At 40.4% G+C, this 576,716-nt stretch overlaps 11 protein-coding genes, 1 long non-coding RNA gene and 5 other non-coding genes across 50 annotated transcripts; 10 read left to right on the top strand and 7 right to left on the bottom strand.

Annotated features, from left to right (window-relative positions):
- Window positions 1-43,477: 43,477 nt before the first annotated feature.
- Window positions 43,478-59,566, bottom strand: LOC147657654 (uncharacterized). The gene is made up of 3 exons (XR_015292009.1): window positions 58,655-59,566; window positions 58,382-58,563; window positions 43,478-43,595 (listed from the first exon to the last, which is right to left on the bottom strand). It is a non-coding gene; the product is annotated as an uncharacterized LOC147657654 (long non-coding RNA).
- An 81,826-nt stretch (window positions 59,567-141,392) lies between these two features.
- LOC100869975 (uncharacterized) lies at window positions 141,393-238,829 on the top strand. Of its 3 annotated transcripts, XM_086907964.1 has the most exons (7): window positions 141,393-141,787; window positions 147,033-147,621; window positions 190,464-190,496; window positions 231,157-231,492; window positions 232,150-235,242; window positions 235,869-236,212; window positions 236,769-238,829. In XM_086907964.1, exons 2-7 carry the CDS (start codon window positions 147,576-147,578, stop codon window positions 237,309-237,311), a joined length of 4,395 nt encoding a protein of 1,464 aa, XP_086764090.1. In that variant the 5' UTR covers window positions 141,393-141,787; window positions 147,033-147,575; the 3' UTR covers window positions 237,312-238,829. The 3 variants fall into 3 exon arrangements, with proteins under 3 accessions (XP_086764090.1, XP_086764092.1, XP_086764091.1); XM_086907966.1 differs by lacking the exon at window positions 235,869-236,212; XM_086907965.1 differs by lacking the exon at window positions 190,464-190,496 and having other exon boundaries at window positions 141,395-141,787.
- A 70,568-nt stretch (window positions 238,830-309,397) lies between these two features.
- Window positions 309,398-313,499, bottom strand: Rab27 (RAS oncogene family member Rab27). Its single transcript, XM_003691459.4, has 5 exons — window positions 312,868-313,499; window positions 312,589-312,659; window positions 312,260-312,374; window positions 311,067-311,179; window positions 309,398-310,664 (listed from the first exon to the last, which is right to left on the bottom strand). Exons 1-5 carry the CDS (start codon window positions 313,009-313,011, stop codon window positions 310,481-310,483), a joined length of 627 nt encoding a protein of 208 aa, XP_003691507.1. The 5' UTR covers window positions 313,012-313,499; the 3' UTR covers window positions 309,398-310,480.
- A 100-nt stretch (window positions 313,500-313,599) lies between these two features.
- On the bottom strand, window positions 313,600-317,131 carry mal (molybdenum cofactor sulfurase). 4 transcript variants are annotated; one of them, XM_012483424.3, is made up of 7 exons: window positions 316,905-317,131; window positions 316,599-316,752; window positions 315,856-316,524; window positions 314,817-315,796; window positions 314,558-314,752; window positions 314,264-314,478; window positions 313,600-314,178 (listed from the first exon to the last, which is right to left on the bottom strand). In XM_012483424.3, the coding sequence occupies exons 1-7, from the start codon at window positions 316,996-316,998 to the stop codon at window positions 313,993-313,995; spliced, it is 2,493 nt and encodes an 830-aa protein (XP_012338878.2). In that variant the 5' UTR covers window positions 316,999-317,131; the 3' UTR covers window positions 313,600-313,992. The 4 variants fall into 4 exon arrangements, with proteins under 4 accessions (XP_012338878.2, XP_086764088.1, XP_086764087.1 ...); XM_086907962.1 differs by having other exon boundaries at window positions 315,856-316,545; window positions 316,905-317,112; XM_086907961.1 differs by having other exon boundaries at window positions 315,856-316,545; window positions 316,599-316,755; window positions 316,905-317,111.
- A 631-nt stretch (window positions 317,132-317,762) lies between these two features.
- On the top strand, window positions 317,763-317,844 carry TRNAS-GCU (transfer RNA serine (anticodon GCU)). Its single transcript has one exon. It is a non-coding gene; the product is annotated as a tRNA-Ser (tRNA).
- Window positions 317,845-317,942: 98 nt separating this feature from the next.
- Window positions 317,943-320,069, top strand: LOC147657653 (uncharacterized). Its single transcript, XM_086907960.1, has 3 exons — window positions 317,943-318,566; window positions 318,637-319,193; window positions 319,276-320,069. The coding sequence occupies exons 1-3, from the start codon at window positions 318,440-318,442 to the stop codon at window positions 319,291-319,293; spliced, it is 702 nt and encodes a 233-aa protein (XP_086764086.1). The 5' UTR covers window positions 317,943-318,439; the 3' UTR covers window positions 319,294-320,069.
- A 383-nt stretch (window positions 320,070-320,452) lies between these two features.
- On the top strand, window positions 320,453-322,030 carry LOC100865017 (uncharacterized). The gene is made up of 2 exons (XM_003691457.4): window positions 320,453-320,479; window positions 320,771-322,030. Exons 1-2 carry the CDS (start codon window positions 320,468-320,470, stop codon window positions 321,578-321,580), a joined length of 822 nt encoding a protein of 273 aa, XP_003691505.1. The 5' UTR covers window positions 320,453-320,467; the 3' UTR covers window positions 321,581-322,030.
- A 1,117-nt stretch (window positions 322,031-323,147) lies between these two features.
- On the top strand, window positions 323,148-324,217 carry LOC100865376 (nucleolar protein 16). The gene is made up of 3 exons (XM_003691460.4): window positions 323,148-323,357; window positions 323,435-323,762; window positions 323,852-324,217. The coding sequence occupies exons 1-3, from the start codon at window positions 323,257-323,259 to the stop codon at window positions 323,972-323,974; spliced, it is 552 nt and encodes a 183-aa protein (XP_003691508.1). The 5' UTR covers window positions 323,148-323,256; the 3' UTR covers window positions 323,975-324,217.
- Window positions 323,769-327,222, bottom strand: LOC100865137 (uncharacterized). Its single transcript, XM_003691458.3, has 4 exons — window positions 325,489-327,222; window positions 325,176-325,362; window positions 324,920-325,101; window positions 323,769-324,848 (listed from the first exon to the last, which is right to left on the bottom strand). The coding sequence occupies exons 1-4, from the start codon at window positions 325,624-325,626 to the stop codon at window positions 324,624-324,626; spliced, it is 732 nt and encodes a 243-aa protein (XP_003691506.1). The 5' UTR covers window positions 325,627-327,222; the 3' UTR covers window positions 323,769-324,623.
- Window positions 326,408-335,585, top strand: Lztr1 (Leucine zipper like transcription regulator 1). Of its 4 annotated transcripts, XR_015292030.1 has the most exons (10): window positions 326,841-326,980; window positions 327,416-327,724; window positions 327,820-327,934; window positions 327,996-328,162; window positions 328,223-328,784; window positions 328,852-329,305; window positions 329,385-329,563; window positions 329,638-329,922; window positions 330,010-330,192; window positions 335,330-335,585. XR_015292030.1 is itself a non-coding variant. In XM_003691456.4 (9 exons), exons 1-9 carry the CDS (start codon window positions 326,874-326,876, stop codon window positions 330,127-330,129), a joined length of 2,298 nt encoding a protein of 765 aa, XP_003691504.2. In that variant the 5' UTR covers window positions 326,841-326,873; the 3' UTR covers window positions 330,130-330,446. The 4 variants fall into 4 exon arrangements, 2 of the variants coding, with proteins under 2 accessions (XP_086764085.1, XP_003691504.2); XR_015292031.1 differs by lacking the exon at window positions 327,416-327,724 and having other exon boundaries at window positions 326,408-326,980; XM_003691456.4 differs by lacking the exon at window positions 335,330-335,585 and having other exon boundaries at window positions 330,010-330,446.
- LOC100870220 (pleckstrin homology domain-containing family G member 5) lies at window positions 329,973-416,913 on the bottom strand. 19 transcript variants are annotated; one of them, XR_015292012.1, is made up of 27 exons: window positions 416,830-416,912; window positions 416,433-416,532; window positions 416,069-416,233; window positions 415,918-415,983; window positions 415,710-415,826; window positions 410,324-410,668; window positions 409,746-410,167; window positions 407,622-407,712; window positions 407,378-407,459; window positions 404,926-405,028; window positions 350,491-350,733; window positions 343,069-343,172; window positions 341,925-342,061; window positions 337,699-337,778; window positions 335,793-336,063; window positions 335,123-335,265; window positions 334,697-335,008; window positions 334,468-334,617; window positions 334,125-334,385; window positions 333,797-334,045; window positions 333,502-333,713; window positions 333,229-333,426; window positions 332,896-333,125; window positions 332,259-332,485; window positions 331,562-331,834; window positions 331,137-331,450; window positions 329,973-330,937 (listed from the first exon to the last, which is right to left on the bottom strand). XR_015292012.1 is itself a non-coding variant. In XM_086907952.1 (23 exons), the coding sequence occupies exons 6-23, from the start codon at window positions 410,457-410,459 to the stop codon at window positions 332,846-332,848; spliced, it is 3,447 nt and encodes a 1,148-aa protein (XP_086764078.1). In that variant the 5' UTR covers window positions 410,460-410,668; window positions 415,710-415,826; window positions 415,918-415,983; window positions 416,069-416,233; window positions 416,433-416,532; window positions 416,830-416,913; the 3' UTR covers window positions 332,537-332,845. The 19 variants fall into 19 exon arrangements, 2 of the variants coding, with proteins under 2 accessions (XP_086764078.1, XP_012338873.2); XR_015292010.1 differs by having other exon boundaries at window positions 329,973-331,450; XR_015292013.1 differs by having other exon boundaries at window positions 329,973-331,450; window positions 332,899-333,125.
- A 28-nt stretch (window positions 416,914-416,941) lies between these two features.
- LOC100864780 (uncharacterized) lies at window positions 416,942-425,226 on the top strand. Of its 5 annotated transcripts, none has more exons than XM_086907957.1 (12): window positions 416,947-416,963; window positions 417,412-417,508; window positions 417,605-417,793; window positions 418,112-418,368; window positions 418,740-418,911; window positions 419,244-419,425; window positions 419,536-419,769; window positions 419,845-419,947; window positions 421,035-421,106; window positions 421,453-421,547; window positions 421,695-421,851; window positions 421,926-425,226. In XM_086907957.1, the coding sequence occupies exons 2-12, from the start codon at window positions 417,421-417,423 to the stop codon at window positions 422,705-422,707; spliced, it is 2,331 nt and encodes a 776-aa protein (XP_086764083.1). In that variant the 5' UTR covers window positions 416,947-416,963; window positions 417,412-417,420; the 3' UTR covers window positions 422,708-425,226. The 5 variants fall into 5 exon arrangements, with proteins under 5 accessions (XP_086764084.1, XP_003691503.1, XP_086764083.1 ...); XM_086907955.1 differs by having other exon boundaries at window positions 416,963-417,014; XM_086907956.1 differs by lacking the exon at window positions 416,947-416,963 and adding an exon at window positions 416,998-417,058.
- ss (aryl hydrocarbon receptor spineless) lies at window positions 424,692-561,174 on the bottom strand. 4 transcript variants are annotated; one of them, XR_015292028.1, is made up of 11 exons: window positions 560,888-561,174; window positions 512,262-512,452; window positions 459,763-459,881; window positions 444,057-444,146; window positions 432,853-433,062; window positions 431,205-431,499; window positions 430,966-431,107; window positions 430,426-430,893; window positions 429,360-430,316; window positions 428,487-428,767; window positions 424,692-428,243 (listed from the first exon to the last, which is right to left on the bottom strand). XR_015292028.1 is itself a non-coding variant. In XM_086907953.1 (11 exons), the coding sequence occupies exons 1-10, from the start codon at window positions 561,007-561,009 to the stop codon at window positions 428,528-428,530; spliced, it is 2,745 nt and encodes a 914-aa protein (XP_086764079.1). In that variant the 5' UTR covers window positions 561,010-561,174; the 3' UTR covers window positions 424,692-428,243; window positions 428,487-428,527. The 4 variants fall into 4 exon arrangements, 1 of the variants encoding a protein (XP_086764079.1); XR_015292029.1 differs by lacking the exon at window positions 560,888-561,174 and adding an exon at window positions 533,192-533,518; XR_015292027.1 differs by lacking the exon at window positions 560,888-561,174 and adding an exon at window positions 512,624-512,904.
- Window positions 433,280-433,351, top strand: TRNAM-CAU (transfer RNA methionine (anticodon CAU)). Its single transcript has one exon. It is a non-coding gene; the product is annotated as a tRNA-Met (tRNA).
- On the bottom strand, window positions 433,566-433,637 carry TRNAM-CAU (transfer RNA methionine (anticodon CAU)). The gene has a single exon. It is a non-coding gene; the product is annotated as a tRNA-Met (tRNA).
- Window positions 434,071-434,142, top strand: TRNAM-CAU (transfer RNA methionine (anticodon CAU)). Its single transcript has one exon. It is a non-coding gene; the product is annotated as a tRNA-Met (tRNA).
- On the top strand, window positions 540,211-540,282 carry TRNAD-GUC (transfer RNA aspartic acid (anticodon GUC)). Its single transcript has one exon. It is a non-coding gene; the product is annotated as a tRNA-Asp (tRNA).
- Window positions 561,175-576,716: the final 15,542 nt, after the last annotated feature.

Genomic DNA, 576,716 nt, shown 5'->3' with positions numbered 1-576,716 from the left:
GAAACCGATCTTGAAATTTAAAATCCAAACGAGATTTTCGAAACTTAATCACGAGCTCTTCTCCCCGTCTTCCGAAACTGCGCCACTCGTGCAGCGATGGTGTTGCGAAATCTCCATTCTCCATTCCTTTCGAGTTGCGACCTCGAGCCACCGATTCGAAGTTTTTTCTCTCCCCTTTTATTGATCTCGAAATATTCGAAATTTGCAAGAATGCTTGCGAACAAGATCCTCGTAACTCTTTCGCGAGAAATGAAACGAAGCGCGAGGAGAAGCACGTGAAACCCGACATTTTATACTGGAATCGCGGCACGGAACACTCGACGACGGCGTACGAAAGAGCACCCGAGGGAGTATTTGCTCGACGCTTCGATTAATCGGGTACCTGTAGCTACGCGTGCACGTTTCTTCCATCGATGAAAGGTTCGGTGTGACGCTTGGATTGGAAGATCGGCGGGAAAAAGACCTCGTTCCTGACCCGTTTCACCCTGATTTTCACTCCGTGTCTCCGTGTCCAAACGAGTTCTTTCCTATTCTTTTTTTCCCCCCCTCCCGCTTTATCCACGAGCGAGACGTTTCTACGAAGAGGAAATTTCTCAAGATGAAAGATCCTTTTCTTTTTCTCTCTCTCTCTTTCTCTTTTCTCGAGATTTTCTCGAGACGGGATTCCTCTCTGGAAAAAATTCTTCGTAATGTTAATGTATAATACTCGGAGCTCGGGTATAACGAGATCGTAAAATCGAGTCGAGAGTTGAAATAAAGGATGATCGGATGATCGATGCAATGGTAGATTTTTCAATCCGTTCGATACTCGATACCGGTAATTATTTGGGTTTAAGAGGAGGGATGGAATTCGTAGTGATTTCTTTCGTACTCGAAATATATTAATAATTTAAACGTGTTAATCGATATCACAGTAGTAAAAATAAAAGAAATTTACAGAAGGAATTATTACACGCTTCACTAATCAGATATTTCAATAATTTCGAAAATATTTTCATTTTCTGATAATCCAAGATCCGCACGAAAGAAGCCAACGACGTTTCTTCCAGCTTCTGCACAATTTACAAAATCGTAAAATACATTTATTTCAATTTCCAAAAAAAAAAAAGTCGATCTCACTACCTTTCCCTCGAATTCACCACCGACCGAAAATCAAACGACTCTCGACCCGAGAACGTGCGAAACCCCGATCGAATTATTTACCCCCTCCCCCTCCCCCCTCGATTCTTTCCACCGAAATAAACCGAGCGTCCCAAGTTGAGACTCGATCGTGGCCGGCATATATCAATCGGGGCATAATTTCTCCGTCGAGCGTGAAATCGAACAATAACACGCGTAACCGGCCCAATTGATAACTGCGAGCGGATAAATCCATCCATCCCGGCCGCGGTGAAAAACGATCGGCGAGATTGCTGTAAACCGGCCGCCGCCGCCGCCGCCCCATGTTTGCCAACACGTGAGCTGAATAATTAAATACTCGGAAGTGATTCACGCGATTCATTGTGCCCGATTCTGCCCCTCTCGTCGTCGCGGCCGCGGGACGAAAGCCGGAAACGCAAATACCAGATACCCCCCTCCCGCCGTCGGTGGCAGGTCGGCCATCGAAATGTCAATAGCTCTCAGCGCGAGATTAAATGTCACGCTGACGCACCGAGTAATCGAGGGAATGGCTTTCTTTCCCCAACCGTCTTCTTTCCCTCCCCCATTGTTCGCCCCTTGTTCTTAAGAACAAGAGCAAAGAGAGGAGGAAGAGGTGCGGCTTATCGTTTTTCCTGCGAGTGAAAACCTGTAGTATGAAAAGAAAGAAAAGAAAGAAAGAGGCTAGTGTGTCTTAATTGTGGATATATTAGGTCGTGGACGAGTGATTCTTTGGGAAGCGTCGGGAATCTCTCGACGATTAGGGAGCTGTAAAGATTATGATTGATAGAAAAGTCGAGGAAAGGTTAGAATAAAAATGTGAATAAAAATGAAATCTCGACTAATTTTTTTAGGCTTGTTTGAGAAGCGAAAAGAATAGAGAAGTGTTATTCAATCGTCATGCAAAGTTTCTACAACATCCTTGAAAATTCTTACTTCCTCTTCTTGGATTTTTTTTCAACGATATTATTTCATTCATTCTTCCTGAATGAGAAAGTTTCTCAGAGGCGAGGAAGAAAATTGTAAAGTAAGGGTCAAGAAAGATTTCCTCCTCGCTATATCCACGGCACGGACTTAATTCGAAAGATGTCTGCGAGGGTTACAAGTTTCGGCAAGATGGCCGCGCATCAAAGTTGATGGAAGTGCCGGTTACTAACAAAATTTTAAGCTTCACGTCAAACCCACCGCATCCTTGGCCTAAGCTACTTACGGAATAAGTAATGGACATATCACGGTGACCCAGTTTTAAGCTCGTGCCGCGGGAATAACGTCAATCTCGAGATGGAGACAAAATGTTCTGTTCCAGGATGACGTCGTTCCCCGGCATCCTGTTCCGGCTTCATTACACGTCAACAACGAAATTGCGGAATATCCGAATGTCCAAACCAACCAAAGTGTGTGTAACGGAATATTGTGTGTAACAAGATGTTTCTCAACTCGACTTATAATTCTGAAAAAAAAAAAAAAATCGTGAAACAAAATGAACTACGTTTCGAGTCGATTTGGAAATGGAAACGTTTTCAAGATTTCCATCTCCTTGAATAATGTTTATTCGTAGTTCGAAGTGTGTGCTTGTTTTAAACAAAAATTATTACTCGACAGATCCACTTGAAACGTCTTGTAAATTACAATTCTGGTAATCACTGTGCACAATATATTTTGAAATATATCTTTTTGTTTGTACGAATTTGACGAAAATTCTTCTTCAGTTTGTTCCTCCATCTATGCGTTTCGCATCTCGAGAATACGTGACAATGATTGGCATTAATTTCCCTTTCCTTCGCGGAGGATCTTTCCTCGTTCCGCATCGCTCACAATGGCGGAGGTTCGTGCCACGAGGCTGTGATTCAACCACCTTCGTGTCCAGCAATTTGATACTGGTCACGTTCCAAATGCATTTCGAAAGAATGTAAGGCACCGGCGGGCATAGATGCTCGTGGTATCCGGCCAGACACGTTATATTATCCGTGTGTGCGCGCGTGTGCATTTGGCCCTAGCTAGCTCTGGATTTTTAATGCTTCTTTAATTTTAACCAAGCCACCAGCAGCTCGGCAATTAATGGAAGAAGTTCGGGATCTTTAGCTTTGCCCGCTTTTTCCCCTTCGTTTCTACGAATATGTGACCGTTCGTTTCAAGAGTAATCGTTTGAAGTCTCTCGTAAAAGGGCTTGCGAATTCTTAATTAATAAATAATCTATTTTTTTTTCCTTTCTTCTTCAATGCGTATTTCTCTTTTTCTATTTCGTGTTACGTGTCTATTATCAGTTAGTCAAGGTGCTTTCTCATTTCGTGTTCTTTTTCTGTGACATTTCCATTATTTAAAATGACACCAATTACAGGAGCTTACATGCGCTATACATTTGAAGCTTAAATATTAGAAATGTAATAAATGGAAAAAAGAGAGAGATTTTGTTTTATTCAATTCGTTTGTGTGTAACTTTAATTTGCAGAAATAATGAAGTAACACAAAAAACGACTCGTTGATATTTATTTAAAGACGCATAAAAGTATCTTTATCAATTGAATTCTCGAGCAAAAAAATTTCTTCGTGCGATCAAAAATTACAAGTTTCGAATCATTTCGTAAAAGAATTATGATCGTGATGTTTCAATAATAAAGAAAGAACGAAATAAATCAGTCAAAATGCGATATTGGTTGGTTTATTTGGAATAGGATTTGCAGTAAGATTTTTCTTTTCAGTTAAGAAACGTTCGTGCCATTGAAATTTTCAAATGCATTTGTTCCAACGAGTTGTCGAAGAGAATCACACTCGAATATCGAATTATTTGGTTCGTAACTTCCATCGTCACATATCTGAAAAACATTCAACTGTTTACTGGGGGGGGGGGGGTTTGTTGTTGATATACTCGTTTGTATCGCGTTTTCTATAGGTACTTTTGCTTTGTTCCCTTTAACAGTCATGCATTAGTGATTTCTAAACCTATTATACACGACATAAAGTGGAACTTTGTTCAATGCATGCCTTTTCAAATACCTCTATTTCTTTTTTCTTTTTTCTTTTTTTTTTTTTTTTACACTTTACTTTATTTTCTCGGAGGCAAGTTTCATTTTTATTACCACTTTTTAAAAAATTTTTTTTTTCGAACTTTGAAGCTTTGAAACTGCTACTCTCACTTTTTCATTTTCATTTTCATTTGTTCACAAGTCCTTTTATTATTTTTTTTTATCGTTATTGATTGCAAAATCTTCTTTTTACCTTTTATTTCTGAGTATATTTCGAATGTGCACTTTTTAGTTTTTTTTTTTTTTACATTTTTATTGATAGATTTTCTTTTTTCACGTTGCTTTTCAAATTCTCTCTCTCTCTCTCTCTCTCTCTCTCTCTCTCTCTCTCTCTCTTTGATTTTATTTCGTAATCACGCGAGAAATTGTTGAAACATTTCCATAAATATCGATAATAAATTTTTATGGAATTAGAAAAAAAATGGAAAAGAATTTAAGAAAGAAATATACATTATTCTTTTGGAATATTGATAGAGAGAAATTTCAAAGAATTCTTTTCAAATCTGAAAATTAACAGATAATATCAATTATTCAAGAAGAAACGAGAACCGATCTCTTTAAATAATTTCAAGATTAATATTAGATGAAAAGAATCGAATAAAGTTTTTGCTGAGATTATTAATATCTATTAGATTAAATGTTCTATCTATTATCCTAAGAATAAGGATGGACGTTTTTACTTCTTTTCAATTAAATAAAATATTTAATTTTATTAATAACATAAATTTTAACCCCGTTACAAAATTCAAATTATCAATATAATATTTAACGTAATCGCTTCAATTTGTAATTACCTTGATTAATGTTTGTTGAATTTATTTTATTTATTCTATTTCGTATGCCAAATGTTGTCATTCTAGATTAATGAGTTATTTCATTAACGGCATTAATTAAATTTTCATTGTTAAATTTAAACTGTTTGATATTTTGACCAACAATTTACAAAATTGTTTCAATAAATAATCACGCACATCTTTATCGTCACATCTTTTCTAAATTACAAGAAATTTCGTCGAAATACGATATATTTTGTTCCACAACAACGTAAATTTCAATTTCCTACTATTATTTCCGATTATAATATCATCAAATCGACAATTATATCAATCTTATTACGAATATAATTAATATATTAACCTTCAAACACAATCATATTAAATTCATCCCCCTGGCCCAGCCAATATCGTTATTAACAAACAACACGAATTTAATATATTATTAAACTTCGTGCGTCAATGCGTTTAATCCACCCCCCTTCTCTCCGCTCTTCCCTCCCAACAACACTTTGCTGACGCTTTCGCCAATTTTCAGTTCGAATGTCATCCCTCGTTGGATGGAGCCTACGTGGCTCTCTCGAAAAACTTTGGCCATCAACCGATTCTTCCACGCTTCCTCCTCGATATACCTTCGTAATCTCGAGGAGGAGCAATCTGTCAATAATCGAGCACACTGCCCGGCCAATTTTCTTACACAGCGATGGCTCAGTTTATCCATTGGCGAAAAGTAACCGGCGAGGGATCGAATCGCTGACTTCGCTCCCACCTAACCTAACCTAACCTAACCTAACCTTTTATACTCGAAGACGAAACATTCTCCCCCTTTTTTCACGGTGGACAAAGTCTCGTTGGCAAGTGGATCTCGGTTGGAGCAGTTTTTAAGTTAAGTCTCTTTCAGTAATATAATTGGACTACGTGACAGTAGAACTTCGTGAAATTTGCGGTCTATATTGGCTGCACGTCGTGTTAAATGAGAGATAATTAAATTTTAGTGATTAAATGATTAAATGAAGGTTCATCGGAGAAGAATTTAAAGAGCGTTTTCTTTTCTTTTTTTTTTTTCTTCTTCTCAGATATAAAATAAGTATAGGAAAAGATATAAATGGATTTTTCGAGAGAGAGAGAGAGAGAGAGAGAGATCGAATTAAAATTGTAAATTTAATTGAAATTCAAAACTTGATGTAATATCAAGATGTTTTTTTTAATCCCTGAATTGTTTTCTTGGAACTTGAATTATTATTCTTCCATTTTCCTTTCAAGCGTTTCAGTAATGTAACGTGCACAACACAGATTTGAAAAGACATCTCGATGTTCAAAGGAAGAGTATTCCGTTCTTCCCGCGTTCAAGATGCAGGAAAATTAATTTATGAGAAGAGCATAGATTAATCTACGGAATACAGACGATTCCAGTAATTTTACAAATTGTATTTTTAAACTCTATCCTTTTATAATCGTCACTTGCTTCTGCAATTTGTTGAACTGTCGCATAGCTCACAGTTTTAAATTTCCAAGCAACCTCTTTGCACAATCCTGCTGACCCTACGTTTTCCCTCCTGTCACAGCAAAGTTACGAAGTTATTATCTTTTTCAGATTACGCGAACTCATTTCACGAAAATGTGAGACGAAAATTTCTTTTTTTTCCGTTCTTTTCTTTGAAAAATTGAACACCGTGGAATTGAAAAAAAAAAAAAAAAAAAAAGAAAAAGAAATTTAATCTATTACCAGATGTTTCACGCATAAATTGCATTAATTATACGATGACGTTAGCTAGGAATGCGCGCCCCTTTAAAGTTAGCCACTTTTAACTTTAATTCAATCAGCTAATGCCATCCATAATGAAATTTTTTTTACACGTGGTCTCCATTAATTCGGATGATCAACGCCCCCTCCCTCCCTGTAACCCTGTTTCTCATATATAAAAAAAAAAAAAAAAAAGAAGAAGAAGAAAGAAAAAAGAAGCCATCCATAATTCCAATTGGAAAATTTCCAGAGCAGGTCCCTCCATCAAAGAGGTTAAAACAATTATCACGGATATGAAACATCAGGCCCCTTTTGTGAGCTTCGCGTCGCAAAAATCGAATTACCGGCCGAAATTCCATCGTGTGTCGGGGAGGGGAGAGTGAGGTGATGCGAACGTATTGCATAATACACCAGGCGGAACGTAATTATCGATGGGGGGGCGCCCAGGCAAGGGATAGATGGTTATTTTAATGCGACAGGGGGTGGAGGAGGGTTCGTCGTTTTTCATCCGAGCTACTTCTGCGGCAATTGAATTAGGAATCGAGCCGATAAGGGGTACGAGGGGGTGGTTGTAATTTAATTCATTTGCAAGGTGGAGCCCACCACGATCATAAAATTCTGCCAGTAAGTTCGTTCAATCCCTGTTCCCTCATTCGATTAACCATTTTTCCATCGCCGAGTTTTTTCATCGAAAAAGACTAATTGTCCGGATGTCGATAGTTAATTCAACATTGGCCGGGGCTACTTTCGAATAATCGATAACCACTTTTGAGATTAGTTTCGAGCGTTCCATTCCTCGATCCCTTTGAAACTCTGTATTTCTAAATAATTGTGCCCTTTGTGCACAGATGATCGCAGTGGATAAAGAAAATCACGTTGTCTCGGGACAAATATTTAATCGATTGATTGCCAAGCGGGTGGAATAAATTTCCCCGCGCGAAATTTGAACGCGCGTCGCCGCGACCGATCGCCACCCCTCGACGAATGTACCTTCACCGCCATCTAGGGGGATGGTTGCGCAAGCTCGAAAGCTGCCCTGCGTTATCAACGATATCAATACGGGGGAATGTACAGGTCGCTTTTGCAAATTCACCCTCCATAACACGCGTTCGACGCGCGTTCCACTGCTTGTTACAGGCTGCCGATACAAAAGGGCGTTGCGATCTGCTTCCTTGCCAAACAACGTTTCCATCCATCCTCGTCTAATTAATCGTAGAGCGAGCTTGAAATAGAAGAAGAAACAACGCAAGAATGGAATTAAAAAAATATCTTTAAGATCGTTAAAATTAAAAAGCTATTTTTGGAAGCTATTTATGAAGATATTTTTCATATATCTTCGATCTTTTTGTACAATTATTCCCCATGCCTTGATCCAATCCAATGCAAAAACCCGAGAAATGGCGCAACTCTACTCATCGTAAGAAGGATCTTTCCTAAAGACCAACAACTCCACAACTAAACAAATAATTCTGCAATATCTTTATTCACAGGAATCATCAGGAATCGTTGCTCTTCATAACCAGATTAGAAGAAGCATAGCAACCATATAATGCAAGACATGCCACTTATTTATAATGCAACAAACTGTTGGTTGGTTATGCAGTGGTGGACAATAAATAAGAAATATACTGATTTAGCTGAATGGATATATTTTGGTTATACGTGAGTGCACGTGTCGGGCTACAGAACAGTAACTGAAAGGATGCCAACTACAGAATAGTGACACTGCTAGCAACGTTTAATAATAAAATTATAGATAAAATTTCAGTGAACTTTTATATCCTATAACACAAACCAAATCTTGCCAAATCTCCAATTACTTCCATCTCTCATTTTCCATCTCACTCGACCCCTAACACTTAGCTTTCGAACATTGTCCGCTCCATTGTCCCCATTGTCCCCATATTTTTCGGGGGAAACCGAATCACGGGCTTGATGCCGCCCACTTTTCGCCCGTTTCCCCCGAAATATTCGCGCGTCCAGGCCGCAGATCCGCGCGAGGGTGGATCATAGCCAGCGGCCTCGGTGTATATATATATTCGAGACCTGTAACCTGGGAAATTAAATTTCCCATGGCGCGAGCACGGCACGATCTAGCGGAGGCCGATGGACGATGGGGGGAAATGGAGGGGCTGCATTGCAGTCGGCGGTTTGGCAATCCAACTGCGGTCGGTTCGATGCGCATTTCACCGTGCGCTTCTCACTCGTCCTTTGCGCTATTCTTCCCAACGAATAGTGCAAGCCACCTTCGCGCTAATCGCACGCACCTCTTGATCGCTTCCCGAGATCCATCGGGAATTATCTTCCAATTCGGGATTAATCCCGGGATCTTGTCGCCGTGTTGAGCCACGATGATTGGATTATATGAATGGATGTGAAATATATGGGCGATACGATTGCGTTTAACATGGAAAATAGGGTAGATAGAATTACTTTTTTCTCGTTGGGACGAATGATTGAGTTCGCTCGATTTTTGATTCGAAGAGTGTTCGATTTTCAATGTGAATGTTCTTTTAGGAATGAGAAAAAAGAAATGTGAAATTTGGTATTATATGAAATTAATATAGTAAAGAGAATCGGTAGAATTTTATATGACTTTGCTCAACTTGTATGAATTGTTATTTCTATTATTCTGTTTACAAAAATTTACAAAATGATCAATTCTTGAATTGGTGAATTGAAAAACACTGTTATAATAATCCTTGATTCGTTAAGATTTGTATTTATGTTGATATATTTTATTTTAGTTCTTTTTTTCTTCTCACATTCGATACGCACAATTATACCAATTCTAGGATTTTGCTTAATATTTCTTTCATTATCGTTTCTTCTTTTAAGATTAATGCGAAAGTGAATGTTGTTAAAGTTGTTGAAATATTTTTCGTCACTTTCATTCTCAAAATATTTAGATGATGTAATTTCAAAGAATTCTATTTTTCGATACTCAAAAGAACACTTTAAAAGTAGAATTATATTAATGCGATATTTCGTTATAACATAATTGATATTTAAAATATCTTTTAATAGTATTTGCTTGTATATATTTTAGGAAATAATAATTAATTATCCTCGATTTAGTTAAGAATCGCAATTCTAATAACATTTTAATATATCGTGCAATAAAAGATGTTATCACAAAAGTAAAATTTTTCAATTTTTCAAGCTGGAGAATAAATAAAAATCAAATAGAAAGCATTAAGTATGATTATCTAACAATATTTTTTCCATCCTCGTATTTTTCCATTCCATTTTATAATCCTCACATGCTTCAGAAGTTCTGATTACTGTTTCTCCCAGCTTTTTTCAGAAGTTGAAAAAAATTACACGTTCTGCAATTCGTTTATTCTTCCGATATTCTCAATCAACGCTCAAAAAAATTCGTTCCTACCGTCATTTCACGATACGCTTACAACACCAGATCGACCGATAGTCGGCTATGACTCGACGAATTCGATTCGTTCACCGAAACGGATTCGATTTTCCACGTAATCGAAATTCCATTTTTTCGATCGAGAAAAATTCCAGACGTTAATAAACAGAATATCTTCATCTCCTTTTTCCAAAAGTTATAACGTCGCTCCATCGATTTTCTTTCTTTCTTTTTTTTTTTGAAAAATCGTCATCATCTTTTCCCATAAATTTTCTTCTCTCGAATCAGCATTAATTAATCCTCGAGATTTCGAACTCTTGAAATTGAAACTCCTCTTGAATCTGTCTAAAATATACCTATTCTATGTGAAAATAATTTCCAACTAGTGCAGTCTAAATTCTCTTGACGAGAATTCGAATTGAAATTTTAAAAGAATAAAACAAAATTCAATTTAATAAGAAAAGACAGCCTTTCGAGATTGATTACACATTTAAGTACGTAATTTCGAAAATATTAAAATCAAACGAACGTGGCTTCGTATTACATTAGATATAACTTTGGTTTTAAAATTTTTAATATCTAAAAAAAAAGTATTAACAATTAATTTTTCTATCGTGCCATTCTCCTTTGAGAAAATTCACTAATTTATGCTCGAAAATAGCCACGAAGATTTTCACGCAGTTTACTTGTACAAACACGAGATTGATGACTGCTTCGAGATTCAATTTGCGCGTCGTTTAATTACTGGAAAGTTGAGGAGGAGAGTTGGCGGTCGCTGGAATTCCCGCGCCACGTTTTAAACTACCCTTCGTGTCATTTAATTAACGCACGTTTCCGCGTAACCCTTAAAATCAGTTGGCAGTTTACAGCCGTAGTTTTTTTTATAACAGTTTGCCGCATTCCCTCTTCCAATCCCGTGGATTTTCGAAACGGGTCATCATTGGAATCGTTAATGGCCAATTTTTTTTCCACCATCCACTCTAACCCGATTTCGAAAATCGAAGAAGAAAATCTGTCCACATGATCCACATGCGCTTGTTAATTGAAGAAATACAAATAGACGATTGGTTTAATCGTATTGGTCCGTCTTTAAATACAAATCTGGTAAAATTGGACAAAGCGTGGGAAAAACATCAACGAGATAGAATATCTCGCGAGCATCGAAAGGAGACGAGCCATTTGAACATTCACACTTGAAATGATCGTTTCACCGTTGTCACTTGCCACTCAAACGCACGCGTCATGTATATACGCGGGCAAAAATCGCTTGTTTCGCGTTTTCATAGGGCACGTTTTTCGATTAAAAATCAACAGATTTTTCCACGTTTTTTCCTTTGCGAATCGTGGCGGTGGTTTTTTGATGCTGCCCAATTCGCGAAATCCCGACCGCTAGCTCTTCTACAGTTGGATTATATTGCTCGATCCAGTCGGATCTAGCTATTGCGTCAATCGATTCGCACTTTCTATTAAACTTTCTATATAATAGGAACGTCATTATGGTAAAATTTAAAATAATTTGAAATTGAAATATTCGCAAGCGAGTATTATTTGAACGTGCTGCTTCGTTTTTGATGCATTAATGATATAAATATCGTTTGATTTATTAAAATAAATTGGTAATGCGTATTAATAAAATTCGTAAAATATCGCGTTATCGATGAAAGTGTATCTGTTAATATGTGTAGAATAGCATTATTCGAAACAACATTGTTTAAAATAGAAATTGGATGAAATACTTTTTTCTAACGAATTAACATTAAAAAATATATGTTTGAAATATTAGTACTTCTTTTATCGCAATTAATATTTCGAAAAATTTGTCGAATCTTGTATCGTTCGAAACAATAAAAAAATATATATACATATATTTCTATTTATCTATTTCAAAAATCTATTTTTTCCCCCAACCTTGCGTTAAATGAGAGTTTCTCTATCCTACGGTGCATTGTGGGATATTTGCACCGAAAAATCGGACAAAAGTCGCTTTCGGACAAAAGGATATTGCGATACCCGTTCAAAAACTTTTGTGTTCGTTCAAAAATACGTTGAGATACAATGCCTTAACATTTTTTTTTTTCCTCCTCCATCCATTTTTTTCTCCTTTCTCATCGAGGAAATAGCAAGGCCTTCGTCGAAAGTTAACAGAGTTTGCCACGCGTTCCTTCAACAGCGGTCACGTACAGACCGCCAATTACCATCGACTCAACTGTCACCGACCGACCGCCAAACTTGAGAGAACCGTCACGCAATACGGCTATAAATTACCATCGATTGTCATCGACCATCGGATCTCTGCTCTGATCATCGAACACCGACCGACACTCGAATCCATACGCGCCCTTCCAAAACATCTTGTTTGAATTTAGATTCCATTTACCAAGACAGATCGTATATATATATATTTTTTTTAACAACTTAAAACTTTTTAAAATTCTGCGCATTTAACGAAGGATCTTATTCCCTTATATTCTTACATATGTATTTTGGTAAAATTGAAATCGAAAGATCGAGCTTCAAAATTTACGAGTTTGAATATTAAATTAATTTTGAAATATCTCTTCACATCATCGTAGACCTTCTTTCAAATGTAAAAAGTAGAAAGTCAATATTCACCCTTTCCGTTAAATTTCACGCACGTGCCACTTCTCTCGCGAATATACTCTTGGAACGATCGTGCGTTTCCGTAAAAAGAAAAAAAAAAAAAAATAAAATATACTTTTTTTCTCGGCCAGATATCGAGTGAGCGAAGCAGAGGGTGCCGCAGAACGGAGTGGTCGGGGAAAGAGGAAGCGAAAGAGGGGCAGGAGACAGTTGGGGATATTCCGGCGTTGGCAGAGGCTTCGCAGCCACCCCCTTTCGGCCGCGCTATTTCCCGCCATTGTTCTTGATTTACGAGCCCTCAGGCGATTCTTCTTTCGGTCGCTAATTAACGAGGGGCCCGACTGAATTCGCGACTGTAACTCAGGAAAATTTAGCGGCCGCGAGATAACGCCGCTCCCCGCCCCTGTGTACGAACAAAGGGACCCAGGGGTCGCCCCGTTCTTGCATTCAAATGCGGTGATAAAGAAATCTTAATTACGCGGCGTCCTAGACCTTCCTCCCCCTCCTACCATTGACGAGTTATGCATTTTTCCGTTTCGAGATCGGAAGAGTGGTTTTCGTAATTTCGTTTTGGGAAGGTCAGTTCACACTCGTGAACTGTGGCTGAGAGAAGCGTCTTTCGGTGATCATCTATTTGACGTTTTGAGGAAGTTGAACAAAGTTGGAAGAAATTAGGGAGAAGGGTTGAGGAAAGATTATGAATTCGGTGAATTCTTTTCTTTTTTGGAGAATAGATGAATTGAATAAAAAATATTTCGATTCGAAAATACAGTAAGAGGGTTCAGAAGTGGAGAATTCAAGTCGAGAGAAATATTTTAGCCTGTTTGACGTTCCTCTTTGCGTCTTCCCCTATAGCGGGAAGAGGAATCCTTAGACCAAACAAAAACTTGTTTCGGGTCAATAATACGAAATTACTGGATACAACGAAACTTGTTGTTCCTCGAAGAATTCTTCCTCCTCCATCGTAATCATATGTTGCAATAAATATTTTCCTTATTTATCAAAACACGATCTCCATCGACTCACTCGAACTCGATCAATATCCACGCAATTTAAAATTTTAACCTTTCTCAAAGCGATAGTTTAATCACATCGACGTTCACCAAACGCAAAGCGTTCCAACCATTTTTACATCTCTCCCCAAAACTCCATACAAAATTCCCGAGGCCGAGAGAGAGAGAGAGAGAGAGAGAGAGAGAGAGAGATGGAGAGTTTGCACGATAATTTCCAGTGTCCAGAGGTTTCGAAAGCAGCCGGCGAAAATGCACGTTCTGCTTTCTGATTACTTTCGGCTAAGCGCATTACCGAGCGCCGATGAAAAGTGCGGCGGTGTTCCGCGTTTTCCCGCCCCTTGATTAAACATTCCATCGGAAAATACAATACAATTAAAAGTTGGTCGCTTAATCCGGAATAATTTCGGCCCAAATTTTCGGCCCTCCTCCCTCGAATTTTTTCCATCGACATCCATCGACAGGAGGAGGAGAAAGGGGTTGAAGGCATTTATGATGCAACGTCGTTTCACGTACGAACCGAGAGTATGTCGGCAGGGGTGCGTTTAATTAATACACGCGCGCGTGTAAGTTCGTTGTCCTCGTCGCAGCCGGTGTTAATTACCTAAGTGCCAAATTGGATCCACGCGTTGGAAAAGAGCGGGCCTTAATTTTCGCGAAAGCCGATTGGATTAGCGGTCACGGCCATTTTCCACGCGCCGCGCTCTTTCCTCTTTCGCGCCACAGGATCGAATCGAAGGAAAGAGAAGCGGTGGAGAAGAGGCTCCTCCGTCCGAGGCATGAAATTAACGGGTTGAAAGTTCTTGCTTCTTCGAGTCGAGAAATTGGCCAGCTCTTTTTTTCCTTCTCTTTTCATTCCAATTCTACGTCTCTCTTTCTTTTTCTATATATCACGCTTTAACCCTTTCTGTTACACTCCCCCATTGGGGAGTCTCTTGCTTTCATCCTTGATAAGGGTAAGGCTGCGTCTCTTCACAGCACACATTTTGTCTCTCCTTACTCCTTTTTTCGAGTTTGTTATCCTCTCTCTCTCTCTCTTTTTGTCGCAGATATTTCACTTTTCTCTGACTTTATATCACGTGCTGTAACCTATCCCGTCACCCTTTCATTCTTCTTCTCATTCACGCTCACCAACAGCTTTTCCCCACGCCATCTAACGCTCTTAATTCACTTTCCGTACTGGTTGTAATTTCCAGTCACTTTATTCCCCATTTCCCTCCCTTTCCATCATCATTTCGCCCCTCTTTAACCCTTCTTTTTGCTCCTGCGTCCCTCCATCCTTTGAGAAGGGATAAGGATAGAAATCGATTGGAATTATAGGCTTACCTGTCAACGAAAAATCTGTAACACGCATGTTTAAGAAGTTTGACAAGTTATTGTTCCAATAATTAATAATTAATTCTTTCTTAATTGTTGTTTCTTAATAGTTAGTTAAAAGGAGCTTTTCAAATGTACGAAAGATGAGCAAAATGAAGCGAGTGCGACACGTAAATTGGCAATTTGCGAATATTTATTTGCAACACGAAGACATCGGTTCGTAATTGAAACAAATTTTTCAACTCCACGATTATCCACTTTCTGCTGTTTCTATTTTTACCGGTATCGGTTTTTCGATCGATATTTAAGACCGTACGTTCGAAGGTTTAATGTCAATATAGCGGCAAAAAGGGCAGGGCCACACAAGTGTCGATATCCCTGTTTCGACCAGTTTGCTAAAAAGTGTTGAAATCGTGGGCGAAATGACCGATAAGTGCCAATGCTTTCCATTAAATTTCCAGAAAAATAGTTGGCTGTTTCACAGCCGGGATAATATTGATCCTTGTTACAAACATTTCTGTTTGCCATTCCCGCAATCTGTCGAACGAAAGTTATTTCAATTTTGGAATGCAATTCGTGGCATGGAAACGCTTTCGCGCGTTAAGATAATTTTCTCAAAAAAACGTGGACTTTTCGAAGATTTCGAATTCTGAAAATTTGCTTTCTCTTCCTTCCTTCCTTCCTTTCGTCTATTTCGCTTCGCCCAACTTGTGAAAATATTTTTCAAATGGTCCAAAATTGACACGAATCGACTCGTGCAATTTTGTCTAACGAAATTATGAATCAACGAGCGAGCCATTCGAACGCCATTGAAGGAAATAACAATTGAAAAAAGAGTCAAATTTAACGATCGATTTATAAATTGAAAATTGCAGAATTCCTTTGCAATTTCGTCTTTGAGTCAAGGAACGATCCCTGTTGCTCGTGAAAAAGTTTCCAGACAGGAGAGGATATATATATTGCCGAGGACTCGGTCGCGAAACAAATCACGGTTAAAGAACGAGGACGTCAAAGTTACTTAGAACTTAGTTGGGCCACTTTGTCGCGTAATAACGATCTATTATTTTCTTAAGAAGTCGAGGATATATAGAGTGGAATAATTAAATGCATCGAGGCGAGTAATCACTCTATTTTTGTTCTCCTTACGGGAGAAGTGATGAACGGGATGAGAGATTAAATGAGAAAGTAGTCGAGATCAATCACGTAGACTCGATATGGAAGATGGTTAGCAGCGAACATTCGAGAGTGAAAGATTGATGAAAATAGTTTATAAACGGTTATACCTCATTAGTCCATAAAAAATAGAAAACACGAGGAACACAATGCAAACGTGTTATAATATTTCAAAAGAGAAGTATTCTCTCTTCTTAACATCATAATCATTTTATTATTCCGATTTATAACTTCGAATATAACCATGAAATCTTTGCAAATCCTCGCTGTTTGATTCACGTTGACAATGAAGGCAAAAAAAAAAAAAAAAAAACAAAAGTTAATCGCAAAGAGATAATCGTGAAAAAATAAAATAAAACGATCCTACCTAAAAGAATAAAAAAACATATTGCACAAATCAGATAAAGCAAAGTGATTGCAATTAAATTAAACGTTTGACAATATTTTTCCTCGAAGAGAGACGAGACTCCGTCTCGTGTTCGACGATCAAACGCACGTACGTTTTCTAAAATTGAAATTTAAATCCAGTTTCCTCGATTCCATCCTTCCCCTCACAAGTGAAACGACGTTCCACCGCGCTTAAGTTAAACAGGAGAAAGGAGACATCGGCGTGTCTCTGGTTGTTCGTGACACGGTTGGACATGGCCAACGTGTCGGCCGGCGAAGGGGTTGCTTTGACGTCGTTGAAGGGTAACTCTGCAAACAGTGTATGCGGGGACCTTCACGCCGGTGCACTTAGGGCTTCGCAGAGTTATGCGGCGCGGGGGTTGGTCGGCGAGGGTCTTGGCCAGCCACCCATCCAGCCGGGGGTAAGAGCGTTGCCGGCGGAGTTGAACAAGGTAATGGATGGCTCATAACCGAGTTACTTACGTGCCGCAGCCCTTGCGTCTTGCGCCGCCACGTTCGCAATCCCCCTCCGCGAGGCGCCCTCTGCAAAAATTCGTGTCAATGTTTACGTTCGTGCTCCGAGATAATGCGGCCGTCTCGTCATCGCGACTCGAGCACTGCAACTTTCCTTCTCGCCGGTCGTTAAATCACGTTTTTAACAATGGCGGGTAAGTAGAAAGCGTGGTTTTCATTTTAGGGAAGAGGAAAGGGAGGGAAGCTTTTTCCCTTGATGTTTATCGTCAGAAATTAGCACCATTCGGGATATATATATATTTTTTTTCTTTACATTGATTTTCGATTTGAGTTCGATCGAAAGGAAAATTTTTCGGGAATCGAAATTTCAATCCGACTCACCCCCCGTCGAATATCTTTCTCGCTGCTTCTGCATAATTGATCCCATTGATTTCTCGACATTCTGATTAATTTTGAGTTCAGGCCACGTCGCGTGCGATTTATCTTTGATACCCTCGCGAGTTAATTAACGCAACTGTGACCGATCGCAGAGAATATATCCGACCCTCGATATCGGGAAATTAAACCGAAAATGTCGAGTTTCCCCGGGATATTTTCGCGCTGGACAAACGTATCGATCGTAATTAAATACGTTTAATTGCGCCTCATTGAGCAGGCATTAAAAAAAAAAAAAAGAAAAAAAAAGAAGAAAAAACAGAAAGAGAGAGAAGGAAAATTTCCTGATAATTTCACGGTGGTTCGTTCACACAGTCGAGTGTTTTCAACGGCTCTTCTTAAACAGCACTTTTTACTCGTTAAACAGGATGTCGTCGCGTTGCTTTGTTTCCAACCCGTCCGCATAAATACGAGGAGGAAAAATTCGTGTGTCGGGGACAAGCTGCGGATAATGCGGCCGCAAACTCGCGCGCGACTCGGAATGAATTACATGTACTTAATTATTCAAACGACATGCGCGACGCTGCGCAGTTATATACAGCGGGCCGTATATGGCGAATCTCGGGAATTCCTCTCACGTTGCTACCTTCGAATTGACGAATAATTATTGCAAATAATTGAGAATAACGCGGAACTTGAAGGTAGAACGAATCGCATAATGATAAAATTATTCAAAAGACTGTTGCCAAATCTCGATGGTTAAAATTATTTTTCATAGATACAAATTTTATTGCTGTTTACATAACGTTTGTAATCGTTAACTAATTCATACTTCACATGCTTTATCGTGTCCTATATTTCTTTAATAATCGTCGTTAAATATTTCTTCAAATCAGCTAATGTAACTTGCCTAGGAAGATAATAAAAAAAAATAGTAAAAATATTACGATGTACATACATAAATAAGTAAATTAAATTTAAATTAATCGAACACGAAAAAAATAATAAAAATTGCGAGCAATCCTAACTTCTTTCCCTTAAAAACAACCAATACAAACTCGATTAAATAAAACTACCGAATTGCTTCCATTTTCCCTCCAAAATGCTCGGATTCGAGTAGTCGGGTCAACGATAAATCCAGCCAAGACCGAAACAGCTCTCAGCCAGAAATTTATTATATTTTTTCCCCGTCAATGTCAAAAACCGGTGTTGTTTCGTAGGGGAGGGGAAGGAGAGGAGAAAGGCTCGTGACAGGAATGGGAAAGGTGCTGCTCGCCGGCCAATCTAATCTTCGTCAGAGAGGCCAATCCACGTGGCGAAGGTAACAACAATCTGAAATTCTCCTGGAAGCTCGTCTTCTAACCACGCGTTCGACCAAAGAGATCAGAATGAAGTCCATCGACTTCAAGGATCGTGAGTCGAAAACTTGCGACGCTCTCCCTCTCCCTCTCTCTCTCTCTCTCTCTCTCTCTCTCTCTCTCTCTCTCTCTCTCTCTCTTTCTCGTTCTCGTGAAATTTCCAAAGGCGAAGATCGATTCGTAACGAGAAATAAGTCAAAGGGAAAAAACATCAAAGCTCGGCCTCTCGCGTGTACGATGGATCCGACACCATCCGTTGCCCTCGTGTAATTTCACGTGGTGCGTGGGAGGTCATAAAGCTTCTCTCGCGAGTCTCACGAGGATTGGGAGGGATTCGAAGATGTGTTGAAATTCTCGAATCTGGAACAACAAGGATCTTGTTTGCGATGGGATGGAAGCGGCTCTGCCTGTTTGTGTTTGTTCCACGTATGGAAATTAAGATTTCTTGAACGGAGGAGCGAGTATAAAGAGATATTCTTGATCGCTGTTTGTATGCATGCACGCGAATTTGTATAAATATTCGAGTAATATCGGATCAAATTATTTTTTCTTTATTTAGAAAATTGCAGGTTATGAATTTTTCATTTCTCGAACGGATATTTTAAAGTAATTGCTTCGACGATATTTCGTTTCTTCGATGATTTTATACGATACACAAATTTTAGAAAAAAATTCTCGTTCGAACATATTTTAATGCATTTTACATCTGAATTGTTTATTTTTCTATTTTTCACTCGGTTCGAATTTTCTATTTGATCACAATTTCGTTTAATAAAGTTTAGACCTGAAACTTATTTATTATACAAATTAATAGAGACATCCTCTTCGTATTCGATATTCGAAGCTTGCTTTCCAAAAGAAGCAACTCGATTATTTGCACGATCAAGCTTAAAGGTTGAACAAAACTCGATAAACCAGGATGGTTACACCGTTTCCCGGAGTGGTTCGTTCTCATTTCAGATCCACCTATTATAGTAATCGCCCTGTCTTCCCAACAATTCTCCCTTTTCTCCTTACCTGGAACCACTGGTATAAAAAGAAACGGAAAAGGGTAGAGTTTCTCGGGGCGGCGTGCACCGGTGAAATTGCCTCATTTGTATCGCGAGGATTCCACGTCCCAGAACTAAACAAATTGTATTATATTCACCCGGGTGAACAAGTCCACCGTCCAGAGATATCCCCGGGTCAGGGATCAGACAATCTTCTACAGGGAATTCTTACATGGGTACCCTTATAATTCTGAATCCCAAATCTACCCCATTTCCCTTTTCCGCCTAGATGCCGCCCGCTCTTCTCTCATCCTTACCTTCCTTCCTTCCTTCTTTCGTTTCGTAAAAAAAGTTGCAGAGAAATGTCATAAAATGCTCCCTTTTTAAAACCTTTCGATTTTGACAAATCACTTCACAAGATTCTATTTGAGAATTCCCATTTGTCGCGAATTCAAAATTGTTTCTTTCGAGAATTACGCGAAATGACGTCAGAGAATAGAAGAGAAGTAAAAATCCACGCGATTTCAGTTCACTTCAGACGGTCGAAACTTCTTTTCGACCTGTTTCGAAAAGCATCGAGAAAAAATTTTTCGATCTTTTTCAGATCGAAAAAACTCACGAGACTTCCTGTTTTATTCTAAATAACATCCAGGTCCGTATTCACACGGTTCCATCAAAGGTTCTCGCTATTGTTCGATATAAATCACAGCCGCGATTGGCCGAGAGCCCCCCCTTTGTGCCCGGGATCCCGTCGCAGAAGTGACACATCCGGCGCTTTCTGACACGTGGCTGTGTTACGCAAATGCAATTCCATTCTAACACAGTAATCCGTATGTATGTACCGTCACGGTCAGTCGTATTATACGTATACTGCTGGGATCGGGGATTGACCCAGTCTTCGTGAACGCATATTCATATGTTAACCACGCCATTAGTGTGGCTAGTATTAACATTAATTCCCTACACCTACCCACCTGCCTGTGCCTGCCTACCCCTAGGGTCTGGGCCCCCTCCCCCCTCTCCCCTCCCTGGCTTGGTATCGCGGCGTTAAACACCTATTAGCATCCATTCTGAAAACCGTCGATACCGGTCGAAATATCGTAATTTGACTCGCCATTACGGTTTCAAGAGGATTCCTTCCTCCCCCTCCCCCTCCCCCTCCCCCCATCCCTTCCCCAGCTTTCCAAGTAATGGAGGTTACACCGGCAACCTTTTCATGGGGCAGCGTTGCACATGCATAAAACGTCGAGAGCCGGCTAAAAGGCCTTTGAAAAATTCAGGCCGTATGCCGCGCACCACCGCGGAATGAATCTAAACGGGCGCCACCAAGAGTTTACCGCTTTTATTGAAACTTTCACGATAAATTCCCCTCCCCCGGTAAAAGGATCAGTCTATTTCTGCTCTTTTATAACTTGATAATTCCTCCCTCCGATCCCTGACCGGTTGCCAACCAACTTGCGGAAATTCTGATTTCGCCCCCTCCTTCAGTTAGCTCGAAACTTGCGAGAATTGATCCGCATTATCGTGGAGCATAGGGGAGGAGAGGGAGACGAAATTTCGTGCGTATTTCGTCTCTCGTTCAGGAGGCGAGGGCCTGAAGGAGAGGATGATGATCGGTGGATGAATTTTCAATGTCGGAAGGGGACGAACGAGTGTTCGATGGAAACGACAGCGACGGGGGAGAGAGGGCTGCTGGCTTAACGGCTATAGACATCGCGAAAGGCGTGAACCTTGGTGCCCCGGCTACCAAGGTTTGCACGCGGCTTATACTAAACGTTAATTTGCATCGCATCTGTATGCGCCATCGTGCATATCCTCGGCTTACGCGGAGTACTCCGGGTCTTAATACTTCGTTAATCGCCGTCTATACCTGCGCCACGGCGTATATACACGCCGCTATGGGTGTTTCCGGCAGGACACGTGTGAAGCCTCGTAATACGCCGATTGATTCTCGAATTCGAATTTCGTGACGCGCCTTCCTTTATTCATTGTCATCCTCGATTCCTTGCATATCATCCTGATGGATGAAATAATAAAATAGAGAATCGAATTCCTTCGTTCTTTCTATCTTCTGTGGTCGTATTCCAAATCGTCACGTTCGATTTCAACGGTGTGACAAATGTGTATGTACACGAATACGGGTGTATACGAGTGTTTTTATGAATTCTGAACAAATTTCTTTCTTTTTTCTATTTTCTTGTGTGATCGTATTCCAAATCGTCACGTTTGATTTTAATGGTCAAAAGTGATCAATATTTTGGAAGGCTTCATTTTACAGAATTTAATCGAGTCTTCTTGCCTTTTCCAAAGTATTGTATGAGTGATCGTTCACCTTAAATGGTACTTTGCTCCCTCGAATTGAACTTTGTCGTCACAACAAATCGTCACGTTTGACTTTTAACAAATGTGTATATATTTGGGATGAAATAATATAAAGACACAAATTTCTTTTTTTTCTTGTGTGATCGTATTCCAAATCGTCACGTTTGATTTTGACGGTGTCGTGAAAAGTGATCGATATTTTGGAAGGCTTGCAGAACTTATCGCGACGTATATTTTAATCACTTTTAATCCGAAGCATTGTACGCGTGATCGTTCACCAGAAGCCCGTTCTCGAGCCCCTCTTCTCGTTAAATGTTATTCGTTACTTTGCTCCCTCGAATTGAACTTTGTCGACACGACGGGGGATCGGAAAGAATTAAACTGGTTCGCACGGTGGATCGGTATTTACCCGGCGCGAGTTGCGCACACGGAAGATTGGAAGTTTGAAATTTACTGGATGCGGCCCGCTTTGAACCGAGTTCTTCGAGCGTGACGGCTCGAGCCATTAAAATCTCCAGCTTTCGAAAGAAATATGCAAATCCGCGTGGACCCGCGTTAAAACTATTTAAAAAGTTCCCCTCGCGACAATTCGACGATTCGTTTTTTCATCCCCTCTCTACTTTACACGAGTTCCTTTTATCATCTCCTTTCCTTATATCATTTCCTCCTTTTTTTCATCTTTGCGGAAGTTGTCGATCTTTCGTAGATAAATTCGCTAGATAGAACACCTTTCGTGTCCTCTTCGATATTTCTTTATCGTTTGTAGTAAATTTTTTAAATGAAGTGGCTGGCTTTGATCGAACTTTGATCGAAATTATCTTACGAAGAATCGATTAAAAATAGGTTTTCTTGAAAATACACGGTGCGTTCCATCGTTTCAAATTACAACGTTGTCCTTCTCTGTCGATATCGAAGATTTTCTTTCGAAGAATAAATATGTAATATTGTTATTAGAGCAAGTTTAGAAGTAAAACGGTACTAATTCGATTAAGTACAATACCGATCAATAATTCCCTCGTCAAGATCCTTTGAAATTTAATTTAAGAAGAAGGAGTGACAAGCATTATCGAAAATATCCTTTGAGCTGAAAACTTGATGTCGAACAACAATGGCTAACCGCTGTAAGCTCGCGCCACTTAAAAATTTCCAAATCGATCGTCCCAAAATACACCATATTTTTCCTCACCCCAACCTTAACCGTTTCCTCCGCTTTTCGTTTAAACTGGATAATTCAGCCTGAACGAATATCGATCGAACGAAGCTCGAAACGGCTCATCATCGAGCAACGGCGGAAATGTTGAAAGACGATTTTCCGCTCGCTTCGCGGTTCGCACTTGGATGCGACACGATCGGCAATCGGTGTTGGCAAACCGACGACGACTCCGTTGCACTTTCAGCCGCGCATCCAAAGAGTTCCTCCTTTCCCTCTAGTCGATCGTTTATTTCCTGTTTCCCTCCTTCTGTCCGAAAAGTGCACTCAGACGGAAGCGGACAACGCGCGATATCGATGCCGGTAGATCAAAGCCCGCATCCCACCGCGAAACTCGAGAAGAGGTGGAGTGTGTGTGTGTGTGTGTGTGTGTGTGTAACCAACGAATATACGCCTATCTTTGGAACCCACCAAACCGACCTCCCATCTGGAGAAAATGCGGCCGTGCGGTTACGACACCTTCCTTTTGCCACGTTTTTCCTCGAAAAATCTTCGATATTCCAATGAAGCTGTGACTATTGATTATATAGTATAGTATCAAGTGACTTTTGTGTTTGAAATATTTTTCTTTTTCGTGTCAAATTGCTGAACCAAGTTTTTTGAAATTTTTGCTTTCGTCAGATTGCTGAAGCGTTGCTTAATTCGGTTTCGATTTCTATCTATTCGATAGAATCGTTGCAAGTTTTTTGAAAATTTTGTTTTTGTCGGATCGAAATTAAGCGTTGCTTAATTTGGTTTCAATTTGGAAGGTATTCGATAGGATTAATGTACATTGATGTATGTTTTGATGATATTTAACATTGATACGTTTAAATTATTTTAGTAGTGAAAAGCACGAAGTAAAATTGTTCGACGTTGCGGATGCGTTCGATTAAAATTGCTCGAATATTGTTCGATATTAACCTTAATATAGTTTGATGGATTTTTAAACTAACTTAAAAAAAATTGAAGAAAGAAAAAAAAATTCATCGTGCACTCTTTCGACTCTGTATAGATTTTTGCACATAGATTTTGAAATTCTAAAAATTGAACGGTGAAATTTTCTCGTGGAACAGGGGCGACATAAAACTCACAATTTCCGCAAAAATTTTCAAATCATTTTTAATATTACAAAATTTCACAATACCAATCCTTATTATTATTTACAACGATTTAAGAGATTAACAACGATTATCATTTACTCATCATTTAAATTGTTATTTGCTGCCACGCGTACTCGTTACATCGACACAATTTTACGTTATATAAAATAATTCCATTCTCTTTATTCTCATTATTCTCACCCAGCATACGTGAAAATGTCGACGCGTTATCATTAAACCATTTCATAGGAAAGGACATAGGGACGGATAATACAGCTGCAACTATTTTATAGGCAAAATATTCGTGTCGTTATCAAGACTAGGATCATTAAGTGAATACGTCGATGATCGTTTCGAATTATTTTATTACTCGTCCAATAAAATCAATTTCCTTAATTTCCCTTAATTTCAACTACAGTATAAGTAATAAATACAATTATGGTTTACATTTCAAAGGAAGATATAAAAGATTCTCGTATACGAAACAGCAACAGATGCGAATGTGCTCGGATGCGAAAGTGGATCAGCGTCGCGCAAACGCATTTGCATTCATAATTCAACGAGGGTAATGGATTGATAGTCTTGTCGTTAATGAATGATATCCGCGGAAGTTCCTCTGTGACGCTAGGAACACGGCCCGCGCAGTATCCCGGCTAATAATTGGCGAATTATCAGCGACGAGCATCCCTGCAAATGCAATTGAGCGAGGGACATCTCGACAAACCTCTCTCGTGAAAACTCTGCCCACACTGTGCCACAGTTCGGACGAGAGCTTCGTGCTTTGCTTCGAAAATTTGTACTACCTAAAAAACCTAAAAACGATATTCACGTCGACGAAAAATTCGACGATCTTGAAAATACCATTACGAATTAAGACAAGGATGAATGAAATCGAAAAAAGGTCACGATGATACGAACGTGTTCGAATAAGAACGGAATATTAAATTTGCGACATTCGAACCAGTTGAATTACGATCATCACGAATTTACCTATTAGAATCGTATTAAGAAAAAAGAAGAAGAAGAAAGTAGACTCTGAGAGGGAACGATTGGAAGTACATCAACTTGTGCCGAGGCTAAAATGGGAAGGGTAAATAAATTGGTCTTAAGCCGAAGTCAAAGTTTCCCCTGCAAACCAATTAAGAAAGTTAGGGAACCGGCCGGCCGGTCCACTTCGCGGCTTGCTTCGGTTTTTGGATCGGAGGAGCTTCCGTGGTTCCCGTGTACCTTAACTTCGTAAGCTCATAAAAAATTCATGGTTGACTTTCCGCAAGTTGCGAAGGGGGAGGGGGGATTGATTATCCTCTTTAAAGTTGGGCCAATTTCGCGTCGCAAGAACGGTCTAATGGCCCCCTACACATTATTATAAACCTATTAATTTGAAATCAGGCGTTGCAAAAGGACGGAGAGGAGGCGATTCTAAACCGGCTAATTTGACGTCGAAACAGTGGAAAATCCGCCCGTGCGGATACGGATGTAACTCGTTCGCCTAGCAGCAGAATCGACAATCGGCGACCGGTTTAATTCCGTTACGACGAATTTCCGAATAGTTTGATCGGTGGTAATTTCACGGGGATCTATAATGTCCCCTCTTGGTAGGGGTCTCCATGAGCGATGCCTGGCCAACGCGATTCCAATCGATTCGGAGAGGGGGGATGCAAATCAACGACAGCGGGAAGCATCATGCCCTGACTGAATTCTATCTAGATAAATCCGTGGATACCGATGGGCGCAGTTACGCGTACCGGCAGAGCGACCAGAATACGGCAACCAATTAACCAAAATCACTCGAAATGTTTTATGGATGGCAACGGTGGATAGCTGGAAGCCCGCTCTATTTGACTATTTATGCTTTATAACATCCGTTTGTCAAGCGGACTCCATAGCTTCCAATAGGGGGGGAGGGAACTTCGTTTGAATTTCATTTGTGAACAGGAAATTTTGGAAATTCGCGATGCAACGTAATCGAATATCTTTTGATAAGAGAATTAATTCATTAAGTATTAATAGCTCTCCCTGTAATACGATCACTCGGATTAAACGTATTAAAATATATAAAGATAAACGTATTTGTTATGCGTTCTACGAATATCGTTTATACTCGCAATTTTTGCATTCTTTCGAAACTTTTATAGGAGAATTAACCAAACTTAGTTTCCGAGTCGCGATTATCTTGAATTTTCAATCGGATTTACGCTTTCGAAAACGAAGTGGGAGTATATCGAGGGAGCGCCGATTTCTGTTTAAAAACCGAGTTCCTTTCGGTTCCCTTTAATCGGGTCGATCCACGTTGACAGAAGCTTTTAAATGTTAGGGAATGTTTTCAACGTGGATGTTCGCCAGACGAACGCGAAGATGGAAAGAGGGGGGGGGGGGGGAAGATGGGCTCGCGCGTGCATCATTATTTGGCCGGTATGAATATTCATATCGACGGCTTTGACACGTTCAGCTTGCAAAAAGTTGCAAGCTTTTTTAAGCACCCTGACACCGCTATCGCGCTTTACTTATACCGCCTTTATTAACCGTGTTCTACGACGTGAATCTGCGAGCATCATCTGTCATCCTGTTCGACTTTTCCAACCTTCTACCACCACGGCCCCGTCGTTTATTCGCGAAATAAATAACGTGACACGAAATATCGTCGAGTAAAAAAAAAAAAGAAAACTATCACATTTGCATTTGAATAAAATCTTGGTCCCGTTTCGTTACGAATCTCTATTACAAAATTGAATCGCAAGATCGTTCGATCCACTCTTTGAACGAGAGCTAGACTTTTGTGGAGCGATCATCGATGATGAGCATCCATCATTTTAGCAAAAGTCGTTCACGCATTTTTATCTCGACGCTTTTGAGAACGATACTATATTTGGGAGGAGGAGGGGTCGTTAAAAAGGTTGCTCCGTTCTCTTGGCAATATCGGATAAATGCGTTCCCGGCCGTTCAACTGAGAAGTTTCAGTTAACCGTTCTCTAATCCGCCGCGGCCATTGTTCTTCGCCAATAATGCGCGCATGGCGGACAATCATGTCACAATGCGACATAATGGGCGAAAAGGACCTAAAGTGCAACCCGCGCGGGTATGCATCCGGGAGGAGCACGGCCGACCGTAAAAGCTGGTGAATTCGAGGATCGTAAAGACGATAAGCGTCTTTCGTTAAACTGCCTCGTCCTGATGCGCCGCCTGAATCGTCCTTTAATGCTCGCTGCGATTTCAATGGATGGCGAAGCAACACGGCAAAAATATTACGACGGTGATCGTTAAAAGCTGCTTATGCATTATTCAGGGAAGAAATCTCGGATCAGCTTGTCAAAAAGGTATGCAAGGTCCGTCAATGATCTTGAAATTTATATTCCCCGAGGATTTCCACCACTTTTTCTCCACGTATGTTCGACGATGCACAAAAGTTTGGCTTCGCGCAAACTTGGTGTAAAATTACGTGGAAATTGGAAAAGTGTTTATTCATAACACTATGGATTGATCGATGAAGATGGTTTGCATCGATATAATTTTTAATTACTCGCGAATATTCATTGAATTATATTTTAAAACGTTTTGTTTCTTCTTTAAGATCGTTAAGATCCCATTCTCTGATACAGCTTGAAAGCCACGTCGACTCAATCCTCTCGAAAACTCCGTCGAGTATACTCTACAAGCATTGAAGAGTCAGACTGGCCTACTGTCGTTAATATCCCAAACTTTACCCAAACTCACCTAAAAGATGTCAAAATCGGGAGTTGTAAAAGTTCGAAACATTTTTGGAAGAAGAGAGAGGTTTGAATAAAATTCATCGCTATCCCCTCCTCTCCCTCGAGGAGTTTCTCGAATCTTTCGTGCAGGACTCGCGAGAATCGTGGGCGATGTTCGATGACAACCGTTATTGGCGCGTACTCCACCCTCCCCCAGAGATGTATAAGCCAGGAGGAGAGGTTTTGGAGAGAACAAGCGATAGGACCCTTTAGACCAGAGACCATGCTAATGAACTTGGCCTGCCATTATCTAAACTGCAGCCAGTACGCCACTTCGGCCGACCCTCCATCGAACTAGGAATAACTACCACTCGCCCTGTGCCATCTCCGCCTCTTATCCTCCCCGGAATCCATTGTCCCTTCGATATAATGCTGATTGCTCCGAACCGTCGAATTTTCGCCTGCAATCAACAAACTTCTGCCCTCTTAACGAACGGCCACTTTCGTTTCACCCGTCCAGTTTTGAACGTAATAATTATTCGATTGCCGCGAGGCCAACTTGGTTCCATTTAATCGCTCGCGTGTGCTGCAATCCATCGAACGATATAACGAATTTTCGACCTGAATTCTTCATGATCAAAATATTATTGCGTATTAGGTGCGAGAATAACTTCTTTTCTTTCCATTTCATCAAGAATATCGCTTTACCGTTCGTGGCGCCATCTGGAAGAGAATTCTTTCGTTTTTAAGAAGAGACGGGATGAGCGCTCCAAGAGTTTCCAATCCTGCGTATCGATGAGTGATATTAATCTATAGTTTTTTCAAATTTTTGGTAATTATATATAGGGAATAGTATAGATTACAACGGTTTAGTGATATTTTAAATTATTAGGCGTTCGAATAAGGTCCTTTCCTTTTCTTTTTTACGATCGTAATTTTCAATCGAATTCGAATCACTTTATCGTTCGTGGCGCCATCTGGAAGAGCGTTCTTTCATTTTGTGCAATGATTTCAAGCTTAGGAAATCGAAGCTTTTGAAATAGTTTGCGCAGCATTGGAGGAGAACGTTGTATCTCATGGAAAAGCTGGAAATTTTAAGACGACGATCGTTCAGATGCGTCAACATTATTAATTTGTGTAATAAAATCTTGGATTTGGAAAAGAAAGGGAGGGAAAGAACTTATTCGCGCACTTAATACATTATGATTTAGGAAATGGAAACGTTGTTGCGCAGTAGTCACAGATCGATTACGGCCAGACGAGTTAAATAAGACAAGCGTAGTCGAGCAAGTGGAATAGTTATATTCAAAAGATATATATATATATATTTCCCACGTTACGAATCTTATTACTTTCTCGTCGCAAACAAAATCTTCATCTCCGTTTCATGTTTTAAACTAATTTAACTTTCTGCACGGAGTTCTTACTTATCCGATGAAATTCTATAACTCGGATATTCCTTAGCCTTCCATTATCGTATTTGACCGAAAGATCTTTGGAATAAGCGCGACGATCGAGCGGAATACCAACCATATTTTCCTTATTTTCTTACATAATTCCAAATTTCAAACCTAAATAAACACCAACGTAGAACGGAAACGGAAGACGAGCACACACGAACGGTCCATCGACAGTTCGATAAATTCTTCTACTCCCGCGATGAACCCCTGTCTTTCGTCCGCGTTTCATTCCTATCCGTTGTTCCTCTTTGATCGAAACGAACGGCCCGCCACCCTCAAAAGCCGTTATTCATTCAACGTCGTCTGGAATAATCCAACTGTACGTCGTTCCATCCGAGCCCTGTTGACAGAACGAGAAGAAAAACTACTTTTCTTTTTTTCTTCTCAAAAGAACACGATGGGGGGTGGAAGCACGATGAGTTCGAAAATCGGTACAAAATCGGCGAGGATCGTGTCCTTCCCTTTCGAATCGCACTCGTTGTCACAGAAGGATCGCTGCAGCGGGGGATTCGCGGATCAGACGCGCGCATCGCCGCGCCACGTGAAATTTCCGCTCATGGCTTCCGGTCTAATTGAAGCTAATTGAAAATCGATCTCGACTCACGGCCCACCACGCGGTCTCGTCCCCTATAACTCGGCCACTATGACCAACGGATTATCCAAGCATGCAAATGCGACGGTTCACGAGCCGAGAATTAATAAACGCGTAGTGCGCGCGCGAGTTTTTATCCGGATCTCGATCGTCGCCTTCGTCGATTCGAATCGCGTGTGGAGGGGAGAGGGGGGGAGGGGAATGGCGCGCGTGCGCGCATCAATGGAAAATGGGAAGGAACGAAAATTCTGGAAATGGAGTTACGGTGATGAATTTATGAAAACTCCATTGTCGCCGTGTTTCCATTCCTCCCCGGTTGGTGTAATTCCCCCCCCCCCCTCGGTTTATTCCATTTCCGCGTAAAAGCTGGAAAATGAGATTTTTCAGATAGATTAAAATGCAGCGACGGAGGAGACGCGGGATTATTACGTTACGAAATTGTGCCGATTACGAAAATGTCGAAAATCCGGCCGGTGAAACGGCGGAAGGAGGGGAAGAGGGGGCAAACGTTGTTGTTGGCCGGGAAATATTATCGCGAGGGGGAGAAGGAGGGAGGGGGGGAGGTCGTGTTTATTGTTTTTCAATGGGACGTGATGATAAATTGTATTGCCATTAATAGCCCCATTAAATCCTAAATACGGAAATCATAAAGTGGGGAGACGAGGGCGCGCAAAATAGTCGAGATGCGCATAGATATTAATATTCATGCATTATTACTCGCTTGATTCGCGCGATTTATCGACGTCATAAGCCGTTAAACCGGCCGCTTTGTTATTCTTGTTAATACTGATAAAAACTAATGGAACGTGCGACGACATATTTCGTTCGGTTCGCGCCCTCCTCAACAACACGGGCGCTTTGATTCATCCGGGGGAGGGACGGACTCGCGTTGCAACGCAACGCCTCCAATCGTATCGCAAGCTTAAGCCTATGATATCCGATTAACAACCCGAATAACAATTTACTCACGCGTTTACTCCTCGATCTCTGCCCCCCTCCGCCCCATAAAATTCGCGGCACGGTTCGGAAAGGAAGGGGGGACTTTGGAATCAATGTCAAGGAGGAAGGGCGTAACAAAAAAAAAAAAGTTGCCACGTGACGAGCAATATTCATATCCGAGCGAGTTTTAAAAAAATTAGAGGGAGGGAGGAAGGAATGGAACACGTGTCTATTAGCATCGAGTAATGAATCCCCGGGAAGTAATTAAAGTTTTCACGGGGAAAATTCCTGTTCCAGAACTCAAGGAACGGATCCCTGGACGCGGCGCATTTTTCATCGCTCTCGCGTGTCTCCCCCTCCTTCTCCTCCCTCCTTTCGAAATTCCACGTTCCTTGCAAATCCCTTCTTCCACCACGACACGCGGCCCGGCCGTGTATAATATTAATTAGACGTGGAAGAATCGTTTCGAATGCGCATCTTGCGGAGCCACGGTCTCGAAAAATCGGTTGCAGGGAAAAGTTTTGCAAACGGATTTCCTTGTATGAAAGCGTTCGTGAAAACGAGGGGGGGGGGAGGAGGAGGGGGAGAGGTGCGTAGCAGGTTACGTTGATCGCAGGTTTCTGAAAAGGTTTTTGAGAATTAAAAGGAAATCAAATTAATAAAAGTGTCCGCGATGATTCGTTTCACGTTCGAATTTTTTAGCGTGGAAATATAATTCCCTCGAAGGGAGGATATTCGAGGCGTGTAAAACAGGTCACTTGAATAATTTGCCTGCTTTTAGCGATAGAAGAAAAGCATTAGACCAGATTGATTCGTTTCAATGGGCGTGTAATCCGATGTCAATAATCTTTTGTAAAAGGAGGAAAAAAGTGTATACACACAAAGGAAATTGACATCTTCCCTAAACTAAAAAAAAAAAGTGTTTACAAAATAATTTGTAATTAATAATTCAAATGCATTGCATGCGATTGATTTACGATACGATAAAATATATATATATATATATCTATATCCAAATAAAAAATTCCATTTTATTCATTAGATCGAAACAATAATTCTTATTTCTGTTTTACTCCTCGCTTTTTACTTATCGCAAACGTTATAACGTTTCAAGCATCGAGCATAGACGAATCAACCGCTTCGGTTAATTACATCCAAAAACGCTTCCCCGAGGCGCGTAGATAATGTATTGTGTACACGGTCCCTTGTGTTGCTCTTTCTTCAACTTACAGCGGATTAAACTGGTCTGGCGGTTAAACGAGGGTGGATTAAATCGCGCGTCACGGTTCCCCCACCATGCCCCCTCCCTTAAAGAAGTCCTCGCGCTTCATTTCCTCCGCACACCTTCTGTTCCATAAAACGCTCGCTGCACCTGTGATAATCTTGACGTGCACTCACGTTTATCGTATCATTGATACGAACAAATTGATACAAAACAATCGTATGGAAAATATCCAGCCACATCGATTAATCGTAAAAATATAGCTCCGTCATATCGATAAAGTGTCGCACATATCTTGTTAAAAATTATATCAGTGAAGAGAATCGTATCAATTATATTATCCAATCTTTATAAACTCTTCATAAACAGGATACGTCATATTATCGATTGTGAATCGCTTTTCATAATCATTTCGTCATCTCACCACACCATCTCGCGATTGCTCTCAACGAGGAGATAAAGTTCAAATCAAGTGTCACCAATATCTCAGGAAGATGATACGAACCTTACGACCTTAAAGGAAACGTTCCCCTTTAACACGATCGTTCGGTGTTCGTCACGCGTGCAACGTAATTCGCGCTGTTTTCCGCGCCGCGTGTCCCGCAAACAGGCCCTTTAAAGTTATAAAACGTGCAAAGAAACCTCGTCGACGATGATTCCCAGCGAACGGCTCTCGTCGCACGAGGACTAATCAACGGATTCCCAGCAATTTCCCGGGATGGTTGAACCTCTATTTCCGCATACCACACACACACACACACACACATCGTCTGGAGGAAGCCTCGTCTCGAGTGGGAAAGGGTAGTATGAAATTTTTCCCTCTGGCGAGCCTCGGCCATGGACACGATGAGGGAGGAATCCACGGATAATTGAACGTTTAAAAAGTCGAGCAGGCGGTCCAAGGAGGCGCGTCGTCAAAGAGTGTCGCGTCTTGCGAGCAAGGGTGGATGAGAGGAGCGAGGGTGGCAAGTAGGATCCTGTAGGAGGATGGCCAAAGGACGAGGTTTAATCTAGGAGCGCAAGAGGAGATATGTTTTGCTTTCGTATTATATCACGGGTTATCTAGGGAGCCATCGATCCGGAAAATCAACGTGCGCGCTCACTGGTTCCAAGATCTTGAATCCTTGATCAGTCGTGAGGTTAACCAAAGTTGACGAGAGTCGATCCGTCTTCGTAATCAGACAGACGTCACGACGTTTCTCCGCTTCTCTCCAGAGCGAACGATATTCGAGGGGAATAGCAGCGGCAGTCTGTTTCGAGGAAAAATTCTTTCGGGTGATAAGGGTCAGCGATGAGGATCGAAAACACACCCGAAGAATGATATTACGTTACCGAAATGGGAAAGAAAAATAGACGTCGGGGGTGTAAGTGTTCCGTTCGACGAAACAAGGGAGGAGGAACGAAGCAGATGAGAGTAGATGAGTCGATTTAATGGGTTGGACACTCGGTCGTATCGTATCGAGAAATTCGAAAATAGAATCGTTTCGAAACCAGCGTTTTATAAAATTCTCGATATCAAATCAATTTTAAATGGAAGCGATCAAAATTAAATACAAAAGTCTTGCAAAACGCTCTTCTTTCGAACTTATCTAATGGGGGGATATTTTTTTCCCAATCCCAATGGCAAGAAAATTCAACTCCACGGATATATTTCCCGACATCGACCGATTTCAGGGTATCGAATATCCGTGAACGAGAGAAGAATATCCGAGCGAAACAGGAGACGGCCGCGATCGTTCTTCCAGTTACACGGACGATCACAAAGCGATGCCTCCACTTGTTCGCCGGACAAGCAGTCGACGCGACGGAAGTGGCGCCAACTTTAATCCTGATTTACGGCTAAGGATTACACGAGGTCTCGTGCCCTGTCAAAGGAAGAAAGGGGACGGCGACGAGGTAGAGCATCGCGAAACAGGTAAAGAGAGTTGAATGGGAGGGGGGGGGGGAGGAACGGGGATGAAAGGATATTTCGAGGGACACGAGAAATTCCAATTATCATGAATTAAAGAATTAAAGAAAATTCTTGAACATATGGAACGAATCTACAAAATGGAATTCGTATCAAATTGTTTTACAGACACTTTTTATTCGCGTTGCAATCAAGTAAATTAAGTTGTTTTTGTTGAGCACGATTTTCAAATTGTTTATGATTGGATTTGATCTAAGAGAGAGAGAGAGAGAGAGAGAGAGAGAGAGAGAGAGAGAGAGACAGCAAACAAGAGTGTCACGAGAATTGGTAAAGAAGAAATTACTTTAAGGAAACGACCGGAAGGAAAAAATTATTTAATCCTTTCAAGATTAATAAAAAAACGATAATACGTTTTTTTCAGGATAATTTTTATAAAGATTGCAAACTTGTGAAAGAATTCTATTAATATAATAGTGGAATTTAATATGAAATATAAAAGTGTGATAAAGTGAAATAAATTTTTCTGTAAGAATAGCATGGAGAGGAAGAGAAAATTAAAAATTTTGTTAACAGGATAAGTTTCCCTAAGTAGTCGTTTTAAAAAAGAAGTTTGAATATATTTTTATCAACTTTTAATTGTTCATTACTGAAACGCAATTATGTTTATTCTTTTATTTTCAACTTACTTGTTCCGTTTGAACAATTTTTCCTCTCCTTGAACAATACGCAACAATGAGTCAATCGAGTATTCATACTTCATCCACTTCGAATATTAATTAATTTAATTATCTTCCAATATATCTAGGCATCGAATGGAAAATCAGTCGAGGATCTTAACAAAAGCGCGTAATTTTTTACTCAATGGCGGACACTCAGGGGTTCATTATTCCAATGATACTCCAACAGATTCTTCTTGTCCCTTCCTTAGACCTCTCTTAAGAATTTGATGAAGATTAAGAAACTTCTTTCAGAGGATTGGTCCTGACACACTGTGTGGATTGGTTCTTTAGACCTGGAAGGTCTATCCTTCTTGACCAACGAGAAAAACGATTCTGTTCGATCGATCCGATAAACTTTCCAATTTGTTAAAAATTTAATAATTGCCATTTTACGCGATTACACGACAATTAAACTCGATCAACGATGGAAATTGCGCGCGATAAAGTATATATATTCGGTGAAGAAACGTAGAATTTCGAAATCTGTTTTTCAATGATGAATCGAATTAACAAAGTTTCGTTTAATCATCGTTTAAAACCCTTATATTTTAATCTTTCTCTAATTTAATCAAAGCAACGCAATAACGTAATTTGTTTGCAAAAAAGATAAACCATCTTCCAATTTTATTGATTTTTCAATATATCAAGATCAAGTTATAAAGGTTTCACTTTACGAAACAGTTTAGTTTAATTAGAACAATTGACGGCCAGATCAGAAGATCGAACGAGGCATTATTCGATACTCTCGATGGCAGTATAATCATCGAGAGAATGACATCTCTTTATAATTTTTCGTAACATATTTGTAAAGAACGTTAAAAAGATCCGAACAAAATAAGAGAAATTATTTGAAACTTGTGATGAAAGTAACGTACGCGTGCACGATGGAACGCTTTTCGAAACCATTCCGAAAATTATACGCGAATCGAAGGAAAACTATGCACACATACACACACACCGCGATATCTCTCGAGATATTAATGGCGCAGACGAGTGACTCACTTTTGGGACTCGGATGAGAACGGTTTTGGGATTGTTATGCACTTAAGGGAACAGAGAATTCGGGAATGCGCACGAAACGTTGCCCCCTCCCCGAACTTTACCATAGTTACGATGGGTTTGTCCCCGCCAATGCCTCCTCTAAAATTTCTAATATATCTATTTAATATTGTACACTGCGAGTATCATAAAGCGAAATGATAATGAGTTCAAGCTTCGAAACTTTGTGTTGAACTTGAATTGGTTACTCGGAATACTTGGTTCCGGAACGAGCTAATATAGCTCCTAGGTCTAAGGATCTTTACGGATAGAGAAAGTCGAGGCGGAAACCTGACGATGATATCTCGTAACTTTGGTGGAACAGAGATTCGATATTTTTTTTTTTTTTTCAAAACGGTCATTCTATCGTCGCGTTTCTCTGGAACACGGAAATTTATCAATTTGGAGAAAATGTGCTTTCTGCAGTCGAGTCGATAAAAATGGTTAGAACGATACTGCAGAATCGTAGATTAGATTTTCGTTTTCATTTCGGCACTCTCCATTTTACACATGTTTCTCCTAATGGAATCGTAATCCATTGATTCAACAGGGGCAGCAGATTTTTTTATCGTCGGATGATTTTTCACGAGGAGAAAGATCCGTTCCTATTTTCCTTCCTCTTCTTCTTCCTCTTCTTTTTTTTTTTATAAATAACTTCCGAAGCGATTACTCGAGATTGAAGTTTTTATGACAGTTAAATCGAGCTTTCATGTTCATCCTATTCGTCGTTAATAAATTACAATTCTAGCCGGTAGAATTCGCGCAAACTGAGTTAAAGAGGCGAACTTTCTAGACACGTGGTGGCTTTTTCACGTGGGTTTCGGGCAAAGGAAGAGATTTCAAGTGAAATTTACGGGTTCGTGCGTCTCGAAGTGCAGAGTTAAGAACGAGAATGCCAGACGAAAGCTCAATGACCTTCCAAGGCACCCCGAATACGTGAAACTCGCCAACAGAAAAGTTATCCTCTCCCCTTTCCTTTTTTCCACGGTGAAATTTTCAAACATCTTCCAGGATGAAAGGACACGTTCCATAAAAAAATATAAAATCATCGCCATAATTTTACAAAAATTCAAAAAAATTTCTAATCAAATGCAATTTTTAATAAATGCAAAATATCAAAATAGAAATAAAATATTTAATACTTTATGATTTAATTGCTTTCGCATATACGTTGATATTAAAGTTACCAACAACTGTATGTTCGATTAAAATTGAATAAAAAAGATTTAATATCATCGTGTTTAATAAATTTCACTTGAGATTTACGAATGAGGTTTTCCACGAATAATAGTAATATTTCGTAATTTCAATTTCCAATTTTGAAGCAATCATAGCTTCAAACGAGCAATAGAGAAGAAGAGGATTCCCACGATCCGTTCATTCATCGATTCCCAAAGCGTAAAACATTATTCGGTAAGCGCTCGGAGCGCACAGTCGGGCAAAACGTAGCAAACGCTTACAAATTGTCTACGGCAAGTATAACGTCCCTTTGTAACGGATTCGAAAGCTTTCTATTTTTGTATTTGATCGCGTGCACGATGTCTCTCGCAGCGAGGCTCTTTGAAATATTTCATCACTTCAGATATTTAAAGAGCAAGTATCTCGAAATCGCGGATCATCCCGTTTTGTCATCAGCCCTCTTTTGATGTCGAACGCGAAAATTACAATGAAAATTTACTTTTGTTATACACGCGCAATCCCTCAAATACAGCTATCAGTTTTTACTTAGAAAATTCGCTTTTGATAATAATTGAAGAGCTTGGCACGTTTCTTCGAATGCGAACGAGAGAATCCAATCTCCATTTACGAAAATTTCTATTCACTTTCCACTTAAGATACAAAATAATATGTTTCAGACGAGATACATAGAACGAAATCGCACTTGTCCGCGACAAAGAATCGATGACAACAATTTATCCCATCGTTGGCACAATACAGACGTCGGATGGCTTTAAGCTTCTATTTCATTAAGAGAATGAAAAGCTCGAACACTCGCTCCTCTGTATTGCACCAGCCTCTCTCAATTATATAAAGAAATATTTCACGGGGGGAAAAGCCGTGTCTAATAAAAATCACACTTGAGGAAGCGATATCGTTGGACACTCGAGGAAAATGCATAGACCTTTCTTTTTCAACATTTTCAATGGGAGGAGTTTGAGAGTTGGAAAAGCGAGAGAGAGAGAGAGAGATAGAAGCCACTTTAACGGAGTGGTGGTGAGGCTTCGTTGAAAAATACAGGGGAAGCCGGTTGAAAACTCGAGTGGACCGATTCAATGCATTTCGATGATAAACCGTTACAGCAGAATTCGCGCGGCGAATATATTGCATTTGTCGAGCGTGCCGGCCGATGTCCAAACGGATTAAGGTATTTTTCAGCCTGATCCAATAAATTCGATCGCACAGAGAGAGAGAGAGAGAGAGAGAGAGAGGTATGAATCCTCTCTGCCTTCGAAATTATAGTGCAGTATCCGTGAGCGAGTGGAGCTGATCAGTCGGCAGATTGATCGATTGTAACGCGACGATGTGACGTAGACCTCACAAAGGGTCGCAACTTGAGGCCGCGTTTTAGACTCTGATGAAAATTGAGCAACTCCTTGTGAAGGATTGCAAATTGATCGACGCGGTTAATCACTCGTGAGACCACTTGTGAGACTGATCCCGTCACATTACTATGCGATGATCGTTGTGAAATAGCGAATTTGTTTGAACAAAGAGCAATTTTTCGCAGATTTTATCACCGTTTTTGATTTTATCCAGACACGATCGTTATTGTGCATTAATCGCAGCTCGTAGATTTTCGGTGAGGTATAAAAAAATTTAGAATTGGAAAATTTGAAAATGTTTGAAACAGTTTGACAAAAATCCGAGAAATTCGTCAAATTCGATCACGCAGTCGGATAACATTTATATATATATATTCGGTCGTGACGTGAAGAAAAATCTGGAAATAATGAAACCCTCTCTTCCAAGTTCCTTTTTTTAAAAAATTTCGTGTTCCAACTTTTTTTTCACTTCAATCATCTCATGTATCTAAAAAAAAAAAAAAAAAAAGAATAAACTCCCAATTTCGCTCGTCACAACTTGAGATGACTTTTCCAACCGATGTCTCCAAATAAAATAAATAATTCTCGAGAGAAAATTTTTTTCCAAACTAATTGCTCATCCTAGCGTAAGTTTTCCCTTAGAAGAGGGCGGTAATTAACCCGCGTCGCTTATTAGATCATCATAGGGGTTGATTCGTAAACGTTCGAGGGAAGGAGAACTGAAAAATTGGATCGATCGGGTGGGAAAAGTGGTGAAATAATATTTCATCGAGCGATTCGCTTCGAAATTTTGATTGGCGGGGGCTCTGAAAGAAGAGGGTGTGGAATCGCACGTATCGGTCCCTCGGCTGGAAATTATCCAGAGAGGGGAAAAAAATCCGCTGTAATCCTTGGAACAATCGGCAAGCAAATTACCGTAATATTTTCGCGCGAGTTAATCCGAGTTGGTCCCTTTCACGTGGTTCCGCCGCCACCCTGTCGTTTCCACCCTCTCCCCTCCCCCGATCCACCGTTCAATAAGTCCACTAGGACTTCCTCGACGACCTCCTGTATTTAATTTGGCGCGGGCGCTTTTAATCAGACGATTCTTCAGACGGCCACTCGATCCCCAGAAACCGAGTGACGCCAACTTAAAAGCGACCTTTTTAAAGATTCAACGCCCTTCCCGCGCTCTCCCTCCCTTCGACAGCGCGCTGTTCCAGTACCAATTCGAAAGGTAACACACAGCGTGCGTTGTAATTAATATCGTTATATATATATTTTTAATTTAAACTTTAAAGAAATCACGTATCGTTTTTATTTAAAAGAATATATTTTATCGCGACAATTACAAAAAAAGAAGAATAAATCCGATTTGTTCCCGTCGTAATCGTTATTAACAATTATTTTTCCTCGTCTAAGGAAAATTAAATTTCGAGTTCTGCGTGGATATTGCTCTTTCGAATTCCTGTATAAATAAGTGCGTGTTAAATCAAAGATATCGAGTCTGAATATTTACAACGAAGATTGAAAAGGCGAGTTATGTAACGAAATGCAGGGCGTAATGAATTTCTGTTTAAAGTTATCCGAAAGGTGTCCGCTCTAATAATCAAGGTAGTGGCATCGCGTATTCTTCCTTCGCCTCCGCGGTTCTCGCGCGCGTCACGTTGCGCGACAGAGGGGGGAGTGGGGGAGAAGGTTTCAGAAAAACGTGTCGTAAGTGGGAAACGTGGGCGAGTTACGCATCCGAGCTTGTTCGCGGCGGAGAAACGAAGCGGCGGGTTAACGAGTTCAGAACGATGAACGTTGGCGACGAGAATTTCTACCGGATAAAAGCCATCCCCCTTTCTTTTTATCCCTTTCTGCCGTTCTCCCCGCGAGAGAGGGGGCCAGGGATGCTGATTAAATTCCGTGAGATTGTTGAAAAAATTTATGAAAAAGAAAAAAAAAAGGAAAGAAAACGGAGGAGAATCGACTTTAGCTTTAAACAAGCGCGGCGTTTATTTTTCAAGTTATGACCAATTTAATTTCGGACGATGTTGCAGCGTTGCAGTGATCTCCCTCGACGATAATAGTCGTTCAAAAAGGAAAAGAAAAAATTTTGGATCGTTCCAAAAGTAACTTGAAAAAGTATGAAAAGTAAAAATAAAGTTTCAATTGTGCGGATGATCTTCGTGCGGATGTATCTTCTGTTTTTGTCGAAATATCTGGTTGTTCACGCTGTTTCATTTCATATTGTACAGAATTAAAGTTTTTTGATAATTTAAAAAATAAGCTTACATCCACGTTTTTGCAACTTTCGTATTCGTTTCGAGTACTTCTTCAAATGTATTTCACATTTTTTATAAATATATATTCATGAAATAACATCTTAGAAAAATCGATTCTATATCTCAAACGTTTACTAAGTCATTGATAATTTAAGCTGGTGTTAGACGAATCGAGATGGGGATGGAATTAGACGATGATACATCAATCTTTACGTTTCTTTTAGAATGAATTTTCTAAATCCTCCTAAATATACTATACATTCACTTGCCTTTGATCGTTTTTACGCAATCTAATTCCATGAAAAATATATATACATAAAAAAAAAAGGAAAAGAACGAATGAATAATACAACGATATTTATGAATAACGCAACGATTAATAAAATGAGATGCCGGGCAGATCTTCCCGATCTGTCCTCATCGAAATCCGAATAAAATCGTTTCTGGACTTGAATCAGAACTTGAATCGAAGGTAAATTCTGCGGCTTAACGAGCATAATCCGATCGCATTTTACATCGCTTTCGAGATTGTTCGAGGACGAAGAGAGTGGAGGGGGATGGAAGAGCGGCGCATTAACAAGCGCAACACGAACTTTCAACCGGTCGAATTAAAGCGGTGATTAAATTGAAAGAGAAAAAGCTGAGCAAAACAAGGAGGCGGCCCTCCCTCTTTTTCCGGCCGCACTACAGTAGTTCATTTAAATTAGCGTCTCTTTAACCCGCCGTAATTCCGCAATGTTTTCCACGCGCCGTGGAGAAAAGTTTGCCGAGATATTACGAGGCGCATAGATCACACTTAACATTAATTAGCGCAGTTTCTGTCCACGGCAAACGTGGGACAAAATTTCACGCCAAGGGGGCTCGATTTATCGAATCGAAAGATTTTCCTCCCCATTTTGCTATCCTTATCCAGAGATCATCGAATATCGTCGTCGAATTGTCGCGAATAATTCTCAGATTAATTCTTTTTTTTTTTTTCGAATCTGCACACTTAAAGATTATTATTGCGCGTGAATCTTCCATCTTCTTCCATCGATTACAATTGCCAGAAAAATATTAAATCTCACGAGTTCGAAGAAGAAAAATACTTGTGGATGATCCTGTCGATCGTAATAAATCAAAATCAAAAACGATAATTTGTTGACAGCTCGATTTTTAAGTCACAGCTCTTGCTTCGACTTCGATTATGATCCACGAACGAAAGGTTTTTATCGGGGGCAGATCCTGGATCTCCAAGCACAGCGAAAACAGAGGGGAATTGGATTCTTTCGGGATTAATTTCGATTGGCGCGCACTTTAAATCAAGGGGCAGGCAGGATCGGCGCGTAATACGGCACACGCGGCAGATGTTTCAGTTAAATCAACTGCCTTCGAATAGCAAGCCGCAGAAACTATCTGTTCCGGTGTCAAAACAGCTGTGCTTAATTAAACGCACACAATGAGCGTGTTGCGGCGCGGTTGGTCGCGGCCTGCCGTCTCAAACAACCGGCTTAATTGCGAATCATTACCGCCTTCCACTTACTAAACGCCCCTTATATAACGAAATTCTAAAGATTCATCGAGTCGCGCGTCCGAATACGCGAACTTGGGATTCTTTATTATTGCATAAGCAACTCGAAACTCTACATATATACGTGAATATTTCATTCAAACGTGTTCGACGAACAAATTTAGAGAATTTTTTGTTCGTATTCGAAAGATGAGGTGATTAATACCATTTGGACCAGTGATCTGGGTATATAAATTATCGCCACTTTGAATCGAATTCGACATTGTCCCGTGACAAATATTCCCCCCAAATTTCATAAAATCGAAAACGTACGCATTTCTTGTTCGAACAATTTCAATCATAGTTTCGATGGATCGATTATAGAGGCCAATTGTTCCGCCCAACTCAATTTCACGGTACCAACTCGATACCGAATCACGTATCTCATTATCTCCTCGACATCTCTGTCCCGAATATTAGTTTGTTCGAAGACTGGACCAAACGATCGATCATTGCATCCATCCCCTGTGCCAACCTCTTCTTCTCCCCTCCCCTTCGATCGCAAAGATTCATCGGCAAACCACCTCCTCCTCAGGCAACAGCTTGGAAGAGGAGGGAACGATCCACGTGCACGGGCAAGAAGCAAGGCGAAGGAGACACCAAGTCTCAAGAGCGCTGTAAATCACGGTGTAGCCACTCGATCTACCGGCGGAATGGCAATTACCGTCCTGGGACTCGAGAAAAAAATCGAGGCACGCGCGTTCAACTTTAAATCTTCATCAACCCTGGTCCTCGCTGATCATCCCCTGTTGTTCGACGAGTCGACAAGTTGGAAAAGAAACTAACTTCGCCCCCTTTGTCGTTCGCGTCTCCACGTGTCTTCCGACGACATCCTTCCATCCACTTTGCATTCGAGATTTTTACGGATCGACCCACGGAATTGAATATCGGTTCCTTCGGAAAAAGATACTTCGAATCTTTTCTTCTTTTTTTCTCTCTCCTTTTTCACTGATGATAAATTTTTGCTGATTTATCTTCCGCGTTCATTATCGAAGATAATATATTTCAATAGAAATTTTTTACTGCTTCTTCTTTTACGTTATTACATTAACCTCTCGCCTTTCTTCATTCCTTCATTTTTTCAACACGTTGTATAAGAATGATGGAACTATTTATATATGATATAATTATACACCAGTATTTCTTTGTTACTAGATCATAATATAATATATATATATAATTTATACTTAACTAATTTATAGAAAAAGATAAAATAAAATGATTACTTGTGATTGTGTCATTTCCTCATTTCAATTCCTCAAGTTCGTCCGATTAGAAGATTTCGTAAGACGTTTTCGTAGATACTATACTAATTCTTCCATATGCCCTCATGATCCACGTATCCTTTTTTCAAAAAAAAAAAAAATAAATAAATAAATAAAAAGATGGATTTGATACAGCAATTAAACCATACCCCCCATATAACATTCTATAACACGGGGGATTAACGTTTCATCCGTTGTAATACGGTTTAACGATCGGAACAGTGCCGGCGGCGGGCTACTTAAATCAGCCCGCTAATGGATACCTATTTACCGAGGCATTTATAATTGGAATTAATTAAATCACGGCCGATTTGGTCGGGCATAATTGGCACGGCTCGTCGTCGTCGTCGTGGCGATCCGATAAATTCGATACACCTAAAATTGTTCCGCCACCAACTTCCAATCCCCGCCGTCCGCGAACAATCACGCTAATTAGCGACCTGGATCGATCGATAGCGAGCCGCAACTTATCATCCACCGTGATCCCTCGTGTCTCGCCCCGTCCCAGACTTTTAACGAATCCGCGAAACAAAACTTTCCTCTTCGCCCCTCGAGAAGAAGTGGCGCCACCCCCAACTTTCCAAAAGCAAAACCACTTCCCCTTCTTCCCATTCGCAAGAAAGCGTGGGCCCCCCCTTCGTGGAATAAAATTTAAGCTTTAAATTCGACTCGTCTTACTCGAGGATTTATTAGCCGCTGTGCACGAGCGTCGTCACCGGTCAGCCATCTTGAATGGAGCGGTCGAAAGCTCGACGTGACGCAGGGGGAGGAAAAAAGGTGACGCGGTAATCGTGGCGGGATTAGGTGGAATAATATTAGCAGGCGTGTAGTAGCGCGGGTCATCGCGAAAATAGGGTGTTAACCGTCAGTGGCCTACGTAATCGGCGAGTAATTAATTAATGCGTCGGCCGTCAGACCCTCTTCCAATATCCAACAACCCGGCAGCGCTGCAAACCACTGATAACTGAAGCGAGTCCGCCGTCCGATCTTGTGTTTCACGGTTACCGTTGCTTGATTTCCATTAACTCTTTTCCACGAGAAATTCGTCCGCGCGCGTCATACTTTTGCGATTAGGTATTTTTATTGCGGATACGATTGCGGGTGTAATGTAGAATTGATTTGAAGATAGAGGGAATAGAGTAGATTGGGTATTGTTGATAAAATATTCTTATTAATCTTGAGCAGATAGACAAGAATGTGAAAGTTAGAGATTTATTCTTTTCATTTAAAAGAAAAAGTTGGATTGAAGAGAGAACAAATTGTAATCGTTTTTTTTTTAACGCTAATAGGAGAAATCGAACAAAATGGAAAACAATTAATTACATATTTGGCCAGACTGTAAAGTTCAACTTTGCAGGAGTAACTGGGAGTTGTAGCGCTGTAAACTCATAGAACTTCATCGAACGACATTATTCAATCGGTGCAAACTATTTATTTCAACTTCAAACTCGCAAATGTATATACGGTTCATAACGAGAAACATGGCTACCACAATTTTAACTTTTTCAAAGCAGAATAAATGTCGTTATTATATAAGTGAAGCTTATTTCCACTTAAGAGAGAATGAAAGTGCTTTAATTATGAAAAAAAAAAAAAAAAAAAAAAAATGTATGAAATAAATTTCAATTCCACTTTATTTCCATGCACTTCTCTAATTAATTTCGTAAATAAAATTTTAACATTCAACAAATGTTATAATATTACGACACATTTTAGAACTCGTGCTACACGCCAGTCCATCATTTACATAATTTATTTATATACTCCACTTCGAGTTCTAACGGCAAAAATGAAAAGGATTTACAAAATTGTTAAAAATATATTCATTCCTAGCTTCCTGATACACGTGATATTCGTGCTTTTTAATCTTCAAAAATTAATAAAAACTAAAATTCACCGAAATACCTTTATCCATCTCCCTTTACACGAAACGTATCCTGGAAATCCTCCAAACCTCTTCTCAAAACAAATTACACATTATCGTCACTCTTCAATTTATTTTTAACACGAAATTAACACTTTCAGCATAATACTATAAATATAAAATTCTCACGGTTTGAAAAATTTAAAGATCAAACGAAAATCCCTCGATTCCATCCCTTCACCGATCGAAGTATTCGAAGATAAGATCGAAAATATCACGATACAACCATCTTATTCGACTGCAACTTGTATAACTTCGTTCCTCACCCACGAAATCTCAAAATTTTTCATTCCATCGTCCACCCTGCCTGCGATAATTTCCCTTTCCTTGCACAAGAGTACACACGCTGAGCACTCCAAGCTGAGAGCCGTTTAATCCGAAGGCTGCCTCGAAAGCTGTCCTTTAACAGGATGCTCGAGTGTTTTGGAAAGTTGTTGAGGGGGAGGCGAACCCGAGACCGGCCGGATACACAATGTAATTCGCGCCTGCACTTTGTCTTCGCGCAAGTTTCGCGTGATCGTGAGCGAGGATAATGCGAGTGCACTTATTATTCGGTTCACGTGGCCGTTCTCTGGCCGCCTCGAATCCTCGAGGAGAGAAAAAGAGAGAGAGGAAGACGGAAGTGGAACATTCAATCACGACAAGAATAATCGCGGCCCAGACTCGCGTCCCACAATTTATTCCCCGTGAAACGCGGGACGGAATTTGTCGACCATTAGCGTACAATTTATTACGAGTTTCCCCCGAATAAATATCGCGAAAAGCTGGCATTTAAAGCGAAGAACGCGAGAATTCTTCCCTCTCCAAGACGAGGTCTTCGTTCGTGAACGTTTTTTTGAAACGTTTGTTCGTAAACCGTTGTTGCGATTAACTTCACTTCGTTTCACTGACTCGTTAGAAATACAGATGAATTCTGGTGATTAATTGCTCACTTCGATTTCTGATATATTATGATATGTTTACGTGGAAATACGACGTAACGAAAAATGGATAACGGACGAGACGAGTGTAGAATTTTTTAAGAATTAAGTAGATTCAATGTTAGAATCTCTGGAACTGAGATGGTAAAAATTCGAAATGTAACTTTTATTGAGAAATCGCGACGAAGGGAGCACGAATCGTGCGGTGAGAAACTTTTGGTGACGAGTATTGGATTTTTAGATAAATATCGACGCATTTTCCCTCGTTTCGAAAAAAGTGTGCCATGAATATTTGATTCGACTAATGTATAAGAGCGGACGAATATACAAGTTCTGAGAGAAATATAATTTTTATTCGTCACAATTTTGAACGAGCGTGAAGCAGCGAAGGTCCTTTCAACTTACATTTTTTAAACGAAATAAATTACGATTACTTTCTATCATCGAATCCAACGACTCATCTATTTTTATATCTTGAACTTAGCAACAACAATGCTAGGATTCCTGCATCGTTGAAGAAAAAAAAAATTGAAATTCCTTCTCTTTTCGACGCGAATCAAACGCGTCCCAAGAAAGAACGCGTAAATGGAAACGATCGCAAATTAAATTTCGAACTCCAGAAAGAAAAGAAAAAAAAAAAAAAAAAAAAGAATCGTCGTCGTCGTCGTCGTCGTCGGTTAACTCGTCCGAATATACGCGTAAATTTTCAACGTGTATCAAATGTCTTGCGAAATCTATCCGATCGCGGATTTATGTTCCATTCGGGAGTGCGGGAACTTTTAACGAAGGCTGGAGAGAGATCGATTGATGGTTTTTCCAGAGCGAGGAGAAGAGGAATTATTCCCGGGGTATCTCGCGAAATTCTCTCCTCGAAACATCCTGCCTCTCGTCCAAATGTAATCTGCTGATAGGGAAGTGATTTCTGTCAACGACAGCTTATAAATTACGTTTTGCTCGAGGAGGGTCCGTTTTCCACGGCTCGAATTTCGAATGAGAGAATCACACCCTGTACGTATCGCTCTTTCGCCTCGTACGACAGCTCATGAATTACTGTTCCCCGCTATTTCGTTAAGTTTTCAACACTGGTTGACACGAGCCCAATGCCGTGGAAAATTGTAACGATTACGCCGACGTTTCGTACCGTTAACCAACGCTCAACTCGATGATTTCCCATAATTTAAACGCAACGTTCTACAAATGTGTTCTCATTCGGGGGCAATAATTGGATTACCTTCGTTATGCCGTCCTGAAAAATCGAAAGTTTTAGCAAAAGAGATGGATGACTCGTTGGCCGATCGATTAAAATTACAAGACGATCGAATTTGCAGTAATTCGATTTCAGTATGAAAATATAAATAATAAAAGTGCAAAATTATTACATCCTAATTTCCAAATAATAACTTTTGCACCATCGATCTCATACTAATCATTTTAAAAACTACAATATATCGATATCACTAAACGTTTGAATTGAATTCGTACAAAATTCCATTTCTTTGCTCGTGAAAATATTTCACGTCACTGTCATCTCCCCCTGAAGACACAATTACGTTTAAACTTCAAATCACGCGCTTCTTCTTCCTCGATCATCGCGTTTCCAAGGGATAATTGGCGCGATTTCCAATCGAAAATTTGCACGTTAGAATGTGTGGGGACCACATGCCTTTTTCCTCCTTGATAGAAAGGAGAGACGTGGCGGTTGGTAGATCGCGCCTACCAATTTCCCGCACAACTTGCACAGTTCGTCCCAACTTGCGGGACACTTATAATTGGTTTCCAGCCGCGGGAGCAGGGGAGGGGGAGGATAAAGTCACGGGGAAAGACTACATGGTGAAGGTGGACCAAGGTTTCCGGCTACTCGTGCATTACACGAGAGAGCGTAAAATCGTGGGATGTTGGAAAGTTTCGAAAGCTATTTTCCACCGCCCTCGAACGATCAGGTTCTAATTCTTCTTTCTTTCCAGGTTGAGCTCGAGATTAATTAAGTTTACTTTGTGTGTATGTATATTGCGTGTTGACGATTGTGATGGCAGGTTGACAATTTATGGACAGAATCTATTTTTGGATAGAATTGGATAGATTAATTAATTCATCCCTGTGCGGGTTCGTTGACGAATGAATCGTTAGAGGAATGGAATGGAACGAGCGATAATCAATTACGTTAATCAAGTAGTCATTACAGAGAGTGATCTTATTAATTTTGTACATTTGTAATTTGCGATCGTTAATCATAATTTGTAATCGCGCGATGAATAATTATTATGAATATATCCGTATTACGGTAATACAATTGAAATATGCCGTGAAAGAAAATTTAATGGAGTTTCTAAAAAAAAAAAAAAAAAAAAAGTAAAAATAGATAGTTTTGATTTTGTGGATTCAACATCGTTGAAAAGTTTGTCTATTTGTAAATTGTTAATAATAATCGTGACTCAAAGTTTTCTTTTCTTTCTCTCTCTCTCTTTTTTCTCGACATTTCACAATTTACCACTAGTTACACGTACATTTATAAATGTCAAAATACTGGAAATATTATACAAGAGTAAAATGACGACGAAGGGAATGGATTCCTTCTACGATATATTTCTAGTTACGCCGTGTACTTTGTAAATACACGAAATGTAATTACACATAAATGCTAATTGAATCCTATAAAATAAATCCGTCGTATTAAATTTAAACTCGAATTCATCGTTACTCGTATTTCAAACTCCGTGTTACCGATTATCAGGTGAACAAAAATGGTTGAAAATTTATAGAAGAGGAGGGAGGGAGAAAAAATTAGCATCGTTAGCGTAGTTAAACGCCGATATAATGAAGATTTCGAGTTATAAAATAATTACTTGTTTGCCTGTTGTTATCGAGCAAATTCCAAGGACGAAAGCAAGTTTTTAATTATTTAAACTTTTCCCCACCGCGGCTTTATCACTACTCCCCGTTTCGAAACGCCTCCCTTTGCCTCTGCTAGAAATATTCCACGAATCGAACGATCACAACGATCACCATTTAAACGTTAAATTTAAAGAAACGCACGTATCGATCGTGTTTTCCGCCGAATCGAAGGAGAAAAATCGAAACCTTCCAGCCTTCCGTTCGTTAAAAGTTGAAAAGCTAGAAATTTTTCCGCCAGAAAATGAACGATATCTCGCTCGAGATGGTACTCCATTATGTCGAAACTGCGCGGGATATATAATTGAAAAAGGCTCGGTCCTATTCCCCCGTCCGTAAAACGATACGTTATACACATTAAAAACTTACTCTACCCGTGAAATTTAATATAAAGCGGGTATTAATCACGCGTGCCTCGTATTTCCTCCCCGCCTCCCCTCATAAAATGCTTTCGTTTTATGTTATCGACCGTTCATCACGCTCCTCCCTTCCTCCCTGTTTCCAGTAATTCATTAAGTGATGCGCGTTTCACGGTTGATCGGCAGGCAACATCAAGAGACAATTAAAAACGATTTTGCCGCACGATCGAAATGCTCGGTTTTCGAAAATTTCCACGGATGGATTTCACACGGATCTGCTCGAGCGAGAGTTTAACTCGGGGAAAAATGCGACGAGAGTAAAGACGAGCCGTCATCTTTTATTCATCGTCATCATCGTCATCGGTGGACGAGGGAAAAATTTTCTGAATCACCGTCGAAAAGAAGTCGTAGGACGAGCGATCGACGATAACGAGAGCAAAGCAATCGGTTGTTACCGATATACGTCGCACGTCGTCGAGAGACGGTGCACGCCCACCTCGTGTAAACCGGGCTTAACGACCTCCGTAAATCGAACAAGAAGCGGGTATCTATCGAAACGAGACAACGTGAATTATCGAGGTGACTGAGAGACATCGAAACGATCTGCGCAACATCGGTGCGATCGAATTAAAGGAATAAGAAATCTACTTTCAAACTTCGCTCGATCGCCTCGTTCCAACGATTTTCTTTCCTTCGACAAATTAATTGCGAATTCGTCCGCCTCGATCTCGTTCGTCGATTAACCAGGACGAGGTCTGGCTTTGCTCGAGGCTTCCTCCGCCACTTGTTTATTTCACGGGAAAGATCAAGAGCCAGTCGAGAAAGCAACGTGTAATATTCGTTAATTTCTTTTTTTTTTTTTTTTTGTACATTCGTGATTCGTTCAGAATGGCGCTTTATCTTCACGTCGAGTGCTCGAGTTTAAGGGATGGTATTCTAGGCCGAAATCGCGGCACCCTTGTAGTAAAAATACAGGGAAGATATAAACGTATTTATTTTTGAACGCGTCCCATCCTCCCTCCCTTCCTTCTTGGCCTGGTTTCTCTTTTAACCGTTCGACAAACTTGGAATACCAAGATATCGTATCGGCTCGTTCGATAAGTTATTTTAGAGGCTGAGTTTACGATGTCGTATCGATACAAAATACAAGAGTGGGATACATAATATAACAACAGCACGACAAACACAAATTTTCTTTAACGGTATTGCAATTAATACGATTATTAAATACAAAAATGCAAATAATTCGTCGAGTTTTGCTCTGCGAACAAAAAAAAAAAAAAGAAAAGAAAACGACTCCTGCCAATTATTTAAAATCCCGAATTATATTCGAGAAGAAACGTGGGATTTTCTTAGCTTTATCATTGCAACTCTCCGTATAAAGCGGGAGCTTTATACAGGGAGAAATAACTTCGCTTTTAGGGGTGGGTCCCGTTGAAATAACAGGACGCATTAGGTGGTGTGGTGGTCCGTTTTAAATACCAATGAAATTTACGAGCGCGAAAGCAGGCGTTTCGCGAATTTACGAAACATTAATTCCCCGGTCCAGTTTCGACCTCCCCCTCCCTTGTTGTCGAGCAGCTTAACGCGTTCACGGGACGTGCTCGTTTTTCTCTTTTTTTTCTTTCTTTTTTTTCTCTCTCTCTCTCTCTCTCCCTCTCTTTTTCGACGTTCCTCGCCCGCCAAATTTCCCGGGGAATCGAATCGAAGCAACGATTTCGAAGCGTGCCTCTGAAATTGGCTATGATTTTCAATCGCGCCTCCTCCCCTCTCCAACAACCGGGACGCCGTGTTGTTTCGAGTACAGTTGTTACGGAACAAGTACAAGTCGTAATGCAGTTAAGAATCATTTAGCGCTGTTGCAAATGACTTCCGAACAGTGGAGGTAACAAGCCCGTACTTGGTTACTAACTGCTACACCTGCTTGCGGTTCAACTATGCATCATCGCGTAATTAAGGTAAAAAGAGATTTCCATTTTGAAATTATCGGAGATGATCCTGATAAAGGATAATTGCGAAATTCGTAATAATTTGACGGGATATGAAAAAGAAGTTCAGGGAGAAATGATCGTTGTCTCGAATAAACGATTTTTCTTGTTGCAATTGTGTACAAGGGTATCGAGAATCAAATTGTAAAAGCAAAATTTTTTATGATTAAAGAAAAAAATTGTTACGTGGTATAAAAGTTCACTGAAATTTTATCTATAATTTTATTATTATAAACGTTGCTAGCAGTGTCACTATTCTGTAGTTGGCATCCTTTCAGTTGCTGTTCTGTAACCCGACACTCACGTATAACCAAAAATATATCCATTCAGCTAAATCAGTATATTTCTTATTTATTGTTCACCACTGCATAACCAACCAACAAAAATAATAAGTAGAACGTTTTGGGAAAACATTTATGAGAAACGTAAAAATTGAAAGTGTAAAAATTATACAATTTGTATACAATAATCCATTGTATTATCAAGCAAGTGGAAACGAACGTTTGCTTAGCCCCTATTTGTTTACGCTTGATATAAAGATATAATTTTACATAATTTTGATTTCGTTTCCATGTATTGGTTCCCGGAAAAATTTCTGTGGTTATTAAAAATAATCAAAAACAAAGATCACCGTTTCTCAATGCCATCAACCCCATCTTAACCCCCGTGATCGTTAATCATTCGAATCTTGCAGCATTAAGCGGGGGCACGGCAAACAGATCTAGCTGGAGCGCGTGCCGATGGACTTTGCTGACGCACTTAATTAGACGCTAATTAACGGATGTCCGCGGTGGCCTGAGGACGAATGGGGTGGACGCGTGCGGATGCGGTTGGTCGGCTGGAGAGATCGCAGAGATTGCTCGATTGGATTAGTGCGTTCGCTAAACCGTATACCTGCGTTATCGATCCTACGCCGATTAATTTCCGTTTAGACGGCAGTCTCAGGTGCACCACGATCCGGTTATGTACCGCAGACAATCGGTGTCTACCGGCGTCTTGCGCGTGGCATATAAACGATTTATACGCCCGCTCCATGAATTGGCCGTGAACGGAACAGAATTGCACATTTTTTCCCCCTTTTTTTTTATTCATCGTTGCACGCGTGTTGCGATCGAGCGTAGAGAAGAGTAAGTTTAATTTAGGTGAAAGGAGAAAGTTCGAAATTCGTCGAGATATTTGGAGTCCAGGTGGGGGAGCATCGGATGGAAAAATTGGTCGGGGCGAGAATAATCTATGGGCAAATTATTCTGGCGAATAGATAGACGAGGGTGAAATAACAAGTGCCAATGGGGAGAATCATGAAGATGGCAAAGGAAAGTCCTTCGTTGAGAGATTTTTTTCTGACTAAGCCTCGTCTTACAAGTACGAAGATCGCTCGAGAGAATGAGCTGAATCAATACGTTACGCGCAACTCTGATCAGATCAACCGCGTTTAAGAAATTTAAGGGTGGAAATATAACAGTATCGATGATTAGTCACGAAAGAAGAGGAGTTTCTTTCCTTCAAAGTAGCTCTTCCTCTGAATCCTTTAAAGAGACTAATAATTAACAATAATTAATAATTAACAATAATAATTAACAACCGTCTATATAAATAAATAATCCGTGTAAAAGAGATATTATAGTAGGATCGAGTGGTTTCGTCCGATTTAAAGGCCGACCCACTTTATTTTCGCATAACTTTTCGCACGTTCAACTTGTAACAGCGCCGTTATTAAATTTAACAATCAAACGTCTTTTAGGTCACGCGTCGTATTCTCGACGATGCGATCCTTTCCTGCCCTGTCTATTCATAAGCTCGTTCCAAACTGTCCGAAACAGAAGATCGTTGACTGCACAACGCTGGGGGAATGTACGATAATTATTCTTGGCCGCCGCCACCGCGGTAATCAATGGATTGGTCCCTCAACAACTTGGCCACCTAGTTTGTTTATTGCAATTACAACGGCTTACTTAAATGGTTGTCGACATTATGGTAAATTATCAAATCGAGGCTGCCTCGGTTGCATCTGCGGTATATTTGCATTCGAGATTTCCCCTCCTTGTCCACAACTTCTCTCATCCGTGATCTGCGCTTGACCCTAATCGAGCCTGGGAATTAATACGATTCCGGTCTTGTGCGAATACTCCAATTTCTTGGTTCTTGCACGTTCGATGGCCGAACGTCTTCGAAATCACAATTTTCTTCCTCTAATTATTCCCCGTCTCTCTTATTGTTACTTTAAATTAGAATTATAATCGCGAATGAAAATTTATAAATTACGATGCAACACCGTTCAAATTTTTATTTCTAATTACGTTACTTGTTCGCACAAATTAACCGCTTTAAATACGTAACGAGAGCAAGGCTGTTCGAAATCAAATTTAATAGTGAGAGAATTCATGAGATGACACATCAGTTCCACTCAAGATGTTAAGAATAATTTATACATATACCGCTCAATTTCAAATTCGTCGGATAACGCATTCGGAATCCCGAAATTGATTTCACAAACAATTTGCATCTCGCGTTACAAAGTCATTTACACAGTCTAAATATACATACGTAGCACACATACACATACACAGTATATAAACACACGCACGTGTATATACCTCCACCGTTACCATTAAGAGATCGATCGATCTCCCTAAATAACCGAAGTCAATTCATCCGAAGGAAGAAAAAATTAGGGGCACGACTTCTCCAAAACATTTTCCGCGACGAACGACTTTTCAACGTGAATGAAAAATACGTGAAACTCGAACAACAAAACGAAACGGAAAATCAGCGAGGAACGAAAATTTTTTCAAAATTAGCGCGCCATTGGACCGACAAACATGAATATTCGATGATGTACGCTATTTTGTCCGATTCTCTGTCCGTTAACTTCGGCAAACTGGCCCAACATTGCGAAATTAACTCGAACAGACGAGCCGCGTTGTACAACCATTACACGTAGCGCGCCCTCCTTACTTCCCTCGCGGAATACCCGAGAGAAATTGAACTTCGAGCAGGGTAGCTCGAAGGGGGGGAGGGTTTTAGCATCGAGCATCTTGCGCGTCCCGTTAACAGTTCCGCGTGAATGCGCCGTTCAAGGCGGTTAATAGTTGCTCGTGGCAATGGAAGATTAACTTAGACGACCGATCCACTGTGTCGCACGTACGCTGTGGCCAATAACCGGACCGGTTGGCTCTTCATTACCGACCGATCGATCTGTAGAGAGGGGCCACGGAGATTGGCATCTCGAGAGTATTGGTGATTCGTTCGTTTGAATGCCGATTACTGTTACAACGCTCTATTTGCCGGAGTGGCCGCTAATAGCGGGCTACGAAGATGAGGCAAGATTGCTGCAAATTACTCGTGGGATGGCTCCGAGGGAGACAAGGATGGGGCTTCGATATTCCGATAGCTACGTTAATCGGATATTTTTTTCAGTTTCATTTCGAATCTCTCTTCTCTGGCGATTGAATGGGTTTTTTTTTTTTTTAATTTTAAAGGATTTATAAATGTTATTTCGGAAAAAATTCGAAAACTCGTCGTTCCTGTTATCGGGGAATTGAAATTTGATTCGAATCGCCGATAATGTTTGTAATAATTCGATTTTTTTTTTTTTAATGGAAAAGAATTTCTTTTCAAAACTTTATACCGTGCCAACCAACCAACGTGTCACGGATGTCACTGTTGCGAAAAGGAACGATTTCAAAGGAACGTGTTGAAAATTTTCGTTTAACAACGGGAAAGAACGGTGAAACGACGGTGAAAAAGAAAAAATGAAAAAGAAAAATTTATTATTTCATTATTATTTTATCAAAGCTGCCGATTAATGATTCCAACGTTTTCACGAAACGTGTAAAAACTTGATAAGATATTTAATTTCCATAAATGACGTTCGATAAATATTAAACGTCACTCAACCTCGGCCAATACATTGTTTTCTTTTTTTCTCCCGTCTCTTTGCGTTACTATTTTAAAAAAAAAAAAAAAAAGAAAAAAAACGAGAAATTTATCGTCGCTTTTATTGAAATTTGACGGTAAAGATCGAATCGTAAAGCTTAACGCGGGGAGAGAAAATATTTCCTCGATACGAGGGGAGATAAAAAAAAAATGGAGGACAGATTCGAATCTCTGATTTAACGCGTAAGAAAACAAAAAAAAAAAAAAAAGAATAAATAAATATTTAAATCGATCGATATTCGAAACGAGACAACGAGTAAAAAACTTGATCAATTCGTTTCTATTTCGTGGAACTTTTTTCTTTTTTAAATAAATCTTTCTTTCGCTCTAAAAAAAAAAAAAAAAAAGAAAGAGAGATCATCAGATCGACTTAATTCATCAGACATCAAGATCAAAAGACGTTCACGATAATTAACGCGAGGGGGGGGACAATGAAATCCGTGTCCCTCTCCCAATGACATCGAATTATTATTCGATCAACGTTACGGCTCAATTACCCTTGCCAATATCCAATTAACTCGGGACAATAAGGGATTAAACAGGAAGTCGCGTTTCGCTCGATGGAGCCAGCACAGCACGGAGCGTGGAGGGTTTATCTCGCCGCGCGAAATAAGCAAATTCACGGAATGAAAAGGAGGGAAGAAAAGGCTCGTCAGTAACAAGTTCCAACCGTCACCCTTCCGGGATTTATGATCCCCTTCCTGCGATGCTTTACGTGACCAGGATTTCCTATGTGTATAATAGGAAAAATCTCCCTTGGTCCGGCTCCGCAAAACCCTCTTTCTCCTCTTTCTTGACTTTCTATTTCACCGTCGGCAGAAGAGCCGTTCCGTGTCGCCTCTCCCCCTCCCCCGCCCCTGCCCTATACGCCGTAGACACACACCGTGGTTTATTCCACGGTATTATGGTAAATACCGTGAGTAATAAAACTGGTGGAGGATCGAGAGTTTAAAAAGAATGGGGGATCTTCGTTCGAGACACGTGAAAAAAGGGTTTATGGTTATGGTGAATTTAAGGGGGTGACAAGAATTGGAATTTTGCAAGATCGAAGATTAATTTAGCAACAGAGTGCAGAGTGAAATAGCGAAATATAGAATATTTTTAGAAAAGGAAGCGACTTTGACGTGTTTGTTATTACACGTATTTATTGATGCTGTGTTAAAGAATCAAACTTAATTGATCAAACTTTAGATCCAAGCCAAACTGAATCGAAGCTTTTCGAAATTGAAATTGTATTTTAACGATGTTCTGATCACTGTCATAATTCGCATCTAGACACCTTCGTGTCGGAATAGTTTGAAGAGGAAGTAAAAAAAAAAAAAAAGAAACGCGATAATAGATTCTCGGATTTCACCGCTACACGGAAGGATATTTTCGTACAAATTTCCCCTACTTTCTGAATTCCTCCGCGACGACCACCGACCGGGTGAAACATTGCTAAGGTTAAGGGGTCGTGGGAAAAGTAAATGGAAAGAAGTTGACGCTCCGTTCGTGCAACTTTTCCAAGGTATCGGGGAACAGGGAACAGAGCGAGCAGCTCTAAACCACTTTTCAAGACTTATCGCTATTTCTTCGTCACGATTTTACGCTACATTCGCCCCCATCGATTTGCTCTTTTCCTTCGTTTCGCCAACTAAGCGTGAAAGAAAAAAGAAGAGAGAGAGAGAGAGAGAGAGAAAGAGAAGGAAAAAGAGAGAGAAAAAATAGGACAAGCCGATTAGATTCGTTCGACGACATGGATCGAACATCGGATTAACTCGCCACGAGATGTCGTGGCTCCGCTCCCCGAATCGAAATTGCCGTCCCGTTTAATGATGTCTACGGCTTTCCGGTTTCCATCCTGTAATTCCGGAATATTTACGAATGAAACGAAATTTATCCCGCCAAATCGCGAACGATCGTTGCGCGGTTTTTAAAAATACAAGGCGAATTTACTTTCAAATTGGATGCTCGTATAGCGGATTCGCGAAGAAAGATGAAAGCCTACGTTCGTTCAAATGGTCTAAACTCGATTCGAGTCAGTTCTGGAAAAAATGGTACACGTTTCTGCATGTACTTAATTAAAACGAACTCGTTACTTGAAAGACACGTTTTCGACAATTTCGATATATCTTTACACAAAACTGCTCCAAGTTGTTCGTTTATTATTGGACAAAGTTTGAACCTCGTCGGACGAATCATTCGCAGCAAGATTACTTCCACCACTTCGCTCACTTTTAACTCCTCGCGAAATTCATTGTGCGACAAATTTTCACAATGAATACGAAAGACGAAAGTTGGAGGAGTTTATTTGTTCAATGATTGAATTCAATTCCCACCGGTTCTTGGAATGTCAGAGGCGAGGCGAGTTTTAAACTTTTCACTTCAAATGTACACACAATTTCACCGCCACTATAATTACTATAGCGCGTTGGCATACACGAACAGCTGTCCCCTCGTTTGTTTACTCGACGAATTTAAATCTGTCGCCCCAACGTTTAAGACGACGACGAATCGTCCAATTTAACAACCAAAAACGAAAAAACGTTTCCAAATTCGCCCATAACCCTTCCTTCCTTCCTTCCTTCCTTCCGGTAAATCTATCTCGAGTCCAGTCTCGGCTGGCCAAGGCGATAGGAGGATAGAATTGTTAAATGCAGGCAGCGGACAAGCGGCAACATCCGGCCGATGTGTCGACTGATAATACCTGGCTAACTAATAATTCAAGTAATGCCGAGTCCGATAAGTGAACCGGACGGAAATACGAGAGGCGCGCGGCGGTTCTGCGTTGGACCAGCACCGCGTTGCGCGTGGTGCGGGCCAGATAGCCGGAAACTATTTCATGGCTAATGGCAGAGTTATGCACTTACGAATCATAAATTCCGCAATGGAGCGCATCTGTGCCGATCCCCTGCCTCCGATCTGATCGATCCCCACCTTCCGCCTGATTGGTCACCCCATCGTTGTAACCCTCTTACGAATCTATCCTCGTCCGAAATTTCCATTATTCCAGATTTTCTCGCGCCACCTCGTCCTCGATGTCGACGAGCGTCTGAAACAAAATAAGATGTGAGAATATGATTTTAATACATCTTCTAATTATTACAAGTTGTTGCGTTCAATAAATATTCGAAGCGAGAGACCGTGAAAAACATCCGCTCCAACATCCTGATACATTAATCTCTCCACCAGCGTGTCATCCCTCTTCTCCCTCCTCGTTTCCATATTTTTATTTTCTTAATTTAAGCGGAGCGAGAGCACGGTAGCGAGCTTCTTCTTATTAGATATATGGTAATGCGGCGTTGCTCGGGACGTAAAGATTTATGCTCAACTTCTCTGACCATCTTCCCTTCCGAATCACGGCGGCAAGACGACAATCTCGAAGAAAGAAACGTTTCGAGGCGGGATGTAAAATAATTCGGCGCGTTGAATCCGTTTGTATGAAAACTCGAGGAATCAACGCGCAACGCTCGATACAAAAGCCGAAGTAATATCGTTCGATTCTCGGCTTCGATAATGGGGACAGAGTGAAGAGGGTGAAGAGGGTGGCCTGGATGGAATTCGAGCGGACTTGGTGCGGGTACCATTAGATACGCTCGACAAATTGGTGCGATTACGAAGACAAGAACAAACTGGTGACAAATAGTGGCGAGTATCTTCTAATTGCGCGCGGGGAATTTGATCGTAGCGGAGGGGGAAAAATGAGAAGGGGGCAATCGACAATTGCGCGTGTGGATATGAACGATGTCGAGTCGAGGGTTTAACCACTATACTTTTTCGACACTTTTGTTTCTCTCGTTTCATTTTTATTTCGAAATTTTTCAAAATTCAGTCTGCCAAGATTTTTATTTCGCGAATGGTAATTCTGCATCGAAGGTAACACACGATGGATCGTTGACAATATTCCCAATATTTTAAATTTATTCAAACTTTACGAGATAATTTATTAATAAAATTAAAAAGAGAATGATTTTTCCTTCTAATTTAAATTTAAATTTTTGAATCGAATTCGAATCGAAATTTAATTATCGTACGCTGATTTCTATAAAGATACCGCATCTGGAGATGCAACAACGTCTCTCGACGTTTGTAAACTTTGATAAAACGGATCCATTGTGATCTCAGATTTATGAACGGGCATAAAAGGAGATTTCAGCGAGAAGATTCGAAATCGGCCGGTGCACGCGAGTATTCGAATTCGAAGAAAAGAGATATTTCAAGGAAATACCGAGGAGAAAAAAACGCGTGCAGACCACCCGTGATCCGATAGCAGCGTAAGTAAAAATTCTTCTCGCGGGATGCGATTTTATCGATGATCACGAGCCGACCGAACACCTTTCGTCCTTTCATTTCTCATACTCGAGCAATTGTAATTTAACGAGATTTCTCCACGCACCCACGATTCCTCCTACAAGTGAACTGAACCGCGCGAAAAGAAGGGAGTAAGTCTCTTTTTCATCGGCGACGAATCGAGTCTCAAACCTTAAAAGTGAAACTGCCCTGAAAGTTTCACCTTTCCACCACCACCATCTCTTGAAAATTATCAAGGACGGAGAGAGAGAGAGAGAGAGAGAGAAAAGAGAGGGGGAAGAAACATTTTAGAGAGAAATTTATGGAACGAGAAAACGAAAGGAAGGCGAAGAGAAAAGGGAGAATGTAAGGAATCGGGAAGAAGAATTTTCGACGAATATCAACCCTTTCGTTTCGTTTTCGTTTCGACTAACGAGGAAACTCACTTTCATCCCCTCCCCCGAGAATCGTTATCCTTCGTCGTGATAATTCCGCGTAAGGTGGAAATTACACGACGAGGAAAAGACGGGGAGAGGGGGCTATTCATCGCGCAGAAGGGTTGAAAAATTAGAGCGCACAGCTCGATGGCTCGTCCGGTGGTTTACGACCGTCCTAATTTCTTTTTCAAAAGGAACGCGGCCCGCGCGAAAAAGGAAAACACCGCGGGGGAAAAAAGAATGAACGAAAATGTTGAAATGAAACTTCAGTTGTAATTCATTCTCGGCCGCGATGCGATTTAATTAAAATTGCGGCCCGGCAAAGATAAAAGGAACGAGAAGATAGAAAAAAGAAAGAGAGAGAGAGAGAGAGAGAGAGAGAGAGAGAGAGAGAGAGAAAAGAAGTGCATGGCGGTCGTGCATGGAAGCACGAAAAACTCCCCCGGTTCTCAATGAACTTGCTCATTCTGTTTCGTTTCATTCTCCTTCTCTCTTTCTCTCTCTCTCTCGCTATGCATTCTCTTCTCATCCACGAAATTTGTAAAAACAAAACTGGCGCGGCCTCCCCCTAATGTTTTCCAACCTAATTCGAATCTAATTCAAAGTCTCGAAACCTGAACTATGAGTTAGTTCTAATTCTAAAAAGAAAAAAATTGGATCCAGCGTTGAATTTAATCTCGGGCTAATTTCGCCTCTCTCGGGTTAAATTTTATTTCGCGAGGAAAGAAAAAATGGGGGAGGAATGGATTATGCGGCGCTCGAGGAGGATGGAAATGGAAAGGAACGAGGGGAGGAAGGAGAATTAAAACGATTGAGAGTAAAATGTCTGGCTCGGGGAATGTTTCAAAGATTGGTCGAGTCTGTCTTTGCGACGGTGGACAATAATTTCGAGGGGGGAGGGTCTCTGCTTCTTTTGATTGAACCAGTTCGACCGTGTTAATTGCTTTCATGCTGTTCTTTCGTTTCGTTCCAGCCTCTCTTTCGAATCGTACGCCGCTTTGTCCATATTTCTTTTCTTCTATTTCTCGTCGATGTCGAATTGGACGCATGTAAAATCGATCAAAGAAATTTTCTAGGTTTATGTTTCCCCTCCCTCCTTCTTTTTCTCTTTTTCTTTTTTTTTTTTTTTTTTTTGATCTTCTCCATCCGTATCAAAATGCTGAAAGAGAAAAGAGAATACGATAGAAACTCGAATTTCTTTGAACAATTGTTGGATGAAAATATGTTCTTAACATATCTTATTATTTTTAACGCGTTCGTTAGATATTAATTTATCAAACATACCGTTTTAAATAATAAAGATAAAGTATATTTATATACTTTAAAAATTAGCAAAACACGAGTTAACAATTTGAAATAGGAAAAAAGGAGATGTAGAGAAGTAGTATGTGAGCTACGGTAAATATTCACGTGTAGTTGCAAGCGAAGAAAAAAAAAAATGTCTGTTAACAATAGAATCTTTGATACGACTGCGCGTATGCGTGTGGATTTTTCCAGAAATGAGATGAAATGGTGCTTATGACGTACTACTTGAAAAAGTTTTGCAATTTGACGAGAAATTAAAAGGAAATTTTAGCTTTGAAGTATCGCCAAAGTAATATTATTATATACGGAAATTTTTACAAGCTACAAGAGTGAAAAGCTTTTGCAACAGTAATAATTTTCACGCAACAAAAGGAGATTAAGTTTTGTGCAAAAGTTTTATGAATTCTAAGTCATTTCATTATTATTATTATTATTATTATCATCTCGTTTTTTTTAAACTCCATATCTCTGCTGCATTAATATGACTAATTGGCAAGATGGCGCTAGTTTGTTGGCGACGCAACGCTTAAGTCCCTGTCAATTATAATTTCAAATTTTTTCTAAAAAATTATATTAGCACGAATTATCTCTCGTATTTATTATAAATATACATTCCTACCATTTCTTTCTTTTTATATATAATTCACAAATATAAATTCTCTCAAAATATGTATACTTTATGATTTTTAATTAGGTAGACTACGTACAAGTCCAATCGTGTCTACGTGAAACGTGGCGATTCTAAAGATAAATATATTGCACGAGAGTGCGCATTTCGTTATATACGAAATAAATCATACACCAGTGTTTCCAATCGAATTTGCATAATTCCATTGTCGGGAAACTCCATTTCCAAAAACGGAGTAAGGAGAACTGGGCGTAGATGCGGTCCGCGCAATTTGTCGTAGATAAAAGCCAAAGTCGGAACGAAACACGCTCACGTACGGCCCGACCGCATGATTTATAGTACAGCCGGTATTCGAGGAATAGCTCTAACTGTTGGTCGCTTCTTGAATGGACAGGATTGCAATGTTTTCAACGTTCCCGCGTTAAGGGTTTTCTAATTCACCTCGCTGGACACCATTTCTCTCTGCCTCGTTTCGATCACGTCCCGTTCTATTTAAACTTGAAGCTTACGTCATCGCGTAAACAGCAGCGGCAGTTCTAATTTCGGATTTGCCAATTATAGAAAGCTGCGAGAGCCTGATCAAAAAAAAAAAAGGAATCGAGTTTTGATGAATACGAATCGAGTGTTTCGCTTTCATGTTTCTCCCGATGTTATTAAACTTGCGTGTGGTAACCGGAGGAGGGGGAAGTGTGTACTATCGAATAATAACGAACGAAGAGGAATGAAAGGAGAAATAAGAGTGAACTGAATTTTATTATCGATTCAAAATTAAGTAAGTAACTATGCATCGTATCGATGAATTATTTTTTACAAAAACGAAAGAGTAGTAAATTTGAAGGAATTTTTCTTTCAGATTATAATCGCGTTTAAATGTCGGCAAAAGAATATCCAATTACACATTTTTTTCACAGCTAATTTTGAACATCGACTCGTTCCAAATCGCTTGCCAATAATTAAATACATTTAAATATCGCTTATTCGTTTCCTTGTTTTAACAATTCATAAAGGAAACTAATTAAGCTCTGTAACAAACTTAACTTTTGATCGTGCAACAATTTATTAATCAACAAGATTATTTCTCACACGCACGCTTTCGATTCGATCTTTTAAACATTTTAATTTTCTCGCCCTCGTTCGTTTAAAATACAAAAGTCGAATTTATGCCATTTATGGCACGCGCTATCCAAGTTTTTCCAATTTCGCAACGCAACGCAGAAAAAAAAGAAAAGGAAAAAGAGAGAGAGAATGCACTTACCGAATGGAGTTTATTGTTTGAACTCGTTCGAGGACTCGGCCGTTTTATTCACGGAATCGGATTACATCGATTCTTTTATTTCGAACGGTAAGTAAGTAAGTAGAAGGCAGAAATAATGGACGACTGTATCCTGTTTCGCGATGGAACGCATCGTGTCAAAACGTCCGTGTCAAAATATGGGTCACAGTAGAGCAATCAGCAACGAACCAGCCTTTTCGTTCTGGCGATGGACCGAGAATGGTTTGGGCTAAGGGAGGAGGGGGATGTGCTTCCAAGGGGGAAGGACGGGGAGACTGGATTGGCGATGGAAATGGCGACATCGGTGGACAAGTCCTCGTTTTTCCGACGGCTGCAACGAAACGTCACCGTTCAATGGGAAAACACCGTCGCACACCGTGCTCTCCGATTTTTCATTTTCACCGGTCGATCGTTCCTCTGTTTCATCATAGTTCTCAATCTCTTCGAATTACAATCCTTCTACATCCACCGTTTCGACACTCGTGTGTGCGCGCGCGCGCGTGAAAAAATTGTCCATCTCTTTTTTTCTTCAGTATTTTCTTCGAACTCGACTCGACTTCGATCTGTCCCAAGGGAATTTTCAGATCGATGGGATAAAGAATAAAAAAAATTTGGCAATAACACTTTTAATTATCCTTGAGTTAAATAGTTTTTGAACGAATAGAATTTATTGCAAAAGGGATAAATCACCGATAATAAAAACGAACAAAAAATATTCGAGGAGATGTAATTAGAAAATTATTATATCGGATTAGCTCCGTTAAAACTCGACTAGAATAATATTGGAAATAACTCTATTCGCAGTTGGAGCAATATTTAAACTATATTTTATCGACGGCACGTGTCAATATTGGATTATTGGTCGGTTAAATAAATGCATCCTTAAATAAATAATAAATTAAATTAATTTCCGGGCGATACGATCTGTCACCGACACTCCACAAAATAGCACGAATATTTCGCCCCTGTTGTTACATTGCATCATAACATTCGAATTATGCATCGTTGCATCAAACTTTCATCTTTGTCCTTCATCACGCCACCACGTGTTTTCACTTTCATCGTATTACGTCTACGCAAACTAAAACAAGAAACTTTTGTTATACCTGAGACCTGTACAATCCCTCTCGAAGGATTAACAACTTCTGTTCTTTTCTCGAAACGAGGGGAATCTCGAGAAACCAGGATATCTCTGGCCTCTTCTCGCGCCACGAAACGAATTCGTATCGAAACCGGGTGGATCGAAAATCGCGATTTCATAGTCCATCAAAACTCGATCTTGCTGGCCGTAAATTTCGAAATTCTCGAAACTTGCTGGCACCGATCAAACGAAACGCCGGTTTTCCAAGTGGTTATTGGTTTCAAATCCAACGCTTTATATATATATATCCGCTCTCCTCCACGCCCGATCCTCGGCTCGCTCTTTTTGCCCGGCTGATTCCGCTTTTTCCCCCCGCTTCCTCCCTTCTCGCCTCCTTTTTATCGTCGGATTCGCGGTCGAGTTTTCCCCGGCTCAGTTTCTTTAAAAACGCACGAGGCCTCAACGATGATACACGTATACGTTTCGATAGCCTGCATTGTTCCCTCACGAGCCAACGACCCATGTAGTTTCTTCCCCTTTTGAAAATCGGTGAACAGGCTGACGATAAGAGAAAGAGGAAAATCTCGCTTCGGTTAATTACGAGATATTAGAAATCGATGAAAAAAAGAAGACGTGGTCCTGATTTCATCCCTCGTTCTATTTATAGTATCTTGCAGAGCAATTAATTGTGTAGAATTAATACGGTAAATGTCTAATCAGTATCCAGTTGTCGTTAAATTTACAATAATTTATATTTTTTTATTTTATTTCTATAAATAATCTTGGTGATGCAAGCTCGTATCATCTTTTAATCGATACTCGATGATTAATTTTTATGATGAAAATCGAAATGTGGGAAGATGATCGCATATTTGGGCCTTCTGTCACGTTATATTCTCATTCTCTGAGAAAAGCATGAAGCGTTCGAAGGTTTGTCGAGAATTGTGTAAAATTAATGTAATGTAATAATAAATTAATTACTCAATATTGATATTCTAAAATGTCATTTATCGTTAAATTTACAATTACGTTAAAAAATAATTTATATTTTTTATTCTATTTTTCTATAAATCTTTACGTGATCGATACTTGATGATTAATTTTTACGATAATTCTATCTCACTCTCTGAGAAAAGCATAAAGCTTTTTCTAATTTTTTAATTTCGCGTCGAACGTCCCTCGTCGTGAATTTAGTTTACGTTTGCTAACTTGCTTCTTTCAATTTCCCTTGTCCATCCTTTCCAAGCGTTGTATTTAGAAGGGTGTATAATAAATTTCGTCGATGCTTGGGAGGGGAGGAGAGAGATCGAATCCTTGGTCCTCTTCCGTGAAATATAAGGATTGTTGCACAGCAATGGAAAAGCTATGTTCGGAAAATTAGATTGCTGACATAAAATCAAAATAGACGAGAAATGATCTCGTTTCAATCTCTTTTCGAAAATGACGCGGATAGTATATTTTTCCTTGTTCATTTTGTCAGAGAATCGAGCAATGATTCGTAGCTAGTAACTCATAAATGGGTATTTAATTATGAAAGTCGAATTTTATTTTACGTTGAATAATTTGAAAAATGATACATGAATTTTAGTATACGAACCATTTCGTATCAATGTTAATGAATTACTTATTTTCTTTTATCTCGACAGATTTAAATCCTTTACCTCGATATCATCGATCGTGAATTTAATTTAATTAACCCGACACGGTGATTTTTCTATTATTTCGTTTAATTGTTATTATTATTATATACACGTTTTACTCGTCGTTTTATTTATAATTTTTATTTTCTTCTGAAATAATAATACGCGAGAACATCGATCCGCGTTGAATGAAATTCGCGTTAAATCAAAATCGCAATGCATAGATAATTTTTCCAGGCATAGTTTTGGATTTAAATGGAAATTCCAAAAGTTCTCGGTTACCCAAGTTTGGTAATCCCACATTTACGCGAGTAGTTCCAAGTGCAAGGTCTACTTTAATTCGAAAGTTTGCGCGAGTTGGTCGGTGAATAATTAAAACAATCCACCGAAGAACGATGATTCAGTACCAAGTTTTATCCCCCGTCCCACCGTGTGCACTCATGGAAATCAGGTTTTGCCGGCTTTTAGAAATTCAAAAGAGATTTCCCCGTGTTGTATTGTCATCCAAATTATTCAACGATCGCGTCACTCTCGAAAGCGAAAATTTTCGAAAAAAATTTCGCGTCGCGAAAAAAAAAAAGCAGAGCGAAACAAAACAAAACAAAACATCGAACACGGTGTTTCGACATTTTCGTTGAACATTCGCTCGTTACGAAATTCTGCATTACCATTTATATTGAGTTTCACAATGCCCAACAATTTCAACAATATTTCACCGAGTGTCCGCTTATCCTGCAATTTTGACGTAGATGAACACGCTCGTAACACGCTTGTACACGCCATAAGTACTCTCATATAGAGGGAACTAGACGACTATACCTCTAATCGCTCAATTTTTGCCACCGTGATGACTTTTTTTTGGAAAAGTTGACCAATTTTCAGGGTGTAGTAGCCAGTAGTAGCTTTCGATTGTTCACTTGAAATTTGAAAATATAATTGTCGAGACGTAGATTTTTACAAATGACGAAATTTCTTCATGCGATCTTGGAAGTATCGAAATGGGTACAGGCTACATTAAAGATGGAAAATATTTTTTCTGTTCTTCAAGACAAGCAAGAAATCATATATTTTTGCTGGAGAAAATAATACTCCCTACTTTCTCTTTTGTTTCCTGATTCAAAATAATGTATATCTTGTGGAGATCAATAAATTTTTAGATATTCACATGATTGTTCACGTTCAAAGTCTGAATAAGTGCCATTCCCATCTTGTCATCGAATATGGCAAATCTAAAAGAATAAATATAAGAATACATTCCACGAAAATCGAGTGGAACTATTTTAGCCTTAGCTTTTCGAGGCAGGAAGCATCATTATTCCATCGATTCTCATTCTTTCTTTAAATTTTACAAAATAGGATTATTATAGAAATTCATGATTCTTCGATCAGAGAGGAGAGTTTTCGAAAAGTATCTTGGATCCTCCTGAAACACTTTCAGGAGGAATAGGTGAAAGATTCTCGAAATCACGAGACTAATACACGCGTGATTTAATGCCACGAGACTAATCTTAGAGTCGAGCGAGATTCCAGAAATGGGAACTCGCGCTGGACCACGATAAAGCAGGCTACTTAATCCGCCGAGGTACACGAGATTTATGGGTCAAGGATCGGTGAAATCGCTCGGTTGCGCTTCGAATATCCTTAAGCTTAATCGGACGTGGAAACCTACGGTCTTTGGACCAGCACGGATGCAAAGATCGAAATGTAACTTCGATTGTCCTCTTATTCGTGCGCTGCAACCATCCCTTCCTGATCACGAATATCGGTTAAAAGGGAATCGTTCCTCGCCCTCCTTTGTGAAATTTTTCCAATAACTAATTTGAACGATTCTTTCGAACCAACGAAAAAGAGAGAAATGTCGAAGAGGAATCAAGGAGGGATCCTTTCGATTCCCTTCAATCATTTTGTTTTTGGATTTTTATATCCTTCAAAAATTACAACGTGCGATGATCACGTCGTTGAAGACGTGACAAAGAAAAAGACGAAGTTGAAAAAATTTTCTTCCGAATTCAAAAAAAAAAGAGAGAGAGAGAGAGAAAGAAATATCTGGAATATCTTTCACAGATTCGATCTACAGATTCTTAAACACTATTTACCAAAGGAAGCAAGGAGAGGATATATAAGAGAGAGGAATCTGGAAGAATTTTCATTTAGATCGAGTGCAAAACCCTTCCTCGCCGGTGGATCAAACGAAAGGCAATTCCTCGGGGAGGAAATCCCGGGCAGGGGCGGCACACTTTCATCCCGTGGAAGATGTATTACTTAAAATCTTCGTGGTCGAACGATTCCATGGATCGATAAAGTACGGCTCTCTCTCTCTCTCTCTCTCTCACTCTCTCTTCCTTCGAAGAAAATCCTCGAGGCGACACACGTCTGACCGTCCAACGTCGAAGTGGAAGCCCACGGCCACATCCACTTTTCTTCTGCATTTTTGCCACCTGACAACCGTCCCCTCCCTCCCTCTCTCACTCTCTCCCAGGGGAGAGCCATCGTGGCCCCGGCACTCGGCCTTAAAACGTGTAACCCATAGGTACCCGTCGAGGTGACGGTGGTGGTAGCGGAGATGTCGACCGGTGATGGATGGACGCGCCAAAAGCACCGCGTCCCCTGCGAAAAACTTCAAGAATTGTTGAGATAGAAGAGAAGAGGACACGCTTCTTAGAACGGCCGAGGATGTAAACGGCCTCCTCCACGATCGAGGGATGCTCTTCATCTTTTTTGGGGATCTTTTTCACCCGATTCAACCTGTTTCGAAATTTATTTTCAAAATCCTTACCATTTATATTTTGTAAATATTCGTCGATTAACTTTTGTACTACTCGATTCGAAAACTTCGATCACGTCCTTACTTAATTCAATACGCAATTAATCAATCGATAAACCAACTCCTCTAATTTCTTGCCACGAGAATAACATCGACGTACGACGAACGAATTGAGTATCAACGATTACCAATCACTCTCAGCGACGCTCTCCTTCCTGAAAAAGAAAAAGAGACAAAGTCAGAGAGTGAGGGAAGGAAGGGGGGCACGGAAACCGTGAGACTAGTTGGGCGGAGCAGGGTATAGAGAGATAGAGAGAGGGGAAAAAATACGAGTGCCGCGGCGGTTCGAGGTGGGTACACGCGTTGCCAGCGCGGAACGGTGTGTCCGTTATTTACGGGGGTCACAGCCGGCTGGAATTGTCATTGTCTGAAAATATGTTTACACCCGGGGCTTGAAATATACGGTCGGGATTCGGCCCAACGACGACGGTCGCCTTCATTTTTCCACCTTTTGTCTCCCCGAGAACGTCACTGTTCCCTGCTTTTCTCCATGGAGCCGAGAGAGGCGCGGAGAGAGAGAGAGAGAGAGAGAGAGAGAACGTTCGTCTCGTTCCTGTTTTAATTTCGTTCCATATGTCGGTGACGCAACGTATGCGTCCTATCCTGTGGCGGTTGACGCGTCCCCTGACGCGAGAAATGAAAAGAAATTTTTCGAAAGAGTGTTCGTCTAAAATCTAATATCGAGCGTACGTTATCGAGAATTGAAAGAAGGAATCAAGGCAACGATGCGGAGGCAACGAGATTCGAATAAAAATTCTCTGCTTTTTTTGTCAGAATTTCGTCGACGGGAAGAAGCGAGGGTGTTTAATTTCATGGAAATGTCCACCCCATCCAAGAAAAATGCCAAGAAAAATTCGTCATTTCGAACAGTTTCAACACGAGGGATGTTGTTGGCGAGCGTATCGTATATCGGTGTCGCGGGAAGATCGCGAAAGAATTATGGGGAATTACGGGGATTCGCGGCGTGAAAATAAGTAATATATTTTGGCGCGGGGAATAATCGGCTGTCGGCCGTCTCGAGGAGAAAGGAAAACCGCGGGTGTACAGGAGGAGAGGAGGAGCTTCGTCGTCAGCCCAGATACGGGTGATTAATGAATCGAAAAAATGCGCTTTTAGCATCGCCAACGGCTAAGAAGCGTCTATACGCGCCGTTAAAAAATTTCCAGACGTTATTTCAACCGGATACCGAGAGCCAAGGTTCTTTCTTTCTTTTTTTTTTTTTTTCTCGAAATTTATTCTCTTGGCGATAAATCACGTTAAATCAACGTTGCATCGTTGCGATTTCGAATTACCCGGGATGCATTTCATCGTGCAGCCTCCGTTTTAATCATTGTTCATAAATTATAGGGAGAGATCCGTTATCTCGAATTCTTTCTTAGTTTCTTTCGGGACTTGGTGGTGAATTTTTAGATGAAAGAACGAAAGGATCGAAATATGAAGAGTAATAACGTTTGTTAAGAATCGAGTTCATTATAAGAGGGCACAAGTTTTAGAATTGGTCGAACTTGTGCGATGATAATTTCCTGTTTAACTCGCGTTTGGAAAGCATTGATATACGATGCTCGAGTTTCGTTCAACAAAGGAAAGGCTTTTAAAGGTATTACTTTAATATCATACGTTTGCATTTTATTTTCTATTTCTTCTTAAAAAGAAGAAGTTTAGAAGGCAAGATTTGTTAAATTTTATCTTCTATGTACGATCAATTAGATGCCATTTACTATTTCATTCATTGAATCCCTATCGATTCGCATCGATAACGACCAACTCCTACACCTACCGATGAATAAATAAACCTTCAATTTTATTACCCTTTTAAATGAACAATAATAATCTATTCGATAATTACCTCGAACGAATTATACGATATTAAAGCGGCATCAAGCAACAATTGATTATTACTTATCCACCCATTATTTAACATTTCGAGAGGAAATTTATCAATTTATCCGAAAAAATTAAATCGTCCCAATCTTTCTTTCTTTTTTTTTTTTTTTCTAAAAAAATTAATTCGAATAAAACGTCGAAAGGTATTAATTAAACGCAACGTCGCTGCTCTCCATGAATATTAACAGAAAATTTCCGGAACTGTGTCTCGTGTAAAATAGGACCGTGTTCCTGCAATTAATCCATTGTTGCCCAATTCTCCATGTTCACCGAAGCTTCGCCAAGCTCCTTGGGGAAGTCTCGTTGTGCAGGATCTCTGAAGTGGAACATAATCTCTGCTCGAGCGTCTCCTCGAGGATGAGGCATCGATTTAGGTCCTCCCCCGGTTATGCATCCCCCCCGTCTACCCGGGGGAAATGGCAAAAAGGAAGATGTCGAGGAAACGAGACTAAAGGGGACAGAAATTCTCGCAGGACTCGCGATGAATACTATCATTTTCTTAACAGGTGTTACATTACGCTTTTTCGACTTACAGAATATCCACGACGTCGTGAAGATTTAGAAAATTGCTCGAAGACGATCCACAAATTAACGATCTTAACTACTTTCATTCAATCGGATCGACGATTAAATTTAAATTTCTCTTCGAAGATCGATTATATCGTAACATTATCTACAGAAACTTCGATCAACGCTTATTCCGTTAAAATTCACGTACGATCCGAATAAAAGAATCGATTCTTTCGAGGGATTTCGCGGAACAGATTCGAGAGGGAAGAGTTGCTCCCCACTTTTCCTCTCCCGTTTTTGCTTACACTTACACTTTTTCGAATATGATATATATTCGAGGAGGAGGAATCTCGAGGGGCTGTCGGTTCCAGCCTGGCGTGGTTCAATTAGGTTCGAAAAAAGAGTCGTCGACGAGGTGGGTTAAAGGTGCGCGCGAAGCAAGCAAGCAACTCCTCTCGACGGAATTCTTCTTTCTGCATATTGCTCGCTGCGAATCACAAAAGGCACGGGGGTAGGGGAGGGAACGCAATAAACTTGGCTTCAGACGGAGGGGATACCTTCGCCGGATGGGAAACGAGATACAACTCGAACGAAGTTACGCGTCAAAGCGGGCAAAGTTGAATGAAGTTTCATATATACCTGTGTGTCTATCCACCCCCCGTTTTCACCAATTACACACCAGTTGCCAGCTCGCTTCCTCCATCTTGCCATCCGCTAATTTGCGACCAACCTCTTCTCTCTTTCCTTTTTCTTCTTCCTCTTCCCTTTTTTCGAGGCAAGCGTATGCAACCACCGCGTATCAGGCTTATTAAATCGCTATCCGATTTGCTCGACTTTTTCCATCCAAAGCGAAACTAATCGGAAGGCTGGCGATTCACGAAAATTGGTGTCCGCTTATCGGAGCCGGGCAACAAAAAGTCCCTCGAATTTACACGGAACACTGGTGTAAATTCCGGGATGTTGGGACAGGTTGTTCCTTTCGAAGGAGGGGGCCAATTATGTCGGCTACGTCGTTCCTCCCCGGGAGAGAAGTTGGCAGACGCGCAATTATCGTCCGTTTAAATTGGATCTTTCTTTGCGCCACTGTGTTTCCCGTTCCCCGATTCGAATCGATGAAACAGGAGACTCCTTTAAAAGAAGAATTCGTAGCAAAGTAAATGAATACCGTGATATAACCGTGGATGGTAAATGAAGTAGACGAATCGATACTTTTTACCGACTTTGTCTCTCGAATCTCCAAGGGAACGATATATACACGCTTTATCCGTCCAGATGATCTTCTTCAATTTATATTAGGGCAGGTAACGGAGCCATGGATGGAGAGAAATATTTTTAAATTCTCCATGAATCGATATCAAAGAGATCCAACACCTCCACGAGAAAAGATCAAAGCATCGCTTGCCTGTCTCGCAGTCAACTTTCCACCATCCTCTCTCCTCTAATTCTGACCTGGCAAAAGAAGAAATCGACTCGGTCCGGGAGAAAGAATCGAGCAGAAGGCTCCTCATCGACTTTTCATTCCAACAATCTTTGCGTCCACTCTACTCGATTTATCGATCATCGACAGTCGCCTCGCGGAAACTTGGAAGAGCTAAAATTTGAAAGAATCTGAATCTGATGAAATCCATCCATTTTAATTTTCCAATTTTTTCGAAACTGTCTTCTATAAAGTCGTCTATAAAGAGCGATCGACTTTTCGAAAAACCGGTCATTTCCCGATACAAAGGCCTGCCCAGAAAGGGTTCTCCCGTTTATTTTCAATTTACAGCCTTTTTGTTCCACGGAGAAGACACCTCCCTCTTCGGTCGTTTCTGCCTCGCCAAGCAATTCCCAGAATTTCATATTTCCAGAGAGAGGAGGAGGAGGAGGAGGAAAACTATCATTCGATCGAAACGACGTAACAAGAACGATGCCTCCCCTCTTCCGATTCTTATTTCATTTCCTCCGAGTTTTAAAGATTTTTTTCCAAACTCTCCTTCCTCGGGAAGAGAGACACAGAATCGAGGAGAAATAATATTCCCAACTTCTCTAGAATCGGGATTCTCGTTTAATGGAACATGATTCCAGGTGTCCAGGAGAACGGTAATACTTTGCCAAGATAATAGGGCGAACGTGGTAGAGGAGAAAGTTACTTTTACTCGAGCAGCTCCGATAACAATTATTTTTGGCCGCGATAACGCCCCCCCCTCCCTCCTTTTTTTTAATTATTTGCCGCCAGAATTCGTGGCAACCCCACCTGGGGCGCTAGACCCGATGCTCGAAACTCTCCGCCGACTTGGATCGCGCTGATCCGCGGGCTAATCTCGTTTAGAAACTCGCCTCGACATTTTATACGAACCTTCTAGCCGGCCAAGTATAACGAGATTACGATATCCAATTACTCTCTCGACGGAGGAGGGTTGGCTACGAAATTTCAGGGTGGACCCTCGGTTGGTAGTTAGTCGGCGATACTACAGGTTGGCGAAATTGAAAAATTACACCAACGGTCACCGTCCGTCCGGAGACAACGTCCCGGACAAGGGTGAGAAAAATGTTCCATCGGGGATGTATAAATCGTGCAGAAATCGCTGATTATCTTCCTCGCCTGGAGTCGCCTCTCTCTTTATTCGGGGGGAGAGGGGGAGGGGACGATTGCACGTACGATTTCGAGGGAGAGGAGGGAAAACAAGTCGGTGCTCTATGTTGAACGCGATATGTCAGCCTCGTTTTCTATAATAAAAAGTGCGCGTTCAATCTTGGAGGATTGTTGGCCGGTCGAACGATTAGTCCGTGATATCCATGATTGATTCGAACGTTCGAAGGAGTGGTACAGTCCGTGGCAAAACGAATACGATCTTGCAAAATTTTTTTAATATATCAAATCGTCTCGAGATTTCCAACGAATTTAACTCTTTCGTTACGACCATTCCAAAAGTGTACTCGAGAAAAATGTTTTAACGCTGTTTATTGAAAAAAAAAATTGACGATAAAAACAAAATATCGATACTGCATTTCCAGAGAATATCGTCAACTCGTCATCTTATCCAGAGCGATTGTAGTAGCGGAAGGGTTGATAAAGCTACCATAACTTCGAGAACGGGTAAAATTCGAGAGAATATTTCGAATCGGTTCTAAAATTCGATCTATTTTACAGATACTTGTGCGAGCAATAATTCGACAATAAAGATTTTGTCGAGGGATGTAACTCTCGCAAACGTTTCGATTGGAGAGCTCCGGGTGGGGGACACATCGACGAACCAAGAAACATTTATCTCCCGTATAAGGAAACGGCGAGATGTACCGCTAGCCGGCTTTTTTGCGCCGGTAATACACACGCGGCGGTGGTCACCGATTAATCACGACGAGATCGCGACAAGGGGAGGTTGTCGTCGTCGAGGATCGTGTCCAGCCCGGTTATGGAAGCTTGAATTTACGTAGGAAGGTGCCGACACAAGGAATCCCGTTGGAATGGTTGGCCCAAAGAAGGCGAGGAGAAAGTGAAGAGGGAAGGGAAAAAAGCGGACTTACACGGTGCGCCGCTCTCTATATCCGTGTGTGTATGTATGTGTGTTATTTGTGCCAACGGGTCGCTCGATTCCAGAAACAATGCGATGAATCACGAATGGAATCCCCTGCCATCGATTTCGCTCCTCGTTTTGCTAACTTTTTCGAATCGGGACCCTTGCGAATCCCCTTCGGGAGATGTTCTTCCCGATCGAACAACAATCTTCTTCCAACCAAGTGTTTCGTAATCGTTCGATGCGTAATCGTCGATGGTTGTAATGGAAGACGAAAAAATTCTATCAGAATTTTCGAAACGCTTCGGTCTGATCATCGATAAAAGGATTTAGAAAAAGAAGAGTAATCGCTGAAATTCAAGAATCTTATTATAAACGAATTTTTCGAATTCGCCTACTGATCGGGAAAAAGATTAAAAGACAGAAAGAAGTATTTAGAAAGTTCCTATAGGCAGAAAGAAACGAAACGAACAAGAGAAGTTGCGCTCGAAGTCGCAGAAGAAGAGTCAACGACGTGGACCTCGACGGTGAATTCAAGTTTAAAGTTAATCCAAAACGCGCGGAGGAGGGGGAGGAAAGAAGTGGAAGTCGAGGTGGTGCAAGTTCCATACGAGTTCGGCCACGATGGACCCCACATTTTTCTAACTTAATTAACTCGGAACGGGAAAGAGGGGGCCACAAGTTTGCCCTCCATCGAGTGCAAAGCGTTGAAAAGTTTTCGATTCGAATCCCTTCCTCTTCGTTTGTCCACTTTTCGTCGCCTCCCCATTAACTTCCACCCGTTTCGTCCTTATCGGATTACAACTCGGCGGCGTCTTTCGCCGTTTTTAGAACGGATATTCGTCTGATCTCTGCTACTCTTTTAAGAATCTTTACACAGATACTCGCAACAGAGATTCGTTTACACGAATACGGTTATGGAATACGTCGTTTCGCTTCGTCCAAGAACCTCTCCATTCTTTTCTCTACGACTCCGTAATTGTCCCCCGGTGTAATTGCAGTTTCGAAACTTGGTGACATAGAAGGTGATCGCGCACGTTCAACGATCTTGGTTCGAACTCTTGCGACAATACACGGTCGCGTTACACGAGAGTTATTCCAGCCAATGTTTATACATTACATTAGTTCTGCTTTGTGTGCGGAGAAAAATTCGTTGGAAATGAATTGCCAACATTGAGATCGAAAGATTAATCGTCGTGACTAATAATGCCTGAATCATTAATGCGTTTAATACAATAGATGCAATTTCGTTTACGTATCGTTCGAATATCATATCGGCGAACGTGTTTATTTCCCTCTGTTTACTTCTTGTTGAATTAAACATAGACTGCCAGTGTAACGTGGTTAATACGCGGTTGTACGAATGTAAAATATTGTACGAGAATGAACAGACTAACGCGTTGAATTTGGAATCATTGTTACACATTTTTACAATTTATACTGTACGCACTGTTTATCTGAGAACAAACGAGACCGAACGCATTTTTCAAAACCACAACTTCGAAACTTCGAAACGATCGAATCGATTTGCCTCGACTTGCCTCGCGTCGAGTTTCAGCGTTTCGATCGAACATTCGAAACGTCCATCCCGATCGTTCACGATGTGCGAAATAATCGCGATTCGTTCGATTCGTCGACGCTGAAAAACCGTGGCGAGAAACGGGCTTCGATCGGGTAGAAACAGGGGAGGGAGAAAGAGGGAGGGGGCCGCCCTTTAATCCCCTCGATTACGACCTCAAAGGCGTCACGCGCGTCTGAAGCTTGCAAATTGCCGGCGGGCCCCCCGTAAACGTGTTCAAGCTAATACACGTCTGCGTCGCGATTCGTTTCATGCGAACGCGGCCCGTCAGATCGAGTTTGTCCACAGGTGGGGCACGTCGTCCTCGCCCCACCTCCACGCCGCGGGGCGTGGATGACGAGGATACGTTCCACGGGGAATTCCTCGTCGAGGAATATGTGTACACGTACACAGGAGAGAGAGAGAGAGAGAGAGAGAGAGACGAGGCCCGGGGCATAAATCCGGCGGAGCGATCGCGAGCCGCTGACGTATTGTATAATCGAAATCGAGATTTTATACAAGAGAGAGTAAGTGGTACACCCTTGAATCACCATCGCGAGGGATCACGCGAGGGCGGGCAGAGGATGTTTCAGGAGGGATGTCTGATGCTTGATAAATTTATCCCAACTTCTTGGGAAGGGAAGGGCCTAGAATGGTACTTGGGATTTAAAAATGGCCGAGGAGTTTGAAGTTTCGGGGGGAACGGTGCTTTTGATGCGAATACGATTTATGATCTCCTCAAAAAAGGGTGGTCGTGGTGGTTTCTCGTTTCTTTTTTTTTTTTTTTTTATTTTGTTTATCTTCCCCTTTTTTTTTTCCTCCTTTCTTCCTCCCTTTCGTTCTATTTCGAGAAATCGTTACGAGTATCCTAATGTCGATTCGATTAAATGATTTTTTTTTTTTTTTTTACCTATTTTCAATATGTTTAATTTATTTTTAATTCGTTTGTTTCAATAATAATAAGTTCGTTTTTAAATTAAATTCAATATTGAATTTTTGAGAAATTTCAGAAACGTTGAAAAAATGAAAATGATGAATTTATTTTCGAAACATTCGATCCTTCATTTAATAATTATTATTATTTATCATTAAATTGATTATTTATTTATTTTTCATCAATTATTACATTTTGACAAAAACATTTTGATCAATTCAATTACGAATTTTATTTTAAATTGTTATTATATTATATATGTATATTTGTATCTGTATTTATATTTCACAAACTATCCCCAACTTGGTTTTTCGTTCAATTAACGAAAAAGTACAAACGTGAAAGGATTGAAGAATACAATCGATCTCCCCTAAAGTTCCCCTTCCCCGTTAATACTGTTGATGAATATTGGCGATAAGTTTTAATATTTTCAATCCACTTCGATAATTCCGGGCCAACTTTTCCAATTTTAAAATCTTTTTCATTCACGAGAAATATACCGATCAAATGTACAAAGCAGTCAATCGTTTTCTTCGAATTAATAAGTAAACGATTATAATAAGAATTCATTTTAATCTTGCTCCTCTCCTCCTATCCACCGCCCCACTTCTATTTTCCTCGACGCTTGAACTTAATTGAAAACGTCACAGTAATTTTTTTTTCCTTTCTTTCTTTTTTCTTTTTTTTTTTTTTTTTTATCGAGAACGAGCTCGTTCTCCATTACTGGCCGAGAGTATAAACCAGGGACGGTTTGATCGACGTAAGAACCAACAAGAATGGACGAGGTATTGGATTAACTGTCCGATTCTGTAGAAAGATTACCGGGTCGAACAGTGGGAAGAAGGTTAAGATTAGAAGGGAATCGATTCTCAAAAGAGGGAACAGAAACCGATCCTCTTCAAACTGTTGAAAATTATTGCAAGGGGTGGCGAAGAAACCATCCCTTCCACGAATAATTCAATTCGAAATTTTTAATATTCCATCTCGAAATTGAAATTGCTCTACGATTGATTCCAGTTCGAGGATAATTCGTCGTGTCCTCTTCGATTCGATATTTTCTCTTTTTCTCTTATTACTCGTCGATGCAACAATTTCGATCGAAGATCTTTAAATTATAAATCTCGAAAAACGCATGGAATCGTCGAACGAAAGTGGGAACAAGGGCGGTGAAATGGTTCAATTTCAAGTTCTGCGAGGTGATATTTCCGATTGATCGCGAGGACCAACGAGGAGGAATTCGTGCTTCGATCGAGGACAATAATAATAAGAAGAGGAAGAAAGGAGAGGGTTCGGTCGAAAATTTATTCCCGGCGAATTCCAGCGTCGTAAAATCGAAACGAATCGGGCCGTGCGCCCAACCATAAATAAAAACATGAATAAATGCATCAATCCTCGATCCCGTTCCCTCGATCGACGAAGACGGAGGAGGAGTTTTGGCATTAAAATTCAAATATAATCCCTCTGAAAGCGAAACGCGCACGATTGTGCAACAGGATCGGTTGTTCTTGGGAATAAGATCAACGGGGCCATTTTATCGCGAGGGGAGGGATGCTCTGTCTGAGGGATGTAATTCAAGTAATGGCTTGATTCCTTTCCGGACAGGATTTTCCTTCGAGTAATAATATGTTACGCAATCGTTGCTATTAATATATTATACGTAACAGTATAATATAGGATTATAAGTTGAAGTTGAATTATAGGACGAATAGACGTCTCATAAGTGTCCACTCAATCGATTAATAATTCTACGTACGTTGCAAATTCAATTTATAATCTAATTGTATTTATGTAAAAGACAAGCGTTTCATCATTACACTTTTAAACGAGTAGATATAAATTTGTTGAGTATTATCTCGTATAACAATCTCAGACAAATCTATCTATTATTTTCGAATGAGAAACACGATCGATATATCAATCTGTATAAAATCTGAAACTAATCCTCGTTACTTTTTAAACGTATTGTCCATCATTCTCGAAAAAAATACTTCTATCCTTCTCTTCCTAAACTCAAAACTCGATAAAAACAATATTAAAAATCTTCCCGATTAATCGATTAACGCTCTGCAACTGAAAATCAATGGGCTTTAGAAGAAATGATACTGGGACTCAATTTGCGACGTTTCTCAATTTCCACCTCTGTAAATCTTTTCGCCAGTATCTTCTCGAGTCCGATCTAACCGATCCGACTGTACAAATGCGAAATTTATCGGCGTCCACGGGCGGCGAATGGACGATCTTTAAGAGGATCGGAAAGTAAATCACGTTCCACCCATCGGCGCGATAAGAAGTTTCATACCGGCCCCACCTTTTGTTCCGCGCGAATCGATGAACTTGTCAGCCCCGTGTGCATGCAACTCGCTCGCTTTTCCAAGCCTTTCGAAACCCAATTCCGCTCGATCGTCCCGCGGGAGAGAAGCGAGGTATCTTCGGCTACGTAGGCCGAGGAAGACGGGACGACGAGGATAAAGCGAACTCTCTCTTCGCACGTTTCGATGCGACTTAAATTCCACCCCGTCCACGTGATTCGACGAGCCCAGCTGTCGAATCGATCGAGAAATTAGACCAAGGACAATCGATAAATTGCTTCGATCCTTAAACTTGGAGGAACAGCGAATCCCTTGCATGATCGAACGATCATCCGCGAAGCTGGTTATCGATTATTACTTCGAAACTTCCATCTCGATTCATCTCCAAACTGATTCATTCCGTCATTGGAAGGATTTTTTTACCATCGTCGTTTCCACACCTTCAATTTTAATTTCCAACAAGCCCTTCTTACAAGTCGCGTTTAACCCTTTCGCAATTCGAGTTGCTTCGACGATTTGTTTATTGAACGAACAAATTTATGATAGAAACAAAATATCGATGCTATTTGTTTCCAGAGAAAGACACTCGATAACTCCTATATCGTTATACGCGACATCTTGTGCAGGGCGACTATAGTCGCCCGTAATGGCGAAAGGGTTATATATACAGATATGTTACACACGTGAAGAGATGGTATCTGAAAATCCGGAACACGATCAGTCCGAATAAAACTGGCCAGGAACGTCGAACGTTGAAGGATGAACGTTTCCGGAATATATGTTTGTTCAAGATACGAGTAAATGAAGTGACGTAAAACCGATACGGCTTCGAGATACACCGTTGATTACCGGTCGCCTTAATCCGTCGCAATAAAACGGCGATGCATAGGAGGGGGAAATGAATGCTGAACGCGTGTATCACCTTCGAGAGAAAAATTTATCATAATTTCCGCAATCCGTGTAACGAAACGATATCGGTTTGACCGATTTTCGCCAGAAAGAACCACCCTTTCCCAGGACATTTATCAAAACCCTCCTCCTCCTCCTCCTCCTCCTCCTCTTCGTCCTGCACCTCGAACAAGCGTATCGACGAGAGTTCGATGGGCGGGGCGGGTGGAAAAATTTCGACAACGCTCGAATCTCGCTCGATCTGGGTTAATCCGTATATAATTTAAACTGTCAAAGGGGGAGAGCGGCTCGTGACAAGGGGATCGATCGCCAACAGATCTCCATTCGTCATCCAAGAGTGATACAAAATGTCGGCCGCACTTCCTCCGATTAATTCGGCCATTATTCCTCGATGATCGCGTCTCGACCGATCGAGAGAAAAAGAATCACTTGGCCGAAGGAGGGGAGGAGTGGGGGGGGGAGGGGGGAGGGATAAGAGAAAAATAGGAGGAGAGGGAAGGACGCGTGATCCTGTTGGAATTACGCAACGAAGGTGTGAGGGGAGGGGAGGCGCTGATCCTAGGAGAGACGGTTCCCTTCGGACTATCAGATATTGGAAAGTCTTTAGGATTAGAGGCAATCACGAAGGCTGTTACCAAGTTGTCGGAGTGACTTAACTTTCGGACAGGGAAAAGGTCTCTCTTGATGCGTTTTCGATCGTCCATCGGCGGCCACGTGACGGCAATTCCATAATAATACGTCAGCTCGGGCTCCACTTCTCCATTTTACGGGCCTCGTCCCCGCCACGGGAACGATTAATTTCCCTGAGCACCAGAGGAGGTAGGAAGAAGAAGCTCTTCCACCGCGGAAGGAGGACGGCCACGCGTCCGTGCTTTTTGACGCGGTTACGTGGAAAGATGTTCAACCGGAGATACCGAAGGTGGATTTTCGAGGATATAAATGGATGGAGCAGCGAAATCGAATTCGAGTCGTTACGTATTGTAGGAATGGCGAGGCGATGATAAGACGACCCCCTTTTCTCCGCCCTGCGATACTCGAAGCGCACGAAAATTGTGAAAATCAATCGAAAACCAAACCGACGACGCCGTGGTTGGTAATCCAACGAACCCCCGGTGTTCTCCTCGCGAGCTTCTCTGAAACGACGACGAGGAGGGATCTGGGTCGAACACGAGCGCGTAACACGAGGCCTGATTCCAGAGTGTAGAGACCAACTTTTTTAACAAGCGGCGCATCCGGAACGGCGATAAACAATGGGGACGCGCGACCCAATGCCGGGGGCGGGAGAGAAATTTTAACGCGAGTTGCCACCTACGGGAACTCCGTGGCTTTATCACTCGTGTCCCCGCCGCGCGGCCAATGGCGCGCAACCGCTTCCTACCGCGTCGCCTCACAGCTGCGCGACAATTCTGAAGACATAAAAGCCACTGGAACGTGAAAAAATTATGCACTCCCTTCCCGTATTCTGTCACAAAATTCATTCGAACCGTCCCCATTTCCTTTTTTTTTTTTTTTCCCCTCCCCTATCTCCTTCTCGCCTCTTTTCTCTCCTTCTTTCTTTCGTCTCCCCCTCTCCTTCCGTGTCTTATTTCCTTCTGGTAGCTCCATTCCTCTAGGATATCTGCATCAATGCGTTACCCACTTTTCTTTCTTTAGAGCTTCATTTGTTTCCTTCTTTCTACTCTAATTTCCAGTATATATATATATATTCTAAAGTGTAATTTTTGTTAAAATAATATGTGCAAAGTGATTTTAAAAGAATATTGAATTTCCTTAAATCTAATTTTATTCGAAATACGTTATATAATTTTTCAAAGCTGTAAATTTGTTGAGCATTTCTCGATCCCTGTTCTCGTGCGTGCGTGCAAATAAATAAATAAGCAAACATTTAAAGATAAAGAAACTCGGCTAGTGTCGCAAATATTCGCCACGCAAAGATGTGAAACCACCTCGATCGATCGAAACACCAAACAACAATCGTTACGAATATTCCGCGTTATCGTTGAAAAATATTACCACTAAAAGTTAGCGACATATTTCAAGACATTACATCACCGCGCATATATCACCGATTTCAAGCGTGTCCACAGCCACGAAGGCAATAGGTTTTCGTATTTATCGCTGCGCTGCTGGATCCACTGCTTACGAGGAGGAAATGGCGCGATCGTGGCGCACTCTTTCGTGGAATTTTTCGCATTCCGGCCCTCTGCGGCCCATTACAAAATGGCTCGCGGAGAACGTGCGGAACATAATAGCGGAGTGGAGGGGGTCGTCGTGGTCGTCGTTTTCGTCGCGGAGGCACGTCCGTGGAACGAAATTTCTCGCTCGGCCAAGAATCAGTGTTGGTTCGGCGGAAAATTCAGGGGAACGCGACGTCCAAACTTGGCAAACGAGCGGAGCCTGCCAAAACGCGATTAGACGGCTGGTTATTTTTCTCCTCCATTTAATGCGGCCGACATATAACCCGCGATACGTTTCACGCCAATAATCGATGACGAGAGAGGATCCACGACGTCGTCGTAAAAGGATAAGATTTTTTTTCTTTGCTGAAAAACAGCAACGTCGATAAAGTTCGTTGAAAATGGCTGTATTCATCGTATACATTTTCTTATGAATTATGAAAGTTTTCCTAATAAATAGATTGTTTCCAAAACCAGATACTAGTTAAAACTTTAGAAACATATCTCGCGTGTAATCGTGTACGATAATTTAAATAATCGTGGAAAAATAATCGTGTCCCTGACATTTTAACAAATTTGAAATTCGATTATACGAAGCGAATTTTCCACGCAAGTAAATAAGCGTCTATCTTTTTTTGCAATATTGCATAAACGTATAGTGGAAAGTGACAGAAATAATGTGAAATTCTTTCCACTATCCAATATGTTACTGTTCTACTATATGAAACGACAATGGCCAACAACAATAACGAAACGTATCGAAACGTTCAACACTATTTCCCTTTGGAAAATATTTCTCCTTTCTCCTCTCCCCCGCCCCTCCTCGTAATGAAATTACAGCTTCGATTTTCAATCGGTTCCTCTTCATAATCCATTTTGATCGGGAAACTCTCTCGCGATCCACTTTTCACGATGACTTTGCCCAACGCGGAACGAAAGCGGTGCAACGAGCAAACGTGTATATACACGATATACACTCGGGCCACGATACACGGTATTCAGTAGAAACGGACGATTCAATAAGGAAATAATGGAAAATCCAGTGGCGTAATAACAACGTTCCGAAGCGGGGAAGCGCGAGCTACCTATAAATTGCAAAAATTACACTGACACTGGCGGGAATGGAATTTATAGCCCGGCTGATTGAAACTTATCTAACGCGGCATCGAGGCGGACGTAACAAATTTCTTCTGGAATGACGGCCCACGCCCCTGTAAAACAAACCCGATCACGATAAACACGCCGCGTGTACGGTTAAAGAAGAAAAAAATACCTCCACGATATTTTTAATATACAGAGATGAAAATCTTGGCCCGATTTCGACGTATTAAATCAAAATCTTTCCTCCTTTCTCCAATTTTCGAATTGACAAAAACAGGAATTTTCGCCTCTCAAAGTAAATACCGTGCCAACAATTTTTCGTATCTAATTATCACGCGTTATCACGTGATGCAAACCATAAAGCAAACCAGATCAAAAAAAAATACGATACTTTCAATACAGAGAAAAAAATCTTAATTTCGACTTTTCTTCCTTCGAATCGACTGATAACAAAAATAAATAAGAATTTTCGTCCCTCAAAATAAATACCGCGCCAACAATTTTTCGTATCTAATTATCATATGCGTCATATGCAATTTTCTACGAAATAACGTCCGTGTAAAACAAACCAGATCGCGAACAAAACACGCCACGCCGCGTTAAAAAAAAAAGAAATACGATACTTTTATAAGATACAGAGAAAAAAATCTTAGCTCAATTTCGACTTTTCTTCTTAACTTAAAAATAAATAGGAATTTTCGTCCGTCAAAATAAATACCAACAATTTTTCGAAATAATTTTACACTCGTTTACAGAGTTCGAATGAAACACCCCCGTGAATTGTTAGAAAACGAGAGAATCATCGATAAGTTTGATATCACCGCCAACGATCGTCGCAACAATAACGGGAGGAGCACTATAAGGATCCGATCGCGGCCTGCTGGCAATTCAAACGAAAGAGGGCGCCGCAATCTGATTCCGTGGCGGCCGAAATTAGTTGGAGAGAATTGTGCCGGGGGAAAAGAGAAATATTAAAAGGGAGGCATTGTTCCGGTCGTGAAACGCGAATGTAGAACGGGGACGTGGGCCAATAGATTTTTATCCGGCCAGGGTGTATGTAGGCCGCGCGTCGTTCTCGCTGATAGAATTATTCCCCGTCAAAAGGTGGGATCTTCTCCTGGTGGAGTCGCTCGAGGCGGGGTCCCCAGCCACCACCTTTCAGCCACGGTTTCTCGCGAGAAACTCTCTCTCACTCTCTCTCTCTCTCTCTCTCTCCCTGTTCGAAAGTTGCTCCTTAATTAGGTTGTCGATAATTTTGTCGAAAAATTGACGAGCACAAAGGGAGAAGCGGTGTACTGTAATTAGATGAAACGCGAAAGTTACCCCACCAGGCCTTGGAAGTCGTGAGAGAGAGAGAAATAAAGTCGAAAGTCTCGAGTGTTTAACCTATGAAGAGTTAAAAATAGTCTTCCTCCTTCGTCCAGACATAATTAGTTGGTTGAGTTAACGCCGCTCTCCCCCCCGAAAGTATTTGCTCCGGGTATATAAAGTATCGAAGAAGCTTGACCGAGTTTCGACCGACGTCGATGAAATGACTTCTCCAACGCCCCTCGAGAAGCGCATCCGTAAGATTTCGATAAAAATGGACGATCGGGATTACTTAATATCGCCCCGATTCGATTACTCGATGATTGTTTTAGAATTTAATCAACGAGTACCCTCAAATTCTTGCTCCCAAAAAAGATTTAAGAGATAAAACTTGTTCAAAATTCTACTTCAAACGGCGTAGTGGTGAAAATAAAGCGTTCGATAATAGTTTTGCCCGATTCTCTTCGAATTGCTACTTAAAATCTATTTCAAACATAGTAGCTTTCGATATAATTTTGCTCGATGCTTGCTCGACGAGTTTCTCGAGATTAATAAATCTCGCCCTCGAAAAATTGCCGGATCACGGAACACGTGGAAAGTGGGGTGGATATAATTGGCCGGAAATTCGGGAAAGTTTCTATTAGAAATTGAGGCCTAGGAAGGATCCTCGGATATTAATCCCGAATCAACGGATTACGCGGGTTCAGTCGCGTTATAAGATGCAGTTAGTTCGAGCCGCGCGAAAACTCACGCACCCGTGGCTTCCGTATATCGAGACCAAGTTTCTGCAAAGTGTCTAGCCACGGTGGCGCAGCCGGAAGTTGAAGCAGCCCGCCGCGAGTGGCGATAATTTGATATTAACGCGGAGGGGAAGAAAGGTCGTATATCAGTTAACTTTGTAATTTAACGGCTGGCCAGGAAGCCGTGAAATCATGTTAACTTTATTCGAAAATTTCCGCCCGATTTTTATAGAAGCGTTGCTGTCTATCCTCCGCTTCCGGTGGATAAATTTCGATCTCTTAAACTGGCCACGTGGACGAAAATTAGAAATCGGAAGAAGGGGGGAAAAGAACGGACGAATTTCGAGTAGTCGAAACGAAATTGAGAATGGACACGATCGGTAAAATTGACAAATCGATACGTCGTTGTTATTATCGTATAACACGACAATGATGTATTTATATAACGTGCGTGTATTCAATTTTTAATACATCCAGACGGATTTACGATCTGCGTGTAATGTTAAACTGGTGAAGGATTTACGGGGATGCGAACAATTTGGCTACAATAATTTACAGGGCCCTTTTCCGGTTGGTCGAGGAAACAGGAAACGCGGAAGAATGCATTATCGTAACGCGGTTTTCCGAAATCTTGAATTTTCAGGCCGTGAAATTAAGCGAGGGAGGGGGGGAACAGAGATCTCGAACGTGCATACTTGACTTGGAAAATGTTACGTTTACCGGGTGAAACCGGGCCATCGTTTCAGGTTTAGCCCCGCCACCCGTAAGAATCACGTGCGGAAAATACGTGCGCGGAAATTATACGCTGTAAAATCGGGGGAAGGGGAGGAGGGAGAAAGGGGGGTTGAACTCTTTCCTCCTCTGCAACCCCGTCACGATGAGGGGTTGCAGAAACATCGAATTCATCCGATCCGACGATGGAAATTTCTTTTTGTTAAATTTGAATCGTGAGGTGTTAAGGGAAAGGGTTTATTTTTCATCGCGATAACCCTTCTTTCGAGGGGTTAAAAACCTGTTATGGCTCGTTAATGAAATTGCATAACAGTACATGAATCTTCCATGTGCATTACGTTAATTACTTCCTGTTATTACGTTATTGCATTAAATTGTACACGTTGTTATTTATTCTTCTAATATAGGTGAATAAACAAAGGTTGTTTGTTGATCGTCGATTATTAATAAAAATAAATAAATATTGCACGCGATGCGTATTTTTATATTTTTTAATCATAACGGTATATAACATTTCTTCGTATTATCGATAAATAATAATTTCGATTAATTTCTGTAGTTATAAACTGGATAAGCTGCACTTATATTTCGAACAATTCGAGCCACCTCGTTTCGGTTAATTAACGCTTTGCCGCTTCTCATCTCTAAAATCGTTATTCGAAAAACAATCGCGTATATCAAGAGCAAATAGGATTCTTTATTGCGGGAATAATATCCCTCGTTTCCATTGTACAACGACTTTGAATATTCGACGAAACGTTTCACCTTCCCAACAATCTTCATAAATATCTAACAATCGGAAAGATTGGACATCGCGAGCTTCGAAGAGAGGTCCCCCTAATGAGTCGAATAAGTAAATTGCACGCGCTTCGATTTGCATAATTGCTACCGTTTGATTATCACGTGGTGGCCACGAGTTAAATCGTTATACACCTCTCTCTTTCTCTCCCACCCGTACAGCATAGATCATTATCTCGCGCACTCGATTTAAATTGGTGGGTCGCAATAACATCGACCCGATTTTTATCGGCTGCCAAGTTATTGCCTTTCGTAGGTAACGCATTGAAATCGTTTCGCGTTATGGAAAATAGCGATTTTCGACCGAGTGTATACCAAGCTTCGTTTCGATTAATGCCCTCGAGTGTCTCATTTCTTCTTTTTTTTTTTTCGTTCTACCTGTTCTTCTCACTTCCTTCCCCTCCATTTCTGGTTGTCGCACAAGCACGCCATCGAATCGCAATTTCCGTTTACGAAATGGGGTAGTTATCAATTCGTACAATAATACAAAACTTTCATGCTTTTGATCGTTCGATGCTCAAGCAACGGAAACGATGCGTTTATTAATGGATATCGATCATGTTTTTGCCAAAAGTGCCAACAGAATTTATATTAATTGATCGAATGGATATTTTTAGTTTTTGAATCTGAATGATGATATTGTTCGAAGAATCAAGACAAGAAGGAATTGGAGGATGATCGAAGGAAAATTGATTCGTTTCACGCTTGTGGAATTCTTTCCAGAGATCTCTTTTTGTATCGAACGGGAAGAATTTTGCGAAAACGGTAAAAAATTGTTAATAAGCTTATCTCGAGTAAAAAATGGATATTGCATAAAAAAAAAATTGCTCGTAATAGGGAAATTGGATTCTCAAAACGCTATAACGATAAAATAAGGGATAAAAATTGGATATCGTATAAACATCGAGGAATATCTTCGATAGCCGAACGCTTAGGACGCTTGCCTACGAATCCGAAAGTCTCGGGTTCGAATCCCCTCGATCTTTTATTATCGTCCCTCTTCGACTTTTCCGATTTTTCATTATTCCACAATAGCAATATCTTCTTTCTTCATCTTTTCATCGTGAAAGAAAATTTCTTCAAAAATAAAATAAATAAATACAATGAAAATATATATACTTCTTGTTGTTTTATCCGTTGTTTTTAACTCTGATTATTTCCAATTTGAAAAGATAAAGGATTTTTAAATCCAAACGTTGAACGAATTCAAAATACGATCAATTTAAATAACCCGAGGGATTACATTCGAAAAAAATAAATAAAAAGAAAAAAGGAATCAAAAGCAATCCGAAAAGAGCACGAAATAAAACACAATATATACACTAAAAAAAAAGAATTTACGTGATCGGTCAAATTTCCGAATTCTATATCGAATTGCAAAAGTAATTTTAACGTGTGTGTAGTGAAAAAAGGAGGAGGAGAGAAGATAGTTTTCGAAATTGAGGGGAAAAAAATACAATGGAGAATCCCCTTAAGCTTTTGACTAGCAGATTTTCTGGGAGAGGAAAAACAATCATGTCAAGAAGAAAACTGATAACAAACAGTGCACAATTGAAATCGATAAAATGCGAGCCAATCCTCTCCGTGTATTAATTGTACTTTCGAAAGAAAGAAAAAAGAAAAGAAGGAGAAGGAGGAAACGAAAAGGAAGAAGAAACGAATGGTTGATTGTCGCATGCATATACATACTCGTCACACGAGTTTAGTTTAATCACATTGGATACTTGGTAACAAACGATGTTGATCCGATAAATTCTCAAAGGTTAGGGGGCCAGGCGAATTTCTACACACAGACGAATCGAATATCACGTCTGAAAAATATAGCGGTTCTGGACACAATTTTTTTTTTTTTTTTTTTTCCCTCCTCTCACGCGCGCGTGCATGTAACTCGACAAATTGTTGATGAATCCGGAAACAAGAGCGAAACAGGAGCCTGTTGTCGGCCTGTTAAACCGGCCTTGTTTACGAAACGATGACGGTTTCCATGTTCCGGTGATCGTTTTACGCTTTGTAATTTCTGCGCTCACTTTCGGGCTCACTTTAAATAACACTGTGAACACGGAATTCACAATTGGGGCGTTGCTGAAAACGCGATGCAAATTGCGAAAGGAGGACAAGTCGTTCTTTTTTTCTTTCTTTCTTTCTTTCTTTCTTTTTTTTTTTTTTTTTTTAATATATACGCTAAACTGCTTAACAACGACGAGAAGTTGGTATAAAAATAATATTGATGATGGTAATATTGACGAACGAGTAGTCAAGGGATACGCTTGAAGAGGTATGCAACGATTCGGTGTCAAGTCGGTACGTTGATAGAGCAAACTATGGTGTTTGCGGGGACAAGAATTTGTCGGGGTAGGACTGGTGACCGGAAATCGGCGTTTAACGTACATAATAAATAGCGTTCATACACCTTCGCGCATACATAGATACATACATACATACAAACGATGTTAATATTGATCGAACATTTCGACACATTGATGGAATCTATAACAACATCAATCAGGCTTCGAGCTGTCTCTTGGTAATTCGTGTCTCGAGCAAATCGTATTTATTGCGAGCAAACATATCAACTTAACCTCAAAGGAGATACTCCCCCATGTGAAAGATAGATTTAGATTCCCGTTTCGTATCGGTATATGGATGAGAAGTGTTTCCATCCTGATATATTCTCGTCTATCGAAATATGATTTCAAAGATGCGTGTGCAATAGTCTATTTTCTCGTAAAAAAATATATATATATATATTTCATTCAAGTGACGAGAAACTTATTAATTCATTCTGTTTATAAAAATATACCATCAGAGAATTAGAGAACGCAGTAATAAAATTACCAATCATTGATGACAATATCCTCGACTAGAACTGATTAAAATTGTCAAAGAAATTGTTTCTACCAATAGTTACCGGTTCTCTATTTTCTATCTAACTATGCTACGAATCATTTTTTCCCCTCTTCTTTCCACAAAAGAAATTTTTCTGGCAACGAATGCAAACGCGCCTTAACGTCGCCTCCCGAGACCAGCAGCGCCCTCTCTTCCTCCATTTTCCTGTCTCCCCGTATTCTTTCCAAGCAACCAGACCAGCTTTTGAATTTATTATTCGCCAGCTCGAATTATTTTTGAGCCATGTAATCCCCTAAGCTGCGACATTGTCCGGGACAATCCTTCCTCCCCGGTTTGGAAAGACTTTTCGCGTTTAACTCGTCGTGGATACGTCGTGGATACACAACCCTGCGCGTGGAATTTATGTCCCTTCCCACCACGTCCCTTCAATTTCATCAGAAATACACCTGCCGCGCGTGCCGTTGCGATTCCGAGCATGCAAATTGGATGAAACGGGCTTGCTTCTTTTCTCGGCTTTAATCCTACGTGTATCCTTTATGCCGAGGGACGAACCCGGAAAATGTTACATCTGATCGTGTTTGAATTGTGATGGCAAGTGTCGCGACAACGAAAGCGCGGTATAATTGAAAATTCTTCGAGATTCTTGATGAACGTATTTTCAAAGATATACGAGGTTTTATCGGATTGGAGAGCGAGTTAAGAGTTCGAAGACACGGTTCAATAATTGATCGATACTTCATTGAGTGATTCTCAATGATCTTTTTGTAAGTTAATACATTGACGAAAATTCTAAAATTTCAATACGATCGAAGGTACTTTGTATTCTTTTCTTGATTTTATAAGTTTGGAATGGTAATTTTTAAAAATGACTGCATCGAATGAAATAATATACGTTGTTTGATTAACGCAACAGTGACACGGATATGTTATGGCCATTGAAACAAGAAATTCAGAATTATTAATTCAATTTTTCGAATAATTCCTAACTTCAGACGCGATACAGATAATAGAAATGGTGCTTCGTTCACGAGACACGAGATTGTTCGTTCATTTTTAATAACGATTCGTTAAAGCCGTTAATTCGGATGTAAAGAAGAAAGAATTTTTCTTTTTTTATATTTAACGAGAATGAAGTGAATCGTTTGAAATAAAATTTAATTTTTAAGTTCTCGCGGGTGAATGACCAACCACAATTCTCTAATTATGTCCATCTAAATGTCCATCTTTTGAAGAAACGAAACAGAAGCGAATTATTTAATCCACGCCCAGAAAGTTATTTCCATGGATTTCAATTCCCGTGTTCAGTGAAAAATTAAAGATGAAACGTATTACCGAATCTCGTACATTTCTCGAAATGATGAATAAAATTTCACGCCCATTACGAGCATCATCACGCTATTATTATTCGATTCTTTTCACAACATCTCTTCCCGATATGAAATTTAATCAGAAATAAAAGGATGATGAATGTTTATATAATCAATTCGCCGTACAAATATAAAGTTTCGTTTCACCTTTATACATATTCTCACGAACAAACGACGAATCTTAAAATCCTATTTTATACGTCGTTTAATCCTTTTTGGCCAATTTCCACAGCGCATTCCCAAATTTATCAAAATTGCTCCACCCCATCATTGTTCGTGTATTATTCTTCTCGAATATAATTCCACTGTTATGCAAAATCCATCCGATCTTATCGCGTTATCGAGATGCTTGTACGTGCGGATACAATCCTCTAGAGCGAATGATCCGTTCCAGAATGGATCAAGATTCCAAGAAGAGGGGAAAGTTTTCTTCTTCTACGAGTTTTCCTATCGATATATATATTTACAATCAAGATCGAAAGAGAGTTGAATCGAACTCGATCGAAGATCCATTCCAGTCGATTATTACATTAATCGTAATAAAGTTCAGGAACGTTATCAAAAAACGTATATATATATCCTCCTGCAATTTCTCGTGCAATGGCGAGAGAATTATCCCGAATTATCCGCCCCCCTCTCTTCAATGAGTTTCGTTTCAAAGTTGAAAGTGTTCCAACGTGTCTCTGTCCACCGATCGTGAAAGCGCCGATGATCGTTTGCACCCATCAGACTTAAAACTCTCAACGCCACGAGACATTAGATTAGGGGAGGGGGGAAACTCGAAACTCGTTAGACTTGCTTCCTATTTCTCGAGCGAGCGTTTCGAATTCCGCCGAGAGAATTAGAAGTTTATCGAACCTCTCTCGAGATCGAGCGCACGACACAACAGGGATCCCGTGAAACCGAAACGAGAGAAACTTCCGTTCGAGGACGAGACGGAGAATATATTCGATCTACAATTGTAACCTCTCTCTTTCTCTCTCTCTCTCTGTCTCATTCCTGTAAATCGGCGGTTAAAATCGAGAGGAGAGAATCGTTGCGTCGTTTTCTGGGTCAGCTTCGAGACACGGTTTCCTGTCCTTTCGCGGCGAGTTTCTTTTGTCGTCATGCAAATCTGACGCGCATAAGGGGAAGGGAGGGGTGTTTTAATATTAACGGAGGGGAAAACAGCCTTCGCCCTTCCTTCTCAGAGACGCGGTGGCGGCTGGCTTGGGTCCGTGGGACAGACGACGACTCCTGCGGGAGGAACTCGTTGGTATGCCACCCCCACCCTCCCCACCCGACTTCCTGGCACCGTGTTGAACATGACGAGACTTCGGAGTGGCAACCTCCTCCCGAAGGTGCCTCCATTCATACTGATCGCTTTTCGCCTCCCTCTCAACCACGCGACTCCGCGTTTTCAGAGAGCCTTTTGTCGTCGTTCGAGAGATACTCGTAATATTCGTGGCTGTATTCGCGAGTGTACACGCCTTTTATCATTCCAGTTTCGCGAGTATCATATATTTCGGAGGGAGAAGGAGAGAGTTTTCGAGAGTTTTATCGGTTGTTGTTCGACGAGGGTTGTTGTGTTGCATTTAATGGATAAATTAGAGTTGAAGCGTGTCGGAAGAGGATACATTCTTTCTCGCGTCTTTCTCAACTTTATCGAAGGTCAAGCGTGTCTTTATCTTTTTCTTGCCGTGTATTTTTTAATACCGCGATTGTTCGTCTCGCATAAACAAATTACTAAAATTTCAGAGGAGCGAGAGAAGAAGGGGAAAAGCGTATCCATATCTCTCCGTTTACACGAGGAGAGATTGGTTCGAGAAAAATAAACCATGGAAATGAAAACCTGATATGAAATGGAATATGGTGCAAAGGGAGGAATAGCTTTCATCATGCGAGAACTTGATACGAACGATAAATTATTTTTTCGAAACGGAACCAGGATTGGTGGAAAAATTCTTTTTATTAGGAAGAGAAACACGGGATGAGCGAAAACTATCATCGCATGACTCGTACAGCAATCGACTGGAGACGAGGAAACAAACAATGAACGATCTCGCTTGTTTGCCGTGAAATTAAATAATTGCTCGTGAAAGAAATATGAAATAAACCATCACTTTGTTTGCTTCGTATCGCGCTTCATTCTTAAATATTCCTGCCTATTTCGTTTAAACGCACTATATGTATATAAAACAGCAGCATTAAAATGATATCTCGCGTTCAACCACTATGAAAATATATACGCTATGCCATATTCGAAGAAACAAAGCGAGTCGTTTCACATTTTTACGCAGTTTATATACCTCTTCTCTCCACGGTCGGGCAATTTATAACCAGTCGCATCCCCTTTCATCCTCTCCTTTCACCCGAGAAAGTTGATATTTAATATTCGTACAGATAACAACAGTGTTCAACGGCGTCAGTGTTCAGCGCGACTCTATCCATCAACGTCTTGTCCCTATCCTACGTTATCGTATCGTTCAAAAGCCACAAGTTTTCGAGCACGATACACGATTCAATAACCAACCCTTACGAAGAGAAATTCCCCCCCCAAACGCAAGTTTCCTCGTCGTTTCTTTCAGATTCAAAATGTATTTAACTTCTTAATCCGTTTCCTTGGAACGTGAACCGAGAGAAGGTGGAGGCGCCAAGGACACGGCAAAAGGGGTGCCGCGTCTCTCGGTCAACCGGATCGATCCGCGTGAAAGAGGAGCCCGTAAATTTCCCCGTTCAATCCCGAGGGTGTACACACACCGTTGATGCGTTTGTCGGCTCGGCTTGCTAGAACTATGCGCGACGTCACTGTCGTCCCCTCCTCCCCTTTTTTGCCGTCACTCTAACTTCGTTATCGAATGCCGGTCGAGGAGGAACGGAACAGAACGCGCGTTTTTAGCTGTAATACGCAGCTAGCAAGCACGAATCACCGCTCCATTTCCATGCTAATACCTGATGGAATTGGCATCCAGCCATCCCGCTCTTTTTTCCATCTTATTGGGCGAGCCTCCCAATGCTGTTCAAGCAAGATTCTTGATACTCGTGACGGGGACCAAGGAGCGTAATCATCGAGGATCAATTGGTTCGTGGAAAATCGAGGAGACGCGTGTATCGTCGTGGAGATTATTGTCCTTCCTTCCATCCTCGATGGAATTAACAGCTCGCCGAAACTTGGCAGCTGTCCGCTCGCGTGCAAATATTCGAGTCGATCGATCGACCCCTGTCTTGCGAAAGAAGAAAGCGTAAAACGATTTCTCGCTCGACAGTTCGAAATTAAGAGACGAGTTTTCGAGTTCGAATTCGACTCTGTCCGATTTTGTCCGTTTCGAAAGGGGATGATATCGACGAGAACGATAAATCTTCCCTCGAATCGATGGAAAAAAAATTTATCTCCGTGCAGAGGGAGGGAGAACGAAAGACGCTGACTCGATGAGTAATTTATCGAGAAGAAACAAGTCGATTCGAAGAAGAAGAAAAAAAGACAAACATAGGGAGGACCAAGGAGAAGCTTCTATCCTCAACCGAGCCAAATTGAAATTAGAAGCCTCGTTCGTTCACGGATGGCGGTTCGATCACAGGCAGAAGCAGGAGAAGAAGAAGAAGAAGAAGAAGTTTGAACGACCCGATTTTCGGCTTGGTCCACGCGAGACAGGGAGGGGAGAGATAGAGGGGGGATGGAATCGAAACGAACGGTCCTATTTCGCCCCGCCATCTCTTGGATCGGTATTTTCGAAGGGATAAGCATATTTCCCCGGAGTTTCGAGATATCGTGGAAACTTCTTCGCCTCACGGATTCCGGAGGATTCAGCCGTAATGCAAACGGCCCACCCTTCCTCGCAACCGTTCGCCCCTCTGTGCGTGCACCCCCCCTGTTTATTTCAACCCGGAACGAGACTTCTTCGGGCGACCGCCTTATCTTGTTTTCTTAACCAAATATTACCGGTTTGCTGCAACGTTTATTCGGTTTAATCGTCCCGCTTGACACGTGCCCGTTAACCTGTTTCCGTTTTCGTTCGGGAAATTGTACGATCCTCGTGAGATCGTTACGAGACGAGTTTTTTGTTCTCGATTCGATTAAGATTAAGAAACTTTTTTATTCTACTTCAACGCGTTAATAAATTAAACGAAGAAGATTTTATTAGATTAGGATATTTTTCGATCAACTCGAATTATTATTATGCGCGACGTAACTTTTGAAGGTGTAATTATTTAAAGATTCGACGCAATCGTGTCGACGCAAAGGAAACGCATCGTAATTGGAAACAAACGTTGTAATAAGAAATATTGATTGAATTATCCGTGACCGATCAATCAACTCGGAAAAATTAAATTTTTCTGATAATTAATTGCGGTTACGTTTCATACGGCAAAATAATTATAGGGAAATGTTACGAACAATTAATTGCACATCGATACGTACGCGTATAAATACAAATAATATCGGTTTCTGAACCGAGGGGAACACGGTCAACATCCACGATTGACACGTGGATATCTCATTTTCCGTCTCAAGAAAAAAATAACAACAATACACGCGTAAGACGCGTCTACTTCAATTCGATTCTCTCCCTTAAACTTTTTTCAAAAAACCCTCTCGAGATTTAGCATCGAGCCGAACGAATATCGATCGAAACCACTCTTCTCTTTGCGGCTAAATCCGCAAGATTACGCTTTACACTCGGCTGAATTATGCACACAAAGCGACAGAGATGTTTTAATTTCATTCAACCCGGCGGTCGAGCGGCTCCGTCGATTTAGCCCGCGTATAAAGCGCATAAGAACCATTGTGCACCAGGTTATAACATGTTCTCCCCGGCGGTGAGACAATACGCCGTCGTGGACGGGAAGGGAGCGGGGGGAAGGGAATGCAAACTTTTATTTATCGTTGCCCGACAGGGTATTTCCACTACGCTTTTCCATTCCCCCTCTCTGTGTGTAGAAACAATATTTACATGCGTGAATAATAGCCGCCCGTATCTCGTTTCCCCCGGCGAATTTATGCACCGGAATATCACCGCTGCCTTCAAGGAAAACCCGACGAAACTCGGTTTCGAACAAGGTTTCGCGCACTGTCGCCGATTGTAAACACCTTTAAAGGATCGAAGAGGGTGGGTGTCGGTACGAAGAGGGGATATCGATACGAAGTTTCGAGCATATAAGTTCGAGAAGCGACTCGTAGCGAGGGATCGAAAGAGGGATGTATTTGCAATGGACTCGTAAGCAAACGATTCTCTAATGAGAGCACAAGTTGGTATATATGGATGTAAACGACGAGTCTAAAAGACGACCAGATGATTTGTCTCGATTCTGTTTGGCTTTTCCTCTTTGTCCGTACGAAAAGTGTTTTCAAGAGATCGTTCGTTTCAAGATGTTTCAAGCGGTTGGCATAAATTGCACACTTCCCTCCTCCTCCTCCTCCTCTCTTTTCCTTCGGCGCAATTTGGAGGAAGATGTTTGTTGCTCCCTTTTCCTACCAAAGAGAGTAGTAGTTAGCCGGGTCGTTCAACACCTTTTCGATCGTGTTTTTCATCTTTTAACCGACGAGATGAAACGCATATTTTGTCGCCTATAAAGACCGTTCTTCTTCTTCTTCTTCTTCCTCTTCTTCTTCTCCTTTCAAATTCAGATCACATCCAAAGTATCTCATTTGGTTAGAAGTACATCCGTCCATCCCATCCTCCATCATCTTCATGTTCATCGTGGTTGTCGCAACAACATCCCTCGCCCCCCAAAAAAATCGATAAACATTTACACAAGCCTAAAAGCCTTGCTCCTCCTGTAATCCCAAATAGAGAACGATTCTACTACTCCCTTCGTGTAATCCTCCATAATTCCGTCTTCCCGGATCCATTCTTCCACTCTCTCGATGGGCGAAACGAGTGGCGCGGAACGAAACTCGGCGAAATCCTGGGCTGGAAAATGCCTCGACGACTGTCGCACTCGACGACTCTCTCGACGACTCGTCAGCAGTTTTGAAAACGACGAAACAGAGAGAGGAGGGGGGGAGTGGATTACACGCGCGTCAAGCCGCTTCCCCCCGTCCCGTCCCGTCCCGTCCCGTTTATGGCGGCCGCCTGGATACCAGGCGATGAACCACCATTCGAAGGCAACGTAACGACTGGCCGGGATTAATTTATGGCAGCGTTACGCCGTTGCCATCGTGGCGGCCCATTAGCGCCGGGGACAGGGTGAAATGACTCCTGCCGGGATTAATTTAACGCACGACTCGTGGCTGACTCGCGTCGCGGTGACTTTTGACACGGTCGAATTAATGAGCAATGTTGGGCGTCTGTGACAAAAAAACGATGATGACAATTGGGAGGAGGGAGGGGGAGGAGAAAATGGGGAAACGGCAGCGGAGACTTGGTAGAGGTGGAGAAATGATACGTGAAATGATATATTTTTCCGTATCTTCTTCTTCGTTCTTCTTGCAAAATATAAGGGAATATGAGGGAAGATATTTTGAAGTTGGATGGAGCATATGTTTGAATCATTTTTTCCTTCGAAGGAAGAAATCCGTACTTTGGACGAAAGTGGCAATCGATAATTAAAGTAAAATAATATGGTAATAAAATTAATTAACCGTATTAATCGTTGCTAACACAGTTTCTCTTGCGGCTCTTCAATGGAAATGTAGAGTGGTAAATGTGGAGAGGATCGTATATATTGTGCCAAGCTCATATCTATGCAAAGCACTGGTGTATCCAGTTTTCTATAGCACCGCTGGATTTCTGATAACAATTAAGAAAATATATATATCATAATTCATAAATGTAAATGCACAAGCTATATAATCTGATAACCGAGGCATGTTCGTATATATTTACACGGGACGCATAAATTTGTTGCAAACAAAAGATTTAGATTTAAAAAAGTTTAAGAAAAAAAACTTCTCTTAATTTTCAAAGCAAATTAATCGATCTTTCTAAAAATAATGATTAAATAAGAAGGAAATTGAATTTCTTCATCGTGCACTGCAAATTGTTTAAAAATTAAAAAAATTAACAATCGTTCCGTATTCTTAAAATTAAATTTCATATAATTGAAACGATACAAGCACGCGTTTTTTCCCTCTTAGACTTTCTCTTTAGATCGGGGATAAAATTGTGCTGTTTAAAAAAGAACAAAAAAAAAAAAAAAAGGATAAGGCAGAGAACGAATCGACACATATTTTAGTCGATTAATGCCATAGCTTGAATAGCTTGAAAAAATACTCGATAATGAGGCGAATAGATTAAGGGTAAGGACGGAGTGCGAGGTAAGGAGGGCGTGATTGAAATTGATCGTAACGTCGAAAGGCAGTTTAATTAGTCTGCCTCGATTTAACATGTCTCCTTTCGTAGACGGATGTTGCTGTGGTAGCTTCCTCTACAGGAAATCGATGCCCGCATCCACGTACAGGTCGCTGTCTCCTTTTCAAAACATTTCCGATTCTCGAAAAGAAATCAATCTAGGATAGCGAATCTGGAATATTTCTGGCCTCGTATTTGTTTTTTTTGAACGATTAAAGATTTATGGTATTTAATTTTTTTTACCGTTATTCCGTAGAAACGTGAGAGTGAACGTTCTACCTGCGAAACTTACTCTCAGCATCGAGTCCATATATTTTCGATCGAAGCATAAAATGAGCTAATTTCGAAGAGCGGAGAACCTAAAACGTAAATGGAACCAGTTAGATTGATGGAATTTTTCGAAACGGGAATTTCTATTTTATGCAAATTTTATCGAACGAATATGATATATTCAGAGAACAATCACACGGATGTTACATTTCTAACGTAAAATTATCTATCGGGACGGGTTCGCGAAAAGAATTTATTCGCCGTTTAAAAGAGAGAAGTAAAAATATAGAATTGAAATATATTTAGAGTAATTTATCTGATGATAATTTTTCAAAAGAGAATAAGGAGAATTACCACGCATATATACTCGAAGGTCTAGGCAAATGCACTTTCTTCTTTATCTAAACGGGCCAATATATTTTCTTCCGTATTTCCTTGATAATGGCGTACAATTCGTCACGAAATAGCGCATACGTGTCCAGCAAACCTTCTTTATTGTCGTTCGTTGCTCGTAAACCCTCGAACAGTGTCCGTACAGCGGCGGCGTATAGTTTCAACGTATATGACAAGTTCCAATTAAAACTTTCGAGTTGGCCGGCTGGCATTTCGGTGAAATTATTACTACGATTACAATTGTTATTGCTGCGTCAAACTGCACCTGACCAAGCCAATGGATATTCAATTCTCGTACGGGGGAACGTGATACCCGGACGCTCCTTTATTACCATCCCGATTGTCGTCATAACGTTAGTTCTCTACGAAACAAAGAAAAGTATGAGAATCAATGTGGGATTCCGTGGCTGGCGACCCCGGTTGACCCGGGGTTCACACGCCTCTCGCCAAGGAGAACTTTTCATCCGTTCACGTATGGATCCCATTTTCTTTAATATTTTGCTTTCATTACATGCTCACTTCGCTGCTTTCTCCTTCATTTTTTTCTCATCCCCGTTCTTCCGGATAATATATGCTCTTAGATGATACATCCCTTTTCCTGCTATCGAGTTTACAAGCTCGGTGAAAAGAAACTCGTAGACGTATTCGTGGAATTCGAAACTCTTTTCGAAAATGGTATTCTTCTGGACGTATATAAATATCAAACAAACAAAAGACAAGGAAAGAATATTTTCCCTCTCTACACGGAAAAATCGTAATCGTGAAATAACTAAATATCCACCAAATCACCGATTTCAACCTCGTTATTTCGACGTCGTTCGAATAAAATCGCTATGTAATATCCGATTGCGAATCCCTCGTTTCAGTCGAGTCGGCGTGCAATAAAAGCGATTCCACGATGACGACGAGGCAGCGATCGTTACCTCGTAGCCAGCGTAGCAACAAGTATTCTCAAGAATATGCCGGTCGTGTCGTCTCAAGACAAAGTGGGACACGTCGACGAGGCGTGATACGTCTTTTTCACGGCGCGGCGAGGTATAATCAAGTTTTCCACGCCATCGATTCGTTAACCCTCCCCCCCCCTCCTCTCTCTCTCTCATCCCAGATGGGATCAGGGACTTTTCTTCCGACTTTTTTTCGTCCCTATCCCTTCATTATCTCTATTTCTCGATCGAATACGATTCCGCTCGAAACGATTCAACGACGATCGGCGCGGAATCGGACGAGTAAATTATTCTCGATCGTAATTCAGAGCGCGAAATAGCGCAGGGGAGGACAGATCTGCGCGTTCGATCCGCGATAACGCGAGCACACGTATTGAACTCTCGATGAGCCGCGAGGAGGAGATCGAATAAGCGCGCTCGCTCTCGATAACTCGGCAACTTCATAGATCATCCGGCGGAAATACGGTGTCGAACGCGCGCCGTTTAAATTTTCGAGGGGGATCCACAGTGCAAGGTGGTGTGCAAGTAACGTGTTAGTAACGGCGCGCGCCACTCTCCTCCACTCTCGGCCGCATCAATAATTTTCACGCGCGGCCGCGGCCGTAAACTGGAATTATGGCGATATTAACTTGTCATCGCGGATCCGCGTCTTTGTGTCGTCGGGAAATTCTGCTGTTTATTCCCGCGGGCGCGATGCGGGGAGGAGGGAGGGGATATATACACCGCCGACCGAGGCGTGTACGCGCCGAAATCGCCTTCAAGTTCGTTATCCCTCCGCGCTTGTAATGCAATTTATAGGACGGTTCATTTAAGCGCGTGTCCATACACTTTGGCTGGCAAATGTTTGGGAGTGTATATTCTCAAGAGAGGATGGAAATTTAAATTACTCTTCCGAAGAATATTGTCGTTTGCAGAACAAAGAATCTTTTGTAAATATTACGGGGATAATTCATCGTGATGAATACACTTATTTTGATATCCCGTTATCTCGAAAGAAAATGTAGAACGGGATGAAATTTGAGTTTTTATGTATTACTATATTAAGTATGCTATTTAGTAGTATTTCAAAATAGCATTTCAAATTCTTGTATTTATTTGTTTTGAACGGTGACGTTACAATTTTTCATTCGAATTAAACGTGGTTGCATCTTCTGTTTTATTTTTATTCGAGCGCGAATAACTCCATCGACGAGTAAATATTACATTCTTAGCCACGTTTATCTACATCACGCTTATTAATTATTTATCACGCGCCCGATCGCCACAAGCCATCAAAGCGCAAGAATTCACGTTCCAGCATCACGTTAGACGCGAGTTACATTCACCGTCTGATATCCTTTGAATCAATCAGGATCTCGATAGATCTGGCGGAATTCGGTGGATCGATACGCCGGGGATAAACCTCGCGCCTCGGGATTTTTAATTAATCGCGCGAGACGATTACCTAATCGTGCATCGATTGTTTTGTAATTGACGGCCCAGATGAATTGGCCCAACTGGATGAACGCCGGGTGATAAATTAGTAGACACGGGAGTCGGATAGTACAACAGGGGTAACGCGTTAAAGCTGCTGCTGCTCTTGTTTAAGCTATATTCATACCTCATTCCCTGACGCGTTGCACTTTTACGGGAACGAGCCCGCCTCTCGTTCTTTTTTCTTCTTCTTCCTTTCTTTTTTTAACACAATCGCGCGCACTCTCCCTTGAAAAATTATCTGTGCATCACCTTGCTCGCTGACAAAACGACCGTGGAAATAATATCCCGGCCGAAAATTTCGGCCGGATTTCATTCAAATAAATCTCCGACCGGCTGCTTACTTTCGTTCATCGAACGTAATATTCACGTAATATTTTTCATTCGATCGCGATTTCGCTCGATTCGAGAGACACATTATTATTTTCAATTATATCCGATACGAGGCCTCTTTCCTCAGACAGGAATTGAAAAAAAACTGAATTTTTCAAACGAGTGAATAGAATTTTTCCCCCTCCCCCCCCCCCTCCCTTTTTTCCTAGCGAAAATTTCGAGCAGCGGCGATAGAGAAATAGAACTTGGCTCGTTGAAAAAGTTCGTTCCTACTACTGTTTTCGTGGTGGGGGAGAAAAAGAGAAAAGGGGGAGGAGTTTTCGAACGAAGCCGCTCGCGCTGTCCCCTTTAACCGGGGAAAGAATGCAGCAGCGAGGGGAGGGGAGGGGGGGGGGACAGGGCGGGGGAGACGCGGAATTCAGACGCGTCTGAAGACTTTCGACCGCTAAAAATCCATTAATTACTAGCGTCGGGCTGGTTTCTGGCTTAGCTCTCCCATTTAATTATCTCCCCCACTTTCGTTTCGCGCCTCCCCATTTAACGGAGGCCCGACAATTATCGACTGAGGGGGGGTCGAAAAATCGTATCGCGGCGTCCACCGAGACTCGCGCGCGCCGAGCATTTTATCGCGGATTAAAGCGAGAGAGAGAGGGAGAGAGGAGAGGGGGGAAGGAGGGAGAGGAGAAATTATCCAAATGCCAGGTCGACGCGCGACGTGAACAAATGAGCCGGTTTGAGAAGAGGGAAAAGAGATACCTCGCCCCTCGTGGCGAGAGTTTTCGAGGGTGGCTCCAACGGGGTGAAAAACGTGTGAACGAAGAGGAGAGGCGGCAAAGACGAATGGAAGGAGGGTCGGAAGAAATCGTGGAAAGAATCGTGCCTGCCTTTTGAAATAAATTCCACTCTTCGTTCGGTATTTAGGCAAGAACTTAAAGTATAAATCTTCTTTCCCGTGGAACGAAGATTCTTTTCTTTTTTTTTTTTTCTTTTTTTCCCCCTTCCTTCTTCTTCTTTTTCTTCTTCTTCTTCTTCTTGGAATATTACCGTTCCTTATTACTGTTCGTCGACTGTACTCACTCACGCCTCGATCGCAATTATCATCCGCGGTTTCTCGATCGAAATTCTGATCGTTGGAATTAGATTGGATTGGTTGAGGAGAATACTGTTTCTTCGTTACTGGACAACTCGTAAGCTCGTATTAACAGTTGAAGATCAATATTAACAGAAAATGTTACGATGGAATATTAATATCAAGGAGTAATTTAAATTCGTCTTCGAAGAAACATACGCGAATCGAACGCGTATACACGCTTTATGCTTTTTAATTAAAATTGTTCTAGCATTACTTTGTTTTTCCAAGATATGTTGAAGCGTTTCATTACACGTCGTTTGAAGCAAAAATTGTTATAAAGCATACCTTTCAGACATTTAAAAACAATTTAATTAACATCCCTTAACAAGAAACGAGGCACAAAGGAAACGATAAAATCTCTGATTTTTCGTGACATGTTAAGACATTTTTAATTAAAGGGAACAATATTACCAATCTTTATTAATTTTTAAAATAAAAGTGAACGTATATAAAACTACGTGCCAATAATAAACCTTTTCTCAAATTGAATACTTCAACGAGCATTGTACATTGTCACGTGCATATTAACAATGCATCTTTAACCAGATTCGAATTCTTCGCGAAAATTTCCACCCGCATAATCACGCGCCAAATGTAATTCGTTTAACATCGAAACCGATCGCGTTGAAACGATACCTGCTTTCGAGAAAAAAAAAAAAAAGTAATACGAAACACTTGATCCTCTCTCCCGATCTCCAAGGGACGCGTCCCCCCTCCCCCTCCCCCCCGCCTCCTTTCCCTCCTCCGTTTTCTCGATCGAATAGAGGGAAATCCATCGTATATCCCGGAACAAGGACCCTCAGGACGAAACTGTCGAGGCCCTCGACGACTAGGGGGCGTAGTTACGTCGAGACTGCCTCGTCCCTTCGAGGGATCCGGCTATTATGCGCCTCGCGATTATTAATTTCCACCTACAATGCCGGCAGGACCTGTCGTGTGCCGATGATTTCCTGCGCGGATCCGGTTCGAGACCTCTTAATTATTGTCGTATTCCACCCATCCCCGCCCATCTTCAGGATAGAGCGGTTAGCATCTCTTGCGTATTATTGGCGTGCAGCAACCCGCCTTCCCTCCGTAATCGACCATTGCGCTCGGGGATCGAGTGGTGCGCACTCGATTTAGAATTCGAAACTCGAAAGGTATTTTTGTATTTCTGTCATACATTCGAGTTTTGCGACACAGGAACGAGTAAACGCAATATTTATAAATCAACGTTTTATTTCTTTCTATGTTTTTTTTTTTTTTTTTTTTTTAATCTTGACATCACCCTCTATTGGACACTTCTTCCACAAACGAGAATTCGAACGTGTGAGTTTTTTTGCACTTTGTCGTTTGTTATTGTGCTTCGCGAATTCATTTCGATATTATTGTACGACGAATCAGTGGTTATGGTACGTTATGGATTAAACAGATTCGCTGGGAATATATAATACATCAGCTTAATTCGAATTCGTTTTCTTTTTTTTAATCCATTCTCATTGGATTGCTGATGTAAACAAAAATTTTTTATTCAAATATCTAAAACGAGGGAACCGACAAACAACGATGATTCCTCGATTTCTTTCGCGGAAAAAGTACGAGATCGATAATTTCTAATAGAAATTATACCCTCCCCCCTGTGACCGTGCTTTTCGCGATCAAACAATACGTACAATTCATTAATATTAATACGTATTACGATTAAATTAATTGAAAAAGAGTCTCGGCTCGTTTGATCTCCCAGGAATTTTGTTTATCGTATACAATTTCTCTATATATCGGTTGTGTATATATAGAGGATATAGTTGAATTATACGATCGAATTAATTTCGAACACATCACGTAATTGAAATTCTACGTCTCCTGTATTAATATAAATTCCACTTTGCGTTATACTTTCGTTATAGAAAAATATTTTCATCCCGTAAACGCCATTCTCCTCTCCTTCCGTCTCTCCTCCACCAATTATATACTATATATATATGTATGTATGTATGTATAAAGCGACGAACAAATATTAAGTGAATCTCCATATTTTCCCTACGATCTTTGAAATTTCAACGGTAAAATATCACCAGAATTTTCTCTCTCGAGATAATAATTAATCCCCTCCCCGCTTGAAAACTTTCGCGCACTCTCGAAAATTCTTTCCTCCCCACCCCTCCTTCCCCCTTACCCGAGGCGCACGTTAATTTTGAAAATAACACCGCCTCGTGAAAACACCAGCTCGATATTGTAAACTTAATTTAGAAATTTCTTGCCCGTCATACTTCCAAGCGGCCCTTATGAAAATGAAACACAACTCCGGAAAAAGAAGAAGAGGGAGAAGAAGAAGAAGAACGAGATCGTTCTTTCGATCGATTGAATTCTCGCGCGGCGGAATTGGATCGAAACGATTCGCGCCGATAGTAGTTGCGAACTACTCGAATACCAGATCAAAACGCGATCATCCACTCGAGTCGAGCTTGCATTTCTAATTTCGACTCGAATCGATTTGATTCTTCGTTCGAACGAAGAATTCGTCTTGCATCATCGCCTTCCACAGGATTTATCTCGTCAGAGAATTTTTAAAATTTTTCTTCCTCGCTGTACACTGTGTTAAGGTTACTCTTGAAATTGAATTATTTTTCGTTATAACGACGATAACTCAAATATTACAGGTTAGTAACGTTAGAAAAGACTTATATCATATATTTACGTTCTTATGGGTTTACAAGTATTCTTTAAATATTTGTTTCACTTTCACCTCGAGGCAAAGATACGTTACTTCTCTCGTTATTTCAGTCTTATAATAATGTGCATCTACTTTTCTGTTAGATCAGCCAAAAAATATATGTACATATATGTATATATTTTCGTATGCCATAGAATTTTAATCAATTTATGTGTACCATGAGATAAACAATGTTGGAAATCGCCGCTCTCAAGCTCCGAAATTTACGTAAAAATTTTAAGCATAAGATACGCAAGATCTCTCTAATTTCCAATTATAATTTAATTATCCTAGGATGCACTTTCAAAATATCGCAAGTTGTACTAATCGATCGATCAAGTTTAAAAAAGGAATTTTGAAAAAATACATTTTTACAAAGAACAATTGCCGTTGAATATCATCAAGAAGCTAATTAATTAACATCGAGTTATTCACAAAGGATTTAAAATCCTTCTTCGAAAACTTTCTTCCGTTCGAGCGGGAAATTTATTCCTGCCCTAACGAATTTACGAATAATCCAAAGGAATTCGAACGAGAAGCATAGAAAGACTCGATTGATTCGACGTAAGTCGATGAAACATCTACGCTTTTCTGTCAATCCCGAGAACGAACGAACTCCAGTTATTGATAGAGAGCATAAAGTTCGGTGTGGATTATTATCTAGGCATCCATTACATCATCTCGAGATTATAGATTCGTGGGGGTTCGTGTTCAATTTTCTCCAACCGTGCCATAAATCTCGCCACGAAAATTGAAGGCACGCCATTCCCGATGTTCGTTCGATCGAAAGGTGGCCGCAGAAATCATCGCGACTCCCTTTCCCTTCGCGCCAACCAATCTTTTTTCAAATCCGTTTGAAAAAAATTTTCCGCGCCAACACTTCGAAACGTTTGCCTCGTCAACTTTCTTTTTTCTTTTTTGATACTTTTTTTTTTCTTTTTCTTTTTTTTGGCTTACGTCCTGGGCGCACGTGGGAAAATGTAAATTAACCAGGATCTCGAGACTAGCGAGACGGAAGGAAGCTCGTGTCCCTTCCCGCGGTAATGAGACGTTTTCTTGAATTCTTAATTTTCTACCGACCTTCTTCTTCCCTGTAATTTGTCTTCCGGGTAAATTCGAGCCAACCCTTGGAAAAATTTCTAAAAACGAAGTTATATCGCGAGGAAAATAAGGGTGTTGCGGTTGGAACGTGACAGTTAACTCTTTCCAGGGATAATTAGGACGATATGTCTCGCGGTAACAAGTTCTTTTTTACAAGAATTGACGAGTGACCTTTCCTACTGGAATATCATTTTAAAATTATCATTTTAATTACAATTATATTACACTTGTATTACATGCGATCGATTTAACGATTTGCAAATTTTTTGTTATCCGACAATGGACAAAAATCCATCAAGAAGAGTAAGCCAAAGATAGACTCAGAAACACTCGATTAATCTTCAACGCGTCCTTTCCTTTAATTACAATGGCACGTATTACTCTAATACCATATCTTTCTTCTTTCTCAAGTTCCACTTTGAATTTGATTGAACAAATCGAATTAACCGAATTGCGATTGATCGTTGAAAATATGAAATTTGATCCTTCCCATGGATGTTTTTCAATACATATACATTTGACAGCGAAGTAATTAATCTTTTCTGAAATCTCTCGATATTTCTTCAGATCCAAACGTTTCTTTCGTGAAATTTGACTCGTTTTACGATCGATCGAATGACACGTTTCATCGAGGAATTCAAACTCCATTTTTTTTTTTTTTTCTCCCCTTCGGCTCGAGGAAAACCGTTTCGTTTTCGAAACTGTCGATTCAGGCGAGCTTATCGTGGCAATTAAACTTCTTGCACGCGCGCGTGGCTGCCCAGAAGGGAAGAGACGGTTCGCAAATCGTGATTTCTTACCTCGTGGATTGACGACCGGATAAATAATGGACGAGGCGTGGATCGAGTCGATCGGCCGTATTAATTGCGAGCCGGCGTGAATCAATTATGAGATCACGATTCCTGGTCGTCGGTTTGTTATTCCAAGTCGGCCCATGGAAAATTCATGCCATCCTGGATTTTAGAACTGGGGAAACTGGGTCGATTCGATTTTTCCCATTCGAGTGCCTGCCTCGAATTACCAGAAATCGAATTTATTAAACAATCGATCAGATCGAATTTCGAAACGGGGTGTATGGATCCTCCAATATCGAAAGAGAATCTTCTTACCTTCTTTAATTAAAGAAATGAAATGTATTGCCTCGAAACGCTTCGAATCTTCGAATCCATTTTCTACAAATTATTCTTACCAGAATTCGTAACGAAAACTTGTTTCAATCGGCCCTTTTAATCTTTCTTATAAATTGTTTATTCCGATCAAGCTAGAGTCTACACTCGTGCAAAAGTTCGTGAATCGTCGTAACTTTTGAATTCGTCGAAAATTCTCAAATCCCTGGAAAATACACAATAGCGTACACAATAATCGTATTCCTCTCTTTCTTCTCCACTCCTCGCTCCTCCCTCCTCTCTCCCCCCCCCCATTCTTTTTTAAGACATCTCGTGTATCCCAGAGCTCGTGCATCCGTGACCGAAACGAGCATCTTTGAATGCTCGAGGAGGAAGCTGCTCGCAGGGAGGTCCGTGGCGGGAGAGGTCCGGTATCCAGTAGCGTATGATAAACGTGGCCGCGATCTTTATTGTTTCCTCTCCTCGTGCAAAACGAAGGGAACGTCGCGTGTATAAAACGAAGAGAACGAGGAGCAGAAGAATAGGTAGAGGCTAAGGTGGGGAGCAAGAGGAGGAGAGAGGGAGGTGGGTGAATGGAGGCAAAGAGGGAGAAGGAATCGCATATTCAATCGCGGGCGAAAAGAATGTCTTTTGTCGGTGTGCAACTCCGCCAGTGTATTCACGTGCCGTTTGAATAACACCAACCTTCCTCCAACCCACCCCCCCAGTCTATGTATCCTGTCACAATGTTTTCTCCTGTATCTGTCACGTGCAACCGTTCTTCTTCCTTTTCATCCCCTTTCTCCACCATAGCTCTGCCTTATTGCCGCTCCTTCTCGTTCTGTCTAAACTCCGGTCCTTCGAATCGTCCTTTCGCCCCCTCTTTCTCCAATATTATTTTCCAAGAGAAGGGATCCACCAAGCCTCGCCTCGTCGATTTTCTCGCAGCTGGGACGAAGTGGCGATCATAACGCTCGACCGTCCTTTTAACGTAGAAATTGCCCGCGTGTCGGGACGCTCGAAGGATGTCGACCACGAAATTCATCGTTTTCTGGAAATTCCAGGGTGCCTCCACGTAGATTATCGTACCCTTTGGTAGTTGTACTAGTACAGTTGTTTGAGTATTATCTCATTATTGGTGCCGGCTCATTAATTTCAGGCCGTGCAAACTTGTTAACCGTCGAGCGTTACGATCCTCTTCGGCAGGACACACTCTTTCTGCGATGGTTAGATAGTTTATATCATGTGTCTATTTATGTATCCTGGACAGATAAGATAATTTATCTTCGTTGTTATTAACCGTTCGATTAGATTCCTTTCGCTCCACTGCTTGGTCATAAAGTAAAATGAAAAGTGGATCATCGTTCGATTATCTTTTGCATTTCGAAGATTCCCAATCGTGGCGTCACGTGGCGAGGTGAATAACTTTGTAAGCCCTTCTAACCGAACTTCCACGTAATCTCTAGAAGAGGTAGAATATCGGTTATATATCGGTTCTTGATCTACCTATTAGCTAGTGGAAATCCAATTCGGCCTAGTCTAACTAATCAACCCTTCCTCTTGCTCCAAACTCATCGATCCAATCGTGGCCGCGTTTAAAGCTGCTTTAAACACGGGAAAATTTAATGGCAAGAATTCAACACGGTTTATAACGCGAATGAATATTTTCTGAAAAAATATAAATCTAATTGGCGCTGAAATATATGCTCTATCAATTTCGAGATATTCTTTCCGTCCCTACAATTGGATCATTGTGATACAACGTGGCCATCTGACACCGCGATTAGATTACCATGCTTTCATTTACAGACTAAATCCAAATTCAATCTCGTACGACAACGTCGATCGATACTCCATTGAGTTATTATCACGCGTCAGAAAAGCTCGAACGGGTCGCGACACAATATTTAAACAGAGGAGGATATCTTGAGAACGAAACGAAATTTTTTCCTTCGCCACGATTAAATTATCATATTTACATTTACAGACAAATCCAAATTGAATCTCGTAGGGCAACATCGATACTCCATCGAGTTATCACGCGTTAGAAAAGCTCGAGCGACACGATATTTAAACCGAGAGTCCTTCGAAGAGAGGATATCTTGAGAACGAAACGAAATTTTTTCCTCCACTGGTTTTCTGACCGGCGCCTGAACCGGGCCGCGAGAGATATACAAACGAGTGAAATTCAATTTGGGGGCGAGGAGGTGGGGAGGAGAGGAGGGAGGGGACAAAGGGCGTGACAGAACGGGATAGAATTTATCACTGTGGCCCGGGCCAGGCGCGAATTAACATTATAATAAGCCAACGTAAATTCGTTTCGACAAACTCGCGGGAATAATCGCGCGCATGTTTCACATTGGCGTTTCGCATTGATTATTGTAGGCGCTCGCACGCGTTTGGCATTTACCTCGCAAACCTAACTAACGTTTCGCGCGATGACGTTACCCACTGCACCCATTCATAAACTTCCACCCACCAGTCGAGTCGTAAATTACTCCACGTTATCCACCGAATGATCGCTCGTGATAATTCGTCCCTCGAATCACATCTATCGAAAATCAAATTTAAAAAAGAAAACGATGCATTCGATTCGAGTCAAGAATCACGTCGCGCAATCTTCATTTCATTCAAGTTAAAGGGTACTTGTTCTAGAAGAGAAACGACGGCTGGAACGACGACCGTCGGTAGATTCGGTTATATTTTACACAGTCGAGTTGTTGCGATTCGGTTGCCAATTTGCCAATGCGCGATTCGAAAGTAGATTTAGGTTATGCAGTCGAATCGTCGAATTGCGGTTCCAGTAAAGTTAAAGGGCGTATCCTGTCGCTTATTATTCCATTAACTAACAGAAATTTATTCGAGCGAGTGTCGATAGATTCGATCACGCTCGAATTGTTGCGGTTCTTCCTTGCCAATTTGTCAATACAGGAGAGAGAGAGAGACAGAGAGAGCTCACTGTACGAATAAATTTGTCGCGTTATGCCAAAAGTAGAGGGATATTGTTTCATTAACGAAAGCCACTCGAGTAGTCGGTGGATATAGATTTAATTACATTTTACCCTTAGTCGATTCGCTTGTCAATTTGCCAATACACGATCCATACACGACAAAGTGGGAGCAGAGATTTAGGTCACGTTTCGTTCGCTCGAGTACGAGGTTATCTCCAACCAAAGTCACTCCGGTGAATTTCGTTCGACGGAAGAATGGTTCATCATCGAGGTCGGTAAATAAGCCTCGGGGCGTTCGACCGAATTCGAGCATCTCTCGCCCTAACCGGCGTAAAATCGGCCCACCCGGAAGAACAACAACCACCAGCCCCGCCTTATTCTCACGAGAAGGGACGACTTGCATCGCCTCGCGTCCCGTTGAATCACAAAAGGCCCCCTCCTCCCTCTCTTCCTCCTTCTTCGTCCAACCCTACCCAACCTAGCGAAAATCGAGGCGCGTTCGAGCATTTAGGAAGCCCTCCTCCTCCTCCTCCTCCCCTTTTATCGCGCCGAGATAGAAAACCTTCTCCCCCCCCCCTTAATTCGCCCGTTAAATATCCGGAACATCCTCGATAATCCGCCCAACCATCAGCCCGAATTTCCGCCTAACTAATCAAGAACGAGAGCAAGGAAAACAATTGGGGGAGGGTTGCGAGAGCAGACACGCGCACACACATCCCTCCATCCCATCAAAGTGTCCAAAAGCAAAATCGACCACCACTTTCCCGCTCCGAAACTTTCCACCAAGGAGGAGGAGGAGGAGGAGGAGTTCACGGATCCTCCTCGTCCCTTTCCTCCCCGCTCATCCTCCCCCCGCAATTGTCTATTCTCCGCTCTCCATGCTCTTCGGCCATGACCGTGCGTCACCGAGACTGATAGCAACGGCCAAGTTGAAGGCGAAGACCTCCTCCTTCGCCTCGAGGAAAAGAGAGAGAGAGAGAGAGGGAGGGTCTCGTTTACCCTTTATGGCCGTGACTTATATCGCGTTCCGACGTCCTCTGTAAATTTTCCTCCCCCAACGACTTTATCTCCTTCTCGTTCACGAGCTACTTCATGATGGCTCGCGCGGTCCATTCTTTCCACGGAAGAAGTCTCCCGCAACTGGCCGGACGGGGAGCCGGTCTTAATTGCGTAATCACGGCGTTTGTGGCGGCCGAAACCGAGATTTCGGGGATTTGCATATAGATTGCGATTTAACACCCCGGTAGAAAATTTCTCCGCTCCTACGATGATGGTTTGCTACAGGGGGCTGGCTCCAGAATTTAAGGGGGAGGATATTTTTTTTATTTCGAGTTTTGAGAAATTATTAAGGAACGAGAGGGTTTCAAGAAGAAGACGATCGAAGAAATCGGAATTTTTCTTGCGACGGAGTTAATCGAACATGTAAGTAATAATCGTATTTGTAAAACGAAAATTGAGATAATTTGTTTTACTCGACTCGATATCTCGTTTGATTAATTTAATTTCGTTTCCATTCGTAGGGGGGGGGTGATCTGTGTTACTAAAGGAAAAAAGAAAGCGTCCTACTGCTAAGCTTGTGCACAAGATGCGCACAAGCGTCGTGGAAATAATTAAATAATTATCTCGCTGTCGTTCCTCGCGCGACCACCTTTCTCACCCATCACTCCATTTTGCTTTCGATTGATCTCGTTTTTCAAATTGACAACCTGTCGTCAGTTCGTCATCAATAATAAAATCGGCGAGATTGAAATTGCCCGCGGATCCAACGCGAGATACGAACATTTTATTGAACAATACCGCTTTGTAATGTATCGATCCTAAAATAAAATCAATTTGCGTTATTAAACAGTTGATAGTATATTCTCTTCACGGGGAGGATGGTTGGAAACGACAACGAGTTGGTTGATTGATAACAGGCAAAGAATATCCGAGCCGGACAATTTGTATTCGTTGTGTCAAATAACCATCCGTTCGATTTTAATCCTTTTCATCTATTAGTATTGTTGGTAATTTTTTTTTTTTTTTTTTTTTTGTCAAAATGAAAATATGGATTCGATTCACCTTGGATCGAGAGATGTATGTATATATATATATATATACGAGTGGAAAGAAATTTTGAAGCGGGCGAAATTAATTACTCGGGGAAAAAATCTTTCACGGATTTGATTTTTCCTTTCATATATACGCCACTTGAAATCGCGGGTCAAAAACGTTTCAATTTGCGCCGTGGATTCGAAATTGAAATATTTTCAATTCTCTCTCTCTCTCTCTTTCTACGAGATTTAAACAAATTTACCTTCAAATCCGTGGATCACTTCAGATGCTTGTTTGCAAATCTCGCAAATATATAGAGACTTGTACTTACATTTTTGACGCGGAAAACTACAAAGGACGGTGAATTACAAAAGATTATATATATATATTTTTCCATGAATTGTTCATGCGAGCGCCACGCGAAACGAAAGAATCGTAAATTACTTGGAGGTAGCTGAAAGAAAAATTACATTTATCCGTAGAATAAAATCACTCGTTTCAATTTATCTTTATATAAGATATTAAAGAAGAAGAAATCGCTTTGCGAGATTACGCATTAAGATAAATAAACGCTTTTAAACGATCCCAAGAAGCTAATTTTGATTGTGTTTCAACGTTGATCTATCGAAAAGAAGAAGAAGAAGAAGAAGAAGAAAGCTTTCCAAGATTTCTTCAAAAATTCGAAAAATGGGCTGCTGAGAGGAAGAGGATAAAAAGAATTTTCCATTTTATCGATCGAGTCTTAGGGATAAACCATCGTCGAAACGATCGCATGTAGATTTTCATGGGAGATCGTTTATGGGGAAAGCGGAAAAGTTTCATCGGTGAGAAATAGATTTCTCGGTGAGAAAGATAAAAAAAAAAAAAAAATATAAGAAAATAAGGCGAAGATAAAGGGGGAGACAGACACTTGGAGATCTTCTGGTGGCGTGCTCAAACTTTCGCCATTTTGTATTCCTCTTCTTTCGTTAAAGGAAGGATCAGAGCGTGAATAGTGTTGGAAAAGTAAGGACGTGCACGTAGAGTGTACGAGAACGAGGAAAGATTTTTTTCTAACAACGTTGTGTTAATAATATCGTTTCTTCCGCGTTGTTTATTTCTTTATTATTGCATAAAGCGCACAGAATTAAGCGAGTGTATATGTGCGATGAATATGAACGATGAAAGTAAAAAAAAAAATTTATCGAGCTATTTGTGAAAGAAGAGGAAGAGTTGATGCAACTGACTGAGGATCAAAAATAGCCTGATGTAATATTAACATTGAAACTCTTACGTAATAAACGTGTAACTAAGAAAATATATATATCGTAGGGGAAAGGAATTATAAAGAGAAATATAATTCTCTATTGTTTCAATCAAGATTCTCGATAAGATTCAAATGTGAAACGATTATTGTCGAATTATTTACATCGAGGCACGAATTTTGGTTAAAATAATTAAGAAAATTACATTAGAATCGTTAACCCTATATTTCCAAACTTCCATTATTTACGTATCTCCATCGTTTTAAACATCGATCTATTAAGTTCGTATAATTTTTATTATTTGCATCTCAATTTTTTAGATCGAATTAAAGGAACCATTTTGTTGGAAACATTTTCTCCGATAAGCAAATAAAATTTTACTCGCAGACGGTTAAATATAAAATATATGTCCCGATATTCTCGATAATTCAATTTCACAACTTGAAAATTATTTCCGCGGGGAAACGAGCTTTTTCGATTCGAAGTTGGGAGAAAATTTTAAAAGTTTCGGATTAACAAAATGCTCCTTTCGATATTTCAACGTCCGGACACGATCACCAAGGAAGAGGTACGGAATGGGGGTTGTTATCTTGAATTGGAGGAATTCTTGAACCGCTTTCGGTCGTTTGGCCAGGAATTTCAAGTCCAATCACCAGCGGTGACCAACTGGCGACCCAAAAGTGACCACTTAGTTAAGGCTATTCAAACATTATTATTCTGTCAAACACAGGATGCATCAAAATCCACAACAAAGCAGTAACGCTGCATCAAAGCAATGCCGCATCAAACCTTTTAATACCAATAATTGAATAATCCGCAATATATTTTTCGTTATACGTTCTTACGATACCGCGTTACGTATCGTATCATATTGTATTTTATAATTCATATTCGCTCTTTAACATGTATCATTTTTTTCGTTTCATTTTGTTTCGCATAAAAACAAGGCAATATTTAAATCGTATTCATATTACGCTTGAAACAACATTCGAGCTTTTTATTGATATTGATTTACCAATAAACGCTCTTTATTGCTTCAACCTTTTCGTTGAATTCGAGAAAAATATCGATTGAAATATCGATCTAAAACCTTGGACTAGAGAAAAAATATAATCGATATACATTCGTACTCTCTTGAAAAATGAACAAAATCTTTAAAGAAAAGGAGGAGAAAGATTAAATCATCCCCGTAATAACGATAAATCCAACAATCTGTCCACTGTTTGAAAAAACGAACGAATCTGGATTCTCCTCGAGGATCGACGACAAGTTCACACAGCCAAAGATCGGCGAAACGTTCCATGCATGGAATGGAAGATAAGATCGACCAAGATCGAACACAAGAGAGAGAGAGAGAGAGAGAGAGGGAGACTAGTGACCCACGAATCCCGGCCCCAATGTCAATGCTTTTCTCGCGCTTTCTGGCGCACGTTTTCCAATGAAAGATCCCAGCTGCGCGATAAAGTTCATTTCGCCGGCCGACCGGCTGTCAACGACAGTATCTTCCCCCTCTTTCGAGCTCGAGGTATATCGAGGAGATAGAGCAGGCATCCCGACGGCACCCCCACAAGGGGGGCCCCGATTATCGCGGTGAAAATTGAAATTTGCTTTTCGCCGGGGGTCTCTTCTTTTCTCCAGAGGGGGGTGCTGAAACGAAGCAGCACGCCTCGAAATAAGTTTCGTTTTTCGATAATAAGAGGGAAGGGAGAAGGGGGAGTGTGCCGAGTAATGAGTTTCGAGATCAATGCGCATCCGGCGCACGGTTATTGAAAGTGGCGCGGTTATGGAAAACGAGACCGAGAGAAATGAGAAATACCGTGGTGAATTCTTGTAAATCTTGTGGAAAGATATATATATTTCTTCCACGTTTGTTTTCGTGACCATCGAAAATCGATCCAATGGTTTCGGATAAAAGGAAATTAAGGGAAAAAAGAATAAGATTGCACTTATTACTCGTTCGATGATTACCCTCGAATGAATGAATGAATAAATAAATACGGGTATTTGAGTGGTTATAATTCTTCTTCGTGGATATATATTTCTTCCACGATTGTTTTCCTGACGATCGAATGGTTTCGGATAAGAGAAAATTAAGGGAAAAAGAACAAGATTGTACTTATTACCCTCGAATGAATGAATGAATGAATGAATAAATCGAGTATTTGGGTGGTTACAACTTTTCTACTCGGGGCGTAAATTACACGGCGGAAATTGCGATTATATGGCTCCTGCGACAACGAAACCGGTTCCTACTCCATCCTTCTTGCGAGCGTTTGCAAGCCCAGGGAATTTCCCTGGCTTCGTACGTCACGTACCAACGTCGTAAAAATCCCCACCACTCCCCAAGTTGGACGTTCTCAGAACACGGGGCCGACGTGTTTCACCACGTGGAAAAAGTGGATAATCGTTCATAGAAATCAGCCGTGCCTCCGTCCAAATTCCAAATTTAAACTCTCCAACGATTCTCTAAAATGTTAATGGAGAAGTAACGGAGGAGGGGGGTATGAACGAAGAAAAATCTCGATACTTTCCAAAAGAAAGATTCCAAAAAAGAAAAAAAAAAATTCGACTTCGTGTTTCTCTTTTTCTTTCTTTTTCGTAAGTTTCGAATATCAAACTTCGCATTCCTCGTGATTCCGAGTCCGACAATTCAAAGACGCGCTCGAGACGAAGAGTAAGATTCATTGTGCGCAAAAGTTTTCATCAAAAGAAGTTCGTTCGACGAAATAAGTAATCAGAAGAGCCGTTTGCACGAGAGAAACGGCTATACACCTTGTTCCCAGTAGGGAGGAGCACGGGAAACTCTTCGAAAGCGGTTTTAAGATCGTAAAGAAAAGCTGTTTCCCTTCCGGCAAACTGGATCTTCTAAATTCATGAAAAATCGTATGGAAATCTCCACATCACGCCTGTGGGGAACTATCCTTCTCCCCTTTTAATTTAATTTAAACTCGAACTGTAACAAACTTCCACTCTCACTCTCTCTAACGAGCGAGAGAAGAAGAAGATCGCGGGAGAAGGGGAGGGCGGGGGGGGGCAAAGTTTGCTACTTCGACCGTTCGAGGAGTATATATCCCCGTCTCTCATTTATGCAGCCAAGATCAAAGAGGGAACGAGTGAACCGCGGCTTAACAAATCGATCCCCGCGCAACGATAATGGCCGGGTTAATTAAACCAAGATCGGCACGGTTCTCGATAATTTTAGTAATTAAGTATCGCTTCTTCCTTCCTTCTTTCCCGCGACAATCGAGAAGATCCATCTTTCTCGGTATTTCGCTTCACAGAGCCTAATTGTCGGAAACGCGATTCCCTGTTTGGAGTTTATCCTCTTCGTCATCGAAACGACGATTCTTGGTTTTTGGTAAATATTAGATCTCAGAAATCCTCCACTATTATTGGAACATTTATTGCTAATGTCTAACTATCTGTCGGTGTCATTGGTCTCGTTCGCTTTTCAACAGCGTTCCCGTAGCTGGTCGATTGGGAGAGACAAAGGAAACCTCACACGTTATTAAGGGTGCATTTGTAGAATTTCCTCGATGAAATTCGCAAAACGTAGTTTTCAAATTGGAAAAGAAAAGAAGAAAAAAAAAAAAAGAAAGGAGCACAATGGAATTCCTCTCTCTCTTTCTGGAAGGAAATATTACACTCGAGTGGCGGGACCCTCTCGTCAAACCGTGTCCGTTCCGATACGTTATCGGAGGACGTAACATCTCTGCCCTAATATAACTCTAATAGCACGACGCTTATACCATAACCGTTACCATCTGGTGGTCAAAGTAGCACGAGATGCCTGGAATACCACCTCTCGAAAATTCGTCCGAAACGAATTTTTCCACCATCTCCCCTCGCCGCAAAAATGGCGCCACCGCCTTCTCTCCCCCCACGTCTTTGGCGATGGAGAAAGGAGAGGCGAGGGGAGGCCAATATTTTCGTGCGGCATTTTCCTCGACTTTGCCGATTTTCCTCGAGGGCCGAGATAAGAGGGGCGGTCATCCGGCCGTGAAAATACCGCAACGAGAATAAATTCGCGGAAATATCTGTGCCGCGGGGCACACCTGGCTTCTTCGTTTCACTTGTTCGACACCTTCTTAAAAAGAGAGAGAGAGACGAAAGTGATCGGGGAAGAAACTGTTCACAGATTTCTTTCGAGTAGGTGACGGGAATTGGAATGCTTGGACGAACTTCGTGGACGGAAAACAACTAAAAGGTTAACCTTTAAAAAAGGATGTGGATAAAAGAATTTTAATGTTTGGAAACTGATTATTATACACGCAGTGTTCTGTGTGGATGTTGGATAAAATATGGAGTTAAACGCGAGAAAGAAATGAAGATTCTGGTTAGATCTGGACGATGTTAAGGTGTGAAAATGAAAAAGAAGAGGAATCGTACGATTTTACGTACGATGTCTATGATTCTTTCATCTTATTTACACGAAAGTTTAGTAACGTAAAGAACGTTACTGCGAATTATACCTCGTAATTTAATATCAAATTTCGTGGAAATTTCTCGGTATTATATAACCGAGAACAATTCTAGCCAACAAGCATAATATTTGATGTGAATAGTTTCTGAATTATGAAACGGTAAATACTCGCAATACTAGAATAACTCTTTTAATTTGAAAGTACATATTCGCTACTTTCGGTGCTTTTCTCGATTTTGAGATCAAACTTTCGCTTTTAACATCGTGTTAAAAATAATCATTAACTGATAGTCGATAAATAATTATCATTAGATTAGACATATGAAGAAAACTTAATTTAAAAATATATACGTTAATCATAGAATAGAGTCATATTCTTCATTATCACACAGTTCATCGAGGAAAAAAATTCATTCGCATATTACTCTTACGAAATGTTCAAAAAATTTCACCGTGTTAATAATCCGATGCCTCGCCAAGTATTCATAAATATCGTGAATAGAGAGAGGGAGGGGGAGGAGGAGGAGAGGGAAGGAAACACGTGTCTTCAATTTATCATCTTTCATCGAAGAACAAGAATGAAATTCGTGCCATCGCATGTAATGTTTTATTTAAACCGACCGAGTGTCCGTTACGGCTGGAAGGATATTGGAAGAGATCAGTTCGAAGGGAAGTGTGTTAGGCAACACTTTGCCTAATACAATCTTTCCCTCTTTCGTTTAATTCAACAATCGAGCCTTCTATCCACGTTTAAAATCAAGTCGAAGGATGGAATGGAACGATATCTCGGCCAGAGCGAAGTCGGTGAACTGGGTCGGCTGGCCACCAAGTGAAATCGAACCGCGAATGAAGGAAGAATAAAGCTATCGGCATACTATTCGAGAGGGAATGCTGGTGGAGCACGAGTCGAAGAGGAGGAAGAAGAGGAAAAAAAAAAAGATGGTGGCCAAGACAGAGTAATTAACGTAACTAAAGTAGAAGCGTTGTGGAAGTAGTTGTAACGAAGGTTTTGCCGGAAGAAAAAAAGAGGAGAAAGGAAAAAGAAAAACACGAAAAAAAAAGAGAGGAAACTAGAGTGTAACTAGTTCTCCACGCAATCGCAAACTCCGTTTAATGTGCGGAGGAAAAGAGTAGAAAAGGAGCATTTGAGCGCGTAGCGACACGCTAATTAGACAAGTTGAGAAGTAACAACGTTGCGGGCCACGCAAAAATGATGTAATTAATGTTTGAAGGAACAAAGGTAAACACTGAATAATAGAGTTACTTACGCGTGATACCGTGGAAGCATCGATTTAAGCAAGGATTTAATCGATCGTCGAAGCAAACTTGAAGAAAAATTTAAAATTGAAATACGATGCAAAATGTATACATCGTTCGTGGATGAAAATCGTAGAACTAATCCAGAGAAAATTCTTTCTATTCCACTTTCGAACAGTGAAGTATGGAAGAATGAATATTGAATGAGAATAGGGTTACTTAGAGCGCGACACTTTGCGTCGAATACGCGCAGGCAAATGTAGATTAAAATAGTCGAAACAAAAATATACGAGAGGGACAAACAACGCAAAAATCAAACGTTTCCACGTTTTAATTGTCGTAATTGTCGACCCTCGCGCTGGAGAAACAAAGACGAATAACAAAACCACCGCTTATACCCTGTCGAAAGCGCAATGTAAGAATAACACATGCGGCGAGACAAAATCGGTTGAACACGAATTGAATGAAACAATCGTACACCAAAAATACGGAGAGTTCTCGAGAGAGAAAAAATAAACGTTTCGTTGATTCATCGTAAGTGAAGCCGCTACCAAGAATCGAAACAAGGGTTGCTGCGAAGGAGGAAGAGGAGGAGGATTAAGGGGTGCCACACGATCTTAGGGGTTCCTTCCTTTCACGAACTTGCAAAAGATTCTTCTCTCCCGGCACGCTCATTATTTTTCCCTCGGTTCACGAACCTCACGGATTAAATCTGTCAGAAAACGCGGGGACAAAGAAAACAGGGTCGCGATAAATCCGCGGCTCGATACAGCCGATGAATCGAGGCCGAAATGTTGCGGTTCTGGGTCGATCGTCCGAATGGCCACGAACGCATGAATCGATTCCTCTCTTGCGAATTTTTAATAATCGCGAGGAGGAACGAAGGGGACAGAGTGGAGAGAGAAGGCAGTGGTCAGAATACGGTCGTAACCCTCCTTCGAATTTATCTTTTTCGAGGGCTGCTCGAATCTCTCGCGTAGTAGTCACGGGATTAATTGAAATCGGCGTCATTCAGAGGGGTTGTTGAAGGGGCTCGAACGAAGGTGGGTCCAAATGATGGCGCGGTCGAGTGTCGTCGATCCGATCCTCTCTTATTGTCGAGCTGACGATTATCGAGTCTGTAAATTATACGAGTCGCTTTGTACGCGCGATACCTCAAGTTTTTTTCTTTTCTTTTTTTTTTTTTCCCCTATTCGCGCGCCTGGTCTCGTAGAGACTCGAACAGACCCGTGAAGAGAAAATACAAATATTTCTTCCAAAGTTTAAATCGTTCGATTTAAAAGGAAATAAAAAGAAAAGATTTTGGAAATATTTATGTTTACAATTATTATTATAACGCGATGAGAATTCAGAGACTCGAAATGACAAAATTCTCGAAGGTCTTCTCACAAGGATAACTGATCCTCTCCAATTTGTCCTCTCCAAGATTTTACCAGCCCATTTCCCTAAGGAAATAAAGTAGATAGTAGGATATCAGTGGAACTAAGAAACAAACTAATCCCCCTCTCCCCTCCTCCTTGTATCTCGCGTAACGAGAACAATTGAAAAAATGGACGAGCCGCCGTTTCTTCTCTCCTGTTCTCACAGAACAGGAAAACTCTTATTGTAAAACTCTCGTATAATTTATTTTCGAACGGTTTAAAAACGGACATCGGGAATCACGGCCGCTTTAACGATTCCCTTCGAATCGAAAGATGCCTTATTATTCGCCATCGAGGCGAAACGTATTCTTTCGAAACCCTCCACACCCCCCCCCCTCCCCCCTTCTTGAATTATTCATCGATCGATAACATTGTTGATCCTCCTCCTCCTCCTCCTCCTCCTCCTCGATTTCGATCAGTGGAAAAACTCAAAGGGATGGGTGAGGAAGGGAGAGGAGGGGGGGTGGCGTCGCACACCTGAATTCTCAAACATTCCGTGCTCGTGGGAGGCGAAATTGTTTTAATTAGTCGGTCTAATTACGCGAAAAGCTACACAGCTACACCGCGAAACGAGGTTACGAGCGAAGATTTTACGAGCGAGCACGCGTCTGTGATAAATCACAATTAAAACGGGAGAGAAGGAGGATTAGCGGAGGTGGGAAGGCAGGAATTCCGTGGCCGGAAGGCGGAGGAATAAAAAAAAAAAAATAAAAGGGGGAAACAAAGGTGAAGGAGGAGGGAATGGGGATAATAGTCGGAGAGGAATGCGCGAGACGGGTGTAAAAATGGCCCGCGAAAGCTCGGCTTGTCGTAATTTCCGTGATAATTGTTATTAAGTGCCGGCCCTTTCATCCCTTCCTCTCGCCTCGATGCGATTGTAATTCATGCGAGGCATTAAAATGCGACGAATTAAAGTGGAATATAAGCGCGTGATATCCCGCTCTCATTGGAAAATATCGAAGGAATTCGATCCCGTTGGAAGTTGGATGACAGATTGAGTGTCTTCTTGTTCCAGCCGATCGAACGATTCTTTTTCTCGTCGAGCTAAATATTTCTTTATCTCCCAATTCCACAAACGTAAAAGTCTTTGCATCAATCTCTGACAAATATATATACGTGATAAACCTAAGAATTTCAAACGATTAAAATTTTTACAGACAGCCGAATATATCTTCGATCTTTCTTAAGATTCGCACGAAATAAACTCTTCGTCCGCTCTCAAAGTATCGGAAGCAAGTTGAAAATCGAAAGGGGAGAAAAAGAGAGGAGTCTGTTTCCAGTGTCGCGCACAATATCGTTAAAACTTTGCATCCCCCGCTTCCTTAATTATTTGCCCGCTCTCTTCGATCTCGATGCCGTATGCCGAAACTTTGCCCCCTCCGCTTCCATTAATTGCTCCAAGCTTATTCCGAACAAAAAAAAAAAAGAAGAAGAAGAAGAAGAAGGATCTTCGATCGCCGACCAAATGGTGGCAGCCTCCTCGTCGAAAGGACTTTCGCTTTCCAATCATGGAAACGAAGATATGGATCTTGTTCATCATCTTTCCCACCTTTCCTTCCTTCCCTCTTTCTTTCTTTTCTTTTTCTCGTCAAACCATCGACCGACCTCGTCGTCGTCGCGATTTAATCTATCTTCGCATCCCCTCCCCCCCCATCGACGTTCCCCCCGTCGTCGCGGGCGACCGAGTTTCCGAGAGGAGGCTTCGGTTTCCTGCTCTCCTGAGGAAGGGGATGTTCGAGGGTGAGTAAATAAATAGCTGATTGCGGCGAGGAAACGGAGGGAACGGTGAAAGGAGGCGTGCATACACTATCGATCAAAAGTTTGGATACACACACGTATCTCCGAGTAATGTAGCGTGAAATGTGCGGTTATTTTTTACTCGGCGGGCACGCGAGCTGACTCGCAACGCGGACGTGCGTGTGTTGCGCAATCGATTTTTATCTCTCTCTCTCTCTCTTTTTCCCTCTCTCTCTTCGACGATATTCGTCCATCCAGGTGTGATCCCTCTTTCTCCTTCTCTGGGGGAGATATTCACCGGCGTGGGGAGAGCGAAAAGGAACAAGTCTGATGATTCTTGCCCTATTGAGTTACCTAGGGGGTGGTAGGGTGGCAAATTGGATCGGGGAACGTGCTTCAAAATCGAAACGAATGTTCCTTTCTCCAGGATTATTGTTATTATTATTATTATTATTATTATTATTATTAAAGAGGAGATGATGCAGGAGGAGGAGCAAAGTTATCTCCAACGTGGAAAATAAGGAAATAAGGGACGTATGTATAGCTTTCGTCGCGTTTCTCCTCGAATTTTTTTTTATCATCCGGACAATTCGTTGTTGATCCCCATCGGTTGGCACCGACTTTCTTTCTCATTAACCGAAACGAAAGTTTCGAGGAGGCGTAGGATGTAAACGGCCGAGCGAACGGGGAAGGCGAAGGGAGCAAGATGATTGAGGGGGCTGAAGGGGAAGGAGGAGAAAGAGAGCGGCAACGACGCTTTATGAGGCGTTCGCAGACGCGTTACGTGGGCAGAGGTAAGCCACTAATTGTACCCGCGAAAGAGATATTACAGGGAGGCAAAGACAGACTCTCCAGATTTTCCAGCATTCCACAGCTTAGAGTAACAGTTAGTTACTTAAATTGTTAATTGGGAATTTATTATTGGGTGGAGGTTCTTCCCTATTTTCGACTTTTTAATAAAATAATCACTCGTCGTTATTCGATGCGTATATCTCTTTTTTATTGAATGATCGATTCATTCATTTTTTAATTAATTTCGATTAATTTCGTTTCGATCTTTCACTTCGACGAGATTCTTTTTCTTTGCAACTTTCAGTCCGATCAGATATCCAAATGGAGCGACGATGTATTGCACCGGTACAACTTTGATAACTCTATGTTTATGGATGTAAATGTGCATAATAGTAGAATATATAGCATTTCAAGATTTATTAGGCATATATATAAATATATGTGTAGATATCGGGAAATAAAAGAATTTTGTTTTGGTGCAAATATTTTTCAGATATTAAGAGAAATGTCGGGAAATGAATATTCATGTCGCAAAAATATTTGGACATTTACGTTGAAAGAACTAAAATAGCAATGTTTTTTTTTTTCTTTTTGTCTTTTTATAATATAATATTGGATTCAATATCTCTTTTGTTCGATATATATTTTTAGGTAGTTGAAATTATTTTTTTTTTGTTGATAATTGCTTCGTTAAATCGTATTTATTATTTTTTCTTTAATATTTATCGTTGTTATATTTATAATTGTTTTTACTCATAAATACGATTAACAAAAAAATAAAATATGGAGCCTGTTTATTAACAAAAAAAAAAATAATAATTTTGAACATATTAAATTTTATTCGTTGTTATTTTATTTTCAATAATTTAAATTTGCAACGTATTTCATTATTCTCTATTCTATTTACTTGTACGCAATGCTTGTACAATGACGTTAATAACTTTTGTCTTCAGAGAAGTGTGTAATTATGGTTTCCTAATAGAAATATCTCTTTTATCAATATATATTTACTCGTAATTATCGTCTTATTTAATTTCAAGACAATTAACATTTTGAACCTCTTTATTTCTTCGTTTAATCTATTTTTCACCGACGAAAAATATAAAATATTTTACAAATAATCTCATCACGCAATTTCAGAGAGAAACTTGCAACAAGAATTAACAATTTTTTTCTTCCTTTTCCTCTTAATAAATCTCTCGTTTTGATAAAAATTTTTCGACCAATTGAAATCGAAATGGAATTCATTCAGGAAAGAGTGAAAAGGGTCGATCCAATCGATCAAATAAAATATCTCACTCTTTGCATAACGCGTCTCGATATGCTTCATCGACGAGCTACGGTATTTTTAATCGCCCACCCATCATAAATCCCTCTCAAAGAAGCTGACGAGGGTTGGGCTGCCGACTCTTAACGACCTTGAAAGATTGAATGTCCCGAGTTTGCTTGAAAGGTAGCTCGAGATCTCGAAAATCCCACCAGACATTCAAAAGTAAATCCTCGAGAACTCAAAGAAAGCCTCGAAAACTCTCCTCTTTCAGCCCCAAACGGAATGTTAAAAGTCGAGCATCGCTCGAATTCTTCAATGATTCATCCCACAACCCTTCCCCCACCCAAATTTTCCATTTCTTCGAATTATTTCGAATCGATAAAAAAAGTCCCTTCCTCCTCTACTCGTCGGCATCGTCAAAATCGAAAAAAAAAAAAAAAGAAAAAGAATAGAAAATAAAATTTTCGCTCGGACGCGTGGAACAAAAGGGGTGAAGCACGGATGCGGCTCTGCAAGGGGGTGGAAAACAAAGAGGACGAGGCGCAACCCCTAGGAAATAAAATAATTTCGACCAAAGGGTGACCAAAGGGTGACCAAACTCCATCGAATTGCATCTCTTCCCCCCTCCCGTTCGTTACGCGGCGGTTGTGTGTCCAAGGGAATTCGATATCGATTACGAACGGAACCGGGCAACGAGACGGCGTTTCCGCACACCGTTCCATTTACTTTCAATTCGCCGATGCGTCTTCGCGACGCCTCCTCGACCATTGTTCCACCGATTAGGGCCCATTTATACGCAAACAGTGCCGTGCTCGTCCCACACGCGGATATCTTCCTATCCCTTCCGTTTGCGCATACGTTTTAAAAAAGTTTGCGAAGTTTCAATGGACTCATCGAATCGACTTATTGGTTAAATTTAATTTCCCCGATTCGAAGTTCTCGTTCGAACGATAACACCAGTTTCGAATTTTAACAACTGTGCTTCGAACAATGGACGTATGCAATTGTAATCATCGCGATGACGATTTTCGTTCCAAACGAGTATTTCTTCCCTTTTCATTCAAAAAAAAAAAAAAAAAGAAAAGTACATATATATAATGTGTAATATATTCTCCTCGAAATATATCTGAGCAAATGGATTCATCATGGAATATATATTTCATTTCTCTACGCGAGAAATATCCCCGTTCCTCGTATAAAAATTATCTTTCGAAAAGATCGGAAATACGTTTCGTCCATCGAGAGCTTTCTAAACGTAGGAGCAAACAGCGGCAAAGGCCTCGTCGTGTATAAACACACAATGTGTATCCCGTGTAATTTTGATTGCATTATGCGCGCGATGGATAAACGATGGCGGAACAGTGTTTAACGTCTAACGAAGAAACGATTCGATGGGGAGAGCGGTAATTTGACGAGGCCGCGCCTCTGATTGCGTATCACCTGCGAATTACAAACAATGGCCCGGCCTCGTAATTTTATTTGCCCCGGATGGGACAAATATCGACGGGGATTCGATCCTCCTCCGCGTTTGCGCGCCGATTCGTAACCACTGTTCTGGCGAGGTTTTCACGAGAATTGATCATCGCTTTTCCCCTTCTTTTTTCCTTTCTTTTTTTCTTTTTTCTTTTTTTCGAACGAATTGAGAAGGGAAAGGAGAGGCGAAAAGGAGTTTCGCGACCAACAATAAACTTTCATTATAAATCTTGGCTAGCCACGGGGAGAATCAACGAATTAACGTGAAAATATTGCGGAACGGGTAGCAGCTTTCGCTAGTTGGCCGAAATCAGAGGGGTGATGTATCGCCGTGCGTGATATATACGCTCGTATATACGTTGTTGGTGAAAAAAGAATTTTTACACGCGTCTCACTCTCTCTCTCTCTCTCTCTCTCACTCTCTCTTTTCCCTTCTTCTTCTTTCGAAACGTGTCACGCGTTACTCGATCGAGGGAGGGGGTTTCGCATCGAGCCAGCCAGGTGCGGACACGAACGTGAAACGAACGCGAAACATGAATGGTGTTGTTCGTGTGAAATGTGTCATATTGTAAGACTTTAATGCGTATTTATCGACGTGTATTTTCGTTCGTTATTTCGCGGTCATTTATTTCATCCTCCTTTTGTTTCTTAAAGCAAGGATTCGAACCTGTGAAAATGACATTTACTCATTACGATATGTAAATATTCTATATTAAAAAAATACGAAACGTGACGACTCGTTTTTTCCACATCCGTTCCTTGCTCCACACCTTTATTGGGTGGAACATTATCAAAAATTGGACGGCCTCTACTTAAATTCCCATCCAAAAAAAAAAAAAAAAAAAAGAAAGAAAGAAAGAAAAGAAAATTAAGATCGAATCGTTTTTAACCTCGTCTCTTGGAAGCGGAAATATCGCTTCTTTGCATCCATCTGGCCTCTCCAAATACGTGTGCGCGCGTCGATTCCGGGTCGCGACACGGAACGGAAACGCGTAACCATAGCAGAAGCCACCGGAACCATGTCAAACCGATGGAGCTCGTATAGAGCGAAATACAGGTTTACAAAGCGGCCGTTTGACCAAGGCCAGCGTACGTCCACGCATGGCCGGGCGAAAAGCGGATGGAGAGAGCAGCGGGAGGATCGTGGCTACGTCGTTTAAGCGTTTCGCCGTTCCACGAGAGGGTGTAAATCGAATCCACGATTCTCCACGCGTTTCTGTCGATTCGACCATCCTCCCTCTCTCTCTCTCTCTCTCTCGACGGAATCGCGACAAAACGGAAGCCAATGTTCCTGCTCGCCGCAGGAAGACAGCCCAGAGCTAGGCTCCTCCCACGGTCGTTTTCCAATCTATAGCGAAAAGAGAGAGAGAGAGAGAGAGAGAGCTGGTATCGTTTCAATTTCGGGAAAAAGAGGCGATCGAGTTTCCAAAACCGAGAAATATTCGCAAGTTAGTTGATCATCGAGCCGAGGCGACATCTCTTTCTCGAAGGGAAAGCGATTAACAGTGGCAACTTGCGAGTCTCCAACTCGATCGAGTCGGAACGAAACGCTCTCCTTACTCGCGAATAGGAGGATTGAATTGCAAGTTTGTATCGAGGGGAGGAGGAACAGAGGAAATATCTTTAAACCGACTATCCCAACCTACCACCGGTTGGTTCGATTATCAATTGAACAGAGCGCGGGGCTTAATCGAAGCGTTGGAAATCCCGCCACGGGATTCGATAACGTTTCATTGAACCGTTTAAGAGTGCATCGTTGAAACGATCGCGAGCGCAAACATCGCTTGACAAGATTATACAATCTTGTTTCCGATTTCTGGGATCGTGCTGTTCCAGGTGTCTCCTCCGGATCGATAATCGAACCCCGTTTAACGATCATATCGCCGTTATCCTCGCCAATGGTCGGGAAATAGAAATGGAGCTTAGGAGAAACGAGGGAGGGGGGCGTTGGGCTCGTTTATCCCTAATTGGTCTTGTTCTCCCTCCTCGCGCAACGGAGAATCATCTTTCACAGCTTTTATCCCGTTGTAATCGGCTGGTAAAAAGTAACGAGTGTTGTAACCGAGTGTTGGAAGAGATTAAAAAAAACCCGTCGAATCAAATCATTAATCGAATGATCGTTCGAGGAGGAGACGTTTGTTCATTTATCGTTGCGTTTAATAATAATAATAATAATAATAACGTGTTTGACGAATTGATCGAAAAATGTTCGACAAAGGATCAATGTCGGGAGAGGTGCAGATGGCAGGCGGCACCACACCACGGTTCGGCATAAATTAACCCATTTTCACGACGGACCCTTTACACCACCGTGGGCCGTTTAACCTTGCGCGTGTAACACCTATCGAGTTCATTGTTTGCGGTCGCGACAGTGCGTTGTGTTCGAAACGAACGGAAAGCTCGTTGCGGAGGAGGGGGGAGGATCGAATTATGCAGCATTGTCCCTCGGTATTGCGATCGGTAACAAGTGTATCCAATGTGGATCCGTCTTTCCGTGTGTGCAAACTGATAAATGGATATTCAATGATGCGTTAAATAGAAATTGGAAATGCGGAGGGAGTCGATTATTGTGAATGGCGATTTCATTTAAATAATCAGATAAGATATCTGCTGGGGCTGGCTACTTGCTCACGAAAGCAAGCCCCCCATAATTATTTATTCCACTATGATTTCGAATAAATTGGGTGCAACGATTATCGTAATAATCTTCGATAATTACTTTTTCCGGGTATCGATCGTTTTTTTCCGATTAGAAAATCCTCGATTTCGAAAAATCGAATCGAAGGAGAATAAAATAAAACGGGGAGAAATTAATCCTTGCGATATTTCGATCTACGTATCTCTACGATAAGAGAGCTGAGAGATAAGAGTGGAGAGATGTATACGTATATACACGAGGTACGCGTGTAGGAAAAAAGTATAACCGGTTGGACCCTGTTTCAGTCCACGTAGAGGTAGAGGAAAGGGTTTTGGAGAGAAATAAAAGAATACGACTCGAAGATACGTTCGGTGAATCGTATCACTCGGTCATCTCTTCGTCGTCCATTCTCTATTCCTACACGTGCTACGCGAATTCGAGAGATAGTTCGAAATTTATTTCACGCGAGAAAAAGGTAATAATAAATAAATATACGTACGAAATTTCGCGATCCAAATTACCGATATATAATATCGGAGATATTACGCCACGGGGCGAAATCTCTGCTCGAGTAAGGATGCAATACGAACGTTGTTTTATTTTTATCGATAAAACGATACTTTATAGTAAGACTGTTTATTAAATATTAGCGTCTCAAAAATGATGTTGATCTTCTCGATTATTTCTTTTTCTCTTCCTCCAATTTTTAACGTTATAAACTTTCATAAGTTGCGTGCTTTCCTAAAGGGAAATTTATTTTCACAAGAACAGAATGACAAAAAAAAAAACAGAAAAAGAAGAATGAGAATACAAAATTTTATAATATTCTCAACGCGAAACTCCACGCGCGACTCGTGCCACGGTCGAAATCGAACTAACGACGGAAACAATCGAGCGAGTAAGGAAAGGTTATCGAAACGAAGAAGGTGAAATTCGTTTTGAATATTTCGATTATTCGTTCCTCTCGCACAATTAACAATTCGTAATATAATATTTCATTTCAATTTTTGTTTATAAATTAAACAATTAAATTGCTCCTTTTTTTTTTTTTTTTTTTTTTTTTTAGGAAAACAGCACATTTTCTCAAAGTATTAAATTATACAAACGATGCTTCCGTATGCAAATTGTTTACCGATTGTAATAATCTCGCGTTGGCTGTCTCGCGTGGAACGACATTTCGAGAATTTGCATTACTTTCGAGCAAAATTCGTAGCCTATTCCACTGATATTCTTCGCCCTCCTCCAGACGAAACTTCCGCATAAAATGATACGTATTACAAACTACGCTCAAACGTTGAAACGACTCGACGAAACTCGAATATAGAGATAAACATATTAATCAAATTACTCTTCACGTTATTTACCCACTTTCATTCTTGCGATATCCGCGCAATTTCCTTCATATATATATATATCTCGTTAATTTCGACGAATCGTGGATTATTCGAAATTCACTTTTCGTCTCGTATCGGTAGAACGAGAGTAATCCGCTTTTTGATTTCCAGAATCGGTCGTAACGGTAACGAGTAGTAATCTGAAACGTCGTAGAACCGTAAACCGTAGACGATGCATACTTTCGCGTACAACGAGCCACCAACGCTTCCGTCTCGAGAATATTTAAACACGTTAATTTTATATCCATTATGAGCTCTTCTCGAGATTCGCGAATGGAAACGACCTGTTTGTACCAAAACGCATTTTAATATTCCACGCGACTCGCATAAATATTAATATCGCTACAAACCTGGAAGCGATTGACGTATTATTACTCGACGACGACGTTAAACTTAACGTCGAATACGATGGTTTCTTCTCCGTTTCTACCGGGCGAGAAATATTCGAAAAAGCGAATAACTACTATACTACAATTTCGCTCGTTAACATCTTTGCGTGTAATAGGTGTAAAGTGGTAAAAATTTACGTTTAAATTTAAATGGACGATCTTTAAGAGAGAGAGAGAGAAGAGAGAGAGAGAGAGAGAGAGAAAGGGGGAAAATGAGAAATTATCAACTCTCGCGAATCAACTTAAACTCGAGAAAATTCTTTGTACGTGCGTTAAAGTTTAATTAATAATACAACCTCGGCTTTGATATCGTTTAACCTCCCCTCCCCCCCCTCCTTCCCTCTCCCTCTATCGGGAGAAATACTTCTATTAATTCCACGCCATGCGCACACTTTTTACCGGTACGTGTCCCGGTATCTGACAAAGTTGCCGCCTTAATTTATGATAATCTCCAAGATCCTACTTGAATTGCATTACGCGAGGTTAAGCACCGCTCGTTATCGGTTTTATTCATGCATCGAATAACAAACTTCCGGTCTATGAGTTGAATAGATCGTGCGCCGGGAAATTAATGCGAGTTCCAAGTTGTACAATTAGTAGAAAATTGGCAATCACTGGTCGGAATATCATTACCTCTCTCTCCGTCAAATCTATCCATCTATATATATATATATATCGATATCGTTACACAATGAAACAATGATAAATTCGCCGTCAGAGAAAAGAAAATTTAAAAATTTCCTTCCTTCCTTCCTTCCTTCCTTCCTTCCTTCCTTCATCTGTTCTCCTGATATCGAGTCCGAGTTTCTTCCATCCTCCATATCCCTCTCTCCGATCCAGGAAAATATCCACCAGTGTCCCAATTCTCCAATTTCCCCTCCTTCCTTCTTCCTTCCTTTCGCACGTAACGCGTCACACGGCCTCTCCCCCCAAAAGAAAACAAGGGCTTGCTTGCGTAGTTCAGAATCGAAATTAAGTCCCAGCCGACTTGTTTGCAAAGGAGCAAGCAAGCGGGCAAGCACGTTCAATCGCAATTCGCCTCGAAACCGAGCTTTGTGCTCTCTCTCTCTCTCTCTCTCTCTCTCTCTGTCTCTATACGTTGAAGGCGAACGTTGAATGCTCGTTCACTCGCGAAGTCGTAGGCGTTCCAGGAAATTTCGAACAGCGGCTTGTACTCGGCCACGATAAACCGCCCTCCGGGGCGAGACGACCCGCTCGTTCCTCTGGAAGCAAAGGAACTTGCCAGACGAGAAGCCGGCGCGCTATCTACCCACCACGTAATATTACAGGAGGACCCCGAGCTTTCTCCGCTCCGCTGCTTATTATTCGGCTCCCCGACATGCACACGGAGCGCTGCTGGCCTAGCTTCGAAACCGGGCAACGAGCCCACCGTCGACCTCCACGCGCAACAAAGCCCGATCGTGGATCTACGAAGCCGATGCAGATCGATCCCTTCCTCCTTCTCCTTTGGCTGCGATTTCGTCAATTAGTTGGAAACATGACGAAGAAGAAATCGTTTCGTCCCTCTTCTCAAGCGTTGGTTAATATTTGGGTCGTGGTGGAAAGTTAGAATTGTTAAATAGCCGATAAAAGCCATCCATTAGTAGAGATCTGCACTTTCTTTTAGCATTTATACTTTTTCTCGAATCCCTCTCGCCTTTTCGAGAAATCTTAATTGACCGAGTAATGAAGTAAAAAAAAGAATTCTTACCGGACTATAATCCTTTGATTCTTAAACCTTTCCCTACGACCGATTTCTCCATGTGCACAGTGCTCGAGAAAGATTGTTGGCGGCCTCGCAATTCGAGTTGCTTTGACCGTGTTTATTGAAAAAATTGACGATAAAAAGAAAATATCGCCCGTAGTATCTCAATGGCATCTTATGCAGAGCGACTATAGTCAACCATAGTATCTCAGTGGCACCTTATGCAAACTATATTTGGCCGTAGTATCTCAGTGGCATCTTGTGCAGAGTGACTATAGTCGCCAATAGTACCTCAGTGGCACCTTATGCAAACTATATTTGGTTGTAGTATTTCAGTGGCATCTCGTGCAGAGTGACTATAGTCGGCCATAGCATCTTAATGGCATCTTGTGCAGACTATAGTCAGTCATAGTACCTCAGTGACAAATTATGCAAATTATATTTGGTTGTAGTATTTCAGTGGCATCTTGTGCAGACAATATTCGACCGTAGTATCTCATCCGTAGAGGAACTACAGTAGCGAAAGAATTAACAGAATCGAGAAAAGACGTATCATTTCGAAAAGCTGCAAGGAGGAACTGTTGCAGGGGAAAGACTGGGGAGAAAAATGAGTGCTCCGCTCATTCCACGATACCCTCGGTTGGATCGGGGAGAGGGGTTGTTTTCCACGAGCTGTCGCGCCCAAGGTATCCCCGAGTAAAATTTCAATGGTTATTCGATCGTGCACCGTCCTACCTACGTGCATGAATTGCAAAACATTGTCACGCGGCGCGACACCGCCGCCACCGCTCCTCTTCTCCCGTGGGCTTTCGCCCGGTGTGAAACAATGTTACGCGGATATTCGATGGACTGGTTTGTTTGCGCCCGCCGCCGCGTCATCGTCATCCCGTGGAATATCCCTGTACCGATTCGTCGAGCTCGTCTTTGAAGCGATCGTTTCGATTGATCCAAGGCGCGCGAAATCGATCCATCCGTTGATTTCATATATATCGTACATTGACACACGTCAAGCAGCATCTATCTACGTCGATCGTGTCGATTTAGATTTTCTTTCCCTCGAATTCCAGCCTCTCTGATTCGAAGCGGAAAGAGACATAGAGAGAGGGATGATATTTTATCAGAAAAGTGCGAATAATAATAGCATTTAATTTTCGTGGATATATTCATGAATATTTCATCTTGTTTTCTATGAGTTATATAACAACAATTTCTTCTTTGATACATGCAACTTTCTTATTTTTACGAGAGAAAAAGGAACCGTTGATTGTTTTCTTTTACTATTTTTCGAAAGTATTTCATTCACTGTCGAGATACACTCTGGACACGTGTTATTTGAAATTCGCTTCAATTTTACCTAATCCACAAAAATACTGCATCGCGCGGTTAATTCGTTTTCTAATTTTCCAAAGGTGAAATATCCTCCACATCGACATCGTTTATCAAATCCATAGAATAATAATACGCAAATTCTTGGGGAAAAAATCTTCGATTATCGAATTTTCGCGTGGCTTGCGCTGCAGCTATTTCGAAGATCCGCAAGTGGTGGGAAGAGGGCGTTCGAGGGGTTGCTTATCTAGCGCTTTTTCTCGGTTACGAGGCGATTCCTTGGGGGAGGCGTAAAAAACACAGCTCCGGGGAAGGAGAACCTGACCGAGCCACCAAGAGCAGAGGGCAATCTGCATGGCTCGCGCCGCGATATCGTCCAGTTTCCGCGTCGTTTCGCCACTTTTAATGCGCAGATACCGACGATTCCACTCTCCCTCGTCTTCGAGATTCGTCGCGCCATTTATAGACAAATATGTGTATATGTGTGTGTATCTCGTAGACACAAAGGTGCACACGATGCGTGCACGTTCATTGTTATTCGTTCGATCGATGTAAATAAGAACAAGGGATTGTAGGGTTGCTGGGTAGAAAAGAAAGATGCGCGGTTGTTGGAATATTCACGAGCATCGTCGGTGCAATTGATCCCTTTTCGAATCGCGCCCCGTTTCATCGTGTGATCGTCGAGGAATTGATGAAACCCGATATTCTTTGGATACAAAGATGGGCAAAATTTTAACGGTTGAAGTTAAAAATAAAAAATTAACTTCGATGAGTTAATCAAAACTTTATTTAAAGTATCACTGTTTTCCAGCAAGCGTTCAAATTTATTTTGCATTTCTTCTTGTTATAGGAAGGAAATGCTTTTCTTTTTAATTTGTAGCATTTATTTTTGAAATTCTTCGTCTCCACGATTAATTTTAAAAAGAAACAAACGTCTAATCCTTGATAACTTGATGGATCAACTATAAAATATATATATATATATATTATTACTTAAAGTATTCACTGTTTTCCATCTTGCCAAGCCAATTAAAAAGGAAATGCTTTTCTTTTAATGCTTTCTTAGCACCTGTTATTTTTTAAATTCTCCTTCTTCACGTCTAATCCCTCGATGAACAACCGTTAAACTGAATGATATTAAATTTCATTTAATAACACATTCGTGTACCCTATCTTTCTGCACAAATTACTCACAATATTCATTTTCAAAAAAACACTTTTCGCGGAATCAAAACCGAACAATTAAATTATAATTCAATTACTCAAGAAAACCCCGGCGGGAGTTTACTCGCGAAAATACTTTTCCAGTCGCAAAGAACAGCAACATTCGAGGGAAAACGGGAAAAATTTTTTAAAAATTCCACCTCGATAAGTGATTAAACTGTCGAATCCCCGAGCACGAATCTCCGCGAGGCAACCCATTTCCAAGTATCACGGTTTAACGTCTCCTCCTCCTCCTCCTCCTCTTCCTCCTCCTCGTTTTCCGCGCACATTCGACAAGCGTGCAATCGTATTTCACCCGATGTCCGCCACTTCCGATCCGAGGCAGAGCTCGCGGAACCGGCAACCGACTTTTTTGTCCATGCGTCATCACGCGCGACGACGCCGACCACGACGCCACGGGTAAAACGGGCGCGATTTTATATATATAAAACGGGGAATCCCGTTGGACGACGTCTGCATAATCATCGGCTGTCCGATGCTCCGTTCACGGACGCGTCATAAACACACGGTTTCGGCGACGTTGGTTGGGGCGACGCCTTTGTGCGCCTCGAGTTTCGTGGCGAGGAACGCTGTGGCGCACGGTTGACACGCGTGTTATAATTAAATTTCGATTAACATCGAGACATTCGACGTTTTATTGCCGGCTGTGTAAAATTCGTACGATCGAGATTCTCGAGAATTTGACGCCATATCATACATCGAATGGACTTGAAACAGAATAAGAATTGTAATGGTTTTTTTGGAATAATTTTAACTGGCATATTATACGAGTTCTCGTATTTATTACACGTTCGTGTTTATATTTTCGTGCGACTATTGGTCATAGTCACGTGACACTGTGTTATATTATTAGAATTAGGTAATCAAACTGCTTCCCCTTCCATCAGATTGAAAGAAGATCCATTTTATTCCCTCAAAGACTTGGTCCAAACGAGAATTAGATATCCATCAGATATCCTCTCCGTTCAAGAATCTCCATCTCTGCGTATCTTCCATTTCTTTGAATCGTTGCGCAAATTTGAAAATTTGGTATCGTAGCTCGTGTAATTGTAATAAAGGAAAGGATAATTAGAAGGCTAGCTGATATCTCCAGGGATTGGATTAATTTCTGTTAACGTCGTTCAAAAAGTTTGCGAATAAACGAACTAGACCTATATTTTCCTATATTTTTTCTTTCCCCTCCAACATTTACAAAACGCAACAAGCAATCTTAACTCTCTCTCTCTCTCTCTTTCTGAAAATTGATATCGACATTGGTATTGGACATTTGACTCGAAATTCGAAAGAGTAACTCAAGTATTGCGACGTTATTCGCGGAGGGATGCTTTCTAAAAGCTTGCAACGACATCAATGGATGAGTGTGTCACATGTCCTTGAACCGAAGGATGGAGGAGGGAGATGGATTCTTATTCAATTAGCACAGCAACGTTTGGCATCATCTTCGATTCTCGAGAATCCCCCTTTTTTTTTCTTTAACTCTTGCCGCGAAAATGTCGAACGAAAATGAATTGCTTAAACGAATTTGATTTATTCGCCATTTTCATTTTCGATTCCACGCACGAAAAGTCGCGCTCCACGAGTATGAATTCATTCAATTCAATTTGCAACGGAGTCTCTTCCGATTTTCTGATCATCGAACCAAGTAATCTTGGAATGGACGTAGGTATTTTGGATATGCCGAAAGATATACGATCTCATCTATCGAATTTTTCCTTTCGCTCTTCCTTCTGAATAATATCTCGAGATGGATCCAACTCCTTCGTTAATCGATTTTAATTTATTTCATTCGATATCATTGTTTCGATGTTTGAATTCAGATAGAGAGAGATCAATTAACAAAAATGGAACAAAATGATCCACCGATTTTCTAAATATACTTGCGTATCTTTTGTATTATTAATTATCAATTTATCTATATAAATGTAAATTCCAGTCTCATTTTTCTCCTTCTCTCGTCAAGTAGCCTTTTCGTAGCCTGTTTCTTCAAGAACCAATAACTCAAACCCCTAAAAAACAAAATTCGATCGTATCTCGACTCGTTCGACGAAATTCTATTATTACTTGTTTCATCCACGAGTCGAATTTACGATAAAATTTCTCGCTCGTTTGCCCGTCCTTTCACGCAAGCAGAAGAAAAAAGACAAATTCGTGGGAAATCACCTCGACGGGATATCAACGCCATTACCCATCCATCAACACCGCCGCCTTTCACCGAAACGATTCTAAATTCTAAATTAAAGCTAGGGGTAGGAGGGTAGGACACGTATATCTCTTCTCACCGTTCCTTCCTTCCTTCCTTCTGCGGCAAATCCCTTGAACGCTGTTTTCAAAGCTGTAATCGCTCGAATCGCGAGATATTCACGGCCGAATTAAACGCGATAACTTTGAAGGAAGGGAACAAGCGACGTACTCTACGTACGTACGAGTTTTCTGTCGAACGACCCTCTAACAGCGAAAGCCCGAGTATAATCGGCTCTTTCGTCAATTAGCGAGAAGTTGGGATGCTTGGGAGACAGACGATTTGCAACGGGGAGGAGGGAAGGGAAGGGTGAGCCGGAAATTGCGAGGACGTTTCGAGAAGTTCTCGGTGTATCGAACCGAGGGGAGAGGTCGAGGGAGGTTTTAATAATCGGCGATCATAAAAATTTCCAACGTCGTCGTCGTGGTTGATGAACGTTTCAGGAGCACGATAAAGACGGCCAAACACGTCGAGTGCCTCGAGAGTACGGGATCCCCTATTGAATCATAGTACTTTATAAAGACCTGTACGCTTCTCCGGATTATCGTGGCCTGGGATATATCGTGCTTTTTCGTTTTCACGAGAGAGCTCGTGTTTTTAAGAGGTATCTTCTCGATCGTATCTTTGTATTTGTGTGAATTAAGGAGAAATTATTTATAACGAACAAAAATCGAACAAAAATTTTTGACATTTTGATACAATTTACTAGATAATTGACGATAAACGAGGATAAAGGAGGATATTGATATATTCGGTAATTTTGAACGAAAATGCGCGCATGCAATTTTTTAAAATTGTCGAAATATTTTAAATAAGATACGTAAAGTTCGATCAAAGTAAGAAACAAGACTTTTGAATATAAACGTACGTTTGATCCAATCGTTCGTTATATTCGAAAGGTGGGGAAAGGTGAAAAGGGTCGGAAGAAAGGAAAACGAATATTAACAAACGCGTCGAAGCTGTGAAAATTATTTCTTCGAACGTAAACGCGTTGCGTTTGAAACAGCAACCTTGTTTAATTTTGTTTTTTTTTTTTCTTTAATAAAAATTTAGAGACACAGATCTCAAATTCTCGAAAATAAATCCTCTCGGGATCAAGATTTTTTTTTTTTTTTTTCATTTATAAAACTTTCCCCTTAACTAACCATTCCACCGATAAATAACAATATTTCTTTCCCTTTAAAGAAAACGTAATGAAATTTAAACCCTTAGCTAACCTACTAACTTAGTAAGTAATTAAAGTTGCTACCATCCTTGAAAGGATTAAAGCGTCAAATCTTCTTCGATTTCAACTAAAGCAAGAGCAAATAATACATATTTCACGAAATCTAATCCTCGCTTAATCTCATCCTCAACTTTAACCTTATCTTATTTCTTTCCTCGACAAACATCCTCGACCTTAGAGATATCCTTTCCCCTTATAACATGTCGAAGAAATATTCCTCCTCCTCCTCCTCCTCGCGCCAACGTGAACGCGAAAACTCGCCCCGCCGAAATCGAGATGATCCCCAAGCGAGCAAGGTGTTCCAACTCTATTACGGCCACGTTCGTTCCCCTTTGATAATCAAAGTATCTCGACTCCCAGTGTAACAACCGCGCATCGCTAACACAGTCTCCCCTGCGCGCGAGACTGCATCGATAAACCGCCGCGCCAGTGGTCAGGGAAACGAAGGGAGGATGGTCAAGAAAGGGCGAGGAAGCGAGGGGAGAATGAAAAATTGAGAGAGAGAGAGAGAGAGAGAGAGAAGCACGCTCCCTCTCTTTCCATTCTTCCAATGTTATTTGTATCCGTCCCTCTCTTCTCCTTCTGTTCCTTGTCGTTTCGTTCTCTTCTCGCTCTTCTTTTTCTCCATCTGCCATCTTGGTTGCCGGCGATGAACTCGAAGGGGTTCGACTTCTGTGAATATCTGCGGATAATAGGCGAATCTTTGGTGATTGAGAGAGTTGTTTGAGAGATCGACACGATTAATGACGAGTAACGCAATTTGGAGACTGGAAATTTAAAATTCATTTTTCTCTCTTCTCTCTCTCGAAGCTGAAGATTTACAATACAATATCACTTTTCGTTTCGTTTCGTTTTCAGAGCAAGAGTAGTAAGAGCTGCGTTCGCTCAAGAAGAGTATCTTGTAACGATAGAAATGAGAAGCAAATTGAATTTTTCGCGTTCCAGTAATTCGATAATAATTAGAAGCGATCTGTAATATCATCTATAATATTATCGTTGCATTAATATGTATATCGATCTATTTATACATGTAAATGCATTATTACACATGATGATTAAAATAGTATAATTACGTGTACGGTTGAATAGAAATCAATATTAATTTTGCCCAAGGCAATCCCGCGATTTTAATAATTGCGGGGGGGAAAAAATCCCTCCAAAGGAGAAAAAAGAAGAAAAAAAAAAAAAACAAAATAATAATCTGTTAATTCGAAGCAAGTCGTGGATGCTATGCTGGAGAGTTTTTTGTAATCGCGAAAGCGGATTGGAGATTTAGTTTATGGCCAAGTACGAGCAAATTCGCGCGGCCGTATATTTCACCATTATTGTATTACCAGAAAAACGCCAATAGTTCTCGACATTATGGGTATATCATAATTCGAAGCGAACGACGATCAAGGGTGAAAACTTTACTCTTGACCTGATTTCCTGGTATAAATCACATTGTTTTTTGCCGCATAGAATTCATGATACTATCCAGACATTACCCTCCCCCTCCCCTCCTCGGTATCGAACATAATGATCCCTCTAAAGGCGAGTCCTCCGACACTTGATCAAAAAACCAACGTCTGGATATCATTCCCTCTTCTTTCGTTCTCGTGTTTCATCTCCGAATTGATAATCTGGAAAATTTTCTCCGCTCGAACAAACTCTCGAAGATTGACGAAAAAAAAAAGATTTATACAACTTTCATTTATACAACGATGAAAATAATTATTCAATTCCTCTTCTTCGAGGAATTGATAAGAGAGGGGATAAAAATTCGATTACATTATACGTAGATCGTATAAAATTTGCATTCTTGCATCAAAATCGAATCTTATCAACAAACGGATCGGATACCTTTCGTGGCTAACGCGAAATTAACCGGAACACCACTTTTCCCCGCAACGGGGAAAGAACGAAAGAGAGAGGGAAAGAGAGAGAGGGAGAGAGAGAGAGAGAGTCGAAACTTCGCTTCGAGCCGTCCAACACCCTCAAATTCGAGGCGACTGTAACCTCTGTACGCGGCTAAATCGGTCGAAAACTCGCGACACAGAGGATCGAATGCCCATCGCTAACTCATCTCCCCCATCGTCTCGGCTCCCCCCCCTTCCGCGGACTCCAACTCTCGTCGTCGACTCTCGTTCCGTTCATCCAACGCCGCCCACGCCGCCCACACGCCGTCCTCGTCCACCGTTCAATCCAGCCTCCTCCACCCACCCTCTCTGTCTCGCCACCCCTCGCCGCGCCTCGCGCCGGCTCCATCGCTGCCGTCGAGTCGGCAGGCTCTCGCAGTCAGCCGGCGACTGTTCAATGAGAACGACGTCTGCGTGGCTTGCCGCGCGTTCTCACCGTGTGTCACGTTTCCGTCGACGGAAATATAAATGCGTGCGTGTCCATTGAAGTGCGTGCGGCGGCCCTCCTTCTTCCTCGCCACCTCCCCGCCACCCCCTCTCCCCGATCTTCGATCGAGGCGCGATTCGTGAGAATCGTCAACTTGTTCCACTCGTTCCTTGGTGCGACGCTTCTTCTTCTTCTTCTTCTTCTTCTTCTTCTTCTTCCTCCAGTTTTTTTCCAACGAGTCGGGCCGAGTGGTGGTTCCCCAACGAGGAGAGAATAACGAAAATTCCGAATAATTTCGGCGGAGGGAGAGAGGTTGATCCATCCAGGAAGCTGAGACGTGAAAACGTACGCAGTTTGTGATTATTTCAGAGAGAAAGAATAATTGAATCGTTCGTGCTCGTGAACGGGATCGCGGCGTTGGTTCGAGGCGTTGGTTCGAGGCGAAGAGGAGAATCCGTGGTGAAAGGGGAGGGGGTTGATTGATGACGAGCCGTGGTGGTTATTCGGTTGTGCACGGTTTTGCGGTATCGAGAGAGGCGGGAGATGAAGTATCTTTCGCGGTGGTTGCTGGTGGTGGACAATCTGCGAGCTCGTTCGAAAATGCGAATACGTTCGATAATTTCTCCCCACGATGCGTTTCTTAATTGCGGATAGACACCTCCGTAGATGTTATTACTTAGCCAGTGGTGTAACTTGGCGAGTACGATCCGCTCTCTTTTTCCCCTCCCTCCATATATCGCACGTATATTTTATCGTTTTTTCGAAGATGATTCGAAATGAAAATTCTAGAGATCAAATCTAGAAAAAGGGAGTTTCAATTTTCCCCGAAACACTCGAACAGGGAAGATAGAAATTTCCGGACATCTCTATTTAACGCGGATCTAACTAAAGAAGCGGAGGGAAGCGGGATTCAAAGATCGCGAAAGGAACAAATGGCTCCGCACGATCCCGTGATGAAATATTCTCGGGCAGCAAGGTTGAACCAAAGGCGGTTCGGATTTAAACCGCCACGTTTCGAGTTTGAACCTCGTTTACCGCCTCGCTTCCGGTGAACAGGGCTAGCGAGCAAGTTTAATAAAGGTGGTGGCGCACCAACTTTCTTCCCAAGGACTTTTAATCTTGTGATCCGTCGGTCCGTGCCAATCTCGAGTGGGGGCAGAGGGCGAAAGGGAGGAAAAGACCGCGTTGTTTCGACGCGACGGCGACGGCTACGGCGTCCGTGTTACGTGAAAACGCGCAACCCTCGCGCTGGCTTTGCGCGTTCAGGCGACGTACGCGCGGCCTAATTAAATCGTCTGAACGTTGTCAGAAGTGTTCGTTCTTCGCACACCCTTCGAGAAAAGGAAGAGTCACGGTTTCGATGAAACGGTTTTTGTGTATGAATATTTTATCATTGTCGATAGTGGATATTGTTTTGTTACACGAGACGTTTCAGAGGAAGAGTCACGGTTGTAACGTTTTCGACGAAGCTTTCTATGAATATTTTACGTTTGTTTGAGATATGGATTCGCGTCAATTAAGGTTTTACCTTATTGTCGATGGTGGATAATTGGAGAAGTGGGTCGATGATAAAATTTATATCGCGCGTTTCACCGTGACGCGTACATTTCGAAATTTCGTTTCTCCAGATGACTCGATGGACTCGCATCGATGATTCGTACGTCGCATTGATATTGGATTTATGAATAGGCGTGGATTTGTGGTTGTGCAAAAAAAGTTGGAAATATTTCGAAAATTTGTGCTCGAAATGATGGTTCGCGTGATGGATTTGGTTTTTAAAACGAGAGCCGGATTCCCTTGCACGATAAATTACTAATGTTATTGAAAAGATAAATGACAAGTTGTAATTTATAAACCTCACTTTTTTTCTTCTTTTTTTTTTTTTTTCTCCTTCACAATTTCATAAATTTACGTCGACGGGACGTGGCTTATGATTCCTATGATTTATTCAAAGTATTTTATTCCGTGTACCGTCGTACACGAGAATTTATCAACGCTCTTTTCTATTTCTCTGGTAAAATATCACCAATTAAACAAATTTTACGAGAAATATTTATCAAACTTTATCAAACCGATCGATCGATTAACGAAAGAATTGTAGAAATGATTTTCTCTAAACGTGTCACGTTTCGAGGGGACAATACATCCGTATTGTGATAATGATTCGTTCCTTGATATATCCATCGTAGAAGATTACTGCTTCGTTTTTGTTCCAATTACGAAGAGAGAGAGAGAAGTTGACGAACGTTCATCCACAGAGTGTGATTCATGGTGACTCGTGTTTTCGTCAAGGAAACACGAACATAAGTGTCGGAAAGATTATCGACTAGCGGAAGCTCCAATTGTAACAATTCTTCTCCTATTATCATTCATTCGTAGCTTTCGTAGCTTATACCAGAAGAAGAATACACTCGGTTTCAATTTGCGGAATACGAAGGGTTAAAATAGTATAATAGATATACATATAACAATACCTCACGGATGTTTGAATTTTGCACCAAAATATCAATGCATCAAGGTCTCGATTGTTGAAATCGAGAGGAAATCGATACGCGTTGTTCCAAGCTCAAACAACTGAGGGAAAAAGCCGAAACCGCTCTCCGCTCTCATTTTCCAACGATGTGGATTTTCATCATCGACGTGGATTAACCGGAAACAATGGAGAGTAGCTTCGCGCACCTCGCGTAAGGATACCGATTATCGTTGTATACCTATGCTCTCTCTCTCTCTCTCTCTCTTCTCCAACTACGACAAACTCCCCCGCGACTTTTCCAACCACGGAGCGAGGAGGATAAACGCTTGTATCGATTCTTCTTGGGCGCATCCCGTTTCCGGGCGAGAGGAGAGGAAGTGACGCAGGATGACAAATGAAACACACAATGCTCGCGATCTTGAGCTTGATTCTATTCCTGGGAACATCCACTTTACACGTATAAAAATACGGGACGCGAAGGGAGGGAAAAAGAAAAGGGATTTCGAATCCCTTTCCATTCGAGGAGAGGGTATATAGGAAACGGGGGAGGGGGATAAAGAGGTCGTAATTGGAGAAAAAAGGATACCTGTCAAAGGAATATCAACACCGGTTGCATAAATATGTATACGGCGTTATTTGCATCGCAAACGCGCGATATCTTTGTTCCGCCGATCTGTGACGTCACGAGAATTCGGCCAGCTGGAAGCACGCCGATATTTCGGCATTTCTTCGAATCCCATTTCCCCCCCCCCCCCCTCCTCCCACGGTGAAGACAGATAGGTGTCGATTCCCCTCTCTCGATCTTCTTTGCCGAAGAAAAAAGAAAAAGAAAGGAAGAAAGAATTCCAATTCGACGAGAAACGACACCACCTTATCATTCCCCTTATCTCTCGATACGCGTCTTCTCGCCTTCGAGTAAAATCCGACACCGTGGCAAAACCCGCCAAGGACCATTAACGCTTCCGGGATCGAGGCTTGGTCGAGTATATCTCCGACTTCTCGATACCGTTGCGCCGATCGGGGATCGTAAAACTTGGAATCGGGGGGGGTTGGCTCGACTTGGCTTCATTAAGGCGCCGTTACGAGGAGGGAGCGTTGAACAAAGTGAACACCGGCCGCGCGATAAACCGTGCCGATTTATGAATATCGCCAGACCCTTAACGACCGTTGCTAATCATCTCTCCTTTAGGGGGAAGGGGACGGTTCCCTCTCTCCATATCGGGCGCGATTACAATTCGAAAGGCCGGGATATAACGATGGAGGATGTAAGGAGAGGGAATAAAATGAACCGCTTGCGGTTTTAGAGATGCATTAGCCTGGTTTAGAGGAAGCAGATGTTTGTTCGAACGAGAGAGGGGAAGGGAGATGTTTGGCGGGAAATTGGGATAAATTGGGGTGGATTGGAGAGTTGGAGGAAATTTTCTAGAGATAGGCTTGATATTTAAACGTATGGTATGGATAAAAAGAAAATTGATGGAATGAATTGTATCGGTATGAATTCGAAAAGGATGGTTGCGACTGGGTTCAAGTGAGAGAGGATGTGTATGTATACGAGTTTGAAAGAAGTGTGTTGAAATAATAAACGATATCGGAGAAAAAAAGAAATGTTCTCTTAATTCGATATTACAGTTATATATATCTTTATAAAAAGATTATATTCGGAAATATCTCGTTTCACTTGGGAACAAGAAATGGAATAATGTTATAAATTGGAACGAATATCCGGTAGAAAAACTGTCGCTGCACACGCGAGTCATATGATCGTGAAATTTGAAATAATAATAGGGAATCGATGATACGGTTCAATGGGAAAAATTGTGTTGCAGTTTTGTCAATATTGGAGTGTGCAGAAAAAAATTATTTCGCGAATTTTTTTGCCCATTCCATTGTCGGGAATTCGAAATTACTTCGCGTCGTTTTATGGAATTTCGCAGAGAAAACAAGAATTGAAGAATTTCAAAGAAGGAGAGAGAGAAATTAAGTTAAAAAAGAAATTAACAACTTTTCAATTTCGAACTCTTTTCAAAATTAAACTTTATCTTAAACACTTCGATCGATATCGCTTTACTTGTATCGTATTTCCTACGAAAATACTCCTTTCTTTTTCCCCCCTCTTCTTCTCACTCTTTCTCTGGCCCCCCCATCGGTAATCGAACAAAATCGGCAATTTTACAATCGCGTCGAATCCTAAAAATAAGCGATTAAGGCGAAAAGTAAGTTCAACTTACTCCGTTCGGCAAGGCAATCGGCGAAACTTAAGCGAAATTTTCCAATTTAGGAAAAAAATCGTTTTTCCCCCGCGGTAAACACGTAGGAATTTCGATGGCAGGTATCTCGTGGCGCGCGCGCGCGCGCGCCAACTTCAATTAGCGGTCGCTGGCAATTAACAATGTACACGGTACTCGTTCGCCGTGGCCGAAAATTCGGAGGAACAGCGGATACGCCGTGAATTAACGATTAAACCGATCGAACCGCCCCTATCACCTCCGTTTCCCCTCCCTCCCTCTCTACCCCGCCCCCTCCGCAGATTTATCTTCCCGCATTTTTCCCATCGCGGGAAAAATTTCGCGCCGCGAGAGAAAAACAGGGGGGAGGGGGGGGGGGGGAAACGGCGAATTTCATTCGATATATATTTGCAACACGCTTTTTCACTCTCCCCTTCCTCCTCCTCCTCCTCCTCCTCCTCCTCCTCTCTCCACGAGCGAAATCCTATTTCCTTGATCATCCTGTCGCTAATTACTCGATAATTTCCCCCCTGCCTTTGTGCGCAACCGATAAATCGAGAAATTTATCGGAGTTCCATAAAGCGACGCGACTCGAATAATTAATGGGTTTTCTTTCTTTCTTTCTTTCTTTTTTTTTTCCCCCCTCCCTCCCAATGAGAACTATCCTCGTTAAAAGAAGACGAACGATCGTTTATACACGATCGTATTGGGTTCAGAAATTTTTCTTCAACGAGACAAGATTGAGCTAATAGATTCATCCATCGATCGAACTCCGTGTATCTCAAAATTTTTTTCATTCCTGACGGAATACTCGACGCGCTCGAAACGAATCCCCCTCCTCCTCCCCTCGTTCAATCGACACCAGGAATCACCGAAATCGTTTATTGCGCAGGGAAGGAGCAACCGCGAGTCATCCCAAGAATCCGGCGAATCTTGCAGCGAGGAGGGGAGAGCAGAAGGAAGGAAGGAAGGAAGGAAGGAATAGCCGAGCGAAACGAACGAATAATCGATGGAATCGACCAGATAGAAATCCACCAGCCGTGAGGGGAGCGAAGAAGGCACCTATAACCGCGCCTCCTCCTCCTTCAGATCGCCGCGATGAGGATCGTGGTGCGCGGAACGTTTAATCCACGCCGCGCGGCCCGGCCTGGAAACTAGACCGATGCTCCTCTCCTCCTCGCCCTCCTCCTCATCCAGTGCTCGCCCAGTGTGTGTCCACGCTCGGCCGTGACTGACGCCGCTCGGCTGGCCCGTTCGATCGAAATCGAAAGCGAAACCTGCACGATCACGGGATGCCGATCGAGCCGGCCAATCGTCGCGAATAGAAGAAGCGGAATAGTCTCTGCGATGGGGACGATTATTCGTCTTCTCGGTGTTCGCGCGTGCTAGTGACTTGGCCAGTGTCAAAGTGGAGTTACGCCGGTGCGGATCGGCGATGCCTGTGCGACGCGCCACCGTCTTCTTCCGCGAGTTCTCGATGGGTAAGTGTTTTGCGTTTCTCCAGATCGAGATGAACGGGCCGCGTTGTGTCCCCTCTCCTCGATCAATCCATGATTGATCATCGCGCCGCGTAGACCTCCTCGCGAGGCTTTTCGTTTCGGTTTTTGCGCGACCGAGAAAGAGGAGAGACGTATTGTACACTGGAAAATTCTTAATTCTTTTTAAGGGATAAATGTGAACATTTTGAAAGATATATCGAAAACTATAGGATGAATTATAGTATGAAATTTATACAATCGTGCAATTTCAGAAATCGAACGACGAATATTTATATATATAAATCGGGCACTGTTTCTGTTATAACAAGCGCTCGAATCATTGCACACCGACGACACCCATTTACAATTTTCGAAAGATGAGAAAGATTCGCGCATTCTCGAGCGCGTCTTCCTCCTTTGTTTCCCGGCCGCGTTTTTACTTTGACGGGGCTTAATCCGTTTATATATCCGCGGGGGTGGTGGGAAGGAAACGGGTGAAAATTTTCAATCGGCCGCGATCGACCGTCCATTTGCCGGATAAATTGTTTTCCCTTTGTTTGCGAATTCCCGCCTGAATTTTTCGCGTCAGCCCGAATAAGGCTAAAATCTCTCTTCGCGCCTGCTTGTTTTTCGCCATCACCTGCGCTTCCTCCCCATCTGCAACCACTGCGGCTAAGTGCGTTTGACGCGGAAGGAAAAAAAATCGAAAACGTTTCGTCCTCTCGATTTTCTATTTTCTGTGTTCTGAGAAGAAAAAAGATTTAAAATCGTCTTTTCGTACATGATACGAAAAGATTGACAAGAAAAATAAAAATAGAAACATTGTCTCGACATCGTCAATTTACGTTGGAACGAAATATTTCGATCTCTGGAAACCTTATGGAAACTTCTACCAAGAAAGAATAATCGTGCATCGTTCGATTATCTCCTCGCCAACTTTTCGAAAATGATTCCCACGTTAACGGACATGGCGAAATTCACGGCGTAAGGGCGTATTAAACGCAGGGGCCTCAAAGGGAGGGAGACGCGCGACAACATCGAGGAGGAGGATATTCAGGAGGAAAGTACGGGCATGCATCAAAGTGTCGGAAATTGTTTTACATTTTACTACGCTCGCGGATCACACGGCCCGATCGAGAGCACGTAATCACACTTCGCACACGTGACAAACGCTATTTGTCTTCAAACTTTCTCGCGAATGCATGCGCCAACTTATCCACCCACCCTCCGCAGCCCCACTTTCCAACGAAACCAAGCCAACCTAGCCCTAGGTTAGGAGGAAACGGTCGCTGCGAAATACCAATTGCTCGTTCGTTTATTTGTATAAAAGAGAGAAAGGGGGGGAGAGAGAGAGAGAGAGAGAGAATTCGAACGTTTTATTTTTTAAAAAATAAAAAATTTCTAAATTTCAAACTTTGCGATTATGCGGGGCACAATGCCGAGGATTGTATGCTATATATATATATTTTTTTTTTTAATCGAAATATCATTTTGAACGGGTTCAATGCTGTTCAGAGTTTCGAAGCATTTCCGTTTTTTTTTTTTTTTTTTTTTTTTTTAATGTACAACACGAAATTTTACATTTCAAAATGTCGTAGAGTTTAATGCTCTATTATTGTGTTGGGGGAGGAGGGGGAGGATTTGATGAAATTTGACAAAACGTTGAAAACTGGGTTGGGTTGGTTGATCCCTCTGAAAAAGATTTCTCCGCAAAAAAAAAAAAAAAAAAAAAAAAAAATAAATGAAAATCACTCTATGAGTAATCTATTGCGAGCCGCGTGCGTACGAATTTTCATTAAAATCGTAATTTTCGAGTTAGATGAATTTCCTTGTAAAATAGCGAGCCATCGTATACATCGTATACTACTGTTGTTAATTTGAACGAATGGCAAACGCGACGTTACAAATTTTTTCGCGAGAAATAATCCGTCCTATATACGAGTATAGTTAATTAATTTTAGCAGTACAGGTTCTATTTCTTTTTTTTTTTTTTTTTTTATTAGGTTTTATAAGGTAAGAGAAATGGACTACCTTTTTCAACATTGAATCACGTTCACAAGTGGAAGTGGAAAAAAATATAAAACTTCTTGATCATGATGTAGTAGTACATCGAGCGAACTTACAACCAACAATGCTCGATTCGATGAAAAATTGAATATTCTCCTTTTTCTTTCTTTTTTTTTTAAACTCATACGATGTTAACTGAATCAAATAAAACGCGACAGATAGATTTCTTATTAGGAAAGCGATGTAATTTAACAACATATTTTTATCGCAATCGATATTATATTATTTTTTCAATTTCCGCTCCAATTAATTCAAAGATTTCTTTTTTATATTTTACGTAGTCACGCTACTTCAGTCATCCGATCATCCGTTCTATCTATTCCTTCCTACACTCGATACACTCGATACACACATTTCTCATCTCAAGATTCGTCACATTGTTTCGAATCATGTCGGCCATCCAATTAACCTCTGTCGATCCAATTATCCCATTTAGGTTAAGAGTTGATTGCCAAAGATGGTATTTAAACAAACGTCAAATTGACGAGGAATTATATCTTTGCGCAGAAAAATTTAACGAAATTACACGCCTTGCTGAAAACGAGAAATTTTTACGTCTCGATTCGAAAATGAAAAGTCTTCTGTTATTGCCATGCAATTCTTTCGTCTCCAACGTCGTAAGGATATGTTATTGATCCTTGCAAAAAAACAATTCTCGAAATCGCGTCGATTCGCAGAAAGGGAGAGGCGAACGCGTCGTCATATTTATCAATCCTCGTCAAATTTACCGATAGCGGGAAATTCTTCGACTAATTAATTGTCACCGATTACACCGTTAAATACGATACGATTCGTGCATAAACGATCGACGCCGAATCACTCGGCTCGAATTCCACGGAAAACAGAGGGAATTCGCTTATTTAACCAAATTCACGTCGATACCAGAATCGAGATAACGCTCGTGTTTCGCGGATGAAACGAGATAGCTAATTAAATTCTTTCCACGAGCCGAGTTTCGCCGGTCCTTCTCCGAATAATTCATAAACGAAGAAGGTTTTTTCCAACAAACCATCGTAAAAATCGAATGCAACGAGCGTTCGTAACTTGCAAAACTCGTTCAAAATATCCCAATTCTCCTCGATAAATTTACACAGAAAATGCGTAACATACGTTGAAGAAAATATTTCTAGAAAAGAAATTTTTACAACGAATCTCCATCTCACCGAATCGTACTTCTCGTTCAATTTTTCTAATAAATATGCAAATAATTTTTCATTATTACACGCACAAATATATATATATATATATATAAAACAGTGTAAAAAATTCTTTCTCCTCGTGTACATGAATCAACGTGTCACACGAGATTTCACACAAAGGATAAATAATCCCTGGTATTTATTTTCCACGTAATAATATTCATCCCGAGATTTCAACACGGAGATTAAACAAACTGGTCGAAAAACAAATTCGTAACGATTCCCATAGCCGACAAGGCGAAAGGCAATTAGAAAATTAGCGGATAATCCACAGTTTCGAAGCGGAAATCTCTCGCCTCGCGACAAATAACTCCTCCTCGTAATCGAATAAATAGTTGGCCGAGCGCGAACAACTCGTAGCTCCCTTTTCTGCAAATAATTGACTTCCGTCAATATTTGCGCCCACGCTCGCGAAATTTATTTCCGCTCCTACGAAAATACTCCTCCGCTTCTCTCGAGGCGAGACAACGACGCGAGGCAACGACGAGTGAAATTCGTCCAAACTTCAACACACGCTGTTTCGTATACAGCGTTCGAAAAAAGGCGCCCCTTTCGATCGCCCTTTTCGAAGGAAAGGGGCGATTAATTAATTAAATTAATTACCCGGATCGCAAGATTTCGGGGGTATTTGCCGGCCACTCGAAAGCGCACCTCACTTTTGGTGCACGGCCAAAGACGATGCAACTTATCCAACGCAAAGACGTTTACACATCGTCGAAATACGTGCGCTTCCCCCCTCGTGTTGTTTCGTGTCGTTGTACGGGCTCGGGATTAATATTGACAGACTCGAGGAGAGAGTGGTGGCGCGAAATTTCAAAGGGATTTTTTTTTTTTTTTTAAATAAAAATCTCTCTGGCGGAGGATGTTCGTAGAGGAAAGAGAGGCGGAGAGGTTGGAGGTCATTCCAAGATGTCCGTTGGGGGCGTTTGGCAGCACCGTTTAATGACATTCTTCGAGGGAATTACCGAGGCGAAACGGGTGTCAGCCGAAGGATCTCCCCGAAGGAACAGGGGGCCAACGCGATAGTAATTGCGAGAGATCCTTGTAAACGGTGCTTCCCTCTCCGTGCATTCCTCCACGACCGCAAGCATTACCGTCCCTCCAGAATCCGAGGTTGGCCGGGCAAATTTACGCGCGTCTCAACGTCTTCCGAACCGTGCTCCACCGAATTTCGATCAGAGTCTGACGGGTTAACGAGCACGTGTTAATCTCCTTTCGCCCTCTGTTCGACAAACATCACGAAACGAAACGAGGAAACGTCGTAAAGTAGAGCGGGAATTTTGTTTGCACGAGAATTCTTCTTCTCTTTTCTTCTTGAAGAAAACTTGAATTTTCCACATTTCCAAATTACTTTTCGTAATCACTATTTTATTCCCGATCAATTCCATTTGATAATTCAACGTGAACCGTTTTATTATTATTATTATTATTATTATTCGATAATTGTTCTCTTTTCTTCTTGAAGAAAACTTGAATTTTCCACATTTCCAAGTTATCGCTTTTTGTAATCGCTACTTCATTCCTGATTAATTTTATTTAATTCAATGTGAATCGACGTGAATCGTTTTCTTATTATTATTATTCGAGAATTGTTCTCTTTTCTTCTTGAAGAAAACTTGAATTTTCCACATTTTCAAATTACTTTTCGTAATCATTATTTTATTCCCGATCAATTCCATTTGATAATTCAACGTGAACCGTTTTATTATTATTATTATTATTATTATTCTCTATTAATCAGAAACGCGCGGCCCTAATGGCTTGCGATCAACGTTACTCGAATAATACGCAACAATTAGCGATCGATGCTTAGCCTCGCGGCAAGGGACAAAACATTCGCTGCGATTTTGACAGGTTCTGGAAGGCGCAGAGTGAACGTGATAAATTGCGAAACAACGTGTCCCGATGCGGATAATTATATGGGAGGGAGGGGAATTACGGGGGACAAATTTTAAGGATGAAACGTTTTCGACCCCTTCTTGCCGTTCAATTCCACCACCATCTACTGGTTTAACTGGAGGAAAGAAGAAGACACGATTTGTCGCGACACGGTTTTTGCCAGATCGGTATGCATCGACGGGAAACGACAGGAATTCAACAACAAACAACTTTCAACGAGCCATTGTTCGCCGTACTATATGAAATTAATTACTCAACTCCTAACGAATATAAGTTACTCTTTAACAAAGCGATCTTGACGAGCTCGTTAGAGTATCGCGGCCGCGTTTGAATTTAACGACCATTCTTGATTGCCTGTAGCTCTTCGCTTCATTGTTCGATTAATAACGGTTCGTGTATCGTTCGCGAAATAGTTTAGGCGATATATATTGCCTTGGGTGGAGATTTCCTTGAAATATTCAACATTTTTCGTTTACCTAAAACCCTTTTCTCTACTTTCGAAGTTAGAAGAAAAGAAGGATATTTTGACACGTATCGATCGTTGAATCTTACCTTGTCACGCAATCGAAATGCGAAATCTTTTCGCACGGAGCAACCAGTTCATCAGTTTTCTCATTCTAAAAATTTACGATGAGAAAACCTTCTTGTTTCAATTTTACATAGAATTAAAAGGGGACGATAATTCCCTCGTTACGATGTTACAATAGATTCTCTCAAATGTATTAGCTGTGCAAATAAGTTCCTTCTCCCTTTTTCTCTACGAGCCCAACTTCTGACCGAATTCGAATCGTTTCGCCGCTCGTGACGCCATCCAATGGAGCGTTTTTTACCTTCCAAACTTCTGTGCAACGATTTCGAGCGATATGACGTTCTCGCTTATTTTTCCAACTTAGGGTGTCGAAGTTGCCGAAATAATTTTCACTGTATCTTCACTGTCTCATCAAAGATGCAAAGATTTAATGTACCAAACATTTAAACCCGGAAATTTTATTTTAAGAAAAAGAAGAAGCCTCGCATCTGACTCCTGCAATAAAATATCGAATTAGAAAAAAAAAAAGAGGGAGAAGGAACTTATTAGAACACGCACCTAATAACTTTCCATTTGATTAAAATTAACTTTCTCGATTCATCGAGAAGCTAGGAACGCGAGGGGCAGTGCGTGTGACACCTGCAAGGCAAATTAATTCGCGACAGCTGTCTCGGTCGTGAGACACCGATCAAGCGGGTTGGGAGCAGGAGTGGGCGGGCCGCGTAACGAATTAGGGATCTGGCCGGCAGCAAATCGTCGGCCCTCTCGCGGAAATAGCGATCGGTCGAGAGCTTCATCGGTGACCGGATAACCTGACCGCTCCCGCCGATAAGCGGTGGCGGCTTCATTATCGCACGACAATGGGGTCAGATCGCCGCGATTCCTCCCTACCCCCTCCCCTCGAAACGATCCATCCACGCGGCCTCGATAAAGCGGCCAGCCGATTTTTATAATCGCTCCGTTATCTGCGCGTTATCGGCGCAACGATACCAGATAATGCGGGCCGATGGATGATGTCGCGCCAGCCCCTCCGCCCCCCAACATCTAGTTATCCGGACCATAATTCTTCCTCCCCCTCTCTGTGTATTCCTTTTTTTTTTCTTTTTTTAACGATCCCATCGAAACGGAATAATATAATTGTTAAATAGGTTTCGACTCGCGATAACGAACGAACAAAGCGCGGACGAGCAAAGTGCGGAGCGATAAATTCGAGTCGCTCGTGAGGAGAGGGAAAGAAAGAAATATGCGTGCATGAAATTGTTTTCCAACCTTTTCTAAAAATCTTCGAGTGATTATGTATAAAATATCGATCGGACGAGCAAAGTTATTGAGATACGTCGAGGCGTTATACCAATTTATTATACTACACTTCGTACGGAAATTGCGCAAATATTGATGTATTCACAGAGAGAGAAGGAAGGGAGAGAGAGAGAGATAGAGAGAGAGAGAGTAAGGGAAGCGAATCATTGCAGCGATAAAAAAAAACAATTTGAAACGCGAGAATATTTATTTTAACAATGGGGGAGGAGGAGAGGGAGAAAGATGGACTTATATTCGTTAATCGGTAATAAACGGAATAAATGGAACACGAGGGAGGAGGGGAGGGTATAGCCGCGATTTTCCTTTTTTTTTTCCTTTTATCTGGAAAATCGCGAGAACGGAATAATAACTGGTCGAATGTCTTTGTCGATTGGAAAGATTTTTATTTTTAGATATTATATTGTTATATACGTGTGTGTATATATATATATATATATATATATAGATGTGTGAAACTCGCGCGTGTTTCACCTCGATAATTTATTTCTCGGAAAATAAATTATCCGAGGATGGATTGACCCATTATGAAAAACCAATAAACGTGAAACAATAATCAGTCCGCTGTTACAATGGGGGCCAATGATCGATTCGGCATTGTTTCGTCAATCAATTGTTTTCATTCCACGGTTTTAAAAATTATCTCACGGTTCGGGAGGGTTCTCCTGTTCTCCTGTTTTTGAACAGTCGCGCTAAAAATTTGCAATTTTTTAAATTTTTCTCTATGTATGAAACGTCATTTAACATTCTCTAACCGACGAGATGAAAAAAGAGAAAGAAAGAAAAAAAAAATAAGCGGAGATCGGATATACTCAATTTGTTCAAATGTTTGGTTTTTAATCATCGTGGCAACCATAATTTCGAACGGTGGATCACAAACAAAACTGCTAAAAAAACGAAGAAGATGACTCGAAACGTCTTTGCCGCTTAAGATAAACGCGACCCAGTGACTTATACTTCTTTGGAAATGCACATTACTTCGATCATCTGTGTGGTTGGAGCAAACAAAAGTAACGAACGTAACTAAAAAACGTAGATAAAAGAAAGAAGCAATTTAAATTTCACGCTTGTAATAAGCATCTCTCATTCCCGTTAATAGAAAATATTAACTTTCCTAGGGATTATAACGATTTAAAGTTTTTGCGTTGATTTTCCACTTATGCGTTTATTTCTAAAAAAAAAAAAAAAAAAAAATACTACTTGTTCGTTCGTTAAAAAAAAAAAAAAGAAATTTGCTCGAATAATTTCCAATTTTTATTAACTCCGCGAATATTTTATTTCATCCGCGTTTAGTAAGCTCCCGTTTACGAAAAAATAGCGATGGGAATAATCTTCTCTCGAGCACGAACAAGAACGAGTTTCCCAAAGTTTGAACAAGTTTTTCCTCAAAATCCTCGAAACTTTCTAACTTTCTTCATCTTGACGGCTGAATTTCACGTCCCCTGGACGCCTATATAACACGCCGCGCGCAACAAAAATAATCTCGGGATCGCGGAAATATATTTATTCCCGCGAGAAGAACGGGGAGGCGGCCGGGCTAATTAATTAGAAGCGTTACGCGGGTTACTTGCTAGGTAATTGCTAGGTCGGCACGGCGATACGCGAGTTACGCCGGGAACAACATCGGCCATTAATTTCGTGGAAAGTGCGGAACCACGGGGCGCATCGTGGAGAAAAAGCAATAAGTTCTTTCTCTTTAATGTCTACGCTCCCGACTCGTGGTTCGAGATGAACAAAACGATATTTCGAAATTAAAGGCAGGACGGGAAGGGACGGGATTCTTTCTCTTTTTCCTTCACCAAACCTAAGTAATTATATTCTCCTCCTCGTGTGGCTTTATACCTCGAACAGCCCACGAGAACCATTCGTCGTCTCGTAGGATGCGAGTCGTCCTTCCTGCAAAATATCCTGATAAAATGCCACTCGTGGAGATAAGCGGGGAACCGGTGTCGTGGAAATTTTCTGGAACGTCGCGTCCCGACGTTCGCGTTTCATCGTCGATTGGTCCCTCTCATCGACAACACCGATGCTCTCTCGTCATGCTCCACGGAAATCTCGATCTTTCCACCCGCGTATGTATATATTCCGTTCCAATCCCTTTTGCTTTTACACTCGCCTTCTTTCTCACCACCGCGCCACCAAAGAAAAGATCGACATTCTCCCCAAGTATTAAAAACGCCGAGATAAAATTCATCGAATTTACAATAGAACGATTTACATTTATTTTCGTCGAATCCTATCCTCGATCCTTGTAATTTAAATATCTCCGATCCAAGGATTCGTTTCATATTCTCATCCCCGTAATTATCGAAAGGATCCATTGAACGGATTCCATTATAACATCCATTCGAGTGTGAACCGATCAAAGTGTTTTATACGAATATCGAATTCCCTGATCGGTTACGCGACGTGAAACGAAACTTCGAAACTTGTCGAAATTATCAAAGTTTAAAATATCATCGCGATCATTCGCAATAATCGATTGGACAACGATTTCAATCGTTCGTATCCTCCCCCTCTCGTATCCTCTATCCGAATCGATAATAGAGTTTCATCCAAGACCTTTAAAGCCCGTTCCATTGGCCCTATTAGAGGGAGGGGGAATGGGGAACTCCATCAATCCGCTTCGCGGTTTGATTGAGTGCCAACGGAGACCTGTCAACGAGGTCCAGCATAATATCTCGCGTGTGATAATCGAGTCTCGAATTGGGGAGAATGGCGGTCGTGGATTACAGATGATCGGGTCTCCGAATTACAGAACCTGGAGCACTCGCCTGTAGCTCCCTCCCTCCCTCTCTCTCTCTCTCCCTCTCTGTGTGCGCACGAATCATTTCCAATCCTGTCCCAGCGCGTATGCCGTCTCTTAACACTTTGATGGACGGCCTGTTGAAGGAAATACAATGTGCCACGTGCGCCGAAATTCCTGGATGAAGCATCCCCTTTACAGTCGCGAGGCATCCAACAACGGTGTCCAGAGGAGGGCGATGATTGAAACGCGAGTCGTTCGAGAACGACACGCTGATGGCACGCTGATACGGATGGATTTATTGAAAAATATCGATCGGATGTTGCGCGCTTTAAACGTGAAAACGTTTACGAAGAATGTAGCGTAACGATGAACGAGCCCGGCGAGAAAATGGAGACGGAGGCGTCGTATAGCACAGCTACCACCACCCAATAGTACTTTTTATTTAAATGCCGTTTCGAATGCCGGTTCGATATCGATTGTCGTGCATGTGGGAATATGTTATCCATTAGATTTCACTCGAAAGGATAGGGGATATAATACGCTCCTTTCTCCGTTTGGAAATACGGTTTGGCACATACACTGTATACATGAAAATGAAAATTTCCACGTATTTTATTCGTTCCCGTAATTAATTAACATTTTGCCTGGACGACGTTCAATTTGTAAATTAAATCAAATTTACAAATTGTTCCAGAAATTAATTCATACGTCCAATTCGATCTCTCCATTTTTACCGCATACCTCGTACTTAATTTTAAACCTAACCTCGTGCAAATCCATCTCTTTTTTCTCTTTCCTTTCTTCAATTTATCCATATTACAATTACGTTAAATTAGGTTCATTAAATTCTAACTCGTGTTAATATAAACTTTTAATTTCCTCTCTCTCTATCTCTCTACACATATATATATACAAGCAACTTATCGCTTCATAAACTGTATCCATCGGACACAGAGAGAGAGAGAGAGAGAGAGAGAGAGAGAGAGAGGGAGGGAGGAAGAGGTAATACACGATGCACCCCGCTTACAATTACGGGGCCATTCACAGAGAGTGGAAATAACGAAACGAGTTAAGCAAAGTGCCTTCTGTACACGCTCTCCTTTGCAAACGGTGGCTTTTCACCGAGTCACCTCCGTAACTGCCTTTTCACCGGGTTACCTCATATGCCGTTTGATTAACACCATGGAGAGTGTGTGCGGACGGCGCGGTTTCGGTACGCTGCACGTGACACTGCGGGCCTACCATCCATTATTCTGTCCTCTCCTCGCGGCCCTCGCATTCTCTTCACCGGGCTTAAACTGATTTTCACCGCCACTCTCCGCCTCTCTCTTTCTTCCCTTTCAACCGGTGGCCGCCCTCGTTTATAATGGCCGCCACTAATCGAGACAGCGAATACTCCTCGCGACCCCCCGCTTTAAACTGTCAGTTCTCTCGCCAAACCATCTCGGTTTCATTTGCTCAAACGTCTCCTCGATTACTTGCCTGTCGTCCTTCCTCGTCCTCCCTCCTTGACCCGCGGGGATGGCGCGATTAACACACGAGACTCGCGAATAAATTAACGAAGGCGGACACTTTCTCTCGTCGTGTGTTTATTAGAAGCTCGTTCGAATTTTCGGAAATGTTACAAATGTGCAATGATCAAGGATGGAATTGGGGTGGAAAAATTAACGTGGAATTCGAACCGTGACCCGAGATTTTCCTAAAAAAGAAGAAAAATAAATATTCGATTCTTCTTTCTTCCTCTCCTTTTTTGAATGGAGAATTATATATAGTTTATGAAAGAAGAATAAATACACGTAACGTGATAAAGTGGTGCAACGAATTAACGATTCAATCAATGTTGTCGATACTGCGTTGGAGGGTGGCTATTTTGAAATAATGGAATACTAATTACAATAACGATAATTAATGTTAAACAAAAATTGATATTAATTCAATGATTACGGAACAGTTGATACACAATTCGCGCACAACTATACAGCTTACAAATAATATCGATTCTAAATACTTTGCTTCGTAATATTTTCGTTTTGATAACAACTTTTTGACGGAACATTAAACATTTTGCATTCCTACATCTTATTTCTCATATTTACGCAATATCGAAGCTTCCCATAAAAATAAAAATACAAGAAAAATAATAATAATCGTATTAAAAGATTCAAAACTACTCTTTCAAAAGTAACAAGTTTCTCCTTCTCTTGTTTCTTAATTTCTTCCTCCTATATATATATATATATATACGAGAGAGTTTCCAACGATGATCTAATGCAAATATTTTCCCTTCCCCCTCGCGTTCTGACCAAGCAGAAATTAATTTCATAACGAGATAACGCTTCTTTCGAACAATCAGTTTAAAAAAGGGGTTTCGAACGAAAGAGCGTTGACGCTCCTTCCTTGTGTCTTTTGACGTGCAAACGCTCCGGCTGCAAAAGAAATTAAATCCAGGTAACGACGTTATCGTAAATCCGCTCGTTCGTCGCTTCCAACTATCCTCCTCCTCCCCCTCCTCGCGCGTATAAAATTTTAATCAAGAGGCGATATCGTAATCGTTTGCCGCGAGACGAGGTTAATCCTTGGTCTTGAACGCGTCCTTTTCTTTCGAATAAAAAAAAGCGAGGAAGAAAAATGGAGAAACGACCCGACCCGAATTATCACCGTTCTCACCGATCTCCTCGAAGATGACGAAAAGTCGTGGAAAATATTATTTATTAATCCCCGCGCGTGTAACTCCCCCCCTCCCCCCTTTCTTCTCGTTTATTTATTCGAAAGGAAAGAAGGCAAATCGAGGCAAAGTCGTCCGTCGTCTGGAAAACAGAACGCGTTCAAACGATCCGTAAAAACTGCGGGGAAATCCGTCTTTTGTCCCTTTTTCATTATCCTCTATGTCTCTTGACTTCCTCCGTGTCCTTTTCTTCTCTCGGTCTCCAGCGAAAAATTTATATATACAAAGCTAATGAAGCAAACTCATCGCGAGACGAGAGGGGGAGAGAGAGAGAGAGAGAGAGAGAGAGAGAAGAAGAAGCGAGTTCGGTGAACTCGAAAAATAACGAAGTACCTGTGGAGTGCTACGAGAAAGTAAACGCGTCTTGGTCGTGCTACATTTTTTTTTCCTTCTCTTCTTTCTTTTACTCTCTCTCTCTCTCTCTCTCTTTTTCTTTCTTTTTTTCCTTTTTGCTTTTTTATCTTGATGGATCGCACTTTGCTCGCGACGATCTTCCTCAACCTCCCTTCCTTCTTTCCTTCCTTCCTTCCTTCCTTCCTTCCTTACTTTCTTCCTTCTCGCAGCAGACGTTTCCTTTCCTTGCGTTTTATTTACCCCCGTCTAATGTTGACACAAAGCAAATGTCTGGGACGACAACGAATGGGCAAAGAATGGGGAGGGAATTCGGTTAGAAGGAATTTCAACGAGGATTTTATTTTTCGGTGAATAATCGACGGTGGAAATCTCTTCGACGGGATCGAAGATTGATCGAAATTAATGTGGTAGAGGAAAAAAAAAAAAAAAAAAAAAAGAAGAAAAAAAGGAGAAAAAAAATCGGTGATTCGATTAACGTCAAACAACGTCGTAGCCGCGTCGAGCGGATTTCAAACAATTTCCATCCGTGACGTTATGCTGATTTCCCTTTTAATTAATTGCGTCGAATAACGATCGCGCGCGATTACACCGCGGGGAGTGTGTGTAGAGTGAAAAATTATTGTACGAGTGACGCGTGTCTCTTCGCGTGAAATTAAAATGAATTCGCGCGTTTTTAATTCTATAACAAATTTTCCCCGCCGAATAAAATTATATTCGAGTTCCCGGGTTATTTATCATACCTAATAAAAGTCTTTCAAATATATATATATATATATTCTCTCTCTTTTTTTTCTCGATCAAACGTCTCGTCTCACCCTTCCCATTCAACGCTTCCTCCACCACGCATCATATATACATTCGAATAAACTCGACAAAACCCGCGGAATTTCCTCCGAGTTGGCACAATTTAAAACGTCAATATCCTCGACAACGTCGAGGCGTCGAGATTCGTGTTTCGATTTCGATGGTGACGTGGCGTGATCTACGTCGCCGCACGACCCACCCTTAATTCATCTGCGCGATTATCCATCCGTGTTGTGCAGAGATCCCTCCTATCGCCGTAATCGCAACAATCCCGCCACAGTTAAGAACCGTGCCTCCTCCCCTATATATTATCCACGAAACGCACGAATGACCGATGCACCCGGAGGGCGGATGCAAATACACCGGGTGACCCGGAGCGCTATCGGCGCACCTTCGACCCCTTCACCCCTCTACGTGCAGCTAACACGTTTCGAGAGGAAGGATGGCCGAACGTGTCGACCGCGGAGGAACACCTGTTTCCGCGCGATACGCTTTCACGCGTGACGCCGCCCTATCTCTCTGCCCCCCGATATTCTTCCGCCCCTATCTTCGTCCCTTTCTGTGCTGCACGGTGTGGAATATTTCGTCTGGAAAACGACGAAAGCTTGTCGCTTCGATTTGGCAGGGATCGGCTTAAAAAAAGGGGGACACGCGCTGTGTGTTTTGACAGAGGGAGGGAGGAGGAATGACGAAAGAAAATCGATGATATTTATTTGTTCTGGAATTTTTCGAAATTTTTTCGTATCGACGGGAAAGAAAAAATAGTAGAATCGAGATATCCGTTTGTTTCCCTATCCGATCCGGGGATAAAATATTTTCTCTTTTTACGTTGCACGTAAAAAGGTAGGTCGATAAGGTGAGAAAGAAAGGTGCCAACCTTTGGCCTTTTGCCCAGGTCAGATCCTTCCCCGTTTGAAAAATGTTTCGAGCAGAGTAATTCTCGAGAGTATATAATAAAACAAAAGTTCGGATAAGACAAGTGGATGCGAGCAACGTGTACGTACACACTTTATTATTATATACCGCGGAAATGACCCTTGGGAACGGGTTGAACCACGTTACAAAGGATAATATTATAACGAAGGTTATGTTCAAGAGGTTTTGGAATCCGCTTTCACGCACACGGAGAGAACTCGTCAGAAAAGATAAGAGTCTTTAAAACTCTACACGATCAAAGAAATGCCGAGCCGGCGCAAATTACTTCGAAATAAATCGATCGATCGCACCATCTCGTGTCTTATGTACGTAACTCGAGGATCGGAAAGTTTGAAAAGCCTCCACCACGAAGAGGATATCGGGGCGGAAACGTTGACAAATTAAATCTAGATTAAATTTCAAGCCTTCCTTCGCGTCGCCCTCCACTTTCCTGCCTTATTTCCACGCGCGGATCGACCATCCACCGCACAGATGATCGGTAAAATCAAACTCCCAATTATTGGGATACCAAAAATACCATTCTCTTTCTCTCTCAAGATTCTCGCCTATTTCAACTTTTTCCTTTCTTCCTGCGATATTTTAGATTTTTTTTCATTCCAGATCCTATCTTTCTATACCAATAATTTAAATATAATTATTCTGTCCATTGTGCTTGTTCGAAAAATTAAAATATATCCAACTAAAGGATCAAATTTCCTTTCAATTACTGCATAACTTAGTCGAAATATCTTATATAAAAAAAGAAGAAAATTATAAATATAGATCTCTCAAAAAATGGCGGGCACTGTGTCCAATCATCTTCGATTTTTCGCGATCGGTCCACCGAGCTACGCACGTTCGTGCGTTTAAATTGGCCGATTATAAATCTGGGGGACACGGTGAAAAGCCGTATCGTGCGCGCGATTAAATCGTGCGGAGTGAAATTTTTACGAGGATACCGCGAGACGACGCGTGTTTTGCAGACCGTCGGCCGACTCGATTCGAGCGAAGAAAGGCTGGAACGCGGCCAAGGGATTGCCGAGGCCGCGAGTCTTGGCTGACCTCGGGCTCGTCCGTCTCCCAAAGATGGATTTCCATGCCCCCGGGACCTTTAACCTCCACCAAGCTGTCGCGGACAGCCGCGTTCTTCCTCGACGTGGAATTTATTCCGAATTCGCTTTTCGAACCACGCTTTGGAACCTGTGCGTCAAATATTATTGTATTAAGGATATAATTTGTGCACGATCGATCGATGGATGCTGAAAATATTTTTGCAAACAACGATTGGAAAAGAGGCATTGATCGGAGGAGCGATTGAAAGAGGCCACGAATATTTCTTCGTAGAAAGAGACAAATGTAAAGTGAGGAATTCGTCGAATTAAAATTATCGAGTAGCTGATAATCTGATTCTTTTTTTCTTTTTTTTGGATAGGAGGATACGAACTAATTTATTCCAATTCTTTGATGTTATTTGTTTGTTATTTTAACCGGTTTAGGGGATTAACGCAGCAATAAGCTTCGTTAATTTATTTGGTTGTTTAGCCTGGATATAGTATTTTCCGTTGATTAACAGGGGGGAAAAACAGGTGTCTCTATTAAATTAACTGACAAGTGGTCGATGTCAGTCGCAGCGGATACCTTTTAAATCGGATTAAAATGAAATTTCGCGCGTTCCCGATTCCGGTGCAATCTGGCCGCTCGCAATCGAGCCTGCACTCGAATAATTTATTGTAAAGTCCCGGTTCCCCGATTGTTGTTTGTTATATAGCTTATACCGAGGGGGGATCCCGTCCACGGGTGAAATAACACCGTAAGAAGATTTCCACGTGTAAATACGCGCGTTACATTAGCCCGTGATAATATCCGATAACGCGAAGAGGAGGGGAAAAAAGAAAAATTAATTCAGACTACCGATGAACGATAAACCTTCTCGCCAAAATATACGCGTCCGTCTGATATTCAACTCCAGCTCGATTCTCCAAAGAAACGATAAAATAAATTAAATCGGATCTTAATTAAGAGTTTGCCAGCCACTCTTTGAAAATTAATTAATTTTTTCAAAATTGTCTTCTTCAACGTTTCGATATTTCAAAGAAAATTTCGAGCTCGAGCTTAAACATTCAAAACTCTTCGAATTTATAATCAAATATCAAACGATGGAATCCGAAGAAAACGAATCCGCCTCCGAGTCTAATTTCGAGTCAAACACGCCAATTTATCATCTAATGACGAAATTTCGAATTTAACTGCGCCGGTCGACGAAAATAGGGGACAAAACGGCGGTAATTATAGTGGTAATTATAGCATAATTGTGAAAGGACAGAAGGGAAGGAGAAAGGGAAGAATGGAAAGAGAAGGAGAGACGGAGAGGGAGAGGCAGAGGAGAAGCGAAATCAACCGCGGAAGCGGGGCAATCATGGTAATTATTCGTTCGTTTCAGTGGCGTCCTCTGTCCGGAGAAAAGGTGCGCCTAGGAGCGGCTAGATTTGTGCGCCGCCGCCTCATTGCATCCTATACTTCATATTCTCGTTTGACAAAACGAACACATTCAAGACAAGACTCTTCATATTGCGTGCCATTTCGTCCACCTCGCCTTTCGATTGAATAACAAAGTACACGCGAATCTCTTATTACTCTTTTGCTCCAATAATATAAAAAAAAAAATATATATATATATATAGAATGTTCGAAAGGACGAGGTTGTATCGATCTCCGAAGGTCTTTCGAACGAGCGAATTCGTGACACAGATACAACCATTCCGGCTGTTCCTTCCTCCATTCCTTTTCCTCCTTCCACCCTTTTTCTCGCCGATCGATGCATAAATTGACCATAAAGAGAGGAGGCTCGTATACGTGTAACGACGACGATCCATATAGCTAGCTAGCTCATCATCGAACCCCGTTCGTTTCCAAGGAGACTAGAGGAAATCCCCCCCAGGTTTCCATCAATAATGCGTGCAAAGTTACTGTCGCCTTTCAAAGATTGATCACGAGAAATCACGTATTCGATTGCATAAAGGATTCAAAACGAGGATGCAACAACACCGCGCGATGGGCCGCGCTTCGTCCCACTCGAAGCGATGCCTCCTCAACAATGCCTCCCGATTTTTCGCATAGGCTAAATGTACGCGGGTCGAAAGAAAGATTCCCTCAGGCGTGCTGAGCACAAAAGAGGAAAAAAATCGTTTCCCATTGATTCGATATTTCGCGGGCTGGAAAGGAGCGCGTGGAATCGAGAAGTGGAATCGAGATCGAAAACCCTCCCCTCCCTCCTCCCTTTTCTTCTTAGTTCCAGGTGGAAGAAACGGCAATTTTCCAGGTTACAATAATCCAGAGACATTATTGGCGGGCGTTCCCTCGGGCGTTCGAGTTATACACCCGTCTCGGTGCTGGTAATTTCTCCACGATTCGAAACAAACCTCTCTTCCTCTTTCTCCGTTTCCGCGAAAGTGGCCCAGGTTATTGGCCCAACATTGGTGGTGGTGTAACACCACGGGCCGGCTGCTGTTCGCCCAGGAACAAGAAGATACGTCATAATAGACGATGTTAGTTTTTAATTACACATTAAACATTTGCTCAGCCGTGGGGATTCGTGTCGCTCCCATCAGAGCTTTCAAACCACGCTTCCTCCTTCCTCCCCCGGAGCTTTTCGATTCCTCGTAATTTCCTCCCTTGTTTACATCCTATCCCCGACGTTTATCGCGTTCCGTGTATTTTCTTTTCCTTTTTTCAACCCTCTCTCTCTCTCTCTCTCTCTCTCCGCAGGGAGAGCGACCCCTGTTTCAGATTAACGCGACGAAAACTTGTCTATCGCTCTCGCTCGGTGGATTGGGACCTCGATCGTTCGTTTTCCTTTCTTTCTTTTTTTCTCTCTCTCTTTCTTTTTCTTTCTCGAAGGGGAAAACGGAGGACACGGTGGGGATCGTTAACGCGCATCTTTCGTCGCTCGTCGTGGAACGGGATCGATAATGACAGGGAAACGGGGAGGTGAAATATTCACAGACATACCAAGATTCGTCATCGTAAGTTTTATTGGAAAAGTTCGTCGAGAATTATGCTCGACGATATCGTCTCGATGATGCCATCTTCCGTTACATTACAGAATTAACCATCCAACAATATTTTCCTATACCAATCTGATTGAAAGTGATTAAATTTTGGTGGATACTATTACCAGACACTCTGGCCCAATTATTAATTCCGTGTTCCAATTCCTTATACATCGATCATATCATATTTTCCGATCTTTGTTCACCGGCTCGACATCTACGACGACATCCTTCAAGACACCCTCGAGAGAACCTCGATTCGATCCGAATCCGCGTCGCAAGGATATCGAAATTCGAGGATGGTTCCGTGACGAGCCGCAAGGTCGCGGCCAGAATATCGTTTTCCATTCGGTGTCGAGCCTTTCTAACGAGCAATCACAGGCGGGGCGAGAGGATTGAATTTTGCACGGGTATCGATCCGATTGTGCAACAAGTTTTCGTCAATCGAGGAGGAGGAATCGATCGGCAGCCTCCCCTCCACCCGTATCGATGAGAGAAAGCCCCGGATTTGCACGGAGAGGGGGGGGGGTATAAATCCGAGCTTAAACGACGCTCTCTCACCGCCATTTATAAAGCGGTCGTTCCGTCGCCTCCAAGTGGCTGGCTGCGCGTCGATTAATGGAATTCCTCGGCGACGTGGTGGAGGAGGCCGTTCGTGCGAATAAATTCACGAGAGGGTCGGTCTCCTCCTCGCCGCCGTTAACAGGGAAATTGATTCCTTCTGAAAAGAGGAGAACCCGAGCCAACCTGCACGTAGTAGCACACTCGATACAGTCCCGTTTGTAAAAACGAGGCAATGAAACGTGTGAGAGGATGTGAGGAGAGTTTTGAATTTTCTCCCCATTGGTTGGGCTACGATCGAAATATTTTTTTTCGACGAGATACGTTTCGTAGATTTCAAGATCGGGAAAGAGAATTGGAAAGAGAAAGATCACGCTCCACTTGATCAAGATAATTAATTAATTAATTCTTCTTCCTTAATCTCGATCCAACAAATTCAATTCAATCGCACCATCCCTTAACGTCAAGTCCGTTCAACAAACTTTCGTAAGACTTCTTTCTTTCTTTTTTTTTTTTTTTTTTTTGTCAGGATTAGTCGATTCGATCCCACCAGCCCCTTTTTACGCTCATACTCGATGAGAACTTCCCCGCGAAGAAATCTCGTCGGCAAATAAGAAGAAGCGTGGTTGTAGTTGGTAAACACCTACTGGATCGAGGAAACTTCTGCTCAGGATTTGCGGTATAGACGGTAGGCTTAGACAGAGAGGGAGGGGGAGGCTATTTGTCGGCATAGGCACAATTGATCGGGATAGATTGTCCGGCAAACAAATCCCTGTTCAATCCACTTCTCGCGCAGGAGTTTCCAATGTTATTTATACGCACGCACGGAGAGGGGAGAGAAAAGAAAAATTTGGTTAAATTCAGGAATTTCGGACTTCGATTTCCTAGGAGGGCGTTGCGAGCGGAACAATTTTCTTCCAGTAGAGTCATCGATTCGCTCGAGACGAGAATTTCCTTTAATTTACGACGGATGGGCTGTTTCTTTAGACGGCAGAGTATCGAGTGTGAATTTCTTGAAATTCAAATTCGTTGGTTCGATCGAGTTTTCGCGAAAAAATTGAAACGCGAAAAGGGAGAGGCGGCGCTGCACGAGTGGAGCGGGGGAAGCGATTTTGCATTCGAGAGGAAGCAAGGGGGCGAGGGCGTGTCGGGTGAAATTGGAGAGAGATCGGCCGATTTGCATGGCTAATTAGCTACACACCTTTTAGCCAAGTTGCTGAAACTCTGATAATCCCTTCTCTACTCGAAGGCGATTTCTTTCCCAGATTATCACGCGGATTACTAATTGTTATCACCTCTCGGCTTAATTATCCATGCTCTGGTTATACTGCAACGGTAAGCCGATGATTATCTATAATATTATCTACAGCGTGCTTATAAAATTTCTTAACATTAACGAAGGCTGAGCAACCCCCAAAAATTGATTCTCGATTCGATTCAATCGGATATTCGTAATTTCCAAAAAAAATTTCTTTCGTAATAAAAATTTGCCAATCTCGTTACAAAAAGAAATACGAACTTAAAAGACGATTATCCACTTTTAAATTTCCACCAAACGACTTGATTAAATCTCTCGCATCGATGTTGACTCGATCCCCGATATTGGAAAATAATAATCCTTGGATAAATTAAATAAATTCACGCGCGTGTAATTATTTACTCGGTCTCTTCGTATCATCATCGTCGATAATAAATCATCATGCGGCCCATCGTGTTCCACGAACAACATCGAAGAACCGTTTGGAAAGGGAAGCAGGCGGTCGCGAACGATGCTCGAGCATCAACGAGAAGATTTCGAGAGAGCATCTGGCAAAAAAAGAAAGAAAGGGGAAGCCTAATTTCTTGCTCTTCGCGCTCGTGGCAAAGGCGTGCCGACACCGACGAAGATGGCAAAGGGAGCGGAATTCCTCCCGCAATTAGCGGCGCCCTGCCGATAAAGTCAATTAACCAATCGAGTTAATGGAATACCCCGGTGACGATTGGCCCTCGTTTCGCATCGCTTTGCTCGTCTCGTGATAAAGAGCTGTACGTGACTCAAATTCTCCATCCTCGTCGCGTGGCCTCGCATCTCCGTTTCCGTGGAATTAAACGTTCAAACCGCCAGCTCCACGCGCTTATCTCTCGCTTTAATAGACGGCTCGTGCAATAACGGAACGCGATGATGACGAAGATGGATAGGCAAGGAGGAACGATTAAAAGTCGAGAAACTGTTCGAGCAATTGCGGGGAGGGATCCCGTAAAATCGAGCATGATGCCGCGGAAAGTTAATTATTTTCGCCCGTAAAGTTCTCGGGGAAGAAAGGAGAAAGGGTTTTCCTTTCTTGGTTTTGTTTCTTTTTTTTTTTTTTTGGCGCGGAGAAGAATCTTAAAATGGACGTGGATAAGGATAATGGATAATGGACGAGTCTCGCTCGTTTTTTTTTTTTAAATTTTGCGTGAAAAAAGTTAAATACGAAATATTGTAAATATTTATTGTAAATTTAAGGGAAATCTTTTCTCCAAGTTGAGGGAAGATTGGATAATTGGAGAAGAGAGGAAAATTTAAAAGTAATAAATCGTAATAAAAAAGGAAAAGAAAACACGGTATAATCAAAATATCCATAAATATCGTGAAACAACGATTATCGTGTAATAATTTACGATCTTTGGTTCTCAAAAATTAAAAAAGAAAAAAAAAAACACAACAAAACAAAATAAAATCTTGCTGCTGCGGTGAAATCCGATATCCATTGAACGAAAAACAAGAGGTATCGTAAAAGGTTTCCTGTAATCTTCGTTTTATCGAGACTTTAATCGTCCTTAATAATCTCGTTATCATGCATAGATAAAAATCTCGTTATCTCATATATTCGACTCGCTTTCCTCGAAGACTTTTCATCTCCTTTTCTTTCAAATATTTCGAATTCATCCAGAATTCACGAGCAAACACCTTCTCTCCCCTCGTCTCTAAAAATTAATTCGATCGATCATCGACCTCGAATCCCCTTCGATACTCCATCACGAAAACTCTATCTCAATGCGATACACACCGTGTCAAAAATGCGTGTCCAACCAATCCGGCAAATTCGATTTAACCGAGATACAGATCCTAATGTAGAAACGAGTCTGCATAAGTCTGCCAGAGAACGGATCCAACTCGTCCCCCTTCCATTTCATTCAAAATTAGATCTCTCCTCCTCGCGAGAAGAGAAACACGAGATCTCTCCTCGCGAGATCACCATCGTTCGTTCGCGCAACAACGATCGATAGTTCGAACAGATGTATTCGAAGCAGGATCGTCCCAAACCGAGAGAGAGAGAGAGAGAGAGAGACCTCGATGGATTAAACGAAGCGGACCGTTCTCCGATTTCGCGCGTCAAAAATAAAACCTCCCCTTCTCCCCTTCCCTCCTTCCCTCTTTTTCCGTCGTCTGTCGTCCTTTATGGGAAACCACGAATAGCTCGTAAGTTCGCTCGAGCCCTCTCTTCTATGAATATCTCTCCGTGCGAGACGACACCATGTGCTCGCGAGAGAGGGAGAGAGAGAGAGAGAGAGCGCCCTGTCGCAGACTCGATGACGCGCCCGAGGGCACTGTACTCCACCACCGCCTTTCGACCAATATTGTGACACTCTCCGGCTTTTCCGTCGCTTTATCGCGACTTCCTCGCCTTCTGGATCTCCCCCTGCCTTCCATCTGCGCGCGTAGAGAGTAGTATCGTCGATGGCGCGCGATTTCCACGATGGCTCGAGTGGATCGAGAGGGTTTCCACTTCCTCGAGGTGAGTCGTGATTGTGTGACTGAACGAAGAAGTTTCTTCTTTTAGAGAAGAAGAGGTTTTCTTCTTTTGGGGAAGGGAAGGAAAAAAAAATGATTCCAGCTTGGAATTGGTATTAATTTTGGTGAAAAGTTGTTGGACTTGGATTAGAAGACGATTCGAGCATACGTATAATCGAGTGTATGTTCAAGTTGTTCGATTCTACGATTTTGATTGATCGTTTTTCCTTTCGTTGGACAGATATACGCGGTCGGATTTTTTATTCTGTAAAATTGCACGACCTAGAGAATGCATTTAGACCCCGAAAATTGGATAGAAACCGATGTAAAATATGAAAAGAAACGTTATTGGTATGTATAAACAAGGTCTTGCTAATATTTGATGAACATGGTTAATATGGGAGGAGGCTATTTGCATATATGAAAACACGGAGGTGGATATTTTGAACAATTTATACACGGTATATTATAACATTTCATTGTGTATAATTTTGAAATTTGTAACGTGGTTTTATATATTGTTTAAAAAAATTTCAACGATAAATATAAATTCAATTCTAATTCAATGATCATTCGATAAGTGAAAAAGCATCGAACAGGTAAACAACGAGTAAATTTTTTCAAATGATACAATTATTCCATAATTTCTTTCTTCTTTTTTTTTTTTTTTTGAAAACAGACAACGTGTTTCAAGACAAAAATAATCAACTTGGAAATTATCACCTTTTTTTTTTTTAATTCCGTTCCAAATCGGGAAAAACATAGATCGGTATAACGTATTACACCTATTAATTTTGATGATGAGTAATGGTAGTGTAGTTCGACGCCAGTTGATAAAAAAAAAAAGGAAAGAAAGAAAAATCAAACATTTTTGACAATTATTACCGTGAAAAAATAATGACAGCAATAAAGAAAGAATGTCGATCCGGGGTTGAAGACAAATGGCCTGTCGTCGATGAAAATTGTAATTCGAATAAAGCGGCCGTGTACAGGAATAATAACACGCAAAATAACGGTGCGCTTGTCAAGTATGTATCTGTCCATTCTGAACGCATTCACGAAACCGTGCAATCGTATTTCTGTTGCACATTTCCGCCCTCGCGACCTAACATCGCCACGCTATATATATATACGCGCAATAGACGTAATCGTTTCAATCGTCAAATTGCAACGTTTATTGTCGTTAATTGCACGACCTCCCCTCCTCCCTTCTCGTTAGTCTAGAATTAACGTATCGCTTTGAAATTTTATATTTTATAGGAACGAACATCAACATCTGAAATTACGAGTATATATCTCGAATAATTGAATCAGGAAACTGTGTAACTGTGAAGTGGACGAAAATAGGAAATTGTAGAATATCCTTTGTGTATAATTCGATTCTACAATTCTATCTTTGTGCAGCGATTCTATCTGTGAAAGGAATATTCTGTAGAAGCAAAGTCTATTATCTCTAAAAAAAGAAAAATAAATAGACTGAAACGAGACGTCGACTGGACGAAATTACTTCTACGAGTTGCAAATTCGATATAATAAAATCGCAATCGTAAGCATTATATCGAACGCGTTTCTCGACACTTGTTATAGAAAATCTTGTTTTTCAAGATTCGAAGAAACTACTCGTTTTTTTTCAATAATAATCGAAACGTCGACAAATAATTCTTTGAATTAAATACTCTCTCGAGGTACACATCGAATTCAGGTACTTGATTCGAAGAACAAATCGATTCATCCACTGGTCTTGCTACAAAATGTGTCACGCTACGAGACACCATAGTGTAAACTTGTTACTTGATCCACTTGATCAACTCTCTGGTGTCGATCGATCAGAAAGTTGTCTAAAACGTAAACACGGGGGTTTTGGATCACTCGACGTGCACATCCACACGTGATATTACGTCGCAGAACAACCGTTTACGCAACCAGACAACTTTGACGAAAAGCTGACTATACTTCACTTTCGTCATTCGACTCCTTCGATTCTTATTAATCAACTCTCTCTTTTCTAAATACTCTTTTTCTTTTTCTCTTTCTCCCCGTTACAGTGTTTCTACCCGTTCGTCGAGAAGGGGACTTGTTCGTTGTGTTCCTCGAGGGCAATTAAGATTTCATTTATGGCCAAGTGGAGCTCTCGCTTTTTATTATTGAAAGATTATTGTTTTAGGGAGGGAAAGAGCCTCTATTCCTCGAATCCCTTTGAACGACGCGAGAAAAATCGAGAAACATCCGTTTGATCTGTTTCAACCGTGTTAGGAAAGTTTTCGAGAAGACCTCGTTAGAAACAGTTAGGCGAACAATTGTGGCACGATTAAATCGTTTAACAATCGTGACGATCATCTTGATTATTCTTTGGTGGATTTTTTTTAAGATTTCTTCTTCAAAATCTTAGCAAGATCTTTCAAGAGATTACGTATATCTAGTAATGAGTCGAGTAGAGGATAATCTGACCCGTTCTCCTATTCCCTCACTCGATCTACGTGTGTATATTTTTGGAAATGAAATGGAAGAAGGGATCGTGCAAGAGATTTTCAATATTCGGAATATTTCTATATCGTAGACACTATTTATACTTCGATATCCATCCAAATTGTAAATTTTAATATTATTAAATGTAAAAAAAAAAAAAAAAAGAAAGAAGAACAAGTACAATTCGAAACGAATTAAATAATTTCCACGCTCTCGTTATAAACTTACAAGTTTAAACGAGCAAATGAGAGCAATTACTATCGCGCCAACTAATAATTACACGAAAATTACGTAATAATTATACGATGTTCATAAATCCCAATCGTGATTTTCGTTATTTTAACCGGTAACCAAAGTAATTAATAATTACCATCTAAATATCAGCTCAATGATCATCGGTTTATCAGTCAACTCGTTAAAGTACCATTATTATTTTGCGTTTCTGAACAATATAATTTGCGCTTATAATTACCCCATCCTCCCCCTCCCCTCAATCAGCTTATATTTCGCCGACTAATTGCCGTGATTCCGATTCGTTTCGACCACCTACAACGATGCCTTTCAACAAAATTTGCTTCGATAGTTCACCCTGTTCACCCGCATTTCCATCGTATCCATCAACATTGTTTCGTATTCATTTATTATTGGGCGTTACAATTCTTTCTCGTTTATTACCTTTGGCCGAAATTTTCTTCCCCGATAATCGAGACAAGGAACGTATATATATATATATATATAGAGGAGAGTGACAAGGAACCTGTCCAACCAAGGAAATATCAGAGGAGGGAGGGGGTCAGGAATTACTCTCACGCGGTATTAAACGGGGAGAAATCCTAAGATTACCAGGAGAATTAAACCGGATGCAAAATTTGAAATAATGTCGCGGCGCGACGTGTGCCAGAAATCCGGAGGGTTGTCCCGGAAATATTAAATTCAAAACGTCTTTCTTGCTGGAGGAGGGGCAGGGAAAGAGAGAGGGGAGGGTGGGCGGCTCGTGTTCGCGACGTGTTGCGAGACACGAAACTGTTGTATACACGTTTGTTTCACGCGCGAATTATCGTAATTCTCGTTGGCAAGGGGAGCAAAGTTGGGGATGAAAAATCTTTACAACTTCTGGAACTTCGGATCGATTCGAATAATCGGCAAAGCATCGTGTCAAGACTTTCCTTCTGTTTTCATCTTTCCACAAAAAACGAACCCTTCTGCAATACTCTTCTTATTATTGTATTAGTACAATTTGACATCCAAAATTCTGTAATTCTGGTAATAAATAGAAGAAGATAAGGGGAAGCTTGAAAATTTGGAACAGTAGCCGTCAAACTTGTCCCCCTAAAGTGGAAGAGACACGCGGTGGAGGTTCACCGGGCGGAATAATCGACCGACACCTGAACTTGGTGAAAATCAAAATTGGGATCGGGTCGAATCCGCAGCGGTGGCGGACACGAAACGCCACTCAGGAGTTGGCCGTAGTCGAGACGTTCTCCTTCTCTTGGAGAAAGAGGAGTCGCAATGGTGTCCGGTGAAAGGGAGCCGGCGATTCGAGGAGAGGAGAGAGGAGGAGGGGACGACGACGGTCCCCTGAAAGGGCCGGAAGCGAGGTCGCATCCGACTTTTTGTAGCCGGCGAGGGGACTCGTTAATACCTGGCCTCGGTGTTTCCAAGCCGTATCAAGAGCGGGATTCGCGCTACGGAGGCCCTTTTGATGTCTCTCGCCCCCTGATGATAAGCAGAGGGAGAATGGACGGCCACGTCGAGCCTCGGCCGCATCGCATTTGGGTCGAAGCGGCGCCTCGGGGTGACAACCCGCCGTGAAAAGGTTCGTTCCTTACCCTTCTCGTTAGCGGCGGTGGATTATTATTAAAGATTCATTTTATTCGTACGCCACCCGTGTATGAATAATCCTTTGAAATAAGTTTCGTTATTTATTCGAAAGAACTTTCCACATCCTTTGAAAATCCACCTTTCCATTCTTCCTAACGCGAGTACTAATTTCTTAAATTTTGAATTATGAATGCATAAGGTAGGAGATTAAGTCTTGATCAAGCAGTTAGTTTCGGTGCAATTCGATGTTGCGAAATATGATTCTTCATTTATCGAGACAACTTTCGCATCCTTTGAAAATCCACCTTTCCATTCTTCGTGACACGAGTACTAATTTGTACTAAGTTTTGAATTAATGCATAAGATTAAGTCTTGATGAAGCAGTTAGTTTCGGTGCAATTCGATGTTGCGTGTACGAAATATGATTCTTCATTTATCGAGACAACTTTCGCATCCTTTGAAAATCCATCATTGCATTCTTCGTAACGAAAATTAAAACTAATTCGTTAAGTTTTGAATTAGTAGTTCGTTCGCTCAATGTTGCGTGTACGAAATGTGATTCCATAAATTCGTATATCAGTTTTTTCGATCGTAGGTTTTATACAACTTTTGAGATAAGTTGTCTTCGTTTATTGAAACAACTTTCACATCCTTTGAAAATCAAGTAATTTGTTAAGTTTTGAATTAAAGTATAAAGTAAATCTCGAATGAAAATTAAATCAAGTCGTTAGTTTCGGCTCAATTAATTCGTGCTCAATGTTGCGTGCGCGAAATATGATTCCATAAATTCGTATGTCGGTTTATTGATCGTAGGTTTCAAAGTATCGAAAAATTTCCTAAAAACTTTCATATCCATTGATTCTTCGTAACGCAAGTTAAAACTAATTTGTTAAGTTTTGAATTAATGTATAAAATAGGAAAAAAAAATCTTGATCGTTGGTTTCGGTGTAATTCGTGCTCAATGTTGCGTATATGAAATACGATTCTACAGATTCGTATTACGTCGTAGGAATAATTCTTTGAAATAAATTTTTCCTAATGGATTTTACTTAGAATTGGGTAATCGATCGTAAGTTTGAATTTTATTGGTTATTATATCAGCATTTATCGTTGAAACGATTAATATTAGTATAAATAACGTAGAAAATTGAATCTTGATTGAACGTGGTCAGTTGCAGTGTAATTCGATTAATCCTTTCCCTGTGCTCAATGTCGCGTATGTGAAATGTAGCATTGTTAATTATTAACACGTTTCGTGCCAAGCCAGTTTTATGCGATTTCGCCTTCAGACCGCGTGAATATGTTGATCCGATACGTTCATTACATTTGCGTGAATGAAACAAAGTAATACAACCTTTTTACAAATTTTTCCAACATTCCAAATATATACCATATCCAATACAAATAATTTCGATTCTTGTTACAAACAAAATCTCGTGTGTATTAAATGAAAATTTTTGAAATTTTAGCCCAACACGTTCCATCCACATCATAAATACGAGTACATTTATTTTATTTCAATTATATCTTCCTCTCTACGCAAACGTAGAGCATTCGTGTGTCAATTTTTCCCTAAAAAAGAGTCGCCTTCTCCTCCTCGGTCATCATCCTCTTCTTGTCAACGGATCCGCAATCATCATTTCCCTCGCAACATAGAACGAAAGCAAAGTTCTCGAGGATCAATCGCGCAAAGTCTCGAGTCAACACGGCCGAGGTTTCGATAAACGCGGCGAAAGCTTCTTCTCCGAGGTTTCTCGAGAGGGCTCTCCTCCACTTGTCACGCGTACACACACACACACATGCGCGCACAAACAGGCATCTCCCTCGCAAGATAATACGGGGAATGATCGATGAAAGGGAGGGTTCGAAGCGAGGCAAGGGTGGACTTGATGCCATGTTACTTCGTTTCATAAGCGTGCTATCCCCCTTGTATCTCTCCTTGTATCTCCACTTAGCTCGGCTAACCGTGTTACTCGTATTTATCCCGAGTGTCCATCCCCTGTTGGTTACGGTTCGTACATACGATCGTCAATGGTGCCCGTTCGTGGCCGCGGGCTATTGTCAAACGTCGCCCTTCAGCAACTTGCCCACCTCCCCTTGTTTGACGAGACCGGCTCGCTCGCCATCCCGAAATTCGCTTCGAGTTGACCATTGACGAATAATTCGCCCGTGAATAAAATTAAGGAGAATAGCGGGACACCGTTTCGAACGAATCTCTCGTTGGGAGTCCAGTCTTCTCGATCTTTTCCTCAACGAGGAATATAATTCATCGTGTGACAGATAATTTGAACTTTACTCGAAATTTCAAGAACAAGAAAAAATGCTCGCTCACCATTTCAAATTATATTCCGTTATATCAACGCGTCTTATCTCTCTCTTATCTATCTCCCCTCCACGTGGGCTTCCATTCCATTGCTGCGGGAGATTCGAACGAGGAAGAAAAAAAGGTATCCATCTTATTTCCCCGGGATTCCTCCACGTGGAATCCTCAAACCACCGAAGTTTTGTTGTCGTTTCTTAATTGAATTCGAGAATTCTCCGATCTAATTTAAGTTGGCTCCCTGGACGAAAATGGCGATGGATTCGGGATCCAGTTTGATGAAACTGTCGTTTCGTAGCGGTATTATTCACCTCGAAACAACGGCTCTCCGCCATTCTTTTTTAATCAACCGGTGTATTGTCCCGACTCTCGACATATCTGGATATGTTCGGTTATCGACGAGCTCTCCTCTAACGAAACGTTAGCAGAGACGACAGAGTGGTGTGGATGAAACGTTAGTCATCGTTATCATCGGATACAAAATCTCCACAACTCCGGAGGAGGAACCGATCCTCCGGAATTTGCCGATTCATCCGATATGTTTGCGTCTGCATGATCAAATATCGTAATGAAGTGGCGCAAAACAGGCGAGTTCGAACTGCATCCTCCCACGGAATCATCGGAATTTCGCTGGAGCCGAACAACTGTACAATGTTCTCTCTTGTTCTCGCTCGAAACGATATTCGTGTTTGTGCGCCGTGTTATCGCGCTCCAGGAGATAATAAAATATATAGACAAGAGATAACGTCGTTGTAAATTGTCGGGTAATAAAATCGGAAGAAGGGTAGGTCATTGTCGAGTTTAACGCGTGTTGAATCCATGATTCAATGATTGAACGTTTAAGTTTCACAAGGTTCGAATATTTTCGTAGGAAGATTAATAGAATAATTCGTTGCGATTATTTCTTCGCAATGATATTCGCAATGATATTCTTTTTTTCTTTTTTTTTTTTTCGTTACACATTTACAACAAAAATTTTCCTTCTCCAGCTTCGGTTCGTACCGCCGATTTAAATTGCACTTGCACGCAACGCGTAGCATTTTAAAACCTCGAAAACTACACTTATCTCGATGAATTTCGTATACACGTTTTGGCGGTTGCCAGCGGTAATACGAAATTCTTGCCCAAAGTAAATTTTTAATTCCAACAGCGCTCCAGAGTTTCTACCACGCAACTTTTACCTCTCTCGAAATACACCCGGGTCTCTATTCTATATCAACGTTGGAGCCAACCATCCCCAACGCGATATATATCCATCAATACTTAAACCACTTCAATTAACTCTCGATGCTTGAAAATTCGCGAGACAAAAAAGAGAGAGAGGGAGAGGAAAAAAGGAAAGGAAGAAAGAAGAGAGAGAGAGAGAGAGAGAGAAAGAAGAAATAAAGAGAACGTTCATCTCTCGCGTTACACGACCACCAACACCACCACCACCGACTACTACCGTTCCTCTGTAAAAGGGTTATTAGTTCGAAGCTGTTCACGAACCGGTCGTCTCGAGGAACTAATTATTTCCGATCTCGACGCCAACGTGATTTCCATGCTAGCCGGTTGCTCGAGTAGTTAACATGGCTGCCCTCTCTCCCCCCATCTGATATCTCCCGCGTTCTATTAACGACGTATCGTTACATATGCGAGCTTATGTACAACCCTCCATTCAACCAAGAATGAACAGAAAGAGAGAGAGAGAGAGAGAGAGAGAGAGAGAGAGGAAGGCGAGGATGGACAGAGAAAGAGAGGGCTCTTTGTACTTCGCTGCGAGCTTCGTGCCGCCGCCAATCTCAAACGATACAAAAACTTAATGCTCGTTCGAGCTTCCTGTTGTCGCGTCTCTTCCACCAACGAGGCGATGATCGGTCATCCTCGTCTTCTCTCTCGTGGAGGAGAGGGATGGAAGGAGGGACGAAGTGATCTCGAATTGACGGGGAGCTCTTTGCGGGATGGCCGCGTACAAACAAAAATAGGTAGCGTTTAATTGAAAGACACGCGATTATTCGAGGGGCCATTGTCATTTGCATTTTCACCTGTTTCGCGGAGGGATGGTGGTGGTTTTTTTTTTTTTTTTTTTTTTCTCCTTCAATTTTTTTCGCCGTCGACAAAACGCGGTCGGCCGCGACGCGACGCCGATGAATTTTCAAAGCGTTTTTCGATGAACTTATAATTGGAGGAAAAAATATTTTCCCTCCCGTCGCGTGTAAATTACTTCAACCTTCCCCCTTTTTTTTTTTTTTTTTTTGTTTCCTTTTGTAAATACGTTCGCTTTGATATCCGTTCACGCAGAGACCGATTCATTCTTCTTTTTCAACTTGTTATCATAACGAAGTATCCTTTCACCACTTTGTGCTGCGGCTCTTTATTAAAATATTCTCTCCAACTTTTAAACTTATTCCTCGAATAATAAATTCCGCCATGTATATCTGGTGTTGTTTAAAATGTTTACGAATAATTTGATCAAACGGGAAAGCGAGTTAACGGATTCCGCCTGAAGATTCTCGACTGAATTTTCCGACGCGTTGTAAACTCTTTCTCTCTCTTATCAAATATTATTGTACAACAATAATCGAGTCAAGAAACTTTTTGGAAGATGTCGAAGGAGGACGTTCTATTCTTCCAACGCGGATCGATGTTATTTCGAATCGAAATAATTGCCATCGTCACGTATTTTAAAGTGATTACGCGAGGGATCGGGATGCGAGTACGTTGGACGAGGGAAGAAAGAAGGGAAAAAGCGTAAAAAGCGTCGGAGAAAACGCGGAGAGGAATAATATCTCGGAAGACATTAATCACGGTGAAAATATTAGTCAAGGAGCCGTTAAGATGAGGCGTTGTTTTATTGCAAAAAAAAGTTTGATAAACGAGCCGCTTTGAAATATCGCCCCCGCGTCATCCGCGAAGATATTTCGTGATATATCGCATTATCGCGCAACGATTAACCGCCATTTTCCATGTGAACCGAGTGTCGATATTCATTTCTCTCCAATTATTATCCGTGTATGCTGCGAACACAAATTAACGACTGCACACTTTTGCTCGAGAGCAGAGCCAAAGTTTTCTATCTATAGCTCGTACACGATGATATCGATCGATCAAACTTTCGTGGGAGGATTGTAAACAAATTAATAATTCTTCGCGTATCGTAATCGTCCATTTTCGAACGCGTTTCTCGATTTGTGGAAAATCAGAAAATAGCAGGCGTATTGGAAATAAACGAAAATTCAAATTTTTGTTCGAACGTGATGAGCGGAGGGTGGATATTTGTGCAAATTTAAATTTTTACGAGCGCAACTAGCAAAAGTGAAATTAAAATAAAGATCACCGTTTAAACCGTTTGTAACATTGCTTCACATATTTTATATCACATTCTGTAAATATTCTTTGAACCGTTTAACAATTTTTCCACGATCTAACGATGAACGTGAAATGAAATCCACATATTTTCACGATTAATTATCCTTTCCTTGATATGATCTCTCTATAAGCATCAAAATTAATCGCGTGCTTCCGGACGAGACCAATTTATCCAACTTACTTTCGTTGAAATTACGTTGAAATCGTCAGAATGACACGGATTTCACAAAATTCGTCTCACTCGATTCAATGTAATGTTGAACACGTTTTCTTTTTTTTTTTTCAACAGAAGAAATTTTTGTTACCAATAATAAGGTAACGATTAATATAAAATTGATTAAAATAAAAATAAAATAATATTTGGATTTATATATAAATATGTTAAATTTAAATTTTTAAAAAACGTGTTCTTATATATAAATTATTAACGGAATATTTTCTAGATAATTTAATTAATAGGGTAATTAAAATTAAAGATAAAATAATAAATTTGCGCTTAACAATGGGATGGAAGAATAGTAATCGTAGGAGACGATTAAAGTGAAATGGAGGCAAAAACTGCCCTTCTCTATCGTTCCTCCATCTCTCGAAGCGACGATTTTTGCGTTTGAAATACGCGTTAAAACGCGTATCGGGCAGTCTCGTATTAAAATAATTTCCCTGGCATGCGCCATGTGCCGACCCCAGCCCATAAAACAGTATCCCGTCCGATGGTGGACGATAATTTATATCCGGGAATAGAAGATGGTCGACGATATCGAGAGAAAGAGAGAGAGAGAGAGAGAGAGAAAATTTACACAGCAGTCGATCGACTCGGTTCAGGGTCTCCCCTACTCGCGCTCGAGGATTTGTGCAATCTGATTTCGGGCTGAGAGAGGGTTATTCCTCTCCATTATTTCATTAAAAGGCTGAGCCGCGCAAGGGTACAATCCAACACTCGATTTCCATCCTCGACTCGAATCTTCGCTCGACGACGAGTTGATTCGATGGAATTCTTTCCTTGCTGAGAGAAAGAAGAATTTTCGTCGCATTTAAGATAATCGATGGATGAGAATCTCTATTCGTGTAACTGGCCTCCAATCGACACGACGAATACGTTTTTGCACGATAGAGGGATCTTTTCAACAGGATTGCAAGAGTTTGAAATGAGAATAAAAGGGGGAAAAAGTTCGTTCATGAATTTTTTTAATGAATAATAAAATAGTAAATATTTAATGGGAATATACGAAAATAAAAACGATCGAATTATAAGTTTTCCAACTTTTTTAAATTTGCCTATAATTTCAATAACAAAATTGAAACATCTTCCCTTCTTATTTCGATTATTTCCTGCAATATTGTCTCGTAATAAAAATACGAAACGTTTCGTACGAATACGATCCAAGATCGCGAAGTAACGAAAATTAAATGTAATTAATTATATCTCTACAACTCGATAAAATGGATATCCACTATCAATTTTACGGAGTTTGTCATCTTTAGAATAAGGTGGAAAAGTTTGATCGTCAAAGAGAGACGAGTCAAAAATTGAATGGTTCGCCTCCCATTCCCGGAAGGGAAATAAATGGAAAGAAACTTTTTCCGTTTACCGTCGTTCGATTTTTACTCGAACGACACCGGTCAAAAAGTATCTTGGAAGAGATGGAACTGCGAGAACGTTGACCTGATTCGATTTTTTTTCCCTCCCTCCTCGATCCCATGTCGCGAGCAATTTCCAAGAAATTTGTTTCTTGATCTCCAAAGACTTTTCTTCGCTGCGCGATGGTACAAAGATGGCTTTGAGAATATTTCCGCCCTGACGAAACGTATTTTCTCCTTTCGTCTCGACGAAAATAATAAAATGTACGAGGGGAAAAATAAGGAATAAAAAGGAGAGGAGAGGAGAAACGGAACTAAGGATATATATATATATATATAAAATTATTCCCATTCATCATCCAAACAGGCCAATTCCACGGTAATTTCGTTGCAAATGAATCGATGATTAAAAGAAACGCGGATCATCTTCCTCTCCTTCCTTCCGGTAAACGCGCCACTTTTTAAGAAGACAATCTTTATACACCCTCGTAAAATCTATCTCTACGAGCACGAAACGCAGACGAGAATTTCTCTAGAGACAATGTTCTTCCGCCGCATAAATTTTTATGCAAAATTGGTTTGCTTGTTCTATATATATATATATATATATATATATATATATATATATATATATATATATATATATATATATATATATCCGCGTAGTAAGACAAAATGTCAATTTTTATCCCCCCCCCCGAATAAAAGGCACCGTCGAAATTTCTCGATAATCTTCCGATCATATACCCGTGACATCGATATTTTATTCGAAACCAGTTCGAGAAATATACGCTAAAGGAATACGATACTAGAAAGAAATACTTATAACCAAATATTTACGAATCGAGCTAAGCTTCTCGATCAAAACGAATCGCTGGCGCATCGATAATTGAAATAATATCGGATCGAACGAAATGTGAAGACGTTATTCGAACAATTTTGTGTAATAATTTTAAATGACTGTTTGATCCGATAGATCGCGTTTCAAGGTAGCGAAAATCGTTACAGAAAATTCACGCGTGGTCATAATGCCACGCGCGCGATTTGACGGTGGATCGACGGTGGCGCCCTCCTCGCCCGCAATCTGGTCGACCGGCTTAAATCGAATGAAGAAAAAAAAAAAAGGAGGGGGACGCGCGCGTTAAAAAAATGTAATATTCAGCGCGACAAAATTATGCAAAAGTTGTTTTAACAGGGTGAAAATGAGAGAAATAGGGAGGGAGGGAGGGAGGGTGTTCTGGTGGCGTGGCGGAACGAAATAAACGGGACATTATTCTCGCGACGCGGCAACGTTCCAATTAATCCAGCATCGGGAAATTTTCTCGTTATAAATTAGCAAATTAATCGATGGAGGAGGAAGGAATTTCATTCACCTTTCTCTTCGCTGCGCGCCAATTTAAAAAACTGCGTTTTTTTTTAATTAAATCAACACCCTTTTTCTTTTTTTCGTTCTCCTTCTTTCCGTGGAAAGGAAAAAAAAAAAAAAAAACGATAAGTCTTTCTCAACCGTCGAGAAAGTCTTTTTCATTCAAAGGCGTAAGTTTCTTTTTTTGCCTCTTTTCTCTCTCTCTCTCTCTCTCCCTCGATCATTATTGAAACGATTTATACCTCGTGAAAGGACATTCTCGTACAATGCTAGGAATAACGAAGAAGGCCGGGATCGTTGAATTGATGAAGAAATATGGAATTTCTTTCCCTATCGAGGATAACCTTTTTCCCTTTAAATTCCAAATCATTTTTATTATACCACTAAAAAAAAAAAATTCCTTTAACTCGAAATAACAATTCGTCGTTCGATGCAATTAAGATTTATAACACAACACGGGCGCGACCATCGGTCGGTCAAGTTCTCGCGAATTGTTCCCGAACGGGAAATTAATTTTACGTACGGGTGACGAGATAATCGTGACGAGACACAATCTCATCTATCGTAACAAAAGGTAAATGTTTATGATTGTGTACAAAGCAGCTGCGCGTGTGTTTTCGAGCTCGTGTTTCGCGCCGCAGCAAAATCGAGGCAAATTCGAATTTCTGAAATCCGGAACGTCGGTCGGAGAACGGTGCAATCATTCACCATTGTCCGTTATTTTCATAGAAACACGCGCGCGGATTACGCTTTCCTCGAAAACGTGGCAATCGAATCGATTAATCGCGAGAGAAAGAAAAAGAAAAAGAAAAAAACGAACCTTTCCCCCATCCACTTTCCTCGACCACGTTAGGGGAGACACGGTGGCAAAAAAGAGAAATGAAGAAAAAAAGAAAAAAAATACAACGAGGGATTGGACGCGTGAATGCAAATCGAGAGACGAGAAATCTTACAAACTGTAAGAGGGAGAGAGACAGAGAGAAAGAGAAAAGCAAGAAGGAGTTGATTGGAAAAAGAAGAAAAGCCTCGAGATACGTATACATACCCGAGCAAGAAGAATGAAATATACTGATGAATCGATTGATTGAAGGGAGAGTTTTCATGCATTTTGCGTGAACGTCGGGCGTAAAAAAAAGAAAGAAAGAAAAAGAAGAAAACGTTCAATTGGAATGGAACGTTATTCCAACGTGGGAATAATGTCGGCCGGTTGATTATTGGCCAAGCAAAACGGGCGCCTTTTTATTCGACACCGGAATTATTTTCCCGCTCGCTTCTCTGACCGAGGAAGAGAGATGGAAACAAAGAAGAGAACGCAAAAAATTCCCCATACCGTTTGTTAATTATAAAATATCGTGGACGATAAGAAAGCCTGTGTATAAGTTCCCCCGCCACTTTAACGGCGAGGGGAGAAAAAAACCAGTGTTTTCCACGCTAATTAATTTTCCCTCTCTCGCTCTTCCCTCTTCGTCATTATTCCCGGGTGAAATTTAAGAGTGCCGATTTCCTGGGAAACGTTTCGTTCCCAGAAACGATCGACCATGCTCGATAAATTTTTCAACCATTCCACCAAGATATCCGCCGAAAGGTCATTTTTAAAAATGGCCATTAAAGACTTTTGCTCGTGAAATCGTTGACTGAGGAATTTCACGATCGTGAAAAACGAACTTTTGAAAAAGATATTTCCATTCCGTTATATTTTTACTTTACCTTCGCACGATTCATCGATCGGTCGATCGATCTTTTGGAAAACGAAGTGAAAATCGTGTGGTATGGAAAAGTCCAAAATATTTCCTTTCTGCAAGGAAAAATTGCAAGATCATTTTCGTAATCGTGGATAACTTTTGATCGATGGCAGTTGCTTCAAAATATTTTTTAACCGTTCCAGAAAAATCCATCAAAAAGTCGTTTCAAAAATAGCCACTAAAGATTTTCGCTCGTGAAATTGTTGGCTGACGAATTTCACGATCGTATTTTGAACTTTTGGAAAATGTATTTCCATTCTGTATGTTTCATCTCACCTTCGCACGATTGTCGTTCGATCTTAGAAAACAAATTTTTTACAAAATTATTTTCGCAATCGCGAAATTGCAATTGTTTCAAAGTAACTTTCTCCCTTTTTGACGAATTGCAATAATCGCATATATATATATATATATTATTTCGTTTCGCTCCATTAACTTTTCCTCAAAAAGAGATACACGCTATAAATGCCAGTAAGTGATCTCTACGTAAATTCGACGTTGATGCGATGTTTAATAATGTAGTACGTTAAAGCATCCTACAATGCATCCTTTAAGACACACAAGAATCCTTTATAAGATTCTTGACGGTAAAAAATTGCGTGCCTTTGCATCTTTTCACGGTCGATCTCACACATATACATATATATATACTACACCAATATTCACGAGTTTCCTTAACAACCAAATACATACATACGTATATATTTTTGTTACAGAATATAAAGTTCAAATGAAATTTTATTTATAATTTCATTGTTAAACGTTGCCAGCAGTATCACTATTTCATAGTTGGTATCTATTTTTTTGTTTATCTTCGACACGCACTCTTCAAATGTTTCGTAAACAGATACGCTAAATATATTTTATTTATTGTTTATCACTGCATAACCATAAGTCATACATTTTCTACAATAATCATTCTGATTCAAGAGAGAACCTTACTTATCGATCGATCCGTATCATTTTTTCGAGCGAAAGGTTAATCCCGCATAGAAATTATTCCGACTCCTCGAACAGCTCGCCTCTTTTTGTGCGCGTTATTCTCTTCGAGAATAACCGCGGAAGAAAGCGCGTCACAATGGCGGGGGGAGGGGGAGGGGGCCCGACTGTTCGATGATCAGTCGCGATGACAGATCCGCTAAGGCATTAACGAGAGAGGCATGCCTCGAGCCGTCTCTCCTCGTCGTCGAGGAGAAGAGGGGAAAGCGTCGAATCGACTGTCACAACCATTCGCGGCTTCTATACGCGTGGATAGATAGATATGTGGCCTCGATGAAAGGGAGGCTTTGAGAGAGGGGCCGAGCGCCCCAACTTATCGGTCCGCGAAGAAAACGGCGGTTGGAAGGCGTACGACGACGTGTACGTTCGAAATCCACGGTAAATATGCGCGACAAACGTTTCTCTTTACGGGGAAAAAGAACCTTTGACGGGCCGTGCGCCGAGCGGAAATTCTCGCCAGGGAAAATTCTCGACGCGGTCTGATTGCGAGGAAACTTCTGGCGGGGACAGCTTTCCAACACGTTTCTCCTTCCTTTTCTTTTTCCCTATCCCGATATTCGACGTGCTAACTTTCAGAAATAGCACATAATCTGTCCAGCCAATTTCCAATATTATTCATTTTTCCTAAGATCAATCATCGTGATTGAAATTTTGCAATTTCAAGACTCGTTCTGTATATATTTTGGTCGAATTTTGGTCGTTTGTCGTTTGATTACATTGAAAAGGACGAGATGTAAATTTCTTTTTTAGCGTATGATTGACAGATTTTGACTGGTTTCTCTACTTTCCGATTCATTGGCAAAGACGAGAGAAGGAGGGAGAATTTTCGTGAAAGGAAGAAAGAGATCGATCGCTCGATCAAGCTTTTGTTGAATAATAATTAAACGCGTAGACGCCTCGACTAATTGGATGATAAAACTATCCTCGATAATTTGATATATTATCGTTTAAAATTTCATCGAATAAAATGAAGTTAAAATGTATTTCTATACGCGGGAGCTTCGTTAATGAGGCAAGTAAAGCAAGTTTAACTAAGACCAAAGGTTTTCGAATCTTTCACCGTTAACGAAGCGGAAGAAAATGATTCGGGAAAGAGTAATCGGCTCATGAAATTAAATTCCAAGCGCACTTTTAGACTCTCTCTCGTCCAATATATATATATATACGTTGAAGCAATCACTGGAATCCACTGGCATTCCCCGCGACTCGCGTTTCACGATGTGATAAAAGGAGGGTTGGAAAAACGAGCAGCGGTTTTTACAGCGATTCGCGCGTATCCACTGGAAGAAAGAACAAGTTTCGCGAGTTTCCAGTCATCATCACTTCCGATACCCGACAAATGTTACTCTTTTCTTGTTTAAAAAAAAAAACGTTATTTGTCAGAATATAATACACTTCCATCGAATCGAACTCACCTTTCCTTAAGAAAAATCTTACGTCTCTTCGCCAGTCATATTTTCCTCACTTTCAACTCATCTTTCTTCAAGAAATTGGGATCTTTAATTTTTGGCGTTTAATTTTTTACCGATGAACGTATCGATCTCTCTCGATAAATCAGAAATTCTTTTGCGATATCTTTGTCCCCTCTTGCTCGGTTTATCGATAGATTGAACAGAATATTCGAAGTTTCAAAATTTCGCAGAAGAATCCGGGTAAAATATTTCTCTCCTTCGAAAAGTTTTTGGAAAAAAAAAATATTTTTCGACAACTCCGTACTCCGATAATTCCCCCTCCCCCCTAATTCCTGCAGAATTTCGAATATTTAACCGATCCGGCCGGGCAAGATTGGCCGGATCCCTCTCTCGCGAGGCATAAAATCGTCGCGCGATAGGATATGGAAATAAAACGCGTCGAGTCGAAAGGAGGAGAGACAGAGATATATATATATATAAAATACAGCGACGGGATGTGATCACACACAAGTCGGTCCCGAATATTTCCCGATCAGAGGAGGCGGAAAATTTGGCGGACAAGCTGAAAGAGAAGCTTGGCGTCCGTGCTATTTATCCAATTTCGAGCGGCGCAGATGGCGCGCGGCTTAGTAGCAGGGCCCCGCCAATGTGACGAACGCGTTAGGGCGCTCGAATTAATCCTCTTCCGCCGCTGTTCCGCCGGATATCAGCGGATATCTCAAAAAATGCCGTGTCCGCCGCGGTAATCTCGGATAATACGCGGGAAATTGGAAATTCGGCTGCCCGCTATCCGCTTCGTTTCCTCGCCTCCAACCTCGTTCATCAACGAGGCGAATGTTTAAAAAAAAGTAGAAGAAAGAAGTAGAAAAGGAGAGAGAGGAAAGGTAAAAATTCGACGACGAGCATTCGATATAGTTTCGATGGATGGCGGTCGAGATGATGATGATTTGTGATGCAGCTATGGTTCGATTTTTATTTATTCGTTCAATTATCTATTCGTTACAGGGGATGATGATATCCGTGCATCTATTCTAAACGAGAGATGAATTTTAATCTCGATCGATTGATTCAGCGCAACGTTTCGAATCGAGACGAGATTTAACTCCGAGAGTTAAATCTTTTATCATTACGATTGGGAAAAAGGGAATAGACTGGGCATGAAGTGGAAATAAGTTAGAACTCGTATTTGAACTCGAAAAAAGATGGAGATAATTGATCCTATCACGCCTATTGCACGAATCCACCTATTCATCCTCCGTCGAATTCGTATATAAATGAAATTATCCACGATCGCGCCACGAATTACACGCAGAATCAATAATTCATATCATATAAATAAAACCCCTAAGAAGATTTCGATTCCTCCTTCAAACGATCTTCAAAAATCGAATTCGTTCCAATTTAATCTTTCCACCGATACGAGAATAATTTCAAAGATGGTTTGACTCGACTGATAAAAGAAATAAGAAAAATCGTCTCGCGATATTTCGGCGATGAATAACGCGGCGCGGCTCTTGAAAACACGATCTCACGAGTGCATCTTCTCGCGCGCAACTTTTCCACCTTTAACAACGGAGGAAGGAAGGAAGGAAAGGGAGAAGGGTGGTAGATTCCGCGCGGGATTGTCCTGACCACGAGGAAACAGCGGCGGGGTGGTCGTCCCCCAGGCGCGATAATTTATTTCCTTTACAATTCCGTCAGTACAATGCGCGTGTTAAAATATTACCCGAGCTTTATAACCGCGCTCGTCCCTCCCCTTTCCACTTCTTTCTTTCTGTCTTCGGCGAGATAGAGGCCACGTACGCGTGCACGTATTTCATCTTCCCCTCCTTATATCGTGTGTACGTGTGTGTGTACGCCGCTCTATTCAAACGTTTGCTATTTGTAATCGCGTTCAGCAACGTTCAAGGGGGCTGGATTCCGCTGTAACGTAACGGGCGAATAAAAGCTTGCGTGCCGTGAATCCGTGAACGAGATAGATATTCTCCCCTCTCCCCCACGTGTGTGTGTGTGTGTGTGTACGTATGCTGAAAAGTTTGGTTTCTCTGGTTGAGAAGAAAAAAGAAAGGGGAGGGGGGGATGGGGGGGGGGGAAGGAGGAGAGATTGTGAAATTAAGATTGGAGAGATTGAAAATGAATGAAATACACGCGAGATGCAGCAATACTGGAGCGGTACTCGTAGATTCTGAGAGAGAAGAAGAAGCGTGAAAATGTATTTGAGGTAAACCTCTTGGGGAGAACGGTCGATCGTTTCGTTCTTGCAGTGTCCATTTGTCCATCTGAAAATTAACTCGAAAGAGAGAGAGAGAGAGAGAGAGAGAAATTTATCCTCGATCTATTCGTATTCGTGTCTTAAGATGTTGAACTAACCAGGAAAATAAATATTTGTATTACGTTTGTGCATACAAATTTAATACGATTATGGGGTGAATATAAAAGAAAGTGGATAATTAATAAAATGCAATGATTATATGCGGTGATACAAAAGAAAATAATATTACGTTAATATTAATTTCATTTAATTGATTAATCGCATTCGTTACTCGGATTTAAATTTGATGCGGCTTTCGTTTATTCCTCTGCCTTGCAAATTGGTAAATTTTTATACCCACGTACTCGATCCGATTTACTTTTGTTCAATTAATTAAGATACTATTTATTTTCTCTTATTATCGGGAGACGCATTGCTTATAAAACGCAATTACGATATTATTCCTCCGTGATTATTTTTCCTTCCTAAAATTATATATCATATTTTATTTTTCTCGCAATCGCGATTAATATCACATCGCTCGCGATACGATTAAACGAGTTTCAATCGTAATTATCACATCGCTGAGATTAAAAACTTTTTTTATTTCGCTTTTTCAGATCGCAGCCAACCATGGAAACGAGAAACCGCAGGTACCGAAAGTTCAAAATTTTGTTCAATACCAATACCGTCGTTACACGTTACGCTGCCTTAGATATTATAGAAACTGTACCTAACTTTCGAAATATCGTATCGATTCATAATTTATACCAGCACCTCTTCGATGTAACGAGTTAAATTCGAACCGACCACGGTTTTTAGCTTCTTCCTTCTCTGTCAAGAAATCAAAAATAATTCTCCTTCGTGTCTGCAACGAAAACCTTTGCGAACTCGAGAAACAAACAGAGATTATAAAATTCTTCCTCGGAGATGAAATTATTCGTACTCGTACTCGTAATCATTCATGCGATCAACGAACTCGAAGAATTGTCGAAAAATATCCTTTTCTCGAGGTGAAATCGACACATTGTGTTCGTAAAAAAAAAAAAAAAAAAAAAAAAATGTACAATTTTTTAAAATATCCCTTCCCCGAAAAAGATGGAACCCTGAAGCAACTGCGAACAAGTTCGTTCGTCAATAAACCGAGACGACTTTAACACTTGTCAAATCGAACGAGGATAAAATAAATTTCACGTGCTCGACTCGTAGACGACGATATTTGAGAGCACAGCCCCGTAGAGTAGCTGCACTTGTTAACTGTCAACTGGAAAACGTTGATGGAAGATGAATGAATGGAAGAAGGATAATCGAGAAGGAAGGAGAAACGTATAAAAGAAACAACCGGTACTCGGAAAAATGCAACAACGTGGGCAAGTTTGGTAAGATTCTGGGGACGGGGTGGGGAGTGGAGTGGCTTTCGTTTCTGAAAGTATGCCTTTGGGTGTCGTTCCGCGCAACTTCGCCCGGCCTTTCAGCCCAAAGTTAAAGACTTGAACGCGGGGAGCAGGCAGGGATAAAAGAGAGCATATTGCGGGCCAAACTTCTGGTTCAAAGTTTCTCCAAGTCACAGTGTCTGGTTTTAATAATGCGAAAGAAGAGGCTCTCGTAGGTGTATAGAAGGGGGAGAAGAAGCCCACTCAAAAGTCCGTAGTACCTTTTATAAATCTACAGTAAGGGACACGCGTCTCGTGGCTTCTCTCTTCGCACGAGAAACTGACCCGACAATTCTCGCGACATCGATAGGAAAACAAACGGAGAAAGATCTTCCATTTAGAAATAAATTTCTCATATACACATTCGAAGCTATTCCGCTCTTTAAGAAGCACAAATTACGCGACGAGAATCCATGAAAGAAGGCGATCGATTCCTTCTCAATTTTTTTTCGGTTCACGACCGGTTGAATGAATAACGAGGCGAACTCGAGGCGGTCAAAGCAAAAAATAAGCTAAATGAAAGAGCGAAGCTTGATCTTCGATCGAGGGATTGTCTTATTCTCGGGATCCTTTATCCCGATAATAACAAAAGACGAGAGGAACGAGAGGGAGACGACTTCCCCCTTCGTCTATCGGAATGATGAATAACGATTACGGGGAAGAAGGGGAGAAAGAGGCAATAACGTTGCATCACGTTGGTTTATGATGTAAGGAATACCGGAAAGATGCTCTTCTTTCGAAGTATCGATCCTCGGCGATGCGGGGACACGATGTTCCACTTACAGCTGGGAACAAATTACGGTCGTTTCGAGTAAAGCGACTGTCATTGATCTTGGTCAGTTGGGAAATTAGCGAAGTCTCTTTCTTTCTCTCTCTCTCTCTCTCTTTCTTTCTCTATGGCTGGCAAGATGTTTGCCAAGGTAGATATCGTTACGTAAGGTAGCAGGTGTTCCACTGAATTTTAATTTGCATTCTTGTCCAACATTCTAGCTAAAGTGCGTCAACAACCTCTTAATTATTTCAGCATTTAGCTCCATCTCGTCGGCGATGAGAACGAAACACCGCGGTAAATGAAAATATCATTTCTTTTTTCTTCTTTTAACCGAGTATTATGGAAAATTTAAGTGGTTAATTTCAGAGATTGAAAAAGATGGAGGAAATTGGTCAAAAGGATCGGTTGGAACTTTTCTTTCTTTTTTTTTAAATTATAAGCAATTTAATTTCGCATTAGATAAAATGAAACGAGATGGTAGAGCGAGACGTTTCGCTTTATCTAGCGGAAAATTAAACTTGCTTGCATAAGTTTCTATATTTTCCGAATACCAAGCTTTCTCAGAGTATCGTCCCACCAATTTTTCTATCCCTTCCTTTCCAAGGAAAAAACAAGTATCGAAGCGAAACGATACGATACGAATTCCTTTCTTTCCCTCGATTCCTTCGAGATCTCAACAATTCCTTCTCGGATCATCGCTCGTTCCTTGATCTCGACGAGCACCTCGGTTTTCTCAAAATGAATCAACAAATGAACGAGAAGACAATGTAATCACGATCCGCGCGTGTACAGACGGAATAACAGAGCGTTATTGTTGCACTGAGAGGAGAATAATCGGAAGAACGTCGTTTCGAGCATTGCATTGCTCCGTGAAATTTCGAATCGGGCGCAAGGGAAAAATTTCGACTCGCCAACGAATGAATTCATCGTGCGCCTCTCGTTTCCGGCCAAGTGGCACGGAACACGGTTTGTTTCCGCTGAATTAGATAGAATAGAAATTCCCCTATATATATATATATACACATATATAGTCTCACTCGCGCTAATTAATTCTCTCCAAGTTGGTGAGAGAGTATTATGTTTCGAAACGGCGTCCAAAGAGCGAAAGGTGAAATTGCCCCGCCTCTACGCTCCGCGTTGAAAATTTCAACCCGGCGCGAACCGTGGTCCAAGTTTGGAAAAGAGGGAAGGAGACGCGGAAATATATCCAGAGAGAAGGAAGGAGCTGGAACGAGTTTTTCGAGTTATCTTCCAAGGTGGGCACAATTTCGTGAATTTTGAACGGTGTGTACCTAGATAACGGCCCAGATAACGATAACGCAAAGTTATCGCGGGAGATGAAAACGGAGATGAAAGTCTGGAAGCGGAGATTGTTTCATCACGTACAGAGAAAGACCCTCGAAAGGAAGTTTCGAAGCCCCATTTTCCAATGATTTCCTCGAATCTCGTTCTCACGTGATTGATAATGTTTTCGTTCCTCGAAAATTTCCAAAGTGATCCCCAATCGTGAATTCTTCCTCGCCAACGATGACTCTGTTACGAGACACACGTCGAAAGAAGATCACATACATACGCACGCACATATATATATATATACACGTTTATTCCACGAATAAACGTGAAAATCGACTCTCGTACGCGTCCTTCCGAACCATTTACACCATGGACAAATTTTTAATCCAAACTTTAATCGGCCGTCAATTTTTAAACCCGATTCGCAGCGGCTACATCATCCCAGCCGTGGATTAGACGGGACAAACCGGGTTTCGCCGATTTGTTTGAAAATTCTCCCGATTACACGGGATTGTAATTTTATCCGGGAATTAATTCGCGGCATTTGCAAAACTTGCCCATGCCAACTTAATATCCTCGCCGCATCCCACCGAGCCGAGTAATTATTTTTCTGGCCGGGCTTTCGGTGACGCCATGCACGATCATTAACGTCGTTAATTTCGCTCGCTCCACAAGGAGGGGAGGGGAGGTTCCGTGTTTCTCGTAAGCCCAGTGCACGAAAATAGGATGATTCGACGAGGCCACTTTAGCCCCCGCCGGTTTATCTCGGATGCTACGATTTTACGCGTGCTCGTTTTTTTGGGACCGAGCGCATTACGCGAGAGGAAAGATAAAGTCCGCGATATTTCGTGGGAGGGGAACCTTTGTCTCGCGGATTAAAGGAAGGAGACGCGGCGGAATGGAGGTTGTTGATCGTGAAAAGCGAAAAAAAAATTATTCAAGAGTTTGTTTCTTCTTCTTCTTCTTCTCTTTACAGGAGGAATACAGGAGTTTCGTTTGTTTTAATTTTCTCTCCTTGTCGGGGACGGACAGACGTTTGAGAGCGAAATTTTGGACAACTGTTCTTCAAGGTTTCTTTTTTAAAGTGATTGTATATTTAACACAATGTAGCACAATGTCTTGAGAATTTCGTTGTCAAATAGATTTGCGATTTCTTCGAGATTGGTAGAATTTGATTGGTTATTAGAATTGATTTCTAATAATGAGATAAGAAAAAGTCACGCGGATTATTCGTATCAGTGTTCGTATCGTAATAATAAAAAGTTTCGATATTTTTGTATAAATTTTTTTTTGTTTACATGGAATATTTTTCCTGCATGGAAATGCACGTGAAATATTTCTATATATAGAATTGATAACAATTGACAAGTAAGACAAAATTTGATCAATTTTAAATTTGGAGAGGGACGAAGCTAAATATTTTTGGCCGGCAACAACGGAACAACAATTGATTGCAACTCGATGACGAATCGAGGCCGGGCTTATCGTTTAATAGATTTTCCAACAACCGTGCAATATTCTGCGTAATTTGTGCCGGCAACATCACGAGCTTTTGCAAAAAAGCTTTGATGTATCGCTTTGATGTTTCAATTCCATAAAATACGCATGCACAAAGCGTTGTTTAGTTCAATTAGTAGAAAAAAAAAAAAAAAAAAAAAATTCAATACCGTAGTAGATGAGAAATATTTTTTCAAAATTGCGTGATTGGAATTTCTCCATTTCTCCAACCGTGTTTTTAAAACGCGTTTTTTTTTTCGAATGTAAAAATACTTGAATAAAGAGATTAAAGAAATTAAAAAAAAAAAAAAAAAAAACTTCAAAAACACCAACACGCGCATGTGAAATCGTTGTATTTTTACGTTTGATTAAAAATTAATTAGATCCAAATTTATTACATTTCACATTAATAAAACCTTTATATATAAACTTCGTTTGCTCGCTTTTTCTTCGATACGCGTAAAAAATATTCATTCATCAAATAATCAATATTAACATCGAACGATTCCTAAATTATTCTCGTCCACAATAAATTCGTTCCTCAAGAAATTAAAAATTTCGTCAACGAAGAACGTACACCGATCGCGTATCGTTTCCACGATAAAATAAATATAACCCGTCCATCTCATTGCCCCCGTCATACAAACTTCCCATCGATATCCACGTATAAAATTATACCTTCCGATCAATATCGTGCTCGGAACGTGCTCTAAAAAAAAAAAAAAAAAAAAAAAAAAAAGGAAAGGAAAAATACAATTATACTATACCGTCACACACCGTTGTTGAAATAAATTATTGTACGCGACGTGATTCGTAGTAGAACGGCCGACGATAAAAACAGAAGATCGACATATACCTTTACCGATTATTCTCCTCCTCCCCAATTCTTACCCGCAGAGGCATCATTTGATGATTTTTGTCCCTGATCCCTCTCGCTCTCGTTTAACGAAATCAAATCCGTAAATCGTCGTTTAAATCTCCATCGCGATCCTCGACCGAGTCGTGGCGGCGAAATCGAATCGAACGAGCAAAAACCGCAAGGATTTCGAGAAATGGATGTTTCCACGGATGCGTCGAAAGAAAAAAAAAAAAAAACAGGGGAATTTCGGTTCGCGATTTTCCTCGTTGCAAATTCGATACGACGATATTAACTTACCGCTCCCCGAAGGAACGACCGGTCATCCGCGCGGAAATCTATGCACTTTAACGTTCGGCCAAAACAACACTGGGGAGGGGGGGGGGGGCGGGAGGCGAGGAGGGGAATGAGGCGGGAATTGCGGATCGTCGTCGCTGGCATTATTGGCCACGCGGCTCGTTCTATTATTCCGAGTATCATTAATTCGACTGATATCGCTCTGCGGGGGAATCAATTTCCTCCTCGATATCTCCTCCGTTTCCACAAAGTTACCGATCGTTCCAGTTTTCAATTATATCGATCAATTGTGAACGATGAATCCTGGCGATACGCGCCATTCTTCGTATTCGTGGGAGAAGCTTCGACGAGGAGGAGGGCAACGATGAAGCTTAAAGCTCCTTTTCTCATATTTCGTTGTTTTAATATCAAGTTGTAATTGAATTACCATCGATTTATTTTCACCAGTGAAAATTAACAAATCGTTTCTTCCTTTTATACTTTTGCCTCTATATAATTACAGAGTGAACGAATAAGAAAGAAATGTCGGTAGCTGGCCACTGCTCCAAAGTGAAATTATAAATCGAACAGTGCCCCCCTCTCCCTCCCTCATCGTCCAAGCTGAAACGACCCAGCGCAAGGGGTTGCATAGTGAACGTATGTAGGACAAATATGCTGAAAATAACTGAAGTCTCGTTCGTAAAATCTTTTTTAAATTCCTAAGTGTGCACTTGGAAAAGGGGGGGGTGGGGTTGGCTATGCAAGTTTTCGAGGAGAGTCGAAAACGTCGTGTAACGTCCACGAACGTTTTCGTAACGCGAAATCAGATTTCTATACGCGGCCGACCGTTATCGTTCGTATAAAGTAGGCCACGTCGATTCGAGAAACTTTGTGTCGATACGCCGCGAAGCGACGAAGCGAAACTTTCCAAAACACTTTCATACGTGTCGCGTGTCCCCTTCCTCTTCAAACCGTGACAATTTTTCCTCGAGACGATGAAAATCTCGGCAATGCTCCTTCGATCGTTCGATTGGACACTTTGAAAAGTTTAGGGGACCAATCCTATCTTGTAACAGGATAGGAATTAAAAGTAAGAGAGAGAGAGAGAGAGATAATAATTCTTTCTCTGGCAAAGTGCACGACGACAGTCGGCGCAAGTCAGGTGCGGCAAACTTCCACCACGATTATTACAGCACGTACAACGTTAAATTTTCGAGCGATCCTCGCTTTACGATTCGAGGCTTATCCTCCGTGAATCGGGCGTCATGCCAGTGGAAACTACACGTGTCCGTGAACAAGGAAAGGGAGAGGGAGGGTTGGTGCCTCGTATGCAAAGCTGCACAGCCTCGTAAGAGATACCTGCCGGTAATGAAATGAATTGTACGGATCGGTCGTAAAGGTCCCCGAGTCCTTATTATCCCGTGCAGGATCCGAATTTCGCTTTGTTTCTCTCAACGAAAACCAGAGAGAGAGAGAGAGAGAGAGAGAGAGAACGGGGCCAGTTTGATTTTCAGCTGCATAAAATAAATTAATATTCGTCGAAGCGTAGGAGATCAGCAATGGCACGTTTGAAATATCGAAAAGCCGGAGACACGCCACCCGTGCACCGCTTCGAAATTCGTCCCTCTCCCCAAATGAATTCGAATCACGATCCAATTATTTCCAATAAAAATCCCCCCTATTGGTAAATTTCCACGCAGGTTGCTTATTTTTTTCTTTTTCTCGAAAATGAACCCGAATTTGGCCGACGTACGTCGTGAAAAAAGAAAAATAAAGTTCCTCCAAAATTCCAACCGAATTACTCTTCCGTGCTCATCCGTGCACCTTTATTAGCTACTAAGCGGCAGAGACGGTTCCTGTTCCTTTTTTTTTTTTTTCTTCATTTCCAAACCAACTTTCACCAACCGGAAATCTCCATCCTCCAGTGGAGGAGCGTTGTGTATTCCACGGCGATGGAAAAACCAAAAAAAAAAAAAAAAGAAAAAGAGAAAACTACTTTCCCCGAGGAGTTTGTCAGCAGGGGCCTTTTCCATTCACCGCCGTCGTCCATTTTCACGTGCGCCGCCGGCGTATGTATAATACATGGCACGGAAGCCGTGCACATCGGATTGCGGGTCATTCCATTCTTACCGCCTTCCTCCTCTTTTTCTCCCAAGTCCAACCTTCCTTTCGCGCCCTAGCCTCGCGCCTCCTTCCACGCCCTCCTCTCGAGAATTGAACGAGAAACTCGCTCCTCTTCTCGCGCTATTATCGGCGACTTTTCTCATAAAGCGGTTTCACCCTCCTCCTCCTGAGAAATATCAAAATTCCGGGTCGCCGGTCACGAGCCAGTTTCGATGGAATAACGAGTTCCCTCTCGAAATCGTCGCGGCCAACTTGCGAAAACGGAGGAGCTCGTTGTATCGCGGTTACAGCGATCGCGCGCACCGTTTCGAAACTTTCCAGATACTTCGCCCCGATACGGGCTCCTCGCCTTCTCCTCCTCCTCGTATCGAAGGCGTTACACGAAGATCTCGCTTAATGGGGTGTTGTTCCTTTGTAACTTGCCAGGGAAACCTGCCCGACGGAGGGGAACCGAATACCTGAAAATGTTCTTTGCCGAGGCAGGGAATTAAAGTAAAATAAAGTGGAGGACTTTGGTTGATCGAGTTGAGACATGGCCGGCATATCGACGAGTCCATTTAAAAAGCAAACTTTCTTGATTTGAAATCCTTGCTCGCTTCGTTGTACCTTGCCTTCAACAATTATTTTTATCGTCGCGAAATCGTCCACGTTGAACTTCGCAAAAAACGTTGATTGCTAATTTCTAATAAACTTATTTTCCATCGTACATAGAATTTCAAAAATTCGTACAAATCGACGATATTCTTCGTATCATTGCTCGATTCGATTTCATCGATACCTTCGTCGAGCATAAATCGGAGCATAAACGACCGAGAGAAGAATCCTGGCCTGTGTTTAAAGAGCCAAGGGGAAAAGGGGACGAGGACAAGAGCGAGCGAGTCCGTTTCCAAAATTCTGTGCAGTTAATACGGATCTCGGCGCGCTGTGTAAAGCCGCGTAACACGGGCCTGCATCTGCATAACGCGCGAAATACAATGCGCAATAGCGGGCTGGCGAGGTTGGGTGACGGTAATGAAATCGCGCGTTACTCGCCCGTAATGACGACCTCGGGGGGGGGGGGCGTCGCGACGGTTACCGTTTTCACGATAACGATGCGGAGGAGCGAAACGAACGTGGCGCTTAAAATGCACGAAAACCGACCCCCGTAACGGGATTTTCGCCGACCACGTATTCGCGACTGCCACTTGCCCGAGATCGTGGTTGTGAGACCTCGATTGCGTCTTGGAATTCCAGAAAGGATCTGCCATCTCCAACTTCTATCCTCGAGTGTCGTCCTCGAGGCACTTCGGGTATCATCCGTGTTCTTAGAATTCATTTAGAAGGAGAGAAGTTTCTTTTTTTTTTTTTTTTGGTCTTTGTAACGTTGCAGCAAACGATACTTGTGCGAAGTGTTTTAACGAGATGAAGCTTCGAGTCGATGATAACGTTTAATAGGTGTGGTGAACGTTTGGAATGGAGCAGGGAATATTTGAAAGTGTATATTTATAAAGTTGATGACTTTTTTTTTTGGAAATTTGAAAGATCATTCGATGAATCGAAAGTGCTCCAATTGCAGGATTTCAATAATCCGTCACGATCTGTCGATGATGATGCATGCAATAATGCATGTAACGAATTTGATTTATATACTCGATGAATTTCTTCTTAGGAATTTGAAAGATCACTGAAGTGCTACTCGATGAATCCAGATCGCAGGATTAACGATTTATCATATACTTTCTCACGGTAAAAAAAAAAGGAAGCGTATATTTTCCATCTCCAATAATTTCCACGATTATGCATCAATTCAAACGTATCGTTTACCCGATGATTACCCGAGGGCTGAATATATACAACAAATGCAGCGTACGCGCGATTAATCAGAACGCAGTTAATTATCCACGATTAATTAACCCAGCAATAATTCCAATCGTATCAAAACGTTCGATTAATCGTCAAAATTTATCTTACATCCGTTCCTTCCATATTTCCTTCTTCAGACTTCAACTCGCGCCATTCCAAGCCTCCTCCTCACGACTCGATTCCGAAGAAGAAGCGCAGCACAGCTATCCCACAGCTGGTACAAAGGATTTCTTGTGATCGTCGTGAAATAGAATAGATCTCTCTCTCTCTCTCTGCAAAACATCCAACCCCATTGAACATTCGACGTTTCCCCCAAAACGTTCACCGCCTTTCACCCCCGCCGTCAAAGCTGGCTGGCAAAATCCCTTGTCCGAGATAAATTCTTTAGCCCCTCCTGCCCAGCCACGTTCTCCAACGTTGGAGAGATCATCGTCCAACCCGGTCACGCTTATTCTTCCTTATTACGATTCCACCGGGGATCGGCAATTGCGCCAGGTCGGAACGGATGTATATCGCGATACTTTATCGTCGTTTCACCGTTTCGAGTCACGGTGAAATTTTTACAATTTTTCTCCTCTTTCAATCTCTATTAGCTCGGCAATTGAGGGGGCTTTTTAACGCGTGGCGGTTTTTTAAAAAACCGGTGGATCGATTTCGGTGTCGCGCAAATTGTCGAATAGGAACATTGAAGAGGGATAAATTTCTTCGTTTATCTATAAATATATTCGATATACTTTACGTATCGTTTTACGAAACACGGGCAATTTCGTAGGAAGGACAGTTTAACTCTTTCTCTCTCTCTCTCTCTCTCTCTCTGATCGATTGATGAAACAGATTTAAACGAGCTCCACTCCTTCGCAACTTAAGAATTTCTCCGTCGAATTTCCTTTCAACTTCCCCGCTGCTCCTAAGTACCTTTAAATCGAGTTTTATCTGCTTAAAAACTCTTTTGATTCGCTTTCAATAATGAATGGTTACTACGTATACGTATATACACACATACTGTAGTATAGAAAGACGGAGAGTATCTCTAAATCCAACTTCGCTCGAGGAAAAGTACCTACGAAGCGAAACGAACGAATCTTCCATCAAATATCTCTATCCGAAAAAAAAAAAGAAGAAAGATAAGCAAAAAAAGGAAAAGGATCGAATTATAAAATATTTCCGACGAAAATGTGACGAGCATTCCGTTAACAAGGGAGGAAACAAAGATTCCTGAGGGGGAGAGGGTAGGCGAATTCCGCCGAAACATCAGGTTGAAAACGGGTAATGGACCGACTCGTTACATAAAGCGGAGCGGTATTCCAAACGCTCGATATCGCTCTTTTAATAACACACCCCTTCCCTCCCCCTCTCCCACCGCCGGAGACGCTGTTTTACGATCCAGAGACTCTGGCAGACTGCATTCTCGAAAATCTTAAGTGTCCTCTGTTGTTCGTCTGTATAACGTGCTATAGCTAGACCCCCCCCTCTCTCTCTCTCTCTCTCTCTCTTTCCACTCCTCTCGTGCCGGAGATTCGCGGGGTTGGAAACGCTGGAAATGGCCATTGTTGGCGGAAAACGTCGAGGCACAATGGAATACCAGCGCGATAGCGCGCGCCGTTATCAGCGCCTTGGGTATCAGAGTTTATCCACGGATCGAGCGAAAATGGGGCGAGGTTCGCGTCTTACGTTTATCTACGTGAATCAGAGAGATTCAGAGACAATTGGAGACTCGTCGGAACGGCAATTGGCGGATAATAGGAGGAGGGATGCGTTCCTCTCGTATAAAAATTTTCGTCCATTCTTGAATGAAAGGAAGGCTGGAAACTTGAATTATTATTATTCTCGTCCGGGTCAAAAGACGCGCACTCAGCTTCGAAGGAATAGCTATATCTGATCGAGCTACGTATCGTGGAATGGAAAACGAACGGGGTCGAATAAGACGAAACACGAGGTGCGTTCGATTCGTCGAAACTCTGGGTCGCGAGTGTCTACTCGGTCTTCAGAGATTTGGCAACAAGGGGCGTATTAAACGAAAACGACAGAAGTAGGATTTTGATCGAGTTGGCCTTGACACCGATTCCGCCCAACGTCACGGACGACGGATCGCCACGGAAGAGATCGATTCGGTCGAAACAATTTGTCGGCGGGCGAACAGACTTCCTGATCGGGTGATCCACGGCAGACAGGCGTGGCGGCGATTCGTCAAGCGGCGACGCGCGTGCATTTCGTTATCGGTGGGCGTAATTGCGTTTGTTCCTTCCTGTAACTGCTTGAGAAGGAATTGGTCCGAGTGGATGGATAGAATTGGAGCGACGTAATCGCTTATATTGTTTCTTATTCCTCGAGGATGACGTGGGTTGTGTCATCGATTCTCTTTTTTTTTTTTTTATTTTTTTTACTACATCGAAGTTCAAACATTTGGTAAACTCGGTACTTTAAACAACAATCTTGCTCTCGCTTCTGAATTCGCATTTATTCGAAGAAAATATGGATGAAAATTTTGCCTCGTTGATTTTATACGTATCAATTATATACCATTCGTGAATATTCTAAAGACCTAAAATTACACCATTTGTTGAACTCATTTATTTTTTAATATGCTTAAAAGCGATACTTACTTATATTTATGAATAACGAATTACAACTTCTACCAATGTTTTCTTCCAAACAACGTTTAACGTAACGATAAATATTCACCACGAATTTAGAAAACCACGGATTTCCTTCGACTTCCTTCCAAGCAACGTTGCTCCGCAACGAACGAAAATGGATTGGAAAATGGATTCTATCGCAAATTTATCCGGGATTGAGACGCACGCAATTGAGAAACTGTGAAAGACGCGCTTAGTCGTGATTTCACATCGAATAGGCCGGGATTATTAAGATATCGAGGGGCTTGTCTTCGAGAAGGACGCGCGACAGGGAAGGAGGAGGAGTGGAGGTTCCGGTCCAATAAATTTTCAATGCTCCAAGCATCGGTTCCTTCCTTGGTTGGAGCTGGTAAACCGAAGAATCGAACGAGCCTTGGCCCTGATTACCATCGTATTAGATTTTCGATGAGAAGAGAGAACCCTCCTCTCCCCAACCGCTGAAAAATTCGACTGCCGCGTAATGAAACTTTCTCCGAGACGAACGAAACCCCTCTCTCTCTCTCTCTCTCTCTCTCTCTCTCTCTCTCGGACATATTTCGTTCGATGGCAAGCCTCTGCACTTTCCATCCTCCCTGATTCCGTTAAAGATAAATTCAGCGGAACAAGCGGTATCGACCGATGACACCGAGGTAATCGGATTCGACTTCGATTCCATTCCTTTCTTTATATATCGAAGATATATATATATATACAAGAGGAGTGGTGCAAGCAAAAGTGTAATTTCACGCGTAAAAGTGATACGGAAAAGAAAGAATAATATTGCTATTTCGTATTCCTTTAAGTATTTAATTTAATTTGTTAAATTTTCAATCGTACTCGATTTCTTTTCAATATAATATACGGTAAAATTATTCAAAATTAATGATCTCAACGTAGTTTCTTTAACACGCACATTTGAAAATTCGAGAAGAAAAAATATCGATGAAGATTTCCGAATTCTTCTGTGCGGATTTTTTTTTTTTTTTTTTTTTTTTTTTTTTGATAGATCCGATCAACTTGAAGATATCACGAGCCAATCAACAAAATGTGTGATAAAATTTTGCGAAAGATTCGCATGTGGATTAACAAACATGTTCGGTAACATCGAACAATGGAGGATCGGTGATGAGAAACAGTGTGAACGTGTCGTCAATTCTTGTCGATCGTATCCATACAACTATTAAAAACATTTATCGCATAGTTTTGTCGCATAGCTGCAACAGGGAAATCCGTGAACGACACGGGGGTGCGAATGTCCGTTTGTTCGATCCGTTACATTCAAATTTTCCTCAAATATCCTCGAAAATTCCTGTGTCCTGTGTGAAAAACAGCGAACGCGTGCCGCATTTCGTCGTCCTCTAGCGTTTTCCTCCTCTCTCTCTCTCTCTTTCGCTCTTTTTCCTTTTTTTTTTCTTTCTTTTTTTTTTCTTTTTTTTTTTTTTTTTTTTCCGTTACATTGTTGTTGCGTCGCGAGTGTCATGGCACAAACTCAATAAAATAGCACGCAGGAGCGCGCAAACAATTCTTAACGTTCAAAAAATGACGGGGGACACGAAAGCTGCGACGCGCGAAAGCATCGTTCCCAGTTGAATTTCGTCAAATTTGACAGCGTTCCCTGTCCATTTCCGTGCACGAGCTGCACAATTCCGACGCGAAGGTAAATACGTGTCGTGCATTACAACGCGTCGTTATAAAATTTCATCGATTTTCCTTCTCGCCTGGATACTCCATCCCTCCTATCCCCCCTTCCCTCCGCTCCTAAAAATATAAATCATCGAAAATACGCGTTCCTCTCTCTCTCTCTCTCTCTCTCTCTCTCTCTCTCTGAATTCTTTAATTCTTTAAAAACAACACGATACGTGGCCAACGATATTTTATTCGTTCATTAGAGGAAATGGTTCTGCCTCTTCTTTTCTATCGTCGTATATTGAAAAAAAAAATTCTGTCTACGCGTTATCCATTTTACCCGTTCTTTTTCTTAATCGAGGCTCGAACAGAAGAATCGATCCTGAATCGAGGTACGAATGTCTCGTTTCCATAATCTTGGCTTCAATTCGCTACAATTACTATCACGAAAATTGCAAAACATCTTCGAATGGCCGAATATTCGTGGAAATTTGCGCCCAAGACTTGCGAAAACGAGCAACAACACCACCGCCCGATCATCGAACGACGAGAAATCCACTCAACAATTTCTCTCCAATTCGAAAACGGTGGAAAAAGTTTCCTCTTGTCACGGGATCCTGCTACATGGCCGTAATTATCGACGTCGCGGCGCGTTATTAATTTTCCTTCGTTATTCCAAACTAGATTGCCGGAGTGCAACAAGAGTAAGTCGAGAATAAGTTCGCGAGAATAAGTTTCCTCGGGGTAATGATAATGAATAAGGAAAAGGGAAAGGAAGGAAGGAAGGAAGGAAGGGAGGGAGGGGGAGTGCCTGCTGTACTACGAATGCGCCACCGAGGAGGGGCGACCCGAAACTTGCGCAATAATTCGTTTCCACATCGTCGGAAACGTAAGAAATTATTAACAAGAACGAGCGCGTGGAAGAACCGTGTCGTGTCGCCCTTCCTCTTCCTTCCTCCACTCCCCTCCCTTCGAAACGAGGAAGAGGAAGGAAAACGAATCGTCCAGGTAATCGTCCCTCTCTGTAATTTCGCAACGCCCTATTGTTCACGACGCGAGCAGTGGATAGAAACAACTTTCCTCCTCGCGCAAAATTTCCACAGAGATTTCCTCCGAAGGAAAGCGAACCGGTTCGATTTCTGACGACGACAGAGCGGCAGGGAGATACGTGACCCGGCATCCCGTCTGCCACTCGCTCGCACGAGAGGCGTCGCGTCGTCCAAGGCCACCCACCTTCTTTCGTCCCCTATTTTCCGCCTGTCTTTTCAACCGACCCACCGGAAAGACGTTTTCAATCGGACAAACGAGAGAGAGAGATAGAGAGAAGAACTCCAACAGAGCGTTAGAGTCTCTCCTCGAGAAGATCGTTTATTGCCACCTCCACCGGAAGTGGATCACGGTTTAATCCGGGAGAAGGAGTTCCTTAAAGAGGGAGATAGAGAAACCCGATCTGGAAATGGAATTCTGTAACGGAAATGAATGTTTTCGTATCGCGGGTAATAATTGAGCTTGGATGGTATCCCTTGGTCCGATCCCTCCTCTCCTTTGGATTCGCAGAGGGTACACCAATCTTGGAACCGCGGAGAATTTAAGCGACGATCGAATCTGGAAATCTTCATTTCCAGATAAGCTTATCTGGACCGCTCTCTGGAATTTGTCGATCGGTGAGGGATTCGTAAATTTCCGATGCCTTTTGTCGTGCTTTGGGGCCACGGCCGGGCGGAATGCGGCTATTCGGGGATCGATTTGAGGGTGCTCGGTCGATTTCTGGCTGGGGGTAGAGGAGAGAGGTTTGAGATAAGATACTCGTATGTCGCCTTATAGTCGCCATTCTACACTTTACACTAGTAAATGTAATATGTATAGTGTAATTACGTATAATGTGATTACATTCTAAGGACTCTTGTTACCTTGGTTACCTTTTTTAAATTTAAATATGAGCAAAGATTGCAAAGATTGATGAAAAAGATTCGAAGAGATCAACGATAATTGCGAAGCAATATAAATAGGGAATTAAACTGGTCTTCCACGAAAGGATCGACAGCTGTATAATTCGCCTTTAATTTTTACGCAATCGTATCCCACCACCAACTTTCCATCCCTCCTTATCTCTCTCCTATCCTCTCGTTCCTTTCGCGGAGGAACGAAATATCCCAACAATCCTCCATCTCGAGACCAGACTCGACAACAGAAGAAGCAATTATCCGGAACAATTTACCACCCACCGAGATCCGCTCGGAATGCGTCGAAAAAGTGATCCAACCTCCAAATGCCGCGGTTCTGGCAAATGCGCCTCGCTCGAAACCGAGTTTGCCGCGCATCATTCGCAGACCCTCTGCGATTTTGTATTTCAGCGGGGTTAATTCCGGAGTGGGCCGGCCGTTTTGGTTCGAAATCGTGTCTTCGACCCGATCTGGCGGCGGCGTTAACGTTGTTTGGCCCTCCTCCGGCAAGAAACTTGGAAATGTAATTTATAGGGGCGCGATCCAGGCCCGTGGATTAAACCCCCCCGCGTTTATACGACACGAGGGGACGTGTTGAGCGATGTTTGAAAAAAAGGATCGTTTTACTTAGTTCTCGTTATTCCGTTCTGGAAACCAACGAATTTGAACGTGGGGATATCTCGAAAAATCGATGTTTATCGTTTGATATGTCTCGTCTGTTTTCGAACCGAGACGTTAGTTTATTCTCGTTTCTCCTCTATTAAATATATCCTTTCTCGCTGTTACTTCAAATCATTTCGCGATCGAATCGTTTCTCCGATATACGATTAAATGTTGATCAAGCGTCATAACGTTAATCGAGCACGTTTAGCTTGAGAATAAATAATTCTGAATACGAATTATCGGCGGGATTCAAAGGGTTTGAAAGGGTTTGAATCCTCGATCGCCTTGGGCGAGGCGGTGAATTGGAGAAGGATCGCGCAAATAATCGCTGGATATCTCGTGACCCACTTGTTGTCCGAGGTTCTTCCCGTAAATCGAGCCTGGCCGCGCATTAATTGATCGCTGGAAGGCTGATTGCTTTGGGAGATTCGGGCTGAAAATCGGCTGCTTCCACCGTGCTCGAGTGTTCGACGACGAAAAGTGATATTAAAAACGAAGTGAAAGGATTCGACGACGAAAAATTGCAAGGTCGAGAATCTGTACACAGATCGGAATGCGATCGTTGAAAATACTGCATCTCGATCGAGCTGTTTTAAACCATAATCGTGAAAAAATGAGCATACGATTTCTTTCTCACCGATTTACAAAAATTGAAAATGATGATTAAGCTTGAGTTCACAACATTTCGACATATAATTCTACAATTATATGGACTTTCAATGTTCAATCAATCCATCAAAACATTTTGATCTTTGATTTATTTGTTTGTTTCGAAAGAACTCCCTTTAGAAATGATGAATTGTTCCGTTCCCTGGTTGATTTCGTTTCGATCCTGAAAGAAATCATTGTTTCACGATGTACACTCGATAGAGAATATTATAATATTTCACCGGTTATTTTATGCTCGAGAAAAATTTAAAATAAACGATAAAAAAATTTATTTACCAAAAGAAGAAGCTTCATAGAAAGGGTTGAATTCTTTCGTTTATTATCCCCAACTTTAACCTTAATTTAAACGTTATAAGTTGCATCGAAGTTACCGATATCGAAACCGCGCGGAAGTTATAGTCGGGGAACTGGTTTACCCAGTTTCCAACTTTTGCTGTGTACCGGCAACCGCAACCCGTGACTCCACAAACTGGATATAATTAATGGAAAAATTAGCAGAGAATGATCTGCAGATCGAAGTTACGCAACAACTTTTGCGTAGATAACAACGTAGGTATCACATTTTAAAATTCGAAAACAATTTATCACCCAAAGTGCAGTTCAGAATTTAACCGGTGAAAAAATTATATTTCGATATACGATCGGCCCTTCCATGAATGAAAAGTACGGTAACAAGTATGCAACGCAATTCGCCAACTCGAATCATCAGAATTCCAAAAGTTGATGATACGCAGCTTTGAATATTGCAAATATTAAATGGAGAGGTTACAAATCGATCGATCATGGATCAAGAAAAATTAAACGATTTCTACGATTTTCAAGGAAGATTGGATTTCTACTGATTGGCTTCGAAATTACAAAACAACAATACTCTTTCCTCCCATCCACACCAAAAATACCCCATTGAATGAATATTTTAAAACGAAACGTGGAACTTTAAATAGCCAAGAAGAAGAAGAAGAAGAGGAGGAGGAAAATTGGTTCGAGATAAATAGAGAGAAAACGTGAAAATGATTAAAATGGAAAAGCGTGTTTGGAGAATTCTTTGTCATCTCGTTCCATCGATCGAACTGTTTATCCAGCGACAATACAGCCTCTATTCTCGAAAGAGAGCGCCGCGAATGTTAAATATTCAGATCTCATATGCAGTATCTCTTTCGTAGTTAGACGTTTCGCGATATCGCCGGATTCGTGAATCGATATCGCCCTCTGTTTACGACCCGCCCAACTCGGTGGGCCCTTTCAAGCCGAATTGCCTTCTGTGAAACGGTCTTCTCTCTGTTTAAAATGTACGCCAACGTCGCGAGAAAATGTTTCGAGCCACGCGAGTCAGCGTCTCTGATCAGCGATTCACGAGTCGAACGAGCAACCCCAAAGTTGTCGAGTTTAATCGACACGGTGGAATTTTCGCGAAATCATCGAACGTCGGAATTATTCCGGCGGTAAATTGAATTTCTATAAAGTTGGAAACGCGAAGGAAAAAGAGAGAAAAAAAAAAATTTCAAAAAAAGACGGATAAAAAGACGGAATTCATTAAGCTGCTGGTTTATTATCGGAGAAAATTTGTATCGGGTTGAAACTGAATGAAACGGTAATGAAATTTTTTACTTCTTCTCAGAGATATACATTTAATCAAAGTCATTTCAACATCATTTTCTATTATTTGATTTTTATTAACCCCCCCCCCTCTCCCTATCCGAGCGTTACGATTAATTAAAAGTTCATTCATTCCCTCCTGGCGGCACGGAATTTTTCACCTTTGTTATTACATTATCCGTACATTTGAATCTTGTATTTTATTATACCAATTTTATATTTTTATTATTACACATTATTACCATTCTGACGTGTATTACACGAATTGAATAAAATAACACGACCGATTTCAGCCGGAACGTTCGATCCATCTTGCGGCAACGCAAGTGACCTTATAACCCCTGGTTATAAAAAATACTCGATCGATTTTATTCGTCCCTCCGATCAATCTCGCAACTTCTCATTCCAATAAACTGATCCTTCTAACTTTCAAAAAAAAGAAAAAAAAGTTCTATTCCACCTCGACAAAGGTTGATTGAACGCATGTATCCCTCTCTAAAAATTGATAGACTCAGTGAGAAGACGAAAATTTAAGATGCATCAAATTTCAAAGCGCATCAATCGAATTCATCAACGCTTAACGCTTCCGTCCGATCCGATCCCCTCTTGTCGAAAAAATTGGCTCAAAATTCGTACGCTCGAATTAAACGCTCGATGACCTCCTCCTCGACCAGGAGGAGGAGGAGGAGGAGGAGGAGGCGGGTCGATTCAGTTTCGAATCGAAGCGTTGCTACTTTTTCTCCCTTCTCTTTCTTTTTACTTTATTTCATTCTATTTTCTCCCCGTAATTCGCAGACTTTGACCATTCAACGGCGATAATGGGGCGGCCGATCTCGGCCCGGGGCGATGATATAGCGCGGCGTAATCGATAGCCGCCGCCGCCGCCCCCTCCATTCTTTCCATTCGTTCATTACCGAGAAATCCACAAAGGATCCTCGCCTCGTCATTAACATCGAAACAAGACGACGAGTCCCGTGAATAAATTCCGCCGCCTCCTCCCCCCTTTCCAGGCCGCGACGCGCGCTTGTTAAACGCTTTTGTCAAGGGACTGTCACTTTTCGCAGCTTTGAATACTCGCGGACCCCCAGGCAACCGAAAAACTCCCTGTAAAATTCCAAACGTCAATTCTTCCGGCGGGCTGCGAGACCGAGTAACGAGATGTAGAAAATAAAACAATTGAAATCGAAACAAGGATTCGACTTGCAAAGGAAACGTCCCATTCTCGTGTCGAAATTTCTTTCGCTGATACACTCTAACGATTTGTCATTACAGGACGGTTATAAATATTATCGTAAATCGGTAAATTCGAGAGATCGTGTGAATAAATTCTGAATAAATTTTTTAAGCTTGGATAATCTTCTGCTCGAAGTTTAAGTGTTCCATTTCTTGCGTATGTGAAACGTGAGATCCTAAAACTTTTCGTAACATTCACAACGAAATGATCTAAAAATAAGAAACGTTCTATCTATGGGGGGGGGGGGGAAAAAGGATAGGAAAGCGCTTACGTGAAAATGGCAACGACAAGCAGAAGTTTAAAGGATAATTCGAAGAAGGGAAGCTCTCAAATTTTCGAGCGAATATCGTCGCGCGAGGAAACGGCGATTTCTCAAGAACAATACGAGGCAACGCTCGCCGTAATTGCATCCGTTATTCGTAGAGGCGAGGCGAGGCGAAGAAGACTTAACGAGAAACGGGGCGAGAGAAGGTTAGAGAAAATCTCGCGGAACGTTTTCTCGAAAAAGGTGTCGCCCTTCCACGCCTTTCCCCACGCCTTTCCCCACGCCGTTATGAATTTTTGAGCCGAGCCCCGACTTTCTCCGTTTTTCCACCGTCGCCGTCGTTGCGTTTTCCGCACGATTCAACGGAGATTAAACCCCTTCCTTTGAAACGTTCCTTGTTCCAAACTCCGATAAAGCCTTCCCCTCGCAACCGAATCGCTCGAGGACGACGTGATCTCCACAATTTTCGCAAAGATATGCTTGCACACTTGCGTATTCTCGCGAGAGATCGAGTGAAACATCGTGAGAATATTTTATACGGTCGTGAGAACGGTCAAGGTAAGATGTCGACGTTGATATTACAGATTGGCACAAGTGCATCGAGCTCGTCCAGCGAATTAAATTACGTTGATTGGATGAAATTAAGGCGGTCGACGAAAGTATTCACGTAACGCATTTGCTACGATCTTTTTCGTTACCGTTTTTTTTTTTTTCTTAAATTATCGATAGACTCCCCGCGAAAGCCTTAAATTATATATCGATTGTGTAAAAATATAAAGCTCGTTGGATAAAACTCGAGTTTTGAAAATAGTACAATTATTATCGAGATTAAATACTCGAATCCTTCGAGTTTTAATACATTTCCATTGTTTCAATCATAACTTCGTTCGTGTTATTAATGTTCAGATATAAAAGAATCAGAAAGATTTAAAAATCAAAATTTCTCTATGCAAGTGTTCGAGTACTGTCGTACCAGATATTACACGTAGGTTGGTTATTTTACGGTGAATTTCTTCCAGAAATAGTAGGAAAAAGGAGGAGAATTTTTATTCGACCAGGTGTTTGCATCACTCGACGCAAAAGTCTGTTTACGACAGGAGGAAATTTTTCAAAAGTAAAAACGCTCTTCTAAAAATTGAGATTGGACACTATGATTGGTGACTCTGTTGTCACGGGTCTGCCGTAGCAGTGTCATATTATAACTGCTCCTCTCGCGGAGGAAACTATTCGCAATTTCTCGTGAAATATAACGTAGAGAAAAAAAAAAAAAAAAAAAAAGAATCCACGTACAAGAAATATTTTCACCCCCCGAAAAAATCGAACGCAGGATCAGGTAAGCCGTGAAAGAAACGCGTTGCGCGCCCCTATTTTTTACGAAGCTGCCGATCTATATTTTTTTTTTTTTTTCCACGAGGAAAACGGATCCGCCCGAGCTTTGAAACGAAGAAATTGTTTCGCCAACGACGAATCGAGGTAGGATCGTAATCGTTCCCGGAAATCGAGTTGGAAAACGCACTCTTGCCGGAGGAACGACCTGACCCCCCGCGTATATTCGTTTCAACCTACGTTCTATCCCAGATTCTCTCTTCCTTGAAATCCATTGTTTCTCCGTTGTTTCTTCTTTGGAAAGAAATGAAAAAGGAAAAAAAAAAAAAAAAAGAAAAAGATATCGAAACGAAAGAGATCAAGGATTATTATTAAATGATATCCGGATAATTTATAGGATTGAAATAACGAATCCGCGAATGAGTTATTAAAAACGATAAAAACGAATTAAGCGCGAAAACGAGGAGGAAAACGCGAGGAGAACGGCGCGTGTTTTTTTCACGACAAATATATTTCGTTCGGATAACAATTTACCGATTCCGCCATTCACGCCATTCATTATGGGATGCGAAATGTGTCCGATTCATTTATCGAATTCTTGGTGAGTGGCGTTCGACGACGCGACACGACGTAAATTTCATCAACCCTTATAAAATTAACAACTCGCGGGCCGACCGCTGCGGAATTTCAATTTCGTGTAAATTTTTTCCTCGCCGCGTTTTCATCGTTCGCAAAAAATCGTGGTGGACGCACGAGCAGGGAGGGCGAGGAACGACGCAATTATCCCCTCCCACGATTTTCGAGACTCTACAAGAACTTCCTCCCGGAAACGTTTCGGAGAACGGGGAGCGTGGACCAACGAGGACGTCTCGGATACTTTTTTCTGGGCTTCGTGACGTTTGGAGAATTCGGGGAATTTCTACTTTTCGGGGAGAAAAGCCCCGAAATAATCCCTTCTACCCACGAATCAATCGGAAATATCTCCGACTCGTCTCTATTCGCTCGAAGACTCCCCTCCCCCCCGTCGTTGCTTCTGGCCCGAGGAATGATAGCAATGCAGTAACCCCTCGACGATGGAATAAAAGAGGGGTAGCCGCACAATTTAGCAGTTCTTCCTTAGGACGTGATTATAATAAAGCGGCGGTTTAGAGCAAATTTTCTTCTTTTAATTCATTCAATTCGTTCGGAGCGTTCGCGAAATAACAAGAAAACAAAAAAGAAGATCTCTTCCAGCTCTTGTTGGCCAGCCAATTGTTGGCCGACGTTTTTGAGAAAAATTTCAAGCATTCGTTCCAAAGGAAAGCTCGACGAGAAATTTCCATTCGCGAGAGGGGTGAATTCTATTCGTAAAAAAAAAAACCCCTTGGATCAATTCGAAACGGTTGAAAATTTTTAATAAACAAGAAAAAGAATAAACAAACAACTGTTCTCAAACATCCTCTTCCACTTGTTCGTAAAATTGAAAAAATAAACTTCCGACATTTTCTCCATCGCTGAAGCTACGACATTATCCCGTGCTTCTGAATTCTCCTTATGTTTGCGCAAACATTCTAAAACGAGTGGGCGGCGCCTTTGCACGCGCCTTAATTTGCCTCGCGAAGCAACGAAAGGGGAGAAGAAAGGAAAGGTTGTCGCGAAGGTTAAAAAGAGCGAGAGAAATTAAAGGCTTGGCCCGACGTGAAACTCGACTCGTGGAAAATATCGATCAAGATTTATATTATATTCGAGGGCGGTGAATAGCGTCTGGGCCCTCTCGTCCTTCTCCTTTCTCCCCCCCAAAAAACCGTTCGAATTATAAAAGCATTCGTAATCACATTATCAGGATTTTCGATAGTGATGCCACGATTAAACGACTCGATATGGCGAGGCGAGGGTTAATTAAAAATAATATTCTCCGCGTGCGTGTTCATCATCCAAACGGCAGCCACCATTGCATCCTCTATCGCGTCTCCAAACCAGACAAAACGGGGCTGAAGATCGCGTGCAAAGGTTCAATCGATCGACCGAGGAATAGAATAGAAAAGAAAAGGGAAGGGAAGGGAAGAAAGGTGTTTTAAAGTTGCACGACAAGTCTGATTAAACGTTGTGTTGAACAAAATTGGACAAACGATAAGAGTAGTATCTTTGTTTTCCAAGGTTTTCCAGTTTAACGAGTCTCGTTTAGCAGTCTCTCTCCCGTGATTTACACCCACTTCTGATTCCGCGTACAACTCGCGAAATCTTCAGACACCGCGCCTAATAGAACTCGGTGGTGCGCGGCACCAAGTTCGCAACGGTTTTAAGGAATTCCAGAGTTTCGGTACAATTAGACGTGCAAGGGAGGAGAATATAGCGCGCAGCCAGATAAATTTGCAAACCTTTTCGGCTGTGTTTCGCACATCGTCTGCATCCTCCCATCGGTAATCCGTTTACCACTCGACGCAACGAAATGGCTCGTTAATTCGTTGCAACAGCGTCGGCTCGCGTTCTTCCGTTAACACGTTTGCGAGAATCCCGCCAACAACGTGTTTTTTCTTTTTTTTTTTTTTTTTTTTCCACACAGGGCTTGTAAAATTGAATCGAACGTGGCTCACTCACGGAACGAAAGGAATTAACTTACACATATATATATATATACACACTCGATACCGATTCGCTAATGAAAAATTGAAATTCGACATTCGGCTCGTTTTTCATCGATATCGAATACTGTCAGTTTGCCACCACAGGAAAGCGCGAAGAGACCTGTAATATTTCTCGACTTTGCTTTGCGTGCGATTCTTTCTTTCTTTTTTTTTTTCTTTTTTGTTTTTTTTTTCCCTTCTTCTTCTTTCCTCCCCCTTATCTTTAATTGGTTTCCAGTTCTGTTTGTATACTCCCCTCCCCACGCAATAGAGCGCGTCGTATCTCGAACGAGGTTTGGATTAACGAGCGGCGCGAAATTAACGATGCGGTTCCCGAACGGCGATCCCCTCGTCGATCTAACTACCGTCTGAGTCATTTTGAATCTCGGGATACGGGTGAATAATTAATTTGCCTGCCCGTGAGTAAAATTCGGTCCACGGAAACGTAATCTGGGTATTTTCCGGATAATGCGTCTGGACCGGATAGTTTATTACACAAAGCATGTTATTCGAGAAGATTAAATTATGTTAGCTTGCGCGAAGACGTTAACGTTACACAAAAATGTTGCATCTCTCGTAAAAAGTTTCTTCTTTTGTTATTACAAACGAGCCTGTGAGAGATACACCTTATATATTTATTTAATTAACGCGTTTATATCACGTAAACATATATGGGAGTAGAGATCGTCTCCTCTTTTTTCGCATCACATTCCTTCATATCGATAGTATTTTCAAATAGTATTATTTTTTCACAGCGAACGACGTTTCTTCGAAGTGACGGATAACGATTCGATACGAATCCCTTTTTAAATTATTCCTCGCGTGCAGCAACGGACGAGGAAACTTCGTTTCGTGAAAATCAGGCGTGATCGTTGGCCGAGAAGAATGAGGGATCGAGGAATAAGAATCAAAATGTACGACTGTTTGATCAGCGAGAAAGAAAGAGAGAGGGATGGCTGCCGTAAAACTTGGTTGTTTGGCGTGCACCACCGGCCGATAAATATCTCTCGATTGTTCCGGAGGAGCGTGGAAAATGCCTGCGCTGCATCTTGTTTACGGGGTGCCCGGCCCAATTTATTATTGGAAAACTTGCCACTTTTAGAAACCCGTCCGTTATGATCGTCCTGCGAACTTTCACGAACCTGTTACTAATTTATGCGACGAGCTATACGTGCTCCTCCTCTCCCCCCGTTTAACGCGCGAGCGTATCGCCTCGAATCCGACGCCACGTACACGCCGTAAGTTTAATCCACTTGCATTTGTACACGATGATGATGCAAATGTAATGGAGGTATGGAGGAGTGATGGAAAAATGTATCCTATACGTGATATCTGTTCGTACTGCTCCAGGGTTAATCTCTCGATCCCCTGAACAACATCGAGTAACTTGTGAGAATTGATTACATATTGATTATTTATTGCACAGACTGTATATATATATATATATATATATATATATATATATTTATTGTACAGAATTAAAACTATAATCCGTAGTTTAATTAATTTTAACAAGTTTGAAAAGAATCACTTAGAACGAACAATTCTGGAGGCAAACTGGAATCAACATATATCCTACGAATTAAAATTCCATAAAATTTCATATACCCTTATCACTTTCGAAGCGAAAAATTCTCCGTCCCAGCTCTATCCTCCTCTAAACTTCAGGAAACGTATGCAGATCGGGGCCGTGTCGATCCATCTGCCCTTCCGCCGCATTACGATTCGACAATCGCCACGGTGAATTTTAATAAAATGTTCCCCCCCCCCCGATTTGATAGAAAAGAAAAGAAGAAAAACCTTCCCTTTCTTCTCTCCACCCGCGAAAATTCTAACCGGTTGAAACGGAAGAGGACGACTATAAATACACCGAACACTGCTCAACTGTAATAAGCGCGGCGTGGAACAACGCGTTAGAAACCGAAATCTAGGATTAAACTCCTAATACCGTGGCTGCACAACCGGCCTGGCCAACTCCAAAGATCCATCAGAGAAGGGATTCCTTCGGTATTGGAGGGTGGACAGGGTTGTCTGGTAATTTGGAAACGGCCGACCAGCCGGAATAAACAACGAGGTGGCACCGATTAAAACCGTGGGGGGAATCGATTAAACTGTCCACGGGAGGATAAACGATCGTCGGAATTGCGATCGGAGGGGGAGGGAGGGAGGGCGCGTTCTATTGAAACTTAAAGCAGGATGCACACGGGGCAGCGAAGGATCGGGCGCGTGAATCGATTCGTTCGTTTCGTTTCACATCGTGGAAACGCGAGAGGATAATAATCATCGAGGGGGCACAATAATGACGAATTCGTCCGACGAACGAACGAGGAGGAAATTTTCGCGAAATCGCGTGTGCGTGTCGAGCTTAAAACGGGGCCCGAATCGATATTCACTCCTTCTTTCATCCCCCCTCCTCCTTCCCTCTCCTTCCCAGAAGCTTCCTCGAGAAGGAGAACAGCCTTCCTTCCCTCCCCGTCTCCCGACCGATATTTCTTTTCAAAGTGCTGAGCGGCTCCCGACCCTTTGTACCGTCCCCATACTTTAACCCGTCCACGGGGATCCTTTGTCCTCCACGGACAGTGCTCCATCCATCGGTTGGAGCCGACCGTTTCCACGTCTCTCTCTCTCTCTCTCTCTCTCCACCCGTTGCGTCGACGAATGAAACGAATTCGACCATCCATCGCACCATCTTCGTCCCCCGAATCAAGTCGAATTCCGTTTCTAATAAACGCGAATGGGTCTCGTGTCGCCCCGAACACGGACAACCTCGTCTCACAGGCCGAGCTAATCGGCCTGCCTCGTTCTCTTTGCCTCGGTCGGATCGATCGAAACGAAAGGGAGGAAGGAAGGAAGGAAGGAAGGATATGGCGAGAGGGATGGCGTATCCCCCTTTTTTTTTTTTGATACGTTCGAGACTGATTACAGGATGGGTTCTTTCCTCGTGCGATATATAAAACCAAAAATTGGTAATTTTCATTCCTTGTTCTTGAAAATAAAATTTCCAATTACGTACGCGGAAAGATGATAGGAAAGAGTGGAGGAAAAATTAAATTTGAGCGGCATAGATATATATATACACGTATGTGATGGATTAATTAATTCTCCAAGATTAATTCTCCGCACAGGAAACTTGTATAAATTCGATGTAATTCCTTGTCCATGTGATATTCCAGAATATTAATCCTTCGCTTCTAACGTTGTGTAATTGCACGAGTGAAACAGAGAGGGGAGGATGGTATCAATGGGAAATCGATGACAAGAATTAATAGAACTGACTTGACGAGCAGTTCGAATTTCCTTTACGCGTTCGGAGAAGAGAAAGGGGATTCGGATATTTCACAAAAGATATCTCTCTCTATCCCCCCATTTTGATCGGCTTCATTACAGGCGAACGCATTAGATCTCGAGCTGTCAGCTTGTTATAGACTTCGAATTTCAAGCAACCCACTAAATTCGCGGATAGTCCACCGTTACTACAATAGAATTCCTACCTATATCGAGATATCGATCTCTTCAGCTCTTATCACAAGGGAATTAACAATAAGCGGAGACCTAGTAGAGTTGCATTACCGTTGCGTCCGTCAAAGAATCTTCTGTCTTCCGTATAAACCAGAAACACAAAGAAAGAAACTCGTTTTCGATCTCGATGCTCAATAAGGAATATCAATACAACTGTTTCGAAGAAGAAACAGCGTCCAATTTAATTTCTTCCTCGGGACACGAATGGAAATATAAAATATAAAAGGCTTTAAACGGGCAAATTCGATAAATAGTGACGAGAAAAATAAGATCTTTGTGCACGATGATCCACGATTCGATCGAGTTTCATCTCCAATCCCCTTTTACGTTTTTTTACTTCGTCGTAAAAATATAACAACAACAGCAGCTCTCTTCATTGTTCACCAACGATGATACATTGTACTCCCCTTAATCGAGTCGGGGAGCACATCATCGCGCGTTGATCGAAATAAAACGTCAGACCAATAATCCATCTCCCCCGTTTCAAGAATAACACAACAGCAATTTTCCACGCGTATTAATAATAACGCGCCGCGTTGTTCTCTCCCCCTCCCTCCCTCCTTTTAATCGAGTCATCATCGCGCGCATTGATCGAGATAAAACCCTCCCTCTCTCTCCCCTCTTACCTTCTCGTCTCTCGAGAAGAAGGTAAAAGAAGAAGAAGAAAAAAAAAAAAGGAAAAAACCAAACGATAAACCCCAAAAACCAGCCCTTCCCCTGTATCCATCCTCGTATCTTCCATCAACCTATTCGGCGTTTTACGAAGTACACCACGACGGTTACAACGGTTCCGTTTTATGCATCCGGGCCAATTTCCCTCGAAAGAGAACGTCTCGACCCCCGGCTTCCAACCTAGATCGAAAGAAGGGTTATACAGAGCGAGATAATCTGGTGGTCGGTCGATCGCAAAAATCGTCGATCGTTGGAAGCGTCCAGCAGCAGCTGGAGGGGGAAATCGAGCCACGTCTGGTCCACCAGATATATAGCCACGAATCCATTACACGGCATCCTTTAAACTTCTCGGGATTTATCGCGGGCGGGCTCGATATGTGGAGTGGAGCCCGATCGTTCTCCATTACGGGCGAGTAATCGGTGCTCGGATATACCTGGCAACCAACCGGCTGGGATCCTCCGGGCCGGGCGTTGATTTTTCGGCCGGGCTTTGCACTCGACTCGACGTGCGGCACAGCTGCGTGCACAAACGCGTATCGGCGTTTGATCGATTGCGATTGTCGCGTCGTTGGCCGCGAATCAATCAAGCCTCGCCTCCAACTGTGGAGAAGGTGGAACGTGGTATTATGCGGATCGCGATTAATAATAAGTTTCTCGAAAATTGTAGCGTAGCGTCTTATCAACAGTTTCGATAATATCGTTTAGCAACAAGCTAAGTAATATGCTCTGTTTAAAAAATTATATCGTAGCCTGCTTCTTCTATTCGTGCTTAACGATATTTTAAAATCGTATGGAAAAGTTAATAAAATTATCCGATTGATCCAAAATAAAGAAAAATTCTAATTATTCCATTCATATTATATATCGATATTTTAATGATACTCCACAATACAAAGAATTAAAATACCTATCCCGATATTTCCAACAATCGCGCACCACAGTCACGTGGTGATTCTCATCTCGTTTCAAGAGGAGGATGGAGGCGATCCTATCAAGCCTCAAAGAGAGAGAGAGAGAGAGAGAGAGAGAAACGGTGGAGGAAAAAGGCGAAAAAGGGTCCGAAATAACTCTCGAATCAGGCGAACTTTAAATCGTTCCTCGGACGAGTGTTCCTCCTCTCTCTCTCTCTCTCTCCATTCCATCCTCCTTCCTCCATCCACTAAGTTACTGCACGTACGACGAGGAGCAGTAAATTCTCGAGCGCTATCGCGGCCGAAACTATTCCACGTAAGGAGACAGCCAGGGTTAGACGAAGGGACATTGGATGGAAAACGTTTCCTTGTTCGAAGATCAGCGATTTCCTGGGAACGGAGGCCGGGTAAGGAGAGAGGTTACATATGTAGGCAATAGCCGCGGAATCTGGAGGGGGATCGGTCCAGGAAGAGAGACTACTTTTTACGTCGATCAACCGCTCGAATATCAGCCATTTGTTTCCCTCCACGTCCCCGGCTTGACGAACGTATTCAATATTCAACCCTGGGGGATCGTTTGAAGAGGGCGCGCTTTTCCGGCCGACAGCCCTGTTTGTCGGAGGAAACGATCGAATTCAGAATCCTGATGAATCGCTTCTTCCAAAAGTTCGCGCCCGAAGGGAACGAGTCCTCGAGTGAAATAGTTAATCGGGAGAAAGTTGTTTCTGACGGTGACGCGAAGAAGTGTAAGAAGTGGAAAAAAAAAAAAAAAGAAAATGAGAAGCGATTATACTTTATATCGTAATTGTCAAGTTTTTCAGATACTCCTAGACAGAATCTCCTAGATTGTTAGCCAGCGCTTCTAAGGACAGATTGATTCACGTGTTTAATGTAGATCAAGGATACAATTTTTTACAGACGCTGGATGATCATAGTTCTTCCTTTACTGCCGTCAGATTCTTCAATCAGAGCAGAGTAATCAGATGTACAGATGGTTTCCTCGACAAAAATATTATTTTTAGACAACTGGAATCGACACCAGGAGGTATGCCTCAATTTTTATCGAAACGTTACAAAATATCGTATAATATCGTTTCGTTAAAAAGTGGAGAAAGAGCCTTTTAAATGTTACACGTTAAAACTTTCGCATTTGGAGTAATCTCGAAGGTTTTTCCATTCTCGAACGTGCGATATTATTAGGTGTCCAAATAGTTCTTTCTCTTCTTTTTCCAAGTCGGATAGATACCGTCTCACCCGAACGATCGTCGTCTTCCAAATTAAAATTTCTTTAAATCTTTGCTACCACTTTTTCCACGTTCCATAAGATATGTAATGTTTTCTCTCAGTATAAATCATTTCACCAGTTTCGACAGTCGATTTCGCTCGAAATCGTTGCACACGACTCTGCAAACTCTTCTTAAAAACGAAAGAACGCTCTTCCAGATGGCGCCACGAACGGTAAAGCGATTCGAATTCGATCAAGAGTTACATAGAAAAGAAAGGGAATGGAACTTATTCGTACATTTAATAATTTCCATAGAACATCACGAAACCGTTGTAATCCATACTATTCTCTATATATATATAATTACCAAAAATTTGAAAAAAGTAGATTGATACCACTCATCGATACACAGGAGTGTTGAAGCGCTCATTCTGACTCTTCTTAAAAACGCTCTTCCAGATGGCGCCACGAACGGTGAAGCGATTCGAATTCGATCAAAAGTTAGAAAAGGAAGGAACTTATTTGCACACCTAACAAATCGGATAACTTTCTACTATATTCGAAACTTTCTTTCAACGAATTCCGTCCCAAAACGGTGTTTTAAAATAGGGAAAAATAAAAATTAGAAAGATTTTTGCTCGAGCGAAAGATTTGAAACGTTGCTTGCCGCGTACGAGTAATGAAAGGATACGCGAAATATTGGCGACACGTTCCGAGCACGTATTCGAATCACGTTCCAACTCACGTCCCCGTTTCGTTGGTCGAAGGGGAGGATAGGTATTTCCGTCGCGTGGCTCGACGGAAGAAACAAGAGAGAGGACCGAGGCTAATTCGAGAAAGGGGATTCCCGGTTCATCTTGTTCGACAGCTGCCTGTCGGAATCAAAAAGACGCTTTAATCCGCGCGCGATCCAAATACCGCGACATTAATAGAAACCCAAGTGAAGAATTTCCGAGAAAATCGATCTGGCCGGATTAGAGCGGGATCGGGTCCATTTTTCCAACAATCGACGAGATGAAAGGACGCGTTTCGTCGACGTGCAATTTTCCTGAAACATATATACAATCCATCTTCGTTGGAATATTAAAAAACAATCCCATCCCGTATTCTTCCCGTATTCGTCGTGAATTATTCATCGAAAAAAGGGAGGAGAAAAATCGGACGGATATTTTAATTCTTCTTCTCGTTCCTTTCTCCTCGCCTCCTTAATGTCCGTGTCACGTTCGTCTCGACTTTCGTAACTAATCTCAACGACGACCGTCGTCCCATTCGTTCGAAAATCCAAGAGGTTCCCCCCCACAAACCGACCGAGTTTCAATTAATCGTAAACACACGAGGAGCAAGTTTGAGAGAAGAATCCATATAAAGTCTATAACGAGACTTCAAAGAGAGAGAAGAGAGAGAGAACAACGACGAACGGCGGATTCCGATCGGACATTCCACGAGCTCGAAGGGAAACTTATGGAAAATAAGCCTTGGAGGCTTGTGGATCTTTCGGTCGTAACTCAAACCAGAGACGCGGAATCAAAGGAGGAATCATATCACGACGTCGCTGAACCGGCAACCGGATACAGCAACCTCGTTAATCCCCGTTTGCCCAAGAATACACAGGATCGTGAGATCTTCCAAGATCGAAATCTCGATGCAATTTGGGTCAAGCCCTTCTCTCTCTCTCTCTCTCTCATCTATTCCAATCGAGCCTACTATTCCACGCGAATCCTCGCCTCGAGCCAGAGAGAAAGAGAGAGGAGGCGAGGTTGAATAGATACGCTGGATACGAAAAGTTCGAGAAGGCTGGGGAAAAAAAGTGGGGGGATGGAAAAGGGATCCGGTTGGAATTCGAAGCGAGTTGGATTCGCGAGAAAGGCGAAATTGGTAGGTGGTAATCTTAGCCGGGGCGCGGTTCGAATTCACTTAAACCCCCTCCCTCCAGTTTCCTCCGAGATTCCTCTTTCGAGTCACTTGCCGAGAAAGATCTCGTCTGGCCGAGTGAAAAACGTTTGAAAGGGGATAGGGAGGGGGGGAGGATAGCGCGAGGAGAAGCGCGGAAATTGGAAGCTTCTATGCCGGCCCGCCTCGACTTAGCCCTCCCCGCCGACCGGTTGAACAAGGTAAACCGGTTAAAAGCGCCGATGCACCGGCGGAGTGCAATATCCGTGAGAAGTCGATCCCCTTTCTTTCGATCGCGAGTGGCTGGACGATGGTGGATTCTCGAGATCGAGGTGGTGAAAAGGGAAGGAGGAAATGAAATAGTGGATCGAGTGTATCGATGCGATCTGCTTCTTCGATAAAGGTTACACGCGTAACCTGTGGGTTTTTGGTTCTGTAATTTCGACTGAATTAAATCAAATCAAAGGTGGGTGTTGGATCGAGCTTCATCATTGTTCGAACGATGAGACAAGTCAGGAATAATCAAGATCGATTCGTAGAATTTTCTTTGAAATTCCAAATTTGGAAAAAGGAATGGTTGATGAAAATAGCTTTAGTCGTTCATTTATATAATAATAATAATTTCTCTCGACGTCAATAATTAAAATTTTGAAGTTTTTACAATTTCTTCTTTTGCAAAGAATTCTTCTTTTCTAAAGAATATGATCCGGTAATTTAATCCAGTGCCAGGAATTCGCGAAAGCGGATATCGTTGCTTAAACGCGGACTCATCGTAGCTCGATCGATTCTTCGACCGGTGAAGTTAATTTATTTTCGAACGAAACGTTTAATAATACGTAGGTTGGTATATATTTAATTATCAGTTGCTCGTTTTCACTCGAAAAAATCTTGGACTACATTTAAATCCATCGATGACGAAACGATATGGCAGAGTATTTTCAAATCCAAAAAGAAAATGAGAAAATAATTTCACCGAGTTCTAGGTTTCTATATCGTATTCGTTTAAGTCCTTTAAATCTTCCTCATAATTTCCCCTCCCTTCCCATCCTTTTATTATCATTTTCAGATTAAAAAAGTATTTTCTTTTCATTGTTATCCAATATACAGGCTCTTTCACTTAACTTTATCACCTGAAATATCTTTGCCGTTATTAAAAATTCATAAAGATATTCTCTGCAAAAGTTGGTGTAGCGCCACGACGGTATTCAACGCACGACGGTGGAAATATTCTATTATGAAAGATTTTACAATAGAATCGTATCGTATCGGATTTATATTAACTTTTTAGACTGTGGACACAATAGAAAATTTTATAATACAGTAATTTTAATCGGTCGTTTAAAAATTCGATTGCTCGTAATCACGTTCATGAAATTTCAATTGTACCCCGGTGTCAATACCAAAAATTTTCAATTTAAAACGTAAACCGATGATCAAATATAACATAACCAAAAATTCGCCCGAATTTAAAAATATCCCCAAGAATAAATATACGAAATTTTGCGTTCGATAAAAATATACAGGGTGTGCGCAAATCATTGTTTCACAAGTGATAAAGTTACGTAAAATTATTCCTCCCTTTTTAACCCAAGACGCATCTCGATCGACACGAAACCCTAACAACGCTCCCCCTTAAAGACTCTTGTTGGAATCGAACCCCATAGAAAATCTCCATAGGGAATCCCGACCGATGCCTGTCGATACACACACGAGCTGTTACGCGTCGATTCGAACGCACGAATGAAAGAGGGAAGAGGAAGCTTCCTGTGAATCCAGTCGGATGATTTTCTGTTTACCATCGCTCCGCTGTGCAACTCTCCGAATATTTCGGCGAGAGATTTCGTTCTCAATTTAAACATTAATCTTCGTACGATTTGGTCGACGAATGACGATCCCCTCCCCCAACTTTCTTGAGCATCCTACAGACGATCGACTTCGATCGACCTGTCCCTTTCGAGTGAACCTATCATACCTATATCATACTAGCTTTCGTCGTGAATTCTTTTCCATTGTCGACTCGACATCGATTCTATTGTTCGATAACGCGTCAGAATAATAAAGGTAAAAGTAATTTCTAAAAAGGAGTTTCATCCGATTCTTTTATTTTTTTTTCACATTTGTCATGTCGAGAATCATAGAGGGAGAATTATTTTGTTTCGCGTGTTAATATATTCGTCATTGATTCATAGAATTGAATTGTAAGCAATGTGTTCATTTCTATAAAGAAGATGTTCGTTGTTCATATTCTCTCTCTTTCGTCTCGTTTCGAAATTACTTATATCTTGTTACACAAATCTCTGTCCAAATTTTAATTTTCTAATTATTTTTTGGAACCATCTTAAATCTACATTTCTTCAAATCTTTCATTTATTTCATACGAATATAATCCAAACAAGTAATCCAATTGAATCAAAAAGAAATCTGAAACAGTATGTAAATTAATTCTATATAAATTCTCTCACTTCTCTCCATCTCTTCTTGAAAGCTAATTCTATTTCCGATCAAAAAGCATAGACTGCGGAATAAAAAAGCTTTAGCTTTTAACTAAAAGACGAGAAAAATTGAATTTCCCGATTAATATCAATAAACGATAAACAAGACCTTCTAAACGTTCATTTTCGAAAAGGCGTTTTCAAAATTATCGCGCGTCGACGCATCCTCACGTCAGGGATCTCCCCCTCCCCTACCTTTCGTACATTTGAAATTTCGAAACAATTCGGTTCGTTCCGCTTTCGTTCGTCGCGTCGGAACAATACCGCGCCATAAAACAATACTTTTATCTCATATTTGTTTTATATCCACCGCAATCAACGTCGCGAATGAGACTCGACGAAAAAAAGAAAAAAGATAGAAAAAAAAAACGAGAAAAAAGAGAAAGAAGAAAGAGAACGCGAAACGAACTGAAAAGAAAAAAGAAAAAGAGGATAAAGAGAGAGAGAGAGAGAGACAGAGAGAAGACAAAAGAAAGACGAGGCGGTGTTGAATCGAACGCAACGAAGATGCCACGATGAAAAACGAGCGGTTTTATTTAGAATGGTGGTCGCCGCCACCAAGTTGCCCCGTTTGCGCGAGCTGCTCGACCAAACGCGTTTCAAACTTCCGCGTTTTTACGGATTCATGACCCTGCCGAATGTTTCCGCCGTTTCATCACGGTTCCGCGTGGCAAAAATCTGAATTCCATTTTCGAATCATTTTTACCCGGCAGATGGCCGCAGCAGCTCGGAGAAGCTGCCGATTCTCCTCTGCTTTAACAACTGCTTTGAAACACCCTCCCCAGATCAGAATGTCTTCGTCTCGATTTCGAAATTGGAGCTTTTAATAAATGTAATTTATAAAAAAAAAAAAGAAAGGATCGCGAGAGGCAGATTTAATAAGCGATATTTTATCTTTTTTTTTTTTGTAGGAGAGCAACGTTAAAGTTGGATTATAGCGGAGTTATTTGATTACAACGATTGTACATTGTCTTGGGAGCAGAATGGGCAAAATTTTAATGGTCGAAGTTAAGAATAAAGTTACTTTAATTAGTAATTTATTATTCAAAGCATGGAATAACCGCAGTTAACTGTGGCGTCGGACAATGGAAGAACAAGTCAGCCACGAGTAAATGTTATTCGAGCATTTTAAATCGAATTCCACCTGTTAAAGTATTTTTTTACCCGAAACTTCAACCAATTAATTTTCCATTCCGTTATCGGTTGGCTCCGATCTCTATTCAGGATTTATCCATCAAGATTTTTTTAAATCCGTCGCACACGATTTCCAATGAATCGCATCAGAAATTGTGAGTCGGTGTTATAATCAGAGAATCTATGGATAGAAAAAAAAAAAAACTAATAATTTAAGAAACCCTCTGCGACAATTCCTTCGATTTGAATCAAAGACAAACTTGGTTCGTAACCAACGAAAACGAGTAAAACAAGTCCAACGAACGAGAATAAGTTTCTCCAAAGTTACATCTCGCGCCATCCCCACCTTCTCGACACGCTCGCAAAAAAAATTCGCACAATCTTTCGATCCATCAACGAATCAGCCACAAAACGGAACATCTAATCAGATCCTTCAATCCTTACAATTCTCCCTATCAAACTCCACCACGTTACGCGACCCCTTTTTCTCATCGAGTTACAATCTCGAGGGGGATCCCCGCCCAGAAAAACGGGTTGTAAAAAAAATTGCACGGCGCCCTTTGTGCCGTTACGTATGCAGCCGATGATCGCCCGACGAGAACGGGGTCGCCACGACGAGGAGAACTCGGTATAAGAAAGCACAGAGGGAGGGGGGCGTGTAAAAACACGAGGCCTTTACACCGTCGAGGGAGCAAACAGCGTCGTCGTCGTCGTCGTCGTCGTCGCGAGGCTTTTATGGGATTACAAGCGCGGCGTTGTGTCGCCCCTCCACCACGGACAAAATAATGTCCCAAGGCAGACAGGAATTCGCCATGTTATTACCGGGTACCGGAAATGGAGGTAACGTGTCCGCGCTAATAGGCATCCGCTGACATGAACGATCACCGAGCGCTGTCTTCCATCAGACCGCTCGCAAGTAGAGGACCGAGTTTTGATCCGCCTCGTTCTGCTGCATCGATCATCGTTTTCCTGCCGCTTGCAGCTCCGCTTTGATAAGAGCGGAAATTCGTCGGGGTGTGGTGTGAACACCGGTCGGATTGAAAAATTCCTGTACGAGTTGTTCAAGTTGGATATTAATAGCGGCGCGAGAGAGAGAGAGAGAGAGAGATTTGATTTCTTTCCACGTGGCGGAAAATTGACCCTTTTACCGCGAGTCTCGATTCAATTCAACCATCTCTTCCCCCACGTTTTTTAATTTAATTTACGCCAATAATAAATTTTATAATTTTGACAAGCGGCAGTGAAGTTTTTATTATTTTTTTCTTTTCTCTTTTCCCCGTGAAATAATAATCGGACGAAGGTAAAAATAGGGAGGAAAGATGTCGAGAAATAAATCGATCGATAATGCACACACAAATATGCCCAAAATTAGCACATGATTGAACCTCTACCACATCCACTTTTGACGCGAATCTAGCACAGTAGTGCGGAATTGGATCTATCACATGCAACATATACTGTCCAATAGCCTGTGTTCCAATACCGTTTCCACAGTGTTGGGCAAAGCAATTATATAGATCGAGCGTAAGGTACAACACGTAGAATCTGTATATCGAAAATGCAATCGCGCAATCGTTGCAATTAGTATCGGTAGAATCGGTCCGATTACAATCAGCATCGCTGATTCACCCGACATCTATTTAATCAAATTAAATTGAAGTGTCTGCATGTAAAAGAAACGGGGGGATATCCCTGCCGTTGCGATTATTGTTTATTCTCCGCGGAGGTCGAGCCGCGGCGAAAGAAATTGCCCGACGTAAACCGCTTGGCAAACCGCGAAATAAGCGGTTTTTACGCGGCTGCAACTGCGAATGGTTTCCCGCGCTTTTTGTGTTTCGACCGCACCAACCCCCCGCCGGTAGGCCATTTAAGCCGAGGCAAGGTTGGGTTTTGTTAGGTTAGGTTAGGTTAGCACCGTGTCGAAAACTTGGTATCGTGAAAAAAAAAAAAAGGAACGGATCTCGCGCCACTATATTTTACCGCCGAAATTTACCCGCTTTTTTGGCGTAATTATATACAAGGATGTATACGCGGTTCGACTCTCTTTACTTCGTGAAAGGAAACTCGATCTTGATTTATTTTATTTTCTTTTTTCCTCTCAACTCGAAGAGACTGATATAAGGCGAGGCTAGAAGAAGAAGAAGAAGAAGAAGAAAAAGAAAAAGAAGAGGAAGGCTTTTTCGCTTTTCAAGAGTTTTCGTTAATACGAAGGTAAGTTTAAACTCAACAGCCAACACAGCCCCGATGGCTTAAACCAAATGGCCGCCACTTTAAGACGTAAACTTGTAGCCACCGCATGAACATTTTAAGTTATCGCCACTTTAAACTTTAAACTTGCCCGGCCGCCTACGGAAAACTTATCAATTAGTAAGTTTGTATGTACTCAGATTGTTCTAAACCTGCAATTAGAACTTGGCTGGAAAGTAGAGAACGTCTAAACGTTATAACTGCAACTTGGAAAATTCCCGTTTTATTATGAAAGTATCGTTTAAGCGCGTACCGTCCATAAACCAAACGCCAATTCACCGTTTTCGCTCTCGTATCTTTCCTTTCTTTTTTAATAGAAATTAGCCAAGATTCAAACACCTTTCAAAAACACTTTTCCATCGAGAAATTTCGAAACAAAAACGAATTCGATCCAATTTTAATCAGGGACGAAAGACGCAGCAGCTCGATAAAATTTATTCGAAATACGAAAATTTGGAGAAATTTGAAAGAAGAGATGAAAGCACGAGCTTGGATTTACGAACGAAATTTCATCAATCCAAATACCTCCGCGTCACGATCCAATAGAAGAATAATCCGAATTAACGAAGAGAGCATCATCAATCTCAACGATCCCTCGACGTTATCGTTAGCTAATCGTCGCCCATTTTCAAAAATTCAATTATCGTGTCACAAGCATCGATCCAAAGGAAATTACCTTGGATACGAGCTCCTTCTCCTCCTTCGTAATCCTTTTGCATACCGCGAAAGGCTTCTCGACATCCGCCAGGTACCACGATGCATCTGTCGTTCGGACCATGATCCATGGTGCACCAGATGCGAGTGAATCCGCGGCCACGCATGCATAATTCCACGATCGTTGCACGAGGAGATTCCGCTGAATGTGTGTCTCTCGTGTTGCGATACGTTAACGAGAGGAGGCCGATCTATAACGCGAAAACGAGAAATTATTTAGCCGGGAGATCCAAGCAAGGGAGAAACTTTGTTGTTCGCTGATCGATGAGGTGGGAATGATGGACGATGAACGATGATCGAGAAATAACGAAGAATCGAGGTTAATCTCGTGGGAGAGAGAGGGGAATTCGGAGATTAGAAAATTAATTAATTAATTAGTTTGTAAAGAGAATGGATTGTTGTCGTTCGTTTGTTCGTGTTTTATGTATGTACGGAACGGCAAGTATCTTAAGCGAAATATGATACGAGATCTACCTCTCTCTTTTCCTTTTTCCTCTTATTTTCCATTCTATGGAAGCAAAAGGTTGAAAGCGTGAGGTCAACAACGGAAGTCATCGTTGAAAATTGAAAATAACGAGGATAGAATATTCTCACATCGTTCGTGTCGTTTCTTGAATTGAAATAATTAATAAATACGATGGTATTAAAATCGTCCAACAATTCATATTTCAATTACAATTAACGCCAGAGAATCCTATTAAAAATGAAACGAAACTTTTCCACTCTTTCCACTTATTTTAATCTGCGCATACGAATATAAAAGAAGAAGAAGAAGAAGAAGAAGAAGAATCCATCGAGCGAGAGGAAAGGACGAAGGAGAGGAACTAGGAAACGTGCGAGCGAATAATGCGTTTCCGGTTTACATCGGAAAGGCCGGACGTCACACAGACGGGTGCTCATTAGGAATCATCGGCAATGCCGCCGCGGGTGACCATTTAAACGATCCACTTGATAGGATGTTTCCTTGCAAAATTATTAACATCGGATCGAGCAAGCGGAAACGCGTGTTAAGACACCGCACGTCGCCTCCCTCTCTTTCTCTTTCTCTTCCGTCCCCACGATCCACTCTGCATTAGCTAATTAGCGTTTAATTAGTAGAGCGTCGAGACGCCAAGAAAGAAAAGCGCCGATTCGCCGGCTCCCTATAATTATCCGGTTTTTGATTCATCCCCTTGTATCATCCCCCGTCTCGCGTATCCAAGTATTCGGGACATCGATCCCTCGAGAAAAAGTTTTCGCTATCGAAATATTGCGATCGTGAAGCGATTAAAAAATGGATCGTTTTTTTCCTTAAAAACGAATTCCCGATGCGAATAACAAGGAGTGGCAAGGGATATCTCTCTCTCTCTCTCTCTCTCTCTCCCTCGCGAGGGTGTGCAATTTCTGAAAACGTCAACGAGCAGATAAGGAGTGACGTTATCATTAAGCTAACAAGAAGATTATTAAATCGCACAGTCTCGTTGCGCGGGCATCCAGCCTCGTTATAATTAAAAGAGGGGGGAAGGAACACGAGGGCATCGTAATGGCAGTCCCTTTCTACCGACTCTCTTCTTAATATTTTCCAGCCCGATGACGACGTCGAAGGCGGATAAGAGGGACGAGGAAGGGAAGAAAATATCGTGAAAGAGGTATATAGGGGCGGGGATACTCTTATTATCGGCTTGGTTCATTATCGTCCGGAACGAGGCATCGATCGCGATAATTCACCATATACAGCTCGTTTCAAACGTCTCTCTTCTTTCCAAAGAAGAATTTCCTTTCCCTTTCTTCCTTTTTTACTACTCGAAACTCGATCTTTGCTTGAGAAGGGTGGAAAATAAACACGGATATAAATAAGTAAAATCTCGAACTGTTTCCGAATTCATTGTCGTTCCAGAGGGCGTTTCGAAGTACGAGGACGGAGAGGATCGGGTTGACGAACGAGGGAGGAGGTCAGCTATGACGAGGAGCAGGAGGTGTTCGAGGGACGAACGAGGGAGAAAATTTTTCAACCGGGGAACGCGACGCGCCCTCGAGCTGATCCTACACCTTCTGCTGATCCAAAATTTCGCCGGTATGGGGGGGGCCGCGGGCCAGATAGCCGAGTGCCCTCCCCCCGAAACCATCCCCGGCTGTCCCTGTTACAATTTCGACGACGGCCTCTTCCTGGAATGCGCTGGCGCCACCGAGGACACCCTGAGGAGCACCCTGTTAAGCGTTCTGAGCGTGTCCGGTGAGTGCAAGAATCTCCAACACCCTCGAGAACAATGATAGGATAGGCGAGAGAGGATAATTCCATTTTCGAAAACTTTTGGAAACACGTTGGAACGAGAGAGATCGTTATCATAATAAAAATGTTCTCTCGTGTTTTCCTGGTTATTCGGATCGATCAGCGTTTAACGGGCCACTAGTCCACGACGATACAATCGCGTTTCTTGACGAGGTCACGTATCCCTCTCTGATTCAATGAAAAACGACGTCGCGTTTCTTTGTTCGTAAGCGTAACGTTCGTTTCGATTAAACGTTTCGTACGGATATGACGAAAACTCGATTTACGTGGATTGGGTGGATACAAAAGGGTGGATTCGTATAACTGGATTGTTCTGTGTGTTTGTTACGTTGCGACAAGATTTCACCAGTAATAATATTCCCAGCCCAGATATTTTCTAACTCGAATTAATTATTATCTCGTTTTCCTCCTGTTACGTTGCAAACTCGTATGTATATATATATAAATGCTCGACAAATGCTTGTTTGGATAACGGAAGCTCGTCCAGAGAGATAGTTTAGATAATGATTTGGATAAGCAGTGGTGATTAATTTAAGATCGGTTTCCATTTTACTTTTTGAATGAAATTAAAAGGCCGAAATTACGATCGATTATTTTCAGGAACAGGTACGATGGTGCAGTCGTTGAGCGTTTACGAGTTGGACAAAAGCGTGGAGGAGCTGAAGGAGGGCAGTTTTCCGGCCGGTTCCCAGATCAGGCATCTACAGATATCCCATTCCTCCCTTCGAGAAATTAGCGAGGGCGCGTTCGTGAATCTCAAGGACAGCCTGGAATCGTTGGCCCTGCTCTCCAGCCGTTTGCTCCACGTGCCTCAGAAATCGTTGGCCGATCTGCGTAAATTGGCCGCCCTCGACCTCGAGGCCAATTTGATACAAGACTTGTCTTCCTATTGCTTTTACGGGTTGAAACTGATGAAGCTCACTCTCAAGGGTAATCAGATATCGAAGATCTCCGAGTACGCGTTCGCGGGATTGGAGGACAGCCTGAGCGATCTCGACTTGACCGAGAACAAGCTGAGGATGTTCCCCATGGCGCCGTTGAGAAGATTAGAGAGCCTCGCCTCGCTGAGGCTCGCGTGGAACGAGATATCCGAGCTGCCGGACGATAGCTACAGCCTTCTCAGCTCCCTCTTGATCTTGGACTTGAGCAGCAACAATTTCGAGAAATTGTCCGAGGACTGTCTACGATCGTGCCCGATCCTGCACACGCTCTCCTTCTACTACAACTCGATAGAGACGATCCACAAGGACGCGTTCGTTTCCCTGAAGGAGCTCGAGTCGATCGATCTCAGCTACAACAAGATCGTGTTCCTCGACGTGGCCACGTTCAAAGGGAACGAGAGACTGCGAAACATCGAGCTGAGCAACAATCACATCCATTACATAGGCGGCGTGTTCGCCAGGCTGCCCGAGCTTCGAGAGCTTTATCTGGCGGAGAACAATATTCTAGAGATCCCGGGCGACGCGTTCATCGGCAGCGTGAGCCTCGCGGTTGTCTATCTACAACAGAACGCGATCAGAAGGATCGACGGGAGAGGTTTGACCGACCTCAACCAATTGGCCCAATTACACCTGAGCAACAATTACATCGAGAGGGTGCCGCGAGAGTTCCTCGAGCACTGCGAGAACCTTTCCTCTTTGTCCCTGGACGGGAACAAGATCCACGAGCTTCAACCGGGCACGTTCTTGAAACTGCATCAACTCAGGGAGCTACGGTTGCAAGACAACAACATCACCGAGGTGAAACGGGACGTTTTCTCGCCCCTGCCCTCGTTGCTCGAGCTCCATTTGCAAAACAACGCCATCACCGACATGGAGACAGGGGCGTTGAGAACGTTGAACAGTCTTCAACACGTCAATCTCCAAGGAAATCAGCTCACCGTTCTGGGGGACGTGTTCCAACTGTCCGCCTCGGAATCCTCGTCCGGTGGAAGCTCGTTGGTCTCCATTCAATTGGACAGCAACGGCCTGGCCGTGTTGCACAACGACTCTCTTCGTGGCCAGGCATCGGTCAGAATCATGTGGCTCGGCCATAACAAATTGACGCATCTCCAGGCGCCGTTGTTCAGGGATTTGCTGCTGGTCGAGAGACTCTACTTGACCAACAACTCGATATCCAGAATCGAGGACGGCGCCTTTCAGCCTATGCAGGCGCTGAAATTTCTCGAGCTGAGTATGAACAAGCTCAGCCACGTGACGGCGAGGACGTTCTCCGAGTTGCACGAATTGGAAGAATTATATTTGCAGGACAACGGTCTCAGACGGTTGGATCCTTACGCTTTGACCGCTTTGAAGAAGTTGAAGGTATTGGATCTCGCGAACAATCATCTCACCGTCCTTCACGACGCTATCTTTCAAGAGGGCTTGCCGATCAAGAGCCTGAATTTAAAGAATTGTTCCATCATAAGCATAGAGAGCGGAGCTTTCAAGGGTCTCGACAATCTATCCGATCTGAATCTGGACGGCAATCACTTGACGGTTTCCGCGTTGTTGAATCTGCGCGTGTCGGGTCTTCGAAGCTTGGCCGCGTCCGGGAACAACTTCAGCCAAATATCGGAGCACAGCTTGAACGGGCTACCGTCTCTGCAGGAATTGTATCTGGACAAAGCGCATATCTCTCAATTACCCGAGGTCATATTCGTGTTGAATCGGAACTTGGCACGGTTGCATTTGAATAAAAACGATCTACGCAATTTGCCACCAGGTATCTTCGACAGGCTGGCCTCCCTCAGAGAGATCCGTCTCGATTACAATCGGTTCCAGGATATACCGTATTCAGCCCTGGCTAATGCCCTCAACCTCGAGATTCTCACGTTGTCCAATAATCAAATCGTGAACGTGGACGTGGCCAGTTTCGCCAGTCTTAAACACCTGAGAGAATTGGACCTTAGCCACAATCGAATCGAGACCATGTCCGGCTTCGCCACGGCCAATCTCTCCTGCCTCATCTCCGTCGATCTCAGCCACAACCATTTGAACGCGCTCCCGGCCAATTTCTTCGCCCATTCTTCCATGCTTCGCAAAGTGGACCTCTCCGAGAACAAATTCAGGCAAATCCCGTCCGTGGCGTTGTCCGGCCAGAATCTTCCCGGCCTGACTTGGTTAAATTTGACCAGAAATCCGTTGAACAGGATCCACGTTCTTCCCTCGGAGGCGAAATACCCCGTTCTTCAAGAAGTGCACATATCGGGCACGAATCTGAGTATAGTAACGTCTCAGGATTTCGAGGCGTTCCCCGCCCTGTTGCATTTGTATCTGAGCCAGAACAGCGTGTCGAGGGTGTCCCCGGGTGCGTTCAGAAGCTTGCCCAACCTCTTAACCCTCCATCTGGGAATGAACAGCTTGGACATCTTGCCGAAAGAGAGGCTACAGGGGTTGGAGCATTTGCGGATCCTGAATCTGACGCACAATCTGCTGAAAGAGCTGGACGAGTTTCCGGAGGACTTGAAGTCGTTGCAGATATTGGACCTCTCGTACAATCAGATCGGAATAGTGGGCAAGGTGACGTTCAAGAACTTGGTCAGCCTGGTCGAGTTGCATCTTTATGGTAATTGGATCAACGCCATCTCCAGCGAGGCGTTCAGACCGCTCAAGAAGCTGCGATTGTTGGATCTGAGTAGAAATTACTTGGAGAACCTACCCTTGAACGCGTTCAGACCTCTCGAGACCCAGATTCGGAGTTTACGCGCCGAAGGTAACTAAACTCGCTTTATCGACCACCTTCGCGTCAAATTATCTTCGATTTTATTTCGTTGAAACGACGAGATCGTTAGAAAAAGAAATATATATATATATATATATCCATTTGGCTATTATAATTTCTCCGCTTCTCCGACCAGAGAGGATATAATTCTACACGTATCCAAGCTATCGATCCAAATAGAGTTACTAGTGTTGGAGATCCAATCATATCGCTGGTCACGTACAATCGTCTCGAATCGATACTCAACATCTGAACAATCAAACACGCTCAACCATTCCCTCTCATCCTCTCTCTTCTCAAGTCTGCAAACTAGTCCTTTAACGGTATAATGTCCATCGACCTCTCCGCCCGAAAGATTTCCAAATTTAATGGATTGCGCGCCAACGTATACCGGATCGATCGATTCTCTCGACGACTAATGCTTCCTCTCCGATCGCGTTCTACGACGCGATATAAATTCCATATTCGCACGATTAACCCTTCTAACGTTTGCTCGAGAATAAAGAGAAATATCAGAAGAGATAGGAAAAGGAGAAAAGAGATAGTCTGAAATAAATTTCCGAACTCTCGCTATTCTTTCGCGTCATCTTTTAATCTCATCTTTCCCATATTCGCAGAAAATCCGTTGATCTGTGGCTGCGAGTCGCAAGAGCTGTGGGAATGGCTGAGGGATCACCAAAAGCTGGTCAGCGGGGTGGGTGGCGGTCGTGGCCGCGGAAGAAACGGTGTCGGGGTCGGTGACGTGGAGGACGGTCTTTTAAAGTGTCAGCAACCGCCGGAATTGCAGGGCCTGGTCTTCCTCGATCTCGATCCCCACGAGTTCTGCTCCGCCCCGTTGATCCTGAAACTCGCGATTCAAGACATCCAACCGTTCTCGGTCCTCGTGTCCTGGCAAAGCAGAAACCACTCGGGTCTCCACGGCTACCAAGTGGCCTATCACGCGCTGGACAACGTGGACGAGGTACGTTTCTCCACCAAGTACCTTCGTACCTTCTCCTCTCCATGAATAGATTCGCCGGTTAACTCCACTACGAGAGCCTCCAGCTCGTATAATATTCCCGATAGATCACGCGTGGACATTCGAATTCCTCCCCTCACATATATTCGTGAGATATACACACAATTTCTGCGATATATTACTACTTTTCCAAGATATACTCCTGCTACATTTCAATTTTCATTCGCTAACCGACGAGATCTACGTCATCACTCATCCGTTTCTCGAAAGTATTATAGAGAGGATATTCGGAGAAAAAGAAACACGAAAAATTGGTCCGTACAAAAATATCGGTTATTAAGTTTGCATCAGCCGTAAACTTATTGTAAATTGCTCACAAACAAATAAACAAAGAAATTCTTAAGTTTTACGTTTATTCTCGAATCGATGTCCCACTAAAAATCAATAGCCCCTTCGAAGAGGCTAAACGACCCATCCTCCTCCTCCTCCTCCTCCTCCTTCTCTTTCCTCCTCTCGCATCAAGAACCTTTTAAATAATTCGACGGGATGAAATTTTCAGGTACGAGGGAAGCTGCTCGATCCAAAGGCACGTTCGGTAAGATTGACGAAGTTGGCCTCGGACACGAGGTACTTGATCTGCGTGCTCGGGCTGGGCAGTTGGGGCACGTCGATCCCCGAGGACATCGGCTCCTGGCAATGGAACGCCTCTCACGACGACGTGATCGAGGGCTCGGCCAGGCCCGCGATGGTCAATTCGCTCACCAGTCAATGCACGGAAGTCAGAACCCTGGACGCGCCCGACTCGATCGTGGGCGACGGGACGATGAGCGACAGGGGCGGCCTGGCCAACATCCTGACCAGAAGGCTGGGCCTGATAGTGGGCAGTTGCATGGGCTTCGTGGTGTTCGTCGTGCTCATCTCGGTGTTGGGCTACATGAAGATGAAGAAGCAAAGGTCGACCGAGAAGAGGGATCAACCGCTTTCGTCCAATCCGCAAGCGTACATGTCCTACAGGCATTTCTCGTTGCAAAGCGGAGACAGAGCCGACAACGCGTGTCCCAGTTTCATCAGTAATATCGGGACCACCCCGTTGAACTCGTAGCACAAGCCGATCGAGTCTCGAAAAGAGGCCGACCGCCGCGCCATCGAGATGAAGAACTCGCCTAGGTGCGCAGCAGGTATCTTCGGCTAGCCACGATCGATCAGGGGAAGGACTGACTACGGAAGGTGGCTGGTGGAAGGATGAACAGTTTCGATATGGATCGTCGCCAGTTTCTCGTCCCGGTGCGCGGGTACAATTTCGCGCGGGGAAATAGATTGCTCAGTTTTAGAAGGGATTTTTGTTTTCGAAGCGAAAGCGTTCCATCCACCATGGGGACGCGAGTGAGGAAGAGAAAAGCAATTAAGAGAAGTGCCAAAAAAAAAAAAACTGATGCGAAAGTAGGTTTTTTTAACGAAATCCAAAATCGGTTTATTAGTCGTTCATATCGTGACGCGCGTCGTCTGTTAATCGGGAATGAACGGATGTGAGACAATGAGAGACGAAACCGTGAAAACACGTGCCAAATATTCGAAGATTGTTCGAAAGGACTTGTTCGAGGATATTGTTCGCGAGACGCGAAAACGACGCGAAAACTTGTTGTCCTGTTTTTCTAAATGAGCAAGGGAGGAAAGAAAGAAAGAAAAGAAAAGAAAAATACCGACTTTTATCGACCATTTACGCAAACCGAACAACGATGTAAACGACCCCTTTTTAAAACATTCGAATCTCTCCTACGAAGACTGATTTTTTAAACGTCGTTTCGTCCCCTCCCCCTCCTCCTCCCCCCTAACAATCCTGAAGAAAATCATCTTACGAAAAAGAGAAAGAAAAAAAAAAAAATTAATCCCATCATTTCGATGCTCGCATACATAATTATATATTATATGTGTACGATACGTGAGGATTTTTTTTTTTTGTAAATAATTAACAATATCGCGACATAAAAGAACGAAAGCACGTAAGACGATGTCGTATCGTACGTATCGCGAGATAAAGTCCCCTCTATAGCGCTGCGCAAGCAATATTACACTTCTAATCTAATCGATAGTCCCGACGATCAACGTTGGGAAGGAGAAAAAAAAAAAAAAAAAAAGAAGGTTAATTGAAAAAAAGCGATCTCATAGAGGACGACGAGTTCGTTCGTTTCTTTTTTTCTTCTTTTTTTTCTTTTTTTTTTTTTTTTTTCTATAAGTGTGACCACCGCCGGTCACGCGTGAAAGGATCCTCCTGGCCTGGCACGGTGTGGTTCCATCACTTTTTCCTCTTCCCTCCTCCCCCTCCCCCCCCCTCGCTCTCTCTCTCTTTTTCTCCCTCTTTCCTGTATATCTCTCATACAGTCCTCCGCGTGTCGTCGATCGTCCGGCACACGGTATTTTCACGAATAAACGCGACCAAGTGCCGCGACACTCCTGCCAAGAAACGAGAGAACGGAGAAAAGCGCGATTTCGAGTTGCCAAATGTGTTATACGGTGACGTTGTGGAAGATGAATTTACTGTATATAGATAGAGGATATGTATACACATAGCATTCTTTATTATAGGCATAGGCTTTCGGTTAATAAAAATACACCAAAGCTCCATCGATCGATCATTTCCCACCCCAATCATATCGTATCATATCGGACATCCCCTTATCCCACCACCACCACTATGTTTCGATTATTGAACTTGCCTTGACAGGCTCGAAGACACGCTACACGAGGGTTAAATTTACACCAGCTGGTTCAATCGCCTTGCAGACATGGCACAATCAAGATTCAATCGGACGATAATCTAGCTACCGTTCGTGAAATTCCATTACATGCTAATAGATTTATCGAACGAGGACGCGCCGATCGACGATTCTGTTCTATGTATACGGGTAAGTATACGAATCTTGGCAATTATTGGAAATTGTTCATCCTTTCTTTCAAAAATTTCCACGGATCGACGATGTACGATTCTCTCTCTGTCGTGGATAATTTTCAGAGGTGAAAGATACAAGCGGGAATCGAGCGCAAATGATATTTCCGGCGCTGCGCTGCGTATCGACGATGACCACCCATTAAGTCACGTCTCATACGGCTAATTAATTAATTATAATGGGACTAGATCGGAGCGGCTTAGGCCGAGCTTGTGGCTCGCTTAGGATCCCTAATTAACTCCAGGTCAACCGTAGTATATCCCAAAGCGTCAATCAGTTCCGATCCGGCACGTCGAAACCAAAACAACTCGCTTCGGGGATACGTCGAATCGTTCGCTTCAATTATGCTTACGAAACGAAACATACATCGCTCGTATCTGTGAGCAATTAATTAAGAACGAAGGAAAAGGAGTAGGTATTTAAACACGAATCGTTTACTTCGTGATAATCTATCTTTATCTTATTTTTCTAAAATAGATTTTTTTTCTGTATATATTTCCGCATCTTTATTTTTAACTTACATATCAGTTAATTCTTTCAAGTTTTTTCTCGTTTTCGATTATCAATGATCGATAGAAAACCTCTAAAGGATTTTGTCGTGAAAATTTTAACACGTAATAAAAAATGGATTTGCACCATTTTCAAAATGAATTGTTATTCAACAATTTTTAATTACGCGTAAAATATAAATATATTTTTTAAAACATGAACTTTAATTTTCCATGTGGTAATTTTTTTCCATAAATTGGTATGTTTGAACAAAAAAAACAAACATGGAAAAATGTAATTTCTATCTTTAATAAAAATCGTTAACGACTCGTCATAAATAAAAAAAAAAAAACAGATTTAACAATCGAAATCGAAAATAAAGGGATTATTAATTATAAACGCGCTGTTCGTTGTTCACATTTGTTCTTTATAAATAAAATATTTCATTTTTTTCTCTCGTTAATACTCCACGCCTCAACTCGATCACCCCTCGAATTTTTTATTTTCGATCGACGAAACATCGAGGAACAGGGAGCACGTAACTTTTCGAATCATCGAATTTTTCGAGAAAACACTTTCGAATTAAATTACTCCGGAAATCGGAGTCCGACGCGAGGAACCGACGCAGCGGTGAGGCGTGTACACGCCCGATGTATAGGATTAGCGTGGAAGCGGGGTAATTCAAAGCTGCGTGAAAGAAAATCCCGACAAAACCTGTACATTAACAGTGCCTCGGGTCCCGAGTTGTAATTACCAAGAGTAATTAACTTCGAGAGTTCGCTTAACCGACGCATGCCAGTCATCTATGCTATCCCTTTGGTGCCGCAACAAGGACACGTACGATATAACGTATAACATCGTTCCGAGTGCAAATAATTTAAAAAAAGGAAAATCGTACATTCGGAGTGAAACGTATTGCTCGTTATTGATGAATAAAATGGATTGGGAGGGAGGGGGCAAAAAAAGGAGAAGTAGAGTAAATAAATATTTCGTAAATTCACAGTTTCGTGTTTCAAACCTGTTTTGATCCTGGTGAGAGATCGCGTATCTCTCGGGGTATACAGGATGTTAATATTATTCATGGAATATCTTTGAGAGGTTGAGCTCAAACGCAAAATTTGATCACGAAATCGAAATTAAATCGATAAAGAAGCCTCGATCGACGCTTTTCGTACAATTTTTGCGTTTGTTTCGACCCCCTAGAATCCTTCAAACGTGTGAATACGTTAAATATTTCGGATTTTTTGTGGAATAATATAAAACCTCGAAAGTACCGAGCTGAATTTCATTGCAACGTGTCGAATGATTCTCAAAATTCGAAGGGAAAGCGCGAGTTACAATTTCCTTCTCGAAAAATACGAACGAAATAAACCAATCAAAAATTATACTTATATACCTCGATGAAATCAATAGTTGTATAAATTAGACGATATTCCGAAGAGAAATTATATCAATTAGATTAATTAGAGCGCGGTAGTAAACTCGTGTTAACGAGCTTTGATTTTTGAACATGGAACAATTGGTATTTGCGTAATGAAAAGGTGCTGATTGGATAAATTATCGAAATTGGCGAGCAATGGGGTGTTAAATATACCTCGTTACACCCGACACGCGTATATTACGTTCGAGCAAGTTGATGGAAACGATGGAACAACAAAAACACCCTTTATTTTTTTCTTTGACTCCATAGGCATCGAAATTCTGTCATCGAACATCTCTCTCTCTCTCTCTCTCTCTCTCTCTCTCTTGTCTCTCTCCCCATGTTACGTAAGTCCTCCAGCAACATTGCCATTGGCGCGGATGGCCTCTCATTACACCATTCCATCCGGTACCTATTGTTAACCCCAGCAAAGTACAAGGTGCTACCAGGGACCTTCGGATTCTAAGCACGGCCATTAATAAGAAGCTTCCCGCTGCGGGGGACGGCATGGACAGTAAGTACGGGCTACGGGGTGGTTTGTACGTCTGTTAAAATAAATTGGACCACTGTCAGGGTAAACCGTATTACGGCACCCCCCTCCGAACGAAAGAGATTGCTCGACGAAAAGGATTAATGAATATCTGAAGGCAATATCCCTCGGGCTCGTTTCCCCTTAATCCTCTCTCTCTCTCTCTCTCTCTCTCTCTCTCTCTCTCTCTCTCTCTCTCTCTTTCGTGCATGCCTTCGAAATCAGAAGTATCGAGGAGGATTTTATTACCGAGACCTCCTATATGCGAGATTTAAATAAAAAAGAAAGAAAGAAAGAAACGACCATCCCCCCTCTTGTTTCCATCTTAATCGCAATTTCCAGCTTACCTTTCTCCTCCTTTGATCGAGCAGTATCCACGAGAGAGAGAGAGAAGGAGAAATCACGGCAATAATCCCGAAATGGAGCGAGCGAATAATAATAATTTCAGCCGGGGTGAAATAGCGACGCGCGTGCACGCAAATTCATCAAACGCCGGGGGCGCCACGAATTCGTGGACGGCGTTAATAAACGACAGAACGATTTACTCGCGAACCCCCGGCCATTCCTCCGTTCAAACGACGCGTTATAAATAAACGGGCAGGTCGCCCCGCAGTCGGGCTTGCCTCTCCTCCTTCTCTCCTGCGCGAGAGAGAATCCATTGTGTTGCCACCTTTCGCTCGGACACGGTTCGCGGCCTGCACTCCTCCAAACGCGCCTATTAATAAGGAGTGCAGCGGCCATGTCGTGTAAAACTGCACGCTCCTGGCAAGATGCAACCGCTCGCGAGGAGAAAAGGCCAGTTCTACCGATCCAAACCTCCTATTCTCCTCGTGCCATAGAACGAACAACTTGGTGCAGAAGCGCGATCGTATTAGAGAGAGAGAGAGAGAGAGAGAGAGAGTGAGTCAGGTGTATCTCGCCAACCCACCCTCGCTCACCGACAATATCATTTTTTTTCTTTTTTTTCCCCTATCCGTTGCCTCCACTGTTCCGCGTTTTTGCCCCCCGACTTTTCGTTCCTCCCATTGTTTCTCCCCCTTCCCCTCCCCCCTTTCCTCTCTTTTTCACCTCTCTTTTTTTTTTTTTTTTTTGTTCGTTAAGAACAAACACACATCGACCGACCAGAATATTTCGCTCGTTCTCTCGACCGAAAAGAATTCAAACGGCGTTTCCTGGCGGCGAACGACGCGCCAGAAGAAATTTCGTTCGACTCGAGGAGAGAAGAATTTTATATATCGGCGAGATATATATACATATCGGATCGTAAAAATAATTCTTCAACGCGAAAGACAACGCGGTTTCGGTTTGACGGATGGAAACCATCTCGTTTCGAACGGTGGGGCGGCGACGACGACGTGTCGTGTAATCCGATTTCGAGCGATTCCATTTTCTTGACCCTCCGCTCGAAGCAGGGGGATGCGGGGAAATAGCCCGGAACCGGGGCTACCGTAACGTATATATGGAAGAAAGGAAGGAAGGAAGACGGTCGTGGGAAACGCTGGTTCGAGCCAAGCAATCCATTCGGAATACGTCTCAATTTCGTCGTTATATAGCTGTAACGGCCTCCCCTCCCCCTCCAATGCTCGTCACGCGAACCTCGGCCGTTTACTAAATTACACCCTATTGTCTCGTTTCTGCGAGTATTCATTATGCGGGAGAAACGCGCGAATGGTAAAATACCAACGACAATAGATCTTCTGGATTTAACGTTAATGGAACTTCAGAATTACTTATACGCTCCCGCTCCGCGTTAAGCGACGATCTATTTTCCGCTCTTGGAATTATCGGGACTCCACGTCTACCTCCTCCGTTCTTCGAGAAGGAGGCCGCCCTATACACCATAAATGATACCCGGGATATCTTCTTCTCTGCGTATCGCGTTGCGTATATACTCGTATATAATCGCGTTGAATTCCGTGTATTACGGAATACAATCGTTACGGAATACATTTTCCACGGCCAAGCTTTTCGACGGTGAATCATCGAGTTGAAAAGGAAATTCTCTTCGATATCGAGTATTTCGATAAGCAACTTAACCACCCAACCCCTATTCTTCTCCACAATTCTCTCCAAGGAAAATCGAAATTTTTTCACTCGCGGTGTACACATGTTTCTCGAAGCGTTGAAAATTTTACAAATCTCGATATCCACGATGCGCGTCGAAAAGAATACATTAACGAGCGAGAAATTGGACGCATAACCCAATACACGGAGGGGGAGGATATACAAGATCCGGGGAAAATTAATACGGCGCGCATTATTTTCAGAAAACCGGGCGAACGCGTTACGCGCCGGCCAATAGCAGGTAATTAATATTTATTCACTATCTGCTGGGGAATAAATCCCATCCCGTTCTCGAAACACGTTAGCATTCACAAAATCAAACATCACAGCATTTCGAGACTCGATTTACATTTCGTCAAACTCGTCGTCCCGTCGCTCTTCGCGCTTCCGATAATGCGCTCTATCGGGTGGAACGAAAGTTTAAAGTTTAAAGTCGGGTAGAAAAAAAAAAAAAAGAAAGAAAGACGAGAAAACCGGGAAATTCTCGTGTTTCCAGGGGTGAAAATTATTCCTCTCTCTTCGTAAAAAATCGAACCGAAAACTCCATTTATTTTTTTTTTTTTTCTTCTTCCCACGCGTGTCCTCGCGATCAAATATCGAATCGGCGGATCGAAATTGAACAAAGGGAATGCAGGAGGAGGGGCGCGAGGAGATGTAATGTTCGTTGACTACGGGGATAATCCCCTTTCCTACAATACGTCAAACATCGATAACGTTAATCGCGCTCTTTGGAACGTAATCGCGCTACAACCGTTAACCGCCCCCTCCCCCTCCCCCGCCAACGGATAGTCTAATTTTACGGTCGACCCGATCTCATTCGGAATAATACGCGCCGGCGGCAACGCGATAAATTCACCTGCGCGTATTATAATGGATTAATATAATTCAATAAAATGGACTTGGGCCACGGCTCTCGTCCCATCGCGATTAATGCGGCCCCCGTTGACATTCCCCTGCGTTATGATCTCGAACCAGCCCCACGGCCATCCCACCAACAACACCGCGACCACTCGTTACGATAACTCCATTATGGCGAGGCCGATACACGCCGCCACGTTGTTCCACCTCATTTACAGCCGGCAGAAGGGGCTCTCGTTTCAGGGATACGCCCAATGCACGCGCACCACCGCCCGATAATCGTGTTAATCCACCGGCCCTTCGCCTCGTCCACAGCAATGCTTTTTCTTTCCGTCCGATCGTTCGATTCGTCACCTTGTCACGTCGATTCAGACCGCTCGCTCGCTGTTTTCTCGGATAACACTCTAACCGTGGAAACGGAATCGTGGAATACTTTTTAAAATAACGCGTAACGGAGAGCGATCGAAACGAACGGGAGGGAGAGAGAGAGGGATACGCGAGAAATTTTAAAAGAGATTTCTCGCGGGACGTGCTTTTATCACACCAAATGCCAAATTAATAGAAAATTTTACACCGCGTACGTTTCTCCTCCTCGCGATACGATAATTACAGGACTTTCGTCAAAAGCTTTGTCGTTATAATCCCACGGATGGATCGTTGTGTTGGTTTGTCGCGTTTAATCCATAATTTTCCATAAACGAGCGGGCGAAAACACGTCCGCCTCGTGCAATAACAATATCGATGATTTTCATTGAGATGGAAATCCACCGCGACAACAGTGGGCGTGATTGCGAAAATCGCCGGCATCGCGGCCCTAGTGCATAATCGCGCGTAATCGGGTGGAAAATTTGCGGCACCGGAGGACAATAATTGCGGGGCGGTTGAAAAAAAAAGCGGGGGAGAGCCACCGCGAAAATTATGCGGGGCCGTTTGTCGTTCGCGGCGCGCCAAGTTAACTGGAAATTACCTGTCGTCTTTCACCCAGCAAGGGCGCAAGAAAATTGCTCCCACCGCGTATCTCCAGGCGGAGAAACGTGTATTTCGAATTCCGTGTATTTCCCTTCCCGCATTGCGGTTTTTCCTCCCCCGTGTTCGACGATACCACGCATTCTCTTCTTCTTTTTTTTTTTTTTTTTTTTAAACAACGTCCGTCGATTCGCGTTCCTCTTTTTCTTTTTTTCTCGCTCTAGGTAAGGAGGATGGAATGAAAAAGAGAAGGAAGAATCGAGGGGGATGAATATTCATAAGTTTAAATTCACTACACGTGTCACAACTCAAAGCGACGTTATTTACATTGCGCTGCATGGCAATCCCCCTCCCCTAGTCTAAACTATTTAATCGCTAATTTAATTCCATAAATAATAACAAACGACGCAGCAGCAACGTCAACGGAGGAAACAAAATTGGGCGCGTTGGCGGCACGAATTGCATTTGCATACGAGCAAGAGTAGCCACTATGATGGAAGGGTGGAGGGAGAGATACACTCGTCCCATTTCCATCCCTTTTTTAAGGCCACCGTGTCATGGAAAAGAAGAACAACAAACCGTGCCGCAAAAATTTTACTTCATCTACGCTCGCGTATACTTCTTCCCCCTCTGTGAAGAGATTATTAAACTAATTACGAAAAAAATTACGAAAAAATTATCTTTTTTGGAATCTTGAATTACAGCACAAAGAATCCACGATCAGCGTTCAGCTACAATTCAGCTCGAACGACAATCAATCTTCGTTGACTTTTAATCGTCAGTAACTTAAAAAATGAGACCGACGAGGCATTTTCTCCTCTATGATAAAAAACGATCGATAATTACGTTATATCTCGTTTTATAATTCTTGCATCTCTGAATTACTTTTTTATCCGATAACACTCGATAAACACGATTGTCCCTTGTATTCCAAACGGATTATAAAGATCAGTAAACGTGTGGACAATCAGAGGTTCGTGGAAGAAACGTGGAGAGAAATTCGAGGGAAAAAATTAGCTGACAACCACGCGTTGATGCAACAACAACAACGACGACGACGACGATAACAATCGAAGAAGAGCGAGTCGAGAGTCCCCTCGAAATATTCTTGGGGAACGATAGCTACCACGACGCTACGGCGATCCATTCATCACGGTGCCTATTCTTAATGTATGCACGGCCAATATCTTGAACAACAGACTTTAACGAGACCAGCCGGATTTTATGCACGAGGACACTCAGACGTCGTGGCCCTGCCATTGTTGTTGTGCTTTCTAAGAGGGGATGGGTTGGGCTGCCTCCTCTGCAACCCTCGCGACAAAACGCCTCGCGCAAGTATTTGGGATTTGGGTCACGCGCCTTGTCTCCAACGGTATGAAAGAGAGAGTATATGCCACGTACAATGGTCCCCCCGTGATCCATTGACGGATCCATCCGAAGATAACCGAGACCCTCCCCCTTCGGTCATGTCCCCCGACGATTCATTCATTCTCTGTTTCATTATCCTCTTTCCTCTCCTCTCCTGTTCGAATCAGTTCGGAAGAGACGAGGGAGCGAGATTCAAATATCGATTCGGTAAAATTTGTTCGAGTGCGATAGGTTTAATTACCCGTGGCAAGTAAATGGGCAATATGGGCGAGGAATTTTCGATATTCTAGGAGACTGCCGCGACCGAGCCACACCACCACTTTTCATCAATTACTGTTCACATCCAAAGGGTTAATAGTCACTCACAGCCCTAAAAGGATTAACATGGCATTCGGATCCCGATATTACACCGCTAACACTCCTATAATTTGATTACCCTACGTATAATGGGATTCTAATTAATTGCTTTGCAATTCCGGCAAATAATACACGGTTACAGATCGTACCTTCCCAATCCGATAAAATAATTAAAACGGGATCTTCGCCCCCTTTAAGACGTGGTTCATTGTTGTTGTTCAACACGAGACTTAAATAACACGTTGAAAGGAACGTTTGAGGAATGTTAAATTTCGCGAAAATGCTGGACTTTGAAAATTTCCAGCATTTGAATCTTGATAAAATTTAATCCGACGAATCTCGGGGGGAATCTGGAAATATGAGATTCTTCAATTGAGTCTGTACGATTTTCTAAACTGTTCCGCCGATGGAGATGGGAATCGATTCGCGGCAAAAGACAATGCGACAACTACTGGATCGCGTGACAAACGAGCCGTAGTTTTATCCTTTCGCTCTTGCCTCGATTTTTCCAAATTCCGGAAATTTTCCGCAACAAATGTCGCGTTTGAAACGATTCCAAATTTTTTTTTTTTTTCGCCTATACACGCGTGCATATTCTCAAACATAATTTCATAACGATTTGCGATTTTTTGCTTTCTCTACAAATATCAATACGAGAGAACGTTTTCAGTTCTTTTTTGTCGCGCGCGTATACATAACAAGATACAACTAAAAAAGAAAAAGAAATTACACGAGTATGATTATTTTCCAGTAATGAAAAAAGCTTGCTAGACACACTTGCTCGAAAGTAATACTTTAATTATTATCTAACTTAATGAAAATGAAATAAAAAAGCACGCACCACTTTCTCGGGACGAAAATTACAAAGCTTCTAAAAATTACAAAGTCAATGAGGATATTCAATTCAATTTTAAATATTTGCATCAAATTAAAAAACTTTTCGAAAATAAAAAATAAGAATATCCATGCGTTTCAATACAACGTTTCATCAAACGCGTAACGTGAAATTTATTCTCATTTGAAACCGCGTTTACATTTTAAAGACGTCCCTCCAACAACGATTCGCCCATGCAAAACGACAGTCCTCCCCCTTGTTCCGTTTCATCTCTCGCTTCTTTACGATTGAATAAAGAATTCCACCGGGATACGCCGTTTACGTATTATTGAACGTAAACACACGGAATAACGAGGGACCACGTGCCTGCCACTCCCTCGGGATAACGTTATCCGCGATATTACAAATTTCTTCGGCGAAAGAGGGGACACGATTCCTTGGAGGTGGAGCAAGATTTTCGAATTCGATGCGATACGAGAGAAATGGATAAAATAAAGCGATTTGTAATTCGATATGCATCGTGCATCGGCGCAACATTGAAACGAAACGAAAAACATTCCGCGTGGTATAAATTAACAACGCGGTATTTGTCGATCGGGTATTGTTTGAAATGGAAACTAGTTTGGTTTTTGTCGTATTGCAATACGTGTTATCGCTGGTAGTTTCAGAGCTGTGTTTATTGTCGAGATTTATCGAAAAAAATGAGTTGCAGATCCGGTGTGGCAAGAGAAAAAAAAAAGAGAGAGAGAAATGGAAAGAGCGTCGTTAATCTGAAAGAGATGGGCGCAGAATTATCTTGACTTTGCGATAAAATATAATCAACATAAATGGTTGAAACTTTATTCGATGAACGTAATTTCCCTAATTGCAAGTAAATTAATTGAACGACAGATCAACAGATTTTCTCGAAAGATAATATAAAAGTTTATCTCTCGTCGAAGATCATTCTTGCGAAACGAAAGAGATATTTTCAGGAGGATTCGTAAGGAATTTCAAAGAGAGAGATGGAGGAAATTTGATAAACGTTGGGAGAATGCTGTTGCAAATTTTGTCTAGGTACTTGACACGAGTGATTCCATTAGGAAAGGGATGGATAAAAGATAAACGTGCTTGCATACGTCGCAGAGATTAGATGAGAGGAAAGATGAAGAGAGGATAAAATCAGGATCCGAGGAGGGAAATAAACGGCAAATAAGAGGCGCACGGCAAACAGCCTCGCCTTTTGAGGCCTCGCAGCAAAGACAATTTAAGCTTCTTCTGGTCTGCGTCAAAGCCAACCCCTGGCTGCACTTTTCGTCGCTTCTACTCGGGTAAATTAGAAGAAACACACTCGTACACCGAAAAGGGATGGTGTACTACGTGTAAACATTCCAAAATTCTAATAAATTCGCCGTTTCAGGACAATGAACTTTCTAGTGTCACGATCAACGTAGTATTGCGTATTCGTGTAAATATTAATTTCAAAAATGCGAAATGCGAATAAAGAGAAAATGAACGATAATAAAGTAGAATTTGACACGACCGTCGAATAAATTGAAAATGATGAAAAATTAATTCTCTATATAAATAGAGTAGGAACAATATAGAAGAACAATAATTGAATAGAGGATCCAATACGTTCATCGTCCTATGTATCTCAGAATTTCTAAAGATACATTGTTATTTTAAAGTTATTTTCCATGTTGCAAATTCAATGTAGAATAAAAGATGAAATAATACGACATGTTTGAATTAATTCGACAAGCTATTTATTTTTTTATGTATTTTTTTTTTTTTATATGTAACTTGTTTCTGAACCGATGTCGAAACAAATTAGTAAATCTAGCTTCGCGAAATAATTCAAATGGGAAATAACAATTCTGATGGAATAAATTTTGTGAGATATACAAGAAATATGATTGACAAGGTACTTTTATTTTTTATGAATCAATTTAAATAAATCTTTAAAAAAGATTTAATATATGACAGAATGTACCATTACACTACTCTATTTAGATTTTAAATTGAAAAATTTGCATCTAACTTTAATAAAATTAACTTTATTTGAAATCCTATATCTAATCATAAATTTAATATTATTGATAATACAGTTATAATAATAGTAATACGTGTCATATTATTATTACTGCAATATTACTTTTACTATATCACTTTTATCCATCATAAAAGTTAAAAAATTTTATAAATCTTGCCTATATAGAAATCTAAATAAGTAATGTATATCTCACATATAATATCCAGTTTCTTTCTTTTATATTTTGATTTTTATTGTATCTTACTTATAATATCAGTATATTATAGTACTTACTTATAATATTACTCTCGTCACTATTTACGGATATTAATAAATTTTAATACTTCAGAAATTTTTAACAATTTATAATAAAAAGAAAAAAACCACGATATCTTATCATTCGCAACACTAATAAAGAAACGCGAAAATTACAATGCAACTCTAATTCAATCCGTTATCTTATAATTCGCAACACTAATAGACTAATATTTTTTTTAAAAAAGAAAAAATTTTTCAAATCAATCGCGATTTTTATGAATTCAATATCAATTAATTTATAATTGATTAAAAAAAAATATAAAAAGATATCTAAAAAATTTCCAAAAATAATCAATTATTTAAACAATACTCGAATTTAAATAATTTAAATAATGTGACGTTAGTGACGAGAGATCCAGAGAAGTAGATCCTTGATAACTGTTGTCGTACATCACCCTTGTAGCTTTTTTAGCTACTTAAGGTGATTCAGGATCGTGAATATTTCCACAATCACGGTGGAAGAAATTTGGGCATTTAATATTCGCAACACTATTTGAACAAACGCGATTATTTGTCAACGCAACACTACTTTTAAACTAATTTAATCATTATTTCTATAACTAAAAAAAAGCTATTGTTAATTATAATGCAAAGAATTTAATGACAAATGATATAAATTTTAATATTACTTGACAAGAAACTATAAAAATTTATAAAAAAAACCACGATATCTTATAATTATTCGCAACACTATGCAATATTTAATTAAATGCAAAGAATTAAATGACAAATGATATAAATTTTAATATTACTTGACAAGAAACTATGAAAATTTACAAAAAAAAAAAAACCACGATATCTTATAATTATTCGCAACACTAATGCAAACGCGATTCTCATTTTAACGCAACACTAATAAAAAATCGCGATGCCCATGATGACTGGATGAACGATGGGCCAGCATGCAAATTGGCCAGATACGATACAACAACATATAATACTACGTATTACTAAAACGAGCACAATGACAAAGTAGTAACAATGACTTCCCATCCTTTGGACCCAAAACAGATCCAAAAGATGAGAAATCATTCGTTGCAGCCCTCTTCGTGACAGTTTGTCGAGCCTCTTCGGTCTTCCTCCTTCGGGCGCGATGCCCGCTGAAACTTAAATCTAGGCTCGAGATTCACTGATCGCAAATCAAAGAAAAAAAGAAAAAAAAAGGACTAAATCGCGGAAGCTAAGTGCACATGGACGACCAACGATCGCAATGATCGTTCTCCGTACATGCACAGAATCTCGAGCGCAACGTTCGTTTCGAAAGCAAATCGCGACCGCGACCGCGAAATTCGAAAAATCGACGAGCAAAGCCAGAGACGAATGGCATCGTCGTCCATTCGTCTCAGCTTCGCCCTCGATTTCTCAAATTTTATTCCCTGAAACAGGTTGTCACGCGAAAACGCGCCTACCCGATCAGAGACTGTGACAACCTGCCCGGCCCTACCTACTTATAATTAACAGACATACCAGAAATATACTACCTATCCTACCTAGCCCTATATTTAAAAAATATGGCAAAACAGGCATACCAACACACTCGTTCCACGATTCTCACGCATAACACCCGGGCGCAAAAGCCTACACTAGGGAAAGCGTCCCGGGACGCCTCCGACACCCGAGCTTGGCATACTTCTTTCACACTCTAACTTTACGTACCATTTTCCTGAAATCGACTGACGATGGCTAGCGATCATTGCGTAATTCGCGATAAAATGTGTTATTATAATATAATATATTTTGTTATTAATTGCGTATGTATCTTAATTATTAATTTTTGTGAATTTTTATCAATGAAATAATAGTATTTTTAAGGGAATCGAATTAATAGAATGATACGGATATTCGATATCATTTTATTATAATTGGAAAATAAAAATTATAATATATAAATTATTGTTGGAAGTTGTAGTAATGAGATTAATTGAATATTTAAAATATTTCGAGTTATGAAATAATAGACGAAACGACGCAATTCCACAACCTAACCACACATATACACACAATGTGGAAAATACATCGTGCACGATACACTAACGCATCGTCAATCGCTGAAAAATTGTTGTAAGCTTATAAACTACAATCGTCATACCCATCACCTCTCTCTCACTCAAGTAGCACCTGAGCACGTGAGCGAGATCCTGGTAATGGACATGGAAAGGGTTAAATCTGAAAATCCTGAGCTAAAAAGATAGATTAATACTTTGTATCTAACGGGCTAATATTATTTAATATTATTTAATTTAAAATTTACTTTATTTTATAGAAATTTTAATTAATTAAAATTTACTTTATTACAAATTTAATGAACTATTATTAATTTTAGAAAAAATAAATATTTAAAAAAATAAATATGAAAATTAATAATTTATGATAATTAATAAGAAATTTTTATATAATAATTAATGATAGAAAATAATTGATTCTAAATGGAATATTAATAAAGATAACCTCAGGCGATCTCTTCATCAAAATACATTTTTGGAAATATAAAATCAATATTCAAAACTTTTTACCTTGATTCAGAAATCTACCTGTCGCGAAGTATTTTCTTGCACATAATATTTCATATATTTTTTACAGAAGAAGAATAATAATAGAATTAAAGAAAAATAAAGGAATAAGAATAAAAATAAAAATTGTTAATTATAACAATAGTATGTATTATCTTTATTGTAACGAAATCAAAGGACTTCTTCACTAAAAAAGAGATTTAATTAAAGTCATTTCAATATTCATTGTTCATTCAAATTCATTTTCTTATTTATAAATTTATTAATTATGATTATTTAATTTTCATTTTAAGAATATTGGTGAAAACATTTTCAATCATAGATAATCAAATCAATTATCTATATTATTCATATTAATAACTAAAACATTATTTAATATATAATTATTATCAAAATCATTCTTTTAAAAACACGACGTGCAAGAAAATCTATCCTAATCTAATAAATAAAACACAAGAAAAAGAAATGTTACTACTCACGGGTATAATAAATACCCGCGGTCACTGTGCTCGTGTAAAAATCTACGTATACAACCAGTCATCCGTGTCGATTTGGATCTTTCATCCTACGACATGATTGAGTGACCAGAGGAACATGAATGCATGCGACTCACCAATAGATGCGAAGAATCTGTCTTGCCAATCTATGTGATATCATTCCAAAGTACGTCAAGTACAAGGAAACTGTAAGAAAATATGAAACAACATAATTTAAAAATGATATTAATTTGAAAAAATTGAAATAAGTGGAAAATATATAAAAATAATTACCTCTTCGCGTGATGGATGACCGCTTTATTCCTTGAGAGCACTGACTCTATTTTATACCGAAAATAAATGTTTAGGAAAAAAAAAATAAAAATAAAAATCTACTAACGTATATGTTTAATTTATAATCGGCGAACAAACACTGACTCGAATTTCGCGAAAGATTATTTTAACAAAATATATCCAGAACCATTTTACCTTAAAAAATATAAAGATACTATTACGAAACAAACACTGACTCTACCGACCGCATTGCACGCGATCACAAATATTTCCTAAAATTAAAATAGGATTAGTGAAATGAGGAAAAAAAAACAACGTTTCTTATATATTTTTTCTCTTTTTAAGCATTAATTTATAAGATACTGATATTTTTTAAAGATATTAATTGAATATTGATCATAAATAAAGCTATTTTATATTAAAAAATTCATTTTTCTTTTATAAATTTATCTATATTCTCTGCTATTTTTCACCTTAATATTCTCAATAATTAATATTGAATATATTATAATTATTATATTTAGTGAATATAATAGAGAATATAAACTATTTATTATTTTATAACGATATGTATCATTATAATCTAATAAAAAAAATAGGAAATTATATACATATAAAATATCAAGCTTTACCACTGTACATGCAGAAGTATAATGGCGTCCATATTGAAATCTTTCCCGCCTTTTTTGCTAACAATCAATCCAAGCATTCAATTATAATCTGCACAAAAAAAAATCGAAATTTTAAAATAAAAGTATAAAATGTATAGAACTGAAATCAATTATATTAGAATAAAACAATAATAAAACCTAAATTTATATCTTAGAAACTCGTAATATGGAGCTATTTGCAACTCTAACCTTTAATATATAAAGAACCTTTATTGTAATAAATCCATAAAAATAATTCAGTTTCCACTCGATTATAATAATAAATGAATAATTATAAAACAAATATTAATTGCACAATAATATATGAACGATAAACTATCACTATAGAAATAAATACTACGCAGCAAATAGATCACACACCTCCAAGGAAAAATGGCACGTCTTCACACTACGATTATCGATAATACAATGACTCCGCATCGCAATTTCGATTATCGAATCGCGAATTAGGGAGGGGATATGCTTGACAGTTTGACAACAAGTCGAGACACATCGAAATATGTCGAAGTAACACAAATCCAAGCGAGCTCAATTTCTTGGAAACACTATATTATGAAAATATTAACCTCGAGCATAATATTGAACGAAGAAAAATATATAAACATTAGAAACAAACGCAATTAGAAAGAAAGTCGTTGAAGTAATATAATTTGACGAAATAAAATTTTATAATAAACGAATATTTGTTGTAATATGAATAAAAAATAATAAAAATCTATTTTATATACATCTATTTCTATGAAAAAAATTGAAATATTACCTGAAATATAATACAGGAAAATTATCAGATATAAATTATCGTGACGTGTACTATTATTCATCCGAAGTCATCAATTGAGGCATTTAAACAATAATCTAAACAAATAAAAAATAAAACCATAAAACAAATGCAAAAAATATTATAATTATATTAAAATAAAACAATAAATAAGCTAAAATTCTGATTGAAAAGCTTGTAATGCAAGACAAGCTATCGATAACCTCAATAGACAAATAGACAATCGAAGACAAAGCACAAAGAAAAGTTAACTAATTTCGTTGTTACAATGTTTAATAGATAATTAAATGAACGAAGCTAATAGCAATATAACAATAAATTCGATAAAAGAATTAAGAATAGTATCACTTACTGCGTAATTGAAGTCACTCGTCACAAGCCGTAACACGTCCTGTCTCGATGATTTTCGATATAAGAATAACGCTTCACGCCATAGGTTCGCCTACGGCGTTTCTAATTGGTTGAAATAATAGTTCCTTATTCGCTTAAATCGCGCGAAAATTTAAATGTTATTATTTTGAAATAAATTGATGGTTAACAACTATCGTATGTATCGCGTATATAAAAATAAGCGTACATTTTAATTTTAATTATACATATTATTGATTAATGGAATATATTGTACTATATATATATATATAGTACAAAATTTAATATCATTATTATAATTTAATAATAAGATTAATAAAATTATCATTAATTTGCAGAATTCAATGATAAATGTAAAATTGTGAATGGTAATGAAATTAATAATTATAATTAGATTAATGCTCAAAATATAGAAAATACATCTACATACACTAATATGTCGTTAATTACTGACGAATAGTTGTAAGATTATAAATTGTAATAGTCATCATGCCCATCAATTTTTTTTCTCTCAGTTAATAACAGTTAAAGCAGGTGAATGAGATCATGACAATATGAAAATGATTAAATTTATAATTTAATAATTTAATTTTTTTTTATGATTTTGCATTTTCTTATTTTTAAAATTATAATTTATTAAGCTTATTGAAATTCTGATATAAAGGAAAATTATTAAATATATCTGGGATATGATGTTTGTGATCGAATATATTCAGAAGAAAAATACTGAGACTTGGTAAGGTTAAATAATACAAATTTAAATGAAAGTTAAATATTAATTGAAATACCTCAGGCATTCCTTCGTCAAAGCATTTATTTTAAAAAATTAAAAAAGCAAGCAATCGGTTGGAAATTTATTGCTTTGATTCCAAAATCTGCCTGTGCGAAAAGCCTTCATAATAATATTTAATACATTCTTGCACGATATTTGATTATATTATTTATTAAATTATGTTCAATTAAAATAATGTTAAAATTTATAATATGAGAATCAAATAATGAAACCGTTTAATATTACCATATAATAAAAATAAAATTAAAAATTATCCATTATTACGACAGTAGTATGTATCACCATTATCATTGTATGTATAATGACTGCAATTTTCATAGCAATGAAATCAGAGGATATCCGACTTCTCCACTACGAGGTACTTAAATGAATTCATTTCAAAATTCATTATTTATTCGAATATTCATATTTTATTTATTCCTACCTTTACTGTTTGAATAATCGTATAAAATAATGTTTAATTTAAAAAAAAAATAATTTTAAAAATAGAATATTTTCAATTGTAAATCCCCAACATAATTAATTATTAACATTATACGTTAACATTAAAAAATTCAATATCAGAATATTCAAGAGAATTAATAAATAAAATTCTAAGCTAACGAACAAATAAAACAATAGAATAAACAATATTTATAATATAAAAATTCATTGTCGATCGATAAAAAAAATTCCGTATCATGGAAGAACATTCTCGTTATCGAATTACAACATTCTTGTAAACGAATTCTGAAATATTACCATTTGTTGTTGTTATTATTATACGAATATACAATTTCTTATCATAAATACAGTGTATTTTGGTACGTTTAAAATGAAATATTATAATGAAAAATTAAACTGTATCAAATTTGAATGGAAATTAGCTTGAAAATTAATTCGAACGGAGGAAACTCGTGCGGTTCAAAATTTAATCGAATCGAAAGGATATTTACGCAAGATCGAACGATGCGAACTGGTATATACCCTGTCACACGGAGCGCCAGACTTTTGCCGGTGCAGGAAATTCAATGAGCCTCGAACAAACATTTCCGGTTCCGTAACGACGCATTCGAGGAAGCAGACGGCGCATGCAAAGTCGTGCATTCCACGGGATGGAGGTGGCGGCTTTGTGCCCGGATACAAAGAGAGTCCCGCCGCTTGCGAGATTACGTAAAACGACACGTGTCTGTCTCTCCTTCTTCTCGATCGTAACTGTCTGCCCTTCCACTCCTTCTCGCCAAATATTTCGCCCTTCATCCCCGCCCTCTTTCCTCGGCGAACAGGAGGGACGAAGAATATTTTTCCACGTTCGTGCGCGACGTCCAATTGCCGGTCGCCAATTTCGATTCACCGATTCCAACAACCAACCGAATATATTGTTCCTCTTCCGAGGAACAGGCCCCCGTGAATTCCTGGAACGCGGTTAAGACACGATTCAAAGAGATTCAAGACGTCGTCGATTCCTAACTGGCTGGCGAATCTCGGAACAATTAAATTCATTCCTTTGAGAAGCGGGCAACTTATCCGTGGAAGGCGCTTCCGATATTCCGTAATCGATGAAATTTCATTTGGCAAAGCGTTCGACCAAAGCGACGGAGGCAACGATTATTCGCGCTCACGGGTTTAAATTGAGAAACGATTCGCTCGGATGGATGGACGCCATAATACCGGGGATATTTTTCCGATAACGATCGAGTTTTTACGAGGAGCGGCCGATGACCAGGAAATGATTTCCCATGGAACCGTACCGAAAATTTTCCATTTCATAAATCGTGCTGGGGGGGGGGGGGGGGAATAACGTGGTTGGGGAAACGTGGCAATTTGCATACGCGTTCATCAAAATTATACGCCGCGGCAATACACTTTCCGTGCCGAGCCGGGAAGATCGGACGGCCGTGAATTTATGCGCGCCGCGTTCGTCCACCGCCATTCAAACCACGCCTCCTGTAATTCCCTTCGTTTCCCCTTGTTTTGCCGCCCCCGGAATCGATCCCGTTAATTCCTCCCCGATCCTTATCCCTCTTTCGAGGGGGGCCACCGAATATTTGCCCCGTTTCCCGCTATTTTACGAATCTCGAAGCTCTTGTAAACATATCGATTAAAAAAACGGTTAATAAAAATCGTCCCCCGTTATTCCTTATAATTAAGTTAACGTTATCGGAGGAACGTGAGCGAAAATTTTAAAAATTTTTCGTAAAAATTCGTTGCGAAGTAATATTCTTTTCCTTGCGACGAATAAATTTTTGAGAAACCATTTTATCTAGAGATTTATTTTATGAATCGTTTCTTGTTTTTCTTTTTGTTTTACACTTTTGCCTTAAAATTAATTATTACCAGACCGTGGATGTTCGTGCAAAATGAAATTTTTTGTGAACGAAGAACGAGAAGACACGTACTTTGAATATCTCTGCATATCATTCTGTAGATTTTTAGATAGATATATGGATAGATTTTTCCAATTGTTATAATGAATTTTTTTTTTTTTAATTCATATCATAAGAATATATATATATATATATATATATATATATATATATATATATATATATATATTTAAATTGTGCTCTTCACAAAAATTGAAGCAATTATTATACCTTAATAAACGAAACATAACAAATCGGCCAGCCAATCACGCTTTCCAAGTTTTCCATGAGATGAGAAGAGGCTCATAAACCCTCCCCCTTCCCCATCCCCCCTCCCCCTTCCTTGATCAAATAAGAGCAACTTTCAATCAAAAGTGCACTTCGCAAATCCGGGGAAGGGGGGAGGGGTTAAGGCTCCGTTAAGAGCGAAACACAATCCGCGTTACCAAGAAGTCGTCGAAAGTTCGACTTTTTTATCGTTTCGCTGCAAGTTGCATCGCGGGGAGATTAAAGCCACGGAGGATGGAGGAATTGAAATTGAAGCGGAACCGTGGCGCGGAAACTTTCTAATTGATATTCACCTGCCCCCTCTCCCTCTCTCTCTCTCTCTCTCTCTCGTTCGTGAAGAAGAGAACGAAAGTGCAAAGGAAGGGAAGGGAAACATTGAGAATATAATACGTGGAGAAGAGGAAAGAGAGAGAGAGAGAGAGAGATAGGAAGAGGATACGCGTTTTACGGAGATTTTTCCATCGGCCAATTTCGCGGCTCGAATCATTGGCCCGCGATGGAAAATTACACTTTAATTCGCGGGCGAGGCGTTACGAGAGCTACTCTCGATCCGAGATACGCTCGGCGAAATTGCCACGAGGGCTTAACGATAACGCCGCCCTGTGAAATTGTGAAACGGCGAGGAGAAGTTACGAACGTAAGATCGAGTTAGGTGGTGGACGGTCTTCATCCCCCTTCGAACAATTCCGCCCCGATGTTTTCGCTCCCGTGTTACCGTGTTAGATTAACTCGGCGCGGATCGCGAACTCTTCCTCGTTGGAAAGTCGTCGAGGACCTGTGGATCCTTGGGACGAGTAAATTGGTCGAACGAGGAAATTCGGTTAGATACGATCCGACCGTAAGCTAACCGCTTCCTTGCCTTGGCTATTTGCGAGAGGTTTCGATCGCGAAAAACTCCGTTGGAAACGAAAAAAAAAAAAAAGGAAGGAGGGAAATAAAATTACAAGTTCGCAAATTACGCGAGCAAAGCTAGGGAGGAAAGCTAGAGAGGAGTAGGTGGCGGTTCATTGTCGCCAAGTTTATCGCCGGAAGGGGAAACGAGGGGACGGGATGAAAGACGGCGTTATTTCGAGGAGAATTCCTCGAATAAATATTTTCGTTGCGCGGCAAGCAATTTCCTCGGGAGCCGTGGAAATATTCGACAGCGCATCCGCCACGGTTCCGGTGGTGGACCCGTGCCGGCCGAAACAGGAAGCGGCCGAAGGAATTCAGGTCGATCCCGACACCCCATTGTGCGCTGGTCACCGGCCGACGATAACCGACTTTTCTACCGAGAATTCTGCGAATCGAAATCGCGGGTCGAGCGATAGTCGCGCGTGGTCGACCGACCGGAAATGCGACGCGGTCCAATCTCTCTCTCTCTCTCTGCGGCAGGGGAATTGGGGACGAGGAGGAGTCCTGGAAGCGGAACGTTCCGCTTCTTAACTCCCTTTTCCCTTCTGACTCGCCCATTGGCCCGTAATGGATACAGAGATAGATGGTTACGTTGCACACGGGGAGGATCGTTGACCGTGCAACTTTTAAGCCGGCCACGGAATCCTGGAGTTCGAGTTTCTTCCTCGAACGGTCTTCTCTTTCGCCTATCGACAAAAGATCCGGCCAGTCTCGCCAAAGAAAAGAGAAGTTCTATGGAAATGGAATATATATATATATATGTATATGTGTATCGTTGATAGGGTAGAAACGATTGCTATTTTTCGCCATCCCCTTCGCCTGCTCTCCCCGTCTCGTATGTATTCGTGTACGTGGTCGCGAAATCCAATAAATTCGAAACAATTTGCGATATTGGGGCCAATTCGACCGCGTGAACAACCCCCGAGTTTCTCGATGTCTATCGACGGTTTACCGGCCAACTAAGTTATCTATCTATGGGCGTTAATTGGTTAAACTTTATCAGGCGGAAAAAGGTGGTCGACTCGACGGTGTTGCTGGTCTCGCCGCATCCGCGCCAACTGTCCCTGTAATCGTTGATTCCTCCCTTTCTCTTTATCCGTTTTTTCTTTTATCCGCCTTTCTTCTCTCTCTCTCTCTCTGTTTTTTCTGTTATTTCTACTTCTTCTGTTTCTTTGTTCGTTTCTCCTCGGCAAAAGCATCGGGAAAAAGGGCAATTTCATTGTAGCGGACTGTTTCCCGGCCAATAGCCGGGGTTTTTTATTTTATTTTATTTTTACGCCGGCTGGCGTGGACACACCTCGTAGAAAGCGGAAAAACGAGGAAACGAAGCGTCGAGTAAATAGCGGCCGCTTTTCGTTACAGAATTGAACGAGCAAGAGGCCGGTTGATCAAGCGGGCTGAATACAAAACAGTTTGCCCGTCGAACCTTCACCGCATTCCTTCAAAGGATGAACGAATACAAGGAGGAACGTTTCGTTTCGCTCGTCGAAAATTGATTCGAAAATTACAGGGATCGAGAATGACTCCTCGAAGAAAAAAGGAACCTGGAAAATTTCAAAAGAATTTTCGAAAGGGAATGAAAGGTCGATGACGGTGAATTTATTCGATATCTTATCTTCGTGTTCAATTCCTTCCACCAATTTATCGAATTTACGGTTCTCGATTGGGGAGGGAGATCGCTTTTGGGGTAATCTTTCGACGGAGGAAGGTCTTTAAAAGAGGCGGCAACACTATCGCGTCGTGGCTCGAAACGAAGCGAATGGTGCGAAGCGAGCCAGTTCTCATCAGCTGCGGCTGATAGGGTTTGTCGACGATAAAAGGAGGATGGGAAAAGAAACGAAAAAGAGGCGAAACAAACCAGAGACCAAACACTGAAACGGACGAGAAAATCAATTTCAGAAATGGACGAGGTATGATCCCGCTTTTCCGCCTTTCTTCCAACACCCCCTGCACCCTTCTTCCCCTTCTCACCGACCTAACAGCGACCCCCTTTTGTCCAACCAATTGCCAAGAGAAGATGAATCGATCCTCCCTAATTGGCCGCCCCCGTAATTTTTCCAAGCTCGAACACACGCTCGAAAACGAAACACATCTTTCTCGTTCAGAAATTTTTCCCTCCGATGGCGTCAAGTGTGCCAGAATAGATAAGCGACGCATCAACGCTCTTCTTTGATGCCACGTTTTCCTCGCTTCCGTTTCTTCTGGCCGGGACCTACATTTGTATCCCCGATGGCTGACGTTTCGAGAGAGAAAGAGAGAGAGAGAGAGAGTTTTCCAGCACGAAAACGCGTGGGAAAAAGAGTTTCCTCTTAGACGAGATTGTTCACACGTCGCGGCGGGATCTTGCGCCACAAAATTCTTAACAATGGCTCGCCTTTGACTGCGTGTGTATATATATATATATATGTATGCGTGCAGAAACTCGAATACAAAAGTGGTGAATGCGGTGGAGAACGATAAGAGCAACTCCTATTTTTACCGCCGCTGTTGCAACTCGATGCCGTTGTATAAAAGACTTACATTTACCGTTGATTGCAGCCTGTTCTCAAAGTAAATACCAAGAAAGCGCCCTCTTCTTTACCTGAAATGAAAGATGTAATGAAAAAGTTTCCCCTTCGCGTCTCTTCGAAATTGGCTTAAAGACTCGTGTTCCACTCGTTGTTTTCTAACAATAGAAAGTTGTTAGAATACTTGGATACACGTTTACGTATCGAGAATTAAAGAAATTTTTATTTAATTTTCCAAAAATCTTCTCAAAAGTCTTCTAATTACATCTCCTCCTCGTCAGCGACGAATCGAAGTAACTTCACTTCGGAATGCACTAGGAGAAGGTACTGAAACAACAATCGTCTAAAAGTTTGAGGAACGAATCTCACACGAATTGTTCCCTGATTAATTAATCGCAGTCATAATCGATTCAACTTTTGACGATCGACATTGCTTCCTCTCTCTCTCTCTCTCTCTCTCTCTCTGAAGATATGAAGTATTCTTTAATGATTGTTCGCGAATTAAAATTACCTCTTCCTTAGGAAAGAGAAGAGATCCACGGAATAAAAGGGACGATGAAAGTTGGATTCCGCAATTAATCTGAAGCATCGCGCGGGTAGGATAGGGAAGGGATTCGTTCAAACGTAATACACCTTCGTTAATTAATGAATTTTTCATTACATTTCTTGGATCGTAACCTTCCTTCCTTCATCGTAATTCATCGTAATTCATAACGTTGCTTTATTAAATTTTAATTCATATTAATGCCTCGTATTATATAATTCCGCGGGAATCAAATCATTCAAATGGAATATAATTCGAGAAACTCGGTTTTCCGGTTGAATTGATAACTCAGTTAGAGTCCATCTTCCCTTGCGCTACGCTTGCGACCTAGTTCAAAGTTCATATTATTGACTTTGCGAATTAACAGGAGGGACACTTCATTGTCCCTTCATTGCTCATATTTTATACGATTAACCGTTTGTTTATCGCCGCGTACGGGAATCAAAAAGAGAAAGATTTTGCTTTAAATCAATTTGAAAGTACAGAATTCCAAGCAATTTTACACGCACGTGTGAAGCAATCTGAGAGGATTTTGAATATCTCGTTTCACTTGACAGAATTAGAAAAATATAAGATAAAAAAATGTACTTTCAATTATATTACCTTCCTCTCTGCCCCAATTACACGCAATGTTTCAGAAAATAACGAACAACTTCTTTTCTATCGGTCACAATTTACTGTTTCTTTTGTACATAAATCACTTTAAAAAAAAAAAACTCCATCACGTTATATAATAAAAATTAAAAATTAAGTCTCGGTTCAAAATGAAAGAGGGTGGAATAAAATATACTCGAAATAAATAAATAATGGTATAAAATAATTTTGACAGCTTCCAAAAGAGTGCTCCACTCTCGTCGCGCGACGAATTTGATATTTGAAGATAAAGAATGATATAAGTGTTTCGCACTACGAAATAACCTGAGGATAAATAATTAATTTACTTTACTCGAACGAGAGAAAAATATGAATACAATTGCAATGGAGCAACTTTTGACAGATCGATCGAGTGTCTGACGAGTACAAATAATGTCGACCGTTTACGTAATGACATTGCGTGGAACGAAGCCGCGAAACTCTAATTAAACTGACAACGAGCACGACACTTTCGTCGACGACATGTTCATTCCAACAAACCGTCCCGGTTTGATAATCTTGACGCGTATCCCTCGAATCTTTCTTCCCTCGATTCCGAGAAATTTTAATACAAATACCTGGCTTCCTCTCGGATCAAGGGCGAGAATTAACGACGCCGAATTAAACGAATCAACTCAACGAGCACGTTATAGTGTTCCTTCCTAAACCAGGGTGGAGGAGGATCGCTCGTTTCGGCCGAGTCATCTTACTTAGCTCCAAGCACGAGGTTGAAACACTCGTGATTTTGCCGGGTTGAAGGTAATATAAATTTAATTAACTGTTCTGGGCCCGCTGATAAAGTCCATCCGGTGTTGTTTCAAATCCCTTCCCCTTCCCCTTGTGGCGCGTGAACAGGCAAAGAGAGACGGGTTTTGGAACGTTTCTGGATACGAGCTTGTCAATTTTTCGGTGGCGTTGAGACGGGAGGGGAAAGAAGGGAAAATAAATTTTTCGTTTTATCGGGTGACAAGTGACGCTGCCCGATTGGAGATAAATCAATTTACGTCGCTTCGAAATCTCGCTTCGTTCGATTAAATAAATGGGATAGAAATTGAATCGCGTGATCTCGGGAATAAAAAATTATGAAGAGTTAGGGGATAAACGTGGATAAATATATATGTGAAACGAACGCAAGAAAAAGTTTGTTTCGCCGATTGCAAATGAAATGGTGAATATCAATCATTTCGATATTTCTGAAATCCTTTTCACTATCGCCCACTCATTTTATCATCCTCTTGAAAATAAATGCCGATCGATCGATGCTACGTGATTTTACCGCCGAAATTTTACCGTGTATATGCATTTTCCAATCTCGCTCGATTGTAATTGGTAAAAACAACGCGATACATTTTCAAATTAAAGAAAAAAAAGGAGAGAGAGAGAGAGAGAGAAAAGAAAGTTCGAAATGAATATTAAAAGCTGTGGAAAAATCGTTGATTCCTCGATGAGACGAAATTATTTTCAATGTCGGCGATTAATCGCACAGAAAACTATTCTCCGTCCGGCGGGTGATCGATTTTCGTTCTAACACATGTAAATCGTGGCCGGTGTCGATACATCGATAATGAGGACAATGGTGTGGTGGCGAGCGCGTCCCCGACTAATCGATAGGGGTTTCTCTCGAAAAACATTTTCCCCCGATGAATACGCGGCTTCCTTTGATCCCGGATTGATGCGCGCGTGCATTTGTTTATTTTGTATTTTCCGCGTAACCGTCAGCAAAAAGGGGGATGCCGTGTGGATCAGCGGCCAGGAAATCCTGCCCCTCCGCTTCCAATGACGCGAAACCTTTTATCGAAACTCTGAATGAGCCGTTGTGTGTGAACAAGGCAAACGTTTTGCGTTTCAACTTTTAACCGTGTTATTCGATCTTCGTGCATTCGTACGGAACACGAAGGTTGAGGGAAACTTTGTAATTTGTAACAAAGATGTATAAAATATAGTGTAGATTTTAATTGAAATTGATGAGATCGTTTCGAATCGCCTCTCTTATTTTTCAAATTGGGAACGAACGAGAATATGTATAAGTATTTATCGTTTTACGAGAAATGCTCATTTATTTATTTTTAAAATTAATATTAAATTGTACGAATCTATCGAACGAATAATTATAAAATATAATTTCACGTAACATTCGCACGAAACGAAAGTTGAATTTAATGTGAAAATATTGTGCTCGATTTCAGAAAATATTAATAACGCGTGTACCATTTATTTCTTTTTTTTTTTTTTTTTATATATAATAACGCGCGATGAGCGCGTTACAAACTCAAATGTTTGCGCAATTATCCACGTTGAAACATCCTATTTACTTTTTAAAATCGAACAAAACACGCGATATTCTCCGAATTGTTCGTTTAAGAATTTAACCAATGATTGGTTAAATCAAATCCAGCGCGTCGATACGCCCGTAGCGCCCGCCTTTGCCAATGTTTATGCATTAATTAGCGACCGGATTGCAGTGATGGAAAATCCTTCGTTATAACCGCTTTTATTTGCGCTTATCGTACGTATACCGTTTCTACGATTCGCTTCCTTCGACTTCAATTTAATTTTTAATCGATTCGGCGAATCATCGTCGATTCATATTCGCCGCGCGTTCAAATTTAAATTCGGCACAGCGTATTTGGATAAAATTTAATTTTTTAGCTTTGCCTACGCAAACGAGCGTTAAATACGCGATATCTTCTATTATCTCGATTATCCAAATTAAAAAATTCCTGATCGAAAACGGAGAGGAAAATATTCATAATCATCATATAACTTTTCAAAACCAACTTATTATATTCCCAAACAGTTCGGTCATTTCTTTCCCGAATATCCGAAAGAAACAAAAGGCCGAACAAAAGATGGAGATTAAAAGATATAGCGCTAATAAAAAAAACGATATAATTTCCATTATCGACTTCGAATTATCGAAGAAGAGGACCGAGTTATCGAAATGCCAAAAGAACAGAAGAGTCGTTCTCTTAAAAAATACATCGACTTCTTTCGACCGAATCCTGCCGCGCATCCGTCGAGAACTCACGCTTCTCTTCATCCCCCATTTTATCCCTCTCCCTCGAAGTAATACAAATTTCACCGATACCGGCCGTATCGAGGAAGGGAAATCTAGTTGCAAGATATTGCATCAAGGCAAGAGAGTGCCGCTGTTCCCCTTCCTACGATGCAACGGCCACCGTAGCTGTTACAGCTGATCTGGGATTTTGCTTTGGGACGAGAAAGCGGGCGAGACGATGAAAAATCTTCCACTGTATTCCACGGTTTATTATATCGGTGGTTCACGCGATAACTGAATTCTTGCGTAACACAACGGAATAGAAGATGACGTGTGCGAGAATATTTATACAACGTTTCGACGTTTGTTAACGGCGGCGCACTGCGGCCTCGAAATAATAATAATGTCGGAGCGCGATGATATTTTCGCGAATCTGGTATTTTTCGATGAATCGATCGGGATTTGAATGTCGAATCTTCGTTGCGATACTATCGATAAATATTTATTTTCGAAAAAATTGAGATCGAAGGAATTTGTTCTTTTCGAAATTCCTAATTCCCTAGGGATCCCTAGTTACTTTTGAAAGAGGGATTGAAAAGGGAGGGAATTTTCGCGGGATGATATATTCGACGATGAAAATTCGTATTCGCGCGATTTCTCACAAAGGATACGGCCTCCGTTTCTTTGAAGCTGGGATATATATATATAACATACACGTTATATACACAGGTATCCGTATAAACGTTTACGAAGAGCGGGCGCAGAGTTTCGTATGAAAGAATGTTCGTCACCAGGTCGTATGCAAAAATCCCTTTAAAAGGAATGAAGAAAAAGGAGGGGAAAAAAGTATTGGTGAGACGGTTGGGAACAGTAAATACGCGCTTTTGGCTCGGCCTTGTGAAACGATTTAAAGGGTCGCAAAGTCCTTTCATCCACGTGGTGCAATATTTTTTACCTCGATCGAGCACGTGCATCAAAGTGGAGAAATATCGATAACGTATTTCCCTGTGGCAACGAGCATCGATTAATCACAAATGTACAACAATATATTACATTGTGTCTCTCCCCATTTATTTTTCAAAGACTTTTTGCAATTTCTCCTCTCCTTCTTCTCCGGGAACCGACACTGTCGAAAACACGCGCCGGATATTTATCCGTCATTGCTCGAAATATCAGGAAGAACCATCGCACCTCTTTCTTTCTTCCTTTCTTTCTTCTCGACGGAAAAAGAAGGGAGAAACATGGTAAACGGGGATTTTACGAGCGGGGGGAGGATCTCGACGAGATAAATCCAGAAAATGATGAGTCGCCGGGTCAAGCCCCCTTTTCATCAATTTCTTTATGGGGAAAGGGTGGTGAATTTTATGGTGGCCGCGCGATGGAACGACGATAGGAAAGCTACAATCTAAGAATTCGTGGATTTCTGTTGGAAAGCTTAGGTCATCGGAAATATGAGGATTTTCCATCGTCAAACTTGTCAAAATTGTCCGTTGAAATTTATCTCAGTTACACTCGGGGGGGGAGGGATTTTGAACTGCGGCCAACCGAAATTTATTTATTTATAACTCGTAATTCTCGAAAAAATTCTTCGAGATCATTGAACGATCATCCGTAATTTCTTTTTTTTGTCGCTGTAATTTTCTTCGTGGTATTCAGAGATTTTTTTTTTTTTTGATCAACTTCAAGGATAGAAAGTTAGTACGCTTCGTGCGCAGGGAAATCAAATTGGAGTCCCGTGCTCCGGTAAATATTTTTTTTTTTTTTTTTTGGAAAAGTTTACCAGGTCCGCTCTAATTGACGAACTCTCTAGAAAAGTGGTACATGTGTTTTCCCTTTCGGGTATATACGTATAAAAATATTTTACGTTTAAATAATGTACGGATTCGCCATTTTATTATACCATCTCTGTCAATGATATTATATTTTTATAACTCTACGGTTTAGAAAAAAAAAAAAAAAGCAAAATTGGGGAGTACGAGAGTATTTCACCCTTGGAATTAACTGGTTTATGCATTTTATATCGTCTGATTATCTTTGAAAAAAAAAATATTACCCTGGTAAAAAGTAGTTTCAGCCAAACGTACCGTATAAAATTCATTAAAAATACTGTGATATTTTGAAAAATTGCTACGATATAAATGTGTAAACGCGTAGGCATATTCGAAATCATGGTAGAAATAAATATAGAAAAAAAACTCTTTGTACTTTTTCATAAAAGAGTACATAGTTAAGAAAAAATAGAGGGAGGGGGAGGGGGCGTTTGACCGAAAAAATTATTGCGAATTTACAAAGGAATAAATATTTCCCGTATTCGACACACGTATATTTATTTTTCACTATTCTCCCCTTAACAAAAGAAGAAGAAAAAAAAATATTTACAAATCACCGTTGAAAAAGTTTCAATCAATTTATCAATTTCCATTTCTCAACAATTTGATACATCTTCTTCAATAATTTCGCGCGTTCAATCATTGTTCATCTTTTTCTTCATAATTATTCACGTGCGAATATTTATTTTCTTCGGTTCGAAACCTTTCGAAAATATCAGAGCCATCACTCTGAGAGACGCGGAAACTCCATTTTTTTTTTTTTTTTTTTTTTACGACGCCTTAAAGCGCGCAAAGTGGGAGAGCGTGACTGCGGCAAAGCATATCTGAAAGTCATTCCGAAAGGGTCACGCTGTAAATTACGTGTGGTGCCTTACGCGGAGGTGGAACACCGGACGCTCCCCTCAACTTCCTCCGCAGGGTGGAAACTTTATCGTTCTCGCGCCACAAAGCTGGCACACTGGTCGCTCACTGGTTCTCTGCAAGTTGGAAGGATCGAAGGAAGGAGGGCCAATCGAGTAAAGAATCGTGGAAACTTTGCTCCATTCGACCCGATCGAACTAAATGGAACTTCAACCGGGAGGAAATATTAACACGTTGAGAAACTTGTACAATAATGGAGAGAGGTCTGATCGACGCACCATCGAAATGATACGGTTCAGCTTTTGGAAATTTATAGAGAGGATGTGTAAATTCTCTCTCTCTCTCTCTCTCTCTTTCTGACTCGTTGAAAGATTTTTGGGAAGAAAATTGAGAAAATGGAAAAAAGAAGACGCGTCGTTATTTTTAAGATAATTTAAAATTTTCTGCCATCGGTTTTATCCCTCCATTTCTGTGATAAGAAAAAAAGATGGACGTAATGAAATCGAAGCAGTGCTGCGTCTCAAAATACACGTATAAGATATTGAAAGGATTAGAGAACTTGGATGACAATCGAGTAAAAAACAATAAAGAAAAGACACACACACACACACACACATTGCATTAAAATTAGAAGCGTAAGAATAAGATTTATGAGGCTGTCCCAACACTTTCGTTTCTCTTCTACAATTATTCCTCTATACATCGTGTGAAATAAATACAGAGTGGCGATAAATCCATAAAGCCGAGATATATTGCAGCAAATCAAGTTTCAAGTGACCATCGTATATTAAAACACGGGATCCTCTAATCCTCCACCGTTGATAAATTTCATTGCTATAAATTCTGGAGACGAGGTATCGGGAAAGGTATCCAATTTTATTCAGTCTATCACGAAGGAAAATCGTAAACGCGAAGCGTATTTAAAATTCGTCGTTTCAAAAACGTAATTCGATTCATAACTCGAGATGGAATGCATCTTTAACTTTACACTTTACATCTTTTAAACATATATATATTCTCTCTTCGAATTCTCCCCAGTGGAAGATGGTCGTCGATTTACTCGTTACGCTTTATTATTTTATTTAACTATTGTTGTTGATTGAATCGTTTCCAAGTCTAACTAAAACTTTTGGCGGAGGATCGGATTAACAAGTGAATCCCGGCTGCACAGAGAGACGTATGGCCGGGGATATCCTTTCTCGTCGGGTTACAGAACGAAATGGAATGCGCCTCTAAAATTCGTCCTCGACTCGGTCCGTTAAATCATACATCCGTGGTAGCGGATCGGTCGCCATGGTTTCGTTTGTCTCCATTATTTCGAATCGATATAGCTCAGAGGCCGCTTTCAAACGTGATCAGTAAGTAAATCCCCAAACACCTCGATTAATTTCTTTTCTTTCTTTCACTTGGAAACGATACGCTTTTCTTTTCTTATCTTTCACGCGTGATAGCAGTTTAGAAAAAGAATGGGATGAAAAATCGAAAAATGGAAATATGGAATTTTCACCAGATCTTATCCTTCCTTCCTTATTTATTCGAGAAATAATAAAATCGCATGGTTCAAGAGGAAATGAAGATATAGGGTGAGAGGAAGGATCCATAAATATTTATTGTTTCGAAAATACGTCATTTTCGATCACGCAACGTGTAAACAAGAATTTCACGCGGTGTCTAATATTTTCTTCGGTTTTCCTTCAGAGGGAACAAGATCAATGGCCAGAGAAAGGGAGAACGAGTCATTTCTTGGAGAGGAGAGAAAGAGTATTTCTCCTCGAGGAAAATAAGAGCCTTCTCGTTAAGAAATAAGAGGGAGGGGAAAAAATGGAAAGGAGAGAGGGAAAAAGATCCAGTTTAAAAAAAGAGAGAATCTTTTACTTTCTCCGTTTTAGGAACGAGGCAGGTTTGCTCGGCCCTCGAGTCTTGGGGGGAAAAATAGTCGTCTCTTTGTTCCCCGTGGAACGAGTAAGATAAATTTCTTTGTTGTCCCTGTGCAGGGAGGGAAAATAGCGTCTCTTGCACTCCTCAAGTCAGATTCCTTCCCCCATCGAAGATGAAGTCAAAAGAGGACCCACTTCTATCCTCCCCCTCAAGGCAAGGAGGGGGAGAAGCGAACCGACAATTTACCTTGCTTCTTCGGTAAGGTAACCTCGAAAACTATTCCGCTTCGTTCCGAATTGTGAGGGAAAATGGGTTATTTTGTTCCCTACAGGGGCAAATGGGTTTATTCTGTTACTTCATACAGCGCCGAACGAAAGTTTGTTATTTCGTCGTACTTTGTGCGACTCTGCGAGAAGTTTATCTTGCTCTTTGTAAAATTGAAGGGAATTATATTGTTCTCTCTCTCTCTCTCTCTCTCTCTTATCTGGTGTGTGGAGGGGGGGATAACGACTGGTTAACGTGTTTCTCGCGGGGCGGAGAGAGATGGAGATAATTTGAAAATAAATCCGATCCTCGAAAACTATCTTTTCGAAACGGAGAGGCGTTTCGATGTGAATGGGATACGTTGCGAAATATTATAATGTTTGATATTTTTATCTTTATTACATTTATAACGTGGTATTTTTAAATAATTTGCGGGTATTTAATTTTAACTCGAACAAATACCGGTCGTTGAGAAAGTAATTTGAAAGATATTTTGGAATTAATCGTCTGTATCGAAAAATGTATGTAAAATATCTCGTGAAATTCAAGTTATGTACCGAATGGAAAATCGAAATTTCCAGTATTTGAACTGTAACATCCATGATAGTAGCACATTAACATACGTTTCAAGTTTTAAAAAAATATACTATCGACTCCTCTGATCTACGAATCTGATCTGTATCCATATACAGAAGAAGAATCTCGATTTTATTTTCGTGATTGAGTAACGTTGAAATTACAACGAGACGAGACGTTCCCTGAGAATCGCGAAATAGAATTCTTCGAATTATCCCTCTCGTCGTAGTGCGCATAAAATATCGAAGTGCGAAACCCAATTTTTATAAAAAAAAAAAAAAAAAAAAGAAGAAAAAAAAATCGAACGAATCGCGATTCATCAGAGTGAAAATTCGAGCGCGAAACTCGGTCGAATGGGTTGCAGATTGAATTAAAACAGCAACGCACTATGACGAAAAAAGTCGGCCGCGTTGCACTGGAGGAGTAGGGAGAAAAAAAAAAAAAAGAAAAAAATAACTTTTAATAGAACGAAACTGAACGCAATATTATGTTACTTCATTAAATCCTCCCAATTGGAATATTATTTGTGTGTCGAAAATACGCATATAACATGATAAACTAAATTGAAGGAGAAGGGGAGAAGGAGAGGACGAGGAGGAGAAAAAGAGTCGAGGATGAACATTCGATTCGTGTCGATTACTCAGACGCGTGTTATAGCACGAAGAGCGAAGCTGGAACAATGCAAAATACACTTCACTACCGGTGAAAAGTAAAGATTTACCATTGCTCGCCATTTCGGTTTGTTATGAATGCTAATAAACCCGGCACTCTGTCGATTCTCTGTCGGCCAATTATCCGTAAAACTCGATACGATCGTGGATGGCAACGCGAAATTCAACGGTTGAAAATGAATGAACGGTTATAGTTATGGTCCGACTTCTTTCGTTCTTCCCGATTGACGATGGCAATAATTGTGGGAGGGAAATAAAAATGAAATCGAAGTCAATTAAACTCGGAAGGGGGAAATTCTACAGGGTGGAAAAAAAGTCGTTAATATAAACGTGGATGGAAGTTGCGATAAACGATACCGATACTTTTTACACATTTTAATTATCTCCGGGACGAAAAATGACAACAACAAAAAGAAGGAAAGAAAGAAAACAATAATTTGCGAAAAGGGTAAAATTTCGATTAGAGAAACAGACGGACGTCGAATAAACTTGGCTCTTTTTAATCGTCCAATGAAAAAATTGAGAGAGAGAGAGAGAGAGAGAGAGAGAGAGAGAGAGAGAGAGAACACGGCACCTGTGGAACAATCAAATAAACCGAATCGAATCGATTGAAACGTTTAAAATGAACTACATATTTTTAATTAACGAAAAACTGGCAAACAGCGCCGTGCAACAAATCACTCCTACCCCTCCCTCCTCCATTTTCACAATTTTTCCCTCCCTCCTCCCTCTTCCCCCCCCCGCCCCCTCCTCCCCGACTATTACGTCAGACACTGCCGCTATTTCGGCTCCCCGATATTTTTTCCAGTCTTCGAAAAAAAACGGTGCCTCTCGATCGTGCTTCGAAATCAAAAAAAAAAAAAAAAAAAAAAGCGGCGAAATCTGGAAAAATCGGGAATAACGCGGGGTCGGGAAATCCCCGAGTACGTCAGGGCAGGGGTCGTAGCCAGTAAATCTCGGCTCGGTCGCGGCAAGGATAGAGTGTTCCGTTTTAGCCGGCTAGATTTATCACCTTGGCCACCACGAATATTCGGCAGAAGTAATGGTGGCAGTTCGATGTTGGCCGCCGCCACCACGGAAATGGATGCCGGCCGTGTAAACAAGAAACACCATTATCCGGCTATCCGAGCAAAAGGCGGCGAAGCAGAGGAGGCGTTAAACGGCACGGCTCGGGTTTTTTCCCTCACCCTCCCCTCCCCTTTGGCCGAGCTGGCACCGGAGCTGGGAGGGAAAACACCTTAATGACACAGGAAGCGTTTTTCTTCTTCGTCCGAACGTAACGATTGCTCCCGCGTAGAGGGATCTTCTCGCAAGGAATTTTTCGTCGAGAAACAATTTCCCGAGGGGAAAATTGCGGGATCCCTTTCGCTTCCAAAAAGGAGTAATTTATTTATACACACAGTTTTTCACAGTTCGTACGCGACGATCGGAAGAAGCGAAAGAAGCGAGTAATTGGATCAGGTGGCTCGTAAAGTTTGATATTGTGAAGAGAGAAATATATATATATATAGTTGAAACAATTCGAAATCGATAATACACGATGATAAATCCGGGGGAAAATGTGGCGGTTCCGGGTCAGTTAAAGAGTGGATTCGTTCCTATACGGTGCTATGTTAATTACGCGCAATTAGCGGTAATTACGTTTAAGTATAATATTCAAATCCGCGCGTTGACCGAAATTTACAACAGCGAGGAAGGAGGGGGGGCGGGAGGGGAGGGAGGGGGGAGAGAGGCAATTTAATGGGATAAAAGGGTACGTATGGGCCGCGTTTATTAAGAACGCGGCAAAAGCGGGTATCGGGTAATCAGACCGCCCCTCCTCTCCGCCCCGTGACAAAAGCCTCGAAAATTGCGTCGAATAATTTACAGCCCGGTTTTGCATATTTCATGAACTCCTTTATCATTGTGGGGGAGAGGGGAGGAGGGGCCAAGTGTAAATACAATCGCACGCAAACGCGATCTATAGTTCGATGTTTAACGCCGATCGATCGATCCGTCTATTATACAACGAACGATATATAACGCCGTTCGAAATTAGATTTTCATTTCGATCCTGCACGTGTTTGAACTCTTCGAAATTCGTTCGAAACGAATTCACCACGCGGCTATAATCGGCCCAGAATCGATCAATTTCGTCTCGATCTCGGATGGAAGAATTACGACTGACTCCTCTTATAGAAAATTAAACAAAACCTCGTTGAAAATCAAGATCGGACAGATTTTGGAAATTTTCGAAGGGAAATCGAATCCGGGATTGCAAATCGCGGCGAGTGGGGAGTAAATCTGCGGCTTGCCGTTCCAACGAAACCGCGGAAGGGTTAGCTTCGAGGGAAGTAACCTGCGTTAATCTTAAAATACAGCGACTCTCCTCGATCCAATTCGCCGTAAAAAAAACTGTTCCGCTCGTAAAGTGAAATTAATATCCCCGGATATCGGGAGAGAGGGTGTTTTATCGACTTTGACAAATTAAAAAATCCCCCGCTCGTTTTTCAAGCAGTTTGAAAATTCATGCAAGATAAACGAAACGCACTTTGTCCATTCTCTAATGCAATAAGAATAGAGGAGGAGTAAATTCAAATCGATTCAATCAAGAATCTTGGAATAAATAATATAAATATATTTTGCGTTAGAACAGAATAAATATTAATTTAGTAATTTTATTTGTATATACTTTTTATTTCTCACTTTCTTCGTATCGTTCGTATAACCACGAACCAATAATTCTTTCAATCGAAATTCAATAGAGTTAGAATGGAAAAATCTTATCGAGGCGCATAAAAGAGGCGTCGCGATCGTTCGGTTTCGTGCGAATTCTGTAAAATTAACGAGCCCCGAAACGAAATACTCGTCGACCATCTCCATTTACGTCGAGCTTGAAATATCTAATTCCCTCTGTTGAGCAAATACGATACCGCCTATTATATTTCCAGGACATCGTGGACAAAGTTGCGCGACGCTCGAGATTAAATTCGCAATTTAAAAATTAAGCTCGACGTTAAACCACGTCGAATCGGGCTGCCCACGTCCTCCCATTTTACTTTCGGCCAGAGCGCCATATTTCTTCGATATCCACGACTCCTCGAGCCCGACTTGTATCCGCCCCTGTCCACTCCGATTCACCAATTCTTCCCCGGTTTAAACGGGGCCCCGATATGCGAGGATATCCTCGATACGGTGATTTATCCGATACGTGTCGAGAAGCGACAATGGAAATCCCGTTGGGAGTGATATACGTTTATTATTTCACGATTTAGAAAGCTGAACGATCGTATCCGTCCGGTCACCTGTCGCTCGCAACCCTCGTCACGAGAGATTTAAGAACTTTTCGATCCCTCCGAGAAAGAAGTTCTACGGAAATTCAGACTGTTTCGCGATATGTCGGATGCATATATATATATTGTTGGTTATGGTTGGTTATGGTGAGCAATAAATAAGAAATATACAGATTAAGCTGAATGGATATATTTTGGTTATACGTGTCGGGAACAGCAACTGACGATCGCGTATCGAAGACAAGCAAAAGGATACGGAATAGTGACACTGCTAGCAACGTTTAATAATAAAATTATAGATAAAATTTCAGTGAACTTTTATATAACATATATATATAAAAGACGTTTGACGTCGCTCGTTTTTCTCCACGTACACTTTACACGAACAAATGTGAAATCGAGAATATAATTGATTCTTGATCCACGATATTCGACAATCGTCGTACAAGGACAGGTGTACGTATGACGATAATCCTTGGAAACGTTCCAAGGCGTCGAGTCGAGGAGTCTTAAGTGGCAATTTGCAAGCTGGATCGATCGTTCGAATTCGTGGAGATAGGCTTAAATTCGAAGAGATGTTCGTTTTTTCCCTCCCTTCGTTGAAGGTGAAGAACGGTCGGGCCTCGTGGCGCCGTTTCATGGCGGTTGAAAAGTTGGACGCCGGTCCAACGCCGGCCTCGATTCACGATCGATTCCATTTACTTGACTGCCACTCGAGGCGACGTTCCTCGAGGAAATCATTCGCAGCCGCGAGTTCGGCTCGCAAAGGGGGAACGGGCAAACAGCATCGCCACTCGAAGACACTCGATCCGAGAAGTTTCGGTTTGTGTTTGGAGTGAGGCTTTTGTCCCTGCCACCCTTTCACTCAAACTTTGTAAAGACGCGTGGCCGACAATTCGGCTTTTTAATTTAACGATCTGGAGCTGGGGAGGGGAGGGAGAAAAGGGGTTTTCTACTCTTCGAGACGACGAGAATTATTTTTTTCGAGAAAGGATGAATAAATGAATACCTGATTTTTCTCGATTCGCCTCGTAAGCGCGGTGGTTCCCTCGGCGGGGAGGGGAGGGGAGGGGAAATGGCTTCTTCGTTGGTAATGTTTTTACGATGTAATCAATTTTCGATAAGAGTTCAATTTTTGCCGGTGACCGGGCGAAAATGTGGTGGAATTTCTTCCACAACGCTTGAATTTTTTAATCTTCATTCGGGAATATGCGATATTAAAATTTCCCTCCCCTCTCCCTCCCCCCCCCCTCCAAGATGGGCGGAAAAAGATATGCGATAAATATAAATTGCGAGTTATACGAATTGATTTGTAAAAATTTGTAAAGATCAATTTAAATTGCCGGGAAATGTGATTATCTGACAGAATCATCGTCGCTATTATTTATGTTTGTCCCACCTTTTTTACACCGCTTAAAATGTTATTCGATTAAAAAATGTATCGCGCGAAAAACTTTTACTTATTAAAATTACAAATTAAATTGCCAATATTATAGAACTATCTGATCGGAATCTATCTTCTTATTCTACTTGTTTAAAAAAATTAATTACGCGATGCTGTGGACATATACCGTATATCAATTTATATTCAATCGAAAGGATTGTGAAAATTATTTTACGGCTTAATACTTGGAACGAGAAAAACGTTAATTCGCGGCCGAGTTCAATCACGAGCGAGTTGAGTTCGAAGACGGATCTCGGTTGGTGCCTCGGTGGCTGCAATTAACCCCGTGTCCTCCTAGACATTTCACAGGGGACGTGGAGCGATGGAGGGGGGAGTGGGTTTAATACAACGATGTTTGATCCAGAACGCGCCATTAATATATCACGTTGAGGGATAATAGTTTTCGTTGTTCTAGAATTCTGTTTGACTGTCTCTCGCATGGGGGAGCCGGTGCTAATTTCCCGAGAACCAAGTACAATTTACGCGATGCACAATTAAAGAATAGAATCACGCTTTGGGTAAGTAAAATTTGCGAGCGTTCGAACAAAGGACACGTGTCCCATAACGGGTGAACTGCATATAAGATGTCCCGTGCGACAATTATGCATAATTAATCTCTTAAAATTCAAGGTTTAACGTAACCTTGTTTCTTATTTGTTCCCCAAACATGCGTAATTACGTTTTTGTATTGTAAAAGAAAATTTCGATAGTTGAGCTAAAATTAACGATAATTAAAGTTACTTCTCGTTGTTGCGACTATAAAATTTTGTTATATCCGTTGATTGCCCCCAATATTTTGCAACGGAAATTTCATCTCCATACGAAATATATATATAGAAAAAAAAAGGAAAAAATTAGAAATTTCACATTCGTAACAAAACAGAAAATCGTACATAGCGAATGATTTTCTAGAATTTTACGGAAAATAGGGAATGGAACGTAATCTCCCGAAATTCCTCGGCCATTATCCGAGGAGGATGCACGTTCCGCCGCGGAACGAAAATAAAAGGAAAAAAATCGCAAAGGCGATTCCTCTCGGATTCTTCTCTCGCCCCGCCTGTTATCCTTTAAAACATCGGAGAAAATTTGGTGACAAACTGTCTGTCGAATAACCGTGGCTACGATAAGGAGTTCTCTCTCTCTCTCTCTCTCTCTCTCTCTCTCTCTCTCCCTTCCCTCGACTCTCGTTTCGCTAATCCGAGTTTCGCGCAAATTTTCCACCGTCAAACTTCCCCAACGGGCAAAGTCAATGACGATTGAAACTCTCGCTTAGGATAGGAAAGCTTCTTATCGGGGGATTTGTCTGATTTCAACGCAAAAAGCCGAAAGCGGTATTCTCTCGCGATATTTCCACCCTCTTTGATTCCTCGACGACAGAAACGGCTTTTTTCCACCAACTTTTCCCATTTTTCATCCGTTCCCCTTGAAATTTTTTCTCCCCCTCCCCCTTCTTTCTTTCTTTCTCTCCTTTTTTCCTTTTCTTTTTTTTTTTTTTTTTTTTTGAAACTTCACTTCGACAGAAGGGAGAAACAAGGCAACCCAAACGTTGCTCAAAGCCGATTGGCTCGAGCAAAAAAAATTTTTCCTTTCTTCCTTTTTAAAAAAACAGATTCCATTTTCTATTCGAAGAGAGAGAGAGAGAGAGAGAGAGAGAGGGAGATATAACAACTCCGTAAGGAAAGTTGCCAGCTTTTGATTCGAGGATCTTCCAAGCTTTTCGAACCCGATGTTCCCTTCCACGCGGGAAAAGTGGGATATGCATGCAAAAATCCGTACTTCCTCTTCCTCCCCTCCACCCCCTGTTATAACTGATTACGAAAAGGACGAAGGAAGAATTTTTCGCGATCGTTCGGGCGGAAAACTAACCACGTGGATCCCGCGCGGCGTGTGTCAACTTTATCCGTATTTTCCCGTGGAAAAATTCTAGGTCACAGCTCCGTAGGAAGCTTGGGCGAGGGGAGAGGGGGGTGCAGGTTGGATCGTCGAGGTTCACACGTTGGCGAAGGCGAGGAGCACGGCCGTCGATCGAAATCATCGTTGTCGACGAAACGAAATGCAAATACGAGGAGCAGGAGGAGGAGGAGGAGGAGGAGGAGGAGGAGAGGATACGAGCGAGCTGCATTTCAAAATGCTACGCGTTTGAAAATCAAACGTTCCGTTCTACCGACTCTTGCTACCGTTTCTCTCTTTCTCTCTCTCTTTTTTTCTGTCTCGCTTCTTCTCCGTCCATCCACCTACCCTTTTTTTCACGATTCTATAATATTAACATCGACGATGAAACCGACTATTTCACCGTGTCGTGAAAAAATATATGAAAAAAATCTTCTCGATATTGATTTTTTTTTTTCCTTTTTAGGTCCGCCCGAAAAATGAGAGGGGAAATATTACCTGATTTGTATATTTTTACGAATATATCGTTCGTTTTTTTATCATTATTCTACAACGAGAGACTTTTTATTATTCGAGAAAAGAGAGCTGTTGTTAGTCTTTCTATTTTTTTTTTCTGCATCTAAATTCACGATAACATCTTTCTTTTGCATAGCAAATATCGCAAATAACAAATTGTATCCTGTGGAGGAAAATATAAGGATTAAATCGTGGACGCATCTCTCGTTACGTAATAAGATGGGGGGAAATGTTACGTAAGCGTGTGAACAATTTGTTAAAAGTTTAAGAGGGGGGAAAAAACTCGACATCGATCTCGAGCCAGATAAGATACTTTATTGTCGTAAAATCGAGGAACGATGTGCGCGGCAGTCTGCTCTCGCTACTTTCGGTCCGTGCGATCGTAAAACTCACTACCATCTTTATAACGGCAAAGCCCATCAACTGGTATTTTCGGCCGACCATCCTCCATCTTTAACGTATAATCGTGAAGTTTCGAGACATCGTCGATAAAACTCGATATCGTAATAGTCGACGAGAAGGCGTTAAACCGCGTTGATCTACCAAGTTTTCCTCCATCTCTCGTACAATAATACTCTTCCGTTTGCCTTCGTCATTTTTCAATGCACGATCAATTTATCCATTCTTTCTCTTTGTATTTACATACGCGCTTAAAACTTAAAGTACGTAAAATTTTCGCTATGCATACACACACACACACACACATATATATATATATATAAACCTCTCCAGAATAAATTGATTAGAATGAAAAAAAAAAAAAAATGAATCTAACCTCACTTTAACATTATTTTTATTACACATCACGATATGTAATACTTCAATCAAGTCTTAACGAAAATAAAACGATTTAAAACGATTCCCTTCCCTTTCCTCGTTTTTCATCGAAGCGAATTTATATAATTCAATTTATTTCGACGAAATAAACGTGGGCGCACCGGAATCGAGCGAGGCGCATAAAAGTGGTCTCCGCCATTCAACCCGTTAAATTGCAGCGGTCAAATTTTTGAAAGAAACATTTCCATTTACCCAGTGACCTGAACGCAACGCCCGTTTAAATAATTCCCCGTGTTTACAGGAATAACAATAAGTGTGAGCCGAGTGATCGTAAATACGAGCATTGGTTAAACAAAGTGTTGAATCGGGACAATCGAGCCGATCGTAAAATTGAATCGATTCCGAAATGTCCCCCTCCTTCTTCCCTCTCCTCTCTCCTGCAACTCGAGCGATCGATAAGCAGCCCGTGACACCGCGATTCGATCGACATTATTGCGAGTGGCGAGTAAATAGCGTGTCAATAATCACCCGCAGTGGTATCGTTTCTTTTTTTCTTCTTCTTCTTTCTTCCTTCTTTTTTTCCTCGACTTGGATCGCGAGTTATCGCGTTGTTTCACGATGCTCGGGAGAGAGGGGGACGAGGAAGGGAAGAAAAGAAAAGGGGGAATGGAGTGTAATGGCCGGCCGGTGCAAAACTACCCCTCGGTTCGTTAGTCGCCGGTCGTTCCGCTGAAAATCTGCTCGTTTATTGCACCCTCTTAGACGCAACGAACCCGAACCGGCCGCTGCAACGTCCCGGCTAAACTTCTTCTCCTTTTTTTTTTTTTTTTTTTTTATTTACTCGTCGAAACTTCTGCGGTCTCCGATCTCCTTTTGATAGGATCGACTCGTTCACACCCCTTCTCTTCTCGATACACGAACGAATAAAGTCTTGGAATAATAATAATATTTGAATGGATGGATTTATTTAAGAAAAATAAATAAGAATTGGAATTAAAAATATCTTATAGGTTGCTCGAGGACGTTAATCTTGAATTTTAAACGTCGCCGAGACTGCTTACGAGATAAAGGAAGAGGAAGGCTTTCCTTTCTCCTTTAATTAAATCGTTCATGAGTGGAAAAATAAAGTTCAATCGACATTTCTTTTTTTTTTTTCCAGACAGAATCACTTCTTAAATTTCCTATCTCTTTCTATATTCACAAAAGTGTAAGTTTTATCAAATCTCTGGGATTTTTTACAGCTCGAAGTTTGCTCGAGTTCTCTTCTTTTTATTATAGAAAGCTCTCTCTCTCTCTCTCTCTCTCGTTCTTTCTCATGGAATTAAAAATTTCCCTCTCCCTTTTCACGTTGACCAGATTCCTGAAACATCCGATCCAATGATATTACGAAGTATTAGCCACGGGATATAATAATTTAAATCCAATTCAAACTTCCACGAAGTTGGGGGGGTAACCTCCCGGAACAAGCGGATGGAATAGTTTGAAAAAGCGGTGATTAAAAACTTATCGACCTCTTTTTCCCTCCTCCCCTTTCCACACTTTCATCGTCGCGTTATCGATTGGTGGAAGCATTGGTCGGATCGGCTATTCTCGCGATTATACGCGCGTTATTTCTTCATTTCTACCTCGATCACCTTCGATTCGTTTCAAACACGGTCTCGTTCATAATTCGATCCCTCTTTATACGACGATCAAAGACTGGTCGCGAGACACACGAACGAAGAAATTGGATGGAAATGAATTTATACGAATACTCTTTCCCTCGCTCCTTTCCCAACTCTTTCTATCATCCTTTCTATTTCTTCCTCTTGGCGAGGGCCGAGTTTCTTCGATATTCCTTGCAAATGACAGCCGGCAATCGAGCGCAAAAACGGTCATCGCCGTTTCTTTCGGACGACAATTAATTCTGGCTGCAGTTGCCTTGGAAATTTCATTTCTTCCTCCGCCGGTGTATTTAACCGGTGGAGAAAGATTAATCGCTCGATCGAAAATAAAACGGCCAACCGGCTAAATTATTTGTTCTTCATAAATGTTTCTGGGAATAAAGCGAGCTGATTGAAAAATTATTCACCGATGGAGAAAAATTTCGATGGGGAAATACGCGATGATCTGAAATTTTTTTACTCTTGATATAACCCCGTTGAAGAAGAGAGAAAAAAGGAAGAAAAGTCTTTTCCTCTTCGTCGAAAAGTTGATTACAGTTGAAAAACACGAGACCTAAGTCGATCCTGTCACCGAATGGGACAATAGGATCACCAGTGGTTCAGATCCACTCTGCAGAGTTGTACAAAGCCTTTTATCTCGACTCGGTTTAAATGACACCACCATTGTCCTTGCGATCAGACTTTTTTTTTTCCTTCTTTCTTTCTTTTTTTTTTTTTCTTTCTTTCTTTCCACGATTGGCCTTGGAAAGGAGGATAGCATCCTAGGACCGTGACAAATCTCGCCCCCACGCATTTATCCCGATCTGCTAAAAATCCATTTGTAATCGCGCACAACGATTTTATTTCCTTTAATCTTGAACCAACTCCCTTCCTCTCCCCCCGACAAATTCATTAACGACTCCCCCAGAAATCTCAATCACTTATTAAAAGTAGCGAGAGCCCTTCAATCTTTCTTGATTCACCCCCCCTTATCGAGCTTAGGTCGACTTGACCTTTTCCTCTCCAACTCTCTCCACTTCAATTTACCATCCCAAGATGGGACGTTTCCAGGTGCGAAAACAGTTCGTTTGTCAACTTTTCTTGCATAGCTTTGCCTCACCGAACTTTCCACTTTTCCGATCCCAATCGTTAGCGAGTTGTGTGGATGGAACGATCGATTCGAAAAGTACGTAAAAAAAAAAAAAAAAAAAGGTATTATTTATGCACAATTTTTTACATTTTATATCTCGTATTTGTTCAAAATTGCTTAAATTATTCGTTTTTACGCCGCATTCGCGTACCTTTTTTTTGCGTAAAATCGTTTCACGTAGAAATAAAATAATAAATGGTTGATTAGTCGGGCCGGTTGGAAAAACAGGCCGATAGGTGTCGCTTTGCGGCGAACCGCGTTATAGCGCGATCTCGGTCCCGACATCGTTGAGCGCCGCAATTAGGCGATACAGCTCATTGAACCCCCTATATATATATATACTACGACGAAACTTCCAAAACTTCGAAACCAGTAACAACAGTACGTTTCCCCCTCCCCCCCGAAGTTGCCCAGTGACCATTAAGCGCCGTATCGAAAAGCTTCTTGTCTCCCTCCCCTCCCCCTCCGTCGTATCGATATTCCACCATGTTTGGCCCGATCGTATCGCCCCCTATTATTCGCCCACTATGATGAAAAAAAAATGTACGTACGTATATAGATATCTTGATATTTTCAATTCTTTTTCAAATCTTCGTGAAAAATTCGAACGTTTTTTTTTTCTACCTTCCAATGGATATTGTTTGTTTGTTTGTTTGTTTGTTCGTTTGTTCTTTTTTTCATCCTTTCTCTTTTTATATATATATATATGTATATATGTTTTTTTTTTTTGGTTCAAAATGCACAAACGCGGACTGGTATGAAAAATATTATTTATTATTTCGCGACATTACTACTGAAATATGGGAACTTGACATTTCCCGTCTGATATTTTTTATTACTTGCACAAATTCGGGTATTAAAGTCGGTACAGGGCGGGCACAGCACGTTTCTCGAATATATATGCGTGTGTTTATGTGTGCATAGTTTGTGCGTATGTGCGTTGAAAAGCGCTGCGAGCGAAATTTGAAATGTATATTCACGGATGTGAGGGTGTAACGTTACGTCGCGATGGATTATGATCCCTGGCCAAGCGCTTTGAAGGGACGAAATTCTTGAATAATTAATAAGTGCCGCTTTTGTATCAAAATCCTAGTGGAACTTTCGGGATCTAGGAAAGTTTCGCCCGGTCTCGAAACTCTTATCTCAAGATCCTCGACGGGAGTAATAACTTTCCTCTTTAAGTACTCCCGGATAAATGATTCCGTGACTGACTTCGTTCCACGAGACTTCGTTCAACGAGTTAACATATCCGGGAGGGCATTTTGAAACGAGATCGTTCTTCGTTTAAACGTGATTTGATTCTGAAGTGAGAAAACCGTGTTTATAAATCTTCTCTGTACAAGGGGAATAAAATATATAGAAGGGATAAATGAAAGGCGGAGGAAAAGGAAGATAAAACGATGGAGAAAGTAAAACAATCTTTCACAATTGTTCGTTCGAAGAGTAGTGAATTTAAATTTTTATGTTGATCGAATGAACACGTGTACTGTTCGCTGTTGAAAAGGAAGAATGCAGGTCTGATTGGTTAATTTGGAAGGAAATGCCTAGGGATATTTTTCTTTCCACCATGGTATTTCTCACGTAGAATCTAGAGAATTCTAAGTTAAAGACAGTCTAAGTTAAGATATAAAAATTTCTTTATCTCCTATAATATGCATGTATCAATGATTAAGTAACAGTAGTTTAATTTATAAATGTAACTTTATATTCGACATAGTTAGACATACTATAATTAATAGTTTCAGCCTTGGATGATTATTATTCTAACGTAACTTCGTAAATAAATTGCGAAATCAGGATTGCCAACACAGCGTCTAAAATGAAGATATTCCAAGACTTTTTCTCTTGAACACAGTACAAATCATTATGATTGATCATTATATTTATAAAATATAAAAAGATACGAGATGATTAAACAAAAAAAAAAAAAAAAAAAGAAATTCGAATAACACGATATACAATCACGTGCCGTGTATCCAACTCTCTTTCTCTCTCTCTCTTTCTTATTCGATATCAAAATTCGTTCGAGCACGGTGAAAAAGAGAAGCTCGCCACACTCGATACCTTCGTTTTAATTACTCGGCAAATAATGATTCAAAAAGAACGATTCCGAAAGAAAAAATCAAAACGCAGAGACGATCCATCCATTCCCTCCCCTTCGAAAAGGGATGCATCGTCGTTGATCATCGGAAAGTTTGGTCCGTGATTGTACACGCGTTTCCAGCGCGTCGATCATCCTCAACATTCGTTAACCATCGCGGCTATTGGGACAAACGTTTCCTATCAGCGGGAATGAATCGCGCACACATCGCGTTTGCCCGTGTAAAACCGTGCCGGCCGACGCGTTTCCTGCGGCATCGCAGGAAACGAGGGCCGCCGACATTTTATTGCGTCGACGAGTTTTTCTCCCCTCCTCTTTTCCTTTTTCCCTCGTCGACACGGCCGCCTTCCCGTGTCAATAATTCATCGGCCACTTTATCAAAATCTCCGCTCCTATCAGAGGGGGGATCGAATCGAAATCGGCCGCGATAACCACGCGCATCTCGTGGCGCGAATGATCGATTCGCCCGCGAACTTTCGATCGTTGCCTGTACACCGCACGTATCGATTTAATTCATTAAACCCGCCGCTCGTGGGAAGCGCGCCACCACCCTCCCTCTGGGAACAAAAATACAAATACCTCGTATCTCGAGGTTTATCGCCAACCAACGGTTTTCTTAAACGCGTGTAACTTCGAAGATTCTCTCCGCATTGCTCCATTGTTCGAGTATTATAAGTTAGGAGCATCAGGCAAGATTTCTCGAGCGATTAAATATATATATATTGAAAAGATTCTTTGTATTCTGACGAATTTTGATTCCATTCTACCATAATCTCAAAACTAGAGAGACTATATATATATATATCGAAGGATCGGTCAAAAATTTATTCCTAGGTCGACGCTTCGGACGAGATAAATTATTCGATCGACATTGTTCGGGCCACGTTAAACTTTTGCCCACCAGGCTGGACCACGTCCAGGCCATTCCCCTTCGACGTAAATTGCGAGAAGAAAGAGGGGAAGAAAGGCGGGACACGAGGAAAACGCGCGATCAGGCAAAACAGGCCAACCTTCAGACACACCCCCGATTATGCCTCCCCCCATGGAAATGAACATTCCCTCGGCTGCGATCTGTGCCGCGAGTAAATCGCAGATGACGCGGCCTGTATATGAGATGTACATACGCGAGAGGGGCGAGCAATAACCGAGCGAGTGTCCGCACAATGGACTCGATATATATATATATATATATGGCCGGCAATGGAGGATATATTTCGAATATATATTTGACCCAGTGGTATCGACGCGCCGGTAACTGATAGCCGCCCGATTTCGACGCCTCTCCCGTCCCTTTGTCCTCCACCGCCGCCGTGAATTAAGCCGCCATTAAAATAATAATCGGCGGCCGCGTTGTCACGAGTTCCACTGCGGTTTCGATAGAAACGGGCGAGATTTATCGTAGACGCCGGTTATCGTAGGCCGATGGAAACGTCTGGGTCGGGATACGGCTCGTGGAATGATGGAACGCTTTTCGTGGCTGCCCTTTGTCGAATCGATGGTGTTTAATGTCGTTTTTGTCGGAGGGCCAACGATCACCAATTCGATTTAGATCGGTTCGCGTAACAAAGAAATTCCTCTTCCAATTTTTTTTTTTTTTTTTCGATTTAACGGACCGGTTAGATTCGACCGTGTTTTTCGAACGAAACGCGGATGCTTGGAGGGGGAGAAGAGAAACCGTGGTGAATTTCGCGTAGTTATTTATACATCTGGGACGATTCTGGATCGAGGTTTCGTCCTATGTTTCATCCATCACCGAGAAATTTTACTTCTTTTCCAGCCAGCACGTGCCTATACAGGCGCGTGAATGGAGACGAGGAATATTCCGGTTTTGAACCGGCAAACGACCTCTTAGGCTTTTAGGTTTACGCTTCCGGCCCGGTTGCAGGCGCACGTTCAAATGTTATTCAACCCCGCGAACCGAAACGCAAACGTTACGCAACCGGACCGTCGTTTCAGTGAATCGAGCTTAAATCAAGTCCGACCCCGGTTAAATATTGCAGCGATGTCCTCTCTGAATAAATTCTCGCGCGATCGCCCTTCTTTCTTTCTCTTTTTTTTTTTCCACGGTGACGCGATCGAGGCAGTGACGCGGGTCGAGCATAAATACAACCGCGTGCAGTGTCTCTCCGCTGGATCGAAATTTATCCGAATCTTAGCCTTTTCCCTCTCGAAGCTTCGAAACTCGAGCTTTGAAACTGTTCATAGCGACCGTCCTCAGCGACTGCGATCGACGAGTCTTCGAACGCTGCGATGTAAACTGAATTGTAAAAAATCGAACGATAATAAAAGAAGGAAAGAATGGAAAATCTCGTCTGCAGTAATAAATTCTTTACGGCGAGGGGCGCGTTAACCGGGGGAAATATTCTGGGAATTGAAGGTATTCCGGGTGAGAAGAATGAAATGTGGAACGAACGAAACGAACGGGCCACTGTGAAAATTTCGCCCCTTTCAATTAAACAATCTCGCCACGCGAGAACGATTCTCGCGAGCATATACTTCCGCCCGCGCATACACACATTTCTATCCCATATTTCCATGCGGCGCGTGGATCTTTCGTGCGAGGCCCTTTCTTCGATCCGTGGAAATTTGCAATATTCATGCGTCGAAGAGAGAGAGAGAAACAAGAGCGGAACAACACTGCCTCCCTCGTATCGATCTCGTCCCATTTCGTGTTATTTCTCTTTCGATTCTCCGCGAGCGTACGAGCAAAAAAAAAAGGAAAAGAAGGAAAAAGTTGCATCGAGGTAAACTCGGAGTAATACGGTTGCTTAATTAAAGTTGAATTTACAAGAAAGATAACGCTCCTCCTATCCTTCTTTTTTTTTTTTTTTGCACGGGACGCTTTTTACCAACCGCCTCTAGTTTCCCCCCTCCCCCCAACGCGATTTATGCCCGCCGCTTTTCACCGGCCACGATCCCCTGCGCCCTCATAAGTGTCGGATAAAAGTTGCGAGCGATGAGCGGGTCGCGTAATCCCGGCTCAACATTTTTAACGCCTATTCGCAGCTAATGAAACTGACCAATTCGATGAAAAAACGCGGCACGCCGCAAATTCTTCTCTCCCTAATAGCGACACGCGCGACGATGGAAATTTTATCCTCTTCCCTTCCTGTTTTTTTTAAACTCGATGGATAAGCGATTGAAAATTTTTCGTGATTGAAAGTGTAAGTAAATACTTGTAAATACTCGTATATATATTCGTCGGGAGTCGTCTCCCCTTCGTTGCAAACATTACTTCGAACGAGCATTATTTTCTCCTAACGAGTGTTTGATTGTTAAACTCGAGGCGAGAAAGAATGGATGAAGAATGGATAATAACGAATTGAAAATTTTTCATACACGCATATATCCCTTCGTTGCAAATCTTCGAGGGAACATTACTTTCCTCTAACGAGCGTTTGATTTTTAAACTCGAGAAGATGGACAAAAAATTGAAGATTTTCCATACACGTGTAAATACGTATATATTCGTCATCACGAGTCGTCTTTCCTTCGTTGCAAATCTTTCGAGGGAGACATTACTTTCCTCTAACGTGCGTTTGATTTTTAAACTCGAGAAGATGGATAAAAAATTGAAGATTTTCCATACACGTGTAAATACGTATATATTCGTCATCGCGAGTCGTCTTCCCTTCGTTGCAAATCTTTCGAGGAAATTACTTTCCTCTAACGAGCGTTTGATTTTTAAACTCGAGAAGAGAAAGCGTATGAAAAATGGATAACAACGAATTGAAAATTTTTTAATACGTATATATTCGTCGTCCCTCCTTCGCTGCGAATCTTCGAGCGAGCATTACTCCCTCCTAATAACAACTTAAGATAGAAATTTTATCCTCCTCCCTGTTTTTTAAACTCGATAAAAATGGATAAGGAATTGAAAACTTTCCACGTACACGTGTGACTAAAAATCTAAGAGAGATTCTTTTTCTTTTTTTTTTTTTTTTTACTCGATGCAACGTTCGTAAATACCTTATAACCTACATTCGTCGAGAGTCCTCTCCCCTTGGCCGCTAACGTTTCAATCAGAGGCAACTGGATAACGAAAAAAAAAAAAAAAAAAGAAACTGGATCATCGATCGAACTTCGATTTACATTACGAGGGAGAGATTTCGATGAGAGGCTTGCGTTACGATGCAGACTTTTGAACAGGGAAATATTTAGCGACAAATCGATCCTTTCTTTAAAAGTCGGGAAGAGGAGAGCGCTCGACCCGTTCGCGATATAATAACCGATTGAAAATCGATACTTTTGATACGACACAAACGAGAATCTGCCTCTCATTTCCGGTAATTAATGCCCGCGTATTATGAATGGCCACGGTTAATGTTTCTGTTCCATCTCGTTCCACCGCACCCCTCCCCTTCAACCCACTTCTCCTCGTTTGTGTCGTGTCGCGGCCAAATTTACATATTGTTTACAAGCAAATATGATTTTGATTGTTAGAATCATTAGCGTGATTGGTATTCGATACTGGTTAAACGGACGTGCTCGGTGATTTGCATCGAGGATACGCCGAGTATTGGAAATTGGAAAAATAAACGTATTCGGGCGTGTGAATGGGTGGAGGATATTTTGGAAAGATCGAGCTCGAATAGCACCCCTTTGAGACCGTGAATGTTTGCCAACGTGGTGAAGAGAAACAATGTTTCTCGGTATCCTTCTCGGTATCGAGTAAAATGTTTTCAAAAATATGAGAAGGGGAAGAAATTGTTCCTTCTTTTTCTTTTTTATTCTTTATTTTATGAAAAATAGAATTTTTACATTCCTAACATGTCCGAACATGCTCGGTCTATCTTCGTACTTTGTATCTACGTTTGTTCGTGTTGTTTCAATTACGAATATCATTTGTCGTTGTTGTTGTTGTTGCGCGAATAAATTCTTTTTTCGCATGCTTCATCACGTGTATATTATTTATCCTGGTAAAATAAGGGAGGTAATTTAACCTTTTCTCTTCCTCGTAACAATTTGAAAATAATATTTAATACAATTCCATTCGAGGAACAGTGAAGAAAAATAACGTTATTTTATATGTCATCTGCGAACAATGATAGTCGAAGAAAATTGATATTTCTTTTTTCAACGAATCGAGAATCTTTCTAGCAAGATTTCGAAACTATACAGGTTCGATTTTACTCTTAGAAATAGATATTTCTCTATTCGAACGTGTCACTTTCAGAGCTTAAAAGTATCGGAAGTAGATGGGCGAAGAATTCGAAATTGAGTTAACTTCAACTGAGATTACCAGCCGCGAATAAATAAAATCATTTTGAATTGGATAAATTTTAAATCAACTTTTAATTACGAAATCGTTAACCGGTTGCTCTTTCAAGCTCGACAACTTTTCTCAAAGATTTCCGATCGATCGATCTATCCTCGATACGGTTGGCTCATCAGGGAAGGAAGGACTAAGGGAGGACTAATTGCGGCCGCCTGGCAGGAAAAGGATATCCCCCCTCTCGGCTCGCCATCAGCACGAGAATTGCACATTTGTCGGGAAAGGATTTTCCTGCACCCCCGATCGGGTGGAGGAAGTACGCTCATGAATCGTGGCAAGGTGAAAACTCCCTTCTGGCCCCTTCTCGATGTTCAGTTGAGACGGCAAGGAAGAATTACGAGCCAGGTCTGTAAGTAGTCGCGAATGATATATTCGAAGTTGAGCACGTGGGCGATATTTCAATGTGGGGGATGGTTATTATCGAGATTATTAACTTTGAATCTCGCCTCTCGACTTTCGACAAGACACACAGCGTCGAGAGCTTGTGTTTTGTTTAATCAATTTGTAATTTCGAAATCCTTGGAGAAGATTTCGGAGCGGCAGATGAATTCGATGCGAGGGAAATCTTGCGATTAATCGTGTCAAAGGAATTTATTAATATCCCCGAGCTATTAAGAATAATTAAATGGATATTTCTCGTGGAACGATTACTTGAAACCACGTGAAATTCGTGATATACATTTTCGAAACTATGATCTTTGTTCGATACGAGCCATTGGCTTTAACGACGAGATTCCAATTGATATACTACATTTTGTGGTTTTAATGCGAATAAATTCTTCGAATGCTGCGATTACAGTTTCTCGAATGAGTGATAATCGATCGATGGAATATTTGACGAGTATGGTTATATTTTTGTAGAGAGGATTGTTTCTCAACTGTTACGGTTATCTCCTTGTTTCCGAAAACAACGATGAATTCACGCAATTAGCATCCAACCATTGTCGTGCATTCTATTCAAAAATAGAATTATCGTTTCGAGATTTACGCGATAAAACTTTTGATTCTTCTTTTCCAATTTTTTTCATTTTACCAATTACATTCAAACGTGTGAAAACTGTCATTGAAGATACGCGATCTAACTCTGCTTCCACTTTCAATTTATCTTTTTGTTTAACATGGATTTCGATCTACCTCATTTTCAAGATTCTCATTTCCCGAGACTTGAATTTTCGAAACCACGACCACCTCTCATCGATAGAATCTCTTCTCCCAACCTAATATTTCGATATGCTTCAGCTGTGGCCCAATTCGCTCGATAACACCGTATCGTTCGCCTCTCGAAAGATAGTTAAACTAATGCAAAAAGGAGAAAAAGACCTTTATTATACGCGAAGCAAGGAAGGAAATATAAGAGGAGAACGTCGAAATATGCTGAGCAAAATATATGTTAAGTGGACGGTTTACGATTTATTCCAAGATTGGCAATCTCGTGCAACCATGATGTATAAGCGTCCAAAGAATATATATAAAAGCTCCAAAAAATCGAGTTGAAACGGTATACAAGAATATCTCCATTCTTTTCCTTCCTTTCGTATTTTTTTCGTTTTTTCACAACAACTCTCCACGAAGCCATTCCCTCCTTTCCTTCGCCAAATGCAAGGATTGGCCGACCCAACTGCCATCAACTATCCCCCCTCCAGTCCTCTCTGACCTCCTCGTTGATGAGGGAAGGATCTCGCCTCGGATAATTCAACAGGGGCCGAGACGAGATAAGCGGTTCCTTAGCGGTTTCGCGGTTGTTCGCCGCGACAATCCTCGATTTTCCCGTGTAAACAGTGACTCGTTCACGCCTTCGCGTTTCCCGAAGGAAATTTCCAAGACTTCCAATATCCGGCCGCAATGTTGGCTCGAGTCGATAGATATTTTTTTTATTCGCGGATATTTCGTTTCTCCTTCTGAATGGAGAAATTATCGGATGGAGATCAACTGGCTGCCGTTGGTACGGCGATATTTTGGCGAAAATTGTGAAACAGAGACCGGTTGGAGATGTTAAATCTTTGATGCGAGCAAGTTTGGAGGAAAAGCGGAGCGGAAAGAAAATTATGCGACTTGGTTCCGGTTAGTTCCTCCTGCTGGGAAGGAGGGGGGAGCCGTGTAATTTTAAACCAGGAGCAGGGGATTCCTTCTGAGGAAGGAGAACTTGCAGGAATTCCTACGTCACGGAATTGCTAAGTTAAAGTTGATGCTCACTCCGCTTGGACCGCGAATTACGTTCATTCTACACGCTCCAGTTACACTGGCCGCCACGAATCTCAACTTGGTTGGATAGGTATGAACTCTGTTGTATGAACTCTTCAACCTGGCGATTAGAGCAGATAGAAATTAAGGATAAAGGGAGAGGGTAAACATAAGCAACGAGGATATAATAAATCTTTCGCAGCGGGGAGGAATACGGAATTAGCGCTCATACATTTTCAGCGTTGGTTGGCAACTTTCTTCCCGGATCCTTGCCGGCTTGCTGCCCCTTATCAAACTCGATTTGGAAGTTTCTCAACAAACACCGACTGTTGGCATCTTAACGACCCGGATCGTGCATCATAGCGCGCGACTGGAAGTGACCGGTTCCCAGATGTGGTGAACGAAACACGAACAATTAACATCGTTCTCTCGTCTATCTGTTCGAGATCGATACATTTCGTTTTAATCATCTTTGACTTTAAATTATCCGTCCACTCTTTATATCTTTATATTTTCGTATCTATTAGGTGTGCGAATAATTCCTTTCCTTTTTCTTTTCTGCGATCGTAACTTTTGATCGAATTCGAATTACCGTTCGTGGCGCCATCTGGAAGAGCGTTCTTTCGTTCTCAAGAAGAGTTTCCAGAGTCCTGTGCAACGATTTCGAGCGATATTCGAGCTTACTTTTTGCATTCCTAGCTTAGGAAATCGACTACTGAAAACGATTTAAGCAAAGATTTAAAGCCGGTAATTTTAATTTGCAAGAAGAGGAATCGGCGGAATCCAAGCGATATCTTGGATCTGATTGAAACAATTGAGCAATCTTGTACCTGATTTTCGTAATGAAACCTTGAATATAAAGAGAAAGAACTTATTTGCACGCTTAATAAATACATACATAGAATGATACGGATATATTATATTCGGTTCGTGGAAATTTTTATATTCTCGTACACCAAAATGATACGAATAATACAACTTTATCTTTAATAAATAATATGGATCAAAAGTGGAGAGAAAAAAGTCTGGAAATCTGAAGAGTTATCCGGTAATAAGGTGCCGAATCCAATGGGAGGAGTAAAAGAGGTTACAAATAAATGGATGAGGAAGGGGGAAGTAGCGAAGCTCTCGGATGTAGCGAATTTCGAGGCATCTCGAAAACGTGGCGTGGTATAAAGGGAAATATCGGTGGAGGAAAAATGAAATGCAAAACGGGCCGTTTCCTTAATATAACTGAATAAACAATCGTCGAGAAATGGCAGAGGTGACGCGTTCGTTCAAGAATGCATGGATTCACGGAGCGAAAGCGACGAGCAGGAATTTTACATGACATCCCACCTCGAGCCAGACTTCTTTCACACGACCGAGACAGTGACAAATCGAAACGAAATTTAACATGGATAGAAGGAAGATACTCGTTCGCCCTTCGATCCGGAAATTCCTTCTCGCGCGGCGTCCACATTGTTATGTAGATAACAATTTCCATTTTCGTTTTCAAATTTCTAAGGAAGAGAGAATCGAAATGAAGAGAGAGAGAATGTTTTTGACGCTGATTAATCGAACGTTCGAACGTTCGATGATCTTGTCTCGAAAAAAAAAAAAATCTCGTGAAATCTCGTTATCAGTTAGACAAACCGACACACGAATCTAGGTTTTTTTTTCTTTCTTTTTTTTTTTTTTTTTCGAACGAATTAAAAATCGAAATAGAAGAGCTTCGCGTTTACGTGAGAGTTTATTTCGAGAGGCAGGACAGAGAGTGACGTGGAAAAAATTGCGTGCAACCGCGCGGATCAACGCTGCATAAAGCGTGAGCCAGGTCCGAATCTGATGTCGAGCCAAAATAGCAAATTTACAGTCGTCAACCGGTGAAAAAGTTTACAAGTTTTCGATCGTGTCGTTCATTTCGGCCGTGCAACATTTTATCGACGTAAAATGAACAAGCGAAACGAAATGTGCGGATCGCTAGGAAATGAAATTCTTTCTTAAGGGGAAATGACAACAAAGAACAGAGAAAAGAACAGAGCACGTTTTGTTGACTATATATATTATTGTATCTACTAGTTAAAATGTTCTTAATTTAGAATTTATTCGCGTTCCATATGTGTTTCGCGTAATATATAAAATAAATTTAATTTTCCGTGGCAATAAATGATTTATAATCGCGTAAAATTGTGAATGATGAAACATCGAATTTTCATTGCAAAAATCGCGAGCATGCTAAAAGCATGAAAACCCGCTCGTCACATAGAGGAAACGATGCCGTTGAATTCCTTTTTTGTTTTATCCCGATATCTCAAACGGTTCTCGAGATATAACGAGTCAAAGCGGCCGTATGCTTAAGACAGTAAGGAGGTTACGAATGGGCCTAGTGACCTATATTTTTTTCCCTAGAAATGCGTACTACGTTTTTCTAGGAATCGCGTCTGCCGCTTGTCTGGTGCTAGGATAGGTCAGCGAGGCAAAGCGTGTGAGCGAGAGATCCGGATAAGCGACAAGGATGGAAATGGTAAATGATCGAAAAATTACCTTTCTCTTTACACGACGATATCTCGGGAACCGGAAGTCGTATCGGGATAAATCGAAAAGCGTTCGAAAGGGCAAGGTCTCGCGCTTCTAACGATCGTTCGTTCGTTGACCGGAAGTCATTATCTTCGGAGTTATAACGATTCAAAGTTTTCCAAATTTTAATAAGATTTGAAGAATTTTAAAGCGGCTTACGCGCGATGGATACGTATTTATCCGTGGAGAATTCCGCTTATAAGGACTTTGGCAAAGATATGTCGGAGGACTCTAAGTCGATTTAAAAGTTATCTAATTTTTCGTTAAATTGGATTTTTCGATTCGGTTCGATACGGTTTGAGTTTAACGTTGTTAAACTCAAAGGATTTTACAACTTTTTCTTTGAACAAGAATAAATCTGAATCAATTTAATCAGTTTCTACAGTCTAAATGGAATCTGGATGAACAAAGGATGTAAGAATTATCATTCGATCGTTAGTCGCGTTTACAAAGGGGCAGAAACTGTACAGTTAAACTTTGGGCGGAGGTAAGCGAATTACCGCCGGTGTCCAGGTATCGAAACGTGTTTCGAACAACACGAATTTGCGTGAATAACAAACAATCAAATGGAAAAATATATCTTCGTGACAAAAAATTCTTTCGATATGAAATTCTGCCAAACTTTTATGCGATTCGTAAAAAAATACCTTTTAGGCAATAAAAATTAATATGTAACAAATAACAAAACGTTATTGTTGTTATTGTTTTTAAAATAAAACGAGCACAATTGAAAAAAAAAAAAAAAAAAGGATCTCTCGACAAACTGTTTCAAAAATATATTCTTCGACAAATGAATTTACATTTCCGCGAATTATATATATTTCTCTGTAAAATAATCTAAAAAAAAAGATCCAAAAAAAGAAAAAAAAAACTGTCGTTAACGTAAACAGAACTACGGCGATCAAAGATAGTTCGCCAATTTTCCCCAATCTCGCGCGATTTTTTTCAAGAATTGCGGTTCCCCGAAAAACCCGACGGAATTACCTTCCTTCCTTCCTTCCTTCCTCTCCTCTCCTCCCCCCTCCAAAAAACCCGAAAAAAACTGTATATAATACCCAGTATAAAAGAAGGAAAAATGAAAAAAAAAAAAGATAAAAAAAAAAAAACGGGAGGAAGCGGTGCAAAAACCGCAATCCGCAATCGTTTCGAGGCAATCAAAACTGGCAAAATTCTCCCTGAGAACAGCTTTTGCATTCCCTCACCAGTTGGACCTCACCAGTTATCCCGCGACACAAAAATGGACCGGATGGGAACGGAATTTGGCATTAATTCGCGGGGCGCGTATTATTCGATGGACGATCTCCACGGCGCTGGCGTGAATCCCGCATATAATTTGCCCGCGCTCGGCCGAAGAGAGGGGAAGAAGGATGATAGTACGCGGAACAAGTATTATCGGTTGAAATATGGTCCCGACGGAAGGCGTTTTTTGGAGGGACGCTTTATGCGCGCCGGAGACTGCCAAAATTCCTCCGTTTCTCCGCATGGGCGAGCATCGAGAGATCGTATCGAACGAGCCGTTCTCCACCGGCACGCAGCAGCAGGAAAAAGGATTATGAACACGTGACGAACGATTTTTTTAAACTTTTTAAAAATCTTATTGACTTCCTTCGCTGTAATCGATTCGACTCGATTCGATTCGTGTTTTTCCATCCGATTGAAATTCTTACACGTTTTCGTTCGCAGAATTCGGAAAACTTCTTTTAACTTTAACCGTAGCTGTGCTCCGATTTATCGCAACAGAATGATAAAAGGTTGATGGTACAATTTAGATTTTTAAGATCCACAATCTTAATAATCGCGTACAAGGGTCGGGGAGATAGAATTAAACTGCGGTTTCTGAGGAGAGGGTGAATCTTGAAAATCCTTGGAAATACACGATCCTCTCAAAGTGCATTCGATTTTTTTCAAGTTCAATCCACCGTTTCTAAACGGTTTAGAGCGAACGAAAATTTAACAATCTCGTAAACGATTTAATAGAACGTTCTACCTTCCTTCCCAAAATCCACCATCCCTTAAGTTTCCAAATACCTCGGCCAAAAGACGTTTCGATCGTTATATATATATATATTAAAAATCGCTCGTTACTCAAACTCCAACTCCTGATCTAAATGTAACGAGACTCTCGTTCCAAGAGTCGCAATCTGCGCGTACGTGCACGCTCGAGTTTGAGAAGGCGATCGGTTTAATCGGTGTTTAAACCGATTTCAGTCAACTCGGTCGACTCTCCTTTCCTAGAATTTTTGTCGTTAGTTAAGATTTCGCGCGCGCAACGACGATTCGTTTCCCTGGAAATGGTCGATGCACGATTGAATATTGAATTAATATCGCATAGGAGGCGTGCCGATGATTTATCACACCGGCTGGATACTTTCTCTCATGTTCTTTAATATTGTTCTCTTGACTCACGTGCCAAGCATCGTGTTCGTGTGCTGCAACATATCTTCGTAGCTACAGAAGATTTATTTATTTATTTATAATTTTTCTTTTTTTTTTTTTTGCAAGACGGACATCTCAGCAAATGTTGTCAAATATTGTCGTCCCTTCTCCGTTTCCAAACAAGAGCCGTGATCTCTGCTCTCGAATTTATCCCATCGAAAAACTTTAATTCGATTGATTCGAGATAAAGCATAAATATACGCGGAGAAAATTAGACGCGATTTTGTTAAACCAAGCCTCTCCCCCCTCGTGCAGGTAAACAATCGATAAGTAATTCAATGTTCACCTCTTGTTCCTTCCCTTCCGGCTGTGTACCCTTTTCTCCGCGATCTCGATACGATTTTAAGAGAGAAAATTACGTATTCGATAACTATTTATCGACGTACGCTCTTTTTCTCTTTATTTTGCTCGAAGAGAGGAGGCGCGAGAAATGGCGTTTCGTCGTTAATCAAATATTTATAACCCTCTCGAAACCTTAAGCTTCGTTCGAATCGGTACGATACGATGGGAGAAAGAAGATTTTTCTTCTTCCTTCCTTTCTTTCTCTCTTTTTTCAAATACGAGCCATTAATTAGAGCCATCAACTCTTGGTAATTTCCTCGCTTTCATATTCGAAACTTGGAACCTCGCTCGACACATCGCTCGCCGTCTTCGAACGGATGGAAAGACGGGACTCGAGATTTGCAATTGAAATGTGCTAATCAAGTTACTGGGACGGAGGTCATTCGTTCGAAAGGTTTCTTGCTTAATTAAGTCGTAATTTTGCATCCTTGGAATCGAAGCGCGAAACGATGGGGATGAGTTAAAAAAAAAAAAAAATAAAGAAAGAAAGAAAGAAAAGGAGGGAGGACAAGGATCGAGGAAAGCTGTCGACTCTGGCGAAACTTCTTTCCGTTTGCCTTTTTCCCCAACGTCGATGACGTTACGAAGGATAAAAAAAAAAAAACGAATCCACTTGATGGGCGGAGTAATTAGACGCTATTCAACGACGAACGAGGAAATTTAAAGAATTTCTCGCGAGAAAGAATTTAAAAAAGAAGGATAAAAACAGTGCGTGCGTATCTTCGGGATCCTGTAATAAAAAAAGAAGAAGGAAAAATATCGAGTCAGAAATGTTAATAACGCGTGCAACGTTTGCAACGTTGGATTGCGGTTGACCCGAGCACGAAACCTTTCCTGCGTGCTTCGCACGTTTTCCCAAAGTTTTCATATATACGTTGGAACAGATAGGAGGAACAGTTGAATTTGCACTTTGTCCCACGGTGGACACGACCAGACGTTTCGTTGTTTTAACAGAGGGAGAAGTGGAACGGAAGTCAGAATTAGAATTAAGGACAACCGCAACACGTTTACCTCGCGATCAATTATGACGTTTCGCGAGCAATTCCGTTTTAATTCATCGTTAAAAAATAAAATCTTTTAACAAGAAACAAAAACTTATCGTAATCCATAAATACGGTGAACAAAAAGGGAAAGCATTCGACGAATGCTTATTTTCAACAGGCTGATGTAATTTAATATCAAAATTCATTCTTCTTTTTTTTAAACATATCTTTCTATCGAGATCGATTCTTCAAAGACAAAGCATTGTATTTCGACGAAAACGCGAAAATTACATCGAAGATGGAAAAATTGTTGGAACGTCGGCTCCAACGTTGAAATTTAACAAAAAACAAAAACTTATCGTAATCCAAAAATACGGTGAACAAAAAGGGAAAGCATTCGACGAATGCTTATTTTCAACAGGCTGATGTAATTTAATATCAAAATTCATTCTTCTTTTTTTTAAACATATCTTTCTATCGAGATCGATTCTTCGAAGACGAAAGATTGTACAAAGCATTGTATTTCGACGAAAACGCGAAAATTACATCGTAGATGGAAAAATTGTTGGAACGTTGAAATGGCCATCACGTGTTGAGAAGTTTACGGGGATCGCAAATTACATGCAAAATCGAATGCTCGGGCCGCGTCATAGCGCGCGACAAACCGTTCCTTTCGGAAAAACAGACAGACGGAAAGGGACTTTGTCGGCACGTCTCAAGTTTGCCCGGAGGAACTTCCGGTAAATCGAACATTCCGCGAAACTTTGACGGCGCTCGCTCGAGGAATTTAAAAGTTTGCGCCAACCCCCGGAGATCTTACACAATCTTGGCCGGTTACCTAATACGCACCTTCGAAACTGTTTTCGCGTGTTAAATTCCAACAAACGATACAACGAGTAGCGCGCTTCAAATGTATTCGAATAACCGCTCTCTGTTTAACTCTCGATTCTCGAACAAATTTTCCCATCTTTCTAATTCACGTGCTCGACACACTCTAAGCAACGAAATCTATACGTAGATGTATATATATTTCCCCCAAAGTAGAAGAGAAGGAGAGAGGCCAAGAGGAGAATAAATATCAGGATCGATCTGATCCGAACGGGGTCACGGGAGGAGACGTGTCTCTCGTTTAGATCGTCGCAGCTTCTTAACCCTTTCGTTACTGCACAAGATGCAGATATGTGTGACTCTACAAGTGATTGAGATTATTATGCATCGAGTATTCTTCTCTGGAATGCATATTATTCTCACGAGATTCCTCGATAATAAAAATCACCAAAAAGAATAAGCTAGATGTTTGAAAGATAATTTACTTTTTCCCAACAACAGACACGAAGGTATACACTCTGTTATTTTCCAAACTTGTTCACCTTTATTCAGATTAATTATTTTTTAATTTGATTTCACCCCATCCCTTGAAACGATGAAAAATAAGACACGAGAACATGTTGTATTTCAAAACGTAATTAGAAGTGAGCGCATTTATAAATACCCTGTTTCGAGGAAACTTTTATTCTCAATAAACACCGTCAAAGCGACTCGAATTGCGAAGCGTAAACGCGATCTTTCGCGACGATTTTTTCGTGCTCACTTTTAAGGGTTAAAGAAAAGTGGGCGAGTGAGGTCTAAACGGGGGGAGTAGGGGGTAACGGAGAACATTTTAATTTCGCTCGGGGATCATATTCACGAGTTGGATCGGGACGAGTTCTGGCAAAGGTATCTCGGTCGGGCGCTGGAATCGCCACGGCAATTTCATTTGTCCCATTTCGAAGCGGAATAGCTTATAATGTCGAAATAAAACGTCCCGCGGAACCGCCTAGTCGCCACGTTTCCCAACCATTCTCGTCGAGAGTCACGATCACGACGGGGCGGGGGGGATATGGCCGGGGGATATGGAAATCTACCAACCACCTCTGGCACCGTAATTCGATTTCGCCTCCTCGTGTATCCTTCGCTATTCTTAACGACACGACCTCGTTAGTCACGCCATCCCATCCCGACTCAGCCTCGAAATCGTTGGACGAGCACGAGATTTCGATTCGCGCTGCGAATCTGGCTCTTTTAATTGTTGCACTTGGATGAGAAAAAAAGGGCCTTTGGAGATTTAAGACTCGAGCTATTCTCTCTTTTTAGAATAATAATGAGACACGACTCCTTCCAAGGGTAAAAACGTCTAAATTTCTTCCGGATCGTTCGCCTTCGTCCCCCGAATTTCCGTCCCTAGAATCCGCGAATCAATGAACAATATCGCCAGCCCTGGATTCAACGTCTTGTCCCGAGACAATCGGGAGAGGAGGATCGATGTATAGGCGCGGAACAGACGTCGCGTTTTCGAGTGAAAGAACCGCTTCTACGTGGCTCTCCCCCACGCTTCTATTCGGTTGATGTTCATTCCTCCGCGTCTCCTCCGGGACAATACGATGCGCCCGATTGTTCCACCGAGGAGGAGGATTGCGAAACACGAGAAACTAGCTGCTGCTAGGCAGAAACTCGGGGGAGAAGATATCCGGTATAATACTTAAAAATTTAATTTTTCCATTCGTTGAATCCTTTGTTTCCTTTTCTTTCTTTTTTTTTTTTTTTTTTACCTTTGCTCCGCGAAATTCACGACATTTCGATATTTCTTCTCGACTCGACTTAAAACACGGCGAAATTGAAAATTAATTTACCGTGAACGCTTTGAATGTCTCGATTCGAGTGTCTCACTCGCCGATTTCACGGGGGGATAATTTATAACGGAATGATTTATTTATAAAACGCGTTGTCGAGTGGGTTTCGATTTGGTGTCGCGCAATTGCGTCTGAACAATTGGTGAGTTCCAATTTGGAGAGAAATCGGGATGAGCAGGATGATAATTTGCCGGACAAATCTTCAAATCAAGATCGAATAGTTGAGACTGGATCACCGCTTCGGATCCCGTTAATCGAACCTTCGCAGTTCAGAAATTGTTACATCGAAAAGGCGGATTGCAGGTTTATCTTAAGGTTTAATTAAAAATCGTTACATTTGATGAACACGCTATTACTGACTCGGTGAAAATCCAATTTTTAGATCAAAAAAAGAAAAGGAAAAGAAACGTTTAAATATGTCCCCCTTACAACTCGATCGATCTGATTTTTTCCTCGTTCGAAACTCGACGAACGAAACTTTTCTTTTTTTATCTCGTCTCTCGCAACGAGACACGTAAAGTTCGGGGGATTTTTTACGAATACGATCGTATGAAAATATTGATCCACGGATTGTAAAAAGTTGGAGAATCCGTGTAATATTCGTGCCCGAACAATTTTCTCGACTCCCTCGTTGAACGGCGAGTTTCCGCCACTCTTCCCTCTCTTCCCCAGATTTATTTTCCTTTTTCCATCACGTTGAAAAAAATATGTTTTCCCATCGATGCTAAACGATTTCCTATCGACGGCGATATGCAAATAGTAGGAATTTTTATACGCGCGCCGGTCATTTTTCATTCGCGCGGACAAAAGCGTCCCCGACTCGTCCCGCCACCGTGAAAACGGCGAAACTTCCCGCCACCTGTCCAACCTGTTCCTGGCCAAGATTTAAATATCGCCGAATCGAGGATCGAATTATTTCTCGATCGGAAAATTTCGAGATGGAAGGCTCGCGAATGGAATTATTTTATTTCGATCGCAACAACTTTCGTTTTCCACTCTTTCCTCTTTTGTATAATTCTTGAACAACACTTAATATCCTTTGATCAACCAACAGTGCTTCGATGTTCTCGCTCTTCAACCGATGCTTCTCATCAATCCTATTTGCGACTCCTTCACGGAAAATCTCGCTTCCGAAACTCGAGATCCGCGACGATTCCGCAATCAGTTTTAATCTCCGTATCACAGAGAGAGAGAGAGAGAGTAAATGGGGAGAGGGATCAAGCTCGATTTCTTTAATGCTTCGATTTATATAAATTGAAAATCAAATCTAACGTTTCGTAATTTTGTTGTGTGAGGAACGCGTTTTTCTTTCGTCGGAGGAAATTCCTTCTCCTCGTTTAGCTTCTGAAAATCTTCCTGAAAAATAATTACGTGTTACACTCTTCGATATTACGTATTCAAAATATTCCAAAAATATTCAATTGATATTACTTTGAATATCACGTGTGCGAATAAGTTTCTTCCCCTTTTTTTTCTACGATCGTAACTTCTAACCGAATTCGAATCGCTTCGCCGTTCGTGGCGCCATCTGGAAGAGCGTTCTTTCGTTTTTAAGAAGAGTTTCCAGAGTCCTGTGCAACGATTTCGAGCGAAATCGGTTGTCGAAATGGTTTACGCTGAGAGAAAACATTGTATCATATGGAACAGTGGAAAAAGTGGTAGCAAAGATAATTTAAAGAAATTTTAATTTGGAAGGCGACGATCGTTCAGGTGCACGATATAAGACGATATTTATCCGTCTGAAACAATTGGGCAATCTTCTACCTGATTTACGTAATAAAATCTTGAATTTGGAGAAAAGAGAAAGGAGAAAGAACTTGTTTGCACACTTAATAAATACAAATGCGTATTACATTCATGGAAATTTCATGGAAACGAGTACAATACGTCTCTATCGAATAAAATAATGGATCAAAAGCGGAGAAAAAAAATTCTCCAAATCTGAAGATCCGTCAATAAGGTGCCGAATCCGGTAGAGTAAAGAAGTTACAAATAATAATATATTCCATATAACTTTCGAAATATACGAAATATATCGTGTTCAACTTCGAAAATCCATTCTACCTTCTTAAACATTTATATAACTCGATATTAATTCCCAATCCAACTTGAACCCATTCCGAATCTGCTTGATCCCATTACAGGATTTATTCCAACCGCGTGGGAAACAATTAAAGATTCCTGGTCATTACCAGGCAAGCTCTGGAGGAAATCGAGAGGGTTCATCCAGGTGACGGAGGGGGGTTGGAGGGATGATCCTCTTCCAATTAACGTCACGTTCTCCTCCGGGATCGTTATCCTTATCGCCGGCCGCATTCGAGGGCAGCGTGGAAACGATCCAGCGTTTTCAGAAGGAAAGAAAAGTTGAACCGCCGTCTACTTCTTATTCCGCTTCCGCTTTGTTTTAGGACAGCCCAGGGAATCGTAAGCGGCGCGGCTGCTTCCGGATGCGGCTCCCCGCGCATCCTTTCTTCCGGTAAATCCGCCTCCCCCCCCGCAATCTGTGGGAAGGGAGGGTTAGGAAAGTTCTTTCGAGGGAGCTGGAACCGGTGGTGGCAAAATGACACCGGCCATCTCCGATCACGGCCATTCAAGAGTGTAAAAAGAACGATAAAAAGGAAGGCTGTGGATGTGCCGGTGGATGTCTCTGGCGCATCCGATGGGAATTTGAACTGCATGCTTTCCAAGAGTTTCTTCTTCTTTTTTTTTTTTTTTTAATATAGGAAAGAGATAAAATGAACGAAACGACGTGTAAAGAGATTTAGAGGGGGGAGGGGGAGGGGGGATAAAAGTAGGTATGGTAGCGGTGTTGGTAGTTTATATAGAAAAGTGTTTCAAACAAACTTTAAGGAAGGTAAAACTGATGTAATATGTTGGACAACATAGAGCTTTATGATTATGATTTTCACAACGAAATGTTGAATTATAGGTGGAATTTTTGAAAAGACGAAGCAATCGAGAATTTAAGTAAAAAATGTTACGGAGAAAGAGAGTAAACGATAATGTTACGGTTAATGCGAATCGGATGTGAGACGCGATGATAAAATATCTCGTGTCTTTGGATGTTTTTAAACGTAAGATTTAGAGACAAATTTCCCAATTGAAATTTGAAAATGTGCAATTTTAGCATCGTCGAGGCAATGTCAATTTTCACCCTTAACGTCCCCAAGTTCGATCGAAAAGAACATCGGATGTAAGTAGCGACGATTGGCTGTCGAGCAACAACTTCCGGCGAGCAATGTCTAATTTTTCAAGCTTCTCGTGCACGCAACAATTTCCGGGCCATCCTCGATACGAGCTATTTGTCAATTGGTCCATTTCGAGCGAGAAATTTAGTTAGTTTTTCCGCGGCAGGAAATAAAAAGGCGATTTCCTCGATTGCATTGCTATTATTTCAAGAACTGGGACGGCTTTTTATATTGTTTTTATCTGTGGGATGTAAAAAAATTTGTGATTCGCCAATTCAATTGTCTTATCGTTTGAAACAATTATCTGTGTCCATCTGTGGAGATCAGTCAACTCGAAATTAATAAGAAATTAATTAAACAAAAAATATTAGCAAGACAATTAAGTTTAATTTATATAACAAATAAGTTGTCGTTGGTTAATATTTACTGCATAATTATATTATTATTGCGTACTCGTTTAAATCAATCCTTTCAATTAAGATAATGTTGTTCAACAACATTTTCTTCGTAGTCGAGTATGAAATATTCTTAAAGAAAAATGACTTTCTGTAACAGGAGTCTAGAATGCTGATAGAGCATAACTAAACGAATAGAGAGACGCGAGGAGAAGATTCAAGACCACCATATCCACACTTATACACTTCCATTACTTTTCTCTCTAAGTTAATAAGAAAATAAAAGGACAATATTGAATAGTGTTTATTTTTTAATATAACACCTTAGTACTTCGTATGATATTAATAGGGATACAGAAGGGAAATAGAAGTATTGGACAAGAGGAGCAACAAAAGAGTGTAATTTAATTATTAATTTATCATAACATATTGATGCTTTCGATCCAATGTTACTAGGATTGTAGAACGATAGAAGAGCAACGAGTTTCCGACATCACCGATATTCTTCCTTCCGGATAATGCATCTTCGAAGTAACAGAACAGCAGAACGTGACAAGAAGTAAAAAAATATACGATATCTCAACAAGTTGAACGGGTGAAACAAAAAGGAAAAAAATTACATCGTCAAAAAGCTTACTTTCGAACAGAAATCGATATCTTAATCTTTTCGAAGACGTCATAGAAAAGGTTCGAAAAAGAGTTAACAAATCATTCGATTAAATTCAATTCGAATGATCCATTTTACTCTTCTTTTCGTGGAAATTCTTTTTCCTTGATACATCACCATTCAAGCAAGTTATACATCAGGCAACCAGTATCAGCATCGATCCAGAAACGACTTTCAACGTCCGGTTGAATGATCTCCGCGCAATTTCATTTTATCTATCAGGCCGATATCTGGCTCTAAAAGTATTCCTCAATCCCTTCTTAGAAACGATTCAGAGAGATCTGCCGCGTGAGCAGGATCCTACTTCCATGTAACCGGAAGATGCCTCTGTTTCGCGAGGCTAAGATGAAATACACGCGAAAGTTGCAGCTTACCAAGATTCGATCGTTAATTCGAGTGATCAGTGTCCGAAATCGATAACCGAACTTCCCCCTCAAGTTCCGAGTAATTTAATTTTCAGACAGTTCCGCGATCGAAAACCTGGTACCACACATCTTCGACCCGCTTACACGCCCCTAAGTTTCCCCGCCGTAATGTCTACGCCCATACATAAACTGGGAGCAGACTGCAACTTCTGCTTTCTTGGCTGGTCTTGCTTTTGATAGCACCCATCGGCTTCCTGGTTTATTTGCAACTGACGGGGGTGAACGAAACTTCGTTCCGTTTATGGAGCAGCCATGCTGAAACTGGGATACTACTGACTGAACATCTATGGATTTATGAAACATTATAACGCTGTAGAAGAAAAAAAATATCGTTGAAATATCGATAAATAATTAATTAAGCAACTGTAATTAAACTCGCTTAAACTTCAACACTTTCGTTTTGTTCAAAAACGAGGTGAACGGAATTAAATTAACAATAGGTCAACGATTATTGTAATTAGCAACGATTTTTTCGCAAAATTTTCGATTAAAAAGTTTCTGGCAACGCAACTCTATATCCTGAAAACTTGGCATCATTTTGAGAGAGAGAGGGGGGGAGGGAGGGAGAAAAGAGTAATGCGAATAAAAGGGAGGGAAAGAGAGATTTCAGAGAGGTTGATGGAAGAAGACATTTATGTCTGCTGATCGGAGAACAAGCATGGTTCGATAAATAGCGTCCTTTTGGTAGTCCTGCGCGCTTTGAACAGGTTCCACTGCTTTGTCTACCCGCCATCAAATGAACTCGAGAGTCCACGTAATAATTAGGTATAGACAAGGCCTAAATGGCAGTCTCAAAGTGGTCGTTATCGACATCAACGGCACGTTGTCGACAGAGACGCCGCTGCTACAGATACCTAATCATTCGATCGATCGATGAAAATTTCAAAGGGAAGCTTGAACAAATGTATTTTCTTCCTGTTCGAGATCACAATTCTTTCTCGTTTAATATACATACATGCGTGTACAATCGAATCGAAGGATTAAAAGGATAAATAACATTGTCGACAGAAATATTGTAATTAATGTAAAAATATATGGAAGAGATAGGGTTGTAAAGATATATTTTTACGAATGTATAGATGATATGCATAGATATACAGTTGAAGTTAAAACTTGAAGACAAAAAATTTATTCAATATATCTATAACGTGTACATACAATTGGAAATTGATTGAAAAAAAAAATATCACGTGTGAATACAAATTAATGTGTTGGTGTATATAATGTATCGTATTTAACACTGATTTCATTTTTGTAACGTATATCACTATGTACATACAGCTTTTGATACAGAATATTTTGATTTTAACGGGTTTAATTGGGATTCCAATTATGCGAAACTGTGAACAAGATCGAAAAATGGATTATAAATAAATTCGAGTAATCTGGTATATCATTGCACAGATTTATCGTGTTTTTTTAAATCGGTTCAGTGGTTAGTTGTTAAAAAAAAAAAAAAAAAAAACCAAAAATTCGAAGCAATAAAATCGAAACGATATACACGTGCGATATAAAATAAAACAAAATAATACAACCATGAAAAATCGTTTATCCAGGGGAAGAAAACTCGATGTATCGTTTACGTTTGTTTTTTACAACTTGTGCATTTTATTGATTCCGATAAGTTTATCCCGAACAAGTGCGTAGAAATGTGTATACCTCATTGAAAGATTCTCTCGATGACGAGTCGAATGTTCGTTCAATCGTGAAATAATTGCGCGGATCCTCGATAAAAGCGCGGTGTGTTCGAACTTACGCTCATAAAAAATGCATTTCGCTCGATTGACGAGCTTAAAAAGCATCCGTAGCCGTAAACAATAACAGCGTTGTGTACAAATAGTCAGCTAATAATCTGGCCAACCCGGTCAGAAACTTTGATCGAACTTCCATAAAGGAAGTTTCCACGCGAAAGTTTTCAAAGCGAACGTCTCAGTTTGCGCGCATTTTCTTCCTATTATCGATTATGAAACGAAGTTTAACAGGTTGATACTCGAAATAATTTTCTAACCGATCTCCCTTCTCGATCTGTTTGCATTTGATATCAAGCCCCGACGGACTGCTATGCGGAGAACACCTGCCGGTGATCCCTTCATGGAGGTAAAATTATATTTTTTTTTTCTTTCTCTCTCTCTCTCTCTCTTTTTTCCTGTTTTCAACTTCGCTGCAAAGAAGTTTCGCACGGTTTCTCATACCTTTCAACTGGTAAGATAAAGTTCGAAGAACGACCTACATTACGGTCTCAGAGCGTCGTCACCTTTGATTGATTGTATCGGAAATCTGCTTGGAACTTCGTGTTCTTCGAGTTTAAACTGTTGTTCGAGTTTTTGGCGAGGCAGTTGCTTTTAGCTTCGGATTATCCATAAGTGCGCTACTTTATGGTCTTACCAGTTGAGGATTTGCAGATAAACGGAGAGAAACTCGTTTAAGCAGAATTACAGATGGCTTATTTACCCTGCGAGAATATTCTTGGAAATTTCCGTTCAGATTCTATTTTCTATTTTCTCGAGAGAGAATTTTTATGAAGTATATAAGATAGATAAATACGTATCACGATATAGCACGCTCTTTGCGTTGCCTGGTTAGATTTGAATTGTTTAACAGACTTGTTTAAAAACGAGAGAATTTTACAGTAAACGATGTCGAAAACACACAATCGCAAACTCCAACATGCAAATTTACATTTTCATCGTAACAACACGGCTTAGTAAATATCTAATCAGAATTTGAACACATCAAGATCCACACGAATTCACTCGAAATCGAATAAATACGTCAAAATTCGAGATTCAAAATTCTCTTCGTACGCGAGAAAAAGTTAGATCAAAAATTTATTAGAATAATTCATCATCGTGCATTTTCATTTTCCGTTGCTATCAAGATTTGTAGCAAATCGAAAATGAATAACAGAATTTTTTTGAAACAGAGAGATGTAATTCGTGCTATCTTCTTTTATTATATCGATGTGATACAACACATAGGATAGAGCAACAACTTACAATATCTCTATCTTAAACAATCTGTTACATTAAGAGAAATATTATAAATATATCTTTTCCTAAAAACGCATTGTTAAAGTTTCAAAAGATCAATTTTCTTATGATAATCCTATAATATTTTAATCTTGTCGTCATTTCTTTTACGATGATTCATATAATTCAAAAAAATCAGAAAATCATCATCCCACTTTATATTTTTATATAGATATTCAATAAATATTTATATATTTAAATACTTCTTGATCAATCGTGATTCATAGACATAAAAATTGAAAGAAACAACATGTAAATTTCTCGATTTGCATAGACAATGATTAACATTTTTTAATATTTCCTCTTAATAACTATATAAGAACAAACATTTAATCTTCATAAAATACATTTTGTTTAAAAACTTGATAAGAACAGAGACATTCATCAGCATTCGACGATAGTACAAACAGTGCATCAGACAACACTTTGATTGTATTCTCAGCATAATTTCTTAAAGACTAGATGTACAACTTTGGTATGGGCACAATAACAGCATCAAAAATACATATACATATATATATATATCGAAAATTGATTGTTTCACCTTACATAAATCGCAACGTTATCATATCACAATTTTTGGCGAATAAACAGAGAAAACAAACAAGATATATTGAACACGTTGTGCGTACGAGAGTAACAGATAGATTACGTTATCGGGAAGAAGATACGTTCAACGATTTGTAATACAGACATAATTTTGTACTAGTAGGAAACTATTAATGGAAGACAACAGTATGCGCGTGAATGCGGGAAACAACATGTATAAAGATATACAATTTTTAAAATCATTATTAGTGTTTCGAAATTTTGCACATCTTCGATATTTTATCATGCATACGCATATGCAAATAATATAAAATGCAAATATTTTGAAATATTTGAAGATAAGAGATTCAAGTACAAGTCAGTCAGTCCACAATGTTAGTTGAATAAAATAAATTTTACGAAGCAAATTATTCAGTTACGCTATGCGTAAGAACAGTGTCAGCAGTAGCAGGAAGTACTTGGAGGCGGTGTGTCACGCTCGTTGCATCGTAACACTTTCTGGTGAGGTAGCAGTGATTTATCCACAGTCGTCTCCATTCTGCGCATTACCCGGTCCAGAAGTAACTCTACGGCACGTGCTACGTTCTGACCCGTGGCTGCACTTGTTTCTAGATAGACCAAGCTGAAGAGTATAAAATTCATTAAAAATTTTATTCTTTTCCGTTTGATCTTTTTGATTTTTTTTTTTTTTTTTTTATACTTGTGGCAGTATTCTCTTCAAAAAAAAAAGAAAAATACTTAAATACAGGATATTCTAATAAACTTATATCTTTGAAAGATTTGAAATGTAAATAGTGCAAATTGGTTTAATTTATTTTGCAATTATATTAACAATAGAAACAAAACGATATAAAACAAAATAACTAATAAATAAAAATGTAATAAATAAGTTTACTTGTTACAAAAATATAGAAATTTATAATTTGAAATAAAAATATGATTGCAGTAATGCTGAATGTAATAATTAATCGCATAATTGATAAGAAAGGTAATAATGATAAATACCATGTATTATATTATTTACCCATGTTTTTCTGCTAATTCCCGTGCCTTATGTTCACTAACAACTCGTTTATCTTCGAGATCGCACTTGTTTCCACAGAGAATTATGTCTGGATCTTCGCAATATGCATGAGTCTACACGTATACAGATATGAATCAACGATTAAACAAAAGAATAACAAGAAACGGAAATAATGCCATAATTAAGTAGACAGTAAACAGAACTAAAACAGATACAATTCTAAATCATTTTTTCTTATAATAAAATATTTGAAAAGAAAATTTGTTTAAATTTTTTTTTTTAAATTATTCTAATTAAGAATATATATTAATATACTGAATATAATGCTTTATTTCTAAAATGTTTTTAATACTTAATAAATATATATTTTTTACATTACTCAGGATTATCATAAGGATAATCAATCAATTGAGAATAATTTTGAGAAATAGCTATGTATATATATATATATATATACACGTGTATATTATACGATATCCTGAAAAATTTTTACGAATTTATTGTAAACAAAAATTTTCTAAATAAATTTTATTTATATATATTCCATATTAATTTATTTATTTGAATTTGTCTATATTTAAATATATTTTACAAAAATATATTTTATTTCCAGAATTTCAACAAATTTATTTAAATTATTTTCATTATGTGAATTAGAATTAAGAAATCAATACTTCGTGATCGAATTGCTTTTTATATAAATAATAAATATTAATTATATATCATAGAGCATTAAATACGAGGTCTATTAACGATTATTTTAATAAAAACGTGATGCAAATCTTTTTTAATTTTCATTTAATAACTGTTGTATATATTTGTATATTAATAAATTTTACGATCTTTCGATCGAACGATAGTTTGAGTTTTTTTATATAAATATACATAAAATAAAAAATACTTAATATCTATTATTAAATTAATACTAGTTTATCTACAATTATTTTTTAGCATGCAAACAAAATAAAGCACATTTTATGCTTCAAATTTTCAGGCACAATTGATTAAATTTTTTTTATTTCAAGAAAATTTCTAAACAATTTCAATTTATATCATGCAATATATATAAAATCAAAATATTAGTATTTTTAATAGATTACAATTTTAAAATTTTAAATACAATACATAAATTAACTCAAATCATCATTCATTGTACAATATTTATGATAATAATGTTAATAAATAATGTATACCCTAAGCTGCTCCAGCCAATTTCTTACTTCAAGAAAGGACAACTCATTGGTCAGATCAAAAATTAGAAGGAAACCCATAGAATCCCGGTAAAAGGCTGTAGTTAGACTTCTGAACCTGAACATTAGTAGCATTGCAGCACTTGCTATGAAATCTAACATTGCTCTATTGTAAAATATTAATTGCTTGCAATAAAATCTTTTCTTTTTTAATTTATATTAATAAATATAATTTTTTTACTAAAATATTGTTAAAAAACACTAAAAGCTTTCTTTGATATGCATTATTATAAAATATATATTCTCTAATATATTATTATAATAAATGTTACCGCTCTTGGCCAGCTGTATCCCACAATTGCAAATGCACACGTTGAGTTCTACCATTTGCCGTCTGATATATCTGTAATAATTAATGAATTTAACTTATAAGTGATAACATATGTGTATGAAAGACAATTACTATATTATATATTTATATTTTACTTATATAATAATATGTTCTTAATATATTTTAGACAAATAAAATTTATATAAAATAAAACAATTTATATTTAATAATAAATAAAATAACATAAGCAATAACATATTTAATGAGAATAATTTCTTACCACGCGTTTTTCTTTAAAGTCAATACCAACGGTGGATATAAAACGAGATTCGAACGTGCCATCAGTATATTGATATAAAAAACTAGTCTTGCCGACTCCAGAGTTTCCAAGAGCCAAAAATTTAATAAGATAATCGTATTCCATTTTGATGTATTAATAACTAATTATGCACACTTCTATCGTAAAACTTTATTAAAATGGCCACTTTGATATAAACTTCTATGAACTGTTTTTAGCATGACTAAAAATCCAAAAAATATAGCTTGTATATGACTACGCTATAATCCTCCAATTTTAAAATGAGAAATGATCGCTACAGTCAAAGAGAAACATGTGCGGCATTAGACACCTGTTGCCTACGTGTACAATTTTCAAAACATTCGCGCGTTTCACGATATAATATTCAACGCGTAACGTCATTTATTCTAATAAATTTGAATATTTTATGATCAAAGATAAACAGAAGAAACACGTAGAAACAACACCTTACTCAAAATTCATGAACTATACTGAACTTTGTTCACAGTAACGTATGATAGTATATGTATAGAATAACGCCACGGAAATTGCTGATAATTACAGTATTACCAAATTGACAAAGGAAATTCAAAAAAATATAATCTAATTTTAGAAGACAAATCAAAAATTAAATAATTGTAATACTTAACATTGCAATTGATTTGCATTTTTACAATTTATTGAATGATATAAATCTAAATATAAAAAAGCATATTAATTTTTTTATTTTTATATTTAAATTTTTTATATCGAAATTTATAAGACTACAGTTTTTTTAAGTATATTATAAGTATCTATAGTATAAAAAGATTTTTTTTTTAATATAAAAAAATGAATTATAAAATGAACATTTTCATAGAAATAGTTGGTAATTGTGGTGCATATATCTGTATCTTAAGAATAATAATAGTTTATATTTTGCATAAAAGTCTAATATAATAATTAATAATTAATATTAAATCTTGTTTAATGAATTATTAATTTTAAATCTATTATACTTATTTTTTTTTAATAAGTATAATTGCAATTACATTATTCATAACCTTAAAAAACAACCTAAAAAATATTTTCATCTATATTTCAGTAACAATGATATTAATTATTCAATTACGAAATATAAACAGTGTCTCCAACAGTAATAATTCCATTTTCTTTATTTTCTTTACTTAAATAAATACCAAATTTCATTTTTCCATGAAACTGTTCTGTAAGTGTACGTAGTGGTTCTGCTGTTTTTACACCAGTGGTTTGATCAATACAAATCATTTGACATCTAGTACATGGTCCTATTATCTAAAAGAAAAATTATTAATAATCAAAAATCATAATCAAAAAGCTAATTATAGATTATTTTTATTTCTATTCTTTCAAAACAAACCATAAAACTATTTTTTCCAATATAAATATGTTTCCATTGTGTTTCCTCAAAAGCTTCACAACCACTTATTATAATATTTCCTCTAAATCTATGTATAATTGTGTCTTTTTGCACTTCTTTATCACGTACTTTATCACTGAGCCATAATACACTTGCTTTGTTTATTAATAAAAATTGAGCTTGACTAGAAAACGATAATTCAGGTTTAATGTTAGCTGCAAAAGAAAAATATATTTAAATGATGAAATAAAATTTTAATTTTACTTTTAATTAATAATATAATATAAAGCATACCTTTTTCTTTGTTATCATTACTACTTTGTTTTATAAGTCTTAAATTTGGAAGTCCTAATGCTAAACTTATCCAATTAGAAACATCTGATCCACAATCAGTACCTTGTACTTTATGTCCACATACTCTACTTTGGCAAATAGTTTCATTTATAATATTTATGGAATTATCTAAAGGAATATCCATAATAGGCATTCCTAAAATATTTTTGAAATATTAAATTTACAATAAATATATATATAAAATAAATGGAATTTTTACCTGGATAATGTAATTGCATAATCCCCTTGTCTCTTAATATAATTGGTTTTAACAAGCAAAGATTAATATGTTGTTTTTGTGTTAAACAAGTACCAGAAGATGTAATAATCATCCATTCTCTATCATATTCTAAACCTTTTGAATTTAAATTCCAAGAATCTGTTATCTTATAGGCAGCACATGATTTTATTGGATATATATATAATTGTTCTAAAGTATATTCTTTTTTAATTGCACTAGTGTTTGTTATTAGTTTAAAAGTTGAATTATCATTAATAATATGTGTTAATGTTTCTTTTTTTCTATCTTGTAACTTATTATTAATTTCAGTTGCATTATTATGTATTATATGTTTCGTTACGTCTTTTGTTTTTCCATCATGTAAATTATATTTCCTATATAAAAATGTTTTATAATCTAACCACCAATCTGGAATTTTATTTATTGGTGATCCATCAACAAAACATTCTTTAATCATAACTAATAATTTTTGAATATCTTTAATTGTTGACATATATCCAAATGATACTCTTATAGCACCTGTTGGTTTATCATTTATTAAATCTGTAGAACCTCCACAAACATAACCAGCTTCATAATTTTGAAGAATTTCTTTATTTGATAGTGCTAAATGTCTTTGACATGCACCAGGATTGCAAAAGCAACCAGTTCTTAAATGTATTTTAAATAATGCTGCCATATTTAAAACCTCCATATATCCTATATATTCACCATTAGATCGTATGAGATTAAAAGCAACAATACCTCCTTGCATATCATGATTATCATAAACAGTATCAGAATATAATTTTACAACTGGTCTTCCATTGCTATGATGAAGCATTAACAAAGATGTATATAAAAATTTTGCAAGAGAAAATACATGTTTTGAAATTTTTTCCATTGTGATGGATGATAATATGTCAAAACCATATTTTAAAGATATTATAGAAAGAAATGATATAGTACCATCTTCAAATCTGTAAGAGAATAAATATTAATAAGGAATTAAGTTTAGAAAATAGTTTTTAATTTCTACCTTTGATGAAGATTTTGTCGTTTTATATGAAATAATTCAGAACTCAAAGATACATTTACGGTACCACCTCCATAATAAATTTTTTGAAGTGCATTTGCACTAACATTTCTTACTAATAATGCACCAATTCCAGTAGGATATCCAAACATTTTATAAAAAGACAAGCAAATAAAATCAGGTTTAACAATAGACAAATTTAAGTCATTTGTTGATACAAAAGCAGCAGCATCAAGTAAGACATACCACTTTGTAGATGTACTAGGAATTACATTAGACAAAATTCCATTATGTACATCTTTAATCCATGTTAAAGGATATTTTAATCCAGAAAAATTACATTGGGCAGAATAAACAAAGAGTGAATTACTTTTGAGTGAATTGTTTTGTTGTGAATGGGAACTAATAGATTTTGAAGAAGAATTGAAAACTTCAAAAGCATTATTATGGTTTAAGCAAGTTATTTTTGCTCCTTTTTTACAAACAATTTCTCTCATACCAAGAACTGAAGTATGATTATCTTGTGTGTAAACAAAATGGCCTGGATTAGACATATTTTTTTCATCTTTATTAAATAAGAATGTATCAGCTATTATCTTTAAGGATGCAGTTGCACCTGATGTGAAAATAATACTATATTCATCGGCAGATGTATGAAAATGATCTAGAATTCTATAAAAAAAAAAAATAATTCTGATTTTATTTAATTAATAATATTATTCATTTTTTGTTTATTTATGTCTTACTGATATCTCATATGCTCTATAATATCTTGGGTCATATTACTTGCAATTCCAATAGAATGTGGATTAGCATAAAGTGAATTATATAAATCAGAAGCAACATTTTTTATTTGTATATCAGAATATAATGTTGCCCCTGCATGATCTAGATAACATTCTTCTGAAACATATGTTAATTAAAAATATTTTTATCTTCGTATACTTTCTTTTTACAATTGTTTAAATTATATCTTTCATATTATTATATTTACTTGTATTTATACGAAACGTTAAATATAATGATTATATAATTTATAATTTATTATTTACCTTTAATTCTTGAAAAATTATTTTCAAAACTTTTCGTAATCTCTTCATCATATACCGGTGTATACAGTAATGACGAATTTATCGCATTTTCCATATCGATTACTTTGATATACGAATTAACAGTAAAAGTAATAAAATTAGTAATAGATCGTGTTCATCACTTTAGAATAATACCGAACAAGGCAATGACAAGACAGTATAGAAATGATTACCTAATAAAGATTATAAATATATGTTTCATGTTTCTTTAAATTTGAAACGTTGTAAAAATGTTATTTAATTATTTAGTCGAGGCTTAAATATTAACATATATTTGATTTTTAACTAAACAAAAGTACATCAAATTTGCAAAAATCATTTGCAAAATTGACATATTTTTTATTTATGCGTTCAAATAAATAATTTTTCAGATAAGATAATGAAAATTAGAAATGCAAATAATTGAACGATATACATTTTACATATTCGTTTCAAATTATATTTATTATATATATTATTATATATATTTTATATATATATATATATATATATATTGCTTCTTATATCATTTATTCTATTAAATATCAAATGATAATGTTTCTACGATAATATTTATCATTTTTTAAGATTATATTATAAAATTCAAAAAATAGGAGAATTTTGAATTGATTGCAACATTCTTACTCTTTTAATTGCATAAAATCTTTATTTATTAAATATATAAGCAAAATATATGAAATAGAAGTAATTTTTTTAGAACGAATTAAAGTATTCAATAAAAAATAAAAATATATTTAATATATTTGAAAATAAAAGAAATTTGTGTTAAAGTAAATAATTGCAAAATATGATAGACGATGTAAGAAAGATTCTTCATATGACGAGGTGGCCGAGTGGTTAAGGCGTTGGACTGCTAATCCAATGTGCTCTGCACGCGTGGGTTCGAATCCCATCCTCGTCGATTTTACTTTTTTGTTTCTTTTTTATTATTTTAATAGAATTTTTTTTTGCAATATATTAATATATTCCTTTGAAAATTAAAAATAATATTTTGATAATTATTATTGAAATATTGATTTTGAAATATATTGTAGAAAAATAAAACAAATTTTGAACAATTTATATATAACTGTTGTTCAACTATTTTTAAGACTATTTTTAAGACAACTATTTAAAATAATGATTATTACTAGCATAACGCGTGTACATTATCTTATCTTCTGTTTATACATATGTGTAAATATATCACAGCAGAAGGGAATTAAAATACGAAGCAGGTCAAAAAGCTATTTCTTTATATTGATAACTTAAAATATAAAGAACACCATATTACAACATATTATTAATTACCAAAATTTTAATAAGAAATATAAACTTTTAATCGCAAATGAAAATGAATTGCTTAAATTGAAATTTGAAATTTCTTACATGAAGTAAGAAAATTGAAATGACAAACGCTATGAAAATAAACATTACGTAACCTAATATTGGATTAATTGTTCTATAATTATTTCTTAAGTTATTTATTAAAAATCAATAAAAAATTTGATAAAACTATGCAAAACAAGTCTGAAATAGAGAGACCACCAAAACCAACTTGGGGAAGTGAAGTTACAATGCCTTCAGAATTAAATGAATTAAATGAAATTGATTTTACTATTGTAGAAAGTCAAGACGTGTCTGGTATATTATCATGTTATAAAAATAAATTACATTTTTCGCCACAATTTCAATCAAATAATATATACCACAGATCCCACAACGAGTCTTCTGTCTCCAACAGAAGAATATCTTCATATGACCAAACGTCTCATTGAAAATGGTTCATTATCACCTCGTATTTCTATGATACTTAAAGAACTTTACACAATATACGAATTGAATGATGGATATGGTTTAGCAACTTTTGATTCGAAACAGGTATACGTTAAACCAGATCGTATTCAAAAAGATACTGTAGAAATTATTAAACCTCCAATAAAAAGAGAAAAACGAAAAGAAATACCATCCAAAGAAGAAGAATATGTATCAAGAGAGTCATCAATATCTCGGAGAAGCACAGTAATATCCATAGAAGAAGAAGAAGAACCTTTGTTCGGTTTACATGTTGTCAAAGACACCACATTTGAACGACCTTGTGATCCAGAGGCGATTAAAATCAACAATATTTTTTCTGATTTTTCTTTGATCGATACAGGTCACGATAAATGCGTAAAAAGGCGCATCACTCAATGGATAAAAGAAAATTTTAATAATCGCAAAGAAGAACAAGGAACCAGCGAACAAACAAAAAAAAGTTTATGGAGAAACGTGAGATTAAATGAGAAAACATTTTATTTTATAAGAATATATAAATAACTTGATGATTCTCATCTTCGTTTTTTATTTTTAGATATTAAAAAGAAAATGATAAAATAATTTGAAATAGCAAATCATCTAGAAAACCACTTTTTTTGCGATTTTTTTAAATAAATTTAATATCGATCATGCCAGCGATCCGGATCAAAACTTGAAATTGCGTTATGAAGGCTCATTATATAGGATTAGTAATATTACACCTATTTCTCTACGCAGATTTTATCCGTCTTCAGGATCATATTGGAATATAATCGATTTTATCTAATATTAAATATAATAAAATCACTGACACATGAGCAAAAATTATCAGTAGGAACATGTATTACTTTATATGTCAGTGCCACAATTTGGAGAAAGTGCGTCCTTGACAGGTTCCACAATATCATGACCCGGCATCGGTATATGTATCACATTACATAAACGAAAGGAAGGCCAGGATATAAGGGAAAAAAAATTTAATCGTCTTATGTGACGTTGCAGCATTTTTTTATGCAATACAAATTAAAGTGAGTAACCTGAAAAGAGATCACTCACATATGATGAACAGTTTTTTTTTTTTTTATTTAGTTCGTCGAATTTTATTATGTGAATGTATAATTAGCAATGTAACTTTTTCTGGATTTCTTAATGAAGTTAAATGAAATAACATATAAGGTATTAAATATCATCTTCATAAATTCTTTTTTGGAATGTAAGAATGATATATGTTAATTGCACTTTTTTTTTAAGTTTTGTAAAATTGTAAAATACTATTAAATTTAATATATTTAATCTACATATTTTATATAGTTGTAAAAACTTTTTCAAATAAATATATATTATAATAAATTTTATAAAAATTTGATTTTATCATATAATAAAAATATTTGCATCTGATAGGAAGATATTTTCTTAAGATTATTAAAATATAAACTAATATATTCTTTAAAATTGCAAATACTTACTAATTCCATGGTTCTAATTATGTCAGAACCACGCCCAATGTTTATGTATTTGTTCGTGTCCCCTCTTAACCTGGCTATCCTATACTTTCTATCCTTCAATCTTAATTCCTTACGAAAAAAGTATCGCGGTACAGTTTCCCCACTCTTTATCGACCATATCCAATCCCATTGGAAACAGTGGCACCCAAAATTCGATTGATCCCCCTGCAACCTTAGCTGCATATAAATAGTGGGCCAAGTTTGAAACTTCGTCAGAGCACGACTTCTTCACATAAAAGTAAAATGGCATTCAAGGTAAGCTTCTTCCGTGTACGCCCTTCAGAATACAATAAAACTTACAGAGAGATATTTTATATATTGTAACGATGCATAATGTTTCATAGAAAAAGATTTTGTTTGAATTTTAGATTTTAATTAGTTTGATCTTCTTCTATGATGATTTAAAATAAAACTTTCAAAAATAATTTCAACTTGTTGATTCTTTGTTGATTCTTAAAAGATTCTTGCTGTTATTCATCAAATAATATAATAACATATCAAATATATAGTATAATTTCAAATAAAAACAAAAAATTTTTTTTTCAGTTTGTAATATTCGCAGCTTTCTTGGCAGCAGCCAACGCAGGTGGCCCAGCTTCTTACGACATCGCAGCATCATCAGGAGATCATAGCAGCATTGGTTTTAGCCAGGAGTCTACGCAAAAAGGATTCGCTGGCCAGAACGTGATCTCCTCTTACACGAAATCTGACGATTCCGCTCATTCCTTTGTTCGTGTCAGCAGTCAGAGTATCAGCAACGATGCTCTTTTGAACTACGACATTGCTCATGCTCCCCTCGTGAAGGCTGCCTATTCTACGCCAGCCTATCTCGCCCCAACCGCTGCTCCTCTTATTGCCAAGACTTATGCTGCACCGTACAGCTACAGTGCTCCTTTGTTGACCAAGACCTACGCCGCCTCTGCTCCTTTGATTACCAAGACTGCTGTAGCTGCACCAGCTCCTCTTTTGCACGCTGCACCAGCTTCTCTTCTGACCAGATATACCGCTCCAATTGGTACTGTAGCTCCAGCTCCTCTCTTGCACGCTACATCAGCTGCACCTTTGTTACACGCCGCTCCAGCTTCCTTCTTGCACGCTGCACCGGCTGCTCCTCTTCTTGCCAAGAGCTACGGATACGCTGCCCAGGCTCCAATCATCGCTAAAAGTGCTCTGATCGCTCCAGCCGCCGGATATACTGCCTCCATTACGCCAGCTGCTCCTCTTCTGGCCAAGACTTACGCCGCTGCTCCTATTGCTCATCAAGCTCAACTGATCACCAAGGCTTACGGATACGAAGCTGCCGCCCCCGTTGTACACACCGTTTTCAATGGTTTCGGTACCAGCTATGCCTGGTAAATTTCTGATTCCAATTGTGATAACCCTTTTGATTTCCTTTGAGAGAAGGATAGATCTTAGTCTTCTCAAGCCCTAGGAATATTGGATCTTTCGAATGAAATTTCGAAAGTTCGATGATTCTAAAAAAAAATATTATCTCTTAGACAAAGTTCTATTGAGATATAATTTAGACGATGAATTTTACTCAAGGAGGCGTTGTTTTTTTTAAAAATAATATGTGATTCATTAGGAACGAAAGGGTTAATATGACAAATAATAAGATTATGATTCAGATTTGTAGATAAATATTTTGATTATTTCACGTTATTGAAACTATCAGATAGATGTAGATATACGTGTATTGTGTATAAATAGGTATAAATGATATTAATTTTATTTATATTACAATTATCTTTTGCTGTTGCATTAGCGAAATAGATTTTCAAATCTAAAGAATTTACCTTCTGTATGCCTGAATGATTGACAAATAAATTTTAATTTTTTTTTATTCAACGATATTTATCTTGTTTTATTTGTTTTTCCTAAAAAAAAATATTTATATAATAATATATTAATAATATAACTTGATATTATCACAATTTATTTACAAATAATATTAAAAGCACTTTTGTTTTTCAATATTTCAATTAAAATAATAAATTTATTGTATCAGTTTAAATTTATATTACAAATAAAAATTTACTTTAAAAACTTCAATTTATTGTAATACTTCGATTTATTTTTATTCAAACAATAAATAATGATTTATTATATTCTTTAAAAAATTTAAAATCACATGAATAAATAATAAAATTTTTCCTTTTTTAATTCTTTTTTTCACGCGAGTAACGATTAAATTATTTGTTAATAAATTGTAATTACTTATTTTGAGATAATATTTTTCTATTGAAATATATTATATAACAAAATACTATTAAAAAAAACATACATAAGACATGCTTGAAATTCATTATGCTTTATGAAAAAATTTTCTATCATAATTGTAGAATAATTTTAAAATCAATACAATAAATAATAGATAATCAAATCTAATTATTATTAATCGAATCCAATTATCGATTTCTTTATTTCAAAATATTCTTTCAATTTTCAATATAATATGTATCTAATATCTATTAATTAAATATTAATATTAAATTATATTATACATAATTTACCATTTATATCAATTCATAAATATAAATTTTATGATTATTTAAATAATTATTAATAATTATATTAATTATATATGATATGATTTTTATAGTATAGTTGAAATATGTTGTATATAAATAATAAAAATGTAGAATTATGAATTGATAAATTGGAAATAAATTATTTAGAAATGAATTAAAATATAATAAATTGAAATATAATATCTATTAATTTAAGAAATAAGATTAATGATTTTATACGTTACCTCTTATTATTTCATATATTCTTTATTCTACAATACAAAATATTTTAATTTCAACAGAAAAATTCTTCTTATTACGTTTCTCTTAAACTTAAATTAAAAATAATTTGAAGTTCGTAAATATGTCAATCATGCCATTATATTCTATTTTTCACACTAGAAACTTAACTAGGGACAATTTTTAAGTGTATAACATGTAAGATATATGTTCACATTATTAAATAGCAAAAGTAAGAATCGTTTCTTTTTGAGAAGCACGTGTTAGTTTGAAATTATAAAAATGACAAAAATTAGAAAGGTAAAACGTAGAAAGAAATATCGTATGAATGTAAATCGTAAGCGATTACGAAATAAATTATACAAATTACCTACAATAACATGGTAAATAACCAAAATCATCATCGTATTATTTTAATTAATATATATATAAACATTAAAATAAAATTTATTATTTATAGTGCTCAAATAAAACAATCGTGGGATGTAACTAAATCCACACGAACTAATTTAAATCAAATGGGTTTAACATATGATCCAAATGAAACTTTAAAAATACCCAATACAAAAAAAGAGCTTATTGACAAAGTGTCAAAATGGAAAGTTGAGGAAAATGATGAAAATAAATTGCAGAGTGAAGAAGATATTGAAATGACATCAGTAAAAATGCATGTAGCACAAGAACTTGAAACAGAGGCAAAAGCGCCAAGAAAAAGAATGTTTAGATTACCAAATAGTCAAGTTTATTTTCTTACCTATTTGATGGATAAGTATGGAGAAAATTATAAGGTAATATTTTCATTATAATAATTTATTTGACAAATATTTTTCTTGTTATGAATTATTGTATAAATTATTTCTAAATGAATCGTATATAGGCTATGGCATTAGATAGAAAGAATTATAATCAATTAACTTGGAAACAAATACGTGCTAAAATTAAGATATTCAAAGGTATCCCTGAGCAATACAATGAGTATCTTCAGAATAAAAATACATAACATAATTCATAATATAATTAATTAATTTCTTAATATATTTAACACAAATATATTTCAATTTTCATACAAATTGGTATATAAAGTATCAAAGTATAAAATTAATAAATTAATTAATATTCTTATTTAGGTAAGTACAAAAACAATAGACAAGAAAAATTAATATTTATTACAACAGATTTATATAAATATGTGTAATACTATTCACTGTAAATGAATAAAATAGATTTATGTTTTTAAATGCAATCTCTAAATCTTTATTTTACGTATCAATTACAAAAACTAATGTAGTTTGATTTATGCATAATTTACATAAAAAAAAATGAAAGACTTTTACTGTGATTTGATAAAGTAAATAAATAATTTATTAAATAAATATATGTGTATGTGCTGAAAAGAGACTTCATAAAAAATTAAATGATTGCAAATATTATTATACTGAAAAAACCTTAAAAATTGTATATTTTTATTTATATTTCTTTTTTTAAAGCTTGAATTATTTGTTTTAAAAAGATTCATTTTGTGCACAAACTGTAATCATTTTAATCCATTGAAAAATTGTACACAATATGCTGAATTAGGCATATTGTCATTTTCTTATTTACTTCTTATTCTTCTATTCTTTTCTTTCCTTTCATTTATAAAGTATTCTTTAACAAAAAAGAGGAGCAGATACACTATCTTTTGCCATATAAAACATTTTTTTTCTAACAGAATCAACAGATGCATGATACCAAGTATATTCATTTGTTTCTGAAATTTTAGGAAAAGGTCTTGTTTGGCATCCAATTATTTCTACTTTATGCTTATGAGGTGAAATACTTAATAAATCTAAAGCTTTCTTTACTTCTTCTGGCTTTAGAGCATAGATTTCATCCTAATTTTATACATAAATATATTAGAGAACTTTTAATGAACCTTTAAATAAGTGTTATTAAAAAGATTTACCTGCTTATTAGCAACTACTAAAATTGGTACATCATCCATTCTTGTATCACTTAATAACTGTTTCAAAATAGAAGCAGCGGAAGATAATTTGCTTTTGTCAGATGAATCTACTACAAACAATAACAAATCTGTGTCTTGCAAAAAAGCAGTCCAATATTTTCTAGTGGCATCTGAACCTCCAACTAATATAAAATAATATTTAATAATACAATTACAAATAACTAATCCTTGGTAAAATAAAATAAAATTTACATACTATCCCAAACATTATAAAATAGAACTCCATTTTTTATTCTATATACAGAAGAACCTTCTGTGGGTTTTGGAGGTGCAATATATGAAGTTTCATCACCGTTTGCCACACATATTTGGTTTATAATTGATGTTTTTCCAGCACTGGATAAACCTAATAGAAGCACTCGTTTTTCATGACTATCATCAATCTATAAAAGTAAAGCAACGAGAATTGTTACTGAGATTTCTTTCAACAAATAAATATAAATAATAAAATCGATATCACTAAATCAATTCTGGAACGATCAAAAATGATTTCAAATCAGAACTCTAACCTTAGACACTTCTTCAAAACCTTCGTCTATTGCCAAAAGTTCTCGTTTTTTCCAATATCGATATGCGATGTATGTGCCAATGCATGTACATCCGATCCAAAAGATCTTTTGACCGTTTTGAAATACATTTCGTATCATTATTCGTGAATATTGTTATTTAATGAAAGACTGAAAAGTAGTGGCGACTTTCTCAGCTTAAATTCTGTGTGTTGGCACGTTATCTTATGAATTGTCACTTCACCGCATAACATCTATCTCTAATCGTTTAAATGAGTTGGGCGATAATTGTAAGACTTATGAAACGCATTTATAAGATTATTTGCATTTATGTGAATTTCTAACGGTACAAAATAAGCTCCTTTTTCAAAAGCGCCAATTCTCTCCGTTTGTTAAGTTGATACTACCATAGATAATATATAAAATAGATTAACATTTTATGAGATTTTGCATCTCATATTTTGAAATACCGATTGCGCAAAAAATCAAAATTTTATTAAACGAAATAATAAGTGAATAATGATATGACGCATATATATATTATTGAAAGTATGGTTAACAAAATTATTCCAAAACAAGTTTCACATCGTTGTCAAATTTCTATTAAAATATGATTATATATGTAATGTATAAAAAATATATAATATATATATAATAATTTTGTTTAAACTTTTGAATGAGTTAGGCAAAAAAAAAAAAAAAGAAAAATAATGTTAATTAAATATTAAAGCTATTTTTTGAGTGCGGAAGAAGTAAGAAGAATAAATAGTAGCAGAAATACAGAGATAAAAATAGAATATCAGTATTATTTTTTGAGTGCTTTTAAAAATTAAATTTTGGCACTTAATGATAAAAAGTTTCTAATGTTCTTGAAATATGGAAGAAAAAAATGTATTAAATATTAAATCTATGTTGTGCTTCGTTTGTGGTACTACTGATAAGAGTTGAGAATCAATTTTCTTGTGATAATTTTTGAATTTAACATTTTATATATATGTAAATACAATAATCACATATATTAAAAAGTATAATTACAAAAAATACTACTATTGATAGTTTATGTTAATTGTTTGTAAAATAAATAATATATAAATTTAACTGTGTTCTATTGTATTCGGCCGTAATCTATTCGATCAATCGAACCACACGTTTTTGACAGTTCTTTTCAGTTAGCGGGTGATTTATTTAATTTTTATTACATAGAATAAAAATAAAAATAAAAATAAAATTATTTGATATTTCGATATAATAATATTATTAAGTCTCGTTTCTGAAAGTGTGTGTAAATTTCAAAATTGAATAAAAAATAAAGAATGGCTAAGTCAATAATATATAGGTTAAACATGAATCTTTTAAAGTGATTCTATTCTTAAAAATAATAAAAAAAAATGGATAACGTTTCGACTGCAGAGTGTTTAACTCTTGATTTTGGTCCCTTTGAAACTGTTCATCGTTGGCAACGTATGCCAGAATGCGACGAATTCGTTGGTGCTAGGTAATAAATTAAATTAATTTAATCTTAACCACACGAATTATAATTTTCAATTTTTGTAAATTATTTTGAACTTTCCTTAATACCTTTTACAATGTTCAAACAATAATTTTGTTACAGCATTTCAATTCCATTAATTGTGCATCAGTGTTTCAGTTAAATCCAGCATTTTTGAATCTATTTATTTACTTTTTAACTTTGTTTTAAAGATTATTTGTAATTGCTAATTGTAAATAAATAATAATAAGTAATTTATAGAGTTTTTAATTATATACCAATATAATTCTTATTTAAGTTAAGTTATAATAGAAATTATAATTATGATTGATTAAATTCATTCTTTTTTATTGCATTTTATTTCCTTTAATTATATGTCATGTTAGAAAGAATAATGTAAATGTATTATTTCAAAAGTTCACTATATTGTATTATACACAGGCGTAGCAAACATACTGTTGTAGCCTATAAAGATGCAATCTATGTGTTTGGTGGTGATAATGGTAAAAAAATGTTAAATGATTTGTTGAGATTTGATGTGAAAGAAAAATCTTGGGGACGTGCATTTGCAACAGGAGCACCTCCTGCCCCAAGATATCATCATTCTGCAGTTGTGCATGATTCTTCTATGTTTGTATTTGGTGGTTATACTGGTGATATACATTCCAATTCAAATCTCACCAATAAAAATGATTTATTTGAGTACCGATTCCAAACTGGTCAATGGACAGAATGGAAATTTATTGGGAAGTATGTCTTATTTATCTTATTTAGTTTATTTTTGTTTTTTATTATCATTTCAAATTATTAATTGTACAGTTATAAAAATATATATCCCTTTATAGAACACCTGTAGCTAGATCTGCACATGGAGCTGCTGTATATGATAATAAATTATGGATATTTGCTGGTTATGATGGCAATGCAAGATTGAATGATATGTGGACCATATCATTATTAGTAAGTTAATATATTATATTTAATATGATGATGAAAATTATTATTTTATCATCGTTTTTAGCCTGGAGAATTAAGAGTGTGGGAAGAAGTTGATCAGTCTGGTGACTGTCCACCAACATGTTGCAATTTTCCTGTTGCTGTAGCACGTGAATCTATGTTTGTATTTAGTGGCCAGAGTGGAGCTAAAATTACAAATAGTCTCTTTCAATTTCACTTTCGAGAAAAACGGTAAGTTTATAATTTCATATCTTAAAATTATATTATATTCAATGAAATATGAATCATCAGATGGACGCGAATTTCAACGGAACATATACTTCGTGGTGCACCACCTCCGCCAGCACGACGATATGGTCATACTATGGTCAGCTTTGATAGATATCTTTATGTATTTGGCGGAGCAGCTGATTCTACTCTACCAAATGATCTTCATTGTTATGATCTTGATACACAAACATGGAATATTATTTTGCCATCTGCTGATAGTCAGGTTCCATCTGGTCGTCTATTTCATGCGGCAGCAGTAATTGGAGAAGCGATGTTTATTTTTGGTGGAACAGTTGACAATAATGTACGATCTGGAGAGACATATCGATTTCAATTTTCGTCGTATCCAAAATGTACTTTGCATGACGATTTCGGAAGATTGTTGAGCGGACGTCTTTTCTGTGATGTAGAATTTATAGTAGGAGATATGGAAACAAAAATACCTGCTCATATAGCTATGGTAGCAGCTCGTTCGCAATTTCTTAGGACTCGTATTAGACACGCTCGAGAAAAACGAGATAAACATATGGAAGAAGTATTTGGAACTGTCGATATTCCGATTAAAGATATGCCATTGTTAGAGGTAAATATATTTATTTGATACCCAATATTGGGTATCAATACTTTGATATATTGTTACTATATCATAGGTAAGACTGAAAGATGCTGTGCCAGAAGCATTTGAAATGGTCCTAAACTATATTTATACTGATCGTATTGATCCAACGAAAAGAAACGAAGACGGATCGTGCAATCGTGTTGCTGAAGATCCATTAAGCAATCGAATTGTGCTTCTTATGATGGATGTCTACCGTTTAGCTTTACAGTTTAATATGAAAAGATTAGAACAGTTGTGTGTCCAGTATCTAAAAGCGACTATAAGTCATGCTAATGTTTTGGAAGCATTGCATAATGCTGCTCATTTAAAACTTTATTTTATAAAAGAGTTTTGTTTAAGTTTCATCGTGAAAGAAATTAATTACAATCAAATTGTAATGAGTAAAGAATTTGAGACTTTGGATCAACCTTTGATGGTGGAAATTATTAGGAAAAGACAAATGCCTCAAAGAGGTGCATTTCCTAGACAATTTGATCTTAATGCAGGTACTATTTTTCAAGATTGTTTGTAAAATAATAATTTTATTTGGAATTTTATTGGAATTTTTTTTTTTTTTTATCTTAGGAACAACTTTGGAACAGGATATGGAAGCATTTCTTAAAAGTGTTGGCAGAGAATTTTGTGATATAACGCTCATGTTAGATGGTGTACCAATTCCAGCTCATAAAGCTGTTCTTGCGGCACGATGTAGCTATTTCGAGGGAATGTTCCGTTCTTTTATGCCAGAGAATAATATTGTGAATGTAAGTTGATTGATTAGTTATGTTTTTATTTGACAATTAAATACGTCGTAACAAAACGTATGCTTCTATTGCAGATACAAATCGGTGAAATGATCCCATCTTCTGAATCATTTGACTCTTTATTAAGGTATATTTATTATGCAGATGTTTCGATGCCACCCGAAGACTCTTTGTATTTATTTACCGCACCAGTTTTTTATGGTTTTACAAATAATCGATTGCAAGCATTTTGCAAACAAAATCTCGAAATGAATGTTACTTTTGAAAATGTTATACAAATCTTGGAAGCTGCGGATAGAATGCAAGCTGTTGATATGAAAAAATATGCATTAAATCTAATCGTGCATCACTTTACAAAGGTTCATACATTTCATCATATATTTCTTTCTTTATTTTATGAAATAAACAATTTTTTTTATCATAAACATTATTTTATTTCATCATAGGTTGCAAGGTTACCAAAGTTAAAGCAATTAAGTCGCGAACTTTTACTGGATATTCTGGAAGCATTGGCTGATGAACGTAGTGAAGCTCGAACATGTCAAGACATGGCGAATGATTGCTGACGGATCTCGGGCTCGCATCGTCGTCCCCGTAGTTGGGACTTGCCTTCGCCCTCGAGCTTTCAAGTAAGTGTGCAATACAGTATTCTAACAACATTCAACATCTTTTATCTTTTGGGTTATGGGTATATAGTAGATGAGTGTCTGAAAAATCTAAAATATCGTGCGCGTATGTAAATAGGTAAATAAAATATGAAAGCTGAATATAAAATTAAAAATTGTGATCTTTAGAATATTTAATTTATTTGTATATAAAATATGATTTATTGAAAATCTCTTGTAAAAAAGAATAAATAAAAAATATTTATTAGATCGCTTAATATTATTCGTATAATATTTGCCTTATTCGAATACAAAAAAAAAAAAAAAAAGAAATGAATAAAAAAAGCTAAAAAAGAAAAATTATATTTTAATTTTCAATTTTTGGCATCATTCATTAAAGAAGATTGTGATACTAGGTTTAGAAATAAGTGGTTCAATTGGGTATTAAACGAGACACGTAATTAATAAATTATGTACTATATTTTGACCTTGATCATGAATGATCGTACATACACGCACAATCGATAGTTTTTTTTTTTTTTTTTTTTTTTTTAATGATAATTTTAACACTTGAAGCTTAATACAAGCGCAAATTTTGGAAGGGGGAGGGGGAGGATTGAAAGAAACCTTACGCAAAGGAGCTCGTATAAAATCATTGCTCTTCTTTTCTCTTTACATATTGTTGTCTCTAGTTAGGTGACGTTCGTCGACATCCCGACAATCGTTAGTTCAGTCTCTTGAACAAAATATCGTGAAATTTAATTTGTACCTAAAGAAAATTTATCTCTCATTCTCTTTTCACGCTTTTCGTAACTTTCCACATTTAGTAATCGTGTGTTTATCAAAGCTTATACGAGGGATTAACGTAATTTTTCATTTTCTTTTGTTTTTTTTTTTCTTCTTTTTTTTTTTCTACATGAAATGTAATACTTTTCTACGTGTGTGTCCTCATTTCTAAATGTCCGTACCTGTTTTTATATCGTTAAATCACGAAACTCGAACTCGTTTATTTTAAAATTGTTGCTCTAAAGGCGTCTTATTCCAACTATTATAATCATCTAAACTTAAATCACGATAAATAGTCGTAATATTAATTACACTAGGTAGGCCTTTTTCTTTTTCTGTTCGTCGATTCTGAATGAATTAGAGTAATATTGAAACGTGATCGTCACAACCCGACGAATTAATTACAAAATGAGATCTAAAAGTTACACCGCTAGAATCAAATTACAATGATACGATCGTAATAACAAACTTCACGTTGATTTCGAATGGCCCCAATCTGAAAACAGATTCTTGTACAGTAATAGAATCATGCATCTGTTTTACATTTATTATTATTATTACTTTTTTTTTTATAATAAATACTAGATAAGATAAAATTTCTACTCACCGATTGTAAAATTGCTCGATTCATATTGTAGGCATAAGGAGTACGTAAACGTTTTTTTCAAATTCAATTTGAATCCCTTCTCAATCGTTTGAATCATTTCTTTCTGATCCTGCATGAAAGTGTGTGCAGCACTTGCATACAGACAACAGAAAGCAACATCTTATCTCTAAACATGACGTATCATTCAACGTACTCCCTCATCATCAAATGTAGATGGTCCATAGCAATCTATCTTCTTAGTAGGTTACTCTTGTATCCCAATTCTAGTCATTTCTAGAAAAAAAAAAAAAAAAAAAAAAATAGAAACATCCAGAAACTCTCTATTTTATATATACACACTCGAAATATCCACGTATAGAAAATACAAGATATTTTATGACATTCTCTTTAAATTAAAAATTTGGACATTCCTTTGCTCCACGTAGTAAGATTAAAAGAAAAGAAAAAAAAAAAAAAAAAAAGAAAAAGCACATTTGGTATCACATTGATTTTTAACAAACTGTATTTCATTATTAACGAGGCGTCTGAATATTCAAGAGATATATAACGCGTCTCAAAAAATATCATCAAGAAACATTTTTATTTAATCTTTTCTTTATGCTTATCTTTCTTTCGCATAAGAGGAAACTTTGTAAAGGAATATCGATAAGATTAATTTCAAATTTATAGAAATTAAATCATAATCAACAAATAAAACCTTTTCCTCCGCGATGCTGCTGGTCGATGGCATCCTGTGCGAAGGTTCCAGCCTTCTTCGCCTCTCTTCAATGGCTTCCGCGTCTAGATTCATCGCAGGCTGAATCGTTTGTGTCACAGACGTGCTTATGTGTCTCGTTTTAACGAGAGGTGGATTTCGTGATTGAGGAATCGCGAACGCTCTTCTAAGCGCCCCTCTCGGGGGTGACGGTGGTGGATAGGAGATACCTAATGGTATTTTTTCGATTAACACCCTAACGTATTAGATTATTTCGATCGTTTCTTTTTTTTTTTTTCTTGGTGCTAATATCAAGCAGAGTGAGCATTTTATTACTTATATTTTGTATTACTAATTTACATGATTCAACGGGAACAGGGAGAAGCATAATAAAAGAAGGAAATAAGGATCGACTATTTCTAAAAGTTGGAACAGTGCAGCGGGAAGATAAATAAATTGTTACACCGATATTTTGTTTGATCCCTTGAATTTTAAACTTTCTATATTCTCCTATTGTCTAAGTTTCTGTTAAGCATGCACAGCGCTACTGGTTCGCCGGTATCTGTTTATCTGAATCGCTTAGTAGACCTCTAAGGGATAAAAAGGGTGGAAAGAGATATAGTCCCGCGTGGGTAATTGCTACCTCGGTGCCCTGGTGAAAGCAAAGTGTCCTTGCTTTTTGTTATTTGGGGTACGATTAGAAGCGAGTTTGGCGGTGTCGGAGACACGGTTGAAGTTTGTGGCGAAGTGGCTAGGGTCAAGTTTGGCAGCGATTGGCCCAAGCTAGAGTACGCCGGCACTTGGACACTCAACGTGTTAGGCGTCGGTGACTTACTCAGCGGGTATCGTCTATTATCAAATTTGTTAGGACTAAAATAACGGTTAAACGTTATTGTCAGATTGCATATTATAAACACTTTTGTTACGTGTTAAATTTGTTAAACATTCGCTGGTTGGTATCCCGCACGTTTACCTTATTTGAAACGGTCGTGCATGGTTGTGGCCAGAACTGTCGCCACCCTCCTCCGACGAAACGCTCGAAGCTCGCGGTGGTTCGCTCGTCTCCACGCTGATATTTCTGCTCGGGTTATAGCTAGGCAGAAAAGTGCTGCTCCCTGGCGAAACCCCTTCCATCTCTATACTTCCGCTGGAACCGGTTTCATGACTATTACTGCTTGCAAACCTTTGATATTCCCACCTACTTCTTCCTTCTCCACCCGTTCTCGATCAGGCTTGGGCCTATTACCTGTGACTGTGGGCCAGGCTGCTTACTCTTGACGCCCGGCTACTTCCTCGAGGCGTTTTTGGGATTCCCTCGCATTCCTCTTGTTCGTACTCGTCACCGAGGAAACTGCTGTGTTGTCTACTGACCGTGGTCAAGTTCATCGTGTTGCCAAGCGGCGGCACTTTCATTAGAGCAAATTGTTGTTGAGCTTTCCTGATCGATTCCATCCAAGACTGAAAAGTTGGGTGTATATATATATATATATAAAAATTATCGGATGAGATATAAAAGAAAAAAGTTTCACGGACGAGTATACCTTGGCCAATTTCGATTCTCCGGCGCTGAGAACCAGAGCAGCTGATGCCGCCCCATACTCGTTCAGATAAACCAAGCCTAAACTGCTTGGCTCCTTCAGCTCGTGTATTCGGATACGATCGATTACGTACGGTTGTCTTATAATCTTCAAACCGCCCCCCACGGTGCCAGTCAGCCCACTGGAAGTTTTCTTGGTCGACGGTTTGCAGATCAATAGCATGTCTGTCAGCAGCAATACGTGTACTTCCATCTGCGGTGTAGAAAGAAAAAGAAATAAGTGCTTCTTTGATTTTTATCGTATTTTTAAAACGTTATTATTCCATCATCACCTTGCTGCTAACTGCGTCTCTTAATTTTAAATCTCCCTCTCGAAGAAGTACTCTAAGGGTGTCTTTGGGACAACCAGGTATTGGAACCGTGGTAATATCAAACGTGCTGTGAATTTTAATCAGTTTCTCCAATTCTTCGTCTCTGGACTCGACCACGTCGTAACATTCTATTCGAGACGCAGCGCTGGCCAACCGCGCCGTCTCCTCCTTCCTCCTCAATGCTGCATTCACAGACGCCACGAAGTCGTCTACAGATTTGATCTGTGACAGTTTAACAGTTCGTATTAACTAGATAAAATAGTAACATAAAATGCAATTACACGATATCGATGATTTCCTTTACCATATGAGTCAATTCCGCCCGCTGCTCCTCGTTCTCCGTGTTCTTGTGAACAGCCTTCAAGAGCAGAGAATACTTCGTCAGCCTCTGCATAGGTTTCACCAGTATGTCGAGCAGTTTCAATCGATTGCAATCCTTCTGAGTCTCACACCACTGTGATGAAAAATGAAGAGTGAAAAAAAAAAGAAAAAAAGAAACGTTTCAATTTTTCTACTTTTAAAATAATCCTCACCACCAGATAGACCGTGAATAATTGATTATCGTTCAAACGGTCTCTGCAGTATTGCTGACATTTGCTCTGCTCCGCGCAATATCTGGTGTAGGGTGCGAAGGTTTGCTCGAACGTCTCGAAACCTTGCAGAAGGTGGCCTGGTTCGAGCGGTTGTCCAGTGCTCCTCGACGTATTTACCATGGCTAGGACGTACTCGGTCCAGAAGTAGCGGTTCGCGGCGTAGATCTCGGGGATGTTACTGAAGAGCCTCGTCCTGTCGACCTCGTTCAGGATATTCGAGGCCTGCAGGCTGCAGAGGCACGCCATAAACAGCTAGAGTGTTAATAAACGTTGTAGAATAATGGAAATTCGATATCGTAAAAAATATATATATATAAAGATATTTTTACAAAAAAAAAAAAAAAAAAAAAAAGGAAGGATACTTACGTCTGTGACAACCTTTAAAGTCTTGATATAAGCCACTTCCGTTTGAGCCAGTTCCCATAAAGCGGTCTGTTGTTGCTGTTGTTTTTCCGATAATTGATCCGAGTTTTGAACGATGTCGCGCCAATCGTGTTCTAAGTACAAGGCTAAACATTGAAAAGAAGAGAGAGTTAATAAAAGCTTAACTTAATTTTCTTTGTGTCTTTTCAGCCTGGAACTTTCCGAGAGTACGAGCAAGTAACATCGTCCGTTCAAAATCACAATTGCACGCTCGCAAACGACACGTGAAGCGTTAGCCACAGAGGAGGAGACTGTAAAATATTCTTGTCATATGTATATTGTATTAAAAAAAAAAAGAAAAACATCCATCGACCCCCAATGTTATAAATATGTATATTTAAACGTCTCGCAGTGTAAGATAATTTATTGGATAAAAATATAAGTTTGTACAGATGTGATTCTATTATATCTATCGCTTTCTCATTTTTTTTTTTTTTTTTTATTAATTAAATTTTAAAGATGAGAGCTGCAGAGCCGAGATCTCGGATCGTTGATTGCTAACTAACCGACCATTAAGAGTAATTGAGATGTAATCTACTTCGAGAAATCGACGAGATTCCCTATCTAATCACTCATCTTCAACACTTTTACGACGATTCGAAAGTTTCCTTACCATCTTCGTTGAAGGCGAGCTCGTACGACAATTGCGTATCCTTGGGTACGCCATGCTTGTCATAATCGTCCAGCAGAGAGGTGAGCAGATCAATCTTTGTTCCCTTCGTGTTCGTGAAGAAGCCGCTCCATCGCTGTTTACTAGGTTTGAGCCCCGCAGCCCCAACGGAGCTCCGACCGGATGTGAGCGTGGTGCTGCTTCCTACTTCGGAGTCAACGCTCGAGTCTTCCGTCGAGACGCTGAAGAAACGACTGCTGCGGCTCCGATAATTCTGCGAACATTTACGTATATTTCTCTGATGATAAATGAAAAAACCTTGACTATAAATACCGATTCAAAGTTACGCTCGAAGACTCGTTAAGTGGAGTGAGTGTGGAGGTTCTCACCGAGTACAGGCGACTGTTTGTCACCCGCATTGGTGGCTTGGATTAATCAAAGTTCCTAACTTCGATGAACGGTTTAATTTCCGACACCGTGGCGGATCCAGAACTACGTTCGTCATGGAAGAACGTTAAACGAAGGAATGATCTTTCTTTAAGCAAGTTGTAAACAATTTAATGATTACGAAGTTGGCCGTAATTGATCACATTTAGCGTTTGGTGTATTTTATGTAAAATTGTATTTTCGGAGGAACAGAAACGGCTATTTGAAATTGTGTGTGAAGGCATAAATATTTAGAGGAATATTTTTAATTTTTTCAAGGGGAAATTAGATTTTAAGGGGAATCTAATAGGAAATGCATATAGCGTGTCAATAATTCGTGCTTCTCCTCCTGCCATGATTAAATATTTGATTGAGAAGTTCCAATACATGATTGAAGTAATTGGAAGATCGACATATGTACCATCTGGGAGTTAATTAATGACCAGCGAGGGTTATAACACGCGGTTCAAAGATACTTATTAATTAAATGTTACGTGTATATATTATCTATCGTGTAAACTCGAACAGCCAAGGACAATTTCTCATCTATGAGGGACCACAAAAGACGAACTCGATCTAGATTATTAATTGAGCATAAAAATAAATTCATCTCGTCCCTGTATAACACAATTATATTACAACATAACAGTAATACACGGAAATATAAGGAGAAGTGACATTTTATAGCGAAGAAAACCATAAAACGGATCTCGAAATGATTATTGTCCAAACTGTACCGCGGTAAAACGATTCTATCATTGAATCGAACGAGAAGATTAGTCGAATTCGGTATCGCTATCGTCAAACTGTTCATTTCGAATATATATCCTTAACCCGGCCGGTATAGACAAACAAACCTCGATATTACCCCCGTCGAAAATTGATGAGGCAATCGGCCGACCTTCTCACCTCATTACAACCCCTCTTCGTAATAGAAGGATTACTCGTCGACTATCGATCGTCCACCACACTTCTTCATAGACGTCGCTCGATCGAGGATCGAGAAGAAGCGGGTCAAGGTTCGAAAAAAAGAAAAAAACTTCCACGATGTCGCCGCATTGTCCGCGATTATTAAAAAACCAGCTACGATCGAAGAAGATCGGAAGAAAGGAGTCGATGCACATATATATATATATGGCCGTACAATCTTCGATATTCGAACATCCTCGGGATATAGAGATTACAGGGACGAGGAAACGACTGGTTTGAATCGTTTTCGGAAAGCGATCCGCGCTAATTAAAAAATCCGTGGAGGAATTGAAACGGAACGAGCAACGACGATCGGTTGGATAAGGGTTGGCGAGGAGGAGGGGGGGTTGGATTCGTCTCCAGGGACGAGCAAGATTGGGGGAGGGGAGAAGAGGTTCTTCGAGTTATCGACTGTGTCCTCGGTGTTGCCTCTGGGACGGGGGAAAGTGTTCAAGGTTCCATTACAGGAATTAAACGGCGCCCAGTTTCACCAAGAGATGGGAAAAATTCTTACCCCGCTTGGCTTTCTCAAGGAGATGCTCTGGTTGCTTCTCTGGCTCGACGATCTCGAGTTGGATTTTTCGTTGTCCTTAACTGGAACAGAAAACGGGCGGTTTTCACTTGTTTCCAATCCACTTTGGAATACGTAAAGTTTTGCTAAAACGATCCGGGGATTGTTGTAGTCCCCTTTTACACGGCCGTTTGTCATGCGTTTTCCGGCATCGAACGATCGATTCGGGGAAGAGGGAAGGTGAGTGGCAAACTACGATCGTTCTTTAAACTTTGTCCGCGGTGGAAAGTTGTTTGAAATGATTTCTTCGCAAGTTCGATCGTAGGAAAGAAAAATAACGATCGAATGGCAAAAATATTAGATTAGATTATATTTCTTTGAATCATTATTGAATCGGATGAATCAACGATAAGAATTTTACCATTTTATTTTAATGCAATTCTCTGATTTTCTTTTGAAACGTTTTTTTTTTTTTTTTTAAAAATAAAGATTGTTACAGATAAGATAGATTATTTTCCCAAGCATTTTTTTCTATTGAAAATCCTGTGGAGTAAATGTGATATTAATTGAGTTCCATGATCCGTAGAAAATTTTTTTCTCCCTCAACCGATATCGATTCAAACTAAAGACGTAAGAAAGACGAGTTTAACAAGTGGCACGAGTCAATCAAATTCAACCAAATTAAAAAAAATATTTCATATTCATCTGCGACCGATATTTCTGATCGATATATATATAAATTTGGAATTTTTCAGGAATTTACAGCTTATGACAAGGAGAAAGCTCATTTCAGGGGAACAGACATCGCGTTATCGATGTTTGTGACAATTCTCGCATGGGGTCGAACAATGATGGACGTTTTCCACTCGCGAACTAAGCTCCACTCTCTATCTGATCGCACGTTTTGCCCTCTCTTTGGACAGTTCTTGTGTTCATGAAACAAGAGCGATGTTTCGGCCCAACGCGCGAAAAAAGAATAACTATCAAGCGTGATAGCCATCTAAACTCTCTGGTAAATAATTGCGTGAGCCTTTGTTCACGCATTGAAATCGTGTTTACGTCACAGTCCCGATAATTTCTTTCGGGGGGCTTTAAGGCTCAAGGTCGAATCCTGTTCCACTATTTCGACACGCACAATTCTAAAAATATCGTTGTATAATTTTTTTTTTAGAAGTAGCCTTGATAAGAAAATTTTTATTTTTTTTTTTTTCTGTAGACGGTCATAAATCGGGCCATACGCTACGGGATACCTTTGTTCTAATCTCAAATACGCATATAAAACAGAGATATCGCATTTTTCAAGATTATACAGTTGTAATGTTGTAATTAAAAATCTCAGGAGCATTGGCTCTACTTTTTTTAAAGAATTTTACGTTTCGAAGGATTATCTTCTGGATTATCTTGTGCGCTGTATTTTTCTTAAATATTAAAAAAAAAAAGATCGTCTTGATGTTACGATGATCTTGCTGAAATTTGTTACATTTAAACTTTTAAATATCACAAAATTATACATGTTTTTACCGTTTGATTTTATTATTACACAATATTTATTCGAATTATTTTTCTGCATTTTTCACATTTAAATAATAATTATATATATTTAAACGAAGATATTTAAATGCGGAAAGAATTTCTGTACGAATAAAATTTATTAGTAAAGCGTAGCTCGTCTAAAACTATATAGTAATCGCGGTGAAATGTGAACTATGGCCGAACGTTGCATAGGAATTCGATTTAAACGAGATATTTCATTGGTGGTTTATAACGTTATAGCTATCCGAATCGCTTATCGAAGTTGCTTCGACGCGAGAAACGACGAGGAAAATTACAATTTTGAGGTTTTTCTTGTTCCGAGACAACAAGATCCCGAGATAAAATTATTTGAACCGTGTTTCCACCAACGTGTTCCACGTGTAGGTTATGAAGTTTACTTTATACGTTTCCTTCTTTTTCCATTTCATTTCATCATCCCTTATTGTTACTTTGTCCATGGAATAAAAATGCACTTTGTACTTTTTTTTTTTCCTCGATCGAATCAAACGCGGTTCGGAAAAAGAAAAAAAAAGAAAATAGAAACCCACTCAGCTCGAATTATTGAAACGAAAAATTTTCATCGAATATTTCCCCTCGATAATTGTATCCATGTTGGAAAAAATCGCATTATCGTGCACTATCTATTATTATATCTTGGTTACGATTAATCGAGTTAAACGCGCCTTATTGTATCATAACGGAGCATCAGTTTACTTTTTTCGATATTCGATATCGCCTCGGAGAAGGGTAGGTAAGTAGGTTTGCTCGGAAAGGTGTACGAGGACAGGGTCTATTAAGTGGCTTCCTTTGTCCTTGCGAATTCCTTTTTAGCGCTCTCAAGGATAGGGGCGGTAAATTAAGGAATTATAGCACCTATATGCGGCCCCCTTCACGATCCTACAAAGCTTCACGATTCCGTGTCGCGTGATACGCGCCCATACGCGCTCACCACGTCCCCTTTTTATTTAATCGTTAGACTGTTCGACGTCTGGATGGAATACCGCGTTTCACGCGATAAAAATCGGGGGCTTTTTCGAAATCGATTTCTGTCCGCGTTAAATCGAATGGACAAGCTCGATATAAATAATTCTTGTCATCGTTTCTATCTTCTCTCCCCTCCTCCATTTTGTAATTGCGCGACTAAAAAACGTCGATTAAAATGGCGGAATGTCGATAAAACACCTTTTTTTTTTATACGCTTCTTCGTTCACTTCCCCTATTTTAATTTAAAAAGAGAAATATTACCGCGTTGAGAATCATATTCATTTTGATAATCTTCTCCAATAACTAACGGTTAATTGGAGATTATACGCTGATGGACGTCGAAACGAATAATTTCACGAATATATATATATATATAATAAAATTCTATAAATTTTATCAGGAAAGTTAAGTAGAGCTCATCCATATGGCCAGACACAAAGTCAAACACGCCTGCTCCACACTGCGCAGCGGTAGTAGTGGTAGTAATAGTAGCAGTAGTTCAAACTCGATTTTATCTCGAGCTTTAAGTAGTATGACCCGATTATGCTCGGACAGAGAGACTTTACGGCTCGATCAAAGTTTCGCCTTCGAATCCATTTATCCTCGCTTGTGTATACATTTATCACTCGTGACCGTCGTCGTACGTGCACCTATGCCATTTTTTCTCTTCCTTTCCCCCACCTTTCCTTCCCTTCTTTCGCATCGATCAAAAGATGTCGCCCCCTACCTGCACACTTTACATCCGTTTCGCGTCGAATTCAATTTTCTTCTTTATCCGTCCCCTCGATCATCGATCGATGCGCGCTAGCAACACAGATAACCGTTCCTATTAAACATCGCAATCACGATCGCGTGTTCACATCGATGCCCGGCTCGATTCTTATGGCCCGTTTAACTTTATCAATCCATGCGCGGGGGAGGGGAAGATTCGTCGCGTGCAATGTCAATTAGTCTCGCCACCGTCACGATCCTATCTGTTATCAGTTCCACGTGAATCACACTCAACCCTTTAACTTTCGAAGGTTGCAACCGAGAATGCAAATGGCTCCGGCCAACGAGTGGCCAACTTTCGCGATAACTTTAGCGGATTCTCGTCGAATGACGTTTCGTCTCTCCAAATCGTTATATCTCTGTCTATAACTAGAAATAAATATATATTGGCCGTATTTTTGGTAATATCAATCCTTTGCGCGTTTCCTTCTTACGTTGAATGATTTTTTGAGAGATAAGATAATCCATCATTATCTCCGTTAAAATTAAAAGAAATTTGCAATGCGATTTACAAATTCCCCTGAAAGTTCTCTTCCATTCTTGACGTTATTTTATACAATATCGACTGCGCAAGAAAGTGTTACATTGAGTGATTTTTGAGCTAATTGACCAAGAGAGATAAAATAATTTCAACCATCATCTCCGTTAAAATTAAAAGAAATTTGCACTGCGATTTACAAATTCCCCTGAAACTCCTTTTCCATTCCTGACGATGGAATTGTGCCAATATACAGATGTTACCTTAGATATATAATATCGACTGTGTAAAAAAGTGTTACATTGAGTGATTTTTGGGCTAATTGACCAAAGAAATAAAATAATCTCAACCATCATCTCCGTTAAAATTAAAAGAAATTTGCAATGCGATTTACAAACACCCCTCCAAATCTTGTCTTAGACAGTAAAAAAAGTGAGTAAGCCGTAAATTTTGTTTTTTTTACCTGTTATTCGCAAATGCTTGCCGCCAAGGCTCGAGGTGTCCGTGGTGAGGATCGGTAATGGCGGCGAGAAGCCGTCGAAGACCTCGATCCGCGAGATGTCGATCCCGCGCCTCTCGCAAGCGGCGTTGATCGCCTCGCTGCAACAAAGCGGCGTTTGTTCACGGCTTGTTTCATAATTTTCCAATTTCGAGCTAACGACGGAATCGTAGCGGCATGGTATATCAAGTAAATGGAACAACGAGAAGGCCTAGGCGTAATGGCCTCTCCACGAATCCGTATACAGCTAGGAGGTATGTACGATAAGTAGCGTTACAATGCGGCCGTGAAGAGGGAACAATTTTCGTGGCGAGATGCACGTTGTGCAAGCTGCTCGTCGCGGGGAATCGACGCGATATTTGCTCGTTATTTAGAGGTGATTATTAAACGATGTCGCGGGGCGAACTTTTCAGAGGGTTCGTCGGGGCTTGTAACTTTGTTCCAAGATCATTATACGCCTCCCTCCTCGAGACGAAATTCGATATATCCTTGGAAGAAATTGCACGCATCGTTTCTTAACGATTATGTCTGTGAAATCGTATGTTAAGAATTGTACTAAGGTTAAAACAGACGAGATTCCGTATCAATCTTTAATGCATATATATATATATTTTAATATGCATACTTGAAATCTTTTTTTTAATTGCAATATTTTACTAATAATATTTGTTTTTCATTTACTTTTACAATTACTAAATATCGATTTATTTCGAAATTTTTGAAGTCGTGACACGAATGTATAACGCTTTTAATTTAAAAAGTTTAATTTAATTTAAAAGAGACGAGATATTTTAATGCGCATACTTGAAATAGTATCTTTTTTTTACACGAATATTTTTATTTGATTGCAATATTCTAGATAATAATAATAATAATAATAATAATAATAATAATATTTGTTTTTTATTTATAATTATTAAATATCGATTTATTTCGAAATTTTTGAAATCGCGACATGTATATAACGCTTTAATTTAAAAAGTTTGGAAATACATTTCTTCCATCGAGTTCGTACGCTCGAAATGAATTTTAATAAAATTTCGATGGCAATATTTTTTTCCATCGATAGTTTATTCATTATTAAACTTTAACTTAGAATTAAACTTACGCCAAGTAAGTGCCCTTAGCAGCAGGCAGAAACTCGTCCCGATCCAGGCCACTCGAATCGTCCGAGAGGTCGAAGCTGACGCTGAAAAACTCGCTGCTGGATACCTGAAAAATTGATTTAAACGATTATTTCGAAGAAATTTATTTACGGCAACAGCATTGGCTCATCGAATCAAGGGTTCGCAACTTGGGATTACGTTACAACGAATTTGAAACGAGAATACTCGAGAACACTAGAGAAAGTTTGATGGAAAATTTGATAGCGTATTTCGGTTCAAAGAATCGAAGAAACTCTTCGACACTATATAATGATTCGGGACGTGCCCTGGAAATTTGAATTTCTAATGAAAAGGAATTTCCTCTTCGTAGAATTTTTCGTAGAAAATTCATAGAAAATTTTTCCACGAATTCTCGAAAATTTACTCGATGAAATTTCATGCATTAAATCGTCCAATAACTTCGTGTGTTTTTTCTAGATTGGAAAAATATTTAAACAGATTAATTCATAGATGAAGATCAATACAGCAAACAAGTAGGAAGTAAAAAAAATTGATTAAAGAAATATAAAATATGTATAAATACAATCACTTTTTATTTTTATCATTATAATTAATTATGTGGATTAAACATCAAAGAAAATTTTTCCTGTATAATAAATTTGATAAAGAACCAAACTTGTTGGCAAAAAATAATAGCATGTTCTGATACGTTATGCAACGTAAGCCTAGCGAAAATGCTGAGTTCTTATCCGAATAGAGGTTCATGCCTTCGTGCTGACAATGACAGGTAATAAAATGAGAAAGAGCTTTCTCATTTATGGAAGCACATGGAAAATGGGTCGTGTTCATTTGCCATGATCTTTTTGCCATCACATTGTTCCACGATCGCGCGATCTTTCTTTTTCTTCTCCTTTTTTTTCCTTTTTCGACAAGTTTCCAATTACGTTACTGAAAGTTTGCCTCGATAAAGTCTTCGACGAGTTTTAGAAAACGTGACACATTTCGCGACATTTACACGATACATTTACAATTTGTACATATATATATATATATATATATACATTTCAAAAAAGAAAACTTTAAATCAAATAACGTGTATAAATCAAACGTGAAAAATTGAGAAAAAAAAGAAAAGATTTGTTTAAAGAAAAAAAAAAAATTAAGCATAACAATCCATGTTAATCGTGACACGTAATTAATATTGTGGGAATGTTGTAGATCAGACAAGGATTTAAACTTTTAAGATTTTAAATGAAATTAAATGGAATTAATAATCGAATACAAGTAAAAAAAGAAAAATTATTCATTTTCGTGTTACATTTCATTAAGATTCTTCTATTTCCTTTCTCTCTAATTCTCAACTTTTATTTCCAGATTCGTAACATGTTCGCACGTTCATGTTTCCACGTAGCAATTGTTAAAACAAACTCAACCACATTAACGTTGGCGATTATGCTTTTATACACGCAACAATCCCACGGTTAAAAGCATTCGGACCATTACGATTTCTTTACATCTCTAATAGAACCAAGAATCCTCCATTTGCACATTTATCGGTCCATTGCGAGCAATCTCAACTTGTTCGAAATTTTATCATTGCCGTCATGATATTCTCTCGAAGTGGGTTATACCACGTTAAGTTCGCCAGTAGTTGCCAATTACCATTATTATTATTATTATTATTATTATTTTCCATGTTCAAATTATGCAAAACGATCTTCATCGTATTCCTATCCCAATTAATTCATCGGCGGGAATAACGCTTGTGGAATCCAGTGGAATGTGATACGAATGATCAGACAAATCGAACGGAGTCGCGAATAGTTGACTAAGTGGAATAGCGCGAAAATCGGTCGGCCAAGTCGAGCAACACCGCAATTTATTTAACGAAACTACCATTTACTACCACCTTGTATGTATCACTTTTACTAACGTTACTCTCGTTCCAACGAGAAAACAGTTTGAAAGCGTATGTGACGAAAAGTAGGATAAAAAGAAGAAAACTCGTTCAAGGTTTTGCCTTGTCCAACGATAAAGACTTTCTTTTTTTTTTCACTTTTAACCGAATTTCTAATTATACTGAGTTTTCGAGGATTCTCGACAATACAAGGAATTCCATTGAAAAGAAAGGTATACACGCATTTCTCCTATTTCGCGTAAACGGAAAAGGATTACTTTTGTTCGATTTCGTCGATTAATATTAAGATTGTTACAAAGGACGAGTTATAATAATTTTTCAAGTCTACTTCTATCGTTAAAAATTTTTTATTATTATATATAAAACTAGTGGTTTTTTAACGACGAATTAATATTAATTTTTTACTGACATTTTTCATCACTTTAATTAGTAGCATCATAGTAATAACAATAAATAAGTAAACTCTTTAATTCTAACGTTAATTACTTTATACGTAATTTCAATATTAATATTTCGGATTAGAATTTTAATTTCGTCGAATTTTCTTGGCAAACGGTTCACCAATACATCGCTGGAAAATTCGACCTCCACCACGTCCTTGGACACGTTTGTAACTTACATTCGGCGAATCGATAATGGCGAACAGGCTTGCGGTCCGTTTGCATGTTATCGATTCGAGCTTGGCCAAGAAACCCATGAGGGTGGATTCTGCAATTTCATCGGTGTCCACGGAAATAAATACCTTACACGTTCGTGACAATTCCGTAACATAATTATTATACCTATTATACCAAGTTCCTTTCAAAAGAATTTACATTATCGTCCAACTTCGTTCTAACTTCGTTCGATGAAACAGATGAAAACAGGACGACAGAATCTCTCTATACAATCGTAGCAAATCGTCCATCGATAAGTCGAACCGGTTGTTTCGTTGCCTGAAATCGATCATCCTCCTCCCTCCCCCTTTTTTTTGCCACTCCCTTTTCATTCCACTTTCAATCGGGCATCTTTCTTCAGCCTCGATATCTATTCACCGTTCAACCGTATCGGTTTACCATTTTTTATCATTTAGCTAACCATTTACTATGGCCGATTTCATCGATACAAACATCGATACACACATTATATATATATATATTTTCCATTACGTTGCACGGTGTTTTTTCCTCCCGGGGCAGTGACTGGGGCAGCGAAAAACAGAGACAAATTAATCGCTCGTCGTTCGTTCCGGTGTTAACGAAACAGAGAGGAGGGGAGGGAAGAAAGAGAGAAAGAAATATATTTTGTAATTCGTCAGGGCGAATCCCGGGTTAAAACGCAATTTCCTTTCTCTACAAACCGTTCAGATTCTGTTTTACATAATTGGAAACAAGAAATGGAGTTGTTCAACATGCGACTGTCTGTAATATCGATTCCTTTTTTCCCCGTTTAGCGAGAACGAAACGACGACGTCGACCCGACGGGACCCAAGCGCTCCAATTCCCCACGAGCTCTCCCCGATACTTCTCTCCCCTAGACTTAGTTATCATAAACGGACAACGGCGGCGCTAGTGTTTGCATAATATCTCGCGACCCTTTTATTCGCTGCTAAGGCCACTTTCTTTGATGAGATCTCGCGATACTTAATAACAAAGGAAGGGAAAGATCATCCGTGATCTCGATAAACAATTTCAATTTCCTGATAAAACGTGAATCGAGGGAGGGAAAAAGGGAAAGATTGGATAAACAGGTTGAAACGATTTTTAAAACAAACTTTTAAAATCTTCTCTGGCTTGCATTATATCGGGCTCGTTTAATGTAATTATTCTTCGCTTCCAAGGATATTAATTAGATTATTGTCACCGTGATATTATGGATGTATCCGTTTAGATAGTTAACGATATAAACGAATAAAAATTGTGACAAGGACAAAGTTGAAGTTTTGTTATCAGATTGTTTCGTAAAAATATGGAAAGGAAAAATTGCAACAGATTTGAGGATTTTTCAGATTTATAAATGCCTCTTTTCCTTTCCAATGAATATTTCGACATTAATCCGATTTCTTGATTAAAGTTCTTCAAAATTAGACAGATATTTCATCCTCGTCGCGCATATTTCACTTTTCAACAATTAATTATTTACAAAATAAAATTTTTCTCCCGAGGCAAAGAATCTCTGCACGGACGAAAACCCAAAATTTTCAATCAATCAAATATCTTTCTCCTTCTCCCTTTCTCCAAACAGCCAAAGAAATTCACCGAAATAATCAAGTATCAAGCTTCGCAGGATGGGTCAACTTTTAAGTCGAACGATGTTCAAACTAAGTCGAGTCGAGAGGGGGGCGGGGGGTCTAGTTTGTCGCCAATGTCTCAACCTTCCTCGGTCGAGAAAGGATTACAGGGAAAGAAGCTTCTGGGGATAGCGGGCGAGTGGCAGGTGTTTGACGAGGATAGGCCGCTTAGCAATTCAAATGACAGGAGAGAGGAGGCGAGAGTCTGCCTTGGCCGGGTCGCGTTCGTTAGCCGAGGCGATGGAAATAAGACGATAAAACGTCTGGGAGGGCGTTTCGTGCGTCGCGTAATGCCGACGATTACGAGCCATTTACGCTCCCGACGATTCTCGTTTCGGTGGTGGGTTAGGAATTAATTTTCAACCGCCACCTCTCCTCGCCACCCTCTTATTCCTTAATTTTTCTCCGTCTCGCATTAGTCGAAGGGCAACCACCGCGTAATTCCATTCACCTCCGCCTGAGAACCGGTTCCATTCCCTCGACTTTCCATTTTCTCCTCTTCGTCCTTTGTGCTCGCAGCGAGGAGATCTCTTTTTTCTTTTTTTTCCTTTTTCCTTTTTTTTTTTTCCCCTCCCCCTTTTTGTCTCGTCCGTCCTTCGATTTTCGGGGCTCGTACGCTCGTTTTCAATTTATCCCAGCCCGATCTAAATTCTTTGGCCGTTAGCCGATATTGGGCGATACGGTGATGTACGGTTAATCGCGTGATTCGATGGTGGTGAGATTGGATTATCGTTAGATTTCTTAGATCGAATTTTTGGAGAATTAGAAATAGGTTATATATAGAATATATTATTATTAGTATCATTAGTAGTTAGATTAGTTTTTTTTTATTATTACGATATTTTATTATTCGTAATATTTTATACGCGTTATAATTATTTTTATCTTTTTGGAAGTTTCATTATTATATTTTTAACCGTCTATAATTTTCTAAATGTTCCAGATGGTTTTTAAAAAATCCGAAGAATCGAATTTTTAATATTATTAATTAAAAAGTGCGAAAGATTCCAGCTACACTTAATGAAGATATTGTAAGCGAGAATTAAAAAGAAAATCCGTGAATTTCTCAAATTTCAAAATTCATTATAATTGCGAAAAAGAACTTTTATAACTTGATAAATAATATTTAATATTTAATATTGAATTAAAATAATAATATTTGATGAAAAAATATTATTTGTAAATAGATTCTCCCATTTGTGGTTCTCACATTTCTGACAGATAAGAACAAATATTTATGGAATTAAATAATTGTTATTAAATCGTAATTAAATATTTATGTTTTATGATCGATGTTATTTCATGGGCCAGTGTAAATATAACGAAATGCAAATTCGTCCGTCATTCATGAATATATATTGAATGTATATCGTATAAAATATTGTATATATTTCAATATAAATGAATACATTTTTCACTCGTAAAATTTATTTCATCAATTCTGAACACGGAAAATTCTTAAAATTCTTAAAACTAATGTAATTTTATAATACATACTAAACATATTAAATTGCCTTTTTTCTTTCTCCTTCAATTTATCAAGTTTATCAATTGTCCGATGAATTAAATATTTATATATATTTAAATTATTTGTTTATATTATAACATATTTAATTCCAAGTTGTAATATCAAACATATCAAATTACATCAAAATTATTTACTCGTTTTGTTTCAACGTTTTATCAGGCATGATCAGTTTATTTGCAATTTGATTAAAATTTTTTTGCTTATAATACAAATTAGAATCTTATTTAAGAAGATATATAATAAGAAGACTGAATTAATCTTACTCATCGTGCACGATACTTCATTTACAAATTCACAAATTCATTGATTCTCTCACAAAGAGAACGCATCCATCGTATTTTATATTATCCCTTTGTTACGTTATTCCATTAGTAAGCTCTCAATTTAAATAAATTAAAATATACTTAGAAATGATCATAGAAATCGATAGTCGATCCCCGAGATAAGATATTTCGCTTTGGATAATAAGATCTTTCGTCGTTCCATCTCTCTGTTTCAAGTCGAAATCCGGAGGAGATCGAGCGAAATCTTTGAGAGATCAAGGCTTTCGTTCCTCTCCTTTCACGCTCAACATTTCACCACCGATAAATCCTCAACAATAAAATGTTCGAACTTTCTATTCAACGATTTGTCTCGCGATTTCCATCGTCTATCGTGGCGAACTACTTTGGCTTGGTAAGTAATAAGTGTATTCTTACAATCAGGCATCAAGATTAATTTCTTGGTTGGCTTGGTCTATGTACAGAATTGTTTGCTGTTATTGATCGGCCCGAAAAACAACATGGTAAAGGTACTTACGTAAGCTTGGTATCCCTAAAATTAGGCCACGTTTTAATTGTTACTTCACTTGCGTCGAAACACTTGCATTTTATCCTATATGTTCGTGCTACAAATTTACGTTCGTTTAAATCTTTGATTAACAAAAATATTGATTATCGACGCAATATGAAACGAATGTTATGCTACTTTAATAACATGAATTGAAAGCAGCATACTTTGCCTTTAATCCAAGATTAATAGCTTTTTGTGTTTACTAAATCCACGTCATTAAATATTTGTAACTTTCTATTGTGCAGATGCGGTATCTCCATATAATGTATTATATATTAGATATATTATGTACAAGAGGTGTGCATGTTTTATGATCGTCAAGGGTAGATTATTCGGTTCCTCGAATTCAAACAAATGGTACCTTAATTAGAAATCGATATATATATATATATATATAATATGGATTTTGCAATGAAAGTGCAATCATTGATGATTATAAAATTTGATTTAAATTAATACATATTAAATAATAAATAACCCGTAACAAAATTGATTTCCCATAGTCTCATTTTCTATTCTCCAAGCTTCTTTTAAGTCGATAAATAAAACTTTAAAATTTAACATTAGTTAGCTTCGCGTGTATTTTATTATTAATTCACTCATCGTCTCGAAATATTTTAAACTTTGCCCGATACAGAGACAATTAAAACGCAAACTACGAAAGTTGGGGAAAATTTGGGGTAGACAGAAAATTTGAATAAAAATGTACAAAATGCAAACGAAATGTAGAAAGACAAGAGTATTTAAAACGAAGTATTCCAAACCTTGTTTCCCTTTTTATTCCATATACGCGGTTGAATTTGCATAAATACCTTCAGCCTCGTCGTATAACGAATACACACACATACACATATATTTAATCTCAAAGATCCACCAACCTGTGACCGAGACAGTTTGTGCCTGCGATTCTGACGCGATCCCTCGACGGAAGGCGCGGTGGGCGCAAGGAAACGAGGATTACTCTCCACATTTTGGGGGTGTTGCAATTGTTGTTGAGGTTGATAATGGTGGTGAAGGTGATGGGATTGCTGTTGCGAGGGACCACCCCCCAGATGGTGCTCCCCCGTGTCCAGCATTTTGCTGCCCAGAGCGTCCAGCTGGGTCAACGACCTCGAACGCACCTGCAACCCATTAATTCTTTCTATAATATGCGTGTCATCGTTCAAATCATAATTCTGCAAAAACAAGCTTTTACTCCATCTTTATTTCCCCTCTCTTTTATCGATCCCCAAGGAACAACATTGATTCGATCACGCGTGATCTTAAAAAGAATACATATGATCTTTATTCTCCAATCTTTCACGACACGATAAATCAACCGGGACAGCTTTCTCCTAGTAAGACTCCTACATCCCCCTCCACATACATTCCTCCTATCTCTCTTATGGAAAAAAAGAAAAGAAAAAGAAGAAATCGCCGCTGTTCACCCAACGAGGCAAAAGTAGAACGCGGGAGCGTTCGAGTCGAAGTCGAGGCGGGAGTGGAAAAGGGTCGTGTGTGACCGGGCGAACAGGAAGAACGATATATTTGGTGTGTGTGTGTATATATATATTTGAGAAAATGAAAATTGGGTCGACGACGTGATGGAATGTCGTCGAGTGTTGTACGACGAGTTAACAAGAGGAGGAGGAGATTGCATACAAATTGTTTAGTAATTAAAGGGTTTCGACGAGAGATCCCCCGTGAGACGATCCCGGGGTCGAAAAATAAATTCGAGGGGGATTTTCTGTAACTGGGTCACAGAGCAATCGACCGGTTTTACGAGGTTATCGATCGTCCCTCTCGAGGGCCTTCGTTATCTCGATCTGGCCGAAAGCATTCTTCCTTTATTCAACCCTTTCTTTCCTTTTTTTTTTTTTTTTATTCGCTTATCCACTCCTCGACTCGTCCGCAGCAGTCTTGACACCGATTTCTCCTCGATCGATCTGTTGTTTCGCGAAAAATTGGCCCACCTGGACGAGTCTTGGGTATCGCCCAAGAGAAACTGAACTATTCAGGAAGGTGTAATCATCGGGATGTTGTATGTCGGGTGTGTAATTTGCTGGAAAACGAATGGAACAGGAATGGAGCCAGTGTCTTATTCGACCTACAAGATACAAGGAATCCTTTCCAATTTTTCGTGATTTTAAACACGAGATTCTCTTCGCGGCGAGCGAAGAAGGAAGCTGTTAATGATTTGGCTGCATAACGATTCGATATTGGCCTCGTCTGGAACTGGTATTATGTGGAGTGTGCAGATATTTCGAGCGATAACGTCCATGCGTATAATCGATATTCGTGGAAACGCGTAACCAGCGATGATCATTTTGAAACGATATCCAAATAGATCCAAGTAATCGTGTTATTATTACGATCTAAAAATACATCCAATTTTTTTTTGGATTCGATTTTTTGAATCGATATATGTATATTTATTGTTAATAGATGAAAATTCGAAAATTTAAATTATATTTAATCTTAAAATTGAATTCGAATCTAATTTGAATAATTTGAAATAAAATCGAGCGACGATGGGGGAGAGCGGAGTCTAGCTGTCCGTCGAGAAAGAACAATTCGAGGATACGTTGGATTATGTTGTGAAGGGGGTTGAAAGGAGAATAAAAAATGTGTATGAAAGGGGAGGAGGAAGAAATTGGAAGAAAAGTAGGGAAGGTATTCTCTATTAGGGGGAAACGAAGTGGTGAAACTGGAGTACATAAAACTTTGTTAAAGAGGTTGCACCGATTTTTCAGAGGAGAGAAAAACGATCGCGTCAGATTCGCCGATAAATTAATCGAAGATCAAGGAGGCGTTTTAGTCGCTGTCCGTGCCTGCGCGCTTTCCTATAAATCAAGTCGCCCGAGCGCGCATTTTTCAACGGTGAAAAATTTCCACTGTTCACATTTTTGCCATTTCCCATTCACACGTGTACTCAGAAAGAGTGGCGCGCTTCGAGATGCATAGCAAAATATGGAATATGAATAATTCCAAGTAGAAAAGTAAAAAAAGGGCGAACGATTCCAATACTCTTCTATCTGAAATCACGTCCATCGTTGTTTCGTTGTTAATTGGATAAAAATTTTCTCATATGATTTCGCGACGTGTGGGATTCCAAAAATTCTGGCACCTATTTTTCAGCTTTCAGGAAAAATTCAGGCCAGAATATATCACACGAATTGGGCCAAGTAATTTGAAAAGATTGGGGAGAAACATCAGCGATTTTCAAAGAAGAAACATCCGTGTTCTCCATATTTATTTCTTGTTCATCTTACGCGTGCAAATTAACCGTCGATATTCTGGGGGAGAGTATTAATGAATTTTCGCACGAACGAGTCCGAGAACTTTGCACGAAAAATTGTGCGCGTCTCTGATAAAGTGTCGCGCGAGTCTCTGAATTTTTCATACTGTATTAAAAAAAAAAAAAAAAAAAGAAGAAGAAGAAGAAGAAGAAAAAAGGATGAAAGGAAAGGAGTGAGAAAGAATACCGTTTTGGCGGGTATAATAATCAGAATACCCTCTGGCAGAGATATTTTTCAGAATAAGAAGAATAGAAAGAAACAAAAGATAGTGGATCAGGAGACAGGATAAATCTTTCATCTTTCACGGGATTTTATCCCGAAATGAAACGTGTAAAAAGTTATCTAAACAGTGATGTGAACGTTTTTGCGAACGTGTCACTTTCTTTCAGATTATATTCCCCTAATATATCGAGGACGAAAAATTTGTATTCCTAGAAATTGTTAATTTTTAATCTCAAAAATATGTATATGTAAATGTCTTTACAATTTATGAAATCTTTTTATACAGAAGAGGATATAAAACAAGATTGCAGTTAAGTTTCTTAATTTCAAAGGATTCGAGAATAATATCCAGAAGGGACTGTTTAATTATATCGCGTGGAATAATAAAAAACTTCGTTATCCAGAATATCACTTTTCTTTCTCCAGTATTAAAAAAAAAGTGGATAAAAAGTTGAACGATCTCGAGGGGGGAATATTTTGATATCGTCTTTTTTCCCATAGTCCTTTTCAATTCACTTCGTACTTTTAAAAATTCTATTCAGAGTTCATAACGAATGATATTGGATGGATAATTCTTTTAGATCGTAAAAATCTTCTTTACGATATTTATAGATACGATATATTTACGAAAAGTGTATAACATAGGATCATATAAAAATATATTTAGTAAAATAATCCAGTGTATGGATTGGCGCGCACATATTCGCAAAGCGTTTTATAAAAACACCAATGGTAATTCAATATCGAACGAATCCCTGAGTGAAAAATAAGATACGCAGTTCTCGATGTCCACCTGTATATGTCGATGGAATACACATTTTGCGCAAGCAGAAATATTGAAACAAGCCAGTTTTTTACGGTTTTGTTTTCAATTCGTTTGCTTACCCCTTTTTTTTTTTTTTACATTTCTTTTAGTTTATTCGTTCATTTTTTACTCGTTTGTTTACAATATGGCTTTATCGATTCGTGTCTCTGTGGTCTCTTTTGATTTCATTTCATGTCTTTCATGCATACGAAATAAATTTGTATAAATAAATGGATTTACTTCAAATTATTGGAAAATGGGCAGTAGATTCAACTAGAAATTTTGCATCAACAAATAATTCTACATATGAATATTTAACGAATATTTAATGACCGGGAACGAATAAATTGGATTTAAATTGGGTGAAATTTTTTTTTCCTCTTTTTCTCTCTCTTTTGCGATTGACATTTCGACGCGAAATATTCTTCTCCAGAGTTCACTCGGGGCTAGAATAATATCCGTATATACGAAACATTTGTCCGCATGTGTTTCGAAGACAATATCAGTTTATACATTTATTAATTCTTGGATCGATGCGTCACATTCTTTCACGAATTTTCCCCTAAACAAAAACCAAACTATTTTATTATATAAATAAAAAAACAATCTTCGAAAACTGGAAAATGTTTTAAATTTTCTGAAGAATGAAATTTTGAAAGGTTAATCCAATCGATAACAGAATAAACGTGACACAAATTTTTCTTCCCTCATTACATATTCTTACGAAAAAGAGAGAGAGAGAGAGAGAGAGAGAGAAATCAAATAGAAAAATTCATTAACGAATAATTGCACGGTGAAAAATTTAAAATAAAATAAGATTCTTACGATAAAAGAGTTCAAATCAATAAAGCAAGTTGCAGCGTGAAGTCCGTCCGTTTACAAGATATATTTTTCACGTGTATCATTTTCCTTTTGGACCGATATTCATCGAAACCGAATAAAAAAAAAAAAAAAAAAAGGAAAACAGGAAACGAAATACGTGGGCGACTATTTTTTTTTTTTTTTTTTTTTTTGTTTTATAATAGATTACGCACTCATGTACAGAATTCCAACCTAGAATTTCAACATATCGAGATTTCATAGGGGAGGAGGAGAAGAAGGGCTCACTTTTCAAAAATATCACGAAACATTTTTTTTTTTTACGAGAATTTTTTTATCGATATCGTATCGTGCGTCAATTCTTTTCTTTTTTTTTTTTTTCTTTTTATCACCGACGTTACTCCTCTTCGTGTCTTTCTCGACACAATTTTGTTTTAGAAATAACTATTATACGATCTATTATACGATGTGTAACGCATTGTCACAGACACATTTGAAACAACATCGCTTGGGAAAATTTAATATCTGGAGAGACGCCTATCGGAAAATAAAACGCATAAATCTTGTTTATATATCGGGAAAAACGGATAGGAAGAGAATAAAGTAACTTCTGCTTTTCGAAGGAACATCCTCCCTTACCGCTGTTTGAAATGCGACCAACGTTGGGTGAATTGAAAAGGGAGACCTATGTGCAACCAACGTAACCCATACAAATTGCAGTCGCATGCGGACCAACCAGTTGTTGAGTCATCGTCTTTTTCCCTCGGAGAGAAATTGTTCGAGAAAAGTTGTCCCTATTTCATAAGGTTAAGCTTATGAATTTACAACTATTGATATTTCGTGTTAGATCAATATCATGTTTTGAAAATACGATTCCAAAGAATAAATTGTAAATTTAAATGTTGCAAAATGATTTATAGTTTGTTTAAAAGAGAAAAATCAATTTATTACCTTTTAGTTTCAAGTTTATAAAAATATATGTCTGTTCAATTTTTTAAATCGTGGAACTGCAATAAATAATATGCAACAAATGATCGATATTAATTGGAAAAAATTTTTTATTCATTATAACAATTCCAGATTATACATAGTAAAAGGATTGCGCAAAAGTGAGGTTAATTGGTATTAATATATCCAACATATCAAGCATTTGTTTGATCAAAAAAAAAAAAAATTGAAAAATGTTTTTGAAAATACAGATTGATTAATATTAATATACTATTTTAATTAAAAAAAAAAAAGGCGAAGCATTTATTAAAAACTTTTCGAAACTCGAAAAGAGAGAAATAGAATAAAACGAATATAATATACAATCGAAGAAGAATCACTTTTTTTTCGAAAAAATACCTATAATAATTTTCTCTATCAAACGACGTAGTAAATAGATATCAACGGGGAGAAATTTGAATAGTAAGATATCCACAAACGGTTAAACTATTAATCAAAATGCGCCATTCTTGCGAGATTCCATCCCTTTCACAGATATGTATACATTCGGTATTGTATCGCTCATCGTGCCATTTCCCATCCGCTCCGTGAACCGTTATACAATTACCACCGCCCTCATCCGCTCAAACAAATGAAACGGCCAGTCATTAGCGAGTAATAAATGACAAGGAGCGAAGAGCGGCGGGGAATTTCATTACACGGATTCTTGCTCCCACTGTTTCCATTTAGACCGTCGCGTGAGAATTCACCCTCTTGGACCAAGTGGTGGGAACGAGGAAATATGGACAGTCGACTTTCTACGTGGACGAGAACTGTGTGAGTGAAAAACTTTACTTATCTAGAAATCTCGCTGGATCTATCTTCGATCAATCTCTTCGATCCTAAATTCTGGAACTGGGACGCTTTATCCCAAGCAAATTATTTCGATCGAACGAGCAACGTCACCATTTCGTCTCGTTAAATCGATATTTTTATCGTTATAGGAGCGAGCAAGGATACGAATAGTATATTGCTCTCACGAGAAACCTCAAAATGGGGCGATTACGCAGGACACTGTTCGCCAATAAGTGACGTAATATTTTATTTCTAACCTTTCGTTTGTTCGAAATGACCAGTCAAACCGTAAACCCCCATTCCTCGCGGAATAATACTCGCGGAATCGAGATCGTGAATTCTGAACGCCCATCATCGAAACGTGTCCTCTTCCATTTTGCTTTACGCACAATTTTTGTTCTCTTATATAATTATTGGCGGTTATAGGAGACACTGTTAGGATCAAGATTTCTAACGAAGAAAAATAACGAAATCCAAGAAAAGTATATGGGAAAAAATTATAGATTATCGTTTCGTTGTCGATTTAAATTTCACTCTTTCGTCGAAGGAAATGGATGGATATTAGGAAAGACGTTTGCGCGGTGAGTTACAGTGATCTTGGTTAGACTTGGTGGAGTAATTTCAGGGACGAGTAAAGTCGGATAGTAAAGCGATCGCGGGAATGAAATTCAATCGCGATCTCCGTGGAGTAACCGTGGTTATCGATTCATTTTTTCCCCTCCTTTTTTTTTTTTTTTTTTCGTTCGGTTATTTATTTATTTCATTCGATGTCGCTCGAGGTGTTTCGACCATTTATCACGAATTCCAATAGCGATTCGGTATTGGCGGCGGGGAATATATTCTTGGATAAAATATGATGTATTAGGGTACGTGTCCTTTTTCGTCGGTTTTTGCGCGGCACGTGGACGATTTCCAACGAAGATTCGTTCGATAGAATGCTCTTTTCTTTTTTTCACTTCCACTCAAATTTATGCCGATTCCCTTCAATATCGTTGCGAGTACAATGCGTATAAATATATACGCGTCGAGAGCAATTATATACGAGGAACGTGGAGGGTGAAATTTTTTGGTTTTGTGAAATTTGTGCTTCGCTCTGCGGATTTCACATTTTGATGAGATTGAAATCGGCCGTACGAGCATCGGGCACGAAATTTATTCAAACGATTCGTTGAAATATAATACGTGGAACGCATTTTTATTATTAATTATCCGATAATATCGAAAAAAAAAGAGGAAAATTTCGAAATTTGAAATAAGATTAAAAACGAGAATTAAAAGCTCAATGTTTCGAAAATCGTTGATTTGGTGTATTTCCATTAATATATTTATCGGTTAAAGAAAATAAAAATCCGTTTCAAAATATTTCTATACCGGTGGATATCTCGAAAATCCATTCAATCTCCCGCGCAATCGAATTTCGACTCCTCGTTTCACCTTAATTATGATCCTTAGTGCACACGCCCTGTCTAATTGGAAAAATAATTATCCACGAATGCGAGGAATCCCGGATCAGGCTGCCGACTTTCTGCGACGTTTCCTCGAGGAGGACGCGGGAAATCGACGAACAATTCGATCTTATTTGCCCACGACAAATAAAATTTCCACGAGCTGAGGGAAGCTCGCCCGGATAAATCTGTAAATCTGACCGCGACAGCGGCAAAGCTCGCCGGTTTCCACGAAAATTCCGGAGAAACTTGCCTTCGATGCTTGCGAACGAACATTCCCAATAAAATAGTTGCCAGTAAACGGTTCAGATATTAAAAGCTAGTCCAGATTTTTGCACAAGTTTCCTTTTAATTTCTTCCGAAAAAAGGGGGAAAAATGTATCTCGAAGGAAAATTGTCGTTGAAGAGTGAAAAAGTTGTGAATCGCGGTGAATTGGCTTTTTCTTTTTTTTTACCGAGATAATAATATTTTTTATAACAACGATAAATGGAATCGAAGAAAAGATAAAGATACAATTGTTAGCCAGTAATAGATTCAACTTACCTTAAAGCAAAAATCTTATCATCTGTCTGTTGAGAAATAAGTAATTTTTGTAAATTAAAAAAAAAAAAAGGGGGGGGGATATATTCGAGCGAGATAGATTCGGTGAGTAAATATTACTTGATCTTTTATATTTTAAAAGATACGACAAACGTCTTTGAAACGATCCGTTTAAAATATCCCTTTTATAGAGGGTGATACGGTCCTCGAACGCTATATAAAAGAGGGTAGTTAAAAGTGTTATTAAACGCAAGAGCTCTGAACGATAGGGAATAAAGTAAGATTACGAGGCTCAAAACTCATCTTCTGATATTCGAGTCGTTGTTCGTGGAACTTCTAATAACGCGATGCTGTTACGTTGCGGATGTTATTTTTATTGTAAAGGAAAACTATAAAACCGAGTTTACCGCCCTTTCCTGTACGCGTCATGTAGGATTTTCATGAAAACAACCAATTTATTATAGTAGTAAATTCGTTAATTACATAGGAGGAATGTGGCACTCCTATTTTGTTTGAAACGAGATTGCCTTTTTTTTTTTTTTTTTTATAGTAGAAAATGATTGTACGAAGTTTCAGCTTCATTTTGTGAAAAGTTTGTTAAACGTTTAATTAAATTTTAAAAGCGGATATAATTAAAATTTTCCCGATTTATTACAATATATAATTAAAAAAAAAAAAAAATACGGAATCTTTATCTTTAAATTTCGAAATTCGAACATCGATTCGTAAAAAAACTATGTTGATCGTGTATTCGATTTAATCGAACTAATCGATGTCAACACGATAAAATACTAATGAGCGATCGTCACGAGTAAATCTCGAAATTCGAATCGATCGTTCAACACCGGCCGGTTCAATGCAAAAGTTCCACTGCATAAATACGAATATGGGTTTAATTGGTCGATTGTCGTGTGAACGATTGCGGGGCAACGAGGTTCGATGTTAAATTAACATTTCCACTGGCGTCGATCAATGAAAATTATTGCTCGCAAGCGTGGAATCGTTCCCCGATAACAACCGTACCATACTCGGCACTTTTATCAGCGTCGCTAATTAAATTGCGAAAACTAAGCGAAACTTCATCGTTCCAATACGTACGTACGTGCACGTACTCTCCAATTTCTCCTCGAAAATTCACGATTACTCGTCAATAATAGCTTTTTCGATCGAAACCGGCCAAATTCCAACTACCATTGTTTGTACAACATACATACAACAACTTTTTTCATGGATAGATTTACGATTAATCTCGAACGACACCCTCCTGAAAGTTTCACGAGTACGTTTACTACTTCGCGGATTGAATACCGCGCCCGATTGCACGATACTTTCACGGTTGGTTTACGTGCCTCGTGCACGTGCACCTAAGTGGCGTGTAAATTTACAATGGTGTTAAGTCGATACCATTTTTCTCTCCCTCTCGAGGCGCCCCCATGCTCGCGACACTCGAATTAAAGTCTTACATCGGGAAACGCGTTACACCGTAAAACACGTGGCACGCGACATAATTCATCGCACGCTCGTCGAGAATTAATTACACGTACGATTACGTACGGAACAAAGGGCTACGTCCCACGTACGGAAGCTATCTGTAATTGCGTATACCAATGTTAACCTCGTTTACACCCTCAAAGATGCTCACCGATACGCTTGCGGTTTAACAAAACTGATACGAATAATAGCTTCGAATAACTTTCCGCATTAACGATGGCGCGCGAACCAGGGGAAATTGATCGATATCGCGATGTACCAAATAGGTATGTAGGCAGAAACTTCCATCTAGCGTGAGTGGCAACACTAAGCTTTCGTTGGTCGATGGTGGAATCACTGTACTAAGTCATCGCGGATCACTGTAGATTACCGTGCTATCACGTATGTACGTAATCACGATTCGCAATGGGATCGATACGAAGAAATCAGAGAGGTTTATTTAGATCGTGTTAATTCTGGAACAATATAGTTTCGTGGATCACGAAACTTTTTTATTTCAATCATTATCGTGTATTTCATTTTTTTTCATTATCGAGAAGATACCGGTTCAGCTGTTACAAAACGAGGTTATTATTAGTTTTGAGGTTAGGATATACAAGGTATAGATACAATAATGAGCAAGCAACTATCGAACACCGGAGTGTATATAACGTAATTACTCGAGAAAAAGCAGGCCACTTGATCGAATTTTCACAATCCAATCTAGGTCATAGAGCATATAGCATAGAGCACGGTCGTTGGGTGACGTGGGCCATCCGAGTGAACTGTCACAGGCTAATATGGATTAGGGGTCTGCTAAACTTCCGCAGAGGGACATGGGTCACGAGATTGGATACGCGCGCAAATAGAATGAGCACGTACGTTGTCACGACGCGGCATAAATGAGGCGTTGATCCCGGTCGGCGAGAAGCGTGAATATTAAAAAAATATTCCTGGGAATTTTGACACCCAGCGGGACAACAAGCGTCGCACCGATGCGTCGGCGAGGCCATCAGCGCTGGAAAATGGTACCGATAAACGGACAATGGGGCGAATTTTACGACGACAAGAATTTGGCGAGGCGACGAGTCGCGAAACGAGTCTCCAGCTAATGACCCGGCAATGAAATAAACTTGCTCGCCTTTCCCCCTTCCCCCCTCCCAGAAACCCATTAACGCTTTTGTCGTTTCGCCTGGGAGAGAAGTTTGCTCTAGAAATCGCTCTATTCGCCGTCTAACGACCGAGAAAACGATAACGAAGTGTGCCTAACGATTCTCCACCGAAAAGGGGGCGCACCTAACCTAACCTTTCTTTCCTATTCGTTCCGTTGTTAACATTTCTCGGTTTAATGTCAATACGAGAGAGGGGAGAGAAGTTAGTTAACTAATAAATCTAACTTTTTTAATCTTTTTCGTTCGTTGCGTAATATTACGATAATATTATTATGCGTTCGGTTTAATCGATATCTATCGACAATTGTACGCGTGTAAATAGCGATTTCTCTTCAAGCGTAAGTAGAACGAGCAAACTTAATCTCTCTTTCCTGTTGCATTATCGGTTTAATGTCAATCCGATGGGAGATTGTTGGCTAAATTGTACATAGACCAGGAAAATGATAAGAAAGAGCTCTATTTTTTCTTTGTTATTTAATCATTGTTTATCGATACTTGACAAAAGATTATCGACTGAGTTCGTATATAAAGTATATGAAAATAATAAATGAAGCGTGTCTAACGATTCTCATCGAAGCTCGTGAAACGAGCAAACTTAACCTCTCTCTTCCCTGCTCGTTACGTATTGTTTGTACCATTGATATCGATTATACGACTATCGATATATCGACAATTTGATAGGATATTATTGACTAAAATGCATATAGACTTAGTGGAAGCAGCGGCGGTATAACACAACCACATCGTTTAATTATGGATAAGTTTGCGGTGTGGCAAAGTACTTGGAAGCTTAAAGTCTTGCAAGCCCTTACCCCTATTGTCGCAACGACTAAACTGCTAATAGTCTCCCTTTAATCGCACGTTGATTTATACCACTTACGGAGCAAATGTGATAACTAGCAAATAGCAACGTTACGCTAGTTACCAACAGAGCTTAATGAGTGCATAAATCTACTACAATCGTTTCCCCTCGTTTTTGTTGAACAGTCAATTAAATTTCATCATTTCAATCTCGAGCATTAGATTATTTTGCACACCGTGAAATTTATTTATATCCGTCTTACGACTTTAATTGCCCTTCCAAACTGTTTATTATTATTCTCGTTGAAAAATTTTCTTCTCGATTCACAAACCTTTTTATATTTTATTCAATTCATTTCATGTCAAAAATTCTAATACGTTTTAAAGTTGGAAGAAAAGCTTTTTGAGAGAAGTCTTTTCTTCCTTTCTTAACATCCAATTCGATACTTCAGCACTGAGAAACATCGTTTAAATGTTTCCTATATATGTATGTATATATATCTCGAAACCATTAAGTTTTTATTTTAAAAACCTTCTTACGTCTACCACGCTTTTTAACATGACTCGAGGAATCGCATTATAGGAAGAAAGAGAAAAAGAAAGAACAATCTTCTCCTCGGGTTGTAAGCTCGAAATAAATTAAAATTTCAACGAAATAGATAGCAGTTTCCATTCGGCCGGGAAACGAAATATAAGATAAAAAAGAAGCAAGAGAGTAGAATTGACAGAGAAAGGTCGGGTGGGCCATTAAGGTTCTACTGTTTTAACGATAACATCTGACATTAAGTAGTCGCCGTGGCATTTCACCGCGCTCTCCTCCTTTCTTCCTCTCTGTCACGAATCTCTACCGCTCGTTGACCCGTAAAAACCTATCTCCCTTTGACGTTGCACGCACAAACAATGGCACGAAAAGGCACAATGCGAATTCTCGTGGCGCGCGGAAAACACCGCCGATGAGCAGAGAGAGAGAGAGAGAGAGAAAGATAGGTCGGAATTTCGTTCTCTGTGTCTATCTTGCGATGTTAGGTCAGAATTTTCATTAAGTTTCACGAGGAACACGACACGGAAACTTTCTTCTCTCGAAATTCTTCCATGTTCCCTCCATCATACGGAGAAAGTACATACATTTAAGTTACTACGTCTTGCTGTCAGTTCTCTGAATGGAAATGTTTCGTGAAATTCTTCTCCTCCTCGAATGGAAATATTCTCGTTCCCTTGGATGAAGAGGACGAGAAAGTGTAACATTTCATTAGGTCGTGAATAATTAAATATCGTTTTAAAGAATTTGACAAAATGCGATGAATTGTACATCGCAGAACATAAGCGAACTTGCTTGGACGATTAATTCGGAATTTCTTGCTCACTGTTTTAAGTCGCGCAGCGAGTTTAATTCTGCTTAATTAAACCAAAACAATTTGCCGGAGAATGAGTTTCCTTAATCCGTTCTCGAGCATCTCTGATAATTCCAAGAGACAGAGATTATAATCTAATTAATAATTTACCCTACATCAGATGGCATCTGAACGAGCAACATTTCTCAAATTTCCAAGATGGAAGCGCAGTGTAATCTCATTTCCAGAAGAAAGGAGGACGTTGTTATACAATATATCTCGATAATTTGAAGAGTTAATCGTCTCACGTTCTGTCTTGATTATCTGTGAAAATTATCAAGTTTAAAAACTGGAATTTCGTTTTTAAGGGCAGGGAAAACAGAACACTTTTGATGATCACTTTTCTATTTCGTAACGAATGTGTCCACCCCTCCTTCCTTTCCTTCATTCACAAACTAATGAAATCCAGGACAAAAAAGCGGAATTACCAAGTGTCCTTAGTCGGGTCAAGGATCAATGTCGCTCAAGACTCGAGGAGGGTCCCGCATCGAGAAAATGGATAATCCTCCTCCAGAAAAAATTCCTCCAGATTCCTGTTCGTGCGCTGCGAAAATTATTACTCGAGAGAAATTGTTCTCGGATTTTTTTAACGAGCATAGGCGGCCGACGAAGCTTCACAAAGCTTCAGCTTTTTTTTTTCGGTAAACTCGAGTTGATCTGTGCTCCAGCAAGTTGAGCAAATTTCTAAAGAAAAAAAACGAGGAAACCAATGAAAGGAAATCACAGAACAAAACTGGAGAAGGGAAAGAGAAGGAGGAGATTCATATTTTCATCCAGTTTTCCATAAGGGTCCCTCGTTTATCGTCCACGCCCTCGAATCGGCGTCCAAGGATACACCGTAATCCCGAAGAAAAGAAAATGACGAGGAGGATGAGGCTTTCACTGGGTCACGATCGAACTTGGCATAGATCGAAACAGATCTTCCAGATGACGGAATCGATCGATCGATCTTGACCGTAATAAAATCGTAAATAGTTGGCTCGCTTGGATAATCGACTCGGGGGAGAAGAAAGTTTATCCTCTTCCGTTTCGAGGATAAGACGTGGCTGTAAAAGGAATCGAGGACGATTGGAGATTATTCGTTTCCGATCATCGTATTGTATCGTTTGTACGATTTTCTTGTTCTTGGGTGAAGAAAATTTGAAAAAAATGAGACGAGTATATCGATGTCAATTTATTGAGACTGAAGAAATTTGATATAAGCGATGGAGAGAAGAAAGAAGAAATATATATATATTTTTGTTTTAACGATTTAAAAGAGTCTCGTTAATCCAGGCTACAGAGGAGAGGATAAAAACGATTCGTTACGGCATTTGCAACTACTTTTAACAAATTTCTTAAGTGCACTATGAAAAATGCATGGAACGCGATAGGCGGGCATAATTTGGGGGCAGTTAAACAATCTCCATCGAGCTGGCTGTGTTTTAAACATTCGATAATCACGAAACGCTGTAAAGGGAGAGGATGGTTTTGTGCACGAAAGGTTTGGAAAAGTTTCGAATTCTAGGAGAGTTTCACAAGGCCGGCCTCCGCGGGTCCTTTCGAATCGATGGGAAAATCTGATTCCAAATATGGCTTAATTATTCCAATGGCCCTTCATTGTATCGAGGGATGGATCCTCTCGATAACGAACACGATGCATAAATTCGAAACTTTGAAGAAGTGCCCGCCGCATTTGCGAAATAAATATTCATACACGAATATCGACAAATTTATTTCTGCGGATAGTTTTGTAAAATAAAAAAAGTTTCGATATTTGAAATTGAAATTTACTGTTAATTTTTTCCTTTTTTTGGTTGAAAAAGTTGAAAAAGTTAAAAAATTAAAAGTCGGGAAAGATCGTTTTAAAATTGTTGTTGCACTTCTATCTGTGAGAAAGCGAGAAAGATTGAAGAAATTCGAGAGTTGAAGAAAAGACTAAAAATCCAAGGATTCAAGGATCTGGAAACCGAAGGATTAACACGAATGCAAAAATGTCGATAAAGGTGGAAAATTCGAATAAAAGTAATCCATTATCGTCAGATTGCCAGGGAAATGATTAATCGACCAGTGTTTTTACATTCTTTCGTTTTTCAATAACACGACAACACGTTTTGGAGATCGATCGTTTCCAATCATTCTCGCCGTTGAAAATTTTCAACGAAAGCTTCAGCGTCAAACCCTTCGAGCCTTCCCCATTCGAGAAAGACTTAGTCGATACTTGGGGCTCTTCCTCTCGAGCGGGCCGATTGTTTCGCAAAAGCGATTCATGTCGATGTTTCCACAGAGAAACACCACCACCCTCCGCGCTGTTGTTCTCCTCCATGGCGTAGGCAATAAAGCCACCCTTGACCGAATTTATTATCTCCCCCTCCCTACTGGTTGCTCGTATATCATAATAAATCGACCAGAAAGTTACATGAAACGAAACATAAAGTTTATCCCGAGCGCCGATTAATTGCCGCGTCCGGCCGATATTTTCTTTCTGTGATTGCGCGTGGCTCGATCGATAATCGAGCTCGATCGGTAACCGGGTCGGCGAATAACGAAGCGCGCGACACCTCTGATTAATGGCTCTTGGAAACCGCGACCACGACTCGTCTTGCAACACCTCGTTTGCAAACGTGTCGTTTAAGAGTCGTTTGATTTTAGCAAGGAATTCGAAACTTTCGAAAAAATATTTCTCTACGGGCAGCGAGATAGATCGGTAATGGAAATGGATAGATCGAGATTCCGATATGGGAGTGATAAATATTCATAGAGTTACTGCATGTCTGTTGTCGCTCTTTCTTTTTTTTTTTTTTTTTTTACAGAGAAAATTGTTCAGCGTTGAGATTATCGACGTGTACTCAACGATTTTAATCGCAATATGTAATATATATATATAAAAATATATATTAAATTGACAGGTTAATCGTGATTGAATCTGGAAAAAATACACGGATGATATTTATAGCGGTCGATTTATAAAGAAGAAAAATATATATCGATCGAATGCTGTAACAATAAAATGTATGATATATTATTATTGATTCGATTATTCGTCATTCGGTCAATTTGTCTTGGTTGATTGCCTATACACAGGCGTTTCGAGCCTGGTATTGACTTGTTTACAACTTGAAAAGTCTCGCAAATAGCGCAACATGCACTTTGAACTTTTTTCTATCGTGATGAAATTTACAATCTCGTCTACAAATATATATATTTTTTTTCTATCACTCTGCGAAGAAAAAGAAATAATAGATGGCGAAATATAATAATAGAAAATTCCAAAATTTAAATTGCATTGAGAAAAAGGAGAAAAGAAAGAAAGGAAGGAGGAGTAGATGTACATTTTTATGGAAAATCAAGGGAGATATTGGAAAAGTTTGTTGAGATCTCGCATTAATTGATTTGCCGCGGGCGAGTAATATCGATCGAAACTTTTTCACGAATGGAATTCGTTCCAGGGGACTTTTCTTTCGAATACAGGCAGTTTCTTTTTATTCTCGAATAAGCTCAATGGCTACTTTCATTCGAACGAAAGCGGGGCCAGCCAGAGTAAGAAAAAATTTTTTTCCAGTTTCAATGGCACGCGGAACAACAGAGTCTCGATTACGATTTTAAATAAACGGTTCGATTGTGAAACTTATCGAACGAGTCTCGTCGAAAATTTCGGATATGAGAATGGCGTTGAAGCGAACGACTGTTGGAATACAGATTCTTCCAGTCGGGAAGAAAAGGGTGGAAAATTGTACCAAACCTTTTTGCTGAGTCTCGTTTAAAGCTAACTTCTCGTAAAAAGTTTTCGGATCAAGGGAATTAAAATCATTAAAAATACTGTAATTTACTCAAGCAGTCTTAAATATAAGACGCGCAAGAATGTTAAATCGATGATAATTAAATACAATAGAAAAATATTAATTTAAATTTCTGTATATCGTGAAAGAAAATCTAATTGAGAGAAAGTATTAGAGAAGTTTCTGGAAAAAAAAAATATTCATACATCATTGTGAATTATTTCACAATGAAGAAATAAACATGGAAGGAATACTTTTGAAATATTTCCTACTCGATGAAATATTCAATGAACTTTCAATTTCCACGTAATAATTACCTTCACTATATTTATTGGCGTTTAACTTTTTATTAACCGTTTTGCTTTTTCCTTTGAAAAAAAAAAAAAGTCTAAACTTCTTTCATCTCGTATCATCCACGCGTTTGATATTTCCACCGTAATATTTTTCAAACCATAGTTGCTCTTAACGAATTTCGTTCGATTCGAAAACTAACCATTTTTTTTTTTTTTTTACCAAGCTTGGTGCCCACAAAGGAACGACGTTAGTCGTTCAAATTGCTTTTTCCATACCACGAATCCACTCTTGAAACGATTGTTCCTCGATATGGCCACGGAATCGGGTTGATCTCGAAAGGAATCGAGAATCGAAATCGATAATTTGAAACGGAATTGCCGATTTCCTTCCAGCGTGGTATTCGTTCCAACGAATTTCTTCAATGGCCGTGAAAATAGGAAGCGAGAGAATAGAAAGAAACGTAAACGCTTAAAATATCCTGGAAAAAAATTCTATATCCGAGTTAATAAATACGAGATCGCGTTACATCCCTATTCCTGATTGGTTGGTGTGTTACAAAGTTGGCCATCTGGCGACAAAAACATCGAGTTAATTAAAGCTCCATTCCATAGAATGCTCGCCATTTAATTAATAAACCGTAATTACGCACAATTGTCCGAGCGGATCTAGCTGCACTTTCTGTCTCGATGGGCGCAGCAGCACGAGGAAAGGAAATGGAAGACACGAAGTGTTGTCGATCGAACTCGATAAAAGGCGATAACTTATTCCGTTTGTCGTTTCGCGATAATCATTGAAGCTAAGTAAATAAAAGTGTAACGTTTTCGAGTTGCACTTTTATTCGAAAGCTCAACCCAGTCGTGGAACGTTTTGCTAAATGTTTGAACAAATCTATTATTCCCAATCAATTGGACTCAGTTGCGATGAATATGAGGCTCGTAATTATTTTTAATAATAAACGATCGTAGAAATTGGTTCGCGAGAAAAGTTTGAATTTATTCTAATTTGATTGGTCGAGCATTTTCTATTTTTTCGAGAGAGAGAGAGAGAGAGAGAGAAGGAGAGAGACAAGCAGGTGGGAAATTTTTGTATTGAAATTCTTTGAATTCGTTTAATTCAATCGATTTATCGTTATTACATGATCATTGTGAATGAAATGAGATTTATATAGGAAGGTACGTCGTTACGAGTCAGGATCGAATGAAAAAAAAAAAAAAAAAATAAAAATTTTCAATTAGTTATGGAGGGGCGAGGGAGGAGCAGTAATTCTTAATTACATTACATTTCCCGTTTCGAGAAAACGAGGAAGATGGGAAAAAGAAGTTTATAATCCGTATTTTATCCCGTACATTTATAATAGCGAACTTTTATTTCCTCGAAAGTGTAATAAAATTTCGGTTGAATATAGAAAACGTTTATCGTTTTGTTTCGTGGGTGTATCATAAGCAAGGATTAAAAATAAAAATTTTCAATTAGCTACGTAAAGATCAGCATAATTTTTGACGATTATCTTGTTTTCCGGGGGGGGAGGGGGAGGGGGGGAAACAATTAAGAGAGAAAAAAAGAAGTTTACGATCTCTTTAATCGTAATTTATTATTTTATCTCGTTTAATGTAATAGAGAAAGAGAGAGAGAGAGAGAGAGAAAAAAAACAGAATAAAGTTTTCACATTTATTCAAAGGAACGTTTATTTCCGTTTTTACAAAAGTTAAAGTTGTAAGTGGTAAGCAGATTTCCCCCTCTCCCCTCCCCCCCTCCCCCTTTTTGTACGCGCTAATGTATCTGAAATTGAAACTGTTTAGATCCATCGCTGAAATTGTATAGTGTAACATTTTATTACTCGTGAAATTAAACTATAATAAACACCGTGAGAGCGTGTGTTGTGACTTATTAAATTTCCCTCTCATCGTGAGCACAATAAAACGAGATCACGAATATTTCTAGCTATTTACGTATTCCCGTTTATTCGAATTCTAAAATAACCAACTATTTTTATTGCCTAAATCAAACGACAACGCCAGATGTAAAAAATTGACTCGAAGCGAAAAAGAGATAGAAATTAATAAGTTCATCGAACGAGACATTCGTTTTACGAAAGTTATTCGATTTCTGACTGTATAAATACTCGAATATGCATAAGATGCGTGACACGTAAAATTCTAATTATTAGTGTCGTCCATAATACGAGCAATAAAGTTAGGGTGTGAATACATTTGAGAATGAAAACTCTCAAGAGTGCTGTTCACGAGTGGACACTGTAACGAACATAGAGACCGTTTTACAGTAAATTTCACTGACTGAGTTACTTCATCCTCACGACAGTCACTTCCAAATTGCAATTCCCACTTATGAAAATTACTTTCGAGTTTTCAACTTTCGAAACTTTTACCCTCAAGTGTATTCGCATAATTTTAATTCAATTACACGTATTTTCTTGTGAGAAACACGCTAGCATTGGTCTCACACAAAGCGCTTTGAAAATCATTATTTAATCGACCACACGTTACAAATTTTTCTTTTATTTTATATAACAGGAAGAATCGAGACGAACGATAAACCGTAGAGAAAGTTTAAGAAACTTTTAAAAAAAAAAAAAAAATCGCCCAAACAACATACATATTCTCAAGTGTTCTCAACACGAACGAAAACTGCATCAATCAATAAACCTACGTCATTTGCATAATCAATAAGCGCACGTCATTTCACTTAAAAGATAAAATAGTTACTCGTATACCATCTGATTACTTCGACCGGATTAGAAGAAGTCGGGTGTCTTTATTTAGATCGGGCCACCAAGGTTTCACAGCAATTAATCGATTAATTCTAGCGTAATCCCTACACGTTCGCTCATTGTCTTTCGCAGAATGGCCGCGCACAATTACACTCAGGGAGGAATTGCTTCCTTGAAGCTGACTCAGAGCGCGGAGTTTCGTGACCGAAATGGCAAATTATTTCACAACGAGTTAATTAAGCAATTTCGTCCACAACCCTATAGACACCCATGAAATTGCCATTAAAACGTTCCACATCGTGGTAACAGTTTCCCTAAATTGAAAAATGAATCATTTGTCATTAAAAAAATAAGTTTTTCGAAGGAACTGGAACTGCGTTTAAAGGAAGAAGTTTTATATATAAGCTGAGATCAAAAATAAATAAAGAGATATCTCAAGTAAGTAGAATGATGAAAAGTCGATCGACGTCCCGTAGTAGTGAAAACCAACTGCATGAATGGCCAATCGATGATTAAATAATCATATGCTTCGGCTCGTTTTATCGCATTTTTTGATCAGTTCTCGCCAGGAGGAGAATACTCGAAATACTGGGAAAGTGAATCACCGAGTAAAACGTGCCAAAAGTTCTTGTATAATGATAAGAAAAGACGCTTCTTAGCGAGGAAAAAAATATGGTCACGCGCGTCGCGTATATTCTGGTTCGCTCCACTTACACTCAGCACAGTAGAATAAGTGTGCAACAAATCTGCCAAACCGTGGTGAAACCGTGGAAATGGAGGAGATTCTTTGAGATTTCGCTTATTTTTAACCTTTCTTTTCGATTGATCATTTGCAACGCGTTTATGAAGGTTTATGTCACTGCTTCTCGATTGGAGGAGAGTGTTTTCAATCGATAATTATCGATTTCTTTAAAGTCCGTTGTTGTTCTTTGTATCCCGATTTTATACGCAATTGTATATTTTTCTACGTGAGCAGAAATAAAATCGCGAACACCTGCGCTTCGAGCAAGTTTCTTGAATTCTTTCAGCTTCCACTATAATAAATGAAATAAATTGAGATAAAGTTGAATTAAAGAAAATATTAAGTCAGCAAAGAGTTAGTTTTAAACAAGCTAAGTCTTGAAAGTGAATGTTGTAAGTTGTAACAAGAAATAGTAGAGAAATATCAAGATAAAGATATTATAAGAAAATAGGATACGTTGTTGCGTTGAATTTTTTACATGTAATACGGTTATTTGTATGTACCTGTGCGACAAGATGTGCAAAAATTTGAATATGATTCCGCCGATACGAAACGACAAGAAATGACAAATGATATATACGTATTTTTTTTTTTTTTACATAGATGAACTCTACGTTTATGGCAATTCTGTTTCATCCTCGATAGGCTAGCTATGTCATTCGTTCTTTTTATCGAACCTCTTCTTTCGCAAGAAGAGCGATCGTCGATATCAAACGTAGATAGCTCGCTTCCTTTTTATTATGCATAGTGTTTCTCATATATGAGATGAGGATTTATGAATATCAAAAAATCAGGGGCGCGCACAATGGTGAATTTTTTCTTAAAAAATTGTTTACACGAAGTAAATATAATATAGTCGTAATTTTTTTAAAAAGCTATTGCAGTTACATATTACAAATTTTTGTAGAAGAGCTCGATGTTTGAATAATATCGATTGTTCGCTGTATATAAATATTGCATGTTCCTTTCGAGAAAATACATTATTTCTTTGTACCGTCGTAAATGTCGTCTTTACTTCGTGAATTTATTAAATTTACTTTTATTCTCCGTTCCAATCAATCTATCATTCTGTTTGCAATGAAAATTCTATATCTGTTCCAGTTCTGAACGAAGAAAATTTTAACAAGACTTTCTCCTATCGGGACAAAGAAAAAAAGAAAATATCTCTGAATATTAAAAAAAACACATTCTACAGTTCGAATAGACGTTTGAAGGAAGAGGGAAATTCGTTAATAATTTTTTTCTAATTTTTCAAATTTATTTATAACTTCATTTCTTTTATTAAAATTATTAAAATATTCAATTTATTACCATTCTTTCCAGTTTAGATTAAAATTTTTCTTTCAAATAAAAACGACAATTGTTGCTCGTTTATTTCTTCAAACTTTTTTCTTTCCCTATATGATTAAAGTAGAAAGATCTAAGCAAAAATGTTGAAGTTTATTATAATTACTTGGATCGTTTTATTCTTAAAGAATCGCTTCGCTTTAATTAATATTATTATTACTTTTCAAATTTCTTTTAATACTTCTGATATATAATTGAGGATATTTTTATTCCTGTTACTCATTTCATTTGTTTTCTCCGTGCAATAGATAACTTCAGAATGGGTAGGCATGTCCCCCTCCCCCCCTCCCCCCTCCCCCCCTTTTTAGTTGGCTGTATGTACATCGGGTAATCAAAAAAGTTTTTTTATGGCGGAAAAGGAAGATATAAGAAACGTAAAAAACTTTTTCCATTCCATTTAAGGAAAACGCTCATCGCTTTATGTACGAATCGCTCAATTCTTCTCCAAATCGTATTCCTCATTCACAACGATATTAGTAGTATAGTATATCGTTATTCCAATTTTACAGATTCCAACTTACATCGAATACTTCAAACATCTTGCTTCAGATTCAACGTTCAATTTCTGACAAGAATAAAAATGTTAAACGATTTTTAACGAAACCTTTCATTACATACACAAAACTTTGAGTCATCGTGCTCAAAGTTTCTCTCTCTTTCTTGTCCAAATATCCAAAATTTAACGTTCCATCGACTCGCCAGTTCCCTTTACAGAATCGCACACGTTACAACGCGGAATGTTCCATTTAACATCTTTAACGACAGAGAGAGAGAGAGAGAGAGAGAAAAGAATCTAACCCCTCTCCCTTCTGTTCTAAGAAAAAGAAACTCCGATTCCACAGATGGAAAAAAATATCTCGAAGAAAATTTTCGAAAATGCACAAAAATTCGGATCGACGATATCCGAATTCTCAGATTGGACGAATCCCACCCCTTCAACCGATGTAACATTCCCACGAGCATCCCTATTAATTTCCCCTTATCGCTCGTATTTCTATTCCGTATCATCTAACGTCTTTCGACAGCGTTCATTTCCCGGTGAGCGTAAAAAGAGGTATGGCACGGCCGATAAGATGGAGAGAGAGAGAGAGAGAGAGCTGCCCACGAGAGACGACAAGCTGGCAGCGCTTTGCTCGAGACTTTGGTTGGAACAGGGCCAAAGATTATCCATCCCTGGCATCGTTCCTCCCTCGGGAGGAACTTCATAACCGAAATGAGAGGAGCGGCCCACCCTCTCCATTCTTCCAATCTTTTTTCAATCCTTCTTCCCTTAGCCAACGATCGATTTTCTCCGATCGATCGATTTTTGCCGGGGATAAATAGCCGAACGCCCACTTCCATCGAGCGGAATGAATGATTCATAAGCGCGTCTCCGTTGGAATTTCAATCTGTCCTCTCTGCGGTCATCGGTTCACAACGCTACCCTCCCCCTTCCTCTGTTGCGGCGGTTTACGAAACCAACAGTCGGCTCGATCAGTTGGGAGAGACCTCTTCTGGGCAGGTATATATACGTTTTTTCATGCAAGATTTCTGAGAACTGGAAGATTTTTGAGAATATTTTAACACGCAAGAATGCGTGTCGAAAAATTGATTCTCAATTTTTGTATCGTTATTTTTCCAACAACGATAATAATAAGTTTTATTAAGATTAATTTGCAAGTTTCTATATACTTTTGTATCAAAATGACATGTAATACAATGTTATTTGATCGATCAAAACGTGTTGTATTTTGATCGATAATAATTACAATTGTTTTCCCTGTTTTCGTTCTATTTTCGTTTTGAATTTCGTTCGTAATGTTAGTTTCACGTTAGTCTGCGTTTCCCTTAAATACAAAATACTCGAGTTATATAACTCGAGTCATAGCTCATTGCGTTGATATTCCGTTTCCAGACGCATCCGACCAAAAATTATTCGTACCCACATATCACGACATCATCCCTGTTTCCTGTCCCATATTGCACAACCGTTTCCCTCGCGAATTTTCGCCAGTTCCCTTACAGATCCTTGTACACGTTATAACGCGGAATGTTCCATTTAACATCGAGCTTATCGTTAACGACACAGAAAGAAAAGAACGTAACCCTTCCAACCTCCTCTGTTCTTTGAAAAAAATATCTCGAAGAAACTAGGAGAATTAATTTTCCAATCCTGTAATAATTCTATTCGAATCAAATAACGCTTTATTTGATCTTTATCATAGAGATATTCCATAAGACTCGAGACTGAAGTTACACTTCTGGACGATACGCTTCTGACAAAGGCGAAAAACGAAGTCGAATTATCGAAACGCGAGCGAAAGATCACCGCTTGCTTCAATTGAAAACGACGTTACGAACGAAGGTTCATCGAATCGAGATAAAAGGAGCCATGTCGACGAGGGAATCGATAGAGGGGAACGACGCGTGTTTGTACACATCGAGCAAACTATGGACGGATTTATGGAGCGAATGGAAATGGAAGCCGCGAGAGCCAAATGATAATGGGAATCAAGCGAATTTAACCGTGGATCCGGTTGTAGCCGCTAAAGTGGTGCACGAGTGGTGGGTGGCAAGGTTACGAGTCGGGGCTTCTTGGGTGGGCTGTATAACCGCGGGGATGACTCGATAAATTTTCTTTATGCCACACAGAGAGAGAGAGAGAGAGGCTCCATCGGTTATGTAATTTGGAATTTCATTGGCGTGTTAAAGGCACGGCCACGGCGCTATTAATTCTTCCCCCGCCGTTTGTGGAGTATTATTCACGTTTCAGAATTTCATGGCTGATGCAACGTATTTTCATTCGTTGGTAAGAGGTTGGTAAAAGAGACTTGGATTCTTACCGCGATATTCAAAAATGACAATTTCAAGCGGAAACGAGTTATATACGAGCGACGATGAATAAGAGGCGATAAGGGAGGGTAATTTAGCTACGTTCAACGTAACTGCTTATTCCTGTGTGCGCTAAACATCGCGCATCGATGCGTTTTCGGAGATATATTCGCGTATTTGTTTGCCTAATGGAGCATATAACGATAACAGTTATTCGTATTCGATATTTGTATTTCGAATCGTTGCAGAAGAGAGAGAGAGAGAGAGAGAGAGAGATTTGTTCCTACGTGAAATTCGTAAAAGATACAAAGGGGATGTAATATTAATATTTCATTTTGTTAAACGGACGAATCAAGATCATCTGGTGGGGATATTTAAGGTGTGATATTAAAAAAAAATAATAAATAAAATGGGAACTGTTGGGAGAGAAAAATATGCTCCGTTGCGGGAAGTAATAAAAATAATTTTTAATAAAAATTTTTATCTATCTATTTTTTTTTTTTTGTAAATTTTTAATAACTTTTTAATATTCGCCGCGATAAGATCAGTTTTATTTATTATACCTCCTATACATACATATATATTATATAGCTGCATAAAATGAATAAACGTGGAAAAATTTTGATAAAAAATAATCCGATTAATCCGAGGCATAGAAATCAATTTGCAGATCATATTGCATCGCATATTGCATTTCAATAAATTTCGTACTAATCTTCCCGTGTAGTAATTTGTTTACTAATAATAATGAATTGAGATATTATACGAATAATAAAATCGATAACACGTTCGTATCGATAACATTGTAATAACAGAGGAGGAGGAGGAGGAGGAGGAGGAAAGCTTGATAATATCCCAGAGCGGATAAAGTCGAACGATGAAATTGAATACACTCGAACATTTTCCCAACTTGTATATACGTGCTCGATAAAAAATTCAGCAGGCGCCTATGGAAAGAAGTCGATAATGTTGACAGTGATTTATCGACCGGTACGTCGTCTTACGTGTATATCGCGCTCGGTTCGCGTCGCGGCGGGAAACTCGATAAATCTTGGTTTAAAAATTTTATTTCACGCCTTTGCTCCGCGATATAAATTCGATAAGCGATTATCGGTGTTTATTCGAACGGACGATCGATCGATCCGAGCATCGTTTCTTTTTCCACGTGCGATCGATTACACCATTGCACGCCGATGACTCGCTATACTCTCTGCAATGTTACGCGTCACGATCGAACGTTTAAATACCTCGTCGAACCACTTATTCTTCTACGTGACGAGGAGAGAACGCTCTCGAATCGAATCGAACGAATAAACGAGAAAGAGGAAACGAGAGAAAAGAGGGTAAATCCTAAGAGGGATAGGACACACGTGAATGAATACTCTCGATCTTCCAAGGCGTTCGAATGATCATTTCTCGAAGCGAATTCAGATGCGGAATGATTAATGGAGCGGATATATTTCCCAAACAGGAGGGGGGGGGGAGGGGGGGCGTGATGTATCCAAAGACAAATATCGTCCATTTGCGCAAGTTTTGTTCCACGTCGTCTCTCGACACGGGCGGGATAGATCTCTCTCGAAATGGTGAAAAATAACAAACGGGCGGGAATAACGACGATAATCTTTTGTTGTTCCGCCAGCTCTGACCGATCGATTCGGTTAATGGATAATCGGTTTTCAGGTCGACGTTCAGAGGATATTCCGCATCCTCTGGTGGAAACCGGCCGTGTTTGCTCGCCTCGTGCACACTCGCCTCGTCCAACGAAACACCCCCGATAACCGTCGTTTTGATCGGTCGGTCGATAATCGGTCGGTCTCAGCCAGAGAACTTTTTGTAAATCGTCTCGATAACGATCGAGCAAGGTTTAACGGCGAAAGGTGAGGTGAAAGGATGAAAGAGGAGCGAGTTTTTAGTTTTTCATTTTTTTTTTTTTTTTTTCTTTAAAAGCAGGAAAAGTTTCGGAGTACGAATTCGAGGAAGAGATAATAAATTACAGAGGAGGCGGATGGCGGAGGCGAAAGTTATTTGGAAAAGTTTCGAACGCGTGATATATTGGTGAAACGTTCAAGATTGATGCAGGGATTGTTGAAATTATGCGACATAGTTGCGAAACGTTTAAAATTAGTTCTTTAAAATTAGACGTTGAATGAACAGGATTCGAAATTATATAAAATGTTACGCTTAATTTCCACGATGTATCGATCTGGATTCTACGTCGATCGGATATTTATCGTTCCGATAAGCTGACAATGCAAACAACAATATTACAATTATCGATTTCTCGATAACTTTTAAAAAAAAATGTGATAAAACGCGTGATATTTATCGAATCGATCATTCCTTTAACACGCGAGCTGTAACAATCAAATTCGTGATTTCCAAAAATGTCGTAATTATTTTAAATAATTTTTTTACGAAACCAAGAAACGAAATAGCAAGAAGCAAGAACGAATTTCACGAATCCTGTACGTCAATTTTCATTCAAGCAAATTCGAGGAGAAATCTCACTGGTTGTTTGCTCACTGTTGTTATGAATAGAGGAAAAAAAAAAAAAGAGAAAAGAAATCAAAGGAGCAACCACTCTCTAGCAAGACAACTATTCTCTGGTACACAGAAAGGAAACAAAAGGGATTTGATTACGAAGAAATTTGATCAACGATTCTGATAATGGGCTGGAACGATCAACGAGGCGATCGATGAGGAGAACGATTCCCATTTCGATCGCGATTACCCAGACCAATTATCCGTCCCGACGATCGGGTGGTCGATTTCCGTGCAAGAAGAACTAGGTCGGCCAGGTTGGATGATTGGACGGAAAGTTTCGAGTGAATCCTCAGCTTTCGTATCCCATATTTCGGTACGCGCGTGCCAGCTGGTAACACTTTATATCTACTAATAACCGGCAGCCCAACGAATTAATTTCCACGGGAATTATTAAATTCCGCGTTTTCACTCTATCTCGACGTGCCTCGGGTTGCACCACCGGGGCAAAATTAGGCGGACCGTGTCTCTCTAACAACGCGTACAAGTGTCTTCTACGGTTCCTCACCGATGAAATATTCTAATCTTCGAATTTAGTAGCACCTTCTGAGGAAGGAACCTTTCCCCCTCTCCAAAACAAACGTACCGGTTCTGATATATTTCGAAACCAACTTTGACAACTCCTCGTCTCTCCTTCGATCGATCTCGAGATGAAATTTTGTAACCGAATAATAATCGTCGCAATTCGAGCGACGAGGCAAGATTTACAATAGAACAACACGAAAGCTGGATTCCATCGAAAATTCTCTCCTCGAGTAGAAATCGAACGGATACGATACCTGAACACGGCCCATCGGTGGCGACACCACCAGGAATATTCTCATGGTGGCCTTGAGAAAGTCATCCTGATTGCGGTTGGTGGTCTCGTGCAGCGCGGAGATGCTCGCGCTGCTCTGCCCGGTCTTCCGCCGCACCTTCCGCCTTATGCTCCCGACTAGCCTTCGCCAATCCTGCCCGGGACCGGTTGCGCCGGTACCGGATGCGCCCCCGGTACCGCCACCACCCCCGCCCCCGTGGGTGGGCGCATCCTGGCCCTCTGACGAGGCCCTGGACGGGCTCTGGTCCCGGCTCGACCGCCGGCTTAGCGCGCCACCACGACCGCCCGCGGCCGACGCGGACACCGTGCCCCCCCTCGCGCCACCACCAGGTCCCGCCACCTGCTGCGAGTCGCAACCGTTCGCGGCCAACCCCTCCACCGGCCCCGCGCCGCTGGGCCCGCTTCCCCCACCCTCGCCGAACGAACCAATCGCGTACCGCCCGATCCCGCTGCTCACGCTCAACCTGCGCACCAGCTCGCGAAGGCTACTGCCCCCGCCGCTCTTCTGCCCCCTCCCGCCGCAGCCCCTCCCTCCCTCCCCTCCCCCTCCCCCTCCCTCCCCCTCCTCCTCCTCCTCCCCCTCCTCCTCTCCCTCCCCCTCCTGCTTCCCCCCCGGCGTGCCCGCGTTCCCCTGGCCCAGCTGGCCAGAGATGAAGTAGAGGGCCTCCTTGATGCTCCAGTTTATCGTGGTGATTGGCGGTGGTCGATTGTTCGTGTGTGGTTACGGTAAGGATCGTTCCTTCGCACGAGGGGCTCGAGAGGGGGAAATTGGCGTTGGAAATTGTATTTTATTATATTTTCGTTCGGATCGGGGTTTAATTATATTATTTAGTCTCGTTTCGTTGCGGGGATTTTAGGTTGAGTTGATATCCACGTGGTGTCGATTTCGAAGGAAATTCGTTCGAAATCGGTCGTTTTAAAGGATCTTTGAGTGATACCGAGCGACGGGAAGAATCGTCGACACGAACGTCGGTAGGTTTGGTCGGTGGGTGATGATGATCGTTCCGGGAGCTCTATTGCCTGTTGGATCACAATGAACTTCCTTTTCAACTTCCTTCGGACGAAACTTTAGACGGGCCGATTCTCTCTTCGAATCGGTTAAATTGTTAAATTTAGGGTTTTCTTCGAAATGATTTCGGTTTTTGTTTCTTTTTTTTCGAGTCTCTGGAAGAATCAAAGATCTAACGAGTTCCCTTCGATCGAGGAATCTCTCTGAACGTCTCTCCTCATTATTCTCTTTCTTTTTTAATTATCGCGAGTGAAATTCCTTTTAACGAATAAACGGAACGTCCCTTTATCTTCATGTTTCATCTGGTTTCAATTATTTTTATCTCGAAAAACAAGTCGATTTCGGTGGGTGCGATAATCCTCCCTTCCTTTTTCTCAATCCCTCCCGACGTTTGTTAACTGTCGCGTTGATCCAGCGACGTAACGTCATCGTTCTCGCAGCTGTTCGTCGCCGAGTCGTGATTAACTCTCGCCTGTTGACGGTTCTCGTTGTCCGGCATCTGCGTAACCAACCAACCTATGGGGTGAAAATTGTCCAGTGTCTCGGGACACCTAGAAATTTGGCCGGAAAAATCGAGTCTCAAAAAAATATCGTGCAAAGTGGGAAGTCGAAACGAAACGTTCGGATCGTTGTGGAAAATGTTGTCGATCTGAAAGTGAGAGCTACCTTGAAAGCGAGCACTCAACGAGAAAATCCCCTTTTTCGTTTTAATTATTCAGAGTCGAGTTAAGCGGCAGACATGTCTTCTCGAGAAACCGCATCGTTTCGTGCATCGAGTTAAAGAAAAAAAAAAAAAAAAAAAATGCGCGCTCTTCATTCTCGTGTGAAAGGGAGCTAGGCGAATTTCGCGTATTCCTTTCAGACACTTTCTTCACGAATGTGGAAAAATTTCGTTCCGTCTTTGAATAAGCCAGTGTTTCTCAACTTTTTCATTAGCATTAGCGATTTATTGAAACGATGATTTTGAAGAGAGTGGAAATTTTTCTTAATTTCCAATTTTTATTCGTTTATTTAAAAAGGAAAATGTATTTCGAAGAAGCGTTTTCAATTTAATTATCATCGATAATTAGAAATGTTATAAATATTAAGTAATTTGAGTAGAAAGTAAAACGCGTTCGAGTGATCTTGACGATAAAATTTTTAAACGTATCATTAAACATTTTGATACAATTTTTCGGGATTCGTTCGAATGAGAGACACTGGGATAAGTTATCTCAGAAATCGCGCTGTCCCAGCGAAATTCAAGCTCTTTCGCTATCGCGACCGATCTAAGCGCGAATCTTCTTTTGCATCGCGACGAGGGGGGCCAAATTTAAATCGCCAAAAGCGAAGAATAAACTCGTTTGAACGAAGAATGATTCGCGCGTTGCACGATGATCGAAGTGAAACTGCGCGGAAGAACGAATCGGGCCAAAGAATTTAAGGGCACGCGTAGCCTTGCATACGTTTTATGCATCATACTTGTCTCTCGTATTTCTCTTATTGACAGTGTATGCTTATCTTTCAGATCGAGCGCGTGCACCTCGATGGAGCAGTTCCGAAAATTTAAATCGCGCATAATAATTTGAATAATCCTATCTCTTTGTTCAAACATTTTCCTTCAATTCTAATTCATACTCCCTTCGATCATTCGTCTACAGTTTCCAACTCTACGCTACGTGCTCTAGAATTCTCTCTCTAAATCGTCTTTAAACACCAATTTCGACCTACGCGATCGAGTTACAGCTACAGAGGGCGGTGCTATTCAAAACGTGAGTATCGATTCAATTGGACTAAGATTGTAAGACTCCAGGAATCGTCCATCGAGCTGTGTTAGTCTCTGCTCCTCGAGAAGAGGAGAAGACGGAGTTACATTCGATACAATTCTTCGAGGACTGCATCGTTAGAATTGGAAAAACTTCCATTTCTCTCTCTCTTTTTTTTTTTTTTTTTTGATTTCTCGAAGGTGGAACATTGAATTTCCATCTATAGCGAAAATCGACTTGTCGAAATAAATCGAAGGAAACGCTTCATCCCGACTCAAGCAAGCAACGTTGACAAGGTTCAATGAGCATTTTTCGACAGAAAATTTCCTTCCTCTTACTCCGCTTTATTCAACTGTATCTCGGGATCCTTTTTTCCAGATTCTGCTTAGATTTAGAATTTCTTTTCCCCGAGAAAATTAATCAACCCTTTCACAGTATATGTCCCGGGAGACACGAATTGTCAAGAGTAATTCTAAAAGCTTTCTGTTGTTACGTGAACACGCGGAGATGCACGTATACTCGTGGAAAATTTAAATAAAAATGCGTAGAATGCGAAAATGGAATATTGAAATATTGGAGTTATTTAAGAAAGAGGAATCTCTCGTGTTTCGGCTCCATTTCCAATGGAATTAAGAGAAAATGGATGGATATGGTGTCACGAGTGTTGTAAGTAACCCGCTCGATCTTCGAGGCTGTTTTCTTTTTTTTTTTTTTTTCAGAGAAGTCTGAAGAACGATGGCGCATCCATTTATCATTGCGCAATCAGTTCCAAATGCCTCCGTGGACGCTTTTAATCCGTCATAATCCAGTGATCTCGTTAATTTAGAACAAGGAAAGGATCGAGTAGAATTAAAATTGATAATACGACACAAGAAGAAAGAGAAATTGGAGAATCTGGAGATTGAATTAAATTCTATATTAACCATTTCTAAAACGTTCACGGACACTTTATGCTATACTACCTTCTTCGAAGGAATCTGTTGGAGATAAAGTCGATGCGAAGTTCATTAAAATTTCATAACCACACAGCTGACGATAAACTCAAACTTTGAGAACTTTTTTAAAACTCTCTCTCTCTCTCTCTTCTTTGGAAACACGAATTATTTCGAGTTGCGACCCACCATTTTTCAATCCATGCAACAAACAAGTGGAGCAAACTGAAATATATCACACGGCCTATCCTCTTTTTCTGAATATTATCTTCATTATATTATTATAACGTTATTGTTATTTTATTCCTCTTAAAATTCGTATATCTATATACATCGAAAGATTGATTAAAAGTTGAACGAAACGAGTCAGGAGGGCTATGAATCAGAATTTTCAAAAAAGTAGATAAAAAATCTCTGGAAATTGGCGATAAAAATCCTCTCCCAACAATTTTACAGAGAACCACGAGTTATTATTATATCCTAGAAATATTTTCTCGAGAAGATAAACCGGGTGGAAGTGGAATTAGATGTACTCTTTCAATGCACATCCTACTTTTTCCACGAGTCTGAATTTCAAAAAAGAACAGTCGTCAATTCACATGTTCGTGGGAAAAAAAGAAATGAAATAAAATCGTCGAGTATCGAAACAGAACCAACCTGCCCCTTGGACCTCTTTTGAAATCGACACGCGATAGAATATCCACCGATCGAAATGGAAGGAATCGATAAACGAAGCAACGTTCGTGCGAGTCTTTTCCAACAAATATCGAACGAATTCTCTCTGGCATCTCGAAAGAAATTCTTCGTAGTAGCGCGCCTCGTCAACCTTCCACGTTCAACAAGTTATACCGATCGTTGTTGCATCACTCGTCCCCGCTTTGTCGTTCGCTCCTTCGTCGGATGAGAGACACTTTTCTTCCTCAAACTTGCGAATCACCTTGTGTACACCCGTAAATTTCTCGAGACGAATTTATTTTATTTAACGTGACTGCAGGCCGTTTCCTATTTTTTCGAGCTACGTTTCCATATTTTCCAGCGACAAACTTCTCGATCGTCGAAGGGTTGTTGGATTTCTTTTGCTTCTTTTTTTCTTTTCATTGTTCATTATCACTTTAAAGATGAGACAGATTCTTCTTTTTCCCTGTTCCAAAGACACCTTTTCAAAGAATCGTGGAAAGTCGAGTAAATTTTTTCACCTCCTTCTTTCCTCCAACAATAGAGAGACAAACGAATCAAACAGTGACGATTCCACGAATTCAGAATTCTCAGAGGCGAGGCGGTGGCATAAATTCGTTTCGAACGAGTTGCCTAAAACCGACGCCGTGTATCCGCTTAATAAAACGGGGAGAGAAATATCGGAGGCGATCCCGGGCGAAGGATCGATACCCGTGGAGAGGATGGAATCCGCCTATTAAAACTGAATATCTGATGGATGGCCGCCAAGTGAAGCGAGGTGGAACCGTGTCCTTTCGGGGTGGTATTTTCGGTCATGAGTGACACAGTCCATTTCCTCTCCCGCTTTCCCTTCTTTTCCCGCCGCGCCATTAGCCCGGTCGATCCTTTTTCGAGCAGAGAGAAACTTCCTCGCGAATTTAAACCGCGTTTTCGTTGCTACGAGCGAATCGAGGAGCAAGGAAACGTCGAGAGATCTGTTTCTGCGACGGGATTATACGATTTCTTTGAAAGGTAGAAGAAAAAGGAAAGGCAATTCTCGTCGTCCAAATCCGATCTTCGAACAATTTTCGAGTATTTGTGACGAATCAGGACGACACTCGATGTTGATCTTTGATCGTAAGTGAAGAAACGATTCTATTAATAGTCGATAAAATAATCTCGATGATAAGGAAAGATTCTATTCTATCTTCGAGTAATTATAACGAATCTGAACGACCTTTGATCTTTGATCGTAAGAAGAAAAACGATCCTGATGATCCCTTTGAATTGAGCACGACTTCGATGATCTCAAAACGATTCTATCAACGTCGATAAAATAATCTCGATTATAAGGAGAGATTCTATTCTATCTTTGAACAATTTTCAACAAGTGATTGTGACGAATCTGGACGATGAATTTTCGATGTTGATCTTTGATCGTAAATAGAAAAACGATTCTGATGACCCCTTTGAATAACATGATTTCGATGATCTCAAATATTTTATTAACATCGATAAAATAATCTCGATGATAAGAAAAGATTTTATTCTATCTAGAGAGGAATTGTTGGAAAGTTAATCGAATGTGAAACCGGATCTGAATCGAGCTATCGAGGAAGGAGAAATTTGTGATTCGACTGGGGTGCGACTGAATTTTAAGGATCATCAATTACTCTTTTAGAAAGAGTCGCCGTTTCCTTTCTTCTTCTTCTCCGTGTTTCGAAGTTTCGAGGAAAAGAGGGAGGAATAATTAATCAGATTCGAGTTTATCCGACTTGTCTCGAGACTGAAGTAAGTCGGATGAAAAGGGACGATGAATGATTCGATGAATTCTTCTAATTGGCATGAAATATAGGTATATCGGTATTCTGGATCATTCGACACGCATATTTTCGACGCAATTATAAAGAAGAGTGGCAGTGCAGATATTTCGATCGAAAAACGCTAAACAAAATTATTGGCTGGAAGCTCAAGTCTCGAGGATTTTCGCATTCTTCCCTTTTAAGGGAAGAGACTTCATCTCCCACCGTTCAAACAGGATTCATCATCTTTGAATTTTTCAGTTGGCATAGAATTTGACCAGACTTGAATATGACTTTTTTCACGACGAATATAATCGAAAAATTCTTTGATCTGCCACGTTAATTTACATACTCTTGACATCAAAAAGATTTCTGCCTTTTTAATCCCCTATTTCATCTCGAAATATCCTTCCTCGATATTCATTTTTATAAAATCTCATCCGGATTATTTCACCGTAAAATAGTAAATATTACACGGATAATTAAATTCATTAAATTTTGATATAATAATGAAAATAATAATGTTTTTTTTTTTAACTTAACTTTGCAATAACTTTGCAGGATAAATTTTTGAATCGATAAAATGTTTAGATTTTAATGTTCCATTATGTCAGTTGAAAAAAATATATATATTTCTTAGAATGTGTTTGAAAATTGTATTTTACGATAGATGGAAGAGCGATGAAAATTTGAAGATTAATTTCACGCGCTAAAAGACATTTTCCCATTCGAAAAAGAAATCGCGCACAACCCATTTCGCACAAACTTCCATGAAAAACAGAATTTTCAAGTTAGGTAGGAACTTTCTTCTAAGCTAATGCCTTAAAAACTCACTTCGCGTATAAATTTTGTATATAGAAATGTTTCGTGAATATTCGAGAATCTGAGCTGAAACGTTTGACAAAATAGCAAAAAACGGAAAATGGAAGATCAAAAAGATGAATATTCGGGTAAAATCTCTCTATTTCTTTTTTTTTTCTATATTCATGACGTTTGTATTCGTAGCTAGGTGTCGCGCTCGATCAATCTCTCATCGTGGATCATCGTGGATCATCATGTCCACGCAGCTGTTAAAAATCGAAACGAGCTTAAACAAGCGTCCATAATCGATTCTTGCAGTTAATTGGCAAGAAGAACGAGATCGGGAAAAATTAGTTGGAATTATTTGTATTTGAAATTATAAATAAATTGGGATTGAAATTACAATAAATTTCAATATTTTTGTAAAATGAACAACAACGAAGAAATCTCATCTGCGTGTATGCGGTGTGCCGGTGCTGTGCTGTGTTAAGCGCGCAAATAGCTGTGTAAAATATCATACGAAATGCCGATCTGGTGCCGAACAGGGCGTTGTGCCGTTAGATTTTATTAGAGAATAATTTCATTGATAAGGACGATAAAGAATTTTATTTTTCCCTCCCCCCTCGAATTGAAATTTCACTCGTCATCCTCTTAAACGCGCTCGCAAAATTTTTCATAAAGCCGCATTTATGCGTCTATCGCTCTAAATCATCCACTCGCGATTCTTCGATAACAATTCTTTATCCCGAAATACGGCGTTACATTTTTACGCAGAGAGAGAGAGAGAGAGAGAAGTTTTGAAAGCCGTTTGGGGCCACTTTTTATCACGGTTGCCACTTTCGTTATTCCCTTTCCTGCCCCTTTCGCGAACCTTAACATTTCTCAAATGCAAATTTTTTTTTCAAGTTGTTCATTTGCGCGGTGAAAACTTTTTAATCGTCCGACACGCGGGTTTTTCCCAGTTATTACGGAAAAGTTAACTTCTCTCGGTTAACTAAGCGAGGAGAGGCCGCATTCTTTGTTATTTAGTGGATGCGAGAATTGCGAAACTTTACAGTCGAAACAACTAATTCGTTTCAGTTTCGTATAAAAATTTACGATTTTCTTCGAATCGGTTGAGCGAGTAAGTTGTTTTTTTTTTTTCTTTGTAAATACGGTGATATGAATATTTTTTTTTTTTTTGGATAAATGATCGTAATCTCGAGAATTTCATTTTCATAAAATAATTCCAGTCCTTTCCACTCGACGTAATCGATATTTTCGAACATCTTCCCCGTTTCTTGAATACGTTGCATAAATATTTGACATTTGAATAAAGTGAAAAATCCAATATCCCTCGAAAAAATAAAAAAAAAAACATCTCCTACCCTCTTATCGACGACTTGATAACAAGAAAAAAAGTAAATAAATAAATTCACAATAAATCGCACCGCATCCGTAACAATCATTATCAATTCAAATCCAATTACATTCCTAAATAATAACCGCGCAAATTAGAATTAATCAGGCTGAAAAATTAATCAAGTTAAAATTTCGAATAATATTTATTCGTAGCTCTACCATGATCGATCGATCGCAATTAATTAATTCAAACAACATCGAATTGAAACAACTTTGTTTCCTTTCCGATCCTCGGATCGTCGAAAATTTTTGCCACCACCGTTTTATGCCGTGATATCGATTATCAGGCCTTGTGTTTTTCGGCTGAGGGTCCTTAAGGGTGACTCATCCTCATCGATCATCGCCTACCGAATCTAATTCCGACACGGACCAAAGTTTCCCTCGGAGTCAGGGAGATTTCTCAATTAACCTTCTCCCGGTTAGACAAATTTTGTCCCCCTCCCAATTTTCGTCGAGAAACCACTCCTCGATTTCGATCGTTTTGGAACGTTCGTTCAAGGAAAAGCCGACGTCGGGCGGCACTTGTCGACTTCGATAAACGAATCACGAACCGTTTCCCACGGCCTTTATACCCTCGATAATCCAAATTATATGGTATCCAGTTATGTGGCTCGAGTTTATGCAAACTTTGCGGTATAATATTCCAGATTATCCGAAGAAAGTTTTTTTTTCGTTAACTTGACTGATTCGCGAAGAGATATCGCGGGGGCTAGGTTTATTTTTTTTCATCGATGTTAATAATAGTAAAGTTGAGATGATCGAACGGAATAATCGGATGATTCGAGCGTTCTCCATTAAAAGTATTGCTTCTTTTTCCAACGACGTTAGGAAAAATTTTTTTCTTAAGCGATAACTTCGCTTCTCCTCGAGTAATTTTTCCAAGTCACATTGGTAGAAAGAAAAGGTAGAATAATGAACGTTCCACGAAGATATAGTGAACTCTGACAGTTGGAATAATCCAACTCGATCATTATTTTAGATAATTTAGATTTTAGAAATGGTGAAAGTCTCGGAAAGAAGTGTAGAAAGTTTGTTTTTAGACAATTTGATTAATTTTGGAAAATTTTGGAAAACAGTTATTCTTAAAAAAATTCGAAACGTTTTATAAATAATTTATTTAAAACAAGTAATGATTTCAATCTCACGTGAAATTCGAAACGGGCAGCGTATTGATTATACCATTTAATAAAAATGATGGCGGTTTCGAGTACTGTGTAAAGAAAAACAAGCGGTTTGCATATAAAACGAAAGATACAAAATCGATGTTTTTTTTTATACGACTATATACTTATATTGGGTTGTAAAATAAAAACCCAACGCTGGCCCTTTCGCGTTTTCCATACGCTTCTGTCATGCAAATGAAGAATGGTTGGCATCAATATTGACAATTGGAATAAAAACTTGGATAAAATTGAAGTGGGATCGATAATTAAATTAATTAATCGGCTCGAATTATCGAGAGGGGGGACAAATATTTCTCCCTGATAAATTGAATTTTAGTAATGTAAATTATATCAATACTGTCAATTATATTATTATTATTATTATTAATTATAAATAATAAATTGATTTTAATTACATTATAATTTCACTTGTCCAATCATTCGAAACACTGATCTCGAGTCGATCCGACACTTCGTATCAGCAATCGTGATCTCCTTACAGATTTACATCTATCAGCTAAAGAAAAGAAAAGAGAGAGAAAAAAAAAAAAAGAAGGAAGAAATTCTGCATCCATTTATTGAAGACGAGGCACGTGATTTTCACAAACTTTCATTAAAATAAAAGCTCGGAAAGTTATCCCTTTCAAACGTAAAGGCCTGTTCCCTCTTTCGTTTTTCCAATCTCATTTCGTTAAACGTTATCATCGACATTATTTTCATTTATCCAAAGAATATACGTTTCCTTCGTATATTCACTCGTCGCATCTTTTTCTAAATGAAAAATCCCATTTTTTTTCTTTTTTTTTTTTTTTTTTCTTTTACGAATTCGTTGCACAAAAACTTTACAATATTAATTACAAATGGCGGATGGTAAGTTGGACGAGCGGCAACGAGATAATAAAGCGCGAGTAAAATTTCACGCCATTCGTCGTGAACGAATTTCAATGGAGAGAGATGGACGAAATGATATTTCTCTCATCGCATCGTTGGTCCGCAATCCTTTCACGGTCAACCATCATCGTGATTTATTCGACGAAATCTAAAATCTTGCCTGTCGCGCTTTTAAATGAAATTTAAATAAAACCAGGCGAACACTCCCTGTTTCTGTTCATAAACATCCGGTTATTGGCGAGATGACGAGAGAGAGAGAGAGAGAGAAGGAAAAGAATCGTTGATTATACGAGATTATTCATGGTGGAGAGCAACAGAGTGTTTCTTCTTTCAGAATTTTCCAAATCTCGAAATTATAGGGAAATAAGTGAACGAAGTCTTTTTGAAGGAATTTTGTGTGTAACTATGTCGAACGATAAAACGTGAATAAAAGTTTTTCAGGGAGATGAAAGTTTTCGAATTCGTATTAATTATTCCTGGTTTACTGAAGAATCGAAGATAAGATAAGAGCCTCGTTTTTTAATCCGCTTGTTAATTAATCAAGTTATTGATGCAATTTCGAGAGCGATGAATTTGTTTCTTTTGTGGTTGTCCTATTTTTTTTTTATATGCAACTTTTTTGCATGCGTACCTTCATCTTTGCTAGAAATAGATTACAGATCAAATTGAATTGAATTTTTAATAAAACTTTCAATGCATATAATTTTACCGGAAATAATATTCATCGCTTGCCGATAGCAAATGCATTTTTATAGATCCAATGAATATTTAATTATCGAAATGAAAAAAATGTTGTTATTATTACGAAAAATAAATAAATATTGTAATTTTAAATAATAATAAAATCACGGTTCATTCATTCTTGATTGTATTTGTATTTTTTTCAATTTCGACAGTGATAACTGTCAAACACCAAATTTTTCTTTTTTTTTTTTTTAAACGCCATTAAAATAAAACCCCGTTAAACGAAAAGCTTTGCGTCAAAGTTGAAATTGAATACGAGAAAATCTCTCGAATTCAATATGGATTCGTTGTTCGCATAGAACCGACTATTAGATTTCGTTACATTTACGTGAATCGATAATTTCATTTCGTTACATTAAGAATAATATTTATTAACCATTGTTCGATAAAATTGAATATACGAGAGGAAATACATTGACGAGAAAGTGAGGAAAAAAAAAAAAAAATTAAAAAGTTAAAACTACGTATATTAAGTACGTTAAGTTAGAATAAGAGCATAACTCTGATATATTTTTATATTTTTTTTAAAAAAAAATAACGATTCGCAATGAGCGAATTAAATAAATGAGCAGTGAAATTGGTTACAAAACACGATCGATACAATTGTTTGCAGCAAACTTAGTTGCATGCAAGTACGTAATAAATGAAAATCCCTAAGGACTCTAAGAGAGGCGTTAAGTTTAATGAGTTTTAACATGTCAATTAATATAATAACTATTTAAATATTTAATAATCTAATTTCATAAACGATATTCTGTATTAAATAATATTATCTTACGTTACTAATTATTCCTACCAATTTTCTATTAATTTTATTAATCAACCCTTACATCGACAATTAAAATTTTCCACTCAAATTCTGATTTTAACAATTTTTTTCTTTCTTTCTTTATAATTAAACTTTAAGTTTGGAAAGAAATATGCCAAATAATATGAACGGAAAATTTGAAATTGTTTCTCAAAGGGTAATAAATAAATAAGTTTCAATCAAGACTTTCCAAAATGTAATTGATTCGATTGAGCGCGTTCAGGGAAAACTGCATTAAATATTCATATCCTTTTTCAAGGTTTCATCAACACCCGGTGATCTCTTCTGCCCCGCAAAAAAGAGAGAGGGGAAAAAAAAAAAAAGAATGAACGAGAGCAAACGAACCACCAATTATACTTCGAAATTTCATCGTCGAGAAATTGTGACTTATATCGAATAAGATGAAAATGCTTCATAGGAAAACACATCGTCGAGTTTATTGCCAGAATTATTTTCCTATACGATTTTCCCCCTCTTCTCTCTCTCTCTCTCCCTCCCTCCCTTAGGAAATCGATTTAATCATCCAATTCGTCAGAATTTTCTATCACGCGAAATGAGTATTGAATTGCATGTTAGCTTTTATTACACGATTTTATTCTACGAAAAAAGAGGGAAAAAAATTACGAATATCAACGAATCAAACTGTCATCATAGTTTCACCCGGATGATTTGTGTGATTAAATGACACATCGTGGACACACACATCGTGTAGAAGTGCACACGAGTATTTCCAAACACGACATCGTGATGAAATATTTAAATGATTCCGTGGGAGAAAGGCAGGCTGTGTTTGAAGTTTGCGATGAATAAGAACGAAGCGTCGTACATCACGTGGAAAATAGACGGTTTGGAATTGGAAGATTAACTTCTGTGAATATACGGAATCGCGGGGGTGGGGAGTCTGTTATCAAGCGGCTTGATGAACGTCGGATTTTCATATAATTTCGTAATACGAGAGGAAATGTGTGTGTGAGAGAGAGAGAGAGAGAGAGAGAGTGCAACAACCGGTCGAACAAAAGTTTTATTTTATCTGGATGATTTTTCGCTCGTGAAAATTATGGGAACGAAACTTGATCTTCTTCTCTGACTGAATAGATAATTTTCCCACTGCTTCGCGACTGCTTCTCTATTCCTGTTCCTTGTTAATTAAACTTCTTACCGTTTTGAATCGTTAACGTATCAATTTATATCAACACCTTTGTTGTTAACTTTGTCTTTTAAACGGAATATCTCCTTTCTAGTACGCAATTTCTTCGAAAGTGTGTCAAATCCAGGATCAACGTACGATTTATAACACACAGTTCTTTTTTAGATACTTTTTCTCGATAAAGATTGATTACAAGTTTTCTGGTAATTTTTTTTTTTTTTTTTAATATCGTATCTCCTGATAACGAAAATGGATTTACGTCGGCCAACACATTTATGAGCCGAGCTATTCCACTCCAAGCCCTTTATTTTATTCGATTAAAATTTAGATTAGAAGAGCGATTTTGACCGGCTCGAGGTTGATTAATTTTCTCCACCGATCGAAAGTTGACTCGACTCGAAAGCAGCTTTAATTCCGAACGAATGTTCGGGATAGATAAATATATATATATATATACCAACTTCAACCATTTATTGTTCGACAATACTTTCTAAATATCGTGTATTTATTTTAATATAATTCATTACAATGCTTCCATGAATTAAATGTACTTGGAATGAAATTTCAATGTATGAACTTCTCGGAAATTCAAAAGAGAAATAATACGTGCACAAAATAAAGCCAACGTAATTCAGTGGTTAAATAATTACCTAGATTTGCTTAATGTACATAACTTTGTACCCTTCTTCGTTATATCGAAGTAGAACATATATGTACACTATATCGATCTTACAATTCTCAAATAAAGGATTTTCAAAAAAATTATTATTAATCAAAGATGTATGTAAACTCTATGGACGTGAAGTAAAATTTCTCTTCCTCAAAAATCTCAATTTTTAAGTAAATTGAGTTTGAAAACTTGCAACGGATAACATGCAAAGACAAGTTAAAAGAAACGTTAAACTCTTATTTCTTAGAAAATAGAGTTGTAACATCTTCGGTTAACTTTCTACACGAATACAAAGTTTTGAAATATATATATATATTTTTTTTTTTCAGAAACGACGAACTTTCGATGCGAAATTTCGAATGTAAAAAAAAAAAAAAAAAAAAAAATAACTTTCCACTAATTATTCGCCAGAATCACGAGTTTTTTCACGAGTTTTTCCACGTCTCAAAACTTGAATATCTCGGATTAAGACTTGGAGACTTCGAAGGGAAAATAAATCTTTCTAGAATATTTATAGATATTACTTATTCGCTTTGACGCATCGAGAGAAAAATCTTGGAGAATCGATGAAATTTACTTATATGGACGGTGTCCGTCTATTATTAATGCACTTTAAAAGAAAGAAAAATAAATTAAAAAAAAAAAATGAGCTAAACGATGTCTCGAAAAACTGCAATAATCCCGTTTAATAATTGACAAGTTGTCGCCGAGCCGATAATTTCAATAGCCGTGTTAACGATTAATTATTCACCCGTAAGGGAGTGAATAATATTTCTCCACGTTGTCTAAATCAATTAGCATCGAATTTATTTATATAAAAAGCGTGTTTAAACGAAACACCGTTGAATTTTCACGCGAGATTGAAATGCTTTCGAGCAAATGCACATCTCGATTGTTACATCAAAAAGGAATTTCAATTATCCCGTCCACCCCAGAATAAAATTTCTCCCGGTGCAAACTCGTGCCGATTCTATTCGCAAATATTATTTGTTCGAAATTACGCCTTTCTCCAGGCGTGAAATTTTAGAGAGTGGGAATAATGCGATGAATTCGATGGGTAATTTTATCTCGATAACAACAAAAAAGAAAAATTAATTTAACAATTAATTATTTCAATTTTTCAACGCGAGTTGGAAAACAACGGCGGCTCTTACGAGCATCACTGTGAATAATATCAAGATAAGTATCGTATACGCAAATATATCTTTTCCACGTGAAGATAATACCAGAATATAATACTTTTTAAGCAGCGTAGATGTAACTTGATTTTATGTATTCACAGTGATTAACAAAACGACATAACACCACGTAACATTTGAGAATCTCACGTACGTTTAAAACGATTTAATTGTCACTAAAAAAAAAAAAGAAGAAAACATCATTTCAATGAATTCCCTTTCTCCATTTTTCTTATTGTCGATTTCGTGGAAACGTCAGGAAGATATTCGAAAGGTGTTTTTTCCGTTCGATCCGGGAAAATTGCAGAAAGGATTACCGGTATCACGAGTCTCGAAACAAAAGCGGGACCCCCGATTCCCGAGTCCCGTGTTTCGGCATGCGAGACACGGTGTGAACAACATCTGCTTCTCTTCTCGTCGAGATCGCATTACAGAAAGGAAAGAAAACAAGAAAAGAAAAGGGAAGGAGAAGGAAATGACAGTGTCACCGACGACGTTATCGATTAGTAGTCGGATGGCAGCCAGCAGGCTACTTTCCAACCTAGGAATGAGAGGTTGCGAGGAGTGGCGCGAACGTATCGTGTTGTGAAATTGATAGGAGAAGGATAGGGTACCGCTCGCCAATTTGTGAATCGAAGTGATCGAACGATGCGCCGCTTCGCGTTGCGTTTTAACGTGTCTGTTTTTTTGAAGAGGACGCGAAATACGAGACGTTCCACGAACGAAACGGTTCGAGTCGACACGGTGTAAAATATATTTATTATTCTTTTTTTTTTTTTTAATCGTTCTTTATTGCGAACGGGCAATTGTATTCGTATCGACACGTGTTTAATTGAATAACACGATCGTATGCAACTTCTGAATATTGCTTCCTTTTGTTTTATAATTCGTTTCAATTTTATCATTTGTGAATTAGTGTTTTTTTTTTGGAATCGGTGAAAATTTTTACTCTTTTTATTTTTTTTTAATTAGAACAGAAATGCGATATTCGTGAATTTTTAATTATTTCCGATATTTCACGGATCATTTTATTTTACAAATTATCGGGTTAATATTTGTTTCGCGTTTGTGTTGCGGGGGAGCCTATGGAATTACTGTGGAGATTATTTTTAATTAAAATCGTACCTCCAAGAGTACGATGCGTGATTAAAATTATGTAGTTTTCGTTATTTTTATATCTGCTGATTTTAATATTAAAATATTAAAAATTCGCGCCCCTTTTAAGCGGGCTCTATTTTAAAGAATGGAATATTACAAAATTATGGTTCCCTCTTTATCCCTTGTTTAATATATATTTAATTTTATTTAAATTTCTTTCCCTTCAAATATATATATATATACATCCCTCGAACGATTAATTTATATTTATAATCCAATTAATTTATGTCGATATAATTAAGAACGCGAAACGAAATTAATCAATTACAATCTAAGCTTTTACATGTAACTGTCCATGTAACTGTCGATCCTCCCCTCACCACCCCTCCCCCCAATGCCATCCGCTATCCACCGTTATTAATATTCCTCCTTCGATATATAATTCCATTCGTAATTAATTTGTCGCAATAAATTAGACTTAGCCCAGGTATCGAGATATTTTTAATTAGAAAGAGGATAGGAGAATCGATCGAGCCACGCATAATCGCGCCTGGCAAATTCAAAGTATACGATACGATGTGCGATACGACACGATTCCGATTTAAAATCGATGATATCGCGAAGATTCGATCTTTTCGAGAAAGGGTTCCTTAAGCGCGATTAATCTCGACTCCTTCGTGGCTTCCTTCGATAATTTCGACGAAATTTCCCTGTTTTCCATTAACGATTAATTCATTACATCGGCGTTGAATTATTATAAATCGATGGTCTCGAATCGATCATCTCGACCCGTTCGTTCGCGACGGAATCTCTCTTTCCTCTCGCCTCTCCCACGTTACACACATTCTATTATTATATTAACACGGCGTGCCAACGCATACAAGCATCATAACCGAGGCGAGGATCACGATTTCGATGAAAACGAGGTTAGTTAGCAGCTCGTATGAATTGAATTTGAATCGAGCAGCTAATTTGCAAGACAAATGTTTGCCAAGGGAATCGGGTAATCTTAGCGAAGGGCTCTAACGCGATGGAGATTTTTTGTTTTCTTTCTCCTCCTCCTCCTCCTCGTCTCCCGAAGTAACTCGGCCGAGAAATATTTCGATTCAACCATCTCTCGAACCGAGTGAATTTCCCAAAGTTCGATATGAATTTTTGAATGAAATTCCTCGAGCGAGCAAAACGGAACCTTTCGTTTCGTTCAACGTGGAGGAAGGTATCGAACGCGCGCGTTTCTCAAGAAATTTTTCCAGAAAAAGTGGATTTCTCCACGAAAGATCGTGCGCAACGTTTCTCTTCCCAAAATTGAATTGTCGTGCCTGAGACTCGTCGCTAAGAGGTAAAAAATTTTATTTCCGATACATTCCGATACTTATCGCGAACGTTACAGAAAAATCTGTTTGCAAACAGATCGTGACGAGGGAAAATTTCGATCGAAATTTTCCCTCTGACAGATTTCTATGCGCTGAATCTCGATAAGAGGACGATTCGATCGCGAGCGGGAAATAAAATGTTGGAACGGAAATTACGAAAGGCGATGGATACGCTTCTTCGTTCTTTCTTCCAAGATACAATTTCTTCCATATATATATATATATATATGCGTTAAATCTTAAATGTTGATCGGTGAAAATTTTTTGACTCAGATTCGAATAACACGAGATTTTTTGAAACATTTTATGATATGTAAAATGTATAAAATACACAACTTTTAACGAAGCAAATAAGAAATTCATATCTTGTTTAGAGATACACATAGTCCTTCTCCGTGTTTCTATTGTTTTCTTTCTCCCGATAAGAAAAAGAATCACTTTTAACGAATTTACCATACACATCGTATCGTGAAAAATAATATTCCAACATTGAAAAAAATCCAAGATCGCGATTACTTTTCATCAAGGAAAACGAAAAAGAGGAAAATCTTCTTCGCGCCGTTCGTTTCCCCGTTTACTTATTAGGGGACACAATTATGAAAGAAGATTGAACCGAGAAACTCGGCGCAGATAATCTCTATTTTATATATACTCGAGAGACTCGATTTTCCGAGGGTAGAAATTTCCAGGAGTTTCGTTGCGCAAAAATGCAAAATGCGTTGCAAAATCGTTACCTTCGACTCTCATCGACGACGCCTTCTTCACCAAGCCTGGCAAAAATCTGCTACGTACGAAAATATACCGATATACTTCATCCGTCTCCCTCTCTCTCTCTCTCTCTCTCTCTCTCCCTCCCTCCCTCTCTCCCGTTTCGATCGAGATTTCAGAGTGCAGCAGCGGCGGCGGCGGCCCTTTCTCTCCAACACTTTGCGTCACCGCGACTTCCGGTCCCCCTTCTCCTCTCTCGAGTCCTACTACGCGTCTCGGTGGCGCGTTTCCACGAATCCTTTCATGCGTTTCCTTCTCATCTCGGAACTGGGACGGTTTCCTCCCCTTCCTTTCTCGATCCCCGCTTCCTCGATCGCTTCGATGATCGCCGAATCAACCCCCCTCGGTGTTGGCGCACCGACCGCTCTCGATGATCATCTCCGACGAGAGTCCGGCGAAAGAAGAAAACTTTCAAACGCCTCGTTATATAATTAATCAATCACGATAAATTACGAATCTCCGTAATTATTATCGGTGGGATGGAAGAAGGATCCGATCACATATCCCCACCAGAAGACTTTTTATTATTCTGTGGAGCGAGTTCTCGAGGGGAGCGCGCTCGTTCGTTCGTTCGTCGGCCTCGTTCTCACCGCGTCTCGTGTAGTCTCGGGGGCGAGGGCGGCGTCGATCTTACCGGGCTGAGGTCGCGCGTCCTACTAGAGGGAAAATCCGTTCTCCGTCATTTCGAACTCCGGCCACCCTCCTTCGTCGTGCCGATTCAGAGAGGGGGTGCTCGGGGATGGCTGTGAAACTGCGCGGGCACGCCAAACGCCATCCACCCACCCCTCTCTCTCTCTCTCCCCTCGTCTCTCGTCCTCTTCTATTTCTTCAACGCTTACGTGGCTTCTTCTTCTTCTTCTTGTCAAGTCGCTTCTCGCCTTCTCCTTCTGTGCGTGGACACGTAGAAATTGGGAAGAGAAAGTTGGAAGGGAGGAAAGGGACGATTTCTTCTTCTTCTTCTTCTTCTTTAGGGGGTGTCGAAAAAGTGTTCCACCTTTTTGGCGCGTAGAAGCTTATTACGGAGAAGTTTGGTGGATGTGGTGGATGGTGGTAGATTTTCTTTCTTTCTTCCTTTCTTTTTTGCGCGCGTTTTTTTTTTTCCGGTTTTCGACGAGCTCGAAAAGGGGACTCGAGATTCGTTTCAGGGGATATGAATATAAGGATTGGGGCGAGTTATGCTAATTGCACGTCTACAGGTTGGGAAGAATGGTTTTAATTGAGACGCCCTTTCAATTGAGACGCCTTTGAACACTTTTTTCAAAAGTGGAGGGTCGGTATGCTTTTTATTTACTTTCCTCTTCTCTGTATTATAATCGTATTCTTTCGATTCACGAGATGTTTGTGCATGCACGAGATACACGTGTGAGGATAGAAATAAAAAGTAATATTAGTAATATTATGTTCATTAAAAAAAAAGCTTTCCGCTTGGTAGATTTATGTTTCGACTCGTAATAGAAAGTTTCTGCAATTCACGCGCGCAGTTATTAGAAAGAAAAAAGGTAACACCGTTCCATATTACTTAATATTCCTTTAGACTTTTTCATTTTTCGAATGTTGTTTAAAAAATAAAATCACGTATCCGTGCCATCATCTCTTCTATCATTAATTATTAACGCCACGCTTATTTTAAAATACCACGAGAAACTGTGATACCCCTCCCCTCCCCACGATCGATACCTGATCTGCAATGCAAAGTAACGATCGCAAACTTGTTCATATCCCGCTCATTAAACGTGACGTCTGGATGAGAAAAAGAGAGAGAGAGAGAGAGAGAAATCGGTTAAAACAATGATTTTCCAACTGGTATTAAAATCATCCTCGTTATCGTAACGACTTGTCATTTTGAGGGAATCAACTCGACAGATGCTTTCTTGCCGACCGTTTCTCGAAAAGAAAACTTGGAGAGCGGATCGAGGAAAGGGTATGAAACGATGGAAAGGCGTGAATTAGAAAAAGTGGGGAAAAGGGAGGAGGAACAGTGGGTGGCATAAGTGCATACCACTGTTCGATATTTCGACTTCCGTCTCGCGGGGAAACTCGAGAGAAATCGAAAGGTTATAAGAGGCTATACGAGGGAAATAAACGTGATACATTCTCCCCCTCGCGCGACACATTATTCCACATCCGCCATTTCATACAGCTTTCGTTTCGATGTTAGATCCTGTACACTTCTTGGCTGCCTCAGTTATTTTTTTACTTAATTCTCTAATGCGACCATTTCCAAAAATACAATGGAAAATGGTGGATTTATTAACGCGCTTATTTCCGAGGTATTTAAGGGTACTTTATTTGGTAAATTGATTATTAATTAAACAACAGATTAAAGAAACGCAAGTAAAATTTGGAAAGTATGTAGAAGATGGATAAAGCAGACGAGAAATAGAAGTTTTATTGATATTTGTTCAATTGAAATACTGACGATTAAAAACAGTGGAATAACAGGAAAAGTTTAAAAGTGGAAGAATTTCAATGACGCGATATAATATCACGTATGATATGGAATCTATTGATAAATTGAACGTTTAGAGTACAGTAATGTGTCGATATCGAATAATAAAGAAAGTCTTGTTAATCTTTTTGTAATATGAATATCCAAGTGCATAGGACATTTCTAAAATCTGTGTTGTAACGTTGCGTAAATAATTGTTATTTTCGTTTCATTTTCGAAAAAGTTGTCGCAAGATTGGTGGAAAAAAAAATTTACACTCTTTTTATTTTTCAAACTTTCTTCTTCTAGCCTGTTGTTTTTAATCTGAATTTAAGAATCGAATTATTTTTTTCATTCAAAAAGGTTTCTCGATGTCCTTCTGTTTTTTTCTTCATCCAACATCTCGAGAAAGAATTACGTACGAACGGATTGAATTGAAAAAAAATTTTAAATCAGTTAAAGGTAGAAAAACAAATTGGGTTTCTATATTATCACTTTTTTCTCCACGATATGGTAATGGGGCGCTAAGCATTTGCTAATGCGCGACGTGTTTTTCAAACTTTTATGCAAGATATCGTGCAAGACGAGGAAAAGTGATAAAGGAAATGATGGAAAAGGATGGGATAAGCCATTTTGTTTTTTTTAAGGTTTATAAGATTTTAAGACAGACGTATAATTCTAGAGAATTTCGTGGCGTGGTATAATCTGAAATAATATCGAGGTTATAAAAGGTTGAAAATTTCTTTCTTTTGAAAGATGGTCAGAAATTAGTCATTTTAAAATCAATCAACGTTAATGTTAATAACGAGCCAAATATAATTCGAGGCACATGTAAAATTTAAAAAAATTACGAAGAGACAAATGTTATATTATTTTTAAACATTTGCAATTTTTATTCGATCTTAACTTTTCCAAATTTTGAAAATCCTACAAGCGACTCGTATCATTGCTAATCACATTATTTCTAACATTCGAAATACGATATATTAATGATTCATGGACAAAACTGGTGCATAATATTAAACAACTTACTTATCACACGACGTTGTAATTTTAGAACAATAAATTTTCATTCGTGTAATCCATATCTCTACAATCTCTCTTGAATTGCAGCAAACAGATGAAAACTTGTGACATTTTTCTTGCTCGAAAAATTGATAAAATTTCCCTGTTCGAAAAGTTTGTGTTTACCTCGTACTTTCGGTGAAATGCATCGAGATCGGTTAAAACGGTTAAAACGGATTATACGAAAATTTGGCGTACACGGATTAGAAGAGGTCAGCAGAAATTTCGCGTGGAAAAATCGATAGGTTGGACGGCGGCGGAAGGGTATTTCCAGAGTTACTGAAAAAAATGTCTACCACGAAACTTTTCTCGACACGATGAAAGTTGAGGAAAAATTTGGATATTTAAATATCCACATTTTGTTCCAGCAAGATGGATTCGTTTTTTTTCTTTTTCCTTTTTCTCAATATTTGTTCCATACATCCGCTAGCCACCTAAAACGAACTATCCTTGGTTCATCAGATTGAAACGAAGCGTCATGTTTCATTTGTCCATTACTTCTCATATACAATATGGAAGATAATACGTAATAACAAACGTATTATTATTTCATATAATCTCGATTAAATTGAATCACTCGATTAGTTAATATTTGAATTAACGATCAATAATATAAACGTAAATAAGTATACATAATTATATTGTAGCAATCTATATCCATAAAAGGAAAATCAATATAAATTTGTTCAAATTTGTTCTATATATTTTACGTAAACGTGTATACACGTCTCGTCACATTTTGTTAATATCGTATATAATTTATATGAAATATTTCCGTCTATGAAAAATATCTCTAATTCGTGCGGTAAAATAATTGTGATATCGTAGTGATATGTAATTTAAAGTAAGAAAAAAAAAGTTGGAATTAATCGGAAATTACGATCGCAGAGTAGATGGACAATTAATACACGGATAAATTTCGAGATTGTCAAATTAAAAAATTAATTTACGAATATTTCAATGGTTTCATAGCACCGTAAATATATAAAATAACGAACGAGAATAACGAGAAAAGTTGGAAAACTGGGACGCGATTGCACCGATTTTATCCTTTCTTTTATCAAGGAACCGAATTAGACGTTTCATTATTTCCAATGTTTTATCCAGAATCGATATCTGGCGCATACGAGCGGGTGTAAGTTTAATGAAACACCGTGAAAGAGAGTTTTACGACCGCGGTCGATCGCAAGTTGAATCGAGATACGTCGGGCGGGGTCAATCGAACTTCGACAACCGGATTACCCGGAAAAATCATAACCACGCGAAGAATATCTTCGATTCAATCTCTTTCCCTTTGAAATAAAAAATCTTTCGATGAAAAAAAAAAAAAACAATAATAATAATAATAATCTTTCGTTTACGAATTTTTTATTTTATTTCGTTCGTATTTTATTATGCGTGGAGCAAATCGCTGAAAAAAAAATTTATTATCTCACCCGAATCGACGGATACAACATTTCGTTCAACTTTGACAATTTGATCGATATTTGTATCTCGATGGATATTTTAATTAAAAACTTGAGAGCGGGTTAAAAGGAAAAGAGAGATCATCGATACACTCGATTAACTCGATTGTTAAAAATTCTAAACGAAAGATTTATCTCTTTTTTTCTCTTTTTTTTTTTTTTTTTTATCTTTCCAATTCTACCCCTTCCATAAAGGGATAATCCTGAATGAAATTGCCGACGCATTAAAGACAGATCCAATTTTTCTCAGATTTATCAAACGAGGGAAAAAACAAGTTCCTTTCTTCTCTTTTTCTTTTTTTTTTTTTTAATCCGTAAAATAATCCCAACCACTGACCCATATTATTCACTCGTTAAAATTATTTCTGCTTCCATTCCTTGATATATACACATATATCTGTAACATGGCGAGAACGAAGTAGCAGCGGAGAATTTTGTTTTAATTTATATCCCCTGGTTGGGAAAAGCTCGCGAGGCAACCGATTCCCGGCAACAGAGAGCGTTAAATTTAACGGAAACTCGCAGCCGCGATAATTCGCCGCGAGGAACAGCTGTTCCTCGCGCTTTTTCCTTCCTGGCCTCGGACCAAACCCGATACATAAATCCCTCCCCCCCCCCTCCTCTGTTAAAAGTCGTCCACCGCGGTGGTTGATTAAAAATTTCTCGCTAAATCGTCGAACGGGGGTCGTCAGGCGACGAACGAAAGAGAGAGAGAGAGAGAAATAGAGAACGAATATCTCTCCCCCCTCCCCATAGTTTGATGAAGAACTATCGAGCTGGAACGTTCCATCGTCCATGACACGATTCATCGAGGATTGCGTTCAATTTTGAGCCGCGATAAGTAACACGGAACCGTGAACAGATTGAATCGTTCTGGAAATGAAATCGTGGTGAGCGCGAAAAAAACGAGGAGAGGGCTGGAAAAAGGGTGAAAGAAGAACGAACGGAAGGAAGATAAAAAAAAAATGTTTCTGTCCGGCATTTTGAGAGGCCTATCGAAAAAAATACAGTGAAACGACTGGGTTTCGCGTTGAAGAGGTTCGTTCGATTTCTTCGTCGATCCGTGCTCGCTCATTGTCCTTTTCGATTTGAAAGAATCGACGCTGCATCTCCGACAGACAATTCTCTTCCCGTGTTTCGACGAATTTAATCGATCCGCCTGTGTGTGTAATACGATCGCGAAAAAATCGATACGAGTTTTAGAAGAAGCGAGGGATCGTCACGTCACGAGACAATAAACGAGCTCTCTTCGTGCCAGATCGATGCTCGAACAATTAATGCTGGTTACACGTGGTTGGAAACTACGATTGCATTTTTCTCTTTTTTTTTTTTTTTCCTCTTCTCTTTAAGCTTCTTCTTTACCATATTATACTCCTTTTCGTTGTTAACCGAGAGAAAAAGAGAGAGAGAGAGAGAGATAGAGGGGGAGTAATTACTTTCGCTTTGATAGCTTTACGATCACCACATTTTTCTCCCTAATTAAGAGCGTGATTAATTTTCTCGAAGGGGGACTATACTAATCTTGCATAAAGATCTTAACGAGGGAATGTTTTTTATTTTTTTTTTTTTTTTGCAGCTCGTTCGAGCGTGGAAACGTGCAATCACCCGTGCCAATTGATAGTTGAATGTTATCTTATCTTTGAACTTGTTACCTTGATGGGCGAAAGAAATGTTTCGAGCTGGAGGAAAAAAATTCTAACGATCATTCATTGATGATTCATTTACACGTATAATAATGAATTCGAATCGTTTCCTTTTTCGATACCATTTGATATATCTACCCGTTATGTTATTAATTATCTTCGTTGAAATATTATTCTTGCTATTCATTTTATTCGATTTCTCGTATTTCGTATTTCGAGATCGTTCGTCCAATAATCCGACTATATTGCTCCAGCATGCCGGAATTGATATCTTCGCTGTAGACTATTAAATAAAGTAGACTATTAAAGAAAAACGGAATACATCGTTCAAGCAAGCGATACGATTAAAATTATGCAACAATTACGAGTGCTACCTCATTTTTTCCAACAGAGCAAGCTTTCTAGTTGTCTACTCGAATCACCAAGTGGTTTTAAAACAGGAGCCAGGACGAGTTACGATCTTTGAAACGTATCGAAAAGATATTATTAGTTACTCCGTTATATCTCGAAGATTATTAATCACAAAAGAGATGGAAGGACATCAACACACTTGGACACTTTCTTCCTCGAATATCCACAATTAACACGAATGATAAGGAGGCAACGACGAATCGAGATCGCTCGATAGAGGAACAAACATGGGGGGAGGGAAAGGCGTGTGTTTGATTCAAAGCGTTCGAGGGAGGGAGCCTCTGGCGAGGTCTTTTCACCGGTTCTTTCCGGATGGAAACGAGGATTATTCGGGCTAGTCGAGCAGTCAAAAGGACAAGGCCCCGTGAAATATTTCAAAGCCGCATCATCCTTTGCGCGTAACGCGTCTGGGGAATCGACATGAAAATCCTTTGACTGTTAATTATGAAGGCTGAGACCACGTGCGTACGTGTATCTGAGATGGGATTTGTTCAATCTGTCGATGCCCACATTCGACATTCCCTCCGAGCATTCCTATTAATTAACGAGGACGTTGGAAAGGACGCTGTTAAACTATTGCTTAACGAAAAAAGTTAATCCGTTACAGCGTTATTAAACTTCGTTGATTATCAACTTCTCCCGTATCCTTAATTGATCACCTCGCGAGCAGAATAATCTCGCTTTAACTTTGCGAGATTCGTCGATTGTTTAATCATCCGTTGCAACAGAACAAATGTTTTCCAACATTTTTGGAGAACATAGTTGGAATAGCATCGAATCTGTACTTTTTTTTTTTTATTTAGCAAAATGTACCAATTTTGTTTCGTATTGCTTTTAAATGTGTTTCTTCATCTTATTCAATTGCGTAAAGTTTGATGAGAATTGATCGGTTAGGATAAAAAGAATTTATATTATTACAGTTATTAACGAATGCCCATAATATATCATTATTAATATCTTGTTCACGTACAAATTGTAAGTCGTTTTTATTTCTATTATATCTCCATCTGTTGAGAATTTTCGTTACGAATAGATTGCAATGACAGAAAGAATTAATAAACGAATAATTAACTCGATAATACAATTATCCTTTAAAAACGACGCGTTAAAGATAATTTAGATTTTCAATCATTATCTATCCTTGACTCGTAACATCTTAGAGAGAAACATTCAGACAGACAGACAGATATCATTTTCACCTCGATTTTTAGAGGGAGAAAGAAATCCTTTGGCTGGCTACGTGATCAATAGTTTAACGGAGGGGATTGGAAAGCGAGGAGAAATAAATAATAGAGGGTAATACGTTCGAGAAAGGTACGTTGAACTAATTAAACTGTTTGTCAGACACTTACCTCTCGACGGTCGACGGGGCCGACATGTAGGGAAGACAGATTTCGACCGACAGGAACTTTCAGGTTCCTCCATTCGTTCCTGACCTGTTGCTCCCCTTCAAGGCTGAAAAAAGGAAAAGTCGTCTGGTTAAATATAAAGCAACGCCATTCTCAACGAGCGCAAGTTAAAAATAAAGCCTGGGACAACCTGGGCAATTTCCGTCGCATCGATTCTCTTCCATTTCCTACAAATAAATCGCGTCTTCCAAATTTTGTAAAAATGTTTCACGGAGACAATAAGAGATGTTTGTGTTTTAATTAATCGCGTTTTAATTAAGATGATATTATATTCTTCCTGTTGCCTGGCAATTTATCATTCCAAATTGCAAAGCAGTTTCTTTCTCTTTCCGTTCCATTCGTTACGCAGAAGAATCATCCATAACGGATGACGGTGGATAAATCGAAAATGAAATGGTTTTCGATATTGTCACGCGCCACAGCTGATGAACTTGCCCGAATCGAGTGATTAATAGTCGTGGTTCTATTATACCGTGGTCCCGATTCCATTAAAAAATTTAGCGAAATTTGCGGTGTAAAATTTTCACCTACCGGTGACCCAGCCTCCACGAAGATCGATAGAGATTGATTTTGTATTAATCAACAGAGAGGGAGAAATCGTGCTTCTCCATCCATTTCTTTTTTCGATCGCTTATTATCTTCTTCCACAGTAATTAAGGAAAAAATGTGATAAAAAGAAGAAGAAAAAAATCTCTCGTTCCAGATCTCTCGATAATTAATTCCAATCTTGTTACGATGGAAGGAAGCGAAGGATAAGGGCGCGAGTAAAGGACAGCTCCTCCTCCTCCTCCTCCTCCTCCTCTCTATCTCTTTTTAGATTTGGAACACACTTCGAAAGAGGATGATCTCGCTATACTTTCTATTTAACCTTCTTCCTCCATGTTTTAATCTCGCTTCGAGATAAATGACGGTCGGCCGAGCTAAGAAAGACAAAACTTCGGGGGGAGGAGACACGTTATTCGCCCACCTTTTATTCTTCATCCTCGATGCGTTCCATCACGAAGAATCGAAGTAACCACGAGGAATCGTGCCTTCCATACATTCCATATATTCCCTGGCACACAACAGTCGGTCCAGCATTGATTAAAACCTCTTCTCCCCCTCCCCTCGTTTTTATTCGCGCTGAAACAAGCTTCGACACAGTCTTGCGCCGATACATGCCTTTGTGCGTGGGCAGATACCGTAGGCATTACCAAGATTGGGCCACGGAGGAAATATTTCTTCCTTCCGTTTGCTCTCTCCTCCTCTCCCTTCTAAATCCTTTCAAGGAAAATTAACTGCAGGATCTTACGCGCGAGTCAGGCCCGTATCATTATTCCAAGAGGAGGAAAACTTAAAACTCCTCTGTTCGTCTCGAGAAAAATGTAAATTGAACTTTTTCAACGAGATATATTAACAATCTCGATCGATGATATCTGCGTTAAAACTTGTTTAAAACTTGCTGCTCGACCAACCCAAGTTGTTTGAACTTGAAAATGAAAAGAGAGCGAGGGTAAGAAAGAAATTTCAGCGCACGTATAATACGTACTCCTTTCCATCCGCGAGAAAAAAATAACCGGAATTGCTGAGGGCTAGCGCGGTGCGGATTGTTAGCAACTGGGTCGAACCAATTACGTTCGTGACACGTAAACTTATGCTTTTGTAGCGGGAGGTGATTCGTGAGGCTGTAACGAATGACCTCTTCGCTCGCGGGAAAACAGAGAAACGACGAGGAGGAACACGCATCTGGGAACGGATGGAGTATAAGGCGGAGAGTTATCGGAAAATACAGTGAGAGTGGTTGCTTCTTTTGTTTCCCTTGCTTAAGTTCTTTCAAGTTTCGAAACAAATCTTTTGCGAAGCGAGATGCTTGTTCCAAGTCGAGAGATTGCCTCGTTTCCCCCGTCGATACGTTGATTTAAGGCTTCGTTGCGCTGCATCCGTCAGACGAGGACGTGCAGCCCTCGTAGAACTTGTCCCTCGTTTTTCAAAGCTCCCTCCTTCGAAAATTCTTCTTCTCGGTTGCCCTCTCCAACGTTTCAACGAGACGCAAGGTGTGAGTGACGCGACGAGTGAGACAAGTGACAAGCGAGATTTCCTCGGCCCCCGTAAATTAACCCGTCCCGAAGCGCAATTTACTCCCTTTAAACAAGGGCGGCAATAAGGAAGAACTTTAATTAACTGCTAGTTGTTGATAACTGGAGAGGTATCTCGCCCCTCTCCGTATTAGGGATTGATACGAATCGCGTTCAACAATCCAGGGAGAAGAAAAGGAAAAAGAAAGAAGAGTTAATAGTTCTTCCTCGTCGTTTCCATTCCCTTTTTTTTTTTCCCCTCCATTGCAGAGGAGAGAGTTGAAATGAGAGTGATCTCTCATCGGGTAAATTCGATAAGGAGGAGATGTTGCGTCACTTACGGGAATCTTAGCTCGTTGCAGCTTCCATCCGTGTGCGCGAGAGCGGGAAGGCTAGTGGCCTCGAACGGTGGATTACTTAAATCTGCAAAAAGAGAAATGCAAAAATGTTTTGTCAGGCGGAGAAGGCTTCGTCGAGAAATTTATTTCCAGAGGGGAAATAAAAAATTGGAACGCTTGTTGTCGTTCGCTTTTCTTCAAACGTCGAGTTCGAGTCGAAGCGCGACACGCAAAAGTTGAACATTACCTATGGTCGAGTCGTAATGGTCGCTGTGCCGTCCATAAGGGGCAGTTCGCTTGAGCAGTTCGGTCACTCGTCTTCTCGGGCTCCTCGTCTGCTGAAACGTGCAATTTTCATTGATTCCTTCGAAAATGAGATGCGAAATTCGCGAATATTGGTGTGAATGTAAATCGATAAATGTTGCGAATTGAACGAGTTTAATTATTAGTATTAAGTATTTGGTATCAGAATTTTGTGTCGATATCGAAAATTGTTTTTCGAAACGAATTTCGTCCATTTTTTCCCAGATAAGGGGATCGAGAGGGAAAGGTGAGAGCTCCGCCAAAGTTGATCTCGGTTTCGACAAAAGATGTACGGCGAGACAGGACAAGAGGGATTCTTCTGTTTCGTGCAAGAATAGAATCCCGTGCCGGGATTTAACGCCGCCTCTTCTATTTACATCGATCTGACGATCTTTTTCTAGCGTGGTCAAAGAGGATATTTCTTTCTCCCGTATCGTGCCTGCCCGGATATTTTCATCCCCTTAATGCGCCACCCACGTTTGGACGCGATTACACGTGACGAATCAAAGTTTATAGGTTTCGACCGATTCCTTTTTTTAATGGAAGGGGATCGTGGTATTAAAAGAAGTAAGGAAAGAAGGAGGGAAGGACATGAAAGAACGTAAAGAATTTTGGATTAATCCACGATCCAAATATTTACTCGAGAGGTTGGCCGCGAAGCGAGGGCAAAATTATTGATCAAGTTTCCACCGCGAACGTGGAGAGAACGTTGTTTGGCGTTAAGCTTGGTTCACATTTGTTCCAGCTTCGTTCGAATTTATATTTATACCGATTAAAAACACGTGCGGTGATGTTGAAGACGATTCAAATTTAATTCCTCGTGCTGTTTGATTTAAATGTTAGATATTGGATACCGATATTTACTTTGGAAAAGATTCTGATTGAATTACAAAAAAAAAGCAGAAGTGAGATTTCACATCTTTAGAATGTTTGAATTTTTAAAATTATTTCGAAATTATGGAATTATTGTTAAGAAAAAAAAAGAAGAAAAAAAGAAAGGGACGAATCGTCGTCTTAAAAGTAATAAAAAGTAATTTTATTAAGCTCGAGATGAGCAATCTTTCTAGTGTTTCATTGGACGTTAATTTATATTCCGATAAATCAAGTTTTATTAACACGACTAACTAGTCTCACTCGATCGAATCGACGAGTGAATGTATTATCTATCATTGTTTCGGTAAATAAAACTTGTTCGGAACGGATGAAACTTCGATAAGATATTAATTAAGTATCGAACACGTTTCGAAAAGTCTATATAATATCGTATGAGACATTACGATTTGAAAAATTTGGTTACGAAGAGTTGCGCCGTTTTATTTTCCACTTTGATCAACTCCCTTTGACTCCAAATCATCAACACAATGGGACAATGAATAGTTTAAAATCGTGGCGCGCAACAATTTGACGCGAAAAATAACGAGTTGATCGAATTTCTATATACGTGTCAAACGAACTTGGCCAACAGATCAGATCACGATCGAGCGAGTTTTCCTTTGATATAGAAATGAAATGGTTGACAAATTAGAAGGGGAAATTTTCGTAATCCCGACAACGAGTCGCGATTAATCACGTTTTTTATATCCTTGTTTCTTCGAACGAAACAGCGAATAGAACTATTAAAAATTAGAGGCACGGTTAACGTAATTCCCTTCATCATGTTCCATCAGCGTTTCCCCCATTGGATTTTACATTAAATACAAATGCAAACCAATCTTCCGCAGCTAACCTCCTCCAACGACTCGATTTCCATTTCAAATTCATTTAAAATCCCATTCAAATTCGATGGGGACGCTCATTAGATCTCAATTGCGGGGATGAACGTTACATAACGAGTGCGCCGCTGGCTGGTGAGATCGATGAAAGGAAATAAATTTGTCTCGATAAAAAAAATGCTATCTCTCTGCTAAATCCTATCCATCCACGCTTGTTAATCCTCTCGAGCAGGACACGAATTCATTCGATCAATGTAAACACGATCGATTTACCGATACAGCGTATGCGTCGCCTCGGACCCGATCGATAAGTTTGTTTCTCTTTCTAGAATTTCTCTTACGAGAATGATCCTTACGAAAGTAGTGTCGATGAGGCTTTGCGTCCTGATGACTTGAACCTTCGGTGAGAACAGCCGTTTCTCGATCGTTGGACTGTTTTCTGACGGGCTGTCGTCATACTCGTCCAGACATTCATCCTCCGCCAACGACACCAAACTGTTGTACCAATACGCGCCGCTCACCCTGTGAGGCTTCGACGGCTCCTGGAGACGGTTCAAGTCCTTGCTGAAACTTAGGCTGCGCCTAATCGGTTGCAGGCTGCGATTTATCACGGCCGGTAACTCCGCCGCGCTCCCTCTCAACAGCAACCCGATTTTCCGACGGAACGATTTTCGCTCGATTTTCCCGCCCACCTTCCCCGTATCCCCCTCCGTCCCGCATTTCGCATCTTCGCCGTAGAGGTCGTTGTCGTAGCCCGCTAGATCCTCGTACCAATTCTCTGAAACACGGGAATATTTTTTTTTCTTTTTTTTTTTTTTTTTTTTTTAAAGAATATTATTATTTACCCAATAAAAGTAGACAATAATAAGAGTTAGGAAAGGATAGAAAGTTTTTTATAAATCATTTTCCATCGTTTTCGAGTTGGACGCAATACCTGCTTGCACTTTCGGCTCACTTTTCTTCGCACTTTGTTGCTTCGCCGTCTTCGCGCTCCGAGCGGACGCCTTCTCGCCGCTCTTCTTCGATTTCTTCGAAGAAGCCCTCTTCTCGTCCTTCTTCAACGTTGTCATCGCGCCAATCTCTCTCTTTCTCCCTCGCCTGACACTCGAATGGAACGTCCGTCCGCTCGAAATATTCTTCTCAAACGGACGAATTGGCCGCGTTTCGCCGCCCGTAAGGATTCGTCGAATTGGCCCGGTCTCATCGAGCCTCGAACGAACGAGTTAAGCGGTGCTTCTCGCCGATCCCTCGATTATTCCAAATTTCTCCGTGGGCTGACCTGTCACATCGGCGATGCGATCAATAGAACGGTATTATACGGCTGTGCGAGTTGATCGTCCAATTGTTGCCCGTGAAACATCGTTCCATTAATTGGACGGCGTTTATATTGTTCCGTTCCCGGTGTCGATCGAGTAAATCGTCGGCAAACAATGTCCCAACTTTCGTGGCAAATGGCCTGTTCCGTCGCCTCCTCCCCCCCCCCCCTCCCCTCCCCTCCTCCCTCCCTCCCTTTTCCGCCGGTTTATTCGTCCGTCTCTTTCTCGGGCTTGCTCGCCCTTGAATCATGCCATTCGACGAATGGCAAGTGGAAATTTAACGCTGAAATCATCGATCGGTGAAACGTGGCTGGATACACGATCGAAATGGTACAGAGATGTACATGAGATTCGTTTGAGCGATTTGAGTGATTTCTTTTTTTTTTTTCTTTTTTTTTGGTTATCGATAATTAAAGGCGCGAAGAAATTTTCAAGAGGCGAAGTACATATTATTACACGATCTCGAAAATTAATATCAATCGTTTCTTATTATATTCTCTGTCCAAGTGGAATGAAATTAGGATAAATTTGAGAGATGGTGATCAAATATCGAATTTTATATTGGCGATCTCTAATTGGATTATATAAGATGGAATTATTTGATTTGAAGATATTTCCGTTAAAGATATGGTCGATCGCTAGATAAGGGGATATCTTTATCAATAGTAGTTACTGGTTCGATGATTAGCCAATTGTGGATTTTATAATCAAGCTAGATCAGAGTTTTTAATACAGAAGAGATTAATGAGTTCCATTAACGGATCGTGTCGTATTAATCACGCAATTATCGCTGACCCTATTTCTATATCAATAAATCCATAATTAATTAACGAAACACTTTCTTTCATTATCTTTCCTTTTTATTTACACACACGCGCGCGCACTTAAATATCGAGCCTTATGCGTGCACAAATGCAAGAGTTGCATTTATTTCTCTCTCCTTTCCCTATTGTCGTTGAATTTTCCCCAGTTATTCCCGGCCACGGTCGTTGCAGTTAGAAACGCACTTAGCCGTTTTCCAGCTATCAGCGTATTTTTTCTTATCGCGTTTTCTTCCTTATCATCGTCACATAAATTAACCGTATCGAACTTATCAGCTCGGATCGTGTTTTTTCCGTCTCCACTCGGAAAAATTTCGCGAGTTCTTTTCGATCAAAAATTAATTCTAATTTCATTATCCGATCCTGGAATTGAACGAATCTCGTTACAAACGAGTTCCCAAATTTCTCGATCCTCCTCCCAATGATCGATCCAATTTAAATCAAGAGAGAGATTAAAAAAGTTATAATCGAGGAAGGGAACAAATTTTCAAAGAATAATGTGTGGAACAATGAGGATACAGTACAGGTTGTTTTCGTCACCCAAGCAATTAACGTAAAGGTGATGGCGTGTTATCATCGATTCACGAGGATATGTCACGAGTAATAACATGTTTGCGCGTCGATATATCACCGTAAAAATGCAACGCTTAACCAACGATTAACGCCCCGTGCTTCGAGCACGAAAGCGTGCGCGGCTTCAAGTGCCGATATAATTCTTTTTCCTCCCGTTACATGCGATCGACGTAAAAAAGAAAGAAAAAAAAAAAAAAAAAAAGAAATAAAGAAGGCGCGCTATCTTCCGCGAAGGAGGGAAATCGTTGATTAAAAAAGCGATAAGCGACGACGAGTCGGTTAAAAATAGACGCGCGGCGATGTATATAAATCGTGTAGGAGGTGAGGAAGGGAGGGAGGGAGGGAGATCGACGAAACTCTGTATCGAGCACGCGGTTCCCGCGGTGTTTAAGGCTGGCCTTAAAATTTGCACCGCACGGTTAAATCGATGCACCACGTAACGCGTTGCCACGTTCGTGAATGCACCGATAAGGTTGCTCAAGGTGGCGCAAAGTTCATTAGATTAGAGACTGGTAAATGGAAACTTGGCAATCGGTGGATCGAGTGGAATTTTTTCCCGACCAATATCGCGATCGTATCGAATTTCAAATCCCCGATTTAACTTCTTCCCAACTCAATCTCTCTCTCTCCTCCAATCATCGAGAAGATTTATTTTGCACGGAAGATATAATATTGTATTGTTTGAAAAAGAAGAAGATGATAGTGAAAATTTATTACACCGATCCGCGCCTGTCCAATATTTAGAACGTCGTCGATACGAAACGAAATTACGAAGGAACTGGTTCGCACAGATTTCTGGCGATCTCGAAACCGTGGTAAACCACTCGGAACTCACAAGCATACAGCTGTGTGTACTCACTGATCACCATGATGGGAGTACACCACCATTCCAACGAATAAAATAAACCGAATCGTGCGTATACGCAAATATGCGCTGAACAAGTTCGTTGAACCCGTTAACGCGTCGATTAATAAATTCCTGGCGCGGATCGTTCGCGCTTCACCACGATTACACCGCGTTCTCTCGCGCACACGGTTTAAAAATTGACTGCGGCACAACCGAACCGATTAATTCGACTCGATAATAATCCCGCTCGCGTAGTAAACAAAGGAATTAAAAAATCAGGTAGTCGTTGGAATCCATCCGCTTATCGAGCACGGCACATCATCGTCGCGCCTTATCGCCGCGATAACTGCGATCCCATGCGCCAATTTCTACCGTGTGCCCCGATATCCGCGATAAAAGGGATCCACGCGCGAGAGGAGGATATCTTCGTTTCTTTGAATGCCTCGCGACGTGTGCAATGTGCACGCGTAATGCGGGAAAATCAGACAGATTTTATCTCGTCGGGTTGAGAAATTAGGGAAACAGGTAAGAGATGTGGTGGTACTCGATTTACTTCGATTTCACGATTTACAGTCGACTTCTATGTTTTCTTGCATAACGGTTACGCTTTTTTTAAATGTTAGCAACATTTTGCATAAAAATTTTTCGAATGCTCGCACGATAATTGGCAAGGAGAAAACTGATTTGGCTTCGTAGATCTAATGTCGAGTAAGAGTATGGTATAAAGATGAATTTGGTACGTGAGATTGTTAATACGTATTTCCTTTGAATTATATTGGTATCAGATTATATTGTGAAGCGTGCAACCTCTCGTTAACAATAGGATCTCATCTCGCAATGCGATTTAATGAAGTCCGCAATAAAGGAAAACTTAAAAGATCATACAGGAATTACTTACTACATTTTTCTTAAAATATCCGAAATTCAATGATTCCTGTGATTATGATTAATGATAATAATAGTACAAAATTTTAATTGTAAAAATTGTAATAAATTATGCTTGATACGATAATCATGATCAGAAATCATTATTAATTATTTCTTTCCTTCAAAATGCTTTCAAAAAAGTTTGCATCTAAAATGAAATTTCTTTCGCATATCTGCACGAAACAATTTCAAGGTAAATACAGAATAATAATAATTAGCAAAAATGAAATGAGATTTTCTCGGATGACGAGACTGAGCCAGGAAGTTTGTATATAACCTGACACGTTGCAATACGAAACCTAGAACACCGTTAATGTCCGCATTTCAAATACCCGCCACGTTAATGTCTGAAATGCGTTATAAAAAGTTCTGGAACTAGCGTGGCCATAAAACGAGCATGTTGCCGTTTTATCGGCGAAGGGAGGGAAATCTGCTGGCATATTCGATATTCGAGAGCCGTGAAATGACTTTTGTCGAGGTAGCATTTTACGATCAGACGAAACGCAGGAATTGATATTTTATGGATATATAACGTGTTGCATAAAAAATGCTAATTGACATTAAACTGTTCGATTGTAACGATTTAACCTCACTCTTTGTACAACGAATGAATTTAAAATCTGTCTTTTCTTTCAAAGTTAAATTTTGTTTCCAGGAAAAAAAAAAAGAAGAAGAAGAAATGGTCAATAACGAATCTCACGTTCACGATTGAAAACCTTATCGAATATATGTTGGCACATTCGTATTGTTATAGCCAATAACAAATTTTTACGAGTATTGAAGGAGTCACAGTACATTTCTATACACATATGTATATGTGTATACACGTCATTACAAAATGTAATAAAGTTCACGAGATAGTTCCTGCGAGAGAACTGAACCAGCTGTTCCTCGAACTTCAGAAACGCATCCTCCCTTGGCACACGTGTGAAAATGTCGATAAGGATTGTCTATTTCTAGGCCGTGTAAGTAAGCAGATCGATACCGTGTCCTCTAAAGCAGATTGTCGAATTCTTGAACGTTCTTCCTCCTTGAAGGATTTCACGAACTTTTTGTCACATCTTACCGTGTAATATTTCTTCTTCGAGTCGAACGAGTGAATTATATCGACTACTAAGCTAAATAAGTTTCGTCGTTTCCTTGACATCCTTAGTTAGGGGACTTGCTCAGGTGTCCATCCGAAGAATCGTCGCACTAATCGCCGTTTCTCTAGAGTGTTTGCAAGAATCGATAAAACGTTTAACCTAAATCTATTCCATTTGTTATCCAAGCTGATTTCGCAACACTGATTCCGTTTCTCCATTATTCCATCCCATTTCTTTGCGATGGTTCTACTATCTCTCTCTCTCTCTCTCTCTTTCTCTCTCTCTTTCTCGAGTTCATAGGTTAAATAGGAAAAAGTTATATAAGTAATATTGGCTTGATTCTATTCTATAGATATAGATCTAATATCTTATCTATCTTAGATCTTATCTATAAGTGATTTAAATCTAACGCGTTCAAATTGATCGACGAGAGAAATTTTAAGCGTCGCGGTAAAAATGCATTAAAAGAGGAAAGGGCAAATTGGCGGTATTGTGCACGGTCGCATAGTGAATGGTGGCACACGAACGTGGCGCGATTCAACCGGCGTCTTTATTAAGTCAACAACCTAGCTTTAGAAATCCGCTGCATTTCGCAGAACAGAATTAAACCCGAAGCGCGATATTCAATGTGATTGCCACTACGTGGAGAAATATTAATTGGAACGACGCTGTTATTGCGTCGGAAATAATTTGTAATTAACAATAGGTAGGATTTGCATTAAACAATAGGTATTCGTTGAGGCACACTTACGGGAGGCGAGAAACAGCAATCATCGGGATCTAGTCTCCTTGAAATTGTGGATCATCCGACCAATCGATATATATATACTGTACCATTAATGCCGTTAATCTTGATGACTTTGAAAATCTGGTTAATAAAAATCAATCATAAATGTATTATTTATTATTTAATTATTAATCTGTTAAAAATAAATATTTCATAAGAAAATTGCACTAACTTTTTCTTTCATAACGTAAAGTTATATTGAAGTTCCATTATATTCGTTCCGTGTATATTCCATTTACTGAAATTCCAAACAAAATTATCACTAAATATATTTAATTATAAAGGTATCTAATCGCAAAACAGAGAAATCACTATAAATATACCATTTTTAATATTTCGAGATTACGAGAGAGCTTTGTCGTTCAATTTGCCACGAAGCTATTTTTGTATCGAAGAGGCTAGATGCTATAACACCTGACACAGGGTGGTACATTCATCCCCACTAACACATTAATTCACTCCGTTATCCTCAGCAACACGATTCAAACCTAAATTAGATTTTTGCCATTTTAATTCATTAATTTTGTTTAATTTTCTGAATTAAATGATGAAGACACTTACGAAGAATTTCAAATAAAAATACTTCTAATACGAATTTCATATATACAACAACAAGAAATATTTCTTTGTTCCGAAACAATGATTTTACGAGATAAAAATCTACTTTAGTAATAATTTAAAACTCACCTGTCATACTTTCTTGTCATACTCTTCAAATATTAATTCAATGATCGTTATTTTTTTCTATTTCTAATCTTCAATTTCGAAACGAACCTTTCGAATATCACTGAAAATTATTATATTCGTAAATACAAATTATACAAATATTTTAAATTCCACATATTTTAAAATCACATTTGAATTGTCAGAAGATAAGAAAATATAATGGCGGAAAGTTTTGGCGCAAAGTGCAAGAAGCGCAACGAATATTTGAATAACATCGATACGTTGAATATTATTTTAAGTAAAGTCATCTATAATTATCGCGTGTGTTATACACGATACAGTAGATTGTATACGTTTCAAGATGAAATTGAAATAATTCAAATGATAAATTAAATATTATTACAAATATTATAAATACCTGATTTGAAGAGACGTGAAAGAATAGGAACTGCGATGAACGTTCTTTCGTCTTCCAACTATTCCTGTTTTCATGTAGTTAGAACTCCAATGGTGGCGCTACGCTCACTTTCGTTAATGGAAACGCTGCTGCATGTAAGTTGTGACACCTCGCGGCCACCGTTAGTGGAGATGTAATATTTTCCGGTAAAGTAGTTTGGTAGTTTCGTAAAAAATTAAGTGAACGAAAAGTACGTAGAAAATGTAAATTTGCATTAACTTAATCTTCGGCTACATTAATCTATGGCTTAAATCGCTGCTTTGAGCGCGATAAATTTTCGCGAATTGTGTCTATAATCGTCGTGTATATTACATACATAGTAACATACATATATTGCAATAGGGCGCCTCGAAGTGTATTAAAACATTGATCGGTGCAGTGAAAGTGGTAAAAAATAACGAAATCTAATCATTTTTCCATCATGTAGTCAATGCATTGTACTCAATAGTCTTTTAAGTTCACATTGCTAACCAATGTCTTGTGTTATACACTCACAAGGTTAAAGTGCGTTGATTCATAATTGTTGTTTTCCTCTGGAATTAGTAGAAAAAAATGAGTGGGGATATGTTTGACGGAAAAGATTATCCAACCCAATGGGCATTAAATCCTTCAGCTTATCAGAATATGAGTAATGATCAAGGTAAATGGTATAAAAAGTATTTCAGCATTGCGATTCATTTTTTACCATGATTGTGTAACATTTATTTGTCATGTAAAACTTTCGACCACCATTCAGTTGATTGGGCAGCATTAGCTCAACAATGGATCAAAATGAAAGAAACTGTAGTTCCACCGGCACCACCTCCACCTACTATTAATCCTATATGCTCTGGGAACGATGGTAGCGGAGAGGCACCAATGGATATGGACACAAAAGAAGACGACGTACCACCTGCGCCACCTGCACCAACAATTAGTGGATCAGGTAGTATGTGGAAATTAGAGATCCAATAAAAATTAATAAACAATAAATAAGTAAATTCTAATAAATTTTTATATATTTACAGTTGAATGAATGCATTAAAAATGATTATTCTAATTTTTGTAATCGATTCATCGTAACATTATAGTGTATTTATTATGTAAATAATATTATTCAAATATTGTTCAATTAAAGAAAAATAATACTTGCATATTTTGATTTTTTGTTTTATTTACAACTATAATTTGTAGACTTATTTAATGGTGATTTAAACTATATCTGAAATATATATCCTTCATGATATATCTTGTTTAATACCAGCCGAAGCATGGAATCAGTGGAATCAGTGGGGCCATTGGAATACTTCAGGTTCTGGTGCAGGTACATGGGAATGGACTGGTGTACCTCCCCCAGGTGTTTCTATAGGTTCTGATGGAAAACCTATGGGAATTCCAACAGTGCCTGTTATTCCACCTGCTCCAACTATATCTACAACATCAGAATTTAGCGTGCCACCACCAGCAACACCATCTTTGTATTCTTATAATTCAGTACCTCCGACACAACCTTATAGTCAGGTTAAAATTGTATTTCTAATATAACATAGAGCACCAAAAAACTTCCTATATTTTTCCCTTTTATTTAGACTTAGTGGAACAGAATTGTGTATAAAATTATGATATTATTTTTTTTTTCTTAAAAAAAGGTGTATTGTAAAATTGAAAAGAGAAAATATTGTTTGATATTTGACTGTAGTTTGAATTATTGAATTGAACTTACAATTTGATTTCTACTCATTTTCCTTAATTAAATCATTAAAAAAAAAAAAAAATCATAAAATATCGTACGATAGAGAGATTTATATGATTAAAAAAAGGATTGATATTTTGAAACGGTATAAAGATTAGACTGGATTAGAGATTAAAGATAATAAGTATCTCGTATTTAGGTGACTAATTATTGGTCTGGAGAACCGCCTACTGCTATACCTCCTCAACCACCTCCTTTTATGAAAGGAATCAGACATGCGAATAGAGCACCGCATATGAGACCAATGGATACCGTAAGATGTCGAGAAGATAGGGAAAAGACACCTGAGGAGGATACAACGACAACCATAGGTAAGTACGAAAGAGTACATAGTTCTTATTCTAAGAACTATGACCGAAAAGTACTAATACTTTTTATATTATAACATGGATAATAATGCAATGTAATGTAATGTAATCATATTATGATTATTGTTAATTACAAAGACATGCAATGATTCATAATATTATTATAATTTGACATTAATCCGATCATAATCATCACTTTAACACAATTAATTGTATTAATCTGTATTGTATAATTTTAAATTTTCTCCTCCACCGTGTTTGTCAAATAACATTTACGATAACATCTTGCTAGCCCGTGATTAAATGTACATACGATGAGGATATTTTTACTTTAGACGCGGCAAAACGTAGACAATTGCCAGCATGGATTAGGGAGGGTTTAGAAAAAATGGAAAAAGAAAAACAGAAAGCTGTTGAAAGGGAAAGGCAAGAGATACTAAGGAAACAAGAGTTAGAAGCCCGAAAGCAAGCCGAGGATGAAGCTCGGGCTGTACTGAATCCTTGTAAAAGCAAATTTGTAGGTGTCCAAATGCATGCATTAATTGCGTGCTTCGCAAATAAAGCTACGTTAAATGATCCTGGAAAACGCTCGTTTATTTCATTTCTCGTTACTTTTTTGAAACGCAGGATTCTGATTCCGAGAAGGAAATTGAACAAGATGTTGATGATGGGATACATAATCAGCAGGTGACTGAAAAAAATTTCGAACGTACCCCGGACATTCTTCTTCGTCCACGGAAATCACGATTTCGAGACGCGGATTCACCGGATCCACATACTCACGCGGATAGAAGTCCAACCACGTCCAACGCGACCATACCTACGCCGAAACGGACGAGAGAAGAGATACTGCAGGATGTGGTGAATATTATCCCGATCAAATTTATCCCGTTAATCGTAGATTTTACCATATTACGAAGATTTGCTTCGGTATAGATGTTAAAGGTGCGGAGATCGTTGACCGAAATCCTTCTGGAGGTAACGAACGAAGAAATCGGTGCTATATGCAGAGAGGTTTGGAGCCGCGCACGTGCCAAAGGTACCCCAGATACACACGATACAACTAACAAATTGATATTTCATATTTCGCTCACCAGTGCACAGAATCTGATTCATACGAGTCTTGTGCAGTGTTGCGGTGAATTTTATTTGCCCATTTGTGTAATATAAGCTTTTAAACATTAAACAAAGATTGTTCAATTCATAGAGTTAATTATTCGATGATTTCAGGATATCCTACTTTATTTTTCCAGGATTTTGTATACACGTACCATAAGTGATATTATTTTTTTTTCTCTCTAAGTAGTATATTATATACGTATATATATATATATATAAAAAAAAAAAAAAAAAAAAAAAAAAAAACAACCATATCACCCAGTTTTATCATAACTAAACTTTCAATTTTTACACAATCAGTTTGATTAATTGTTTTTTATCGAATCGTTTTTTTTTATTATTTATCAAAAATTTAAAAGTTATAATATTAAATATTCACAGGATAAATCGTTCGTGAAAAAAGGAAGAAAAACTGGCGAAAAAAATATGATAAGATTCGATATTTTTCGACATTTAAGAAAGAGAAAGAGAAAAAACGCGTAAAGGGCAAATATCTTTATCTTGGCAAATTTTTATATCCGCTCCTCGATCCGATTTAATTAATTGTTGATCAATCGGATCAATTCGTAATTATTACGAAAACGCGACTACTATCTTATTGAAGATATGAGAGAATCACGTAAAATTAATTTTATTTTTCTCTTCAACATACGTTTGTACTTGCTTATATATATATCGTAGTTATCAGATAATATTTTAACATTTAACAAAACGGTCCTACCCATATATCTGTTTTCATTGATAATCTCATTCATATTCTTACCTCTTACGGCTCTGCACGTAAACTGATCGTTGATATGATTCCTCTACTAACGTCACATTACCAAAAGAAATTTCAGTTTCGTACAATATCTAAAAGGATTGCTATTAAAGATTTCTTAAGGTATATGAGGATTGATGGCAGGATCGACTCTCCTTGTGATATCGGTGATCAGTACCATTTAATTTTGGGGGGTATCCTGATGATAGCACTTAGCCATTGGTACTAAATGCGTGTGTATTGTAAGTCCCTGCAGGAGAGATCCCCGTCGCATCCCTCAACAACATGGCCCCTCTTGCTCAGATCACTCGCAAACTTGGTAAGTTTCTAAGTTATTGTAATCTTCAACGCACGGTCATCCTAGGAACCGGTCGTGTATACGCAGTTGTTTCTATAAAATAAATAAATAAATAAATAAATATGAATGAATAAAAATAAAAAAAAAAATAAATAAAAAAATGCGTTCGTGCATTGTACCACTTTTTGTAGCCATGCTCGCTTATAAGTTCTCTCGTGAAAACGAAGATGTCTTTCAGGACATTTTTCAATTGTAGCGGCAGCATATTTAGTGGTCGAGCGTATGTCTCTTTGTTATGACGAAAAAAAAAAAACGTTATATTATTATAAAGGCGGAACAAGAATAATATATTTTTTGTGTCGTATAGGTCTGGGCATCTATGGCGACAGCAACAGCGAATCTGAGGAGGAGCAAAATGAACACGTACAGACACAGAACAACGATAGCGATGAAGAACTCATAGTATGTTACATATATATATATATTTTTTTTTCCTTTCGTTTTCTTGAAAATAAGAGAACAAAGTTTAATAAGCTCATCAATAATAATTTAAGAGAAGAGAGAAAAGAAACGTTTACGTTATTATTTGATGATCTTTTATTGCGTTAGGAAATGGTGAAACGGCGGCAACAAGCGTTCAAAAAGACGGAGGAGGAAATCGAGGCGCGTTTGGCCGAGGAGGATGAGAGGGAAGAGCAACGTTACGACGAGCAGTATAATAAACAACAGGAAAATCATACTGGTAATACAAGCTGCAAAGACTCAGGTATGTTTCGAAATATAATAAAACTAAGTCGTTATTACATGATTAAGCGTAACTCCGTAACATCACTACTTTAGTTGATGAAAAAGAAACGGTAAATAATCAAAGAGAAGCGTCTGAAACTTTGTCGAGCGGCGGACAAAGTCCACAGCAACAAATAGCGCCGCCTGATATGGCAAAGACCAATACTCCATCGGGATCAGCCGATTCCGAATCTAGCAGTTCCGAGACTACCACCTCTTCCTCGAGTCATAACTCGGTGAAGAAGAAACGATCGAACAAAGACCGCGATCGTGAATATCGAAAGAGGAAGTCAAAGAGTAGAAGTAAATCCAGAGGCAGAAAGTCTCGGTCCCGTTCTTCCGAGCGTGGACACAAACGCAAATCCAGATCTAGATCGCTAAAGTCTCGTAAAGAGTATCGTTCAAGGTCTTCGAGCAATTATAGGTCCAGTAAGAAGCATAGATCGAGATCGAGAAATCGAAAACGGCGTAGATCTCGCTCGAGGAGCTGTCGTAGATCTAGATCCAGCTCGGCCACCAGGAAATGGTCGCGATCGCGTTCCAGGGGAAAAAGGAAATCGCGCTCTCATTCGAGAGGCAGAAGAAGAAGTCGATCCTATTCTACTAGACGGAGTAAATCCCGTGCGAGGGATAAACGACGATCACGATCCAGATCCAGGGCTAGAGACAGATCTCGAACACGCTCCAAGGAACGTAAACGTTCGCAATCTTACGTTTCCAGGAGTAAAAGACGGACACGATCTAGATCTAGGGATCATAGAAAATCACGATCGAGATCAAGGCAGTCGAATCATCGGGACGGTAAGAAATCGTCGTCGCATCGGTACAGGAATTGAACCTGACCAACTTCTAGCCAAGGTTGTATATACATATTCATAATTAAGTAAGATTTTCGAGATATTCGTACGAAATTAAAAAAAAAAGAAAAAAGAAAAAAAAAAAAAAGAAAAAAAGGAATTTAAAAAAAGAGAAAGATAAAAAGATAAAGACACATCTTTTGTCCATGATAGATAATGTTAAAAAAAAAAAAAAAAAAAAAAAGAAAAAAAAAATATTATCGGAAATGTAAAGATTTTCAATTGTGATTGTCCATTTTTGAAATTTCTCAGCTACGCGCGCGTTGTAGTGATATCGAATATCGATTAGGTCACTTCTTCCCAGTTTTATTAAGCTCATTCGAAGAGTACATTATCTTTAACTATATATATATATAGAATACCCTCCGGACAGTTTGTAATTATTTCGCTCTCACATCAGTCAGATTTTTAACTGTAGCGTTATTTCAATATATAAAGAGAAATTAATTATATATCCTTTTTTTTTCTTTTTTTTTTTTTTCTTCTTCTTCTTCTTCTTCTTCTTCTGTATTTAATCCTATTCCCACACAATTCATTACTATGGAAAGTAACTCAGACACTCATGTATGTCAGCGAACATTTTTTTCATTCACGATTCCGATATCATTATTTTGTAATGATGTATCCATTTTATACAAACAAATATTAGCCTGCATTTCGTGAGATCGTATAGATTAGCGCGAACTTCCGTCTAAAACATGTCGGACGTCGATTTATTTCATACGAGTAATAAATATCGAATCGTTATTAATATTCTCGTACTAAGCTTGATTGCATCGTACACTGCATACTATACTATATGAAACTAATTCAGGTGCAAACGAGTTTCAAATACCGATACATTCGAGAATAAATACGCGTAGATATCACGACTCTTCGAATCTTTCCTTGTTTCCTTAGAATCGCGAGTCTTCATTTATGTATCGAGTGGCATTTGTTAATCTCGAATCAGTGAAAGAGTAAACTGTTAAAACTTTAAAAATCGCGATGCATATATACTGTTGATTCAGTTACATGTATTGATACACGTTCGACATACGTTAAACCGATGATTTCAATGTATTGTAAGTACGGGCCTTACATACATATTGCTATGATAAGTGTAACGAGTCATTTTTAATTGAAATAAATAAAACAAAAAAAAAAAAAAAAAAAAGAAAAAGAAAAGAAAGAGAAAGAAAAGAAATATACCTGAAAAAAAAAAAATGGAAATATTCTCACCTGTGTAAAATTTCATTTTTTCTTTGTGTCTTTTATTTTATTACTTTTTATTTCTTTCCCCTTCACGTGTGCGTAGTTGCGTAGTTGCTAAGAGAAGATAGATCCCCCTTTTTTTTTTTTATTGCATTATTATAATTTATTTCATATAAACATTTGATACAGTTTTAAAATTTCATTTCGTAGAGCTTAGTATTTAGTAGTTTAGTGTTAATAAGTAATTAGGTTCTATAGAATAATATCGGAGATAAATTGGATGGAGTGATCGAGGAGAGTTTCAAAGTTTGGTTTGGCATGATTATCGTGTTCACTTTGATACATTCGGATATATAAAAGAACATCTGCAGAACAGAATGCAACGTGTTTTCTTCTGCCAGAGGACGAGGCTTTCCGAGATATGCATATCTATCGAAAAACGACTTAAGATATTTTATTTTATTTTATTTTTTTTTTTTATTCTCTTTTCTTTTTAAATTGATAATTTAAGGATTAAATCGAGTTAAATTTACAAGTAACGAGATATCTGCAAAGTGTAAATTTTGCCTCTTTCGTTGAGCAAATTTTAAATTTTAAAAAGTTGATATGTAACGATATTTCTTTTAACTCTATAATTTTTATCTTCTTCTTTATCTCATTTCGAAATTTTCGAAAAAAGAGGATCGAATTGATATTTATCTTAAATATATATATATATATATTTATTTATTTATTTATTTTAATTCTCTTCTCGATATGTGCTATAGTATTTTCTGAATTTTTTTTTTTTTTTTTTTCTCCTTTTTTCCTTATTACATCGTAAGAAATCAACAAATATTGGTCTCATACTGGTCTGTGATAGTCCTCTCGATCGAAACAGGCACACAGGTGATAACTTATTTGATCGCGATCGAACGTTCATTCGCATTCGATCTGAAGTATAATAATAAGGGAACGATAAAAATTTCCATTTTGTATGATTAAACTCGATAGAACGACGATTGAATTGCATGTTGTCTGCAGATACCGGTCGCTATAAAATAAGGTACGTATTTTGATCTATGTGGATAACTACGGGGGAGAATCGTCTATATATATATATATTATATATATAGACTAAATCTTATCTATGCTTGTTAGAAGATATCTTACTTTAAATATACAGTAAATATACATGTGCGCTTAAATTGTCAGAATATTCTCACTACTCTATCCAAATAAGAAGGGGCCAGGCGTCGATCCTCGAATCGTATAAATTTTAAATCGATTTGTTTGTTTTTTTTTTTCTTTTTTTTTTTTTTTTTTGAACGAAATATCAAGAAGACAAAATTTCTGATCGAATACTTCTACACAAAATGAAGATACACAAGTATGATGAACAAGTTTCGCGGAAGAATCGACAAGACGCATTATCGATAGATAGATTCGGATAAAGATAGACGCAAAAGGTGTGAAAACGTTTGATCTCGATTTGAGGATCGACGAACGATTGTTTAGGATTGTTAACGCGGGTTCGATGTATAGATACATGTGTACAACAGTGGAGAGGTAATTCGTTTACCAAGCAAAGATTGTCGGCAAGGGTTGCGTCGTGAGAATATTATTACAACCTAGGCATATAAGTAGAGACGTATCGTTAATTCGCTTTATATATGGACTAGACTCAAGTACTTATTCGATATAGCAGATCTTCATACGATATTGCAAAGAAACGTAGTTTCAAGCTGTTAACGGTCGAAGATGTGAATTTACAGTGTGGATACCTCGTGGAGACTCGTTACCGACGCGTTTCTTCCTCGTTTCTCATCCTCGACGGTATTTACGATTTTTTCTCTCAAAGGATCGCAACAAGGGAAAGTTGAAAAATTGACACGTATCTAAGTAACGATCCCCCTCTTATTGTCGATGCTTTCCTTTTTCTTCGATTCGTTCGCGAGAAACTCGCCTCGGAAATAATTGTACAATCATCGAACGGGTCGGTAACGAGCGCTCGAGCAAATTCGTCCTGTGTCGCAAAAAAAGCCGATCAACGGACTGGATGGTTTTACAAAGAATCGATAGCAAAATATTCATTCGTATTATTGTATACACAACTACTACAACGACACGAAGTAGGTAGAAGAGTTACAGAATAATCGTAATTCGAAAGGTTGGAAAAAGGATGCGTGGGATCGGAAGGAAAAAAAAGAGAGGAGATTTTTTTTTCTCGCCGTAGAAATCGATAAACGTTTAAAGTGTTGAAACGTTTCCTAACCTGCAAAATAATACAATATACATATAATCTTTTATGTATACATATATATCTTTGTGTGTGTGTGTGTGTGTGTGTGTGTGTATGCGCGTGTGTATGTATATATATATAAATCAAAATTGCGAAAGAGGATAGGAAGAGAAGGCCATCCTCCTTCTTCTCCCTCTTTCGTTCTGATATGTATGCGCGAAATAAAATCACGATTTTCCTTTCTTTCCTTTTTCTCTTTTTTCCTTTTCTGTTTTCGTTCTTCCTTTCCTTCCATTTCCATTCTTTTTCCCTATCTCTTCGAAGCGGACAGATTCGAGACGACGCCACGAGGGCGTTCCGTTACCCTTCCTCCCCTTCTCACCCCCATTCCCCTTCGTTCGCGCAGTCTTCCCAGTTTCCCGAGCACGGACGTTTATTACGTTCGCGAAATAAGAGTAACGCGTCTAAAATTATGGAAGGCTCGGCCTAGCTTCGCTAGACCCTCGTCGATATACAAATCGCGCGTGTAAATACATAAATAGCCGTATATAAATTAATTAATTAAGTACAAAAAATTACAAACTTATTTAACAAAAGAACATTGGCAAGACTCGAGGCTCGACCGGATCAAAAGTTCCCTTCCACCATTCTTTCTTCCTCCTCTTTCGTTTTCTCTTTTCTTTTCGTTTAACGGAATACGCAACCTGTCTTTCTTTTGTTTTTTTCGGGCAAAGGAAAACGCAAACGATGCGACGTACAGGAAGAGGGAATCGAATCGCACAATTAATCGCGATTATTCGACTATTTTGCAAATAAGAAGTAAAAGGTTTCATAGGTTCAACAACATAGACAATAGACAATAATTTCACAGTTTTCACTTTGATCCATCCATGGTCAGAATTCGGAAAATTGAACGAATTGTGAATGTTACACACCGCGAAGGTTGTGATTCGATTCCTCGACAAGTACAGAACGTGCGGCAAAACGTGGACGCCCCGCTCCCCGTCGATTTTTTTTCTTTTTTATACATAAATCTTAAAATATCTTTTTTTTTTTTTTTTTTCCTTTCAGAAATCACCGCACTTTTTAAATACGTAAATACCTAAACACATATCACAGAATCGTGTGTACTCCATTAAAAAAAAAAAAAAAAAAAATGATCACAATCAACCCCCCCTCGCGAGTCCTCCCTATTTTTTTTTATATATCTCACTGTGACGAGCGCTCGCAGCATCGCGAACGAAGGATCGAAACAAGGAAACGAAACGAAGCGACGGTAAACGGCACAACGGTCACACGTTGTTGTATTGTACGGCCTAATTAAAAAAATAACTAAATTCCGCGTGTGTTGCGTTTCTCCTTTTTTTCTTTTTTTTTTCTTTTTACACAACTCGATCGAGGCGGATTCTCAAATATTTTTGTGCTCCTCGACGAGATCGATTCTCCTACGAGGGAGGTAAGAAAAGAAGCGTGGCTATCGCGTTCACTCGGACCAATTCAAGGAACAATTCAAAATGCAATATCTCTGAGAAAATTTTTCACTGTGATGGCGTGGAGGGGAGAGACAACATTTTTGCCCGTGCGCTGATAATAATTAGACGACAACGAGAAACAGCAGCAAGTCACGTTTAAAGATGATCGAGGAAACGATCTCTAGCCACGCTCCTCCGTCGTATCTATCCGAACCCGGACCGATATCGATACGATACAAACGTTGCAAACGTATCCTTTTTTTAAATTACACAACACGATACGTTCGGCTCGCAGAAATTTTCTATCGATCGTATTCTCCATCACTCGCCACGCAAAACCGATCCTCCACCGATCTCCACCGGTTTCGAATGTACAATCATCGCCTTTCACGCGATTTCGCGATCGACGAAGCGAAAGGGATCGACTCGAAATTCTTCCCGACGACGACGACGACTCGACCTGGGCAGAGATCCTCCAGGTGAGAACTTAACGATAACGGATGAACGAATCGACACGAAACTGTGTAAGAGTGTGTCGCGGGGAAACGCTCTTTTCACCGGTATTATCTGTATGGTACAGTGACGCGTTTTGTGATCCGCCTCGGTGAAACCATCTCCTGAGAGATACCTGCGAACAATCGAGAATATGATGCAATATCGATCGATATTATTTACACGCTTTGTAATTATAATTCCATCGTCCAGCTGGGGAGGAAATGATACTCTTTCCACTCCACAGTTGGACGAATGATACCATCACGTGTGTTCGCAATGTTCGATCATCGATCATTTGTGTATGAAAATGTATATATTAAATTATTCACTTCGTTTCGACGACTGTTCGTGTTCTGCACGATTGTAATTTAGTTACCTTGATCACTGAAACGGAGCGATGCCGAGGTGACGAGGAGGCTATTGGTTGAGCAGGGTGTTAGTCACCTCAGAGATGGACAGCAAAGGACTCCCGGTGTCCGGTTTGGAATCTGAGGGACAGTTGGGCCCATTCCCGCCGCTGATGATCCCACCGCGTGTTGGTGCTGAGGGTGGTGGTGCGGAGGGTGGTACAAGACGTTGCTGTTGCTGGTGCTGCTGTCCTGCCCGATGCCCATGCCGACTCCTGTCCCCGTTGTTCCCACAGCTGACGGGGGCGTGCTGCAACGCGTTTCCCCGTTATTTCGACCACCCCTATTTCCAACCCCTCGCGTTTCATCTCACTCGCCATGTATATTTCATATTCGATTGCCACCCATATCGAACGATCACAATGATTTGTCGGTAGAAAAAAAATTAGTCTCTCTCGACTTTCCACCACTTTTCTTACTTATTTGGATAAAAATTCTCTTAAGTACTTGTAAGTGCAGTGAGCTAAATCAAATTATACGAGAAACAAATAAATCAAAAATGAAAACGTGGACATGCAGAGATTGAATATGATTGAATAACACGATTTTCAGAGATTTGTTCATGCATCTTCGTTACGCGCATGCCCAACGATCAACTATAACTTTCACAATTTTTCAATTATTCCAACCATGTTTCGAAAGGCCACTACTCTACTACTCTACTAGACGCGCACCCGTCTATCTCCCCTCCCCCCACACCCCCTTCTCTCTCTCTATAAAAAAAAAATTCTACAACACTCCTCGAATCCCATCCTCGAAACGACGAGGAGAGAACGCAACTTCACTCCCCCACGTCGCGGTTACTTTAAAATGCGTGAGGCAGCAGCATCTGTGACACTCACTGGGGCGCGTGCCTTGGTGGTGCGGGGTGGTGATGGTGGTAAGGATAGTACTGGTAGTGGTGGTGGTGGTGTTGCACTCCTTGCCATACCTCGGACCCCGTGTCCCCGTGGCCGTGGCCTGGATGCGCGTATCCGATAGTGCTTGCCGCCGCGGCCGCGGCCGCCGCGGCCGCAGCCGCCGCCGCTTGATACTGTGACGTGGTCACCGGGTACTGCTGCTGCTGTTGATGGTGTTGCTGGTGCGGCTTGGCCGCCCTCGGCGAGCTCGGGGCCTGCTGCTCGCCGGGCGACGTCTGCCGCCATTTGCACTCCCCGTTCATCGAGTTCATTTCCGCCAACGACTTGAGGGGATCCCCCCCCGTGGTCGAGTGAGTGGACGAGTGAGTGGAGTGAGGCGTGGGTGGGCTGTAGCTGCCGTTGTTCCTGGGCGGCGTGCGGGCCGGTGGCGCCCCCCACATCAGCACCGTCTGCCGGGGCGCCTCGCCCCCGTACACTTCCGGCTTCACGTCCTCGATTTTCGGCGTGAGCACGCCGTTCGTCGCCCCGGTCACGGGCGAGCTTCCGGCCGAGTTGCTCGACGAGCCTGCCCCACCCTCGAGGGAGTGTCTGCTGCCCGCTCGAACGATGCTCATGTCGGTGTGTTGTTGTTGTTGTTGTTGTTGTTGTTGTTGCTGTTGTTGCATGGTCGAGGCGGTCGCAGCGACGGGGCTCGACGCGTACGGCGAGCCGCTCACGCTGCTCGGATGTCTGCTAGCCTCCACGTAGCTGTACTTGGGCGACTCGCCCAGTTGCTGGCAGTACAGCTTCTCCTCGGCTTTGCTGGCCAGCTGGTGGGTCTCGTAGGTCGGCAGGGGCACGTCGATGAAACCGTTGTACGCGGTGCTCGTGTGGTACTCCGGGTAGTAGGTGCCCAGGGGCCTGTATTGGAACAGGTTCTCCGTGGCTGCGGTCAGGTATCTGGAATTTGCAGGATTATTACTCGATTTGCGATGATCGCGCCAAGAGAATTTTCGTTTATCGAAAATGTTCGAAAGAATTTATTCGTGAACGGGAGAGGGAGGCTCACCTGTTGTCCAACGCGGTTGCCGGGTACAAAGTCTGATGATAGTTGCCCGTGTGGCCGATGTACGTGGTCAGGGAGGGATCCGTGGTTGCAGCTACTGCCGTGGGCGCGTAAGCGGTCGGATACATGGTGTTCAGGTTGCTGTATGCCGCCGCGACCGCAGCGGCGGCGCTGGTGTCGGCCGCGAGGTAGTCCACGGATGCGACGGTGGGTGTGGCGGGCGGGGAGACGGACGATTGAGCGGACAGTTTGGTACGTTTGTTCCGACAGGTGGACAGGAAGTCTCTCAGTTGGGTTTTGTACCGCCTGTTCACCCTCTGGGACGTGGGCTGGCTGGGAAGGGTCGGAGTCATCACCGAGCCGGTGAGGCTGTCGCTGTCCGAAAAGTAACTGTTGGTGAGGCCGGCGTCCAGATAGCTGACTTTGAAGTCCATCGTCCGTTTGCCGAGGAGATCTCTGCCCTCTTCCTCCCTTCGGTGGAGGAAAATGAAATGAAAATGTCAAAGATCCTGTTCGGATCCTCGTAGACGAGAAAACACTCACATGAGGGGTCGATGCGTGCTGATCACGAAGTCCGGTTTGGAGTTCTTGTAGACTAGCCTCGAGCTGGTCTGCAGCCACTGCCATCCGCCATCTTTCTTTTGGAATCTGTACGCTATCATCCCCGAGGCCCCCGTCTTTAACACTGAGAAGTGATATAGCGGGTTGAAACGAGTTGAATTGGATATGAATGGTTTTTTTTTTTTTTTTTTTTTTTTTGGTTTTCGCGGAGAAGCGCTTACGTTCTTGGTGGGCACTCGCCACGTATGCCAAATCGTCGTAATGGACTAGATCGTAGCCGCCAAGGTTTGCGAGTTCCGCGTCCGAATAGCCCAACAACATTTTCCCCCGTTGATCCATGGACACGAGCGCGAGATCCAGTTTGTGCTTGCTCTTGAACATCACGTCCTTCTGCGGGACTTCGAGCAACGAGGGCGGGCCGAACGGTGTGCACAGGGCGAACAGAGCCAACGGTGGCTCTTCCGTTTTCCTGTTTTGACCATGGAGTATCTTCACCCGTCCCCTGATGTCCAAACGCTGAAAGTAAAACAAGAAAAAGGAAAAGAAAAATAGAACTACTTACTAGATCGGATAAAAGGGATCGAAGGAAGAGTCCGGTTTTTACAATTTTATTTCTCGAATTAAGAAATGCGAGCAAAGTTATTAATTTATTTAATCGTCCCATTTATGAAAATCAGTCTGTTTATAAAAATTTAAACGGAACAGATTCTGAATCCCCTCCTGATTTCTATCGCACGAGATTATACTTCGTATCGATTCTATTCTCTCTTTAACAACGAACAAGATGATCGAATAACGATTCCTCCCTTGATCATCAATCGTGACAAAAAAAATGACAAGAAAGATAATCCGCTAACCATGATGCATGGAGTAGAAGATCGTAAATTTCTTCGGAGAAAAGGCGCAATTCCAAACACCACCAACACCACTGGGAGGAAAACACGCGGTAATTACTGGGAGAGACTTGCCCCCCGCTCCGCGATTAACTCTATTATCGCGAGCCAAGGGTTAAACGTTGCTCTCGCTTGCAATTATGAAAATTTGATGCCGTAAAAATCGGATCGATAGATGGCGACATTTTCGCAATAACAGGTTCTCTGTCCAATTATTGTTTGACAGATTCGCGAGAAAAACGAAACTGATAAAAGATTTCTCGTCGATCGTGCAAGATATACGAGCGAGGAAACTGTTCCTCCTCCGTGGGTCAAAGGATCATCCTCGTTCGCGTGACCGTGCACGAAGAGGTTTCCATGAATGAACCAGAGTTTACGTTGCACTACGTTCCCCAAACGAACGTGGAACTGTGACCAGGCATGCGAGATACGCACAGCTAAAGACCCCCGGTATCGATTGGGCTTAGTAGTAGAAACGTGCATGGCCTGGCAACATAAATATCCAAACAATATATTGGGAATAACGAGAGATTCTCTATGAGAGATGCCTCGTTCCTTTAAATCTATTCCTACGTTAATTTGAAATGAGAGAAAGTTTTGAAAAAAATTGTCCAAGATATCTGAACATTCTTGATCTACGCTATATACTGCGATTTTTCGCAATCGAAATATATTTCGAATAATCTTAAAACGTGATCGTTCATGACTTTGATTTTTTTGTCTCTCGAACGATGTAACTCGATCTTGGATTAATCTTTTAAATAAACTCTTTAAGAGAATTGAGCATGGAGCTTCATTATCTCAAGAGATTACGATAAATTAATTTCAAGGATCGCAAAAATCGCAATGGAGAAAAGTAGTCATTCGACGAAAGACAAGATAACAATTCTTATCTTTAACAACAGTTATTATAGTTTCTAAAAAACTTTTGAACGAAATCTGTGATACTTGGATTCAAATACCAAAAACAACTCACCAAAAAACCGGACGTGTTGTCCAGAAGACACCGGAAGCGGACAGTGAAGCTTCGCTCCAAGAGATGACTGTGTTGGGGTGAAAGGGCGTCGTGCAAAGGGAGACTTGCACTTTCACTGGGAAGAAACGAGTTCCACATAAGCTGCCTTTGCAACTCCTCTCGATCCTCGCTGTGCACCAGCTCGTATACGCTTTGATGGACGATGTCGGACTGAAACAGACAAAGAAAGGGAGTCAACAAAGTGAAGAAGGGGGTAAGTTTCGCGTGGAAAAAAAAAAATTCACAAGATCACGTAAGTGCGTAAAATCGTTTATGGTAAGGCAGGTATACGCAGAGTTGGAGACGTATCGCGATGGAAAAATGCAGATAAAGGTGTAAAAATAATTTTTTGAAACGTGGTGCAATTTTTCGCGAGCTCTGTCACCGAAGCAGAGTGGCGCAGTGGAAGCGTGCTGGGCCCATAACCCAGAGGTCCGTGGATCGAAACCACGCTCTGCTAATTAAGGGGGTTGATTTCCCGTTAATTGATTTTTTTCCCTAATTTTTATATTACAAATTGTTTTTGAGTTTTATATTGGCTTTTTTTAGTATTTTTTTTTTTTTTCTTTAAATTTCATTTGTAACGAGTAAAATTTTAACGGTAAGAGGTAAGAGCTCGGTAAGAATGTGGTATGAAAGCAGAGAAGAAAAAAGTAAAAAGTTAAGCAACCCTTTAGCAGAGCGTGGTTTCGATCCACGGACCTCTGGGTTATGGGCCCAGCACGCTTCCACTGCGCCACCCTGCTTCGTTGGGGGATGTTTTTAAATAATTTTCCACAAGATTGGACAATTTGATTTTTAATATTTCAATATTCGATATAACGAATATTATAAATTTCGATCGAGAAATATAAACGCAAATGTACGTCTGTTCTTTTATCTGCATTTGATCGAATCATCTTGCGTTTAAAATTATATATAAAAGAAATAATAAATAAGCGTTATTTATTAAATAACAAATTATATTGCATCGTTAAATTATATCCTTAACGACGAAAGAAATTGCCTAATAAATTTTACGTAAATATGTATTCTCTATTTCACGCACGTATTATTCTATTATTATCAATTGCATAGCATCGCGAATCAATCTTTGCAAGATTGGAGATTATTGATCTACTTTAATTTCACCCTGTGCAAAGGGGTTGAAAACAGCTTTAGGGAAGAAGCCGACACAACAGCAGAGTGGCGCAGTGGAAGCGTGCTGGGCCCATAACCCAGAGGTCCGTGGATCGAAACCACGCTCTGCTAAGACGAGGTACATCGTCACTTTTTTTTTTCCATTTTCTTTTTTACATCCTCGTTCAAGACACGCTTATCATTCAATATGCGTGGAAAATAAATTTTTTACAATTTTCCTTATCATAAAAAATACACGCGTCTCGTAACGCAAACTTAACTTTGATACGATATCCCTCTGTGTTTTGCGTTCAATTTTAAAAAGAAATATTGTTCGATCGTTGATTAGTGTTAAAAAAAAAAAAAAAAAAAAAGTAAAAATTATCTAATGTCAGCCTTTTAAAATATGCATTTACCACATATCACAAAGTTTAAATTTAGTGGCTGATAAAAAAGTAATTTAAGGGTATATTTTTCAAGAATTAAATGCAACACAAGAAGAAAAGAGATCTAAAATTTATCCAGAAAAAAATCCTTCACAAACTTCGAGACGTTTGTAACACGTTCCACTCCAAATCCAATCGAATCGAATTCTCCCGTCGCTGTTCCATCGCGATCACGAAACAACGCAAAATAAATAAAAATCTTGTACCGAACTTTATATCCGAATTTTCGCAATTCGAAATATTCGCCCTAAATAAAATACCTTTGGCCAGAATCAAATTCTCTTCCAACACGCTATTCCAACACGTCCGAATGGAGAACAACCGGATCAAACGAAAATCGTATGCCACGATATAATAATTTCCAATGCAACCTCCTCCTCCCCCCGCAATGGGAACGCAATGGAGACGACAATTCGAACTTGCTGGAGCGGGAGCACGGAGACGATCGCCGTTGGAAGGAAGGTTGGAGAGTTGCAGCGGCATTATTTCAGGAAATATCTGATCGGTCGTGACGTCGCGACGGCGACATAGGCGCACGTACGGCACATGTAGCTACACGTGTCCGACGCACTTTATCGCGCATAATTAATCCGGCCTAGGCAGCGACGGGCGATGAGCCCGTGGTGCACGAGAAACCCATAGTTTCCTCGTTCCTTCGTCCAAGAAAAAACGAGCAGAAAGAATATACCACTCCTCCGTTCTGAGCCTCTCCTCTCTCTCTCTCTATTTCTTCTTCCTTCTCTCTCTCTCTCTCTCTCTCATTCTGCTCGCTCTGCGCGCGTATGATCGGATAATCCACCACGCACCCTGTGCCTCGCGAGCCAGCCTAGAAAATAGATCGAATTAACAGGGTACCCGACCATACGCTTGTAATCCGGCCTTCGACGCTTGGAATAATGCAATAAATCAGGCTTGGTGGAAATGATACGGGCGCGAGCTTGCCTTGCCACCACGGCCCTTACGGCCTAACCTTGTAAGCTCTCGTCGAAATAGGAAGGCGATGTGGCGCTACCCGGCCTGTATGTGCTTCTATATAGGGAAGCCACGGGTCGGCTCGCCTCGAACAGAGCTGTTATCTCGGGCACGGGACGGGAGGAGCAGGCGTACTACTACGATGCCATCGCTTTTCTTTCTCTTTGGATCGGAGTTATGGAAGGAAGGGGAGGGTGTAGTTTCTTCGTCTCGTTTTTTTTTTTTTTTTTTTTTTTTGGTATACTTGTACAATTATCTTCGTTACGAGCAAGCGTTTGATCGAAAATTATTAGGAAATCGTATATACTATTTCTTGAAAAATTATCGTTCACCGTGGATCCATTCCTCTTTTTGAATCTTTCCTCTTTTTACTTTAAGGTATAAATGAAAGAAGAAGAAAAAGGATGACGGAATGGATAGAATAATTCAAGTTTCTTCGTTTCGCTTCGTCCAAGGGGAGCAACATTCGCGACACGAATTTCTCGTGATAATCGGGCGGAGTAAAGAAGGCGAGAAGGCTCGATCGAATAATTTTGTAGGATGGCCGGTCGAATTGTCGCGATAGGCCCATTAGCTGGTCATAGTTGGGCTCGGGAATAATATAATAAATCACGCGATAGAAGGGAACGGGAGCTTTCGAGGTACCACGTTGCATTTCCGATAGGCGGAACAGGGTAGCCGCACGTAGCTCTGCACCTTCTCGTAACCGTTCGTGTCGCCGGTGCACGGATCTCACGACTTCCATGTTACTCACACCATCCCTACGTTACGATATTGCCCGTGAACGATAATGGGATGCCGGGGCTCCACAGCCTGAAACCTCTATTTTTCCAAACAAAATACCCTGGCTCTCGCCTCCTATGAACAGCCGTGAACCAGCCGATATCGAGAAAACGAGAGGAAGCGAAAACAAGCCTCGAGAGCTTTCGAATTTTAACAACGGAACATTCTTTTCCGGGGTATTGCTCGATACGTGTATACGTCCATTGAAATACAAAAGGATCCCATTTTAAAATTAGATTCTACAACTTACTCGTTATAATCGTGAAAGAAAAAAAAAAAAAAAAGAAAGAAAGAAAAAAGGGAGGAGGAAGAGAAAACCAATTTTACGGAAACTATCGAAACTACGCGCACAATCTGCATCCAAATCCCATATTAAAAATACGAAGGAACTCCTTCGAGGGAGCAGGATGAGTGAAAAATTCTTCGAAATTCTTCAAGTTTCCCCTAAAAAAGATCCCTCCCCTCCTCCTCCAAAAAACGATCACGATGGAAACGCCGAAAAACGTCTCCCTCCCGTTCCACCCCTCGGTCGGACGATCGGCCGGCCATAAAACTCGATCTCTCAATAAATATAGGGAGAAGCTCAGCGCCAAGTCGCAATCGTGTACCCGTTGCGAGGAGGGAGGGAGAAGGGCGAGTGTCCCGTCGAAGGGGCCCGGCCGGCCGGTTCACCGCGGGTTCCACCGATGAATTCGAGGAGGAAGGGGGATCGCCTCCTCGGCTTAGGGCTTTCCCTAAGGTCTGCTTCGATCCCGCTGAGCTTGCTCCGTTTGCTCTAATTTTAATTAAACCCTTCCTCCCACGGACAGGATTTCCGTGGTAATCGAGGAGGCCGGCAACGGCCATACTTCATCGGGACACGCTCGACGTGTAATTGCTCCGCGTTGCCCTTTATTCCGCCCCGCCAACATGGCTCGCCGGCCAATTTTATCCCCCCCCCCCCCCCTCCTCCTCTTCTTCTGTCGTCCCCGCGCAAGTGTATCGAGCAAACGTTTGGTTTGGTTTACGTACGTGTAATTTTCATTAATACGTGATTTATTCCGGCAAACGGTGATTTATGGAATTATATCGACGCCCGATATAAGTCGGCGTCGTGCCACTCGACCGAGAGAGAGAGAGAGGGATTCGTGCGCTTGTTAAATCGTTCCCCTTTCGATTATTGCGTTCAACTTGGGCGACTTTTTCAGGGTTCACGGTGTGTATTGCGGTGTGTGCGCACGTACGTAATGCGCGCTCTGGAATGGTAACGAACATGGAACATTCTTTGATTCGTCGAGATATGAGAGTCGAACGTGAAAATTACATTCCTGTGTACGCGGCAGGCCGGATCGTTTCGTTGTTTCCAGCTTGTGGCTGGATTCGAAATACGCGTCTTGTCTCTCTCTTATTAGGTATGCTTTATATTCGAAATACACGTGTTGAAAACTCGAGCTCGAAAATTTTTTCCAAGTTTATCATCTCTGGGGACGAATAATTCATCGAATACATTTTTGATTAAAATTTTGAAAAAAACCCGTATACACGAAATGTTGATTCCTTCCAAAAAAGGAAAAAAATGCTCGTTCTTTCGAAGAATTTCCGAACACCCTCCCGTATAATGATAAACAAACAAACAAACAAACAAACGCTACGCTGTGTCGGCACTGTGAAATACCTACGCCCGTAGGTTTCATTCTAACTTATAATCAAATTAACGCGATAGATTAAATCTTGGCCACGGTAAGTTCCACTCCAAAAAAAAAAAAAAAAGAAAAGAAAGAAAACGAAAGGAAACAAAATTCTAAATCGCAAGAGATCCGAGGTGTCGGTGTTTCGAGGAACGAGGCTCCCGCAAAATACGTTGACCCCGCCCTCTTTTATTTTCCACAGCCGGGGCCCGGGCTCGCATTTATTTTTCCCCATGGAACTCTCCTCCTCCTCCTCCTCCTCCTCTCTCTCGAGTTGGCCAGTTAGCCAGGCGACGGGCGGTGTGCCGGTAAGGTCCGGTAACGTTTGTTACCATTGCTCGTTTAAATAATCTCGAAACATGCATCCGCGGGACGGAGCGGCCGGCCTCGTGGATGGCTTTACGATCGGCCCTCGTCGTTAATTAAGAGCTTGTAATTATTTAGTGGAGACGCTAGCGCACCCCCGCCGGCATCGAAGCGGTCTCCCTCTTGGCAGGCTTGATTTACATTCCTGCGAAGAATGCGAAAGGCCTCGCCTCGCTTTGCTCTATTTTATTCATTTCCTTTCTTTTTTCCCGCCCCTCGCACGCTCGCCTTGTCCATCGTCTCGACGAGATGACGAGAGAACCAAGTGCTAGGTTTCCAACTCGGGCGGGACGGCGATTTTGCTCTCGGTATTTTTTCACATTTTCCAGACATTATTACTTCATTTCATTGGGGAAATTGTAAACGCGAGGTGTACTTGTCCCGAGCGAAAGATAGGATAGGTCATCGAATCGACGAATTATTTTCCTAATTACTCTAAATAACGTGGAAACTTTGCACTTTTGTTTTGTATTACGATCGTATTACAAAAATGGAAAAGGAAAGAAGGAGTCTCGTATGATTTATGTATATTTCGAGTCTCGGAGTCTCTACGATCAATCCATTTCATTTCTAATTTTTCAAAAATTTTCGGAAATTTCGAAATTGCTTTCGAAATTTTTCGATTTTTCGTTTCTCGAGGAAATCGTAACCGTGAACTTATCTCGAGTAAAAGATTCGGTATCTCTGCGATAAATTATTTTATCCGCTAATAAAAAGTGGAAACGTCGTACTTTTACACAAAAAAGAAAAGAAAACGGGATCGACAGGATGATTTATTCGTCCAATTTCTTCCTTTAAAAAAAAAAATCGATCGATCCACTCGTCTCCTCAAATCGTTTCCCAATCCGTTTCCCAAACTGTAACGGGGGGGAGGGGGGGGAGGGAGGGAGGGAGGGAGAAAGTATTCGGACCACATGCGTGGTATCCAACGTCAGACATACTCTGCGTGGAGGACGGGAACGACACCGAAGGAATCGCGTTCCCGTAAATCCCGTGGGACGCGTGAGATAAATCAGGCTGGACGCCGGGTGAAATGGACGGAAACACGATTCGGCGCGATCAAAGGACCCTCTACAAATTGAAACAAATCAGCCGGCTAATAATAATTAATCCGCGGCCCGCATTAATTATCGAACGCCGCCCCAACCTCCTCCTCCTCCTCCTCCTCCTCCTCCCCTCCTCGATCGCGCGAGAGATCGCATCGAGATATCGTCTCGAGGGGGCCAGCCACGAGAGACAGAGAGAGGGCACTTTTGCGCGATAACGCGCCCCCCCTCCGAATGTTGAGCTCTCAATTACGGGCGCAGAGTTATGAACCCCCTCTTCCTTCCTCCTTTGTAACAAAAGCGGGGGGGGGGGGAGAGGAGGGATATAGCCGTAGGGTCAGCCGGCCGATCGCGTCTTCATTAACGGCTATTAATTGTCAAAACGTGCCACATAATTCAGCGCGTGCGATAATCGAGGCAAACCTTCCTTGCCGACCTTTCGAACGCGATCAATTGATTTTCCTGATCAAATTCAGGGAAGAGTGAGTGATGAACGAGTGGTTGTAAAGTTCATCGAACCGTTCGTCTCCGCGCAATTCTGTTCTGATTTGGTTAAGGAAACGTACGTGTCGATATAGAAATTTTCTCACGAGTAAGTTTAATTTGATAAACGTGACTTCGTATTCGAATAATGAACAATATCACAATTGTATAAGCTGAACATCTACTATCGAAATAATTAATAATTTCGAAAATATTGATTATAACTAACTAACTTCATAAATGAAAATAATTTTTATATTCACTTTTAATATTCAAATTGTTACCTCTTCCGTTCTACCGTGCGATAGAGTATCAAGAATCGTCGAGCAAAGCGTAGTGAAGTAACTTTTTAGTAACAGTAACACGTCTGGATCACAACTCGAGTTAAAAACGAGAAGCGAAGCAAGTAATTTTCAGAAGAGAAGGAAAATCGGCACGGTATCAGGATACGGAGAGCATGCGGCGAGAAACGTGGCTGGTATCGAGTGCTACGCACCGAGCATCGCCGCCTCCCCCTCATCTTCCGCTAGAGCGCGCCCATTGAAACGCGACGCAGCACGCAAACGCCGTGCAGTTGCACGGCTCGAGAGGAAAGGTGCGTGTCCACACAACTCGCGACATTTCTCACGAACGAGATAAGTAAACTCAAGATCTCACGGATCCGACGTTTGAAACGAATTTCACCCTCGACATTCCCCCCTGAACAATTAAGAAACTATCGGCTCTTTCGAAGCGTTCGTTGGATGTGAGATCGATTCGCGTTTGTTGCTTCGCCAACTCGATCCAAACCGACGTAATCTCACGGTGTCTCGCGATTACACACTGTATAAACCTCTCTCTCTCTCTCTCTCTCGGTTCAAATCGGTGGAAAAAACCTTGTAACGACGGCGTCCACGTTGGTTACAACAACCTTCCATCGCGGTTATTATTGTCTTATCGCCCTTCTCATTGTCGCTCAGTTTTCAGTTCGGTATCTCACGCGAGGGGGAAAAAGCGCAGAGGGTTTGAGAAGCCGCGATCGAGGGTCGATCGAAGGAACGGGCAGAGAGAGAGAGAGAGAGAGAGAGAGAGATTCTCCAGCGGCGGACCTCCGACTCGGATAAAAGTAATAATTTAAGCGAAAAGGTCAGAGGGTGGACTTATCGTGGCCTGGGAATGAAAGCGGGAGGGGAGGGAGAGAGAACTCGTAGAAAGAGTATATAAATGGGGGGAAAATCGCTTTCGCAATGACAGCAGAGGCGATGTGAACGCGTCTATAAATACGCGTTAGGGTGGAATCGAAATTGTTACGTACGAGATTGATAGTCATCCTTCTCGATTTCCGAGATACGTTGTTGAGATACGTTTTTGTTTCTTCTGTTTTTTTTTTTTTTTTATTTAGAGGGGGGAAAAAAATATAAAACAATTTGCTGCAATTCGTTCGTCGTTAACGATATTCATCGAAGGGAAGAAGTTTTCTCGATAAAATTAAATATCGAGAATTTGCATGGCACGAATGATTTCCAGTAAAAACATGATGGATCGCGAACGTGGACGTACGATGGTATTAATTAAGTTGAAAGGCAGTTGTGAGTTCTCCAAGGGGGTAGTTTTGGAATTTGTGGAATAAGGGAAAAGTCTGTACTTTTACGTAAGTGGTAATTGATAGGTGGTGTATAAATACAGTGTTCTTTCGCTATTTGTTTATCGATAAATTGCAAAGGGTGGAACGAGAGAAAGAGAGAGGGGAATAAGGGACGAAATCCTGCCTTTGAGAAAATCGTTGCGTCGGTTATTAGTCGCGATACAGTCCGTTTCTCTTAAATATTCCGTAATCGGGGGGAAAAATCATCGTTCTTCGTGTATCGTGACGTGTATGTGAACCGTTTGCGTGCCCAGTTACATCTCAATGAATGCCACCGTCGAGTCAACAGCCGAGGAATTATTCTTCCCGATCTGACTACCCCTATTTTCCCTTCTTTATAAACAAATTATTCGTTAAAGGCGATCGGGGTTCTTGTGCAGTTGCACATTTTTGAAATTGTACCTCGTTGGAAAGATACAACTTCCACGTACTTTCGTAGAAAAAAACCTTTTTTTTGAAGTAGGAATAAATTCAAAGTTCCGCAGAATAGAATATATAAATTTTTATGATTTTTAATCTACTTCAGAACCTTCTTCTTCTCAGTTTTTCAAAAGATTCGTAATTCCAACGATCAAAACATCGATCTTCGTTTCATTTTTTTTGTCTCAAAGGTCTGAAAAACATCTCTTTCCAATCGCAATTCCAGAAAAGTCAAATTTTGATAATATCGTCGAAAATTCTCAAAGGTCTGAAAAACATCTCTTTCCAATCGCAATTCCAGAAAAGTCAAATTTTGATAATATCGTCGAAAATTCTCAAAGGTCTGAAAAACATCTCTTTCCAATCGCAATTCCAGAAATCGAAAAGTCAAATTTTGTTAATACCTTCGAAGAATTCGAAATTCCAAAATTCTCAAGAATCTGTAAAAAAAAAAGATCTCATTTCATTCGCAATTCCAAAATTCTCAAATATAACCATCATATAACACCACATTCGAGACTCGAAAATTCTCAAATTTGATAGATTTCTCGAGAAAAAGAAGATTTCATTTTCACAAAACTTCGAATTTTCTTAACCCTCTCCCTCCCTGTACAATCTCGTACAATTAAACGGATACGCGTGCGATCCTCGGAAAGACAAGGTTCAACGGGTTCTCAAGAAACCCGAAGAATTCGAAGTCATCGTGCGTGCGATGGGAACGAGGAAAGCCACGATCTCAGTTCCAACCGATCCGCGAAATTTGTTTGCGAAAGAAACGCGAGATCGCATCGCCGCTCCCTCCTCCCCCCCTCTCCTCCCCCCTTTTTACGTACGCGGGATCATCGGATCGGAAAATCATCATCCGCCGTTTCCTGCAATTACCATCCCACGGACAAAGGCGTTCGCGTGCGTTTCTGGCGTATACATACGTTGCACACACACAGTCATCGTGTGTCGGGAAATCATCATCCGTCATTTCCCCCCGCCCCTCCTCTACCCCCTGCCCCCGGCAGCAATCCCAATCTCGCCCTCTCCGTCGCACTCGCGTGCGTGCCGGGTTGGCTGCGTGCGGATCGCATTTCGGTGCGCGTTCACCGGGGGTTGAACGATATCGCTCTGTTCCGGATAGAAAGGCAACCGGTTTCTCTCCTCGTTTAATCCGCTCCTTTTCCTGATTCCGCTTGTTTACCCTTCTCGTGCTCCTCGTTATTTCTCCACCGACCATCAACGGAACCACCATCCACTCGAATTAACCGTAATTCGGAATCATTACGGCTCAACGTGTATTTTTTTAATAAATTTAGAGGAAAAAGTTTAATCTAGGGGAAATTTTATTAGAAATGTTAATTTTGATAGATATTTTATAAAGCTATTTTATGGCGATAATAATAAGTAGTAATAGTATTAGTTAAGTTCAAAAGAAAGATATGTTTCGTTGATTTTTTTTTCGAAAGCAATTTTGAGAAATTGTTCAAAAGTGTAGATAGAATCGTTTTAATTTTTCTATTTTTTAATTTGATATTTGATATTTTTAATATATTGATGTATCAAGTGGAAATAATATACGATATATCCATTTGGTGAGACAGATCTGCCGCAATATATTACGAAGATGAATCGTTCGATTGAATCGAGACCAGTTTGAATTGAGATCTGAGAATGTAGCGAAACTTGTTGTTAGCTGTTACATTGATGTAACGAGGAATCGTGAATGTTATTATAAATTTATTTGTATTTATTCCATTTCCAGTTCGTATCCTAACAATTTTCACAAAAATTCCATTTTTATCATCGCGTCCCCCGAAATTTAAATTCTGACACGAAACGATTTCTCTCTTTACTCAAAGTAAAGATTCGAAATTATTCCAAAGTCGAATAAGTGATCATCGCGAAAAGAAACATTTGCATTTATCCACCGGATCGAAATTATCGTTTTTACTATCGAATAAAAATCCATCGGAAGGATTTTCGATGTTTCGAATTTACTCTCATCGCCAACGCGATAATTACTCGAAACAATTGGAACGTTAACCAGATTAGATAATCGTGGAAATATACGGAAAACGTGGTGTTGCGTTAGCAAAGGGGATGATGCGTAAACGTGACACGTGGAACGAAACTGACATTCTTGGCGTGACTAGCCAACCAGTTGAGAGTGCAGATACACGTTGAATATTACGCTGTATAATATTTTCACGAATACGAGACATATCGATTCGACAAAATGAGTGTTACGTACCTGATGGAAACCAAGGTAACTTTCTATGCTGTGGGTGGCGAAGAACACTTCCCCGTCGCAGGTGAGTATGAGCAGGAACCCGTTCAGCGCCTGTAACATAAAATCATTTTGCAATAATTAGTTTAAACTCAATCGTTGACGTTCTATTAAATTATTTCGTAATCTGCAGTAATCTCAGTCCCATCCATTTTAATCCTTTAATTGAAATATTACCAAACCTCGTAACTATTTTACAATTTTAGCTGGTAATCCTTACCTCCAAATGTTTCTAAATTTGAATTCCAAATGAAGTATTGCTATATAGACAATTATTTCATTCCATTTTTCGTTGAAATACTATTAAATCTCGATTAAATGTAACATAACCTAAAACGTATACATAAAATAACATTCAAAATACGTTACATTATAATATTACTTTATTAAGAATAAACAATCAATATCAACTGTGGATTGAGAAGAATAATCGTAAAACTCCATTAAAAAGAAAGAAAGAAATGTGCAATGATAATTCACCGATGGAAAGTAAGGTACACCGCAACGAGTGCCCGTTTCCTTTCCGAAAAGCAGGGATCGCCGGCTCGAACGTTCCGGAAAGTTTTCCCATTTATCGACGTGGGCCGATGGTGGTGGTGGGTTTCGAATACCAAAACGAGCTGGAAACTCGAACGAGTACGTATCGAGGCCCGAAATATCCGTCCTAGTTTAAAACGGAGGCTAGAACAGCGCGGGGGAGTGAGCCGTTTAAAGCACTCGCCCGCCCGTTTCCCCCACAGTTAAATGTGTATTGTTTTGTTTTATTTCGACCCGTTGCCGTAGGTGGCCGTGCCAGGCACTGTCTGACGGCTTTTATTGGAATATGAAGAGAGAGACTTCGTATCGTGTCAACCCGATTTTCCTTTTACTACCGATTCCTAAGGGTAAAAGCGCGCACGATCGTGGAATGGACGATATTATTTATTTTTCGTCGACTCGAACGTTTGGAGCCGCGTATAAAACTGCGATTTTCGAACTGATGTTATACATTAAAAAATTGTGAAACGACGCGAACACGATGTGCTCGTTACGAGAAAATTTCAATTTTGCGAAAAATCGTTCGGGTTTAATAGTCGAAAAGATTGGAAATTTTAGATGGACAGTAGGAGGCTCGAAGAGAATTCAGTGGTAGAGGACACCATAACCGACAGTGGAATGGTTGGGGGGGGGAGGGGGGTTCATCGAAGCGATCGCATGCGCGACGGATGCTGCGATTTGATTGGTTGATCCGGAGGGTGGGTTTCTCTCTCGCGTCAATACGGATCAGCGCGGAGGGTGAGTTGGCTCGATCGAAATCCCCCTGTACCAGGAATATAAGCTGTAATAGGATTTTCCCGCCGCCTTCCCTTCGAAATGGCCGACATTGGCCATTTCTGTAAACCATCCCCCATGGGATTCCATTTAATCGGCATGATTGCATCCTATTCAATACCGAATAAAAGGTAAACAAATGTTGTTCTATTGTAATTATGTAAAAAATGTAAAGAACGAAGAGTACTGAGATATGAAATAATGAATTACCATTATTTTGATTTTTCCAAATGTACGTGTAATATAAAAATATCCTTTTTTCGATTCTCTGATAGATAAAGGATGCATTTTTCAAACGAGATTATAAATTAAGTATTAGAAATAAAGAAAAATATATATATATATTTTGAAAATTGTATCACAACTAAAGATTGCATATTACTAGAACGTAATTTAATTGAATTTATATCTCGTACATTTCAAATTAATATCAACGTAACATCCAATAGGATATTTGATTAAATTTCCGTCAAGAAAATTGGAATGGAACAGATAACTCTTAATTCGAAGATCCAGTTCACGGTGGTGGACGAGAGAGAGATGGAGGAAGAGCATCGAAGGGTGAAATGGGGAGGAGGAGGAGAAAATCGATGGATTTTTATTTCTCGCGTGTGGTGACCGGGAGCGAATCAGTCGCGTGCCGAGTGTGCGAATACTCGCGTGTTCCGTCCAAGCGTGAACTTCTAATACCCCTTCATCCTCACCTTGACTCTCGTGTATTAGCGGGTCGCCAATAATACTTCACGCACGAAATCTTTCCATTTTCTTCGCTCATGCAACTAGAAGTCACGGACACGGCCACGGATCGGCCTCTACGCAGAATACCTACAATCGGGATTCCACCTCTTTCGATGCTCTTTGCATTTCCTCTCCTCCTCCTTCTCTTAGTCTCTGCATAAAGTCTTTAGAGACTTTTCATCCGTTCCTCTACTTACCAGAGATTGCTGAAACTAAAATTCAAGAATCGTATTTTTGCAATTCCTCTTCCCTGTTTTTTCAAGTAGCAGCAAGGTATCGTTGAATTGCATCTTCTTCCATGTGTTTCTCGTAGACATTGTTAATCGGAGATTCTCGATTTTTCGCAATTGCGAAACTAAAATTCGAGAATCATATCTTTGCAATTCCTCTTCCCTGTTTTTTCAAGTAGCAGCAAGGTATCGTTGAATTGCATTTTCTTTCATGTGTTTCTCGTAGATATTATTAATCGGAGATTCTCGATCTTTCGCAATTGCGAAACTAAAATTCGAGAATCGTATCTTTGCAATTCCTCTTCCCTGTTTTTTCAAGTAGCAGCAAGGTATCGTTGAATTGCATCTTCTTCCATGTGTTTCTCGTAGACATTGTTAATCGGAGATTCTCGATTTTTCGCAATTGCGAAACTAAAATTCGAGAATCGTATCTTTGCAATTCCTCTTCCCTGTTTTTTCAAGTAGCAGCAAAGTATCGTTGAATTGCATCTTCTTCAATGTGTTTCTCGTAGATATTGTTAATAGGAGATTCTCGATCTTTCGCAATTGCGAAACTAAAATTCGAGAATCGTATCTTTGCAATTCCTCTTCCCTGTTTTTTTCAAGTAGCAGCAAGGTATCGTTGAATTGCATCTTCTTCCATGTGTTTCTCGTAGACATTGTTAATCGGAGATTCTCGATTTTTCGCAATTGCGAAACTAAAATTCGAGAATCGTATTTTTGCAATTCCTCTTCCCTGTTTTTTTCAAGTAGCAGCAAGGTATCGTTGAATTGCATTTTCTTCAATGTGTTTCTCGTAGACATTGTTAATAGGAGATTCTCGATTTTTCGCAATTGCGAAACTAAAATTCGAGAATTGTATCTTTGCAGTTTCTCTTTTTTTTTCTTCGAGTAACAGCAAGGTATCGTTGAATTGCATCTTCTTCAATGTGTTTCTCGTAGACATTGTTAATCGGAGATTCTCGATTTTTCGCAATTGCGAAACTAAAATTTGAGAATTCTATCTTTGCGATTCCACACTGTTAAAGAGTAGAGGTTCTTAATCTTTCACGAATCATCGAAATTCCACGATACACGGGTATCGTTGAAAGTAATTTAGAAAGGAAGTATGGAGAAAGTTTTAAAAATTCGAAATTTTTGGAGAATTTGGAAAATGCTGGAGCGAGATCGAATAATAATACGCTATGCGAGTGAACTCTTTGGACGGATAAAATAAACTAAACAACTAAAAGACAAACGTATAAATCTTAAAACGTGTATATATATATATATAAAGAAAGGAAATATGGTAAAAAGTTTGATATACCGAGCGATTAGATCACGGCTCGAAAAATTGGAAGCAAGTTACGTGTGCGGAAACTTTAAGAGCAGCTTAGTCGAAATAATAAAGGAACTATAAATTCTGAGTGTGAAGTGGCACGCGAGTTTGCGCGCTATCAATCCGCGAAAGCTTTGCGAAGTGGCGATCGAAAGAAACGTGATATCCACGCTGTGCTAACGTTTTATCTCTATTTCCCCTCCCCTCCAATTTTTTTTTCTTCTCCACCCTCCTTCCCCTCGCAACAAATACAATATGCTAATAACCGTTTTTAAACACTCGAACAAGCCGAACACAATTCGTGAATCGTCATTTCTCTCAGAATACTTTCAATCACTATTGTATTGCTCGAATCTTCATCTCGAATTATATAATTTCGTAATTCGAGCAACGTTATACGAATTATACGTTCTGTATCCGTTCAATATTAAACGGCAATTTGTATCTCTTCCATTTATTCGCAGTCGCAGATGTTACAGATACCGATATCGAAACGTCGTATCACGATATTGTATGATGCTCGTTATTAATTGCACCCCATTATTCATCTTAATTTTCTGAAACTGAAACATTAATGAATTCCCCCCCTCCCTCCCCCCTCCCCCCTTCCCAATTGCATATGTATGAATATATATATATATATATATATATAAATCAGATAATCGACACGACGGCTTTTCTTCTTTTTTTTTTTTTTTTTTTTTGCATCACGAGCGTGGAATTTCATTAATATAAATATACGCGTGCAAAATAGAAACCTTTATTTTCCGGGAATATTGTGTTTTACATCAACTAGAGGCAATTACAGCGCGATTTAATTAACACATAATTCATTTCGCACAGGCAATTAACCCGTTCCTATGTGGCAATCGTATCGTACACACGAATACGTGGCAATCACGATCCCATTTCTCGATACGGATTATATTATTTAGGAGGAAACACGAATTACACGCGCGTTTCTTCGCAAAGGAGAGATTGAGATTCGGTTTTCTTCCATATCTGTCGAGGTGAGGTTATCGCGATTGAAAAATATTATTCGAGTTTTGACCACGATTTTCATCAATTTGAACTTCGCATTCCGTAACCTTTTTCAATTCTAAATTCGAACCGGAATCAGGGAATAGATTCTCAAGTTGAAATGTTTCCTTTCTATCCATCTCGAAAAATGAAAGAAATCCCTCCAATTCCAAAAGTGATTGAATTCCAACGGTATCGAGCTTTCAAAATATCGAAAATTTCAATTCCCAATGAAACACACGTCGAATCGAAATCGCTCGAATATTTCCGAATTTCTTCAACTTGAACACTTTCCGAACAAAATTCCCAACGCTTCGAAGAATTTTCGATTCGCGTGCGTTTCAACTCCTTCGAATTTATCTCATTAACGAGGAGGAGGGGAGAGGATTAATCTCGACCTGATATTGATTATTTATGTATGAAATTCGAAACCACATTCTCGCGAGAGAGCACGGCTCGCCAGAGTGGAAGATTCTGTCCGTTCCCGTTTCACGAAAAGGGGGTGCGTGGTCCATCAACGTCCTCGACGTCCTCGTCAACTGCTGCTTCGTCGTTCGTGCGTATACGTTGCCTCGATAACGACCTCGTCACGAACGCGGCCTAGCAATAATTTCATTCATTTTTATCGCTTTCCACTTGTTCCACACACACACCCCCCCTCCCCCCTCCCCTCCCCTTCCCCCGGCTCTCCTCTCGACGTGCGGTTAATTAAGTCATCCCTTACGACGGGCGCGAGTCTTCATTTTTTTTTTAACGAGCCGCTTAATTGCCCATCCGTGTTAATTGACCGCGCATTATTATCATCGACTGACGATACGAGTCCTGTCATAAAATTGCCTCGCTTCGTTAAGTCACAGGTTGAATATAAATCGTGGCCCCGAGCACGACGGAACGAAGGATGAACGGGATAACGTGTCGCGTTGACAAAGGTAACGAAGAAGATACCTTCGATCAGCTCTTTATATCGAGATATAAAAATCGATGGGGGTAATGTATCATTGTATAAGCGTTTTATTTTTCGCGATTTATTTGGTTAATTAATTAATCACAACACAGTAATCTGCGTCTCGAGTTGATAATTATAAAATATATGCTATGAGAAACGTGACATCTACAGTTATTATTATATTACATATTATTATTGTTATCGTAAAAGAACAACTCTAAATATTTGGATAACAAGAAAAATTAATTTTCAGAGATAACTTTCACTGTGTTCGTATACACACGATATTTTATACTCGTGATTTTTTCTCTTTTGGAAAATTTTAAATTCCCTGGAAATCGTTATCACCCTCCTCCCCCAGAACTATTAATCATCCGGTTGAGAATCAAGCGTGGAAAGAGAGAGAGAGAGAGAGAGAGAGAGAGAGAGAATGTCAGGGGTAAATATCTGAATTGATAAGAAATAATAATAAGCACGATAATGGTGACCGCCTGATGGGTTTCATGCTCGGCCGTAATTAATTATGGACATCGGAGGGGCGAGTTAGGGGCGCGTTCGCGAAACTAATACTCCGCGGTCGGAGTATTTTTTTTTTTTTTTTTTTTTGGTGGAAAATGTCGTCCATTTTTTCTCTTTACTTTCTCTTTCCTCTACGAACTGTTCGTTCGAGACGAACGTGTTTCCAGTCGTTTGGCAAAAGTCACTCGACGACACTCGAGTTTTATGCCAGCCCAATGATTAATCGCATCTGCATCTATCTCCGCAGCGAGCACGATCTCCCGCTTCTCATTCCGTCCCCCATAATCGTATAATTCCTCGTTTAAATTCTTCGTGATTTATTAAAATTCGAGATAGACAGAGGAAAAACAAGCGAAATAGACGTATAAATTAACCAGAAATAACGTTGAATTATCTTGAAGAGGTATCAGATTGGAGGAAGATCGGAGAAGAATCGAATGAAATGTTCACATTCACGCTTCAGATATATTAAAACTAGAAACGAGTATTCGTATTCCAAGTGCAATATCGATTAAAATAATAACGCGTAAAGTTTAACATAAAATAGATCCATTCGAAGAAAGCATCGATCAAAACTCAAACAAAACTGCATCCTACCATTACCATCCACCCCTTCGAACACAACCCCCTCATCCATCTCATCCAGAAGAAATTCCCAAGACCTATTTTCGAAGTATCAATTTCAAACATTCCTCCACGCATGCACTGTTCCCATTTCCACCAACAACTCCCTCCCCCCAAAAAACTACGATCTACGAAACGCTTGACCAAGAATCGCAGGGGTGCGAAAAATCGAAAATACTAGATTTCTGAAGGAAAGATAGAGAAAGAGAGAGAGGAATCGAATTACGGGATCCACGGCTGGCCGGTGTCGACATCGGGGCAAGAGCAGCGAATGCTGGCGGTACGTAAGGCGCAAAAGGGGGTGGTATCTAAGGGAGGAAAGGAGCACGCGATCAATACGGGAAGGACTAGCGGTGCCAGACCAAGGCGAGCCCCGTCGGCCACCCACCCGACCTAACCTCACATCATCCCGTCCCGCCTAACCTGCACTTATACCCTTCGACTCCCGTGTCTCGCCGTTTCGACTCTCCTCGCCACGCCACTTTGCCGATCGCCCCTGCGCCCCGCTTCCGGTTATCAGTCTTAACCGCCGCTGCGCTATGAAGGAGCGCAATCACCCAAGAAATTGATGTTCACAATGCCGACCCCCTCTCTCTCTCGACAACGGGGGTGGTTTCTTTCCGAAACTATCCGCTTTCGATCCCCTTTCGACGATACTCGAATCCTGTGGAATTTGGAAGTTTGAAATTGAACGAGTTCGTTGGAATAACGTTTATTATTTAATTCTGGTAATTCAGTTGAATTTTAGTAATAATTTTTCGAATCTTTTGACAACGAGGATGGCTCTTTTTCGAAATGATACTCGAATTCTGTGGAATTTGGAAGTTTGAAATTGAACGAGTTCGTTGGAATAATGTACGAGATTCTGATAATTCAGCTGAATTTTAGTAATAATTTTTCGAATCTTTTGACCACGGGGATGGTTCGAAACGATCGAATCTCGAATTTAGAATTTTAAAATTGAACAAGTTCGTTGAAATAATGTATTACTTGATTCTGGTAATTCAGCTGAATTTTAGTAATAATTTTTCGTAATTGTATAACATTGTCTTCTTGTTTTTAGGAATTCGATATATAACTCGAATCATCTTGCAATTATTCCGTTTACTCTTTAGGATAGAAAAGTATTAAGTATAAAAGTATATATATATAAAAATTTGTCTATATAATCAAAATCGAGATAGAATTGAATTGTGCTTACGTTACATTGGATGCACGACAGGCGTCGTCGATCGCGGCCGAACGATTTCGAGCCGCGAAAGTAATTTTGAACGGAATAATTTCGCTCGAGAAATTTCATTTGCATCGTTATTTTTTTTTTTTTTTTAACCGTAAAATTAACCATATGCAGAGAGATAATTAAAGAGGTGGACGTCCGTTTTCACGACACCGAAAGAACGACACGAGAAATAAAGACTCGTTTTTAATCGTCGAAAGTTGGCTGATGCCACTCCACTCCACTCCCGTTGCCACACGCTCCTCTTCCTTCCGTCGAGCTTCGACACCTGCTCCTGTCGAATCACTCGACTCCTCTTTTCGCATTTTTTTCGATCCCATCCCAAGATTAACTATCTTGTTTGATTAATCTCGATACCGATTCTCGGACGGGCTAATGAAACGCGATTTTTCTTTTCTTTTTTTTTTTTTTTAATAATTCGAAACGCCTTTCAATCGCTCTATTAGAAACCAATTTTACGAAGTTTCAAATTCTCGTAGTCTCGAATTCGACTGTTTGAGAAAGATACGTGTGTCATCTTCGTTTGAAATTTGTTCGAAAAATGTATTAATTGAGAAGAATAAAGAAATTGTAATACGAGAGTATATTATTTTGCACCTACAAGATCGACAATTTGAAAAAAAAAATATAGATCGTAATACAAGCGTTCGCATTAATACTCGTACGTGATTATTCATCGAACTCTGCAAATTAAATTAAAGAAAAAAAAAAAAAAGTAAATAAATAATCGGTCGATCCAATAGGGTAAATGAACGATCGTTTACTCGCATCTGCTCCACGCGAGCATTTCATTCGAGCATCAGATCCAAACTGTTACTTGTTGCTGATGCTTGCATGTCTGCCCCTTTTGCCTCCTGGCGGCAAGCTGATCGCTCAACTTCGTCTTCCCTGTCGCGCCACCCCGCTTGCACGCCCAACAATCGGCCAACAGTTGTTTAAAAAACAAACGACCACCCCACGCGAATCGCAGACTCCTCGTGCACAGATTCGGTAATAATCAACCCCTTTCGTGGGTAACAACGTTACGGATATACGTGTTTCATTTATTTACACTGGCCGGTAAAATCTATCTCTTATATAAATCATCACCACCACCGTTTCCTTACGTAATTCATCGACCGATAAAACCGAGTTTATCCCAGTTATTCCACCGGGCGAAATTGTAAAATCGACCTCGACTCGAACGACACCTATCCTCGTTTATTAAAGGTTACAAGATAGGGGCGATTTATTTGAGAAAAGAGAAAAATTTAGTTTCTGGAAATACTTGAAAATTTCGTACTTATCCTATCTTAAATCTGTCGAATGAATCGATCCAACGATTAATCGAGCGAGGTCTATAACAGAAATAATCTTCAATTTTTCTTCTCTTTAACGATCCCTTGCCTCGCGTTTCAAGTTCCAGTGCTATAACCGAGTGCTATAAACAAGAAGGTCGAGCCGTTTCACGCTTTCAACGTTGCTCGAATCGCACGTGCCTTTTGATTATTTTATTAATTTTATCTTGCAAGATGTTTACAACAGATAATTATTATCGAACGATCGATAAGAAAGATTTATTATCTCGAAGCGAATAATGAATCATAAAATAACATAATTTTTAATACAACTTCTAAACCGACAAATTATAAATTATTATTAATCTATTAATGATCTCGTATCTTCGATATCTTTCAAAGCATATTGTTTCTTACGTTTCGTACATCATCTTCTTTAAAATATTTACAAAATCACAAACAATTTGCCAAAACTTTCAACAACTGCCAACGTTTAACGACGTCTCTTTGACGACGTTTTCGAAATCGTACCACGTCTCTCACACGAATTGTTCAGCTTTGACCCGATCGTCGTACAACGTCTGTCGCACGATATTACAAGTTAAAGGAGTTAGAAGGAAAATGGTAATAGAGAAATGAACGAGACGCGTCCCGATCGAGAGAGAATGGAGGGCGGCCGAATTGGAGGTGGACGGAGAGGAGAGGAAGGAAGGGAAAAATAGGCTCGGTTGTGATTACGGGTTAACCGGTGGCGGGGGTCGTTCCACGACCCTCTTTCACCGCCGCCGCGTATTAATGCGATACACGATAGCCTGCCGGCTATTAAATAAAAAATATGAGAGCAAAATGGCCGCTTTCGCGGCGATACGTCACCGAGAGGCGTGATTTGTGCCGAACTAACTTGCGCCTGGCTAAAAATCGCTCTCCTCTCTCTCTCTCTCTCTCTCTCTCTCTCTCTCTCCCTCCAAGAAACCGCAACCCGGGACGTGAAATTTCGAGGAACAGGCTAATGCACAGGTTTTGGCCGATTCGAATGAATTGTTAAAACGGGGAAGGAAGGGGAATCGTTCGAGACGATCGATCCATTTTTCCGGAAATGGTGGATCGAAAGTGGGGAAAGGATTCCATGATGGATAATCGATTTTAATATATTATATTATAACAGGTGAGTGGAGCGAGTTTTCGAGTGGAAAGTACTTTTTTAAATACAATGAAAAGTCAAAAATTTCGATCGCACCACCCCCGATTATTAAATACTACATCGATCTCGATATACCAATAAAATTGAAATGTAGAATTCGTGGCAAATATTAAAGTTTGTGTTAGAAAGGCGATATAATCTCGGCAACTAGGAACCAGTTATATTGAAACCTTGCTCCAATTGGACTCGAACGAGATGATCGAACCGATCGAAAGAAGAAGAAGGAAGAAAGAAGGAGGAGGAGGAGGAACAAGGGGTGGCGGGGTTTTTCTTTCCTTCTTTATTCCAGGGCGCATCTCACCGTCGTGTCGAGGAAAGTATATTCGAGTTCTGGTTTCGAAGGAAAGCCGAGAGTCTCGACGGGGGGGCCCTCGTATCGTGCGCCCCGCTCGGGGTGATAATTTGCAAGAGACGACAGAAATGGATTGGCGAAGTATGCTCTTCTCGCCGATTGAAAAATTCCCCGTTCGTGAACGCTTTACGCGTTACCCTTTTTTCCTTTTCTTCTCGTTAATTTATTTATGAACCCGCTCGAAGGATGTGTCTCCGGTTAATTTTAATAACACGATAGTTTGTGCTCGCTCGAGAAACGCTCGATTGTCCACCACATTCGTTATTATTAATTTCGATCGGGTCGTGTGGAGGAGGATCGTGAATTTGTATTCATTTTTTTTCAAGCGTTTTTCTACTTACAAAGTGAAAATTCATTCTATCTCTATTTTACAAGAAATTTATGAAGCATAACAGTGCTGTTACGCGCAATTATTGTGCAAGATTCGTTCCCCTTATCTTTCTCTCGAAAACGATATTATTCAAATAAAAAGTTCCTCGAATTACGATTACCAACGAATCCTTAAAATTTATTCGATAAAAACTTTTCTAAAAATTAATTCTTGCTCGAAAGAACCCTAGACACTCAACTTCCACGAAATCCATCCCATCGGCGAATTTCACAAAATTGCAAAAAGGAAAAAGAGGAACGGCGAAAAGAAGTGAAAAGAAGGAAGGGAAAAAAAAAGATTCGTTCCCTTCATCTTTCTTTCGAAAACGATATTATTCAAATAAAAAGTTCTCCGAATTACGATTACCAACGAATCCTTAAAATTTATTCGATAAAAACTTCTCTAAAAATTAATTCTTGCTCGAAAGAATCCTAGAAACTCAACTTCCACGAAATCCATCCCATCGGCGAATTTCACAAAATTCCAAAAAGGAAAAAGAGGAACGGCGAAAAGGAGTGAAAAGAAGGAAGGGAAAAAAAAAAGATTCGTTCCCTTCATCTTTCTTTCGAAAACGATATTATTCAAATAAAAAGTTCCTCGAATTACGATTACCAACGAATCTTTAAAATCATTCGATGAAAACTCAAACGAAATCGGTATCCATCCATCACATCGACGAATTTCACAAAATTCCAAAAAAAGAAAAAGAGGAACGGCGAAAAGAAGTGAAAAGAAGGAAGGGGAAAAAAAAGATTCGTTCCTCTCATCTTTCTTTCGAAAACGATATTATTCAAATAAAAAGTTCCTCCGAATTACGATTACCAACGAATTCTTAAAATTTATTCGATAAAAACTTTTCTAAAAATTAATTCTTGCTCGAAAGAACCCTAGACACTCAACTTCCACGAAATCCATCCCATCGGCGAATTTCACAAAATTCCAAAAAGGAAAAAGAGGAACGGCGAAAAGGAGTGAAAAGAAGGAAGGGAAAAAAAAAGATTCGTTCCTCTCATCTTTCTTTCGAAAACGATATTATTCAAATAAAAAGTTCCTCGAATTACGATTACCAACGAATCTTTAAAATCACTCGATGAAAACTCGATAAAAACTTCTCTAAAAATTAATTGCTCGAAAGAACCCTAGAACTCAACTTCCACGAAATCCATCCCATCGGCGAATTTCACAAAATTCCAAAAAGGAAAAAGAGGAACGGCGAAAAGAAGTGAAAAGAAGGAAGGGAAAGAAAAACGGTATTACGGTGATTACGAAAATGGTCGCGTGCGCCCTATTAAGCTTCGCCTATTAATAAGTAATCGTTGGTTGGAGATCGGCCGTAAAGATATCGAGCCTCGTTACACACTTGACTCTCGGCGTTTAATTCTCGCGGAAGAGTCGGAGGAGGATGAGGGAGGAAGAAGATGGGCGAATTCGAATTTGCACGCCGCCCGGCGAAAGTGTTGGAAAACGGTCCCACTTTAAACCCGTCTCCGTTTCTGTAAGGAAAGCGTTCTTCGCGCGAGTAATGGATCCGCGCGCGCCGGATCCACAAAATCGTAAGTATCCAGCGGGAAAGTATCCGCTTGCACGCTATCTTAGCGGCGATCGCTATCTGCGAAATTGCCTTAAATATTCCAAGGGACTCGTTCCACGATAAATTATGCAACGATATTGTTTCTATCATTCGGCGAACCCAACCTCCCCTCCTGCTTTTCAATAAGTCCCGACCAATAATTCACCGTTTAATCAACCGGAAGACGAACAGCTCCTCGTTTGAAAGTGGATTTAAAAAAATGTTACTTTTGTTACTTGTGCGTTCGATTTTAAAAAAAGAAAGAAAAGGAAAAAATCAACTGGAGGAAAGACATTTGTTTTGTCTAATTTTACGATATGTTACAAGGTTAATTTAAAATTTCTAATTTTTATTATTTTTACGCATCGTGTAACGTGTAATGTTCGATTCGTGGAAAATACGAGAAATTGAATCACAAGTTGATTTGCAGCAAATCAACAAGGTGTAGGCATAAATTATCGTTTAAAGTGAACGATATATATATATATCTGAAATCGTTCCGTTTCTTTGCTTTCATGATTTATGAAGTTGATCGATTCACCACTTCATCGTTTAATCGACTGGAAGGAAGATGAAGCGAGGTATTTGTATTTTTCTCTCTATTTGTATAACTATAATGCGAGTAAATGGTAAATTCTGTTTTAAAATTATTCTCCGATATTCTCCGTTTTCTCCATTTTTGTGAATTCCAATTAAAAATTCCAATTAAAAATTTCTAATTTTATTATTTCATATACATGTATATATATATATATATAACGATAATGTTCAATTCCTGGAAAAGAAGATTTGTGATATGAACAATTCCGTTTCTTTGCTCTCACGATTCATAAAGTTGATCGATAAAACGATTTTTGATGTACACGTTGTACACAACTCGTACAAAAATATAACACGCAATAGTGTATTATTGTATCAATCGATCGTACGATTCATACCATTATTTCTATTCTCTTGGCATTTGGCGAGAAACTTTAATCCTAATACCTTCGAACGAAATAAGATAAAGAACAAATAAAAATAGACAGAACTTCGATGTTGTTCACAAATAAAAGGGAAAGACAAGAAGACACAATTTAACAACACGATCCTTTCCTTACCAACGATCGAAAGGAAAGGAAATATCGAACATCTTTCTCGACATCTTTCTCCACACATATTTAAAGTAATATAAAATTTTACGTAATATTACGTAATATAACGATTTTTAAACATTTACACACACACACACACATATATAGATGCGTGTTACAAGTAAAAACGTAGTATAATTGGCGGGTTAAGAATGGCAGGGAGTATAAAAATTCGATCGCTCAGCCGTAATTTGGGAGAGTGTCCGGTGGTGGCGGCCGGCTTGTCATAAACCGGATTTACTGTCTGGCTTCGTGAACTTTACGAGGATCGGCAAAACGTTGTGTACAAACGTTGCGGGCATAAAAGGTGGGGGGTCGCGGAGGAAGATGGGAGGAAAGGCGTAGGAGGACGAGGGAAGTCGGAGGGAAGGACAGGTTCAAAGAACTCCACGAATTATAGAAAATACGAGGGCCGGCCGAGCGGTTAATTTCTGCTACCCCTGCAGCTCGTGGAATTATTGAAAATGTCCGCGGATGAAACTTTTATCCGATACCTCGTCCCCGTATAAGGCTGCAAAGGAAACAGGATGCCTCCTTCAATTTATTTTGCAAAACGATCTCTCTTCCTCCCCCCTCCCTCTCTCTCTCTCTCTCTCTCTCTAGAAACAGCGAGCAACGATGAATTTCTTCCGCCAGATTCAAATCAATCGTCGGATTAGATCGTTGCAATTTGCCATAATTAAATACAAATCGGATGCAAAATACGAGGCACGGGAAACATATACGAGGCACATTAACATATAATGATCCTCTTACGTCGGATAACACGTCGGTTGCCACGTCTCAATTTCGAAAACGCGACGAAATCAAAAATTCATCTTCGATCGCACAACCGATCGATAACATTCGATTTTCACAACCGAACACACTCCCCTCTCCTCTTCTCAAGATGGCTTCGACCATCCCTGTCAGAACGTCCCGTCCAGGGATCGGGGCACGAGCCACGTAACAGCAATTAACCATCGGCCAATTAATAACCGGCCGGTTATAGATGCTGGCAGGAATCGTTTCGATCGCGTGGAATCGTATACACACCACCACCATTTTCTTCGCGTTGGCGCGGCGTATCGCTTCTATTCCCCCTCGAAACGCTTGTATCCCTCTCCCCCCACCCAGTGTATGGACCCCTCACCCTCGCCTTCACCGTCGTGTACGCTCCATCTCTCCCTCCTCCTAGTAGTGTGTGTGTGTGTGTGTGTGTGTGTGCAGCTAAAACGCAGGAAAGGGGAACGTAATAGCCTCGCATGATACACCGCCATTAATCCGCGTATATACCCTTCCATACTTTGGAGGAATAGACACCTCGTACGCCTCGGTTTCATAGCCGGTTCATCAGCCGGATATCTCCTCCTCCTCTCTTCCCCTCCACTCGCTTCGCCTCCCCTTACCCCCTTACCTCTTTTCCTCTCGCTCGCGATGATTTAATTTCTCCTCCCCCCGCCTCCTCCTCATCTTCTCTCCCCACGGAGAGAGGCGAGAGGCGAGCCAAGATTCGGAGAGGAGATGATACCAGCCCCTCTCGGGAGGGGGTTGGATGGAATTTTGGGGGTTGTTTTTTTTCGCGTTGGTCGGAACGGTGGCTGGTGTGTCGAGACCAGCGGATGGACCAGGTTTTAATAGTCGAATCTCTCTCTCTCTCTCTCTCTCTCTCTCTTTTTCCCCTCCCCCTTGATTTAAGATAATTTAAAATTTAAAAGATGGAAGAAGAGGGAGAATAAAATTAATTCTGAAATTCTGAGTGGAGGGAGAGAAAGAGAAAAAAAAACAAGAGAAGGAGAAAGAAAACGAAACGAGAGAATGAGCAAATAGTTTAGGAGAACTCACCTGCAGGAACATTTCGCCGTCGAGATGATGATGGTCGTACGCGGCGAACGCCGCCAACTCCCTCGCCCGATAGTGAGAATCGTGGTGCGAATTTTCCTCTTTGTCTTTGTGCATCACCACTGTAAAGGAGATTAAAAAAAAAAAAAAGGAATTAATTAAAATTAATTAATCGTGATGCTTCCACTCGTTCATCCCTTCGATTTTAAAATTTCCAAAAATTTTACCCCAAATTGTTCGTTGCGAAAATCGACGTTATATCGATATAATCGGCGACAAAATACTCGATCGATATGTAAATAAATATACAATAAAAACGACGAGAGAAAAACCAAATCTTCCTTACTTTACACCCTCCTTTTCTCTCCTTCTTCTCTTTCCTTCTCTCGTCCATCTCGTTTCGCGTGTCGAGCGAATCGAGAAAGAAACGAAAAGGGAAAGCAGGGAGAGAAAGCAGTGGACGCCTGAAGGTCGTAGACGTGGCCGCGCACCCTTCTTTATCTTCCCAAAAATCGGATCCTTCCGCTCGAGAGAAACGGAGAACGGTTTTTTCTCCACCGGTTGGAAGGGTTGTCCAGCGATAATCCCATCATCGAGCCGATGATTCTTCCGCCAACGAGGGAAGAAAGGAAGGGAAGGGAAGGGAAAGTATCGAACGAAAGGAAGGAGATTAATGGAAGGACAAGGCGGAGAAGATCCGGCAATACGTGACAGGATACGTGAGCGACACTTCCTCTTAAGCCCTATAATATAACCCCGTCGATCTGTCTTTCTCCCCGTCTTTACACCTGCCGTGTCCCCTCCTCGCCCCAACGCGTGTGCACGCACATAATTACGCTAAAAAAAAAAAAAAAAAAAAAAAAAGAAAAAAAAAACAAGATATCGGCCCCGAGTTAAAAAAGTAAACGTCAACTTTTGCGATTCCAACGATCGTCCCAATTTAAAACTCTCCCCTCTTATATCCTTCCATTCTATTCCACTCCACAACAATTTCTTCCTTCCAACCTTCGTGCTCCCTCGTAATATGAATTACGAACCTTCGTCCTTCCATGGGATGCACTCTCGCTTACAAAAATTCGTATACGAATAAGAGAGAAGCTAGAGTCATTGTCCCTCTCTCCCTTTCTCTCTCTCTCTCTCCTTCGTATCGTATATGTGTGATAGAGATAAAAATCGCCCGATAAGAAATAAAATATCCGCTCTTCGAAACAATTCGGTTCAACGTACGAGCGAGAAGTGAAACTACTCGGTTGGTTACGAATACCATCGTTGAAGGAGCGCGCGACTCGTTCACTCAGCGTGGGTCCCCTCCTCCCTCGAGGTCGACACACGATTTTCGTATCATTTACACGAGGAAACCGATCGCGGCCGGGTAAAATACGATATTTCAGGAGTTAGCAGGCCGAGGTAAAGTGAAAGCACGACGACGGTATCACCACCGGCCGTGTACGAATAAGAAAACAAGACCACCTGCGAGGCGGAGAGAAGCCGGATGATACGGAGTCCGCCGATGCGTTTCGAAAGCGAACAACCTCCTCCCCCTCGTGGAGCATTTAGCGTCGAAGGGCATCGATGCGTGCATGAAAGATGCGCGACTTGGCCGCTCGTAAAAAAGGTGCACGCAATACTCGGCGGTGAAGCACGCGTGCGCCACGCGACCCTTCGGGCCAGTTTTCATCGTGCTCGCTATCACCACCTACCACGCGGACGACACGGTTCCAACGCGCTCGTGTTTACGCCCGTGTCGTGACAGGGATTTCGTTTCTCTCGGGGATCGAGTATTATTCGAAATCGTAGTTTCTTACGGGACCGCGTCTTAGCTGTCTTAAGGGGACGATGCGTGGAGAAGATGGAATGCGGATCGAAACTCGTTTCGTTCGGTTTCAAATTTTGACAAGGTTAAGCAATGGACACGTAATAATAATAATCTCAATTAAATTAATTACGTCAAGGGATTAGATTCACTCGTTGCTTCGTTCGTTCATTCAAGTTTATTAATTATTCTTTCTACGAATTATACGTAAAAAAAAAAAAAAAGAGGAATGAAAGAAACAGACAGCTCACGCGAGACTACATTTAACACTTATTAAGAAGAATTAAAATAACGTCCGTAATTTTTTTTTTTTTTTTTGCATAATTGGGAGCAAAGTGTGAAAACTCGAAAGAATTGAAGGAGCGTGGGGAAGGAGGTCGGGAAGAAAGAAAACGTGAACGTTAATTAATTAATTAATTAATTAATCAAGATTCCTAGATCACGATTAGTTCGAGAATCGCGCGCGCGTGTTCAAGAAAATTAAAAGAATCGCGAGGATCGATTATTAAATCGTGTTAACCGAACGTGCCGAATCGGAAAACAAATCGGAATGAAATGGAACACGACGATAATAATTCGACGACGAATCGTTTCGTTTCACCCGTAATTCACCTAGCGCCGAGTATAATAATTACACCGATTCACATCGATTCGTTGCACAATTTTTAAACCCCCTCCGGATCGGTCCGCGGCGGAAGAGGGATCGATCGACAACCGTGGGCATTAGCCACGGTCATTAGCCGTGACGGAGCCATCTCGAGGCCACGGCGAGGAGAGGAAGCATTGAAGATCGAATTCGTCGTCAGGGTAAATAAAGCTACGTATCCCCGTTATCTCGATGGCCATTCTAATGGGGGTCCTGTCCCAGAGGGTCGCGTGGCAGAACGCGGTCGCAGAAACGACATTGCGTGCCGCTATTTACGAGTGAACAACCGCCGCTCATCCTTCCTGCGCCCGTCCTTCTCTCCAAACGGATCTCTCCCGAATCTCGCTCACCCTCCCCCCTTCCTTCCTGTCCCCAATCAACGGGCCGAGCAACGATTGACTCAAGTGCGCACCAATTTTTGCTCCAAGTAAAAACAAAGTAAGGGTTGCTCGTCTTTCCAACCCCGCCTCGAACTTCGTCACTTTTAACGCTCTATTTCGTGCGACACATCTTTAATTTCGTTCTTTCAATTTCGCTTAACTCTATCCAATTGTGATCCGAGTATCGTCGTTGTGTAGTGATCGAGAAAATGATCTTTCAAAATAATCAATGGTTTCGCCGAAATTAGTCGCGTGGCGTGGCGTCCTAATTGACACCGGACGATGGCTTTTTTCGGAGCTGCGCTCCAACTCGATGGCATTAATAAAAGGTCGGAGTTTGTTCTATTACAATTGACCTTCGAAATAAACGATTAACAAATAATTAATTTATTAAGAAAAGAGCAGAAGGTTTTCTTGGATCGGTGTTTTCGTTTTATCGATATCGAATAATCGGCGCTTGCACCGAGTCGGATCCGACGGAATGAAAAGCCAATCGGAATGGTCGGAGGGATCGGAGCGATGGCGAATATACGCGAAGGGGATCCCTCCATCGAGTTGACGAGGCTCGTGAAACGCGTGAAACACGATCTTGCGAGGAGGGAGCGCGAAAGTTTGCTCGTCATGCTTGTTTGTCGAACGATTTAGGATACGTTTGCGAAGCTTGACACGCTTACCGAACACGGTGACGAGGAATCGAATTAGTCGAGCTGTTGACTGTCGGGCGTGGACGTGTCCATCATCCCCTTGTAGGCTTCTAATCTACTTTCGTTTAAAGCGTCTGTCCTGTCTTCTTTTTCCTCTCTTTCTCCTTCTTCTTCTTCTTCTTCTTCTTCTTCTTTTTTCCTTTTTATTTTTTATAGTAAAGCTTTCGAGTTTATTTCGAGTTAGAGTATTGTTTCGACACCTTTGGAAGTCTGCGCCGATCATTTACGGAAGCCCTTCCAACTTTTAAGCTTCGACACGAATATTCTTCGATTTATATACGTTTTTATAATACGTTGGAAGTCTGCCAAGTCGATTTTCCAATTTCCAGAAGCTTCGAACCCCTCGACTTTTAATCTTTAATACGAATATTCTGATTTATATACTTTCAACACGTTTGGAAGTCTGTCAAGTTAATTTTCTTAATTTACAGAAGCCTTTCTAACCTCTTCACTTTTAACCTTTAATACGAATATTATGATTATATATATATTACTTTTAATATATTGGAGGTCTGTCGAGTTAATTTTCCAACCCCTTAATTTTTAATCTTTAACATATTAAATATTCTGATTTGTATACTTTCGATCGAAAGTCTGTCGATGTCGAACTTCTAACACCTCGACTCCTTTGATCTACGAATATTCTAATTAATCGCCTCGACAAAGAAGAAAGAAGAAAACTATTAAAACAATCTTCTCGACGCGCGATGTAAAAGTTTCATTCTTCGAAACACTCCACTGCCACCCTTCTTTTCCACGTGTTCTCGTGTCTATATTCGCGTGGATTATATAATTCATCCCGGTAATTGGATATTTAATGAAAGCGTTATTATTGACGAGCAAGTATCGGCTCGATTTGGCAAAAGTGACGGACGAGATTAAAAATCGCCACGCCCATAGAGCCACATCGCCACGTGGACCGACCGAAACAATCAACCGGTGGCACGCGCGTATCCAAGCGTTGATCGCTTCCTAATTGGGGCCGCATCGCCGATCCCATTAATCATCGATCGATTATACGCTCAACGAGATAATCGCACGCTTAACCATTCACTTAGCCCGGGACGAGTCTCGTTGCCGCAACGTGAAACGCAACGTCATCCCGAATAACGGGGGGGGAAACCGGAATAGCTTGTCGCGATTATTTGAACGGGGGATAGCTACGTCTAAATAAGGGAAAAGTAGTCGTCAAATTGGCCTCGATTATTTTCTGGGATCGATGCTCGCTTGTTGCGTTTGATCGAGGAGAATGTAGGGTTCCTTTTTTTTTATTCGTGACAATTTGATTTTTAAACAAATTGTGGCGGTTGCTCGGTCACTTGTATATTTAAAAAAAAAAAAAAAGAAAAATAGGGGGATTTATTCAATTATAGACGAGTCGTTGGAATTTCCTTAAATTTCCGACTCGAATGCACATTTATTTATCTTTATATCCTCGTCACGTTCAATCTTAATCGATTTTAATCTCCATTCTTGGAGATGAATCCTCGACTTCCCATGCTTTTCCATTTTTACAACAATTAGATGCCTACATTAATCCAAGGATTAATCTCCTCTGATAATTCCGATATCTCTTATTTTAATCTTCGCTCTTAAATTTCCAATCCTCGTATCAAATTTCAACATATCCATTCATCTTTACAATCATTATTTTACATCCAATCTCAATTAATAATTTTAAGTCTCGAATATCCATATTAATCCAAGAATTAATCTCTAATATCAACGATATATCTCTTATTTTTCCTAGACAACGAACCCTCCATTTCTAATCTTCCCTTAAATCCTCGCGTCTCTTATTTCATACCAAATTTCTGACGCATATCTATTCGCCTCTATTATTACATCCAATCTCGATTAACAATATTAATCTTCATTCTTGCACTATGCCTTTCCACCTCTCTACGAATCCTAAAAAATCGTCAAAGTGATTAATCTCACCAATAATTCTCTTAATCCTAAACTCCCTCGTTCTTGGAGACTTTTTATCTTGCAAATCCTCCACTTCCCTCGCTCCATCTCCATCAAATATCTCCAACAACGTCCAAGGATTAATCTCACAGCAAATACGTTTCTTGTTTCTTCCTTCACAAACTCCCTCCATTTCTGATCTTCGCCCCTCTTTCGGTGGCGGGATAGGACCGAAACAGATGCGGACGAGCAGTTTCGAGCAATTAAAACGTTGGAGAGGCGTAGAGATCCGCGGGTGGAGATAAATAACGGGCGAAGGAGGGGCAGGCAGCGAAAGGTCACGACATCGGGGAAGGAAGGCTCGATCGCGGAGGTAAATTGGTTCGCGTGGGGAGGAGGAATACGCCGATAATTGGCCGGGATAAGAGGCGGCCCGAGGAACGTGGAAGAAGAAACGCCGTTTTTTCCGGGATCGAAAAAGAAAAACCTTGCCGATGAAAAACCGTCGCGGCCATTCGTCTCCGCGACGTAATCGAGCGAGGCAGAAAGAGCGTATTAAAACGGCTGCTAATCTTTCATATTTCTCCTCGCCAAGAAAAGTGAAGTGGATCGACGATTTGAATTTAAAATCACACCTGATCTATACGACTCGAACTTTGAAACTAAAAAAAATTTCCTATATTAGAAATCAAGAGTCGGAAATAATCGTATTCAAAGTAAAAGTTTCGGTAAAAATTGGCAAGCATTCGAATCACCTAAATTTAAAATCGTACCAGATCCATCACAAGATTCGAAACTAAAACAAATTCCCTTTCTATAATATCCAAAGTAAAAGTTTCGATGGCACGATAAAAATTGGCAAGCATTCGAATCACCTAAATTCAAAATCGCACCAGATCCATCACAAGATTCGAAACTAAAACAAATTCCCTTTCTATAATCGTATCCAAAGTAAAAGTTTCGATGGCACGATAAAAATTGGCAAGCATTCGAATCACCTAAATTTAAAATCGCACCAGATCCATCACAAGATTCGAAACTAAAACAAATTCCCTTTCTATAATCGTATCCAAAGTAAAAGTTTCGATGGCACGATAAAAATTGGCAAGCATTCGAATCACCTAAATTTAAAATCGCACCAGATCCATCACAAGATTCGAAACTAAAACAAATTCCCTTTCTATAATCGTATCCAAAGTAAAAGTTTCGATGGCACGATAAAAATTGGCAAGCATTCGAATCACCTAAATTTGAAATCACATAAGTCTCTAAACTAAAAAGAGGCGCAAATAATCGTATCGAGAGCGAAAGTTTCGATGAAAAGAAGAATTGGCAAGCGTTCGAATCGGGGATAAATTTAAAATTACACCTGATCCACGGCGCTCGAACCGAATCGTCAGAGCGGAGCGAAAGAAATTGCGTCGGGGCAAGCATATTCGGCGCGCACACACGCGCGCACACGATCTGATATCGGGAGGCAGAGGCAGACGCCGACAGTTTTTATCGAGGCGACGAGCAGCGCAGCAGCGCACACCGAGGAAGAGAGTAGTTTTCGCAAGCGCTCTTTAGTGCTCGACGCCACGATACACGGCCGCGACCGGCCCCTGCCGCCTCTCTCGCCTATGCACAGTGACCGTATAAAGTAATCCGTCAGACAGAAGTGGGGTGATAATGCATGAGTGCGGTTGCCCCGCCCTATCCCTGTAACCGCGATAAAATCTCTCATTACGCAACGAAACGGACCCTCTGCCCGGCTAGACTGTTATCCTTAGACACCGACTCTAATAAACCATACGTATGTGGAAATTTATATTTTCATTTCGGGACCTATACCCTTGCCTGCCTTCGCGTCGACAACCCCTTTGCGAAAAAAGGGGTTCGTTGCGCGCTCCTTCTCTCTTCCAAACGTGTTCCAATATATCCCCTATGTACGAAATACACGAAATAATACGATCGATGATGCGAATCGATTTTTCTATCTTTTTTTGGGAGAGAGGTGTTTATAACGAAAATCAATCTTGAAACAGGAGATCCTCAACTAGTCTCGAAAATTTCCTTGGAATCAAAGTCATTGTTCTATCATTGTTTCTATCGTAATATTTATCGACTCGATTCGCGTCTCTATAATCGTTTGAAAAATTATTGCATCAGGGATACTTTTTGGTCGCATCTCAAAACATACGTCGTGTTTGCTTGTGAACAGATTCAGAGTTTCGAAAGGTATCGGGAGCAAAAATATTTCATGAAAGGGAAGAAAAAAAAAAAAAAAAAAGAAAAAGAAACAATCGTCAGAAGGATGAATCATAGAAATATTCAGCTCGATGACAAATCGGATCGACATTCGTCGAGGTAACAACGCGGATGACCGACAACAGGACCCACGTATCGGCCGCCGCAATTACGAATGATTACACGTCGTTGAAGGAAATGTGCGCGAGGCACGGCACAAGCGTGTGTCATAAACGCGACTAACGTGCCAATTTGTATCTATTGTTAATTAGCCTGCTAACAGCGAATTATCCTCAGACTGTGAATCGCGATTCCCTTTCTCTCTCTCTCTCTCTCTCTCTCTCTCTCTCTCTCTCTCTCTCTTTCTTCTTCTATCGTGCGTATCACGTTTTCAGCCTATCCTACCTTCATTATTCCTCAATTAATTTCATCCTGTGTACACTCTGTGTCTTGGAAATAAGATGCAAAAATATTTCTAACGTCCTTGAGAACGTTTTCCTTTTCACTTCTGTCTTATATATCTGTCTTAGACTTTTTGCCTCAAACTTTTTTTAAGAATATCTTCGAAATTATTTTCTTGATCGAAAATAAAGAAAGAAAGAACAAAGAAAGAATTCCAAGAATCCTTCGACGAGCATGAATAAGATATTAAAATTTATGTTACTCGTTATTAAAAAGCATACATCACAGACCCTCTAATTTCATATTCTACGAAAATTATGGAAAAATATCAACGTTGAAATTTCCATATGGAACAGTTCTGACGGGTGGGACGACAGGAAAGCACCTCTTAATGCCCGATGGACTTGTGTCAAGGTGATTCCAGCCGCAATCTCGAGCCGGAAACACGGCGCGCACAATCGCGCTCTATCATCATCGCACGTACGCGATCGTGATCGGTTTATCGTTTCTCTCCATCCCCTCCGAGAATTTTTCATCCTTAACGTCACCCTTGATTCAGAGACATGTGACGCAACCACACCGAGATTTCCTGTTTCCACCACCGTGAAAAATGTGAAAAATAACATTTTAAATCTTTCTTTTCCTACGCTTCGAAATTACTTTTAGCCTCCTTCGATTTTTCGATGCTCGAACACGGTTCGAAGCACGGAGGAGGACAGTTTACACGAACTTTTTCCACCGTTCATTTTCCTATTACGTTATTCTTCTTCGATTTTTCGGTGTTCGAACACGGAGGAGGACAATTTACACGAACTTTTTCCACCGTTCATTTTTCTATTACTTTATTCTTCTTCGATTTTTCGGTGTTCGAACACGGTTCGAAGCACGGAGGAGGACAGTTTACATGAGCCTTTTCTACCGTTCATTTTTCTACGCTTCGAAATTACTTTATTCTCCTTTGATTTTTCGGTGCTCGAACACGGAGGAGGATAATTTACATGACGAGCTTTTTCCACCGTTTATTTTCCTACGCTTCGAAATTACTTTTATTTTTCCTTCTCTTCCGATTTTTCGGTGCTCGAACACGTAGGAGGACAATTTACACGAACTTTTTCCACCGTTCATTTTTCTATTACTTTATTCTTCTTCGATTTTTCGGTGTTCGAACACGGTTCGAAGCACGGAGGAAGACAGTTTACATGACCCTTTTCCACCATTCATTTTTCTACGCTTCGAAATTACTTTATTCTCCTTTGATTTTTCGGTGCTCGAACACGGAGGAGGACAATGTACACGAGCTTTTTCTACCGTTTATTTTTCTACGCTTCGAAATTACTTTTATTTTTCCTTCTCTTTCGATTTTTCGGTGCTCGAACACGGAGGAGGATAGTTTACACGACGAGCTTTTTCCACCGTTCATTTTCTTACGATTTTCGAAATTATTTTATTCTCCTTCGATTTTTCGAACACGGTTCGAAGCGTGGAGGAGGACAGTTTACACGACCAGCTTTTTCCACCGTTTGACGTTTACACGGCCGAGCTTTAGTTGGGGGAGGAGGTAATAATGAACGTACAGGTCGAACTAGGCCAAGCGAATAACTTAGGTGTAAAGGGGACAGAGGGCGATAGAGAGCAGTGATAAATAACGCGGTGTCAGGATGTTTTAAAAATATTCCAAAACCGAGCCCCCGCTCGACGTTTATGGTAATCGCGAAAATTACTTTTTAAAAAGCCGATTACGGCCGAGGAGAAGGCGATCAATCCGCCGAGATAGTTCTCTCTCTCTCTCTCTCCTCCTTGCTCGACACAACCCCATCTCGCTTCGCCCAACTTTCGACACTTTACTTTACTACTCCCTTCGAATTTTATTCTAATTTCAGTTCGTGGAAACGATATCTGCCATTATAGTAGATTATCCGTTTCTCCTTCAACTTGTACTCGTTCCTTAACCCTTTCGTCGCTCTCGACTTTTCCAAAAATTCTCGATGCTCGAGAAAGATCGTTGCTTCGACGGTGTTTATTGAAACGTTTCCACAGAAAGATACTCGATCGACAACTCCAATCGTCATATCATACGACACGCAGGCCGACTATAATAGAACGAAAGGGATGAAAGCATCGAAAATTCGTTCGAGATCGAACCGAAACCGAAACCGAAGCGTGGAATGAAATAATATTTTGAAGTTCTAATTGGACCAGAACGATCACCTCTCCCTATCTTAAAACCCACAACGATCGGAAACCTATCCACCGGTCATCTCCTCTTCAAAAAACCCTGGACAAGAGTTGGCCACCACGTGACGTACGAAGATTCGAGGGAGGCGAAACACAGAGAGAGAGAGAGAGAGAGAGGTGGAAAGGCAAATCACATTATAATTAGCTTGTACAGCTGTAGATACGAGGGCAAATTGTATTAATGCATTCCGCCGTCTCTATCTAAGAGGCCTATAAGCAGCACAGTGTCCAGAGGCGCAGTGGGCAGCTGTCGAGGCGTATACTGCCCCGCGACACGACATCGTCATTTATCACCGTTGGTTCGGGGGCAAGCCTCGCGCAAGCCTTTTATACATTACCTAATGAGTTTCATAACCGAATTAAATTTTTCGGCCCGTACGGGTAAACGGGGCTGGGCGTCGTCGTTATAAGGCATTAAAACATCGCCGGCCAAGATTAATCTGTGCCTCCATTAGCCGCCAACCGCGGGTATTTTCGTCCCAAACGAGAAAAAGTGCCACTCCTTCGTGGACGGAAGAAATTTCATCCTTCGATCCTTCCCTCCATTGTTTCCTCGATAATTTTTCGAATTCTTTAATTTCTATCGTCTACGTTGTTGTATCGAAAAAGGAGTGGTGTGCGAGTCGAAAAAAAAAAAAAGGAATGAATTATTATACGGGTAAATATGTACCTGCGACGAAAGTTATTACTTTTTAGTTAATTAATGAGAGTGGTTTCATAAATAGATTCTGAAAGATCAACAAAGGCGAAAGAGAGAAATAAGAAGCGGGGGTGTATTTCGAAAGAAGAATGTCGAGGAACTCGTGTACGGGTACAGTCGTTGGTCAAAGTCTTCGTAACACCTTTTTTATCGAAATAAATTAGAATATCGTTCGAGGCAACGAATCGAGTGAATTCCGAGAACGCATAAATAATCTCGTTGTGGAAAAATCTTCGAAGGCATAAAAAAAAAAAAAGAAAAAAAAGAAAACGAAACACGCGAAACTTCATCCTTCGTTTCATTCGCTCGTTCTTTCGTTCTATTCCATTTTTGAAGAAAATTTGGAAATTTTTAAATCTTTTCGAAAATTATCGCTTTTCGTATAAAATTTTTCCCTCGAATTCATTCACCGTCGATTAAAAAAATTCTGAAACACGAAGCACTTTCGCGAACGACTGTAGGTATAACTTTCCGCGTGTTGGCTCGTTCGGAAGCGATGTGCCAACACTCGAGAACCTGTGCAAACACTCGTTTGTTCGCCACTCGTGATGCTTCGATCGAGCAAAGGGTAATGTACTTTGCTTGTTCGCTCTCGATCCTCTCCACTCTGTCAGTCCCATTTTCTTAAAACATTCCCGACATCGAAATCACGGTCTCGGTAAAAAAAAAAAAAAAAAAAAAAGAAAGAAAGAAAAATGCTTCGAGACCGACGAAAATTAATTAGAATTCCGATCAACCCTTCGACTCGTTCGTCGCTGTATCCTCTACCGTTTCGATCGAAAAATTCATTTATTCATTTAAAAAGAGAATCGGGAATCGCGTGTATTTTAATTTCAAATCTCAACCAACCAATTACATTACAATTTTTCTTTCGAAAATGGAATAGAATGAAATGAATGAATGAATGAATGAAACGAAGGATGAAGTTTCGCGTGATTCGCCCATTCTCGATCGTCGAGAAAAACGATTCGTTCTTTAACTTGTGCGTTTAAAAAAAAAAAAAAGAAATAAAACTTTGGTTAGTTCCAAGCCAAATAATCTCGTAATCAGCCTCCATCCGACCGATTCGATCGAGCCTCTTCAACTCGATCGTATACTCGTAACAACAGGCAACTATTCGAGAAGGTTAAATTTTCTATTGGAGGCCGAGACAACGAAGCGACAAACGCGCGAAATCATTTAGGAGGAGGGGTCGTCGCGGATCCATCGATGGCTGGGGAGGGATTCGAAGGATTCCCCTCCCCTCCCCTCCCTGACTCTGTGCTTCTAACTAGAATGGATCGCAGTCATTTTTCAGGGGACGAATACGTTTCAAGGGGCAGCAAACGAGGCTGACAAAATACGGAAGGTGGGAATACATTATCCCGGCTCATTTGTACCGGTCTCCCTGTTTCCATGTTCCGTGCCCCCGCGATCACATCCGATGATTTGTGCTTGTCCATTCCGCGGAGGAACGAGAAGCCGTGCAACAACTTCCTCTTCGAAACTTTCGTGTTTCGAAACTTTTATAAAAATTCTATTCGATTTTTCCCTTTCGTCCATCGATCGCTCGCCCAATTTTCCAATCTTTCGATTCAGACGGAAATGAAATTAATTAAAGATAGATAGTGTTTTGGGCGTGCGATTCTTCATTTCTTCATTCGATCTTCCGAGTAGATCGTGGAGCAAAAAGAGGTGTGAAGAGAATCGGTTTAGAACGCGTGTTAAATTTTATTTATCTCGAATGTCTCAAACGAGGACAGACAAGAAGTAGTGAGTGACGTGCATACGCTTGCAGAAATAATAGAACTTAATAATAGAGACAGATTCCAAATCTTGCAAGGAAATTGAGAATACTTACTTTTTTACTTACTTAAGGGATGTTATTCCGTAAAAAGTGAAATTTTTAATAAATCCCGATCAATTTCTACGATATTTTATATATTGATGAGCGACAGATTCGAACGATACATGTCCCTCAAAAATATCCACTTTTTGATTTTAACAAATTAATTAGATTGCTCTTGAATCCCACTACGATATTTTCCATTCGTTTCATTCGATCGAAAAGAAAACTCGTTTCCCAAAGGACGGAGGAGGCAAATCGAAGGGAGAGACTCTCGCCTCAAGAGAGACATTTCCAGTGGCCGCTAACTGGCCGTATTGTAATAATTACAGGACGAGCGCAAGCTGTTTCCCTGTTTCGACAGGGGTTCGCCTCCCTATCCCCAGCAACCCTCGTCCCAACTTTCTCTCCGGACTGTTTTCGCGATCGAGCCCACGTCTGATTTTATCGAATTTAATTAGGAAACGAAGCAATGACTCGACCGCCGTTAAATTTCCATCAATCCTACTCTCTTTCCCCCCTCATGCTTAATTATTATTTCGTTTCTCCTCGAGCGTGTCATCCTTTGTTTTATCCGCGTTATTGCTTCACGAGTATCATTTTCTCGATTCATCTCCTCTCTATTCTCCTATTCGTCATCAGGATACCATCGTCGCACGAAAAAATTGCCGCATGAGATCGCCGGTTCGAGCAAAAGTTCCAAAGTTCCAACGGAGGATCCAAGTAATCGACAGCAATTAATTAAGAGGCGAAGGAAAGCGAGAGAATCGATCGCCTAATGATACGGAGCGTCGTACAACATCGTGTTCGCGCGTGTGCGTACACGCAAAGGAAAGAGAGGGAGAAAGCGATGAGACAGATCCAGGGGCTAATAGCGGCTCGCAATTACAGATTTTATCGGCGGCGCATCTTCCTTTGCTTACAGCGGCGGTTTCTCGGTTGCGCCGCGGCAGCCAGCTTGCAATAATAAAACGGAGACCTCGTTATTTCAACTGAGAAATTAATGCGATCGGGGCCTGTATTCGTTTATTAACGCCCCTCGCGTATTCCTCTCGCGATCGTCCAAGATTTTATCGAGCCCCCGCCAAATTCTCCCTTGTCTAGTGGCGTGCCCCAATTTTTTTCAAATATTTTACTCGAAACGTATCTCCACTCGTCTCTTTACGTTACGCGTTCTCAAGGATTTCGATTAATTTTCAGAGGATTCTCTGGAATCTTTTTTTTTTTTTCAATTTATGGAATAAATACGTGATAAATATTTATGAAGAAGAGAAGAAAATTATCTCGAAAGGGGTAATGTCCAGCGTAATCGTCTTACGCTAAAAACTGCGAATAAGCGTGAATTTCCATATTCGAGAACGGTGAATCTTCTCAATTTGTCTCAAGCAGAGGAAATTGGAGAAATCGTGGAACGAACTTTGGAAGAAAGGAGGAGGGGGGAATCAGTCGCGTCGATTCGATTCGTTCAAACGAAATTTCTAATTTAATTAGTCTCGTAGTCACATCGGCTTGGACTTTTTCCCTTCTTTCCGAGTTCGCGTGCTCGCTGTCGAATTCAAATTAACCGAAACGTTGGCAGGGCTCGAGCAATTTTCTTTTCCCACTCTGTCGCTCCTCAAATAAATCCTGCATTTATATACTCGCATCCCCGTCGAATCGACGGGTAACGAAGGATTAATTAATCTTTCTCCTCAAATTTCTCTCCAATCTCGTTTCCACGGTGTTCGAAAAACAGGGGAAGGAAAAATCTCGATAACCCTAAAGATTCATTCGAGAAAACTCTCGAGATTACGTTTTTTTCCTAATTTTTCACCGATCCGAAGAATCACGAAGTGGATATCAATCAAGACGAACGAAAAGATTTCCTTTCAATTTACTCGTTCAATCTTCGAGACACAATTACAAATTATTCCTCGAATGAATTATTCCACGCACTCGTTTAATGCAAATTCGTATCCAAGTGTTTCTAAGCAGATGTTCGGCCACTTAGCGCGCGCCTAAGAGCGCCGCTCTATCGAGCAGCTGTTTGCTGCGTTTCACGCGGGTCCGCGATTTCTAACGAACTTCTGAATTACCGTTTTTTTTTCTTTCTTCTCTGCGATTACGATGATATCTGGCCTGCCTCGTTACGAGACGACCGCGAAAAACGCGTCCCCTTTTTGGCTAATGCCAAAACGGAATAGAGACACGAGTTTCGACGAGTCAATCGTGTAAATAAATCGTTCCATGATCCACGCCCTTCGGTTGTAAAACTCGCCTTAAGAGATTAATCTCCTTATATCCTTTTAATTGGTTCCTCGATTCGACTCGAGACAGAGAGAGAGAGAGAGAGAAATTAATAATGGAAGGAAGGATGGTTGGCGCGCAACATCTCACGTGCGGGCATTAAAATCACCTGCTTTATCGCGATTCCTCCTTTTCCTTCTGGATAAATACCCTACATGTGGGTATACAAACGATACCTTTTAAACGTATTCCAAGCGACGATATTTCTCGATTTCTGCTCGTCTTGCGAACGATTGCTTTCTGCTTTCAACAAGGAAACGGATATTTGCTTGGAGGGTAGAAAGGAGGGGAGATTCAATTTTAACACTTCGATTCTCTTGGGAAGAAATAATGTATACACGTAGAGATAGAGAAAGCGAGAATTCCTCGTTTCTTTTTCTTATCCTTAATCTCAAACGTTTCGTCCAATTTCTTGAGTAGTTCGAAACTTAGAGAAAATAAAAAAAAAAAAATACAATAACAATTCGAAACAATTTTCGTTCTCATTCGTTTCATCGCGTTTCGATTTCTTATTCGATCAAACGGCCAATCTCTTGTCTCTCGAAATAGAGCAACTATTCGATGTATCTCGAGCAGGTGAACAGCGAGGTATCGTGTCCAGAGATATCGTTATTCGGGGGCAGCGTCGTCGTCAGGGGTGGGGCGAGTTCTCTCGGGGGGTTGCGTGTTATCTCGGGGCCAGATCGGGCCGCAATTAGCGGAGGCAAAGCAGGAAGCAGGCGAGCCGTGATACCACTCGAATTCAAAATTTCATTAATTATATAATGCCTCGAAACGAACGATACACACTTCTCCTCCTTTCTTTTTCATTATATGTTTCCACGCTATTGCACACAGCGAGGCCGATTAGCGAAATATTCGTCACAATTAATCTAATCTAAGAAAAATTTCTCAACAACGAATTCACGAAATGAATTCACGTTCGAATTTGTCTGCAACTGTAATCGTAATTTTAAATCCACGAGAAGAAAACAACTCGTGGATAGAGAAGAAACGTTCCAAATATTTATTCTCGGAAACGAGGGATAATTTACGAGGCAAAATTTCTGATCAAAGAAAATTGTGCTTGAATCGCACAATTCTCATTCCAAACGACAAAAGTGAAAAATTATTGTCGAAAAAATGATTATCCTAATATCGGAGATTTTCTAAATTCTCGATCGCGTTCCCCCCTCTTCGTTCCTTCCTGGAGCTGGAGAGGGGAAACGGGAGAAGGCGATCGTTTTGAGGAACGGTGACGAGTAAGCAGGCAAGAAACACATTTCAGGGTTCTAAGACACTGGAAACCTTTCGCGGTGGATCGCAGCGTGGACGCGCGGATCTACAGCTAATCCACTTATGGTATCCGATGTCGAATACACTGGCCGGTGTTCGGTTTCACCGTAAATAACAACGGCGAGCCGGCTAATTCGCAAATCTTCTCAGAAAGCGCGAGATTGCGCGCGAAAGAAAGCATGCACAGCGTGAAACAGAGGGAATAAACGGATATAATATACCTTTCGGGGGATCAATTCGCGGATCACGCGCGACAACTCGCGCCGCATTTCTCGTGTCACCGTCGACGCCTCCTACTTTTATTTGTCTCGTCGAGTTGGATTTGCCGCTAACGCTCATCCAATCTAAGGAAATGTACACGTCTCGCGAAAAAATCTTGATTTTTTTCCTAACGTTTATACTTTTTTTATTAAAAAAAATATATCGATCTATAAATAGATATCATTCGTTTAATACGTGCTTCAATTTTGCGCAAACGCAAATTGAAATATCGGAATATAAAGAATTATTCTTTCCAACACACAGTATATCTACACGTCTTTGCAGAATTATTATTTTTTCTTTTTTTCCTTCGTCAATGTTCGATCGAAACACTCCGACCACGATAACACGGATAACACGAAGGATAATTCATGTTCGAAACAACGTGAAACGAAAAAGATTGTTGCACGAATTTCGCAAATCCAACGGTCGAATTAAAAGACGGATAAAAAATAAAAAGATGGAAAGAGGAAAGGGGGTGAAAAGACGTAGGAGGCGAGAGTATTCACGGGGCGCGTTATCGCGACACCTCGCCGCTCGTCGTGAATCTCGAGAGGGAGTTCCAGGCGGATTCCAGCGGGCGAAACCGCTCATTAGCATCATAATAACGAGCCCCTATGTCTTTGAGCCGGTATTTACGATGCCGTGTCGCGCAGTTGATGCGTATTGGTGCCGCGTATATATCCGGCGCCGCGAACAAGGTGTAAGGTAACATCCTCCATTTCGGACCACACCGATCGCCGATCCGGAGAAACGCGTTTTGACGAATCGCGAAATATTTGAAACGTTCTGTTAATGAAAAATAAACGCGTGCAAATTTCGCCATTTTTCGATTATTTAAGCTGGTTTCGATAATTTGTTGAGTTATACGAAAATATGGATCAATTGTATCGTATGGTGATTTTTAGTTTAATTATCGTGACGGAAAATTTGAGGTTATTGCGCCAGATCGTTTTTCGTTGATCAACATGGGGAACAGTTTGATCGAATAGCACGGGTAATGTCGCTCAAAGATAATTTATGTGAATGATTGTAGTATCGAAAATGGCTACTTGCTTTTTTCTTTAATACCCAACTCTGTTCGATTTTACGGATCGCGATATTTAGTTGGAATATTTCTTTCTATTTGAAAGGAATTGAGACAAGTTTTCTCTCACCTTGGAAAAATAGAATAATCGATCGAGTTTTGAACTGTTTCGAAATAATAACTTTTAACAATTTTTGTTTCAATCGAAACTTTTTATCAACGATCTGATCCCATTATTTCGTAGAAAGATTTGATTCTTCAAACGCTTTCGATAAATCATATAAAATATTCGGTGAAACAAACGTAAAACTTTTTCACCGTGATCAGACGAAAATGACAAAACGAGGTTAAAAATCCGAATGAAAATATAAATTTCGAAACGGGTCTGTCAACGAACGAACGAACGAACGAACGAACGAACGTGTCGCGAGGCAACCGACCGAGTATCATTCGGTGATATAAAATAAAGAACGAGGATCTCGAGCAAGAAAGGTATAAAGTATCGTCGCGTCCCATTGCGGACCACCCTGAAAGCGGTCTCAGCCGGCGTTCTTCTCCTCCGCCATCACCTGCCCCGACCTACGAACACAAAACGCGATTACCAGATACTTGGAGCCCGATTTCCAACCACGTTTCTCATTTAACCACTTTCTCGCAATCCTTCGTTCTCGACTCGTCTATTTTCTATTTCTAAGAAAATAAATATCGTACGAACAATTTCATGGAAATCGTTCCTCTCGTTCGAGAAACTCCACGTTTCCACGTGCACACACACATACACACACACGTGTGCACCGGCCTGTGTGCTTATGTAATAAGCAGCGTACGTTTGCCAAATTGTGCGCAATAAATACGTATTCCGACTCGCTCGGAACGGTTAACCGTATCCTCGCCTCCGAATTACACGTATTACACCCCATTCCGCGGGATTTCCAGCCGAATCTTTAAGGATATTAGACAATGAACGAAGGGGGTAGAGGCACGAAGCGAGGCGGATCATCTGCATAATCACGTGGCCCGAAACCGGGGCCTCCCCGTTTATTTCCAGCGATATCGATCCCTTCTCAGCCCGATATCGATCGTTATCGACGTTGCTCGGCCGCCGATTATTACGTTTCTTTAATTACGCGCCGATTATTGCCTTTCGATGCATCGGGAAATCGATCGCCGCTCTTTCTGCTGCCTCTAGCTTTCCAAGATCGGGATCGTTAAAATCCTACGATTCGAACATCGATCGATCTCAGACATCTCATCTTACAGAATCTTTTTATTACAATATTCGGGATTGGTTTGGAAAGAAGAAGAAACGTGGAGTTTTCGAAAGGTGGAGAAGATTGGCGAGGCTCGAATCTTATTCAGAGAATTTTCTATCGTTTCTCGCGTACGATCAATAATAGAGATGGATCGATTCGTGTAATTCTTTGTCACGTTCTCTTTATACGTCCTGTTACGTTTTCCATGGGGAAGGAAGGATGTTAAAATTTGATAGGGAATAAGAGAAGAGGGCGGTGAGAGAAATTCTTCGTCGCTTTCGAACACATCGGGCTCGATCTCCGCGTGTAGAGAGCAGTTTCGATAATTTGCAGGCAGGACAGGCCGGCGCACGCGCCTCCGGCCGGAAGTACTTAAATCCATCATGGCGCCCACCGGAAACCGCCTGAGTCACTCGCGTAATCGTACCTCCTCCCGATGTATCGATTTTCCTGGACGCTTCTGCGAGGCCTGGTTCGCCCAGACTTCTCCTTTATCTCCACGCTCTTTCTATCGTTCCTTTATTTCCCCAACCTGAAAACTCGACATCCCTTTCTTGTACGCGCGCGTTCTTACGTATTTTCTATAAATCGCGACAGCTTCTTCCTTCTCCTCAATTGCAGTTTCTATTCCTCGGATCTTTCCTTAAAAAATCCCCCTTTCTGGTAATCGATCGCATCCCAAAAGCGTCTATAAATTCTCGTTAATTGGTATTCACGAAAATTTTTCACCACCTACTAATCTCTAACGTTTCTTAGATACCGTAATTCGAAGAATTTTTCACCGAAAGAAAAAGCTTGGGGAAATCTAGTTGCTTATTATTATTAGAGATGACATAGAGGTGGAAATTGTATGAATTTTCGACTTTTCGGGCCAACACTCGACTCGACTCGACTCGACTCGACTCGGCTGGGCTCGGCTCGGCCCGAGGCGAGTCTTTTTCTCGGAATCGGGATCGAATTCGAGCGAGTGATTTAATTACTCGGGCTTTTGCCGAGGTTGTTTTATCAGAATTTTCGCGGAATCTCGGTCGTCCCACTTATTCACCTTACCCACGATCGTATCGTGTAATTTCGGACCGGTGTAATTGCACACGGGACGCGTGCGCGCCGACTGTTGATTTATCGCGAGACGTTTCGTTACGTGTGACTACTACCCACCCCCTCCCTGACTAGCCGGTTAACTATTCCTCGTTACACCCCTGAAAACATTGTTCAACGCTTCGAAATTTTCAATCCAAGATCGTCGAGCATCCTCGAGAATTCCTCGGCGACGTTCGATGTTCATTAATTAGTCGCGTTTCTTACGTTCTATCGGATCGCACCGCGTGAAATCTACACGGATAAAATTTCTCGACTCGAATTTTCAAAGATCGTTCGTTGATCGAGTAGAACGATGATTCGTTTGTGGAGGAACGATGCAATTTGCAATTTTTTTTTTTTCTTTATCATCATCGATCCTTTTATTAAGATATGAATATTAATTCTTGTCAACGACGATGAAACAACGTTCGATAACACAACGTATTTATTACGTATATGGAGTCCACGCAAGACGAATAATAAATTAGGCAAAAGGTTAATCTCTCGTTCGATTCGTATACTCTACACGCTTTAACGCCCCTTTCTCTCGAAAATCGCTCGGAAAGAGCAATCAATTCTCGATCCAAAATACGAAACGTGAAAAGAACGATTCCACGAATTAGCCTCCGCCGTTAATTCTTGACAAGGATTGGCTGCAGTTTACTGTCGATTAGTCGCGCGGGCGACGATTAATCGACGTTGAAAAAAAGAAACAGAGAGATGGAGTTCGAAGGGCAAGGGAAAGGGGTGGGTTGGTGGAGGAAAATAAGAAAAAAGGATAGAGCGAACACGCCCCGTGGTCGGAACGATAATATAGAAGGAAGAAGAAGGTACCAGGGTGGTCGTTTCAGGCCACCGGGAGATCGATAAAGTCTGCCACCGAGAAGGCTCACCTCGTTCAACCCTCCTCGCCCAACCAGCAGGGTTAACTCGGCCCGAGTCGATTCTTCTCTAATCGTAAACTTTCTCAAATTGCTCCGAGTCCCTTGAATATCGATCTCGTCGCTCTCTCTCCTCTCTCTCTCTCTCTCCCGTCAGCGGGATGAATTTCCATTCGTTTCGATCCTCCACGAGGAATAACCATCCCAATGAAGGAAAGAGGATTCTTAAACACATCGTAAGATATAAGCGTTCGATCGTTCGAAGAAGGCGTTTGATCGAGGCTGGGTCGCGAACGAACCACTCGAAGCCAGTTGGCGTTTCTAGGTCAAAGCAAGTTCCAAGGAAAAATGATAAGGAAAAGAAGAGAACGGCTGGAAAAAGTTTCCGAAAATCGAGTGATCGAGCGGTTTTCCACGAAAGGGAAAGGACGAACGATGAAATCAGCTGAGCATGGCAGAGGGCCACGTGGCGGGCTCCGTGGAGAGGGGAATTGCCAAGAAATATATAGACCCAATGACAGGGGTCAGAGGCATTTTTAACAAGCGGTTCCCCTCCACCACGAGAATCCTATAAATCCTTCGGCGGGGATCAAACCTGGCAGTGCTCGCCTTCGATCAATCGTCGGCCCTCGATTGATATTAATGACACCTTTTAACCCGTTGGCTACCGAGCCTACTCGACGGATATCAGAAATGATCCCGGGGCCCGGCATGAGTAACGGTCGACATAAATCTTCCTATTCGTTTATAACGTTTCGAGCTTTCAACCAACGTTTCCTAATTTCCTAATTTCACCTTTTCGTAATCGACCTTATTCCTTATTAAACGAAAAATTCTTATTTCTTTTTGAATAAATAGCGGGTGAAAATTATTTGTATTCTCCAGTTTATTCTTCATTATTATTCTTCTTAACATTGAATTCGTTGGCACGTCGTTAATTCAGTATTATTTTTTGACCGATTTAATCATCTCATTCTGATAAAATTCTTGTTTCGATGAATAAATAGTGTTATTAGATCCATTTTGAATTCCGACTTTCATTATTATTTTCTTAACACAATTTGAATTCGTTGGCAAGTGTCTTTTCAATCTTAACTCGATTTATTTCGAATGAATGGCGGATCAAAATGTATTTTTAAAAAATAATTTTCTCGATGATTCGAAATATTTTTCTACTAAGAATATTCCCCAACGAATACTGTTCCGTAAAGTTCGAGCACGCCGAATCAACATTAGCAGAAATATATTCGTACGAATCATTTAATGGTCCTGAAATGCGCTTGCAATTACGCAGTGCCGGGAGTCATTCATATTGCACGAGAGTCCGAGGCGAGGCAAGGAGTGATGCATGGGCCACGGCGTTGCTACGTTGAAACATATGTTGCGATATTTCTAATGGTGCTGGCCGCTTATGTCAACTCTCGTTCTCGCTTCGTTTTCTCTTAACGCGTCGCACGCCACCCACCCGGATATCCATCGTCCGTTTCCTTCATTGTCGGCCAACATTTGTCGGTGACCACACTGTGATTCAAGTCTTTGGATGTAAACCGATCGATTCGAATTCTTGTTACGAATAAATCGATTTGTGCAAACACTATATAAATCGATAATCCGAATTTTTCTTTCTCGATCGAATTCGAACGAAATACGAAACAAAGGTCGCTGTAACTTTTACGTTTTACGGGGGTATGAATTAACAGATTGAAACCAAGTTAAAAATTTTCGCCATGTATCGAGGATTAATCATCCTATCATCTGGACGTGGTCATTAGCCAGAAGTCAGCCAGAGCCCGATTAATTCTCAATGCTTTTATTTCAACCACTTTGTCCTTGTCCGTGGCCGCGTACCTGGCACGTGTGCCTTTCTGGAATCGTAACAAAGTCCCCCACGGCCGCCGTACCTACGGGATACCGCCCTTTTCGTATAATTGCTTTGTTTATCGTCCCCAATCAGGGCGCCGCTATTAGCATATAGGCGAACCCTGACTTCTCCCCCTCCTCCTTTTTTTCCCTTCCTTCCTTTCTTTCTTTCTTTCTTTCTTTCTTTCTTCTTCTTCTTCTTTTTTTTTTCCTCCTCACAAACTTTCACGTTGAAATCGTCCAGGCCAAACCTTTTTGCCCTTGTTTAATTTCTCCTCGTCCATGTAAAAGTGTCTTTTAGATCCAGGGAATGACGAATCAACGAGACTTAATTCGTATATAAAAATATTCACTCGTTGGATTATATATAATTTTCGATTCTTCAATTGTTCGACACGAAAAAGAAAATGGAACAATTAACATTCGCGTAGCGTGACTTTTTAATTTCGTCTTTCGTTTTTTCCAGAGTTTTTCAGCATCGTCGAGAAAGCAATCCCTCGCATATTTTACGAGCTCCTCGATTCTCCTCCTCGATTCTCTCATCTTTCTCGCTCTCGAAATCGATTGAAAGTTCGAAGAATTACAGAATAACGAATCACGGGATAAATCGATTCTTCAAATCGATCGACACGAGTCGAAAAATCGATGGCCAGATGCGAAGAGTAAGACGTTGCACAATGTAGGCGGCAGGAATCAAAACACTTGGACGAGTGATTCAGCGAGAGGGGCGAAACACAAGGTGTGACGAAGGAAAATGACACGGGGAGCTGGTTAACCAGGCGGGGCGAGGCGCTTATTGACGCCGCTTTCATCCCCGCAGCTGCATTCATCTTTCCCTTGATCGAACCCTCGATCGAACTCGAATTGACCCGCTCCGCCAAATTTCCGCCGAGCCGATTCACCCCCAATTTTAAATAATACAGTAAATGCTTTAGAAAATTTATCACAAATCCCAATTCTAAGTAATTACGTAAAATTCCACCTCTTCGATCTCTCGTCTTCGATTCCAAAATTGAGATTGTTCTAAAAATTCCAATTTTCTCGATTTTGGTCCTTATCTATATAGACATGTTCCAATTCACCTCCGATTCCACATAATCGATTTAGAATATTTATTCGAATCCCAATTCCAAGTAATTATTTGAAAGAAAGAAAATTCCTCTTCAATTTCAAATTGATCAATCAAAATTGAGATTGTTCAAAAAATTTCAATCTTTTCGACTTTATTTTTTACTTGGAAACCAATTCACTGCCAAATAATCGTCCATATAAATGCAGTAATCGATTCAGAAAATTTATTTAAATCCCAATTCCAAAGAACTTAAATTCCATCGAGTAAAAAGATTCCTCCTCGATTCAGAAAATTCCAATCTTTTCGACTTTGGTCCGTATCCTTATCCAGAAACACGTTCCAATTCCGATTCTAAATAATCGTTTTAGAAAATTTATTCGAATCCCAATTCCAAGTAATCACTCGAAATTCCATCGAGCAAACGGATTCAAGAATCGAGGTTATTCCGAAAATTCCAAATCTTTTCGACTTTAATCCATATCCTTGTCCAGAAACACGTTTCGATTCATCTGCGAATCCAAATAATCGTCCATATAATCAATACAATAATCGATTTCGAATCTAATTCCAAAAAACTCGAAATTCCATCGAGTAAGAAGATTCCTCCTCGATTTCAAAAATTCCAAAATCTTCTCGACTTTGGTCCTGTATCTTTGTCCATAGAAACACGCTCCAATTCACCCTCGACTCCAAATAAGTCCCAATTCCAAAGAACTTGAAATTCCATCGAGTAAGAAGATTCCTCCTCGATTTCAAAAATTCCAAAATCTTCTCGACTTTGGTCCTGTATCCTTGTCCATAGAAACACGCTCCACCAATTCACCCTCGACTCCAAATAAGTCCCAATTCCAAAGAACTCGAAATTCCATCGAGTAAGAAGATTCCTCCTCGATTTCAAAAATTCCAAAATCTTCTCGACTTTGGTCCTGTATCTTTGTCCATAGAAACACGCTCCACCAATTCACCCTCGACTTCAAGTAAGTCCCAATTCCAAAGAACTTGAAATTCCATCGAGTAAGAAGATTCCTCCTCGATTTCAAAAATTCCAAAATCTTCTCGACTTTGGTCCTGTATCCTTGTCCATAGAAACACGCTCCACCAATTCACCCTCGACTTCAAGTAAGTCCCAATTCCAAAGAACTTGAAATTCCATCGAGTAAGAAGATTCCTCCTCGATTTCAAAAATTCCAAAATCTTCTCGACTTTGGTCCTGTATCCTTGTCCATAGAAACACGCTCCACCAATTCACCCTCGACTCCAAATAAGTCCCAATTCCAAAGAACTCGAAATTCCATCGAGTAAGAAGATTCCTCCTCGATTTCAAAAATTCCAAAATCTTCTCGACTTTGGTCCTGTATCCATAGAAACACGTTCACCCCCGATTCCAAATAATCGTTTTAGGAAATTCACTCGAATCCCAATTCCAAGTAATCGCTCGAAATTCCACCGCAGCAAACGGATTCCAAAATCGAGATTATTCCGAAAAATTCCAAATCTTTTCGACTTTGGCCCTGTATCCTTGCCTAGAAACACGTGTCGCGATGACGAATAGTCCGCATACCAGTATAACCAGGTAACACGATCCCTGGAACGCGTGTAAAAGGAGCCCCCCGATTCGAGCCAAGTCGGCCAAAATTGCACGCCTGATCCTCACGAATCGGCGCGTTTCGTCGTATTCGTAATCGCGGCCTCCTTTGACATTCCTCTCACGCGGCGAGGGGCAACCGTGAGCGTTGGTACAGGTCGTTTCACGGTGATTCCCGATCCGTGCAGGGTTGCGTAGAAAACCCGAAAGACGATCACGGTCGCCCGGCGTCCCGCCGTGGCCCGGGCCTCGTGTTACCTAGAGGCCTTCATTAGACTGACACTGATGGCGAATCGCCGCCACCAATCACGTAATCCTCTCCCTCTTCCATTTGCCCGATCCAACGGGGGACGAGAGGGGGAAGAGAGCCAAATCACTCTCCTCCTCCTTCTTCTCTCGCGAGAGAGGAGAGTCAGTCGATATTCCACTCTGGGCCATTTCCACTCTCGACCTTTAACGAGAGGCTTCTTCTCACCGAAGAGACCATTCCCCGCCATCTGTGATCCGTGTCCTCCCTCTCTCTCTCTCTCTCTCTCTCTGCTTTGTTTTCCCGGGAAAGGATCGTTCCATCGCCCCGTGGAAACAGAGAAGAACTTTGTTTCGAACTTCGTTGGACGCTGTTTCGCGAGCGAGAAAACGGTCTCTCTGTCGTTTCTTCGATTATTGGATATATCCGTAGTTGGATATGAATTATTGGATCGAAAAAGTTTTATTACAATTAGTTGAAAATTTCGAATAAAGTTAGTTCAAGTATTTTTGCTCGTTAGAAACATTTATTCGTGGCTATTGTAGTTGATCAACAACCGTGCACAATTATTATTTGTTTCGAGCAATAAATTAGCGAAATAATATTATGGAAATAACTTTATTCGTGACTTCGACTAATAAATTTTGCCCATCACTTCGTCCTCGAGCGAACGACGAGTACAACGGATACAATTTCTAGCGGAGATGATGTATTTCAGTCGCAAAAAGGAAAAAAAAAAAAAATGAAATGAAATTGCGGATAGAAACGATTTCTCGTCGAAATTTGTATCGATCGTTCTCCATAGCGACGAGCGTTGTCTTCTCGGGAATAAAATTCTGGATCGACTCGAGCAGTGTTTTTTCTTCGACTCGGCAGAAACGATTCGGCGCAGCTGTACTCTTTCGAATATTCGGGAAAGAGCACCCCTCTCGCGGATACCGTGAGACGCACCAGCTGGTGGATGATAGATTTACACCGAATCATTTTACACGGCGTATTCCGTACGGATACGCCGCGCCAAGAAATATTATCGACGTTAACTCTCGAAAAGCGACGGCGAGAGGGCACAAAGAGAACGTTGAAACGCGATATCGTGTCGCCTCAACCCGTTTTTCAGGCTTTCCTCCCGTCAACCTGCCTCGTTTCGTCGCGGCGTCTCTCGCCATGGACACCGTTTGTCACGGTTCATATAAAGAAAGAGAAAAGAAAAAGAATCTCTGTCCATGTTTACCCGTTTGTTACCCGTGTTGTTTCTTTCTTTGCGATATTCTTTCAACTATGTATTTTTTAGACTTCTAGGCGTCGTTCGTTTATGCCGGCATCGAAATCTCTCCATTTCCAAAAGCCACGCGTCGGAATCGGAAAAATGGTAAAATTTGATCGAGGTTTCGACGAGATCGAAGGACTTTTAATCTTCGAGGCATAGAAAGAATTTTACAAAAACCGTAAAATCGTCCATAACAGAGATCTCGTTCAATCCAACAAGACGACATTTTCCAAGAATAACAAGAGAACAGAAAAAGAATTTCAATACAATTTTCACGGCCACGCTTATCGATATCTTTATATACACGTCACGTCACAGAATATTACGATCGCAAAATAACGCGATGATTTCCGAGATATCGCTCAACCAGCGATACTTTACGCGAGCAATAAAGAAATAAAAGAAGAAAAGAATTCTCTGATTAAAAAAAGAAAAACATCTCTTTCGTGAATCGCAAATATATACTCATAAATCCTTTTATAACCCTTTCTACAAATACGAAATTCACTCCGTATCCCGATTCTATCCAAATCTCTCTCTCTCTCTCTCTCCACATCTCCACGCTCAATCGAACAACAATCGAATCCTTCCGATCGGTCGAGGCATCGGATTAATCCTCGGAAAGAGCGGGGTCTCGGAAGGCCGCAAGGGAACACGAGATGATCGTGGATGGATCCGTTTGAAGCGGTGGCGGGAGGAAGTTGGAGGAGGAGGAGGAGGCGGCATAAGCCGTAGGCGACGCTTCTAACCGAGCCGACAGCGGCCCGGTTCTTCCGGGCGAGCGAGCGATCGCGGGCCGCGAGCAGCCGATCGATCCGTGTGCGAAGGGGGCGTCGAGGGGGCCGATCAACGGGGGCCCCGCTTTCCCACGAAACCGACCGAGGGGAAGGCAGCGGAGGAGAAAACACGGAGGGAACCAAGGATGAAGAGAGAGGACCAGTGAGAGAGAGGGGAGGAGAGGATCTCGAGACGAATTCCAGAAAATCTGCCCGAGAGAGAGAGAGAGAGAGAAGAGGAGGTGGTCGAAAATAAAGAAAGAAAGGAAGGAAGAAAGAAAGAAAGAGAAGAAAAAGAAGAGAAAATCGCGTGTGTCTCGAGTGTCGGGTCGAGGAGCGGGCGGAAAGTGACGCGAAGTTGCGGCGCGACGTGGTGCGTACATATACAAACCAACGTTTTTCGCTTTGGGATGTTCGGGGGGAGGGACGTGGGGGATTTTTGAGCGTAACCCGGCAGCCGCGTTCAACGGCGGCTCAGCTTTCATTTCGGGGCCCGACGACCACGGGCCCCGAAAAACGACCGAGAAGTTTCTCGGCCGAGCGCGCCACCGAGCGACGGACGGGCGCAGGGCCCCCTCCTCCTCCCACCGTGCCCGTGGAGCCCGACCCGTAGAGGAGACCCATCGGTAAGTGAACCGATGTTTGCACCTTCCGTGCGGTCAGCCACCGGCGGACCGTGGCGGACAGTCGCTTTTAAAAAGACTGTCCAACTTAAAATAAACGAAACCGCAAGGGTATCGTGGCGCGCTCGCTCGGCCAACGGCCGTTTCTCGTTTCTCCCGGTAGCGTTGGATCGAACCGATCGAATTCCTCCCAAAACTGCCAATTTTTCTTTCCGTTTCGTTCCCCCCCCCCCCCCTCTCTTTCTCGAGGATTTTGGGAGAACGGGATTGATTGGTTGCAGCGATGCAACAAGCGATGGAACAAATAAATACATAGATACAATTAGTAGATTGTATTGGGATTGTTTGTTGTGGGTAGATTTAAATAACGGGACATTTTTTCACGAGAGAGATTATTTTTTCATCGTTACGTAAGTTTTCAAAAAGGAATTTAAAATTGATGTACACGCAATTCCAATGGTAACCCAACGAGACGCTCCGAAACTCGTCGTTCCGATAAAAGAGGATAAAATGGGGAAGGCAGATCGGCGCCTCTCACGGCATCCTCGAATCCCGCTAGATCGGTGTGCCGCAACGGCTGATTTGTCTCACGATCCGTCACGCCGCTTTTTGCGGATCCGATCCAAGCGGGAAATCGCGGCGAACCGATGGCCTCCGACGTCCTTGCCGCTCTTCTTCCGTTTTCGAGGAAGAAACCGAGCCGCGGCCGTCCCTTGATGGAATATTAGCGAGCTCGTTACCGTCCGCGGGGCGATCATCAGCAACGATCATCATATTTTAGCTTGATACTCGCCGATTTACCTTGACGCCATGCCGCGAGATGGTAATCGATACGACGACCGCGATTCGGTCTGCCTTTGCCCCTTTCCGAAGGCAGCGGGGAACGAAACTCTAAAAACGAGACGCCGCGAGATTCTTGAGAGCATTGTTTTGCCCGTAGATGCTTCGATTTTAGAAACCAACTTCCTTCCTTCCTTCCTTCCTTCCTTTCTTTCTTTCTTCCTTCTCGTGGAGATTTTTACAAAAGCGAGGAGATGACGATTCTCTAAAGAGAGGATAAACTCATCGTGTTCTCGAGAGAGAGAGAGAGAGAGAGAGAAAAATTTCGAAATCTATACAGAGATTCGCGAGATTGTTTCTAGATTGGGACGAGTCGAATATTCGATTGTTATTATAACAGTTTATCGAAGATGTTTTTGACAGATTCGAATTGTTGCATCGTCACGAGATACTGTTACTACACTTTTCAATATTTTCTCGGATTCTCGAACGCATTTAGGAAATTTAAGATATAATCGCAGGTTGCGTACATTTTTAACACTCGTGTAATTGTAATAAAGGGAAGGATAATTAGAATGCCAGCTGATATCTCCAGGGATTGGATTAATTTCTATTTTTGTTAACGTCGTTCAAAAGGGGACGAAGTTTGCGAATAAACCGCACCCATAAACGTAACTGAACTAGACCTATATTCTCCCATATTTTTTCTTTCCCTCCAACATCTACAAAACGCAATCTTAACTCTCTCTCTCTCTCTCTGAAAATTGATATCGACATTGGTATCGTACATGGACACTTGACTCGAAACTCGAAAGAGTAACTAGTAAGTAATTGGAAATCTTCCAAATTCTCTCCTCTCCTCCCTTCGATTATCGAAATTGCTGCCAAAGATTTTATTTCGTACTTCCGCCTCCTCCCCCGCTCATCGCATCACGGATCAATGTAAACGAAAGCAATGCAACGAAAGTCGAATTCGTTCACCCGTGTTCACGGGTCATGAGCACGATCGGGAGGAGAGGAGGGCGAGTTGCGGCCGGTTGCAGGCAACCCCCGTGTCGATTCGCCGCTAGTCTTTTCGCCCCAAACCGTTGGTTTGTCCATCTAGCCGGCCAACATTTCGGCCCCCTTCGGACAGTAGAAGCGGACAGAGAGAGAGAGAGAGAGGGGAACAGGGAGGGCCAGGTGGTGATGCGATGATGCGATCGCGCCATATGCTGCGCCCTCTAGGGGACTCGGCGTATACGCGCCTACTAATTAATTCCCAGGCCTTTGTTCTAGCGAACAGCACCGGCGAAATTACTCCTCGAAATAACCTTAGCTTTTTTTTTTCTTTTTTTTTCAGACGCCAGTCTACGGCCACCGATTGTTACATACAATTAACCGTGCTTCCGTGATATTGGCCACCTTTCGGTCACCTTTTCCTTCTTCTTCTTTCTTTACGATGCGCGTGGAGAGGCCTCGCGCAAAAGCTCCAAACTCGAGGGAAAGTAAAGGGCAAGTAAATGTCCCAAATTTGCGAATATCGTTGTTCTAAACAAAAGGGCGGAGGATCTTGATCAATGGAGAAATCGGGGGGGAAAAAGGAGTGGATAATTAATACTTGAAACGCGCGCGATTCACGGTTCAATTAGATTTGTGTTAAAATAACAAATGTCTTTCGAATCTCCAACTAGCTCGAACACTTTCACATCTTCCTCTTCGGATCTCGAATCCTTCAAATAATCGGGCCAATTAATTGAACATCCATCGACTCGTTCGAAGGAGGAAAGGCAAACGTTCGTATAGTTTTGAACGGTGTGCGATGGAGAAGACTACAGCGAAGACGCACAGAGGTCGTCGAGAGTAGGGGGCGGGAATAGAAACGCGTATATAACACGAGGGGAGGAGGGGGATTGTGTCTAGGGACCAAGTGGCGGGGGGGGCACAAGTGGCACAACATGGTGGTGAAACAGGGGAGGCGAATGACTGGTGTCGGTTACACGGACTGGCACTGCACCCCCTGTTTCCGCTACCCCTGCGGTTACCTGCCAACCCCTCCTTCCCCACCCGCGTGGAAACGATGTATTTATATTTCTATACGTTCGTCGTTTGACCCACCGCGTACACGTGCAACCACCCTCCCCGCGTCATTAAGGACGCTAATCGCTCCCCCCTCGAGCGCTGCGTTTCTTTCGACGAGAAGACGTTGCTTGGCGGATCTTTTATTTGCGTGGATGATAAAATTTATTCGTTCGTCCAGAGATTGGAAGAAGCGTACGACTATATTGTACTTTACCATGTACGACGAATCTCGATCAGGAAATTTATCGGAGAGATAGATTCGAGACTTTTTTGAAAAGATGTTGCTTGACGGATCTTTCCTTCTTATTCGTAAATTTGCTCAAATTTATTCGCCCGTGTTGAAATTGGACTCGAGGAACGCACTGTATAACAATTATACTTTAGAAGTGACGAAATTAATGAGATTCGGAAAAAATTATCGAGAAGATGTTGCTATTGTTTGCGCGTGATTATGATAAAGTATGATATTCGTTCGTGTAGGGATTGGAAGCGACACGACGAGTGATATAGCAAACAGTTACGCTTTGGAGAGGGCGATAAGCAAGAAATGAACGAGATTCGGGAAATTATACGGCTATTATCGGGGAGGAATTTGAAGGAAGAGACGTGGCTGTCGGGAGGAGGAGGAATCGAGTGTGCGAAGAGCCGACACCGAATGGGATGGCCGTGACCTTTGATCGTGGAACTAATCCAAAGTACGCGTATCATGACGGCATCACGGCGCATTAAATGCGCCGTGTGAAGTCACCGGTTGATCGATGACGATTATTAGTCAGTGGACCGGGCGGACGTCACAAAAGGGCCCGGCCTTTAAATAATCGGGCGACTCTTGACGAGCGATTAAAGGTTCTGTCTCATCGCCCCTCGCTATTCCAACCAGGAGATTGATGCCCGACCGTCCGACAAGCTGCGAGAAGAATCAGAAAGATATTGCATCCTGTTCAAACGTGTCCTGCACGGCGACTCCAACTTGAACGTCCCTCCATTCCATTTGTTTTATTAGACCAACTTTCACAGTTATGGTTAGTTAATCCCGTCGCTAATCTCTCTTCGTTCAAATTCGAAATATTCTTTTTTTTTCTTTTTTCTATCGCGTTAGGTTCCTCATTACATAAGCAAGAGCTCTTCTTCCTTTCCTTCTATTTTTCTTTTCCATGCGATTGGATTGATTCGACGATAATTACGTTACCGGTTTAAAACAATTATTATTTTCGGAGAATTCGGGGAATGGATGATAGCGAAACAGAGGGGGAAAATAGGGAGGATTGTCTGGATATTTTTCGAATAATGGTAACCAAGAAGAATGTTTAGATATTATCGAGAAATTTGTCAAGTAATTGATTCTTGTTACGTTGAATGAGTTACGAGCTCGTAAAGAAATGTTGAATGTGGAAAAAGATTTACGGAGAAAATTCTCTTCGTTGTTGATTTTTCTGGTTGAAAGTCGAGTGGTTTAACTTGGTTTTTGAGCTACTTACTTACTATGCACCCCTGCGAAACTTTCTCTTTTATGCACCCCTTTTGACACCGTCATGTTGAATAGTGAATAAAATATCGCGCTTCCACGTTAAATTCTTCGAGTGTATCACGACTGGAGAGAGCGGGAACGATACTTTTTCCATCGAATTGCCAACGCCAATTCGATTAATTCCTTCGAAAATCCTTATTTCTCGAATCGAAGTTACGAAACTTGCTACTACGATGGACAAAAAAAAAAAGGTGTATCGTATATTTTCTCCTTCCTCCTGGAAGGTGTTATTTTTGCTCTAATGAATTTCTTTGTTGCCTTCGAAGGCAACAAGAGATATATGAGTGACCCCATTTAAATGCCCCACCCTTCGCCACGGCTTCGCTCATAAATATCCGCTCACCCCTCTTCATCCCATTTGCGCTTCGCCGTAATAAATATTTCTTGTAACGATTTTTGTTACAATCTTATCTAACCAACCGGTCTACGTGCCTCCTAATCGAATCGAAATTACCCACCGCGGGATAATATCGGCGCCGCCGGATCCGATTGAAAATTCTCGAATAAGGAAAATCGCTCGCTTCGCGGGAATTACGATAAAAAGGAATCGTATCACGGCGCGAAAAAGATCTCCCTTCCCCCCCAAGAAACCTTTTTGCCAATAAACTGTAATCGTATCTTCCTCGTTTCTAGTATTTTTCTCCCATTTCGATTCGTCGTTCACTCAAAAAAACGAATAAACTTTCTTGATCGAAACTTTTTTGAAAACTCGTCAAATCGGTTGGCTCAACCGATCCAATTTCCTCCGATTCGAAAATTTGTCGAAACGTAGGAACGGATCGGTTTAAGAATCGGGTCGATTGCGCGATCGGTCGAAATCGACGGACAGCTCGGAAGTTGCGCACGAAAAGAGAGGGGGAAAAAAAAAAAACGGCGCGCTTTCACCGCGTGGTCATTGTTATTATCATTATGAAACACGGTGGCGGCACAGTTGGCGATTAAAAACATTAATTGCATAAACCGGTAATTAACTGAATCATCGCGAAGTGGTTTCGTGGCGTAATTTCCCCCCCTCGGATCTTGATATCCCAGATCTGTAGGCAAAACGATCTTTGATTTATCAACGCCTCGCTTCTTTCATTCGCCTTCGAAAATCGTTATCGATATCGTTGTCGAAATCGTTGATTCAGCCTGCTCGTTTCGAAATCCGGTTTTTTTCGTCCGCTCGCATCGTTTTTCCAACGATGAACAACGAAATGATTAATTGAAAAGGCGAGCCGTTTCGCGATCCATCGGCGATATAATTAACACTTATGCACCCGCGATCGAAATCGCCGATGAGAATCGTTACAAACCGCTGAATACGAGTATTTGTAACGAGAAATTAATTGGATTGGAGATTAATACGGGGCCGATTTATATTCTCTCGATCCGATTCGTGCGTTTTCGCGTGTTTGCTTTAACACGAGAAAAAGGTAGAATTTCGAGAATTAAATATATTTTTAGAAGGATGAAAAATATTACGCATCGTTCGTTTTATCGTTCGTGTATAATGTATAAACAGGGTTTAAAAAAGAAAATAGAAGAGATAAAATCCTTCTAGGATTGTTCCTCGGAAAATGATGCTCCTCCCTTAAGTGAGTCGATGAGATTAAATCTTGGAAAGTCTTTTATAAACATTCCAGGCCGAGGAATTAATCAAAGCGATTAATCAAAAGAAGGAGATGCGAGCGGGAGATAGAGGAGGTGTACGCATCGTGTGAAATTTTCCTAGATAAAAGAACATTTTGTAAGAAACGTTTGAATAAAGCGAACGATATCATTATGCTTCGACGTGGAATTATGTTGTTGTTTGCTTCGCAGCAGAAAGTTATCGGTTTCTTTTGTTTCCTTTTCTTTTCTTCTCGCTCGCCACGAGGAACAATAACACAGAGAGGCGTGTAAAAACAGTTGCGTTACGCACCGTAATTGATCACTATCGGACGAGCACGAGCGTGCAAACAGCCGCTTTGCAGTTTCAACAGTATCTCTCGGCCGAGATACGCTCGCCACACATTGCGGATAATCGAGTCGCTTCCCTCGATGCGATGCAATTCCAACGAGTCTCCTAATTGTCCATACAACTTTTTCTTTATTCTTCTACTTTATTCTTTTACGCTCGAAAAGAAGCAATTTTGCAAAAAAGGAATCGATCCGAAAGAAATTTCGATTTTTGATTTCTGATTTTCTCGCGGCCAAGAATCGATCGAAGGAGTTGGAATTGGAATCGGTGATTGGCGATAGATTCACTTAAACGAAAAATCAATTCTCTCGAGCAAAATGACGAAAAGATAGAAAAGTTATCGGCGTGTAAAGACAGATATTTCAAAGAAACGTAATATTTGAACGGAAACATGGAGGATGGAGGATCGTATTCGAGTAGCCAACTAATCAACTTTCTGATTAAACATTCGAGATCGAGAATATCCTTCTCGTGTCACACAAAATTTTTAGAATTTCCCTCGAGAGCCAACTTAAAACTAACTCTTCCAAAGAGTTTTCTACAAACGTTTCGAATCGTCGACTCGAGAATAATCCAAGGGCTCGATCACCACCAGCTCGCCTTCTCCCGATCGTAATGCAATTTTTCTCGCGCGATCGAAAAAGGAAGAGGGAGGAAAGTGGAGGAGAGCAGCACGCGATTTATCGCATCGCATCCAAAGGAAGGAAGGAAGGAAAAGTGGAATGGCCGTGGAGAGAAGGCGTGTGCCGCGGGCGTGGGGTGAAGTTAAACGAGCGAGCTCATGCAAAGGTGTCTCGTTCAGTGGGTCAGTGGTGGCAAGAAGCCTTCCGGGCATCCAGCTGATCGTGGCGTGGCGTGTTGCCCCGATGCGTGCTGCAGCCGCACACGGAACGAGGAGGAGAGCTTCTGGAGGCCGTGGCCCCCGCGGATCCTCCATAGATCCTCGCCCCCGTTTCCATCCGTGCCATGCCGTGCCGTCTCGTGCGTGCGCTCCAACCCCCTCCCCTCGCGTGAGAAGTCCACGTATGGAGGCGAGGACCGACAGATCGAGAAAGTATCACCGCCCTCCTCCCCCTCGATCAATCGCGTTTTCAATGTCTCGCCGGGATGTTTCTCCGCCCTTACCAGAAATTCATCTGCCGAAGATTCAATTGGTAAAATAAAATTCTTTCGTATTTGAATATTAAAGATGGGGGGGATGCGAATGTGCAAGTTCGTCGTACTATTTTGGGTCATACATCGAACAGGTTAATTCCCAAGATCGACGAGTCTTTCTCTTTGAGCGGATTATTTTTGTACACGAATATTTAAATTCGATCAAATTTCGCTCGACGATCGAAAAATTGGCAACAAAGATTCAATTGGTAAAATAAAATTCTCTAGTATATTTGCTAATTTGAATGTAATTGAAGAGGAGGGATGTGCAAACTATCTACATCGAAAAGATTAATTCCCAAGATCGACGAGTCTTTCTCTTTGAGCGGATTATTATTGTACACGGATATTTAAATTCGGTCAAATTTCGCTCGACGATCGAAAAATTGGCAAGAATAATTTGCAAAAATTAGTCTTAGCCTCGATTAAGTTGAATAAGTAAAATGAAATTTCTTAGTCGTATTTGTTAATTTGAATATTAAACACAGGGGTGATAAATATTTGTCGTACTATTTTGGGTGTCCGTCGAAAAGATTAATTCCTCAACAATCGAACAATTGGCAAAAATCCGCGCGCACACACTCGAACGTTTCTCATTCACTTTCCGAACACGAAACAGAAGGCCTCGATATTTTATTTCGTTTTATTTCCCTTTTTCCTCTCCTCCATAATCGTATCGAGCGGCTGGAAACGGGGATCCCGGCGATCCATCGTGGCGGAACGGCGCGACACAGGGTGGTCGACGCGCAAGTGTTAATAACCTTGGCCGCGAACGCTATGAGGCGAGCGCTGATTACCGCGGTCGTTAATTCTCGGTTAATATACCACCGTTACACTCGATATCTGCGCGCGTGTACGCGCGCATACCTCGCCAGGAATTAGAAGGTCGCCGCGTACACTACGTTACACGCCGATACCATCTCGCCCATATTTACATCGCGATGATACTGGCTCGGGTTACTCAGGCCGGAGTTACGGCAGCTGAGCCACCTTCGCCCGGCTTATCCCTCGCACGCCTCGGACTTCCTCCGCGTCGAGACTTGACGAGACACGCCTCGTCTCGCCGAGATTTTAACATCGAATCGTTCCAAAATCGTTTCTTCTTTTTCTTTTTTTCTTCTTCGAATACACGAGTGGAATTATCTTGATTATTTGGCAACAAGTTTAAGATTCAGGTAATAAAGGTAATATTCGTTTCGAGCGAATGTTATCGAGTTTTTAACGTCGAATCGTTCCCAAACCTCCTTTTTTTTTTTTTTTTTTTTTTTTAATACACGAGTGAATAGTGGAATTATCTTGATTATTTGGCAACAAGTTTAAGATTGAAGTAGAGGTAATTCGTTTCGAGCGAATGTTATCGAGTTTTTCTTTTTCCTTTGTTTCCTTTAGACACACGAGGATAATGGAATTATCTTGATTATTTGATAAAGCAGTGAGAAATGTTTGGAATAAGAATTGAATAATTGTTTTCCAGCGAGTGTTATCGAGTTTTTAATATCGAACCGTTCTAAAAATTCTCTTTTTTTCCCCTTTATATATACGAGGATTAAATATATGGGATTATCCCGATTATTTGGCAAGCAGTGAGAAATGTTTCGAATAAGAATCGAACAAGTTGAACGGGATCGTGTAATTAAAGAGAGTCCAAGCCAAGTCCAATTGATTAACAAACTTTGTCTCTTTCGAACTAATCTAACTCCAAGATTTCCAACATTCAAAAATTCGATTTAAGAAAAAAATATGTTCGACGTACAAATTAATTTTCTCGACTCGATTAAATAGATAATTCGTTCCAAAAGCTCCTTTTCCTTTTTTCCCCTTTAAATACACGAGTAATATAATTATCTTGATGATTTGGCAACAAGTTGAACGGGATCAGATGTGAGCAACTTTTTCTTGAAACTAATCTTCCAAAGATTTCGAAACATTCGATTTAAGAAAAAAAATGTATATTCGACGTACAAATTAATTTTCTCGACTCGATTAAAGCAGAGGTAGTGTTTCTTTCTTCTTTAAAGGGAGAGAAGTTTTTTGGCGCGCGTGAAGAGGATAACTCGTCATGCCTCGCTCTGCACCATAACCCCGCAAAATTCTCGGATTGATATAGGTGAATTAGCATCGACGGGAAGTGTGCGCCAACTAATAAACCAAGATAGCAGCCTATAACGTCCGTGGCGCGAGCATAAAGTTTCACCGGCGCTCTATATGAATATGAATCAGCCGGGTTCGCTCGCCGCGTAATTAGAATGGATGCGTATCCGTAACCCACCAGCGAATTGGACTGTAATAACAACTAGTAATTATTATCAGCCGCGCGTTATATCAGCCGATGTTCGTTTCGCGTTAAGCGAGATTTTCGTCCGGATAAATAGAGCTCGATGAAAGTTCGAACCACTGTTATTACGAGCAATTTGCCGCGTATTTGCATACTTTGCGCACCGCCTAATTATCGCGTCCCCCTCTAAAACACGTCCCGGCAACATTGTACCGTTTTTTCCACAAATTTTCGAGAAAAGAGTCATCTCTAGATATTACCTCCTCTCGTTTAACAAGTAAAATTATCCGATTTATCATCGTCCACTGTTTTATATTTTTACACTTGTTGTTATTTGCGTGAGAAAAGGAAAGGAAAGAAACTTAAAATCCCTCGAATTCGATATCTCTACTCCTCTCTCTCCCCTTACTTATTTCGTTCAAATTGAAAAAACATCAGAGAGAGATGGTTGTTAATTGAAAAGAAATCTGTGTCGCTAAGATTCGTTCATAAAAATTCATAAAGAAGGCAGAGGCCGGAAAGGAGAACGAAAAAAAGAAAAAAAGGAAAAACACGATCGTTCAATTAATTAACAAACAGCCTTAACGAAACGTCGCCGTCGATCAATCACTTCCGATCATTCGTTAACGGCGATGAGAAATAGGGATTGTTACAATGTTGCGCGCACAATTGCCACATATATATATATATTTTTTTAAAGGCGGATCTAAATATATTACGGCTTAATTGGAACGGGCGTATCTATCGCGGCCCGTAAAAACAAATAACAGGCGTTTAGCTACACGAACGCAATTATTTCTCCGCTTTTGCGGAGAGAAGAGACGGGCGACGGGGTTGGTGCCGTTCCTCGACCGTGAACGAGAAACTTTTCCGAGCTAAAAGAGTTGTCGAATCGGAAAAAGGGAAACCCCGGCCGTATCCCGAGCGTGGCGAGCCGAGCGGCTTTCATTAAAATTAAACAAAGTGATTCAAACTGATACTAACGCGAGCCCCTGTTGCGGAACTGGCGGCCGAGTTGGATATCTAATCGTTTAAAATTAAACACTGAATAATAGCCAGAACGTGTATCGCTTTCTCGAGACTGCATCCCTTCTCTCCTCTTTCACTCCTTCATTTTATTTTTAGGTGAAAATTATGTATGTACCCCCATAGAAAAATTCGCAATTCTTCTTGCCAGTGTCGCGCGTGGAAGCAATATTATTATATTGTTCGATGCTTGTTCTTCGCTCTTCGTTCAATAAGATCCAATCTAATCCTTCAGGATCAAACTTTAATAATTGTAACATTTCTTTTCATCCATATTTCTCTATTGAAGATTTATTAGGATTTTATCTAATTTTATTTACATTTATAATAATCAATTTTCAATATCCATACCGTTTCACGTGATCCTGACAACTTTAAAATTGCTAATCCTATAAATACTTCTACAATTTTACGAGCCATTCTTAATTTTATACATTACTATTTTTTACAATAATAAATTAATAAATAATGTATTCTATATTGTAGAGAAGAAGAAGAAGAAGAAGAAGAAGAAGAAGAAAGGAAAAATAGTTTTAGAAATTGTATTCGGGAGAGAGGAAAAAATATATATAAATATTTCATCGTCGAAAGATATCGGTGGTTACGATTCGTTTCATTAAGCTCTACGAAGAAGCTTTCGTTCTACGAGTAATTCGAGATCAAACGAATAAATTTCATTTCGTTCGCGCACGCAAAATTATTTCGAAGCTCGAGTTCCACTTCGAGTTTTAATCTCCGCTCCGTGTCGTCATATCCAATCGTCCCATTACGATATCGAAACGCGGAAACACTTACGACGCGGGAAAAATACGAAGATCAGTCGATTTTCGCGGTAATCGATCCGATCGCGAAATAAACGAAACTCGAACTGGAACAAACATCGAGTTTCATCGCGGCCGATATTACGTTACGCGATCTTAATTGCGAAGTGAAACGACTTCGAAATTACGATCGACGATAAACACAGATCCAATTTTATGATCCTCGAATTCGTTGAAGAGAATTCGATTTTAGGTTCGATTTTAGATCTGCATCGATTGAATCAAATCGCACACTGGAAACCTTTTCATCGAAACATCGAGCATATTTCATAAAGAGAGTGGAAAACTCTCGAAAATTTTTATCGAGAAAGAAATTCGAAATATGCTTTCACGCATATTTATTCGAACTAACTCTCTATCACTCGGGAAGGTTTCCATTTTTTCCATCCATTTTCAAATAAAAGAAAAATCCTCGATAATTTTGGGACGACGCTACCGCCCCCCTATTCTCTCCATTTGGACCATTTCCTTCGTTTCGTAATTAAGCTCCCTCTCCGCATCTGCGTTTCGCGTTGCTCAACGCGATTTCCATAAGCGGGTAACCAGCGGGGGGAGAGAGGAGGAGGAGGAGGAGAGGCTCATCCGCGATGCCACGGATGGCAGGCTCCACTCTTGTTAAAGGGATTCTCGGGGCTCGTTTTTCTTCCATTGCTCTCTGTAATTACGCGCAACTAACCTCTTTTTCCTGAATATGTTAATGAAAATGCGCATCGCGCATGCTACACGTTCTTAGAGAACCATTGCGGATCTTTATTCGCGGCGATGCGAGTATGATACTTGAAAGTTTAATTGTTTAATTAAAATATCCAGACTTTTCTCTCTCTCTCTCTCTCTCTCTCTCTCTCTCTCTCTCTCTGATTATCATACATGCGATGAATAATGGATATTTCTCAACAGTTTATCAATTGTGTTGATGATTAATTTATAATGGGAGAATTGAACGTTGTCTGCGAGGAACAAACATGTATATTATCAATTGTCGATTTTGTTTCTCCTCTTTTTATGGGATAAAAAGATAAAATAAGGTAAAATGGAGGGATAACGATTAATCGGAAATGAAGAATAGCTCGTTTGAAGGAAACGAACCCTCTGTAATTTATCTCGTTTCGACGGTTCTTCTTGGAAGACGGTTTACAATTAATGATGCACTTTGTTACAACGCGATGATTAATTTTTTTTTTTTTCTTTTTTTGTAGAGGAGCGAATCGCTATGAGATATAAATTCCTTCTACTGGTAGTTCTACAACCTATCATCATTCCCAAGCGATTCGTGGAACTTGATGGTAACTTGATTACGAAGCGTTGAATTAACACCACGAATTATCGACTATCGTATATATATATATATATATATACGTAATTATATTATATATGCAATTAGATCTCTGTATTTGCATATCTGCATCTCCATCTCTCTATACGTATACCAATTTCAATGTTTATGCTTTATTTTTCGAGTTAACGAATTAATCTTTTAATTAATTAACAAAATGGTAGCGGCGTAACCGGCTTAATAACCAGAGACAATTAGACTGCTCAACTGCTTACTCTGCCACAGAGTGAGAATTTTCAAAGTATATCCTCCGAATTCCAAGAGAAACAAACGAAAAAAAAGGAAGAGGATAAAATATCTCGCCCCAAATTCAAAGAGAAACAAGGAGAGATCGACGATCTCTCGCTCAGATTCTCTCACAACCAAGCGTAACAACAAAATGGAAAGGCTCCAAGGCTCCAATCGAAACCGTTCTCCTTCCTCTCTCGGATACGATACCTTCGTTCATACCTCGATCGACTCGGCAATTTTTCTCCGGATCGCGATCGTGGACAAGATCGAGTTGGTGGGGGAACGGTGTCACGTAAACGCGTGCGTGCAAGGGGAAAAAATTTCGTGCTGCGTCTAACTAGCTTCACCTAGGCTGAATTTTCATATAAAAATATTCACAACTCTCTCATGGTCGGTGAGCGCGTGCCCGAGAAGATCGCTATCCGAGGCTGGTTCTCGGTGCATGCTAACGACTAACGGGCAAACACGGGTTCGTTATAAAAAAAAATGAGGAAAAAAACAAAAAGGCAGAAAGAGAAAGAGAGAGAAACGGTTATACGTATAATATATATATATATATCTCCCTCGCGCCGACACGACGGTTCTCAGTTTTCGTTCTCTGATACGAAGAGAGAGGGAGAATCATCTTGGAGATCGTCGTCGACGCAACGAATGTTTCACGCTTCGCGATTTCGTGCTTTGTCGTCTCTCGTTGCCGCACTTCCGCTTGTTATTTCGCGTCCTCCGGTTGTGTACATCTCGAGAAGGTTGGCGATGAAAACTTGATTCGATTAGATTTCAGATATCCAGAAACGTTGATTGATTGAGCTCTTCTTCTTCTTTAAAGATCGGTCGAGATTGGTCTGGCAAATTGAAAATGGCTTCAACGATTTTTCGTGAAAGTGTAATGAACATTCCATCGTAATTTATCTCTCCTTACGCACACAGTTTCTTTATCTTGCTTATTTATCTCGCTCCCGAGTCGAGAGAAGCGAAAACGAGACGATTCGTTCTTTAACGATTCTTCAGAATTTTTCAATCGTCGTTGCAACATCCTCCTCTACTCCGATCCGAACCAAGTTACGATGAAGTTTTTGGAGGAGAGAGGAGACAGTGTTCACGTGACGATGGCGGTGAAACGGAGAATCCATGGAAATTAGCGATGCTCGTTGGCAGCGGCGTTGCACGATGATGATGAACCCCGATAAGAGGCGGCGTAAGGGTGTTATTAGCTGAAAATACGAGGAACACCATCGGGCACCACTTTTACCACGGGAGAAAGGGAATCATAATTGCGAGAGTTTAGCCGTAATTTCGGCAATCATTTTAATTAAGAATAACTCCCTCCCACCCCACAGTTCAGGCCCTAATTGGCGTATTTCTGTATTTTCGCCGCGGCATCTTATGCAATTGGCCTGTCGCGTTTCTCGGTTCCGATTACGCGGCCCGCCTTACTTGCTCGGACGATATCGTTCGAAGGAAATCTTGGAAATTCGATTCTTCTCCGATCGATCGATCGATCGATGGAAGATTGTGAAATTTCTAAATGTAGAGACTACATTTGCGAATGTAAGATCACAGAGTTGAATCCTCGTTGATCGAACGTGGATCCTCTTGTACGATTTATTCGAAAGTATGTGAAGATTCGTGAAGATTATTCGTACAATTGACACGAATTTAAAAAAGAAAATGGAAGGAAGATACAAGTGAAATAAATTCCTTCAGTTCTCGTTATAATAAAATGAATTAGCTAGAACAACTCCTTTCTTTAAATTTACTTCGTCACACATTTTTCACGAACAGTTCGCAAAACTATTTTTCGAAAATTTCACTCGTATTACAATCAACACGAATTTCGTTGCCTCTCGCAATTTTTCCTTCATTTACTCTTGTGCAAAAAATTCTGTAAAAATTACGCTACGAAAATAAAATCTCAAACTATTCTACTTTCCTACAATCGTTCATTAATTAATAACGAGCGATGATCGATAGCAATTAAAAGGTATCAGCTGTTCGAACACGTCTTCTCGTTAATATTACTCGTGTTCGGCCATTTATTATTAATTTTTTTTTTTTTTAATCGAGCTAACGATCGAGCCGATGTTAACACGATCGACCGGCCCATCGATCGATCGATCGATCGATCTATTCATCCAATTTGACTTTCTGGCCAAGGTAGGGACAGGTGTGGGGACGGCCATAAGCGAGACGAGCGATCAAACTTGTCGGGACAATCGATTTTTCTGTCATCTTCGATAGTCCTGTCCGATTATCGTTCAATGACGTTCAGCCGCCCGCGATGATGTACGCAAGTCCTTTAATCTCCCGTGTAACTCGTCCATTTACCGTTTTCGGCTATCCTCGAACATCTGCACTCCCGTAAATAATGTCCTTATCATCGAGCCATTACGTGTACCGAAATAAATTAAGCAGCTGGATATCCAGCTATTTAAATCCCTTTTTCCACCATCGATTCGAACTCGATATCGACTCCAATATTATCCACGATAATTTACCAATTTTTAATTCATCTCGAGGATATTAATTACTCGTTGGAGGAAGAATTTTATTAATTTTATGATCGAACAGGACGATTCAGGTGGGAAATTGATTGTAATATTTTTTTCTATTCTAAATTAATTCCACGTTACATACGAATTTCAGTTCGTTTCTCGAGATTTTTCCCTTTATCTTCAATTAATCAACTCGCCAGGATACACATCATATTTCATTATTTCTAATCGTTTACCGATTAATCGCGAGACACTGAATCTCGAAACTCCTCAAATCCTAAGTAAGTTAACCTTCTTTTCAAACTCCGTCCATCCGTGACTCGATCACCTCGTTCTAAATATAATTATTGTACCGTACTCCCCTCGTTCAATCTCCTCCATTAATTGTTGTCCTTTAATGAGACAGATCGCCGCGATATTTATTCACAGCCGCGTGGACAATCATCCACGATGCGGTGATCTGCATCATATTTCATTACCGGAAACACGTCTAAACACATTGTACGAAGATACGAATCACGAGAAGGACGAACGATGCTTCTCTCTTCGATTATCCGAACGATTAATCGTTGCGTACTCTAGTTGCGTGAATTATCTGCGCACCGAGAATACGGATACGTTACACCGTGTCCGTTTCCTCTCGCGTGACCAACAACGACGATAACGTTGTTATACCGGTGGAGACACACGCGGTGGAGAGAGAGAGAGAGAGAGAGAGAGAGAGAGAAAGAAAGAAAGAAAAAAAATGGAAGACGATCGAAACGATACAACACAGAGTCGCGTTTCTCGAAACAACGTCGATGGAAATTATTGCGCGGATAATGCACGGCCGATACAAAAATAATAATAATAAACACTGTGGATAGATCCTGCTCGATATAACGTTTCGAACGAACAGATATATATATATTGTGCAAAAAGTATCTATCGAATTTTATTTCTTTATTAAAAAAAAAAAAGAAGAAATAACAAAGGATTTACGATAATACAATTTCATACGAAAGATACTTAACGAAAGGAGACCGTTACTTGATAATTTAAATAAATTAAATTCCGAAACAAGTAATTAAGCAATTAACTTTTGGCTCGATGTACGACACGAAATATTAAAACCTGGGATATTTCATAATAGCTATAAACCTATATATATATATAACAGAGAGGTGATACAAAGATATACCGTAAAATCGGCACAGTGCGTCGGTCGAGCAACGAGAAAAGAAACAACTCTTTCTTTCCTTCTCTCAAAGAAGAAGAAGAAGAAGAAGAAAGGTGTTCCCTGTGATCGAGAGGAACGAGGGGCCGAGCACCGATCCCGTGTAAAGGCCGATATTCGTCTAATTGCCGCATTTTTAATAATGACGTTAATGAGCGATGGTTATCGCGTGTCCGGTGTCGAACCGATTAAAGGCAAATCGGATGTTGGCCGTCCGAAATGGAAGAGGACCGAATACCGATACCGATCGCGACCACGCGTGCCATTCCTTCCATCTCCACAACACTTCGGCGCCCTATCGGAAGAATGCACACGCGCGCGGTCCGCATCGGAAGAGGAGGGCTTGACGAGTCGCGGCAGATGTCCCAACGAACTTTTTCCCCGTATCTCGATCGCCGCTTCGAACGCCTCCTATGACACCGAACGGAGAGATGCCTTCCACCGATTACCGGGTACCGGTTAAACATCGTACGTATCGCGGCTTTAATTTAGATTCCTTTTAATCCGCCACAATTATGCTTTGGAATTCGAGGGCCGTTCACCCTTCCGTTTATTCCATTGTAGGATCTTTTTTTTTTTTTTTTTTAAATAACTTTCATCGACAATTTTCGAAGAATATTTGCGATTTTATTTGCGAGAAAAATCGGCTCGTCGTAAATCGTTTCGATTCCTCGATTGCGTCGTTAAAGGCGCAACTCAGTCTCTCGGTCTCGCGTGTTCGTGGAGAGGAGAGGGAGAGGAGCCGGTGGCGACAACCGGAAAGAAAATCACTTTTCAAATGGCGCGCGTTGGCCCCGGGCTGACGACTTCATAGCAATGGACGATCACGGGCGCCGTATACACCCTTTCCAGCGATGGAAAGATCATAAGTGGATACCGCATCGCGATAATGACATGAAAAATGAACTCGAGCGGAGATAATCGACGAAATTAAATAATTGCGCCGACTTGGTTTGCGCCGACGAATTTAATCGATTTACGATCTTCCATAATCCGGCCGCCGTTTCCGCTTCTCGACAACCAGAGATCCGTCTCGTTGATTTCTTCTCTTCCCCCCTCTGCACTCTCCTGTCAATTCTTTCTCTCTTCCCCCTCGATTCCTTTCGTAATAATTCCTCTCGCAGCCATTTTTATACCATCGACGACACACAACAACAACAACAACGCTTCCCTCCTGCATTATTCCGTTTCTCTTTCGTTTTTTCAATCCTCGCTCGAATTTCTTCCTACTTCGGAACCGGGCCTCTTCTGTTTCCAGGATCAATCTTGCTTCCGTTTTTGCGCGCATTTTCGCCTCGTATTATGAACCGTTCCTCGTATCCCGAATCCCCTCTTCCCCCCGTCACGCGGTGCTTCTCCCGCCAGGTGTCAGGTCGAAATGAAAAATGTAAATGAGTCGTAAATGACGAGAAGGTAACTGTCCCGATCGGTATCTCCTCTTCATCGGCGATCATGCTGCACGCGTTCACGTTCAAACGTTCGCGTAAACGACCCCGATCGGTCCCCATGAAAATTCTTCGGATCAACGTTTCATCCACGAATCGTTCAAACGTTAATTCTTCGCGTACAATTTATTTTTAACAATTTTACTCGCGCGTTTATTTCTTTCTTTCTTCTTTCCTTTTCTCAAAATTTCACGAGTTATGAACGCTCGAATCGTTCGAGGCATACATATAGTTACATATGTTGCAAACTAATTACACTCGTGGACGATGGATAGGATAATGGATTGAAATTTTTCCTATCGTCCACGAGGAAACAATGAAAGATTCATAAGGCGCGGAAAGAGAAAATTGTCTTTACCGGAAACGAGTTGATCGATGATACTAAGCAGCATGGCAAAGCGTCGCCGTTCAACAGTGCAAAGAATTCATTACTTCACCGCGTCGTTATTCCACCGTTGCGCCGGTGGGTTTTGATTAAGGTGTCGGAGGGTGACGAATTGTATAATGAGGATTTGATGCCCTGCGCGCTGGTAAGTAATTAGTCCACCGAGATTATTAATGCCTCGAAACTAACAATTTCATCAGGGGCCTTATTCCGAACGGCAATTCTCGCCTCTCGCCCCTTTGTCCAACTGTCACACGCAATATCAAACTCCAATTATTACACACAGGCCCGAGAATCCTTCTTTCGAATTCCTCGTCAACGCTCGCGTCACACGTTTAACGCGTTCCTCGACAAAATCGAACGGATCCAAATTCTCATCCTCTTCATATTCATTTTTCCAACGCTCTCTCCTTTCCATCCTCACCTTCTCTCTTCTCTAGAAAGAATTCTAACTAGCTCGAACTTTGAAAAACTTGTCATTCGTTCCTTCCATCCTCAGCATCGGTGAAACAATCTTTCTTCTAACTAACTCGAACTTTTGAAAACTTGTCATTCGAACGAAAGAACAGAGTTCTTTCCTTCCATCATCGATGGAACAAACTTTCTTCTAACTAACTCGAACTTTGGAAAACTTGTCATTCGAACGAAAGAACAGAGTTCTTTCCTTCCATCATCGATGGAACAAACTTTCTTCTAACTAACTTGAACTTTAGAAAACTTGTCATTCGAACGAAAGAACAAAGTTCTTTCCTTCCATCCTCAGCATCGATGGAACAATCTTTCTTCTAACTAATTCGAACTTTCGAAAACTTGTCATTCGAACGAAAGAACAGAGTTCTTTCCTTCCATCATCGGTGAAACAAACTTTCTTCTAACTAATTCGAACTTTCGAAAACTTGTCATTCGAACGAAAGAACAGAGTTCTTTCCTTCCATCCTCAGCATCGGTGAAACAATCTTTCTTCTAACTAACTCGAACTTTGGAAAACTTGTCATTCGAACGAAAGAACAGAGTTCTTTCCTTCCATCCTCAGCATCGGTGAAACAATCTTTCTTCTAACTAACTCGAACTTTCGAAAACTTGTCATTCGAACGAAAGAACAGAGTTCTTTCCTTCCATCATCGGTGAAACAATCTTTCTTCTAACTAACTCGAACTTTGGAAAACTTGTCATTCGAACGAAAGAACAGAGTTCTTTCCTTCCATCATCGGTGAAACAAACTTTCTTCTAACTAGCTCGAACTTTGGAAAACTTGTCATTCGTTGCGGATCGTTGATTTTTCGAACGAAAGAACATTCCATCCTCAGCACGGGTGAAACAAAGAAACCAACATTATCTTTCTCCTCGAAGAACTCGAACTTTAGAAAACTTGTCATCGAGGCGAGGAGGGATCGAGATTGGGCCGTCAAGGAGGGCGTTAGAGAGGAGGAGAGAAAAAGCGGCGCGGAGGAGGTTAATTACCGAGACTCGTCGCTTTGGACCTTTTATGGGATCTACTGACGAAGAACGGGGAAGGGAGAGAGAGAGAGAGAGAAGAACGGCGAGCGTCGATAAAAAAGCGAAAGAGGCGCAACCCCGAACGATCCGCTATCTGAATCTCCTGCAACGTTCGCCACCTCTTCCTTTTCTTCTTCTTCTTCTTCTTCTTCTTCTTCTTCGTCCACTTCTCCTCCCTTTTGTATTTTTCTTCTACTTCTTTCTCCCCCTCCTTCCCCTTCCCTCACCTCCTTGTTGTTGCCAGCTAACCGAGGCTCAGGCGAGGAGGCGCACCGACCACGTGCCCGTTTGAAAAATCGGCGCGTTTACCGGCAGGCTAATTAATTTACATAGGGGGACGATCCTCCTTTTTCCTCTCCTAGTGCTGGTAGACTTACCACTTAGGAATCCAAGTGTGGGAAATGGACGATAGCGCACCGTTTCCTGGGAACCGGCGTCTTTACCCGCTCGATACGCATTCTCTCTCGTTCAAACGAAATTTACAGGCTGGTGTTGACGTATTCAATGTGGAATATACGCGTTTCGATGCATCATCGTGCAGGGGCACAGGAGCTCGAATCGAAACGTATCTATCGATATTTTCCTCTTCCTATTACTCGTCAATTTTTCTTTTCAATAAACACCGTCAAAGCGACCATTTTTCTCGAGCACCAGCTGAGAGGACAAGTCGCACATTACTTACGTACATACATTTACATTAGTGAATATAATTACAGCCTAGAGTAACTCTTGTTACTCGATTCTAACAACATCTTCTTGAGCATAAATACGAATACAAATATGATAAAATAATCGAGTCGAATCCTTTCGATTCCTTGAATCGCGAGGATTTCTTCGTTTTCGAATTTTTCGCAATTAGCCTCCGGCGTGGGAAGAGAGAGAGAAGAGGGGAGGGGAGGGATGGTCAGGTGAGCGGGGTAACGCGCAAGAACTCCCAGGTATCGGGGCATCGGGCGCGACACTCGGCCGGGAGTCTTCGGAAAAGATCCGAGGGCCGACAATGAATACCTATTAAAACGGTGTGAACAATGGCCGGGGTTGGGCCGTGGGGATCGGTGGCAACAAGAGCGCTAAGTAGAGGCCGGCCAACCTCTCTTGCGGCCCGCGCGTGATATACTGCGAGATCCGCGATATCGGCACGTCGTCCTCTCCCGTACACCAACGCAACGTGTCGCATTCCTTCCACCCTCTCGCCACTCGCATTCTCTCGCCCCGGATCCGTGTCCATTACATACGCCGCGACCCACGCGTCGCTCTCCTTTCCACTAGCCCGCCATTTCGTTTTTCCTTTCCTCGAAAATTTTATTAGCAACGAGGAAGAGTTTTGAAAATCTTGCCAACGAATTCTATCGAATGCATTATTCCTGTTCAACGTTTCATACGTATGCGGGTGAAATCGGGTCGAGTGAACGTTGTTCGATCAGTTGGAAGAAATTTCTACGTTTCTACGTTTTCCAGCAGCGAATTTTGTCGATGGAGATACGATCGAAGAAATTGATCGAGGCGAATCGCGAGGCTGGGATGAAAAGAAAAAGGAAGGAAAAGGCGTGATCGAGGAGGGATGAAGAGAGAAGGAAAAGAAGCGTTCAGGACACCGGGTTATCATCGGGGCTTTCCTCGCGGCGAGGAGGGGTTTCGTTCGCCAGTACTTAACGGCGTTAAATCGATAAAAGTGTAGAAGCCGCATTACGAGGGTTTCGTGTGGGCACACTTAGAGGCCGCGCACGTTCGTCGTGAGAGATTGGAGAGTTGCCTTCTCGAAGACCGGGGGAGGAAGATAATGGACGAAAGGAAGAAAGAGGAACGTCTACCCATTATTCCGCGCCGATTCTTCGATTGGCCCCCACCTGATTGCGATTGCAGATGAGATTGCACACCCGTGGCGCAGGGAGCACCACCACCGATTGCAGTTGCATAATTCTATCCCTCTCTCCTTTCCAATCCTCGCGTCCACCTCTCTCATCTTCTTTCCTCCATTTTTATTCCACGACCACGATAATTTTTCTTTCCACTTCTTTTCTTTATTCGAACAGAGAAAATTAAACTATTTTAACCGATTATTTATTTACCGAAGGATGTATACTCGACGGCTGCCCTTGCTCTTGTTAAACCCGCCAACTTTTTCTCAAATACAAAGCGATAAGCTTGGCTAACCTTGAATATCGTAATCTTAAACAGTCACGCCACCCGCGATCCCGCGGTGAAAATCGAAAATTGGGTCACGTTGATGCGAAAACGATTTATCTCGCGGGCCCGAGATTAAAACTATTATTATTATTACGTACGCTCAAACTCGATCGAATGGAACGAATGGAGAGTGGAACAGGAAAAATCCGGGGAAACCGGTGGAAACGGAATCGAGGAGGCGCGAGAGGATCGAAAATTCGAAAATTATAAACCGGATACAGAAACTTTTTGATATCGTTCGTTGTAACACGGTATCTGACCTAAAATTTAAAAATGTCACAGCCGCGCCGATATCTTGACTAATTATGAATAAGCAATGCAAATGGGCCAGCCAATGTTACGATTCCGCGTCACGAACGGATTATAAACTCTTCTTTCGTACAGAAATTACAACCTTCCGGCAAATGAGCGCCGCGAGTTTCTCGTAATAACCCGGGCTTATCTTTTTACGACGGATTTTCAGGCTATTGATTGGCAAACCCTCCCCTCGTCCCGTCCCTCCACGCTTTTTCGTCTATCCGGGAACCGTTCGAAATCGATATGGAAATTTTTCCTCCCCGTTTAACTCCGTTTAGCCGGCCACTTTAACGTAACCCGTAACTCGCTCGTAACTCTCGCCATTTTTTCCCTTTTTTTTTTTTTTTTCCTTTTTTTACGATTCGTTGCTATTCCTATTCCTCGTATTACGATATTATACTTTAACAACATCAAAAGCGGTTCCATATCTGATTAGAAACGAGAATGATGGATGTTTCATGACGAATGCACGAAAGTATGAAATATCGTTTCCAATTAAGATTAATTGGACGAATTATTCGGTGATGAATAATTAAAGGGTAAATGTGTAATTTTTCTTTAATTAAACGGCGAACGGCGATACGAGATCTTCTCCCTTCGCCCATTCTCGCCTCGCGTGCTACTCGAGAGATCGACCGTTCCTGCGACTCGAAAATTCAGGATTGATTAAGTGCGCGAATTATAATTATTGACATATATTAGAGATTATTATGTATAATTATATTATATATAATTTACTATAAATTATTAATTAGGAAGGATGAAGTTTGCAGATTGCCATCTACGACGCGTTAATAAAGAAAAGGAAATAAAATATAAATAGAAATCATAAAGATTACGGTATGTAACTTTATGATCTTTAAGAAATTCCTTCTCTACAATTTACCTACGTAAATTTCCAGATCTCGATCTTCCCCATCGGAGTGTCGTTCCGCTTCTCAAATAAAGAAGGAATACGGTTCGATAACGTAATTTCCATAATTTTAATCTAATCGTAAGAAAAATTAAATTAATGGAAGAATCGTTGTTCTTCCTTTTTGCCGTGAAAAAAAAAAAAAAGAAAAAAGAAAAGAAAATAACAGATCTGCATAGCGAGACCACTTCCTCCGCAACATCTTGCACAATGGCACACGATGATCCAACAATAGTGGATCCAACAAACGCGTGGATCACAATGGTTGCCTCGGAGAAGTTTGACGGTGAACCGACGAATTGCCGTATCGCGGAACAACCGCCGCCCATTGTTTTTGAATCTTATTGTTTCCCCGGGAGACAGAGTAACGACAGCATCGCGTGTCCACGATTCCAGAGGATGCTAATGCCCCTGGACGCGCAACCGCGTTTATCTCGCTTCTCTGATAATAATCGATAACATATATAACCATCCCCATTCCCCAATTCTTTCAATTTCGATGTGTCTAAAATTTAACTAATTCGAAAATCGCACGATTTTAATCCGCCATCTGGACGAAAATGTATGGGGGAAGACCTACCTTGAAAATAGCTCTTCGTCCGAAGGTAGCTGACGCTGAGTCTGAGGATGCTGAGTCTGTCCAGCTTGCTGAGGATATTTTGCTCGAACGGGAGCAACGAGGCCAAAGTGTCCAACTCGGCGTTCAATCGCTCCCGATGTCGCTTGCTGGGATTCGATTTTGTCACCCCGTCCTTCTGCGGTGGTTTCAAGCTGTAAGATCAAAGGGAGACACGCCGTTTACGTCATCCTTTCGAAAATAAGTTTTGGATAAAAAGTTTTCGAGATAAAAAGAAAAAAAGGAAGAAGAAAGAAAGAATAGAGGGGAAAGAAAAGTAAAAAAAAAAAAAAAAAAAAAGAACGGAGATAATCGTTCCAAAAAACCTTCGAAACCTGGTTACAGGAATTCCTCGGCCACCTTCGAGAGGATCGAACAACAGGCGGCCTACGAAGCGAACGATCTCGATAATTAAAGGCGACCACTGTTCGAGGGTTGATTGACACGCGAGGAAACCCTGCGGACCGATATGCCCGCTCAACGATTTCGAATTCTTCGGGATAAGTATAGTTATTACAAAGTATTTCTCCATTCCTTTTTTCCCTCTTTCTTTCCACCGTTTTCTCTCTTACGCACTTCTCCTCCTCGTCACCCTTTTTTCTCGGCTCCCTTTCTCAACTTTATCCGGGGCATAAAATGCATGAATTGTAATTATGACGAGTGTAGGAGCCGACTACCGGACCACGTGGTGGTCCGATCATTGGCGTAGCCGGTGTATTTCGCTCGTTCGTGCAATTTATAACACGATCGAGAAGCATCGAAAGGAAAGGAGGAAAACGCTTGTGCGAGGAAAAAACGAATTGGCAAAATTTACGAATGCGAACGATTCGTATTTAACAGAATCGAAAGGGAAAGAAAAAGAAAGAAATCTCGTGGATAGATTGTTGCCAACGGATTCATACTCCACGGAATGAGACGTCGATGCTCGTCTCTACGTTTAAAATACGTAAATACAAGGTTACCGAATCGTTCGTTTAATTGAACCGTTTACCGTGGAATTGAGATTCCGTTGCCAACAAATATGGAATCGTGTGACGTTTTTGCGCTCCAGGTAAACGATTTAAATGGCCCAACACCACTTCTCGATACTTAAAATAAAATTTATATGTATACCTTTTTAAACGAAACTTTTATCACCATCGCATCTTTCACAACTCGAAATAACTGTAATTTTTATCTTATAAATTATGATACACGATACTCGTATCGTACAAACATAACATTTTTCACTACTCTCTCTTTCTCTCTCTCTCTCTCTCTCTCTATATATATATATATATTATTCCATCGTTCAATTTCAATCAAAAGAAATCTCTCTCAAGGAGACTTCGACTCGACCACACTTTACCTATTCTCTTCCTTCGAGGCCTCTCCCTTTAGATCGTTTCGACGTGATATTTACGCGGGCGAATCGCAACGAGAGGAGGAAAAAAAGGGAGGGGGGGGGAAGAGAGGCGCGTGGAAATAGGAAGGAAGGAAGGAAGGAAAGGAATGGAAAGAGGGAATGGAAGGAAAAACGGCGATGGCCTTAATTAAAATGCTTAGGGGTTAGAAAGCGTGATGAATGAGATTGGCGGCCGTGGCGTACGGGCGCGGAATGGGCAGCACCGAGAGAGAACTCTATTAATTATTAGATGACACCGAATCCATTATCCGGGACGAACGGGCCGAGGTCCTCGAGGAATAGCCTCATTCAGATACCATTAAGGACCCTCCCGTCTTTTGTTCTTTCGCGGCTGCTCGCGCCTTCCCCGCCGTGCAAAACACGGTTAATTATTGGGATGGGAGGAAAGGAGTGCCACGTGGGCCGTGGTGTCCTTCTTTCGCCTCTACACACACTTTCCTTCCTTCCAACGATTTCCTAGATTTTTATATACTGGAAGGAAATTTCTTTTTCTCGACCAATTTTGTTTCTTCCTTTCATGATTTTCACGAAATGTTTCTGGATAAGTGTAAGGGAAGCTTCTTTCTTTCATCGACTTTTCTCAAATATCGAGAAGCAAATTCGATAATTTGGATATCGTAACTTTAAGAAAATCACGCATTGAGATTATTGGAATGAGACTAGGAAGGGAGTGTCGTTTGAAATTTTGAAACAGTATACTTCAGCGATCAAAACGAGTTGGAACGAGAGGATTTGTTTTGTCGCGAGAGAGAGAGAGAGAGAGAACGATTCGATTCGGTAGAAAGGGAAGAGGAAACGAAATTCTCGGGACAAGATTACCGACGCATTCAAGGAACTCGTCAAGGATATCCGCGGACGACTCGGTGCAATTTGATGACACTAATTGCTATCGTTAAGACTAACGACGAGCGGGGTAATCCGGTGAAACTTGGAAGAGCATTCGAATTCCCAATTTGATACGCCACTGCCAGACTTGTATATTTTTCCATTCAAAGAAAAAACCGTCTATCGTGCGCGTATACAATAAGATCGTATCTTGATCGATCTTTCTCCCCTTCTCGTCTTAACCGAAATGAACAGAAAATAACAGAAATAACAAAATAAAAAAAAAAAAGATCTTTCAAGCGCGCCTGACATTTTCCATCACGAATGCACGCGTTGCCTTGTTAAACGAAAATATTACAACGTAATGTCGCTCTCGATTCTGTTCATCGAAGCGTGGACTTGTGTGTCTCGGCGAAACAATACGAATCGTGAAACCGATCGCGTTATCGTTGCCGCCGATTCGATCGACTTGTCACGATGACAAGCGTAGGAAAAAAAAAATAGAAAAGATGGAGAGGGGGAAAAAAAAAGAAAAAAATAAATGATAGATTTCGCTAAATAACGTCACGGAGGGAGTCGATGAATGGAGAGACACGCGTTTACGTAACCGACTTTTGTTCCGGCGCACCGTGGGAAGAAAGCAACGTAAACCGTGCACTTTGCGCGGCAGACACTGCATTTGCAACGCGTTTTGAAACTCGAGAACGAAACCGATGCGACAATGCCGGCAATTAGAACGTAATTGTCCCTCATTGTCATCCCGTTCTGACCGATTCCTCGAGTTTCTTATTTCAGATCGGATAGAATTCCGATAAAAAGTGCGTGCCAGGCACGTTTTATCTCTTCTTCTGGATGTATCCGAGAACGAAGAGAAAAAAAAATTAGACTTCGCAAATTTGTTTTTCAAAGTAGAAGTAATTTTTATTATTTATTATATAAGACACGATTGAGAGTATCGGATCGTAAAACGTGATACTTTGTTTTCTTCTTCTTCTTCTTCTTTGAGAGGTAAGACGGTAAAACACTCCGTTTTGTACGGAGTTGTAAGAAGGTGAGGGGATTCTTAATTTGAATTTTACTTTGTTGCGGCAATTAACTATCATCTTAATCAGCTTATTCGTAACTCCCATGGTAATTGATTCCCATTAAATTTGAATTACAGTTGCCGCGCTGCTGGCCATTACTAAATTTGGACCACACGGTTTTCTCACAATGATGGTCGGTTCGCATCTGACGATTATTTTAATTACGTTTACCACAACAACCGGTTATCACGGAACCATAGATCGTAACTCTCCTACTAATAATTAGTAACCTCGAAATAGTTGCTTTATTTGATGGAAGGATCCTTCATGCGAATCCTTCGATCCACTAATCAGATCTCGAGTAATAAGCACTCTTCTCGATTATTCTGAAAATTCAATTTACCACCAACTTACAACCACGCACGTATATATATATGTATACACATGTACACGTAGACTCGACACAATTTTTCTCATTTTCTTCCATTCCACAATATTTACAAATCTGATTTTATCAACGATCGATCTTATCAACGACTGGAACGATTATTCAAAAATGGAAAAAAATTTGCTGAAAAGGGATTCTACGATTCTTCGAGGCGAGTATTACGAACAGGAAACAAAGTTTGCTTCGTGGCAATTAAATTTCTCCAATCTCCTCCAATCTCTACGTATTATCGAGTATTATCCAGAAGAGTAGTGAGAGAATTTGTTGAATTTCCTCCTCCGTTTATCGGCTCTCTCTCTCTCTCTTCGAATCGCATTTTCCAGAAGAGTGACGCGACCTTGGATAGGGATCAAACTTTCATCGAGAATTCTAAACTCTAATTCCAGCTAAGCTGTTTATACTATTACCAAGAAACGAATTTAAAAGCTACTTATACCATTACCAAGAAACTGTATCGCGCTTGGTTTCGTAGGGAAGGACAAATGCGAGTCCCGGGTTTGATTAGAATTAAATAACACGAATCAAAGGTGGCACGATTGGACGGGTCGTGCACGCCATCCTCTAATCCATCAGCTCAACGACGGATCTCTCCCTAGATTATACCCTCTACCCTCGACGGTGGCTAGCTTTTTCGACAAATACTCGATTTGCAAGCACCCTCCCCCTTCTTTGAGATCGATTCGAGCGGAAACCATGGTAAAATAAACATCGGAACGATCTTATTAACCCTTCCCCTAAAATTTCGCCATTTATACAAAATTCTTCGACGTTTTAATTTCGACATCTTAATTTAAAATGATGTTTACCCGCTATTTACTTAATTGAACCAAGTTTGACACGTTGTTCCTATCCCATGCGAAAATTAATAATAATAATAATTATCAATTAGTATTTTATTTATTAATATCATCGATAACGATGGATCTCAATAAAATCATCGCACAAATCATCATCCTCGCTATGTGTTTCAACAATTCGAGAAGAAAAAGATTATATCTATATATACCGGGAAAAGAATCAAATATTTCATCATCGGTGAACGAAACAACGTTCAAACTTAGATTTCAATCGAAACGTCGATTTCATAATTCCATATCCCCGAGGCATTAAAAATTCCTAAGGAGGAAACCATTTCCACGAAATGGTTCGCCATTTTGCTCCCGACATCCCCCTATATCCTTTCCACCCTTTATTCGGACAGGACAGATGCGTCTGCGTATCCGTTTTCGTCCCTTCCTTCGATGGTTCAAGCTCGGTCGCTTCGTTGACGTTCCTCCTCGCAGGAGAGGAGGAGGGTGGCCGAGAGGGGGGTTGATCGTTGGAACGTAACGAGGAGACGCGCAGGCGCCCGGGAAGGGTGGGTCCACTATGGATTTTCGAGGGTAGAGACGCTTTCTACCAGTGGAGTTCCGGGGTGGCAGACAGCATGGGGGAGCTCCCACCGCCAAAGGGATGCTAGCCTGTTTCCTGGGATGGTGATATACACGATGGAGGGAGGTGGCGTCTAGGAATGCCTCGCATCGACCTTGAACCGCAGGGGGTTGAAACAGAGGGAAAGAGAGAATTCCATTTCCTTAAGTCAAAACTTGTTATCTTTTAACTTTGAATTAAGTCATTTTCTTAAGTCAAAATTTCTTACTTTTTCGATGGACGGATTTTTAACTTTGAATTACAAGTTTCAGTAGAAGAGTGTGATAATTAATCAAAGGATTAATGAAACAGAGGGGAAACGAGAATTCCATTTTTTTAAGTCAAAATTTGTTACTTTTTCGATGGACGGATTTTTAACTTTGAATTACAAGTTGAATTAAAGATGGGAAGTAAAGATCGATCGAATTGCACGATTCGTAGGAGCATGTGATAATTAATCAAGGGGTTGAAACAGAGGGAAACGAGAATTCCATCTTCTTAAGTCAAAATTTGTTACTTTTTCGATGGATTTTTAACTTTGAATTACGAGTTTCAGTAGAAGAGTGTGATAATTAATCAAAGGATTGAAACAGAGGGGAAACGAGAATTCCATTTTCTTAAGTTAAAATTTGTTACTTTCTCAATGGGTTTTTAAATTTGAATTACAAGTTTATTAAGGATTGGATATAGATAGAGGCCAATCGAAAGTTTCGTCTACGAATTGCACGATTCGTGTGATAATTAATCAAATCGTTGTCGTCGAGTAGTTTCGTCGTTTCGTTAATTAAGTTTCGTGGACGTTGTCTCGTTTCTCGAAAATCGATGTTATCGAGGCAGATCCCGTGGGACGATAGCGGAGGTATCACTCATACCGGGCCAAGGAATTACAAAGCGAGGAGGAGATAACGATTCAACCGGCTGTTGGCTGTCCGCGATCAAATCGCATTTTAATGAAAAAGCGAAAATTTCGTTTCGTGCCTGGCGGAAATAAAGCAGAAAGCAAGACTTTTTACCACCGCAATTACGAGAATCAAAGTTTCCAAAGAAGAAGAAGAAGAAGAAGTCCACCATTTTAATTCATAGATTTCTTCTTGTAATTTCTTTTTTCGAAAGAATGTAACGTAACGTTCCGTAACGAACGGGCGAGAAGATGGATCCGAATTTCCCCGAAACTTTCGAAATTTCCTTTTCCTCGCAAAATCCACGCGAGGAACAACGAATTTCGAAACGAGCGGAAGTGCATTCGCCTGTCAACATGGTATTTCGTAAGCGGCGGGCAGAAAGAGCGAGTTTCGACATCCTGTGGCGAATAATCGGCCATATGTCGGCCAGAATTAGTGGTCTCTTCGTCCACAAGAGACCGTCTCGACAACAAAAATGCAAATGCAGCTGTTAAGCTTACTTTCGCGGTCGTCGATTCGCCTCCAACTCCACTTCCCTTCACTCCTTTCTTCCTCACTTCGTCCTTTTCTTTCCGGAGCCTAACCAACAATCGTCGATCGAGTCGATCACCAATTATTCATCAATTCCCAATTTACTTTTTCCAAATAAATCATTCCACATCCTTGCGAAAATCTCTGGACCGAAAATCCCTCCACCTCTCGTTTCCACGCTTCGTTCGACGAAACTTTTCATAGACGAACACGGAGGATAATAAATAAATCTCCCCAACAACTTTATCTTTATCCTTCACGCTGCTTCGAAATCACCGAATATCACCGGACGCCATTTCGTTTCCGCTAGAGGCGATCCCACGGATTTGGAGCAGAAAGAATCGGCACGCGTTTTTAGGCCCGTTAACAAACCACTCGCTTACGCCGGTTTAACATTACACGTACCGGCGTTCAACCAGAGCGTCGCGAGCCCCTCCCCTCTCCTTTTCCTTCATTCACGTCGCGAATTAATTACCGTGATCGTTCCCGGATTAATTACGCCGCCGGTTGCTATTCCGCCGCTTCTTCGCACGCGATTCGAACGTCGCGAGACCACCGCTCTCCTCCACTCTCTCGCACAGATCGCAGCTGCTGCTTGGATTTCGACGATCTCGATTCTTTTTTTTTCCTTCAACAGAAAATCTTATTCGATTACGCGACCCGGTCAATCCTTGGAACCTACGCGTTGCGCGTATCACCTCCAACGATCCAATCTCCGCGAGATTACCCGCCTATCTGTTTCAGAGTTGAGAATTACACACCGCGTTGCAACCACCGTGCAATTTAACACGCATCAAGTACAACGATCAGGGGATTCTATTAAACGAGAAGGTTTGTTCTTCCTATCTATATATATATATATATGAAGAGAGAGTGACATTTTCTGAGAAAAAAAGGATCCGTTTCAAGACGTTTGTATTTATTTACGCGGGTTGTATCGGGGAGCACGACTATATATAGAGCGGGTAACTGGCGTGACAAACGGAATTATTATGCGAGGACGAACACCTCTGCCGAGATAGGCAACGGCTGCCGGAACTAATTGACGAGCTGAGACAGTTTTTCGAGGGATTATTTCGAGAATAATCGCGAGAACGGAATCGTTGCAACCGCACGATGGATGGAAACATGCGAATGATCCATCCCTCCATGTTTGAAAGTAACTCGAGGAACGCCGTTTCTAAATTTATTGCTTCTTAAGAAGTTACAGAAGCGATAAATTATGCTTCCTTTTCTTCCGCTTCTTCCTTCTTTCTCATAATTCGAAATTATTTCCCATTTTCTTATCATTCGTTGTGTGTATCATGAATATATATTATTTTATTGCTTCCATTCGAAACGAGGATAATAATAATAATAATAATAATAATAAATAATTTCGCGAATAATACGAGAAGGTTACGCCATCTCTTCGAAACGAGTTATTTTTCCTCTATTCGAATTTGAGAGATAATAGAACGATAATAGAAAAATAAGTATTATATTATACTTCGAATCGAATGTTCGAGTTTCTATTATTTCAATTCGAAATTTTATTGCGAGATTTCGTTTTCGTATAGCTGCGCCATAGTTTCCCTCCTTATTACTATGTATCATAATACACAAGTTTCCTTCTATTTGAATTTCAAATTAACTTTGGAAACCTAAATAACACCAAGACAAATAAAAAGTAAAGTTTCGCTTCGATCGCTTCTTCCGACACTCACGAAATTTCCGTTCGAAACTCGTTCGAAAATCTCGAATTTTTCGAAAAGATCTTCGCAAGTTGAAATTCAACTCCTCCCCCAACCGTTTTATCGCCTCTGCTACGCTTCCATCCGCAGGAGATCGATCCCGCTTAGAAATCTGGACGCATCGAAATCTCCGCGTCCCACGCAGCCGCGAGATCCGATCACTCGGACATCGACATTACCTCCTCCGTTCGCGTGATCGTGCACGGGCCGGCGAATTTCGAATTCAACGGAGAATTTATTGCGGCGCGGCGGCCCAGCAGCGGGCTCGAAGAGCCCTGCTAGTTGTCCCGGCCGACAACCGGCCGAGGGAGAGAGGGCTCCCCTCCCTCCTCTCCCAATCCGACTTTTGCACCCGTTGCGTTTTCGGCAGCCGGGAGATTTGTGGTCCCCGGGATTCGACGATTTAGATGTTCATTTAATTTAGTCGTCGTCCGTCGTGCTCTCCACCGACCCGTGCTTCATTAATAGTCGAACCAACCAAATAAACGAGCTTTGATTTATGCGGTGACCGCCTCGCGTAGCGTCGTCGTAACCAACGCGTCTCCACCACGCTTCTCACCACGGGCCCCGCGCGGTTAATTAAATTGTTTATAGTCCTCGTGGTCGTCTCGTTGGTGATTTTCTGGAATTAAGGCTTACATGCCCTCCACGTTTCGACGATTCTCCAATTATACCCACCCATTCTCTCTCTCTCTCTCTTCATTCTTCGAATAGGATGGACGAGGAGGTCGAAGCAGAAGAAAAAAAGGGAATGGACGCCGCGGATGGACGTGGAGACGAGTTGGTTGAAGATAGAAAAAAAAAGTTGGGGATTCCGGTCGTTTATTGGAGGAGGAGGAAGGTGGTCGCGTTATATGGAAGGGTGAAGGGTTGGCGCGCAACAGTCCGCGGCTGCAGATGCTCGATAGGGATCGGAAGAGGGAATATAACGTCGCTTTACGAGTGGAGTGCCGTAAACAAAGGCTGCACAAAGCGTGGGACGTCGAATGGAAAGTCTCACGGATCTTCGTTAATTGTGCGGATTGATCCCCTCGCCGCGATATCTTCGATTTTCTGCCAATAACCCGGTGCCGTGCAACATAAATTCGCGGTGGACGGTTCGCGGAATCCCTCCCCTCCGATTCTGGGAACCGTCATCCGAGGGTGCGGCAGGAATAATATAATAATTCTTTTACTCGAATCTTTACTCTATTTCCTTCCTTCTATTCTCTCTTCTTCTTCTTCTAATACGATCATGATGAATATGAATTTTGAAAAAAAAAAAAGTTAATTTCAATTTTTTCTAATCTTCATTTCCTCCTCCACCTGTCCGCCCCTCCTTTTTAAATTAATTAAAAACAAGGTCGATAGAGAATATACACGAGAACGTACGCATATACAGGATAAGTGAATTCATACGAAATTCATTTTCGTTCCTCGTAATTGGCCTGAGAGTGAAGTCGAAAGTTGCGGACGCCTAGCCGGGCAGATCTCTCGGCGAACGGAGCACTTCCGGCGCCCTTAATTGCGCCCAAGGCTTATTAGACGCGGCGGCGACCGCGTATGCGCCACGCATGCAAATAAACCCGCTCGCGCGTTTTAATATGTATATTTTGTATATCCTTAGCACGCATATTGATGTGCATACAATGGCGTACGCTCGTAATGAGATGCGAAGGGTTCCACGTACGGTCGAAACGAAATACACGTTTGACGGCTGCCAGATGCTAATTATCGTCCATTATCTAACGTCCAGTAAACCCGTGAACACGAGGATCGAACGAGAAGCCAACGAATCGGCATTAAATGTCAGTTATTAAAAAATTCATGAATTATTAACATTCTCTCTCTCTTTCTCTTCGTATCGGAGCTTGATCGATCGGTCGAAGGAATCAGAGGCGCGCTGTAATCGAAAAATACCGAGTTGAGAGGCGTCGAATGCTCGATTAATCGGTACATCGGTGGTAATTAGTCGCCCCCCTCGGTGAAAATTGAGATCGCGCTTTATTTGGCGCGGCCAAATAACCATCGACAAATAACAATCGAGTCCCATCGAGTCGAGTAAAAAATTTCGAATATGTTTACATTTCTTGAAAAAACGTGTGAACGACAAGATTTGAAAAATCACAATTTCCAAGGGAAAACGGGGAGTAACGCGATGTAAATGAAGGCGAGATCGAAAGATGAAACGACATTCGTTTACGAACGGTGCGATGTTCGAGCTCACGTGTGGTCTCATTCTCAAAGGACACTTTACGAATGATAAACCGCTCGTAATTAACCCATCAACCATCGCGCATGCTCGAATACGTACGTTTAACCGGTGGCACGTTTCGAACGACTTAAGTGCCGAGAGAGAGAGAGAGAGAGAGAGAGCTCGGTCATTAGGATTGCCTATTTCAGACGCGATTATCTATTAATCATGCATCTCGCGTTACACCTAATAAGCGCGCGGGATGATCGTCGAGCATCGTTTTCCCGAGATCGAATCTTTGACTCTGACCCTTCAAACCATCGAATCTTATCGTCCATTCCTTTCGTATTCCACCACGAGTCGATTAGAAAAATTTCCCCCTTCCTCCATTTATCTCAATCTCAAATTCTTTGCAACAGAGATTCCCGGATGGAGAGAAAACCGGAATATTAATCACGCTTTACGTACATCCGTTGATGGTACAATTCGATTTATTAAAATATTCGTTTCGAAGAATAATTTTTCTCCGCCTCTATTAACGATAATTCGTCAAGATTCCAAGATATTTCCAACGAGACGTTGTTTCTAAGAAACAATAACAAAATTGGAAATTCGATTCTCTCTCGTTTTCCAATTTTTCTCTTCGAATCCCTCGAACTGTAATCGATATCTCCCCTCCGTTCAGTCTCATAATCGGTGCCGATTTGCTCGTCGAGGTTTCGTGTCGAAGCGAAAAACCGTGTCGCGGCGCGCTCACGTGACGGAGTAAGAAATCGCGAGAGCGCGTGGTTTAGGAAGGAGAGTCGTTAGGAAGGAGAGTCGTTAATCAAGCGGCCGAGTTAGAAGTCAACAGGTGCGGGAACGAAGAGAGGCCGGCTCGCTCTCTCGCACGGGACACGCATGCCGCGCGTGTGTCACGACGACCCTCCTCTCTCTCTCTCTCTCTCTCTCTCTCTCTCTACGCGAGATTAGGTAGCGGTTCTCCACGAAAATTGGGACGAACAAGCACACCTCGTCTACTGTATATATATATAGGTGTGCAAATAAGTTTCTTCCCCTTTTTTTCTACGATCACAACTTTTGATAAAATTCGAATTATTTTATCGTTTGTGATAAAGTGTGACCGATTCGAAAGAGCGTTCTTAAGAAGAGTCGAGATGAGAGTTTTCTCGAAGAGTTTCCTCAGTGCGACGATTTACTTTTCATGTTCCAATTTAGGAAATCGGTTATTAGGAAGTTACTGAAATGATTTGAGAGAGAACGTTGTAATAAAAGTGATATCGAAGATGTGAAATTTGAATTTGGAAGACGACGATCGTTCGACGAGACGCGAGAAGAATCGAAAGAAAGATCGGGAGTCACTATATATATATTGATATATATATATAGATTGATACGATTGAAAAACAATTGTACCTAATTTCTGTGCAATAAAATCTTGAATTTTATTAAAAAAAAAAAAAAAGAAAAAAGAACTTATTTGCACACCTAATAATATATCTGTTAATTTTTCAAAACTCGTACGAAATTTCCGGATAAACTTTTCAACGAAGATATCTTTTCGTTGAACGATATCACCGATCGATAAGCAATCGATATATAAATTCGGTCGAGTTATCGAGATTATCGAGGGATCGAGTTGGGATTAAGTTGGGCGCATTAAAACGTCGTTAAGGTGACGCGTAAATTGCGATCGATGCGATCGATAATAAAATTTATCGCTCGATCCAGCCGCCGATTCCCTCAGCCGGAGAAACCGGTCCGATTCGGACTGGGAAGGCAATCTTCGGTTTTTCGCCTCGCCTCGCCTCGCCTCGCGCGCGGATACCAATTTTCTCCGGGTAATTATCACTTTAGAGGGAGGAAGGGATAGCGGAGGCGCATTAATAATCCGCGGGAAACGCATGGCTCGCGCCCGACGCGTTTTAACGCCCTTCGATCGATTGCTCCGTGTCGATTCATCCTCGAGATTACCCCCGAGAGTCTTCACGACTCGTTGATTAAGCGAGTTGGGTTCACAAAGCGCATCGAAGAGCGATTTCCCCTGCCCTTCCTCGTCTCGCGAGTTACGTCTCTTTCGTAGCGGCGAGAAGTCAAAAAGAAGCGATCGAAGTTATCGATATCGAATTTCGATCAAATTTTCATCATCATTTTGATCATATATATTGGTGAAATCGTAAAGAACGAATTAATTTATTACGCGACAAATCACGTGAAATTTTTTGGCCTCTCTCCCTCCCTCCTCCCTATACGAATATACCTGACACTAGAAGAAGACACTAAAGAAGAGAAGCTATCGAGAAATTTAGGAATAGAAGAATTCGGGGTGGACAGAATCGGAGAGGATTGTGTCGGAAGGTGTGACGAACGAGCGAGGCATCGAGTTCTCTTCTAAATGGTTTCTAACGGCGTCTTTAATCACTCCATCCGGGCCCGAGAGCTCGATCGGGGCAAAGAAAGGGGCCGCGGAGCGAAGGGCAGGGGGGAGGAAGGGTCGTGCTACCGAATTCCCGTGACAAGGTACAAGGAACTCGAGAGTTGGTGGGGCGAAAAAGAGGGGCGAGGGACGCAGGAGGAGGAGGAGGAGGAGGAAAGAAGGAAGGTGGAAACGGAGCTGCTGGCAAAACGCATTTGTCGGCTGTTGGCCCGGTTCTCGTCGCTCTTCGGCCAGCAGGAAAGATTAGTGGTCCTAATTCCCGTGTGCTCGTTCGTTGCTCAGGAAATCCCCACGTTGGAAAGACAACGCGCCTCTCCCTCCCTCTCTCCCCTCCAGCCTCGGCGAACAGCTAAGAGGAGAGGAGAGGAGAGGAGAGGAGAGCACACGGACGAGTTATCTGTTCCGTTTCTCCCGTGCGAGCCCGTGTAGGCAGGTTGTGTAGTAGGTTACGAGTGTCCGAAACCGGAGGCCACGCTCGTGCTGGCTACCGTAAATGTAAATATCCTACGCTCCCCGCATTAACATACGTCCCCGCAGCCTCATTAAGGATGAAATTAATTATCCATTGGAATCGTTTCTCGTGTTCCACCGAGGCCCCAAACTCGGGATAGAAGGACACGAAGGAAAAATTTGCACTTCGGATTGCTCTTCTTTTTCATTTCAATTTCCTCCTTCCATATAATTACGAAACGTTACATATATATATATATATATATCGTATCGACTCGATCAATCTTCGAGAAATCTTCTTCTGTTCGTACTCCTTGGACTTCTTTCGACGAAAGAATTCACTTCCAAAGGTTCGCAATTCACGGCGTGACGTTCGAATCGAAACGAGATAAGGAGAGAGAGAGAGAGAGAGAGAGAGAGAGAGAGGGGAGAGCATCGTTTTCTTCGATAAGCCGGGGCTACCGGTGGTCGCGTTCGCGCTTAAATGCGGCGGCAATCGATGAATTATCGCGCGTAAAAGTAATCAGCAGGCCGCGAAGAAATCAGCGGGGAGAGACTTAGGGCAACAATTATCCTAATGGATGCAAAGTCACACCCCGGCGTCCGCGCCGGGCATGGTAATGAGTCGATATCACCGCATACCAAGACCTTGTATCCTTCCAAGTCCTGTTCGAACCAGCGCCGCGCCGCGCCACCACCACCACCACCATCACCCATCCCCTCTCCTCCCATCTTCTATCTTCTCCGGCGCATCTTCTCCTCGCCCTGCTGCACCCTGCCCTGCTCCCCTCCTCGCCACCGAAATTCACTCACAGCCTCGAAAATCACGTTCACACTTGAGATCCCTCTCCCTCCCCTCCCCTCCCCCCGTTGCCCTTCGTTCGTTCACCACCACCAGAGATAACCTGGACGGAGAGAATCCTACCGATTCTACCTTTTCAAGAGGAGAGGAGAGAGGGAGGGGAAGAGGAGGGACATTTATTTATTTGGCCCGAGGCCGAGCGTAGCTTTGGCATTTTATTTTTCTCTCTTCATCCGCTCCAAATTCCACTTCCACTAATGGAAGTCGTAGTACGAAGTTTTGGAATTTAGATCGAATTTGGATCTTTTTTGTATGATCGATTCTCAGCTTCCAACAGGAGAATCGAAGCGTTCTTTCGGTTATGAATTTTATATCCGTGTAATTTGACGATGCGATTTTGTCTTTTTCTTTTTCATTTCCATTTCCGCAAGGGGGACAGGAGAGGATCGAATCGCATTTTTTATCGTTTTAATTTTTTTTTTTCTCTCTCTTGCAACGCCTTTCTTGTTGAACCCTCTCTAGTTGAACGCGATATATAATAGAGAGGAATATTGCTACTCGTTGAACTGCTCCGATCGTTAATTTTCTCGTCTCTCTCTCCTTGGATATCCGGAATCGAAGTGCAGTGCGTTTTCTCGGCGACGACTCGGAGAGTCGATTCGAATTTATAATATACGGTAGCAGTTTAATTACGAGTCTAAACGGGTTAAGGAACTCGTCCCGTGCCGGGTAAACCGCTTGAAATGGCTTCGCACTTGTCACTGACCACCGTTATCTTCTCTCTTCTTAGAAGGTATTATTATATAAGGGTGACGAAGATATCCAGAAGCGTGACCTCTACCTGCTGCTGCTACACACCTTCGTCGTCGCGGTTCTCCATCCGTGATCGCTCGCGCTCACGATTCGTTGAAATCGAATCGAGCAGCAGTTATTCATCCAACCCCCCTCGCCGATCAATCCTGCCTCCAAGTCGAAACTCGATTTTAACCTTCCTTTCCGATCCAACGATTCAAATTTGTATCAAATTTCACACACACGTACACACCGTGTATCTTCGCGTTCTCTTATTTTTGTTTACAAAAAAAGAAAATTTAAGCGAATTATTATCGTATACACGCTCGAGGAGAAAATGTCGAAATTTTGAAAATTTCAAATTCGAAGAGTTCAAAGGTTTCATTCTCTGGAAATGGATGGAATTTTTCGCAAATGGCGTCGAGAATGAAAATACTTTTCGAAAATACTGCGCTGTTAGCTCAACAGCAGTTGTTCACAAGTGGTTTTTAAAAATCGAGTATTTCCCTTTCACTGGAGCGGACACTGCGGTAAGAGTATCCGATTTTTCGAATCGTGTTTCGAGAGTTTCACCTCATTTAAACGCGACATTGCTCGCACAATATTCGAAAATTTCGAAAGCGAGACGCGATTCGACGCAAAGGAACACTTCGGTGGAACGACAAAGTTGGAAAGGGGAACATTCGTGTACATTCGACGATACGTTTGCGTATTTCGCGAAAAAAAGAAAAAAAAGAAAAAAAAAAAAGAAGAGAAAAAGAAAATATCGGCTGGATCGGGCCGTGTGTGGATGGTTACGACGACCGGAACGAACTGCAGCCGGGCCTGGATGGCAAGGAGCTTTTGTACTCCGGCAAGTGCATTGATTGAAATTAAAACCAGTTAAGGGTGCAACCTAATCTCCGCCCGAAGAAAACTGCTAAACCTGCGGGACTTTTTACCGTGACCGTAATCCACGGATTCGGTGTCGTTTTCCGTCTAACTAACTCATCGCATTAATCAGGTTCTCAGCTGACACGTTTCGAACGTGTTCTTTTAAAACGCAAAATTATTCACTCGAACAAGAAGAAGAAGAAGAAGAAGAAGAAGAAGAAAAAGAAGAATTTAAAATTTAACGACTATGCCGACTTCGATCGATATCGATCTCCATTGATAATAAACGAAATACTGGGGGGAAAAAAAGAACTTGATATCATCGTTCGATGATAAATCGATGATTTATCGAATTATCGACGCGTTCCACGTTCCACGGATATTCGAGCATCGCCCGTCGAAACAACAACGACGAATCCCTTCCTCTCGTCGTTGAACGCAAAAAAGGGTGGAGGAAAAATAGCCGCGAGAAAAGCCGTGGAAATAAGTTTCGAATCGGTTCGAACGGAGCGAAGCCAGAGAGGATCGAGGAACGGGGCAACATTTGCACGATTTCAAAACTGGATTGTCGCGTGGAGATATAAAACGAAAATCGGTCGGCAAAGTCGGCGACAGCCGATTAGGCAACCTTCCTAAAAAGATCCATCAACGAAATAAACCGATTACGGTGGCGCGAGGGAAGGTCGGGGTGGGGTTGGGGGTGGGAGGGTGGCGGGGGTGGAGCGGGGGGAGGGAGGGAGGGAGGTTGGAGAAGCCGACATTTCTCGGTCTTCCGTGGTTGTGGTGGCGGCGCGTATTAAACCAGCTGCTCCGGAATCCGCGTATCCGCGGAAGAAAAATTCAGGATGTACACGTGCACGTGCACATCGGTCGGAGGCGAGTGGTCGGTGGACGTGAGTCGGTGTGCGGGCATGGTAAAACTATTGGATTATTCGTGGTGTACGAGCTGCGGTTAGCAGGCATCAGACTGAGTTTGTTGGATTCGGGATCAAAGTAATCTCGTTTGCCACCCCCCGATCAGCCTATCCCCGATCAGCCTATCCCCGATCACCAGGGCTGGGCAAACCACGCCCTATCGCGGCTGGGCACGGTTCTCTCTCGATCGCTTTTCCGAAAAACAAAAAAAAAATCCGACTGAAATCGCCCGCCAACGCGTGCACCGATCGCGGGAATCGACGGCGAGTAGAAACGAGTAAGAACGGCGAGATCGAGCCAACTCTCGGATTCAACGGTCGATCCTCTCGAGGACGAGGACGAGGCGACTTGACGATTTTCCTGATTTTCACGGGCCCCTTCACGGGGAGGGGAGGGGGAAATCGAGCGGTTCAAACGCGGGACGAAAGGTTTTAAAGGAGAAAGGTAAACGGTCGGGTCGACTCGAACCCGCAATTCCCTTTGAGCGGGAATATTTAAGCGGATATTTGCGGAATGTTGGACACCCCTGATGTCAGCTGAGGCGTGTGATCTGGTTAGTTGACTCTCTAGGGTGGGTTTTGCCCTCGGTAGGCCGGAATCCGCTCGTTTTTCGAGGCCGGATTAGCCTCATAAGACGATACTCGAAAGATTAGATACCGAGATTACCGGTTCAAACAGCATCGGATGACGGATTGAATCGGATCACCAAGCCGATACTGATCATACTTGGCGAGGAAGACCACCGAAGATCAGTGGAATCGGGTGGCGGCATCCGACCAACCGATGACGAGGCCGACATACGTCTTCACCTTTCTTCGTTTTATCGTGTAAATTCGTCGAATCAATTTGTTAACAAGATGCCTATAACTATACAAGATATCGTGGCTCGAACATCGATCCCGGGGATCAACGCCAGGTAAACCGTCGTCGAAAGGATAAGCGAGGATAGTCGAGGATGAATCGTTATTTACACGAAGCTGCTTGCTGCTGCTTCCACGCTGCTACGACATTGTTATTTAATTTCCTCGACGAGAGAATCGTGTAATTTTTATCGCGTTGATTCGCGAACGAAAACAATTCCTTCGATCGATTCCAATCCCTCTGATCGATCTTTCCTAAATGTTAAAAAAAAGGGGAGAGAGGGGAGGAAAGGCAAGGCAAACTCACTCACTCCGTTTCCAAGAGAAGAAACTTCCAATTCCGGTCCGCGATTGAGTCATCCGAGTCGTGGACAAACGACTTCAAACCAAACCCCCAAGTTTTTACCTCCTTTAATTCGATCTGGTCACCGTTAAGCGAACCAAAAACCACTCTTCTCTCTCTCTCTCTCTCTCTCTCTCTCGGTGATAAAAACCGGGCGACGAAGATCATCTCGAGCACGGTTCGTGACGTTTCAGGGCGGTGGCTTCGCGTGGTCCATTCTGTCCGGACGAGCACGCACGATGACGTGATCACGTGACCGTTAAAAACCTGACCTAACCGACATCCCTGCCGGCACGCCATTATCCGTGCGTTCATCGCTACTGAATGAGCCTCGATGTCCGCTGGCACAAGCTCGCTCTACCCTCGTAAATCCATCCATCGAGAGGACATGCGATCCAAAACTCCCTTGTCCTTTCCCTCTTATCAACTGTTAAGACTGTTAAAACCAATTTTTTCCCTCTCCGTTCAATGCGCGCCGATCATCCCCCTCCACCCTCCTGGAGAACCTTGATTATCGTGTCGAAGATAATCAAGAACGAAGCAACAGATGAAACGATCTAAGAGCCTAATATCGATCTTATATAAAGTTCGTTCGGTGATCCTTTCTCGACATCTTGAACGAAATCGATAGATCGTTTTGTTCCTTTTTCTTTTTCTTTCGTTTAGAGCAAGGTCGTCCTATAAACGAGTAGAGAGAGTTAAGCCAACAACCCAATTCATTCACGAGAAATAAATCGATCCTCGAGAGAGAGAGAGAGAGAGAGAGAGAGACAAAGAGTTTTACTTTTAACAAATCTGTTCACTATCCAACCGATCGGATATTTCTATAGAGGCCGCACTTTCCACCCCCGTCGCGGGAACAAGGATCAAAAAAGAAAGTTCAAGTTTCGCGAATCGGAGCGAGATCACGTCCCCAACGTCGTGGCTCGACGAAATGACAGCGAAGCTGGCCGTGGCACGCAACTATCGAATGAACTAATATCCAAGTGTCGACCTAATATCGAAGCTCGGCGTAAAGGCATGGGGAAGGCACGCAACGTCTCTAACGTCACGAGCCGTTGTATCCCTTTTTCTCTCTCGGCTTGCTCCCGATGGCTTGCATGTGCGAGTACCTCGCAAGACGTGCCGTGGATATCCGGTGGTTGATCGATACGTCAGGAACGCAGCGATTACTCCTCCACGGGATTACTTTACCGGTATCGTGTTGCCAATCTGTGTATACAGGGAGAGAGAGAGAGAGAGAGAGAGGCTAGGTGAAATTGCGCGAGAGTTGGAGCAAGTTTGGCCAACTTTCTTCTTTACTCATCCTCCAGTTTTGGGAAAGAAGGATTATCCCCTGACGTCAATTTCGACTTCGAAATCATCCGATCACAATTAAACAGTTTCTCTCTGGAAACCATTAGATTTTTGTTTCTTCGCGAGTTCAACAAGCGTTTACAGATATTATTATTCGTTGGAAGGAAGGATGTATGGAAAGCGATTTCTTTGAAAAGATTCTAAAACGACGGACAGAGTTTGGAAAATTTATTTCGATCAAAATTTCTTACCATCTTTCGCCAAAACTTCAAACGGATCGTTATAATTTGATATTTAATTTCACGATTTCTTTCCTCCCTCTTCTCGATCGAGGAAATAACTTTTTCTAACTTCTCAGTTTAAAATCACGATTTCTTCTTCCGAAACGTTTTCGCGAGCTTCATCCGTCAGTTTCGTTCATCGCAATTTTCCTATAAAAAAAAAAAAAAAAAAAAAAAAAAAAAAAAAGAAGGGAGAGATCTCTTCATGCGAAACGATCGGAAAAATGAAAGAAAGATCGGAAAGAGACGGATCTCTGGTACCACGAGAGAAGCCAGGAATCGATTTCGATCGATCTCGCTCTCGATCTCATAAATATCTGGCGGAGGCAATCGGCCGGATAATTACGTATCGAGGCGTACGAGGGGCGTTCTCTCTTCATAAGCTTCGATATTATGCTTATACGTAGTCGCGGCACGCTTGACCCTCTTGACACTCGGATGATATAATAATAATTGTTGCCACGAAGAGGAGCACGGTTCCAAGCATCATTGGCAGAAAGTGGCCAACCTCTCTCTCTCTCTCTCTCTCGGTGTGCGAGAGCCCGGTGCGCGGAACAGAGGGCCCCGTTTAATTTCCTCGCTTCGTTTCATGCTTCTCTCCCCAATCACCGTTTTCGTTTGGCCGCCGTTTAATTAATATCGGGACCCAATTTCGGAACCCATTCCTTCCCCTCCCCCAAAGGAAAATCATCTACGAATTCATTTCCTCCAGGAAATGTTCTTTCCAAAAGAACGATTTCCGATTTTCGGAAGGAATTTCAACGCTCCCGATCGATCCTTCTTCTCTCATTTGAACACATTTCGTGAATTAGACTTTTATTCGCCTGTCGTTTCGAATCGATCTTCTCTCCGAGAAGAGAGAAAATTGCCGACGATCTTTCCTTTCGTTTCGTTTCTCCCCTCTTCGTTCGAAACGTCGAGTCGCAACGCGATACGATTGAAATCGTGACAGGCGCAAGAGCAGTGATTTCGAGTGCCTCCGCTTTATATTGATTCTCGATCCAGAGAGAAGTTCACATTGTGAGAGTGGGAAGGATAGGGCTCGGGGCTGGACACGAGAATTCCCACATCGGTGGAAGCATCGGCTCTGTCGAGGCTGAGCCCGCCTCGCCGGCCCTCTCGCCTCGCCGTTTGAAAATGAGATTTCGGTGGAGGGCAGATAACAGGCAGAAACTGCATACCGAATTAGTAGGATGGAATACGTGTACCGGAGGAGGAGGCATTGCCTATCGAGTCGAGCGGAGTACAAACAAAGAGGAGAGGCGAGGCAGCGTATATAGCAAAACGATCGTCGCTCGACTTGAAATACGTAGCCATTAACGGCCATAACCATTACCGATTCGACTGAATTGTGAGGTTAGTATGGGGCTAATCTGCTACGTGCTTTACTTACCTGTCAAGAAATTAGCATATTATCTGAATACCGGCTCCCTCTCCGATTCCTTCGGTGGACTCGGCAACTCTCGGCCTGGTTCCTCCTTCTTTCACTTTCCCTCCGCTACTATACAGGACCTACTACCCTTTCCACTCTCCTCCCCGACTCGAAAACAACAACAAGGATTTTTAAACGAGGGATCAACTTCTCCACAAACGTTTTTACGTTTCCAACGAATTAATGCGCACAGATCGACGGTATTTCTATCTGGTTTTTGGACAGTCGATCGATTCAATTCGGATCCAATTGATGCAACTTGCTGCAAAATATTGCGATCAAGAAGGAATATTTAATTTCGTGAAAGATGAGGACGAACGTCGGTTAGATTTTTGTTACGAATCCTTCGTTCTTTTTTTATCCGAAAACCGATCGTGAATACAATATTCGATAGATTCGTCGGTTGATCGGATAGATAGATATATAGAGGAATTGTTCGAATCGAGTTTGTGCTTCTTAAACGTCGGCGTAAAATTCAGGAGAGAGAGATCGATAACTCCGATTCGTCTCGGATCATTTTCTGTTTTTAATTATACGTGGGTTAGCCCCAAGGGTTAACCCCATTAGGAGCGGGCCAAGAAGCTACCGGCCACTTTTATTTCCTCCTGTTCCAGCAAAGATCCCATTACGCTCGTTTGCGTTAAACAATTTCGTGCGTGCCGCCATCAACCGGCACAGGAAGCCACCTTCGATTCTCCTTTTGTCTCGACCACTTTTTCTTCTTTTTTCCATCTTAGATCAATTATTCGCGCGTAAATAACATTTTGAGCGCGCGTTCTCTCTCGCAACCAAACCAAACAATTAGCGTCGAGTCACAAATTGAAATCTTTTTTTTCTCCAATGCGCACTGATCAATCTCACGAATATCAGGATCACAACAACAACGGAGTCAGTCTTTTTAAAATATTTTATTCCTTCTTTATTTTCTAACCTATCTTTCAACTGAATTTTATATAAAGATCCAGAGGAAAATGTTAATTAATTCGTTGCGTGTCTCGTTGCAGCGGAAGAAGCATGTCAAAATTTCGAATCGAGAAATCTTAAGTAAGTGCATGAACCATTTTTCCAATTTTCGAAAATCCGAAGTATTTATAAACTTCGTATTCACAAAATTCTAATCGCAAAATGAAAAAAAAAAAAAAAAAGAAAGAAAAGAGAAAAATTCACAAAGGATGGGACGACGATACGTGGACGAGATTCATAAACACGAGAAATGAACGCGAAAACGGTTGTTAATTTTTTTTTCAAACGGTCGAGAAAAATTCACGAAAACGCCTAATAACAACAATTTGGAGCATTGGCACGATTCTCTCGAATCGATCGGCAAGAAGCTGGCGCCAACGGGACATTTCGGTTCGCGCCGATAATTCGCTTGTTTACGTTTCCACCAACAGCTTCTATGAAGCTGTTCCCGCGCCACCCAGTCTCGGTCGAAATGGCCAGTCGGGTCAGAGCGAACGAGTTACGCGAAACCGGGTAAATAAGAGATAATCGGCAAACGAGGAGGCGGTGGTCAGTTTTACGATAAGCCGGGAATTAATGCGAGCAACAGGCCATAAGAAAGTCTCGTTTCTTGCACGAGGCTTCGCCCCTTGTTTACCTTTTCCGCTGTCGACGACCCGATTCGACCCCCTCCCCCTTTCCACGCCGATTTTGCGCCGTTCGTGGAAACCGTTTGTGGAAACTGACTACTTCTTCTTCCTCTCCCCTCTATCCTCGCCCGATAATCGTTTCGTTTTTTCGCCTCGTATAATACCGACTTCTTGCCACCCAACGTTTAACAGTCTTCAAATTGGCCGAAGAAAACCGATTTCCGGATAAAGAGGAGAGAAGAATTCATTCGCCGAGTTTTTCATCCCCGTTGCGTTCTTTCGCACGCCTCTTGCCTCGCGCACGACACGTAAACGCGATCCGGATTTCCTTTAATTGTCCGGCACCGTTATCGGTTCGTTATTCCAAGAAAAAGATTAAAACCGATCTTCGATAATTAAGAGAAAGGATCTCTTTTTGCGAAAGTTAAAAATTAAAATCGAAGAGATAGAGAAAAGGTGGATAGGAAAATGGATTTCTTTTTCTTCTTCTTCCTTTCGTACTGACACGGATGAGAGGATAAGGTGAGAGAAGAGTGAAGAGGGGCGGGGAAGGGGCGAGTAATCAGCGCCACGCGTAATGCGTATCATTGGCCGGTCCTCGTAAACACGAGGGCAAAAAACAATTATTAAGGGAAGATTGAAGAGAACGGCGGTGAGCAAGGTGCAGAGGGCAGGTCCTTGAAACGAACGAGCGTCCTTAGCGCGGGTCCCACGGTTGTTGTACACCGCTCGTTTCGCTTCTTTCTCTCTCTCTTTTTCTCGACTCGCATCTGATCGAGCGTTAATCGTAAATTGCGCCAATCTTCAACAACCGCGCTAATAACGTTCTTTGACATTTACCTTTCTCTGCCCTTTCTCTCCAACATTGTCACCGTTCAATTCGCCGTTTACGCAACTTGTCACTCGCTGCTAGTAGCTAGAAGCAAATTGTCTTTTTTCGTTTCGAGGGAAGTGTCTGCTTCTTCGTGCAGAGACGACAATATATATATATATATGTTCGAACGGATGGAGAGTAAAAAGAAAGATAGATTTTCGAACGCCAAGATATACGTAGCTTAAATATCTCGAAACAACGATTCCAAAGAAATATAGTTTCGTAGTAAAGCTAGTAAAGGAATTTCAGAGCGTGGTGATTAACCGAAGGATTAATAATTCTTCTCTCGGTACATCTTGATCCAAGGCTAACTTTTTCCACCCGATACGAATCTCGAAGGAAATAAAATTAAAGATCTTGAAAAACGTTCCCTCTTGTTCGAAAGGAAACAACAACAACAACAACAACGACTTTCCCCATCTGTTATCGATGGCTGGTCTTATATTATATTTTCATCGCTGCTCGTTTAACACGTAATAACAACGTAAGAGAGAATGGGCGAGCATTAGAGCTCGTTAGAGGGTGAAATCTGTGTATTGGGTAGGATCGGCGGAAAAGAAGTGGCGCCACCAATTGGAATATAGGAGGGGGGAGAGGGTGGCCCGTAAACATGGGAAAAGATGCGGGCCTCGGCTGCATATTTATAAAATGCAAATTCTAATTGCGGTCTAACAGCGACGCGAAATTAATGATTGCATTTAAAACGCTTTATCAGCGGCTGGCACATTTTAACTCACGTAATAAGCGGCCCGTGCTCCATCGCGTGTATACGTTCGGTCGAACGAAAAGCGCGGTCGCATAAATTTTTATTAAAATAAAAAAAAAAAAAAAAAGGAAAGGAAGAGAGAAAGAAATAATATCGAGCCACCAAACTATTTAATTTTCGTCGAATACGAATAAATTCAATGGAAAATAATTCGTGGAAAATAGTGAGAACACGATTAAAATTCACTCGAATTCACATTTTTCCACACGATCTGTACATGTTATTTGTTTTATCCGACTATTTCGCATTAATTATTTCCAAGTTAAAATTTGGAGGAACCACATTATCTACATTTTACAATCGTAACTTTATCTTTATCTCAAAGCATAAGGATAAGATCGATACAATACGAAAAAAATTTCTAATTTTAATAACAGGGTGACCTTCCAAGAAAATATTCTTCGAAAGCAAAGGATTAATTCCCCTGATCTGATCATCTTTGTATGTACAGGACAATGATGGATTGAGATTAATTTTAATAACAAATGAGCGGCAGAAAAACCGAACAGATCGTCTCCTTCGTGTCAACTCGAGACTCGAAAAGGGAGGAAAAAAAAAAAAAAATAGAAAAGAAAAAGAGGGATACACACGATTCCAACGTATTCGTAATTTCAGAATCGAAACAATTTCGCGTCAGGACACGAACCATATATTTCGCAAGTTTCGTGGACAGATGACGCGGAACGAAGGCACCTCTGTTAAAAGGCACCAATGTTAACATATGGCGTGGTTAGCGTGATCTTTCGGGAAAAAATGTGCAAGTTTTCGTGCCGTCGATCCACGGAACACCGGTGTTTCTCCGCCTATTGGGGCGGTACTTGCATTTTCGCAAACGCGTTTGCACAAGTCTGCAAACAATCGGTCGTCTCTTGCACGTCTCTATCCAACCAGAGTCGGGGCATTAACCCCGTTGAAAAAGTAACTGGGTGAAAATTTCGAGTAAACTTTAAACGATTAACTTATCAAAATGCTTGAATAACATTTATTCGAGATATTAGATATTATGTAATTGATCCACTTTTACGATACAACAATTATCGACCCCTACAATTATTTATACGATTATTATTATTATATTTTAAACGAAAATAAATTATTGAAGTAACTTATAGAATTAACTTTTAAACTATTAACTTTTGTCGATTCAATATCTCTTTCCCGTATTTATTCCGAACAAATTCTATAATTTAATCAAATCAATGATCAAATTCTGAATCGACGATACGAAAGATTCATTCTATTTAGAATTCGAGTAATTGTTAACAAGACAGACTCACAAATTCGAAAACCATAATAATATAATTTTTGTCGATAATAATTTGTGTTGCAAAACGTTCGTCATTGTTCGTTTCGTATGCGAAAATACCTCTAAAAATAAATAAGATATCACGAGTTTACGTTAAAAAAAAAAGAAAAAAAAAAGAAATTTAAACGCAAGGTGTGGAAAGCAATTAGCGGGACGCGCGATAATGAAAGTATCAATATAAAAAGACAATCTTCGTATAACACGAATCTTTTCTTTGCTTTTTCCTCCGATTTGTATCAGTTCTCCTTCGTTTAATTACGAATTTCGATACGGAACGAATTAACCATTACAGAAACAATCGGGTTGTATCAGAACGATCAAGTTCCTTTCTTATTTCGAGATTATTTCTTTATTTGTGAAAATCCAGGATGAATTTCAAAAGTAATAAGAGTTGGAGGGAGGGGCGAAATATCGTTTACTATTAACCTGCCAATTTATTTCTCGCCGAGACGTTTTAACGCGAAACTGGAAACACGCAGGTGCCTCGTTACTTCCCGCTTTCCCCCTCTAAAGAACGTCGCAGCCTAATTACTCCAGAGACCCCTTCGTTAAACAGCGATAAACATCTCGGCGATTAATAAGGAAATACTGTTTTCTTGCTGCTTGTGCCGATCCACGTTGCATCGATTCCGTACGAGAACGACAAAAATGTGCGGCAGAAGGTGCGACATAAAACGGAAGAGAGAAAGAGAGAGAAAGGAGAGAGGGAGAGGACTACTTGGCCGGTAGCCTGGCGTTAATTGCGGCCTCTCGTAAATTAATTTTCCATTCGTTACCTGTCGTTACGATACTCACAAGTTCGTTTAAAAATACGTGAAATTTCTACTTCTTTCAAATTGATAATTTCTTTATATATATATATATATATATATATATATATATATATATATATTCGTGTGTCTCGATATTATACGTGAAATTTTCTTCCTTTCGAGTCGTGGCAAATTACGTTTCGATCAATCGTAAATTCTAACGATTTCTATTTAAATTTGCAGGAATTAATCGATTCGGCATTTTGATTTCAGCGTTTTTTGCGATAACGATCCAACAAACGCGTTCTCTTGAATTCTCGAGGATTCACGACGAGGATTAAAAAAAAAAAAAAAAATACGATTAAAATTTTACCTCGAAAGGTAAATCAACGTGTCTCGCGTACACACCAATAATGCATAATTCGTGGAAACGATCGATCGAGCATCGGGAACAATATCTATCGATGGTAGATATGTATTATATCGGGAAAGCAAGCTTGTTCCAAAGGTTTGCAATATCATTGATTTGTGTATTCACTTGTGCGTTCACAGAAGTATACATTTACCTCCTACTGCCTCTTTGTATTCCTATCGGTTACGTTGTTCTCGACTCTAGCGGGTTCTTTAGGCTCTTAAGATTCTAAGCTTTGACCAGAATATTCCACATGCACGAGGGAAAAAAGGCGCCTCGTATCGGATCAATTTTCTTTCTTTCTTTCTTTCTGGGTAAAATCTGCTCGAGGTTCAAGCACGTATGACGAAGTCCATCCTCGGGCTATGAGACGATATAATTTACGACATGACCCTTGACAAGTGATTTGCAGACATCTCGTAACGAGACCATGAATGGTCTCCCTACGGTAATCGCATTCTGTTGTTTCGTGCCTTCCTTCGGCCACGTCTCCTTTTCCCTCGTGAAAAACACGTTTCTGTTTATTTTTCACAATATAGCATTGCTCCTCTATGCGATTTCGTTGGCAAGTAACGAGAAAAAGACAATCGAGATCGAATTGAATTCTCAAAGTGAAAGGAAAAGGAGAAATTTTATTCGACTACAAGTCGCGTAATAAATTAAATTATTTTTACTTTTTCTATTAAAGAAAAATTTCTTCACCGTTGATTATTCACTTTTGATTAAACTTTAGGAATAATGGTTTTCGAAAAAATATTTGAACTTGAAAGGAAATATGATTTTTTTTTTTTTTTTTTTTTTTTTTTACGATAAATTTTGTGATACGAGTTATTTTTTAACATATCTAAAGTGGGTACACAAAAATTTCGTTCATTAAATTATGAGCAATCAAAGTTTAATCAAAGTTGGATAAAACGAGACAGAGATCAAAACGAATCGGTAGTGCGACCAAGATAGAACAAGTCTTACCTTGCCTTACTTTTAATCGCTTATAACAAGCTTTGAACAAGCGTCAATCGATATTTTTGCGTTTGTTTTGGAATGTTTTTTATCGCACGAATGTATTTACATTTTACATAAAGTAGTATTAATATAATCTCGTAGAATTACCGTAGTAATAGAATCGAAAATAATATGAATAACTGATGGTTTCGAATGTTCATTAAAATTTAACAGACGGATTAAAAGCAATTTCTTTTTCTTTCTTTCATTAGCAAAAATGTAATTTCAACGATGTTACACTTTTTATACAATTCTGAAATTCTACCTCTCACGAATTCCTCGGTAGTATAGTGGTTAGTATCCCCGCCTGTCACGCGGGAGACCGGGGTTCGATTCCCCGCCGGGGAGAGATTATTTTTCTATGGAAAATCCATTTTTTTAACCATTTACATCTTACATATCGACGCAGATCAATTATCAATATTAATTGAAAATAGGAAAAAAGAATAAATAACCATTCTTTAATAACAAAAGATTCGTATGAAAACCTAATTGAAATACGATTGTTTAATCCTTTAACCTCAATAATCCATGCAAAAAACCTCAATTATCCATCGCAATTAATTCTCAAACGCGAATCGTTTCACGTTTAAAGATCTATCTAAACTACAAAAAAAAAAAAAAAAGAAAAAAAACCAAAGCAATCGAATCATCGCTCTCTCGTCATCGAGCATCGTGATACCGTACCGTCGTTCCTGCGCTAATTATCCAAACAATCAGCGAAATCCCGATGCGCCGCTAATAGTGGCAAGACAAATCGGCAACAATCACGAAACGCGATTCCCCACGATTGTCCGGAATCCCATCCTCGTCTCGTCACGAAAAATTGCCGTCTCGTTAAGAAACAATTTCGCGCCGAAACGGTCAAAAAATCCTCTCACGTGTCGTTAATGGCAGGCTAAGAGAGAAAAATGAGAATTTTCCTCGAGACAATGGAGAGGACGGGATTTTGGTGGCAAAAACGGGCGGCGCGTGACCAAAACGGGCGGAAATAAATTCGCCGACGTCCACCGCCGCCTCATTTCCATATTCCACGAGAGAAATATTTTTGTTTCGCGAGATATCGTTTAAGAGAAAAACTTAGGGACGACGGGTGGTTAGAAAATTATGAAAATGTTTCCCTGCCCCTTGTACGAGGTGAATTCCTCGTAATTATCGGAGTTGAATATTTCGCGTGTTGTCCGAGAATAAATAGATATTTGTATAATTTACGTTCCAGCGTGGCTGGAAATCGTAATAATATTATCTGAATATAAAACTGAAAGGTATTTTAATATTATAAATACGAGTATATTAATTCGGTGAGATACGCGAATGGTATATACAATATATATATATATGGATCTTTTCGAAAGGAGAATTCCTCCATAAAACGCGTAGAAAGAAATTTAAAATGCGTAAGCGGTGTGGAAGATTAATCTTGTCTACTGTCGGGGAAGGAAAAGTATAATGCGAAAAGTGTAAACTCGTTCTCCTTGTTTAACGAGTTTGTGCAAATTTCTCGATAATATCTATCTTAATTTGATATTTCAATTCCGTAAGGATTTATCTCGATCCCTTGAAATATAATGTTCTTATCTTTCGGGCATAAATATTTATACGCCTCTTGACTAGAAGCACATACATAAATCATCGAACATACGGATTGAATGTTATCGAAAGGGAAACTTGATTGATAAATCAACCGGGTATTTAAACAGTACTTAACTTACATCAGTATAACACTCGCATTAGCGCTTACATGGCAATTATTGAACGAACTTGCTCCATAAACAGAAGAATCGAACAACAAGTTTATTACCGTCCAGGAACAAAAGATAAAACTCCTCTGTCTGAAAAATATTCTTCGATTAATCCCAGATTAAAAATTTCAATATGGGAAAAGATATGGGAATATCACTAAGTTTCTTCGCACAGAAATTTTTACAGATAATTCTTTTTTTCTCCGAATTCGTAGAAACCTCGTCACGATCCCGCTCGATCTCGTAATGCCGATTCCATGAAAATTCGACGCCTATGTTTGCCCGACCTCTGAGGCAAGGCATGTGGCAGGTGGCCGCGCGATAGTTTGCATATTCATCGGTTTCTCCCTTATCGGTCCCATATTATCACAGCGTGCTTAATTGACTTCAGATTCCCTCATTAGCGCTAATGGGTCAATTCCAAAATGTGTTCCACCGTGAGGCGGCGACTTACCGCGAACAAGTAACTCGGTCGCGCCCCCTACAACAACGTGAGATTCGTTTTTTGAAAGAATCTAGACTCGTTGCCTTCGAAGAAAATTAAATAATTCGTTCAAATTATCAGAATGTATTTTTATATTAGATTCGAGTCGATATTCGATGTACCCTTCTTTTTTCCTACCATCCATTTTATGCGAGTATTTGTACGTTTTCACATCTTTTGCTCGGACCTTCATTGTCGAAGAATTCAATTAGCAATCGATAAATAATTTACTTAGTTACTTTAACTACTTTACTTCGTCGGATTATGATATTCTGAGGACTCGGATTCGATTTAAAGAAAATTTTCTCTTGTGAGAAAATTTCATCAATTGTTTTTTTTTTTTTTTTTCATCAGTTTCAACGATGTTATTTTATTCCACGTTACAATCACAGTATGATAATATAATATTCGACTGGCCATGCTTTTGAGACGAGATACGTACAACAACAACAAACCGAGGCAAAGAGTATCACGAAGGCGTTAAATTATCGTAATCTTTTAACGCAATTTTTCAAATAAGCCGCGAGGAAGACTAATAAAAAAAAAAATAAAAAATAAAAAAAAAGAGGGAAGCAACAAACAATGTACGGTACGGTTCGCATGTTTCGTGACAATGTGTCATAAGAGAATTGCAAACATACGTAACCACGTATAGCTCTCAGTGATACAACCACGTGTAATAATTGTGTATAATATAAAGAGCACAGAATCGTGTAACAACGTGCGCAATGCAGCATATCGATTTAATGAAAACCGGCCGTCGTATCGAACGCATAAAGCATAAGTGTCGTTGCACCAAACGGCCGAGTATTTCAATACAATTTTGCAACTCGTGAGAATGACGCTTTGCAATAAACAATTTCTATTCTTTTTTTTTTTTTTTTAATATCATCTTTCTCGAATCTCACTCCCTCACTCTTTAATTGTTCAAATTCGTCAAATTTAACTGGATCCAATAAACGAAAAGTATTATCACTCGCAACTTTTCATTTTTAAGATGTTCAATGATACAACGCATTTTCTATACCGCACACTGACGAACACAGTCATCGCGTGAATCATCAATTTTTCCAAGAAATAAAAAAGAGAAGAATTTCGCATTTTTGCACGATTACAAATGTCATCGGTTCTTTTTTTCTTTTTTTTTTCTTTCTAGAAATCTTCTTCGATTTTCTTCGATGCCATGTTGTTGAGTATCGCGTTCTAACAATCCAGAAAAAATTTCGAATAATTAAAAACAATTTAGAAACTACCAAACTTTGGACGAAATCTATCTTCGTTTCGAAGAAAGTTTCCAAGTGGAGAGAAAGAAAAAAGAAGGAGGGGAAAGAAAAAGAAGAAGAAGATACGGCGAAAAGCATCGATTCTTTGTACTTTCCTGACCGTAGACACCTCATGCTCGTGCCTGTTTTCAAACCGTTGTTGCAACAACGATAATCGATGGAGAGCGATGGAGTTTGGAAAGTTTGCAAAACTATACAGCGATTAGAGCATACGAGTCTAGTGACAGACTTTCCCCGTCCTACGCGTCTCTGGACTTCGTAATCGAGGATGTAATTTAAACTACTTACTTGTCCAGACTAGAACAATTTGTCGGTAAGTCGGACGTTCTGACCACTCGTTGGAAAATCATCGGCCGTTTAATGAAATCACTGTCCCTCCCCTATCTCCGATTCCCTGCTCGACTCCTATACAATTTTTTACTCGAACGAAAGAAAAAAAAAGAAAAAAAGAATTAACCAATGTGGACTTTTTGTTAATTTTTCGATAATAAAAGAACAATTTCCTTTTGAGGAAAACCGAATTAAAAAAATTTGTTCAATCTTTCGTTCGTTGATCACAACTTAATCGGTTGAATTTTTTTAAGTATTTTCAAGGATAATTATATTATTACGACAATTCTCGTTTCAAGATCGTCGAAAAACGAGAAAAGAAAGAAAGAAAAGAAAAGAAAAAGATGAAAAAAACCCCGAAGGGGTTAAAAGTTAGGGGAGAGGAAGGGCGAAGTTTAGGAGAGAGAGGATACGATAGAAAGGAAGAGAGAAGGCCGACGGTAACTTAACTCGATGCCCCGATATCCGATCCTCCCTATAAAAATGCACACGCCACTCACGTCTATGTAAACAAACGGACATCGAATGGTCGAGTGACTCTCTTTTTCCGGTTAGCTACACCTATTAGCTCTCTCTCTCTCTCTCTCTCTCTCTCTCTCTATCTCCCTCTCTCTCTTTCTCTCTTTCTCTCCTCCCCCTCCTCTCTCTCTAGTATGTAGATCGTATAGCAGTCATTGCAGTTCCTGCAACAGGCCAGCCCAACCAGGTAAAGGTACTCCTCCGATTCGCGAAACGCGACTCTTTCTCGCGTTGGAACTCGAGTCGTTCGGTGAACCTAAACTGTTCTCCTCTTTTCTCTTCTCTTCTCTTCTCTTCCCTGCTAAAGCCCGTTGCACGCTGCATTTTATGTTACACCTGCTATGCGTTTCATCGCTCGTCTCTTCTTTTCTCTCTTTCTCTCTTTCTCTCTCTCTCTCTCTGCTCAACAGCTAGCCGGGCTTTGGCTCAATTTGCTCTTCAACGAGAGATACAACTCGTTCACGATATCTCATCGTAATCCCCGCTGCAACACGATGTTCGACCGAAAGTAATGCATCAACTTGCAACGATCGAGTTCAATTTAATAAAAATTGAAAAAAAGAAATTTTTTTATCAAGAGCGAATAGAGTATACTCGTGATCGAAAACGTGAAAAGTGTCCAGGCATTGAAATCACCAAGGCAAGGAACGATACGTTGTTCCCCCTCGAATCAAGATACGTGCAATATGCTGTACAATTAATATTTCTAGAGCGGCAGGCAGGAAAGAATTAGATGGAAAGCATAGAGATTCGAGGGGAAGAGAGAGAGAGAGAGAGAGAGAGAGAGAGAGAGAGAGGGAGAAAAAGAAGAAGAAAGCTTGCGGAAAAATCTCTAAAATGGTGACACCGGATCGGTCGCGTAACTGGTGCGTATACACCGCTGCGCGACTATCATGTTGCAACCGCATCTACCGATTATTCTTAAAAGCGGCCGATTTTTCAAGCGGTCGACGACTACACCAGATGACAAAAAAGATTGGAATAAACCGAAGAAAACGTATGGATTTTCCTTATTCCTTCACGCCTCTTTCGCCTTCCTTCGTTTTCCTTCCTTTCTTTTTTTTTTTTTCCGTAACACGCTCGACGATATTTCTCGCGAGAGAATGGACATCGCGTCGAGAGTGAAAGTCGGTGCAATCGCTCCTTGATACAACAATAATAATAATAATAATAATATCGGTATAAAAAAATAATTTTCGAGAATTTTTTCTCGTTTCCAACCAAACGGGTATTCGAATCCTCCATTTGTCAAGATTTTTCCTCACTCTTTTCCCTTGATCCAAAGATTAAGATCGACGGCGATAATCGGGCGATTGATAAATTTCACGGTGTCGGTGTTGGTTGAACAATTGCTCAAAGACACGCGGCTCGAAATCGAACAACGAGCGGCGTATAAATCGATTCGTTAATCGTTCGAGACCCAGCGTAATGCCGGCGAATTAATTACGCCGACAACATTGATCGCGCGGCCGATCCGTGAGCGTGGGTGTTGCCTCGTTCAGAAACGCATTCGTCAGACAGCCTGATAAATTGATTTCGTTCTCTCTCCGCGAATCGATGTCGATCTTAATACCCTTTCGAACCAAAGTCCTTCCCTGCCGGCTGACAAAGGAACCTGTGCTTTTATTCGCTCGACACACACGCGCGCGCGTTTCCCGTCCTATCTTCTCATCAGCGGATGATAATAAATACACCAGTCAACGGATTCCTCGAAATAAAAACACATTATTGCATCTCTATTATTGTATTACATGGAGCAATCGAAAAATAAATTTTCGTTACTCGAAAATTCTCGTCGATCAAACTATCGCATTTCCTGCCGTGGTTGCATAATTGCTCACGAAAAACAATTATAAATAAACGTGTTAAATAATCAATTATTGGTTCGTTTCGTTTTTTTCGTCTTAATCCACTTATCATTCGTCATTATTATTATTTACTTATATCACTTATTTATACCCGTGCGGTTCAATTCATTATTACCGTTATTTGCTTAAGTATCGATCACCGACGCGGTGTTAACGCGCTCCCGCATTTCTTCTTTTTCCTTCGTCTGTAATTTTATTAAATAAATCAAGTACGGCGGTGACGACGGCGGCGGCTGCCGGAAACGGGCTCGCTCTTGTCCCACCTGCCACCTCGACGGCGCGGTTGAAATTATGCTAATTAAAATACGGATCGGGCGGCAAGAAAAAGGGAAAAAGGAGAAAAAACTTCGAGTTCGAAAATTTATACCGACGTTACGGCACATAATATTGTCCCGCGAGGCCGCTCTTTTACGATTACACGATATCGAAAACATCAAGTGGGCGTTCACAATGTTAGAAGAATTCCGAAATTACGGGCAAGTTCGTTGGGCAGGCCGAGTTTTTCGCCAACGATGCTTACGGGGCACGCGAGGAAAACCGATACACGTTATCTCTCTCGCCGAAAAACTTTCTTTTCCCTTTTTTTTTTTTTTTAATCATACAGTCGATTCAATCACCACTTTTCACTTTTCTTTTCACTTTTCACACTCCTTCCGATCGATTCCTCTTTTATATTTTTTCCCCCTCGTTCTCGAAAATTGTATCACTCGATGATTTCAATCGGTTTTCTCTTTTCGATTCGATTACTCGAGTTCCCAGATTCTAATTCTTTTATCCTCTTTATCATTCTTATTCCTTCTTGAAACGAGTCTTTTATTCCAATTCCTTCTATCTCCATTCCTTTCAATTCCTATCTCTTCTTTGAAAATTGTATCAATCGATGATTATACTCCTAGACTCCTATCTCTTCCTCTCTTCTTCTTCTCGTCTCTTCTCATTGTACTCTCTATTCCTCCACAATTTTCCATACAATCTTCGTTCCAATTCGTCCTTTCATCTTGTTTCATCAAAATTTTATCAGTAAACGACCCTCCTTCCATTCCTTCCGCTCGTCTCTCGCCTCCTAAAAATTTTACCTCCCATCCATCCTTCCCCATCGCCACTCCCCCGCAACTTTCAACAACGAGCCAACGATTCCTTCTCAGATTCTCCTCGAATCTCGCCTTCTCTCCCACGAAGCCCCACCGACATTCAATTCCGCGACACACCTACGATAATATCGTAATAATCGGTATCGAGCCCCGAAACGGTTAAAATAAACGCCCGTAACACCGAGGGGCCAGGTTCCGCGCGCGCACACACACACAACAACAACAACAACAACAGAAAATCACTCCGAGTGTTCACCTGTTAGGTACTTGCTACCGATTTCGCGCTACGTGCACGACTCCGCTCCCTAGCATCTTGATACCCCGCCGCGGTGATCGCGAGCGTGTTATTACCCCGCCTAGTGGCTAGCTTCGAAGATTACACGTCTACGCCGATCTCTCTCTCTCTCTCTCTCTCTCTTTTTCTTCCTTCGAGGCCTACCTCGAATTTGTAACAGCGATATGCGCCGATCAAATTTGCATATCACCAGGAGACAAGTCTGCGCGGGAGAGAAGACTTCATTTCCCCCCGCCCATCTCGCTCGAGGGATCGCCCATCGATCGGGCCCCAAAACCGTGCCCGGCAAATTGCCGTATCGGGGTAAGAGTGTGTTTGTTGTCCGTGTTACAACACCGTGGCTGCGTTGTTGCTCTTCGGACAAGAGAGTGGATTTTGGATTTAGGGGCGGCGATGGAGAAGTTCAAGTTGAAGGATTGGATGGGGAGAAATGGTGGAGGATGATGGAGTAAAATTTGCAAATCTTTTAGTAGAAAGAGGCAAAGAGTTTGACTCGATGCGTGTTGTATCAGATTGTCTAAAAAAATTGTATATATATATACACGTCGATTTTGATAATTTGAGAAATATATAATATTTACTATTCTTCTATCTAAGAATGAAAATTATAACTGGATGTAAACGAGATTTGTCCCAAATTGTAAAATACACAAATTAAACGATTTTTCCATCGTTTAAAAACCCGTCGATTCGATTATCCTGCGAAACACGAAAACACGAACGTACAATTATTAAATAAGTTTCGCCTATATGCTTCGATTATATCCGGCAATCGCAAAAAACCCACTGTTGACCACTGTTGCTTTCCTTGTCACAATCTCGAAGATCGATCGAAGAAAAAAGATTCAAAGATTCATCGTCGTTCCTTTCTTCTCTCTCTCTCTCTCTCTCTCTCTCCCCTCGAGAGACAACAATAAGTCAAAGCAATCCGATTGTTATTCGTTCATTACGCGAGACCGTAATCACAAAATGGCACCGGTTGACCGTCGTTCAAGTACGTGCAAATCGGCCTTTAAGCAGCCAATACCAAAGTGGCCACCGTTCGTATCGCCTCCATTAGCATAGAAATGACACGTTGATCGACGCGCCGATATTTATTCGAAATTCCGGCCGCGACAGAATATTGGTATTTACAGGGTATTCGGCCCCGTCCAACCGCCAATTTCACGCCAATCTGTAGCGCGTCGCTTTTCATTAATTAATTCCTGCCGTGCATCGAATTCCATCTTCCCTTCGGCGACCGAATGTTTATCGTAAAACGTTTTAATACACTGTCATTTCGATCTTAACATTTAATTCCTCCGCGATCGTCCGTACCATCCAACGTCACGCGATCCTACCACCTTCCTCGCCCCTTCTTTTCTTCCATACGAAATTCCCATTTTATCGAACAAAACCGTACAAGATCCCCTCCTTAGAGGAAAAAGGGATAATCGGTTGCCCCGTCGGCAATTTTCGTATTACACACACGTTTCTTTCTCACGCCGAAATTAATTTTTTTCCAATCGAAGGGAAGAGATAAATTTAAAACGATCGTGGATTAAAAGAGGATCGAGGAGGAGCGAAGATAATGTTATAATCGTTGCAACGAAGCGAGCCGAACAGGAGGCCGTGAGTTTCGATCTTTTCACGGAGCGAAATTCGGGTTATAAACTTGTTTCTCGAAGGGAGGAGGAGGAAAGCGTTCGACGATACGCGGGCGTGTATCGGGTCGGAAGTGTGGAAGAAACCGGTGGTTCGACGATAGAAAGCTCGAAACTCGCGGGATGCTCGCAATTTCGCAATTCAAAAATTGGCGGAAAGTGGAACGCGGCGCGCAACAACGGGGCGAGGATGATGAAGCCAGGAAGGCATCCGCTACCCTGTGTTTACAGGGCAAGGTGGTCCGCCCCGCGAGCATTAGCTTCTATCTTTGCACCGCCCAATTTCGCGTTCCTCGAATGCAAATTCTATCGAAACGAGCGGATAGCTCGAAATGAAGGGGGATGCGGCGATCGGCCCATCAGAAAAAGTCCCTCGCTCTCCTTTACCTCAAATTCTCTTCGCTTTCTCCTCTCTATCCCACGATAAATTTGGGGAAAACGTTCGCGAAAATCCAACGAGAAGAGTTTCACTTTTCTACCGTGGAAGAAAAGAACGCGGACCACCGAAAGTTGAAAAAAAATCATTCGATTTCTTCTCTTTCGCCTCGATATTATTATTTCGAAGAGATCCGGGAGGTACGGGATTCCTTCTCGTTCGAAAGGAAGGAATCGAAGACTCGTGTCTCAATTACTCGGCATGAACGTGGTTGAAAAAGCAGGGCCACACCTTGGTTCGTAGCGGGAAAGAGGTCAGGATGCGCACAATGCGCGGAATCGAATGGGGGTCCAAGGAAGGAAGGGTCCGACACAACCATACTCGAACTAATGATACCGTCGACAAACTAATTACACGAAATAGCGGAACACCCGACTCTCGTATCGCGCTGTTTCGATAATTATTTCGCGTATTCCACGAAATTACATCCTCCCGCTTCCTCGAAACGGTACACGCGCTCTCTCCCTTCCTTCCCTCTTTTTCCTTTCTTTTTGATTAAACCATCATTTCTGTGCGGAACGTTCGATTGCGAACAGATGTAACGGCAGAAGAGCAACGATATCACGGATTGAATATTATTGTATGTCAGAAGTTTCATCAGGTGAATCTGAATATTATAGATTCTCTGACAAAAGAGAAGAATCTATCGTGTTATTTATCGTTAACTACTCGAACTTTGTATCGACAAAAATTGGATATCGAGTCGAATTCGAAGAAGAATTTTCCAAACAATTTCTATCTGCTCGAGAAAGAAAGAACGATGGCTGCTCGAAAAAGTAAACGAATAAAATATTATATTCAAAATAGGATAGATTCGAGGTAAGGCTACAGCAAAATTTCTCAAAATCGAGACTACGATCGGACCATGTGTCCCTAAACACTGCAACACATCCGGCTCCATCCACCCCTAAAACGTTTCCTCCTGTCAGCTCGAAGGAAATCGTCGGACGTCTCTCATCCCGAAAACCAGTAATCACGCTAGTCCAACAACGTCCAAAATTGGTTGGACGCGTACGCAAACCGGCCGATACTTGTTTTCTTTCTTCCTTCCTCGAGAGCTCGATAATTAGCCTCGTTCCTCGGCAATTTAGTCATTTATTCGTTACACACTGAGAAAAGGAGAGGAAGGATAGAGGAGAAGGATAGAGGAAGAATGAAATAAAATGAGATAAAATAAAAAAATTGGGAGGGGGGAGGGGAAGAGAGGGGAACGAACGATAGCGAACGAATGACAAGCGAGCGATGATGGTTGATCCTCGGGTACTTCCGGTGCCGGGAGGCGGCCCATCTCATTGTCATTACGTCACCAGAGCCTGTCATTTCGTTTTTCAAGCATCCGTTTTTCTCACCGCGCGGATAGAAGGCTTGATGATCGTAATTACACGTGGGCCGCTTCGAAGAAGGACGTTTTTAAAACAGATACGCGCGTGCGTGCGTACCATCTCCACCTCGAAAAGAGACGCTCGATTGATCGGATCTGAACCGGTACGTGGACCAAACTGGTTGCCGCTTCTCTTTCTACTTTAACTCGCTCGCCTCTTCTTCGTTCGTGTGTCGTCGTCGCGTTGATAATGAAACGCGTCTTTTATTTGCGCACGTAAGAGAGAAGGAGGGGGACAGAGAGGGGGCAATTAGATTTTTCGTAAATTAAAGAAAGACGATTAATATAGAAAATATATAAATTTAGAATTCGTTTTTACGAATGATTGAACAACAAAGAAAATCACGAGACGAGCCGAATGTTTGGAGAGTTTCGGACGAGATAATGAAATAAAAATAATTAATTTCTATTTTCCACGCTGTGTTAATTCGATTCGAAACGAGTGTGTGTTTCTTCTTTATTTGCCAACAAGAAAAATGAAGGCACTTCAAGCTTTTATATTTAATTACTCGTGTAATGGAACACACGTCGGTGTTAATAAGGAGAAAGAAAAAGAGAGGGAGAGAGAGAGAGAGAAATTACGAGGAATGTCCAGCTTTCTTTTATTCTCTTACCGTGATTTGCGCGAGTATCGCGCGTGGTTGCCCTGGGAACGATATAAATATCGGTTGGTTCAAGAAAGCAGATACGGGAATGAATTAATAGCAGCCCGGTAGAGAGAGGAGGCGTGCATTCGTTTAAAAAGTGTTTTTCTTCCACGGTCTTGTTGGCAAGATTTCATAGATCAGCGACGAAAGAGAGAGAGAGGATGGTCGTTTCGAACAACAACATTCTAACGCAATTTATGCGCATTTAGTTCAATGATTGATGAACAGTTACTCGAAACCAGCCGTTCCCTTATTTGTCGACCCAAATGGTGCACGACCATTAAGAAATTCAGACGGCCAGAACTTTTGCGTTGAAAATTCGAAGCAAAATCCATCAGGATAATATATATACACTTTTATCGCGAATTGGCTTCGCACGAGTTTCGTTAACGAGTTGACGTAATTCTTTTTTCTTCCCCCCCTTTCGTGTCTCATCGATTCAACTGGATTCACCATCCATTCTTCCTCTTCTACGAAATTTCGTGTAAGATTTCGTTTTTTTTTTTTTTTTTTTACTTTTAATATTAAAATTAAAATCCCAATTATATATTTCCTCTTCCTCCTCTTCTTTCGAAATATCGAAATCTCGCGATCAACGATCAACGAACGGGCAACGATCGATTCGAGAGGAATTCGATGATCGATCGAACGGTGCATAACGGTTGGCGGGATTGGCGGGATCGTTATTATTATCGGGCACGGGGCACGAAAAATCGGAGAAGAAGCGTGGAGGACGGGATGCCGCGCGCGCCAAACAAATCGTGGCTAATAAGAAGTTGATACATGGTGGCGAGCTGGAGGGGGCCAATACATAAAAATAAGATAAATTTTACACTTGGCTGGTGATGAATGGCGGGATGAATTATTGAATAGTTAAACACACAGCGGGGCCAGCTCGGGCCGAGGCCAGGCCCAAAGCCGGATTCGTTTTCGTTGGCCAGGGCCGCTTCTTTCGCGCCGCGAAATCTTCGCCACCTCCTTTCTCTCTCTCTCTCTCTCTCTCTCCCCCACATCATTTCTTCTCTTCGTCCAAAATTTATCTTCTTCTCGAAAATAAGAAATTCGAATCGAAAATTCAATCCAATTTCGACAAATTTCTGGATTTCACGAATCCAGAGATCGCACAAAATTCTACATTCCATTCGAAATCGTCAATTGGACGAATTCTCTCATCGTCCAAGATATTTTTCGATAGATTCAAATCATTTCTCGTCGCGAATTCTCGAAACACGCGTCAACACGCGGCTTTTTAAGCGATCGTTTCGATTAATTTTCCACCCCTCCCTCCCTCCCTCCCTCTTTTCTTTCTCTCTCTCTCCTCTCCCCTCCGCCACGAGTCCGCTTTTCGAAAAGCGGGCGACGGCCGACGAGAGTCCGTTCCTGCGGCATAAATTCACCTGCACGTTTCACTTCGTTACGGCTCTATTCACGGTGCTGTAACCGCGAGGACGGGATATTCCTTGCTGTGCGGCCCATTCACCGCTGGTCCCCCTTTGGGGCCAGCAGCCCCGATCGCGGGTGGAAGATGCACTGCGCGTCCCGCCGATTGTTTAATCGCCTCTTCGCTGCTCCCTCCCTCTCTCTCCTTCGCCCTTCTCGCTACACCCTTCGTGGAAACTTTGTTTCTACGCGCGACCGGACGTTATTTACAGTGGAAGACGATCGAAGAAGGGCGATATATATATATATTCGGTTGGAACGAAATTAGCAGAGAGTGAAGATGCGGAGTTAACTCGGAATGAATAGTGGAAAATGGTATCTCGATCTTGACAAGGTTTCGAAGGCTTCTTCTTCTTTTTATTAAATAACCACTCTCTTGTTTCGCCGGTAAAATATCGCGACCGAGATAAAGTACGGTTGATACGACGTTTAAAAAAAGAGTTAATGAGCAATTATCTCTCCTTCATCGCTGTGATCCCGAACTGAAGAGTAACACTGCGATTTCTCGAGTATATAAAAAAGCCGGGAAACCGTCATCAACGTTTCGAATCTCCTCCGAAAGAATTCCCTTCTCGTGACTTTGAACTTTTTCCTTTCGAGCGAATCGCAAACCTCACAGCCTGCAAAACTCACCTTTCTTACGTTCGTTGCGACAACGAGAGAATAAATGTTTAATTAAGTTACAATGATCGGAGATCCAAATATTCTTTCCATTTTATTTCTTCCTTTTCTTAATAAGAAGAAGAATAAGAAATCGCTCGTTATTCGAGATCTCTGTCAACCAGAGAAACATTTCCTCTGCTCGAACTTCTATCCAACGAGATAGATTTCACCGATGACAAGAAAAATGAGGAAAATACGCGAAGATTTTTAGGTAGCTGCGAAGAGGGAATGGAGATCGAGTAGAGGGTCGGAAGCGACCCGGCAATATGTAACGGGGCACCAATTACACGCGTGACACGGGGCATCGTTATAATTGGATACGAGGTGTTAAATCTGCTGGGTGTGGCTGGTTACGGGAGTTATGAGTGTTCCAGCAATAATGGTGTTGTCGCGGCCTCGGCCTATACATATCTCTCGCACGAGCGAAACGCATCACGGCGCCGACTAACGCGAGGGAAGTCTATTAAATTACACTGTGTGCTCCGCTGCGACGTAGAAAGTAGGTAAACGATATCCTCCTTCTCGCCGGAGGAATTAAATCTTGCCCCGATCCTGCCCGATATCTAAACCGTTTCCCCGATTTTTTCCGTCTCGTGCTCCAAAATTGGGGGGGAAGAAGTCTAATTCGAAGAGTGGGGGTGTAACATCGTGGACGGTGACTCGAATTTTTAATTCAAGAGTTGGAGGAATCGTCGTGAAAAGAGTGTTGATTCCTTTCGAAGATTTTGCACGTTTTGGGCAAACGAGATTCGAGAAACGGTTGTATAATCCTCGATTGATTAAAGATCGAGTGAATCGAGAGAATCGAGTGAAACGTCGTAATAAAAATTCGAACATTTATATCGAATCGAGAAAGAAAAGTATTTCGATTCGTGGAGGATTGTTACGTTTAACTCGCACGTTCTCGTGGTTCGATCAGCTGAGAAGCAGGTTCGTTGCAAGGCTATAAACGAACATTAGACGAGCGTTTAAGGATGCGCGACAACTTAAGAACAAATCAGTCCCGAAACCCGACACGACGCGGCAGCTGTCCATCAAAAAATCATCCTCGTAAACGATTCTTTGCTTTCGTCTCGCGACGATTTCCCAATCCTTGTTCCCAATCCTGTGTCCCGCCCTTTCGTTTCACCGCCCGATTTTTAATTAAAAGAACGCTCGAACGGAAGCATCGTCTCGAATTGAAGTGCAACAACAACCCCTCTAACCGTACGTTACAATTTTCGAGAATTAAAACTCTTACTTTCCGGAAAGATCGGCTGGAAATTTTTTCGTCGACTGGAAAAAACTCCAAGGGTTCAAATTCGTGAAAAAAACAAAAAAGAAGACTTGGAAACCCATTCACACATGGGGCAATAGTTAGCTGAGAGGGGGCGAATTGGTGTGCGGGATAGGATAGGTTTGAAAAGAGATCGGGCCCCCATCTCGGGCCGGAGAACCGAGAGCGAAGCTGACAGTCGAACGGGCGAACAGAAGAGCGGAGAGAGACTGACTGACTAAAGTATAATCAGGTTTCGACTGAGTCCGCGGCCGCGTGTAATAACAGTAATCCCTTCGTTCGCCGGTAATTTGGCCGTTCGCTCAAAAACTCCAAATTATAGAAGCTGCTGTCATTAGGCCACGGTGAGCAGCAGCACCGTGCATCGCGGTCCACCTTCTTCCCCGAACTCTCGGGAATTTTGGGGAAATTCTCGCCATCCCGTGGATCATCGTCGTTAGGCGATCGTCCAACGTTTAACACGGGAGGACGACGCTTTCCCGCCATTTTCGCCACGCGAAAATTTTTGCTCCTCCCCTTTCTAGTAGAGTAGAACGACGAGCGAGCAGAAACAGGATGGCAATCTCGATGCGGCAAGTGTGCGTGAAATCATTCCAACGTTTCGCAGGAAGTTTACGTTAATGTGTAAACGTAGAGCCGATGTTTCTCCACTCGGAAAATCCGCGTGTTCACGGAACGAATGATAAACAACCTGACATCGTTGTTAGAAATAAATTATTAATCGAGAATACGGAGAGAGAGAGAGAGAGAGAGAGAGCTTATCAACTTCCGTGATGCGTATTATCGTAAAGCGATTCACCACCACTCGCTTCAGACGGAACGAGAAATATAATGAAAAGGCAAGAAGTATAGGCAGCGTAATATAAACGTTCAAGGAAAGAGAATTTCGAATTTCACTTACAAAATTTCCCCACGTTCTACCCATCCACGTTTCCATCAATCTACTGTACGATCTACCATTTCTACTATAGCCGAGGGAGAGAGAGAGAGAGAGAGAGAGCACCGCGTAAGAAACCGCCGCGGCGTCCTTACAAAACCTACGCGCTCACCTAGGACCAACGGAACGCCCGAGGGAAGGACTCCACGAATCCGTCCAAGGAGTCCAAGAAGCGGAGAATGCGAAAGCAGACAGAACGCCCTAGGGTCCAACTCTCTCTCTCTCTCTGCCGGATAGTCGATCTCGTTCTTTTTCCTCCTCCTCCTCCTCCTCCTCCTCGTTCTTTATCGTATCAAAGGGAAACTAGTGGGGGCCGGTGGAGGGGGAGCGAGAAGAAGAGGATCGTCGACTCTGGTACGTCTCGAAACACCGTTTAAAACTCCATTACGCTGTTCACCCGTGATCTCCTTGATCTCTCTCGAGTCGAGAAACTCGAGCTTAAATCGTGAACGAACGAGCCGGTCACTCGCTCGTCCCAACATCGTTCGAGACATCGAGGCCGATCGAGACGATCGAAACCCTTCCTCCTCCTCCTCCTCCTCCTCCCTTCTATTCTTTGCTTCGAGACAGAAAACAGCTTCGAGCGAATGGGGGAGGAAAGGAGGAGGAGGAGGAGGGGAGTTTCGTGCAATTAAATTGCGCTTTACGAAAAATAAACCCCGCCAGACGACGCGATTCGGTTTACGTGAAAGCTTCGACTTGTGAGTGGCATGTCGAAGGTTTTTATCCCCTCGATAATCTAAGTTTTATTCAAATGAGCAATCCAGGAAATAATGTCATTCCGCGAGTTCTTTCGCGGGGAACGTGAGGTATATTTCATCCAGGCGGTCGACGATATCTCAGCTCGGGAGGAGGGGGGAGGTGGGGGAAATATTCACGTAATACGATGAAATACAAATATCGACAAATGTAAAATACATTCGGGGGGGGAGAGGGGGAGGGGGAGGAGGAGGAGGAGGAGGAGGAGGAGGAGGAGGAGGGAGGGGTGACGTGAGTCATTACGGTAAAGCGGCACTGTTGGCTTAAATTATCCTATCGGTCGATTATGTCACGGGGTTCTTTCTTTTTTTTCTTTTTCCTTTTCCTTTCTTCTTCCCTTTTTCTTCTCTTTTATGGACGCGTTATACCACCATGAATATTCATGCTGATCCGTCGATAAATAATCGTAATTATAATTGTAAAACTCGACCCGATAACTTTCCTCCCGGAGATGCGATATCATCTGGAAAAATTTATCAAACACTTCCCCCGAGCACAAAAAAAGAAAGAAAGAAAGAAAAAAGAAAAAAAAAAAGAAACATTAAAATAAAACGCAGATATGACGAATCGCACCAATTAAGTCTAATTAAATCGAGTATCTCTCCTCTCGAGGACCTCTGTATCTCTCATCCTTAAAATTTTTACTCCTCGATTTTGTAATTCAATCCACTTTATAATAAAAATCACACACACACGTGTATATATATATATATATATATATATATATATTCGAAGATTATTTCTTCGGGTCGAAGAAATTATTTATTAAATCGATCATCCAACAACGACGATCCAACGACGAGGTTCAAAATTTCAATTTCGCCGATTCCGACGAAAAATCGTCGTGTCGTTGCACGCGATGAAAAAAAGAGGGAGAAAGGAGGGGGGAGGGGAGGGGGGGGGGGGAGGAAGTCGGGCCGATTCGGCTCAATATCTCAACTAATTACGAGCAAACGTATGCAAACGATTCGAGCAAAGTTCAGGCGGATATTCCATGGCCAGAGGGCTTCCCCTTATTCGCAATCAGTGGCGCACTCCGTCTCTGTCAGCTTAGCACCGGTTATCCCCGGTCTATCTTTCTCTTGATGTATCGAACGTACACGTATGCACGTCGTGCATCGTCGCGCTTTATTTATATACACGCGTGTCCGATAGAGTCGTGTGTCGCGCTCGAACGACGCGCGTATTCGCGCGTTTGTACTCGCGCGCATTTCGCCGCGAAAAAATTAAAAGTCGCGGGAATTATAATCGTGCGATATCCCAATCCCTTCGATAACTCACCTCCCTCCCATCGACTGCTCACCGGTTGAAAATTGATCGAGCCAGCCTTTCTTTCTTCTCGTTTTTCGAACAATTTTTAATTCCAAGGGCAGGATCCGTGGGTGTACGCGACTTTCTCCCGGTAAAAAACTAGGTAATTGGATTGAACGGAGTTGATAAATTGGCTTCTCGACGTTTGAACTTTGGAACGGCGTGGTTGGAATTCTGATGAATTCGGAGTGCGAGTAACGATTCAGCATCGATTATGATTGGAGAGGGTCGAATAGACATCGGCTTCGTAAGAATAAAAGAAGCGAAGAAACAAGATCGAAATTTGTCAAGGAAGAATATACTTGTCTCGTGTCTCTTAGGTTTAGAGACGAGAGAAAAATCGCGATTTTCAAGCGATTAATATATACGAATGCATACGACGACGAGTGTTATTTTATCTCAAATCAAATTTGATTCGCCGATGAATCAATCGTTCGATCCGGTGAATCAGAAAAGAAAAGAAAAGGAAACAAGTTACGAAAAATTACGAACGCACAATCCGTAATAATCCGTAATAGAACAGAGACGCGAAGAAAAACGAGAGGAAGGGAGCAACGATTAAATACAAAGCGTTTACGAAGTAGGAAAGGCGTTCGATACGAATGATTCTCGTTTATTAACGTTTTCGCCGATGATGCAATAATGACGAATCTCGGTCGAGCTCTGTAATTTACGATCTATACACACATCGAAGCGGCGAGTTAGCGCATAATCGATCGTGGTTATGTGAAAAACATCGGCTATAAGCTGTTCCAGCCTCGGAATCCGATGAAATGTATGTCTTTGAAACGACTGGCGAACGTTAACTTCACCATTGGTCGCGCTTCACGTGCAAACACCCTTCTTCGATCCCATTAGCACCGGCTTTAGACACATGAATTGTACATGTACCATGTCACGATACTTCGTGGCCTATCGTTCTCCTGAACGGTTAACAAATTACAGCGGGGGCTCCCCGCTTTTATCTCGCCTCCATTTATCGGAACGAAAATTTTCATCAATACCCTATTAAGCGAACACTAATAGACCCCTCTTATTATCTAAACCGATCGCTCCAATTATATCGAACGGTTTGCACCGAATGAAAACAAACACGTAACGCGATAAACCAACGCGCAACGCGATTCAAAAAAAAAAGGTGGAATACAGTCGGTCGGTAAAAGTATTCGTGGTGTTAATCGTGGTATTAAGCGAATTCGAGCGATAAATTATATTACGAAATTAAAATAAAATATTAAAATAATAATTCTATTTTGTTACGGAATATTTTATAGGGAATATACACGCTTCTTACGCAAGTTGGAATATTATAATCTTCAAGGAGGGATAAAATCAACTCTTAAAATTTTAATATTATATTTAGTTTGAATATCATCGTCGACGACTTCGTAATGCTATAAAGTAGAGAGAAAAAAAAAAAAAAAAATTAAAAACGAATAATATTCAACTTTCAAGTTGTTCCATTATCTTATCCGTCGTACGAAAGATTTCCAATCGAAATAAATATGTATATGAAATATCGTATGAAAAATGATAAAAATACGAAGATTAATTTCGCGCGTTCAGAGAAGAAAATCTACGTATAATCCCCCCCCCTCCCCCCTCCTATCGTGCTCTACGTACACGACAACAATTTTCATTGATTCGTCAAATTTTTTAAAATACGTGAATTAAAATGTAGTCGGTGAATATTTTTACCGCCCCGCTTTTATTACTACGAACTGTCTGTCGTTTGTCCTCCGTCGGAGTTTCCTCCATAAATGGAGTTTTTATCGTTATTATATATCTTTACATTCGATTTTCCAAACTATTATCCGCGTATAAGAGGAAAAATCATTCATTCAGATTTCTTTCAGAATTACACGCATGGATAAAAGTATACGTCGCATCATACGGTGGTAAAAGCGTAAACTCGTTTAAATAATTCAAGAAATATGAACGCGCGCAATCAAATTAGAAACAAAGTGACGAGAACAGGAACGAGTATGATATATGTCCTCGATGTCCCCCCTTTTTTCACGGTTTTTTATTGTTATTTTTTTTTTTTCATTTTTTTTTTCTTTCTTTCTTTCTTACGTATTGCGTAAGCCGTGGATAATTGGTATTGTCGTGTCGAGAAGAGAAACGGCAAGATAAATTTGATATAAATTGAATTACCGAAACGGATATGTAATCAACGTAACGATGATTACATCCTTGTGATTTTCGTGGTTTGGATATAATCCGTCGCTCGCGATCAATCAAATTTATCGAATCCTCTCAACTTTTCCATCCCATCTATTTTTTCCTCTTCCCTTTTTTTTCCCTCCCCTCGCTTCTTTCCATTCGACCAATTGGCCCAAACAATACCATTTCCATAATTTGTATAATAAAAACAAAACAAACGTTTCGTGCAAGTGCATTTTATCGATATATATATACATATATATATATATATATATATACACAGAGAGACCGTCGATTACCCGCCAAATTGCTATACCACAACCGCGTATATATACCGCGCAAAACCTAATGTAAAAGCATTGGCCATGCGTCCAACCAACTCCCCCTCCTAATCCTAATAATATCCCTCCCTCGACTTATCGCGCAAACTTATCCAAACAAACGACTCTGGTTAAAAAAAAAAAGGGGGGAGAAAAAAAATTTGATAAATTCCGATGGAAGCTTCGCCACTCCAAGTATCATCACGCTATTCTCCAATCCGACCAGTCAGGAAGCCAACATCCGCGTAACCGGCATTTCATACCATACAGAGTACACCACGCGTACGACGATATTCACGGGCATTTAACCGGCGCAACGAGAGGGCACACACACACACACACACACACACACATATATATACCTTTTTCCGTTCCGACGTCGCCTCTTGGTGGCGTAGACGGTTCCCAGTTGGCTCATGGCGACCGGGTTGTTGGGTCCCGACGCCGTGGTCGGGGTGGGTACCGGCGCCGAGGTGGGCGTCATCGCGGGATCAACGACGTGGGGCTGAGGGTGAGAGGCGGTCAGGGTGAGCTGAGGTCCCGGGGGATAGCATGCCGCCGTCACGTAATCCGTCGCCGAGAGGGACGCTGGTCCACAAATCCCGGCGACCACCCCCTGCACTTCACCCCCGATGCTTGTCCCGCTACCACCGCCGCCACTTCCACCACCTCCTCCTCCCCCTCCTCCTGCTGCTGCCGCTCCACCACCGCCAGCGACACCGACAACACCCCCGACCACCCCCAGCCCCGCCGAGGCGGTCCTGTCCAGCGCGTACACCGTGCAGACCGTGACGCCCTTTGCCTCTGCCGACGCTACGTCATCGTTGTCTGTCACTGGCGGGTCGGCCAGCTGCCGGCGTCGTCCAGCTCTCGATCCTCGATCCCGGTGCTGGGCGTCGGGGCAACGATGCAGCTGCGACAGCTGTTCCCGTTGCGGCAACGTACCACTGATAACGGACACTTCTCTGCCTCTTCCCGCGCCCGTATATGTGTGTAGATACTATATATACTATTATATATCGACGATTAACACCGTCCGATATGGGATGATGTAGTTAGAGTACGCCTCCTCCACCACCCTCCCCTTCAAACGGAATTTATAGATTTTTAGACCGCATCGATCCGATTGTCGCACTCTTTTTCAACTTTTTTAACGAGCGAACGAACGAGAAAAAAGATCGGCCGACTACTCGATGGTTAGCGGGACGGCGGGCGGACGGCGGCGCGAAATTGTCCGCTGGTCGCGTCGATCGCTCGAAGCACGGCAGTTGCGCGGCAGTTCGATAACGCAACTCGTTTCAATTAATTCAAAACCGGGATACCACTGTTGTTGACACGTTGTACACGGATCCCCCCGTCGGATCGCGATCGACGAGACGAAAAATCATCTTCCACAATTCCTCAAGGTAAGATCCACCGTTTCCGTTCCCCACATTTGCCGGGTACGCACTGCGCGATATTATATCTCTTCGTATTCGGACGAGATTTTTCCAGAAACGATCACTTCTCGTTTGACGCGCTCATCGCGACGCGGGAACAGTCGAGCATCGACCAGTGTCACAGTCACTGCAACCGTCCACCGTCACTGCGGAAACGTCCACCGATGCGTCGCGGGATCACGATCCCGCTCCGATCGCACTCGAAGATCGAAACTCGCGCGAAACTAAACCCGTCGTCGAAACTGTCCTCTCGCGTCCTACGGCGTCGTTGTGACGCGTTCATCCTTCCCTTCCATCCGATTCGATCGGCCACCGAAAAAAAAAAAAAAAAAAAAAAAAAAAGAAAGGAAAAAAAGAAAGAAAGGGGGGGGGGAGGAAAAAAGGAGAGAGAAAAAAAAAATACTAGCTACTCTCGTGCTTTCTCACTGCTATCAGCCCTCGGCTATCGCCACTCACTACTCGATAGGGTGTACCAACCACTACCGCTCTTTAATCAAAACGCGGTAGTATTCCAATTAGAAGGTATTCGCCGCGTACAGGCGATCACGTGACAGGGCCTCAGTTTCTAACCTTTAAAACCGTGTGTGCACGTACACAAAAGCACCACACTGGGTTTGCCAGTTCGCGATCGCCGACACGATATTATTATTCCAGCCACGTTTTCAGACGATCAGATCACGTCACGTGCACGCGGAAACTGAACCGCGCATCCCTCTCTCACCCGCCAACACTTCCCTCCCTCCCTTCGCCCGCTCCACATCTCCCCCCCCACCCGCGACCGTAGGCCCCCTCCTTCCCACCCCCCTCGACCGACACTTTTTTTTCTCTCCCCGCGACTCGCGCGAAGAGACGCGGATTCGCGGCCGCCGCCCGTACGATTTCCGCGTCGAAAACCGTGGCGTTGGTAGAGGAGACAGAGGTAGAGGTAAACGAGCACGGAGAAACCCGGTGTTCGCCTGGTAGGAGCGTATCGTGTACTGGCTGCCCTGCCGGGCGTAGCATAAGTCAGGAGAGACCGTGGCATAGATCGGATCGGGTGGTGGTGGCGGCGCGGTTCGTGGTGGGCACAACTTACCTCGTCGGGAAGAGGAGGTGACCACGACGCGATGCCCGCTCCGACCGCCACCTTCCACCCCCTGAAATTGCCCCTAGGCTCGCGCCATCCCCTCCCTCGCCCGTGGCCACGCCCACCGGCCCAACGGCCGGGCCAATCGGGCGCCCAGCATGGCGCTATTCTGCCCAACCCGCGCCGCGCCGCAACGATACCATCGCGCGCGTTAAACGATTACACCTATTCCACCGGTGATCACCCTTTCCTTGTCCCACGGACGGGCCACTCCTACGCGCACGAGCCCGCTCTCTGTCGCGTCCAAGGACGACGCCGGGCTGGGAATTTCGTTCGCCTCGGATTCATCTATTCCGCGTCGTCGTTCGCAATATTTTTCCGACCGGGACGACTCTGTTTAAGTTCGACGCTCGCCTCCTCCCCCTCCCCCCCCCCTCCTCGCTCCCTGTCGTTTCATCCGCGATATACGAAGCGGGCACTGATGAGACCGGAGACTGTAATTTTTCTTTTAATTTTCTAAGAATCGATGGGAGAGGAGGAGATAGATTGGTGAGAGAACGTGACGATAAGACTTTAGTGGACATCATCATCATTCCAGTCGCGAACGAGTTCCTCTTTTCTTTTTTTTTTTTTGTAAACTTGACGAGTGGAAGAGGCAGAGGTGAAAGTAAGCTCATCGAGCATTAAAATGGTGAAATCTTGTTTGCACAATTTGTACGATTCTATCTTTGTTGTTGTCCCGTTCATATTACGATTTCGCGTTAAATCATAGCATTCCTTTTCTTCTCTAGGAGTAGAAGAAAAATGATTACGAATGCGTTGAGTAATCTTTTCTGTGTCCTGTGACTTCTGTCTCCATGGATGCTTCTCGTGCATGCGAAATCGTTCCGACGGAATGGAAAATATAATTGCATCTTCCACGAAATACAATTAAAACGTGTATATATATATATCATTTAAATGTTATTCGTACGCATAAACGGAAAAAAATTATCTCGATTGACCGCTTAAACGAGATAATTACCATATTTTTTCATCCAACAAATCAGATACGAACGTTCAAATCAAGATACACGATTCTTATTAATAATCTCACTGGGATAGAATATCATCTGTCGATCGACGTTATTATTAAATTACCAAACCATTTTTCACAAATGTATTCTCGATACGATTTATTATCCGATAAAATGATCCAACGTTAATCCTCGATAGAGGAATCCTTCTCTCAACTCAAATCGTCCGTGTAACGATACAATCGCCAAATATTGCTCGAACGATTCTTCGCACGCGCCCCCAACACGACTTATCAAAGAAGGGATTCTCTTCGTGAGCGTAATCGGATCGTGAAACACGTTCGATACGTATTTCGAGACGTGGAACGGCCACGTAGCGATATCGAAGCGACGTTAAGCTAAGAACCGATCGTGTCGCGATCGTGTCGAGCACAGGTTGCACACATTTTGAAGCGATTGTATCCGATACTGAAACTTCACTTCACAATAACAAGATTGCGAATTGATCGAAACGTTTGGATGACATGCGATTCCATTCCATTTCCATTCCGCTCGATATCCGGTCACCACCCTCCGCGTATCGTCTGTTGGAAAGAAAATATTCGATGGCCGATACGGGAGATGTAACACGATCGTGAAACGAGCTTTGTATTATTTCGTCAGAGCGTAGAATTGCAACACGTATCGTCTCTCGATCACCGATTTCGATATTTTTCGATCGCATCGGATATGATGACACGGGGAATCTACGAGTAAACTGGAAGAAATACTTTTTCCTTTTTTTTTTTAAATTGAGAGTTTTATCGCGATATTTGCGGTATTTGCTACAATTTGGAGGAAAAGAGAGTTGGAGAGAGAGAGAGAGAGAGAGAGAGAGAGAGAGAGAGAGAGAGTTGGAGAGAGAGAGAGAGAGAGAGAGAGAGAGAGAGAGAGAGAGAGAGAGAGAGAGAGAGAGAGAGAGTGGAGAGAGAGAGAGAGAGAGAGAGAGAGAGAGAGAGAGAGAGAGAGAGAGAGAGAATTTTTGCACGGGGACTTGAAAGCTCTGGACGGAGAGAGAAGACAGCGAGAAAGAGAAGGGTTATTCGAGATAAGTGATCAACATCGTCGTCGGCGGCATTACGTAAAACAACGTTTGCCTCAATTTAAACTTTTCTCTGTCTATGTATCGGATGGTTTTTCTTCCACAGCGCTGCTTATTCTATAATGCATGGCTACAATTATCTGAAAAACACGTAGAACTAATTATAACTTCCCAAGGCTTTTCTCTGCAATTGTTTCTTGCTCGCAATTGCCTCGCGTTCTTTTTGCACTTGTATGAATTATTCCTCGGAAACTTCTATTCGCGTTCAGGTAACAGCGTTTAAATAATAATATTTAGTCAGATTAAAGAAGATAAAAATATTCGCCAAAGTTTTAATTTTAAGGAATTATTTCCTTTATAAAAAAAAAAAAAAATTCTTCTTTGGCGTACAATAAATACCGCAAAAAAAGAAGGAAAAAAAATCGAAGCATTCGGGCAGCTCGCTTGCGTTGATAATTATACCGATGGAATGACGGCCATTTTATTTATATATCCGTAGTAGACACACTGGCTGCATGCAGTAGCAGCGATCTTGTTTTTCAACAACGTATTACACACATTCTTACGAAAAATCCCATTCGCGTTAAAAACTCATTTCACGCATGCATCTCGGAAGGAACTCTTTTACACGCAACAAACACGATGGCTCTCCTCTCTTGAGCTATCTCTCATTTCCTTCCATTCAACCATGCTCGATTCGAAAAGGTTCTTCTTCCCTTTACATTTCTCTACGGTTACGATCGTACCTATTTAAAAATTTTCTGGAAATTGGAGTAATTTCTTCGATTTTTAATATATTTATAATTATTTATCACGAGATTAAAAATATCAAAGGGGATTTAATATAAATATCTTTTCGATCTTCGAGTATTAGAAATTATGGAATTCTTTGCCATAATTTTCGTAAGAAGTAAGTAATCATTGAAGAATATGGAAGAAATCTTGAGTGTTTGAATTTCAGAGTGTAGATATTCGTCACACGAGAAGTTTACAAGCATTTTCTTGATCTTTAAAAATATTTGAGAAATTGAATTCGAGAAATTCGATTCCAAGTTTCTTCCAAATTTCCACACTTTATTTATCGAAAGTACGATTAGATTTTTCTTCTACTATCGTTCTTCATATGTCCGGTTGCGCATCCAATTCTCTCAGAGAACCTTACTATGACCCATTCGTTTCGTTTCATCGGTCTGGGTCACGCGAATTCGGCCACGAGGCCTTGTTTACCTCTTGAATGAAATCGAATTCTGACTTTTACTTTCCTCTTTCGTTACAAATGGGATTACCTGTTAATTCCCGATTTCGTGATTCTTCTTTTCATTCTCTTCTCGAAGGTGTGAAAAAAATCCATACGTAACACACGTTTATAATTTTTCATCCTATATTATTTAATTTCGTTCGTCTTATGCGTCAAATCAGATATCGTTTAATCGATGATATATATTTGAATTGACAATAAACAGATTGTTGGAGACCAAACAACAAACCTGATGCAATTTTTATATGTTCATATATCTATTCGTCAAAATATATTGGTATAAATAATGTCGAAATAATATTTTTGGACAATATCGCAACGAAATATTGCATTTATGTGATTTTTAAAGTTTTGGAATATTTCTATTACGTTGAATGTGTAAAAACATTTTTTTCTATTACAATTATAAATATCGTAAATATCATAAATATAAACTATCTACACAACTATGAAAACACAATAAACATTTCCGCAATTTAATGAAATTTACCATAAATAATTCAAGTTTGAACGAAGCTGAAAGAGATAATGAAAGAAATATTTAAAAACTCTTTCTCTTTGCGAGATTAAAAGATATCGTATAGAATAATATATATTAAGTGTAAAGAAATTAAATATTCATTGGAAATAATATAAAATGATTATATCAGACGTAATAAAAACACGAAATAACGTACAATATATTATTCTACAACGTTACAATAAATCTACTTCTTATTCCACTTCTTAAAAATAAGAAATAAGAACATGTAAATTGTACCCTAACTATCATTTCAACCAAATTCAATCTCACAATATAACTCGAAAACGTTCATAAGAATATTTCCCATAGGAAAGAAATTGGGCGAAAGTAAAAAGGCAAAGCCTTATTATAATCATCCCGAACCGAATCCTCGCGCCATCTACCGCTACCTCGACCAACCAATCGCCCTCTCGGTAATTGCAGTATTACCAACCGATAGAACGTAAAGAACGGAAGCGCCGTATTCCTCGATACCGGATATATCAAACCCCAAATTTAATTTCTACTTCAAAATCGAGCGAATCACGTTTCTGACGAACTTATATTTTCCAATTTCCATCCGAAGGTCGGTTCGGATTTTACAAATTTCCACAAGACGACGTCTCTCCTCTTGTTCCTTTCGAAACAACACGCCGCAGCACGAAACTCGCCGATCTGTCGCTATTCCGTGCCTCGGAAATAATGGACGACCGGGGATAATGGGCCACCGTGTAACAAAAGGCTGGCTAACAATGCAAAACCAAGGCTTAATTAGATAAATCATTGTTTTGAGACGTAAACCCGCAATCAGGGGCCACGAGCAGCGCAATTGATGCCGCGATACCAGCGACACGCCGCGCGCACCGCTCGCGTAATTGCGTGCTATGAATAATTACTTCTGCAACGGTCGGTCAGGGGTAGTCAACTACCGTAATGCTGTAAAAACGGGCTCGATAGAAACTATACGGCTTATCACGTGGCCGCACCCCGTCACCGCGAGATTACCATCGTCCTCTTCGCTCGCAAATCCAAAGCGCACACAGTTTATACTTTATCCTTTGCATTCCATTTTTCTTTTTTTTTCATTTAGAAAATACGTTTTTCTTGAAAATATACGTTCTAAGTGGTTGGAGACTTGAGTTGAAGCAAAAAATGAACGAAGACAAGGTGGGCACATTTCCATTGTCCTTTTCATTCGTAAATCCAAAGCGCACAGTTTATACTTTATCCTTTGCATTCCATTTTTTTTTTCCATGTTTAGAAGAATACGTTTTTCTTGAAAATATACGTTCTAAGTTGTTCGAGACTTGAGTTGAAGCAAAGGATGAACGAAAACAAGGCATACGTTGTTTGTTATATGGCCAAATCGTTAAGAATAAGATTATCATTGTCCTCTTCGCTCGTAAATCCAAAGTGCACAGTTTATTCTTAGTATTCCATTTTTATATTTTTTATATTTAGAAAGTAGAAGAATACGTTTTTCTTGAAAATATACGTTCTAAGTTGTTGGAGACTTGAGTTGAAGCAAAAAATGAACGAAGACAAGGTGAGCACATTTCCTTTTCATTAAATCTAAAGCGCGTTTTTCTTTCATGTTTAAAAAATATATACCTTTTTTTCTTGAGATTATGCCTTCTAAATTGTTAGAGACTTGAGTTGGATGAACGAAAATAAAGTATTTTTTGACTCTTTTTGTTCCAAGTCGTTGAGAACGAGATTACCATTGCCCTCTTCATTCGCAAATCCAAAGTGCACAGTTTATTCCATTTTTATTTTTTTTTTTTTAAATTTAAAAATATATAAATAAATTTTTCTTGACAATATATGTCTTCTAAGTTGTTAAAGATTTTGTGTTGAAGCAAAGGTATTGAACGAAAACAAGGTTTTTTTGACTCTTTTTGTTTTATGACCAAGTTTCACAATTAAAAAAGTAGAAGAATACGTTTCTCTTCAGAATGTGCCTCCTAAGTTGTCGAGAGACTCGAGTCCAGTCGTTCTCGAGTTGGAGCAAAGGATGAACGAAAACAAGTACGGCATACACGTTTTCGATTCTTTTTTTGTTCTACGACCAAGTCGTTGTGGATTCACAACGTTCCAACGTCGATTGCTTGGAACGATTTTCTCGCGATGGAAATATCTCGCCCGAGGCATTTCGAGTTCCACGAAAATCGAACGAATCGATCCCCTCATAACGTTTCCACTTACGTTTCGAGATGATACTTCATGATCCTTCGAGTTTCGCGTGTTTTAAAATTACCATTCTCCGACAGAGAGACAGAGAGACAAAGAGGTTTAAATTTAACCTTATAACGACGCACGATGAATCGAGTTCCAACTCTATTCTCTTTCCTTTTGGAATCTTGGGGATCTCCAAATCGGAATTGCGTTTACGATCATTCTTCAAAACTCAAAGGATCCGAAGGAAGAAAACAAGGGAAAAGAAAGGAGCACGCGAAACATCGTTACGATGGTCGAATTCGCATCGACCAATGGGAACGAGTATCATTAAAGTTGCTTCCCTCCTAGGCGGCGTAATTGCCGCCATTCTACAAATTCAACAGTCGCACTTTTCCATTTTAATTAAGATAATTAGCACGATAGGATCGGTGGTTATTAGCGGTGGTTATTTTTATCAAACGAAGAGAAGAAAAGAAGGAACGAACGCGAGATATTGTTTTGATGTCGGTCGGTTGGCAGTCGCGCCGTCAAGTCAAAGGCAAGCGGCATGTCAAACGAAACATTGAACCGTGCCACCAACCCGGGACCCCCCCTCAAATTAACGCCAATGCTCGCTAGCGGCAGGTCTCGTTGCGGACATGCGATCATTGGGACAAGTAATACGCGGTTTCGGGTACGTTGAACCTCGAAACGGTCGCAGGGGACAATTTTAGATTCAAGGAATCCGACTCATTCAACAATATTCATGAACAATATCGAGAATCTGTTCGTGGAAAACCAAATCGTGCGAAATTCAACATGCGCCCCAATGATAAGATAAGTTTTCTCGGAAAATTTGTTCTTGCTCGTTCGTGCGATTCAACCGCGTACGTACCTTTCACGTCAGTCAAAACGAATGGAACTCTCCTTTCGACATTCTGACGTTTCAAACATGTCCTCTCGACATCGAGAAGAGCCCATCACCCGGCGTATATCTCGCAGATATCACGCGGTACGCGCTAGACGTTTATCTAATTGCTCGAGGAGCAAAGTATCCGGCCCCGCAGAAATATGATCCAAGCCCCGGGACGGTGTGCGTCCAACCGATTATTATCCCTCCGGGTCTCTCTCTCGAAAGAGAGAGAGAGAGAGAGAGAGAGAGAGAGAGAGAGAGAGAGGTCGTGGAGAGAGCGCGTTACATTGTTATTATAATGAAACAAGGATAAATACAAGCCGCTTGTACACACGTGATCGGTGCAATTACCTTCTTATGATGATTTTCGTGGCGGTGGAGGCGAGGCGCGCGGGGGAAGGGTTGGTGGTAGCCAACAGCCGCCGCCACAGTTCGCTCGGCCCTCCGACAAATTATCAGAAATTATGAGCGAAGAAATTGGTAGTCTAGCCCGCGGTTGATTGACAGCCGGTCTGCCTGCCAGCTCTCTCTCTCTCTCCCCTCCTCCTCCCCTTTCACCCTGACTCTCCTCTTCTCCTTTTCTCAAGCTACCTTTCACGGGATTACGCACACGTCTTTCCCCGATGTGTCTCCCTAAGGATCGAGCCTTCCTCTTCTTCTTCTTCTTCTTCTTCTTCTCCTTTTCCTCCGCTTCGTTCCTTCGTTCATTCGATTTGAGAAACTTCTGTTTCCAAAAGTTTCAACTGGTTTTATCATCAAGGCCAGGATTGTTTGCCTGCCTTCGCGTGTATTTGTCATATTCTCGTGGAATCCCCCCGCTGTTTATTTAAATTTCACGCTTCTTTCAATTACAATTGGAGGGTATTGGAGCGATATTGTTATTCGTGCTGGTATTTAGAAGAAGAAGAAGGGTTTAAGGATGTTTTCGATCTTTAAGCCTTCTTTCCTTTCTTCCTCCACTTCTTCTCTTCAGTTGATGAAACACATCCGTCGATATGAAGAAAAAAATAAGTCCTTCGATGGAATCTTGCGGATGATAATCTGGCGATCGACAGATTGTTTCCTTTCCCTCCTCTTTCTTCCGCCTGCTGTTTTTCAACCCTTTTTCATACTCCTCTTTTTCGCCTTATTATTTTCCTCCTTTTTAATTCCGTTTCGTAGCGCTGGCCGCGATGGTTACACGAGTGCGGAAGAGAACGAGAAACCTGTGAAGGCCTGTGCACGCGATGCGCATAATTCCGATAATCGAGACTTTATTTCATACAAGCCGCGCCTTTAATTGTTGTTTATTATTCCAGCACGAGATTCCATCGCGATACAGGGATTTCAATGCTTCTGGCGTCGCGCCTGCTCGCGTTTTCCTCAGAAAACGAGACTCGATACGAAGCGATTCGTCCATGTTCTCTTTCGAATCAAATATTTCTGTCTCTGCTCAAACATCTTGAGATCGAGGCTAAAATTTAAAAAATTGTAAAACATTTCGAAGTTGTGCGATATCGTGAACCGAGATTATTTCCTCTCTCCTTTTAATCGTATAAATTTGCATAGAAAAAAAAAAATGTTATAGTTTGTTTAATTTCTTCTCGCGTTTCGTATTCGTTCGTGTAGAATTTCTTTCTTTTCTTTCTTCTTTCTTTTTTACATAAGTTAAGGAAAGTTGAGGAACGTGCAACCACGGCGAGATCAACGTACGATTATTAATTGCACCGGATTTTCTCCACCGAAACATGGGCATAAATCTCGAGGGAGAGATTAAGAAATAAGAAATGGGGAGGGGAAAATAAAAAAAAAATCGGCAGAGTTTGCCATGGCGTCGAGGCACGAACAAGATGGCCGCGTCTACATCGCGCTCCACTGCTTGCAATAATTAAACCGTACGTTCTTGACGCAACAGTTCCCGCGAATCCAGGTTGTTCCTTTTCCTCTCCTATGCCGACATACCGATCGACGAGCCAGCATTCCCACTTCAAATTATTTTTCCACCTGCTTCTCGATTTCAAAATTGCGAATATCCCGAACTTCCGACGACGCAACAAGCCGAAATTATCCATCCATTCGTGCGCATATATCTAACGACACACGATGTATATTACGTTAGGAATGAATCGAATCGAGAATTAATTCGATCTTTCGTTCGTCGAATTTAAAATTGTCCACATTTCTCTTCAATTTTCAAATAATAGATTCCAATTATTCTCTCCATCCACGAAAAATCGATCGAAGTGGTAGTATATCGCGTCATAGAAACTTCTCGATTCTCGAAATTCGAACAAAAATTCGTTCTTTTCTTCGTGAAGATCGAATCGAAGAAGTTGAATAAAAATTCCTTCAAGAATATTACCAACTAGATAGATAGATACATCAAAGGGGTTTCTCGTCGCTGTTGGAAGCAGTTTGGATCGATGTCCACGGTTCAATTAGATTTCGTCTGAGAAGGAAACCGTCTGACCTGGATCGTTAATAAGATTGACTCGTGGTTCCACGGAATGGTAAGAGCGTGGACGAACGGTAGGACGGATTCGTAGTAACGCTTAAACGGGCCAATTTCACGATATAAAAGCGGGCAGAGGACGGTGCGCTTAGTTATGCCGCTGGTTTCTTCCCTTCCACAGAATCTCGAGCGAGTTTTGTGCGGGGCCAGATAAAGAGGCGGGCGACCGGTTGCTCGGTTTTGTGTGTACTTGTGCACAAGCCTCCGGCGTTTATTAGGGGGCCCCCAGATTTTCGTCTGACCCGTCGTCTTCTCAACCCTGACAAGGAAATCACTTTCAACGTCCAGACTAATTTGGCCCCGATCGAACCCGATACGAACTTCCCTCCCCCCTCCTTGTAACGCGGGATGCCTATAATTGCGCCAAAGCTGACCGCACGGGTCGTGAGATTCCCCCTTCAACAACATCTTGCATTTTTTCTTTATTCGATAATTTTATTTTCTTTCTGAAACTCCTCTTCTCTTCAGTGAAAATCTACACGTGCTGGATATGGAAAAATCGATTCCTCGAACTTCGTTACATCACGCTATTCCGTTCCTTTGGATAGAAATTAAACGGTCTTCGAAATTTATATCGTCTCGAATCAAGTTTACAATCGATCAATTGTTTTTTCTTTTTTCTAAAGCGAATCACGATATCTATTTTATCTCCCGTAATTTTATTGTTATTCTAACGAATACGTTTGTTACATCAAACGAAAAATTCGTTGAAAAAGATCGATAAATGTGCGAGTGAGTATCACGTCCTTTCTCGCTCGCAAAAATTGAAAAAAATAGTCAATTTTCAAATGAACAACCAAACATGTTACGGGCCAAAAATATCATCTATTTAGCGTAGCAGTAACAACATCATTTTATCAAAATTCGCTTCTGAAATTTGACTCCAATTCGTTACAACACATCTCACTGGTAAACTCTCTGTAAATCCTTCCATCTTCGAGATAAACTTCTTTTTCTTTCATTTTCCATCAAATGTCTTTCGACATTCTTCGAACATTCAAACATAACTTCTTTCGTCCAACTTCTCATCGACACCGGAACCTTATCGATCTTTTGTTCCAATGAAAGGATAAAAGAGACACTTAATAACGATGAATATTACCAAAGATCCAATGAGGGGAGGGGAGGGGGGGCATAATTGATCCAAGGAAGGAGAACGATCGGCTCTCGTGCATCCCTCGACTTGCGCCGCACTGGTAGATCACGAAAGATACGAAAAGATATCTCGAGAAGGAAGCAGTGTAATGGCCGCCGCGAGCTGGCGATTGCACAGACCGGATGAATAAGAGGCGTAGGGGAGGGGAGGAGGAATTTCAGAGCGGAGGTGCGATAATGAGTAAATTGAGCTGGAAATACGCCGAGTTACGAGGCTGGGATGAAAGGAGCCGTGAGTTAACCGGTCTCAAGGCCATCTCTTCTACGACGATTCCATGCCGATTCTTTCTTCTTTCTTCTCTCTTCGTCTCGAAGGAAGCTTCCCTTGTTTTCGCCATTATCTAGCTTCCGGCCGGGATGTCGAGATTTCCAAGTAGGAAATTCATACATTATTGCGACCGGCGTTTGCATCGAGTGGGTAAAGCTCAGGGTGAGTTAAATCGTGAGAGAATGGTTTAAATGGTTTAACATAGGAGATGTTTATTCTTTGAAACTTGATACGAGATTTTAAGTTTTTCTCGAAACGAGCAGATCGAGCAAAGCGAATAATATAGAGAAATATAGAGAGAATGTAAATTGGAAATTTTGCTAAGATTAGAAATATTAAATCTTTTTTTTTTTTTTTTTTTGGTAATTTAATGTCATCCTCTTTTGATATTGTTAAGCATAATTGTTTTAAAAAAAGCGAAAATATTACGTAGAATTTCACGTGCTTGCAACACTTGTTGGGATGGAAACATATACTCTGGACGACGCTTCCGATTTGACGTAACGAGAAAGTTGCCGGTTCATCGTCTGCGGGACGAAACGAGAAGAAGAAGAAAAAAAGGAAAGAAACGAAAAAGTTACATAAGATTTCCCGTGAAACAAGCAACCACATGCACCTACATGCACGCGTTAATAATCATGATTAATCCAGTAATTATCAACGATCATGTTCTTTTAATAGTCTGGAGAACGCTGCAACGTTTAATGAATAGTGTCACGGATGTCACGCTGCCCTAGTTCTCAAACAATTCGCTAACTCGTAATTGTTATACATGGCTAACCAAGAGACTGTACAGCGGATCTAAATAAATTAACCCTGTGACAAATCTGAGAAATGCCACCTCGCTTCTCTAATCTCTTCAAAGCTTAATCAAGAAATTTTCTAGTTCGAAACGATCTCAGGAACTTAACTACCTCGTTTCTTTTCTTCTTCCAATATCTCGCATAAATTTCTTAAAACTTGAGCGATCTCAGAAGAATTTAGCTAGGATCTTAAATTATCGAATACTTCTGATATTTCTTCTTCTTCTTCTTCTTCTTCTTCTTCTTTCACGTAGAAATAAAATTGTATGAAATATCCCTCAGAGCACAAACTTTTACTTGAGCAATCTCTCAAGTTCTAGTTAAAATTTATTATTTAGCTAAGATTATCGAATACTTCTTGTTCCTCTTCTTCTCCTTTTTCTTTTTCTTCTTCTAAACAAAATTACACGCAGAAACAAAATTCTTTGAAATATCCCTCAGAGCACAAACTTTTACTTCGGCAATCTCTCAAGATCTAGTCGAAATTTCTGGATTTATTATTTAATACTTCTCGTTCCTCTTCTTTTTCTTCTTCTAAAAAAAATTCATACACAGTAATAACAAAGTATCCCTCAGAACACAAATTTAAGCAATCTCAAGATCTGATCGAAATTCCTAAACTTAATCAAGATTATCGAAATACTTCTCATTCCTCTTCTTCTTCTTCTTCTTCTTTGAGGAATCTTTAAAAATATCGATTCGCCCCAGAAGATTCAATTCTCATTTCCTTTTCCCCAAAGAATACCCTCCATATTTCGTGGCCGCCATAGCGGCGCGTCGGCGGCCCCTCCGCCGCTTCCGAATTTTTTCCAAAACCGATTTCTAAATGAATAAAAGATCACCGGGGTTGGATCGGCGGGGATCATCGTCGGCAGCCGCTCGAAATCATCGGCCGCCATCGAAAATTGTTGTTCCTCGGGGATGTCGGTAGCAGCGAGGGCTATCACGCTACCCAGAAGAAGTACGTTTACTCCGGTTCATCGAAGGGATCGGCCCTCCTAGACCCGGCTTGGACAGGCCAATTATTCGAAAATTACTCGAACCTATCCGCTTTCTTTCTTTCTTTCTTTGCCTCTCTTTCGAAACGAACGTTATTCCACACGCGAGCCTCATTATCGCCCGCCACACCGCGAGAGTGGGTAAACCCCTTTGATAAACCGATGCGCTTCCATCCCCCATTTTTATTCTATTTATTAAATTCACCCTATAGGAATAAGCCGCGCGACAACGCGTAATTACAGAATAAACGAACAGCAATGAAGCAAGGTGGATCTTCGGAACAATCGGGGCTGTTGAAGCGTACTTGTCTTATTATAGATCGCATGTATGAAATGGATATCACGATATCACGAGCCCGTAAAAACCGTTCGAAGATATGCGATTAATTTATACATCGTTGAATAATATTGGACGAATATTGGATATTTTGAAGTTCGACATAATAACGAAAAAAAAAAAAAAAAAAATTATTGCTAATAGAATTTTTGAAAGATATATCGCGTATTCTGTTCACAAAGAAATATTTAACGAAATAATTCAGACTTCATCCTCCATTCTAAATATACCTTGTGAAAACAAAAAGGAATCCGATAAATTATAGTGGTCACAAACATACTTGTGTACCCTTCTCATTCCTCGAGAGAAAGAAGGAAAAACTAGTACATCGATTCTTTTTAATCCTTTTCTCCGACGAAAGGTCGAATTTTCCTTGCAACGACGCGCGTGATCCATCGAGTTCCACGCAACCACCGTTCCATTCCTTTCTTCCTCTCCGGTTACTTTTATCTCGCCGAACGATCTTCATACGGGAAGAAAAAAAAAAAATAAAAGATCGGCAACTTTGAAACGGAAAGAGGGAAGAGGGAGAGAGAGAGAGAGAGAGAGAGAGAGAGAAAATAGGAAACATAGGTGTATTTCCAGGGATCAAGATTAGAAAAGTGCACTGTCTAAACCGCGGTTTCAACGAAACGATTTCACGTTGTGCTCCCAACGTCAATGCAAAATATTGCACGATAACGGACGTGCTTAAATCGTGATAATGA

The sequence above is a fragment of the Apis florea genome, unplaced genomic scaffold, assembly GCF_048593485.1.
Source record: "Apis florea isolate Af1SG1 unplaced genomic scaffold, ASM4859348v1 contig_3034_pilon, whole genome shotgun sequence".
Classification (NCBI taxonomy): Eukaryota; Metazoa; Arthropoda; class Insecta; order Hymenoptera; family Apidae; genus Apis; species Apis florea.
Note: the sequence above shows the minus strand (reverse complement) of the source record. Positions and strands in the feature narration are given on the sequence as shown.

Excerpts from the sequence above, each read along its gene's own strand:
- LOC100869975 (XM_086907964.1), top strand. The coding sequence starts at position 147,576 with ATGCCTGTGCGACGCGCCACCGTCTTCTTCCGCGAGTTCTCGATGG. Across the intron at positions 231,493-232,149 it reads AAGCGTTCTGAGCGTGTCCG|GAACAGGTACGATGGTGCAG; the intron begins GTGAGTGCAAGA and ends GATTATTTTCAG. Across the intron at positions 236,213-236,768 it reads CGCTGGACAACGTGGACGAG|GTACGAGGGAAGCTGCTCGA; the intron begins GTACGTTTCTCC and ends TGAAATTTTCAG.
- Rab27 (XM_003691459.4), bottom strand. The coding sequence starts at position 313,011 with ATGGAATACGATTATCTTATTAAATTTTTGGCTCTTGGAAACTCTGGA. Across the intron at positions 312,375-312,588 it reads GATACAGCTGGCCAAGAGCG|GTTCAGAAGTCTAACTACAG; the intron begins GTAACATTTATT and ends ACTAATGTTCAG. Across the intron at positions 311,180-312,259 it reads ATTGGCTGGAGCAGCTTAGG|ACTCATGCATATTGCGAAGA; the intron begins GTATACATTATT and ends GTATACGTGTAG.
- mal (XM_086907961.1), bottom strand. The coding sequence starts at position 316,998 with ATGGAAAATGCGATAAATTCGTCATTACTGTATACACCGGTATATGAT. Across the intron at positions 314,753-314,816 it reads TATGCAATTACATTATCCAG|GAATGCCTATTATGGATATT; the intron begins GTAAAAATTCCA and ends AAAATATTTTAG. Across the intron at positions 314,479-314,557 it reads TAATGATAACAAAGAAAAAG|CTAACATTAAACCTGAATTA; the intron begins GTATGCTTTATA and ends TTTCTTTTGCAG.
- LOC147657653 (XM_086907960.1), top strand. The coding sequence starts at position 318,440 with ATGCAAAACAAGTCTGAAATAGAGAGACCACCAAAACCAACTTGGGGA. Across the intron at positions 318,567-318,636 it reads AGAAAGTCAAGACGTGTCTG|ATCCCACAACGAGTCTTCTG; the intron begins GTATATTATCAT and ends TATATACCACAG.
- LOC100865376 (XM_003691460.4), top strand. The coding sequence starts at position 323,257 with ATGACAAAAATTAGAAAGGTAAAACGTAGAAAGAAATATCGTATGAAT. Across the intron at positions 323,358-323,434 it reads AAATTACCTACAATAACATG|TGCTCAAATAAAACAATCGT; the intron begins GTAAATAACCAA and ends TATTATTTATAG. Across the intron at positions 323,763-323,851 it reads AGTATGGAGAAAATTATAAG|GCTATGGCATTAGATAGAAA; the intron begins GTAATATTTTCA and ends AATCGTATATAG.
- LOC100865137 (XM_003691458.3), bottom strand. The coding sequence starts at position 325,626 with ATGATACGAAATGTATTTCAAAACGGTCAAAAGATCTTTTGGATCGGA. Across the intron at positions 325,363-325,488 it reads GTTTTGAAGAAGTGTCTAAG|ATTGATGATAGTCATGAAAA; the intron begins GTTAGAGTTCTG and ends TTACTTTTATAG. Across the intron at positions 325,102-325,175 it reads ATTTTATAATGTTTGGGATA|TTGGAGGTTCAGATGCCACT; the intron begins GTATGTAAATTT and ends ATTTTATATTAG.
- Lztr1 (XM_003691456.4), top strand. The coding sequence starts at position 326,874 with ATGGATAACGTTTCGACTGCAGAGTGTTTAACTCTTGATTTTGGTCCC. Across the intron at positions 327,725-327,819 it reads GAATGGAAATTTATTGGGAA|AACACCTGTAGCTAGATCTG; the intron begins GTATGTCTTATT and ends ATCCCTTTATAG. Across the intron at positions 329,306-329,384 it reads ACAATTTGATCTTAATGCAG|GAACAACTTTGGAACAGGAT; the intron begins GTACTATTTTTC and ends TTTTTATCTTAG.
- LOC100870220 (XM_086907952.1), bottom strand. The coding sequence starts at position 410,459 with ATGACAACGTTGAAGAAGGACGAGAAGAGGGCTTCTTCGAAGAAATCG. Across the intron at positions 342,062-343,068 it reads GCTAAGGGCACTTACTTGGC|CGAGGCGATCAACGCCGCTT; the intron begins GTAAGTTTAATT and ends GCTTTGTTGCAG. Across the intron at positions 336,064-337,698 it reads CCTTGAGAAAGCCAAGCGGG|AATTATCGGAGCCGCAGCAG; the intron begins GTAAGAATTTTT and ends AAATGTTCGCAG.
- LOC100864780 (XM_003691455.4), top strand. The coding sequence starts at position 417,421 with ATGAGTGGGGATATGTTTGACGGAAAAGATTATCCAACCCAATGGGCA. Across the intron at positions 419,426-419,535 it reads ATCCTTGTAAAAGCAAATTT|GATTCTGATTCCGAGAAGGA; the intron begins GTAGGTGTCCAA and ends TTTGAAACGCAG. Across the intron at positions 419,770-419,844 it reads AAGAGATACTGCAGGATGTG|ATGTTAAAGGTGCGGAGATC; the intron begins GTGAATATTATC and ends GCTTCGGTATAG.
- ss (XM_086907953.1), bottom strand. The coding sequence starts at position 561,009 with ATGACGCCCACCTCGGCGCCGGTACCCACCCCGACCACGGCGTCGGGA. Across the intron at positions 459,882-512,261 it reads GACGAAGAGCTATTTTCAAG|TGGTGATGCACAAAGACAAA; the intron begins GTAGGTCTTCCC and ends TCTCCTTTACAG. Across the intron at positions 428,768-429,448 it reads ACGGGGACACGGGGTCCGAG|CACGCCCCCGTCAGCTGTGG; the intron begins GTATGGCAAGGA and ends AACGCGTTGCAG.